This window comes from Schistocerca nitens, chromosome 9 (assembly GCF_023898315.1).
Source record: "Schistocerca nitens isolate TAMUIC-IGC-003100 chromosome 9, iqSchNite1.1, whole genome shotgun sequence".
Taxonomy (NCBI): Eukaryota; Metazoa; Arthropoda; class Insecta; order Orthoptera; family Acrididae; genus Schistocerca; species Schistocerca nitens.
The window spans coordinates 431923019-432410605 of NC_064622.1; the positions used below are offsets into that span (position 1 = coordinate 431923019).

At 41.8% G+C, this 487587-nt stretch overlaps 1 protein-coding gene across 1 annotated transcript; it reads right to left on the reverse strand.

Annotated features, from left to right (window-relative positions):
• Nucleotides 1-190080: 190080 nt before the first annotated feature.
• Nucleotides 190081-466191, reverse strand: LOC126203718 (uncharacterized). Its single transcript, XM_049938093.1, has 29 exons — nt 466100-466191; nt 371935-371981; nt 366170-366339; nt 365286-365446; nt 354364-354523; nt 348758-348977; nt 332232-332455; nt 331981-332083; nt 316591-316718; nt 297256-297384; nt 284182-284349; nt 281188-281353; nt 277626-277741; nt 276375-276470; nt 276058-276268; nt 264093-264279; nt 249007-249190; nt 243436-243631; nt 237847-238037; nt 219681-219839; nt 215697-215825; nt 215473-215606; nt 214870-214963; nt 209299-209460; nt 203257-203353; nt 203077-203187; nt 202745-202824; nt 202628-202653; nt 190081-202184 (listed from the first exon to the last, which is right to left on the reverse strand). The coding sequence occupies exons 1-27, from the start codon at nt 466120-466122 to the stop codon at nt 202757-202759; spliced, it is 3834 nt and encodes a 1277-aa protein (XP_049794050.1). The 5' UTR covers nt 466123-466191; the 3' UTR covers nt 190081-202184; nt 202628-202653; nt 202745-202756.
• Nucleotides 466192-487587: the final 21396 nt, after the last annotated feature.

Genomic DNA, 487587 nt, shown 5'->3' on the forward strand with positions numbered 1-487587 from the left:
GGTAGTAGCTGGCAGTGCAAAGAGACCATAGATTTATCATATTAATTTCTCTGATACTACACACAACAAAACAAGTTTAGTGTCACCTCGGTTCCGAGAGTTCCGGAACTTGTACAGAAAATTAAAATAGAGATCAACATAATTTCCGCCCTTTTTATTGCTCATGAAAACCACACGTTGCATGTTGTACCACCATACAGTGAGACCTTCAGAGGTGGTGGTCCATATTGCTGTACACACCGGTACCCTTAATACCCAGCAGAACGACTTCTTGCATTGATGCATGCCTGTATTCATCGTAGCACACTATCCACAAGTTCATCAAGGCAGGTGTTGGTGCAGATTACCCACTCCTCAACCGTGATTCGGCGTAGATCCATCAGTGGTGGGTCACGTCGAACAGCCCTTTTCAATCTATCCGCTGAGGTCGAGCGGTTCTAGGCGCTTCAGTCCGGAGCCACGCGGCTGCTACGGTCGCAGGTTCGAATCCTGCCTCGGGCATGGATGTGTGTGATGCCCTTAGGTTATTTAAGTTTAAGTAGTTCTAAGTCTAGGGGGCTGATGACCTCAGATTTTAAGTCCCATAGTGCTTAGAGCCACTTGAACCTTTTTCAATCTATACCAGGCGTGTTCGATAGGTTTCATGTCTGGAGAACTTGCTGGCCACTCTAGTCGAGCGATGTCGTTATCCTGCAGGAATTCATTCAAAACATGTGCACGATGGGGGCGCGACTTATCGTGCATGAAGACTAATGCCTCGCCAATATGCTGTCGATATGGTCGCACTATCGGTCGGAGGATGGCATTCACGTATCGTACAGCCGTTACGGCGCCTTCCATGACAACCAGCGGCGTACGTCGGCCCCACATAATGCCATTCCAAAACAGCACGGAACCTCCACCTTGCTGCACTCACTGGACTGTATGTCTAAGGCGATCAGCCTGACTGGGTTTCCTCCAAACACGTCTCCGACGTGGTATCAAAGATGGGCCGCGCCATGGACGTCGGGAGTGAAGTTGCGCATCAAGCAGCCTATTGAGCATAGCTTGAATCGTATCACGACGTCCTGTGGCTGCACGAAAAGCATTATTCAATATGGTGCCGTTGCTGTCAGGGTTCCTCTGAGCCACAATACGTAGGTAGCGGTCATCCACTGCAGCAATAGCCCTTGGGTGGCCTGAGCGAGGCATGTCATCGACAGTTCCTGTCTCTCTGTATCTCCTCCATGTCCGAACAACATCACTTTGATTCACTCCGATACGCCTGGACACTTCCATTGTTGAGAGCCCTTCCTCGCACAAAGTAACAATGCGGACGTGATGGAACCGCGGTATTGACCGTCTAGGCATGGTTGAACTATAGACAACACGAGCTGTGGACCTCCCTCCTGGCGGAATGAGTGGAACTGATCGGTTGTCGGACCCCCTCTGTCTAAAAGGCGCTGCTCATGCATGGTTGTTTACATCTTTAGGCGGGTTTAGTGACATCTCTGAACAGTCAGAGAGACTGCGTCTGTGATACGATATGCCAACTATGAAGTTGTGTGAGGATGACCCACAGACTTCGGTCGCCAGGGCGATTGCATCAGACGCCGATCGCCCTGATCGGAAGCCGAATTGCCTCTCATCCCACACAGCATTCAGTGAGGTGTCAGTCTGCCAGCTAGTAACCGCTCTAGCAATTTTACTTCCTTTGGGTCTTTGTTGTTGCCCTTCTTGACGACTACATTGGCGTGCTTCCAGATGGAGGAGGCCGGTCAAGGTGGCCGTGCGGTTCTAGGCGCTACAGTCTGGAACCGCACGACCGCTCCGGTCGCAGGTTCGAAACCTGCCTCGGGCATGGGTGTGTGTGATGTCCTTAGTTAGGTTTGAGTAGTTCTAAGTTCTAGGGGACTGATGACCTCAGAAGTTAAGTCCCATAGCGCTCAGATCCATTTGAAATAGATCGTAAGCATTCGTTATATATCCTTGTCAGAGGTGTTTCTAGTTGAGGAGCGAGACAATGCGCCACCTGTGCTACAATGCTGTCTGGTCCTGGGGCTTTGCCCCTCTTTAAAGATTTTATATGGGCAGCCACTTCTTCCTCTAAGAACGGGTACACCATGGTGTTGTTCCCATATTGACCTCGATCTTCCTGCCTAGTTAGGCATTGACACTCTGTGTCCTCTATCTCATTGTCGTCAGGCAGCAGGGACCAGAGGAGGACCTCAGCACTTTCCTGGCAGGATCCCATCATCCAGTTCCCGTCCCTGACAGTGGACAGCACCATGAGTGACCGTATTTTTTCCGTTACAACCTTGTAAGGGACGCCCAATTGGCTCAGCACATACTTCTCCCAACTTTGGAGCCTTACTGCCCTCAGCTCTTTTTGAAATTGCTCCTTAGCTTCCCGGTATATCTATAGCCATCACTATTTTTCTTCCCCGATGACAGTTTGCTGATAGAAGATCCTCGCCCTCCTGACAAACTGATGCATCTGAACTAGTTCAGCAGACCATGGCGATCGATAGGCCACAACGGCTCTCCTCCTTGGTACAGCTGCACTTACTGCCCCAGTAAGTACACTCACCAGTTTCTCGGCTTGTCTATCGACGTCATCATCACCTTCCGGCCATGCTGGGACGTCAAACTCTCCTGCCAGGCGTTCCCAATCGGCTCTGTTGTAGTTTAGCTGCACCTCCTACCCTATGTCCCGGCGGCACTCACTGTCACAAAGTCCAAAGTTGATTAGATGATGATCGCTTGTAGTGATCCTGTACCTTACAGTCCAATTTTTGACGATTCCCGCTATATTCGGTGACATCAGCGTGATGTCAATATTGGTACCTTCACCACCTCCGCCACTATGGGTGGGGAGGGGGGTTCCTCGCCATTGGGAATTAGGAACTGCAAGGCCATGATGCTTTCTTCCATCTTCCCACCTCTTTCATCCCCAGTGCTGCTGTGCCAGAGGGGTGATTTGGTGTTTATGTTCGGCATCTCTACAATCTTGCGCCCCCCCCCCCCCCCAAAGCCGTTATTACCTGCACAAGTTGGTCAACATAAACATTTATCTCTCTTCTATATTGGATGTACATGTTAATGAGATATGTTATCCCTACTGGCGATTGGAGGTCCACGACGTTGCAGTGGTCACCCGATAGGTGTGATAAAACTGTGACTCTCAGAGGCCTGTTTATTACCAGAATGGAGGCTTTTGGCTCACAATCAAAGCTTATTACTTGCAAATTGATGGCGGCAAATGCTATTTTTTCAGAAAGAGAGTATGGCTCCTGTAGACAGAGCAAATCAAGGCTCATCTCCTCCACCACCTTCTGAAGCTGCTGCATGACCAACCTGCTGTTGTGTGCATTCAGTTGTACCATCTGAATTTCTGTTGTAATGAAAGTACGTATGTACTTTTGAATCTGGGAAGTTTTTTCTCCAATCGAAAATAATTCAACCCATGGGACTGGACTGATTGACTGTATATTTCGTCAAGATCGAATGGCTCGTTTCGTCTTTCAAAAACCTTCTTCACCAAGTCACGCAGGACACCGAAGTCAGGCGGAAGATTCATTGTCTTCAACTGTATTCTACCTACCGCCTCCATGGCCTAAAAGGTGACATTACATCCATACTTATGTGTGACACGCACCACATGCCTCAGAGCCGTGGTCAGGACAGCCGGCTCTTCCAGGTGGGATAGCTGCATGGAGTATTCCAGATTATGGTAAACTCTACCAGGATCGATTTCTAATCTTCTGATAGCAGGTCGACCTGGTGTTGTCAGGTCAGCACTCGTACTACTCGCGTCGTTGACCTGTATCTGTTGTTCCGGTACAATTTTCCTGTGCTCAACCATCGGTCGGCCCACCACTACAGGACGCCCTTCTTGCCGTGCCCAATCTTCTGGCAACCTGTAACCCTGGCAATAAGATGAGGGAGCGGTCTCTCGTTCGTGAGGGTCAGTCTGGACGCAAGCATCCACTATTTGCACCCTCCGTGTTCGGCCATCTGCAACAACTCTCAGAAACTGCTTAAACCTTCAAGACTTTTCCGCATCCCTTCCCCTTTCGCTTGGGGACTTTCTCTTAGGCATCCTGTGCGCTGTTACGGCATCAGTCATGATCAATCCTAGATATTAGTCTCTGTTCTAGCATCCAGCACGTGGGACAGTTCCTACCGGTGGCGTTAAATGACTTCTTACCCCTCTTGGTGCAAGGAATGCAAATTCCAGTATTTTAACAATTTTTCTTGTGTCATCTTACGCTCCGCACCTGGAACAAGCCGGCTTCCGATCACAAATGGAGTATTGCTGTGCAGTGTGGGATCTGCATCATATACGATTGACGGAGGACACCGGAAACGTTTAAAGATGAGCAGCTCGTTTTTTACTGTCACGAAACAGGGGAGACTGCCACGGAATCTTACACAAATCGTGGTTGGGGGGGGGGGGGGATGGCAATCATTAAAACAAAGGCATTTTCCGCTGCGACAAAAGCGCCTCCTCGGCTGCTGTCCAGACCTGGGTTGCAAAAAAAATGTTCAGATGTGTGTGAAATTTTATGGGACTTAACTGCTAAGGTCATCAGTCCGTAAGCTTACACACTACTTAATCTAAATTATCCTAAGGACAAACACACACACCCATGACTGAGGGAGGACTCCAACCTCCGCCGGTACCAGCCGCACAGACCTGGGTGCCAACCTTCCTTTCCTGTGGACACACCAGCAACGATTGTCCATCTTACATAGAATCCCTTGAGAGCAAGATTGCAAGTTCATAGTATGACTCATTTGAAAGTGTTGTATTAAGAATTGTGACAGGAAAAAATATTACACTACTGGCCATTAAAATTGCTACACCAAGAAGAAATGCAGATGATAAACGGGTATTCATTGGACAAATATATTATACTAGAACTGACATGTGATTACATCTTCACGTAATTTGGGTGCATAGATCCTGAGAAATCAGTACCCAGAACAACCACCTCTGCCCGTGATAACGGCCTTGATACGCCTGGGCTCTGAATCAAACAGAGCTTGGATGGCGTGTACAGGTACAGCTGCCCATGCAGCTTCCACACGATACAACAGTTCATCAAGAGTAGTGACTGGCGTATTGTGACGAGCCAGTTGCTCGGCTACCATTCACCAGACGTTTTCAATTGGTGAGAGATCTGGAGAATGTGCTGGCCAGGGGAGCACTCGAACATTTTCTGTATCCAGAAAGACCCGTACAGGACCTGCAACATGCGGTCGTGCATTATCCTGCTGAAATGTAGGGTTTCGCAGGGATCGAATGAAGGATAGAGCCACGGATCGTAACACATCTGAAATGTAACGTCCACTGTTCAAAGTGCCGTTATTGCGAACAAGAGGTGACCGAGACGTGCAACCAATGGCACCCCGTACCATGACGCCAGTATGGCGATGACGAATACACGCTTCCAATGTGCGTCACCGCGATGTCGCCAAACACGGATGCGACCATCATGATGCTGTAAACAGAACCTGGATTCATTCGAAAAAATGACGTTTTGCCATTAGTGCACCCAGGTTCGTCGTTGAGTACACCATCGCAGGCGCTCCTGCCTGTGATGCAGCGTCAAGAGTAACCGTCGCCATGGTCTCCGAGCTGATAGTCCATGCTGCTGCAAACGTTGTCGAACTGTTCGTGCTGATGGTTGTTGTCTTGCAAACGTCCCCATCTGTTGACTCAGGGATCGAGACGTGGCTGCACGATCCGTTACAGCCATGCGGATAAGATGCCTGTCATCTCGACTGCTAGTGATACGAGGCCGTTGGGATCCAGGACGGCGTTCCGTATTTCCTTCCTGAACCCAACAATTTCATATTCTGCTAACAGTCATTGGATATCGACCAACGCGAGCAGCAATGTCGCGATACGATAAACCGCAATCGCGATAGGCTACAATCCGACCTTTATCAAAGTCGGAACGTGATAGTACACATTTCTCCTCCTTACACGAGGCATCACAACAACTTTTCACCAGGCAATGCCGGTCAACTGCTGGTTGTGTAAGAGAAATCGGTTGGAAACTTTCCTCATGTCAACACGTTGTAGGTGTCGCCACCGGCACCAACCTTGTGTGAATGCTCTGAGAAGCTAATCATTTGCATATCATTGCATCTTCTTCCTGTCGGTTAAATTTCGCGTCTATAGCACGTCATCTTCGTGGTGTAGCAATTTTAATGGCCAGTAGTGTAGCTGCTAATGAGGCACCATGTGTGCTTCAAGAGGGCGACAGAAAATGAGCGTCTGGCAGTTGCAGACATATTCCTTCTGAGAGATGTACGTATTACACTTCACAAAATGGACATTGTTGACATCCAAGAAATGTTCAAAGCAAACCATTAACTCGCACCACGAACACCGAATGAAAAACGGCGCGCCACAGAGTTCACGTAGGTTCGCGCTATCAAGATCGGAGGCGAACTCCTTGGGAGTTACAAACCGTACCTGACGTTCAGCCATATATCCACTCTTAAAAAGTTCATATAAATCATATTGATGTAACGAGGTGATGAGAGCTGATGGAACGTGACCGAATTCAAATAGTCTGCAGTGAAGCTTATCGTGAAACTGACTATTCTTTAAGGTGTAGCTGCAGACAGTGCGATAATACGGTTTATAGGCACGGAAAAAGCAAACGTCTAGAGGCTGAATTAGTCCAGTGGTTCCAGGTGGTATGAATTGCAATGTCGCAAGCTATTCAGGAGGCTTACAGTTTGCTCTAAAGCAGTATGATTTTTTGTAAGTTAAAGTCTTCCGGGTTATTAGGCTGCGTCATGTTTCTTCTAAAATGTTCGATGTTTCGACCCCTCTGCTGTGATCTTCCTCAGGATCTTTTGGTGTCCACTACTGCTAGAACACTGTCAGAGACGAGTGTCTCGTCCACTTTCAAAGGGGGAATTTTCTGGCGTTCGTGCTGGAGAAGTGATAGTATTGGTTAAAATACATGTGGCTACCATTGCTGGGCCATGGTCATAGGCTAATACAGAAGAAGGGGCGTTGGTAGCTCATCTCCTGTGGATACCATTGGCGGTCGTCGTCATTGGATAGAAAGGCACTGTTCCACACTTATGCTGGCGAAGGGTTATTGGTTGAAATGACTGCTATCGCTATTGGCTGGTCGTCATCAGTAGCTAGATTCGAAACGGACAGAGGAAGAGGGGGGTAATGTTTACCCAAAATATTATTGTCCGCCGAGGTGACCTGCAGCGCGTTGTTTATGCCGCCCACACACCGCGGCCGCGTATTTACTTCCTTGATGGCGGGGAGCCACGATGCCGGAAGCCTATAGCCGTCCTCTCTATTGAAAGTAGATGAATTCTTAGAAATTTCAACCGCTTCTCGGACCTTTCTTCTATAAATGTTTGTTTCCTTAGCCAGTGCACGCACGTTATTAAAATCGATGTCAGAGCCACAGTTCTCATGATTTTCCGCTACTGCCGATTTTGCACTTTGTTTTAGCCGCACGTGCCGTTCGTGTTCCTTAATGCGTTCTTTAACAGTTCTTCCCGTTTCGCCTATACACACTTTGCCGCAGCCACATGACACTTGATAGACGCCTGCATTGTGTAGGTAATCAGGTGCATCCGTTTTCCGTCGGAAAAAGTCTTTTATTTTGTTCTGACTAAAGAAAGATGTCTGAGTTCCATTTTTCTTTAAAATTCTACTTATGCGGTCAGTGACCCAAGAAACGAACGGGAACCTGACGGAGTGAGAAGGCGGTTCCTCGTCATTCTTATTAGCAGAATAAATATTCCGCCTAAAGGCCCTGTCGATTGAATAACTATCATACCCATTTGCCTTCAATGTCCTCATTAAAAAATTCAACTCTGATTCAAAGTTGTCGTCATCGCTGATGCGGAAGGCACGTGAAGACAGAGTGTTGAGTACTGCTTGCTTCTGGGCTGGGTGGTGGTGCGAAGTGACATCTAAATACCTGTTTGTGTTAGTTGGCTTTCTGTACACTCTCTGACCTAGAGTGTTATCAGATCTTCTGTATACCAACACATCTAGGAACGGGAGACCGAACTCACTCTCAACCTCCAAGGTGAAATTTATTTTGCGGTGAATTCCATTTGAACGCATGAAGTGCCTCTTCGCCGTGTGGCCATATAAAAAATTTATCGTCCACGTAACAAGAAGGCTTCAAAGGAGCACTACTTAACGCCTGTTGCTCAAAATGTTCCATAAAAACGTCAGCTGCAACTGGCGAAATGGGTGAGCCCATAGCAAGGCCGTCAGTGTTGTGACTTGGCAAGACAGCCAAGTCACTAGGAGAGGAAGCCGAAAGGCACGCGTTTAAGCTCACGCAGGCTGGCGTGAGGTCTGGAACAGGTAAGGGAATTTATAGTAGCAAAGAACGTAAGTAACTACTGGAATACTTAACTTTAATTCATAATTGGTGAACATCGGTCTGACGGTACATGTATCACAAGATAAATAGCAAATGATAATGGCGCCTTGCTAGGTCGTAGCAAATGACGTAGCTGAAGGCTATGCTAACTATCGTCTCGGCAAATGAGAGCGTAATTTGTCAGTGAACCCTCGCTAGCAAAGTCGGCTGTACAACTGGGCCGAGTGCTAGGAAGTCTCTCTAGACCTGCCGTGTGGCGGCGCTCGGTCTGCAAACACTGACAGTGGCGACACGCGGGTCCGACGTATACTAACGGACCGCGGCCGATTTAAAGGCTACCACCTAGCAAGTGTGGTGTCTGGCGGTGACACCACAGTCAGCCTGTTCATAGGATTCACCATTGTACTTAAAATAGCTCGAGCGAAGACATAATTCAGTTAAGTCACAAACATCTAGAGCAACATTCTCTCTTATGATCTCCATTGTATCTGACACTGGGACGTTAGTAAATAACGATGTCGCATCGAAGCTAACAAGAATGTCATCCGCAGATATCCTCAGTGTGCGTACAATTTCTAAAAAGTGTTTCGAATCTTTTATAAAAGTATTTGTTTTACCAACGAGATGTCTCAGTTTTCCAGATAAATGACGTGCTACAAAATAAGTCGGCGAGTTAATCCCACTGACTATAGGCCTCAAAGGCCTATGTATTTCCGGTAGTCCGTACATTCTGGGTGAGACAGGTATTCGAGGTGTTAGATTCTTTGTAATAGAGCTGTCCAGTCTGGAGTCTGATATCAGGTTTTTCCCTTTCCGAACGATTCTGTTCGTCGGATCGCTTTTTCACTTGCGATACACAGGATCAGCTAGTAGATGTTCCATCTTCCTGTGATAATCTACAGCGTCCAAAACAACAGTACCATGCCCCCTATCCGATTTTCTTACAACGATGCTTTCGTTTCTCATGAGTTCAATAAGAGATTTCCTTTCCTGCGCCGATATGTTGCTTTTCGGAGGTTTCGATTCCCGTAGAACTCTCGACACGTCTTACTTTTCGGCCTGCACCTTCGGAAGACGAAACAAGGATGCTTCGACAGCACTTACGATTTCTTCAACAGGTATTCTCTTCGGTGTAGTTGCGAAATTCAGACCTTTGCCCAGAACTGAAACAGCTGCTTCATCGAGTACTTCTGACGAGAGATTCACCACTACTCGCTTCGGATCCACAGTAGCGACTTCCTTCTTAATTCTAACCATTAGCTTCTCGAACTTTTCTTTTTGTTTCATAGCACTGAAAACCGAAAACCTTGTTGAATGATCAAACGTTATTCTGTCCACTTTATCCCAGTCCTGGGGTGAGAGAGTTGCCGCCAGTGAGAAATGCACATCAATTAAAACGGAGCTAACATAAATCAAGTCTCTGCGTATTTGCTGGATTCTTTCACGAAAAAGTGCTTCGCTGGCCCTATGATAGATTCTCCTGGTTTTCACTGTCTGCGCATGGTGGCTAATTCTGGCGAATGTGGGAATAACATTCTTATCACGGCACCGGGATAGAAAGGCAAAATCGCATAGTAATTTACCTCTTCTTCTGCGAAATTTCTCCAGTCTTCTGATGGTGGTATAAACCTCTTGCCCATACAAGTGTTTTATGTAAGTCTGCAGGCTTTCGTGGCCGTTGTCACTGAAAATCTTCTGGGTTATTAGGCCACGTCATGTTTCTTCTAAAATGTATGATTTTTATAAGCAGATCAGGAATCGAGGAAAAGCAAGTTATTTTGACCAGCTATTGGCCAAAAGCAGTTGCAGCTGTCTTACGCCCATTTTCCCTCTCTTGCTTGCTGTGACGTAAACATTCTGCCCATTCAAGATCATGCACGCGAGAAAGAATCGTAGGAGGTACAGCACCTCCAACTTCTCGCATCAAAATAAAAAAATTCCCAGCCCATTTACCATCCAGATTGACAGTCGGCGTAATTGTACACGAATGCATTAAGACACTGTTGTTCGCTGTTCTAGATACAACTCTTTTGGTACCTTTAATTTCCAGGGTTCCTGTCATACGCATTTCCTCTTGAAATCCAGATTGGTCGGAGATGAAAAAATTCCTTACAAAGCTATGGGATCAATTTGTTTATCTCATCTACAAAGTTTTGGACCAATTCCGCAGTTTGCTGTGCATCGTCAAACTGACGGTTTGTTTGAAGTTTGGTTGTCTTGCAACTCTGTAGCACTGCTCCAAATTATGCAACCGTCCACCGCTTCCCTTGAAATCACTGTAATCTATGTCGCACTCAATTTGATGTGCATAACATAGTAGGTCACTATCATGCACGTCCTATAAATTATATCGAGCATCCCTGAAACGCGCAAACACCAGTTTTTGTGACAAGTGCGCCTTGTCCTCCCTTGAGTTTTTCTCATTCACTGCACGGCTACATTACTGTGGACTTATTCGAAAGCTGTTCATAACTTTTTTTTACTGTGCTGTAGACGATCTTCCATGTACGTAATTATATTTATTATCTATTCCTTCGACAAAGATTATCCTTCACTAGGTTTCACTGGAGACGAAATTTGTTGCTCAATGTTCGAGAAGGATGGAGAACTGCATGGCTCGACACCTGTTACAAAATCTATTTCACGTGTTAAGCACGAACTGTCATTATTGTACTCGTCATGTACGTTGTCCGACATAGTCGAGCGTATACGGCACGAAAAATTCCACTGACTAATCTTGTAGAAACGCTAATGCTTCATCTCGCGCTTCTTTCGCACTCTGCGAAATCCCTTGGGTTCCTTTTTTATTAAATGTCAGCTGTGGCAGCTCTTGTTGTACTCTGCTTTGTATCAACACCACTAGCGCTGTAGCATAATTGTGAGGTATTCGTCGACCAAGCAGTTCAACTACGCTCCATACCTTCACGCTGCGCTCACCATTGGATACCTCCAGTCCCGTCCCGTATTGCCGTTAGCAGCCAATGGTTGCGTGGTAGACAATATGTGGGGCATCTAACACCGTAAACATCATTATTGGACTTCTGCGACACCGCACTAAAGGGGTTCCTTGTTAGAATAAACTGTTTGTCACAACTGGCTGCCTATAGCTTCTGTACCAACCCTCCGCCTCCACCAGAGAACCACTGACCCACGCCTAACCTACACAATTACAGCTGGATTTTAAGGGAGAGTAATCCACTACAATTCGCGCAATTCTTGCATCTGCAGTCACCTAACCAATGCAGCAAGAGTACACTAGGCTACTGTGTTAAACAAGATTTGGGCCGTCAGTGGAACAGAAGATACTCACTCTACAATGTGATAATGAGAGAGGTAGTGCAGTGATAAGACAACGGACTTGCTTTCTGGAGGATAGTGGTTCAAATCCCCTTCAGGACATCCAGATTTCGATTTTCAAGGTTTCTCTAAATCTTTATAGGCAGATGTCGGGAGAGCCCATCGAGGACACGATGTTCTTTCTCCGATCCGAGCTGATGCTCTGTCTCTAATGCCTTTGTAATCGACGAAACGCTAAAGCTCGATCTTCCTCCAAACTTTTAGAAAATTGACGCATGTATGTCCTACATTTAGACTGTCTTTTAGTACGTTTCTATTTAGTGAACCTATTCAGATCATCACCCGTCATGTGAAATATAATGCTTCAACCTGATTACAAGTTCATGTTGGTCTAGTGGGTAGAGTGCTAGACCGACGCCTCCGGAGTCTGTCATATCGATTAAGTACCTAGGGGTCACTTTAGGAAGAGGTATGGAATTGAGCTAATTATTGACACTAGTGGTCGGAAACACAAATGAAACATTGGATGGTATGAGGTGCTACACAGAGCTCCGAAAAGTTTTTATCTGAATGTGCTGAAGGAATTTTAAATTTATGCCTACCTGATAAAACCCCAGAAATCCTACTTAATGAGCAAAGTGATTCTATGGATATGTATTAATACGAAATTTTTAAAGAGTGGACTAGAACTCTGTTGCAAGCACCAGCTGCGTCCTTCAGCGTACTAGCGGCGGTGAAATGCACACGACGGCGGCGGTGGCCGTGCGGTTCTAGACGCTTCAGTCCGGAACCCCGCGACTGCTACGGTCGCAGGTTCGAATCCTGCCTCGGGCATGGATGCTGTGATGTCCTTAGTGAGGTTTAAGTAGTTCTAGGGGACTGATGACCTCAGATGTTAAGTCCCATAGTGCTCAGAGCCATTTGAACCATATTTGAAATGCACACGGCGTGGCGCAGGGAAACATCCCCCTGCGAGCATCAGATGGAAAAAAGAGGCGATACATTTGAAGAAAGTTTTAAAAGTGTTTCTTAAAATGTTGTTTTAAAGTTCTTTTAAAATAATATTAAAAAGGGAAACACTTTCTAATGTTTGTAAAATTGTACACTACTGGCCATTAAAATTGCTACACCACGAAGATTACGTGCTACAGACGCGAAATTTAACCGACAGGAAGAAGATGCTGTGACATGCAAATGAATAGCTTTTCAGAGCATTCACACAAGGTTGGTGCCGGTGGCGACACCTACAACGTGCTGACATGACGAAAGTTTCCAACCGATTTCTCATACACAGTTGACCGGCGTTGCCCGGTGAAACGTTGTTGTGATGCCACGTGTAAGGAGGAGAAATGCGTACCATCACGTTTCCGATTTTGATAAAGGTCGGATTGTAGCCTATCACGATTCCGGTTTATCGTATCGCGACATTGCTGCTCGCGTTGGTCGATATCCAATGACTGTTAGCAGAATATGGTATCGATGGGTTCAGGATGGTAATACGGAACGCCGTGCTGGATCCCAACGGCCTCGTATCACTAGCAGTCGAGATGACAGGCATCTTATCTGCATGGCTGTAACGGAAAGTGCAGCCACGTCTCGATCCCTGAGTCAACAGATGGGGACGTTTGCAAGACAACAACCATCTGCACGAACAGTTCGACAACGTTTGCAGCAGCACGGACTATCAGCTCGCAGGCCATGGCTTCAGTTACCCTTGACGCTCCATCACAGACAGGAGCGCCTGCGATGGTGTACTCAACGACGAACCTGGGTGCACGTCATTTTTTCTGATGAATCCAGGTTCTGTTTACAGCATCATGATGGTCGCATCCGTGTTTGGCGACATCGCGGTGAACGTACATTGGAAGCGTGTATTCGTCATCTCCATACTGGCGTATCACCCGTCGTGATGGTATGGGGTGCCATTGGTTACATGTCTCGGTCATCTCTTGTTCGCACTGACGGCACTCTGAACAGTGGACGTTACATTTCAAATGTGTTACTACCCGTCATCATACATTACTTCAATTTCAGTTACCGAACTATCAGTTTAATAAGTCACGGCTGCAAAATACTAACGCGAATTCTTTACAGACGAATGGAAAAACTAGTAGAAGCCGACCTCGGGGAAGATCAGTTTGGATTCCGTAGAAATATCGGAACACGTGAGGCAATACTGACCCTACGACTTACCTTAGAAGCTAGATTAAGGAAAGGTAAACCTACGTTTCTAGCATTTGTAGACTTAGTGGTTGGGAAACGAGTGAGACAGGATGGTAGCCTCTCCTCGATGTTATTCAATCTGTATATTGAACAAGCTTTTGACAATGTTGACTGAAATACTCTCTTTCAAATTCTGAAGGTGGCAGGGGTAAAATACAGGGAGCGAAAAGCTATTTACAATTTCTACAGAAACCAGACGCAGTTATAAGAGTCCAGGGACATCAAAGGGAAGCAGTGGTTGGGAAACGAGTGAGACAGGATGGTAGCCTCTCCTCGATGTTATTCAATCTGTATATTGAACAAGCAGTGAAGGAAGCAAAAGAAAATTTCGGAGTAGGTATTAAAATCCATGGAGAAGAAATAAAAACTTTGAGGTTAGCCGATGACATTGTAATTCTGTCAGAGACAGCAAAGGACTTGGAAGAGCAGTTGAACGGAATGGATAGTGTCTTGAAAGGAGGATATAAGATGAACACCAACAAAAGTAAAACGAGGATAATGGAATGTAGTCGAATTAAGTCGGGTGATGCTGAGGGAATTAGATTAGGAAATGAGACGCTTAAAGTAGTAAAGGAGTTCTGCTATTTGGGGAGCAAAATAACTGATGATTGTCGAAGTAGAGAGGATATAAAATATAGACTGGCAATGGTAAGGAAAGCGTTTCTGAAGAAGAGAAATTTGTTAACATCGAGTATAGATTAAGTGTCAGGAAGTCGTTTCTGAAAGTATTTGTATGGAGTGTAGCCATGTATGGAAGTGAAACATGGACGATAACTAGCTTGGACAAGAAGAGAATAGAAGCTTTCGAAATGTGGTGCTACAGAAGAATGTTGAAGATTAGGTGGGTAGATCATATAACTAATGACGAGGTATTGAATAGGATTGTGGAGAAGAGAAGTTTGTGGCACAACTTGACAAGAAGAAGGGATCGGCTGGTAGGACATGTTCTGAGGCATCAAGGGATCACCAATTTAGTATTGGAGGGCAGCGTGGATGGTAGAATTCGTAGAGGGAGACCAAGAGATGAACACACTAAGCAGATTCAGAAGGATGTAGGTTGCAGTAGGTACTGGGAGATGAAGAGGCTTGCACAGGATAGAGTAGCATGGAGAGCTGCATCAAACCAGTCTCAAGACTGAAGACCACAACAACAACAACACTACCCGTGGCTATACCCCTCATTCGATGCCTACGAAACTCTTCATTTCAGCAGGATAATGCACGACCGCGTGTTGCAGGTCCTGTACGGGCCTTTCTGGATACAGAAATTTTCGTGATCTCTCAGCAATTGAAAACGTCTGGTCAATGGTGGCCGAGCAACTGGCTCGTCACAATAGGCCAGTCACTACTCTTGATGAACTGTGGTATCGTGTTGAAGCTGCGTGGGCTGCTGTACCTGTACACGCCATCCAAGCTCTGTTCGACTCAATGCCCCGGCGTATCAAGGCCGTTATTACGGCCAGAGGTGGTTGTTCTGGGTACTGATTTCTCAGGATCTATGAACCCAAATTGCGTAAAAATGTAATCACATTTCAGTTCTAGTATAATGTATTTGTCCAATGAATACTCGTTTATCATCTGCATTTCTTCTTGGTGCAGCAATTTTAATGGCCAGTAGTGTGTTTATTTAGTCAACAATTGCCTTTCGGCTTCTTAGGCCTTCTACAGGTGACAACTTTACGTCGTAACCTGAGATAAAGTTAAGGTCTCGCAACTACGGACCTGCATTTTCTAACACCAATAGCACATTAAAATTTTTATTCAAGACTTAAGACAAAGTGGATCCCTGTGCACAGTGTGGTGTGTAAAACCTCATGTGACAAAGTATATATTGGTCATTTAGGCTGAGCTATGGCACTTACGACGCGTTCAGCCATTGCTGATCGGCTTTTAACAGAATACTATTCATATAATGTAGAATATGAAGTATATTATGTTAAGAAAAACAGGAAAATAACCCTACTGAAAATTTCCGGAAATCAACAAACACAGAATGCCAAATTAGTATTAAATTATGGCACTCAGTTTTCTTTTTCTTCTTCGTTGAACTAAGTTTTCGTTACAAATGCGTTTCACACTGTAAATTCATGTCATTTCCCATCAGTTGTTAAATGCATCTCCACATAGCAACTTTGTTTCCCTTCCCCCTTTTTTTTCTATCTGACAAAAAATGTGATATGTTTCTATGTAAACGCTGTATGTCATTTTTGTATCTTCCGTGCAAATAAATATCTCGAAGTCGAACGTCATGTTTATCTGTTTTTGAGACATTCAGCTGTCACCTGAAAATGGCTTAAGAAACCATGGGCAGGTTCGTGATGAAATAAATATTAGTTTGCAGAAAATTACTTTTATTTTCATGTTTTCCCAAGCACCGACGGAAAATTCAGTTAATATTCTTTTAAAGGTATTTGTAAATTAATTTAAAATACATTCGTCATTATATTTTAAATACTAGGAATATTTTTGTATCACAATCCATTTTCTTTAGCTAGTAGGGTCCTTTCAGCGCTACAAGGGTTGCACGAATAAAATTTCATAAATATCGCAATATAAGATCTTACCAGGCTAGTATAGGTTTAGTTCTGACAGTGAACTTGCAGGCCTGTATCGACATATTACTCTGTAACAGTAACAAATGGTGTTTTGTATTGTAACTAATATCGTAAAACCCTGAAAATTTGTAAACATAGTTTTTGATGATATGTCTAACATTTGATTTTTGTCTAACATGTCTGAAGAGGTGCAGCTTGCACGAAACCGGTTACACGAAAATAAAGAAAACCGATCGGCAGGCTGAAACTGGACATTGTTGCACAAATAGAGATCGCAGACACTCTCTAATGACGAACATGTCTAGCTTTTATAAAGGAATATTGCCCTCGCAAAACCATATTTATAGATCCCGTAAACAGGTATTCCAGGTAAACTACGCAACATTTCTACAGCCTCAGATAGATGATACAAGTTGACCGGATAAAAAATTAGCCACTCCAGTGCGCACGCACGGATGAATCTAAGGGGAGACGGAAGGCAAAGGGGCTAAAAAATCTACTTTTAGATTTTGGCTTGTTTGAATTTCCCACTATTTGCTGCGGAAAACAGTTTTTGTCTAATGTAAATATGACAATTTTTCGTGAGTGTTTATGGTTTTCTTGACGCTCTGTGTGATCTGGCATTTAAATGCCACGTCTTCTTATTTGCACCATGCAGAGATAATGCACAGATTTCTTTTATCCCTTGTATGTTATTTCCTACTTCTATTGTTTTATCGTATCTATTATTGATATTCATCGTTAAGATTGAGTTTCTTATTGTTTTCGAGTGCTATTAGTTGTAACTTTAAATGCGAACATTTTAGTTTAGGCTTTACCGTGACCATTATTGACATTAAATGAAACAACAAGTTTACTGTTACCTGTCATCGTTTTATTTATCTCCACGACGCGTTTCAAAGGTTTAAACCTCCATCATCAGATGGATTTACATTAGTTAGTATGACATTTGTGTGCGTATTGTTAAACGATTTTTTGAAGGAAACTGTGGCACTGTCTCCAGTGGTCACAGGAGTGATGTGTCAAGACAGCGAAATGAACCTCTGACCACTGGAGACAATGGCACAAGTTCCTCCAAAAAATCGTAACACAACACACACATAAATGTCATACTATCTAATGTAGATCCACCTGATGATAGAGGTTTAAACCTTTGAAACGCGTCGTGGAGATAAATAAAACGGTGAATGGTAACAGTAAACTTGTTGCTCTATTAGTTGTACTTAAGTGAAGTTTGAAATGTTGAAATGTTTGTGAATTCCTAAGGGACCAAACTACTGAGGACATCGGTCCCTAGACTTAGGACTACTTAAACCTAACTAACCGAAGGACATCACACACATCCATGCCCGAGGCACGATTCGAACCTGCGACCGTAGCGGTCGCGCGTTTCGAGACTGAAGCGCCTAGAACCGCTCGGCCACACCGGCCAGCAGTGAAGTTTGTAGCGAGTGAAATTACTCGTAGTTGGGGCACATACTGAAAAATCCAGAACCCAGGAATAAAACAACACAGATACCTATAGAAGACCAGATAGGTGTAAGAGAGGGGCGATGGTTAGAGCACACATTGAACAAGCCAAACGGGGTGGTCGAAAGAAAGGCGTTAGAGTGGAATCCCCGAAGAACAAAGACGAAAGGCAGGCGAGAGGTACAAGTAGGAGGTCTTTGGAAAGGGAAAAAGAGGAGTTATCAAGACTTGGTCGGACTAGAAGGAAATGGCCAGAGGCAGCAATGGATGGTGGGTTTAAGTGGCCAAAGAGATTAAGTCAAGTCAAGGAAGACGTACAACGATAAATTATGAACAAAGAAATCCTAGTAAAAATGACACGTGTTTTAATGACTTTCAGTGCACAGACTACGATAAGAACGTGCAGAATTCCGTTGAGCATGGGAGAATCAAAGGAACAGTTGCAGCAGGGCTTTGTTACGCACTGAGAATTTATTTGCGTACTTAAGCGCGGTTTTCTGTCGCGACGGAGACGTGAGTGGCACATTGGTCGTCGGAAGCAGAGGTCCATCCATCACTGAGGCGACCGCACGACACGTCTGCTTTGTTGCGCTGCACTGGCTCATCCCAGGTTTCCAACCCAACAGGTCTCGCAGACTGACTCCTTCCACAGGAACGGCAGAAGAGTTTTCTATGTTAAGTTTCATGGTAAGACCTGTGACTGACGTCACCCTTATCTTCTCCACCGAGTTTAGACCTTACGGTCCTTCCTGTGTCAAGCAGCCGTCATTGCGTAAACCTCCCAGACACAATTCAAACTATGTGTTTTATGCACAAGTCTACATTAACTAATATATGTCTTTATTTGTAACATCTTTGAGGTTAATGCCATCATCAGATTAAAACTTAGAACTTTTAAAACAAGGTTCAGAGTCAGTAACAGTAAAATCTATGCCTAATCGGGACTGGGACAGTTAACGCCCTCTTAGGCACTGAACCTTTTTTACAAGTTCTAAGTTTTGATCTGATGATGACTGAAGCCGAAACAACTGTATAGATGAAAACATATATTAAGCGATGTAAACGGTTTTATTCATAATGACGGCGGAAATTTATTTCCTTTATTAATGAGCAACGTATGGCACCAAGTAGTTCCTCTGTCATCTCCCATACTCACGTCATTTCCTCTTTTAAAAAAGCATACACACATATATAATGGATGTATGTATGTGTGTATGTATGTTCCACATCACCCTGTAAAGCACTGGACCGATTTCAACCAAACTTGTTATACTCGTACATACTACTTATTTCCTGGAAAGAAGTAACCAATCTCTAGTTGGGGTGGGAATGGAGTGAAAATGGGCTGCCTTAGGAGATGGACAGAGAGAGAGAGAGACAGGAGAGGATGGAGCAGATGATGAATAGAGAGAGGGGGCACAGAAAGGTAGATGGAGAATGGGGGACGTGATGTACAGAGGAGAAGGAAGTGATCAGAGAGAAGGGGAAGATGGACAGACGGAGGGAGGAGGAGGAGAGGGGCAGAGAGAGAGGGAAGAGGAGGTAGAAGGAGGGGAAGGTGTAGAGGGACACATTGTGAGGAGGCAGGTAGTAGAAGGAAACATTGTGAGGAGGCAGGTAGATGAGAGGCAGATTGTGTGGAGGTAGGTGGAAGAGGGACAGGTTGTGAGAACACAGCTGTAAGACAGGATAAACAAGGCAGGAGGGTGGAACATATTGTGAGGAGGCAAATGGACAGGTTGTGTGATGCAGGTGGAAGAGAGACAGGTTGAGAGAAGTAAGGTGGAAGAGATATAGGTTCTGGGGAGGTAGATGGGACAGAATGTGAGGTGACAGGTGGATGAAGAATAGGTTGAGAGGAGTAAGTTGAAAGAGGGACAGGGTTTGAGGACTCAGGTGGAAGAGGAACATGCTGAGAGGAGGCAGGTGCCAAAGGGAGAGACTGAGGTGTGGTAGGTGGAAGAGGGGCAAATTCTGAAGAGGCAAATGGAAAAGAGGCATGCTATTAGAAGGTAGGTGGAAGAGGGGCATGTTGTGAGAAGATAAATGTGTGTGGGGCAGTGTGTGAGGAGACAGGAGAAGAGGGACAGGTTGAAATGAGGCAAGGGGGCAAGTGGAAGACGAACAAGTTGAAAGGACGCAAACAGAAGGTCGACAAGTTGTTTCTTCGTGTTAAGAGAGGAGCCACAGCCTAGGTCATGTGACTCACATTGTATGGTACCAGCTTGTTGTAGACAATCACACCTCACCCTTTATATTCTTCAGATGTGCTGTCGAACTTCGTTTTGAATTCCTGCTGGGCCTCTGCTACTGATACTAGCTTTTATGTACTCAATGAAGTTCTTTTGCATCTCCTCAGCGACCTAACTGCAGGAACAGTGTTTTAAAAGTCACATGTTGATCTGTTCACCATTTCACCTTTCGAATGGAACAGAGAATAAAATCTGTGGACCATCATTGGCCTTCACCATCGGAAGAACTTACCACTGGGTTTTTTCCTCGTTGTCGTACAATGCGTACCTAGATATACAACCATACATTCAGGTCCTCCATGCCTGTTCAGTTTTTCTCAGTGTTACTTATACCTGTAGAGTGCAGAGAATGGTCCTGTCTGGGTTAAAATGTATTGAGATTTTAACGTTTTGTTCCTTTTTAATTCATAATACATTTGTTTTAAATTTACACAATGCTTCGGACATAAGCGATAATAAAAATGATAATATTATTATTTCGATTCTCATTTTTCCCTTCTCTACAATTGTCATCTCTTTGTTAGTTACTGAGTTATTAATTAATCCACAGTTCAATGATATTGTTCATCTCAGCTTGTACGCACAAAGGGGAACATAAACGACATGTGATAAATTTATGTATCCTTGCATATAATTACCCACTGATCTAGTATCAAAGGGGTTTATAAAATGTGCAAAATGCTGTTTTATTTACACATACTTGTCACAAGGCAGCCAATAATCCCAAAATGCTAGACATTATTAATTCGTCGAATGCACACACACACACACACACACACACACACACACACAAACTGACAGCCGTCATCACCATGAGATCGATACTGCTGCGTTAGCCCTCCACTCTTCACGGTTTCCCACCTTTCCCACATAGTTGTGTGAAAAATTGTCTGCATCCGTTCGTAACGAAGAAGACAGACTTTTGAAAGAAAGTCAGTATTATCCATCACAGATATTGGGAATAGTGTTTACCAGTAACATGCATTATAATATAGAAAGTATACTGTAGAATGACGGAGGCATTTTATTTTTAATTGCACTACCTTTACCAGCCCACGCTTTGTCTTACTACATAATACTTTACTATACAGTTCGTGTTATTTATGAACTATGCTTTAACTGCCTTTATGAATAAATTCGTTGTAGTTAACTTCAGGCAATTTATTGTGCAACATAACCAGTATCTACTGCTAGTGTTTCTTTTATTATTTATAACGTATTTCAGAGGATTTGCTCGATATCCAGGTGGAAGTTCCAGTATTTAATTCAGATTTATTGCACCTGGGAAACCAATTATGTCGAAGTATCTAGAATTCTTAAGTTTATGACTTCGACTGCAAAAAGATTTTGGTGACAAACCACATAAATATGTGAAATAAAAAAAATGAGAAAGAAAAGAAAATGCAAAAAACATCATAAGCAGGTAAAACATGTAGCATCTCTGTCAGCTAGGAGACGCTAAATACTTCCAACACCTTTGTTAAAGTTTGTAAACAGTGAATGTATGAAGTTCAATTGCAGAGCCCTCGACTAAAGCGCAAAACGTAGCTGCTCAAGACTGCAGATATGTCGAAATATATTTTCTTCTTACTGGTACATCAAAACCAAAAGTGAGAAACTCAAAACATTCTAAACATTTCTATCTACATCATATGTGTAGAAGAAAGTGAAGAATGATAGAAGAAAAAAAACATGAGTTATGATGATAAGTACTACTGTAAACGGTATGAAGTTAAAAAACTGATCATGATCCTCAAATCAAAACCATAAGAAAAAATTTAATGTTACAGTGACTACAGAAGATGTTTCAGAATAAAACGAAACACGTTTGATGTTAATTAGACTTTATTACAGTCGCAAAACACGGTATTAACCAACATGTATAACAGTGACTGTGGAAAAAAGAGGCCGTCGATCAGTTGTAGAATTTTGAAACGCTTATTATGTTCGAGTATAATGACTTTTCTGGAGACTAGAAATCTACTCTGTAGGAATCAGCATGGGTTTCAGTTCCCCAAAGTCGTTTAATGAACAAAGTAAGAGCATATGGACCAATTGTGTGATTGGATTGAAGAGTTCCTAGATAACAGAACGCAGCATGTCATTCTCAATGGAGAGAAGTCTTCCGAAGTAAGTGTGATTTCAAGTGTGCCGCAGGGGAGTGTCGTAGGACCGTTGCTATTCACAATATACATAAATGACCTTGTGGATAACATCGGAAGTTCACTGAGGCTTTTCGCGGATGATGCTGTAGTATATCGATAGGTTGTAACATTGGAAAATTGTACTGAAATGCAGGAGGATCTGCAAGGAATTGACGCATGGTGCTGGGAATGGCAATTGAATCTCAATGTAGACAAGTGTAATGTGCTGCGAATACATAGAAAGAAAGATCCTTTATCATTTAGGTACAATATAGCACGTCAGCAACTGGAAGCAGTTAATTCTATAAATTATCTGGGAGTGGGCATTAGGAGTGATTTAAAATGGAATGATCATATAAAGTTGATCGTCGGTAAAGCAGATGCCAGACTGAAATTCATTGGAAGAATCCTAAGGAAATGCAATCCGAAAACAAAGGAAGTAGGTTACCGTACACTTGTTCGCCCACTGCTTGAATATTGTTCACCAGTGTGGGATCCGTACCAGATAGGGTTGATAGAAGAGATAGAGAAGGGCCAACGGAGAGCAGCGCTCTTCGTTACAGGACCATTTAGTAATCGCGAAAGCGTTACGGAGATGATAAACTCCAGTGGAAGACTCTGCAGGAGAGACGCTCAGTAGCTCGGTACGGGCTTTTGTTGAAGTTTCGAGAACATACCTTCACCGAGGAAACAAGCAGTATACTGCTCCCTCCTACGTATATCTCGAGAAGAGACCATGAGGATAAAATCAGAGAGATTAGAGCCCACACAGAGGCATACCGACAATCTTTCTTTCCACCAACATTAAGAGACTGGAATAGAAGGGAGAACCGATTGAGGTGCTCAAGGTACCCTCCTCCACACACCGTCAGGTGGCTTGCGGAGTATGGATGTTGGTGTAGATGTAGAAACAAAGAAGACCACATGCAAACATTTCTGTATTTTTGTTTCCGAGGAGTAATCCACCTTAAGCTAAACATTAGAACTGCCATCACATGATGGAGCAGAGTCTGTGATAAAGGTAAAAAGAACTTTAAATATAGTGAATGATTATGTTCTGATTTTATTTATAGTTTAAATAGGCAGTTAAGTAAATAGCTATCTGTATACGTAAGGTCAAGGAAATACTGTTTTGATATTATTTTCTAACCCCGCATGTGAATTAGTTATTCTGGCTGTTGTACAATGACTAGAGGTGTAAGAGCAGTAACTACCAATATTTTCCTCCTTAAGCGTAATAGACTGGCAGATCTACTCAGATGTTGCAGTCGAAATCCCCAACTCGTAAGAGGAAGCGGTGCAGACGGGGCACAACAGCCAGACGCATGAAAGCAGAGGAGACGCGGCGCGGTGGGGGACAAGCGAGGTCACCAGAGACACTCTGAGATTGCATAACCGCCACAGCAGTGCGAGCTAAGTGAGCTGGAGCCAGCAAGTCACGGTGACGCCGCTATTGTGGTGATTCATATTCAGGCGCTGCCAGCCGCTGCCTTTATCTGCCGGCCCTCAGCCGCTCGGTCAACACCTCGCCGGCTTTCCGCAATCTGCTTGACTGCGTAATGCAAACACATCTTAACCTCTTCATGTGCGTCGCTGCCGTGGGGGTCTCGCCCATTGCTCTATTCCTGTTCGTTGAACTATTTATTTATTGGCTGAAAAGGACCAAGTTCGCTTGGTACTTTTTTCCAATTTATTTTGTGAATTTGAAAAAAAAAAAAGTGCAACTAATCACCTTGTAACTGGCCTAGGCGACTAGAAAACTTACAGCCTCACATGCGATTGCAGCACACAAAGCAATGTTACGCAATACAAGTTCGTGAACCGGAATATTTTATGAAGGTCTGCCTAGATAGCAAGCTGGACATCGGTTTTCCTTCAACCCTTATTTTTAAGTCGCTCTAACCGCCAACTGAAGTTTGCTCCTGGAATTGTTTATCAATTACCTGCAGGTGAGGGGGAGGGTGGTAGAGCGACCATAATTTCTTTGAAACCTGTACAGAAAATTGGAATATAGATCAACATAAACATCATTGTCTCCCTTTCTATTGCTCGTGAAAACCACACATTGCATGTTGTACTACCATACAGGAAGACATTCAGAGGTGGTGGTCCAGATTTCTGTACACGCCGGTATCTCTAATACCCAGTAGCACCTCTTCTTGCATTGATGCATGCCTGTATTCGTCGCGGTGTACTATCCACAAGTTCATCAAGGCACTGTTGGTCCAGATTGCCCCACTCCTCCAAGGCGATTCGGCGTAGATCCCTCAGAGTGGTTGGTGGGTCACGTCGTTCGTAAACAGCCCTTTTCAATCTGTTCCAGGTATGTCCGATAGCTTTCATGTTTGGAAAATATGCTGGCCACTCTAGTCGAGCGATGTCGTTATCTTGAAGGAAGTAATGCCTCGCCAATAGGCTGACGATATGGTTGCACTATTGGCCGGAGGATGGCATTCACGTATCGTACAGCCGTTACGTCGCCTTCCATGACCACCAGCGGCGTACGTCGGCCCCATATAATGCCACCCCAAAACAGCAGGGAACATCCACATTGCTGCAATCGCAGGTTGCCTCCAAACACTTCTCAGATGATTGTCTACTTGAAGGCGTATGCGACATTCATCGGTGAAGAGAATGTGACGCTAATCCTGAGCAGTCCATTCGGTACGTTGTTGAGCCCATCTGTTCCGCACTGGATGGTTTTGTGGTTGCAAGGATCGACCTTGCCATGGACGTTGGGAGTGAAGTTGCGCAATATGCAGCCTATTGTGCACAGTTTGAGTCGTAACAGGACGCCCTGTGGCTGCACGATGCCGTTGCTGTCAGGGTTCCTCTGAGCCATTATCCGTAGGTAGCGGTCATCCATTACAGTAGTAGCCCTTGGGCGACCTGAGCGAGGCACGTCATCGACAGTTCCTGTCTGTCTGTTGTGAGGTAACGGGCGAATTGCGGCGCCCTGAAAATATTCTAAGTTGGCGTGGCCGCACGGACCGCTCGGTCAGCCAGGACCCGGCAGCAAACACGTGGTTGCGAACGTTAGCCGGACAAGAGGGGTAGCCAGCCACGTAGCTGGGAATTCCAGGGTGACGCTGTGTCAATGAAATAGACTTGTATGCCGAGAGTGCCAAAGATGGCGGACTTTGTGATACCATCATAGCAGACATTTCACAGTTCGTATAGAAATTAATAGTAGCCAGATGAATCATGATACCTCAAAAAGAAACATGTACATTACTATTATTTGCACGACGATTCTGATGGTGTAAACAGATTTTCAATATCTTTATTAGTTTAAAGTTTATACAAGTAACACCCAGCAACGAATTTCCAAAATCAAAACGGTTCTTCCGATTTCGTCGAGCTACGTGTCTAGAAAGCTGGCGGTGTAAATGTGAATTGGTATAAATTACAGGAATGTAACTTGAATAGTACATGAGTTATTGGAGGTCAAAGTGGCCGATTACTATCGATGGCGTCAGGCCTTTAAGTACTCCACAGCTACACGAAAAAGCAGTAGCAGCATGCTTATAAATATATTTATTTATCTATGTCTTTGTTTATATCCGATGTATACTATTCATGAAGAAATTTGTTAAATATTTACTGTGTTATAGAAAGAAGAGACATTAGGCTACTGGCCTACCTTTTGTTCTATTCCTTTGATATATTTTCATTTAATTTGTTTATATATCTAATAATGCGTCTTAGAACGTGTTTATGGGCCAGCCGTAGGAATATTTATATAATTTCAAGTTATTTAAATGTACGAGGGCAGTTCAATAAGTAATGCAACACATTTTTTTCTGAAACAGGGGTTGTTTTATTCAGCACTGAAATACACCAGGTTATTCCCCAGTCTTTTAGCTACACAACACTATTTTTCAACGTAATCTCCATTCAATGCTACGGCCTTATGCCACCTTGAAATGAGGGCCTGTATGCCTGCACGGTACCATTCCACTGGTCGATGTCGGAGCCAACGTCGTACTGCATCAATAACTTCTTCATCATCCGCGTAGTGTGTCCCACGGATTGCGTCCTTCATTGGGCTAAACATATGGGAATCCGACGGTGCGAGATCGGGGCTGTAGGGTGCATGAGGAAGAACAGTCCACTGAAGTTTTGTGAGCTCCTCTCGGGTGCGAAGACTTGTGTGAGGTCTTGCGTTGTCATGAAGAAGGAGAAGTTCGTTCAGATTTTTGTGCCTACGAACACGCTGAAGTCGTTTCTTCAATTTCTGAAGAGTAGCACAATACACTTCAGAGTTGATCGTTTGACCATGGGGAAGGACATCGAACAGAATAACCCCTTCAGCGTCCCAGAAGACTGTAACCATGACTTTACTGGCTGAGGGTATGGCTTTAAACTTTTTCTTGGTAGGGGAGTGGGTGTGGCGCCACTCCATTGATTGCCGTTTTGTTTCAGGTTCGAAGTGATGAACCCATGTTTCATCGCCTGTAACAATCTTTGACAAGAAATTGTCACCCTCAGCCACATGACGAGCAAGCAATTCCGCACAGATGGTTCTCCTTTGCTCTTTATGGTGTTCAGTTAGACAACGAGGGACCCAGCGGGAACAAACCTTTGAATATCCCAACTGGTGAACAATTGTGACAGCACTACCAACAGAGATGTCAAGTTGAGCACTGAGTTGTTTGATGGTGATCCGTCGATCATCTCGAACGAGTGTGTTCGCACGCTCCGCCATTGCAGGAGTCACAGCTGTGCACGGCCGGCCCGCACGCAGGAGATCAGACAGTCTTGCTTGACCTTGCAGCGATGATGACACACGCTTTGCCCAACGACTCACCGTGCTTTTGTCCACTGCCAGATCACCGTAGACATTCTGCAAGCGCCTATGAATATCTGAGATGCCCTGGTTTTCCGCCAAAAGAAACTCGATCACTGCCCGTTGTTTGCAATGCACATCCATTACAGACGCCATTTTAACAGCTCCGTACAGGGCTGCCACCTGTCGGAAGTCAATGAAACTATACGAGACGAAGCGGGAATGTTTGAAAATATTCCACAAGAAATTTCCGGTTTTTTCAACCAAAATTGGCCGAGAAAAAAAATGTGTTGCATTACTTACTGAACTGCCCTCGTAAATTATGTATGTGTGGGTGAGTTGGCATGAAGACATGGCGCGAGCGCTCTAGCCAATCACAGCGCACGTGAATGTTGAGACTGGATGGAAGCGAGTGCGGGAGTGCTAGAGAGCACGGCACAGGACACGGGAGTGAGTGATGGACGTGGGCAGTACAGCGCGACAGACGCACAGTTGGCGGAGAGACTTGGAGAGTGGAGCACTTTGCGCGTGGTCGCGGCAGATAGAAATACTCGTACGTCGGAGTGCCGAGATTTCCGTGGCTTCTACAGTGAAGACGTAGTGTGCGTTTAGAAGTAAATATCTTGCGAGTTCTGTTGTTCTTCATAGCTAATTACGTGAAGTAGTAATCTATTGTTTCCTTGTTATTCAACTTATATTTTATTTAATTTCTCGACCATCGACACCAATAAGTGTTTTGAAGAAATATACCACATTCTCAAAAGCACTTCTACTGTCGTACTCATCATTTAAAGCCGTTAAGATAGTACCTGCAGATGTTATTTAATTGCAATCTTTCATTTATAAAATTCGCAATTGCTGACTATAGGAACCTTCGACCATTCGAATCATGTATCTATTCATATTGTATACTGTAGACTCAGCAGTATTTGGCTTGTAATTCGGCAACTACGTATCCCAGCCCCTAGATAACGAAACCAGCCAAAACTTTTAATATTGCAACGCAGAGTCGGAGGATGCTTAGATATTTGAAAGTCCGCGCTGTATCTCCTTCATGTCCGAACAACATCGCTTTGGTTCACTCCGAGACGCCTGGACACTTCCCTTGTTGAGAGCCCTTCCTGGCACAAGGTAACAATGCAGACGCGATCGAACCGCGTTACTTACCGTCTAGGCATGGCTGAACTACAAACGCCGGCCCTTGTGGCCGAGCAGTTCTAGGCGCTTCAGTCCGGAACCGCGCGACCGCTTCGGTCCCAGGTTCAAATCCTGCCCCGGGCATGGGTGTGTGTGATGTCCATAGGTTAGTTAGGTTTAAGTAGTTTTAAGTTCTAGGGGACTGATGACCTCAGATGTTAAGACCCATAGTGCTCAGAGCCATTTGAATCATGTGAACTACAAACAACAAGAATCTCCTTTCTGGTGGAATGACTGTAACGATCGGCTGTCGGAACTTCACGTTCTAATAGGCGCTTCTAATGCACGCTTGTTTACATCTTTGGGCGGGTTTAGTGACATCTGTCAACAGTCAAAGGGACTGTGTCTGTGATAAAATATCCACAGTCAACGTCTATTTTCAGGAGTTCTAGGAACCGGGGTGATGCAAAACTCTTCCGACAGACGTTGTCCTGCATGATATTTCAAGCGATTAGGATATTAAACAAAGTATGAAATGATAGACAAGTAATATAATAATTTCATTGTTCTTTATCTTGAAATAACGTAAATTTTTCTAAAAACAATTCGTTATAATCAATAATGTTTGTTTAATTTTATCTTAATGCGAGTTGATCAACAATATTTTTAGTCAATTCCTGAGGAGAATAAATGAATAAACTTGACGATTTTCCAACGCGGGAACACGCCACATATAATTGGCCACGTGAAAAGACCGAATTTTCTAGATCCAACCCACAAATCGGCATTATTTGACCTTGTAACTTATTAATAGTCATGGCAAATGCCAAGAAAATTGGAAATTGCAGACGTCTGAATAGGATGGCTGAATCTGAAGGGGTCATTGGGATTCGTGGCAGGAGAACTTCACCTTCAAATTTGCCGTTCAAAATTGTAGCTTCAAGAGCATTGCCCATGATTTTTTAGACTAATCTTGTACCGTTGCATAGCTTAGGTGCATTTAAATCCCGAAGCAAACTGATAGGTGAGCCAATTTTTAATTGTTATGTGGTGGCATCCCTGGTAAATCCAGCGAAGTCAAAAGTTCAACAGCATAGTTGACTGCTTCGTCAGGATCGGTTACAGTGTCGATCGATTTGAACAATATCTCATTGCCGGGCAATGGCTGTTGTATTTTGAAGTTAATAGTGTCAACATCGATATTTTTTTGTGGCTAAAATAGATCGTTCACGAAGCCAAGCATGATTGTATTTACCATGTTGTAGAAATTGTCTAGCAATTTGATGCATTGTTTGTCTCCATGCAATGATATTGTTCCATTTCCAATGTTAAGCAATTTCTCGGAGAATGATAGTGCCAATGGATCGTTTTGCAGTTGAACACGTATATTTGTGTTAAGACGTAAAGTACTGACATTTCGCCATAAATAAGGTTGTTTTATACGTGCGTTAATTTCATCCGTATTTGTAGCGCATGGAATGACAGGCAATGTCTGTCTAAACTCACCGGACAGCACCAGTAAGGCACCACCGAAAAGCCTGGTGTTATTATTTAGATCTTTCATCATTCTATCGAGAGCTTCAAGTGAATACTTGTGGGTCATAGTGCATTCCTCCCAGATAATAATTTTGCATTTTTGCAAAACTTTAGCCATACCGGAATGCTTTTTTATGTTGCACACTACATCTGGATTTGTGTGAATGTTCAACGGCAACTTGAGTGCTGAATGTGCAGTCCGTCTGCCATCAAGCAAAGTGGCTGCAATACCTGATGAAGCAATTGCTAACGCAATATGATTTTGTGATCGAATGCCCGCAAGTATTAGTGAGATGAGAAACGTTTTTCCAGTGCCACCTGGTGCGTCAAAAAAACATGAGTCCACCGTGTTCTGCTGCAATTGACAAATTAATTCGATCGTATACATTCTTTTGTTCATCAGTGAGTAGTTGCTCAATATTTTCAACGAAAGTAGTTAAAGAGACTGAACTGTTGTACGCGCTGAATCTCGCTGTAATGATGTCTGTTGCTGGGCGGTTAGGTGAGAGCATACCAAAATGAATGAGTGGCATATTGGAAAGCAGAATTCAAATAACTTCAATCTTTATTAGCGCCTCGTTATATATTTCCCGCGAAAAATCGATATTGGGATCTTGATCAGCGATCCGAATGCGATGCGGAATGTCGTCCCAGAAGACAGAAGCTTGAGCTGGAAAACATGTCGTCAATAATCTGGCGAATAATTGGCGAATTTGATGAGGAGAGGAAGTCAGTGCTGCATCTGCAAGTGTAAAATCCCAATGGTTGTCATCTTCCAGCAAATGTAATTCGCGACACGCATCATGATATGTGTCGTACAAAATGCCATTGACTGTTCGCAGGTATTGGAAGGACGTCTGTCCAGGAACATTAACCGACTATAAACGCAAGAAGAAACATTCGCGTTGCTTTGCTTTGGGTGGACTGTGTATAATCGGCCTAATGTATTTCCCATAAATATGCCGTTGTATCCTTCAACCGGAACACCTCGCTTTCGTGGTTCCCACTTTTTTGACTGTTTGTTCCATGTGAAAAAACGTGGCACATCAGTATACATTAATGTCTTTGCGAATTCACCGGGAATATCTGGTCGGTTGCACAGTTCGAAAAACTCAGTTAATGTGGTTTTTGTGGCAATTGATGCACGTTGTAGAGCAGTCTCTTCCGTGAAATAAAAAAACTGTCCATTTTCAAGGTGCACGGCCAAATGTATAACAGCAGGGTCTCTTTTGTGTATCGGAAAACCCAAAATACGCCATACTGCTTCATTGCTGCTGATGTATCGGCCCATTTGAAACCGTGTTATTTCATCGTTTTCGTTAACATAATGAACAGCAAATACAGCCATATCACTGCCCTATAGATTTCACCGAACTGCAGAGCTCAATGTTTCTGTGTGCTTTGTAGATTTTACACAGCAATGGTGATTGTCATTGTCAACTGTTGTACCGTTTGACATGCGCAATTGATCTGATTGACCACCGTGGTCAATGTCTCTGCGACGATACGATGGACAACCATCGATATTAGTGATTGCAGCATTTATACAATTTTTTGGAAAACGTTTCGTACATTTTCCATTGTCCATGTACGGCACCGTCATGTTTACAGTACCGCATGGACCATGGATCATGTTAGTGGTAACAATCTCATACAATTCTTGATCGATATTCCGATCCGGAATTTATGCTGAGATAATTTTATCAGTATCTTCAGACTGTATTTTGTCGACCAACCAAATCAAAATATGCGCATGTGGCAAACCTCGTTTTTGCCATTCAACAGAATACAGCCAGCAACGTGTTTTGCCAAATACAGAGGAATGTATAATCAAGTTCATCAACGATTTTAACTTTTGTTTGAAGAGTGCAGTGATATCGTGTCAATCTGTTGCAGTTTGACTTGGCAATAACGCAATTTTAATTTCATCCCATTTTGGATTACACGTAAATGTAATGAACAAATCTGGTCGTCCGTACGCGTGCACAAGCCATGGTGTCTTGAATATATTCTTGCATATGACGTGGGCTACCAATATATTGATGATGGAATAATATATGAAGTACCGATGTTGTTGGTATTAGTTATTCCATCTACGTTACCAACAATAGCATCAAGCAAATGAATGTATTCCTCAGCTCGAAGTTTCACTTGATTATACCTGATGTATCATAATCGCTCGCTTTCAATTTTCGCATACATATCAACGACATATTGATGAAACAGCTGGCGGCATCGGAGAATATTACTGTCTTTATTAGCACGAATCATCAACCGATATGCGTAGAAGTTCATCGCGCTCACTTTCTTGCTGGTTTCTGCACCTGCAAAGTAAAAATATAATTAAGACAAAAAGAAATTTATCGTGCATAAAAATAATATGTGTAGATTGTACCTGTTGCTGGATTTCTTTGTTTGATATTTAAATGATATCCATCTTCTCCTTCCCAAAATATCAATGGATATTGCAAAGCATCGTAAGAGCAATGACTGTTTTCAGTCGTATGCACTGTGTTATCTCTGCGTTGGATTCGTATATTTCGACGTTAAAATGCGTCGCCAACCATAACAGCTGCAACTTCATTAATGGTCGGTGCATTATATCGGCCCGCGTGCTGCCCAGATGGTACTTCGTCTGCTTTGATGACGATCGTATAGTTTTAGTTTTGCAGCCTGTTTGAAACGGTATTGAACTACTGGACCGACTGGTTTTGATTCTGTAAAAACGGTTCTAAAATACCCACAGTTTCTCGCTCCTCCATCTGCTCGATATGGTTGTACTGGAAGTGTGCGTTTATTTGCTGCACTTCATCACCCATGAAGTAGATTTGCAGAAATTTTGAAGCGGTATCAGGCATCGGCATTGAAGAACCAATTTGATGATACACTTGGCCCTGAATTTTAAACGTTGATTGAAAATTGCGATCATCCTCCTTATGAACGATTTTTGTTGCTCCACATGATGTCATTTGAAAGCACGAATGGGATTTGCAAATTTTACACAGAAACAATTTCGATCGAGATATAGCTCCACCCAATAGTGTTTTCAATGGTTCTGGCGGCGAATTCAATGGTGGTAATACAACTTTTTCAGCCGCGCAGCAGAAACCGGCCGATTCACCTTTGTATTTGAGTGCATGACAGTGTTGGCATTGTTTGTTCATAGCACAGATTACAATTTGTGAATGTGACGAATAGTCTACGTCCGACTCATATTCAAACGCAAGGCGAAGAAGTGATGCACGTGTCAATGCGCGATACACTTGCAAACGCTGTTGTTCACGTGTTCTGAATGTGTCGATGACTCGTTGACGGGCCAGTCTTTTGTCTCAATGCATTAGCTCGAAGGTGTTCGTTGCGTTGCTCCTGACTTCCATTAGCACGTCTGATTGCAGCCTGGTTTCTTACATTTTCATTGTTGATCAGTTGATCTTCTGCCGATCTATTTAACAGACTGTTCTGGACTAATTGTGAATTCCGAGTCCGTGGACCAATATCTCCTCCTCGTCCACGAAGACGTGACATTGTTTTATGTACGTAACTTATATGTGAATATAATACACTTAATATTCACTGAAATGCGACACCTGAAATATCAACAGACACCGTACAAAAAAATTAAAATGTCAAAATAACGAAACACACTTAATATAATACGCTCAAATTAAAACGTCGAAAAATAAACGAAATCCTATACACGTAACTTATATATGAATATAATACGCTCAATATTACACACAAAAAAGCAACGCCACCTACGGTGCTGATTTGAGAATGTAAATTTTCGAGAATACTAACACGAATTCTTTACAGACGAATGGAAAAACTAGTAGAAGCCGGCCTCGGGGAAGATCAGTTTGAATTCCGTAGAAATACTGGAACACGTGAGGCAATACTGACCTTACGACTTACCTTAGAAGAAAGATTAAGGAAAGGCAAACCTACGTTTCTAGCATTTGTAGACTTGGAGAAAGCTTTTGACAATGTTGACTGGAATACTCTCTTTCAAATTCTAAAGGTGGCAGGGGTAAAATACAGGGAGCGAAAGGCTATTTACAATTTGTACAGAAACCAGATGGCAGTTATAAGAGTCGAGGGACATGAAAGGGAAGCAGCGGTTGGGAAGGGAGTAAGACAGGGTTGTAGCCTCTCCCCGATGTTATTCAATCTGTATATTGAGCAAGCAGTATAGGAAACAAAAGAAAAATTCGGAGTAGGTATTAAAATCCATGGAGAAGAAATAAAAACTTTGAGGTTCGCCGATGACGTTGTAATTCTGTCAGAGACAGCAAAGGACTTGGAAGAGCAGTTGAACGGAATGGATGGTGTCTTGAAGGGAGGATATAAGATGAACATCAACAAAAGCAAAACGAGGATAATGGAATGTAGTCAAATTAAATCGGGTGATGCTGAGGGGATTAGATTAGGAAATGAGACACTTAAAGTAGTAAAGGAGTTTTGCTATTTGGGGAGCAAAATAAACGATGATGGTCGAAGTAGAGATGATATAAAATGTAGACTGGCAATGGCAAGGAAAGCGTTTCTGAAGAAGAGAAATTTGTTAACATCGAGTATAGATTTAAGTGTCAGGAAGTCATTTCTGAAAGTATTTGTATGGAGTGTAGCCATGTATGGAAGTGAAACATGGACGGTAAATAGTTTGGACAAGAAGAGAATAGAAGCTTTCGAAATGTGGTGCTACAGAAGAATGCTGAAGATTAGATGGGAAGATCACATAACTAATGAGGAGGTACTGAATAGGATTGGGGAGAAGAGGAGTTTGTGGCACAACTTGACCAGAAGAAGGGATCGGTTGGTAGGACATGTTCTGAGGCATCAAGGGATCACCAATTTAGTATTGGAGAGCATCGTGGAGGGTAAAAATCGTAGGGGGAGACCAAGAGATGAATACACTAAGCAGATTCAGAAGGATGTAGGTTGCAGTAGGTACTGGGAGATGAAGAAGCTTGCACAGGATAGAGTAGCATGGAGAGCTGCATCAAACCAGTCTCAGGACTGAAGACCACAACAACAACAACAAATTTTCCAGACCCCCACTTTGAATGCATACACAAAAATTCATTCAAGTCGATCCAGCCGCTTAGTTGCAGTATGGATAAATAACCTAGGTACCGACTGCAGCGCCTTCTGCCGGGCTGATTTGTGAATCTAAACCATCCAGAGCGCCACTCAAACACATACAAAAAAATTCATTCAAATCGGTCCAGCCGTTTAGGAGTTCAGTGACATACACATGTACAGTAGAATTATAGCTTACAGAACTGCACATGATATTGTAACAATGTTTACGAGCATATACAGAATACATACATACCATACCATACCATACAACTTTTTTGATTAGTGTTCGTGCCATTACGGCTTCAGACATTGCGAAAATCTTTCCTAAAATGACATCACAGTGTGTACTCCGTTCATCATAAGAATCAACCTGATATAAACAAACACAAACGCGATGATTCGTCAGAAGGCGTACACTGCTGTTGTTACGCTCTTGGAAGTAGGTCCTACTTATGTATTAGATATATTGTTACTAAGTTATTTAAATGTAACTTTAAGATATCCAGATGTATTAACGCCATCAACGTTATTCTTAATGACGCTTTAGCTATGTAGTTTTCATTTCAAAAATCGTGTACAGTTACAGCCTCTGCACTCTTGTGCTCTGATTGTCGCGCTGTTAATGCGCGGTATGAAAATGGCTTAGCCTGCTTCCTCTTCCGTAGTGAAACACGCACATGGAACACGGTTAAAATGCCGAGAAATAGGTTGTTCTTAATGTTTTTCATAAATTTACAGAGATAATCGGCTTTGAAGTATTCCGAGGAATTTTATTACCTATAGTTGAGACACAAACACGCACTGAACGTATAGAGGAATCGGTTGCGCAATAGATTGATAATTAACTACAATCCGCGATTCGCTGGTTGAAATTGGCGTTTGAAATGCCTACATCTCGTAATTGTAAAATTCGTCATATTTTTTATGAATAATGCACGTCTTCTTGTTTCTAATTGCATACTGCAAGCGAAATTCATGTTTAATTTCAAATATAGATTATTAATTATCGATATTTTATGAAAGACTGTTAATAAAAGTTCCTTAAATTAAGAAAAAATAATTCCATTTTTCAGCCAAAAATGAGAAACTAAATATTCTTTACATGGACTATGTCCATCGTTTTATATCACAGTTGTACGTAAGTGTCGTAAAAACGTTAAAAACAATCATTTTCACAGCATCGAGTACATCATACAAATGCTGCACTTTTACATTTGCTACTGTACCATTGCAATATGTACCCATCATAACTGATCTGGAGCCAAGTTGCGAGATTTGGCCCGAGAAGTAACAAGATTGTTAAGCTGCCAGACGTATTGCAACTAACGCACACAGCTTTTCCCGTTTCACTACCGAACGCTCGTCATAAAAGAAGAGAAGAAAATGCGGCGTCAGGTTGGCCTCATGGTTCTGTTTTTCATCGATTCGTTGTCAACGTAGCAGGTGACACTTTCGGAACTGAAATGTATTTCTCTGTTTCGGGTAAGGAAGGAGCTACGTGATTATCAGGCGACTGACTGTAATTAATGCCTTCAGTGGCTTCAGTATTCAACCGTACGGTGAAATCCATGCTTTTGCATCACACACAGCTCACTCAGAAAATAAATTTTCATCACTTTCGTTTGTAATCAGAATACTACGCCAGGTGAGAACGAGAGCATTTTATGCTTTCCGTCTGGTCACCTAAAAGAAGCGCGCGGTAGTGCTGGCGTTTCTCCGAATATTATTTCATTCACTTTAAAAATGAAATGACATTCGAAACTATATTGTTTCTTTGCTCGTCTCGTTTTACGTCTGATCTGCAACAGGTCACATCACTAGTTGGACCGCTGGTTGGCCAGTGCTGTCCAAGTTTAATGCGCGGGTGAAGCTGTTGTCCCGCATCATCGCTCAGTCTATGTGCGTGTAACACAGCATAAAACGTATCCTTATGATACGGCTTGGCTTCTGCTCCACGTGGAACGAAAGCCAATGAGAGTCAATCAAACGCGGAAGAATACATGGCGTAGTATTACATCAAGTTTATTCAAAAATGGCTCTGAGCACTATGGGACTTAACATCTGAGGTCATCAGTCCCCTAGAACTTAGAACCACTTAAACCTAACTAACCTACGGACATCACACACATCCATGCCCGAGGCAAGATTCGAACCTGCGACCGTAGCGGTCGCGCGGTTCCAGACTGAAGCGCCTAGAACCGCTCGGCCACACTGGCCGGCTCATCAAGTTTATTCTTAGGATGAACAGAGTATAGTAAGTGGCTGTCAAGCAACGGTACAATGAACATCTCGCTTTTGTTGTGGGCGGTGGTTCGAATCCCGGTGTAGCTAACGGTCTGTGTGCGTGGGTTTTCGATCTACAACCACAGTGGAAAAAAAGTTGTCTGTCATTACTGTCAGAAGCCAAATCACGTGATCAAGAAAAGCGGAAAGTGTACTGTGGATGGTCGACCAGAAAAGCCTCGGAAAAGCGATGTGTCGGAAGCTGCTGAAACTTCAAATATGAACATGGTTCTTTTCGCTGAAACGTCTGTTGTTATGTCATCTGATTGTGATAGTAGTAGCTGGTTTGTAGATAATGATGCAACAAGTCATATCACCGATACTGACAATTTTTTCAAGACATCTGAACCTTTTTCTACGCCGCATACAGTTACATCAGCAGATGGTGATGCTGTTAAGGTTGTTGGCAAGGACACAGTAGAACTGGAGGCAGCAGAGCAGCAGTGGACAGAAAGTGGCACAAAATCACTTTCAGTGATACATTGTACGAACGAAAAATTAAAAAGAATCTGTTTTCAGTCTTAGCAGCAAAGACAAAAACCCAAAAAATACATTTTTATCCACAACAGAAAGGCGTTACTTGAAAATTGGTGGTCCGCAGCTCGTGGTCGTGCGGTAGCGTTCTCGCTTCCCACTCCCGGGTTCCCGGGTTCGATTCCCGGCGGGGTCAGGGATTTTCTCTGCCTCGTGATGACTGGGTGTTGTGTGATGTCCTTAGGTTAGTTAGGTTTAGGTAGTTCTAAGTTCTAGGGGACTGATGACCATAGATGTTAAGTCCCATAGTGCTCAGAGCCATTTGAACCATTTTTTGAAAATTGGTAGATGGCTACCGTGATTGTTATGGAGAATTGTTTAAATTGAGAAGCATTCCTCCTGAAGCAAATGAAATAAGTCAAGAAAGTTTACTAGAATTGTACCATGAAAGATAAGGACATCAAATAAACAACGTCAAGATGTTAATCTCCAAGATCTTAGGCATAAGCGTTGGATTGGACTCTGAGCTCTGTGAAGGCTGTGTTTATGGTAAAGCACATCAGCTTCCATTTGACACCCGTGAGGCAGCTTCTGAAGCGGGAGAGCTGATGCACACGAATTTCAGTGGCGCTTTTGGAAAGTTCAATTCCGGGTATCTCTACTTTGTGTTGTTGAAAGATGATTACAGTAAATTACGAGCTGTTACCTTCGTCAAGGAAAAATCAGAAGTTCCTAATAAACTAAGATAGTTTGTAACAAAGAATACTGGAAATACAATTAAAAACCTCTTAAGCGATAGCCACGCGAGGTAGCCTCGCGGTCTTAGGCGCCTTGTCACGGTCCGCGCGGCTCCCCCCCCGTCGAAGGTTCGAGTCCTGTCTCGGGCATGGGTATGTGTGTTGTTCTTTGCGTAAGTTAAGATTAAGTAGTGTGTAAGGTTAAGGACCGATGACCTCAGCAGTTTGGTCCCATAGGTTCTTACCACAAATTTCCATTTTTCTTAAGTGATAATGGAGGACAGTTCAACAAGAAACAGACAAGGGAGATTTTTCAGAAGGAGGACATAATCCAACGTTTTATTATGCCATATACTCTTCAAAAAACGGATGCAATGAAAGAGAAGATCGTATTCTTGCTGAAACAGCCAGGGCTATGATGCATGCACATGGAAACATTTCTCAGTCTTGTTGGGCTGAAATGATAAACTCTGCAGCATACATCCTGAGTCGAACGGCACCTTCCAGTCATTTTAGGAACGTCTCCATATGGAATATAGTATCGAAAGAAGGTTCTAAATGTTATGTTCACGTTCCAAGACAATTAAGGGTGAAAATGAATCAAAAAGCAGTAAAAGGGACTCTGATTGGCTGTGACCATGACGATAGTTATGGGATCTGCTGTGAAGAAAATCCTCAGTTAATAAGATCACGGGATGTTATTTTTGAAATTACGCAAAAGGAAAGTCCAGAAGTTCCTGTGGATCTTGATGTCGGTCATCAGAAGTCTCAAGAGTCATCAGACGAAATTAAGAGCAAAGTGAAAATGAGTTCAACAATTACGATGATTTTCAGAATGAAATAGAAGTTGGAACAAAATGAGTTCGATAATTATGATGATTTGGAGGAAGAAACTGAAGAGAGATTATAACAATTTGAGGATGGAAGAATTAGGCAACAATTGCGGGAACGTTTAACGCTAAAACGTCCAAAAAGACTTCAATACTAAAGCAGTTAATGACCTTTGAGGAACCAGAATCTTATTGTGACGCCATAAATTTCAGTCAACGAGACGAGTGGAAAGCAGCAATGGATCAAAGAATGGCGGCACATCAAGAAAATGGAACTTGGACTTCGGAGTATTTACCTCCTGGAAGGAGGAAGAGGGCAAATGTTCATGTTTCCTTGAATTTAGACATTTCAGAACTTTACCTAAGACTGCTTCCATATGTAACTATGCTGTTTCTCAGGTTTCAGAAAGAAATATTGGAATATTGCCGTTTCTCAATGTACAACAGATAAATGACGCTCAATTATAGTATCACTGGAAAATCTCTTTAAGAGAGCAGGACACTTTGAGTTAGAGTGTGACAAAAAGTAAGACATTTCTACAAGAGCGCCCATACAATAGTTTGTTGGGTGGGCGGGGAGGTGGGGTGGAGCAATACCTTAGGTATGGCATACTTTTAATATTTTGGAAGACAAATGGTGATTTGTAAGTAGCCATAAAAAAGTTCCAATGCTGATCCTGTAAAAAAACCTGCGTAATATCCAGTTTTAAATCGTTTTATTGAAAGAAAAACACCCGAATACGCTATATTTTTCCTTTTTCTGAGAGCTGAGGAGAGGGGGGGGGGGGGGAGTTGGGCACACCCCCTTACCGCTGGGTATGGGCACCCTTGAATTTTTAAGATCCTTACTACAGCTGGCAAAAATACAAGCCAACTTGTTTTGGAAAGGAAAGGTAAATTTCTGTAACTGAGAGCAACATATTCACTGAATTCAATGAGCTCTACAACATGAATAGAAAGAAACATATGAAAATGGTTGAAAAACTTCGCAACAATGGAATCAACATCAACGGGTAACACATCATAAGCACTTTGAAGTGTGTTATATATAACATGTGCTGGGGAACCTGAGCCAACAATGTTACAGTTCTTTTATTATTCTTTCAGATGTGTGAAAACGTTACTATCTTCTTTTTTCATTAACCTGCCCCTCCAAACTATGATTAGTACTGTCTGCTTCAAGTGAAACATACTTTGGAGTTATGATCAATGACCTTATATCGTGAGAAAATTAACTGGAAATTGTTTCAGACTTTCGTTCTGCAACTCATCAAGATCAAGCAATTTAATCTGCAGCCCATCTCCACTTATAGAGAAATACTGAACTATCACAGAAAAAATTTCCTGACGCCCATGGTTGCTAGCATCAGTGGATATTGAAAAGTACCTTGCACTGTTTACATCTATTTCTGAGAATGTGGAGATATAACATTGTTGATAATTGTCTCACACTTGACTTTTTCACACGAAACATTTTCTACAATCTTCGAATCTTAATTATTTTTGTTTGTGTGCGTGAATACTGCAGTCATTAATATGGTACTTTCCGGTGGCGTTTAACAATGTGGAACGACATGGTTTCTTCTCCTGTAGCTATGTTTTTTTGTTCCTGTGTATTTGAAGTCATAAAATATCTAGCTATTTTCAGCGAGGAATCTGCCAGTAGTAGAATGTTCCTGTGTTTCTCATACGTTATGTGATGTTTGAAATCTGCAGGAACACCATGAGACATGAATATAGCACAGTTACATATCTTACATTTTAATGTAAATCATTGTCTGTGTCAGTGAAGCAAGGGCACTTGTTCTAAAGCTATTCTGAAAACTCTGATTTTCGTTTCTACATTATAATTATAACTTACCACCTCTACATGCTAGCACTTCATGAAGCTGATGCTGACGCCAGAGCCAAACAAAAGCAAAGACAGTCGAGTACATAACACATACAGAGCTGAATCTATACACATATCAAGGAGTAACAACATAAGGAATGTCAATTTCTATTGTTAGTTTATAAAATAGATTGTCAGAAAACATTTTAACCGGTTTAAATGTTCGAAAATAACCCTTTTCAAATCTTGAAAAATTACTGTTCTTTTTTTAAAAAAATTTGGGATGTTTTTTTTGCAGCTCAGAAACGGAATAATCTCGATTAATCGGGAGGTATGGTCACTCTAATTGGGAGATTATGCAGACAATCTTTTTCTTTTCCTTGTGCTTTTGTTCTGTACCGGAGGAGGTTTAACATGGTTGTTAACGAATTTGGCGTGGTTAATTTAAGGGGTGTACGGATTCCCTTTCTGTCGACACCCCATTACATCCCCGGATGGAATACGTGTACCTCAACCGTTTCCATGAAGTGTTACTCATGTGAAAGTGAACTAAATTTTACCAAGTGTTTGCGGATCGTGTAGTGGAGCCGAGACTTGGGTACCAGACCGGTATTCCATTAATGAGGTGTGGGAAGCCGTTTAAAAATCACATTCAGTCTGACTGGCACACCGACTCTCGTCGTTAATCCACTGGGCGGATTCGACCGGGACCGGTGTGCCGCCCCGTCCCCTAAGCGCCTCTTTAACACGCACGGCTCTGAGTGGGTGGTGAGTACTGGTACAATGATGACGACAAATATCACGTAAAGATTCAAATATATTCTACCCATAAAACATGATAATGTGGGATGCACTGTTTACAACAGAATTGGGCCATTATTCAAGTTTGGCAGACTTTAGGACTTATCGTCGCCGTTCAGTCATTCCGTTTGGTTACTGGCACCACAGTCACACAAAATCACTGCTCATATAGTTTTCATAATTGGCACTGTTCTCACAGTTAACGATACTACTAACGAGATTCAGGAGTAGCCATTTCGCAACATGGGTGGCTGTTGATCCGCTGATACAATATGTGAACGAAAGTGTCTCCACTCATCAAATTTAGTTACACAGATTATCTGTCACTTTCAGTTAGAAAGGTCAGTGAGCTATAATCCAGCCCAGGTTACTGGTTCTTTAACCATCGCAACAAGTCTCATCCTTATCTAGAAGACACGACACAAATACAGAATTTAACAACAGAAAATCCAGGACCGAATAGAACAATATTATGAGTAGGATAGTCACTCATCCCTATATAGCGGAAATGCTGAGTCGCAGATAGGCACAACAAAAAGACTTTCAGAAAATGAGCTTTAGGCCAACGAGGCCTTCATCAGAGATAGAGAGCGCAAGCACACACACACAAACACACACACACACACACACACACACACACACACACACATGACCACCGTCTATGACTACTGAGGCGGCGCTGTAAGCAGCTGCACTTGATGGGAGAGGCAACCCGGTAAGGAGGAGGCTAGGTCTGGGAGGAGGAGGGACGGCAGTTTAGGGGTGGGAGACGGTAAAGTGCTTATTGTGGGAAAACACAGAGGTGAGGTGGAGAGAGTGTAAGGTGGGTAGGTGCAGTTGGGAGTGTAGGCAGAGGGTCGAGGGGGGAGGGGGGGGGACCGGAAATGGAGTGAAGTAAAAAGATTGTGGGTGCGTTGGTGGAATAGAGGACTGTGCAGTTCTGGAATGGGAAAACGGGAAGGACTAGAGGGAAAGGACAAAGGCTAATGAATGTTGAGGCCAGGAGGGTTATGGGAATGTAAGTGTATTGCAGGGAGAGTTTCCACCTACACATTTAAGAAAAGCTAGTGTTCATGGGAAGGATGCAGACGGCATAGACTATGAACCAGTCATTGAAATGAAGAACGTTGTGTGGCATGCTCAGCAATGGGTGTGGTCCAGCTGTTTCTTGGTCACAGTTTGTCGGTGGCCATTCAAATGGACAGAAAGCTCGTTAGTTGTCATGCCCATGTGAAATGCAGCACATAGTTTCCGCTTACCTTGTTGATCACATGACTAGTTCTCTTCCTTAAATTTCCGTTGTTGAATTTTGCCTAACTGCTTTTCTCCCATCCTGTAACCTAGTGCTGTTTTCCTTTGTTACTATTTTCTAATGATTACTATACTTAATGTCCGCCCTTCTTTCTCTCATTTCCTGTGTTTCTCTTGTCGCCTTACAAACTGCACTACTCACTGTATCAACCATCTCGGCCGCGCACAAAGGACAGCTACAATACCGCACGTATGGTTGGTGCAGCATCTCATGTCCCATATTACTCTCGCCGATATAATTAATACAATATCTTCAAACTGGTTACTCGTCCTGCGTCACTCTTGCGTATTTTCGCTTGTTATTTGCTGTACCTTCCTGTGCCACACGAACATGTATGTCATCCTATCAAACCTTCCCCATCTCACACTCCTTCTCCTCTCTATTCCAATTCGCGCATACTAACTTCACCTAACTAGGCACGTCTGCCATCCCCTTTCTTCACATATATACACTAACAACCCTCATTAAAATCTTTTTATTTAATTTTTCTTTGATCTCGTTGTGTCTTCACGCCGATTTCAGCTGGTTTTCGCCTTTCACTATCGAGCTACACACTCAGATTCCATCTCGCTTCCCCGTACTCCATCTGTTTCATCCTTTTCGTGACTTTTTCCCACGTGTTTGGATGGAATTTTGAGATTTTTCGGATGTATTTCTACGTTATTTACGTATTTTTTACACGTTGTTATCCTCCGCCATGTATTCTTGCTGTTTCCATCTGCATCAATACAGAAAGGTTTCCTTATCATTAACCAGAACCCAATCGCACATACTATTTCTGCGTTGTTGCTTGGCTTATGGAATCCCCCCCCTTCCCCAAATGGCCTTACCATCAAATGACCCATCTCTAGCTGCCATCTTTCATCCCACAGTGACTTCCATCTTGATTCCGCCTGTAACCATCATAAACATAATCCTGCAAAACCATATTAATCAGGCCCAAATCTCCTTGCAATACCTCCTTTTCATCCGTAAAATTCTCCTGCTATGCAATCACAAATTTCTGGACGCCATATCACATACTGAAACTCTTGCTCCTCAGGAAATAAAGCAACATGCACAATACCACCTCAAGTAACTCCCCACCTTGTTCACTTTCTACTCCTGCCTTGGACTACCACTATCCACCACTTACAATATCCTCCGAACTTCCCCCACATCCTCCCATAGCTGACGATCCCTGACTGCAGACCTACCACATTTACTTCTTCCTCAAAAGCTCCCTCCCACCACCATACAGAATCCAGAACCTAAACAGACCCAAAACACCGTCGTGAACATTTCCTCTAAAAGCATTACCTCTACAGGTGTATCAGTCTTTTCCAAAGGCCTCACCTTTTTCCCCACTCCCAACTTCAATCGCACAGGACTTGTTAAAGACCTTCTCTCCTTGTCTTAGTTCCTAAAATGGGAACCCTGTTTCGCCACCAACCCTACGAATTATACTCAACCAAAGACCAATCAATGTTGAACTCTCCTAACTCAGTTCACTCCATGCAACTGTGATCCACCCACACTGCCCCCAGATTTTCTTAACCTTGAACCTTGTCTCACCATCATTCCCTAAATCCTTCAACATGCAAACTAACATACATTTGCGGAAAGAACCGCAATCCAGCACCTAGAAACTGATCCCAACCTTATAACCCTACCTGCTGACAACGGCTCCACCACTGTTGTTTCAAACTGCAAGGATTACCTAGTGGAAGGACTCCACCAGCTGTCAGATTCATCCACCTGCAAACCCTGCCACAGTAACCCCATTCCAGAAATCAAGCAGGAAGTCTCTTCTCAAACCTATAGGCCCATACCAGAACTTCTCCCAAGTGTGTCTCTCTCCTCACCCCTCCCATACCCTGATCTTCTGCCTTCTACATGCTTTCTAAAGTCCATAAACCCAAATGCTTAGTATGCCCCATTGTGGCCATTTACTGTGCCCCCACTGGGAGAATCTCTGATCTTTTAGCCCAACACCTTGAGCTTATTACTTGCAAACTACACTCTTATATAAAAGATGCCTACCATTTAATCCACTGAGTCTCCATAGTTCCTGTTCCTATACCACATAGTGCCCTGCTCATCACAATTGATGCTGCTTCCATTTACACCAGCATCCCTAATGCCAATGGTTTTACCAATGTTGAATACCACCTTTTCCAATGCCCAACGGATTCTAATCCTACAACCTCCTTCCTAATGTCCATGACCAACTATATCCCCACCTAATATTCCTTCTCCTTTGAAGGCATTACCTACAAACAAATCTGGGGTACAGCTGTGGGCACTTGCATGACACCATCCTATGCCAATGTATTCATGGGCCATCTGGAGGAACCTTCCTAAACGTCCTGAATCACAAACCCCTCACTTGGTTCAGATTCATTGATGACATCTTCATGATATGGATCCACATTGCTTCAGAATCTGAACACCTTCTCACCATTCACCTCACCTAGTCCTACTCAACCCAACAAGCTGCCTTCCTCAATGTTGACCTCCACCTCAAAAATTACTACTTCAGTACCTCCACCCTCATCAAACCTATGAACACCAACAATACGACCACTTCAACAGCAGCTACCCATTTCATATCCGTTCATACAGAGTAGCCTTTCATACAGTCTAGTCACCCATGGCTGTCACAAATTTTCATTGTTGTCATTCCATTCTGCAGCTGATGGTAGTAATCATTCGCAATTACGAATTCAATTGATGTGTTTAGTAACAGCTGTGGTCGCCGCTGTGCATTGTCTTCAGAATAACACCAGCACTGCAATATCGTATTTACCTGCCAGTACCAGGCATGCAGCTTTGAAGCAAAACATGTGATCTGTAGGGGAATACATACAGTGGTTGTGCGAGTACAGATCGTAGACGTATGGTTGACGACGTTTAGAAGTTTCGGCCTGGCCGTGAGCTGTGCACAGATAGCCAAATGGTAAGGTGACCGCTCGCAATCAGCGGAAAATCCGGGATCGTATCCCGTTCCGGCACAAATTTTCATTGTCGTCATGCCATTCTACAGCTGATTGTAGTCATCATTCGCAATTGCGAATTCATCAGATGTGTTTAGTAATGGCTGTGGTCGCTGCAGTGCATCGTCATCAGGATAACACCGGAACTGCAATGTTGCAATCCTACACAATATCCTCATTCATCCCTACACAACTCCTTCTCCCAACCTCCTGCCTCACAGGTCATATCCCTGTCACAGACCTAGATGCAAGACCTGTCCCATACTTCCTCTCACCACGACCTACTCCACTACTTCAGTCACAAGCATCACCTATCCCATGAAAGGCAGGGCTACCTGTGAAACCATTCACATCAACCACAAGCTAAGCTGCAACCACTGTGCCGCATTCTACATAGGCATGACAACTAACAAACTGTCTGTTTGCATGAATGTCCATCGTCAAACTGTGACCAAGAAACAGCTGCACCCCCCTCCCCCCCCCTTGTTGAGTACGCCACACAACACAACATTATTTTTCATTCCAATCACTGCTTCACACTATCTGCCAACTGGGTTCTTCCCAAAAACACCAGATTTTCTGAACTGCTGGGGTGGGAACACTTCCTGCAAAATTCCTATGTTCCTGTAACTCCCCTGACGTCAACCTTCGTTAGTCTTTGTCCTTAGCTTCTAGCCCCTCCCCTGTTCCCATTATAGCAATACACAGTCTTCTACTCCTCCAGCCAATGCACCCACGATCTTTTTACTGCTCTCCTTAACCGTTTGCGTATATATATATATATATATATATATATATATATATATATATATATATATATATATGTGTGTGTGTGTGTGTGTGTGTGTTCGCGCGCGCGCTCTCGCTTGTGTATGTCTATCTCTAAAGAAGGCCTTTTGGCTGAAAGCTCATTTTTATGACAGTCAGTTTGCTGTGCCTATCTGTGACTCAGCATCTCTACTGTATGGTGAGTGTCAATTATCCTTTTCTTAATGCTGTTATAAATACAGAATTTACACCTCTCATAGTAAATCATTGCTTCTGAAGCCGTTGTAGAACACAGAACGTTTTGACCGTTTTTCACCAAAATACAGCAATTTGCGTTATTGAAGACTACGACTCTTGGGGTTACATGTTGCGTCCACCTCCAAACCCTCTGTAACAAACACTCCTTGCTCAATTCTCACGAGCTCACGAGAGGTGGCTGATGATCCTGTGGTAGAGCGGGAAACAACGTTACAGTATGATTACAGACTCATTTGCATAGCATTTAATTTATTCACAGTATATTCGTATGAACAAAAATTGGTATTGTGCTTTCGATGCAGAGCCGAACATGTTTCGTAGTTTTTCAACATGCTATGTACGTTTGTCTGTGCGAGAAACACAGTCGTTTTAAATTCATTCCGTAACGTTGGATTATACAGTATGTCACACCGTAAATTGGAGTCCTTTAATGATAAATGATATCTTACTTTAATAAGTGGAATTCGTAGTGCGAATACCGACTCTCTTGTTGTTTAGATGCTTTGTTGTCAGAGTATAACCTAAAATTGTTCTCTCACACAACCATTCTTTATTTTTGTAGCTTCTCTCTATAAGCACATACAATTTTTGGACGAACTGTTCCTCTATCTTTATTAGGTATGCACTACTACTCGGTTAACACAGTTTTGCCAGAGTGCAGAATACTAGAATATTTGTAAACGCTCGAGAATATTATAGGACAAACTCGAATTTTTTCGAGGAAGTTAAATTGATTGACTTTTATTAACGTACTTTGTCATTTAATTATTGTGAAACATCACCAGTTCAATTTAATAAACGTTACCTGTATGAATATTAAAACCTCAGATGGAAAACCAGTCCTAAGCAAAGATGGGAAAGCAGAAATGTGGAAGGAGTATATTGAGGGTCTGTACAAGGAAGATATACTTCAGGGCAATATTATGGAAATGTAAGAGGACGTAGATGAGATGGAAGATATGATACTGCTTGAAGAATTCGACAAAGAACTGAAAGACCTAAGTCAAAACAAGGCCCTGGGAAAAAAAAAAACATTCCGTTTGAACTACTGATAGCCTTGGGTGAGCCAGCCGTGACAAGACTCTTCTATCTGGTGAGCAAGATGTATGACCAGTGAAATACCGTCAGACTTCAAGAAGAATATGATGATACCAAAGCAATCAGGTGCTGACACGTGAGAAAACTACCGAACTAACAGTTTAATAAGTCATCGTTGCAAAAAACTAACACGAATTCTTTACAGACGAATGGAAAAACTGATAGAAGGCCACCTCGGAAAAGATCAGTTTGGATTACGGAGAAATGTAGGAACATGCGTAGCAACACCAACCCTTGGACTCCTCATAGAAAATAGGTTAAGAAGAGCCAAACCAACGTTTATAACATTTGTAGATTTAGAGGAAGCTTTTGACAGTGTTGACTGGAATACTCTCAAATTTTAAAGGTGGAAGGGTTCATTACAGGGAGCGAAAGGCTATTCATGATTTGTACGGAAACCAGGTGGCAGTTATACGAGTCGAGGGACAGGAAAGGGAAGCAGTGGTTGAGAAGGGAGTGAGACAGGGTTGTAGCCTATACCTGATGTTACTCAATATGTATACTGAACAAGCACTAAAGGAAACAAAAGAAAAATTTGGAGTAGGAAATAAGGTCCAGGGAGAAGAAATAAAAACTTTGAGTCTTGTTGACGACATTGTGATTCTTTCAGACACATCAAAGGACTTAGAAGAGCAGTTGAACGGAATTGACAATGTCTTGAACGGAGGATATAAGATAAATATCAATAAAAGCAAAACGAGGATAATGGAATGTAGTCGATTTAAATCAGATGATGCTGAGGGAATTAGATTAGGAAATGAGACACTTAAAGTAGTAGAAGTTGTTGTTGTTATGGTCTTCAGTCCTGAGACTGATTTGATGCAGCTCTCCATGCCACCCTATCCTGTGCAAGCTCCTTCATCTCCCAGTACTTACTGCATCCTACATCCTTCTGAATCTGCTTAGTGTATTCATCTCTTGGTCTCCCTCTAAGATTTTTACCCTCCACGCTGCCCTCCAATGCTAAATTTGTGATCCCTTGATGCCTCAGAACATGTTCTACCAACCGGTCCCTTCTTCTTGTCAAGTTGTTCCACAAACTCCTCTTCTGCCCAATTCTATTCAATACCTCCTCATTAGTTACGTGATCTACCTATCTAATCTTCATCATTCTTTTGTAGCACCACATTTCGAAAGCTTCTATTCTCTTCTTGTCCAAACTATTTATCGTCCGCGTTTCACTTCCATACATGGCTACACTCCATACAAATACTTTCAGAAACGACTTCCTGACACTTAAATCTATACTCGATGTTAACAAATTTCCATTATCATCGTTTTGCTTTTGTTGATGTTCATCTTAAACCCTCCTTTCAAGACACTGCCCATTTCGTTCAACTGCTCTTCCAAGTCCTTTGCTGTCTCTGACAGAATTACAATGTCATCGGCGAACCTCAAAGGTTTTATTTCTTCTCCATGGATTTTAATACCTACTCCAAATTTTTCTTTCGTTTCCTTTACTGCTTGGTCAATATACAGATAGAATAACATCGGGGAGAGGCAACAACCCTGTCTCACTCCCTTCCCAACCACTGCTTCCCTTTCATGCCCCTCGACACTTATAACTGCCATCTGGTTTCTGTACAAATTGTAAATAGCCTTTCGCTCCCTGTATTTTACCCCTGCCACCTTCAGAATTTGAAAGAGAGTATTCCAGTCAACATTGTCAAAAGCATTTCTACGGAATCCAAACTGATCTTCCCCGAGGTCGGCTTCTACCAGTTTTTCCATTCGTCTGTAAAGAATTCCTGTTAGTATTTTGCAACTGTGACTTATTAAACTGATAGTTCGGTAATTTTCACATCTGTCAACACCTGCTTTCTTTGGGATTGGAATTATTATATTCTTCTTGAAGTCTGAGGTTATTTCACCTGTCTCATACATCTTGCTCACCAGATGGTAGGGTATTGTCAGGACTGCCTCTCCCAAGGCCGTCAGTAATTCTAATGGAATGTTGCCTACTCTCGGGGCCTTGTTTCGACTCAGGTCTTTCAGTGCTCTGTCAAACTCTTCACGCAGTATCGTATCTCCAATTTCATCGTCATCTACATCCTCTTCCATTCCCATGATATTGTCCTCAAGTACATCGCCCTTGTATAGACCTTCTATATACTGCTTCCACCTTTCTGCTTTCCCTTCTTTGCTTAGTACTGGGTTTCCATCTGAGCTCTTGATATTCATGCAAGTGGTTCTCGTCCCTCCAAAGGTCTCTTTAATTTTCCTGTAAGCAGTATCTATCTTACCCCTAGTGAGATAAGCCTCTACATCCTTACATTTGTCCTCTAGCCATCCCTGCTTAGCCATTTTGCACTTCCTGTCGATCTCATTTTTGAGACGTTTGTATTCCTTTTTGCCTGCTTCATTTTCTGCATTTTTATATTTTCTCCTTTCATCAATTAAATTCAATATATCTTCTGTTACCCAAGGATTTCTACTAGCTCTCGTCTTTTTACCTACTTGATCCTCTGCTGCCTTCACTACTTCATCCCTCAGAGCTACACATTCTTCTTCTACTGTACTTGTTTCCCCCATTCCTGTCAATTATTCCCTTATGCTCTCCCTGAAATTCTGTACAACCTCTGGTTTAGCCAGTTTATCCAGGCCCCATCTCCTTAAATTCCCACCTTTTTGCAGTTTCTTCAGTTTTAATCTACAGTTCATAACCAATAGATTGTGGTCAGAGTCCATATCTGCCCCTGGAAATGGCTTGCAATTTAAAACCTGGTTCCTAAATCTCTGTCCTACCATTATATAATCTATCTGAAACCTATCAGTATTTCCAGGATTCCTCCATGTATACAACCATCTTTCATGATTCTTGAACCAAGTGTTAGCTATGATTAAGATATGCTCTGTGCAAAATTCTACCAGACGGCTTTCTCTTTAAATTTCTTACCCCCAATCCATATTCAGCTACTATGTTTCCTTCTCTCCCTTTTCCTACTCTTGAATTCCAGTCACCCATGACTATTAAATTTTCGCCTCCCTTCACTACCTGAATAATTTCTTTCGTCTCATCATACATTTTATCAATTTCTTTATCGTCTGCAGAGCTAGTTGGCATATAAACTTGTACTACTGTAGTAGGCGTGGGCTTCGTGTCTAAAAGTAGTAGATGAGTTTTGCTAATTGGGCAGCATAGTAACTAATAATGGTCGAAGTAGGGAGGATATAAAATATAGACTGGCGATGGCTAAAAAAGCATCTTTAAAGAAGAGAAATTTGTTTACATCGAGTATAGATTTAAGGGTCTAGACGAATTTTCCGAAAGTATTTGCATGGAGTGTAGCCATGAATCAAAGTGAAACGTGGACGATAAATAGTTCAGGCAAGAAGAGAATAGATGCTTTCGAACTGTGGTGCTATGGAAGAATGCTGAAGATGAGATGGGTAGATCACGTAACTAAGGAGGTGGTCCTGAACAGAATTGGGGATAAGAGGAATTTGTGGCACAACTTGACTAGAAGATGTGAGCGGTTGGTAGGACACATTCTGAGACGTCAAGGGATCACCAATTTAGTACTGAAGGGAAGCGTGAAGGATAAAAAACGTAAAGGGGACCAAGAGATGAATACAGTAAGCAGATTCAGAAGGATGTAGATTACAGTAGTTACTCGGAGATGAAGAGGGCTACAATGGATAGAGTAGCATGAAGAGCTGATCGACGTGTATCGTGAAACAGCACGCTCAGCATGTGGTTATTTAGTTTTGAAAAAAAAAACAGTAGAAAATGGAATCAAATTCCCAAGACGCGATCTCTCGACACTTCATCATGAGCCGGTAACAATTTCTTACCAAACGACGTTGTAATTACATGGAACAAAAACAGAAGACCTAAAACTCCTGTTATCTATCAATAACTCAATAAACCAGATTGGCCTCTTCGGTTAACACGTATTCCATAAGGCAAGTTAATTACAGCCATGCACTTACGTTCGATCGTTCGATATACAATAGGACAGTAGGTAAACTCAGGTGCGTCTTTTAGCTTAATAAACAATGGTGGGAAATATATTATTCATTCATTCACAGCTTCTGTTACCTCAGGGTGTAAGCCACAACTGAATTTTTGAAGTTTTCTGATAAGCTATTAGCAGATTCGAACGTCATAGGACTCTGTGGCAACACTTTGACGTTCTTTGCCACGTGAGTTTAGCGCGATCGTATCGCTGACGTATCCGTATCAGAGCATAATCTTTGCCGCTGTTGGCATAGTGATCAAGAGTTGTTTTTTGTATCGTTGTGTTTTCGAGTGTGAAAGTAATAAAAGTTATTCTGAACAACTGCGTATTATTCTATGGTTCGGGCATACAAGAAAGTCGCCGAAACTCTATCTTGAGGGAAAGCACTTTCATCTGTCCTGGTAAATAATGTTAACCACAGTTTACACATGTTAAATTCACCGAAAATCGTCAATGGTAAAGCTTATCTCTGGAATGGACACCGTGTAAATAATCTCTGAAGGAAATGTAAATCATCAATCCCAAACAATTTTCTATTCTACGCAGTAATTTTCAGTCAGCACAGTTGGAATAACTTTCTGTTTAACGTTGTAAATAATCAGCCACTTTATGCTTCTTGAATAATGAGATGAACAATTAATTTTCACTTCTTGTGAAATTAACTTCACACAAATGCGTAACAGTTCTTGATATACATACAGTTCGTGATATACCATCTCGTTACATGTTAGTCAATTAACGCAACGGTGTTGATTTAGTTTTCAATTACATTTCTTTTCGTAGATATTGAGATCCATGTTGTTTATATCTTGCAGACAATATTGATAGTAATCTCAGGCTTTTCGTAGATTATGCAGTTCTCAATAATGCAGTACCGGTACTGTCTGAAAGAAGCTGCACAAATATTCAATCAGACCTCGATAAGAGTTAGAAGTGGTACAAAGATTGGTAACTTGCTTTAAATGTTCAAAAAATGTAAAATTTTGCACTTCACAAATAGAAAAAAAACGTAATATCCTATGATATAAGTCACTGTTGGAATCGGCCAACTCATACAAATTCTTGGGTGTAGCACTTTGTAGGGATTTGAAATGGAATGTCACATAGGCTGAGTCGTGGATAAAACAGGTAGTAGACTTTGGTTTGTTGGTATGATATTGGGAAAGTGCAGTAAGTCTACAAAAGAGATTGCTTACAATTCACTCGTGCGACCTGTTCTAGAATATTACTTAAATGTGTGGGACCCGTAACAAATAGGACTAACATGGGATATTGAGCGGATACAGAGAAGGGCAGCACGAATGGTCACAGGTTTGGTTGATGCGCGGTAAAGTGTTGCAGAGATACTGATGAAACTGAACAACAGACTCTTGAAGATAGGCGTAAGCTATACGTAAAAAGTCTACTAACGAAGTTTCAAGAACTGCCTTTAAATGATCACTCTAGGAGTACACTACAACCCCTACGCGTCACTCACACAGAAATTATGAGGATAAGATTAGAATAATTAAATCACAGAAGCATTCAGTCAATCATTCTTCCCGCGCTCCACACGTGAATGAAACGGGAAGAAACCTGAATCACTGGTAAAATGGGACGCACCCTCTGCCATGCACTTCACGGTGGTTTGCAGAGTATAGACGTAGATGTAAATCACAGACAGACGGTACTAGACTGGCAAAGACGCGTCTTTTGCTGAAGTCTGACGTTTGGCGAGGTAAGATGGTGGCCTCAGAAATTTTGTGAATGGTACTACAATGATTTTCTAAAACGAAATAACGTTGACAATTTTACGAGGTGGTCTAAACAGGTTCTGCAGTTGAGCAAATATTGGCGTACTAGTTGAGTATAACACATACTTTTTTACAATCGTGCTATGGCAAAATGGTTCAAATGGCTCTAAGCACTATAGGACTTAACATCTTAGGTCATCAATCCCCTAGACTTAGAACTACTTAAACCTAACGACATCACACACATCAATGCCCGAGGCAGGATTCGAACCTGCGACCGTAGCAGCAGTGCGGTTCCCGACTGTATTGCCTAGAACAGCTCGGCCACAGCGGCCGGCAGAATCGTGCTATAAGAGGAGCGTCAGGTTACATATGCACACGTGGACGAAGATACTTTTTGTCAACCATAAATAGCGCGTCTAGTTTTAGGAGCACTTTCATGACGAATATACTACTCGAAGTGAAGCCGAAGTTGATCAAACCTGGTTAAAAGCCCATTATTAACCTACGTCTGTCAACACTTTATTGATTAACCCCATTGAAATATACGTGAACTATTTAAACACTGCCGGTTTTTCAGGTAAGACGAACTGCAATGCTATTATTTAGTTTTTGATACAATACAAAAGCAAAAATAGGTAAAATGTTGCTAGCCATGCTTCCAATGAGACATTGCCCTTTCTTTGTATCTTCCATCTGTTTTTCGAAAAATTACAGCCAAACACGATGCGTGTATTTACCATTATGTCGAAACTGAAAAGATACCGTAGATATACCAGTTTATCCCAATTTATTATGAATGTTTTATCAGTAAACAAACAGGTGTGTACACGTCCTTTGCGCTCGCAGCTGCATAGTGATTCTAAAGCGCTGGCTTCAGTGACACCAGTGACACTGTATCAATAGTTTCCATCCTGGATTTTCCATTATTCAGTGATACTGTATCCTGTATTGCCAGTCTAGCAACATATGTCTGTGGTGTAAATGTAGAAGTAATTCAATTACGGGCAAAAAACGGCAACAGTTGCTGGCAAGATCTTCCTCTCCGCGCTGGCTGTCGATTATTGTGTGGCAGTGGCTGGCTTTTTATTACCTCTGGCGGCATCGACGAAGGTGTTTCCGTTAGGAAATTGCGGCACTCTTCCTCACTAAGTAAAACCAACATTTATGTACAAAAACAATCAAAACAAGATATTTAAATAAGACAAAATACTCTAAATTCAATAACTTAATGCCGGGGCAGCTATCGTAGCATTATCTTCTTACTTGCACACACTGGAGTGATAAAAAATGTACTACATTGGACATAATAAAAGACATTCCTGCTTACTTGTATTATTCATTTTTCCACTCTGCGTCGGTCATATTTCACAACATTTGCTTTTTAGAAACCAGTTACTCATCCTCAGAGGCAGAGAAGCGGTTAGCTGACATTTCTGGTGATTGTTTCTGTAACAACTCTGTTAAACATTGTCTGTTGTTGCCTGTGCGCGCGAAAAAAACAGTGCAGCTGTCGCGCCGGCCGGAGTGGCCGAGCGGTTCTAGGCGCTACAGTATGGAACCGCGCGACCGCTACGGTCGCAGGTTCGAATCCTGCCTCGGGCATGGACGTGTGTGATGACCTTAGGTTGTTGTTGTTGTGGTCTTCAGTCCTGAGACTGGTTTGATGCAGCTCTCCATGCTTCTGTATCCTGTGCAAGCTTCTTCATCTCCCAGTTCCTACTGCAACCTACATCCTTTTGAATCTGCTTAGTGTATTCATCTCTTGGTCTCCCTCTACGATTTTTACCCTCCACGCTGCTCTCCAATACTAAATTGGTGATTCCTTGATGCCTCAGAACATGTCCTACCAACCGATCCCTTTTTCTAGTCAAGTTGTGCCACAAACTTCTCTTCTCCCTAATCCTATTCAATACCTCCTCATTAGTTATGTGATCTACCCATCAAATCTTCAGGATTCTTTTGTAGCACCACGTTTCGAAAGCTTCTATTCTCTTCTTGTCCGAACTATTTATCGTCCATGTTTCACTTCCATACATGGCTACACTTCATACAAATACTTTCAGAAGCGACTTCCTGACACTTAAATCTATACTCGATGTTAACAAATTTCTCTTCTTCAGAAACGATTTCCTTGCCATTGCCAGTCTACATTTTATATCCTCTCTGCTTCGACCATCATCAGTTATTTGGCTCCCCAAATAGCAAAACTCCTTTACTACTTCAAGTGTCTCATTTCCTAATCTAATTCCCTGAGCATCACCCGACTTAATTCGACTACATTCCACTATCCTCGTTTTGCTTTTGTTGATGTTCATCTTATATCCTCCTTTCAAGACACTATCCATTCCGTTCAACTGCTCTTCCAAGTCCTTTGCTGTCTCTGACAGAATTACAATGTCATCGGCAAACCTCAAGGATTTTGTTTCTTCTCCATAGAGTTTAATACCTACTCCGAATTTTCCTTTTGTTTCCTTCACTGCTTGCTCAATATACAGATTGAATAACATCGGGGAAAGGCTACAAGCCTGTCTCACTCCCTTAGGTTAGCTAGGTTTGAATAGTTCTAAGTTCTCTGGGACTGTGGACCTCAGAAGTTAAGTCCCATAGTGCTCAGAGCCATTTGAACCATTTTATTTTGCAGTTGTCGTCTCGCTGCTGCCCACTTCGACTACCCCACTCATCTGGTCAAGTAAATCGCTCGACGTGCGGGACAGACTCCTCCCAAAGCAAGCAAGCGTTTCTCACAGGCGGAGCCCACTGCTGCACTGCATTGTCCGCACCCTAGGTAAACGGTCTCGTATGTCTGTATTGTGCGAGTGCACAGCGGGGTCTCGCACGCGTTTTACGCAGCGCGCGGCGGGAAATTCCCGCAGCTAGGAAAACGCTGCGTAACCCCCCAATTTCCGTTACAACACATTATCTAACTGCCACACGGAGGCCTAGGGTTCGGCCCCTTCTAAAATTAAGAATTTTCCCATGTGGGGAATGTTGAAGGGGGCTCATTCAACACAGTGAGGAGACCTGCAGGGCCGGCCGCGGTGGTCTTGTGGTTCTAGGCGCTGCTGTCCGGAACCGCGGGACTGCTACGGTCGCGGGTTCGAATCCTGCCTCGGGCATGGATGTGTGTGATGTCCTTAGGTTAGTTAGGTTTAAGTAGTTCTAAGTTCTAGGGGACTGATGACCACAGATGTTAAGTCCCATAGTGCTTAGAACCATTTTTAAGACTTACTGCCCACTATTCCCATTTTTTTCTTTAGTTGCTCAGCGAGTGTGTGTCGGACAACAAATCCAAAAGTGCGGGGTTCATTCCTAGGATTTTGTATTACTTACCGCTTGATTCCCCCATGGAAGATACTTGTACAGGAGAAAAATGACCCGTGATTCGGAGTCCTTATAAAACTTGTAAGTTCCCCTGTAATCTAAAAAAAAAATCAGAGGAAGGCAAAGGCATGCTATACTGGTACGACTATTTTTATTCGCCACCACGAGTCTCAACGTTTTTTTATGTCAATATCGTGAGCGAGGGAAATGACAGCGGAGGAAAATGGTACGCATCTGGCGACACGTGGCTATTGATGGAGTGTTACGCGGTTTAGCGCAGTTTACAGTGATGACTAATTGGGACACGGAGGTGAGACCGAGGCCGTTATGTTCACACTTGATGGAAAAGGCGAAGATAGTCTCTGTCTCGGGCCTCGCCCAAAATCCAGCTTCCCAGGAAACTTTCATGGTTAAAACTTATTTTGCATACATTTGAAAAATGAATTGAAAAATTCCCGGAATGAAATTTTCACTCTGCAGCGGAGTGTGTGCTGATATGAAACTTCCTGGTAGATTAAAATGTGGCAAAGATCCCGAGTTCGAATCTCGGTCTTGCGCACAGTTTTAATATGCCAGGAAGTTTCAAGTAAAAACTTGCTTTCTTTTGTGATAAATAATACACTTCCATAACAAAAAGTATTTTAAGCTGGCCGACTTTAAACTCGGTCAAGTGGGACGCATGTACCCCACGAACGTAACTAGATTCATGCTTTCAAGTGAATCTAGGATCTTCAGAGTTTTTAATTTTAAAATGATTTTATCAGAATGGCTGTTACGGAAGAAAGTGTAACAAATCAGTACCAAAACACATTTATTCTCCTGACGGTGAAAAATATGAAATATCGCGCACAAATTTTCAACATTACATTTAAAGATGGCTTTGATATATCATGTACCAGTTTTTTCGGCTTCTGTGTTTTCTGGCTCGCATACATCCCACTAAATATAAATTATATACAAAACAGCAGAATTACTGACATGTGTAGCAATGTTTCAAAACAATGTCTATGATGTATAAGAAAGTTAATAACTTCAGACATTCGTGGAATGGGGAAGCTGGTGATTGCATCCGATTTTCCTGAAACAAACGCACTGTGCCACCTACAAATACACGCGTCGCTCCCCAATTGATCGCTCACAGCCTTCTATATACCCACTCTATCGCTCGCAGTATTTGTCTCGAAGTTAAGAAGGCATCTCAGTACACGCTAGCACTAGACAGATAGTGACATAGACGTCCCAGTGCTCAGAAGTGCGTATTACTTTAGTGGGGTATATGTATTCCATCAACCACGGAAGGTATAACAGAGGCAGTTTCATATGCTGTTCCAGTGGGAAGATAGTGCCTATGACATAGTGCAACAGTTTCTCTAAAGTCAACCCCCATAATGGCCAAAGGTTTTCGGTGTTGCAGAAGGGCGCCTGTGTAGATTCTTTAAATGGCCTACACATATAAATAAATATTCTCTACAGCCCCGGCGGCAAAGATGTCGTTGGGAGGGATTATATCTTAGTAAGCTGACAGAAAATTGAAAGCTATACTATCAATTTTTTATGCACTTCAATTTTTTTTCCTCGCCGATCTCGGTAACTGTCGGTCTTTCGAGTTGGTGCGATAAAGACGTATGTATTTGCACTCTCCCCTAATCTCCACATCTCGATACGACGAGGATTTGCATTTTTAAATGGACCTCATCGTAGAAGAAGTCAATTTGAAGAATGAATAGCAGACGCAGCCACGGCGGCATTGTTGTACATCGTTGGGGAGACGAGGTAAATATCAAGCCGTACGCCAAAACTCAAAGGAATTAATCTTCAATCAACGTTCCACAACTGTCACAAAGCTTCTTAACCCACACGCACCCATACCTGTGTGTTTCTGGACTTAACAATTTCTGGTGCTGCTAAACGTGCGTTATCATAACTACATCAGCTTGGAACATTTCTCATTATCTCTCTCCTTATCGACTATAAGTCGGTTCGAACCTACTTGCAGGATTTGATAACAGTACTGATGTTGTGGACTGATTCTATCGATCAAAAGCGGGTGAGAGTAGCAACGCAGAATTTAATTCGAGCGGCAGGGTATACAAAAGAATTTAAAGACATAGGAATCGTGGTAAAAACTTCATGTATTATGAATGTATTCCGTTACACAAGTTACGAAGTGCGACAACAAAGTAATGAGACTGATTTTCTTTGCAAGATGGGGCAACCCTGCAGGCTTGTGTAGGCACAATATCTTTGGCCTTGGTCTATAAGCTGCTTCTAGTCCAAGCGGCACATCGATGCAACTGCTCAGTCGTGAGTTGTGCTGTAATAAGTTACACGTGTTTGCGTCTCTCGTCAAGGAAATGGAACCGCATAATATTGCGCAACGGTATGCCATTTTTTTTTGCATTAAATTGGGTGAAAACGCGACGACAACTTACGGTAAGCTGCAGAAGGCTTTTGGAGAGGAGGTTATGTCAAGAGGTCAAGTTTTTTGTTGGCATAAAATGTTTAGTGAAGGCAGAACGAATGTTGAAGACCGCAGTGGACGACCATCAACCTCACGGACGGATGTCAACTTGGCTAGGGTGCGTGAACTCGTACGATCTGATCGAAGATTATCTGTGAAAATGATTGCAGAAGAACTGAACACCAATCGAGAAACGGTTCGTCTTATAATAACTGAAGATCTGCATCACGTTAATGCGCCATCCCATACTGCTCTGTCAGTGCAGCAATTTTTTTAACGTCAAAACGAATTTCAGTACTACCACAGCCACCTTATTCACCAGATATCGCTCCGTGCGACTTTTTCTGTTTCCAAGAGTCAAAACGGCGGTCAAGGGACACCATTTTCAAATAACACAAGATGTCCAAAAAGCTGTGACGAGGGTCTTGGAGGACATTACCGAAGATGAGCTTCAGAAATGTTACCGCAAATGGCAGAAGCGCTGGAAAAAGTGTGTGCAATCAGAAGAGAACTACTTTGTAGGAGACAACACTAAACTTGACTAAAACTGAAAGCCACATTTTTTTTTCACATCAGTCTCATTACTTTATTGTCCCACCTCGTATAATGATACAAACGGACAAAAATCCGATGAACGTGATTGCGTCAGGATTTTGCTACGCAAGGAGCGTGTACCTTCATACTACAATAGGGGTTGCTCCACTAGCAATGATCTAGGTGCCGTACGGAACCGACGTCGGAAGCGGAGCCTCATCCATCACGGAGGCTGCCACACGAGACTGACAGTGTTAGAAGACCCGTCGTGGTAGCCGCCTCCATGATGGATGAGGCTCCGCTTCCGACGTCGGTTCCAAGCGAGGCGACACAGTGGTTAGCGCACTGGACTCGCATTCGGAAGCACTACGGTTGAAATCCCCGACCGACCATCCTGATTCAGATTTTTCGAGAGTTCCCGAATTTCTTGAGGCAAATGATATGGTGGTTCCGTCGACAGGCTACGGTCTATTTTCTTCACCATCCTTGTGACATTCCGAGTTTGTGTTTTGTTGCTAATGACTTCGATGTCGACGGGGCGTCAGACGCTAGTGTTCCTTCGCTCAGGCGCCGAGCCCACGCTGCATGTAGGTCAGTGTCTCCGCTGCAACCTGTAAGTACGTTGTAGTACGAAAGTAAACTCTCCGTGCGTAGATGAGCACTCACGCAGTTGTTCGTTTGTTTCTCTCCACTCCCACCAAATTCCTGTGCGTTTTTAGGATTCCGTACATTAATCGCTAAAAAATGAACACTTATAGAATACTTTGTTTTTCACCTGTCTGTCTGCCTGTCTGTCCGACTGTTAAAAACCCTTTTTCTGAGGATGGGTAGACATAATTTATCAAGTGGAAATTTACGTCAGATATTAAGGTTAGTGAACCATTGGCAGTGTAAACAAACGTAAACTTTTAAATCTATACAATCAAAAGATATGACCATTTATGTCACATATTTTGATACTCGCAAACTCATTAATCAAAACCTATTGGGTACTTCCCGTTGACCTTGAATAGTGAATTTTGGTAAGAAACAAGTTTAACATCACAAGTGAAGGAAGAAATCCATAATTATTAAATGATGACTAACTGACAACCTCAGCTGCCGACAAGTGTTGTTGATATATCTCGATGTGGACAGCTGAAAATCAGCGACGGGTAGGGCAGGGGTCGACACCCGAAGCCTGGCCACCCCGCCGACCCGCCCAAGCAACGTGTTCGAGTTCGAGGATCGAAGGATCAGGAAGAGGATGTAGTGAGTTTATCGATGTTGTTTTATTTATTTATTTCTTTAATTTTTATAACATTTTTTTGTAGTATAGTTTTATTTTTGTTTCATTACAAAGAAAGATCCTACAACTGCCGTAGCCGAGCGTCCGAGTCTTCTTCTCGTCTGTTGGGAGGGGTTCCCCCCTATTCCGTCCGTAGAGGATCAATATGCTCCAGGATTCTTCTTCATTTTCAGCGTCTCATACCAGGAACGCCCCAGTGAGCAGGAGAATCCGCAAATAATGAACCTAAATAATTTGCAAAACGAGTTCTGTACTTCGGGTGGCGGCTGAAAGCTGCATGTGTCGTCATCAATAGGGACCAAAAGTCGAGTGTGCCTTTGGGAGCATCGCAAAATATATAGTAAACGGCCATGCCTTTTAGCCAGTTAACGGCGTTCGTTCTGGTTGATGGAAAGTATACGCCGTCGGGGCGCAATACGTCATCAGGGGAGATAGACTCCGGCAATCGCCGCAAGAGTAATGCCAGCATGCGCTGCGTCAATAGCCAGCACTCGCTGGTCGTGGCACACGTCAGGCGGTGTGCATCCGAGTCAGCGACTGAGCATGTCGGACACAAGGGGTCGTCCGCCAGATGTATGGAATGTAACCTCTGACGAGTAGCGAACTTCCCATTGACAACCACGTACCACAATGAACGCACCGTCGTAGGTAGAAAAGGCGTGTGTACCGCTCGACACACCGCGTTCCAGGCAACTTCAGGATGTCTGTGGGTGACCGTATTTACAGGTTGCCGCTGTTGATAGAGGCGATAATAGTCTTTTGTGCTGGGCTTCCGTGTCGTCGGAAGTTCTGACCGTAAGTAGCTGAAGTCAATAAAGAACTCTCGGATGTGGGTGAGTGCCGGTGAAATGTGTCCTACAGAAACCGGGGGATGCAGAGAGTGTGGTGCCACTTCCGCTATCAGGGTGCCCGTCAGAGTGGCGTGGGCAGAGGTCCACGTGCGACGCATAGTGTTGAGATAAAGCGATCGCGCACGGTTATATACGTGAATTAAACCGATACCGCCCGCCCGCTGCGGCAGTGTCAGGGTGGCGTATCGGACTTTAAAAACCAGACCGGTGCTTACGAAATGTCCATATGCTGCTTGAAATCTGTCGGCCATCGTAGCTGTCAAGGGAAGGATATGCGCAAAATAGTTCAGTTTTGAGACAAGATAGGTGTTGACATAATGTGTTCTGAGGAGCATATCCAAGCGACGCAGTTTGTTGTCCTGCAGCAGAGCACGTGTCTGGTGTAGGAGCCGGCGGTACGTAGCCGCCGCCGTGCGGCGGACATTGCTATAGAATTGCACTCCTAAACACTTGAGTACGGGCACCTTGTCAAAGGGCACCGCCGTTGTGTGGGAAATCCCTCCTCCGACATCCATGTATTTTATCTTCGTCACGTTGATGACGCTCCCAGCGACCGCCCCGTACTGGCGTAGCCACTGTAGCGCCATATGCATTTCATCCTCTGATCTGGCCAGGAACACCACGTCATCGGCGAATGCACCACAACAAAAGGTCACGTCCCGCAAGGAGATACCAGTTAATCGCTGCCGTAGACCATGTAAAGCTGGTTCAAGCGCTGCAGCAAATAATATGCCCGACAGGGGGCACCCTTGTCGCACTGACCGTCCAACAACAATGTGACCAGACTGATAACCGTTGACCATCATGCGGGAGCGCGCTCCGTGGACCAGTCGAAGGATCACCTGTGCAGACTCCGGAGAGAGGCCCATGTGTTGCAAAACTGCGCGTAAGAAACCGTGGTCGATGCGGTCGAATGCGTGGTCAAAATCTACGGCGACAAGGGCGCCTCGTATTTTGCAGGCCGCCGTCAAAGCAATTACGTCGCGGTATGCTCCTAACGCCGTATGAATGTTGCTTACACCACCTAAACATGTCTGATCGGTGTGGATGGCTTTCCCGATAGCGGTGTGGAGACGCGCGCGGAGGATACGGGCGAAGATCTTGTAGTCGTTGTTGAGGAGTGTGAGTGGGCGAAAATCCTGCCACCTACAACCACCATTCGGTTTCGGAACTGGGATCAAGATGCCTTCTGTGAATTCTGTGGGGACAGTGAAATCAGAGCGGATCAGGTCTTGAAACATTTGGAGCCACTTGTCACCCATAAGGTGGTAAAAAGTACGGTAGAATTCCAGGGGTAAACCGTCCGGTCCAGGCGACTTGTTCGGTGCTCCACGTGCCAGGGCCGATGTCAGCTCATCGGGTGTAATGGGCAACAGCAGACTGTCATCGGTTGCCACGTCTCGAGGGGCGGGAAAATCGTGCAACAGCTCGTCATAATCACGTACATTTCGCGGATCTTCCATGTACAAGGTCCCATAGTGTTTGGCGAACGTGTGCGCGATGTCCGTTTGTGTCACTGCGCGCCCGCCGTCCTCCGTGTTTACCGCCGTAATGAGCTGACGTTTGCGGTGGCGCCTCTCGCGCACAATGTGATGCACTGACGCTGTTTCGTTGGGGATACAGTCTTGCACTCGCGCACGGATGCGTACACCGTCTAGCTGCTCTGTCCTGATGCGAAGTAGACGAGCTTTGATGCGTTGTACGGACATCTGACGTTCGGGAGACGGCGGTTGCGTCGCCAGCTCACGTAACGCTGTATAGTAAAATTCCGATGTTGCCCTTTGCCAGTTCGCTCTGTCACGCCCGTAGGCCATCAATGTCTTTCGGAGTGCAGGTTTGACACATCCCAGCCACCACAGCAACGTGGAAGCATACATAGGCAGGCGCCTGATACATCGACGCCACGTGTCAGTGACTGCTCGCCGACACGCTTCCTCGCTAAGGAGGGAGACGTTCAGCGTCCACGGGCCCCTGCTGCGTCTTGTCAGTTGTCGGGGCAAGGTGACAGTGCAGATGTACGCGAGATGGTCCGTGAAGGCCGTCGGCCAGAGTTCTGCATCACGGGTTGCTGTGCGAAGGGCACGCGAGACGTATATCCGGTCCAGACGACTGGCAGAATGGCTGGTAAAGTGCGTATAACCACTCTGGGTCCCATGATGTAAGAGCCATGTGTCGTGGAGCGCGAGGTCACGTATCAATGCTTGTAGAGCCGGGCATGGGACGTAATGCGGTATCTGGTCCTCGGGCCGCAGAACACTGTTAAAATCGCCGCCCACTATGTAATGGTCCATATTTCCTTGTAAAAGTGGGGCTACCTCCTCCGAATAGAAGACATGCCTGTCACCACGGTGCGAATTACCGGAGGGAGCGTAGACGTTAATGAGGCGGACTGCGCCAAGTGTGAGTGCGATGCCTCGCCCGTTCGGCAAGTACGTCGCGTCCGTCGCGTCTATGCCATCTCGGAGAAGGATGGCCGTTCCTCCTGCGCCATCACCTACGGGTAGGCTGTACGTGGTGTAGCCATATAGGTCTAAACACAGCTCGGGACGGACCTCCTGGAGAAGGGCAATGTCCAAGTCTGCCGCTCTGATCATGTCGTGTAACATGCGTTTCTTGACAGTGGAGTGGACACCATTTACATTGACTGTTCCCACACGGTATGACTGAGACATATCAAGTGGCGGAGGCAGTGTGCCGGTGCAATCCCACAGTGATCTCACACACCACACACCACACAGCCATCCATCTGCATGCTGTGCATCACTGTGCCGCAGGAGTCCCTGATTGGCAGAGCCCTCCGGGCTCAATGTCAGCCATGGGCTCTGGTGGAGATATCGATGTTTGCTGTGCATCATCTGCCTCCATATCGTCTGCCCAATCACCAAGAGACGATTGTGATGTCATTGGGGGCTGGTCGCTTTCACAGGAGCCCACATTTTGGGAGTCGACGCAGTGCGCCTCGTTTTCTGGGCCACCAGATGTAGAAGAGTGTTCCTTGTCTTCAGGCACCTTCTGGTGAATGATGCCACTGGAGTCCGTTGCAATTGTGGGCGAGTCAACGATGTCTTCCGCCGGCTTCACATCCCTGTCCTGCTCTTCAGCTGACAATCGCCTCTTCTTGTGGCGCTTGGGTGATTTTTGCTTTCGGGTCCGAGATTCAACATCCACTGGAGGGCGGGCCTCGACACAGTCTCGGTCGCTAGGAACGCCTGTGACTGATCCCGACAGTGACGGTGGCTGGGTGCCCACGACGCTGCGGTGGGCAGAGGCTGTAGGAACCTCTGCACCGTTGGGCTGCGGCGTCGTCGACGGTGCTGACTCTCCAACGGAGCTGGCAGCGGCTTGAGGAGGTAGCAGGCTTTGATCATCCATCACATCATGTCGTGCCGCCTCTACATATGTTAGCGGGAGAGAGGTCATAGTGGATCGTTGGGGAAGTTCATTGCGGGGCACCTGAACGAGGCGGCGCTGCAGACACTCAGTTCTAACATGGCCCTCCTGGCCGCAGCCCGAGCAGGTCCTCGGTTGTCCATCATAGATAACAATTGCGCGGCAGCCACCAACGAAAACATATGATGGAACGTGCTTCTTTTCTATGCGCACTTGTCGTACCCCGTTAAGAACAGGGTACGTTTCGAATGTGTTCCATTTCTCCTCTGTGTGGCTCAGAACTGTGCCGTATGGCCGCAGCGCATCAACGACTTGGTTGGCAGGAACTGCGAACGGTAGTTCAAAGATGCGCACGGTACGCACCCCCAGACCAGCATGGTCAACTCCTACCACGCTCACGTTACCGTCTGCGTGGCAGAAGCGAAAGCCGTTTGCAGATCGTTGGAGTAATCTGTCGCAGGCCGCTTCGTCAATCAGTTTGAGGTACACTGTGCTGGTTACAATAGACAGATGAATTCCTATCAGTTCTTGTGGTTCGATGTGCATGATGTCTCGTAGAAACCGTTCAATTTCATGGGCCTTCGGTCTCGTGTACGATGCGTTGAACGTTAGTTTGATTGTAGCTTTTCGATATGAGAACGCCATGTCGGGTCGGTACAGGTACTATACGGCAATACAACGACGCGACCGCGCGCTAGCGGGTAAACAACAACACCTGCGGAGCACTGCCCGGCGCGCCGAGCCCGTCCGCACGGTAACACGGCTGAAAGCCGACTTCCATCTGAGCCACCGAGGACACAATGAATAGCGCGACTGCAGGGACTTATCCCTTGCACGCCTCCCGTGAGACTCACACTCCCAACTTTCCACAATGCTACATATGTATTGTACCTTATAGACATTTGCCCACCCACTCATTACTCGCGCACGCTTTGGCGATTCTCGTAAGAGTTTGGGCAACCTGTGCGCATTCGCACAGACGAAGGTCAATGGCTGGTTAGCCTATAACTATATATACGAAGCTGCACGGTCATCAACAGTAACTGTTCTTTCGAGAACAAGTTACTGTCTTCGTCCATAATTATTAATTTGCAATAATATCGCCCGAAAACAATTGTTAAATTGATTCACGTAATGCGTATACATGTTTGGGTCGGCTACTTGTGGAAAATGAAAATTAATGCCGCACCAGGACCAGAATCCGGATTTCCCGCCTCGTCATGAGCATCATCTCCGAGCTCGCCCCCATCAACGCGATGGTTCAAACCTCCATCCGTCACGCAGCCGCAATACAAATGCTCGCACTTTTGTGTAACTATGCGTAGGGAGACTATTGTTATTATGTAAGTCTGCAGGATTTCATGCTCGTTGTCATTAAAGTTAAAATCTTCTGGGTTATTTGGCCGCGTCATATTTTCTCTAAAATAATCTTCGTTTCGACCTCTCTGCTGGGATATTATTCAGGATGATCCAGTGTCCACTATTGATAGAACACTGTCAAAAACCACTGACAATTTCTCTTATAAAGTGGAGTTTTCTCGCCTTTGCGCTGGAGAAGTGGGAGTATTGGTTAAAATTCTTGTGGCTACCATTGGTGGGCCATCGTCATAGGCTAATATTCCCGCGCTGATGCAGAAGAAGGGGCATTATTGGCTAAACTCTTGTGGATACTATTGGTGGACCATCATCATTGGGTAGACCGGAACATCTTGTAGAAGGTCCCAGCAGAGGGGTCGAAACGTCGTTTATATGAGAGGCAATATGACGCGGCCTAATAACCCACAATATTTCAACATTATTATTGTTATTATCGACACTTTACTCCCGCCAGGCGTGACTGTATCATGTCTGAACGACTTGGATTGTAATAAATGCAGTTACTGCATCAACACATACATTTTCGCCATTAACGATACTTTTTTTTTGTCTTTCATCTCTATGTCCGACCGTCTGATATGGCTCCATTTCTCAGGATCAAGTAAACGTATCAAGTCGAAAGTTATGTCTATGTCTATGTCTATGAAAGTTATGTCTATGGTTCAAATGGCTCTGAGCGCTGTGGGACTTAACTACTGAGGTCATCAGTCCCCTAGAACTTAGAACTACTTAAACCGAACTAACCTAAGGACCTCACACACATCCATGCTCGAGGCAGGATCCGAAGCTGCGACCGTAGCGGTCGTTCGGTTCCTGACTGAAGCGCATAGAACCGCTCGGCCACACCGGCCGGCACTGTGTTCTGAAATGTATTAAGAATTTATTCAGTTTTTACCAGGATTTCTATGATTATAAATTCGTCTGCATACCCAGTGATTGAAATAGATTGTGTATTGCCAGGCCCACGCATCTTGTTGTTGTTGTGGTCTTCAGTCCTGAGACTGGTTTGATGCAGCTCTCCATGCCACTCTCCCCTGTGCAAGCTCCTTCATCTCCCAGTACCTACTGCAACCTATATCCTTCTAAATCCGCTTAGTGTATTCATCTCTTGGTCTCCCTCTACGATTTTTACCCTCCACGCTGCCCTCCAATGCTAAATTAATGTTGGAACACGTGAGGCAGTACTAACCTTACGACTTATCTTAGAAGAAAGATTAAGAAAAGGCAAACCTACGTTTCTAGCATTTGTAGACTTAGAGAAAGCTTTTGACAATGTTAACTGGAATACTCTCTTTCACATTCTGAAGGTGGCAGGGGTAAAATACAGGGAGCGAAAGGCTATTTACAATTTGTACAGAAACCAGATGGCAGTTATAAGAGTCGAGGGGCATGAAAGGGAAGCAGTGGTTGGGAAGGGAGTGAGACAGGGTTGTTGCCTCTCCCCGATGTTATTCTATCTGTATATTGACCACGCAGTAAAGGAAACGAAAGCAAAATTTGGAGTAGGTATTAAAATCGATGGAGAAGAAATAAAACCTTTGAGGTTCGCCGATGACATTGTAATTCTGTCAGAGACAGCAAAGGACTTGGAAGAGCAGTTGAACGGAATGGATGGTGTCTTGAAGGGAGGATATAAGATGAACATCAACAAAAGCAAAACGAGGATAATGGAATGCAGTCGAATTAAGTCGGGTTATGTTGAGGGTATTGGATTAGGAAATGAGACACTTAAAGTAGTAAAGGAGTTTTGCTATTTGGGGAGCAAAATAACTGATGATGGTCGAAGTAGAGAGGATATAAAATGTAGACTGGCAATGGGAAGGAAATCGTTTCTGAAGAAGAGAAATTTGTTAACGTCGAGTATAGATTTAAGTGTCAGGAAGTCGTTTCTGAAAGTATTTGTATGGAGTGTAGCCATGTATGGAAGTGAAACATGGACGATAACTAGTTTGGACAAGAAGAGAATAGAAACTTTCGAAATGTGGTGCTACAGAAGAATGCTGAAGATAAGGTGGGTAGATCACGTAACTAATGAGGAGGTATTGAATAGGATTGGGGAGAAGAGTAATGCTTTGAGGCATCAAGGGATCACACTTTAAAAAAATTTAGCATTGGAGGGCACGCATCTTGTACATTTAGAATAGGTCCACAATCGCAGTATTGCTATCCAAAACTGCAAGTAGTATCGCACTTATGCCTTTTGATCCTGAGTACTTCTGTTTCCGGTTAATGTGAGCGAATAATCTTTCAGAGGAACTGTTGAATAACATTAATCTGGCGACCGTATTTTATTTGATTACTCAGGAAAATCACACAGGCAATGTGGGTGTCATGTGTAATAAATTGTTATAGGGCGGTGACAGGCTCACTAGGACTATGCATAACAAAGGACTGTGGTGCTCAAATTAGCTTTCGATTGAGTAGAGGATTTTTTTTTTTACCAAAATCGCTCTTTTCCTGTCATATTCTGTTTGTAGACCTGGGAAAATAAAAGGATGTGTCAGTTTTCTTCCGTTCAGCGTCAGTAAGAAACATAATTTTTTGCGGTTAACCGAGAAACTAAATGCTTACCGGTATCTCAGACATGGATTGTGTTTGATTGAGAGAGTATGAAATTGGGAATACACAACAAGAGGGAAAAGTGGGAACTATCTCAGACTGAGAAAAGATTGTTAAAAACAAAGTAATAGAAAGAATTATTGTTTCATGCATCTCTTGCTACATTACGCTACGTCAAATGGTTGTTCTAAGAGTGCAAAATTTGTGTAACTCATTCAAATAAAAAACTAATTCTATAATGTTATCGCTTTACCGGCAGCAGAATCCTGCCAGGATAATCAGCAGGAGAAAATGGTGTGAGTAGATTTCGTCATCATCAGGAAGATAATACAAGGGAGTGAATTACTGTGAACAGTTCAACGATAAGGTGTGTTACTCGCGGCAATTCGCCGATTCCTTTAAGAGTTCGAACCTGGTGTGCATCTGTACTGAAGAGCTCGTTGACCGTCTCGCCATAATTATTCCCCATTATTTTCAATCAATGCCGTCTCACCGCCAATGTCTGTACTTCTTTTGCGTCTTAATTCATGATGGCTGCTGAATCAAAATTGTGTTTATTCTTTCTCACATGTAGTCATGTATGAGAATAATGGAAAAGGGGCAGTACATTAGTAGTTGTGGAAAAGTCGAAAATTTGGGTCTGACGGGAGGAGTCCTATGGCAGTCGGTGCAGTTGCAATTCCCTCTGTGTACGGACGGCTTAGTGGTCGGAGCACCTGCCTAGTAAGCTGGAGACCCGGGTTCGAATTCCGATCCGGCACAAATTTTGAACAATCACCATTGATTTCAATCAATGACTGTTCGCAACCAATGTCTGTAATTTCTCTGTACCTCTGTTGTCATCAGAATAGACAACAACACAACAGCTGGTATACATACTGACGTCCGCAGCTCGTGGTCTTGCGAAAGCGTTCTCGCTTCCTGCGTACGGGGTCCCGGGTTCGATCCCCGGCGTGGTCAGGAATTTTCCCGGCCTCGAGATGACTGGGTGTTGTTGTGTCGTCTTCATCATCATTATTCATCCCCATTACGGTCGGAGGAAGGCAATGGCAAACCACCTTCGCTAAGACCTTACCAAGCCGGCTGAAGTGGCCGTTCAAAAATGGTTCAAATGGCTCTGAGCACTATGGGACTCAACTGCTGAGGTCATTAGTCCCCTAGAACTTAGAACTAGTTAAACCTAACTAACCTAAGGACATCACAAACATCCATGCCCGAGGCAGGATTCGAACCTGCGACCGTAGCGGTCTTGCGGTTCCAGACTGCAGCGCCTTTAACCGCACGGCCACTTCGGCCGGCGAAGTGGCCGTCCCGTGCTAGGCGCTGCAGTCTGGAACCGCGAGACCGCTACGGTCGCAGGTTCGAATCCTGCCTCGGGCATGGATGTGTGTGATGTCCTTAGGTTAGTTAAGTTTAACTAGTTCTAAGCTCTTAGGGGACTAATGACCTCAGAAGTTGAGTCCCATAGTGCTCAGAGCCATTTAAGACCTTACCTAGTAGGCGGTGCGGGTCTCCCGCATCGTCCCCTACGCTACTCTGAGTATGGGACTTCATCATCATCATACATACTGACGTCACAACCAAAGGATGAAGACATACGGACATCGAACTGGTAATTCTGTAGTCGAAGGTATCAGAAAAATAACTGGACAAAAAACATTACGTCACAAACACCGTGTAGGCCCTATCAAAAGTGAGAACGGGGCGTGAGTCGTGCTTGGGTAGCTCAGATGGCAGATCACTTGCACGCGAAAAGCAAAGGTCCAGAGTTCGAGTCTCGGCCCGGCACACAGTTTTAATCTGCCAGGAAGTTTCATTTCAGCGCACACCTCGCTGCAGAGTGAAAATCTCATTCTGGAAACATCCCCCAGGCTGTGGCTAAGCCATGTCTCCGCAATATCCTTTCTTCCAGGAGTGCTAGTTCTGCAAGGTTAGCAGGAGTGCTTCTGTGATGTTTGGAAAGTAGGAGACGAGGTACTGCCGGAAGTAAAGCTGTGAGCACGGGGCGTGAGTCGTGCTTCGGTTGCTCAGCTGGTAGAGCACTTGCCCGCGAAAGGCAAAGGTCCCGAGTTCGAGTCTCGGTCCGGTACACAGTTTTAATCTGCCAGGAAGTTTCAAATATTTCACTATCTTGCGTGATTGAACTTCTATGTTTCTTTAATTACGATGGTGTAAGTCACGGTTTTATATGCACACTGTAAAGTTGGCTCTTCACGCCATGTAATGTACACACTGGCATATTCTGCCCGCTTAAAAGATAATGTAACCAGCTTGTATAAAAAAAAAAAAAAAAGAGTTCCACTACCAGTTCCCATGACATATCACAAATCACATGGTGCAAACTGGGATGTCTTTATGATGCTCTTTGACGATCATTTCAGTTACGTTTATGTCAGTGGCTGTTTAGACACAGTGTAGCGAAGTTAAAACCTATGACTTTGTCATCTGTTACATTCCTCGGCCCTATCAAGGGAATAAGTCATAATCATTACCAGTAAATTGGCTTATTACACAAATGTTCTCGCATTTACTTTTCATAAAATTGGTTTATATAATTGAATATACATATTTTGATCATCCCCCAAATTCTATCAGTCCCTCCAGATCCTTGAGCGTCATGCACTCCGCCTCGCCTTCCGTATCCGCCTCCCGTCCCCCACGCGGATCCTCTATGATCTCATTCCTTTCCCCCATCTCCTCCTATTCCTCGAACATCTCCGCATCCTCTACACCTCCCGCCGTCTTGAACCCCCTCACCCCCTGGTTGCTCCTCTCCTCTCCCATCCCCGCCCCCTGCCACGTCTTCACCGTTGTGTCCCCCCTACCCTCCATCTCTACACCCTCCATCTCCTTTCCCAAGGTGGCTTCCGTCAACTCCCCCTCCCGGATGATGCCCTCTCTCCCTCCATTTATCCTTCCTATCAACTCTGATCCTCACTCCCCCTCCTTTCCTCCGTCCTTTCCCTGGGCTCCCTCTTCCTACCCCCCTTCCCTCCTGTGTTTTCTCCCCGCCCATCCTCCCCCTAGGTCCCTTCTCCCCCCCCCCCCCCGAGTCCTTTTGCATTCCCCTCCTCTGCCTTCCCCACTCCCTGGCCCGTCTGCTCAGCACCCCCCACCCCTCTTATGGGTCCTCATTCTCCACTGGCTTCTTTCCCCCCTCCCACCCTCCCCTTTTCCTCTCCTTCCCCCCCCCCTTTTTTATTTCTCCGTCATCTGTCCTGTTTCCCCCCCACCCGCTCTCGGCTGTGGTATGTCATGTATGTGCCCACTTTTTAGTGCCGTGTTTAAGTGAGTGTTCAGTGTTGTGCGTCTTTCCACAGTGATGCGAACAGAAATCATGCTGTCGCTGGGTGTGCATTTTATATTTTGCGAACAGAAACCAGACTGTCGCCGTGTTTTTTAACTGTCTGTCTGCTATTTTTCTGCTTCTTGTATCATCAACCCTGTGTTTTATGTTTTAAGCTCTAGAATTTTCTGCCATTTTACCTTTAAGTCACCGATTTTCTCGCCAACTGTTGTTTTTTCTTATCTTCCTCTTTTTAACACAAATTCTGTAGGCTGAAGAGCGGTGTAGTAAGCTGCTGCCAGCCCGCCCCCTTCGGGGGGAATTAAAATTCAATAAAGAAAAAAAAAAAAAAAAAAAAGAAAAATTTGATCATGTCCACACAAAACGCAACACCGCTCCTGGTCACGATCGTGTCACCTACCGTCACCTTCGTGAAGCTCCTGTCTCTTTCCTCTCCACCCTGGCCAGGCTCTACCACCGGTTACTACCCCGACCTGTGGAAAACCTCCCGTATCCTCATGTTCCTCAAACCTGGCAAACCGCCGTCCGCCGTCTCCTCCTACCGTCCCATCAGCCTTACCTCGGTCTTCAGCAAGGTCCTGGAATCTATCCCCACCCGACGCATCCACCAGCATCTCCGCCAGCACCGCCTCCTTCCCGTTACCCAGTGTGGCTTTCGGCCGTCCTTCTTTTCCGACGACCTTCTCCTTCACCTCACTCATCTCCTTTCCGAACAGCTTAATTCCCGTCGCTCCGCAATCTTCCTCTCCCTGGACCTCGAACGTGCCTATGACCGCGTATGGCATTCCAGCCTCCTCTTCAAGCTCCAAACCTTCGCCCTTCCCATTAACTACGTCCGTCTGATCGGCTCCTTTCTCTCCCGCCGTCATTCCTATGTCACCATCCATAACACTTCCTACACCTTTTTCCCCTCTGCCGGTGTGCCCCAAGGCTCCGTCCTCTCCCCCCTTCTGTACCTTTTGTACACGGTGGACATGCCGCCGCCGTCAGCCCCCGTACACCTTCTCCAGTTTGCCGATGACACCGCCTTCCTTGCCCTTGCCCCCACCCTACAGCGCTCCCAACACCTTCTCCAATCCCATCTTGACCGGTTCACCGCTTGGTGCAACCAGTGGTTGCTCAAGGTCAATCCCTCCAAAACCCAGGCGATCATTGTAGGCAAAAACACCCCTTCCTTTCGCCTCCTTGATTTCTATCTCTCCATCTATGGCCGTCCTATCACCCTCACTCCCACCCTTAAGTACCTTGGCGTCACCCTCGACCTTCGCCTCTCCTGGACTCCCCACCTCCGGACAATCCAAGCCAAGGCACGCTCCCGACTCAGTCTCGTCAAGCTCCTCTCCGGCCGTACGTGGGGTCTGGACCCCTCCACCATCCTCCACACCTATAAGTCCCTCATCCGCCCTATCCTTTGTTATGCCCATCCGGCTTGGATCTCCGCCCCCCCCCCCTACCTTTTATAAATCCCTCCAAATCCTTGAACATCATGCTCTCCGCCTCCCCTATCGCATCCGTCTCCCCTCCCCCACGCAGATCCTGTACGATCTCATCCCCTTCCCCCACCTCCTCCTTTTCCTTGAAAGGATACGGATCCTGTACACCTCCCGCAAACTTGATCCTCCTCACCCGCTCGTCTCCCCGCTCCTCTCCCACCCCCGCCCGCTGCCGCGCCTGTATTCCCACGTCCCACCCGGTCTCCATCTCTCCACCCTCCTTACCCTCTCCCAAGGTGGCTTCCGCCAGCTCCCCCTCCCTGATGATGTCCTCCTCCCCTCCATCTACCCCTCCTACCAACTTTGATCCTCCCTCCCTCTTCCTGTATCTGTTCCTTTGGGCACCCTCCATCCCTCCCCCCCTTCTCCCCACTTCTCCCCCGGGCCTCCCCTCCCCTGTCCTTCTCCTCCTCCTCCCCTCTCCTCAGCCATTGGCATCTCTGTTCTCCCCTCTCCACCCTCTCCACCCGCCCTCACCCTTCTTCCCCTCTTGGCAGGTCCCCGGACTCGCACACGCTACGTGGACTTTCGCGCGCCGGAGATCATCGTCATCTGTGTCTCGTGTGTGTGACGTCGTTTAGTGTTTTTAGTGTCCGCCGTCATGCTTCTCCGTTCACTTGTGCCATCGGATTCATCAGTGTTATGTGCGCCGTGTCAACGTGTTTTCAGTGTCTCTTCTCGTCGAGTGTGAACGGCTCCGTGTTTTTTGTGTGATTGTGACCACTATTTTTTGCCCGTCACTATGTTCATTTTCATTCTCCATTTTTTGTACTGTGATTGTCAACTCTCTGGCTGAAGAGCGGCGTAACATGCCGCTGCCAGCCTACCTGATTGTTCAGGTGTTAAAATAACAATATAGTAAAAAAAAAATTTTTTTGATCATGACTTGTGTTCTGTTCAAGTGAAATGATATACTCTTATTGTGCTTTAATCTGTTTCAGTTGTAACGTCCTGCCGTTTTTCTGATACTTGTGCTTTTATTGTGCTTTAATCTGTTTCAGTTGTAGCACTTGTAAGACCATGACGTGTGTTGTATTCAAGTCAAATGATCTAAGTAAGAGAACAAATCCTGCAACCCATACATTAATTGGACTGTTAGCCCTGCGATTTTTCTGATACTTGTACTTTTATTGTGCTTGAATCTGTTTCAGTTGTAACACTTGTAAATTGTCTAAGGCCGAGGTCTATATTGTAGAATAAAACCTGCTGTCCAGTCAAATGGGGGTATATCTTTTAAAAAGTTTTATGTGGTTGTGGCTCGACGCAAAAGTAAAATGATTAACTTATCATTCAGCCGTAAATGTCCTAAGCCTAGTCCGCTTGAAATTGGTAAGTTTGTCACTGAAACAGCAGGAATCTCTTCAGACCATACAGTGTGACACTTACTGAAATATGTGAAATAAAATCGTCATAACTTCAGAACGGTTTGCGTTAGGACGTTCAAACTGCACGGGAGGTCGCAGGGGATGATGGGAATTGGTATGCGCTGCATGGTTTAGTTTAGCGACGAAGCCCACTTTCATTTGGGCGGGTTCGTCGATTGCATCCTCAATGGAGTGCAGTGTACAGTCACGGATTAATCGGTGCGATATTCCTTGATGGCACGGTGACTACCGAACGGTACGTAAGTTTTTGGAAGATGATTTCACCCGTATTATCCAAAGTGACCATGGTTTCGACGAGATGTTGTTCATGCAAGACGGAGCTCGACTCCATCAAAGCACGAGAGTGTTTGATGTCCTGAGGAAGCACTTTAGGGATAGCATCCTGGCTCTGGGGTACCCAGAAGCCAGTGGCATGGGCCTCGATTGGCCGCCATATTCTCCGGATCTGAATACATGCGACACCTTTTTGTGGGGCTGCATTAAAGACAAGGTGTACAGCAATAATCCCTAAACGATTGCTAGCTGAAAACATCCATTCTGGAGGTCATCGACAGCATCGATGTTCTGACAGTTCGGCGGGTCATGCAGAATTTCGCTATTCGTCTGCGCCACATCATCACCAATGATAGCGTGTCATAACCTAAATCCGAATATCTGATATGAGGTAGTGTTGATAGATTTGAATAAAGTGTGTGCACGCAGTAGTTTGTAACTACACTACTGAGCATTAAAATTGCTACACCACGAAGATGACGTGCTACAGACGCGAAATTTAACCGACAGGAAGAAGGTGCTGTGATATGCAAATGATTAGCTTTTCAGAGTATTCACACAAGGTTGGCGCCGGTGGCGATATCTACAACGTGCTGACATGAGGCAAGTTTCCAACCGATTTGTCATACACAAAAAGCAGTTGACCGGCGTTGCCTGGTGAAACGTTGATTGTGATGCCTCGTGTAAAGAGGAGAAATGCGTACCATCACGTTTACGACTTTCATAAAGGTCGAATTGTAGCCTATCGCGATTGCGGTTTATCGTATCGCGACATTGCTGCTCGCGTTGGTCGAGATCCTATGACTGTTAGCAGAATATGGAATCGGTGGGTTCAGGAGGGTAATACGGAACGCCGTGCTGGATCGCAACGACCTCGTATTACTTGCAGTCCAGATGACAGGCACCTTATCCACATGGCTGTAACGGATCGTGCAGCCGCGTCTCGATCCCTGAGTCAACAGATGGGGACGTTTACAAGACAACAACCATCTACACGAACAGTTCGACGACTTTTACAGCAGCATGGACTATCAGCTCGGAGACCATGGCTGCGGTTACCCTTCATGCTGCATCACAGTCAGGAGCGCCTGCGATGGTGTACTCAACGACGAACCTGGGTGCACGAATTGCAAAACGTCATTTTTTCGGATGAATCCAGGTTCTGTTTACAGCATCATGATAGTCGCATCCGTGTTTGGCAACATCGCGGTGAACGCACACTGGGAGCATGTATTCGCCATCGCCATACTGGCCTATCACCCGGCGTGATGGAATGGGGTGCCATTGGTTACACGTCTCTGTCACCTCTTGTTCGCACTGACGGCACTTTGATGAGTGGAAGTTACATTTCAGATGTCTTACGACCCGTGGCTCTATGCTTCATTCAATCCCTGCGAAACCCTACATTTCAGCAGGATAATGCACGACCGCATGTTGAAGGTCCTGTACGGGCCTTTCTGAATACAGAAAATGTTCGACTGCTGCTGTGGCCAGCACATTTTGCAGATCTCTCACCAACTGAAAACGTCTGGTCAATGGTGGCCGAGCAACTGGCTCGTCACAATACGCCAGTCACTACTCTTGATGAACTGTGGTATCGTGTTGAAGCTGCATGGGCAGCTGTACCTGTACACGCCATCCAAGTTTCAGGCGTATCAAGGCCGTTATTACCGCCAGAAGTGGTTGTTCTGGGTACTAATATCTCAGGATGTATGCACCCAAATTGCGTGAAAATGTAATCACATGTCAGTTCTAGTATAATATGTTTGTCCAATGAATACCCATTTATCATCTACATTTCTTCTTGGTGTAGCAATTTTAATTGCCAGTAGTGTAATTTACGTTTTTTTTTTTTAATATAGTTACGTGATTCTCACCGTATATCATTGGGATTCTAGTATCGCAGGTAGCTGCTATCCTTTACGTGAAATGAAGGGCTAACGATTTGTGCAATGGAATTGCAGAAACCATTGGATGTGTCTTATGGTTCACGCACTTGGATGGGAACAGTAGCGAAGTGAAAAGTGTCGCTTGGAGGATTGGGCTTTCGTACTGTGGGAGTTTTCGAACTGCCTTTCGAGAGTCCTCCTGATCATATTAGCCGGGTGCCTATCAGTTCACACGGGCGTGTATTTTGAAATGGTTCAAAGGGCTCTGAGCACTATGGGACTTAACGTCTGAAGTCATCAGTCCCGTAGACTTAGAACTACTTAAACCTAACTAACCTAAGGACATTACACACATCCATGCCCGAGGCAGGATTCGAACCTGCGACCATAGCGGTCGCGCGGTTCGAGACTGAAGCGCTTAGAACCGCTTGGCCACACCGGGCGGCAGTGTATTTTCAGTTTTTGAGAATAAATGGGGTAGCTGGTTTCCACTGACGGTGTTTAATGGTGTTCGCCAGGTGAAAATTGACATTCCGTCGTTCATCACTGTATCAGGCTATAGAGCTCCTGGTCGTGTATGATGGACTGCCAAGAACGTGCGCTACTGGCTGCTGTGCAGAGCTCGTACGCGCCGTGGGGCCGCGCCGCAGCGATGACGTTGTACATCCAGCCGCTCCCGCCGTAAAACAGCTACTGATGTAATCAGCCGCGTCTTCGGCCGGCAGGAAATCCCTCCCGTGGAACAGCCACAACAAGTAGACCGGGGGGCGCCCGTCAACCCACAGCCGTTGACTGCGGGTCCATCTGTCTGCTCCACTCCCTGACCAGCCAATTCAAATAGAGAGTTCTGATACAGATCCCTCTTATGCTGGCGCAGGACGAAAAGTAACTCCTACTGCCGGAAGTCACTCAGGACTTTGTAGAGGCACGTAAACCGACGAGCTATGACGTTGCCTTTCGTGTAATAATTGTCAATCCCAGTGACCAAACATTACAAAAATCTCTGGGGGAGGGAAATACAAGTGTAGAAAATAAATCTGAGTTGTCTGAGGATACCGAACCGATGTTACAACGTAAGAAGAAACGACGTATACCATAGCCCATCCTGCGGCAGAGAAGTTCGCTTCTACAACAAGAGAGAAACTCTCACAGTTTCAAAGAAAAAACAGAGCAGTGTGTGAATAAAGAAGACAATGGCGAAATAAAAATTACAAAACAACCTTGGAGCACAATCAGTGACATTTGCTCCGGCGCTGCAACAGTAGCATTAGGGAGCAGTCTCAAAAACTGTGATCCCAGAAAAACTGGCGACGGGTCAAACTAAAAGTCAGAGGCGAACCATGTCATGGACTGGCAAGTGACATTGAAAGAGATGGGGATGCAATGCAGGCCGCGGAGAGGACAACAATGTCACTAAACATCTACATCTACGTCTACATCCATACTCCGCAAGCCACCTGGCGGTGTGTGGCGGAGGGTACCTCTATCGGTTCTCCCTTCTATTACAGTCTCGTAATGTTCGTGGAAAGAAAGATTGTAGGTATACCTCTGTGTGGGCTCTGATTTTATCCTCATGGTCTCTTCTCGAGATATACGTAGGAGAGAGCAATATACTGCTTAAAGGTATGTCCTCGAAACTTCAACAAAAGCCCGTACCGAGCTACTGAGCGTCTCTCTTGCAGACTCTTCCACTGGAGTTTATCCATCATCTCCGAAACGCTTTCGCGATTACTAAATGATCCTGCAACTAAGCGCGCTGCTCTCCGTTGGATCTTCCCTATCTCTTCTATCGACCCTATCTGGTACGGATCCCACACTGGTGAACAATATTCAAGCAGTGGGTGAACAAGCGTACTGTAACCTACTTCCTTTGTTTTCGGATCTCATTTTCTTAGGATTCTTCCAATGAATCTCAGTCTGGCATCCGCTTTACCGACGATCAACTATATATGATCATTCCATTTTAATTCACTCCTAATGCCTACTGCCAGATAATTTATGGAATTAACTGCGTCCAGTTGCTGATCTGCTATATTGTAGCTAAATGATAAAGGATCTTTCTTTCTATGTATTCGCAGCACATTACACTTGTCTACATTGAGATTCAATTGCCATTCCCTGCACCATGCGTCAATTCGTTCAGATACTCCTGCATTTCAGTACAATTTTCCATTGTTACAAGCTCTCGATATACTACAGCATCATCCGCTAAAAGCCCCAGTGAACTTTCGATGGTATCCACGAGGTCATTTATGTAAATTGTGAATAGCAACGGTTCTACGATACTCCCCTGTGGCACATCTGAAATTACTCTTACTTCAGAAGACTTCTCTCCACTGAGAATGACACGCTGCGTTCTGTTATCTAGGAACTCTTCATTCCAATCACACAATTTATCTGATGGTCTATATGCTCTTACTTTGTTCATTAAACGACTGTGGGGAACTGTAGCAAACGCCTTGCGGAAGTCAAGAAACACATTTACCTTGGAACCCATGTCTATGGCCCTCTGACTCTCGTGGACGAGTAGCGCGAGCTGGGTTTCACATGGTCGTCTTTTTCGAAACCCATGCTGATTCCTACAGAGTAGATTTCTAGTCTCCAGAAAGCGAAGGAGGAGATGTAGCCTTGGCAGTTAATTGAGATCAGTTTCGAGTTCTGTCTGACTCACTCCGATGTGCAAATGTCAACTCAGTGTCCACTCCACTCTCTGCTGATTACTGTAATATACCCCTGATAAATGGATATCAGCATGGTTACAGACGTCTGTTAAATCATTCACTGTCTTTAATACAGGAGTAGACGTATACTGTAATAACGTTAAACATCAATAGAACACAATCTTCAGCGAAAGCAGTGCTTTAAAGGGATTCCTATATGAATCAGTCACAGACATGTCGACGTTACAAGAAGTCAATCTTAAGGTTCTGCGCATTCCCAGGTATCCAGAGATGTTAAATGTGGCAACCGAAAGCTCATGTGGGACATCTTTTATAGTTAAAGAAGGCATACCTGTAGAAAGAGTAAAATATTTGCAGTGTGGGTGAGAGATTAGTTGTAAGATTTTTAAAGTGACTTTTATTAATATATACGCTCAATCAGGGAATACTTATAAACAGGAAAGGCCTACGATTTCAAACATGAGATTTAATACCTGCTGAAAGCTGAACCTGAACATCTGATAATCGGTGGTGATTGGAAATGTGTACTTAGTACTAAGGGCCAAGCACCCAATTTCAATCTTTCGCACGAACTCTCTGATCTACTTAAGAATCTACAATTGAAGAGTGATTGGCAAATATTTTATCCAATCACTGTCAAGTTTACCTTTCTTACAACAAGTCAGCCAGCCGTCAGGACAGAATATACGTATCATACAATTTAGAGAGGAGAGCAAGTTCTGCGAAAGGAATCCCGGTTATTTTTGCAGGTCACTGCCCAGTGAAATGTGTTAAACTGAGCAACCAGAAAACGTAACGGCGGTGTGGTCATTGAAAGTTGAATGTAAGCATCCTCCACGATAAGATGTTGTAAGAAACGATTCAGATTATTTGGAGAGCATGCCTTAGAGCTCGTCCAAAGTGTAAATCTAATATCGAGTAGTGGAAATTAAATAAAAATACGCTCTACAGCGGTGCAGTTCAGGAAAGAGAGGGCAAATTAGAAAAAAAATGCTATAGAAGTTTGTTAAACGTGTCTCAGCGAGTTCTACAATCAACATCAGGTGTCTAGTAAGCACTAGATGAAAATCAAAAAGATCAAAGCGAAGCTCACAGATTTAAAAAGAAAACAGCTCTAAGGTCTCAAAATATGGTCCAAAAAGAGCAATATTTTAAGAAGCGAAGGTGTTGTTATACTACTTGCTGCAGCTCGTTCGGAACTAGAGGAAAACCTTCATCAATAAAATAAGATTGGGAAACAATGTTCTATTAGAGAAGCAATAAGAACATAATCAATGGTCTGCACCACTTCTTTTCGAACTGTATAGGGAAAGTACTTCTGATAAAGACTCAGTTGACGAAATGCTTGATAGGATCAATACGAGCGTATCACCCAAAGAAAACACAGATCTCGTGACAGGCTTCAAAAGTGAATGTAAGCTCGAAACAATAGTTGACTCGTCATTGCAGAAAATACCTGGTCCAGATGGATTACCTGTTGAACTTTATGGAAAACTTTGACATGCTATCGATCAAAGATTAACAGCTATTGCTCATGAAATATTCAATACCGAGCTGATTCCCAAAGAATTCAAAGAAAGTCACACAATCCTCATTCAAAAGGGGAAGGGGACTAAAGATATCAACAGAATGCACCCAATCTGCCTGTTGAACACGGAGTACGGACTGGTAGCCAGTGCGATCAAATCGCGTGTCATGACGGTACTGAAGCGCATAATAAGTCGAGAGCAAACCCGCCTACCAGGTAACACTATCATCGCAACCGTTAGTAAGTACAGGGATATTATCGCCATTTTTTGTACGATCAATTTAAAAGGAGTTGATTTCGCTAAAGCATTTGACCGAGTTTGCCTGTTCAAAACAATGCATAAAATGGGCTTTTCGCATAGATTCTGGCAAGCAATGGAGAACGTGGTGAGAGAGATCGAAGCGAAAGTAGTTGTTAATGGTCAGCGTATACAACAAATCGATATTAAAAGAGGTGTTCCACAAGGCACCCCACTATCGATGTTGCTATTTGCGGTAACGTCATACTCTTTGGTAAGAAGATTAAAAATTATTTGGAAGGTACTACTGCAGTTGGTTCCAAAAAACATTTCAAACGCCTATGCTGACGACTTAGGTGTCAGAAGCCAAGAAGATTTGCGAGCATTACAAACTGCAATGGACCAATAGTTTAAGGCCTCGTGGGTAATGGTCAACGAGATCAAAAGTTGTTTGTTAAACTTAACAGGGTTCGTGAAAGGAAAAGCTCTTTATCTATCATGAACGGAGAATTCAATTATGCGTGACAAAGTCACATATTTCGACTCGGATCGAGTGTCTGGGGTTAAACAAAGGAGTCAGCGGCCTGGGTGTGATAGATATTCAGGAAAAACGACACCTGTGTACATAAGGCGACCCTCTGACGCACCGTCAAAACTGCGTTACTAAAACTAACAGAACCTAAGAGCCTCGGCCGTCTCACTACTGTTGCACCAACTAATACCAAATTGAAACATGTGAGGCAATTCTACATCGAACTTAGTTACGTCTGAATCACACGAAGAAACAAGTCACATACAAACAATCGTTCGATCGTGGACGGGATGCTGCGGAATAGGAAAGGATTCAGAATGGAACAGGAATACCCAAACAAAAACTGGAAGATTTTCTGAAAAATCTCGACACAAACATCTTGTCGAGCGATATGAAGGAATCCTGGTACAGAGTGGTAAACAACGTTATCAGCACCAATGACAAACTTCATTCTGTTGCATTATGCAACCAAACTTCTGTCAAAAATGCCTTCTCGTAGAAACACTGTGTCACAAGTTCATATGCTTAGGGTGCAGAAGCGCTCGCGTTCAAATGCCGGACGAGCCCACGCGTTTTCTGGAAACTACTAGCGCCTCGGCGGCTGCCTCTTGCATTTGCTGCTCTTCAGGTCAGCGTTAAAAATCTGGAAGGAGATACAAAGAAAAATAGCTTGCATTAGCACTGCTAGTAAATATACAGGCATTTCCGAATTGTTAATTCCCGATCAAGTAGCATACCCAGACATGAAAAACATCGGTATTGTGTTGCCTTCCGGAAATTAGGCCAACTACTAGGGTGAGTCAAATGAAAACCTTAAATAGTTTTTTAAATATTATTTATTATGCATAAGTGGTACAAAGCTGTATCACTTTTCAACATAATCTTCCCCACGCTCAATGCAAGTCCTCCAGTGCTTACAAAGTGCATAAATTCCTGTAGAAAAAAATTCTTTTGGTAGTCCGCGCTACCACTCATGCACCGCGTGGCGTACCTCTTCATCAGAACGGAACTTCTTTCCTCCCTTTGCGTATTTGAGTGGTCCAAACATATTGAAATCACTTGGGGCAAGGTCTGGTGAGTATGGTGGATGAGGAAGACACTCAAAATGCAGGTCTGTGATTGTTGCAACTGTTGTACGGACAGTGTGGGACCTTGCATTGTCATGTTGCAAAAGGACACCAGCTGACAGCAATCCACTTCGCTTTGATTTGATTGCAGGCCGCAGATGATTTTTTTAGGAGATCTGTGTACGATGAACTGCTGACAGTGGTTCCTCTAGGCATGTAATACTCCAAAACGACGCCTTTTTCGACCCAAAAGAGAGTCAGCATAACCTTCCCAGCTGATAGTTCTGTTCGAAACTTCTTTGGTTTTGGTGATGAGGAATGGAGCCATTCCTTGCTCGCTCTCTTCGTTTCCGGTTGGTGGAAGTGAACCCAGGTTTCGTCCCCAGTAACGATTCTTGCAAGGAAGCCATCACCTCCTCGTTCAAAGCGCCGAAGAAGTTCTTCACAAGCATCAACACGTCGTTCTCTCATTTTAGGAGTCAGCTGCTGTGGCAGCCATCTTGCATACACTTTGTGAAACTAGAGCACATCATGCACAATGTGGTGTGCTGACCCATGACTAATCTGTAAACATTCTGTAATGTCATTCAGTGTCACTCGGCGGTTTTCCTTCACTATGGCTTCAACTATGCAATGTTCTGTGGAGTCACAACTCGTTGTGCCTGACCTGGACGAGGAGCATCTTCCACTGAAGTCACACCATTTGCGAACTTCCTACTCCATTCGTAGACTTGCTGCTGTGACAAACATGCATCACCTTACTGAACCTTCATTCGTCGATGAATTTCAATAGGTTTCACATCTTCACTACGCAAAAACCGAATAACAGAACGCTGTTCTTCCCTGGTGGAAGCCGCAAGTGGGGCGGCCATCTTTATAATGATACTGCGACGGTATGTGTTCATCTGCGCTATGCTGCCACCTACATGTCATTCTGGACGCTGTTTGTAGCACGCTTACCAACTTACAGGATAACGGCGCGAAATTTCGATTTGTTATTACAAATTTGAGGTTTTCATTTGACTCACCCTCGTATATTACTAACAAGAAAGGAGATGACAGTTTGAAAGAATTCCAAAGTTATGTCGAAAAGGAATATTGTTGAGCCCATTCATTAAAAGAGCATAAAGCACATTTTGAGAATATGCTAAACATTCTTTTCCAAAAGACAGGTGCAGTATAAGGCATATGTGGCGCCACATTTTTTTGCGTAGAAACAGCATAGAGGTGATGGCAAATTGTAGGGGATTGCAGCTGAGGGTGAAGTGTGGTATGGACTTGTAGGCCCCGAGGCCGCCACGGTTGCTGTGAAGGTCTCAGCAGAACCTAGTATCTTGAAAGACATCACGTTTACGCCAAAACATCTGCACTTGATAATGGTCTAAGGCCGAAATTGCAATAGTAGAAATAAAATGTTTAACAGTCACTGGCGTAAACATGATGCTTTTCAAGAAATTTCACATGACTGTGAATCCCAGTTACGAAAAGTTAATTAAGAACCTTGTATGCCACCCCTCACACGAACTATCAATGGATACTGAAACTAAGATCGCTTAAAATGTAAGCGTGGAAATAGCACCCATAAATAAATCAAAACCCAACTTAACTCCTCAATAACTGATACATGTATAAATTAGGAAGAAGTAACTTTTAGTTTCTACTCTTGTGCTTTGATTTCATTCAGTTTACCATTTTTATATCAAGAGAAGAGTCAATTTTTTTCTATAAATTAAAGAAGTTAATTTGATTTACTTTTTTTATAATATTTATGCCACAAGAAGAGTAATTGTTTTTCGACTAATTGAAGAATGCAAGTTTGAAGCAAAAATGCCTTCTCAAGAATTTATTAAATTTCAACACACGAATCTTCGGAAAATGGCTAAAGAAGAAAAACAATTATATGTTTATAGAGAGGCAACGATTCTTATTCGTTCATCTGAAATTATATAGTAATAAAGGTGATGATGCCGGTCCGAGAAGGCACACACTGGTGACAGCAAACAGGGATATGACGGAGGGGGAGGGGGGAGGAGGTCATAAACTTTTTTTAAAGAAAGAGATATGGTTCATGATTAAGGTGCAGTAGTTCTCGCGTTCAAATCCCGGGGAACCTATGAGTTTTGTGGAAACTACTCGCACGTCGCTGGCTATCTCCTGCATTTGCTTCTCTCCAAGTCTGCGGAAAAATCTGCCTGTATATACAGGTCGTTAAGGCGATCGCTCGATACAGGTACGGGATTCGGGTTCGAGCCCCGGGTCTTGTGCGAATTTTCAGTTGTCACAAGTAGCTGACGCTAATATGTATTCGCAATACATGAATCAGTTTCACGACTGTCACAGCTGCAAATCGTGAATGGTAGTTCTGTTCCTTCGGATATGCACGCGTGTTATAAATTTATTTTTGTCATTTTTTTATCCATCGGTCTCTCTGTCCCTCCGTCCATTAAGACTCTTTTTCTGTCCGGAACGGGCAAACGGATCAAGTTTAAAGTTATGTCGGATACTAATGTCTACACTCTATGGACTCCTGGCGGTGCACAAAAATTAAGCTTCTCAGTCAATGCAGTCTTTAGATACGGCCATTTACGTCACATATTTTAATAGTAGCAAAGTCATTCATTGAAACCTGTAGGGTATTTCTTGTTGATCTAGAAACATGGAATTTGGAAGAGGCAAGATTTCACAGTACAAGTAAAGGAAAAAAATCAGAAAGTTGTAGCTTTGTAATTATATCACACGAAGAAGTTTTTCTTTTGCCGTTTGTTATTCGACTTGAAACTTAAAACATTCTCGAAAATCTTGCAATTCCCTCGAACGATGTGTTGCCAGTTTCAGTGTCGCAGCAGGGAAAAATTGTCGGAATTCTCGAGTCCCGTGACGGATGAACTGTCTATATGTGCGGAACCTTGCACGTACTAGCCCCTGGTCATTTATCACTATAACTTGTACTTTGAAATGTATTAAGAATATATTCGGTTTTTACTAGGATTCCTACGTTAAAATCTTCTGCATACCCATCCAATCGAAACAGGTCGTGAGTTGCCAGGACCTCCTATCCTTATTTTTGGAATAGGTCCACAGTCGCAATATTGCTGTCCAAAATTGCACGTATGATCGTACCTACCCCCTTTGATCGAGAGTGTTTCTGTTTCGGGTTAATGTGCACGAATACTCTTTTACAAGAACCGTTGAGTAACGTTAATCTGGCGACCGCATTTTATTTTTACTCAAGAAACCACACAGGCAGAGTGGGTGCCAGGCGTAAGTACTTGATACCAGATGGAGACAGGCAAAGGGGTGCGCTACCACGACACTACCTCTAACAGGACTACGCTTGGCAAAGGACTGTGGTGCTCAAACTTTCGGCTAAGAGGAGGAATTTTTTTATTAAAATTTCTCCCTTCCTGTCCTATTCTGTTTGCAGACCTGGGTAAAGAAAAGGAAGTGTTAGTTTACTTTTCTTCTGTGTCACTAAAGACACAAGAATGTTTGCAGTAAACCGAGTAACTATATGATTATCTCAAGCATGGTTGCTTAAGATAATAGCAAATGGGGTATTACAAGAAAAGAAGAAAGTACAAATTATCTCGAAGAAAGTAGTTAAAAATATGGCAGTAGAAAGTGGTAGCACCGGTTCCCGTCAGATCACCGTAGTTAAGCTCTGTCGGTATTTGGATGGGTGACCATCCGGTCTGCCGAGCGCTGTTGGCAAGCGGGGTGCACTCAGCCCTTGTGAGGCAAACTGAGGTGCTACTTGATTGAGAAGTAGCGGCTCCGGTCTCGGAAACTGACATACGGGCGGGAGAGCGGTGTACTGTCCACATGCCCCTCCATGTCAGCATCCAGTGACTCCTGTGGGCTGAGGATGACACGGCGGTCGGTCGATACCGTTGGGTCTTCATGGCCTGTTCAGGAGAAGTTTAGTTTTTTAGAAAGAATTATAGTTTCGTTTATCTGCTGTTTGATTACTTCCCTAAACAGAAGCAGAAAAAGGGATGAGTAGCTTAGGGACTCAGCACAGGTTAATTCTGTATTTGTAGATAGACGAAAATCTAATAATAAGCGGTGAATGTAAAGCTGCGAGGAAACCTTGGGTAATGCAGGAATTACTTCAGTGAATCGAAGAACTAAGTAAATGTAAAAATATTAAGGAAAAGAAAGGGAACCAAAAATATATGTCACTTAGGAAAGTGCAGGGAAGAGGAGACGAAATTTTTACAGGAAAAATGCGAAGAAATCGAAAAAGAAACGGTCGTCGGAAGGATTGATTCAGAATATAGAAAAGTAAAAAAACAGCTTCGGAGAAATTAAAGTCAAAGGCGACAACGTTAAAAGTGTAAGAGGAATTCCATTGTTAAACGCACAGAAGACTGCAAATCTGACTTAACGGAACATGTGAGAATCGATGTGGAAGACACAGACACCCAAGAGTTAAGAGCTTTGGAGCCGGCCGGTGTGGCCGAGTGGTTCTAGGCGCTTCAGTCAGGAACCGCGCGACCGCTACGGTTGCAGGTTAGAATCCTGCCTCGGACATGGATGTGTGTGATGTCCTTACGTTAGTTAGGTTTCAGTATTTCTAAGTTCTAGGTGACTGATGACCTCAGATGTTAAGTCTCATAGTGCTCAGAGCCATTTGAACCATTTTCAGAGCTTTGGAAGACTTGCGATCAAATAACATGTAAGGTATAGATAACACTTCTCCGGGATTTTTGAAATCACTGGAGAAAGTGGCAACCAAACGACTTTTCAGGTTGTTTTGTAGAACCTATGAGTCTGGAGGCTTACCATCATCTTCTTCGTCTTCAGTAGCTCTACAGCCCTTGGTGAGCCTTGGCTTCTTCAACAATCTCCCTCCACACTTCTCGGTTATTTGCTGCTCTTTTCCACCCCCGGGCTCCTATATTACCTCATCGATACATCTTCTTTTAGGTCTCCCTTTTCGCCTAACTGAATGGATCATACCTTTCATCATTTTCTTTGGAATTCTATCCTCTGCCATTCTCTCCCAGTGTCCTAGCCATCGTATTCGCTGTTATTTGACAAATTTTACTATGTTCCTACCTTGTATTAACTCTTGTAATTCGGCATTGTAGCGTAATCTCCAGCCTTCTTTCTCCCTTATTGGCCCATAGATTTTGCGTAGTATTTTCCGCTCAATGCTTCTTAGTGCATTTTTATCGTGTTCTGTCAACGTCCATACCTCTGAGCCGTATGTGATAACTGGGCGTACTAGGGAATTATATATTAGCAGTTTAGTTTTTCTTGTAACAAGGCTATTTTTGAAAAGCTGCATATTTGCAAAGTAAGCTCTGTTTCCTGTTTGTATTCTTTCCCTCATAGCCTTTCCAATACTGTTATCATTTGTTATTAGGTCTCCCAAGTAGTTAAAAGAGGACACTCCATTGAAGCATTTCCCATTGATGTTTAGATTTTTCGGGGTTCTTCTGGCCTCAGATTGTGACATTACGATATATTTTGTTTTGTTTTCATTTACTATGAGGCCAATTTTTAAGGCTTCTGTTTCCATTGCCCGGTATGTTTCAAGGAGTGTATTGGTATTTCTTCCTACTATAGCAATGTCATCAGCGTATGCACAAACCTGGCTAGTTTTCATAAATATGGTGCCTCTTTTGTTGATTTTATTTACTACTCTATGCAGGGCTATGTTGAGTAGCACAGTGGAGAGACGATCCCCTTGCTTCACACCTTTATTAAAGACAAAGCTTTCGCTTGTTCTGTTAAGGACCTTTACTTTTGCTCTTGTCTCTGTCATAGTCATTCTGATTAGTCTTATTAATTTAGCACGTATACCAACTTCTTTCAGTGCTCTGTATAGTTCTTGTCGATTTATGCTGTCAAAGGCTTGTTTGAAATCGATGAATAGGAAATGTAGATCTATATCATATTCATAGAACTTTTCCATTATTTGTCTTATCACAAATATTTGATCAGTTGTTCCTCTGCCTGGTCGAAAGCCACACTGACATTCCCCTGGTATGCCTTCTGCACACTTCCGTATCCTTTCGTTTAATATACTTGTGAAGATCTTATAAGCTGTACATAGGAGTGTTACACCTCTATACTTTTCACATGCTGTTCTGTCCCCTTTCTTATAAATGGGAACTATTATTCCAATTTTCCAATTATCTGGCATAGTTTCTGTTTCCCATATCTGATATTAATGTGTGCAGTTCCTTTATTACAGCCTCACCACCAGTTTTTATTAATTCAGCAATTATGCTGTCTTCCCCAGGGGCTTGGTTGTTTTTTGACTTGTGCACAGCCTGGGAGACCTCTTGTAGTGTTGGCTTTCTTGCCTCATTTGTTTCATTGTCTACTTCCAGCTCCACTCTTCCCTCCTGTGCAGCTGTCTCTTCATCTTCTAGGCTGGTGCTTAGTGTATCTTTGAAATACTCTGCCCATCTTCGCACTATCTGTTCTTCCTCCCTTATCATTTTCCCATCTTTACTGGAACAGGCCATTGTTTTTGGTTGGAATCTATTCTTCATTTTGCCTATGGCATGATAGAACTTTCTTATTTCACTCTGTTCCTTTAGTTCTTCTAGTTCTTGAAATTTCTTCTTATTCCACTCTCTTTTCTTTCTCTTGCACAGTCTGTTAGCTCTTCTCCTTAATTCTCTACATTGTTAAACATTATTTCTGGTTTCTCTCTGTAGCACTTTTGTTCTTGCCCTGTTCTTTTCCTCTATTGCTGACCTGCAATCTTCATAAAACCGTTCCTGGGTTCTTCTGTTCCTTCTTATGCCTATTATTTCCTCTGCAGCATCCTTAATGGCTTTTTCAAACCTGTTCCACCTTTCATCTACTCCTTACCATCTACTCCTTCCCATCAAACTTTTGGAAAAATATAATTTTCAAAGATAACAAGGGTGGATAAGTGTGGGAATTATCGCACAATCGGCTTAACGTCCCATGCATCCAAGTTGCTGACAATACTCATATACAGAGGAATGGAAAATAAAATTATGATGTGTTAGATGACGATCTGCTTGGCTTTATGGAAGGTAAAGGCACCAGAAGAGCATCCTGACACTGCGCTTTATGATGAGAACAACACTTCAGAAAAATCAGAATGCGGAAAAACCGGAAAGGAAGATAATTTTAGTATTTAGGACGTGGTGCTACAGAAAAAAGGAACTGGATACACTGATAAGGTCATATATAGGTCATATATGAGGAGGCTTTCTGCAGAGTCATCGAGGAGAGAAACACGTGGAAAATATTGGTAAGAAGGACAGGATGATGATACAGTTAAAATCAGCCCACTCCATGACTACAGGGCAGTTTCTTCTTGGGTAAGTTATCGTCGCTACAGTCGGGTTTCCGGTTTACTTCCCGCTTCGTTGCTGCAAATTTTTACTAAAATTTTTTAGCTCTTTCTTTATTCTTATTAGCGCCCAGTCATTTGCCAAAGGTGGATAAGCCTAGCCCTTACATGGGTGTATTTTGCACTCGTGAGTTTTTTCTACTCGCAGAATATGCCTATTTGCCTAAGTTAGGTACCCCTTGCATGCTTTAATAGCTTTCTTTTTCCCTACTGTCATTACCTTTCTTCGTGCTGCTTCTAGGCGATGTAATGAAGCATTGACAATGGCTATCTGGCTGTTTACTCCCAGTTCTTTGGGATTCTTAATCACTTTTGACGTGTCAGTTACCAGTAGGTAGAATTTTATTGGTGATGTAATGAAGCATTCAGAGTGGCGATCTGGCTGTTATCTCCCAGTTCCATGGGAATCTTAATTACGTTCGACGCCTCGGTTACGATTAGCAAGTTAAGTTATGGTACAATATTTTATGAGTTGAAATTTATACACCCCACAACCGCGTGAAACACAAATGTGGCCCTGTGCTCCATAGTCCAGTCGGTATATGTCTTCCTCCTGTCATTTTTAAATTACTCTTTTACTATTGCCCTTCATAGCAATTTGCACTTACACGAGTTTTTAATTTCGCCAGATGGTCTGATGATGCCTGGAACAGGCGAAACGAGTCACATGTGGAGAATAAATAAACCTATCTTGTGCAACCAAGAAGTTTCTTCCTAAAAATCTTTTACCTTTGCTGCACCAGTAGCACGCGGTAGTCAGAGAGTGGAGATCCTGGCACTTCTTACCAATATTTTCAATGTGTCTCTCACCTCGCCGATTCTGCGGAAAGTCTCCTCATTTATGATCTTAGCAGTGTATCCATTTTCTAACATCCGCCTATAGCACCACATCTCAAATGCTAAAGGATGATGGGACATGTGTAAATGGATGAAGGAATGACATTCATGGTACTTGAGGGAGATGTGGAGGGAAGAAACTGTAGAGGAACATGCGTGTTGGGAATACATCCAACAAATAATCGAAGACATCGGGTGCAAGAGCCACTATGAGTTGAAGAAGATAGTACGGGAGAGGAATTCGTCGCGGCGACGCCAAAACAGTGTGTGATAAAAAAAAAAAAAAAACGTGGCTGCCGCTGGCTCGTTTGCCGTCTCATTAGAATGTGCGTTTGAAATTCTACCAGCTGAGCTGAAACAATGGTGCCTCATCTGTTAATAATGACAAATTCCGACCGCAGCCTCCACTGCCATTAAACATTGCACAAGATTGCGCAATTTTGCGGGTATCTGTTGACGCGCAACTGCAGCTTTGTACGCGACCTTGGTGTAAATGCGGCATCGAAGGCTCCATGCGAGTTCCTGGAATACGAAAAGCGTCAGGCAAAGTGCTCTTTCACTCAGCCTGGAACACAATATCACGTAGAGAATTCCACTAAAGACAAAGCATTTAATGTCGTTAGCGTCTTTTAAGTTAGTGGCAATAAAATTCATAGTTAGCGCCACGCATGAAATAGCATATAAACCTGTATCCCATATTAACGACAGGCGTACGTTGTAATGAAACTTCCTAGTACATTAAACGTGCGCGCCAGAAAATGAACTCATCTAAAAGGCGGATCGCACCAACTCGTCATCACCGATTTCGTTCAAATTTATGGTACTTGGCCATAATTGAAAGTGACGGACGCGGGAGCTCCAGAGTAAATATCATTTTTTATGCGAGCAGGCATGAACCATTTAGGTCAGCGTAAAATCCAGGTAGCGTTTGGCGCATCGGGGAAAAGTCCAGAAAGGTAATTAGATGGTCATGGGGTCGAGTCACTATGCAGAGAGGTTTTTCTTTATTCTTTTTAATTTTTGCGTTTCTTACACTGCAGGTAACCGAAATAATGCTAAATATACTGTATTTATAAATATTTTTATAAAAGGCATAAAAAGGAAAGGCAAAGGAAAATTTGGCACTGCAAACAAATTGCCAAGAGAGGTTTGTACTCCGCAACGACTCTGAAATAACTTTCCGAGAAGAGATTGTAATTGAAGCGTCCAATCAAACAGGTAAGTCGAGTGTTCTCATTCGTCACCGCAAATTGAAATACCCTTTCTAATGCTGCCAGTACCATTCGACTTGTAACCGCACCATGGACCATCGAGTAGCAAAAGCAGTTCCCTTGAAGCGACAGGAAAAGAGCGAAGTAACCCACTCGTATGCTGCTCAGTAGGTGATAACCCTTTCTGGAAAATTATTGCCAATTGCCTACGTATGTATTCTCGCTCGACGTTTCAAAAAATGGAGGATGAGAAAGCCGTAAAATATAGTAATGACCTCATTACTCCATCAAAATCTGAGTGACTTACAACACCCTCATACAAACATTTTTGAGTGGTGCGATGAACCCCATTGTGCAGGAGAACAAATTTCTTCTATTTATTGACTCGTGGGGAGGTCAAACAAATCACAATTATACGACGAGCTTTTTTTAAGATGGAGCAGGATTGTCATCGTGCAGTTTTATAGTGATTCCTACAAAATTCATTCTGCTTGTGCAACCTGTTTTAATCGTCAGCTAATGAATTTGACCAAAAAGCACCAAAATTATCGAGAGAGATAAAGAAATCACATCCTGATAAGACAGTGCGAAATACATTCCACTGTACATCACCAGCTATCCTCCGCAGTAATCCGCAAAATGATACGTTATGTACGGTTTGCTGCCGAACTTGTCGATCAGAGTCAATCTTTTATAGATGTAAAACAAGTTTGTTTTTCTGTAGGAACTTTAAAACAATCATGCAATTGTAAAAATGCGACGTTTATAACTTGCGGAAGAGGCCGAGAAAATTACTGCTGCCTCTGTTTTTACGATATATCTCACCCAAGCACTTGTAAATCATCAACTGTGAAATAACAGAAGTATCTAATTTTACAAAAAATTGTTCAAATGGCTCTGAGCACTATGGGACTTAACATCTGAGGTCATCAGTCCCCTAGAACTTAGAACTACTTAAACCTTACTAACCTAAGGACATCACACACATCCATGCTCGAGGCAGGATTCGAACCTGCGACCGCATCGGTCGCGCGGTTCCAGACTGAAGCGCCTAGAACTGCTCGGCCATTTCGGCCGACCTAATTTTACACACGAAGTTCTCGTGTTCGTTTTATAATCGCTTCCTGGAAGCTGTTTGCTATCTCAAATTAACCTTCGCCTTTCCTTCTCATGTTGGTCGCAAGAGCTGTTACAAAAACTCTGCTAATTTAAAAGTGGGCAGTTGCATGTGTCAGCGGACACCACAATTGGGAAGAGAACCAAAAGACGCATCTGTTAAGAAGGAATAAATAACCGTTGAAATAATATTTAGCGGCAATCTGTAGTGATTTACTTTTGAAACTAGCGTAAGAATGCTGGGTTATTTATTTATGGGCAACCCTTAATTTATATATATTTAAATGTAATTGTAATATATTTAGTTCAGCCTGGGATGTGGCCAAGATGAGTCAAATTATGTCTGTAGCATGTAAGAACGATGTAATTTTGGTGAGGGTAGTATTCAGCCAATGGAAAAGCGGCCACTAGTGAACGCTATGGGAGTCAAATGGAGACTGGGACTTTAATAGTGAAGAGCTCAAGGGAGCAATTTGGGACACTTTTACGTTTGTTCTCGAAGAAGGCAGACCTGCCTGTGATGTACCGCTTTCTTTGGCCGTGTGGCTGATAGATTCTGGGTGATGAAGAGTCGCTACAATACGCTAACTTTTGTGCTCCAGAGTAGAACTGTAAGTTTTTCCACTTGTATTAAGGAACTGAGGATAGACGAAGTATGACTAACTATTCTTTGTATTGCATGTGATAATTTTTAACTCATCATTTGGAACTCTGAACCGTTCTGAGATGATATTTCGTTACTGTGATTACGAAATGGACTTAGTTTTCACGTATCTTTGATATGGTTGGTTACAGTTTATTTTGGGGATTTTTCTACTATTCTTGTAACACTGTCAACGCAACTTTATTGCATTTGGTAAGGGTATTTTCTGTCTGTATTTTAACTGAATATCGTAGGACCACTTTCAGTGTATTTGAGATGTCCTTTCTTGAGTAAACATTGTTCAATATACAGGCAATACTCTGTTGTCTGCATCAATTGCAAATGTTAGGAGAGATCCCATATCATTATTCATTCTACTTTTATTTTGTATTTTTGTGTATTTTATTAATGCGCAATTCTAGCCAATGCATAGAATATTTGACTTCGGGATCACAGCTACAGGTTATTATTTACAGCGAATTAGCTGCGGGACATGAAAGGAGACGTGCGCGGCTCGACCCCATGACTACATCAAGCTATTCTTTTTAAACAGAGTCAGAGCCATGCACAGCCCAAGTACGTAAAGTATGAGTAACCACAGGCAAAGTCGCTACTCGTTTGCTCGTATGGGATGCTGTCAGGAAGAAGAACTACACTCAGCAGTAACCGTTAGGTAAAGTCAATGAGTGGATCCAAATATATCACCGTTTCCTCTCCTGGAATCATTTTGGCTCTGAAACAGAAGAAAACAAACGCGAGAGAAATATTAAATTCAACATTTAAAAATGTATTCACACAGCAGATACAATCACCAATAATACCACCGATTTACCATGGCACATACTCTCAATTAGGTGATATTAAAATATTTTGTTTATTTTACTTTCCAAAGGGAACTATGAGCGGGGCGCCGAAATTCTTATTAGATTTTACACTCAAAAGTTGCGTAATTAACCTCTGTACTGACTCATGTTTATTGAGAATTTCTTGCGTCCACTAGAATGGGAACTCTTCCTTTTATAAGAAAGGAAAAAGAACACATAGCAGATTGGCAGGACTAATACACTACTGGCCACTAAAATTGCTACACCACCAAGATGACGTGCTACAAGCGCGAAATTTAACCGACAGGAAGAAGATGCTGTGATATGCAAATGATTAGCTTTTCAGAGCATTCACACAAGGTTGGCGCCGGTGGCGACACCTACAGAGTGCTGACATGAGGAAAGTTTCCAACCGATTTCTTATACACAAACAGCAGTTGACTGCCGGCCGTCGTCTGGTGAAACGTCCTTGTGATGCCTCGTGTAAGGAGGAAAAATGCGTACCTTCACGTTTCCGACTTTGATAAAGTTCGGACTGTAGCCTATCGCGATTGCGGTTTATCGTATTGCGACATTGTTGCTCTCGTTGGTCGAGATCTAATGACTGTTAGCAGAATATGGAGTCGGTGGGTTGAGGAGGACAATACGGAACGCCGTGCTGGATCCCACCGCCCTCGTACACTAGCAGTCAAGATGACACGCATCTTATTCGCATGGCTGTAACGGATCGTGCAGCCACGTCTCGATCCCTGAGTCAACAGATAGGGACGTTTGCAAGACAACTATCTGCACGAACAGTTCGGCGACGTTTGCAGCAGCATGGAGTATCAGCGCGGAGACCGTGGCTGCGGTTACCCTTGACGCTGCATCACAGACGGGAGCGCCTGCGATGGTGTACTCGACGACGAACCTGGGTGCACGAATGGCAAAACGTCATTTTTTCGGATGAATCCAGGTTCTGTTTACAGCATCATGATGGTCGCATCCGTGTTTGGTGACGTCGCGGTGAACGCACATTGGAAGCGCATATTCGTCATCGCCATACTGGCGTATCACCTGGCGTGATGGTATGGCGTGCCATTGGTTACACACCTTGGTCACCTCTTGTTCGAATCAACGGCACTTTGAACAGTGGACGTTACATTTCAGATGTATTACGACCCGTGGCTCTACCCTTCATTCGATCCCTGCGAAACCCTACATTTCAGCAGGATAATGCATGACCACATGTTTCAGGTCCTGTACGGGCCTTTCTGGATACATAAAATGTTCGACTGCTGCCCTGGTCAGCACATTCTCCAGATCTCTCACCAACTGAAAACGTCTGGTCGGTGGTGGCCGAGCAACTGGCTCATCGCAATACGCCGGTCACTACTCTTGATGAACAGTGGTATCGTGTTGAAGCTGCATGGGCAGCTGTACCTGTACACGCCATCCAAGCTCTGTTTGACTTAATGCCCAGGCGTATCAAGGCCGTTATTACGGGCAGAGGTGGTTGTTCTGGGTACTGATTTCTCGTTCTATGCACCCAAACTGCGTGAAACTGTAATCACATGTCAGTTCTAGAATAATATATTTGTCCAATGAATACCCGTTTATCATCTGCGTTTCTTCTTGGTGTAGCAATTTTAATGGCCAGTAGTGTATTTCTAACTTTTTCGTTTGTTCTAGACTGCGTTCGAATCTACAACATTAAGGCATTCCTGTTGTAGTTGTTGTGGTCTTCAGTCCTGAGACTGGTTTGATTCAGCTCTCCATGCTACTCTATGCTGTGCAAGCTTCTTCATCTCCCAGTACCTAGTGCAACCTACATCCTTCTGAATCTGCTTAGTGTATTCATCTCTTGGTCTCCCTCTACGATTTTTACCCTCCACGCTGCCCTCCAATGCTAAATTTGTGATCCCTTGATGCCTCAAAACATGTCCTACCAACCGATCCCTTCTTCTAGTCAAGTTGTGCCACAAACTTCTCCCCAATCCTATTCAACACCTCCTCATTAGTTATGTGATCTACCCATCTAATCTTCAGCATTCTTCTGTAGCACCACATTTCGAAAGCTTCTATTCTCTTCTTGTCCAATCTAGTTATCGTCCATGTTTCACTTCCATACATGGCTACACTCCATACAAATACTTTCAGAAACGACTTCCTGACACTTAAATCTATACTCGACGTTAACAAATTTCTGTTCTTCAGAAACGATTTCCTTGCCATTGCCAGTCTACATTTTATATCCTCTCTACTTCGACCATCATCAGTTATTTTACTCCCTAAATAGCAAAACTCCTTTACTACTTTAAGTGTCTCATTTCCTAATCTAATTCCCTCAGCATCACCCGATTTAATTTGACTACATTCCATTATCCTCGTTTTGCTTTTGTTGATGTTCATCTTATATCCTCCTTTCAAGACACTGTCCATTCCGCTCAACTGCTGTTGCAGGTCCTTTGCTGTCTCTGACAGAATTACAATGTCATCGGCGAACCTCAAAGTTTTTACTTCTTCTCCATGAATTTTAATACCTACTCCGAATTTTTCTTTTGCTTCCTTTACTGCTTGCTCAATATACAGATTGAATAACATCGGGGAGAGGCTACAACCCTGTCTCACTCCTTTCCCAACCACTGCTTCCCTTTCATGCCCCTCGACTCTTATAACTGCCATCTGGTTTCTGTACAAATTGTAAATAGCCTTTCGCTCCCTGTATTTTACCCCTACCACCTACAGAATTTGAAAGAGAGTATTCCAGTTAACAGTGTCAAAAGCTTTCTCTAAGTCTACAAATGCTAGAAACGTAGTTTAAGGCATTCCTAGAGCAAAATAAACTTACCTCAGACAATCTGTATGGGTTCAAGTAAAACTGCTAGCGTGAGAGACAGTTTCGTTTTAATCCTCGTGATATTTTATAATACTAGTCAGACGCCCTGCTAAACCAGCAGAACAGGACAGGCAGTTTAAATTGTAAAAAGGGTCCAAAATAAGGGGCTGTCAGTTACACTCGAACATACAACTTTATTGTTTGATCAAACATTACAAGAGCCCAAAAAAAATTTTTTTAAACACACAGCTTTAATTGCTGGGACTTAATTACCAGCTGAAAGCCACTTTAATTTAAAAACGGCTGCAGGCCAATAACTTAAAACGCAAGCATAATCAGAAATTTAAAAGGCAAGCCCTATCTTACAACAGTTATTTATTTAGGCTGAAGGCCCAAAGAATCTGAGATTTTCAGAGCAAACAATTTGAATTCAAAATCGGCTGAAAGCTCAACACTTGAGGCTAATCAACATTAAATTAAAAAAACGGCCTTACATAAAACAGTTCTTAATTGGGCAAAACTCAACCGAAACAGAAATTTAAAAGGCAAAGCCTTGTCTTAAAACAGTTCTTTAGTTAGGCTGAAGGCCCAAAGAATCAGACACCTTAAGAGCAAACAAGTTAAATTGAAATCGGCTGAAGGTCTAACACTTAAAACTCCACAACATTTTTTCTTTTAAATGCCAAAGGCCTTACGTGAACCAGCCTTTAATTTAGGCTCGTTGCCTTAAGAGCAAAACAACTAAACATCGGCTGAACATGAAAACCTTTAAAATGCCAAAGGTCTTACTTGAAACAGTTCTTTAAATTAGGCTGAAGGCATAAAGAATCTTACGCCTAAGGGCAAAACAAACTTAATAAAAAAAAATCAGCTAGAAGGCATACAAGTACAAACAACAAGAATAAAAAAAGGCAGTACACCCAAGGGCACTCAGATGTTCGAGGGTCGGCCTGGAATTCAAACACTAACGCTCGCTTAGCTGAGGCAGGCAGTTGGGCCAACCATTCACGATCCGACAACAACCGAACCGACAGACATACAACGGACCAAGCGACAGGATAACTACTTTCGTGTCCGGTATCGGTGAGCCACGGACCTCGTAGCAATGGGATCAGCCCCTCACACTCCGACCGCGCGTGGACGCCGGCATCGGCCCCGGACAAACCACGCGCTGTGGAGGCTTCCTCGCCGCTCCACGCCAACCGACAAACTGCCCAGGCCCGGAAACGGTGAAGGACCAAATACACGCCGGCTGATGACGATCAATCGAACGACCAACCAACGGTCGCCCCGCTCCAATCTCCCTCCGTCGGACAGTGCATGTGTGTCGCCAGCGGTCGGCGAGCACTGGCTGTCGGCGCCTCACCGGCGCTCCATCCCCGACTTCACTGCTGCTGCGCCCCGACTGCACTGCTGGTCCGTCCCGAACTGACTGTCAGACACACAACGACCCGCAAATACTATCGGTCGCTCCAGAGATGGTACGACAGTGCACTTATCGATACGCGCTGCTGCTGCCACTCACCGGCAAGTAAGGCTGGAAGTTAGTGACACCAGTAAATGGAACAAGAAAACGAGGCGGCGGTACCGTAATAGAAGATGACAAACAATAAATGGGATAAACGAGAGCCGTGCACGGCTCAAGTAGACGTAGCGAGTAATAGGACCGTTAATTCTCAACATAATTAAATATGTTATCATATGGGGTCACCATTACTGTCAGTTCACACACTGATGATGCCGTTGGCTGCAGGAAAATATTGTTACTGGTTGACTGTAAGAAACAGAAGGGTGAGATAACGTCTGCACTTGGTATGAGGAATGGAACCTTTTTTTAAAATTTGGATGCATGATACGTAATGCACATAAACAAGAGAGAGAACCAGATTGGAACCGATTACAAAATTTCAGTAGCATGAATCATCGTTCAAATGCGTAAGGGGAATAATTCGTATACGGAACGATGTGGAAATGGAGTGGACATATAAAAACAGTATTAGAGAAGACAGACTGAGATCCGAGTTCGATTCTCAGCCTTGGTACAAATTTTCACTCGCCGCATCAGTCTGTGTACATAAATCATATTGTTTCAATGTTCTCTCCCCTCTTCTTCTCTCGCCCACAGCGTGGAAATGCAAGTTGTTAGATATCGCAAGTAATTACGTGACGGAATCATTATAGTATAGCTGATATAACAAAAGTCTGTCTGTGAACTGATGAGCGAGCAGCGCTTATCGAAGGAAGTAGCGCTGGAAGAAGGCTAAGAATCTGTTTTCCATCTAGAAGTGCAATGCTGCTTGCGATGATTTGCGTCAGTTCTGTTCATGTGGACGTCTTCCATTTGTTACATTGCTTACTCAACCTGTATTACGTATTGTGTTGACGCATTTAATGAGAAACAAACACTGCCCGAGGTAGGTTTACGCGCTGCATCGGCACTGTTTCTAAAAGCGCGCTGCGGTACAGCCTGTACAGGTTTCAGAAAATAAACAGCCTATAGTTGCTCCTTCCGACGTAGGACAGACAGAGTGTGGGCTCGCCCGTCCGTCACACGTGAAGGTGACCAGGGACAGATCCCATCGGGATGGCGACGATGTTGCCGTTGAAATCTGGTTTCGCAGGGCACAGAGGATCAGGTTGTAGAAAGGGGCCAAGGTCCATTACTGTTAGTTATACAAGAACACACACACACAACTTTATTCCTCAGACCAATGCACCGTTTTCTCTTTAAAATACCTAAGACCAATTTACAGCTGAGGGCCCAAGTAACTTCTCCAGAATAAGTTTAAATGATTGCTTTTAAAATGCCGGGACTTGGAGTAACGGCTGAAGGCCTTACTTAAGTAAATTACAATATCTTCTCAGCTAAAGTCCGAAATAATATTTCAGATCAGCTAAGGAAATTCATTAAAAGCCAAGCATTTAAAAATTCTCGCTAAAGGCCATATTAAGGAAAATTCAAGTTAATTCTTCGGCTGAAAGCCCAACAAAAAATTTTCTTTACATAATAAAAGAGAGACTTTAAGCATAAGCCTTTACACAGTACAACAGAAAAACATCTTAAGAAAACTTGAAGTATCTAGTCGACTGAAGGGCCAAGCAATTGCCGGCCGGTGTGGCCGTGCGGTTCTAGGCGCTTGAGTCTGGAACCGCGTGACCACTACGGACGCCGGTACGAATCCTGTCTGGGGCATGGATGTGTGTGATGTCCTTAGGTTAGTTACGTTAAGTAGTTGTAAGTTCTAGGGGACTGATGACCACAGATGTTAAGTCCCATAGTGCTCAGAGCCATTTGAACCATTTGAACCAAGCAATTACTCAAGAAAAAGACAACCTTAACATTTACAGAACATGGCTGAAGGCCGTTTCTGGAATTCATAATAATTAAAAGGAGAAACCTCACAGACAAGGATGTACATATAAACGCAGTTGAAGGCCTAAATATAGAGCTACAAGAATTATAAAAGAAACGCGGCTGAAGGCCATATACTAAAGGTAAAACAGACAATACTAATACACACGTGAAGGCCTGGCGCAGTACCTGCGACCAAATAAAATGACAATCACAAACAGCAAACAGTGGTGCTCAGAAGTGTTCCAAGGGTCGGCCTGGGGAGGAAACTCTAACCACAGTTTAGGTGAGACAGGCAGCCAAGCGTAACACTAAACAATCGGGTTGCAACACGACCTACAGACGGCTGACGAACCAACCGACCACCTGATCAATTTCCTTCCACCCGACCAACAGCATGGCAACCAAAGGTACAAGCAAAGATGAGGATCGCAGCAGGATTATGTCTTAATAATTCGTGTATAAACACAGTCAAGGCAGAATAAACAAAGACTCAAGGAGAACAACACCAAGCTGTCTAACTACATGCCGTGCCAGACAGCATCAACACGGCGAGGAAAACACACTGCCGCAAAACTACGCTAACGACCAGGGCAGGTAACCGAAACGTTAACGGTCACAAGGCAGAAGATACCGCTGGTGCCCTTCACTAATAAATTATAATCATTTCAAAGGTTAAACACCATACAGGGAGACTGCTGAAAAATTTTGCCGACTCCAACACACCATCACGTTGCTGCTTGCTGGGACAGCACAGGATGCAACAACCAGCAATCAACGAAGAGATGCCACAACGGTTGAGCTTTCATGACAGGTTCACTGATAACTCCAGTATGAACTTAGCAGTTCTCGCAGCTAGTGCCACACAACTCTGACTGTGCGTGCACGCCGCCAGCGGTCCCGGCCTTATTACACGCCGCAGAGACTTCCTCGCTGCTCCGCCGCAACCGACCAACTGCCGCACACACCATGACACGGAAGTCAAACTGCCCCACCAAAGAAGTTACAGCGGTACTAGTATCGATAAACGGTGCTGCTGTCACTGACGGAGGCAAGTACGCAACTCGTTCAGAAAGTAACTGAGGGAGGATTAAGACGCCACTCGATGGTGACAAAATGCCCAAAGGTAAAAACGCCATTAGCGCAAGCCGACCATAGCTCAGCCCTAGCGTCGAGCAGACACCTGCTTCAAAAACAACAACCATGGATGCTCTGCGTCTTGGCGGGGTACTGCAGCCAGTGTAATGCGCCAATAATACGAATGTGAAGTTAGTGTCCAATAGAGATAAACAAGATTCTCGCATGTGTTGAGCACCAGTTTTTGAGTGGTAGTCTCGGTCTTATGAACTTGCAGCTTCTTTCTTAAAAAGAAAGTGTTCTACCCAGCAACATAGTCGGTTGTAATGTAACTTCATACATGTACACATCATTGGTATGTCTGTAAACGATTAGACAGAGTTTGAAAGCGGTCTGATTGTGGATCTTCATTTGAGCAGCTGGTTGAATCGTGAAGTATCCGGATTTCTGGGTCAATCAGATGTGACAGTGGCCCAATGAGGTTTCAAATTGGTCTGAGCACTATGGGACTTAACATCTGAGGTCATCAGTCCCCTAGAACTTAGAACTACTTAAACCTAACTAACCTAAGGACATCACACACATCCATGCCTGAGGCAGGATTCGAACCTGCAACCGTAGCGGTCGCGCGGTTCCACACTGAGGCGCCTAGAACCGCTCGGCCACAACGGCCGGCCAATGAGGTTTTGTTTCATTTGTGTTGCATTCAACTGCGCGGTCATCAGCGCCCATACAAAGGCCCAATTTTTACACAGTTCAGTTTTTCCACATTCCAATCTAGACACTGTCACGAATGATGATGATGATGAAATGATGACGACAAGACAAACACCTACTCCCTGGGCAGAGAAAATCCCCAACCCAGCCAGGGATCGAAACCGGGACTCCGTGATCCAGAGGAAGCAACGCTAGCCACTAGACCACAAGCTGGAGACCAGTGGCCTGATGTTGGACTGCGTTGAAAGCAGGCATAGTCGTCGCCAAGGTTTCGGTAGGCCATGTCTGCCACATCAAAGAGGTTTGCGATGTTGTAGAGCAAGCACATCGTGACGCCCTCACATCTGTGCCTGCCCTTCTAGAACGAGTAACAGACTCCCCGCAACAGTCTGTGTCATCTCACACCACTGGTCGGAGACTAGCAACCGCGTAACTAGGGAATTACCGTTCTGTGTGCAGGGTGCCGTAAACACCACAACAGACATAGCTGCGTTTCTAATATTACAATGACTAAGGATCATGGACTGATGATGAATGGCTTCGCATAGTATTCGGAAATGAACTGCAGTTCTGCACTACCCTGGAGGACCATCGTAGGCGAGCATGGCGGCGTTCTAGGGCGAAGTCCCATTCCTCCAGTGCTTTGGAGAGGCAATAGTTACTCCTAGCGTAGTGGTGTAGGCAGGTATCGAGTAGGACTTCAGGCACAATTGGTAGCGATTGAGAGAACTCTGACAGCGCAAAGGTACATCACAGACATCGTGTGTCTCCATTACCTCTCATGGGATGGCATTGTGGTGCCATTTTTCAACAGGATAATGTTCATCCTCGGTGGAACACGTCTCCGTGAACTGTTTCTGTGATGTTCACGCACTCCTAAGGCCATCATGGGATGGTGTTGCAGTGCCATTTTTCAACAGGATAATCTACATGTGGAAAACGTCACCATGGCGTGTTTGTGTTATGTTCACGTACTGATGAGGACAGCAAGAGCCACTGATCTGTCGCCGATAAAACATGTGTGAGTCCAAGTCAGATTCCATCTCCATCCCAGTTTCAGTGTCCAGGCTGTCAAGGACCAGTTGCAACAGATATAGGACAGCTTGCCTCAGAAGAGGATACGAGAGACTTATGACATCATTCCCAAACGATCTAGTGCACGCATCTAGGACAGATAGGGTGCAACGGCATAATGATGAGTAGGTTCTTACTTGCAGCATCACGTAAATTTGACTCGATTTTGTAATCACTGAAATAAGATCATGATATATTCACAACCCACGAAGTTTCGTTTCGTTTACTCCTCAGCCTCCATGTTTTTTTGTTTTTTTGTTTTTTGCCACTGAGTTTACTTAAGATAGAGAGACAGGTAGGGGAACAGCAACCGCTGATCGGCTATTTTGAAGCGCCTTTCTGCGGTCAAGAGAGAAAAACTTGTGTACTCGCTGCCTCTGATAGCCTAGCGCTCGAGCGTAAACATTTGTTCTCGATGGTGTTCACTTGATTGTACATTTCCTTTTTCAATTTGGTTATTTTTGTTTCATGAGTAATTGGTAGTCTTCATTGGCGTTAGAAACTGAGAAGGTTGCGTAGAATAATGCATGACTTAAGAAATGTTTTGTGAGGCTGTTAATATGTTGTGATATTCCAGAAGAACTGTAGTTCACATGCAGAAATAATAGCTTAAATGGTAAATAAATTTTAATATTGCTACAGCCCTAGTGACGACTTGATATTCTGAAATTTATTAACTTTACAGCATAACATTTCTGCTCTCCTGTGCGATAGCCGTTAACAGTGCTTGTGTGAAACCAACAACAAATTCTCCCTCGCAATGCCCATTATCATGTTTGATTTGCCTTGTACAACTGGGCGAGTAATTTTTTATTATTTTTTGCGTGAACCGCTATTATTAGTCTTACATTGTATTCTCAATCGATATTTGAAAATCTTATGAAACAAAGTACATGATAAACTCAGAGACGACGAAGGAGCAGGGTGTAAGCGGTGAAAAAAGTCGGCAACCTTCCAGTTTTTCTTTCCATTTATTTAAAGTGCGATTTGTGATTTGCGTTGAGAGTTGATATGATTCCTTGATCTAGTATATTCTTCAGGTGCTAATTATCTTGTCAACAGATTTAGGTCGTCTTGCATTTGTTTGAAAATGAATTCCAGGCTCTGGATGTATGTATCGGTCGCGGCATTAACGGTGCCTTGTTCATTTTCACTATTAAGGCATTTCCTTCACACCACATCCATTACGACTGTACCACCTTCGCAAAGGCTCGGTTCCAAATTTTAGCCATCTGCACAGTGAGTTTCATTTGCTATTATGATCCCAAAAACGTCTCTTTATAGCGGTATTTCAAAACCTGTGTATCTTTCAACAGAGGTCTTATTCAATATAGCTATTTATGTTCTAGGATGTGATTTGTTACATGTAGTTTTCGGGGTAGCGTGGAAGATAACAGCTCTGGATTTCCTCCCAGAATTACTTTACAGTACACAGCGTCTGCCTGTTACATATTAATACAGTACTTTAAATGCAGTGAATATTCTGAGACTGCTAGTCTGTCACTGAAATTAGGCGTTGCAGTATTTTCTATTGAGGTCTGAGGACTGATTTTCTCAGGAGGCGATTTATTTTTCTCGCATCTGAGGCAGAATGCAAGGTTTTTGCTGTGTTTCTACACGGTGTTCGTTTTGCGTATCCTTCGATAAATGGCATAACTGTGACACTGTCACATGTTGCTGCAGGCAAAAAAGCAACTCTGTCCCACTCTCAGTATCCTGCTGGTGATAAAACTGAGCGGCGGTTCACCACTAGTGACCTTGGCGCCGAGTTAACGCTGACATAAGGCATGTGATTAGTGACAGCGTTTCGTGCCGAGTTAACTCCCGGAACGTGAGGGTGGCGATGGGAAATGGGAGGAGCGGGAACTCACGCTAACCGTCGAGACGGAACAGTCGCACTGCTGCAGCAGTAGTACATTTTCTCAGACAGATAAACGCTACGTATCCTAAAAGGAATGCTAAGTAAACTTCTATTTGTAGTTGCTTGCACATAGAAATTCTTAACCTTATTCTGGGAAGGACGCAAAATGAAGAGAAAGAGGTAAAGAACGGAAGTCAACGGATTGGTAAGTTTTTAAAAACATTAGTAGATATATAATAGGTATTTATGTAGCAGCCTGGATTTCAAAAGTCTGTTCAAACATTTCCATTTTCGGACTACAACATTCCATCTTCAAATCTACCCTTGTTAAATGTCAAAGAAACGGACAGTTGAGCAGCAGCATTAGAACAGTTCCAGTTCAAATAGCTCTGAGCACTATGGGACTTAACATCTATGGTCATCAGTCCCCTAGAACTTAGAACTACTTAAACCTAACTAACCTAAGGACAGCACACAACACCCAGTCATCACGAGGCAGAGAATATCCCTGACCCCGCCGGGAATCGAACCCGGGAACCCGGACGTGGGAAGCGAGAACGCTACCACACGACCACGAGCTACGGACAACAGTTCCAGTGTAGAGGACGGCATGGATTCAGTCATTCTGTCCTATTATTCAATTTGTGCACGAGAGAGGCTTGCCAGACATCAAAGGAAGATCATATAAGAATCAGTTATAACAAATGTAAAAACAGCCCTTTCGTTTACAAAAATATCTAGTAAAAAGTTTTGTTTGTTGGAGGGTAGTCTACGAGAATGGATATGTACCATGGGAGTTAGAAAGAGTATCATTCAAACAATCCTGAATCTCGCATGAAACTCAGCTTTCCCTGTACTCCCACGATATCCTACAAACCATGGATGGAGGGCACAGGCAGATCGCTTATCCCTAGATTTCCAGAAACTATTTGATACAATGCCCTACTGCAGATCGTCGACGGAGGTCCAAGCTTACGGTTTAGATTCTCGTACATGTGAGTGGCTCGAAGACTTTTCAAGTAATAGGACCCAGTCCGTTGTCCTCGACGGCGAGCGTTCATCAGAGACAAGGATATCGTCAGGAGTGCCCCAAAGAAGCGTTAGAATGGCTTTCACTCTAGATACATAAATTACCTGGTGAACAGTATGGGCAGCAATCTGAGGCTGTTTGCTGCTGATGCTGTGGTATACAGGAAAGTGTCGAAGATGGGTGACTCTATTGGCCTCTGGGATACAGTTTCGGTCTCTATAAACTGTCACTTAATCTGAGAAACAACAGAACGACTCACATCAAGCCATCGGGCCACATGTCCTGCTTCCATATTTCCTATGGCCCTCCACAGCAGAGTATCTGGTAGGCCTCTCCTCTGTGCCATACACAGAGTACGCGAAAGAACTTGCCCCCCTTCTGACAGCCGTGTACCGCAAGTCTCTAGAGGAACGGAAGGTTCCAAATGATTGGAAAAGAGCACAGGTAGTCCCAGTCTTCAAGAAGGGTCGTCGAGCAGATGCGCAAAACTATAGACCTATAACTCTGACGTCGATCTGTTGTAGAATTTTAGAACATGTTTTTTGCTTGAATATCATGTCGTTTTTGGAAACCCAGAATCTACTCTGTAGGAATCAACATGGATTCCGGAAACAGCGATCGTGTGAGACCCAACTCGCTTTATTTGTTCATGAGACCCAGAAAATATTAGATACAGGCTCCCAGGTAGATGCTATTTTCCTTGACTTCCGGACGGCTTTCGATACAGTTCCGCACTGTCGCCTGATAAACAAAGTAAGAGCCTACGGAACATCAGACCAGCTGTGTGGCTGGATTGAAGAGTTTTTAACAAACGGAACACAACATGTTGTTATCAATGGAGAGACGCCTACAGACGTTAAAGTAACCTCTGGCGTGCCACAGGGGAGTGTTATGGGACCATTGCTTTTCACAATATATATAAATGACCTAGTAGATAGTGTCGGAAGCTCCATGCGGCTTTTCGCGGATGATGCTGTAGTATACAGAGAAGTTGCAGCATTAGAAAATTGTAGCGAAATGCAGGAAGATCTGCAGCGGATAGGCACTTGGTGCAGGGAGTGGCAACTGACCCTTAACATAGACAAATGTAATGTATTGCGAATACATAGAAAGAAGGATTCTTTATTGTATGATTATATGATAGCGGAACAAACACTGGTAGCAGTTACTTCTGTAAAATATCTGGGAGTATGCGTGCGGAACGATTTGAAGTGGAATGATCATATAAAATTAATTGTTGGTAAGGCGGGTGCCACGTTGAGATTCATTGGGAGAGTCCTTAGAAAATGTAGTCCATCAACAAAGGAGGTGGCTTACAAAACACTCGTTCGACCTATACTTGAGTATTGCTCATCAGAGTGGGATCCGTACCAGATCGGGTTGACGGAGGAGATAGAGAAGATCCAAAGAAGAGCGACGCATTTCGTCACAGGGCTATTTGGTAAGCGTCATAGCGTTACGGAGATGTTTAGCAAACTCAAGTGGCAGACTCTGCAAGAGAGGCGCTCTGCATCGAGGTGTAGCTTGCTCGCCAGGTTTCGAGAGGGTGCGTTTCTGGATGAGGTATCGAATATATTGCTTCCCCCTACTTATACCTCCCGAGGAGATCACGAATGTAAAATTAGAGAGATTCGAGCGCGCACGGAGGCTTTCAGACAGTCGTTCTTCCCGCGAACCATACGCGACTGGAACAGAAAAGGGAGGTAATGACAGTGGCACGTAAAGTGCCCTCCGCCACACACCGTTGGGTGGCTTGCGGAGTATAAATGTAGATGTAGATGTACTGCACCCGTCTGTGACTGTGCACGCAGTGATTGTGGATGTGGAACTACCCGGCGGACACTACGCTGTTTCATAGGTGCCCTGACGTCAACGTTGAAGTGATTGACCATTGACCGGGGTGCCATCTTCCGTGCAGAACACGATTGTACGGACATTTGTTGACATTTTGTATGAGTATACTGTGAATTTGACACAACACGGGAAAATAGTGGTTTGTTGCTTTAATTTTGGACAGTGGATTTACTTATTTATTCCTTCATTCAATCATGCATTCATTCGCTCATGCAGTTATTCACTCATGCACTCATTAATGCAGTGATTCACTCATGCTTCCACTTGTTGTGTTTTCTCTATCATGTCAGCCAGCTAGTCAGTCAGGGAGCAGCAGCAGGTCGAGACACACGCAGCAACAGGGAAGTAACAGAATCTGTGACTTTTAGGAGTTCCCAGCCAGGAGCGAATTTTATATCATATGTGTGCTTTAATAGTTTAGTTTCTTGAGTTTCTGCGTGTTAATTTAATATCTAATAACCACAATTCTCGCGTTTTCGTTTGCGTCGGAAAGTAAACCGATTTTGTGAAATATTAAAAGTTCCTAATCAGGGGACTAGTTATTTAGTATTCACCTCAGTGCTTCAGTAGTAAGGTTTCTGTATCTCTGCGTATTAATGTAATTTATTAGACACAGTTCCTGCGTTTTCATCACTGTTTACAGTTGAGTTGCGCAGCACGTGCAGATTGTTTATCTGCATAGTTTAGTTTTCCACGGTCTTTAGTATGGACAGGTGATGCGATTGTTGTGTGCGGATGCGAGCCGAGTTGGCGACACTTCGTTCTCAGCGTCAGGCTGTGATGGTCTCGGTTACACAGCATGAGGCTGCAGTGGATGGGCACTACTGTTGTGGACCAGCCGTGGTGATCCAACGGACGTCCAGCACGCCCTAGTCCTCCGATCGGTCCTCACCAGTGGTCAGCCCAGTTACTGCTCGCACTGAGGATGACCCCTCACCTGTGGTCGAGCGGGAGGTCGCCCCGAGGCGTAGCATGTGTCGAAAGACTTCCCAGGGGGCCACAGATGAGGCCTCCCCAGTTCGTCTGACAAACAGGTTCCAGGTGCTGTCGCTGAGCCAGATGCCGTCGCCTGTCCTGATTCAGAGGAAACCTCTCAGACTGCAAGATCTGGGCAGTCACAGAGGGTGGAATTATTCATAGTTGGGAGCTGCAACGTTAGGCTCGTTATGGGGCCTCTTAGGGACATGGCTGCCAAGAAGTAAAAGAAAACCAATGTGCACTCCATGTGCATACCGGGTGGAGTCATTCCAGGCGTGGAACAGATCCTCCCGATTGCCATGAAGAGCACAGGTTGCAGCCAACAGCAGGTGGTGGCTCACGTCGGTACCAATGATGTGTGTCACTTTGGATCAGAAGAGATTCTGTGTGAATTCGAGCGGCTAACAGAAGTGGTAAAGACTGCCAGTCTTGCTTGTAAGATGAAAACAGAGCTAACCATTTGCAGCATAGTCGACAGTACCAATTGCGGCCCTCTGGTACTGAGCCGAATGGAGGGTCTGAATCAGACGCTCAGACGGATTTGCGATCGTGTAGGCTGCAGATTTCTCGACTTGCGCCAAAGGGTGGCTGAGTAGGTCAGGTGTCCACTATACGCAGGAGGCGGCTACACGGGTAATAGGGGCTGTGTGGCATGGACTGGGCGGTTTTTTAGGTTAGAAGGTCTCAGGAAAACACAGGAAGGGCTTCAGCCACAAAGGGAGCAGGCTGAACACAGGAAGAACGTAGATAAAGGAACCACTGGTATAACGTAAATTGTCGTAGCTGTGTAGGGAAAGCACTAGAGCTCCAAGTGCTAATAGGAAGCACTGATACTCAAATCGTTATAGGCACTGAAAGCTGGCTAAAGCCGGACATAATCTCAGCCGAAATTTTTGCGAAGAACCTAACGGTGTTCGGAAAGGATAGGCTAAACATGGTTCGCGGTGACGTGTTTGTTGCTGTCAGAAGTAGTTTAACTTGTCGCGAAATTGAAGGAGATACTTCCTGTGAGTTAGTATCGGCAGAGGTCATTGTTTCCAACCGGAATAAAATAATAATTGGATACTTTTACCGACCTCCCAATTCAGATGATACAGTTGCTAAAAGGTTCAAAGAAAACTTGAATTTGATTTCAAACACGTACCCGACTCATACGATAATATTTGGTGGTGACTTTAATTTACCATCGATATGTTGGTGGAAATACAGGTACGCATAAAATATCATCCGAAATTGTGCTAAACGCATTCTTTGAAAGTTATTTCGAGCAGTTAGTTCATGAGCCCACGTGAATAGTAAACGGTTGTGAAAACACACTTGATCTCTTAGCAACAAGTAAACCTGAGTTAATAACGTGCATCAAAACTGATTCAGGGATTAGTGAACATAGGGTTGTCGTAGCGAGGATAAATATTGTAATCGCCAAATCCCCGAAAAACAAGCGAAAAATATACCTATTCAAAAAAGCAGATAAAAATTCACTCCACTCATTCCAAATTAATCATATAAGTGCAGACCAGATGTGGCTAAAATTCAACGAAATAGTATCGGCAGCAATTGAGAGATTTATACCGAATAAATTAACAAACGACGGAGCTGATCCTCCTTGGTACACAAAACGAGTTAGAACATTGTTGCAGAAACAACGAAACAAACATACCAAATTTAAACAGACGCAAAATCCCCAAGTTTGGCGATCTTTCACAGAAGCGGACTTCACTGCGAGATGCTTATAATACTTTCCACAACGAAAGTTTGTCTGGAAGCCTAGCAGAAAATACAAAGCCATTCGGGTCGTATGTGAAGTATGTTACCGGCAAGAAACAACCAATGCCTTCTCTGCGCGACAGCAATGGAGATACTATCGATGACAGTGCTGCCAAAGCAGATTTACTAAACACAGTCTTCCGAAATGCCTTCACAAAAGAAGACGAAGTAAATATTTCAGAATTCGAAACAAGAACAGCTGCCAACATGAACAACGTACAAGTAAATATCATCGGAGTAGTGAAGCAACTTAGCCGTGCGGGATTAGCCGAGCGGTCTTGGGCGCTGCAGTCATGGACTTTGCGGGTGGTCCTGGCGGAGGTTCGGATCCTCCCTCGGGCATGGGTGTGTGTGTTTGTCCTTAGGATAATTTAGGTTAAGTAGTGTGTAAGCTTAGGGACATGACCTTAGCAGTTAAGTCCCATAAGATTTCACACACATTTGAACATTTTGAACAAGCAACTCAAATCACTTAATAAAAGCAAGTAGTAGGGGTAATCCACTAAATTACAAGCCCATATCATTAACGTCGATATGCAGCAGGGTCTTGGAACATATATTGTGCTCGAACATTATGAATTACCTCGAAGAAAACGGTCTATTGACACACCGCCGACATGGGTTTAGAAAACATCGTTGTTGTGAAACACAACTAGCTTTTTATTCGCATGAAGTGCTGAGTGCTATTGACAAAGGATTTCAGGTCGATTCCGTATTTCTGGATTTCCGGATGGCTTTTGACACTGTAGCACACAAGCAGCTTGTAGTGAAATTGCGTGCTTATAGAGTATCATCTCAGTTATGTTACAGGATTTGTGATTTCCTGTCAGAGAGGTCACAGTTCGTAGTAACTGACGGAAAGTCATTGAGTAAAACAGAAGTGATTTCTGGCGTTCCCAAAGGTAGTGTCATAGGCCTTTTGCTGTTCCTTATTTATATAAACGATTTGGGAGACAATCTGAGCAGCCATGTTAGGTTGTTTGCAGATGACGCTGTCGTTTATCGACTAATAAAGCCATCAGAAGATCAAAACAAATCGCAGAACTTGAGTTCTAAAAGGAATTCGTTAAACTTCGATTACACGATAAATCAGTCAAATCTAAAGGGCGTAAATTCAAACAAATAGCTAGGAATTACAATTACGAACAACTTAAATTGGAAGGTAAAATATGGCGTTTCAGTCTTCGATCGCTATTCTTTATTCTCAATAACCGGTTTCGGGCTAGCTGCCCATCTTCAGATCATATGTTGTAGTTACAGAGTAACTTGTTCGTACAGAACACACAGTTCACTGTCACTTATGACAGTGAACTGTGTGTTCTGTACGAACAAGTTACTCTGTAACTACAACATATGATCTGAAGATGGGCAGCTAGCCCGAAACCGGTTATTGAGAATAAAGAATAGCGATCGAAGACTGAAACGCCATATTTTACTTAATGAACGATCGCGGACCTCCCAGTGAGACAACCATGTCTTGTTTTGATAAATTGGAAGGAACACATAGGAAATGTTGTGGGGATGGCTAACCAAAGACAGCGTTTTATTGGCAGGACACTTAGAAAATGTAACAGATCTACTAAGCAGACTGCCTACACTACGCTTGTCCATCCTCTTTTAGAATACTGCTGCGCGATGTGGGATCCTTACCAGATAAGACTGACGGAGTATATCGAAAAAGTTCAAAGAAGGGTAGCACGTTTTGTATTATCGCGAAATATGGGAGAGAGTGTCACTGAAAAGATACAGGATTTGGTCTAGACATCACTAAAAGAAAGTCGTTTTTCGTTGCGACAGAATCTTCTCACGAAATTCTTTCTCCTCCGAATGCGAAAACATTGTGTTGACACCGACCTACACAGGAAGAAACGATCACCACGATAAAATAAGGGAAATCAGAGCTCGTACGGAAAGATATAGATGTTCGTTCTTTCCGCGCACTATACGAGATTGGAATATTAGAGAATTGTGAAGGAGGTTCGATGAACCCTCTGCCAGGCACTTAAATGTGATTTGCAGAGTATCCATGTAGATGTAGATATGATTGTGCCCGCGATTCTTTACACTTACTTTCCGATACTTAATATTAGCTAATGATTAAGAATACTCACTCCACTTACTCCAGTCACAAGCTTGAGCCCCATGATGCTCTTCGCACTATGTTTTTCTTGAAAGGTGTCCTGCAAGCATGCTAGGGACCTCGCTAGAGCTGTCTGGAGATTAGTTCCCAAATTTCCCGTCGATAGCGCCACTTGTTTCGATATTAACTTATTTAATTTATCATTAGATTTTTATATTACTTATTACGCTGCTTATATTCATTTACATATTTGTTTATGACGTATGACAACTATAGTTGTTCTGTTTTATTGTTTTATCGTATTTTCACTCCCACCCCGAGACCAACTTCAAGATATGCATGTCATTAGCTGATTAGCTCCTGTTCTGACGTGATGTTTGCACTTGTGGTTTCGCTTCTTTATACTATTTTTTGTACAGACACTATGAACCGCACGAAAGTATATACGAGCTCATATTTTTTGTCTTAGAATTATTTATAATGTGGATAAAACCGTTGACAGTTCAGTCCAAGAAAGGCAACGTTTGCATTTAAAGGAATGTGCCAAGCTGATGATGTTACTTCGTCGAAAAAGATTTGCTGATCTACTTTCGAAGTATGTACACTGCAGAGCCAAAAAATAATGAGCACCTGCTTAACAAATATGTTCAAATGTGTGTGAAATCTTAAGGGACTTAACTGCTAAGGTCATCAGTCCCTAAGCTTACACACTACTTAACCTAAATTATCCTAATGACAAACACGCACACCCATGCCTGAGGGAGAACTCGAACCTCCGCCGGGACCAGCCTCACAGTCCATGACTGCAGCGCCTGAGACCGCTCGGCTAATCCCACGCGGCCCTGTTTAACAACTTGTTTTTCTGTCTCTGGAACGAAATACATCAGTGATTCTGCGTATCACGCATCCGATAGTTTGTTGGTAGGTTTGTGAAGGCATGAACATTAGACGTCTATGCACAGGTCGTGTAAATCGCGTAAATAATGGGCCGCTGTTTTGCGTACGCGGTGATGACACCCGATAGCGACCCACTTGAGTTCCTTAGGACTCTTACATCAGGCGAATTTGGTTGCTGAGACATCAACGTGAGTTAAGTATAACGCTCCTCAAACCACTTTAGCACGGTTCTGGCTCCCAGACACGGACAATTATACCGCTGAAGGATGACATCGCCATCGGGGAAGACATCAAGCATGAACGGGTGGAGGTGGTTTGCAGCTGTCAGCTTGTCTTCGATTATCGTCACAGGTCCCAAGGAACCGCAGGAGAAGGTCTACCGTATCATAATACTACTCCATCAGCCTGCGTCCGTAGCGAGCTGCTTCGAGCCGCCATTCACCTCTATGACGGCTTTTGTGGAGACAACCATCGACATCTTGTAACAAAAATGTGGTTCACCCGAAGAGTCGACATGTTTCTATTAATAGACAGTCGAGGATTCTGCAATCGTAATTGACGATGTCATTGGGTCAACATGTAACACGTAGGTGTGGTCTGCTGCGGAGCTCCATGTTCAACAACATACGATGAATGGTGTGTCCTTCTACGTCTTTCTGTAAGTGCTCAGGAAAGAAGCACGTGAACTTTCGAACAGCTTCGATGCACTCGTTCACACGCTTTGCGTAATAACAATCTGTTCTTCGACAATGTCACTTATTTCAGTGGATTTCTCCATTTGCAGCGCATATCTATCCGTCTCGCTGTGCTTACATAATTTCCAGCCTCCCGGTGGCCGGTGTTCATAATGTTTCCGCTTATCAGTGATGTCCGCACTGACCACTTTACCCCGTTACGGTGCCCTCCCGGCTAGCCGCACGGTCTAACGCGCTGCTTCCCGAGCGGGAAGGCGTGCCGGTCCCAGGCACGAATTCTCCCGGCGGATTACTGGCGAGGTCCGGTGTGCCGGCCAGCCTGTGGATGGTTTTTAAGGCGGTTTTCCACCTGCCTCGGCGAATGAGGGCTGGTTCCTCTTATTTCGCCTCAGTTACACTATGTCGGCGATTACTGTGCAAACACTGTCTCCACGTAAGTATGCACTATAACTGCTCTACCACGCAACCATTGGGGTTACACTCATCTAGTATGAGACGTTCCCTGGGGAGAGGGGGGTAGGCGGGAGGTCCACTGGGGGCCGAGCTGCACAATAATCCTGGGTACGGTGTGGGGCGGCGGTGAGGTGGGTGGACTGCTATGACCTGTTGTGGGGTTGTGAACCACTGAGGACTACAGTGGGATGAAGCCTCTCTGTCGTTTCCAGGTCCAATACACACACACCACAAACACACACCCAGTTAGGGTGGGAAAAGTGACCACTGTATAAGGCTTCGGAAAAATGGGTATAGATCTTATACATTGTTTATCTTATTACCTGCAAATATTCAGTGTGATACCTCATATTATGCAGAGACAGATTACGTAAGTTGCGAACTTTATCAATAGTCATGCTTTGATGAAATGTAATTTTCCCTTAGAATGACCACTTTCTCCCACCTTCCCCTACTGTCTCAGCAGATGGCCATCTTCACCAGGTACTCCGTTATCGGAATGTCTGCTTTCATCGACCGTTGTCCCTTTGAAATAATGTCGATTCGACTGTGCGATCCATTCCACGAACACAAAGAAATGTTTGCTGAGACGACTCGTGTCCGTCCACTTATATAGCAGAGGTTTTTGGCCCCCCGAAGAAGTGTTCAGGTCGTTCCTGACGTGAGGAACACACGCCCTTGGTATCCGCCCGAAACACGAAGTACAGACTCTACCCGATATGCATATGTTTATAGTTGGCTTTTCTCCTCTCTTTGTGTGTTAGTTCTGTTGGTCGATGTTGGAGTAACCGTGGTGGGACGCAGACCAACAGCTAAATTTACGCAATGAGAGATAATGACTACTTGCAGTACTGAAATTAAAACATTCATTCTTGTAGTAACTAAATTGGCCCCATGAACAGTATCCCTCGCAGCGTTAGAAAAATACATCGCAACGTACGAATACTGAAGTCACACAGACCGTACTTTGGAGCAAACTTGGTGCTACCAAAAAGTCAATTGTTCGACTGCTACACACACACACACACACACACACACACACACACACACACACACACACACACACACACACAATATATATATATAACAGAAGTCATTAAGTTACACATATATACAGGATGGTCCATTGATCGTGACCGGGCCAAATATCTCACGAAATAAGCGTCAAACGACGCTCTTGTGTCCAGTGGCAGAACTGTACACGACGTTCAAAGTTGTCGCCATGCAATTCCTGCTGCATAGAAATATGGTACTGGTGCAATCGATGTTGATGGAGCATTCTCAACACCGACGTTTTTGAGATTCCCGATTCTCGCGCAATTTGTCTGCTACTGATGTGCGGATTAGCCGCGACAGCAGCTAAAACACCTACTTGGACATCATCATTTGTTGCAGCTCGTGGTTGACATGTGAAACGTGGCTGAACACTTCCTGTTTCCCTAAATAACGTAACTATCCGGTGAACGGTCCGGACACTTGGATTATGTCGTCCAGGATACCGAGCAGCATACGTAGCACACGCCCGTTGGGCATTTTGATCACAATAGCCATACATCAACACCTTTCCAGCAATTGGTAAACGGCCCATTTTAACACGGGTAATGTATCACGAAGCAAATACCGTCCGCACTGGTGGTATGTTACGTGATACCACGTTTGTGACTATTACAGCGCCATCTATCACAAAGCGAAAAAAGTGGTCCAACTAAAACATTCATATTTCTTTACGTACTACACGAATATGTAATAAAAATGGAGGTTCCTATTTTTAAAAAAAACGCATTGATATCCGTTTGACCTATGGTAGCGCCATCTAGAGGACGAACCATAGCGCCATCTGGTTTCCCTCTTCAAGCTAGACGAGTTTCGTTCTTTGTAGTCCTTTGACGCTTATTTCGTGAGATATTTGGCCCGGTCACTATCAATATACCACCCTGTATATACAGGGTGAGTCACCTAACATTACCGCTGGATATATTTCGTAAACTACATCAAATACTGACGAATCGATTCCACAGGCCGAACGTGAGGAGAGGGGCTAGTGTAATTGGTTAATACAAACCATAAAAAAATGCACGGAAGTGTGTTTTTTAACACAAACCTACGTTTTTTTTTAAATAGAACCCCGTTAGTTTTGTTAGCACATCTGAACATATAAACAAATACGTAATCAGTGCCGTTTGTTGCATTGTAAAATGTTAACTACATCCGGAGATATTGTAACCTAAAGTTGACGCTTGAGTACCACTCCTCCGCTGTTCGATCGTGTGTATCGGAGAGCACCAAATTACGTAGGGATCCAAAGGGAACGGTGATGGACCTTAGGTACAGAAGAGACTGGAACAGCACATTACGTCCACATGCTAACACCTTTTTATTGGTCTTTTTCACTGACGCACATGTACATTACCATGAGGGGTGAGGTACACGTACACACGTGGTTTCCGTTTTCAATTACGGAGTGGAATAGAGTGTGTCCCGACATGTCAGGCCAATAGATGTTCAATGTGGTGGCCATCATTTGCTGCACACAATTACAATCTCTAGCGTAATGAATGTCGTACACGCCGCAGTATATCTGGTGTAATGTCGCCGCAGGCTGCCACAATACGTTGTTTCATATCCTCTGGGTTTATAGGCACATCACGTTGCACATTCTCCTTTAACGTACCCCACAGAAAGAAGTCCAGAGGTGTAAGACCAGGAGTACGGGCTGGCCAATTTATGCGTCCTCCACGTCCTATGAAACGCCCGTCGAACATCCTGTCAAGGGTCAGCCTAGTGTTAATTGCGGAATGTGCAGGTGCACCATAATGCCGATACCACATACGTCGACGCGTTTCCAGTGGGACATTTTCGAGCAACGTTGGCAGATCATTCTGTAGAAACGCGATGTATGTTTCAGCTGTTTGGTCCCCTGCAATGAAGTGAGGACCAATGAGGTGGTCGCCAACGATCCCGCACCATACATTTACAGTTCACGGTCGCTGTCGCTCTACCTGTCTGAGCCAGCGAGTATTATCCACGGACCAGTAATTCATGTTCCGTAGATTCACTGCCCCGTGGTTTGTGAAACCCGCTTCATCGGTAAACAGGTAGAACTGCAACGCATTCTCTGTTAATGCCCATTGACAGAATTGCACTCGATGATTAAAGTCATGCTGATGTAGCGACACATGAAACGGGTGAAAGCGGTGACGATGCAGTATGCGCATGACACTACTTTGACTCAGTCCACCGACTCTCGCAATGTCCCGTGTACTCATGTGTGGGTTCATGGCAACAGAAGCTAACACACCAACTGCACCCGCTTCTCCTGTGACGGACCTGTTACGGACCCGTTTGCGTGCTACGACCATACCTGTTGCATACAGTTGGCGGTAGATATTTTGCAATGTGCGGCACGTTGGATGCTCTCTGTCCGGGTACCGTTCTGCATACACCCTGCAGGCTTCAGCTGCATTTCGTCGACACTCGCCATGGATGAGTATCATCTCCGCCTTTTCAGAGTTCGAATACACCATGGTCACAGTTCCTACAACACTACACTATCACAGACGTCTGGTAACACGGTGTACTACAGTTGGTCTGCGTGCGGAGACGAATGCAGAATAACAATAGCAGCAAGCGCTACATGCGGACACTGCGACAGCTAGACCAAACCACAACAGTGCACTACAGCCACACTCGTAAACACGGTCGTCATCGTAAACATGTCCCTGCAGATGCTGCTCGCCGACCGTGGCCCGTGTTTGTTACAACACGCAACTGAACGTCAACTTCAGGTTACAATATCTCCGCATGTAATTAACATTTTACAATGCAACAAACGGCACTGATTACGTATTTGTTTATATGTTCACATGTACTAACAAAACTAACGTGGTTCCATTTAAAAAAACGTAGGTTTGTGTTTAAAAACATACTTCCGTGCATTTTTGTATGGTTTGTATTAAACAATTACACTAGCCCCTCTCCTCACGTTCGGTCTGTGGAATCGGTTCGTCAGTATTTGATGTGGTTTACGAAATATATCCAGCGGTAACGTTAGGTGACTCATCGTGTATATTTAACAGAAGTCATTAAGTTATGAAGACATCGTTAATTTACCTCTAATTTTCTGTGGTTGCCGATCATTCAGTCCATCCACTAAATCTCGATGATTAGCACATATATATTTTAAGATGTCTTGCAGGATTTAAGGAATAACTGTCTTTTCTTTGCAGGTAAAAGTCTTGTTTTTGAACGAATATCGGCTTAACAAATAAAAATATTCTTGCGTCAATGATTATTCTTAATACATATTTTTTCTTGCATTTTTATCACACATAGCTTTTACTACACAGATTGTTGATGCACGAGTAAAAATAACACGTCCTTTTTGTGTGAGATCTAAAACATAAGTACTCTCAAGCGAAATTGAAACATAAGTTGTTAAAAAAAGTGACTATTCCCCGGACGTTGCTCTTTTTTTACTGAGATAATTTTAAAAGCCTACCTTTTCCGTTTCCTGAGGCAATGTAAAAATTTCTTATTACTGATGAGGAACAGAAAACATTCATTTAAATTATTAACGAGAAAAAATAAAAGGTATGATATTGGGAGTTAGTTCCTTAGGTACTACACATCAGCCGTTGGAAAGCCAAATTCCTGTTCCGTCTTCCAGGCGGTTGGGCGGGATATAAAGTATAAAGCCTATAAAGGAAGTATATTTTTATCAACTTTCTTTTACATTCTCTGAAACTGTCATCGATATATCACTAAGCGTTACATTGATGCAGCTGTTTGCGATTGCTATTGTCCTATTAAATTGCCCTGTACAGTCCATACCTTTCAGTTAGAACTGAAAATCTCACAATCAGAGCTCGAAGTGAGTTATCGCAAATGCGAGTGGTCATTATAGAAGATTTTAAGCACCTCAAGGTCGGAAACTCATCGTAGCGGAGTAATCATGTGAAATCAACCTATAAACATTTGATAAGGGACGGGAATGAATGACCATGCGCGTGAAACATTTCTTATCGCTGAAAATAAGCATGCCGTAATACAGTTGTCAGACATGATAGTGCTGTGTGATATGAAGTTGATGTCAGACAAATCAGTACTCGAAGAGCGAAAACACTTCACTGAGATTAGCGTTGCATCAGTGAAGACAGATATATTATCATTCATCTGTGACTAGGTTATCAGTCTGTTCTGCTGAATGCAGGGAACACGTTTTGTAGATTTGTATTGCTCCCTAAGGCACTTTAAAATATTGCCTCTTCTCATCCAATTTCAGCTGTACTCCGCTAGATCAAATAACTTCCTTCTGCCAAGCACGAATGTAGTCATTCAATTATTCTAGACACATTCACACTGTCCAGTCAAACAGATATAACCACCTGTCAAAAGCCTGAATAACCACCTTCCGCAGCGTGGGCCGTTGCCAGAGGTGCAGGAAGAGAGCCAGTGAGTTTGTGGAAGGTATTGACAGGATGTGGAGGCATGTAGACTCCAGTGCCTAGCCAGCTGTGCTAGGTTTTTCTGCTGGCATCCGTGGCGTGAACAGCACGATCTACGCGGTACTACGGATTCTCGACTAGGTTTAACGTGGAAAGGGTGACCTGGAGAGCATGGTGAACTCTGTGGTGCTCTTAAGAACACGCATCTACCGGTAGATGCCATTGTTCCACGGAAAAACAAACTGCATGATGGGGTGGACATGATCTCCAAGGATAGATGAATACTTTTGTTGATCCGTAGTGTCTTCGAGGATGACGAAATCACACAGGGAAGGCCATGCAATCATTCCCCAGACCACAACGCTCTCTTCTCCGACCTGGACCCCTCCAATGATTGTTGCGGAGTGTTTTCTTTCAGTCCGATCAAAAATAAAACCTTATTAATTCGAAAATTCGACCTGTTAACACTCAGTGGACGTCTAGTTGCGGCACTGGTTTGCAAATTCCAGCCCAGGTCGCCGATACAGCAAGGGTACATAACCTAGGCGCCTGCTGCAGATCCCTGAGCGCAGCAACGTTCACAGCACTGTCGTTGAGAAGACACTGTTGGTAGCCCCCTGGGTTCGGCTGGGAAGTCAGTTGCTTAGTAGTTGCTCATCTGTATGCCCATACCCATCTTCACAGCTGTCGTACCCTCCTGTCATCTGTGTCCCGTGGGACACAACTGTTGCCTTGGCGCCACTTTTGGGTAGCGTCATTTTGCCACGCACAGTATGCTTTAACCCTGGTGGCAAGTGAACAGTTTACATAGTCATCTAGGGAATTCTCCCACTCTTGGCCTAAGAGTATGATGAAGCCCTTTTGTACATCACATAAATAGGTTCGTTTCCGCATTATGACAACAACTGCACTGAAACTTCCTGGCAGATTAAAACTGTGTGCCGGACCGAGACTCGAACTCGGGACCTTTGCCTTTCGCTCTACCAACTGAGCTACCCAAGCATGACTCACGCCCCGTCCTCTCAGCTTTACTTCTGCCAGTACCTCGCCTCCTACCTTCAAACGTTTCAGAAGCTCCTCTGCGAAACTTGCAGAACTAGCACTCCTGAAAGAAAGGATATTGCGGAGAAATGGCTTAGCCACAGCCTGGGGGATGTTTCCAGAAAGAGATTTTCACTCTGCAGCGAGTGTGAGCTGTAATGGAAGATTAAAACTGTGTGCCGGACCGAGACTTGGGTAGCTCAGTTGGTAGAGCACTTGCCCATGAAAGGCAAAGGTCCTGAGTTCGAATCTCGGTCCGGTACACAGTTTTAATCTGCTAGGAAGTTTCATATCAGCGCACACTCCGCTGCAGAGTGTAAATCTCGTTCTGGAAACATCCCCCAGGCTGTGGCTAAGCCATTTCTCCGCAATATCCTTTCTTTCAGGAGTGCTAGTTCTGCAAGTTTCGCAGAAGAGCTTCTGAAAAGTTTGGAAGGTAGGAGGCGAGGTACTGGCAGAAGTAAATCTGTGAGGACGGGGCGTGTCGTGCTTGGGTAGCTCAGTTGGTAGAGCACTTGCCCGCGAAAGACAAAGGTCCCGAGTTCGAGTCTCGGTCCGGCACACAGTTTTAATCTGCCAGAAAGTATCATATCAGCACACACTCCGCTGCATAGTGAAAATATCGTTTGCTAACAACTGCACTGTTTCCAAGTCCCTCCAGCACGCTTTATATACCATCCACTGCCAGTACAGCTACTTACCATCTGTAAGTTTTTATTTCATGTTGGCATCGAACGTGGGTGATGGTCTCATTAATTGAATCGACCGTATATAAGAAAGCATGACACAGATAACTTCAAGATGAGAGAGGATGAGTCTCACTGTTTTCCATATTCAGGGCTACTGTTTAATGATGATTTTGCACCTAAGACATCATTTTTGTGAGACAACTGGAAGATATCAGCATGAGCAGGCATTGATGGAAGCACATAGTTAATGCATGCGGGATCTTTACGGCGGCTCTCCTTCGAATAGTATTTTTCTGAAGATGAGAACAAGTAGGCAGTTTTGGTCATTTAACAGCGAATCTTGCAGTGGACGTTCGGGCCTTGGAAGCGACTTGCAGCTATTAGGGGGAGGAACATCTTGAAACACTTACCAGGGACACAATGGTGCTCCCAAGAATTTCTCGTACCGGTGTGCAAACAATGCTGTCTACTGAAGAGGCAGAAAAACTGTCTGCCTGGACCTACCTGTTAAGCGCCACGGCAGGCCAAAGGCGTGAGAGAAATCTAGGCTAACCGGTGAGAGCAGGTCGTGAATGCCCTTTGTCAACAGGGAAGGCGGCTATAAAAATTCGTGAGTTTCCATGTTCGCCATGGATTGGACGCTATCGAGGGAGTCAGGTGGTGTCGTCCCTCTGTCTCCAGAGCTTTTGGGAAGCTTCAGACCTTCGAACCAATTTTAGAATGAATGTAACATTTGTGGATGATCTAGGATGGTCGATGTTGGGACACAAAAGCACTTCTCTTAGTTTAACCGAGGCCCTGGTCAGACACAATATAGCGCTCAGACCGTCCAGATAATGATCTCCACGATAAATGTATTGTTCACTTAAGAGCTAAATGGAAACTCAAAACACACTGCCTAATGGGACGTGGGAAAAAACAAGTCAGGAGCACAACGTCTTCTCCTCTCTGTGCGGGAATCTGACAGTCAGAGGTTGGCTGCTTCTCCAGAAAAGAGAAGAATTTTGTTAACTTTGATGATTGACCGATGGGCAGAGCAGAGATGTGGAGCTCGTGAAGTCTTATGATTGGTAACTCTCGAGGGAGCAGTTGAGTCAGTGCTTTGGTGGAGTTTACCGATGTTTGATGGAAAGTGAGGGGTGGAGAACCTGGATTCAGTCTGGAGAGGATTCTGGTCTTGACTCTTGAGTGGGTTGCGCTTAGACGCTTGTCCTGAGCGCGACTTTGCGCCAGCATTGGTCTTGACTGGGGGGACTGTGGTTAGGACTTTAGCTGTACCGACAGTTTAGACCTCAGTCGTCTCAGACAACTCACAGTGCAAGAGCAGTTTTGTTCGTGACTGATCTGCTGCCTTGACATATGATCTTGTGTTCACTGCTGCATAAGTGAATCAAATTGGTCCATGGTACGACCACAAAATAGGAGTGTCACAGCTGGAACCTGCCGAGATTCCAGGACTCCATTAGATAGTAATTGTGATCTGCCTAACCTATCACCATCTACGACTTTGCATATTTAATGCCCACACATCGCTGCTCTGCAGTCGCTTGAACCGCAACCATCTTTTAAGACAGCACTGCATATCGAGAAAGGGGTACAGTATTACTGCTCCAGCTTGTCAGAGCAAGCAGAATCACAGTCTCGCGACAGCTGTACTAACGTAGTATAACTTCTCTGTAAAATAAACCCGTCAAAGTCTGTTCAGTGCTAGATAATTTCAGACTGGTTATCCATATTTTGAGCCACATTAAATACTTTTTTGCAGTGAACACATAGTGCATAGTGGGGCGATCACTCTGCTGTAGAAATAATTCAAACGTCAAGATCGCTTAAATACTGTTTACTGGATAACCGGTTTCAAAAAAATGGTTCAAATGGCTCTGAGCGCTATGCGACTTAACTTCTGAGGTCATCAGTCCCCTAGAACTTAGAACTAATTAAACCTAACTAACCTAAGGACATCACACACATCCATGCCCGAGGCAGGATTCGAACCTGCGACCGTAGCGGTCACGCGGTTCCAGACTGAAGCGCCTTTAACCGCACGGTCACACCGGCCGGCTAACCGGTTTCAACACACTAAAGGTGCCACCATTGTATTTGTGAAGATATAACATGACAGTTTTGAGGGAGGGCTTGCATGAGTTACAATATATACATTACTATTAGTACAGTACCACATACCTGAATGTAGATTAACATTTATAAACCATTTGGATATAAGGATACATGAGGCAGACCAGCTGATAAAAAATCATTGTCACAAAAAATAAAAAACAACTGCTCTCATCGTCATTCTTTTCCATAAGATATGTAAAACCGAAGTCAGAAGATAAAGCTGTTTGGTACACGACCGCTGTTCGACTAACAACGGTCGGCATCACACTGCCCTATTCCACACCGGTTTACCTGCTGCGATTCTAGTGGTTCACAACCGACCACTAGATTAGCGCTGTCCAAGCAGCGCACACACAGTCCCACGGTATGACCACTTATTACTACTACAACTTTACTATTGCTGCTAATCAAATACCCATGCAAAGACCAGTTTTGCATACACTTACTGTAAATACTATACATGTTATGCATAGTACACATACTAGTCATAGTATAAAGTATGTCAATTACAGAGTAAAAATATCTGAAGCAAAGGCATTATCCATATTAGCACCATACAAAACTACATATTATAATTTACCCTTGTTCATATATGGAAGTCAGGAATTTACACATAGTAAGCTGTTCATAACACGACTTAGATGCAGTGTGACGAGTGACTAAAACCCATATGCTGGGCTTTACCTGTCTGGGCACTACGGTCTTAGGTATTGTAAGTGATAAAAAAGTACTAACGTGCTATAAAAAGCTCTCACCATCTATACACTCATTATGAACGTAGTACGGACCGACAATGCAAATCTGCATAGTCCTCCCTCAAACCTGTCGTGTTATATCTTCACAGACCCGATGGGACCTTTAATGTGTTGAAATCGGTTATCCAGTAAACAGTATTCAAGCGATCTTGGCGTTTGAATTATTTCGGTATCAGATTAAATAGTTCAGCCGGACAAAGTTTAGTCTTTGCAAACCAGTCGACAGTGTTGGCTATATGTTGCGTCTATTTGTTTTGCCAACAGTCCACGTTTTATTTGTCATCACGTATAACATCTGTTGTTTGCCCTATTTTTTAATCAATTGAGCCATAACTTTTATAAAAGTTCAATCCCGTATTGATATATTAATCATCCATCAACAATTGACTACAATAATGACAGGGCCACTTTTATTTCAGCATTCAAGTTCATTCATATGTTCATAAATGTGATAACCTCTCAAGCAGGCTAACAACAACAAACACAGTCAAAGGGTAAAATCAGTTTAGCAGAGGCATGGGCCAGGTAGTCAAGTGGAAGGCTTACTAGTTAAAGTGATTGCTGCGAGGGTGTAAACTCACAGTCTGCTGCAGTCTTTCATATCGTAACGCAAGTCCGATGTAAAGACGCAAAAATGTTTGCACAAGTGAGTCCCAGTACTGTGGAGGCTGTCCCTGCATCAAGTTCGTATCTTCTTAGACGTACTTTATGAGCCATTGTCTATCATTGTAAATAAAGATAGTTACATCTCTGAGAAAATCGTGTACTCGGCAAGGAAACCGATCACAGCATTGTTTGAGAAACGATACTGGCATTCACCTCATGTGACCTGCGGCTACCATTGAAAACCTATGAGTGTGCGATTTGATCCTCGATGCTCCTGGATACGAGTCCAGTCTCTTGACATTTGTACAGTCTCACTGTAACACAGATCTGAAATGATCTCGAGACAGATATAACAGTGATGGAAGATCGTCTCGCGACAGATACCCTAACATCACTTTAAATATTCTCACTTCATTCAAAATTACAGCCATTCGTCACTCTGTCCCGAATCTTCAACGTAAAATGTCTGGTACATCGAATAGAATGCTTCTGGGTACTGCAGCCTGTTGCATTACCTATCAATAAAGCGTGTTACTCACAAGTCTTGAGGTGTACGTCATGCAGACCGTAATGATACTTTCACTTTTAAGGGCTTCCCCACTCTTCAACAGTTGCCCTAAATTACCATTCGCCAGCTTCCACGATCATGGCGTTCTTTCCCTTTCAGTTCCCTCTTCCTCATCATTGCAATTACTCTCCTTGTTATTCTCGGCCATCCACGCTTCCTCCTTCCTGGCGGCGACCATTCCAGGATTGCTTCTGGCCGTGCTCTGATGGCCATACATGGCCATACCATTGAAAAGCTTCAGTTCTTTGCACGACTGGTTATTCCACGTCTGTTATCTCCCTAATTTCCCCATTTTTTCTCCTCTCTGTTCTGTACATGCTGACTGCCCTCCTCATTCCATCTGCGCTTTACTTCTCTGCAGCTCCCCCAGAGTCCATCCTTCTGCGACATGGGTTAGTATACTTACTACTACCGTTCGCAGAATCCTCTTTTGATGTTGCCCTGCTCTATAGAACTCCATTTATCGTCTTAATTGCTCCTCTTGTCTGCTGGATCCCGCGTTCCAAATCTGTTTCACAGTTTCCTGAGGAATGAATAATCGATCCCAAGTATTTAAATTGCTTTACAGCTTTAATAGTTCCTTACGGCAGTACTATATCCCTTCCGTATCCTCACACTAGTAAATATTCTGTTCTGCCCAAATTTATTCTAAGTTCGCCTCGTTCAAATGTTTCCATTAAGTTCCTTGTCATAGAATTCCCTACTTCGTGCTCTCAATACCTGGTTATAGGCTAATAATAAAGAGTACATAGGACCAGGCAGTAAAGGAATTCCCACACCTGCACATGACAGATACCACCTTTAACGAAATCGTCGAAATATTTTGACATTGATTTTAAATTTCGTTAAAGAATGAATAATAAATTTTATCTTTTTGCTTTTAAGTTAATTTTCTTTCGTGCGAACTTTGTTGTAGAACCACTCTCTTAATTTCGTGTGGTAATAAGTAATTTTACTTTCTTAAGGATTACGTACATTTAAAGAAAAAATTATTTACGTGAACTCATATGAACTGGTTAAGAATATTAGATTGAGAATTGAGTCCTTTAAATCATTCGGCCTTGACATACACTTTCCAGATGCAGTGGGTTTTTTTTGTTAAATATTTTTACTGAATTTTATCCCGGCAATAGCCATAGAACACAAGATTATCTCTATCAGCAGAAAATGTTTTAATTATTGCCAAGCCGACATTTATCACTGATCAAACCTACTTCACTACGCATTTGAGTTATTTTAAAGAACCAAACTGTTTAAATTTCAATGTTGACTAACATTAACTATCCGCCTACGAATGCACAAACGTATAATTAATTCAAATTTTATCAGCCACAGGATCACTGAAAAGGAAGAACAATTTCTTAATTCACTAATGATTTTTATGCATCCGTTCCCGATTTACGGGTTTGATAATTTTTTAAATGTGCCGCCTCTTCAGATCTGCGATTGTTGGTCGCGGCACAGCCCAGCAACACCGCTAAAAAATGCTGAAAAATTCTTAAAGAAATTTTATAGATGACGTGGGCAAGCTAATTTACATAAATAATTCACACTTTTGATAAATACGGATATATTTAGCTCAAACAACAATTCAACTCACATTAATTCGTAACACATCGTCTAATGGCGGCTAAGTCCAGACGGAGACAAAAGACTTCTACACATTCGTTAAAAGCTTCTTCACAGCGACCTACCTCGATAACGTCTGATCAGAGACGACCAAAGAATACATAATGTTTAGTCCTTATATAGCATTTCCCGACTATTAACATTTCTTTGTAAATTATTCTTTTCTGGCACATTTTACATTCACATATTAAATACAGAAAAATTCCTATCCTAAATACAGAGAAATATTACAATAAAAATATAAGGAGAATAGCTAATGTATTTTATATCACATTCAGTAATATTTTTGTTCAATAATTACGATATATACAACTTGCCCAGAGCGGCGTATATGGTACAAATAAACTGTGAAAATGCCAGGGAACGTTACACACCGTTCCAGTATATGCAGCATTTTAAACAAGGTCGGGTACATACTGCAACCCTGTCTAAGTCCTTATTTTCTTTCCAATGGCTCCCTCAGATTTCTCCCTACCATGTGTATTGTGTATTAACCGGGGACCTAGAAATGACGGAGAGGCTTCGTCCCGCCGTAGCCCTCAGTGGTTCACAACCCCACAACAGGCCACAGCAGTCCACCTACCTCACCGTCGCCCCACACCGAACCCAGGCTTATTGTGCAGTTCGGCCCCCAGTGGACCTCCCCCCCTGGGAACGTCTCACACCAGACGAGTGTAGCCCCAATGTTTGTATGGTAGAGTAATTATGGTGTACATGTACGTGGAGACAGTGTTTGCGCAGCAATCGCCGACATAGTGTAACTGAGGCGAAATAAGGGGAAGCAGACCGCATTCGCCGAGGCAGATGGAAAACCGCCTTAAAAAGCACCCACAGGCACACCGGACCTCGCCACTAATCCGCCGGGCGTATTCGTGCCTGTGACCGCCACACCTTCCCGCTCGGGACGCAGTGCGTTAGAGTGCACGTCTAACCGAGCGGGCTCACCCCACTTTAATTGCTGCGTACAGTTGCTGGTATATTCTCCGACTCAGATATTTTTGCTGGGCTTCTATACCCGTATTCTCCATCGCCTCCCATAGCGCGTTGGTGGCAAAGGTGCCCATACGACATTTTGTGTTTGTATGTTTGGGGAGAGGGGGGGGGGGGGGGGTACAGAGTATTTCTAATATTTTGGAAGACGAATGGCGACTTGTAAATACCCATAAAATGTTCTAGTTCCGACACTGTTAAAAACATGCTTGCTATGACTTTTAAATCATTTACTTGAATGAAAAACACCTGCCTAAACACTATTTTTTTTTTTTGTCTGAGAGTTAAGAGGGCAGGCAGGGCAGGCAGCGCCCCCCCCCCCCCACCTCCCCCTCTGTACAGAAACACGCACTTTTTCTAAACTCACAAATATTAGGCATCCTTCTTGACCTTTGGGATATACTTTCTCACTTGTTTGTCTAAGGCCAAAATTATGACCCATACAAGATGGTCCAACGGTAAAACTTGCCTAGTCCTATTTCATCTTTCCCTCAATCCCATTTTCCAACATGATTTTCACCATAGCCGGCCGCGGTGGCCGAGCGGTTCTAGGTGTGGAGTCCGGATCCGCGCGACTGCTACGGTCGCAGGTTCGAATCCCGCCTCAGGCATGGATGTGTGTGCTGTCTTAGGTTAGTTAGGTTTACGTAGTTCTAAGTTCTAGGGAACTGATGACCTCAGCTGTTAAGTCCCATAGTGCTCAGAGCCATTTGAATCATTTTCAGCATAGCGCTAAAACGTCTTATGATAGATGCCGTAACACTAATTCCTCCATAATTATTTGAGCGCTTCTTGTTTCCTTTAAAGATGGCAGTTATGGATAATACACACCGTGTTTCCTCACCCTCGACAATCCAGTTGAACAATTTACTTATAAGACTCATTATTTGAGGATTCCCATGTTCCCACAATTCCATCACAACTCCTTCCAGTCCAACTAACCCTTTTCAGCATCTCTTTTATTTGTTTCTGTAATATGAGTTCTGCATTACCTCGTGTACTGCTTTTGTTGCTGACTTATACACTCCTGGAAATGGAAAAAAGAACACATTGACACCGGTGTGTCAGACCCACCATACTTGCTCCGGACACTGCGAGAGGGCTGTACAAGCAATGATCACACGCACGGCACAGCGGACACACCAGGAACCGCGGTGTTGGCCGTCGAATGGCGCTAGCTGCGCAGCATTTGTGCACCGCCGCCGTCAGTGTCAGCCAGTTTGCCGTGGCATACGGAGCTCCATCGCAGTCTTTAACACTGGTAGCATGCCGCGACAGCGTGGACGTGAACCGTATGTGCAGCTGACGGACTTTGAGCGAGGGCGTATAGTGGGCATGCGGGAGACCGGGTGGACGTACCGACGAATTGCTCAACACGTGGGGCGTGAGGTCTCCACAGTACATCGATGTTGTCGCCAGTGGTCGGCGGAAGGTGCACGTGCCGATCGACCTGGGACCGGACCGCAGCGACGCACGGATGCACGCCAAGACCGTAGGATCCTACGCAGTGCCGTAGGGGACCGCACCGCCACTTCCCAGCAAATTAGGGACACTGTTGCTCCTGGGGTATCGGCGAGGACCATTCGCAACCGTCTCCATGAAGCTGGGCTACGGTCCCGCACACCGTTAGGCCGTCTTCCGCTCACGCCCCAACATCGTGCAGCCCGCCTCCAGTGGTGTCGCGACAGGCGTGAATGGAGGGACGAATGGAGACGTGTCGTCTTCAGCGATGAGAGTCGCTTCTGCCTTGGTGCCAATGATGGTCGTATGCGTGTTTGGCGCCGTGCAGGTGAGCGCCACAATCAGGACTGCATACGACCGAGGCACACAGGGCCAACACCCGGCATCATGGTGTGGGGAGCGATCTCCTACACTGGCCGTACACCACTGGTGATCGTCGAGGGGACACTGAATAGTGCACGGTACATCCAAACCGTCATCGAACCCATCGTTCTACCATTCCTAGACCGGCAAGGTAACTTGCTGTTCCAACAGGACAATGCACGTCCGCATGTATCCCGTGCCACCCAACGTGCTCTAGAAGGTGTAAGTCAACTACCCTGGCCAGCAAGCTCTCCGGATCTGTCCCCCATTGAGCATGTTTGGGACTGGATGAAGCGTCGTCTCACGCGGTCTGCACGTCCAGCACGAACGCTGGTCCAACTGAGGCGCCAGGTGGAAATGGCATGGCAAGCCGTTCCACAGGACTACATCCAGCATCTCTACGATCGTCTCCATGGGAGAATAGCAGCCTGCATTGCTGCGAAAGGTGGATATACACTGTACTAGTGCCGACATTGTGCATGCTCTGTTGCCTGTGTCTATGTGCCTGTGGTTCTGTCAGTGTGATCATGTGATGTATCTGACCCCAGGAATGTGTCAATAAAGTTTCCCCTTCCTGGGACAATGAATTCACGGTGTTCTTATTTCAATTTCCAGGAGTGTATTATGTGGTCTCCTCTTTCTGCTAGCAGAAGTTCTTGAAAGTGTTTTCTCCACTGTGCAACACTAATACGTAGGTTGTATTGTGGATGCGTGATTGCTAGCCATTTTCATCTTCCTTATCATCCTCCATACGTCTGCTGATTTCTTACATCCAAGCGAATGGTCTATTTTCCGAGATAGTCTTTCCCATTCCTGTTACTTACCCTTAATTGCCTAGACCTCTTTTTATATACCATTTACCCATTCCAGTCCTCTTCACTCCCAGAGCTTAACTGTGATATTCTTCTTTTCCTCAATCACCTCCAACAACTCTGTGGCATCCATTCTGTTCTTACTCTTCTCTCCCTTTTCCTTCTCAAAGCCTCCTCCACTGCATTCTTAATCAACTGTTCCAGGAAACCATATAGTTCATTGGCGCACCGCATCCAGTTTTAGATTTAATCTTTGCTGACAGAAACTTTTCTTTCGGCTTGTACCAGACGTATCCTGTATTTTGCATCCTCTGCAGTTATACTTCCAGCATCCTGCTTATTCTCCTCCTGTTTTGTCTTGGCCTTAATTGGAAAAGTACTTTCTGAAGGAACTATAAAATGATCAGAGCTACACTCTGTTTCTCTTTATACCCTTACGTCTTGTACCTTAATTACCCGATGCCTACGAACTATTACGTAGTCTATAATTGATTTTAGGTTCCTTGACGGAGTTACGCAGATGTATTTATGTATTTCTTTGTGCTGCAATTGGCCATTCATTGCAGTACACCTCCGAACCTTACAGAATTTAATCAGCCTCCTTCCGTTAATGTTCTCTACATCCTCTCCCTATAGTCCTACAATATCATCATTTAATTTTTTCCCAGTCTGTACTTTTCATTCCCCATTATTAACTGCCCACGTCCGCATGGACATTCGTCAAAAATTTATTGTAGGTCATCGAAGAAGTATCTCTCCTTTTCCTCAAGGGCATCTTCATTAGTGTCGAACACCCCAATTAATTCCAGTTTTATTCCATGATATTTTATAGTTACACTGATTTTTCCATCATTCATGTTCCAGAATTTTCTCTTTCAGGTATCTTCACTTCACTCCAAAACGGAATACAGTCACTTGTTCTCCACGTCCTTTCTTTATAGTTTCTGTCGTTGCCTGAACATCAATTTTCAATACTTCTGTTTCTTTAATTATATTCTCAATTTTTCCTGCTAACCTCTGTACATTCTGTGTTCCATAGATCGGGGTCGTTATTCTTAACCAGAGTCTGTACCTTTTTACTTTACTGGGAAATGTAGCGAAACCTATTTTTACTGGAGTGGGGTGCCAACATTCCTATCGAAACCCCAACCTGGAGAACTGGAGTTTCTGTTTAGGATTCTTTCCTCTAGGAAGGCTGTCCTCACCATGGCTAGGAGTCACCCGTACCCTGTTGCCACGTCACGAAAGCACACGATCAGACAGAAGGAAATATAGGACTTTGTGAGACACACCTTGTCTGGTTCATCTGCAAGAAGCCTACCAGGTGTGGGAACCCGACCAGTAACTACGGTACCGCCAGCACAGCCCCCTGCTTCACTGAAACACTCAAACCCTCTCGCCCTCACGGACAGTGCTGCTTTAAGACGGTGTCTCCTCGAGAGGGTGACTGAAACGATAACTTTAGTACTTCGAAGTTCTTTGGTTTTGTTTATCCTTGAACTGATCAGGGCATTGGTAGACAACCTATGATTGTTTGTGTATTTTCTGCAACGTACTTCTAGCACTTGTGGAATTAATTCGAGGCAACACGCATTCAGATAGCTGTCTCAACCTAGGCCAAAGGACCTGATGTCGTGATATACCTTTCCAGTGTCATGTACGTCTTACTTTAGATCATCGCAGGGCAGCAGATTTATATCACACAAGTTTTGCCAGTCGGTGCAAACAGTCATAAAGTACTTTTCATTACGCTGTTTTGAAAGCCAAATACAGTTACGCTCTTGTTGCAGGCGAAGACGTGACACCCAAATTGATGATTCGGTCCTGTTCAAATGTATCATGGCAATGTTTCACTGCTGGTGATACAAGCAAGCGTACCATTAATTTGAATTGTTCAGAATAATTCGCGAGCAATTAACAAACGACTCATTCAGGTTTACATGGCTTATTTGCATCCTGAGAAATGTATCATTGATAGAGTACATAATGTCCATGAAGGGCTGAACGGGACCACCAAGCAGCTGAACATACATATTTGTACTCGGTGACAAATTTAGTTGCTCCATAGTCTCAAAGATGTCGGGGCAACGCCCTTCCCGTTATTACGAAACCAGCAATATGTTTCACAGTAGCTTGGTGACTATCGTAGGTCTCCGCTCCTTGTGGCCTTTTCTACATCTGAACACAACCATTTGGCCGTACCAACTCAGTCTTCGTCAGCTTGTGATCGGATGAATTCGCACACGCACAGACGTGACTTACTGATTCTGATGGCTTCTCCACTTCGTAGTCTCCTATTGCATTCTATCAGTGATAATTCACTGCTTTGATTTCGTCGACGCAGCTCTCACATTTGTCTTATTTCATGTTTATGTTACGTTCTACAGTATCGACGTCTGCAAGCACAAACAATTGTTCTAAAAGGTTGCTTGTGTAAGCAATTAGCAAAATATGGTCAGCCAATGTGCACTGTCAATGATGGAAGCTGATGGTTACAAAGAGATGCCCGCGGTACTTTCTTGACACCATGGACCGAAGCCGAAGTGACTTTAGAGTTTGGATGCTCCATTTACCTAACTTCAGATACTATTCAACGAACACACTTTGCTAATTTCTGTTGCACAGTCGTAGGCTCTTCAAGATACATATAACCGTCTTGTTGAAAACAGGAAGGGACTTACGATCAGAGGAAGGAAAGAAACTGGTACTGAAGTACACTGCGCAACATAATTAAACAATTAGCTTTTGGGAAACTCCTATTCGTCCCCCCTTGCGAGTATCAATTTTAAATTTGGCTCAAGGGTGCCTACAGCCTCACTGTGTAATGGTGCAAAGTCATGGCGGCCCGTGTGACGTTACCCTCGGGCTCAACGAAGCCTCAGACAGCAAAGTGTCGACACATGCGAAGAATCGCCGCAGCTCAAAAGCTCATGTTAGCTAGAGAGTGGGTTCATGACGCCACATTGCCACCAGATTTCACCACAATTCTGCCCAGCGCCAACGTGGAGGTGTCGCTCGATGGCTAGGTCGTCGCAGTCTCTTTTTCCCACATTTCACCCTTTCTTTTGACGCCCCTGCGATTTAAGTCAAAACCGTGAAGCCCAGCGTTGAATTCACGCGGTTTTTTGTGGGCGTCCGGAGAAAACATATCAGACACCTTGTAACACCTATATCGATTGTAAGTAGTTTATCAATGTAATTATGCGTATGTAACTATGAAGTTGTTGTTCTTTACTGATTAAGTTCTGTGCCGTGTGCGATTTGATTACTCCGGTGTGGTGTGTTCGATCTCTTTCGATTCGCTTTGCGGTGCGCGGGTTGGTGCGCCCTCAGGGATGCCGTGGGGGTAGCCGAAAGGGAGTCTCGGGCAGAGGGAGAGAGAGAGAAGAGCGGGCTTGGGCGGAGCGACGCCGGAAGTCCGCGGAAGTCGCGTCGGCAAGTGGTGTGAGTGTGGCAGTAGCATTGGGGCCGTCCGAGCAGCGGAACTGGTGCTGCAGTGACTCGCTGTCGTTCCTTCTGTTTACGAGTTCAACCTTACGCTGTGGCAAAGGGCTGCTGTTATTCTGGCCATTACCTTATTAGCGGTATTTGGATTAATATTGTTAAAGGTGAGCTGCTAGTTTGGGGCATCTTCATCTGGTGGAGTTACAGCGAGACTTCTTTCTGTCGTATTCTGGCTTGCGCTGCTGAGCAGTGAGTGTTCCCACGTCGCGTGTCGAAATACTGACTTGTGCCCTGGTTGATTTACGTATTAAATGGAGTGCCTATGTGGGCGAGTTTGCTTAAATTGTTGATGAAGTGTTTCACAATACCCTTACTTGAGTGTCTTTAAATTGGAGTTCAGTTTGTTACTGAACTTATGTGAGTTAAGGGACGCCCAAATTGTCCCGCTAGTCAAGTAAATTGTAAGTCTACTGTGACACCACTGTTTACCTGTTGGATTAAAATTAACTCAATCTTAACCACAGCTAGGAATAATTCAAGGCTAATTGTAGGTGCCGTGTGTGTGTGTGTGTGTTTTCTTTTTTTTTTTTTTTTGTCCTTTTCTCTTACTCACTATTGTTGAGTGTTAAACTGCTTTGGAAACCCCTTTGACGTCATTTCACGGTGCGGTTTTAGAAAGAGTTCTGTGGGTACCGTTGTTAACGGCTCCTGCTGCAACGGGGTTTCTGGCCCACACACCTCTCGCACGCCAGGGGTTTAGTGCCAACCCCCAACAGTGCGGTAACTTGTTATCAATCCTTTTCGAATCACCGTCTGGCCTACGACTATCGATGGATTTGTCTGGTAAAATTCAAATGGAGGCACTGTCTTGTTCACTTGTCTAAACTGAAAGTGCTTGCCTTGTAAAACAGTTAATTACTGATTCTGAGTAGTTTAATCAGTGGTAGGGCACTCGTTATTCTGGACCAGACTGTACTTGGCATTAATTGCATTGTCTTGGTAAATCGGTGTGCTACGTAAGATCATAACGCAAGCGCCATTGTGGGTAACATTTACCATTTAACTATATGAGTTCGTTTTGTGAATCATTGTGGCACACAAGGTCACGTAAGACAGTGCTGTAGTGGCAGATATTGCTATACGTCTGTGATATTATTTCCTGTAAACCATTGTGCCCATTAGGTTATGTAAGGGTAAGGCATAAATACGGTGACCATTTTGGTAATTTTCTGTGTTTCGTAATAACATTTTACTAGCATTAAAATTTTGGGAAAGGTTTAAATCTCATATTTGCAGATTGTTTGATGTTAGATAACTAGTTGATGATTCATGTTAAATCAGCTGATGTACATTTAAATTGAACAAGTTATATGTCAGTATGTTGTTACCAGTACCTAGCATGAATTTTCTTGCATAATAAATTAAATTTTATATTCTATCCTCAATTTGTTGCCCAGCCTTCCACTCCAGCAGCCCCTGTATCCTGCTCCCAATCATGTCAAGTTCGTTGAGTTGTGAAAGGAAAGTTGATGTGTGTAATATATGTAATATAAAAAGTTAAAAGATGTTTAAAAACAATGAAATTTGGTAAATTATGCCTGTTTATAAAAGAGAATTTGTAATTTGAATACTGGTCCATACTTAAGGAAACTGTATGATGTAACTTAAAAGACGTAGGGAACACCCTCCGCTACGGAAGAGGTTTGGCGCGTGGGAAAAGGTGGATCTGGCGGTCAATCTGGGCGGCAAGAGAGGCAGCACATTACGCAGTCAGTGGCGGGACGTTGTACTGTTAACCAGCGGGTGCCAAGTGAGGCATCTGGAAGCCAATTGATGTTGAAATTGCCTCGGATATGGTTTTGGCTGTCGTATGGTGCTCTTGTAATCATGGAATGGCTCGGAAATGAAGCAAATACGTCGCCAAGGAGAATTTATAAAGAGCATTCAACTTCAAGAGTATGGGACTACTTAGCCGCCACGTGCTTGCCACCACTACGGCGCCACTGCTCCACCAACTGCAGGAGTTCAGATATGTATCACAGTATGGACCAGTATATTGATGTGACTGTTTTTCAATAATAATTTCAATGACAAAAGTTCGTATTTGAAGTCTGAAACTGTCCTGTTCATAAAACCAAGCAGGGTCCTATCCTAAACGTGCTAAAGACCGAGTCCTGTTTATGAAGAACCACTAACTTGTTTTTATTTGAATGTGCTTAAGTTTTAGTGTTAAAACATATAAATGTTGCTAGTTAAATTACTTATTTCACAGGTAAAGAGAGAGTCACATAATTTGGAACTTATGAAAAACTTTATTTTGCTTTGAATTGTTTCTACTTTGAATGTGCCAAAGTTTTAGTGGTAAAGGGCATAAAGGTTTGTTAGTTAAAATCAATTGCTTCACAAGTAATGAAAGAGGCACACAATTGTTAACCTACTCGAAACTTTACCTTGAACTTATTTCTTAAGTTAATTAAGAATATTGTTAGTGTAAATTGCTATAAAGCATTGAAGGATAAATAATTTCAAGTGGGGTTGCAAATCACTATTAGTGTGATGCAAATTGTTTGTGAAATGTGCGCACAGATTGCTTATAAAGGAAGTGACTGTTTATGGGTCCCCACTAAATTCTTTTCTGTTATGAGAAAGTTAAAATTGTTTTGCTAAAGAAAGCTGAAGCATTTCCATAAATGAAAGAGGGTAAAAATGTGTTTGTACAATGTTATTTATCTGCATCTGAAGTGTGTCTGTTAGTTAAACCACGACTCTTGTCATACTTCATTTAGTCTCGTGAGGTCTTTGATAACTTTTGGTGCTGAATTGGTTAATGTTGAAGGTGGTGATTATTATCGATAGGAATAAAGTTCTAATTATCTTTCTGTGATTGCCCGTTTATGCAAATGATGACTACTGTCAGTTCGTCTGATATTTGCGTGTTCATTCCATTCTACCAAGAGAGCAAGAATGAAACCCCATTTTGCTAAATTATATATAAATTCTTTGAGATTAATGTTCCAAATTACTATGCCTAATTATCCTGGCGATCGTTTATTATTTCATTCACGAAAAACTTTTACTATTTTCATTATTACCTAAGGTAAAGTCTTTCAGCTTTCTATTAATTGTCATAGTCACGAAATTCATGTTCAGCGCCCTCTGTCCATTAGGTTAACTCTCGGTCAAACATTTCAAAATTCATTCCAGAGGATAACACTTATCGTACGTTACGGTCAGATTTGGCACAACGTACGTACATAGGTGTTATAACCTCCGCTCAGTACAGACACGGAAGACCCTCTGTAGATGGCATAAAGGGTGTCAATGAAACCACCCCTTCCTTTGGGGCCTTGATTCCCACACACTGCGCGGTCGAAAGTAACAGTCACAGTGGAATGCGCGACAGGACGACGTTCTTTACTACCTTTGTCACTGCTGACTCCTCCGGACGATTCAACTCTTCCCTAAGGACATCGTTTGCCCGTAACTCATGGAGAGTGATCGCACGACTTCTCAGTGTAGCGCGAATGTCATTTCCACTCTAGTGTACTGGGTGAAGCCACTAACGATCGTTCAGACCCATTCGACAACATCTGAGCATGATTCAAAGCAACAAACAGTGTTTATGCTTTTACAGTTCCAATGTTCAAATGTGTGTGAAATCTTATGGGACTTAACTGCTAAGGTCATCAGTCCCTAAGCTTACACACTACTTAACCTAAGTTATCCTAAGGACAAACACACACACCCATGCCCGAGGGAGGACTCGAACCTCCGCCGTTACCAGCCGCACAGTCCACGGCTGCAGCGCCCAAGACCGCTCGGCTAATCCCGCGCGGCTCAGTTCTCCTTTTTCGCACTGCCCCGCGTTTTGATCACGGGGAAGTACAACATTGATACTTGAGTGAATAAAACGGAAAACGGTCCGTCTACGACCACCCAGTTCGGCAACACACTGATGCAGGACAATGCTCAGCCCCACACAGTCCGATTCGTCAAAGATTGTCTGAATGCAACGGTCATCACAGCGATGGGTTGGGCTGCCAACAGCGCAGACTTAAATCCAAATGAATATGTGTGCGATTACACAGGCCAAAGGCTAAGGCGCATGAAATCCCAGTCAGAAACAGCAGAGGAATTGGCCAATGCTTTACAAAACTTCTGGACCAACATCCCTCCGGGACTACATCAATTCTGTGATCCGCCGCTGTCGTCACCGATGCCAGGCTGTTGTTATTGCTAGATGTGGTGTCATCTGTTACTGAATATTCATTGTAACCAACAAGAAAATCGTTGCATTCACACTTTCTTCGGCCTGAAAAAATCTTCTTTTGCATCGAAACAAAATAGCTGAGCTGCGCTACGCCTCTGCACTAGCGTTTGCTGACCACATGTCAGCTGTAGTGTGTGTCGAAAGAGTTGTCTGTACCACCGGCACTTACGTTTCACTGAATGGCCGGTCCCTGTACAGGTAAATTTTTCATGTCCTTAACAAAAGAGCATGGTTGGCACCGTGGGTGTTGCCTGGCTGGGGGGAGGGGGGGGGGGTTTAAACGGACTGTTTGCCGTTTTATGAAAGTATGTGAAATAATGTCGCACTTCTAGGAGGCTGTTAAACATGACGGCTTATAAAGCATAACTACACTTTGCAGCTTAAAATCACGTTCACATTAAGCCGGATGGATTTAAGCGCTCCCTAGTAGTTCCACCCTGTACACGAGAGCAAAAACTGCAGTCGCGTTATACTCCGAAGCCGTACGATCACGTCCAGTGGGGTTGCAGACGCACAAAAGGGTGGAATAGTCTTGGGAGTGTCAGCAGTGTCAGTTGTTGTCAACAAAGTCTTCCTCTTGCTCATCGCACTGCGAATTGTCCTTTCGACCGCGAAATATGTGGATTCAACGCCCCAAGAGAAGGGTGATTTCATTGAACCATTTTCGCCGTCTCCTGAGGCTATTTCGAGTCAGTTGAGAGTGGCACTGTCTCTAAAATGTTCTGCCCGTCCACCCACAAGAAAGCCGCTTGATTTAAACGCTGGGCGTTACGGATCTGACCTCCATTGCAGAGGCGTCAGAAGTAGGTGTGAAATGTGAGCGTGAGGGGTTGTGATAACCTTTCCATCGTGTAACACATCTGCGATGGCTTTTGGAAGATTTGCGGTGAAATTTGATGCCAATGTGACATCATTAAACCACCTTACGATTCACATGAACTTCTGATCTCTTGCTATTTTTCCGGATGTGTCGATACCTTGCTGTTTGTAGCATCGGCGAACCCGTGGGTGACGTCGCAGGGCGCCACAATTTCAGAGGAAAGTTGTTGGCACCTTTGAGCCAAATTTTAAATTTATGCGTCACAGTGGGAGGCAGTTACGGGGTTTCGGAGAAGTGATGCTTTAACTGTACTGCGCAGTGTGGTTGCAATCGGAGCACTAGTTCAGGCGACCAGTAGGCATAGAAGGGTACAGCTGAAGAAAAGGAGGGGGTTTAAGTTGTATGGAAGGAAGCTACACTGAAGGGCCAAAGAAACTGGTGAAGGCATGCGTATTCAAATACAGAGTTGTGTAAACAGACAGAATACGGTGCTGTGGTCGGCAACGCTTATAAAAGACAAAAAGTGTCTGCCGCAGTTGTTACATAAGTTACTGCTGCTGAAATGGTAGGTTACCAAGTTCAAGTGAGTTTGAACGTTATAGTCGGTGCACGAGCGATGGAACACAGAATTTCCGAGGTAGCGACGAAGTGGGGATTTTCCCGTGAATATCATGGGTCCGGTAAAACATCAAATCTCCGAAATCGCTGCGGCCGAAAAACAACCCTGCAAGAACGGGACCAACGACGACTGAAGAGAATCGTTCAATGTGACAGAAGTGCAAGCCTTCCGCAAATGGCTGCAGATTTCAATGTGGAGCCATCAACGAAGTGTGAGCGTGCGAACCATTCAACGAAATATCATCGATATGGGCTTTCGGAGCCGAAGGCCCACTCGTGTATCCTTGATGACTGCTCGACACAAAGCGTTACGCCTTGCCTGGGCCCGTCAACACTGACATTGGACTGTTGATGACGAAACATATTGCCTGATCGGCCGAGTCTCGTTTCAAATTGTATCGAGCGGATGGACGTTTACGGGTACGGAGACAACCTCATGAATCCATGGACCCTGCATGTCAGGAAGGGACTATTCTACATCTACATATATACACCGCTGGCCACCAAGCGGTGTGTAGCGGAGGGCACAATTCGCGCCAAAGTCATATTTCCCTCCCTGTGTTCCACTCGCGGATCGCGCGAGGGAAAAACGACTGTCTGAACGCCTCTGTACGAGCTCTTATTTCCCTTATCTTTGAATGATGATCATTACGCGATTTGAAAGTTGGTGGTAATAATATATACTCTACATCCTCGGTGAAGATTGGGTTTCGGAATTTAGTGAGCAGCCCCGTCTGTTTAACGCGTCGTCTATCTGCAAGTACGTCCCACTTCAAACTTTCTATGAGATTTGTAACGCTCTCGCGATGGCTAAATGTACCAGTCACGAATCTTGCCGCTCTTCTTTGGACCTTCTCAATCTCTTGAATCGGACCCAACTGGTAAGGGTCTCATACAGACGAACAATACTCTAAGACTGGACGAACAACGTATTGTAAGCTATTTCCTTTGTTGAAGGACTGCATCGCTTCTGGATTCTACCAATAAACCGCAATCTAGAGTTCGCCTTACTCGTTACTTGTGTAATCTGATCATTCCATTTGAGATCATTTCGAATAGTCACACCCAGATACTTGACTGATGTTACCACTTCCAAAGACTGATCATTTATTTTGTACTTATACACTAATGGGGGTTTTCGCCTTGTTATACGCAGTAGGTTACACTTCCTAATATTGAGAGATAACTGCCAATCATTACACCACGCATTTGTTTTCTGCAAATCCTCATTGATTTGTTCACAACTTTCGTGTGACACTACTTTCCTGTAGACTACAGGATCATCGGCAGTCTAAGGCCGCTGTCAATACCATCAACCAGATCGTTTATGTAAATCGTAAAAAGCAGAGGATCTATTACGCTGCCCTGGGGCACACCTGAAGTTACTCTTGTTTCTGTTGAAGTTACCCCGTTCAGGACGACATATTGCTCCCTGTCTGTTAGAAAACTTTCTGTCCAACCGCATATGTCATTGGATAGACCGTAAGTACGCACTTTTTGTAGCTTTTCAAGCTGGTGGACGCTCTGTAATGGTGTGGGGCGTGTACAGTTGGAGTGATATGGGACCTTTGATGCCTAGATACAACTCTCACTGGTGAAACTTACGTAAGCATCCTGTGTGATCAACTGCATCCATTCATGTCCATTGTGCATTCCGACGGACTTGGACAATTCCGTCAGTACAATGAGACGCCGCACACGTCCAGAATTGATACAGCAATACTCTTCTCAGTTTAAATACCTCCGCTGGCCACCATATTCCCCAGACATGAACATTATTGAGCATATCTGGGATGCCTTGCAATGTGCTGTTCAGAAGAGATCTCCAACCCCTGCTACTCTTACGGATCTATGGACAGCCCTGCAGAATTCATAATGTCAATTCCCTCCAGCACCTTCTTCAGACATCAGTCGAGTCTATGCCACGTCGTGTTGCGGCACTCCTGCGTGCTCGCTGGGACCCTACCGATATTAGGCAGGTTTACCAGTTTCTTTGGCTCTACGGTATAATATTGAGTATTAATACGTGTGTTTGCAGCCATGACTACGAATACTTCTCCTTAAAATAACTTAGCTCTTTACAAAGGACTAGTTCGAGATGTTGGGCATGACGTTGGTAAAGGGACCAATCCAGCATAATTTGATGTGATTAAGAGGAAATTACGGAATATTAAACCTATCTGGCCACACACTGATTCGAATCCCCGCTCCCCAATGGGATTCCAGTGACTGAAAGTAACGTCTACGTTGAGATTCTTAGAGACATGCCATTCACTAAGCTGACGATAAATCTGATGGGGGGGCGGGGGGGGGGGGGAAGGGGGGAGCGTAAATACTGCTGGTTGGTTGGAAGGGAATTTCATTTTCAGTCTTACCAAATGTGAGTGTTTTTACTGGTGCGTTATCTCGTTAGCTACGGTCCTGCCGGCAGTAGTAATGAGGCTACGACTATTTGTACATTATTCGCGCTGTGGTGGCTGCAATAGATTACGTGCGAACCGCTGTTTTGTCTCTATCGCTCTCGAGTGAGCTGGCACCTCAACGGATCGTTTTCTGGCTTTCAAGCTTCACTGGGCCATTACGCTGCGTACTAAACTGCAGGTTATAATAACATAGCTCGACTGTGTAGTAACTGTTCTGGAAATACGACAGTTCTGACCCACAGGAGTACGAAAACACATTCACAGAGTGGTTTCCATTCTTAACAATAAGCAGTGAAACTAGCAATAACAACAGCAAGTTGCTATGATAACGCTCCTTTATTCTTTGCACGTGTCTTGAATCGAAAATTTTTATAGCGGTCGTTACTAGCTTCCACGTATTGCATTGCTACCATTGGAGCTTACAGAAACAAACGCGGCATCAAGGCTGAAAATGGGAAGTAAAACACTGGGTTTTGTTTCTGCAGTGATCAATGTGCGGCGGTTTGTGAGCGATTGCTAGGGTATCTGCCTAAAAATGATTTGGAGACAGCTAACTTGTATTTTTGTATTTTCATAGTTGTGATGTTATTCATTTAATTTTACTTTGAACGCACCGTTCGCGCGTGAGTATTAATACGTGTGTTTGCAGCCATGTCTACGAATACTTCTCCTTAAGATAACTTAGCTCTTTACAAAGGACATTTTCGGGTGAAAATTTCGTATCTCTACAGATACTAAGGAACAGCATTCGAGCGTAGAACGCACAAAAGTATAGTGCAGCTGCCACTAAGTACAAAAATTCGCTTGGTAATGACGACGAATAAATCCTAAATTTCGAATGAAAGCGTGAGAAAGTCAGTGTATGACTCTCATACGTCAAAAGTGGAGAAATATTAAAGGTATTGAGAGGTAGCGTAACCAATCTAACAAAGCGACCAAGAGAGAAATCCAAATACAGTAGCAAAGGTGGCGCAGCACACAATAAACTCAGCTTAATATATTAGAAAAATGTGACATGGCCGTGGTTAGCGCAGTGCGTAAATAGATAGAAGTACCGACCGTCTCACACCACGTAGCTTTGGCCTACAGTGTCGTCGGCGGACACAGCTCGGCACAGGTCACCGTAGACGCAAGTACAGTCCGCTGTAATTACTCTCGCGTCTTCATTTCCTCGTTGCTGACTACGGGATGTACGAAATAAAACTGTCAGTTCTTATCGCGTTCCCTCGATTCCCTGGTCCCACACAGTGAAGGCGAATAAAAATTTATAAGTTCCATAATTCACATGAAATTTAGTCATTGTTCATTCCCTAGGTATCTTCACCTAATACACGGTCGAAAAAATCCTTTTTGTGAAGATGATGAAAAAACACTAGGTTCACATCAATCACAGTTTTTTTTTTAAATGCAAACTATTTGCAAGCCAGTAAGTCGATTCCATGAAGCAACTAATCCAATATCATCAACTATTATCACCTAGTGTACCAACTCTCACTCATCAAAATAACATAATAGTTTTAAAACTAATTATGAAATTGTTTGATAAATGCAACCTTATTCTGTAAAACTCCAAAACATTGATACATGGTAGCATGGCCTTCAGGCAGAAAGTCGCAATATGCACACATAAAAAAGAAGTTTTGCATCACCCCGGTTCCCAGAACTCCTGAAGACAGACGTTGACTGGGGAAGTTGTATCACAGACACAGTCCCTTTGACTGTTCAGAGATGTCACTTAAACCGCCCAAAGATGTAAATAACCATGGATGAGCAACGCCTATTAGACGGAGGGGGTCCGACAGCTTATCAGTTCCAGTCATTCCACCAGGAAGGAGGTACACGACTCGTGTTGTCTGTAGTTCAACCAAGCCTAGACGGTCAATATTGCGGTTCGAACGCTTTTGCATTGTTAGTTTGTGCCAGGCAGGGCTCTCAACAAGGGAAGTGTCCAGGCGTCTCGGAGTGAACCAAAGCGATGTTGAAACTTTCCTGGCTGATTAAAACTGTGTGCCAGACCGAGACTCGAACTCGGGACCTTTGGCTTTCGCGGGCAAGTGCTCTACCATCATTTTTTTAATAACATTTTTAATTTTTTATTTTTATTTTGTATTGTATTTTTGGATTTATTTTTGTTTCATTGCAGAAAAGATCCTACAACTGCCGTAGCCGAGCGTCCGAGTTGTCTTCACGTCTTTTTGGGAGGGGTTCCCCCCTATTCCGCCGGCCGCGGTGGTCTAGCGGTTCTGTCGCTGCAGTCCGGAACCGCGGGACTGCTACGGTCGCAGGTTCGAATCCTGCCTCGGGCATGGGTGTGTGTGATGTCCTTAGGTTAGTTAGGTTTAAGTAGCTCTTAGGGGACTTATGACCTAAGATGTTGAGTCCCATAGTGCTCAGAGCCATTTGAACCATTTGAACCCCCTATTTCGTCCGTAGAGGATCAATATGCTCCAGGATTCTTCTTCATTTTCAGCGTCTCATACCCGGAACGCCCCAGTGAGCAGGAGGAACCGCAAATAATGAACCTAAATAATTTGTGAAACGGGTTCTGTACTTCGGGTTTCGGCTGAGAGTTGCATGTGTCGTCATCAGTACGGACCAAAAGTCGAGTGTGCTTTTTTTAGCATCGCAAAATATGTAGTAAAGGGCCATGCCTTTTAGCCAGTTAACGGCGTTCGTCCTGGTTGATGGAAAGTATACGCCGTCGGGGCGCCATATATCATCATGGGAGACAGACTCCGGCAATCGCCGCAAGAGTAATGCCAGCATGCGCTGCGTCAGTAGCCAGCACTCGCTGGTCGCGGCACAAGTCAGGCGGTGTGCATCCGAGTCAACGACTGAGCATGTCGGATACAAGGGGGCCGGCCAGAGTGGCCGAGCGGGTCTAGGCGCTACGGTCGCAGGTTCGAATCCTGCCTCGGGCATGGTTGTGTGTGATGTCCTTACGTTAGTTAGGTTTAAGTAGTTCTAAGTTCTAGGGGACTGATGGCCACAGAAGTTGTCCCATAGTGCTCAGAGCCATTTGAACCATTTTTGATACAAGGGGTCGTCCGTCAGATGAATGGAATGTAGCCTCTGACGAGTAGCGAACTTCCCATTCACAACCACGTACCACAACTAACGCACTGTCGTAGGTAGAAAAGGCGTGTGTATTCCTCGCCACACCGTGTTCCAGGCAACTTCAGGATGTCTGTGTGTGACTGTATTGACAGGTTGCTGCTGTTGATAGAAGCGATAATAGTCTTTCGTACTGGGCATCCATGTCGTCGGAAGGTCTGACCATAAATCAATCAAGAACTCTCTGATGTGGGCGAGTGCCGGTGAAATGTGTCCTACAGAAACCGGGGGATGCAGAGTGTGTGGTGCCACTTCAGCTACCGGGCTACCCGTCAGAGTGGCGTGGGCAGAGTTCCACGTGCGACACATAGTGTTGAGATAAAGCGATCGTGCACGGTTATAGACATGAATTAATCCGATACCGCCCGCCCGGTGCGGAAGTGTCAAGAAGGCGATCGGACTTCAAAAACAAGGCCAGCGCTTACGAAATGTCCATATGCTACTTCAAATCTGTCGGCCATCGTAGCTGTCAAAGAAAGGACATGCGCAAAATAGTTTGGAGGCTAGATAGGTGTTGACATAACGTGTTCTGAGGAGCACTGAGCCGTAATAAAGTTAGCTTTGAAAAGCGCGCCGCAGCGCGTAGCGTGAAGCAGTCGCCCTCCGTTTTATGGCGGTGGCGCCGTTTTCGCAGTTGAAGGCTTCGGTGTCTCCCTCTAGCGGGAAAGTGGGCTGTTCGCGTGGGTTTAAGAAGTGGCTGTATGGGCTCTCGTGGAGAGTTGGCAGTGGGGCCATCAAGAAGCGACTTCTCTGCCAGTGCTAGAGAGACAGCACGCAGACCGCGTAAGCGACGCGAGCAGCGGCTCCGTGGTATGGGGCGTTAACAGCTCGTCCCGAAAGGAATCTTCCTGAGCGTGGGTCCGCAAGGGGCCTAATCTGCAGTTCGTCCGTATGCTGTCGAGCAGCGAGGAGGTTCTGAAAATCGGCGCGCCTTCCTGCGTCCGTTGAAACGGCTGGCAGCGGGCGGTTCTACAGAGCATGTGGAGGTGCTGCGTTGATTGTTCTGGGAGTCGTAACGCACCAGAAGTTGAGTATTGATTAACAGATTTTATGAAGTTTAATTGAATTAAATATACTTATACTTGTTAATTACACCAGCCATATATATATATATATATATATATATATATATATATATATATATATATATATATATTTGGGGGGGGGGGGTTCCCGCCATTCATTCTCGTCTGCCCACCCGCGGGAAGGTGGTAATATAAGAAAGGGTGGTCCGTTTGTCCCCTTTCGAGGACGAAAGGGGGGGGGGGGGAATCAGAGTAAATCTGTGGTTCGGATTGCTTCTTTCCCCTCCCAGCTTACCTACGGGTTTATTCGACTGTTAGCCTTTGCCATGTCTGTCTAATGCACCAATGACTGTACTGTTTAAAATGCAAGGCACTAACACGTGTCATAACTAGTATTACTAGACTCACGTGTAAAAGGTAGAAGAAAAATTACTTTTGCCTAGTGGTAGGAACTAGTCAATTGCATAACGAATTCCTGCTCATCTGGAAGCTGTAACTTACGTAAATTTGTGTTTATGAAGCAAGGTTAAATATTCATCTACATCTATACTCCGCAAGCCACCTGACGGTGTGTGGCGGAGGGTACCTTGAGTACCTCTATCGGTTATCCGTTCTATTCCAGTCTCGTATTGTTCGTGGAAAGAAGGATTGTCGGTATGCTTCTGTGTGGGCTTTAATCTCTCTGATTTTATCCTCACGGTCTCTTCGCGAGATATACGTAGGAGGGAGGAATATACTGTTTGACTCGGGTCGGTGAACGTATGTTCTCGAAACTTTAACAAAAGCCCGTACCGAGCTACTGAGCGTCTCTCCTGCAGAGTCTTCCACTGGAGTTTATCTATCATCTCCTTAACCCTCTCCCAACTACTAAATGATCCTGTAACGAAGCGCACTGCTCTCCGTTGGATCTTCTCTATCTCTTCTATCAACCCTACCTGGTACGGATCCCACACTGCTGAGCAGTATTCAAGCAGTGGGCGAACAAGCGAACCCTAACCTACTTCCTTTGTTTTCGGATTACATTTCCTTAGGCTTCTTCCAATGAATCTCAGTCTGGCATCTGCTTTACCAACGATCAACTGTATATGATCATTCCATTTTAAATCACTCCTAATGCGTACTCCCAGATTGTTTCTAGTCAGCAAAAAACTGTTGTCTCTTTTTCCAATTCAGTACCCTTTAAGGCTTTTACTCAACGTGCTTGTGTGTTTTATACAGGTAGTTGGTTATTAGTGTGTTTTTTTGCCATGCAAAAGTTTGCCATTTCATTACGGATAGAAACTGTTGCCTTGAAAGGAGAATGTTGTAAAAGTTCGCAAGTCTTACCTGGCGAGCGTGTGTGCTTGCCGTAAGTTAACTGGCAGAAATTTGTAAAATTTGTTTTTTTATATATTTTGGAAATGTTAATGTTATTAACTGTGAAAGTCCCTCTCCCCCCCCCCGCCCCCCCCCACCCCCACCACGACCCGTGTGCATGACTCATGCGTTTTGGTTTTTCTATTTCGAGAACGTTTGTTGCAGACAAGTTAGATTCTGCACCATTTGGTGAATGGAGTGAAATTCACCTGTAATTTAGCTGAGCTTGAAATATTATACAGCGTCGCGTTGTATACGTTAAATTGCTTGCCTGTACTTGCCTTTTACTGGCGTGAATTTTTTTGTAATTATTTAAAAGTCCTTTCCTATCGTAAGTTGTGACTTATTTGTTAAATGGTTGTAGTTTTTTTTTAAAAAAAAATATCGTAAGGTCTTGCACCAAATCTGAATAAAAATTGTTACTGAAAATTGAGTGTAATTTCACCAGTTATTCCTTGGCACCTACTTGCACATTACATTTTGTGTGTTGATTGAGATTAATAACCTTTGGTGAACCAGTAGTAATTTTACGGTTCAAGCATATCCATGCGACGCAATTTGTTGTCCTGCAACAGGGCACGTGTCTGGTGTAGGAGCCGGCGGTACGTAGCCGCCGCCGTGCGGCGAACATTGCTATAGAACTGCACTGCTAAACATTTGAGTACGGGCACCGCCGTTGCTTGGGAAAGTCCCTCTCCGACATCCATGTATTTTGTCTTCTTTACGCTGATGAGGCTCCCATCGACCGCCCCGTACTGGCGTAGTCACTGAATTGCCATATACAGTACATTTCATCCTCTGATCTGGCCAGGAACACAATGTCATCGGTAAATGCACCACAACGAAAGGTCACGTCCCGCATGGAAATGCCTGTCAATTGCTGCCGTATACCATGCAAAGCTGGTTCAAGCGCTGCCGCAAATAGTATACCCGACAAAGGGCACCCTTGTCGCACTGACCGTCCAACAACAATGTGAGCAGACTGGTAACTGTTGACCATCATGCGGGAGCGCACTCCGTAGATCAGTCGAAGGACCACCTGTGCAGACTCTTCAGAGAGGCCCATGTGTTCCAAAACTGCGCGTAGGAAGCCGTGGTTGACGCGGTCGAATGCGTCGTCAAAATCGACGGTGGCAAGAGCTCCACGTATTTTGCAGGCCGCCGTCAAAGCAATTACGTAGCGGTATGCTCCTAACGCTGTATGAACGACTCCACCTAACCAGGTCTGATCGGTGTGGATAGCTTCCCCGATAGCGATGTGAGGACGCGCGCGGAGGATGCGGGCGAAGATCTTGTAGTCGTTGTTGAGGAGTGTGAGTGGGCGAAAGTCCTGCCACCTACAACCACCATTCGGTTTCGGTACTGGGATCAAGATACAGTCTGTGAATTCTGTGGACACAGTGAAATCAGGGCTGATCAGTTCTTGAAACATTTGGAGCGACTTGTCACCCATAAGGTCATAAAATGTGAGGTAGAATTCCAGGGGTAAACCGTCCGGCCCAGGCGATTTGTTCGGTGCTCCACGTGCCAAGACCGATGTCAGCCCGTCGGATGTAATGGGCAACAACAGAGTATGATCGGGTGCCACGTCCCTAGGGGCGGGAAAATCGTGCAGCAGCTTGTCATAATCACGTACGTTTCGCGGATCTTCCATGTACAAGGTCCCATAGTGTCGGGCGAACGTGTGCGTTATGTCCGTTTGCGTCACTGCGCGGCCGCCCTCCTCCGTGTTTACCGCCGTAATGAGCTGACGTTTGTGGTGGCGCCTCTCGCGCACAATGTGACAGACTGATGCCGTTTCGTTGGGGATGCAGTCTTGCACTCACGCACGGATGCGGACACCTTCTAGCTCCTCTGCCTTCATGCGAAGCAGACGAGCTTTGATGCGTTGTTCGGGCATCTGACGTTCGGGAGATGGCGGTTGTGTCGCCAGCTCGCGTAACGCTGTATAGCAAAATTCCAATGTTGTCCTTTGCCAGTTCGATCTGCCACGCCCGTAGGCCATCAGGGTCTTTCGGAGTGCAGGTTTGACACAAACCAGCCACCACAGCAACGTGGAAGCATACATGGGCAGGCGCCTGAAACAACGACGCCACGTGTCAGTACCTGCTTGTCGACAGCGCTTCCTCGCGAAGGAGGAAGACGTTCAGCATCCACGGGCCTCTGCTGTCTCTTGTGAGTTGGCGGGGTAAGGTGATAGCGCAGATGTAGCGAGATGATCCGTGAAGGCCGTCGGCCAGAGTTCTGCATCACGGGTTGTTGTGCGGAGAACAAGTGAGACGTATATCCGGTCCAGACGACTGGCAGAGTGGCTGGTAAAGTGCGTATATCCACGCTGGTTCCCATGATGTAAGAGCCATGTGTTGTGGAGCGCGAGGTCACGTGTGAGTGCTTCTAGCGCCGGGCATGGGACGTAATGCGTTATCTGGTCTTCGGTCCGCAGAACACTGTTAAAATCGCCGCCTACTATGTAATGGTCCATATTTCCTTGCACATTTCCTTGCACGGCCAGAGGAGGAGGTAGCCCCACTTTGGGCTACCTCCTCCGAATAGAAGACAAGCCTGTCACCACGGTGCGAATTACCGGAGGGAGCGTAGACGTTAACGAGGCGGACTGCGCCAAGTGTGAGAGCGATGCCTCGCCCGTTCAGCAAATATGTCACGTCCGTCGCGTCTATGCCATCTCGGAGAAGGATGGCCGTTCCTTCTGCGCCATCATCAGAGGGTAGGCTGTATGTGGTGTAGCCATATAGGTCTAAATGCAGCTCGGGACGGACCTCCTGGAGAAGGGCAATGTCCAAGTCTGCCGCTCTGATCATGTCGTGTAACATGCGGGTCTTGACAGTGGAGTGGACACCATTTACATTGACTGTTCCCACACGGTATGACTGAGACATATCACGTGGTAGAGGCAGTGTGCTGATGCAAGCCCATGGTGATCTCGCACACCACACAGCCATCCAGCTGCATGCCGTGCATTACTGTGCCGTATGATCCCCTGACTGGCAGAGCCCTCCGGGCTCAAAGTCAGCCATGGCCTCTGGTGGAGGTATCGATGTGTGCTGTGCATCATCGGCCTCCATATCGTATGCTCAATAACCAAGAGAGGATTGGGAGATCAGTGGTGGCTGGTCGCTTTCATAGCCCACAGTTTGTGAGTCTGAAGGTCTCGCAATTTTGGTGGTACAACATGCAATTTGTGGTTTTCATGAGCAGTAAAAAGGGTGGAAATGATGTTTATATTGATCTCTATTGCAATTTTCTGTGCAGGTTCAGGAACTCTCGGAACCGAGGTGATACAGAAATTTTTTTGATGTGCATTACAAATACCTTCTTTAATCATCATCCAAGAAGAAGATATACTTGGAAAATGCCTGGTGACATTAAGAGATACCAAATTGACTTCATATTAGTGAAGCAAAGATTTAAAAACCAAGTTAAGGACAGCAGATCATATCCAGGCTGTGATGTGGAAAGTGACCACATACTCGTTATGATGACGACTGAACTAAAATTCAAGAACTTTAAAAGAAGAAGAACATGTAAATGGGATTTGACAAACCTGAAAAACGAAAATACACTGAAGCACTATCAACTAGAAACAGACAAGAAAACAAATACACAGGGCTGCAATGACATCCAAAGCAGCTGGGAAAAAATAAAAACTGGTATTTTAGAAGCAGCAGAAGAAGTAATAGGAAAAGAAAGGACAGAGAAAAGGAAGGAATGGATCACTAATGACCTACTAAATATGATGGAAGAAAGAAGGAAATTAAAAAATTCTGTGAAGAACGAAGACCAAGAGAAATACAAGAGTCTGAAAAACAGAATCAACAGAGAGGCAAAACAAGCAAGAGAAAAATACCTCGATGATCTCTGTATTTCAGTTGAGGACAACATGAGCAAGGGAAATATCGACAAGGCCTATAAATGTGTGAGACATTGCTTTGGAGACAGAAGAAACAAGTGTAGGGCTGTGATGGATGAAAATGGCAATATGCTGGATGACGATGATGAAGTTGCAAGAAGATGGAAACAATATATAGGAAAACTGTACAGCGGACCAGACCTGTCTGAAAACATCATGGAAGAAGAAACAGAAGTAGATGCACACAACATAGGTGAACCTATATTAAAGGTAGAGTTTGAACTAGCTCTGAAAAAATTGAAAAACAACAAATCGCCTGGTATAGACAATATCCCAGCCGAACTTCTGAAATCTGGAGGAGCAAAACTGAATCAGGAGTTGTATAATCTTGTTTTCAACATGTACGAGCAGGGTAAAATTCCTACAGACTTTGAGAAAAACATTATGATCCCCATTCCAAAGAAGGCAAATGCTACAAGATGTGAAAATTATAGGACACTCAGCCTAGTTACCCACGCCTCTAAAATATTAACCTCAATTATCCTAAAACGCATAGAACAAAAAGTCGAAGCTACACTCTCCGAAGACCAGTTTGGATTCCGGAAAGATAGAGGAACCAGAGAAGCAATATTTGCTCTAAAACTAATAATAGAGAAACGACTAGATAAGAACCTGAAAACATACATAGCTTTCGTAGATGTAGAGAAAGCCTTTGATAATGTTAAATGGGATAAGATGTTTGAGGTACTCAAAAAAGTAGGAATAGACCATAAAGATAGAAAAATGATATGGAACCTTTACAAAAACGAGACAGCAGTTATCCGTGGACGGACAAAACAAGAAGAGGTGCAGATACGGAAAGGTGTCCGACAAGGTTGCGCACTATCCTCTGTTATCTTTAACGTATACATTGAAGAGGCTCTGAAAAAAGTAAGGGAAAATTCACAGACAGGTGTAGTAATTCATGGCCAACGAATAGATATGATAAGATATGCTGATGATATAGCTGTCCTGGCTGAAAGTGAAGAAGATCTTGTAGTCCTACTGAATAGAATGGATAAAGTTATGGGTGAAGAATATAATATGAGAATTAATAAAGCAAAAACAAAAGTAATGGCATGCGACAAAGAAGATCAAGTGAAAGTCCAAGTTCATGTAGGCAATGAACTGCTTGAACAAGTTGATAAATTTACTTATCTGAGCAGTAATATTACCAGGGATGGAAGGAGCAAGGCAGAAGTGAGAAGTAGAATAGCTCAAGCAAAGGCTGCTTTTAACAAGAAGAAAAACATATTAACATCTAAGAGCATCAGCCTTGAAACCAGGAAAAGATTTTTGAAATCATATGTGTGGAGTGTGGCATGCTATGGGTGTGAAACATGGACTCTCAGGACAGAGGAACAGCAGAAGCTAAATTCTTTTGAAATGTGGTGCTATAGACGCATGCTCAAAATAAAATGGATCGACAAGGTCACAAACGAAGTGGTTCTGGAAAGAGCAGGTGAGAAGAGAAGCTTCTGGAGTTTCATTGTTAAAACAAGAGTGCAATTTACAGGCCATCTATTAAGACATAAAGGACTCCTGAACACAATCATAGAGGGATATGTCGAGGGAAAAAGACCAAGAGGAAGACCACGGCTGAGGTACATGGATCAAATCGTGAAAGATGTGGGATGTAACACCTATAAAGAAATGAAGAGAAAAGCTGAAAGACGCACAGAATGGAGACAAGCTGCCATTGTAGCTGTTGCAAACCAATCCTTGGATTGACCACTACAGAAGAAGAAAGATAAATAAATAACATTTTTACTATAGTCATTTGTTACCACCTTTGGGGAGTGTGCTCTGTGAGTGACTAAAATACACCTTTTGTCTGCTGTAAAAAAAAAATTACGTTCGAGGTATGCGAAATAAATTTTATCGTAATACGGTATTCTCTCTAGTATTTGTAGTGACATACAATCTATATACAGTTCTGAATCTTATGGCCTTAGTCAAATGCTAGTGGTTGTACAACACAGCGAAAAATTTGTACTGTTTTTCACTTTTTTGAAACTTACGAAATTATATAGTGCTGCTCTATGGGACACAGTGTAACAGTTTAATGTGGGACACATTGATGTAGACAGCGCACCCTTTTTCTAGATGCCAACAGCAATGATCAGGGCCAGTGAGCCACATGAAGACTCTTCCAACATACCAGGAGAGAAGGACGAACCATGACAGAATTTATTTAGTCCTAGTATTTTTCGAGGTTTCTGCAAAGCTGGTGAAAGGACGAGCAACTAGCAAATTGGAAAGAGGGAAAGGACAACAAATAAGCGAGTTAAAAAAGTGCCAAACATCATTCTTGACACTGGAAGATAAAGCAGGTAAAGAAAACCAAAACTAACAAAGAGACATCTGTCTTCAAAAGAATCAGATTTGCCTGGAACAGCACAAGACAAAACTATGATCTCTTAGATTACTTAGGCAATGAGGATAAAATGAGGGCAAAGAAGAAAACCTCAGGCCGCTGTGAAGACGACTGTGTTTTGGTTGAGTCCCTGACAAGAAATCATTTCATTTTATTTGTAAAATGGTCAGGAGTAAGGATAAACGTAGTGACGATGTAGTGATATTTCTCTGTGGGATGGCCAATAATCCAAATGCATTTGTATATCCTTTTATTGTAGACACAATGTCAGAAAAATGTATAGTAATGGTTTTACCAAACTCTATTTGCTTGGGAAAAACGAAAAAGTAGTAGGCATATATCAAGTTGAAGTTAAAAATATTTAACATTTGAAGAATATTGTAAAAAAATGTAAATTATTTTCAAAGACTGTAAAAATTAGTTCTTAGTAACATTTAAGTATAGCTTGTATTCTGAAGCAGCTGAATAACAGAAATTACGCCAACATGAATACAATTGCTCGCGCTTGTTACAGTGTACCTCGGTATATGTTACATTCCATCCCAGACTGGAGCACGCTTACTTAATACCAGTTTTAAAGTCATACTAAGTCTGTGGACTTTAAATGATTGCTAAGGGTCCTTAAAGAAAAATGCATAAAAAGAACAATGTCTTCAAAAATATATTTCTCAAAATTTAAGGAAACATCTTTTTTTACAGTGTGCCCAACCTTTCTAAGTAATTCACCTTAGAGCCAAATGATGTGCTACGGGCATCTCTTATCCATACTTTTATCCTAGCCTTTCTGTTTAGAAATCTGAATATTTAAAGATACACCCTATTATGTTCTGCATAACGTAGTGAAATGTCAGTCTCTTCTGGAACGCTGACAGATGACTTCTGTACTGTACATGCAAAGAGAGTGAACGCACCATAGCTATTTCAAATATATGTATGTACTAGTCACGACGGCAGTGCAGTTCAGAATCTTTTAGTAAGAAAATCTTTAATTGTATTTAAACATGAATAAAGTCACCACTGGGCACACAACGTAACTGCATGAAACACGTGGAACAAAGAATCAGAATAGGTACAGTACTTAAGAAGGAGTGGGGATGTGATGAGTTCAAATGCTCTAATACTCGGAGGGATAGATATAAACCCGATTCTGCGTCGTGCTTCGAAGGTTACATGTCTCACAAAGCTCCTAACGTATTGTCTTAACACAGAAAGGGCTCATTCAAGTCCTTTAAATGTTGGAAATAATGTCACAGAAAGCGATGCAATACGAATAAAAAAATAGGCACGCACTTATAGCGCGATGTCTATGAATGCACGACACCCGCTGACTTATGATCTACATACATTATGTTCAGGTACACTGAGGTGACAAACAGTCATAGGATAGCGATATACAGGGTGTTACAAAAAGGTACGGCCAAACTTTCAGGAAATATTCCTCACACACAAATAAAGAAAAGATGTTATGTGGACATGTGTCCAGAAACGTTTAATTTCTATGTTAGAGCTCATTTTAGTTTCGTCAGTATGTACTGTACTTCCTCGATTCACCGCCAGTTGGCCCAACTGAAGGAAGGTAATGTTGACTTCGGTGCTTGTGTTGACATGCGACTCATTGCTCTACAGTACTAGCATCAAGCACATCAGTACGTAGCATCAACAGGTTAGTGTTCATCACGAACGTGGTTTTGCAGTCAGTGCAATGTTTACAAATGCGGAGTTGGCAGATGCCCATTTGATATATGGATTAGCACGGGGCAATACCCGTGGCGCGGTACGTTTGTATCGAGACAGATTTCCAGAACGAAGGTGTCCCGACAGGAAGACGTTCGAAGCAATTGATGGGCGTCTAAGGGAGCACGGAACATTCCAGCCTATGATTCGCGACTGGGGAAGACCTAGAACGACGACACCTGCAATGGACGAGGCAATTCTTCGTGCAGTTGACGATAACCCTAATGTCAGCGTCAGAGAAGTTGCTGCTATACAAGGTAACGTTGACCACGTCACTGTATGGAGAGTGCTACGGGAGAACCAGTTGTTTCCGTACCATGTAGAGCGCGTGCAGGCACTATCAGCAGCTGATTGGCCTCCACCGGTACACTTCCGCGAATGGTTCATCCAACAATGTGTCAATCCTCATTTCAGTGCAAATGTTCTCTTTACGGATGAGGCTTCATTCCAACGCGATCAAATTGTAAATTTTCACAATCAACATGTGTGGGCTGACGAGAATCCGCAGCACGCAATTGTGCAATCACGTCATCAATACAGATTTTCTGTGAACGTTTGGGCTGGCATTGTTGGTGATGTCTTGATTGGGCCCCATGTTCTTCCACCTACGCTCAATGGAGCACGTTATCATGATTTCATACGGGGTACTCTACCTGTGCTGCTAGAACATGTGCCTTTACAAGTACGACACAACATATGCTCCTGCACATTTCAGTCGAAGTGTTCGTACGATTCTCAACAACAGATTCGGTGACCGATGGATTGGTAGAGGCGGACAAATTCCATGGCCTCCACGCTGTCCTGACGTCAACCCTCTTGACTTTCATTTATGGGGGCATTTGAAAGCTCTTGTCTACGCAACCCCTTCGTGCTCGTATTGTGGACGGCTGTGATACAATACGCCATTCTCCAGGGCTGCATCAGCGCATCAGGGATTCCATGCGACGGAGGGCGGATGCACGTATCATCGCTAACGGAGGACATTTTGAACATTTGCTGTAACAAAGTGTTTGAAGTCACGCTGGTACGTTCTGTTGCTGTGTGTTTCCATTCCATGATTAATGTGATTTGAAGAGAAGCAATAAAATGAGCTCTAACATGGAAAGTAAGCGTTTCCGGACACATGTCCACATAACATATTTTCTTTCTTTGTGTGTGAGGAATGTTTCCTGAAAGTTTGGCGGTACCTTTTTGTAACACCCTGAATAGATATATAGATGGCGGTACTATCACATACACAAGGCATAAAAGGACAGTCCATTGCCGTAGCTGTCATTTGTACTCAGATGATTCGTGAGAAAAGCTTTCCAACCTGATTATGGCCGCACGACAGGAATTAACAGACATTGAACGCGGAATGGTAGTTAAAGCTAGATGCAAGGGATATTCCATTCAAAATTTCGAGATCCACAATATCAGGAGTGTGCCGAGAATACGAAATTTCAGAGATTACCTCTCCCCACGGGCAACGCAGTGGCCGACGGCCTTCGCTTAACGACCGAGAGCAGCAGTGTTTGCGTAGAGTTGTCGGTGCTAAGAGACAAGCAACACTGCGTGAAATAACGGCAGAAATCAATGTGGGACGTAAGCTGAACGTATCCGTTAGGACAGTGTGGCGAAAGAAGGCGCTACTGGGCTGTGGCACCAGACGACCGACGCGAGTGTCTTTGCTGAAAGCACGACATCGCTTGCAGCGCCTCTCCTGGGATCGGGACCATGTGGTTGGACCCTAGACTACCGGAAAACCGTGGCCTGGTCAAATGAATCGCGATTTCAGTTGGTAAGAGCTGATGGTGCAGACCACAGAGTGTGGAGCAGACCGCACGAAGCCATGGACCCAGGTCGTCGACAACGCACTGTGCAAGCTGGTGGTGCCTCCATAATGGTGTGGGCTATGTTTACGTGGAATGGACTGGGTCCTCTGGACAAAGTGAACAGATCATCAACTGGAGATGGTTATGTTCGGCTACTTGGAGACCATTTGCCTCCATTCGTAGACTTCATGTTTCCAAACAACTACGTACGTCACCAGACCACAATTGTTTGCAACTGGGTTCTAGAACGGTCTGGACAATTGGAGCTAATGATTTGACACCCAGATCGCCCGACATGAATCCCATCTAACATTAATGGAACATAATCGAGAGGCCAATAGGTGCTCAACATCCTGCAACGTCAACACTTCTGCAATTATGGACGGCTCAATATTTCCATAGGGGACTTGAACGACTTTTTGAGTCGAGCTGCTACACTACGTGCGGCAAAAGGTGGTCCAACAAGATATTAGGAGGTATCATGCGACTTTGTCGTGTCAGTGTATAAAAGGGTGTTACCACATCTGCGTCTCTCGAGCATCAGCCTCCGAGTAGATACTCTCTACGAACCACATGCCTTGTTCACCACTCATTGGCTTGTGTGGCTGGGCTCTGCAAAGAGCATCTACAAGACAACCTACTAAGTGTAGCCAAACACAGGAATGCTTCCAGAGATCGGTAACTTGCTACAGAAAATGTCTCTACAAAGTATCTCTGACTTAACAAAACGCGAAAGAAGACCAATATTAAAAGTTGTCAGTTTAAGAGATAACTTTCAAATAGTATCATTTAAATGAATGAAAAGGATGTTTCATATCAGTGCTGATTATTTCATGATTCAAAAAATCACCATCGTGTATGTACCGATCTTAAGAATGTAATGGCTTGAGGAAATAAAATATTAAAGATAGGGATATAACCGACCTCGTCAGCTTCATCATAGTTGCCACCAATAAAAGAAGGAAAGATTAGAATATGTCTCATCGACAATGAAGACGTTAGAGTTGGAGTGTTACCTCAAAACTGTTGTACACAGTTCGCTTGCAGGCCTCTGGTCCTGCGTCATTACGTTTAAGTTTTGAGCGTGTAGTGCGGGAGGACTCACTGGCGTCTTTGCTCTCATATTAATTACACCGAAGACAAACCTGCTGATACATAAATACTTTCTTTGGTATATTAGAAACAAATTAGCCCTCGGTCACAAACATTAAGTCAAAATTGACCAGGTTTCGACGCTCATAGTAGCGTCGAAACCTGGTCAATTTTGACTTAATATTTGTGACCGAGGGTTTATTTGTTTCTAATATAATTCTGACACGGTCACTGAACCTAAGCAGCTATGTTCAAACTTTCTTTGGTACTACTTTACAGGTACTATTCAGCAATATCTAACACGAGCCTAAGGCGCCCGCGAGTTGCAGCCCTTGGCTACACGAGACACACGTCTGTTCGCTGCCGAGTACCTGGTCTACCTGCTGGGCTCTAACAATAGCCGACCAGCTTACCTGCGTGCACGGAGGACCTGAGAAGTCCACTTCTGCACACACAGTTACAATGTTCCCCGAAAGGGAGCAGATTGTAACGGACAGTCTGACCTGCCCGGTTTTCAAACTGCCGTTAGATGGCTCTTACAGAGACCAGTGAGTTATGGAACTCAACATACTCCCACTCTAAAACAAGTCACCTCGTTTTACAAATAGACATAAATTTAACAAACAATAATGTTCAACAACAAGGAAAACAGCAAAAATAATATTAGACACAAAATCAGGGCACATTGTATGCTTGCCGCAATCTATAGTTGTTGACAAACCTCAGTACGTAAGCCAACACCCTGTAGGTTTTCTTGAATGAGGAATATCTATCAAGAAATTCCCCATCAAGCTTAATAATATATATAGCTTGCTGGTAGGTCACTTGTGACATTTTCAACAATAGCAGAAGTGGTTCTGATATGAAAGTCGCTAAGGCTAGCCGACAGTTCAACGTTACAGGAACAAGACGCTGAGGCTGCAAAGGCATTGTTTATACCATTCACAGGAAACGACTGTTTACTTTTTTTCAATTTTAATTTATCTGCCATACCCTTAAATACACAGCACAGCTGGCTCGCACTATCTAGCATCACCCTACAAGACTGCAGCCTACCCTTGCTGTCTTTATTGTTGCTACAACAGTTGCCAACAAAGCATAACAATTTGTGTCACATCTCGCCTTCGTAGCCTGATGGGCCAAGGAGTTGCTTCCAGATTCACCATTCTGTCTATCCCTTGAATCAGCTGACTTGTGGAGCGGTATATTGTGTCTTTCCTTATATGTCTTACAAGGAGTAACCTTTCATTTACTCGGGAAATGACCAGGGCACATGCACAAAGAACAAAGGTTATTTCATGTTACAACTGTCCGTCGCTCTTCGATATTTAGTGCTTGAAACCCCTTGCATTTGCTGATAGCATGAGGTTCATTACAAAATTGACATGCCCCTTCAGCATCAGCATTAGCCAGATGAGCCTTTATCACATGCTTAGTTTGATTTGAGTTACTGGCATTTCCTTGCGGATCTCTTGAGGTAATGTCCCTGAATCAGATCAACCCAAGAGCCTGACATTTTGTTTCCAAAAAATCTATCAGTTGACTCAATGTGGTGATCGTGGGTCCAGACGTTTTTACCTCCCACTCATGCTGGCTTGTGGGGCGCAAAGCAGCCAAAATGGCTTAAGAAAGAATCAATCCACGAAGTGGAACGTCAGGTTTGAAAGCTTCTACGGCCTTCAAATAGCTACGTAGGTGATTAATTAATTGCCTGTAATCGATTGCCGTGCCATGCTCGACAGTAGGTAGAGCTACCAAAGCCTTTGCATATTTGGTTGCAATTGGGTTATCATACCTCTGCATGATATGTCCCCAAGCAATTGATAGATTTCCTGATGTTACAGGTATACGTTGCAAACAGTGCCTTGCTTCACCTGGCAAAGAAGAGTTTAGGTAATGAAATTCCTGTATGTCATCAACTGAATTATCGTTTATAAAGAGGCTTAGAAAGGCATCTCTTTGGGACGACCACTTAAGGTAGTCCTCTTCGAAATTTGGCAAATTAATGGCAGGTAGTTTTTAACTACTTGCACTGCTTGTCGGGCTCGATTCCATTGGCTGTAGCTTAGCGTGCCCCTTGATTAAACCCTTAATAGTCCATTCAATCAAGTCCCATGAATCCTCGAATTCTTCTCTATCCTTGCTGTGATTCGTGGATTCGTCTTCAGTTTACAGCCGACCTTGAGACTACTCAACATGTCTGAAACCGCGTCAGTTTGCTTAATTTTGCCTCTAGTATTTGAATGCTAGCACTATCTGCTTCTACAAAAAGGTCCCAATGCGTGCTAGAGCGGCCTTTGCAACCCCTCTCTGATTTTGTTCTCTCATAGGCATCCATTTCGGGAATTGGCAGTTGATAACAGGAAACCAACAGTTGCACTTACCAGGTTGCAGCGGCAGTACGGGATCTGATACTAACATTTCTTTCAATTTCTCAAATGCTTCCTGACATTCTTGCGACCAATGGAATTTCGTTCTCTTCTTCAGTAGCTTGTTCAAGGGTCCGGCGGTTTTCGCAGTCTTTCACGAACCGTCTATAATAATTACGTAGGCCAATGAACGACTGTACCTGCTTAATTGTTTGTGTTATCGGACACATTATGAACTGCGTCTGTAAGACAAGGCTCAGTCTGTACGCCACGCTCATTAATCAAGTGCCCCAGGTAGTTTACTTGAGTCTGCGCAGAATGGCAATTGTCCACCCTTAACGTTAAACGTGCCGATCGTCGCCTATCAACGACATTCTCCAAACGTCTCACATGCTCCGGTAAATCCTTTGAGTAGACAATTACGTCATCGAGATAGACTAGTGAAATTTTTGGCTTTAATCTTCTCGGTACCCCATCTTACAACCGCTGAAAAGCTGCCAGTGCTTTAGTCCAAATGGCATGCGTTTGTAACCAAAATATCCTGCTGTGACGGTAAGCTCTGTTTTTGCCTATCTTCAGGCGCCACCTCCAATTGATTGTATCCGCTCCTGAGATTCATAGTTGTAAAGAACCGACACTGACCCAGATTATCTAAAGTTTCCGTGATGTTTGGAATTGGATAAGCATCTGAAACGGTTCGCACGTTTAGATATCTGCAAACACAGCAAAATCTTTATTTCCGTGTCCGGTTCGCCGACTTTTTTGGCACGATGACAATATTGGTATTCAAGGGACTATCACTCGGTTCTGTGATTCCATCTTGTAATTGTTGTTCAATAAATTCCTCTGCCAATGGTGGCATCTGTTTTGCTATACGATACGGGTTCCTGTAAATTGGTGTACTATCCCTTGGTGCCGGCCGCGGTGGCCGTGCGGTTCTGGCGCTGCAGTCCGGAACCGCGCGACTGCTACGGTCGCAGGTTCGAATCCTGCCTTGGGCATGGGTGTGTGTGATGTCCTTAGGTTAGTTAGGTTTAAGTAGTTCTAAGTTCTAGGGGACTAATGACCTAAGATGTTGAGTCCCATAGTGCTCAGAGCCATTTGGACCATTTTTTATCCCTTGGCGGTGTGTGATATTGCATGACTGGGGTTGCTGGTAACCTTCTGTTCGCACGAAATAGATCACTAAAACCCAACTAGCTCTCCATAGCCATTCGATCATTGCTCTTCAAATGATCTACTTTCTCTGGTAACCCTTGTTGACGGTTTGCTTGTGGCTTTCTTCTAGGCTCGATCTATCGATATCCTCATCTTTCTACATTTCCAGACTGGCTATTATTGCACCCTTTGACAAAGTCGTCTCCCTTCCGCCTACGTTATCTACACTACTCGGAATCATCTGTTACCCATTAATTTCACTCAAATTCGCTAACTCCTGCGGATAAAACAATGCGAACTATCCAACTCTTCATTCCTTAAGAGCGGTGCAACCATATAGGCTATAATGTTTCTCTCGGCAAATCGGTATCCACTGAAATCCACACTAACTTTCCCCTACCTGCTGGTATTTTCTCCTGTTGATCGATCTTTAATGAAAATGTACGCAGTTAGTTGGTTTCACGTCCATGATAGGTGAAACTTGCGCCATTGTCTCAGTTTCAATTGTTGCCCCCAGTCGAAACAAAGTCCCCTGAGTTCCACTGTGCGTTGCAAAAGATTAATCTCAGCGCGATGTTTGTTGAGAAAGTCTAGCTCGAGACCACTGAATAACCTTCGCCTATACATGGCATCACCTCCATGCTACCGAGCGAGGTGGCGCAGTGGTTAGCACACTGGACTCGCATTCGGGAGGACGACGGTTCAATCCCGTCTCCGGCCATCCTGATTTAGGTTTTCCGTGATTTCCCTAAATCGCTTCAGGCAAATGCCGGGATGGTTCCTTTGAAAGGGCACGGCCGATTTCCTTCCCCATCCTTCCCTCACCCGAGCTTGCGCTCCGTCTCTAATGACCTCGTTGTCGACGGGACGTTAAACGCTAATTTCCTCCTCCTCACCATGCGTCGGCCGGAGTGGCCGTGCGGTTCTAGGCGCTACAGTCTGGAACCGAGCGACCGCTCCGGTCGCAGGTTCGAATCCTGCCTCGGGCATGGATGTGTGTGATGTACTTAGGTTAGTTAGGTATAATTAGTTCTAAGTTCTAGGCGACTGATGACCTCAGAAGTTAAGTCGCATAGTGCTCAGAGCCTTTTTTTTTTCACCTCCACGCATTCACTCAACTTAGTTTTCCCGACTGAAAATTCCAATACAGCCGTACCCAATGATTCTACCCTATTATCGCCAACGCCACGTAACCTATACTGTAGTGGTCCCAGTCTCCTCTTTCCTAAAGGTCCATACTGATAACGGACTCATTCGCACCTGTGTCCACCAAAAATCTCTGTTTCCTGCCAGCCAATAAGCCCACCAAGCTACATTCCGCCTGTGCACTAACTCGTGCCGTGTTACAGTCTATAGGGACTGCATTTCGACGGTTGAAGCAATCCCGTGTGTGTTTAATGGCTGCTTCTCTTTCCGGTGCTTTGCACTCTTCCTACGTCTATACTAAAATGCCCAGTAGCCCACATGCCACACGCACACCACTTTGGTTGCTTACAATGCTTCCTTAAATGCCCCTCCCGACCACATCCATGACACTTGACTTCAGAAGCGAACCCGCAGCGGTCACCTCTCTCCTTTGTGACCATGTCCGCGTCCTCTTTAAGTGTTGAGATCCTAAGAGCTGACTAAGTCCTCTGACTTCTCCGTGAGACTTCAGAGGGTATGCCACGCAAAAAAACATCCGCCGCTCTATTTTCTGCTTCCTGTAACAGAACCTATTAATTCTGCATTCTGAGTCTGTACATTACGTCTTTGCATTTAGCTTACAGATTCCATCCGAGAACGCTTCCGCAGACTCTTCGAGTTGCATCGACAAAGTATTTAATTTATCCTGAAAAAACTGTGCACTGTTTTGATTCTGGTACCGCTGGGCAGTGCCATGGCCCACTGCTGGAACAGATTAGCAACATACAGGGTTACTGTACCAGGAAGGGATTAATCAGTGCAGAAAAGAAGGCACTCTTAAGTGAAGACTTACTTTCCCGAGTCTCTGATTACGACTGATCGTGACTCTCCTTACGAGTCTCTAACTCGCGATTAAGCTCAAAATTTCTCTCCTTCACGCTCTCAAACTGCTCTGTTAACGCGAGTTAAAGCAGCAACAAAATCTGCGGTAGTAGCACGCGTTTCCACCATTTTGCGTACTCTACTTCCATCTTAAAGCAACATAAACTTCCATTCAACACTACAAAAAGAAATGTAAATACAAATTAATTCCTCCGGCGAATCATTGCCCGTCTACACTCAGTACAACTACTGAACAGACGACCAGCACGCCTACATAGAGAACGAACTGCTGCTACAGCTCTGGTACACAGCAACTCGAACACAGACAATCTGCAAAACACCCCACTACCACTAAATTATCACGTCCACCATTACCTCTAATCAAATATGAGTCCACGAGTTCCTGTGGCTTCACAAAAAGGTATCTCTAAACATCTTGTACCCTAGCTCACACAACTAACTCTGACAACGAGAACAAACATAAAAAATAATATCAATAAAATGTAGACTCATCGCACCGCATTGTGGTGAGCTTGTACCTACGTCAAGTGCCACAGCCTCACTCACCACTCACCAAAACCAACTCTCTCACTAAATTTGAAGATAGTAGCTGTTCTTGAAAGAACAGTTACCATTGATGACCGTGTAGCTTCTCTAGGATAAATGATAATTAATTGAAAGCAGAAGCTGCCGACAGGTGTTGTCGACATTCCTTGATGGGAACAGCTGAAAATGTATGCCCCGACCGGGACTCAAACCCGGGATCTCCTACTTACATGGTAGACGCTCTATCCATCTGAACCACCGAGGACACTGATGAATAGCGCGACTGCATGGACTTATCCCTTGCACGCTTCCCGTGAGAGCCACAGTCCCAACTGTCCACAATCTACATACGTAATGTTCCTAATAGATACTTTGCCCATCCACTCGTTACTCAAGGTATGACGCGTGCGATTAGCCGAGCGGTCTAGGACGCTGCAGTCATGGACTGTGCGGCTGGTCCCGGCGGAGGTTCGCGTCCTCCCTCGGCCATGGGTGTGTGTGTGTATGTGTTTGTCCTTAGGATAATTTAGGTTAAGTAGTGTGTAAGCTTAGGGACTGATGACCTTAGCAGTTAAGTCCCGTAAGATTTCACACACATTTGAACATTTTACTCAAGGTATTTCAACAACACCTGTCGGCAGCTGAGGGTTTCAATTAATTATCATTTATTCTAGAGAAGCTACACGGTCATCAGTGGTATCTGTTCTTTCGAGAACAGTTACTATCTTCACATATAGTTAAATGGCTACCCAGCTATTGACCTTCGTCTGTGCCAGTGCGCACAGGTTGCCCGAACTCTTAGGGAATCGTCAACTTAAGTGGGCTCGAGTAACGAGTGGATGGGCAAAGTAGCTATTAGGAACATTACGTGTGTAGGTTGTGGACAGTTGGGAATGTGGGTGTCACAGGAAGCGTGCAATGGATAAGTCACTGCAGTCGCGCTATTCAACTGTGTCCTCGATGGCTCAGATGGATAGTCTGCCATGTAAGCAGGAGATCCCGGGCTCGAGTCCCGTTCGGGGCACACATTTTCGGCTGTCCCCATCAAGGTATGTCAAAAACACCTGTCGACAGCGAGTTTCAATTAATTCTCATTTTCAGAATGAGATTTTCACTCTGCAGCGGAGTGTGCGCTGATATGAAACTTCCTGGCAGATTAAAACTGTGTGCCCGACCGAGACTCGAACTCGGGACCTTTGCCTTGCGCGGGCAAGTGCTCTACCATCTGAGATACCGAAGCACGACTCACGCCCGGTACTCACAGCTTTACTTCTGCCAGTGTCTCGCCTCCTACCTTCCAAACTTTACAGCAGTTCTCCTGCAGGAGCTGTCGTAGCTGTTTTCGTTGTTAGGATTTCGTCACCTAAACCGGTAAAAACGGAACCCTACTAGTCTCACTTTCTTGACCGCTATCGGTCTACCCAACCCTTAAAACCCGTTTACCTCCAGGACGGGTGGACATAATAAGCGGAAATGTATCGCATTTCTTGCGGTAACCGGTCCCTTGGTGGTGTAAAAAAGTGAGCTTCTATGTCAACGCAATCTAAAGATACGGCCGTTTATGTAAAGAAAATTTACGCGAAAGGTCAAAAAATGGCTTCAAGGACTATGCGACCAAACTGCTTAGGTCATCTGCCCCTAGACCTAGAACTACTTAAACCTAGCTCGCCTAAGGACATCACAGACATCTATGCCCGAGGTAGGATTCCAACCTGCGACTGAAGCAGCCGTGCGGTTCGTGACTGAAGCGCCTGGAACCGCTCGGCCACCGCACCCGGCGAAAACCTATTCGCCTCATCTATAATGATAATATATACTGTCTAGTGAGGATAAACTGTATTCGCCAGCAACTCAGATCGTTTGATCACGGAACTTTTACGAAGCTACATTCAAACTTTGTTCGAAGTCGTCTGCAATATCCATTTATAAACACCCTAGGAACGTCGTATGCGATATCCACTTCTGAAGACGCTGGCAGATACTGCAGTACCATAACTAGTAGGTAAGAATTTATTGTTATTGGTCCATGCATGACACTTTATTTCAATATCAATTTAACGCGCCTAGGTGTTCGTATATGGCTGAAACTAATGAACAAAAAGTAAATAAACAGCAAACAACTTCGATGTTCAAATCAAATGAAAGTCACATGTCGCAGTTACAACATAATTTCGTTGTTACATCTACATGACTACATCAACAGGATTTCTTTGCAATCCAGACTTGCGTGCCTGGCAGAAGCTTCGGACTATTTCTCTACCGTCCCACTCAACAGTGTGCGGGAAAAAGGACCACTTAAATTTCTTGCGAGCCTTGAATTACATTATTACTATGGTTTCTTCCTGTGTAAGTTCCCGAGGAAATAATGTTTTGGCATTCAGAACAGATGTTGGTGATCGAAATTTCGTGAAAAGATCTCGCGGCAACGAAAAACGCTTTTGTTTTCATGAATGTTACCCCAACTCGATTATCAAATCTGGGACACTCTCTCCCCTATTTCTTGACATTACAAATCGTGCTACCGTTCCTTGGACGTTTTTGCGTGCACAGTCAATCACGTCTGTCAAGGATATTATAGCAGTGGACGGACAAACGTAGTGTAGGCAGTGTTTTCAGTTGGCCTGTTGCGTATTCTTAGTGTGCGGCAAATAAAACGCAGTCATTCGTTTGCCTTCCCCACAAAAGTATATTTTCGATCGTTCCAGTTTAGTTTTACTGGGTACTAAGATGAACTGACAGTGCTTCGACTTGTGTTTTGTCATGTAACCGAAAGTTAATTATTGTTATTGGACGCAGCTTTCGTGTTTAATGTATTCCTCATTCAACAGAGTACACTCCTCGTACACCACACATAACTGTTTCAAAGTATTAAACTGTTACTGATATTACCAATTTGCAGTGGTCATCTTAACTTGCCGTTTTGAAACAAAGAAAAATATTATAGAGAAATGTAGCAACTAAGAAGCGGAGTATCCAAATAAACAAATATTTCCGGTTTAAGTAGTTGCAGTAGGTCTACTACACAGTAACATAAATTAGGAGCAAAGTCCATTAGTAGATCGTTATCAGGAAAACCAGCCTTCATAATGCAAAGTGCCACTACAAGAAAGAAAGTTTCCAAACATGTCAATGAGTATTCGAGGAAAGTGGACGCATTCTGTCTACTGAATCCCAACGCACGCCATTTACGAGGGGACACGCCAAGTGTCATACCCCGATCTTGCTGAAACTTCGCTCAGTGGAAGAGGGGACAAAATAAGCGAAGACGTGTCTCGGCTTATCTGTTTACACTCTACCGCTTCTGAGAAAACGACGGTCAAAGTTTTCAATGAGCTGTTGCTATAGTGTAGATACCTCTTAGCGGGTAAGGATTCAACTGAAGCGGTGGCTCTGCGGCTACCATAGCGACTTCGGAACTTTGCGCTGCGAGTTCGAAACCCGGGTTTTCCTTTTTCCCCCCTCACTCTCTGAATTATCTACGAATGTTTATTCCAATTTATGTTGAAACACTGTTGTCTTTATTCGTCAGTTAATTTACTGTGTAAAGAAATAAGTCAAAAAGGGAACACATAGTGCGTAATGGGGCGATCACTCTGTTGTAGGAATAATTCAGAAGGCAAGATCGCTTAAATACTGTTTACTGAATAACCGGTTTCAACACACTTAAAGGTGCCATTATCGGATCTGAATGTAGATTAACATTTATAAACCATTTGGATATAACGATACATGAGGCAGACCAGATAATTTTAGATCAGCTTGTCTCATTCGTTTGTTATTTTTTTAATTCATTAATTACACATAAAGTTAATTGACGAATATAGACAACATTATTTCAACATAAATTAGAAAAAAAACATTCGTAGATAATTCTGATAGAGAGGTAGGAAAAAATAATAATTAAAAAAAACCAATATGGTCTTGAACACGGGAATCAAAGTTAAGAAGGAACGACGGTAGCCACTGAGCCACCGCTTCAACTGCATTCTCGGCTGCAGAAGGTATCTACACTAGAGCAACAGCGCGTTGATAACTTTGACCGTCGTTTTCTCGGAAACGGTCGAGTGTCTGCAGATAAGTCGAAACACATGTTCGCTTATTTTGTCCTCTCCTTCACTGAGCAAAGTTTCCGGACAATCAGCCTATGACACCTGGCGAGTTCCTCTCGTTAGTCGAGTCGCTTCTTACGTCCGGCGAGAATTATGTATGCCTCAGAGTAAACTGCGCCACTTGGAAACACGGCGGGCGGGGATAAACACGTTTTCCTTCTTATAAGGCAACCTTCTACAGCTAAAATTCACGAAGCGTTCTTCAGGTTGCCTCAGATATTTCAGAAATGTTTCTTGCGTTAGGCCTGCCGCATATGCAAAACGTAAACATTGCATTTCATGTAATATTTATCAGGATAAGACATGACAAGAGTGGACCAGTCTCTTCTGAGAAAAATTACAGATTCTGAGTTGCTCCACTATGTAATGACACGGGTACGGGCTTGCGATCTCTCCTTTAAGCCATCGATTTCCGTGTTACACATACTTGGCCACTGCGTTGTGGCAGCCATCGTGGAGGAGGCAGTCTGTTTCCTGCTAGCGCTGTTTCCGCAGCAGATATTAACCGCGACGAGTCATTCAGTCAACGCTAAATGGCCCATCTGGCTGAGGCAGACAAGGGCGCCATAATAGCACTCCATGCAGAGGAATCTTCAAATGGCTATATAGCAAGAACTGTGGGTCTGCACAAGTCGACGGTAGCCAGGTGGATCAGACGAAAGGAAGAGGGTGGTAACCTGAATGGGCGGCCTCATGGCCGTCGCCGCAAAACAACAGCAGCTCAGGATCAGCAGATACGCCGTTTCATTGAGAACCACCCATTTCTCAACGCACGACAAATTAAGCAGACTTTGGGTCTCAATGTTAGCAGTAAGACCGTCACTCGTCGTCTAAGGGAAGGTGGACTGAGAGCAAGAAGCGCTGCTGTGAAAGAGACATTAACTGTTTACCACAGAAAAGCCCGCTTTGCTTTTGCTGCTGAAAATGTCGACAAACCTCTCCAGTTTTGGAGGCGAGTGATTTTCACTGACGAAAAAGTTTTCTCTACGGCATCAACCGGAAACGTACCTGTTTACCTGCCTAAAGGTGCTAGTTATAATCGAAAATATATTTACAGTTGCCGAAGGAGTGGCAGGGAGTCGGTAACGGTATGGGCATGGATATCGGCCGAAGGGTGTGGGCTCCTGTGGGAAGTCGAAGGAAGATTCGATGCGCGTAATTACGTGTCAATTCTGGAGAACGTGATGTTGCCTTCTGTGACAGCAAGATTTGGCGATGATCAGATCATGTTCCAACAAGATCGCTCGCCTATTCATATGGCACGTTTGGTTAAGAGGTGGTTCGACGACCATAGTAATATTACTGCAATGGAATGGCCACCTAAAGGATCTGACATGAATCCCATTGAGAAAATTTGGGCAGAAATCGTCAGAGTAATACGTGAAAAGGGGCAGTCACCGTCGACTCGCCGACAGCTTTCTGATGTGATTCATGACGCTTGGAATGAGTTACTTGAATCTCCTAGTTATGTGGCTCGAGTTGTGGGCTCAATGCCCAACAGACTTCGAGCTGTTGTGGAAGCCGAAGGAGGCTATACGCGATACTAAGCAGCATCAGCAGAGGTGTTTTTTTTTTTTTATCAGCCCTTCACCAATCAGCTGCAACAGCTTTCCAAGATTTTTTTTTTTTACAGACGTATGTTTTATATAATTTCAAGGAAACGCAGTAAGTGGGATGTGGACAAACAAATTAATTCACAGCAAGATATGTAATATTTAATTTGATAAGAGAGGAATACTCACCTTATATATTCATGCAGTCTCTAAAAAATACATGAAACACGTTTATATGCAAGAAGGGTACAAAACAATTCAGCACAAATGAAAAATATTGAGGAGAAGATCGCCGATGAAGGCGTAATTGGAGAACAAAGGCTGGGCTAGAAGGAGAGGTAAGGAGGCCCGAAAGCAGAGAAAAATCAAATACCCAATAGACTTTGAGTAGTTGTCGCAGCAGAGGGCGGTTGGTATATGCGATTCGGAGCAACGGTAGAAGAATAGTTTTATTTACTGATTTTTGAGGCTTTATTTTGTGACGGCTAAACAGTGTTGCATCATGAGACCCACTATTTGTCCACATCTGGCTAAACATCAGAGGTGTACAAAATTTTGAGAGGTGCCGAAGTTCTCTGGAAGAGTAACGTGTTTTAGACAAAAAGATGATTTTTAGTTCATTTCATTTTAACCATTCACACTATGCTTTGACATTCTAATCTTCGATTTCATTTTATTATTATGTATCTTTTCTTCAGTGAAAGTCAACGTTAGTAAGTTTCAAGATATGAAGAAAACTGGAAGTTTTTAATTTGTGGAATAGAGTATTTAACAGTTAATATTTTCAACAAATCTGTAGTTATAGCACATATTAAGAAGCAAGTCAAAAATGGCATTGTGGAAAGATCAGGTTTGTCTCTAAAGGATAACGACGGTAAAATAGCAAATACGAAACTATGGGTAACAACTATTGTTGATGGTGAGGAGCCAAAATCGATATGCCACTATTCTGTAATTGTATTTCTGAAGTTTATCGTCAATCTTAGGACTGAAACCGATACTCTGTTTTACGTAAAGAATATAACCTTCAAAATTTGTTCAGCAGCGCACAATATTAAATCATAGTTTATAGATCAGGAACTTAATCCAACTGCCTTTAGTTTTATTCTCACGGATGACATTTAGACAGTAAATAACAAGAGAAATAACAAAACTCTCAGAGTCAATATAGAGAATTCAAGTGTCCAGTGGATTCAAAAGTTTGCTATAACAGCGAATAATTGCTTTTACTGACTCCTTCATGCCTACGTTTTCTGTCAGACAATGTTTGAAACTGGGACTAGCAAGGTAAACAATTTTTCCACAAATTGTCAAATTGGAAGTCGGAGAGCCAGTTACATAAATTACGGTGACAACAAACGTTTTTCAAGTAAACTGATCACAGGACGCATCCAACGCATTTATTGTGTGTTACATGCACAATATGAAAACTGGCAACGCCACCAACACACAATACCACTAACAAGGGAATATCCCCATCGCACCGCCCTCAGATTTAGTTATAAGTTGGCACAGTGGATAGGCCTTGAAAAACTGAACACAGATCAATCGAGAAAACAGGAAGAAGTTGTGTGGAACTATGAAAAAAATAAGCAAAATATACAAACTGAGTAGTCCATGCGCAAGATAGGTAACATCAAGGATAGGGTGAGCTCAGGAGCGCCGTGATCCCGTGGTTAGCGTGAGCAGCTGTGGAATGAGAGGTCCTTCGTTCAAGTCTTCCCTCGAGTGAAAAGTTTAATTTTTTATTTTCAGACAATTATTATCTGTCCGTCCGATGCGAGGTAACTGCGCCGTAGTATGATGACGCTACACCTAAACAAACATCGAAACACGCGACGTCACTCGACTACAGCGCACGGAAGAGAGAGTATTCCTGCTAACGAGGCTCCCTGGCTGGCAGTTGACTGTTCGCTACTTTGGACGAGAGTGCATTAAATACGTGAGATGCATTCCGTGGGCAATATGAATCCAGCAAATATAGCTCGCGACTTCAATAACAATGTCATTGAATATTTTCCGAACTGTAAGGCATCGGAAAGTTCCTTAAGGGGTCGAACGTTTGTCGAACATTTGTATGATTATTTCCTACATTTGTTGATAAACAGTACGTGTGGGGATGATTGTCTGAAAATAAAAAATTAAACGACTCACTCGAGGGAAGAGTTAAATTAAGAACCTCTCGTTCCACAGCTACTCACGCTAACCGCGCGACCACGGCACTCCTGAGCTCACCCTATCCTTGATGTTACCTATCTTGCGCATGGACTACTCAGTTTGTATATTTTGCTTATTTTTTTCATAGTTCCACACAACTTCTTCCTGTTTTCTCGATTGATCTGTGTTCAGTTTTTCAATGCCTATCCACTGTGCCAACGTATAACTGAATCTGAGGGCGGTGCGATGGGGATGTTCCCTTGTTAGTGGTATTGTGTGTTGGTGGCGTTGCCAGTTTTCATACTGTGCATGTAACACACAATAAATGCGTTGGATGCCTCCTGTGATCAGTTTACTTGAAAAACGTTTGTTGTCACCGTAATTTATGTAACTGGCTCTCCGACTTCCAATTTGACAATTTGTGGAAAAATTGTTTACCTTGCTAATCCCAGTTTCAAACATTGTCTGACAGAAAACGTAGGCATGAAGGAGTCAGTAAAAGCAATTATTCGCTATTATAGCAAACTTTTGAATCCACTGGACACTTGAATTCTCTATATTGACTCTGAGAGTTTTGTTATTTCTCTTTCTAAATGCCATCCGTGAGAATAAAACTAAAGGCAGTTGGATTAAGTTCCTGATCTATAAACTATGATTTAATATTGTGCGCTGCTAAACAAATTCTGTGGCGGCCGGCCGGCGGTCAGTTTTCTTGTCTAAGAGTGTACACCAATGTGTTTCATTCACATATCTGTGTGGCGCTAAAATGTAGTTATGGATAATACGTATGCTCAGATTGCGAATCTAATATCATAAATAAAGAGAGGGAAATGAATTAGGCGTCCTTTGTCTTCCGTAACATCAAATATATTTTATTTATTCTATCTTAAATGAACTGTGCAGAAAATCATTCACCAGAAGTAAACAACTTGTTAGCAACATCAGATGATATTAACAGCTTGCCGGCGCGGGTTAGCCGTGCTTTCAACGGCGTCATATCGCGGATCGCACGGCTGCTTGCGCCGTCCGTTCGAATCCTTCCCCTGGCATGGATGTGTGTTAGGTTAGGTTGGTTTAAGTAGTACTTGGTCTAGGGGCTGATGACATAAGCAGTTTGGTCGCATAGTTCTTGGAGCGTTGACATAGAAGCTCACTTTTTTACACCACCAAGGGACTGGTTACCGCAAGAAATGCGATACATTTCCGCTCATTATGTCCACCCGTCCTGGAGGTAAACGGGTTTTAAGGGTTGGGTAGACCGATAGACGGTCAAGAAAGTGAGACTAGTAGGGTTCCGTTTTTACCGGTTTAGGTGACGAAATCCTAACAACGAAAACAGCTACGACAGCTACTGTAGATGAGGGCCGCATAAATAACATCCCCTACTCTTTATTCGAAATGTTCTAGTTGCAGTCGATACATTAGCATATTAAATGTAGCTACGCTTTCGATCCAAATCACGTTTACAGGAATGCAAATAGAGTCTATTTGCCTAAACACGTGGTAATTCACATCCCAGTATTAATGCCACCGCGTTTTAGAAGTGCGAACATTCCCATTACTAACTAGCTTAAGAAACACTTCGGCTAATGAACGTTTTCTGGCTGTGATGAGTCTAGTGGAGAATTCGAAACAGGGTAGAATACGTTTGGCAGCTATGTAGCCGTTTATTTCCTGGGCTGGTGCAGAATTATCCTACTAAATTTACTCTCTAATAACAGTATTTTGTTATTTCGATAAACATCCAGAATGATTGTCACATAAGCGGTGACATAAAGGTAGAAAATTCATGTTTTGAGTCCAGAAAGCTCTATGCAACAGAAACTGCAGATCATTTTGCCATTTTCATTGCGAAACTGCTGGCTTATTCATGTCTGGGGTAATAATAGACGGCTGTTTGCCTGGGTTGTCTGCTAGCGTAGTGAAAGGAAGGTCTGGTTTGTTTTCGGTTCTAATCTCGATGGAGGCAGGTAGAATATCAGTAAAGCAATTTTAAGAAATTCTCGCGCCCCCAATACGTTTTATCGCTACCTTTATTCTGTACTGGAGCCCTGTGGATGTCAATATGACACTCTTGTAGAATTTCATACATGTTACTGCCTACTTTTTCCGCTTCTGTCAATAATGGAATTGACTGAAGTGTGGCACTGAATGATTTTTAACTGAATTTCGTTATGAATCTTCACGCATTACTAAATTTGCATACGTTCATGGTAGGTCAGCAACGGTAATTCAGTATGACTGGTCTGAACGTTGACACAGTCCGTTTCGCGGCCGAATGCGGATAATATTTTGCTAATTCGTAACGATCTGGGGTTCTTTGTCTTACTAAAACAGTTATGTTATCTCCATAAGTTGAAATTCATTTTTTATTGGTACAGTTCATACCAATTAGCGTTTCTTCTTTCAGTTCTGTCTTATATTTACGTGTTGTATTTAACACAGTAATCAGCATTAATATAGTCTTACAAATTATTGAAAACAGTCTAAAAAAGTTCAGATAGTTTGTCAATTTCACGCCTGTGCATTGTTGGTAGCACTTCGTCGCCTTGCCTGTTATGCTGTGTAGCAGACGTTAAAGCCGTGCGGATCAGCATAACGAAAAGGCGAGGGGTCTCGCTCGTTTTGTCCACGACTGTACACTTTACACACTTCATTTTAGATTTATATTTAGTCACTGTATCACTTTGACTACTCACACTTCACTGTTTGTTTTCATTCTCTCACTGCACTTCCTTCTCGGTTCCTTCCTTCGTCACTAATAAGAAACTGAAGTTCTAACCCCCGACGGATCTTGCTTTATATACTCCTACCAATGGGAAGGCCCTCCACTGGCGAAATCCAGGATATACCAAAAAGGCTTTGAATTGTCCACAATGTTCCAGAACACTCCACAACATTCGAGAGCGTTCTGGAATGTTCCACAATGATCTGGGATGTTGCGGGATGTTTCCGAACATTCTGGGATCTTCCCGGATGTTCCAAACTGTCCCGGAACATTCTAGAACATCCGAGATCATTGTGGACCATTCAGGAACATTCTGGGATGTTGTGGAATGCTCTCGATCACTCTCGAATGTTCTGGAATGTTCTATGAATTTCTAGAGGGTGAAACTTCCCAGCCTTTATATCTTCAAAATAACGCCTTTCAGGTGAAAACTGGAAGCTTCTCCACTGATGCGGATAGAGGCTACCACCCTTTATAACTCCCTTGATCGTGCTGGGACTCGTTTCTGACTTTCAGTAGCATACACATTGCACACTTACTTTTATAATACATGTCTGCAAATCGAAAATAGTGACGTCATGGATCGAAGAAGATCATGTCGATTTATTGGATTGCCCTACCTGGAATCCTGAACTACATTGACGGAAGAAAATCGCAACATGAAGAAGGAGCCTCGCGACTTTAACGAAAGATGATATTTCGCCCCAGTCGCGTAAGAGTGGCGCTAGTATCACTACTATGAGAACGCAAATGAAGTTTGCTTTAAATACACGCTGTAATGGTCGTTAGTTTACCTTTGGAATTGGTCGTGGTGAGTTGATGTTGGTCAATAATGCCTTTGAGGAGACAAAGACGCCATTAGCAACATCTGACTGAGTTTGAACGAAGTCATGTAATGGGCCTACGAGAAGCTGGATGTTCTTTTTGCGATACTGCAGAAAGACTTGGCAGGAATGTAGCTACTGTACTTCACTGCTGGCAGCGGTGGTCACGACCATGTACGGTAGCAAGAATACAGGGATCTGGACGGCCACATGGCAGTACTGGGAGGGAAGACCATCATATTCGGCGTATGACTCAGGCGCATTGTACTGCATATGCAGTGGCAATCAGAGCAGCATTTGGCATCGCAGTGGCACAGCGAACTGTTAAAAATCGGTTACTTCGAGGACAGCTCCGAGCTACACTCCCTGTAGCGTACATTCCACTGACTCCAAACTGCCACCATTTGCGAGTTCAGTGGTATCAAGCGAAAGCTCATTGGAAGGCAGAGTGGAGGTCTGTTGTGCTCTCTGATGAAAACTGGTTCTGCCCCGGTGCCAGTGGTGCCTGTGTGCTGGTTACAGGGAGGCTAGTTGAGAACCTGCAACTAACCTGTCATTGTGCTAGACACACTGTACGTATACCTGCAGTTATGGTCTGGGGTGCGATTTCGTATGGCAGCAGAGCACACTCGCGGTTATCCCACGCACCCTGACTGCAAATTTGTACTTCAGTCTGGTGATTCGACCTGTCGTGCTGCTATTCAAAAACAGCAGTCCAGAGGGCGTTTTCCAACAGGATAACGCTCGCCCACATACTTCTGTGTTAACCCAACATGCTCTAAAAGGTGTCGGCAGGTTGCCTTAGCGAGCTTGATCACCAATTCTATATCCAATCCAGCAGATATGGGACTTCATCGGACGACAACTCCTGCATCATCCACAAATAATATTAGCTGTCCCTGTATTGACTGCCCAAGTGCAACAGGTATGGAACTCAATCCCGCAAACTGACATCCGTCTCCTGTGCAACACAATGCATGAGCGTTTGCATGATTGCATTCAACATTCTGGCGGCTACACCGGTTATTAATGTATCAGCATTTCCCATTTGCAATGGCTTATCTCGGTCTTACATTAACTTGCGACCTTGCAACATTGATTACTTAAATATGTTATTTAGGCAAATGTATTCTCGGAATTTCATAACTCGTATTTATTATATTTTGGTGTTGCGATTCTTTTCTCGTCAGTGTATATCCCATCAAACATCTTTCAGGTGATTTAGATGGCCGATACAGTTGCATGTCAGTTCGTTCAAAACCCACCACAAAATTATTCAGCCTGCTACAGGAAGAAAGGTAATAAAAGATACTGTGAGGACAACATTCCGAGAAGTTTAAGCAGAAAAAAGTGAGAATTGTTCTATTGGTAGGCATAACGTTTCCAGCCGCGCCCAAAACCAATATCGCTCGTCTTTCACAACTTCCGTAGTTGATTACGAGCCACGTGGCAGGCAGCCACAACTGCGAGTCTTACGCCATACAAAGCACCACAATCATAATGAGATTTTCACTCTGCAGCGGAGTGTGCGCTGATATGAAACTTCCTGGCAGATTAAAACTGTGTGCCCGACCGAGACTCGAACTCGGAACCTTTGCCTATCGCGGGCAACTGCTCTAACATCTGAGCTACTGAAGCACGACTCACGCTCGGTACTCACAGCTGTACATCTGCCAGTATCTCGTCTCCTACCTTCCAAACTTTACAGAAGCTCTCCTGCGAACCTTGCAGAACTAGCACTCCTGAAAGAAAGGATATAGCGGAGACATGGCTTAACCACAGCCTGGGGGATGTTTCCAGAATGAGATTTTCACTCTGCAGCGGAGTGTGCGCTGATATGAAACTTCCTGGCAGATTAAAACTGTGTGCCCGACCGAGACTCGAACTCGGGACCTTTGCCTTACGCGGGCAAGTGCTCTACCATCTGAGCTACCGAAGCACGACTCATGCCCGGTACTCACAGCTTTACATCTGCCAGTATCTCGTCTCCTACCTTCCAAACTTTACAGAAGCTCTCCTGCGAACCTTGCAGAACTAGCACTCCTGAAAGAAAGGATATAGCGGAGACATGGCTTAGCCACAGCCCGGGGGATGTTTCCAGAATGAGATTTTCACTCTGCAGCGGAGTGTGCGCTGATATGAAACTTCCTGGCAGATTAAAACTGTGTGCCCGACCGAGACTCGAACTCGGGACCTTTGCAAAGGTCCCGAGTTCGAGTCTCGGTCGGGCACACAGTCTTAATCTGCCAGGAAGTTTCACCACAATCATGCTCGCCAACATGTATCCAGTCGCTTGCAATTCGTCACCTCCGTCTATTTCGGGCTTTTTTTGCGCAATGTATAGCTGCAGTAGTGTTACCGCCAACATTGCTGCAATGAAGCTGCAACACATGATAATATTTCGCTAAGGCGAGGCAATATTGCTGAGGGAACAAACTTTAGCAGGTAATTGGTGACGTACTGCCAAGGCGCTGTCTGTGTTGTGCACCAAAGGTGGAGAATATTTCGTATGGATGGGCCATGTCTGCCTCTATCCTTGTCTGTATAAATGTATACGCTTCCCTCTCACTCTCAGCCTTGTGCCGTCTGTCTCACACCAACAGTGCTGCAGTGCCAAGACACACGAAACAAATTGTCTGTTCAAAAAAGCAAAATGTTATTCGCTTCAGTCCGAAAGTTGTCGTTCATACGTAGAGGTAAAATGTTAACAGCAAAACACTATTAAAGGATCACTTTTTCTGAAAGCTGTAACTGTCTTCCACTGCGAGGTAGAATTTTTAAATATGGCTCAAAGGTGCCACAAACTTCCTGGGTAATAGTACAATAGTGCAAAAGTCTCCAGGCTAGGCGACGCTTCAAGTAGCAAGGTGTCAACACATGCGAAAAAAAAGGCCAGAATTCAGGAGCTCATGTGAGGTGTTCATCACTAAACATCTCGGCACCAAATTTCACCGCAATATTACCCAACGCGACCGTGGACTTGTCACACGACGGGAAAGTCTTCACATCTCCCTTAGCCATATTTTACCCCATCTTTTGGCGACTTTGTGATTGACATCAGAATCGCAATGCCCAGGGCTGAAATCACGCGGTGTTCTTAGAGGTGGCCCAGGAAAACGTTTCAGAAATACCGCCGTTCAGAACCGACGAGAAAAGGCCTTATGGGATGGCATAGAGGGTGCCAATGAAACCACCCCTTCCCTTGAGACGCACACATTTCGCTGCCAATAACGCAATTCGCACTGTGGTAAACAGCTGGACGACGTTCTTGACAACCTTTGACAATGCTGACACCCCCAGGCAATTCAACCCTTCTCTAAGGAAACTGTGGGCCAGCAACCCTGTTGAATGTGATCGTACCCCTTGGAGTTTGCAGTACGACCGCAGTTTTTGCTCTGGTGTACATGGTAGAACCATACGAGACCGTTGAAAACCATTCGACGAAATTTGAACGTGATCAGAAACGAAGGATGTTTATGCTTTTTCAGCCCTCTTGCTTCACGCCCTCCTGAGGTGTAACCATGAAGGGTTGCGACGTTGGCACTTGCGTGAATAAAATGGCAAAGGGCCCCTCTGAGACCACCAGATTCGACAACACCCTCAGTGACATTCGGCAGCCTTTGTTGAGCACTTTGAAAATGTACCTGAACAGAGATAAACCAAGAAGAGAGTCCTAGGCAGGCAATCCCTTGACACTCCTCCGATTCTGCATGCCTACTACTAGGCAGAAGAGCAGCAGCATAGCTTAAAGCAGTGAAACCACCCTCTGAAATCTTCTGTATGTTTTATTAATCGTCTCGGAACTTTTTGGACAAACGGTGTATACTCTACGGGGACATTGTATGTCCTATGCTGCCAATGTTAAATTATCGAATTTTGTGACCCATTATCTTGGAAACTTTTTAAGGGAACCAAACCCTGCCTATCCAACCCATGTTAATTTAGGCAAGTATTTGAACAATTTCTGATAAAACTATTTGATGCAGGACCTTAATATTTTTACTGTATGTTACACGATGCTAATAGAGTCAATGGTACTAAAATCTACTTTATCCATTTTATAGTTTTTAAGAAATAATTTTTTACATTTATTAACAAAAAATATTAAGTTTTTTCTGTATAAAATATATTTTTGTGAACCTCCTAGTGGGGGAATATTAATGAATGTAGTACCAGAAGTGGCTTTTTATGTTATGCAGAGTCTCTGAAAATTTCATTCATTTATCTGTGATAGTTTCTGATATAATGGGGCATATGTAGTGAAAATTTTAGTTTGCAGGAAATTGACTTTAAAGAAAAATCTTTGGAAAATTGTTACTTACAATTAATTAAAACTGTCCTGCTGCATATGATGGCCTTTCTTTGGCCTCTAGCAGGCCTTCCAACTTCTTTTTCACCTTCCTGGATGCTTGCTTGCTTTCTTGGCCATATTAGACGCAGACCTGTCTGCATTGGCTATCCCCATTTTATCGCATTGTTGCAGCGCAGTGATCATATTTTCACGGGGATTAATTCCCAGCTTTTTCAGTACCCAACACTTTCCAATATGACCACAACTGAATGTAATAACTCCTAGTTTCATTGTATGCATGCCTACAAATATAGTTTTAGGAAGGCAGTTCCAAATTATGCTGTTGAAACATTGATTTGGGTTCTGTGTCTGCCCATGCAGACATTTCCTTAGAAGGTCAGGATGAGCCAAGTCTCTGAAAATAGGTTTAATTGCTGTAATAACACTGCAGGAAGAGAATGCTGGTAAGAATAAGATTCTCCAGTTGCCGGAGCCCTATTGTATTTGCACCACAAATTTGCTCCTGATGGACACAATCCAAGACATGGCTTATCATCAGTAGAGGACTTATGGAAGAATATGGCCCAAACATATCTCTTCATTGCCTCCAGATTTTCTTTATTTCTCCTAATTGCCTGCCTTTAGTATACCTGCAAGTTTTCTATTTCAGTTTTAGCTAACCAACCCTGTCCGGTCAACAATTTTCCATCTTCTAACATTTTTCCTCTCATGTCAACAGTTAGTTTTCTCAGCCTTGTTCCCAAATGTTTTTGAATATGGCCTACATATTCTATTTTGCTAATAATGGCATCTCTATATGGCTTAGAGTTGATAGTGAAGGGGCTGACAGTTGGTGACAGAAAAGTGGGTGTGGCACATAATCACACGTGGCAGGAAAATGCTCTTTAAATGCTCCAAAAAATTTTTTTCAGCTAAATCCTTTTCAGAGTACTTAAATAAAACCTTAATCTATCGAAATATGATGAAAACTGAAGATCGATTTTTTTCTACCTGAACCACGGTGTGCTCCCCTTACACCAACTTACAGTTTTCTGTAATTATTGAATTCACCTTTCTAGATACACTGAACTAGAATTATTACTAAAATTGTGTAGAGGGGCATTTGTCTTTTTTTCAAACTCTTAATTTTTTGACACAATTTTCTATATAAATGAACATCAAAACAACTCAGGATATTTTAATTATTCTAGTTCCATATGTTTTGAATCCCACATTTAGCATGCTGTGAAAATTTCATGTCTCTACTCTCATAACTTTCTTAGAAAATGGGTCATTTATTGCAAAAAATGTAGTTCAGGGATATTGAGGTTTAAAACTTTTTTTATTACAAATTCTTATACAGACTTACATTTCTGCATCTTTTATGCACTAGAATTGCCCTGGCCCATAGTCTGTGTCTTCTTCAGTGTCACAACAGCCCAGTGCTTGCCTCCTCCTTTTGTTTCTTGTCTTTTTTGTCATTTGCTGAGCACCTAACTCTACTTCATGTACACGAAGCTCATCCAGTTCCTGCAGTCCTTTAGCTGTGTTCTGTCCAAATCTTACCCCTAACTTCTCCATAACCTTAAGTCTTTCATAGTTCCCACCATTAAAAGTTATTACAGCATCAGACACTGCAAACTTTAGAGTCATAAGGCCAACAAATACATTTTTAGGCACATTGCACCACACAACATTATTGAAGGACTGATACACATTCTGGGTCTTCCCATGTAAACACTTCTTTACTAGTTCAGGATTTCCCAAATCTGTGTAAATAGGTTTAATTGCCTCAATTACTGCCAAAGGAAGAGAATGTTTATGTGTAAATTTATGCAGGGTGCCAGAAAATTCAGCTTGCCTATATTTACACCAAGTGTTTGGTGGAGGTGGACACAAAGCATGACATGGCTTTTCATGGGTGATGAAAGAAATTGCTCCACACAGCTCTTTTCATCTCGCGTTCCTTGAAGTTATTTTTGTGCTTAGTCATTTCATTTATGTGTAAAAAACAATAGAAGTTAGCTTACTACAAAAATAGCTGATAATCACACTACATTCAATGATAACTAGTATCAGAAACAAAGGACTGATTTGTTTATTCGTAATGCCAACTTCTGAGACATAGCAGTAGGCACAAAACAAAGCAATTCACAGCCTTCTAGAGTGCGTGGTTCCCAAGATATGAGTGCTCAACTGTGGCAATATAAGCGTAGCCGTGAAATTTGACAGTCACACATCAACATTAAAAATATTATTTGAAGGTTTCACAATTGTCTGATTTTAATGTATTATATAGCAAAATGTTCAGGAAAATCCAAAGTACATTATGGAATAGGAAACAGAAAATGTCAAATTTCAACAAATTTCATGTACCATGTCCCCTTAACATGTTTGTGTGGGCAATGAAGTAATATTTTGAAAGTGCTGCAGTACACCAACAGAAAATCTAAGATGGAATACATTTTTCACATTGTGACACACGCAAAACTTGCCACCCTGTACACTGGTTCCTATCGTCCCACGAGCAGAGCTGCCAGGCCCAGTTCCAGTACATTTTTCCACCCTAGTGGAACTGCATTTGCACCATCCACACCCCGCCCCAGCTCTTCCCTGTCCTCCCCTGCCCTTCCACTTCCTTCAGTCAATTAGTTGCCTTTCCTTGGACTCTTGCTAAGACTTTTTAAACTAAATCCAAAAGTAGTGGAAATTTTTTTTTTCTTTTAAAATAAGAACCACATAGACATTCCTTGTAATACCCCAGTTAACTGTGCTCGAATTTCAACTATGGTCTACCTTACCTTGCGCAATGTTTTGGAATGTGGTACAAGCATGATATGCCACATTTTACAGCTGATTGAAGACGATATCTAACACGTCAATATGGTCCAAAATGTATAGGCAGAGCACATTCTGTACTTTGGCCTCTAAGGTTATCTGACCTCAGCCCTCTGGATTATTCTGTGTGGCGCATCTCGAAAGTGAAGAGTAGATCACACCTCTCAATATGGTTGAAGAATTAGAGCAGCAAATTGTATAGTCTTGTTAAGATTCATAAGCTGTGATGGGAGTGTTTGAAAGAATTCGTACCTCACTGCAGAGTCGAGTGAACCATTGTCTCAAAATATGAGCATGGTGCATGCACCACCTGGTTTAACAGATATGAGTGTAAAGGAAATTGTAACATGTAGTGTGCTGAAATATTTACTGTTGAAGTAGGCTTGCAAGAAATTCGGACCCCATTAGATAGGAATTAATTGCAAAATTTACATTTGAAATGCGTATTTACTAACTGGGACAATATCTGATACTAAAGTCCATGGCCACACACATACTCAACCATCCCACAAATAGTTCATTTGTGGACCCTTGTTTACCGGGGCGTTTTTGCTTCTACTGCCATATAGTTTTGCCCACGTTACTTTTAACATTTATGAGACACCCTGAATACCAGCTTTGCAATTGGGCACTTCTGGTGTCCCTTTCCGTGAAGTGTCCTGAGGGCCCACTTTCGGCCATTGGACATTAAACTGGTCCTGGAACTGGCAGTGGTCTCTTCTGTAGGACAAACATTAATACCAGGTGGTTATAATTAAAGTGCAGCTACTCGCAAAGGTCCATTATGGCCTCTAAATATTGTATGACAGTGAAAGTTGGTAGATATGCTAATGTGTTAATGCAGAACCAGTTTACACTGAAAAAAAAATAGTTCCAATTTGGGCCACCAGGTTCAAATCTGGTGCTGTGCAGCATCTCGGCGATATCTTCAGTGCTCATACTGAACAAACTGTGTAAGCAGCAGTTAATAATAAAAACAACATTAGTCTTTTCTCACTGGTTTTACCTTTTCTGCCTACATCCCATCCCTAATCCACCACACATGGAACCATTTGCATGTGTCTTTCTTTCATTCATAGCACCTGGTTTGCATCTGGCGACGAAATTGGAACTATTTTTTTTTTCCAGTGTAAATTGGTTCTGCATTAAGGCACTATGTTATCTAAAAAGTTTTGCCTACGCTGGACCTCTCAGTGTAGCTGTACTTTAATTACAATGAGCTGCTACATGAACTTCATGCGTTGGATGCGGAGACGCTAACAGGCTTACAAATAATTTACTCTTTTCACTGGTCAATTACTAACGTGCATACAAAATATCCATATGGTTTGTTACATACATATTTTATTAAATAACTGTATGCAGGAGGTCCCAGGAAGAATGGTTAATATTCAGGGATATGATAGGAAGGATCATTCGAGGCAAAATATTCAAGTGAAAGTGGGTTCATGTACACCTTATGAGTGATGAACACTTGTTCAGTAGAAGAGAAGTATTTCACAGCAGCACAGATTAACAAGTGCTCATAGCTCTTAGAGTATGCACATTAGTTCACATATTTACTGGCTATTTTTTTCATTTCTTGATCCATGCTACTGTCTCCCAAAACATAGAAAGCAAAGTGTTTGTAGTATAAGAGACTAGCTTCACAGATCAAAGATGAAGTGCTCACAGCTCATAAGGTATGCAGGTTAGAGTCAATGTTTACTAGACTGTTTTGCTGAGAATATTGTTGCTGTCATGTTCCTGAATCTTGACCATTCCTCGGGGAACACCCTGTACAGTATTAGAAAGAAGACAGATGGTCAGCGGATTATGGTTACCTTCAAATAATACAATTATGAGATTTAACAATCAAAAACCCATCAATCTATAACTGCATCTACATCCATACTCCGCAAGCCACCTGACGGTGTGTGGTGGAGGGTACCTTGAGTACCTCTATCAGTTCTCCTTTCTATTCCAGTCTCATATTGTTCGTGGAAAGAAAGATTGTCAGTATGCCTCTGTGTGGACTCTAATCTCTGATTTTATCCTCATGGCCTCTTCACAAGATATACATAGGAGAAGCAATATACTGCTTGACTCCTCAGTGAAGGTATGTTCTCAAAACTTCAACAAAAGCCTGTACCGAGCTTCTGAGTGTCTCTCTTGCAGTGTCTTCCACTGGAGTTTATCTGTCATCTCAATAATGCTTTCATGATTACTAAATGATCCTGTAACAAAGTGCACTGCTCTCAGTTGGATCTTCTCTATCTCTTGTATCAACCCTATGTGGCACAGATCCCACACTGGTGAGCAGTATTCAAGCAGTGGGCGAACAAGTGTACTGTAAACTACTTCCTTTGTTTTCAGACTGCATTTCCTTAGGATTCTTCCTATGAATCTCAGTCTGGCATCTGCCTTACCGACGACTAATTTTATATGGTCATCCATTTTAAATCACTCCCAATGCCTACTCCCAGATAATTTATGGAATTAACTGCTTCCAGTTGCTGACCTGCTATATTGTAGCTAAATGATAAAGGATCTTTCTTTCTACGTATTTGCAGCACATTACACTTGTCAACACTGAGATTCAATTGCCATTCCCCACACCATGCATCAATTCATTGCAGATCCTCCTGAATTTCAGTACAATTTGCCATTTCCATCAATTATACAGTATTAGAAGGAAGTCATTTGGTCAGCAGATTATGGTTACCTTCAAATAATACATTTATGAGATTTAACAATCAAAAACCCATTGATTATCTTTGAATGTCCATTTTCATTAACACACAGTGTAGGCCTATTTCAGGTAGGAGACTGTTTTCAATTCTTTTTTGATATGACTCACTTTTCAAAAAGTCATTGTCAACCCAATTCAAAATTATTCTCCGTGTCTTTGGAGTAATTTTGAATCAATCTAAATGTACCACTCCCAATTTTGTTTGATGTAAGTGCTGGTAAATGTTGAAAAAAATCCTAATTCACCCTTTGAGTTTCATGTCTTCCTTCTAAAGTGACAGTCAAACTGTCAATAATTACAAGGCAAAATTCAGTTTTGAATTTTCAGTATGGCCCCAGCCTTTTTGCCATGTCATCATTTGAAGAAATATCTTGAGAACTGTCATGGTTTCTATTTCATTGTGTTTGCCATGAATTCTTCTCACTGTAAGGATGAATGTAAGTGATATCTGTCATTTGGTTGGCCGCATGGGTTAGCCGAATGGTCTGAGGTGCCTTGCCACAGTTCGCGTGGGTCCCCCCCCCCCCTCCCCGTCGGACATTTGAGTCCTCCTTCGGGCATGGGTGTGTGTGCTGTCCTTAGCATTAGTTAGTTTAAATTAGATTAATTAGGGTGTAAGCTGAGGGAACAATGACCTCAACAGTTTGGCCCATAGGGATTTACCACAAATTTCCAAATTTTTTTCGTTTGGTTTTCAAAATAAGCAAACGTTGGCCTGAGAACTTTGATGTATAAATGGCAACATTTAACTCCTTGAGCCCCAACGCTATGAAAAAAAATGTAATTTTAAAACTTTTCACATATTTAATCTTTATTATCAAGGTAAGAGTCCAACACAAGAAGAAATTGGCAAATACCAAACAGTCAATCGTTATAAGGCGGTGACTGCACAATTTCTGACAGCATCGTTTATTCCAATTTGTAACAAGTCTTTTGCACAAGAAGAAGAACAACAGTTTTTTATTTGATATGGAAGAATTGACTTCAGATTTAAATAAAAATTAAAAACAGTACTGAAAACTGAAAGGAAGTCATGGTTGCCAGAACATTATTTGAGAATTTACTTCCTCAAAAGCTAAAAATGAAAATAAAATGAAATGCTGTCAGAAGTCCTATTTTGTTGAGTCTCACAAACTTGCAAATGGAAAGGAGTGGGCTCTGCTGTTTACAAAGTAATGGTTGTCTTTTTTTGATTTCTCTGCAAAGTTATGGGTGTCGAACATCCATCTGTCTTTGTTGAAAAGGGGTTCGAAGATGCGTTTAGTGACTGGAAGAATGGTATTTTTCACTTTAACTTAACTCAACATGAAAAAATTGTACACAAGAAAACAAGATTGTTCTATTAGCTTTGAACAAGGAGGTTTTATCGTGCTCTTGTGATATAAGTAGAAAGAGAAGAACAATATTGCTGAAAAATACTTGTGTCTATCTCAATGTGACATTTACCTATGTATTGTTAATAATTTAGTTTGATTATTATTTTCAGTTTTAGACAGTACCCTTCCCACACAGTTTTTTGTGTTTTTCATTTATCAACATTTGGGTGGTATTTATTAAACAACTTGACATCAACAGCAACAACATTTTATTTATAAAAAGGAAATTATCTGGCAGAAAATTATGTACACCAGTTCCAAATTATTTCAAAAGTAAAGCTAATAAAGAAACATCCTGTATTGCTTGAGGGTGGTACCAACTATTTAAAAAAATGGCCTGCACAGACATACTTCCTCCACTAAATTTTACAGTCAATAAAATAAATCTCTTTTTTAGTTTCTGCACTTCATCAATTATTTCACTTTCCTCAAAACATCAGTGGTCTATGATTTTCTCACAAAGTGCTTAAGTGAGTAATGAGCATTTAAGTGAATCTTATCAATCTAATTCCCTTTGATAGGACAGCTAGTTTTAAAAACAGATTATGTACCTTTTGAATGGTGTTTCACTATTTCTATCTCCTTCGTTCACTATTTTCTATTTTGCAAAATTCCTTTTGCCTGTAATTTAATCATCCCAGAACCATTATGCTTTTTTATTACATTAAGGTGACAAAAGTCATGAGATAGAAATATGTGCATATACAGATGGTGGCAGTATCATGTACACAAAGCATAAATTTACAGCACCTTGACAGAGCTGTCATTTGTAGTCAGGTGATTCATGTGAAATGGTTTCTACTTTAATTATGGCCACACGACAGGAATTAACAGACACTGAAAGTGGAATGGTGGTTGGAGCTAGATGCATAGGACATTCCATTTCAGAAATCATTAGAGAATTCCATATTCCTAGATCCACACCGTGTCAAGAGTGTACCATGAATACAAAATTCCAGGTATTACCTCTGACCACAGACAATGCAGTGGCTGACAGCCTTCACTTGACAACCAAGAGCAGCGGAGATTATGTAGAGTTGTCAGTGCTAACAGACAAGCAACTTGGTGTGAAAAAATGACAGAAATTGATGTGGACTAATGTAACAACGAAAATAATCAATTATTGATCATATAATGTAAATAGACAGATATAAAGTTACTCACCAATTGGCGGCAGGAAACATACACACAAGAGGATTTAATGTTTACAAGCCTTGGGAGCCAGTGGCTCCTTCTTCTGGAAGAAGAGTTGAAGGGGAAGGAAGAGGGATGAAGGAAAAGGTCTGGAGAGGTTTATGGAAAAGGGGTACAGTTCAGAAAAGTCACCCAGAATCTGGATCAGTGGAGACTTACTGGATGAAATGAGAGGGAAAGACTTTCCTTCTCATCTCGTCTAATAAGTCTCCCTGATGCGGGCTTCTGGGTGACTTTTCTGAACTGTACTCCTATCCCTAAACCTCTCCAGTCCTTTTCCTTCACCCCTCTTCCTTCCTCTTCAACTCTTTTGCCAGAAGGAGGAGCCACTGGCTCCAAAAACTTGTAAATTTAAATCATTTTGTATGTGTATCCATTTTTAAGTCAGAATCTTGTGGTGAGCTCAACAACTTTCCCCCACGAACAGATCCACAAAGGCACCTGTATTGCCCCAGATGGTAGCACAATCAATCAGATAGATCATCTGCTGATAGATGAGAGGCACAAGAAGTGTGTGATGGATGTGAGATTGTACAGAGGAGCAGATGCAGACACAGACCACTTCCTAGTCATAGCCAAATTACGGTTACAGCTGTGCTATAAAATGAAAAAGAACAACATGGCCAAGAGATAGTTTGATATTGAGAAGCTTAAGGATCCAGAGATATGCCAGCAGTATAACATTAAAGTGCATAACAAGTCTGAAGAATTGGCATCAGACTACACTAATGAAATAAGTGTTAACACACAATGGGAAGGAATAAGGATTTCTGTAACTGAAGCAGCTGAAGAAATTCTAGGAGAGAGAAAGCTAACAACAAAGAAGAAATAGTTCAATGAGACATGTGAAAAAGCTGTGGAGGCCAGAAAGAGAACAAGGGTGGTGCACATGCTGGACAGACAATGTGCGGTCCAACACGAGCACTGAAGATCGTAAGAAGAGAAACAAATAGGATTCTGGGAACAGAAAAAAGAAAGTTCATGAACAATATGATTGATGAAATCGAAAAGAGAAATACAATACTAGACAGGAGGAAAATGTTTCAGATTTTGAAACATGTGAGGAACAGTCACAGAAATGAAGCTTTAATTACTAATAATAAGAATGGAAATATACTAACAGACAAGAAAAAAATTCTGAATACATGGAGAGGATATTTTGAAGAGCTATTAAATGCTGAAGATCCAGAGAGTGCCTTTCCACATGAGAATAATATAGAGGGTGAAGGAGAAGCCGCAAACATTCAAGTCACTCAACAAGATGTAGAAAGATCAATGAGGAAACTAAATAATAATAAAGCACCTGGAGATGATGGGATTATGGCAGAGATACTGAAGGAGAAACACTTCAGGAAGAGCTATACAATCTCATAAAAGAATAATTGGAAAAGAGGAAATCACAGAAGAGAGGAAATCAGCCGTCATTATCCCACTGCATAAAAAGAACAGTAATAGGAATTGTAACAACTACAGAGGAATTTCTCTCCTAAGTGTACCTTATAAATTTCTATCTTTAATAATACTTGAAAAACTTAAACCATTTGCAAAAGATGTTGTAGGGAGCACCAGGCAGGCTTCCAGGAAGGACAATCAACCATCAATCAAATTTTCACCATGAGGCAAATCTGGCAAAAGTGCTCGGAATTCAACCATCAGTTTCTGGTGATGTTTGTGGACTTCTTAAAGGCTTATGACAGTATCCACAGATTAAGTATGTACAACATCCTGAGAGAGCTTGGTATACCAATGAAGTTAATAAATATGGTCAAGATGTGCACAGTGGAGACAACAGCCAAAGTCAAACACCAAGGGGAGCTGTCCAAGGAATTCCACATCAGAACGAGTGTGAGACAAGGTGATGTTATTTCACCACTGTTATTTAATCTGGTCCTAGAGAAAGCAATCCGAGAAATGAAAAGAGAAAACAAAGGGGTGACACTAAATAGTAGGACAGATTTATTGGGTTATGCAGACGACATCGCAGTTCTTGTAGAATCAGAGGAAGAGATGGCGGAAACTGTAGAGGACCTAGCACAAAATGCATGTAAGATCGGGTTATGGACAAATGCGGAAAAGGCCGAGGTAATGGAGGTATCAATAATGACATCCCATTACAGGTCAGGATATGGAAATTTACTAAAGTGGAAAATTTTAAATATCTTGGTATGTGGTTCAACAGGCAAAATAATTTAAGGAAATAAACCAACGTATTGTGAATGGGTCTAAAACTTATTTCAGTCTAAAGCAGATAATGTCATCCAAGAATCTGTCAATCAAGACCAAACTTTAAGCATACAATGCCATGATAGTGCCAGTATTGTTGTATGGGACAGAAACCCTAAGCACAACAAAGAAGGATGAAGAAAACTTGTTGGTCTTCGAAAGAAATATTATGAGAAGGATCTTTGTACCCATCCATGGGTGGAGCTCGTGAAGATGTAGAAAAAAAACCAAGAATTATATGAGCTGGGGAACCGAACGTTGTTCAAAAACTGAAAGTGTGGAGAATAAGCTTGGCAGGCCACATTGCTAGGAGACCAGACACCTCTTGGGAAGACCTGATAGTACCCGTCCAATCGGAAGACTGAGGAAGTGATGGGAGGATGAACTACAGAAAGACCTTTGCCAGGTAGGAGTCCATGACAACTGGAAACAAAGTGCACAAGATCACCATCTATGGAGGAGCATTGTGAGATTGGTGCATGATCTACAGGGTCCTCAATCATCGGTTTGATGATGTTGATGAGAGCATTGTGAGATTGGTGCATGATCTACAGGGTCCTCAATAATCGATTTGATGTTGATGATGATGATGATGATAAATTATCGATTTACATTAGAAATCGATGTGGGATGTATGATGAACATATCCGTTAGGACAGTGTGGCAAAGTTTGGCATTAATGGTCTATAGCAGCAGATGACTTACATGAGTACCTTTGCTAACAGCAAGGCAGCACCTGTCCTGGGCTCATGGCCATATCGGTTGGACCCTAAATGACTGCTCAGATGAGTCTCAATTTCAGTTAGTAAGAGCTGATGGCAGCATTAAAATGTGGTGCAGGCTTCTTAAAGCCATGGACCCAAATTATCAGCAAGGCACTGTGCAAGCTGGTGGTGCCTCCATAATGATGTCAGCTGAGTTTACTTAGAATGGACTGGGTCCTCTGGTCCAACTGAAACAATAATTGGCTGGAAATAGTTGTATTTAGCTGCTTGGAGACCACTTGCAGCCATTCATGGACTTAATTTTCCCAAGCAATGATGGAATTGTCACCCAACATGAATCCCATTAATCATTTATGGGACATTTTGTGAGGTCAGTTCATTCACAAAATCCTGCACTGGCAACACTCACAATTATGGGTGGCTACAGAGGCAGCTTGGGTTTGTATTTCTGCGGTGGACTTCCACAGACATGTTGAGTCCATGCCACATCGAGTTGATGCACTACACTGGGCAAAAGGAGGTCTGACATGATGTTAGGAGGTATCATATTACTTTTGTCTCCTCAGTGTATTGTTATACATAGTTCATACTTTCTGTAAAGTACTGAGAACTGCATGCAGGATATCAGAAACAAAGAAGGCTATGATAAATAATACATATTGTCTACATTTAAAGTACATCTTCAGCCTTATATTTTTATATATTTCTTTTTATTTGCTAGGGGTAAGACTAATATTTTTGTTAATAATTTGCAGCTTTTATTTTTAGAATATAGTTTATTTTTTAACAGTAGTAAAAACATTAATTTTTCTTTACTTGTTCCCTTATGGGAATCCCTGAATTATTTACAGGAAATCATCACAGATGTCACTGTAGAATGTAAGAGACTATCAGAAAAATATTTTAGGAGAATAAGCTTATATACTTGAAATTTAATGAAAAAGGATATAGACCTACCCCAAATTAATCCATAAAAAACATTTTAAATTGAAATATATGTTGCAGTACATAACAACAATGAGCAGTTTGACATGAAACAATTAAAATTTAGCAACAATAAAATCAAAGTTTTGAATTATGAATAACATACACTGACTAGGTAACACTAAATGAGACAGCTAAATTTCCCGTATTTTATTTAGGATCAAATCTGGTTCTTAATATGAGGGTTCCAAAAAAACCCATCTGTAAATGTGAACATATACATTTTTGTGTAATGTTAAGAAATGATGATTTTGATAGGTTAAATAGCTCACCATTATGCTCAGTGTACATTACTTCCATTATACTAGACCTTTATAATATGAAGCATTTTCTAACATTAAGAACCATTTATTTGTATTTAACTGTTGGTATCTCAGAATAAAATTGCATGAATGGAGCACTATTTATTGATTATTTATAAAATCACAGAAGTCATGATTTTGGTTCAGTAATCATTCAACATGGAGAGAAAGTAAACAAAAATATACTTTCAGAAACATTTTGGGAAAACAGTGACCAATTTTCACAGTTGTATGTAGAAAAACAGTCTAGATCACACAAATCACTTTTATTGGTCAATAGTTGCAGTGCAAAGGCAGACCATCTTCAGACCATGCCCCAAAGCTGATGTGTGGAGGTGGATCCACAGACCAGCTACTCAATAGCTGACAGCTTCTGCAATTCCTGTTCTGTGAAGCTGTCTCCACACATTAACTTTTGAGTACAGTCTCAAGATGGTCCACCTTCAGATGGAGAGTAGTCACCAATAAATGTGATTTGTGCAATCTAGACTGTTTTTCTAAGGACAATCAACAAAAACAGCTTCAAAAATCACTGATCCTAGTAGTGGTGAAATTCATTCCATTACTATTTTTTGTGTTGACAAGGAACACTCAAATGCTTCAGGATTTGTGTTTGAGTGAAATAAAGAGAGATAGTGATAGTGGAAAAAAATTTAAGAAAGTATGAAAGAATGTCTATGACTGAAATAAATTCAAGAATAAAATTTTTCTCAGTAACAGAAGAGTGTATTCCTTCCCATGGAAAAGTGTGTACTGCAAAGAAACCATCTACTGAAAGTGATACATTTGATTCCTGAGGGGGCTAAAACAAAACTAAAATATTAGTCTGCAGTGATGTATGCATTGTCCAAAATAATAATTCCCAGTAAGCAGACTACAGTTGTACAGTACTACTTGCTGATGGCCTGAGGATATGAGAAATAAGTTTCTTGTGCCATCGCATATGTTCTTTCCATGTAACACAGATTTGGCTAGAAAAGAATAACAATATGTGGACAATGGACTGAATTCATGAAGTTGCACAGAGAAAAGTATGTTACAAAGTTTTTTAAATGAGGACAAAGAATTTTTAAGATTTTACTAGTTTTGGTTGGTTGGGTGGTTGATTTGGGGAGAAGGGGACCAAACAGCGAGGGCATCAGTCCCATCAGATTAGGGAAGGAAGTCAGCCTTGCCCTTTCAAAGGAACCATCTTGGCACTTGCCTGAAGCAGTTTTTTACTTGTTTTATTAAAATTTTGATAACGTTGAGGCCAGTAGAGCGTAAAATGACATAGTTATAGAAGAAAAATTAGTCTACGAAAAGGGGGAAAATACCCAGTACTGTTTCCAGCAAAATGCCCCTAGGCAGTCAACTCACTAGTCTAAATACAGAGACATTGAGTACCTAATGCAGTTGCCACCTCCCATGTATCATAATCTTCAGAAAAATCAAGATCCACTCTGACAAACACATTATTCGAAACAGTGGAAGCACCTTTATCAACTACTCAGAAACTACTGCAGCAGGAAATTTATTTTGAAACACCAATAATGCTTTGTGAATAAGCTCATAAATAAAATCTGCGACCTTAAAACAATATGCTACACCAGCCAATGTTCTGTCCACAAATAAACACTATCATTGATGAGGTATTTTCAACTCCTAGCAAGTTTCAGGATCTCATTTAAAAATCATTTCTGCTACCCTATTATGAGCAACAGCACAAAAGTATTAAGAAGATAATGGACTTAAGTATCAATACAGACTATTCTGATAAACCATAACAGTTCAGAAGGCTTTCGACATGACCATGTGTTGTGCTATGATGTGTGTGTGTGTGTGTGTGTGTGTGTGTGTGTGTGTGTGTGTGTGTGCGCGCATGTATCTACTATTGGGTCCAAATAAGTTGACCAAAAGAGGTGCCAGTTTACCTGGTAGAATTTTTAGCCATCGAAGCATATTAAGATACAGTATCATGATCCAAGAAGAACATATAATAATAATGGACTCCCTCTCTGCAGTGCAAACACAATCATCAATTGATAGAAACAAAGGAAGCTGCTAAGTGCCATACCAAAAAAGTTCCTACTATATCAGAACTCTGGTTAAATAGAGCAGTAGTCTCATTTCTATAGTCCAAAGCACATGCAAGAATTATGGGGAATGAGAAGGCTGACTGACTGGCAAGGAACTGTGGTGTAACACATTGTTACACCTCTTCCTCATGATTAGATGATAGGTGCTCATGAAAAACTTTGTGTAAGTAGTTGGCATACAGAGAACTTTCCACTGTGCATGTGCTGGTTTGAAGAATGTACAGAGTTGACATGAGATACATGAGTATGGAATGTTACCAAGGTGCAATGGCACTTGGCCATTTCCATCTGCTGTGAAGGTGTCGCTTATGCTTTGGCATCATGAAAGAAAGAAAAGAAGAGGCACTGTGTACAATAATAACACCCAGAAACAGTTGAAAGAAGCTGAAGACAAATGTCATTCTCTTTATTCTGTTCTGTGATTTTGTTTGGAGATGTTGTTCTGACTAATGAGAGATGTGCTCATCCAGTGTTGTAATTTTTGCATAAGAGCAGGAAAATACAGATTTCTTTAAAAAGCAGTTATTTCATTTCGTAGCTTGAATACTACATAGTTCTCATCCTGCCCCTGACCCTCTGCAGACACAGATGAAGTCATATGGCGAGAGTTGGCGGCATTGCATAGCAGGTCCACTGCAACAAGAGAATTATGAGTGACCATACAATAAAATAGTTGAGGTAAAACATCATTGATAGCATCAGGGTGACAGATTATTTGGAAGGTAAGACTTTCTCTGGGCTCAGTACAGCTATATAACAGCATCATTACAAGCCAGAACACAGCAACAAATGGAATACAGGAGAGATACATTCCAGTTGGGAAGCTAATTGCTGTAATCACAAACATGTCTGGAAGCAAATGGAACAAGTACTGGCAGAATGAAGATCTACACAAGGGCAAAGGGGTGCAGACAAACTCACCCACATATATTAAAGGTACTACGGTACACTAAAAAGGGGGATACAAAATGTAGAATCACTAGCAAAAAGAGACAAAAGGAGATTTGTAATGACCTTTCAATCACAACTCTACCAAAAAATATTCCATTGTGACTGTGCGGTGATGCAAAGCATCAATAACATAAACTTTGACTAGCCTTGTCACAGAAAGGTACGAAAGGAAGTAGTTAGAATCTAACTATAACTTCCCTCAACTATTTTGGTACCCCTGATGGGAATAAATATAAACAATTAAGTTATGTAATTGTGCACATATGTAAGTGTGTGTGTGTGTGTGTGTGTGATCCTAGAAACTTATAAAACTTCCTTGGCCATGAAAAGCAGAGGTCCCAAGTTTGAGTCTCAGTCTGGCACTCAGTTTTAATCTGCCAGGATGTGTCATATCAGCACATACTCTGCTGCAGAGTGAAAATTTCATTTTGGACCAAGGAACTTGTATTTGGGAGACACATGTTTTCTCATTTTCATTTTATTAGTTGGCTTTATTTCATGTGAGTTCATTGTGTAATGAAATAATAGTACTGGAGCCATGATACAGGGTTTTAAAACAATCGATCCTCATATTTCATGACATTTGTCCACTGGTACTGCTGAACTGCAAATGGGCCATGGGTGTCATGCCAGATGCATAACAGACCCAAAACACCATTGCATTAGATGCAGCAATACCACTAGTTGGTTTCTAGGTCACCGGACAGGGGACACCACTTGCAGTAACACGAAACATTGCAGGTGAGCCAACCAGATCAATGGCGGGTTAGTTGTCATGCCTACTGGCTGCCACCTTGTTTCAATCTACATAGACAGAAGCAGTATTGACAGAACAGATGGCTACCTAACCAGTATAAATACTCATAATTCCTAGCCAAAATATTCACAATTGGCAGTACATACTACAATGGGAAGTCTACACCAGGTGACAGAGTGACTTGATTTTGCAAGCTACCACCTCCACCACCGACAAGCTGACTGCCGTGGCTAAGTCTGTTCGTGAGGACTTGGTGCCTTCCAACTGGTGGGCCACCTTGAGCTTGCTTCAGCTGCAGCTGAATTCTTGCCCTAAATGGCAGCAGTTGGTGTCCAGATTGATGCAACTGATCAAAGGCCTGTACCTATGCAGAAGAGCTGTTGCTGCATGCAGCCACTCAAAGGGCTAGGCTTCACTGCAGCCACTCACAGAGCTAGGCTTCACTGCTAGATGCTGTCTTTGTTCCGAGTTGTAGAACCACACCAGACTTGTGTACATGCCACTGTGGGCATTCTGTGTCAGTGGTCCTACTTTGCACTGATACCAAGATGGCCATTAGCTGGTCACTGCCTCAGCAACTGTTGGCCTCAGTACCATCAATACATGCCCAGGATGCGTAACCACTTTGGGTCAATGCCAAGAGTGTTGTAACTTGAAACTACTTAATATGGTTGGCTATTGATGCTGTTTACATGTGATAATGGTGGCTATGTCCCGACAGTGGCCCACCACCTCCGTTTACTCCTGCCAAGGTGGTGGCTAACTATCCCAGCCCACCATAGTTGCAATCAGAACTTTGGAGCATCACCACTGCTGATGTTTGCATGATGACCTCACTGCTGCAGCTAGCAGTGTCCATGTGGTGAGTGAATTAACTGCATTGTTTCTCCTACTTTCATATACGGTGGAGATGGTTTCTAAGTTCAGGATTCAGAATATGAAGATTATGTTTGTGAACCATTACAACCAGCTGATGTATCACTATTTCATGGCAGCATCAGGGAGCACTATTTGCAGCCAGTGAGGTGTTCATGTTGCAACTTACTAGTGCATAGTGCCTCACATTGTGAGTCTGTACCAGTGGAGTGTTTTAAGTGCCACCATTATGGCCATAGTGTTAGCCAGTGTACGGAATCAGTGGTTAATGATTATGCTTAGGGTGTGAGTCAGTATGCTATGGTTATGAGTGAATAAATTATTGGTTTGTGTTGTTATTGGCTGTGTATTGTGAATAAAGGTTCTACACTGGCACGGTTCGGGACACAGGGTGTTTCCCATCTGGAAGTGATTGAGCTGCTGGCTAACTAGATTGCACAGTTGTCAGGAAATAATAAGAGTTGCATAGGTGACTATCAGTTAAGAAGGAAAGGGAGATATTGACCAAGCCGACTAGTCCCCTAACAGATTAGCTCCCACTAATTTAATTACTCCCTTTTCTGGCAAGCCAAAAAGGGTGTGGTGTATTTCTTGCACGACCTGGAAGCAGCAGCAAAGATTGTAGGTTGGGTGGATGGTTGGCTATTGCAAATGGCAACATTGAGGTTGACAGGTGAGAAAATGCCTTTTTTGAGATGTACAGAAGGTTTAAAAAAAGGCACAGATTTTTTAAGTTTTAAAACAGGACCTTCAGAATGCTACAAGAAACAAAATAGCAAAAGGTTTCCTGTTAGCAGTTAACTGGAAAACAAAGAAACACAGTGAAGTGATGGAAAGTTTTGCTGATAGAATATGGAGATTTGATGTATTGTGACTAAGTCCACTCCAGTGACTTGGTACCTTCCAACGGGTAGCCACCATATAAGGCTTGATTCATCCATAGCTGGTCTACTGCCTTGGAGGACCGCAGTTCATGTCCAGAGCAGAGTACCTGTCCAACTGCCTGTACTTGAGCAGGCACACTATCACAATGCCATTTCTTGCAGGCACAGATCCCATTGCTAGAGCCTGTTTTCTGCTGTGAGAATCATGACAGGCTTCATTGTATGCAGATACACCCTGCCTTCAATTGAAGTCAATATCTGGCCAGAATACACGCTACCATGGGCAATCCATTTCAGCAGTTCTACACTACACTGCCATCAGCACATGCCCAAGGGTATGTAACCACTACAGTTAACCACTAAGAGTGTCAGTTGGCTGTTGTAGTTCATATATGTTACTGATTGCCAACATCCTGACAATGAAACAGCGCCACAATCCAACACTGCCGAGGTAGTGGACAACCATCACAGCCCACTACACATTTATGCATGAGAGCTATGAAGGTAACAATAAAATATGAATAATTTCGAAAAGGCTCACACTACCTCCTGAACTTTTGCAGACAAGATGATTGTGGAGTCTTAAAATCATATTTTGTAAAACATTTTTGCCATTTCAGTTATGCATATAAAACCTCAAGCTTTCTATGATTACAAGCATCATTCTTCATCAGAAGCAACTGATTGCCCCTGATGAAGACTAAGGTGGTAACTATAGAAAGCTTGACATTTTACCAAGAACTTACATGACAAGAAATCTGAGAATGTTTTATACAAGAATGTCATCACAAGAAACTTTGTTCTCATATTTTATAAAGCTTACATCTCTGCTAAATACCAGCATTCAGTTAACACCAATTCCAGATGGGCTAGGACTTTATTGCACTAAACCACTCAGTTACAGTTAATGTTATTGCAAAAATTCTTATGTATCATCTAAAATCAATGGCTTAGGGAAGCTTTTCTATTAAGAACATTTCAATCACCCATCCTACAGTTCCAAGTTTTCTCTCAGAAACTGTCATATTTCTTGCACATGAAACAGTGATCTAAAGATGATGAGGAGCTCAATACCACCACTGTCAACTGGTTCAACTTCTAGGTGGAGATATTCTATGCAGTGGGGTTTAAGAGGCTAGTGCTATGTTATGAAAGTGTTTATAAGTGACTGGCCTTTAGAGTGGAAATGTGAAGTAGGTTTGTAGGGAACTCAAATCTCCAGTGAAAACTTTTTCTAATGAGCATATATAAATCAAGTAGCTCTTGCTTTTTCAGTGTGCCTCATATTATCATGAGGAGTGTTCTTACTGCAACCATTCAACTCCCTCTCCATTGACAAACTGCCTATTGGCTTCTGTCTCGGGTTCTTCGGCCGACGTTCATCTAATGATTTTTCTGACGTTTCGCCAGCACGAGTGGCTGGCATTGTCAAAGCTTCACCCTCCATTGCCGGTGGTGAACTGGAGCCGAGCTCGCGGGCGCAGACTATATGTACCTGGCGCGCCAACGTCCGAGGGCTTCTCCGCGGTCATTTCCGGTGCGGTTCTCCTCTTGGACGTTGGCGCGCCAGGTACATATAGTCTGCGCCCGCGAGCTCGGCTCCAGTTCACCACCGGCAATGGAGGGTGAAGCTTTGACAATGCCAGCCACTCGTGCTGGCGAAACGTCAGAAAAATCATTAGATGAACGTCGGCCGAAGAACCCGAGACAGAAGCCAATAGGCAGTTTGTCAACAAGTGGCCACGAAAGCCTCAACAATTTTGTGTCCCTCTCCATTGTTACTGCATGTTACTGAAACATAAGCTCACGTTTCAAAAGCATATTCATTTAATGACTATTGTTAAATAATTAGACTAAATAAGCAAATGGAAGCATCATTAACTTTTGTAAGTTTTTAAAGTTCAAACTGCTTGTAGCTTGTCAGGCTGGTAAGGAAAACTTTTTCTGGGGTAGCAGGAGGATCTGAAAAACAGAATGAATTATTTTTTTAATATTTAGTAGTAGCAGCTTTCCAAAGTATAGTCTAAGATTTAATTCCATGATAGTACAAAAATTTAATTGCACACATACTGTAGATTTGTGTTTCATTATGTTTCACGCAAAACAAAATAATTACCAATTTTTGTATGTAATTTCATGTTATTCTTGAGTATGACAAATCATTCCACCTCAATTGACTTATGAATATCACAAAGGATGATTTAAGTTACTTACTCATCTCAAACCACTTGCCAGAGTGACCTGAATCTTGTCTAGCTGCCAGTACCGCTTCACGTGTTGCAAATAAAGCACTAATGCTCATGCAGAGGGGTGGTTCACCAGTTGCTGTAAATTATAAGTAAGTCAGTAATATGTTGTTTTTCATTAACAGTAACATTTTAAACATGAACTAACCTTTTGAACGAAGAACTCCAACAGGATTAGGAGCATTTTTCCTCAGCTCTATTCTGAAGTCAATAGGGATATCTTTGGCTCCAGGAGGTTTGTAATTCTTAGAACAAAATTACACCATTATTAAAAACCAGAAAAAATGTCCTGATGAATGAAAAAAGTGCACTGTTTTACACTTTCAAAGAAAAACTGAGAATCATACAGAACTGTAAGCTGCAACATTCATTTTGCCTGCATTAAACACAAAAATAATTATTTGAGTATTTTAGGAAATATTGTTATGTTAATATAGCTATTATGTGTTATATATGCTGCTGTTATGTGGGCGAAGTGGAAAGAAAGAGACAGAAACTTGAGTGTTTGTATCTCTAAATAAGACGTTTAAAGATTTGTATGGCTTCTTCATTGTATGCATTAAACCAATCTAGAGACAAAATATAACCTGCCTTGCTCCTTCTTGTCTTTCATATCCTTCCCACTACTAGTTTTCACACTTTATATTTGTATAATTTATAAATATATTCTTCTGTCCTTGCAGTCTAATCCAATTTGCTATATAGTGACAAAACAAAGTTCCAAGTTTGCGTTAGCAAAAGTGCTCTCCAAATCTGTGAAACTAACATGTCATCTTCATTTGTAAACTTCATCACACCAACACAGGTAAGGTCATAATTTCTTTCCTTGTGTCTATATCTGCTCTAAACCCAAAGTGATATGTTCTTATACATTTGTGCTAACAACAATGTCACTGAATAGTGAGGGTGACTGGGTGGACTGTCTCTGACTGTTTGGTGTTTATTATTATTTTACTTATGGTTTATGTATCTGGTACTCTATGCCCATCCATATCTGAGTTTCTTTAGTTGTGACCCACAACATCCAAAGACACCATTCTTGATGCCAACAAAGCATATTTAAGCATCACTACATACTGATAATGTAGTACAGCTTCGGTGTTTTGCCCTACATCACTGACTGAGAAATGGCCCTTCTGGACATGGAATACCTACTCGACATATTCAGGGCTCTGCAGTAATGCACTTAGCGCTCTCTGCAGAACAAAAATAGAGAAATGGAGTGTCAGTGCAGTGATAGACATTTCCCTGCTACCCAAGTAGTTGGACAGTGCTCACAAAACAATGCCCATGCCACTACCACGCCATGCTTGTTCAATCAAATTCTCCAAACCATTCTTTTCTACCTGCTGAACAGCATTCAGACATTCTTTCCGACCCATTACTTTGTGCAGTTGATAATGTGTAACCGATGTCACAGCCTGTCATGGAGCACACACTCATTCTTTGTGTGCAGGTACATGTCTATGCTGGTTTCACCTGTGTTCGGACCCCTTTGCAATGAAATGCAATGAGAAAGGCTGTCTGCACTGATTGACAGATGCAACTCAAGATGTCCTCCTACTACATACACCAGCACAATTACCAACACACAGGCTGTAAACAACGACCACTGTGATGTCATACTGCAGTGATTATGTCACTTACAGAAGTGTCACACAATGATAGTTACATTACTTCCACTGCATGATGGTTGTACTGCCAGAATAAATGAGATGTTTAACCTACAAGATGAGAAACACAGCTATGGAAAACAGTCTAGCTATGCCTGGTTCCTAGCCCAGCCATGGTTCGTCAGGCGTATCTGCAGGAACATGAAATATCATCAGCACAGTCTCTCTATCATGCACACTCCCTCCACACTACTGGGGGGCGTTTGGGAGGGGGAGCAGGGAGCTCTATGGGAAAAACAACATCACTGACCTGTGAGAGAGACTGAGTGGACTGTCTCTGACTGTTTAGTGCATTCTGTGTCCTTGTCATGTCCAGACGTACTGTGTATAATTGTGACAGAAAAACCATTATTACTCTATATAGGGGTTGTGAATTGAGTATTCTATTCCCATCTATATCTGAGTTCCTTCACATTCATTAGTTTTTCCTCTTGGCCATATTTTAAAATTCCTTCATGAATATCTTGGAGGCATTAGATAAGATTGATGCCACCTGTAATTTGTGCATTCATATGCTTTTACTATTCTTATTATAGTTATTATCCTGAATTTAATGAAATAATCTTACAAATTTGTTAGCAGAAATTAAATTCATTACTAAAATCAAGCTTGCAGGTGATGTTGTTAAATGCTTCCACATTCAGTGAAAGAAAATAAACAACATGTTTCAGTGCTGTGTGATGAATTGATGAATAAAAAGAGAAAATCAAATGTAAATATCAAGAAACAAACACAATGGCAGCTAGGAAAAATGTGAAATGAGTCCAACTTGAAGATAAACATTGTTGGCACAAAAAGTAATTTAGTAACACAATTCAGCTAACTCAGCAGTGTAATTATGAAAGGCAATTAATGTGTAATAGAAGTAGGGAGAAGAAGATCATTGCCAAAATAAGAAAACATGGTTATGAAAAATATTCCTACAAATAAAAATATTTGTGTGAAAATCCAGAAGGCTTTCACAAAATTATTTGTGTGAAGTGCACGTCTTTATGGATATAAAAGCTGGACACTGGAGAAATAAGACATGCAAAAGCAACATTTATATGGCAGAAAATGAGCAGAATAAGTTGAGCGGAAAGAAAAACAAAGGAAAAAGTCCTGCAGGGATCACATGATGAAAGAAACCTAATAAAATAAACACATACCAGAAAAATGAAATTTATTGGATAGATCTTTACAGAGAACTCCTTTCACTGTTAACAGCCTTCTCTAAAATTCTAGAAAAATTAATGCACAATAAAACTACTGAACACCTCATAATGAACAGACTTACCAACAAGAGCCAGTTTGGCTTGCAAAGGGGCTGTTCACCTGATGATGCAGTGTATGCAGTTACAAATGAAGTACTTGAATGTCTAAATGAAAAAATGATAGGAATTGGTGTTTTCTGTGACTTATCAAAGGCATTTGATTGTGTAGATTACCACATTCTCATGCAGAAAGCCAAACTAATCGGAATAAGGGGTGTCGCAGGTAACTGGATGCAATCTTATCTTCAGGAAAGAAAACACAAAGTAATTTTAAACAGCTCAGATGAGTCAAGGGATACCTCCGCTCAGTCTGAATGGACTTCTATTAGTTGTGGTGTGCCTCAAGGCTCAATTCTGGGGCCACTGTTGTTTTTGAAGTTTATAAATGATTTACCATTGTGTGCAAGCCTGCCTTGCAATTTTACTCTTTTTGCTGATGATGCCACCATCTTCATGAGTGGAAAATCAGATGTTGATTTTGAGGAGTCAGTTAACAACATACTCTCTGAAGTGATTACCTGGTTCAGAGTTAATGGTCTCTCTCTAAACTCAAGTAAGACAAATTTTATCCAGTTCCATACAAAAAAAAAAAAAAAAAAAAAAAAAAAAAAAAAAAAGTGAGAGAAATAAATGTATCATGTGGAAATCAACCAGTAGAAAGAATGGATGTGTCTAAATTTCTTGGAGTACATATTGATAGCAAAATGAACTGGTCCTTCCATATACAGCAGACCCTAAAAAAATTGAGCTCGGCTATGTATGCTATCAGAATGATGTCTTCCATTGGAGATTTAACCACTATGAAGTCCACATACTATGGGTATTTTCATTCCATTATGTGTTACGGAATTATCTTCTGGGGAAATTTAGCTTTGGCAAAGAAAATTTTTGTAGCCCAGAAAAGGGCTATTAGAATTATGTGCAGAGTACCCCCTAGGACATCATGCCATAACCTTTTCAAAAAGCTGCAAATAATGACCAGTGTATCCCAGTACATATATTTGCTGATGTGTTTTGTAATTTTTTATATATTTAATGAAGACTGTTTTGTATCTTTTTGTATGTTTCTTGTTTTGTATGTTTGACTCGTTCCACATCTCATGTAACGTGCTCACAATACGAGATCTACGGAACATGAAATAAATAAATAAATACAAAGACAATGGATGAGGCAGAAAGAAAAGAGGCTGCCCAAGAAGTATTTATTTTGAAGATATGAAAAGCATAATAAGATCAAAACAGAAGCAAATGGCAGATCAAAACATTGCTTCAACAAGGTTTAGCCTTTATGAAATGAATGGGATGAATGAATGGATGCAAGATCTGTTCATGTTTTCAAATTTCCTCTACTGCAGAAGCTTTGTGTTTGACTCTGACAGCACCTATGAGTCAGTTTAATGAGGCATTCTTGAGTAGTCCAAATGTTAGCACATTGTCCTTCAGAGGCAAGAGTGTTGTTTCAAATTCTAGTACCAGATGTACAAGTATGAAATGTGAAATTTTTTGTCTTAAAACATGTTCCATTTGGAAGAATGATAAATAGCACTTTATTCAAAGTATGCTCTATCATCTGTTGTACATTTTTTCCACATTTTGGGTAATTTGTGAATACCACACCAGTAAAAATTTTCCCCTTTTGCTGTGAACCATTCATTGAATCATTTACCCACATCTTCAAACAAACCAAAGTGCTGTTCAGCAAGTGTGTAACCCATTGACACAAACAAATGGTAATAGGAAAGAGACAAGTCTAGTGAGCAAGTTGTGTGGGTTAGAACTTCCCAGCCAAGTGCTCCCAATGTGTCATGAATTGGTTTTGCAATATGTGAAAGAGCATGGTTGTGAAGAAAACTGAATTTTTGTTGCCTCTTTCAGTATTGTGGCCTTTTTGCAAGCAGCAAATGGTTGAAATTGCGCAATTGTTGTTGGTAATATTTAGTATTAACCATTTCCCCAGATTTTAACAGCTCATAATAGAACACGCCACTCTAGTCCTAGCAAACACAGAGCATTGTCTTTCTGCCAAAGCAATTCGGTCTCACCGTCAATGTGGATGGTGTGCCTTGTCCATACATGATTTTTTGTGCTTGGGATTCTCAAAATAAATACACATTTCATCCCTTGTAACTATATGATGCAAAAATGACTTCCTTTTGTACCGAGCAAGCAAAATCTCATACGCATTTTTGCACTTTTCGATTTACCCGTCATTCAACTCATCTATCAGTATTCTGAATCTTTCCCATCTCTCATAGCCAATTGGAAACAGCTTGTTGACTGATGTCCAATTGCTTGGTGACTTGTTTTTGTGTTTGTGTATCATCTTTATTCAACAATGCTTCCAATTCCACATCTTCATATTTTTTTGGTGGTTTTCCACATTTCGTGTCTGCAACATCAAAGTCAATATTTTGAAATGCTAAAACCATCATTCACATGTATCCCATGATGGAACATATTCACCATAAGCTTCTTGAAGTAGCTGGTATGTTTCAGCAGCGGTTTTCTTCGAATGAAAACAAAAAAATTAATGCTGCCACCAAATGCTCTTTGTTTGGTATAAATTTTAACATTTTGAACACAACACTATGCACACACTTTTCCAGTTTATCACTCATGCATGTCTGACATTTGTTGATGGTACAACAAGGTGTCACAGTGTCACATCTTTATAGCTGCATTGGTGTGACAACTATTGAGTCAAATGTAGATTTCTTACTTGTATACCTGGTAAAGCATCCAGATTTACTTCATACCACATTACATATTTCACAAAAGACTAGAACAGTTTCATATCAGTAGTTACATGGGGCTCTAATGAACCTAGAATTCTCACTATATTCATTCCACCAGCATGCTATTGTAGAGTTTTAGCAGAGTTTGTGAACAATGGTAAAAAGTGTTTACCAAGATACGGCTCTGAGTCACTTTGTAAGTAGGTTTAGTTAGTGTAAGTCACTACTGCAATCTATTTTTATATTTGAACCAAATATATGTTCCACATGCTTGTTGCAAATGTGGATGAGTTATAAAAGACAGTATTTCAAAGTATTTTCTGCAGATACAGAAAACAGTTGATACAATATGGACAATATTTGATAGCTATTGAATAGAGATTAATATTGTTTTTTGCATTATGATAGAAGGAAAGAAAGAAAAAGAAATTTAATTTCTCATTACAACACTGCTTTGCTTTCATAACAGTTCTGTAAATGTGTATCAGTTTTATGATAATAGCACTGTGCATTGTGAATTTAAACATACCCAGGTTCTGTTTGTCAATGCCTTTCCAGTTTCATCATCATAAACCATGAATTCCTTTAACCAATAGCCAAGACCCATCACAAAGGCTCCTTCTACTTGGCCTATATCAATCTCTGGGCTCATGCTTTCTCCAGCATCTTCCAGTATATCTACACGTAATATCTGAAACATTTATATCATAGGCTCATACCTTTCAAATTCAATACTATCTGAGAACATGTCTAATCTGATGGGCATCTATGGGAACTTATTTTGCTTTATGTATATGACAGCTGAAAAGTTATCATAGGATGCACCATCACAAAATCTTTATCAATTTTAAACAATGGGAGATGAGGATGGAACATAACAATATTACAAAAATGATAACTGCTACCCATGATATAGTGGAGATGCTGAGTCACAGATAGGTACAACAAAAAGACTGTCAGAAATTGAGCTTTAGGCCAACAAAGCCTTTGTCAAACGCACACACACACCGTTTGTCAAAACACACACACACACACACACACACACACACACACACACACATGCCTGCACGTGCAAATGCAACTCACACACTGGGTGGGGATAAGGAGGAGGATGGGGTAGGGCTCCTGACGTGACTGATATTTTATCAGGTGATGCTATTTTCTACCAGCAGCCTTCTATATGATAGACACAACTACAATGCCTCATTGTAGGCACCTGTAATGCTGTAAGTCCCTAGTTTGCTGTGAAGAAAAGAGCAATGCACTACATACAAGCCCTTTCTGAGATCAAAGTCCCCCTGAAATCAGTTAAGAGTATAGAGTTGTTTTTTTCTTCACTGAATGCATGTGTCATCTTCTTGCTGCTACTTAGAGATTCCCATAGGAGGTCAGATGTATTTGTGCATTTGTACTGAAGAAAATGGATCCATTGCCCAGCCAGGCTTATCAATTATTTGAATGTGCAGTGTCTGTTCCTTCAACAGAAGAGACACCACACAAATCCAGCAGCTGTGAAACACTATATGTAAATTGAAGGGGGTTCACTGCTATCAGCTGCTGTGGGACATTTTAGTGGTATCAGCGGCAATGAGTAAAAATGTGCACTGGACCTGTATTCAAACATGGGAACTCCTGCTTACTAGGAGGTGCAGTAACCACTGTGAACTGGAGTATAATGGACAGGGACTGCGGATAGGTGGTGCTCGATGGGAGTGCCGATCAGCCATGAGGTGCACTGAGATAGTCTGTGCAGTTGCGATAATGTTGTGTCCCAGATGGCACAGTGGTTATCACACCTGTCTAGTAAGCAGGAGATCCCAGGTTCGAATCCTGCTCCAGTTCACATTTTTGCTCATTGCCACTGATTCCATAAAAATATACTGCTGCAGCTTATATCAGTGATCCCCCTTCATTATGAATTGAGTTGCCAAACTCGTCAGTCTCAAGAAACAAATGCATTATTTTGCCTGACTAAAGCAATCCAGAAAGAGCTTGCATCAAAATTCACCAAAGTCACAGAATATCATGTTTGTATAAATGGTTTAATTCCACAAAAGAAAAAAATGGATGTCTTCTAAGAAAATGGTACCTTGAAGTTGATACAACTACCTAAAGATAAACTTGTTATCAGTAATCAAAGATTACTTCTTGTAAAATATAAACTTGATGGATTGATTGATACCATGCTTACACAACTGTTTGTGGTATGTTTCAATGTCCAGGACTTGAATATGATGAAACTTTTAGTCGGGTTCTTTGTTATGACACTATTCGTAATTTAATAACAATTGCATGTGAAGAAAACTTGAAACTTCATCAGTTCAACATTATAACTACATTTTAGTATTGGGACTTGGACACAGAAATATATACACTGAAATGCCAAAGAAACTGGTAAAGGCATGCATATTCAAATACAGAGATATGTAAACAGGCAGAATACAGTGCTGCAGTAGTCAATGCCTATATACGACTGCAAGTGTCTGGCCCAGTTGTCAGATCACTTCTTACTGCTGCTGCAATGCCAGGTTATCAAGATTTAAGTGAGATTGAACGTAGTGTTACACATGGTGCATGAGCGATGGGGCACAGCATCTCTTGTTTCAAATTGTATCGAGCAGATAGACTTGTATGGGTGTAGAGACAACCACATGAATCCATGGACCCTGCATGTCAGCAGGGGACTGTTAAAGCTGGTGGAGGCTCTGTAAAGGTGTGAGGTGTGTAAAGTTAGAGTGATACGGGACCTTTGATAGTCTACAGTCAATACAACTCTGACAGGTGATACATATGTAAGCATCCCGTCTGATCACCTGCGTCCATTCGTATCCATTATGTATTCCGATGGACTTTGGCAATTCCAGCAGGACAATGCGACACCCCACATGTCCAGAATTGCTACAGAGTGGCTCCAGGAACACTCTTCTAAGTTCAAACACTTCCAGTAGGCACGAATCTCCCCAGACATGAACATTATTGAGTATATCTGGGATGCCTCGCAACGTGTTGTTTGGAAGAGATCTCCATACCCATCCCCTTGTACTATTATGGATTTATAGACAGCCCTGCTGGATTCATGGTGTCAATTCCCTCCTGCACTGCTTCAGAGATTATTCGACTCCATGCCACATTGTGTTGCAGCACTTTTGCGAGCTTGCGGGGGCCCTGTATGACATTAGGCAGGTGTACCAGTTTCTTTGGCACTTCAGTGTATATGTCAGCCAGGTTTCAATGATGTGTCAGATCATGTTCATAAATTAAAGAAATAATTCTATGAACTTAAACCATCACCTCATTGCTGGAATAATGTTTGATCTACATTCATAAAAAAGTATTTATTTGTTCACGTTTCTTTCAACAGAACAGAACATAAAAATTACTGATTGCTATTTATACCGATATCGTCTCACTGCAGGATGAGCTCAGAATACAGTGAATTTGCTTCTACATTTCTTAAGCCAGAATTCAAAATCTGGGCTCTTTAGTCTCATTTTTAGGCATGAAAATAGAACAAAGAGTTTGGCTTGTGTATGAGTATTTCACAGCAAGTATACACAGAGAAGCTTCTACATCATGCTAACATGGCTGATTGAAAACCATTAAATTCTCCATGAGATAATGCACAATTTGACAATGAGTCCAGCAACACTCTCAATAGCAGCATTCCTTTCTGTTCATCCGTGGGATCATTAATGCATCTGTCACATTCTACCCATCCAGATCTTGCTTGTGCTGTTTCGAAAGATGCTTGATGGCTAAATCCACATCTTTTGTCTGGAATGCTGTAAAAACATTTTCAGATATCTTTATGGTACTCGATATTTTTGAAATCTGAGGGTATTTTGAGTGTCTCATATACCTTGCTTACAAGGTGGATTTGCATTGTCATAGGATATTGCAGTACCTATGTTGTTCAGAAGTACAGTGCAATGTTCATTTGGTCATGCACTGGCACAAGTATGTGGTTGATGACATATGGAAATTGGGATCTGGCCAAGTGTTGTGTTCAGACAGTTTAACCATAAGATGACCCCTTCTGATAAGCAGGAAATCCGGGTATGAGTCCCAGTCCTACACAAATTTTCATTGTCATCATTCCATCATACAGCTAATGGTTGTCCACATTCGCAGCTGCAAATACATTTCATGTACTGTCATCATGGCTGTCCATCCCTAGGATTTCAATAATTCTGAAGAAATTTTATCTACTCTAGGTACCTTGTTTTAAGTGAGGGCTTTTAGTGCTTTATCTGTTTCTTCTCACAGAACCAAATATCCCATCTAATGTACATCCACTTCTTGCTTCCATTCCATAATAGTATCCTCAACTTTATTTCCTTTGTGTAACACTTCTACATTTACCTTTCACTTTTCAGCCTTTTCCTCTTTGCTTATCTTATATCTATTCTTTGCTCATCTTCTATTGTATTCCTTGCCCTTTTTTCCATCAGTTGCTCCCTAATGCTTCCTTTGAAATTTTGACACACTCCAGTTGTTGTAACTTACCCAGGTTCATCACCTTAATTTCCTAAAATTCTGCAATGTCTTCAGTTTTAATCTCCAGTTCATAACTAATAAATTATGGTCAGAGTACAAATCTGCTGCTAGAAATATTTTATAGGTTAAAATCTCACTTCTGAATCTGAAATCTCCCAATATCTCCAGGTCTCTTTCACATACACAACCTTCAAGCATATCTCATTACACATTCTTTCAATCTTTTCATCTTCTGTGGATCCAGAAGGCATATAAACTGGTCTTATGTAGTGAGTGTTTACTTTATATTTATCTTGGCTGGAGTAACACATGCATTATGCTATTCACAGCATTAACTCACATTCCATTTTTTTAAATGCATTACTACTGTTGAGTTGGCATAAGTTGATTCCTGACAGCAGCAGTGGGCTGGGTGCAGCAGCTTCACGGGGCTATCTCAATGAATAACGAAGCATGATTTTGTAAACATCTCTGTGGCAATGCCTCACTATTGCCAAAGCTCTGTAGATGGCTAATGTTTTTGCCAATAGTCATTAGCAGTTTGCGTTTGAAAGCTGATAATAGCACTACGAAGTGTCAGGGATCTACTTATACCATTTCACATATAGACTCCACACTTGCTTACCTCCTATTTGATTTTTTGTTTATTACCCTGCACTCACCTGACGGAAGTAATTTTCTGTGTACCACTATATTTCACTAACAATCACTGTACCTAACTTCACATGCATATTTCCCTTTTTATATTTTCTAACTGACCTAAAGGCTCTAATATTCTGTTGCTCTGACCTTTAGAATGTCAGTTTTGTTTTTCTTGATGGCAACATCTTCTTGAGTAGTCATTGCTTGATCCAAATGAATGACATTTCTACCTCCAGAATACTTTACCCATGAGAATATCATCAACATTAAACCGTGCTGTAGAGCTACAGTAGAGACATTTCAGGAAGAAGAAGAACAACAACAACAAAAACAACAACAACATGTAGAACTACACATCCTCAAGAATTGTAACAGCTGTAGCTGTTCAAACTTTCAGCCATTCATAATACTGATATATGAATGCCATGTTGAGATAGGTTGCTAGGGAAGATCAGCCTGGCATCCCAATAGTTTTCCCTGCCACTACTGGAAAGGCAGTTCTCCCTTTTCAGGAACCATATGTTAGTTGGGCCTCTTCACAAATACCCTACTGAAGTGGTTGCACCTACAGTATGGCTGTCTGTATTGTTGAGACAAACAAGTCACCTCATCAAGGCAAGACCAACAGTCCACGAGAAAGAATATAGCTATGCTCTTGAAACTTGGAAAGTTCTAGAAAGTAAATTTTGCCAGATATTTATATCAAACTGGCTGTTTTTATGTTGATATGTCAAAAACTGATTTAATTTTTTTCTCTTAGACAAAAGTTTGAGCATTAAGTAGAAACAAATTATTGAAACATGGAGATTGCCTTATTCAAATAATATTTTTTATGATCATAAGCTTTATTTTGATTATGCTAAATTAAACAGAAACACTGTATCAGTTAACTTCATTAAATTTAGTAATTTTCTGATATTAAATTATAATATTTTATTTTGCTGCATATTGTTATACTGACCTGCTGTTGTCCTGTTAGTACATCAACTTCCACTTCAGCTACAGTTACTCCATAAATGTAGTACTGCTTTAGGGCATCTGTGATCCCAGCATACCTGACATACAGATTTCTTTAATATATTATCACAATTATGATACAAAAATGTCATGTCATGAAACAAATTTATCAATTTAGAATAAACAAAAGCAAACTTTTATAACAGCATGATTCTTTATATGACAAATGAAAGGGAAGATTTGAGTAATTGATAAAGTTTTTGGACTAAACAAAACACTGCACCCACAATTGGGAGTCAAAGAAACACATAAGTTCAGGAAGAGAGGGGGTAAATGGTTTTTTCCAGGTACTATCCTACTGTGACCTCCTCAAACCAGGATCTTGGTTGACTTTTCAACTTAATTCTTAATGTACCTGTTTCCAGAAAACCTTTCAATTGTACACTGAACTTTAATTTTAGTGTATTACTCTATCTGGTTCTGAGTTGCTTTCTGCAACACACTGTTCTCTGCAAGCCACATAATTTTTTTTTTTTCTACATCATTTCCGTAAAGTGCAAGAAAATTAGTAATGTACATGAATGATGTAGCCTTGACACATACATACATCATAAATGTTGAACAGAGATCAACATTTGCTGAATATGCTGCAGCAATAAGCTCCTGCCAAGAAGGGTCTTTTAGCTTTGCTTTGATAGGAGCCAAACGCTTTGAAAGTTCTTCACAAGCACGCAGTGTAGCCTGAAAATAAAGTTTTTACAATATTTTGATTTAGTAAATGAAAAAAAAAAGATCAGATTGCTCAAGCATTTCATAGCTGTGTTCACTTACAAATGCACATGCTTCACTTGCAATGCTTCCACCTGTGACTACATTGTTAGGGGCTGTCAGAACATTACTTGGCTTTACACTCACAAACTCTAGTGGCACTCCAAGTGCATAGGCACAAACCTGAGCAACCTAAAAAAAGAAATGTATTATGTATTAAAACATGGAAAGAGATGATCTGCTGCTACTTGAGGTTAATAGCAAATCTTCCAGAAAAGATAATGTTTCATTTATACTAATTCTCCACTGTGTCATCTATATCTACATTGTATGTTGTGTCGTAAAATAATCTGAGATCATTAGATAATGTATTCATTAATTGATCTTTCACACGTTGACTATTGTGTCATCTTCAGATTGGCTTTTCCAATTTTTAAGAGAAGCTATCAAAATTTTTTTGCCACCAGAGAGAGAATACTACAATGGAAAATCCAGAATGGAACCTAACATTATTGTGAAAAGAATAGTTGCCGGTCACCACATAGCAGAGATGCTGAGTTGCAGACAGGCGCAACAAAAAGACTGTCAGAAAGTGAGCTTTCGGCTAACTAGGCCTTCGTCAGAAATAGGCAACATACACACACATTCTCATGCAAATGCAACTCATAGACACATGACCACCGTCTCTGGCTCTTGAAGCTAGACACACAGTTGCTGGCTTCAGTAGCCAGAAACAGTGGTCATGTGTGTATGAGTTGCATTTGCATGAGTGTGTGTGTGTATGTTATCTATTTCCAATGAAGACCTAGTTGACCAAAATCTCACTTTCTTACAGTCTATTTGCTTTGCCTGTTTGCAACTCATCATCTCCGCTATATGGCGAGTAGAAACTTTAATTTTCATAATATTGTTACAATCCCATAGAAGCTGATATATTTAGTAAAGTGATATACTTATTTTTATTATTCATAAGTAATCGAAATCTACTGGACTTCTGTTCTATGAGGTGTGATCAAAAACTAATGGGAATTATTGTTTTTCTTAAAGAATCCTTATTTATTCATCAACATCAACTTTCTCCCTTTCAGAGTAACCCCCTTGATATAATACACTTGAGACAGGACTTTTTCCAATCTTGGAAGCACTTCTGGAACTCATTTTTCATTAAACTGTTTAGCTATTTCAGTGATGCTGTTTTTATCTCATCAATAGTGGCACAATTACATCCTTTCATAGTTCTCTTCTGTCTCAGGAATAGAAGGAAGTTGCAAGCGATCACGTTCAGCAAATATGTTGGCTGAAGCAACATAATAGTTTTGTTCCCTGCCAAAAAATCATGGACAGGCATTAAGGTATGATTGGGAGCATTATAATGACGCAGTTTCAATGAGTGATTTTGTTACAATTCGGGTAGTTTTTTTTTTTTTTTTTTTTTTTTTTTTTTTTTTTTTTTTTTTTTTTGATTGCTTCACACAGATCACACATTTCTTCCAGGTAGTATTCCTTTTTGACTGTGTGGCCATCAGGCAGGAACTTGTGATTCAATAACCTACTGTAATCGAAGAAAACAAAGAGCGCAACCTTCACATGTGATCAGAATTGCTGAATTCTTTTCAGTCTTTGTTCTCTTGGATCTTCAGGCAGTTTCCATTGGGACGACTGGACCTTGTTTGGACAACTGGACTTGGTTTTGCTATATATTCATGTACTCTTATTTTATCACCTGTTATAACATTCTTTAGAAGTTCTGGATCATTGTCGACGTAATTCATAAATTCCTGAGCAATGTCTATGCAATGTCATTTCTGATCGAAATTCAACAATTTCAGAACAAACTTTGCTGCTACACATTTCAAGCCCAAAACAACCAAACAAATTCCATGACATGAACCAAAGGATATGCCAATATCATCAGCAACTTCTCTTATGGTGATTCAGTGATTTTCCAGAACAATTTTCTTTACTTCTTCCACTTGTCACCTGCAAATGATGTGCTAGAGTGTCCAGGGGGGTTGACATCTTCAACATTTTCTTGACCTTCTCTGAAACGTTTATACCACTCATAAAGTCTTCTCGTACTCATAGTTGTAGATCTAACAAAAGCCAAAGTCAACATTTTGAATGAAGTGCTGCCATTTATTCCATTTTTCAAGCAAAATCTGATACAAATTCTTTCATCCATCTTTTATGAAAGTAAAAATTTGCGGAATACTCAGAAGCTCATATGACCTTTTTGACTGTCCACAACAAAATAAATATTCAAAACAGATAAAAAGGTTAACATACATCAGAAACATGTGTGCCAACAAGATAAAAAAAATTGAAAATTTAATTGTATAAAGCTTGATAGTTAAAAAAAAAACACTCTGGTTACTGTTTGATCACACCTCATATACTACTCAGTGTTCTACTCTGTACAGTACTGATCACAAACTAAAAGTAAGTTTGAGTAATAGCCATTTCCACTTTCATAAGACAGTATTTTCCTTGTGTCTCTAAAGTAAAGGAATCACAGAGCAGCTGTTCAATTTTTGGTTGCCTGCTGTCATTTTTGAAAGAGTATAACAAACAGTTCTTATACAAAACTATATTTTGTGAGAGTATAATATTTATTCACATTATATCAAGTTCGTTTTGTGAGAGAGTAATACTTATTCATACAGTATCTCATCAACACTTCTGCATGTGTGACAGTGTAGTTAGATTATTGATATGAGAGTAGGAATTACATACAGCGAAAGTCTGAAATTTGTGTGCTGTTCTGAACCCACCACATTGTGTTAATGTGCTGTCTCTGTGTGGCACATAGCACAACTAGGAGATCACTAACCATTACTAACATCAGTAAAACTTCTTTCTTTGTATAAAAAGTGGAGCTTCTATAGACATCATATAATATACTATAATGTCCCAGACAGCTTCTCCTGTACAACCAAATGTAAGACTATTTGTAAATGGATAACTATCAGCTATGTATCAAATACATCTGTTTCTCATCAAACACTTATTTTTAATATGTGGATTCTACAAAACAGAGATTAGTTAGTAACATATAATTCCTGGTCATGCACATGGGCTCATCCTCTTGGCTATTGAGTGCCACAACTGGTTCATGGTATTTGGTAGAAGTGGGCTTTGTCCAGCCTGAATACTAATTTGCTTAAGAAGTTTGAGGTCAAACTCTCTTATGCTGCCTACAGGATTAGGAACTTTTTGCCTGAAGGCAGATGTTTTCAAGCACTTGTAGAAAATAAACTTGTGAAGAACTAGTTTAACAAAGCTTCTACATCATGCTTTGCAGAGGGAATGCTATTAGGCAGAACAAGAAATGGTTAGTGAAAACACTTGGATTAAGTCCTTGGGACTGACTATCTGGAACATTAAACATTTTTGTGGAGCTGCCAGGGCACCGTGAAATGAAGAAGTCAGCTAGCAACATTCATATGTGTTTGAGGCAAAATGTTGCCCTCTGGGATGTAGGATTTATTTTAAAGTTTCTAGCATTTTGGAAATCAGGAGTTTGTAATCCTTCTTGATCAACAACCTTTTTAAATACAGAGAGCCTACAAGAATTTGAAAATGCATTCCTGTGTAGGGGTGTGGAATTCTGCTCAGGCAGTTTCCCAGTTTGTAGGAGAGTGTTACAGTCTGATGATGTTGCACATGCTTGGTAGAGCACTCCTACAGAGTGCCAAAGCCATTAGATGGCTGCAAGCTTGTGTTTAAAGAATGTAATGGACTTGGAGAGGTACCATTGAGGCCAATAAGTTTCATTTGTTTCTATGTAAATTTGAACTGTTTTGTTTTGGTGTGATTTTTAACCTGCTGACTTTGACTGGTATCCTGTTTTTCATTTTTTGGAGATTATCTGCAGAAGCTGAAAGGCTCCATAAGGATTCTATGTATGAACTGTTAATAGGGTACATTTTGCCACCAGTGATCAAATCTTAGAAGTAGTTATATAGCTACAGGTCTTCAATCATTGGCTTTGGTGTGGTGATAAGTTTAATTCTGTCTCACAGAACAGAAATAGTCTAGACTGATTACCTTAGTATTTATTCCCTGTCCACATTCAATTCCTCCATGTGAGACTGAGATTGTTCCATCGTGATGATAAACTGACACTATTGCATTAAAATTACCAAAATACTGAAATCCATATCTCATAGGGACAATTGAAATCCCTCTTTTTCTCCAGCGGTTATTCTGCAATTGAAACACAAATGCAGTACACGGTGCCATTAATTAAAGCATATGTTTCTCATTATAGTTGTAAACATGTACCAAATTTACATTTCATTAAAAATATATACTACTGGCTATTAAAATTGCTACACTAATAAGAAATGCAGATGATAAACAGGTATTCATTGGACAAATATATTATACTAGACCTGACATGTGATTACATTTTCACACAATTTGGGTGCATAGATCCTGAGAAATCAGTACCCAGAACAACCACCTCTGGCCGTAATAACGGCCTTGATACGCATGGGCATTGAGTCGAACAGAGCTTGGATGGTGTGTACAGGTACAGCTGCCCATGCAGCTTCCACACGATACCACAGTTCATCAAGAGTAGTGACTGGCGTATTGTGACAAGCCAGTTGCTCGGCCACCATTGACCAGACATTTTCAATTGGTCAGAGATCTGGAGAATATGCTGGCCAGGGTATGAGCCGAACATTTTCTGTATCCAGAAAGGCCTGTACAGGGCCTGCAACATGCGGTCGTGCATTATCCTGCTGAAATTTATGGTTTTGCAGGGAGCAAATGATGGGTAGAGTCATAACACATCTGAAATGTAACGTCCACTGTTCAAAGTGCTGTCAATGCAAACAAGAGGTGACTGAGATGTGTAACCAATGGCCCCCATACCATCACGCCGGGTGATACGCCAGTATGGCGATGACGAATACATGCTTCCAATGTGCCTTCACCATGATGTCACCAAACACAGATGTGACCATCATGATGTTGTAAACAGAACCTGGATTCATCCAAAAAAATGATGTTTTGCCATTCATGCACCCAGGTTCATTGTTGAGTACACCATCACAGGTGCTCCTGTCTGTGATGCAGCGCCAAGAGTAAACGCAGCCATGGTCTCTGAGCTGATAGTCCATGCTGCTGCAAATGTCATCGAACTGTTTGTGTATATGGTTGTTGTCTTGCAAACATCCCCATCTGTTGACTCAGGGATCAAGACATGGCTGTACGATCCGTTACAGCCATGTGGATAAGATGCCTGTCATCTCAACTGCTAGTGATACAAGGCCACTGGGATCCAGCACGGCGTTCCAATTCCATATTCTGCTTATAGTCATTGGATCTCGACCAATGCGAGCAGCAATGTCGCGATATGATAAACCGCAATCGCAATAGGCTACAATCTACCCTTTATCAAACTCGGAAATGTGATGGTACGCATTTCTCCTCCTTACACAAGGCATCACAACAATGTTTCACCAGGCAATGCCGGTCAACTGCTGTTTGTGTATGAGAAATCAGTTGGAAACTTTCCTCATGTGAGCACGTTGTAGGTGTTGCCACTGGTGCCAACCTTGAGTGAATGCTCTGAAAAGCTAATCATTTGCATATCACAGCATCTTCTTCCTGTCGGTTAAATTTCGCATCTGTAGCACATAATCTTCGTGGTGTGGCAATTTTAATGGCCAGTAGTGTAGATTAAATATCTAATTGGAAATATACTGTTAATAATACGTGATCACACAAACAAAATAGTAAAAAATCTTTATTTCTTCAACACAGTGCCTTTATTCTTATAATATCAAGAAGGAGGCTGAAACAAGATGCAACAAAAAGAAAGAACACAATAAACTTTTGCAAAAAATAAACAGGCAAAATACCATCAGTTAAGGTGGAAACAATGAGGAAGTGTTAAAAGCAGAGAAAAACAACATTCACACTTTGTGTCAGTTTTTTGTCATAGACATCAGTTGTATATGAAATCAATAGCAATATTTGTTAGATTTTTACAACAATACATTGTGTGCATGTGGGTGCTTATTGAAATATTACAGTGAATGTACACTGGAATCAGCATAGATTAGCATTGTATCATACCCAATTACAGAGTATACCCTGTGAAAAAGCAGCATGTGTCTTTGTGATTACTTAGCTTTTCAGGTGTTTTGGCAAAACGTTATATCTACAATTATTTCATAACTTTTCAGATGGAGGCACACCTTCCAGAATGCATTAATGTTTTACAATCCATATACCCTCACCATACAGTAAATTGTTTTTCTGCTTTTTACTTGCTACCCAACTTTTACCAGTTTGTATTCTGGACTTTTGCTTTTTGATCTCCTTCCACTTTATATTCACATATTGTTTAAGTACTGTTCTTCTTTCATTGTTTCCCACTTAACCTTTTAGAACTGTGATCCCTTCTTATAGTAAATCCTTTTATTAGTTCATTAAGCAGAGACAGAAAAGCCACAAAAATGGCCATTTAGTGTGACTAACTGAATACTGTACAGTCAGCTGAGACTGTTGTAAAATATTGTGATAGTGACCATGAGTATGTGATCCACATGACAAAGGATGGGAGAAATTCTAGCTTTTTTTGAGTCATCAGTCTTCTGCTGGTTTGATGTGACCTGCTACAAATTTCTCTCCTGTGCCAACCACTTCGTCTCAGAGTAGCACTTACAACTTAAATCCTCAATTATCTGCTGGATGTATTCCAATCTCTGTCTTTCTCTACAGTTTTTGCCCTTTATAGCTCCCTCTGGTACCATGGAAGTCAGTCCCTGATGTTTTAACAGATGTCCTATCATCCTATCAATTCTCCTTGACAGTGTTTTCCACATGTTCCTTTCCTCACCAATTCTGTGCAGACTCTCCTCTTTTGTTACCTTATCAGTACACCTAATTTTCTACATTCGTCTGTAGCACCACCTCTCATGTGCTTTGATTCTCTCCTGTTCCAGTTTTTCCACAGTCCATGTTTCCCTACCATATAACATATATTCTCAGAAATTTCTTCCTCAAATTAAGGCCTATGTTTGATACTAGTACACTTCTCTTGGTCATGAATGCCCTTTTTGTCCATGCTAGTCTACTTTTTATGCCCTCTGTACTCCATCTGTGATGGTTATTTTGTGCCTAGGCAGCAGGATTACTTAACTTCATCTACTTCATGACCCTCAATCCTGATGTTAAGTTTCTCACTGTTTTCATTTCTTCTACTTCTCATTACTTCCATCTTTCTTTGATTTACTCTCAAATCCATATCATGTACTCATTAGACTGTCCATTCCATTCAGCAGATCATGTATTTCTTCTTCACTTTCATTTAAGATAGCAATGTCATTAACAAACAATATCATTGATACCCTTTCACCTTGAATTTTAGTTCCCCTGCTGAGTCTTTCTTTTATTTCCCTCATTGCTTCTTTGATGTACAGACTGAGGAGTAGGTGACAAAGACTACATCCCTGTCTTACATCCTTTTTAATCCAAGCATTTCGTTCTTGGTCATCCAATCTTATTATTCCCTCTTGGTTATTGTGCATATTGTTCATTACCCATCTCTCCATATAGCTACCCCTATTTTTCTCAGTATTTTGAAAATCTTGCACCATTTTACATTGTAAAATGCTTTCTCTAGGTTGACAAATACTATGAGCATGTCTTAATTTTTCTTTAGTGTTGCTTCCATTATCAATCGCAACATCAGAATTTCCTCACTGGTGCCTTTACACTTCCTAAAGCCAGACTGATCGTCATCCAACACATCTTTAGTTTTACTTTCCATTCTTATTTATGTTAATCTTGTCAGCAACTTGGATACATGAGCTGTTAAGCTGATTGTGCAATAATTCTCACACTTCTCAGCTCTTGGCAACTTCAGAAATGTGTGGATGATATTTTTCATAAAGTCAGACAGTATATTGTCAGACTCATACCTTCTACACACCAACGTGAATAGTCATTTTGTTGCCACTTCCCCCAATGATCTTAGAAATTATGATGGAATGTTGTCGATCCCTTTTGCCTTATTTGATCTTAAGTCCTCCAAAGTTCTCTTAAATTCTGATTCTAATAGTGGATCCCCTATCTCTTCTAAATTGACACCTGTTTCTTCTTCTATCACATCAGACAAATCTTCTCCCTTGTAGAGTCCTTTAATCTACTCTTTTCACCTTTCTCCTCTGCATTTAACAAAGGAATGCCAGTTCACTCTTAATGCTACCACCCTGGCTTTCAGTTGGACAAAAGGTTAATTTGACTTTTGTATACGCTGAGTCAGCCTTTCCGACTGTCATTTCTTTTTCAATTTCTTCATATTTTTCATGCAGCCATTTCATCTTAGCTTTCTTGCGTTTCCTATTTATTTCATTCCTCAGCAACGTGTATTTCCGTATTTCTGAATTTCCCTGAACATCTTTGTATTTCCTTCTTTCAGTGATCAGCTGAAATATTTCTTCTGTTACCCATGGTTTGTTTGCAGTTACCTTCTTCATACCTATGTGTTTCTTTCCACCTTCTGTGAATGCCCTTTTTAGAGATGTCTATTCCTCTTCAACTGTACTTCGTACTGCGCTATTCTTTATTGCTGTATTTACAGCTTTAGAGAACTTCAAGTATATCTCATCATTCCTTAGTACTTCCATATCCCACTTCTTTGCATGTTGATTCTTCCTGACTAATTTCTTAAGCTTTAGCCCACTCTTCATCACTACTACATTGTGATCTGGGTATGCCTTACAATCCAGAAGCTGATTTTAGAATCTCTGTCTGACCATGATGTAATCTAACTGAAATCGTCCCATATCACCCGGCCTTTTCCAAACAGAACAGAGTATTTGCAACTACTAGCTGAAATTTATAATAGTACTCAATTAGGCTTTTTGCTCTCTGATTCCTTGTCCCAAGCCCATATTTCCCTGTAATCTTTTCTTCTACTCCTTCCTCTACAACTGCTTTCCAGGCCCCCAGCACTATTAGATTTTCATCTCCCTTTGTGTATTGTGTTACCCTTTCAATATCCTCATATACTTTCTCTCTCTCTTCATCTTCAGCTTGCAACATTGCCATGTTGCCGGTGTTCATTTGCTGTTGATTCCGATAAGAATAATTCTATCACTGAACTGCTCACAGTAACACACTCTCTGCCCTACCTTCCTATTCATAATGAATCCTACTTATGTTATACCATTTTCTGCTGCTGTTGATATTACCCTATACTCGTCCGACCAGAAATCCTTGTCTTCTTTCGATTTCACTTTACTGACCTCTACTAGGTCTAGATTGAGCCTATGCATTTCCCTTTTCAGATTTTCTATCTTTGCTACAACATTCAAGCTTCTGACGTTCTGCATCCCTACTCGTAGAACACTATCCTTAATTATTCAATCTTTTTCTCATGGTCACCTCTCCCTTTCTATTCTAGTGCCCATCCCAAAACTAGGAAAAGATAGTATGATCCCTAACTTATAGCTTTGCTGCCATTTCTATTGTATGAAAGACTCTTAAATGACACTTTGACTCTTGAATTGTATTTTGGAGGCCAGGTACCTACTCTCTCAGTGTGAGCCTAAGAGAGATCAATCAGTGTTTGATAATCTTACCTTGCTGAGAGATACGGTACATACAACCTACCTGCACCTTTCTGTAGTCTTCTTTGAGACATAGGAAGACTAAGACCAGAACAAATATGTCCAACAACTTCATGAATGTGAAGTGTGAAAAGACCTTCCCCCCTAAGTCACACTTCTTGATCAAAAGCTATTATTATTACAAGGTAACTACCAACTTGTCATGCTTCTTGTTACAAGGGTATGGTTATACCCAATGCAGTGCATTGAGTATCATTCTTTTTGCCATAATGATAAACTATAATAGATCTAAAATAAAAAGCCCAGTAAATACTCTTTGTTTATGGATGGTTTCTGACATTTCTGTCCTTTCTCCAGCCTTTGAACAAATATCATAATTTATCTGAGAATTAAAAAGTTGGAATAATGGGTTGAAGGAACACGTTTTAAAAATTTTCATCAGAGAAGACCATTTGCAAAGATTTTAGCCATCCTCAACTCTTATAACTTACCCAAACTCCATGTCAGTTGTACAATTTAAATTTTAATCATATAGGTTCCTTGGCTTATCTCATCATGACAGCTTGACTCTATTGCCATAACTGAAGGAACCCAGATGTCAGATAGTGCTTAAGATCTTGAAGGGTGCTTATGGAGCTGACAGGTTTGGCCTCTGGTAATTCTACATGGCATTTTTTCAGCATTATGATTTAAGACTCTTGACACTATTAACCATGAAGAGGGTATTAAGCTTGTGCACATTTAAAGGCCTGATATTTCATTTATGCTCTGAGGCCAGTGAGCCACAATTCTCAACGAGGCACTAACTCCTCAAGGTGGGTCATGCTCAGAGTGTCTACACCCTACTGCAACCATTCCCATACAATAATGCATTGTATTTTTACTAGCATTATGATTTTACTGCTTTGTGTATTAACAGATGCAAGTAGTTGGGTATTCTTGAATGTTCCATTATTTTTCCAGATATGGTTCAAAATTCTATATTGCTACCCTATCTAACAGGATAAGGAAAGGAAGTGTTTTTGTGGATTCGAACCAAAGCATGAGAACTGCAGCAGTCCTATCGTAAATTCAGCAGCAAAGATGTTTGTAGTGACAGTTTTTTTTGTGAATTGTGGTTCATTTGTATCATAATGTACATAATCTAAAGCATTTGATTCAGGTATAGGAGATATGTCAAACTGTGGTAAAAATTTCACCAAAGAACAGCTGATGTTAACAAACAGCATCTTATTAATAATACAATTCTGTTGTATATACTTACAATAATATATAACACTCAATTACCCCTTTCTCAAATTATAATTTTATGCTTTATGAATTCTTGAATTGAATAGTACCATTTCTCCCACAATATCTGCTGTAGCCTTGGTTTTCGTATTTCTGGCTTCATATACAATACGGAGTGTGGGTAGCATAAAATTATTTTTATTTCTCGTGTTACATGTATGGTTAAAATGATTCTCCTTAAATAATTTTTGTGTGCTGTGTAGGAAGATTATAATTTCATAAATCTTTGTGGAGAGAACACTTAGGATTTGTAGTTTCCGTTATAATGGGCAATGACATTGTACACACTTATCAGACAATTTTTGCTTTGCAGTTTCATTATTTGAGATACACTACTTAACCTTCCACTATGTGGAATGATTGCATTTTGCTTATTTATTTCTGTGCTAGCTTTTTACCCATGGCTTTATCCCCTAATACATATGACATAAGTATTACACACAACCACATTTCCAAAGTGCCTCTTTGCCCAACTCTGCCTCTTCCCTCTCTCTTTGTCCACCTCATTCTCCAACTCCCTCTTTCCATATCGCCTTCAGCCCTCTCTAAGTCTATCTCCTCCTACCCGATCTTATTATCTCCTTCTGCCCCCTCTACGTCCATCTCCTCTTCCCCTCCAGTATCTCTCCATCCCCTCCTTCCCCAATCTCTCTCATATCCTCTTCCTTCCTTCTACAGACCATTTCCTCATCCCCACCTTTATGTGTCCATTTCCTACTCCCCCTCTCTCTGTCCATATCCTCCTCCTCACTCTCTCTATCCATCATCTCCTCCCCCACTCTCTGTGAGTCTCATCCTTGCTAGGTTCACCTCCTCTTTTTCTTCTGTTTGTTCATCTCCTCTTCAACTTTACTCTATCCATATCCTCCCCTCTGCTTCTCTCTGTCCATTTTCTCCTCCATTATTTTTCTGTCCATCTTTTCCTCCTCCCTCCCTCTCTCTCTCTCTCTCTCTCTCTCTCTCTCTCTCTCTCTCTCTTCTCTCTCCTTCACACTCTCTCTCTGTCCAGCTCATCCTGCCCCCTCTTTGTGTCCATCTCTTCCTTCCCACTCTCTCTGCACATCTTACTACATCCCCAACATTTGCTTCCATGCCCCATCAAAATTGGAGGTGTTTCTTACCTTCACAGCACATCTTTCCAGACAATAAGTAGTAATTGTACTAAGTTTGATTGAAAATGATCCTTTTGTTTAGGAGAAAATGTGGAACATACATGCACACACATGCATACACTCATTTTTGTATTTGTATATTTGATATGATATGATGCAACTATATATATTTCAGATATAGATGTATGATGTCTCCACTAACCAATTTTTACCCTCCTATCAATCTCTCCCTGCTTCCACTGGTTTCAACACACACTGTCAAATATCCACCTGCCTCCTCACATCCTCTACCTTATCCATTTGCCTCACAACATACTTTCTCTCTTGCACCTCACACTGTCACCCTCTTCAAACTGCCTCCTCACACCCTCTTCCTTTTCCATCTCCTTAATAGTCATCAGCATCTTCCACCTGCCCCACACCTCACATCCTCCACCTTCCATCTTTTCTCTGTGCATCTCCTCCTCCTCCTCTACCTGTGTATCTCCTCACCCCCTCACTCTCCATCCTTACTGTCCTCCCCCTCTCTGCAACCATCTCCTCACCCTCCATTCTCTCCATCCTTATTGTCCTCCCCCTCTCTGCACCCATCTCCTCACCTTCCATTCTCTTTCCTTTTCTTCCTCCACTCCACTCTTCATTCATTATCTTGCCCCTCTCTCTCTGTCCATTTCCTCCATCCCTTCTTGTTGTTGATTACCTCCTCCTACCCACTCTCCATCAGCCTTCTCCTTCCCTCTATCTGACCATCTTCTCCTACCCACTCTCCATCTATCTTCTCCTCCCCTCTCTCTCACCATCTAATCCTCCCCTCTCTCTGTCCATCTCCTCGTGCTCCCTTGTCCTGTCCACCCCTTCTTCCCCCTCCACCTCTGTGTGTCTATATCTTCCTTCCTTCTCTCTCTGTCCATCTCCTCCTGCTCCCTTTTCCTGTCCACCTCTTCTCCCCCCCCCCCTCTCTGTGTGTTTCTTCCTTCCTTCTCTCTCTGTCCATCCCCTCTCTCTGTGTCCATCTCCTATGTCACCCCATTTTCCCTAACCCCCCCCCCCCCGCCCCTTGGAGGATGGTTCTTATTAAAACAGTTCTTCTTTACACACAATAAGGAGTAGATGTACAAAGTTTGGTTGAAATCAATCCAGTGGTTTAGGAAGAGATGTGGAACATACATACAGACACACATAGATGCATTTGTATTTATGTACTACCATTTTCCCCATGGCTTTGCCTACATATGTCTTCAGTATATGTGTTGAGCACTCCTCCTCCTCCTCCTCCCCCTCCTCCTCATCCTCTTATCTGTATCCACCACTTCATCCCTTGGTTGGTCTACCTCATCATCTCCTCTCTACCTGTCCGTCTTCTCCTCCCTTTCTGTCTCTCTTCATCTCCTCCTCACCCTCTCTTTGTCCATCTCCTCCTAACCCTGTCTCCAACTATATCTTCATCCCCTCAACCTGTCCATAATCTCCTCTACTCTCTCTGATCATCTCCTCCTCCCCCCCCTCTCTGATCATCTTCTCCTCTCCCTTCTCTCTGTACATCTCCTCCTACCCCCTCTCTATGTCTGGCTCCTCCCCTCCCCTCTACTGTCTACCTCCTTTGACCTTCTCTATGTCCACTTTCTCCTCCTCCTCATCACTGTTTATGTCCATCTCCTCCTCCCCTCTTCTTACCCATCTCCCCTTCCCCTCTCTGCAGGTCCTTACCCTTCTTATCCCCCTCTCAATCCCCTGCTGCCTCCTCTCTCTGTCCACTTGAAGCTGACCCTATCACATTGTGCATCCACTCTTGCACCTCTCCCTATCTAACCCCACCTGCCTCCCCCCCCCCCCTTTTTCAGTCCATACCTGCTCTATCCATCTCAACCTACAACCAGCTGCACCTATCCGCACTGTAGCCCTGCAAAACAAGTCAACAATGCAGGCCAATACCACTCCCACAACATGCCTGTTACACAGCACAGTATCCATGTATCCATGTAAACCATTTTTCGTCACAGTAGATTGACAACCAAACCAGGTCGATACAGTGGACCACTACTACTCCAACACTTCTGTCATTCAGGGTAGTGTAGTGTCGAGAGCTGCATAACTGCTTCTTGTCTCTGACATGGCTGCCGGTAAAGCAGGTTGATAAAGCATGCTGATATCATTCTCACACAACACTCCTGTCAAGCAGGGCAGCCTATATGACAAGGGCTGCAAAAACCTCTTTTTGGCTGTATCTCCACTTGTATTGAAGCTAGGAGGTTATAAGCAACACAGTGCTAATATTAGTGAAGTCTGCTATTCTTGAAACAAATTTTGCACCAATCAGCCCAGTGGTATGGGAGGAGATCTTGGTCACACATACACACATGATGCTTTATGTGATATTAGCATTTTCCCTATATATTTGCTTGCTTATGCGTTCAAAAATGGTACTGCACACATCTCCTACTCCCCTCTCTCTGTTTCAACCTCTTCCCACATCGGGCTGTCATCATCCCATCTCTATCTGTGCATTTCCTCCTCCTCTAACTTTTCAACTGTCTACTATCTGTCTACACTGTCTAGCTACCTCCTACATCTCCCACACCTCCCCTCTATAAGTCCATCCCCTCCTCCCTCTCTATCTGACCACCTTTCTCTCTGTCCATCTCCCCTGCTCCCCTCTCTCTGTCCATATCCTTATTTGCCTTTTCTATTTGTTAACATCCTCCTCCTTTCTTTCCATATCCAATATGTCCTCTTGCCCTCTTTCTCTATTCCATCTCCTTTCCTTCCCTCTCTGTCCATCTCCTCCTGACCTATCTCTCTGTTCACCTCCTACAGCTCTACCAACCTAACCATTTCCTCATCCCCCCTCTCTCTGTCTGTTTTCTCTTCTCTCCTTAGTCATCTTCTTCTGCACCTCTCTCCCTATAATACTCATTTTCCCCCTATCCCTGCCCACCACTTCTGCCCCCTTTCTCTGTCCCTCTTCCTCTTTGCACTCCCTCCTGGTTCCTTCTTTCTGTCCCTTACTGCCCCCTTCTTCTTATCCATCACCTCCTTCCCCATCTCTATTCATCCCCTCCTCTATCCATGCACATCTGTGCATGTAGACTCAGTGGAACAAATTGATAAATAAGTCCAATACTTCCCCAAAAAAAAACACTTGTCTTGCAGATGGGAACTGAAAAGAAAACACATTGTAGTCTGTATCTCTGATCATGCAGTTCAGCCTGTAAGACAGGGCCTGATAAAAAAAGGTGTTTACCTGTATCTCTGCTCCTCTTGGAGCCAGGTGGTTGTAAACACTGCAGTGCTGATACTCGCGAAGTTTGCAGTTTGTATGCCAGTAGATCTGATACTGGTGAAGTTTGCATTTTGTATGCCAAATTTATTGAAATCAATCAAGAGATCCTGGACATACATACAAACAATCATCCACATATTATGCCTTTTCTCCAAGGCTTTGCCTGTGTACATGAATGCCACATACAAAGTGCACATCTCTTGGTCCATCCCCTCCTCTCCTCTCTCTCCTCTCTCTCATCTCCCTATCTTAGTACCTCATCCCCAACTTCTCCCTGTCCATCTTGCCCTTGACCCTCTCCCTCTGTCCCTTACCTCCTCCCCCTCTATTTTTACATTTCCTCTGGTGCCCTCTTTTTTACCTGCCCCACTCTCTCCATATCAATCCCCTCCCACCTCCTCTCTCTTTCCATCTCCTCCTCTATACATCTCCTCCCACCCCCCTCCAGGCACACCCTTCTACATGTATAATCCCTGCAAAAGATGTCAATAAAGCATCCTGATACAACTCCCACAACACACTATATGCAAAGCCTAAGAAATCTGTTTTTCCCCATGAACTGTAGGCTTCTATGTGAAGCAGGTTGATAAAGCAGGCCAATTCTATTCCAACACAACATGTGTGTTGCACTGTGCAGCCAACATGCCAGGGGCCGGAAGACTGTTTCTTGTCCCTGATGTGAAGGCTGCCCTGCAGAGCAAGTAGACAAGGCAGGTTGACAATTCCCACACAACACACCTGTTGTGCAGGGCAGCCTGCATAGCAGGAGCTTAAAAAACATGCATGTCTGTATCTCAGTGAGTATTAGAACTAGAGCCCTATAAGCCCCCCTGTGTTAGCCATCTTGAGGCAAGGAGACTGTGTGTCAGATTTGGTCCACTTCAGTCCAGGGCCTGCAAGGAGTTCTTACACATAAATACATATGCTCAGCTTTAAAAATATATACTAGTCTTTTCCCTGCATGCTCACACACTTACATGTTTGACCCATATACTACACTTTTCTCCTCCCCCACTCTTGGTCCATCTCCACCTCCCTCACTCTGCCTATCTCCTCCTCCTCTCCTTGTCTATGTTCTCTCTACCCAGTTTCTCTGCCAATATCCTCATTGCCCTGTGTTTCGCTCCTCCTCAGTCCTCTCTCTGACCCATCTCCTCCTTTCCCCCCTGGCTGCAAATCTGCTCCTGCCCCATCTCTCTCCGTCAATCTCCACCTGCTCCTTCCCCCTCTCTGCATCTTGTCATTTCCCACTCCCTGTCCATCTACTCCTCTCACCTCTCACTTTCTGTCCAGCTCCTGCTTCCATGCCTCCCTCTTGTCCATCTCCATGTCTAACCTTCCTCTCCCTATCCTCCTTCTCCTGTTCCCATCTCCTCCCTACTCACCATATTAATCCCTTCTTTCATCTTTCTATCGATCTTTTCCTTCACCTCTACCTGCCAATCTTCCCCTTCTAATCGTCTCTGTGTCCCTCTCCTGTGTCCTTCTTAATGGTCTATCCCTCCTTCTACCCTCTCTTTCCCAGCCACTGCCCCCCCCCCCACCCATCACATCTATCCATTTCTATCCCCCCTCTCTGTCCATCCCCTCCTCTATCTATCTCAAGCTTCACACATATAGCCTCTGCAAAACTGGCCAATAAAGCAGGCCTATACTACAGTGACAACATGCCTGCTGTGCCAGGCAGCCAACACATCAGGGGCCCCTAATGTGTAGGCAGCTCTGCAAAGCAGGTCGATAAGAGCAGCCAATACTATGGCCACACACCAAGCCTTTCATGCAGAGCAGCCTAAATGGTAGGGGTTGAAAAAACATATCTCTGCTCTTTCACAACTTCAATTGAGGCTTATAAACCCTAAAGTGCTGATACTCGTGAGTTTGCTGTTTGTGTGTCATATTTGGCTGAAATTGATCCTTGATCCTAAGGTTTGGGAAGACATGACGTAGACACACACATATATATACCTTTTCTGCATGGATTTGCCCACCTACATATTGTCACACATATCGTATGCACATCTCTTGGTCCATCTCCTCATGCTGCCTTCTCTGCCTATCACTCTCCTCATCTCCCTATTTGACCTTCTCCTCTTACCACCTCTCAGACCAAACCCTCCTCGCTCTCCTCTCTCTGTCCACTTCCTCCACCACTTCTCTCCCTGTTCATAACCTCCTCCCCTTCTACTTCCCCTCTCTCAACCTGTCCGCCTGCTTAGCTCAGTGGTTATGTGCTTGCCTACCATTCAGCAGCCCTGAGTTCGATTCCTGGCTGTGTTAGAGATTTTCTCTGCTTATGGACTGGGTATTGTGTTGTCCTCATCATCATTCATCATCACTGACATGGAAGTCACCCAGTGTGGCATCACTTGAAATAAAACTTGGAGCCCAGCAGTCGAACTTCCCTGGATGGGACCTCCTGGTCAACAATGCCACATGATCATTCCACTTCATTTTTTTTTTCGCCCAACCAATCTACTCCTGGTCCTCTCTCTCCCTATCCAGCTCCTAACTCCAACCCTCCTCTCTTCATCTACTACTCTACCCATCTCAACCTTCCCCCAGGCTTGCTCATTCACATGTGAAATCGCTGCAAAAGAGGTCATTAAAGCAAGCCTCTCACGCAGCATGGCCTGTATCCCAAGGGTATGGAAGGCCTTTTTTCCATCATGTGTAGGTTGCCATGCAAAGCAGGTTGATAACTTTCCCACACAACACATCTGTTGTGCAGTGGAGCCTGTATGGCAGGGGCTTAGAAAAAAACAACTTGTTTGTCTTTAACTCCATAAATATTAGAGATAGAGCATTATAGCCCCCCCCCCCCCCCCGGTTGTCCCTCACCTTCATCAATGTGTTCCTTCATAATCATACTCACCAAGCTCAAACCATGCTTGATAGCCTCTACTCCTTTCACAGAATCCTCTTACTCTATGACCACAATTTCCTGAATTATATTACTTGTAGTGTTTCAGGATATTTGTAAACATCGCAACACACCATTGGAAAGCTGTTAACAAGACATGCTTGTGAATAAATTGAATAAGGATTAATGTAGTGGGAAAGGAAAGCTGTGTGTTTTCCTTTCTTGTATGCAGTGAATGTGGAGCACTGGTGGAGCCGGCAAGAAGAGGACCAGTAAAAATGGTATTACAACCACTGGTTGTCTGGAAGTCATTTGTGCCATGGTGTAGCAAGTGCCTAAATCTGAGAGCCATGGAGTAAATGACACACCAACAAAGGTGTAATGAACAATTGAAGAGTGGTAGTTGTTTTTCTGGTTTTTCTCTCAGGTCCTACAGTATGCATGTATGGATGTTTGTATGTACTCAGGAGAGTGGTGTTACTGTAGAAATTGTTAGTTGTGTTGTGGAAAGTAATAATAAAAATGTTGGGCAAAATATACCCCCATTTGAGAGAAGTGTGGTTATTTATTTAGTAACACAATAGAAAGAACTGCAGAAGAATTCCAGGGATCTTCACTGCAGCTGGATCGACAGGGGGGTGGCACGGAAGGACCCGGACCAAAAATAGGTGCATTGGGGTCGGCAAAATATTGCTGTGTTACAGTATATCAGCCATGGATGCAACTTCCCATTAGTGCTGGACTAAGACCCACCACAAATCTTACCAAATAAACAGCAGCAGGAAAGAAGGAAAGATACATGCCATACTGCAATAATGACTCTTGCCCTTCAACAGTTGAAATAACATTTCCCACATCTTCTGAAGAAGCTGTCCCAGCTGCTCATGTCCCATGCCCACATTGGATTACCTATAACCAGGGAAGGGCCTAACACTGTGATCCTAATTCCTGTCAACCCCTCGTATGTCCCTGACCATTACTTGCTGACTTACTGTGCCTTCTATACACCCAAAAATTTCCTCTATGCTCCATGAATCAGACTGCTCCTAAACACCCATCCCATAACTTTGTTGTAAACCTTTCTGCCAAAACTATGACTCCTGAAAAAGTGTCAGTACTTTCTAACCTTCATCCCAAAACCTAATTTCACAGGACCTTTTCCCTTCACATATTCTACACAGTCAAAAAGTTCTTTCACCAGACACCCCACTGACAACAGCCAACCTAAAAGCCATCAATAAACTTGCATAGAACAGTTGCAGCTTTCCTCCAATCCTGACCCTCCTTGCCTTCTACCCGTTCATCTCCCAATAATCTTTCAGGAATTCCTCACTTCTAACGTGACTTCATCTACTTTACCTAAATCCCTTCCTGGTGAATCCAGCAAAAGTTCTATGGAACATTCCACTATCTGTAACCTGAGGAACAATCTACACCTGATCACCCTTGCTGCAGACAAAGGCTCCACCACAGTGGTCATGAAAAGTAGTGAAGATGTGGCTGATATTCTGCGTCAAGTTTCTGACACCTCTGCATACAAACCTTATGACACCTAACACCTGAATCTATCTCCCTTCTCACACCAGCACCCCCACACTCCTCCTTTTACCTACTACCCATACTCCATAAATCCATTTCCACAGGTCTCCCTACTGGCTGTCCCATTGTGGCTGGATACAATACTCCCACTCTGCCTTTGTTGACTAACACCTTCAAACTTTTGTATGTAATTTCCTTTCTTACATTCAAGAAATTGCTCACTTCGCTCACTGCCTCTCCATAATTCCTGCCCCATGACCAGCGGACTCCTTGTTGGTCACTGTGGATGCAACATTCTTATACGCCAACATCACCCAAGCCCATGGTCCCACAGCCATGGAAAACTACTCTTCCCAACATCCTCTCTTTCGCAATCCACCTAGCCAATCATACCCTGACCCACCATTAGTTGACTTTCAAAGACCAACTTTAAAAACAAGTATGTGACACTGCCATGAGTACTCACATGGCACCATCCCACGGCAACTTATTTATGGGCCATCTGGGGAAATTCTTCCTATTGAGTCAATACCTAAAGCCTCTCGTCTAGTTCAGATTTACTGATGATATTTTCATGATCTGGACTCATGGCAAGGACAGATTTTGCTCTATCCTCTGTGGCCTCAACAACTATTCTCAAATCCACTTCACATGGCCTTCCCTGGCTCACTGGGCCACCTTCCTAGATTTCAATCACCACCTCGCACATAGCTCCACAAAGATGTCTGTACATATAAAGTGCTCCAACCACCACTTTGACAGCTGTCACTCATTCCATGTCCAGTACTCTCTTCCGTAAGCCTAGTCCTCCATGGATGTCACATCTATAATGGAAAGCAGGATTTGTAGAAATCTACCAATAACCTTACCAGAGCATTTACTGACAAACAATATCCTATCCAGCTCATCTGTAAACAGGTCTCCCATGCTATGTGCTCCTCCAACACCAGTAAACCTGTTAACCAGCCACTGAACAGCACTCCTCTGATAACCCAGTATCACCCTGGCTTTGCAAAACTCAACCCCATCCTCCACCAGGGCTTTGACTACCTCACATTGTGCCCTGATATGAGTGATGTCCTACCTAAAAACCTACCCACAGCCCCCAAAGTAATGTATTGCTGCCCACCCAACCTACAGAATATCTTTGTTCATCTCTATTCCAATCCTACTCCCATTCCAGCACCCAATAGACCATTCTCTTGTAGCTGGTCCAGGTGCAAGACCTCTGCAACCACCCAGGATCTACTACTGCAGTCCAGTTTCAGGAACTCCCTACAAAATAAAAGGCAGGGCACATGTGAAAGTAGCTATGTTATATTTTAGCTATTCTGCAATTACTGTATAACATTTTATCTGGGTATAACGAGTAATGAACTGCCTACTCACATGAATGGTGACTGCAAAACTGAACTTGCTGCACACCACAATGCAAATGACCTCAACATCTGTTTAACTATGAAGGCCATTTTGATACTCCATACCAGCTTAAGTTTCTCTGAACTACGCAGGTAGGAACTGTCTCTCCAACATATACTGCACTCTTGCAGTCCCCCTTGGTTAAACTTCCACTGATTTGTTCACACTGCCTCATCTTGTATTCTTCCTCTCTCCTCTGTCAATACCACTCTTTTTTGATCCAGATCATACACTACTTCATCCCATCACCCTCCCTCCCCTCGCTCTCCCTACCCCACCCTTCCCTCTCTCTCTGTCTCCCACCCCCCCCCTCGTCGCCCCCTCTCCTCTGCCCCCATTTCAATCCCTCTGTCTTCCCCCTCTTCTGCTTTTCCCATTTTCCCACTCAGTTCCTCTTCCCAATCCTCTTACACCAAATTTTGTTGTATCCTCTACACTTTTTTCATCTTGTTGTGTAGCTGCAAAGTCATTTGTCTAAATACCTGCCTCTTTCCTGCTACCTCCTCCTTGCAAACTTCCCTACCCCTCCCCATCTCCATCAGTGCACACAACTGCTTTTCAATAACTGTGTATCAAAAAGTAGTCTTGCCATGGCCATGAGAGTGTGTGTTTTTTGGGTGTCTGTGTAGTCGTGTGTGTGAATATGTGTACTATAGCTGGAAAAAGAGCTAGTGTTCAAAAACCAGTGTAATGCTGTTTCTGTTATGTGTTGCTGTGCTCCACACATCGATCCACAACAGGTGAGTGGTTGCCTTTCCCTTAGTTTACATACTGCTCCATACAGGAATTCCTTAAGTTCTCTTTTTTTAAAATTTCACTGCAATCTTTTTTTAGCCATTGTACCAAATGTTTTATGTTCTACATGCTTATTGCTGTTTATTGTGACTTTTCTTTAATTTGTAGAAGAAATGTAGCTAGTATAAGATACATTAATTTTATATAGTAGTTGCTCCTCTGTATAAATGTATTCCTTGACTGTTTCACACTATTAGAGGTACTTTTTTATGGTCAGATTTACAGAGAGCAATAAATAAACCATCAGATTAACCACTAACCAAATTTAATGATGAAACATTATTAATTTCTTATAAGATAGAACAATTAATAATTGTTGATGTACCTTGTTAAAGTCTTGAATAGCCAATACCCTACTAGAATAATCTGATTTAGTCTTCCAATATGGGACCATGTCAGCAATTTTTGTATCATCTTTGGGCAGGTTCTTCAACCTCACCTCAATAGCATCTTTTCCAAGTTCTTTTGCAATATGGTCCATAATGTTTTCAATGAATGCAGTACCTTCAGCAGAACCTACAAAATAGAAAATTCTAGAAATTTTCCTTTTTTACATTTAGGAATGCAATCATATTACAATGTTAACTGTTCATCTATAATTGAATAAGTAAATTACTTAAAAGCTCTTATGGAAAACTGGAAAAAATATAAAACTTCAATCACAAGTGGAGAAATGTTTTATAGTTTGCTCATAATCTATTCTGACCACCCCTTAAATCTTCAAGGTGTAAACTACATTATATATTTTGAACCTGAGTTTTTCGTGTTGATAGTTAACATATACAAATATAATGTTTTGGCCCTTAAATAGGATATTAGATGTCACAATCATTTAAAAGCTGATTACAGCTCAGATATCAACATGTAGCTTTTTTAAAGTAGGTACAAGGCTATTCAAAAAGAAAGAACAGATCTAAAACATTTGTGTTGTTGTGGTCTTCAGTCCTGAAACTGGTTTGATGCAGCTCTCCATGCTACTCTATCCTGTGCAAGCTTCTTCATCTCCCAGTACCTACTGCAACCTACATCCTTCTGAATCTACTTAGTGTATTCATCTCTTGGTCTCCCTCTACGATTTTTACCCTCCACACTGCCCTCCAATACTAAATTGGTGATCCCTCCATGCCTCAGAACATGTCCTACCAACCGATCCCTTCTTCTGGACAAGTTGTGCCACAAACTTCTCTTCTCCCCAATCCTATTCAATACTTCCTCATTAGTTATGTGATCTACCCATCTAATCTTCAGCATTCTTCTGTAGCACCACATTTCGAAAGCTTCTATTCTCTTCTCGTCCAAACTATTTATCGTCCCTGTTTCACTTCCATACGTGGCTACACTCCATACAAATACTTTCAGAAATGACTTCCTGACACTTAAATCTATACTGGATGTTAACAAATTTCTCTACTTAAGAAACGCTTCCCTTGCCATTGCCAGTATACATTTTATATCCTCTCTATTTCGACCATTATCAGTTATTTTGCTCCCCAAATAGCAAAACTCCTTTACTACTTTAAGTGTCTCATTTCCTAATCTAATTCCCTCAGCATCACCCGACTTAATTCGACTACATTCCATTATCCTCATTTTGCTTTTGTTGATGTTCATCTTATATCCTCCTTTCAAGACACTGTCCATTCCATTCAACTGCTCTTCCAAGTCCTTTGCTGTCTCTGACAGAATTACAATGTCATCGGTGAACCTCAAAGTTTTTATTTCTTCTCCATGGATTTTAATACCTACTCCGAATTTTTCTTTTGTTTCCTTTACTGCTTGCTCAATATACAGATTGAATAACATTGGGGAGAGGCTACAACCCTGTCTTACTCCCTTCCCAACCACTGCTTCCCTTTCATGTCCCTCGACTCTTTATAACTGCCATCTGGTTTCTGTACAAATTTTAAATAGCCTTTCGCTCCCTGTATTTTAGCCCTGCCACCTTTAGAATTTGAAAGAGAGTATTCCAGTCAACATTGTCAAAAGCTTTCTCTAAGTCTACAAATGCTAGAAACATAGGTTGCCTTTCCTTAATCTTTCTTCTAAGATAAGTCGTAAGGTCAGTATTGCCTCACGTGCTCCAGGGTTTCTACGGAATCCAAACTGATCTTCCCCGAGGTCGGCTTCTACTAGTTTTTCCATTCATCTGTAAGGAATTCATGTTAGTATTTTGCAGCTGTGGCTTATTAAACTGATTGTTCGGTAATTTTCACATCTGTCAACACCTGCTTTCTTTGGGATTGGAATTATTAAATTCTTCTTGAAGTCTGAGGGTATTTCGCCTGTTTCATACATCTTGCTCACCAGATGGTAGAGTTTATTTATTTATTTATTTACGTCCTGAATCTTTGTGGTACATATACCATACCTTAGATGTTGGACAAAATGATATTACATTAATATACTGTTACATTGGTGTATACATTACATTTATAAATCGTTACTTTTTTATATTGCTGTATTGTTACATTACATTTTTATATTGTTACAACCAACTTATTTTTCAAGATACTGTGTTACTGAGTAAAAAGAGTTTTCCAAGAGATATGATGTTACAGATTTTTTAAAGCTATGGATTTTGTTTATGGCCTTTAGGTTACTTGGCAGCTTATTAAACAAATGTGAACCTGAGTGATATACACCTTTCTTGCACAGTGTGGTATAACAATGATGTCTGTGTACGTCACTATTTGCCCTTGTATGGTGTTCATGTACAGATTTATTTTGAATAAATACATTTCCATTTTTTAGCATGCTTTTTTTTAGGAACATTACAACTTCTAGTATATAGATACATGGTAGGGGTAAAATCCCCAGTTCTTTAAAGAATGGTTTGCATGATTTTCAGCAGTTGGCATTTTTCATTACCCTCACAATCTTTTTTTGTTTCCGGAATGTGGTTATACAATGAGGAGAATTTCCCCAGAATATGATGCCATATCTTAATAGGGAGTGTATGCAAGCGTAATACACTGCTCTAACTGTTTCAGGACTTGTGTTGTTCCATATAATCCTCATCGCATAAGTCATTTTGGATAGTTTAGAATTTAATGAAGTGATGTGGGAATTCCATTTAAGATTGTCTTGTAAGTAGATGCCAAGAAATTTTGCTTCACTGACACTGTTAATTCTTTGGTTTTCCATTGACATGTTTGGTTTTAATGGGTTTTTATTTTGTTGTGTATGGAAGTGTAAGACGACTGTTTTTTGAGGGTTTATCAGTAATTTATTCCTCATAAACCACTCTGAGACATTTTTTTGACAGGACAGGCTCTCTCAGGGCTGTCAGTAGTTCCAATGGAATGTTGTCTACTCCAGGGGCCTTGTTCCGACTCAGGTCTTTCAGTGCTCTGTCAAACTCTTCACACAGTATCATACCTCCCATTTCATCTTCATCTACATCCTCTTCCATTTCCATAATATTGTCCTCAAGTACATCGCCCTTGTATAGACCCTCTGTATACTCCTTCCACCTTTCTGCTTTCCCTTCTTTGCTTAGAACTGGGTTTCCATCTGAGCTCTTGATGTTCATACAAGTGGTTCTCTTATCTCCAAAGGTCTCTTTAATTTTCCTGTAGGCAGTATCTATCTTACCCCTAGTGAGACAAGCCTCTACATCCTTAGATATGTCCTCTAGCCATCCCTGCTTAGCCATTTTGCACTTCCTGTCGATCTCATTTTTGAGACGTTTGTATTCCTTTTTGCCTGCTTCATTTACTGCATTTTTATATTTTCTCCTTTCATCAATTAAATTCAGTATTTCTTCTGTTACGCAAGGATTTCTACTAGCCCTCATCTTTTTACCTACTTGATCCTCTGCTGCCTTCACTACTTCATCCCTCAAAGCTACCCATTCTTCTTCTACTGTATTTCTTTCCCCCATTCCTGTCAATTGTTCCCTTATGCTCTCCCTGAAACTCTGTACAACCTCTGGTTCTTTCAGTTTATCCAGGTCCCATCTCCTTAAATTCCCACTTTTTTGCACTTTCTTCAGTTTTAATCTACAGTTCATAACCAATAGATTGTGGTCAGAGTCCACATCTGCCCCTGGAAATGTCTTACAATTTATAACCTGGTTCCTAAATCTCTGTCTTACCATTATATAATCTATCGGATACCTTTTAGTATCTCCAGGGTTCTTCCATGTATACAACCTTCTTTCATGATTCTTAAATCAAGTGTTAGCTGTGATTATGTTGTGCTCTGTGCAAAATTCTACCAGGCGGCTTCCTCTTTCATTTCTTAGCCCCAATCTATATTCACCTACTACGTTTCCTTCTCTCCCTTTTCCTACACTCGAATCCCAGTCACCCATGACATTTTCGTCTCCCTTCACTATCTGAATAATTTCTTTTATTTCATCATACATTTCTTCAATTTCTTCATCATCTGCAGAGCTAGTTGGCATATAAACTTGTACTACTGTAGTAGGTGTGGGCTTCGTATCTATCTTGGCCACAACAATGCGTTCGCTGTGCTGTTTGTAGTAGCTACCCGCATTCCTATTTTCCTATTCATTATTAAACCTACTCCTGCATTACCCCTATTTGATTTTGTGTTTATAACCTTGTAGTCCCTTGACCAGAAGTCTTGTTCCTCCCGTCAACGAACTTTCTCTAATTCCCACTATATCTAACTTTAACCTATCCATTCCCCTTTTTAAATTTTCTAACCTACCTGCCCGATTAAGGGATCTGACATTCCACGCTCCAATCCGTAGAATGCCAGTTTTCTTTCTCCTGATAACGACATCCTCTTGAGTAGTCCCCGCCTGGAGATCCGAATGGGGGACTATTTTACCTCTGGAATATTTTACCCAAGAGGACGCCATTATCATTTAATCATACAGTAAAGCTGCATGCCCCCAGGAAAAATTACGGCTGTAGTTTCCCCTTGCTTTCAGCCGTTCGCAGTACCAGCACAGCAAGGCCGTTTTGGTTACTGTTACAAGGCCAGATCAGTCAATCATCCAGACTGTTGCCCCTGCAGCTACTGAAAAGGCTGCTGCCCCTCTTCAGGAACCACATGTTTGTCTGGCCTCTCAACAGATACCCCTCCATTGTGGTTGTACCTACGGTACGGCTATCTGTATCGCTGAGGCACTCAAGCCTCCCCACCAATGGCAAGGTCCATGGTTCATGGGGGGGCTAAAACATTTATTGCTGCCAAACTACAAAAGATAGAAATGTAATTCCAACATTCCTGGAAAGAGAAAAGTTGAAATTTTTATGCAGTAAGTGGGAGCATCATGTGTTACCTGGCAAATATTAAAACTGTGACTCATTTCCTGCCACAAACAGAGCAGCTGGTCTCTTGTTATGAGATTCACAGCTTCAGCATCACAATGTTGCATCCTTTCAAGAGTGTCAGGCATGGGGGGATAAAAATGCGGTCCTTTACATAACCCCTCAGATAAAAGCTACAAGGAGAGAAGTCAGGGGACCTGGGAGGCCACCAGCAATGAAGTTCATCTTATGCTCTCACTCTTCCAATCCATAATCCAGGAATGGTGTCATTCAGGTAATGTCAGACATGCTTTAGGAAATTCTCTAAGCAGGTTCGACATTACCTGGGTGGTTTATAGTATTGTTGTAAGATGGCCTGCACCTACGAAAATTTCAGTTTCCACACTGTCTGTGTAGCTCAATGGCTCTCAAAATTCATAAACGTGATTTCATTCCTCATTTGCATCTCAATTATTTTCTTTTGCCACTCAACAGATTTGCTTTTTGTTTACAGTCATAAAAGTAAGAAATCCTTTATTTTAGTGTTTGTTTTTCTTTTGGTTTAACTATGTCTGCTTTATTTATGATGATTTATAAGCAAAAGAAAAGTATTTTTCTGTCTTATTTATCACTCAAGGAAATGAAATGAAGCCAGGTTAACTGATAACGAGGAAAATGTATTAACCAACCTGGAGCTCTACACCATGTGTTGTTTGGTAAATCTGTGAAGACAGCACTAGCTGTCACTTTCCATGTACTTTTGTCATAGCAGTTCTCTAGATGGCCAAGGGCAAAAAGAGCAGGAGCATCATTGGCTGAATTCCCACAGTTATGGTACATGTTTGCTTCCATGTATGTTATGGTTCCATCATCCTCCACTCCAACCTAAAAAGAAATGCAGATTTGAATTAATCAATTGCTGAAATTCAATTTTAACAAATATAAAACAAAACACAACCCTTGATCATCACCGGAAGTAATGTGTGTTCTATTAAAAATAATTATTTATGTAGCACCACACAAAGGAAAATACTGTTTATGCAAACGCGCGCGCGCGCGCGCGCACACACACACACACACACACACATATATATATATATATATATATATATATATATATATATATATATATATATATATATATATATATATATGGTTATAATAGAGGGAAACATTCCACGTAGGAAAAATATATCTAAAAACAAAGATGATGTGACTTACCAAATGAAAGTGCTGGCAGGTCGACAGACACACAAACGAACACAAACATACACACAAAATTCAAGCTTTCGCAACAAACTGTTGCCTCATCAGGAAAGAGGGAAGGAGAGGGAAAGACGAAAGGATGTGGGTTTTAAGGGAGAGGGTAAGGAGTCATTCCAATCCCGGGAGCGGAAAGACTTACCTTAGGGGGAAAAAGGACGGGTATACACTCGCACACACACACATATCCATCCACACATATACAGACACAAGCAGACATATTTACAGACCAAATATGTCTGCTTGTGTCTGTATATGTATTAGATTAACTCCTGGTATACAATACTTTTTTTACAAATAACTTATTAAATAATTTAATACCATATTGTTCACTCATTTCTCACTATCAGCCACTGCACACACTATACACACATTGTTTCATAATACTTCACTCACTACACACACACACACACACACACACACACACACACACACACACTGGTGACCTCTGGGCCATTTTCTGTACCGCAACTTCCCATTTGCTATCCTGAAAAGCTGAGTTAGTATCGCTCCATAATGAGTGAGATGTTGAGATCAGAAAGAGGAAGAGGTGTTAGTATTGTGCTATGCATAGCTTGGGGGTAAGTAATTCTAGAAAGGAAAAAAATAAGGAAAAAAACATAAAGTGAAGGTGTTATGTGGAATGTTGGATATTTTATAATAATTATCATTATTATTATTATTATTTATATAACATTTTTCACCAAACCCCTACTCTGGTTTAGCTAAGTAATCCTTCAATGTATAAAATGTATTGCATAACAGGTACTTATTACAGTCATTACATCTATGATATGTATCATGCATACTTCACCACATTTGTGACTTCAGTTTTCTAATTAGCACCTGTTCCTCAGAACTTCAGGAATGGGAACATCTTACACAGCTTTTCTGTTACCACTTGGCCCTGCTCAATTCATACTTAACTCATCTGTTGCTGCCTACATGCCCTTTGCCCACAATTCCACACATCCTTCCACCTATTCCCACCATTGTCCTCAGAGTCTTCTCATTCATCTTCTCCTTTTCTTCAACCTGCCACTGGCAATCACAGCAGAGAGCTCAGCTGTGGCATCGGCAGCATCATGGTAGTCAATGTGTTAAAAAGAAATTGAATATGTAACAGTAGGTCAACTTTTGAAGTAGTTTTCTCTTACCATTGTTTATATTCCAGCCAGGATTTTCCTATATAGCAAAATAATGTTGAAATGGATCTCAAAGTGTGAAGATTTGCTGTTACAGAATAGTTATCACATGTGACAAGAACTGCCTCAGAGGTTTTGCATTTCTCTCTCCCAAGAAAGGCAATGCAGTATTTTTGAATTAGTTGATTTCATAAGTAAATCACTGACGGTATGAACTCCAACCATTGTCTTCTCTCATCATCTAGAATTAAGGGCAACCTGTCACTAATTATCTTACTGATGCAGTAGACAGTATAGTCAGCTTCTGGGCCGTGGGTGATCCACTTTCTTTTTAGTTCAGGGAGCATTGTATGATCTCATGAAAATTATTTGAAGTTGGATAGTTACTGCAGAACTTATTATGATCTGAAACATTTCTAATATGTGTATACTTTAGATTGAAGATCCTAATGCAGATATCAGGGTGTCATCAAATTGATCATCTCTTTATATCATATCAACTACATTTCTTTTGAGCTTGTATTTAGTTGAGCTAATTGTTCACACTCTTGGCTCAGCTGCCTTTTGCTCAAGTCTGCGTAAGAAGAAGTGTGTGAGTCCTACACTGCAGGAAGCTCTCAAGAACGGCAACACATACTTAAGTTATTGTGCTCACAGTTGATGTACATGACAGTCAATGTTATAGTGTTTTGGTTAGCATGTTTTGATGATAGGCAGCCCTCATATGATGTGTTATTTTGTACTAATGAATGTCTTGTGGTACAAGTAGGGACTTATAAGCTCTTCACACCAACCTCAGGATGATCTTCTTCAGTTGGATGTCCTCATATTTCAACTATAAGTCAATACTGAATATTGAAGTGTCATTAAAATTAACTGTTTCTGTCAAGAATAACACAGGGTTTCATAATCAATCACAAGTGAATCAAGCTGATTGGCTATTCTGGGTTATTTAAATATTGGCATTTTAAGTATACAATTTTTTATCTTAAGACTCTAAACTAAATTAAACTCCTTCTGAACAGGCTATGAAGGCCCAATGGTACTGGCCGGCCACCATGTCATCCTCAGCCCATAGGAGTCACTGGATGCGGATATGGAGAGGCATGTGGTCAACACACTGCTCTCCCAGCTGTATGTCAGTTTCCAAGACTGGAGCCGCTACTTCTCAATCAAGTAGCTCCTTAGTTTGCCCTCACAAGGGCTGAGTGCACCCAGCTTGCCAACAGCACTTGGCAGTCTGGATGGTCACCCATTGAAGAGCTAGCCCAGCCCGCCAGCTCTTAACTTCAGTGATCTGACGAGAACCAATGTTACCACTGCGGCAAGGCCATTGACGATTTTTATATTGCATGATATTTATACCATTTTTTATTTTTGTTATTTTCTCCCAGTATATCGGTGTTACTGAAAGAGGTGGTATACTGATATTTTATTTGGTGTTTTAGGTACAAGAAATATATATTTTCTTCCTCCATATATTAAGCTACAAAAGCACCAACATAAGTAGATATCAGTTCTATCTACTTATACCACTTCTTCTTATTTGCTCCATTTCACTTTCTACCATAGCTTCCTTTCTTCCAGCTTTATTTTTTATTTGCAGCTCTGTCAGGTTTTTATCTGTTTCACCAAAATTGAAATAGTCACTGGTGACAGCTGATAGTTACAAGTTTGGAATTTGAATCTTGACTGTTAGCTTATTTTTACTTCCACTTCTAATTTATTTCTTCAGGCCTCTAACTTTCATTTTCTTCTGAATAAAACAATGTGATAAAGGTGCTGGCCCAAGGAATTAAGAGTTTGGTACCAGCCTAGTTAACTTCATGTTCCAGTAAAATCATCATCAAAAGCTGATAAAAACAGTGTAGGAATACTTTCTGCTTGTGGACTAAGTTATTAAGATTATGTGCTCTTGTATTACCCTCTCATTTCCCATTTAATTCAAGATTTTATTAGTTAGTTTGGCAAGATGTACAGCTTAAAATGAGTATGAAACAGAGATGTCTGACAATATTTGTATGGATGATTGTTGCTCCAAGGACATTTCAGAATTCTGACACTGAACAAATTCTCCATGAAGCTCCTCCCAGCTTCCAATAAGGTGCTTTGTTACACTGCTACCATATCCTGCAACAGCCCAATTGCTTGAATATTTCCCATTTGCTTCCTGTATTCACTCCATTTTATTTGCATTTGAACACTGTATTTATTTTCACTTTCTTAACTACATATTTTCACTCACACTAGCTCTTATCTTTGTTACTTCCTTTGTCCTTCCTGATTAAGTTTATGGATTCACTTTTCATTAACTTCAGCACCAATGCATGTACTTCTCCTTCTCCACATCTTCATTCAAATGAAATTCAAATTTCTTCTGTATTTCCAGATTTATGTAACTTTTCCTTTGATAAATGCTGTTACAGTTATTATTACTGGTTCCTTTCATTCAGGATACAGCATGGGATGTACCATAATTGGAGGATGCACAGCATGTCAAGTAAGAAACATGAGATCTACAAAGAAGTATTACTGGGTGTCTGGTCAAGCCAAAAGTTCAGTTTTTATGTGCAATATTTCGGCATCTATGCCAATACCATGCAAACTACTCTGAAATGCATACAACAGGGTACTGCCTCTTGTACCACATAATAGCATTTCTTCCTCTTCAGTCTGTGATGGAGTGCAAGAGGAAAGATTGCTTGGAAGCCTCTGTGCACATTGAAAGTCTAATACTGCCTTTGCAGCTCCTACAGTTGTGATACGTGGGGGCTGGAAAATATTCCTAGATTCCTCACTTAATACTTGTTCTTTAAACTTCATAAGAAACCTTTCATGGGACAGTTGGTGTCTATCTTCAAGAGTTTTCTTATTCAGGTTTCTCAGCATTTCTTTAATGCTTACCTGCGAGTCAAACAAACCAGTGACCACTTGTGCTGCTCTTTTTGTAGATCTTCAGTATGAACAGTTAGTCCTTTCTTACAGTTGGAATACATGTAAGCAATATTTTAGTATGCATCACAAAAGCGTTTCATGAATAATCTTCTTTGTAGACCATCTGTATTACACAGTATTCTGTCAATAATCTGAAGTCTGCTACCTGCCTTAATCAGGAATGACCTTATGTGATCATTACATTTCACATCTCTACACATTGCTACACTCAAGTATTTGTATGAATTGACTCATTCTAAGTGTAGCTAATTGGTAGTGTAATCATAGGATACTGCATTTTTGCATTTCATAAAGTGCACAATTATATGTTTCTGGTAGGATATTTGTGTGATAACTGCATCAACTGTAAGAAATCACATATTACTATTAATATTATCTACCACATCATTAAGATACAACATGAATGTTAAGGGCATAACACATTTTCCTGCAGTTTGTCTGTAATACATCTACATCCACTGATGACTCTCCATCCAAGATCGTATCCTACATCCTGCTTAGCAAGAAATCCACAATCCAATCATAAATACGATTATATATCCATAATAAGTGTTGGAATGGTGTGAGTCAAATTCTTTTTGGCAATCAAGAAATATAGCATCCCGATAATTGCCTTCATTTGTGACTTTCAGGATTTCACACAAATAGAGCACTAGTCGAATTTCCCATGACCAGCATTTTTTGAATGCATGCTGATTAGCACAGAAGAGATCATTCTGTGCAAGAAATCATATTGACTGACCTGACCCAAAAAATGGAATTTCGATCGGGCTGAAATCTGAAAAATATTTCTTCTCAATTACCTTGTGAAAAACTCAGAAACCACAATAAGACATTACATCTCAGGTAATATTTGTTAGTTTCTAAGCAATAAAACACAAAATCATATTTACTTACTTCATAATCTATAGCACAGTCATGTCTTTTTCCTATTGATTCCATGTTTGTTTCAAGTGGAAGAATGAAGCGAACTGGCCTGTTCTGAAGATGTGCTGCTAGAGCACAGGCTGTGCTAACCAACATGTTCCGTGAAATTTTAGCACCATAGGCTCCACCAAGTCTTCTCACCTGGACATTTATGCTGTTAACAAGAAAAACACATCATGAATTATGAAGTATTACAATATTTTTCAACAGTTCACCTCTCCTTTACCACATTACTCATATACACACATATTCAGCAAGAGAATATTTCAAATCCTAACATACAAATCACGAATTTGGTTCTTAAGTTTTTCAGGTGAATACCAGAATAGAATCTTATGTTCTGGAAGCAATGTTTCAAAGCACACAGAAAAACTGGATCATTCGAGCTCCTTACACAGAACAGTTCACACAGTAAAATATTGGGAGATAAAGCCAGATCATGTTGGAGAGGATTTGCCAATAAGCAACTATTAATTTGCTCATTAAATGCACACTTCAGGAACAAAGTGAAGCTGAACTTATGGTATGGTTCTAGCTACCTGCCTCATTTTACAACAGACAAATCTATATCTAGGTCTATCTGAGTGATATGTATGGGGTGTATAACCTTAAGTTATCATTTAATGTCACTTCTTGAAACTTTGTTAGCAGACTTCTTGGGACAGTTTATGTCTATCTTCAAGAGTCTTCCCATTCAGTTTCTTCAGTATCTCTGTGGCAATCTTCCATCCCCTTCTCTGTATACATTCAGAATCCACTGTTAGTGCTGTTTGGTATGGGCCCCACACATGTGAGCAATATTCTAGAACCAGTTGTACAAGTGATTAGTAAGCAATCCCTTTGGTATGGGCCCCACACATGTGAGCGATATTCTAGAACCAGTTGTACAAGTGATTAGTAAGCAATCCCTATATTGACTGATTGCACTTCCCCAGTATTCTACGAATAAACTGAAATCTACCACCTGCTTTACCCATGCCTGAGCCTAAGTGATCGTTCCATTTCATATCCCTTCAAAGTGTTACACCTGAGTATTTGTACTCGTATGAGTTGTCTGATTCGAACCATTATTCATCAATATTATATTCATAGGATGCTTTACTTTTTTCATTTTTTTAAGTGCACAATTTTACATTTTTGAGCAGTTAAAGCAAGTTACCAGTCTTTGCACATCTTTGGAAGTTTATCAGGTTCTGACTGAACACTTATGCAGCTTCTTTCAGGTAGTACTTCATTACTTTGCATCATCTGCAAATAGTCTGAAGTTACCATTAGTACTGTCTGCAAAGTCATTGATATACAACATGAACAGCTAGGGTCCCAACACGCTTCCCTGTGGCACACCCAAAGATACTTTTACATCTGACAATGACTCTCCAACTGAGATAAATGTTCTAAGATAACATTTGCGTCCTCCCTACCAAAAAATTGTCAAACCAGTAACACATTTTGCTTGATACCTCATATGAACATACCCTTGATGATAAGCATTGATGTGCTGCTGAGTCAAATGAATTTTGAAATCAAGAAATACTGTATCTACCTAACTACCTTGATCCAATCTTCATATTACTGATTAATATTATTTGTGGTTATGTAGACTAAATACACCTACAAGAAATACTGTATCTACCTAACTACCTTGATCCAATCTTCATATTACTGATTAATATTATTTGTGGTTATGTAGACTAAATACACCTACATCTACACAGATACTCCTCAAGCCACTGTAGGATACATGGCAGAGGGTACCCCATAACACTATTAGTCATTTTCTTCATTTCCTTTCCTGTTCCACTTGCAGACAGAGTTAGGGAAAAATGATCATGATGATCATCTATATGTCTCCATATGAGCCCTAATTTCTCATATCTCATCTTTGTGGTCCTTACGTACAATGTATGTTGGCAACAGTAGAATTGTTTGCCAGTCAGATACATATGCTGGTTCTCTTAATTCTCTCAGGTGTTTCTTGAAAAGAATGTTGCCTTTCCTCCAGGGATTCCCGTGAAGCATCTCCATAAGACTTACATGTTGTTCGAATCTACTGGTAATAAATCTAGCAGCCTGCCTCTGAAGTGTGTTGACGTTTTCATTCAGTCTGACCAGTTACAGATCCCAAACACTAAAGCAGTACTCAAGCATAGGTTGCACCAGCATTCTATATGTGGTTCTATTTACTGCTGAACCATTCTTTCCTCAAATTCCCCAATAAAATGAAGCCAACCATTTGCCTGCCCTACCACACTTCTCACATGCTTGTTCCATCACATATCACTTTACAATGTTATACCCAGATATTTAAACAACTTTACTGTGTTCAGCAGGACACTAGCAATACTGCATCTGAACATTACAGGTTTGATCTTCCTACTCATATGCATTAACGTACATTTTTCCACATGAATGACTAGGTGTCATTCATGACACCAACTGGAAATCTTGTCTAAGCTGACTTGTGTCTTCCTACAGTCACTCAACCTCAGTGCCTTACCATACACCATGGCATCATCACCACACAACTGCAGATCAGTGCCCACACTATCTGCCAAATCATACATGTTTATAGAGAACAACAGCCATCCTATCACGTTCCCTGGGACACTCCTGACGAAAACCTGGTCTCTGATGAACACTCACCATTGAGGACAACATATTGGGTTCTATTATTTAAGAATACTTTGTGAAAGTATTAATGTTTTAATGTTGTAATATATATGAATACATATGTGTGGTGTCACCGCCAGACACCACACTTGCTAGGTGGTAGCTTAAATCGGCCGCGGTCCATTAGTACATGTCGGACCCGCGTGTCGCCACTGTGTGATCGCAGACCGAGCGCCACCACACGGCAGGTATCGAGAGATGTACGAGACCTCGCCCCAGTTGTACGACGACGTTGCTAGTGACTATACTGACGAAGCCTTTGCTCTCATTTGCCGAGAGACAGTTAGAATAGCCTTCAGCTAAGTTAATGTCTACGACCTAGCAAGGCGCCATTAGCCTTATATAGCTTGTATTTAAAGAGTCTCACTTGTATCGCCACAATCTCCAGATGTCTCATCAAGAACGATGTATACAAAGGAAGGATTAAAAGTTAAGTAGTCCAGAAGCTACGTACTTTTCTTTATAGCATTCATTAAGTCTCCTGTTTCAGACCTCACTCCATCTTTCGTGAGTTAGCGCGTGCATCTTGGCCGCCTGATTCAATTAGTGTACGTAGTGTTGGCAAGTCTGCCGACACTACAATATGTATTGTTCATATTCTTTGAAGGTTGTCTGTCACATGTCTCTTAAATTCTTTGGTTCATTTTTGCTGTAGCTGTGATGATCTCTGGCTATATTTTGAAATGTGCAGTTGGTGTTTTGTATAATATTGTCATACTGTGTGATGCTTAATAAATGATTCATTTCTAAAATGGCATTTGATGATTTGTCAAAATGGTAGTAGATGTGCGTGGTTGATAATGTTTGTATGGAGTGTGACAGTTGCGCCGAATTCGGAAAAAAATTACTCGACGATACAGAAGTGCAAAGACAAGACAATAAGCTACACAAGATCTATAACATGCACTCAGCTGAAAACATTGATCTGCTTAGACATAAATTCCATAACATTGTGTGGGAAGCATCTGGAGGTATATAAGGTAATCTAGCCAAATTTGATGATGTACAAACTCAGCTTTCATTGTTGGACAAGCCGATTGATGACAGTGACCTTTGTGCACAAGTTTTGCAAACTTCGCCAAAAGAGTTCGATTACATTTATATTACGTGGCATGATCTACCTAATGTAGAGTAGACATGGAATAAATTACAAAAATGGTGTTTTAATTATGGACTAAGAATAACAGATCGTGATGACAAAAGTGTTGCTATAGCAATGATGTTGAAAATGGAGATTAACAAACTGCAACAGAAGCACAAACAAACCTCCTCTGAAGCACATTCGCTAAAAGTGCCTGATTATAAAAGGAATGAAGACAGAAAATGCTTTTCATGTGGTAAAGTAGGTCACTTATCAAAATAGTGTAAGACAGGGTTGGTTTGTTTTAAATGAAAGAAAAAGGACCATTGATCAAATGAATGTAGTAGCGTAGACAAAAGAGAAGATTCTGCTATGTTGTTAACTAATATAATATCAGTGGATAATTCAAGAAGCTGCAGCTACACAGACATTTCAAAATCTGTGGAAACAGTATCAATAGTGAGGCACAACAGTTTTTCACTAGATATGAATACACTGGAGTGTGATGAGTAGTACATTGACAGTGGTGCAACACATCACATAACAAATCAGTGTGATTGGTACACTACATATGAACAATTTGAAACTCCAAGGAAGATGGATAGTGCCAAGAATGGTGTACATATTGAAGCATTTGGTAGGCTGAATTGATGTACAGGTGTTCAATGGACAGACATGGACAGAATGATATTTTGAAGATGTTTGGTTTTGCCCTGATGGATCCTGTAACTTGTTTTCTGTTAAGAAAGCTGCACAGAAGGGAATAAAACAAATAATCCAAAATGATGGCAAATTATGGGTTTTTCTCAAAAACGATATTGCAATTGCTATGAAAATGAGCTTTTTCGTTTGGCTGTGAAGGTTGTTCATCAAGAAAAGTCTTGTGTTGTTACTGAAACTGTTGACACTTTACAGAGGTGGCATGAAAAAATGGGTCATCAAAATAAACACTATGTGCACCAATTTTTGAAGGATCATGGTGTAGAGACAACAATTGATAACAGTTTTTGTGCAGGGTGCATCTATGGTAAACATCACCAGATGCTGTCTCGTGAAAGAGTGCAGAAACCCACTAAACCTGCAGATGTTCATGGTCTGATGGAAGAAAATGATCTGCAGGGTCATCGATACTTTGCTGTTTTTAAGGATGATTTTTCCAGTTTTAGAGGAACATACCTTTTGTGACACAAAGATGAAATTAAAGAAAAGTTGCCACTGTTTGTTAAAATGATAAAGACTCAGGCTGATGTTACTGTGAAAGAATTACATACCGATGGTGGCAAGGAGTTCCATAGTAAAGATGTGCAAAAATTTGCCGGCTCAGTTGGACTGAAACATTCAATCACAGCACCATATATGCCTCAACAGAATGGAATTGCTGAAAGGGAAAATAGAATCCTGTGTGAGATGGCATGTTCTTGGCTTTAGTCTGCTGAACATCTGCCAATAGCATTGTGGGGTGAAGCTGTTCTGGCTGCAACATACATTTTGAATCAGGTGGGTCCCACAAAAATTAAAGGTAAAACTCCAATTGAAATATTTTTGAAGAAAGAAGGTCGTTTTGATAATTTGGTGATATTTGGAACTGAATGCTATGCTTAGGTTCCTACACAGAAACGGAAGAAGTTTGATGCTAAATCTTCAAAAGCTTCAAAAGGATATGTGGTTGGTTATGATGATTGTGGGAACCATGTTTATTTTCCTGAAAAAAAAAGGTGCGAGTGTGTTTGCAGAGATGTAAAGTTCAATTGCAAGCCATTACAGGAACCTCTTATTGGTACTCAAAAGTCTAAAAAGTTTGTTGAAATATCAGCTATAGATAAGAACACAGATTTTTGGAGACTGAGCATGAAGATGTTGATTTTGAAGAGGATTGAATGAACCAAGATGTAGCTACAAGTGATGAAAGTGTTAACAGCCAGTCATATGACACTGATGAAGAAGTTGGATGTAACTTGGAAGCAAGGAATGAGGAAAGAGGAAGCCACAATTTACATGAACAGCAAAATTTGAAGAATCCATCTTGTTACTGTGAAGATTCAGTTCATCAACCAAGAATGATGTTTCTTTGTGAGACACCAAGAAGCTACAAAGAGGCATTGCAGTCAGATAATTCTGAAGAATGGAAGAATGCAATGGAGGAAGACATGGATGCTCTAAAGAAAAATGGAACATGGGAATTAGTTTACAAAATTAAACCAAACAGCATGACCAGAAATCAATGCGTCTTTGCTACAAAATTAAATGCAAATAATGATGTTGTTCGATATAAGGCTCGACTGGTAGCAAGAGGATATACTCAATGGTTTTGAGTAGATTATGTTGACACGTTTATCCCTGTTGCAAGATTTGAGACAATGAGATGCCTTTTGAGTGTTGCAATTCAACATGATTGGTGTATAAGGCAATTTGATGTGAGGACAGCATTTCTCAATGGTATTTTGAAGGAAGAAATCTACAAGAGTGAACCAGAGGGATTTGATGATGGTACAGGACAGGTGTGTACGTTACTGAAGAGTCTATATGGTTTAAAGCAAGCTTCACAATGCTGGTATGAATGTCTTGTTGGGTTCCTTACTGAATGTAACTTATGGGAGAGCAGTTTGGATCCATGTATGTTTTATGGTGAAAACCTGGTATTATTGTTTTATGTTGATAATGGATTTACTATGGGCTCTACTGATGTCACAACTAAATTCATTGAACATTTGGGTAAACATTTTCAAATCAATGTAGAAAAAGTTGATTACTTCTTGGGTTTATAAATAAAGAGATTTGACAACTGTATTGAAATAAATCAGTCTGCATATGTGAAGGGGAGTTTGGAGAAATATGATATGATGGATGCAAAACCATTGTCTTTACCCATTTGAACCAGGATGGACACCAGGTGAGTCACCTCCTTTTAATCATATGCTGTTAATGTTGCCTCAAGAGTTCAAGACTCTCCAACTCAGGCACGCTTTGCATTACTCAAATGAATATTTAGATATCTTAAATCAACAATTACAGATAGCATTAAGTTTACGAAGGATAAAGACTGTAGTATGGAAACCTATAGTGATGCTAACCATGGTGGGGACAGAGGCACTAGACGATCAACAAGTGGCATCCTGCTCAAGTTCCATGGGGGTTCAGTTGTCTGGAAAAGTAAATTACAGCAGTGTGTTGCTCTTTCTTCAATGGAGGCAGAATATGTGGCTTCAAGTGAAGCTTGCAAATCACTTGTGTGGTTAGACTGACTTCTGAAAGAAATTGGAGCTGTTGATGAGTCATCAGTTCATGTTTTACAAATTTATAACCAAAGTGCTATCAAATTTATTAATGGATCAAAGTTTTATGAATGATCAAAACACATAGAGACAAGGTAGCATTACATTCATCAACTGGTTAGAGAGAGGAAGATTGAAGTGAATTACATACCAACTGGTGGACAGGCAGCAGACATTCTGACAAAAGGGGTACCATTCACAAAGTTACAAATCATGAAGGAACTTGTTCATGTGGTGTCTACTTCATCACATATATAAAACATTGCAGGAGATTGTGAAAGTATTAATGTTTCACTGTTGTTATATATGTATGTATACATATGTATTGTTCATATTCTTTGAAGGTTGTCTGTTACATGTCTCATAAATTCTTTGGTTCGTTTTTGCTGTAGTTGTGATGATGTCTGGCTATGTTTTGAAATGTGCAGTTGGTGTTTCATGTCATATTGTCTTACTGTGCGATGCTTACTAAATGATTCATTTCTAAAATGGCATTTGATGATTTACCAACAGACTTCAAGCCACTGAGATATCTGTGAACTTATTCCATATGCTCATACATTCATTGACAGCCTGCAATGGGGAACCATGTCAAATGCTTTCCAGAAATCTAGAAATATGCAATCTACCTGTTGTCCTTCATCCACAGTTCACAGTATATCAAGTGAGAAAAGGACAAGCTGAATTTCACATGAGTGAGGCTCTCTAAAACTATGGTGATCTGAGGACATAAGCTTCTCAGACTCAAGAAAGTTTATTATATTCAAAATGAGAATATGTTCAAGGATTCTGCAGCAAACAGAAGTTAGGGACATTGGTCTGTAATTTTGCAGGCCGATTCTTTTACCCTTCACCTGCACCTTTTTCCAGTTGTTTGGGACTTTGTGCTGGGTGAGAGATTTACAATAAATGTAAACTAGGTAAGGAGCCAATATCATAGAGTATTCTTTGTAAAATCAAACTGGGATTCTGTCCAGACCTGGTGACTTACTTTCAAATCTTTCAGCTGCTTCTCTGTTCCAGGGATGTTTATTACTATGCAATCCATACAGGAGTCGGTCTGATGGTATGTCTGTATGATTCTCCTATGTGAATGACTTCTTGAATGTGAAATTTAAAACTTTGACTTACGTTTTGATATCTTCAACTGCTGCACCAGACTGGTCAACAAGGGATTGAATAGTAGCCTTGATCCATTTAACAATTTTGCATATGACCAGAATTTCCTTGAATTCTCTGCAAGGTCTTTTGCTGAGGTGTGACAGTGGTAGTTGTATGCTTCATGCATAGATCTTTTCACAGATGCCTGAATCTCTACTAACCTTGGCTTGTCACCATCTGTGCTTTCCCTTTTGAACCACGAGTGCAACAGCCTCTGCTTCCTCAATATCCTCCTAATTCCATTATTAAATCATGGTGGCTCTTTTCCATCCATTATCGACTTACTGGGCACATAACTCTCTAGACCAAAATTTACAATCTGCTTAAACTTTGCCCATAATTGCTCTGCACCCATCTTACTGGAACTAAGTGATGCCAATTCACTGACTAAGGGAGATACTGAAAACTGCTTATCACTCTATCTAGCAGAAACACTCTCCTAGCCTTGTTGACTCATTTATAGTCATTTATAGTCATAGTAGCTGTAATGACATCATGATCGCTAATCCCTGTTTCTATACTGACATTGTCGATACGGTCCTGTCTATTTGTAATTACGAGGTTTAAGATATTTCTGTTGTATGTGAGTTGCTGAGCTAGCTGTTCAAGACAGTTTTCAGAAAATGTGTTGAAAAGTATTTCACATGACTATCTGTCTTTACTCACCCCCCCCCCCCTTTCCCCCGCAATGAATCCATAGACGTCCATGTCTGTATTTGGTAGGTTAAAATCGCCTCCAACTAGTATTGCATGATCTGCTTATTTACATGCTATTGATCATAGACTTTCTTTGAATGGCTTCAGAACCATCACAACAGAATTGGGTGGCTGGTAAAAACATACAACAATTAAATTGGTTTCACCTACACCTGTTATACATCACCAAATAACTTCACTGTCACACTCACTAGAGACAATACCTTTGCCAGCTGCAGTGAACACTCCTCCTCCTATAGCCTATTATCTGTCTTTCCCATAAGTGTTCTATGACATGCTAAATATCTCAGAGATTTACACTTTGGGTTTCAGCCAGTTCTCGGTCCTGAGAATAATTTGAGTGTGAGAGCTTCCCTGGCAGTCAGTAAATTCAGGAATTTTATTACAAACGCTTTGACAGTTTACTGATAAAATTATGTCAGTTGAAGTGTTGTTATTCTGAATGCTGTTTGACATTCCTTGCTGCATACTGACTGGGTGAGTGTTCATCAGAGCACCTCAAACTACTCCCTAGCCGAAAAAAACCCTCAGGTGCACTCCACAAGTACTCTCCTAACTGAGTAGCTGCTCTGTTTGTGTAGTTAACCCCTGACCTATCAAGGGGATGCCTATAAATCCCCACACCATAACACGTGTCTTTAAATCTGCAACCAAGATCATCACAGAGTCAAGGAAACCTTTGGTTGAGACTCTCCACTTGCCTCCAAACCAAAGAACCCCGATCAACTCTGGGACAAAGTTGCAAATTGTGAGCTCTGCTTGTACCTCATGTGAAAGGCCACCAGTCTTCAGCACATCCCACCAGTCACCTGTAAGAACTGAGGATTGCCTTAGAACTCATGCAGCAAGCATCATTGGTGATGACATGAGCCACAACATGCAGATGAATGCACCCTGCACACTCGATAGCTGCAGACAGGGTCACCTCCACATCTCGGATGGGGCCTCCCTGGCAGACATACTGAGCACACAATGGCTTCCTTTCCTGCCATGAACACTGTCTGCCTAAGGGACCCCATAATGTGCCTAGCATTGGAGCTCCCAATAACTAGTAAATCACTGCACCATGTACCTCATCAGACCCAGCTGACAGGGTGAATTTCCACGAACTGCTGCCAGCTTCTCCTGTGTCAACACACAGTATGCACACATCCTAGCAAGACTGACTGAAGAAGTAAGCTACAAAAGTGAACAGAATTCTGTATATGCAACTTGCTACCTGCTGATGTGTCATGAACAGATGCGGATACATTCTAGTAAATTAGCATGATAGCCACTACTTGGTGGTGGGGAGTACGCCTGCTGTTCCCTCAGTTATATTAAATAGCTGCTGCTTATCTCCTACTGTTGTCTTAATATTTAATTTCATATATAAATACTTTCAAAGAAAATAGTTACCTTCATCTGTATCATTTTTAGCAGTACTGTTAACCACCTGCAGCAGAAGACTTGCTTTATTAGTGATCCAAGATTTTTCCTATTTTGAGTAGTGCTATGCTTTGGCACACTAATTTAAGATGTCCCTATCTCAGCTACGTACAAAAACTGTGTATTTTGCACATGTATTTATGCATATAACACTACTTCGGTTTTTTCTTCTGTGTGACACTGCATGTATAAGACATGTCAATTTCCTTAAAATGAATCTTACTTGGCAGCCAGTGTCTACTACATACAATATTCTTACTGCTCCATTCTATTGAATAAATATTTTATACCTTAGATGCCTTTTCCCAAAAGATTATTCCCTTGGACAACAGAGGGTGAAAATATGAAACCTAACCAAGCACCCCTGTTGGATTTTGTTCAACACAATGGAGGGCTCTTCTGAGAGCAAAAAATGCTTAACTGAGCATCTGTCTATGTACTGCCCTTATTTCAACTTGTCGCACTGTTAGACACCAACAAATGTAGCCCATATTATTGCATGTAGTGTATGACTCAAATCCAAAAGCAAGGTTGTCAATGAGGGATAATGCTTAGCACTGAAAGAGTGTTTATTATGGATAGCAGTGTACAGAAAAATCAGATCTGCCTCCTGTATGCAGAGTGCTGATATTTATACAGACATCAAATAGTCCAGAATATAGAAAAATTACAACCATAAGAAATTTCTAGAAATTTTTAGAAATGCTAAATGGTAAACAACAAATATTTCCTGTTGACTGTATCTGAACTAGAGACCCACAGCCTGTTAGCCATTGACAATAACTCGAACTTCACACTGTGTGCAGCACAGCTTGTGGATAGACACCCACAGCATGTTAGCCACTGATGATAACTGCAACTCCACACTGCATGCACCACAGCTCATTGCAGTGCTCTTGCTGCTGGAGAAACAATGACCATCTGTTTCACAAGCTACAGCATCCCACGTCTAGGTCTTGTCCGTGGTACTCTGTATGGCAGTGTTGTGGAATCCTCATGTTGTAGTTGTGTTGTTATATCCACTTCATTTTGATGAGCATTGAAGATAGCCCCTACCATCAAAGGTTCAGGATTGTCAAGTGGGTCTTCAGTTTCCTTGAACATCCCATCATCAATTTGCACCTCAGGACTATAGCAGGGCTTCATATAGAGGATATGGATGATGTCTCTGTGTATCTGTCTTGTTAATGAAGGGTAATAATCCTCAATTTGGTATGCAATGTCATGACAAGTGACAAAGGACATTTTATGGGCCAATGTGGTGTTTTAGTAACTTTTACAATAGACTCACATTCCACACAGGTACAAAAATCCATATCAAGTCTCTCAGGTTGTATAACACTGGCCAGTACTTGATACCCATCATCATTTTGACCTCATGACTATTGAGGGGAAAGAATGGCGTGTAGCCTGTAATGTCTTGTTTTATTGTTAATATAGGCAGTATTGTACCCCCAACCTCTCTGTTTGACATGAACATGTGATACAATACGCCATTCTCCAGGGCTGCATCAGCGCATCAGGGATTCCATGCGACGGAGGGTGGATGCATGTATCCTCGCTAACGGAGGACATTTTGAACATTTCCTGTAAAAAAGTATTTGAAGTCACACTGGTATGTTCTGTTGCTGTGTGTTTCCATTCCATGATTAATGTGATTTGAAGAGAAGTAATAAAATGAGCTCTAACATGGAAATTAAGCGTTTCTGGACACATGTCCACATAACATCTTTTCTTTATTTGTGTGTGAGGAATGTTTCCTGAAAGTTTGGCCGTACCTTTTTGTAACACCCTGTTGATCTTATCTGCTAACATCTTATTAAAATGTTATGGCAGGCCATTCATCTCTGGGTGGTAGACAACTGTCATCCTACTGCTGACACTACAATATGAAATTACCTTTGACACTACTATCGACAGCAAAACTTTTATGCATTCAGAGACCATCACATGGTCGGCCACCATGCTTCAAAATATCTTGTACAAGAAATCTTGCAGTTTTTGGAGCTTCATCAGTCACAGCTTTGGTGACAGCATAACTGGTGAGGTAATCAGTGCAGGCTATTGTACATCGGAATCCATTTGTTGATTTCTGGACCCTCTCAAGAGGTCAATTCCAGTCCAGATGAATGACATTACTGCAGACAGAATAAGTATCAGTGCACCGTAGGTGACTGTGACATGTGCTCCCACTGCTGGCATTTCTTACAGTGGCTTAAATGGTATCTAATGGATGACAGAGATCTAGCTAATGATATGTGTATCTGATTCTGTCTACACAAACCCCTAGTGGTCAGATGATGGAGCATCATAACTGGCTCTAAATGAACTGGGATATCAGGCAACCTTTTCTGCCACATTGGCTAATAGTTCCTCTTTTATAGTGTTCTGTTTATTAACTGGAACTGTCCTTTGGCATTTTCCCCTCCTTCAAGTCTCCTAAGGTTTTTAGCAAAACTGGATCTTCTCTCTGTTAAGCAGCAACATCATTTAAAGCAGATAAGACTGACATTTCATCCTCAATGTTATGTTCTGCCAAAAGTATCCATGAAAGGCAGTCAACATCCTTGTTTTTGCATCCAATTTCATATACTGCTGTGTTGTCATCGCCAGTCAACCTGACGGATCCATCAGGCTAGTCCGCCAGCATAGAGAATGGTGGTCAATCACAACAGTGAATAGTTTACCATTAAATACACCCATAACTTGTTGATTGTCCAAACAACCACAAGGCACTCTTTCTTGCTTGTAGGGTGATTCATCTAGGATTTGCAGAGTACTCTGTAAGCATATGCATTTCGTTTTTAGCACTTACTCCAGTTTGTACTAGTACTGCCCCTATCCCATAAACACTTACATCAGTTTGAAGTGCTCTCTTGGCAGACTCATCATACAGTGCTGTAAGTGGAAAAGATGTTAGTACCTTCTTAGGAACAAGGAAACATCTTTCTTGCACCTCGTCCAGAAAATTTGGCATCTCTTTGCAAGAGAGGTACCTCATTACATATGTCCTCCATAATCACCAGTAGCATGAGAAAATTCTAAGAAAATTCCACACATCGTGATTGTGCCAAGGAGACAAAAAATCAGGAATTGTATTTATTTTCTCTGTATTAGGACAGCCTTCACTGCCATTAAATAGATACTGCAATATTTTTATTTTTTGTTGACAAACATGTTATTATTATTATTATTATTATTATTATTATTATTATTATTATTATTATTATTAAGAGGGCAGCATGTCTCCTGAACACACTTTACTACAATAGTCAGGTGGCTTAGATGTTCTTAAAATGTCCTAAAAATGTCAATGCAAGCCAGTGACACTAATGGCCATCCAACATTGTACACAGCTCAACTCACAGTAGTTTACTTGCATCATCAGCAAACACTAGTTTGCAACCTATTCTTTAAAATCAGAAGAAGACTATTTAAGTAGGCTAACAGCAAAAGTGGACCCAATACCAATACTTGTGGGATCCATTTTGAGGATAGTTCCATTAATGTGACAAAACCTGTCAATGTGCCTGTCTGCTTTCTGTTATGAAGCTAAGACACCATCCTTACAAGAGTGATTCAATGAATGCCACAACACTTTAATATTTTCCAAGCAGAATTTTGTGGGCACATAGTCAAAGACCTTGGCAATATCACATAATGTACGATAGGGTAATTTTTCTTGTTTATATCTGCATGGGTTTAATTTGTGAGATCTTGCATGGATTTCCTGCAGAGAGTACAATACAAAAACCAAAGTGAGAGGCAGTTAAAAATTTCTGCTCAGGAAATTGAGTTGATATTCTGTCATTGATGGCTTTCTAGAAAACGTTTGAAGAGACTGGAAAGAATGAAGTGGTTCTATAACTAAAAATGATTTCTCTGTCTCCATTTTTAGACATGGGTGTTACTATAGTGTTTTTAAGTCTGTCATATGCTCAAAGTAAGTGACTGATTACAAAGATAGCATAAGGGCAATCCTATTAAAGTGAAGAAAAGATTTTAACAACCTGCTAGAAACACCTTGATAGTCAACAAAATTACTACTTTTTAATGATCTGGGGAGTTCTATAACGTCTAAGGAGTTGAATATTTGAAACCAATGTGTGTTGATGGTGCATGCTGTGTCTGCCGAAGTACATGTAATACAATTGTATTTGGTTGTTCACTAGTGAGTACAAAAATTGCAGCTGTTGTGAGGAATTTATGACTGAATTCTATGATCAATGATTTCAATGCATCTTCATTTCTTACAGAGATGTTTTCTGGAGACTTATTAGTTTCTTTTCTAATATTGTTCAAAAGCATTTCTACTTTAGAGAAACTGGACAATTTTACAGTACAGGTGATTTTGGACTTCCAATTCCGAAATAGACTTCTTTGTGACTTTAACATTTGTTTATGGCCTTAAGGCTTCTTTGATAGTTTTGATCTAAGAGTTTGCCCAATACAAATACTCAGGAAGAGTAATTGCTAGTGAACTGCTAGCAAAGGGCAGGTACTGAGGTCTGAGAGTACATCTGCCACATCATTTCAATTTGTCACATATAATCACCACAGTATGTACTCTACATACAGTAAAAGAATAGCTTATGTGAAGTGTAGTTAACTACCACAGATAAAAATCAAAATTAAAAAAGAAAAATGTAGTGAAATGATATTATTTCTGTGGAAATTTCAATACTGTAAGAAGCAATATAAAACTTTAGCTGCATGCAAAATATTACCTGTTTTCTGGCATTTTAAGAACTTCTGATATTGCTATCTGAGTCTCATCCATCCACTGTGTAGCAGGATAAACATCCATACCATCTTCTATTGGAATGCACACAGCACATTGTGTTTCCATTGTGTAGTGATACTGAGTGCCAATGTCAAAGCTGCCTTTAATCACATGTTTTGTCTTTTTTCTTTCTGAAATAATAATTCTTTATTCAAATAAATACAAAATAAAATTATAGGAACCCACTTTAAAACCATTAAAGTATCTTTCCTCCCTCCCTCCTCCCCCCCTCTCTCTCTCATACAAAGACACACACACACACACACACACACACACACACACACACACACACACACACACATCAATCAAAATTCCTCTTGTGCAATGATTTATGATGGTTTCTCAGCATGATTGACTGATGGTAAGTTTTTGAATTTTCAGTGAAGAAGACTGTTTCATTTAGCAGCTAATATAACTGTCAAATTATTTAGAAACTCTCATGACACTGGAAATAATCAAGATACAACTTGCCATCACTACTTCAAATTTAAAAATTTTGACAGTTTTCATTTAATACACAACTTTCTTTTATATAAAAACATCATCAATAAATCCATGGTCCATTATTAGTAACTGGCATGGACGAGAATTTCTAGGGTTAAGACATAATACTGCCCCTGATCACTGTTAAATACGTCAGTCAAAAACTTCACAATCATTTCTTTACATCCATTTCTTTATTGACACAAACCATGATTAAAATTAAAATTATGATGAATACTACGTAAAATTCTGCTCACTGTTTTGGAGGCTTGTAATCTCTTCCTGTGTAGTTAATTCAGAAAAACCTTTGTGTTTGCTATGGATAGGATGTTCTTTGTACTCCCTGAGTTCCTTTCCTTCCCTAGGTCCAATCTTCAACTTCAGATTAATAAATGTTGCTTTACAACTAATGAAGTATGAAGCAATATTTTGCATGCTTATTTGGTCACATTACATTGCATTGATATTTATAATGATACAATCTTATATTAGAAACCATGCCATTATTATTTTCATGATGCATGTGCTGAGCAGCACCAAACATAATTAGTAAATACAGGAAACCTCTTCTAATTCATACAGTTACAAACTTTGAGTGGCAAGATACTTACAAAATGTGGTTTATCATGAGGAGAAAAGAAAATCAATTGTTCATAAGAACATGTAAAAGTATTGCAGCTTAACAGAAAGAAAACACTTCCTTTAAATAGAAAAAGAAAATTAATAAAAATGAGAATATGTTGTCAGCAATGAAGTTATAGTTTTACAAGTTCTTGGCAAAAGCAGAAAAATAATTACCAAAATAAAGTCACCTTATACTTGTTGTATTTGCAGATGAGAAAGAAAGTCTAATGCTTATGTGCCCTAGAAAGTGTGCAGAAACAACACTAAACAACTTGTACAACTTTTCATCCCTTCCCATGCCATAACTGTTGCTACTGAACATTTAGAGAAACTAATGATTTTCTCTTTTTATGGATGTATGTGGCTAAATGGATACATGTTGATCCCAATTTGGTCCTAGATTGTTTTGATTACTTATTCTTCCTTCTTTTGCCAAAGACAATAATTTTTGCATTTTGAAAAATTCTAAGTGGCATCATGGTTCAGAACCCACATTAAGATGTAAACCACTGCCACTTTCACTGTATTTGTCTTATGAGTCTATTAAGAGAATGAAGGTAGGAAATAATGACTATCCCCCAATAGGAAAATGCACAATAAAGCATTATCATGTTGAGATCAATCTAGGGGTTAAGGACAGCAGTACTTTCTGTAAGACTAAAGGTATTTTTTTCCTATTTGCACTTCTAAAATTTTAATGTTGTGATTTGGCAAAATTGTGGATAAATCAAACACACACAGACCTGGGTGCATACACAAACATAGACTTTCAAATGATGCTGAATGTCTCAAACTGAGACAGTACATACAACTTTGCAGTTTCTTTTACTATGGTATGCTAAAATAATTAGAAGCAGACATTTAAATACAGAATCAGCACATTACAGAATGTTGTTCTGTAAGTACCATTTCTATTTATTTTGATGGAAAATGTGACAGCTGCTATGAGCCAACTTATACATGCACACAGAGTGAGACTTTCACACATGCCATAATTTTCACAGCCATGACTGTTGGTTATGTACTACTTTCATCTATAATGAACAACAACTTGGAAATGAGAGAATGAGAGAGGGAGGAAGGGAGAAGGAAAGAGAGAGATGGGTCTGTCACAAGATAAATGCAACTTTTAACTCTTTCAGCTAAATCTTGTTATTTAAAAATGTTGTCTTTGCAGCCAGTTACATAGAAGTGCAGTGTGAAGAGACAATGACAAAACTATTTTTCAAGAGGAACCTACTTGTATAAAGAGAAATAACTAGGAGTTCAGCATAAATTTACACTCCAAAGATTTTAGTAGCTAATGGTGGTGGTAAGTTCCTATGGGACCAAACTGCTGAGGGTATTGGTCCCTAGGCTTACACACTACTTAATCTAACTCAAACTAATTTACACTAAGGACAACACACACACCTATGTCCGAGGGAGGACTTGAATCTCCGATGGGGGGAGCCACGTGAACCGTGACAAGATGTCTAAGGCTGCGTGGCTACCTCACGTGGCAGCAGCTAATGTAAACAGTTATAAATTGGACTATACAGATACTAGTGTAGGAATAGCAGTACGTTCCACCAATTGATCTGCTCCAAATATATGTTACAAAGAATGCACAGGCACAGAGCATATGTTACATGTAAAAACTTACTACATATCACTCAATTAATACTCTATTGGCCACACCTGTGTATAAAGTGCACTAGCCTCTAATAACATTGTCTTGAATTGCCCCATTGTTGTTTTTCAATTGCAAGTCCACACCTATTCCTTCATTATTGCTTCAGCTAATACTGTGATAAGGTTATTGTCATATGTACAAGAGAGCAGCAGCGATATGAAATGAGCTGCGACTAAGTGAGAAAGAAATCACGAATGGCTGCAAGAACATGACCAAGATTCTGAGCTTCAGCACAAACCAACAATGAAGCAGTTGTCTCTGAAATAATTAGGAAATCAGTTAGGCAGTTGGCTGGTATCTAAAACAACTGTGCTGTTTAATGGTGTGATTGGGTCATTACTGGACGGTAACACTTCTACATGACAATATACTGATATAATGTAAGTTTATATTATCATTTTTTAATTAAACTGAACTATACTAATAGTATAATAATGTCGTGTGACTAGGGCCTCCCATCGGGTAGACCGTTCGCCAGGGGCAAGTCTTTCGATTTGATGCCACTTTGGCGACCTGCGCGTTGATGGGGATGAAATGGCGATGATTAGGACGACACAACACCCAGTCCCTGAGTGGAGAAAATCTCTGATCCAGCCGGAAATTGAACCTGGCCCTTAGGATTGACAGTCTGTCGCGCTGACCACTCAGCTACCGTGGGCAGTCATTAAAATGAACTTAAATTATGGTATTGTTCAAACATGTTTACCTTGGTAAAATTAAGAAAGTAATTCTTGACATGTGTACAAAGTACACACTTGTGTTATAAAAGAATGGTGTTCCCACTTAAGGGTTAAAAAAAAAAAAGAAATTGACAATTTACAGTGGTGTTTTTGATGCTGACAATAATAACTTACATCTAATTTTGAATAAGCAAATATTTGGCACCATATAGGTAGCAAAACATAACTTAAAAATCCCAAGGCCAAAAATCAACACTGTAGTGGAACAGCTAAGTCTCATAATAAAATAAAAACTATTAATAATGCTGCAGACTACACAGATCAGAAAATAGTTTCTTGCAATGTCTACAGTGACTGATCTCTTTTTTTCAGGATCAATGTAGTTAATTCACCTTAACACACAAAATGCTAAAATTGTTTGCAGAATAGTATTGTTCAGTGGATCCTGTGCATCAAATTCCTAATCCATAAATTTCTGATTTTTTCATTGTCCACTGCATTCATAGAGGGCCTATTTAATGCAGTGGGTGCACAGGTTGTACCATGTCACTTCTTTGCCAACTGATACAAGGTTTAGAAAGCAATTTGTGCCAACAGTTCAGTTCTGCAGACTCTGATGATTGGAAGCTCCATGCACGTAATCCTTAGCCCTTGATGAACATTCTTTTTGCGCACATGAAACCATTTACAGCCCTTTGTTTATCTACTGCAGCTTTCCACATGCAAATGCTGTATGCTGCTACATTGCTATGCATTATTAAGCCAACTTACCCACTCATTGTCTTCTGGCTTGAATCTAAACTAATAACATGGAAAGCCATTAAAACGTGTCCAATCATGCATGTTACTAGTCATCCACACAGGAAATGCTGCAAAGTGAATTCCTGCTGCTGCATGACATTTGGGAAAAATGCCAAGCTTTTCAAAGAAATGACCATGAGATATACTACTACTTGATGCTAATCACTGTCACCCATTCTCTGTGTGCAGGTTGACATGTCATCTGCTTGATGCTAGCCTGTGTCACAGCTAAAACAGATTTGTGTGTCACTACAGAATTTGCACCTTGTGGGAGGTGAGTAGTTGGTTGATGGACATGGTGATCAAAGCCAGCATCATTCAGCACTCCGAGGTGAGCAATGATGGATGCAAGTGGTACTCTATGCCTCTGGATGATCACCTGGCAGTGTGCCTGGGGGTGGTCATGTGCTGCACCACCAGTCAGGAAGGGGGCTGTCGAGATGTCACAGCCAGCTGGTGGGACTGGACACAGGCTGCAGAGGGTGTGGCAGCCTGCTGGCACCCAGGCAAGTCATACCAGGTGGGTGACACAACGTGAGTCCCACACAGGTGGTATACTGCAGGCTGTCACCTGATGGTGCCACAGGTTGTTATGACCTGCTGGTGAAAGCACGAGTCACGTGCTGCCATGGGAGCATGGGCAAGTACTGCATGGTTGAGGCAGCAGCAGGTGTCATGAGCAACTCTGCCAGTGTAGGTGATGATAGGGATGGCAACATAGTCCCCTCTTGGAGTCTCTCATATTGGTTGCTGGGGTGGTGGTGGCAGCCAGGGTATTGCTTATAGCATCCAATGGCAGCTTGAACAGTGGATGGTGTGCACAGGCTGGGAAGGTCCTTCATATATGCCAGCTTTAGATGGTTATGGAGACTGTGGTGGGATTACCATGGAGGCAGGTGGAAAAATCTTGTTTCCTCTATTGAGCACCAGGTATAGACTGGAATACTGTGGGTGGAGGAGTGGATGATGGGCATCCACTCAGAGCATGCCATACAGTTGTGGAGCTGTTCAGTAAAGGCTGGAACTTGATTGGTGGTTGGCATTGGCTGGCACTTGATACCATCTCCTAAGATGATGAGCAGTTGTCCACACATGCTTTCAGTGTTAGATGCTGAGCCGTGGCAAATTTGCTGTTTTGAAGAGTGCACCGCAGCACCTAGTGTGAAGCAGTCACCCTCCATTTCTGGCGGTGGCGCCGCTGTGGCAATCACAGCTTTGGTGTCCCCCTCTGGCGGGAAAGGTAGCCTGCTCACGTGCATTTAAGGGGTGCTATGGGCTCGCTAGGCGGAGAGTCTGGTCAGTTGGTCAGCCGGGTCAGTGTGGGGCAGTCAGTGTCTATCTGTCATCTGGAGTGCTAGTATGTGTTAGCCCACCAGTATGCTCGAGTTTGTTGAGACAATGGTCATTGGCGGTTGGATCGATCGGTTGGTCGGTCACGCACTGGGACACAAGATGACTTGTCCATCTTGAGCATCGGCGCACGTGAGGTCGCCACGTCAGTACAGTGGGCCACGCTGTATAGCGAGGGGTAGTGGCTTTGCGGCTGACATGAGAGCAACAGGAGTCAACGCACGACATCAGTCTGGCCGGTGCGAGCTGCGACGCCGTAAGACGGGAGATCAGCATGCCTTCCTGTGTCCGTTGAAGCGGTTGGCAGCGGACGGTGTGGGAGAGCGTTTTGGGGGTGCTGTGCTAGGTCTTTGCCAGACATCGCAGTTTATTAGAAGTCAAGTGATTCGTGATATGTTGTTTCATTTACTTGTTAAATTCTACGTGTTTTCTTGGTCAGTCTCTCATCCCCAGCTTGCTCGTCTGTCTCTCGTCCGCATTTGTTAGGCAGTTAGTGTCTGTTTGTCTGTCTGTCAGTCTGCCATACATTAACAGCTGCCTCTGTCATGTTTGTCGGATTTGGTGTTAACGAATTTATTGCTTGAAGTGTAACAGCCGAATTCCTGAAATATGTATTTATCTTGCCTATCGCCTTGAAAGGCAGTATGTGTGTAATGTAGAGCATGTTTGGCCAACCTTGTATATTCTATGTAAGACTGCATTTCCTAGGTTTTTATTTAAATGGTCATTTTAGTATATAAAGTTGCCACCCTTCCACTGTAAGAGTTTTTTAAAATCAAATTGCACCTTTGGCGGCAAGTCAATCTCCTAATGTTAGTGTTTTGTACCATTTCCATCCCTCCTACGGGGCGCATAGTTTATGTGCTTGTGTGCATTGTTAAAATTTTTAGTTTAAAGTAATCTGGTGTGTTGCAGATTTCCACCAGTGTAGTCTTTCAGAGGTTGTTGTGAACCGTCGTGACTACGGCCGTGTCAAAAGGGAGTGGCAAGGTTCTCAGCCCAAAAGCTCATACTGTCAAAAATTTGTTCTTTCTGCCTCTGAATAAATTGTAATTGATATTTAGATGGTGCTTTCTGATTATAATTTTAAATCTATTTCTAAATAATAAGGGGCTTCTAGGAATAAAATTTCAATTTGTCGAAAGAAATTTAGTTTGTTTTCATCAGTTACCCACTGGCAACTACTTCCAACCTCACATAATGTGATCAAATGTGTTAATGAATCACTAGTAAATAAATTCTTAAGGAAAGGTTTTGAAAGTAAATTCACGGTTCAGATGCAACCAAGTTGGCTTTGTGGGCCACATGCAAACCTATGAGAACTAGCAGGTTGTATTATGGCATGTGAGGGCAACTTTCAATGTTCTGTGGAAACTCCACCATGCCATTTGCGGCAGGGTAGTAACTGGTGTGAAATGAATGAGTGTGCTGATAGTTGAGGCTAATCTTTTAAACAGGCATGATGTGAACTGTCAGTTGTGGTCTCCTGTTATGTGGCAGTGGTAGCCAAAATGTTATATACAATTGCTTGTGACAGTCATAGCCACCGTATCCGCCATGGTGTTGGGCAGTGGTGCAGCCTCCTCCAGTCACTGTGTGAACCTACTGGTGCCAGTGAGTATATACATGTGGCCATTTGATGATGGGATGGGTCTAAAAAGGTCAATATCAACATGGGAGAAACTATGGTCAACCAGATGGAAAGAGGTGACTGGAGTGTGGGTGTGGCAGCCTATTTTTGACATGCTGACAAGGGAGGCAAGAGCATGGCCAGACGGTACGATCTAATTGTATGCCAGGCCATACAAAGCATTCTTGCACAAGACTCATGGATTCCTGAGCACCAGGGTGAGACAAACTGTGGAGACAAAAGCCAGGCAGCATAAGTTGGGGGTAGGTAGGGGAATATTCATTCCTTAGGGCCATCATCTGGACAGTCAGAACTCATGCATAAATCACACCAAGTCTACACCATACCTGGGATAGTATATGGTTGAAGGCTGAGTCTGGCGTTGGGATCAGTCTGCAGTTTTTATAATTTGGGTCAGCTGCCTGGGTGCTCCCAGGGGAGTGTAATCAATGGGAGCTGTAATGGTGGAGGAGCGACTAAGATAGTCAGCAACAATATTGTCAATGTCTGCCATGGGTCATATGTTGGCCATGAATTGTGAAATGCATTCTTGTTATCAGAACTGCTGAGGAGAAATTTGGCTGCTTTCTTTTTGGCAGAAACCTGAGGTGGCTGGTTGGTGGTCAGTGAACACTGTAAAGGGGCATCCTCCAACGGAGAGGTAGAAATACTTTATTGCCTCGTATATGGCAAGAAGATTTTGGTTTTATGTGGCCCACCACTGTTTCAGTTCTGAAAGCTTCAAGGAGAAGCTACCAAGCACCTTTGACACATTACTGTAGGACAGTACCAATGATGGACTGGCTTGCATATGCTGTGCCCACCAGGGGAGCAGATGGGAGGCAGTGTGCTAACAGGGAGGCATCAGAAAAACATTTTTTTGTGAGCTCTGTCATTTGGGCTGTCCAGGGAACAGGCCTCTTGCCTTTGCTGTGGTTGGTCTGAAGGGTATTATTGAGCAGTGCCTGAACATTAGCCACATTCTTTAGTGGTGCCTGTAAAAATTCACTATTGAGAGGAATCTGCAGCATTCTTCAAAAGTTTTGCAGGAATTTAGTGATAGTGTGGGTCTTCTTGTGTGGTGGGTGGGAGCCAGTAGGAGATATCCTATGCCGCAAGAAGTCAGTCTCTGGGACATCAAAAATCACTTTTCCATTATGGTTATCACTCTGGAGGTGGGAGAAATCCTCTCAGAGGTAGCAAAGGTGCTCTGCTGGGTTGAACAAGTAACTGAGAACACCATCCAAGTATGTAAAGCAGCCCGAGGCACCTAGTAGGATGTCATTGAGGAAATGCTGCCAGGTATGGGTGGCACTGCAAAGCCTAAATGGCATAAAGACACTTTCGAATACATCGAAAGGCACGATTGTTGCCATCTTTTCCACATCTCCTAGGGCTACCATAATTTGCCTAAAATTAAATTAAATAAAAATCACATTACAGCCAACTACAGATCATGTTTACATTTATTAAACATCTGGAGGCTGTGGACACCCACAAATACAAAATTTTAGGGTTTTCACTGTAGGTGTGTAATAGTAGGACTGGATAACAGTCAAGAACTCTTCTAATGTTGAGCATGCAGAAGCCGCTGCATGGGTATGAAGTCTCGTTCTTCTGTGAATGAGGTGCAAGGTGGAAGTCCAGGGGCTTTTTGAGAGGTGTAACAACCCAGTAGCAATGGCTGCTTAGACTTCAGCCTATGACTCCAGCATTTGACAGGTGGGAGATGGGAGGGGTTGCAGAAAACTGGGGACTGGTGTCATTGCATGTGGTGAAGTACACTGTGTCATACCTCACGGCAGGCACTGTAAGGGTGGGTGAAGACTGGAAATTTCGAGAGGAGGCTGACAAAGGGACCAGAATAGAATAATTGCCTAATGGCAAAACTAGTGGTGGTGTGGGAGTCACAGGTATGGAGTGGAGAGAAGTGCTGTCAACGACACAGTGGTTCGCCACTTCAAGGAGACAACTGTAGTGGGTGAAGGGAGTCTGTAATGTTGGCCAAGGTCAATGGAACAGGTGTCAGTACAGTAAGCGGCAACTGGTGAACCATTTGCTGTTGTGAGAAATAGGGGAGAGGTGGAAAATGGCCAGCAGCAGGCAATAACCAGCAAGGGTAGATGGAGGGGTCTGATCCAGTGTCCAGGAGGTAAAGTGTTGAGGATTGTGTATAATGATTGCACATAAACAGGCACTATGACACTGTGGAACAGCCAGGCTGCTGTAGGAGTTTGGGTTGCATGGGCAGTGTGGGTGATACATGGCAGTGTTGATGCTGAAGAGCTAGTGATACCTGCAGATGTCACTTGCGTCTGGGTCGAACTTGTTTGCTACTAGTTGGAGGGTGGGGGGCATGTCTGGACAGATGAGCATGCTGGAGGCTACAGACAGGGTGAGGGGAGGATGCCACGTAATGCCAGGTGAGTACATGCCAGCCATGGACATCACCATGTGGTGTCAGGCACGGTGCGGATTTGAATTGGTGCATGCACACCAGAATGCTAGTGTGTTTGTTCATCTCCACAATCACGCAGTTCATGAGCTGTGCCATGTCTGGGGGGCATTAGAGGCAGTAAAGGGTGAGGAAACTGACACTGGATGCAGGTGGGAACAGCTTTGTGGAAGGGGAAGACGGCAGTGAGTTGTGGTGACACACAGCATGGGTGTCGAATGATTCAAACACCCTGCACCACAATGATGACTGCCACATTGACATTTATGTAGTTATGGGCGGCCAGTGCTGTATGGACAACAGCAGGCAGGCACCCAAGCCAATCTGCGAGTATCAGATTATCTGGTTTTGTTGTAGATTCAGTCAGATTGTGCATATGGTGTAGGATCACTCATGGTTGCATATTGGTGCATTCATCTGTTGGGAAATAATGACCATGTGCATTGGATCCCTCACAAGGTCAACCGGCCTACCAGTCAGTCTTTGAGTGCATTGAATTTTCTTGATTTGAGTAGGATGGTGATGATGTTGTACACTTCTGCAGTGATTGTAGGATCCAGCCGTGAGAGCATCACAGCAAACTGTGTTGAGTTGTTAGTTACCAAAGAGCCTGAAAAAATTGCTTCTGCAGAGGCAAACACAGCCGGGGTCCTAAGAATTGAAGGCATCACATGGAACACGGTGTGAACTGGCCAGATGGGGGAAGTAAATGTATGGGCAGTGACAATACTGTTTTGTGCAAAGCCCATACTGGCTGTGGAATGCAAAATTGCTGTTAGTCCTGTTATTTTGGAGTGCCATGGGAGGGGGAGTGTTCTGGCTGCAAGCCAGGCCCGAACACAAAGGAAGAGGTTGTCCAGCTTCAGACTCATTCTCAGTTTGGCCTACTAGGATGCTAAGCTCTTAAGGCATCTGTTGTGCAGTTCAAATGGGATCACCATTGTGGAAACAGAAATGCGTTCTAGCAACTAATCTGCCTGAAATAAATGTTGCAAGGGAATGGACAGGACAGAATGGCCTAGTGCATATATCACTTGCAACAAGTTACTACATATCACGGAAAAAGGTTATTCATTTAAAAGAAAGAATCTCACTGACAAAAAGTATAGTGATGTCTTTGATCCTGTCAATAATAATTCATGTCTAACTTTGAACAAGTAAATGTTTGTTGCCACAAAGGGAGTGAAACGTAAATTGAAAAACCCATCAGTTCTGAAATCAACAATGGCATGGAACAGCTAAGTCTCAATCTTTAATAATGCTCCTGACTACATGTGTCAGACAATGGCTTCTTGCAATGTCTATAGTAACTGATCTCTTTGCTTTCAGGATCAATGTAGTTAATTCACCTTAACACACAAAATACTAAAAATTGTTCACAGGAAAATATTGTCCAGTGGATCATGTGCATCAGATCACTCAGTTATTAATTATTGCTAGTCTGTAAACTTCTAATATCATCACGGTCCAGTTCATTCTTAGAGGGGTCTACTTAGTACGAGGATGCACATGTGACACCATGTCACCTCTTTGCCAGCTGATACAAGGTTTGGAATGCAATTTGCACCAATGGTTCAGGTCAGTGTACTCCAATAATTGGATATTCAGTACTTGTAATTCTCAGTCCCTGGTAAGCTGTCTCCCCCACTTTTTTTGTGGCAAATGCTGCAATTTCTATCACATGAACAAACTTCTTTTATAGTCACTAACAAAATTTGGGAGAGCATGTCCTAGTGTGCATATTGATAGACATGTCTACAGGATGTGCCACTGAGAAGAATGCCATGTGGCTTTTTGGGAAAAACACCACATGTTGCAAAGAGGCGAGTTTGAGAAATACTACTGCTCAATGTTACACAAGGTCTGTGATTTTCTGTGTGCTGGTTGTCATATTGTCTACTTGGTGCTAGCCTGACTGTCACAGCAGGCAGATGATATGTATGAAAATTGATTTACCTCATGCCATAATAGCAACAACTTCTGAATACAAACAAATGAAGCAAAGGAAGAAGTGTGTAAAGAGATGGGAGAGAAATGTTGCTAGATATTGTGATGTGTTACAGAAGGATGGCATGCAAATGTCATAGATTATTGCAAATCATATAAGGCAATTACTGACTTTGAGTGAAGTAATACTGCATGAAGTAGATGTATAATTCTAAAGGCTGTCACATTGTTATAAGAAAGATGCCCATTTAATTAAATACTTACTTTCAGGATCAGTTGGCTTAGTTTCACCAATCACCATAACCCTGCTCTTTTCTCCAGATTTAAGCGCATCTCTTAAGTGAACAATGGGTTTGTTAACAACATCATAATTTATTTTCACCAATTTGGCAGCTTCAACAGCAATATCATGTGACTCTGCCACAATCATTCCTACTGGTTGTCCATTGTACTTTACATTTCCAGAGCAAAATATCTATTAAGACAGAAAAAATATTTAATTAATATGTGACACAGAGAACTAATTGGTTTGTAACAGAAACTACTGCATGCTGTATTTTAATGATTTTTCTTTGCCTTACCTCCTCCTCAGTAAAACTGAAGAAAGATTTTGGGTAAAAGCTGTTCTTTCCTGGAATGTCTTTTGCATCATAATATGCCACCACCCCAGGAACAGCCTAGAGCGATTGCAGGAAAATCATATAAATGATATACGATGAAAGCTTCAATTTTTGCATTTATACCTTTTAAGGGTAAAATAAGAAAAAGGCTTAGCATTGTGTTGGCAATGAAGTCATTAGTGCTAAAGCACAAGTTCAGATATGGCTAGGATGAGGAAAGATACTGGCTATGGGGATCCTAATATTTCCTTAATAAATTTTGGGAAACAATAAAAAATCGAAATCTGCATGAATTAACAGGGATTTTGACCTTACAACAACCAAAAGCAAATTCAGTGTCTTTAGTGCTGTGTCACCATCTTATGTCCACAGCAGTTCTGTACAAATCACAATGCACAGACTTTAAAGTAATGTGGATGTCTATTTAAAATACATGTCACTATTGTACATGACAGATCTAAAGAATGATGTACTTTGTTAGTCTAAATGTGTATCCCGTTTAATGAAATAGTCCAACTTTGCCTTTTTTGCATCCATGAAGATAGAGGACCGGTACAAACCCATCATTACCAGCATTCATTTGTTAATTTTTAAACATTATGAGTACTTTGTGTGTGCTAGTCATCTTTATAACAATGTATCCACAAATTTCTGTAAGTCTTCAATTAATGCCAAGAGTCTAACTTTATTTGCCTGCAAAAAACATCTCAGGCTTGCCTACTGACTTAATTGTCACAGACTGTTGCATCCTAGACAGGAAGAAGGTCAAGGTACTAACTGCACTTAACATGACTCAACACCCACATACAGAAAATAATGACTATTACAAAATTGTTAGAAGGGTTTATTTGTAAATGCTTTTTACTTTTTGGAGCTCTTTAGTTATGATCTAGAAGTTGAAAACCAGTTCACAGCAAAATATAAAATAAATATTGTCATACTTTAATACTGTGTGCTCCAGTTTTTAATAGAAAACACTTATATTCTGTAGCATATGTTAACATAAGTAACTATGGTGAAAGAGATTGGGAGACTCCAGACACCAGCAAAACAGACACAGTTTTCGTTTATGAAAGCCATTGAAAAAGATTAATGAAAAGCTATAATCTTTTAGTGTTCTCTTGACTATAATCAGTCTGGATGTAAGCTGTTCTATCTTTTTAAATTAATTTTTCCTAAACTTTTTGTACAATTCAGAACAATATTGCTTACCAAGGCATCACTGGGATCTGTATCTTTTATGTGACCATTTGCAATAGATGTAACAGCAAATGCACAGTACAATTCATCTGGTATGGTGAGCACATCATTTACATATTTTGCTTCTCCTGTAATGATAAAAATATCTTTAAATGACATACATATTTTTGTTTATGTCTTTTTTAATCTTACAAAGAAGGGAGTGGCACCTGCCCTGCCCCCTCCCTTCCAACATGAAATACGTGTTGGGGATGTCTGCCTACAATTTAGTTCTCAGTGATAACATCAAATTTACATCTTATCGTGTTTTGCCCTGCTAGTTGTCTAGCTCTAATGGATCTCTTTCTTCAGTAGTCTGGAGGCATTGCACTACTGTCTGATGTATTACCAGAAATGGTACTGATATTCTCAATTATATAGTTTGGGTGAAACTGTTAAACATTACAGACACCCTCATCATTTATAACATATTCTTCATTAATATTATACCAAGGATATCACAAATCGCTGGTTAAACGTGACATAAAATACAGGTTACATGGTATTACATATTCCAAGTTGACTGTACCAGTTCTGACATTCGTGTGTCATTACTAACCTCTGTGACACCAATTTGTAATACATACTTGTACCAGTACTGTCAAAATGGAACTAGTCTTGTATGACTACCAATATGCTTTTGTCTATTAATTCCAAGATACTGGAGACATAAGAACTAGTACTATCATCCTTCAGCATGCCATAATTTTTCTGTTTTGTTTGACTGGTTGTCCTTAACCCCACTATGTCACTTCTACTGATGTTAACCCTGCAAAGTGTAACTCTCAATTGTCTGGACTCTTTATCTGTTACCTTGCAGTGGCTGCAGTTTTAGTCTTGTTCCATAAATATATAATGAAGTGCGTAGCTATCATATTGCCAGCAGCATGTCACAGTGATTCTGAAGTGGGCATGTCATCCATTCACTGTATTTTATGGAATCCATCATGGGTACTCTTGAGATTTTGTGCAAGAAGACAAGGTATTCATTAATTAAATGAATCAGCTGTTAAAAAGGGTATTAATAATTAATCAGAAGTAGACAGCTACAGAATATTTGTTTACATTTGGACTTAATTGGAATTAGTAAAGTAATACTTTCAGAATCAATTGATTAGCCACATCTTAGTGACAACTCTTTGTGTAATCTTTTTACAAAATGTAGCTCTGCAATTTATGTCTGCCATTGCTCTAAAGAGAATCTGCCAGAGTAAACCTAATACATCAGTATTTGGTTGTTTATTGGCATGTGTATGAAAAGAACAGTAAGGAAGAAGTCTAAAAATATAGACCAGTATCAATATACCCTCATGTAGAAACATATTTTAAAATTTGATCCCATATTAGCTTGATGCCTTCTTGATGAGATACATACTTCATGAGACACAATTACACCATAGCTCTACAAAAGAGCTAAACATTATGACCATAGCAGTTACACATTTCTTTCATGTTTCTGCTGGGCCAGAAGGTGCAGACCTCTGTTATATATTTTAGATCTGACAAAAGCTGTCAGATAGGTAAACCTTATAGCTTCCACAGTAAAGTGTGCAGATGAAACTTCAGCTTTATTCTGTGTCAGAAACTATAAGGAGTTGGAATCTTTTCTGACTAATAGGTCATGGAAATAACTAAATACTCCAGTGATAAGGACCAAAAATGAAAAGTTAAAAGACACAATAAACACCATGCATTTTCTTCTTCTTCTACCTATTCATTTGAGATATTGGTGACTATCATGACTATAACTTTCACCCATGTGTGACATGCATGTTCTTAAGTTTCCAACCCAAGATGTTTTTTTCATTCCTTGTCCTCTTACCAGAGTTTTTCCTTGAAGAGTTCTGTTTTCAAATAACTGAGATATTGCAGGTCCCTCCATTTCACTGTCTTTAGGACTTCTTTCTCTTTCTTCATTCTGAGGAGAATGCCATTAGTAAAACTTCACAGAAGCTCTCCTGCTTAGTCTAACTTAAACTAACTTACACTAAGGATAACACACACACCCGTGCCCGAGAGAGGACTCAAACCTCTGATGGGGGAAGCCGCACGGACCGTGACAAGGTGCCTCAGACAGCTTGGCTACCGCATGTGGCCCCTGCTATCAGATTATGAAGAATAAAGATCCCTCATGTTCTTAGGTGAGAAAGGAGCCTTCCACTACCAAGATTTTGAGAGAATGTCACAATACGCAATATGTGTAAAATTGAAAAGTAACCAGATCGACAATAAACAAAAATGAAATTAGTGTATGAACAAGTTGCTGAATAAGGTATTCCATTTTCTTACAGCTGGATATGCTTCTACCATTATGCGTATAGAAATTTTAATCCCTTTTACACATTCACTAATGTCATGTGTCACTTTTATGAAGTGAACCAGTTAAAGTAGTGATGTGCTCAACTTCCAAATATATGCTTTTTATATAAGTATCACTTTGGAAATTCATCTGTCACCAGATACAGGATCTGGTGATATCATAAGCACTAAGTGAAACATAATTTTGTTAAATTTCAATGCTAATGAACATAATTATAAAAAAGTGATTCCTAGTTTGATTCTGTTGCCTTTTTTAGAGTTCAAAACTAGTATTTTTAATATCACATTTTATGTCTCATTTCTGTAGCTACGTGGCTAATGTTTTCATATCCAACTCCCTCTTCCATTCATCATATTCTATAAGTCTTTTACATTCTACTTTATTTCATTGTCTATGTAAATGCTTCTGACTCCTTTCTCTAGATTTTATTATGTTTTATTTCCATTTTCTCCCTCCAGTGCTCTATTTGAACTCAAATCTTATCATATTCTACATTGTTTTTTGGTTTTCTCTATTTTCATGTAACATGCACACCATGAATTCCTTCCAGATTTAGCTACCATATTTTATTTATAAACTGCTGGCATCCAGTTATTAGTACTTAGATTTTGAATCTTAGTAGCTACATTTCACTCTTACATCTAACTCCTTTGTACATTTTACATCTCTCTTCATCCATTATTTATGGAAACATTTGCTTTCCATTAGCCGCACTATCCTATTTTACTTTTTTCTTTCTGTCTGCATCTTACAAACAAGAAACAGCTAGTAAATTAAAAAGTCCAGTGGTCCAGTGTCTATTATCTCATTATTATTTCATTTGTGTGTCTGCCAGTATTCTTCCACTAGGTGTGTTGTTGCCATATATCATCAATCACAATTAATGAGAACTTAGTGAGTGTTTTTAAAAAATATTTAGCATTGCAGTATTAGGACTTCAAAAATATCAACTGAATTTTTCACAAACATCAGTTATGTTATAATATTATTGTATAATATTACTATTGAATGTTCCCCTCTGGTCCACTGTGTGATCAGGAACAGTCTATTCTAATATCATATTATTTTATCTTGATGTTTCCTACGTTTAAATAAGTGATACAGCCCACTAAAGTTTCAATGTTCTTTCTTTTTTCCCTCAAAACAATCATCACATTGCTCTTGTTTATTTTGATACAGGCTGTGAAACATTTTCAAATACATCTGAGCACTTACCAGAACATTGAGACAGAGCTTCAAGTTTTGATACTGGTTTTCCTAATGGCCACAATTCCTTCTTTGTGTCATATTCCTGTTTTCCAGAAGAAAGTGGCCTCTTTAACATTTCACCCCCACTTCTCAGGTTTGGTTTCAAGCTCTCAGGGGACATGCTCAGCACAAACTGGATTGATTAAAATAGACTGTGGTTAGTGACTAAATGATTGCTCATGTCAATACATAAGAAATATAACCATATTCTACAAAAACTGCACCTGAAAGAGTACAACAGAGGTAGGAACAGATGCAACCCACGAACTTCAATTTATATTAAAAGAAATTAAGTGCCTGAAATTAAATTAATATTAAGAAATTCGAAGAAAGTACAAACTGATTAGAAGGGATGTGATAACCAGCTGGGAAATAACTTTTTCATTGAGTATATTAATCTAAAATAACTCTTTAATATTTCTTGGGATAATATAAATCTAAACTCATTAAAAAAACAAATAGCATAGAATACTTTTTATAGTAATGTCATATAAAGATAAGTTAATCACTTTTATCAAGCTGACTGCTGAGAGAAACATGGACAAAAAGCAATTAAACTCTAATTTTGACACAAGGAGGTCATCAGTAATAGAAAGTAAAGATATGGGAGAAAAGTAACTACTCAGCAGTTACATAAAATAAGCCATGGAGGACCTCCATTCACAGAAGACATCACATAACACAATAAAATGGAAAGTATCAATAAAATTAACAAAAGGTAAACATGAAAACCAGACACTAGAGAGAGAAGAGAAGGCAGCTGCCATGAGACAAAGACTGGAGCAGAAATACTGGATGTTGAATGCCACAGAGAGGCAAAGTGGGCAGCTATGGACAAAAATGAAAGAAGAATCAAGTAATGGAAAAGCAGCCAAATGAAAGAAATCATATTAGGGAAAGTCCTGGAGATCTAAAATCAAATGAACAAATGTGACAAAGTAGAAAGATAATTATATAAAAAAGAAGTAGCATCAAGTGTCATCATGGCACTAGTGATAGGGAGCCAGAGAAGATGCTGAAGAAGACTGGTGAGAACATAAGTGACAGAGTTGGATTAAAGCTAACAGAATCAAATATATGGTATTGAGCACATTCACAGTTGACAAATTCAAAAGTACTAACTGTGTCTGAAGATAGCATAGACACATTTTATATTTTTCAGATTGCCTGATAGTTTGTTGCATAACATGCACCCAGCTTTAGTGCAATTTTTATCATACACTTTTAGTCAGGTTCTGTTGATGTGATGATCATTTGTGACACTAGTGCTGTAATTGCGCAGTTCTCGTTGAGCATCAGTGTACAATTTATTTTGAGATACTGGTACATGATTGATTCATATTGTCAGAAAAATATAAAGTTGACTACCACAGTGTCATTTATAAGTGATATATTCACAGGATATGGCCCTATTCAGTAACAAAACAAATTACAATGGTTTTTTTTATAAAAATCAGGGGCTTTTCAAAATATCATGGCAATTACTGTGAACCCACAAATATTCTTCCTTTTGTTACAACATTTACTCCAAAAGGAAAAATCAAGAAAATTAAAAAAAAGTTACTGTTTGGACTTCCTGGAAGTAAATTTCTGCACGTAGTAAATTACAGTGGACTCATTTAAGTGGGTTCATAAGAAAAACAGGTTGTAAACTATTCAGTAACAGAACAAGTTACAAAAGGTTTTTATGAAAATCAAGGGTGTTTCAAAATATCATGGAATAGATGTTGTAGTCAACTCACAAACATTTTTCCTTTTATCATAATGCATTTGAGACAGACTTCAGATTTCTGAAAAATAACCTGAATACTCTGGTACAAAATTCATCAAGGATTTATACAAAACCTCAAAACTGAGATGTTCCCTGCATCCCTAAAAATGTTTTTAATAGAGGAAGAAGTTTACAGTGTGGCTGAGTACTTGAGCATACAGTGAGAAAAAGTACATACTATAATTAATAAATATTATGTATAATATTAAGGGAAACTATAATTACAGATCAATGTAGGGAACTAAACTAGAATTAAAACCACTCATGTACAGTAAAAGATACACAAAAATGTATTTTTATATCTTGTGTAAATCATTTAGCAATATGAATGTCCTGTGGAAGCTATTGTATGTTTATACTGTGGAACCTGTAATAAGTATATTGTCTAGATGTAAGAAAAATGATGTGACCTATAAGTACAAACCTATACAAAAGATAATCTACAGTGTCAATAAAAACCACAATCATAGTGTACATGCACTGAGGGGACTGTCAAAATTTTAAAATCTTTGAATTTACTACATCTTATTACAATTCTCACAAGCACTCTATCTTTCCTTCTTTTAACTCCAAATTGATTTCATAAATGATAGACATATACCTCATAACATTTTCATATCTTGTATACATTTTCAATCATAAAGTGATACAATATATCTCCTTTACCATTACTGTTCTTGTGTTTTTAGTGAACCATCTAGCTTCAATTATCTTATTCTACATTTGTGTACAATAATTTTTGTATAAATGCTCTCATTAGCAGAAAGGTGAAACTGCTCATAAAATACCTATGTTCTTTATTTGTTCAATTTGATAAATCAGTATTTCCTTTTGCAAATCAAATAAGTCAGTTACTCTGATTAGTATTTGAAATACTAGCTGATAATGTGAATATGTAAACAAAAATGAATAAAATAATTACAATATAAATGTTACCAAATAAAGATGTTTCGGTTGAATTTTGTATAATTTTAGATGAGTTCTTTTATCAAAAGTTACTTCCACGTATCATTTTGAGCTACTGTTTATACTATAAGAAAGTGATTAATTGATTCAAAAAATGAGAATGTACTATAAAAATACCATTTTACAAAATTTAATATAAAACAAATATAAAAAGTGTCAAGGAGACACTGAGTTACTGTCTCACATTGGCTACAGGTCAAGACAAAATTATTTATATGGCATACCTTGTAGAATAAAGCTAGTGCCAAACCTTTGCGGTATTCAGGAGAGGCTTCAGGTGGCATTTTTTTGGGCTGTATTTCAGAATCCAGAATTCTGAGAGCCTTTTGAAGTGTGTTCATTTCATATATATTTTTGTCTTCAAGATACTTTTCTAACTCTGTAGCATGTATCTGTGGATATAGAATTATGGGTTTTAATATCTATAAGTAAGAAAAATACTTTGCCAATATTAACAGTAGACTACCATTAATGTTGAAGCTCAAGTGCAGTATTCTCTGAATATACCATGAGCTGAAGAACACACAGTTATGAATTTCCTTGCTCATTCTTAAACAGTTTTCATGTTGATAGAGAAATGGAACATTTACTAACAAATCTGAGCTACTGCAGGTTTTATGATTATGTGAACTTTAACACTTTAACTAAATGTAACTATGTGATAAAGAACATACAGCCACTCAGGAATATATGTGTTTGGATTTATACCATGCACAATTTTTCCAATAAAATATTGCTGTGATGTTGGTAAAAGACTCGTGATTGAAGTTCATTTATATAAAACAAATGCAAACACTTCTGGGGATGGTGACAGCTGTAATAAAATCATTTTAGCTATTATACCACACATTACTGTAAAATGAACTAGATAAGCACCGATAATTTGACCAATGAAATTCTTATTATTTAGGCACATGGTGAGACACTCATAATGTGGTATAAAAACATAGAGTTTACACTAGAGACAGAAATGAATGGCCTAATTCCATTACCAAACATGTCTAAAAAATCATTAGGAAAGAAGATTTCTGGAAAACCTACGCATACCAACATGGGCCTACAAGGAGAACAACACAATCTTTCAACAGAAAACACACACACAGACACACACACACACACACACACACACACACACACACACACACACACACACACACACACTGGCCATCCAAACTCTCCAAATATGATGTGCTCAAATGTGAGCTAACTGAGCTAGTAACAAACTTCCAAGCTAACATATACAACAACAAAAATATGCCATCAATCATGAGGTACTACCAAAATAAAGTAAGTTCGAAGAGGAATATAAGAACAACTCTGTGTTTCTCACTTAAGCTTAAATATGATCAGTGATCATGTAGGCAATGAACTATAGATGGGCAAAGTCGTTCATCCTTGGGAATTAGTTCACTGGTGATTTCTCTTTTTTGGCAACAGTTCATTTTTACACATTCACTCTTCATAGTGCTTGGTACATAGTTCTTATGAAAAACTGAAAATTAGTGCCAAAGGTGACTGAAGATGGAAGGCGCCAAGAGGGGGCACTTGCCTCCCCCCTGGAGTACCGAGTTTTTATTCATAACAGAATTCTCACACATTTGTAATTTTCGTGATTCTGCAAAACATTTCATTCAGCCAACTGTAGCATTATGTGGCTGATTGCAGTGAAATAATATAAGGTGGCACACGAAAAACTGGTCCTGAGTACAGACTGCTCATCAATTACGCACAATTTGTTAACCGCTGCAAGCAGAATAGATAAACATGTAATAATTAGGCAGTGAAGAAATAACAAATAAGCTAATACAAACATCTTCAAAACAATAGATGATGATTGGTAAGTGACAATGAGAAGTCTATTAATAGGGGCCAATTTTTCGTGCGCCTCCCTGTACCACTGAAATAATATTGTAGGCGTTATCATATTCTCTTTACAAAATGTGACACCATACACTCAATTATGAAGTGCGGGCTTCATTCGGTTGTAAGTCAGTCCCTTGGATCAAAAAAATATAGAAAATGGCCACCACTCGTGTTCCGTGCCGATGTCCTCTGCATGTGTAATGACAAAAAATCTTGCCTTTTTACAAGTATTTCTTCTGCTGCTTATTGAAAGAGTGAAGTAAGTTGATACAACATTTTGTTACCTGAAAATATGTATTTATTACATACTACATAATTTTTATGCAATTTACATAATTATAAAGTACATTTTAATTACCGTTCATGGACACTGAAGAGAATACAAAAAGAACGAGAAGTTCTAAGTTCAAAAAAGGTTTGAAACAGATCTAGAATGGGCATGTGAAGCAAGCAAAATGAACAACAACTCGATACTGAACTATGAGCTGTCGGCAGTGGAACTGTGATGAGTTCCGCCACAAAAAAGGACAAGTCCGGCCGAGCAAGACCTAGACCGAGACTGGCAGGAACAGGACCAAGGCTGGAACAATACCGGCCGGTGTGCCATTTGGGAACATGACCAACCGTTTCCCATTCCTGGGAACTATAAGTAGAAAGCTGTGACTGACACTGAGACAGACGGGAATAGGTCTGAGGCTGGAATGAAACTGGCCAACGTGGCACTGTGGGAATGAGACCGACCGTTTCCCATTCCCGGGAACTATAAGTAGAAAGCTGCAACTGAAGTGAACTATGAAAGACCGTTCCTTAGAATTCGTTCCTAACTCATCCTGTTCATCTTGGTGAACCATTCCTTTGCACCCATTAGTTCTTGAATGACCCATCTCTACAAGGAACTTTACAATAGAGATATAAGGCTGCTTCTCACAGTGACTTGAAGGATCCATGATACACAGCTACTGTAATTGTTCTCCACAATACAGGAATTTAAGAGATTAAATATGAATATAAAACTTACTCTGTGCTGAAACTGGAAAGTACATAAGCACAAGTGTCTTAGAGCATGAACAAAATATGAGAGTGGACAGTCATGTTTAAATGGTATCAGAGGAACACCTCCTGGGCTGTGAGCAGCCCATAATGTTTCAGGAGATGCGCATTTGCTGTGCCACTACCAGACACAGTACCAGAGTGTATCATACAACAGGCTGTTTCAGTGTGGCACCGCAAACAGTAAAGTCGGTCCCTTCCTAGATGGTGCCAAGAACTACTTTATACAACTTATACATGAGATTCAAATAGTCCATTATTCTGCCAGTAGTTATTTTTTTGCATCACAAATAGTGCTGAAACCCAGCCCTATTTGATGCATCTGCCAAATAGATCACAGCTGCATTTTTATATGTTGATCACCAGATTTAACTGACCACATGGCAACACACAGCCCAGTTACTGTTCGAGATTCAGTTCCAGTTGGCTACAGTAACTGGATAGTTCTCATCTGCAATCATCAGTTGCCAACCAGTTCCAGTTACTAGACAGTTGATGTCAACTGTTGAAGATTAGGGAAGGTGGTAGTCCTAGAATTTATTTATTGAGAGGTTGAACTTTTGAACTGTTGGATATTGACTCCTTAGTAATTTGACAGATTCTAAAGTTGACTTTGATGAATGAAATTATGTACACTGTATTGTTAGGAACACAGATGATCAAACACTGTATATTCAACAATAAAGTTGCAAAACAGCAAAGACAAAAATCCAACAAACTACTGTACAAGGCTTCAGTAAAGGATAAGACAGTTTTGTTCCCAATATCCCCATGTTTTCCAGATGTAAATTTGTGAACTCTTAAAGTCCCAGAGCCTGGCAATACCAATTATGCTTAACCTTTGACAGTGCCTTCATCAAAAAATCGGCTTGCTTTTTGCTAGTACTGACTGTCTTGACACTGAACTTTCCCGCATTAATTAGGTCATGAATATTGTGGTGCCTCATGTCAATGTCTTAACGTTTGAGCACAATGCACACTGTTGTGATTCAGTGCAAAGGCATCTCTATTATCAAAGAACACAATTATTGATGTTTCACTATGTATAATACACAATTCATGGAGAATTTCTTGATAGGCATGTACTCAGCTTCAGAAGTCAATAGAACAACTATTTGGCGCCATCTAGAATTGCAGAAACTGCTGCCCCAATTAACTTGAACATGAAGCCAGTCATTGAATGCCATTGATTGAGATCTGATGCAGAATTGGCAACCCAGAGGCCTCCATTTTTGATTGTTCGACTTTTTCAGAATGTTAATTCTAAAAGGAATGTGCCTTTGGTGTATCTCATAATTCATTTGACTGCTTTTGCTTTGATTTTTTGACAACTGGAGTTATTTACTTACAACTCTGCAACACGTACAATGTGCCTTGAGCCAAATATAGGAATGACCCAATGGCTTTCTGATAAGGAATGCAATGCAATGCAAGTTCTCCTTCATATGTCAGTTTTTCTTCAGATACTTGCAGCTTCAAACCAGGTTCAAGTGGATGTGCAACTGGACTGATCTCTTGATTCCTGTTTCATTTTGTTGTCATGCCAAGACACCTATTGCATTCACCAAGATCTCCCATCTGAAATTGATTCATTAATTCTGTCTTCATTTCTTCCTTCCACTTATTATTTCTATTTAAGATGATGGTTAAGTCACCTACAGAAATTGCTGGAATGAGTATACTATGCTTCTCAGTTCTATAGTAAATTCAGGGACCATATTCTGATTTTCTCAGGTTCATTTTAAATAATGTTGCATCTGATTTCTGACACCAAATACATTACACTACTATGCTTCCCAGTTCTATAGTAAATTCAGGGACCATATTCTGATTTTCTCAGGTTCATTTTAAATAATGTTGCATCTGATTTCTGATACCAAATACATTACACCTGTTGTAGACCACATTGTCTTCTTCACCTTGCAAACCCTCGTCTCCTCCCTCTTCTTCATGTGCCCTTCAAGTTGATGGATGTAAACTGCTTCATCAGTATCACTATATAGGACTGCAGTTTGAACATCCATGTGTTTGAGGTGAATAGTAAACTCAGTTGTTCCAGCCAACATGGTATGAAGTGAACAATGACAAACAACCAGCAAGGATGTTCCACAAAGTCCACCCCTGGTATCTGGAAATAAACTTATGTGACAAAATGAGTTTTGTAACATTCAATTTGACCACCTGACATTTCTGATTTTGAATACCCATCTCAAATTGACTGTTTTCCTGTTTGGTAGTAAATCAGTCAAACTCCAAGTCTCGATTCCAAGCAATAACTTACATTCATCACATAAAACTTGCTTCCACTTTTTACAATCATCATGACTCATTGCTTCTATATATGGATTTGGCTCAGAAATATCAGCATTGCAACCAAAATTACCTATTTAGAATTCAGTTTTCTTTCATGTGATGATTTTTCACTTTCTGGCAGCACACATGATCAGTGTGCCTACCTGCTCAGTCACTTTGTGCCAGTTCAAGATAAATTGTATTTCTGACAACATAGCAGGTTATGATGGTTCTGCTTCTTCTTCAGTGAAGTTATGTGCTGTCATTGGTTGTACATTGTCCACGCCATTATCACCAGTCTGATTACTGTTCAATATAGTGTTTCCTCAGGTGCTCTTTGAACTTTCAATAAATTGTACATCAGGAGTCTTTGGTGAATTTGGTTCAGTCAGAAGGTATTACATTCAACAAAAGAAATTCCTTGGATTTGTGTTCTAACTTCATTTGTTTTTCTTTTGGTACATGTATAAATGCTCAACACCCAGGGCCATTAATGACAGAGATTTATCTGAAAACAGCTCCACAATTCTTCAGGAGTTACATTTCAACCAGCTATTATTGGAGACTAATTCTTCACATAAATTACTGTGTTAATGGCTTCAGTCCAAGGCTGTATCGTTAGTCCTGCATCTGCTAGCACTGATCTTTCTTTTTCAGTGATTACTCATTTCAAGCATTCCACAATTCTATTTTATTCTGGTGTGTAAGAAATTGTCCTTTCAAATCAGATTCCCTCCCCCTTTTAGAATGACTTCAAACACTGTTCAACAAGCTCTTTTCCATTATCTGTTCAAAGTACACTCCTGGAAATGGAAAAAAGAACACATTGACACCGGTGTGTCAGACCCACCATACTTGCTCCGGACACTGCGAGAGGGCTGTACAAGCAATGATCACACGCACGGCACAGCGGACACACCAGGAACTGCGGTGTTGGCCGTCGAATGGCGCTAGCTGCGCAGCATTTGTGCACCGCCGCCGTCAGTGTCAGCCAGTTTGCCGTGGCATACGGAGCTCCATCACAGTCTTTAACACTGGTAGCATGCCGCGACAGCGTGGACGTGAACCGTATGTGCAGTTGACGGACTTTGAGCGAGGGCGTATAGTGGGCATGCGGGAGGCCGTCTTCTGCTCACGCCCCAACATTGTGCAGCCCGCCTCCAGTGGTGTCGCGACAGGCGTGAATGGAGGGACGAATGGAGACGTGTCGTCTTCAGCGATGAGAGTCGCTTCTGCCTTGGTGCCAATGATGGTCGTATGCGTGTTTGGCGCCGTGCAGGTGAGCGCCACAATCAGGACTGCATACGACCGAGGCACACAGGGCCAACACCCGGCATCATGGTGTGGGGAGCGATCTCCTACACTGGCCGTACACCACTGGTGATCGTCGAGGGGACACTGAATAGTGCACGGTACATCCAAACCGTCAGCGAACCCATCGTTCTACCATTCCTAGACCGGCAAGGGAACTTGCTGTTCCAACAGGACAATGCACGTCCGCATGTATCCCGTGCCACCCAACGTGCTCTAGAAGGTGTAAATCAACTACCCTGGCCAGCAAGATCTCCGGATCTGTCCCCCATTGAGCATGTTTGGGACTGGATGAAGCGTCGTCTCACGCGGTCTGCACGTCCAGCACGAACGCTGGTCCAACTGAGGCGCCAGGTGGAAATGGCATGGCAAGCCGTTCCACAGGACTACATCCAGCATCTCTACGATCGTCTCCATGGGAGAATAGCAGCCTGCATTGCTGCGAAAGGTGGATATACACTGTACTAGTGCCGACATTGTGCATGCTCTGTTGCCTGTGTCTATGTGCCTGTGGTTCTGTCAGTGTGATCATGTGATGTATCTGACCCCAGGAATGTGTCAATAAAGTTTCCCCTTCCTGGGACAATGAATTCACGGTGTTCTTATTTCAATTTCCAGGAGTGTATTTTAATTTTTTGACTAGGTTCATTTTCTGCTCAACATTTGAACTCAATGAAAGTATCATAAACTTCTTTTGTTGATTGTAGCATGTAACCAAAAGACTCTCTTGACATACATTCTGTAAAAGTGAAAAGAACAAACTCCTCTCCACTGAGTCATGCTCATTCATCCAGAAACTTCAGAATCCACCTTGTCATGTAGATATTTTGCTCTTCTACTTGTTTCAGGGAAATGTTGTTGAGACTGTTTTCCTTTTATGTTAGAGATACACAGGCCTAAATTGATTTTTGTCCAGTTCAGTACATCAGAAAACTTTTTCTTAGGTAAGTCATGTTTGTATAGATCAAATATCCCAAGATTCAATGTCCCAATTTATAACTGTTGACTTCTACAGTATTTGCATAGTCACAAAGTTCAGCTAATCAATACATGCCACTTATTGATTGATTGATTTATTTATTTATTTATTAATCCATTTTCATCTACAGCTGAACAATGTGCAAGAGATATTTGGATTTTTATGTTAATATTAACAGTTTTACATGTAATATACCTTTGTACTTAACAACACACATTCATTTATCAGTTAACGATGAATACTTAAATAAATGTTGTTACGCTATATACAGAGAGATGAAATACAAATGTTCTTCTGAATGAGACTACATTAGGTTAACAAAGAAAAATTTAGTTTTGTAGGTATTCATTTACTGTGTAAAAGCAGTGATCAACCAAGTACGACTTCAATTTACATTTGAAGTGACCAATGTTTTGTATGTGTTTAATGGTATCTGGTAAGGCACTGTATAGTTTGATACTAGGATGGATAAGGCTGTTTTGAAATGACTTTGTGTTGGAACTTCAAACATGTACATCCAGTTTTTGTCTTGCATCTTAGCTGTGTATTGTGTGATTTTGAGTGATGAGTGGTCTTTTTGTATGTGTTTTGCTTTAAATACATTATATTTTCAAGTACATATATGCAATGAAGTGGCAGGAAAATCCTTTTTTGAAAAACATAATCCCATACCAGAGGTGAGACTGTACAACTGCATAATATACACACTGAAGGGTGTTGTAGCTGGTACAATTTTTGTTCATTTGCGCAATATCTGCTTTCCATTTGAAGTTGTCTTGTAGATGAAGTCCAAGAAATTTGGTACAGGCTGTTTCGGCAGTTGTCTGTCCATATAGCTCTAGATTGGGTTATATCAGATTTTCTGTTTGTGCTGTGTGTATATCCATAGCTACAGTTTTTTCAGTATTGTTAAGTCACTGTCATCAAAGTAACATGTTAGCCTGTCAGTGGCTTCTTTTATGTTTTTTACAAGAGTTTCTTCTGAGTTTCCTGTAATTTGAACACTCGTGTCATCAGCAAATTGAAATATTTTACTGCTGTCATTGCTTATGTTTACGTCATTGACACAGAGTAAGAACAGAACAGGGCCCATTACTGATCCTTGTGGCACACCATATTTAACAGTCAGTAGCTTGGAATTATATTTCCTAATGACATTGTCCCTTTCTTGATCTATTTCCACATTTTGTTCCCTGTTCTTAAGATAAGAGCTGAGCCAGTTGTTAGCTGTTACCCTAATGCCAAGATTTTCTAGCTTGTGTAGCAATTTGTCATGATTTATGGTGTCAAATGCCTTTGACAAATCTAAAAATATGCCCATGGTAAGTTTTTTGTTGTCTAATGCTATCAGTGCCTCTAATAGAAAGAAGTGAACTGCTGATTCGGTTGAACTGTTTGCTCTAAATCTGACAGAATGCCATTATCATCTAAGAAGTCTGTTAGCCTCTTATTGAAAAACCTTTCTAATAGTTTTGGGAAAACAGACAGCAGTGCCAGTGGTCTGTACTTAGAAATATCATCTTTGTTTCCTTTCTTGTATAATGGCTTTACTTTTGCTATTTTCAAACATGAAGGAAAAATTCCTTAGCAAAAGATAGGTTACATAGGTAGGTTAAGGGCTCAGTAATCAAGTCCCCACACTTCTTTATAATGAAATCAGGTATATCATCTACACCTGCAGAGTGTTGCATTTTGAGACTTTTTATTGTAACCTGTACTTCTTCTACATTTGTTGGGTACGGAAACACTAATCTGCTTGAGAGTTTTTTTCCCTGTTTCTGTATGCTGTTTTCTATTAGAAGTCTGTTTTAGTAGTTTCTCTGTTACATTTATAAAATAGTTATTAAACATATTAGCTACTTCCTGTGGGTTATTAATGTTTTCCAAGCCAGCCTTTAATACTATATTATTAACTCTGTTTTTGTAAGATTTGGTTTCTTTTTTTTTTTTTTTTTTTTTTACAACTTGCCAGGTTTCTTTGGTTCTGTTTGAAGCATCTTCTATGTATTTGTCATTGTCTCATTTCTTTGCCTCCTTTATTATTTTATTTCAGATAGATTTACATTTTTTTAAAGTAACTATCAAACTCTTGAGTTGTGTTGTAGCTTCTTGCAATATTGTGAAGGTACCGTTTTCTAGCACAAGATTTCCTTATACCACTGGTAATCCACTTGTTGCTTTTAGTGGTTTGGGTTGTTTTGACTTTCAATGGAAAAGCAAGATCAAAATAATATTTGAAAATATTTGTGAATGTCTGAAACTTATCAGAAACATTATCTGTATTATACACTAGCTCCCATGATTCTTGTTGGAGATAAATCTGGAATGTTTGTACTGCAGTATTACTGAAAGTTCTGGCAATGTGTGTAGCCTTCCTCATATAATTATAGGATGGATTAGTGTTTACACAAAAGCTTATAGCCTGTGCATGTTGGTCTGCCAGTCCAGCTTTAATTACAACTGATTTATATTTTGTTTTGGAGCTAATTATTATTTGGTCTATAGTAGTACTAAAATGATTCATTTCACATGTAGGTGAGTGGATTGTAATCTCCAAATTATTGGCTGTTAATATGTTCATCAGCTCAGATTTTGAATTGCTTCACTTATTAAAGTCTACATTTAGGTCTCCACATATAAGAACTGTTTTTCAATTTGTCACTACTTTATTTAGTATAGTATCAAGCTGAGTGTTGAATTTTTTTAGGTGGGTATATGGAGATCTATATAAACATATTACAATTAACTTGAATACTGGAATTTCTATGCCTGATATTTCCAAATCTTTCTTAGTGTTTAATGATTCAACATTGTCTAAATTGAATTTGATATCTTTCTTTATGTATATGCAGTTCCCTCCATGTTTTAACTGATTTGTACAAGTTTGTGCTGCCAATACATAATCCGTTATTTTCACTGTCTTTAATTCATTTTCTTTCAGCCAGTGTTCAGTTAAGCAAAGTATATTGACATATCTGAGTTCACTCGATAGCAAGATTTTGAGCTCTCTTACTTTATTTCTAAGTGACTGTATATTCTGATGAAGAAGAGTGACTTGGTGAGAATTTAGGTTCTGATTGTACTTGGTTGACCACTTACCTTTATTCCTGAATTTAAATTATGTGGGAAATCTTCATTCTCATCTTACTTGAGTTGCAGTTAGTACTGGTGTTCCAGAGATGGTTCCACCACTTTACAGTATATGCCACACTGTGCATTATAAAATACATCATCAAACTACATGCACAGTCCATATGTTATTGTTTGACTAAGTGACAGCAGGTTGTATCCAAGGCATGGAACATACATGACATCATTTATGGTTATCTACTTACTGTTGTCATCACTGAAAACTTCGAAATAAATGTGACCATCTGCAATTGCTCCAAGATTCCTGTTATCTGCTGCATAAACTTTTAGAGCTGTGATCAACTGGAGACTGTTGACTGAATCTGTTTTATTCATCATGTAGCATGTACATCTGGAATCTACATATCAGCCTTCACCGTGGTGCAAAGATGCAGTTAGAGTGACCAATGCATTTTTGCTTTCAATTTTCACATTATTCACAGCATTTGAAGATTTATTTGGTTTCTTCTTAGTTCTATACTTACTCATATTATGACCAAGTTTCTGACATTTATAACATTTCCATGAGTTGGAATTTCAAACATCACAATAGATGTTTGACTTCTGGCATTTATTGCTCTGCTTACTAGCTGCCAGCACCAAATCTGTAGTCTTATTTGTGAAACCAAATTCACAATTCATATGTTCTTGAATTAATCACAGACTCACTAGACTCACTAAATCATTTGTAATATTGATACCTGAATTATCAATTGCCATAATTAAGGGTTGGAAATATGCTGGAAGTTCACTTACCATACTTGCAGCTCCATTTTCCTACCAACACTTAGAATTTGTTGAGCAAGTGACAGTTTTTGACAAATACTTTTCCATATTTTTCTCAGAAGTCAATCATACATTCATCAAGCATTGCAGCAGCAAAGTATAACTAGGTAAACTGTTGCCTTTGAATGCAGGTAATAAATTTTGCCATGCATCTTTAGCAGTAGTGCTCCATGGGGTTTTCTATATACAGATGAATTTATAGTTAAACATATTTTGCATAGTGCTTTTTGAACATTCTTTGGATCTTTGTCAGTGTCAGAAACTGTTTCCCACAGACCCTCATGTTTTGGTTACATTTCCATTGCAAATTTCCTGTCACTTTAGTTAGCAATGCCAAGTAACTTTCCAGGATAAAACAGCAATTGCTCACCCAAAGGCATCTACAATACATTCAGCTAGTTCAACAAATAAATCTTGAAAACTTCTTAAGAAAAATATGACAGAACCACATTGAATATATGTGAAATATGGTAACTTCATGAGTAAAAATCATAACAACTGTCACAACAATTGATGCCATGCAGATATTTGTGATCTACTTTTATCAGTTTCTGAACAGATGATCCTTTTCCAACATGGAAGCTTCACTAATCTCTTCCTGTGTCCATAACCTATTGGATACTGACTCCAATTAGTCCTTCACAAGATTATAAAGCAGGTTATCAAGCACTATTTATTCAGCAGTATATTCACAAAACTGACAAAAAATGAAAAAAAGAACAGCAAACTACTACACAAGGCTTCAATAAAGGATAAAACATCTTTTTTACCAGTATAAACATTTTAATTGTGTTCCAAACTGAGCTGCAATTAGATTTGTTAGTCACATGTACTGTGTTAGGTTAGATTAGGTTCAGAACTTTACATCAGTGCCACACCTTCTCAAAAAGCAAAAGATGAGTATACATAAAATAAGAGAAAGGCACCCATACACCTCTAGCAGTTTGATGTACGGAGCACAGTAATATGGCAACACTCTTAGTTAAGGGAGTGTGCAGTTTGGTGTCTGTGTGTGTGAATATGCATGCTATTGCTGTAAAACGTGCTAGTGTTCAAAAGCTAGTGTGAATGCTGTTTTCTGCTCTGTGTTACTGTGCTCCAATCATCAATCCAATATAGACGAATGGTTGCATTTCCATTATGTTACATATTGTTCCATCCAGGAATTTCCATTATTGTTATTCAAAAACTGAGTGTATTTAGATGTACATTATTTTAGTAAATAAAGTTCACTGTTTATCATGTGCTGCCACAGTTATTCTGTTTTTGATATAATTCCCTGTGACTTGACCATGGTAAGTTGTAAGTACATCACTTTCCTATAATTACAGAATTCTGTAGCTTGGGGTTTGCTTCCTGCTACCATTATGTTGGGTGCCTAAATTATTGTTGAAAACAACATTACACCTGTCATGGAGCACCACATACAATAGTTAAAATTAAGTGAAGCTACAAAAACAAAGTGTCTGCATCCTGGATACCACTGATACCTGTTGAACTAAATTCTTGTGTGCCTTTGATAGCAAGTCCATGAGACAAGGGTGCAGCTACACAAATATACAATTTGAAGACAACTAGTTTATTTCACTGACAAATGCAGACAGGAAAACACTATCACTGTTAATAACACACTAATTGATGACTGACTGTCAGTCAAAGATATTAGTGTAGTTCAGGCTATAGTGTTCCATAGGACCTTTCCTCCCTCCACCTCTTGTGATTCTGATAATATCATGACATCTTGAACAATGATACTGGTTGTCATATGATACCATACATAAAGTACTAATCTATAATGTCATCACTTTCAAGATCTCACACATTAATCTATCAAAATATGGCCTCTGAAGTACATTAAGCATACTAATAATTTTCCATTATCACCTACCAGATCATGACTGATTCCACCAAACACAATTCTTGGTTTTGAAATTACTTTTCCCACATTCTTCATGTCCAATTTGAATAGAAACCCAGCATTTACATGGGCATGAGCATTTTGTGCTCTTGGCATGATCTGAAATAAACAATGTTGCTGCTAATAATATAGTAATTTTGAGGTTATTAATAATAAGCAAAAATGACATGCAAAAATTGTAATCAAAACAATAAATGTTTTGTAAGTAAAAACACAAAATTAGCTATGTATTGACCAAACTGTTTATGGCTTCCATAAGAAGATAACATTTTTAGCACCCAAATAGGAAACAGTTGTGCTTTGCACTTGTGATATAGTGGCCCATGAACTTGTACCTCATCCTACCAACCCCTCCCCACCTCCTAATCATTCTCCTCTCTTATTCCAGTTTGCACACACAAACCTCACCTAATCAATCTCATCTGCTATCCCCCATCTATATATACACCTGCCTACTGACCTGCAAGCCACCTTATACTCTTTTTATTTATTTTTGTCTTTGATCTCATTGTGTTTTCATGTCAATTTCCATTCATTTTCACCTTTCACTACCTGCAGCTTTTTGTGGTTTTTATGTTGTATTTTGGCATATTTTTGTGGACTTATTGCACGTATTTCTACGTTATTTAGGTATATTTTCCTGCTCCATGGATCCTTCCTTCTCTCATATGCGCCAAAGTTTCCTTATCCCTATCCAAAACTTAGTCACACATACTGTTCCTGCATTGTTGCTTGGCTCATGGAATTCCCCCAAATGGCCTTACCATCAAATTACCCAACTTTGGCTACAGTCATCCTTCCACAATGCCCTCCATCCTTTCATATCCTGCCAGTCCTTAACCCTCACCTACATAATCCTGGAAAAGCATGTAAATCAGGTGCTAATCTCCTTGCAATACTTCCTCTCTATCCATAAAATTCTCACACCCCAAATTCCTGGATCCCATCTCACACATTGAAATTGTTGCCTTCCAGGAAGTAGAGCAGTACGCACAATGCCACCTCAAAAACTCTCCAACCTGTTCACTTCCTACTCCTGCCTTGGACTACCAGTACCCACCACTTCTACAACAGCCTCATAGATAACAAATGCAGCCTCAAAAACCTACTACATTTATCCCATCCTTAAAAATTTCCCACTGCCATACACAATACAGAACCTAAACAGACTTGAAACAGAGTCACGAACCTTTCCTCTGAAAGCCTTTGCACCACAGAAGTTTCAGTCGTTTCCAAAGGCCTTACCTTTTGCCCCTCTCTCAAGTTCAATCATACTGGACTTGTTGTAGACCTTCTCTCCTTCTTCCAGTCCATACAGAGGGAAAACTTTTTGCCACCAACCATGCCACTCGGACTAAACCAAAGACCAATGCTGAACCCTGTCTGACTCAGATCTCTCCACCCCTGCTGCCTCCTAATCACTCCCTGTTACCTTTCCAGAATTTCTTAATCTCGAGCCCTGTCTCACCATCATTCCTTAATCCATCAACATCCAAGCTAACCTTATATCCACAGAAAGAACCACAATCCACCACCTAAAACTGGATCCTAACCTTATAATCATTACTCATGATAAAGGCTGCACCACTGTTGTTTTGAATCATAAAGATTACCTGGCGAAATAATTCTGTCAGGTATTAGATTCATCCAGCCATGAACCCTGCCACAGTGACTCCGTTCTAGAAATCCAGCAGGGTCTCTAGTCTCTCCTCAAATCCTTAGGCCTATCCCAGAACCTCTTCCCAGAGTCTATCTCTCTCCTCACCCCTACCACTCCTCACATTCCAACTTTCTAGACACTTCCTAAACTCCATAAACCCAACTACCCAGAATGTCCCATTGTGTCCGGTTGCTGTACTCCCAATGAAAGAATATCTGTTCTCATAGACCAGCATCTTCAGCCTATTACCTGCAACCAACCTTCCTATATAAAAGATACCAACCATTTGCTTCACAGTCTCTCCACAGTTCCTGTTCTTTTACCACATGATGATTGCTCGTCACTATTGATGTCACCTTCCTTTACACTAACATCCATAATGCTCATCATCTTGTTGCAATGGAACACTACCTTTCCCAATGCCTGAAGGATTTCATATCTACAACCTCCTTCCTGGTCACCATGACCAATTATACTCTCACTCACAATTACTTCTCACTTGAAGGCATTGCCTACAAACAAATCTGGGGTGTGGAAATGAGCACTTGCATGGCACCATACTATGCAATCCTATTCATGGGCCATCTAGAGGAATCCTTCCTAATCATCCAGAAATCCAAACCCCTCATCCGGTTCATATTCATTGCTGACATTTTTGTGATCTGGATCGAGGGTGAGGACATCCTATCCATCTTCCTCCAGAACCTCAATGGCTTCTCTCTTGTTCACTTCACTTGATCCTACTCAACCCAAAAAGCCACCTTCCTTGATTGTGACCTTTCTATACCAAGTAGTCCCTGCCAAACAACCTAGTCACTCATGGTCACTGCATCTGTAGTGGTGAGCAGTCCCTCTCACAATATACCAAGGATCTCACTGAGGCCTTCACAGACCATAATTACCCCCCCCCCCCCCATGGATACTGATCTCCTGTGCCTTATTGCTCTAGTCACCTGCCATCTCCCACAGTCTCACATCCAGCCACAGAGGAGCACTCCCCTTGTAACTCAGTACCACCCTGGGCTGGAACAACTGAATAACATTCTCAGCCAGGGTTTTGAGTACCTCTCACTGTGCTCTGAAATGAGGAATGTCCTTCACTATCCTTCCCACCCCTCCCATGGTGTTATTCTGCCATCCACCACAATATCCTCATCCATCCTTACACTAACCCTGCTCCCAATGCATTGACTCTTGGTTCATATCCTTGTAATAGATCTAGATGCAACACCTGTCCCATACATCCTCCTACCACCACCTACTCCAGTTTGGCCAGAAGCATTCCCTATCGCACCAGAGGCAGGACTACCTGTGAAACTAGTCATGTGATCTATGAGATAAGCTGCACCCACTGTGCTGCCTTCTACATGGGCATGAGATAAGCTGCACCCACTGTGATGCCTTCTACATGGGCATGACAACCCAAAGAAACAATTGGATCACCCAGTTACTGAATATGCTGCTTCACTTCATTGATTGCTTCACACCCTGTGACATCTGGATCCTTCTTACCATCACCAGCTTTTCCGATCTGTACAAGTGGGAACTCACCCTGCAATATATTTATATTCTATGTTCCCATAACCCTCCTGACTTTGAGCTTCATTAGTCACTGTCCTTCATCCACCTATCCTCTTCTTTGTTCCCACTCTAGCAGTACACAGCCTTCTATTCCACCAATTCACCCATTCATTTTATTTCTCTCCTTTTCTGTTCCCTCCCTCCCCCTCTACCCCCCCCCCCCCCCAGCCCCATCTAACTTCCTGACTACACCTAGCTGCCCTACTCACTCCCCACCTCATTCCTGTATGCTCCCACAAGCATCACTTTACCGGCCCCCACCCCTAACATGTTATCCATCCCTAACCCTGCCCCAGCCTCCTTCTTACCCCCACAATCCAGATCGCTTCTCCCATCATGCGATGTAGGTTGCAGTCTGGCTTTGCAGCCAGGGACAGTGGTCATATGTGTGCGAGTTGTGGTGCCTGAAAGTGTGTGTATGTTTTTCAAATGAGAAAAAGGCCTTTTGGCCAAAAGCAAACATCGATTAGAGGAAGATAAACTTCTTTGCCAAAGTCGCTAATCATAACTTTCATTCTCGATAACCAGTTTGAGTTATCAATGTTACCATCTTCAGATCTCAACTGACAGGTTATTGCATATTTCTTAAACTAACAGTAAGAGTACTTTAGATGACCAATGCATCAGCATGGTGAAACTAAAATAACTATATGCACAGTCATTCACCACATACATCTGCCTTATAACACTCACAATAGAGCGCATAATTGCAGCCTGGATAGCCTAGCACATTGAAGTGCCCGCTTCAAGGACATGGAAAGGAGCACTGGTCCTGGACTGAATCCACCTCATGGATTAACAATGGGAGCTAGTATACCAGCCAGCATGGACATGGTTTTTACGCAGTTTTCCACATTCTTCTTGGTGAACACTGATATAGTTATCATTTTTATGATGTGTAAAAATTTTGATAAAACTTTGTCACATTTGGCCATGCAGAGCATACTACATGCAGACACAAGGGTACATTGATTTCTCACCAGGGGTAGCAAACTGTAGCTTTAAATTGCATTTGCAAGGGATGACCCCATCATAGTAATAGCTTATATACAGATATGGTTGGTTCTCCTCAAAATTCCAGAAGCTACATACCACTGCATACCCCACACCGGCTGGACGAAGGGGACTGGAAAGGAAAGGAAGGAAGGAAGCAAGAATACTGAGCAGAACTGTATTGCTGGTGTGAATATATTGTAGAATTATGGAACAAGTTGTAAAAAATTGATGGACATGCTGTCTTTCATGTAACAAATATTATTTATTGTTTGGCTTTAAGCTCCAATTAATTTCAGTGTCCTTACATTCATCATGGGGTGAAATTCCTCCTTCCTAGCATCTGCATTTCCTACAATTTGACAATATGCTGATATCTCCCTTGCCTTCACGAAGGCATTCAGACATTTCTACACTATCACTTAATGAACAAGATATAAACTTACAGAATATTGGATAAGCTTTGTGACTGATTTGACAGTAACAGAAGCATGTGCGTAATTCTTAATGGGGCAAAATCAACATTAATAAAATGAACATTACTACCCTAAAGGACTATTGGTGGATCATTGGTGTGCTTCATTTAAGGATGATCTGGTGTAAGATGTTGGAAACGCCATGGGGCAGTTCATGAGTGACACTGCTCTATACAGGGAAGTTACATTACAAGAAAAACTGCACTAAATTGCAGGAAGGCTTATGCAGAATCTAAAATTTGGGCAGGGATTGACAGAAGACTATTAACAGAAATAAGCTTATAACATTTCTCACAATTAAGCAGACAGGTCAATTAGTTGCAAAGATCTGAAGTGTGGGGTGCTTCCAAGAACTTCGTGATCTTTGTAAGTGACAGTTCTTCTCACTATGAAACTAATAAAATATAACACCATCATAAACCTAGAAGGGAATATTACTTATACTGTGACATGAATCTCACTTCCAATTGATATTATGTCCCTATGAAGTAATAAATTATTCTAAAGTAAATTTAAACAATTTTTCAGCATGTAGCTGAGTTGCAGCCAGGCACAATGAAAAAGACTGCTAAAATGTAGGTTGGTTATTATTAAACTTTCACTACTTGAGCCAGTGTACACAGCAAACTACTTAGCATATGGGTACCTAACTTTGTAGGAATGACATCCACACTGTGTGCTGCAAGATTTTTATTGTTAGCAGCATTATAGTGATGACTTGCCATTTGGTGCCAATACTGGTGCAGTGACATAAGGTTGAAACACAAGCATCAATGTGCATTAAAGTTGCAAACAGTCGACATGGGTCTGGGAAATTTTAGCAAGGCTTTACTTGTAAAGCTGTTTTATCAAGACACTAGCAATAGTGCTGCTGGTCTTTGCAAATATCAACACATTAAAGGAATATGGAGAGGATGCTCAAATTAGCTGGCAATTTGGGAATTCCTCCTAGGAGAGGCTGACAACCAATTGCACCACAAATTGTTGATGAAGTTACTGTTGCCAGGGCTGACAATGCTGGATACAATGTGCAGTCCTGAAGCAGTGCATGAGCTGTTTCACAACAGCTAAACATTCCAAGGTCAAGATTTATCAAATGCTCTGATCAGTTGTGAAAATGATATCTGCGCAAACTTAATATTACCACCAACTTTTGTCATGTGATGCAGACATTTGAGTAGACTTTGCTATACATTCTTGCAAAGGCTGAAGTTGATGATGTGTGGCCATGGAAGATTTTGTAAAGCACACTTCACATTCACTGGAGCAGTGAACACTCATAACTGTCACATTTGGGGATCATCATCACCAATGACCTTCCATGGAGCTCCCCTGCATAGTGAATGCATCACTGTGAAGTATGTTTCCCAGCAAAGTTCATGATTGGTCCACTTTTCTTTGGGGAACTCACATCACAAAGACCAAGGATGTGCAGTGTGAGTGGCACATGTTACTGTGATCTGCTTCACCAATATGTGATCCTTGCTCTACAGGGCAGGGAAGCTTTGGACTCAATTGATTTGATACACAATGCAGCACCACTTCACATTGTTCATGAGGTCTATCAGTTACTCGGTAAAACATTTGGAAAAAACTGAATCATTGGCCAATTGTTCCAAACTGTATGGCCACCAACATCACCAGATTTGAATGTGTGTGATTTCTAGTTGTGGGATTACCTGAAGGACAGAGTTTATCAATGGTACACTAACAAACATTTTAGGTTGAAGATGAACATAGAGAATGGGGTAATCAACATCCCACCAGAGACATTTCAGGCAGCAGTATGACATTCTCTAGTGCACTTTCAGGCTGTTGTCGATTGAGAGGGTTGTCACACTGAGCAATGTTTGTAAACTGGAATGTAAACATGGTATACAATTAATAAATGTTACCCTCTCAAGTATAAATTAAAATGTGTTTCATTCAATGGTTTATTTATTATTCCTGTTCTGCACATCCTCACAAATGTTTCCACAAAGTTTGTCCCACAATCATTGATTTTTTATGAGAGCCCTCTCAAGAAATGAAAGTTTAATTACAACCACCATCTATTAAGCTTTCAGGCAAAGGAACTGAAACAGAAAACATGCACACAGTCACACAAGTACAACTCACACACAAGTTGTCACTGTCTCTGGGTCCTGGCAGCCAACTGCACCTACTTATGACATGAGCAGAAATATGTTGGGGTGGTTAGTGGGATTTATGGGGAAGCATGGAGCGGAGAGAGGGAGCGTGGTGTGCTGCCTGTAGGAACACACATGGATATGGTGTGGAAAGGATAGGGCTGCTAAGTGCAGTATGGAGGCTGTGCTGGAGGTAGCAGAGGAGAGTAGTATAAGGGAAGGGAGAGGGGAAGAAAGAGGGGAGAGGAGAGAAGCAGAAAAGGAGAAAAGACTGGTAAATGCATTGGTGGAGTAAAAGGTATGTGTAGTGCTGTAGTAGGATTAGAGAACGGGTAGATATGTGGAGGTCACAGATTAGCAAATGTTCAGCCCAGTGGGGTTATGGAAATGAAGGATATGTTGTAAGGTGTGTTCCTATCTGCACGATTCAGAAAAGCTGGTGTTAGGAGGAAGAATCAAGATGGCGCAGGCTGAGAAGCAGTCTTTAAAGTGAAACACATCATGTTGGGCAGCATGTTCAGCAACTGGATGGTTAAGTTGTTTTTGGCCACAGTTTGGTGGTGGCCATCCATGTGGACAGACATCTTGTTAGTTGTCATGCCCACATAGAAAGCAGGACAGTAGCTGCAGCTCAGTTTGTAGATCATATTGGTATTTACACAGTTGGTTCTGTCGTTGATGGAATAGGAGATGTCTCTGACAGAACTGGAGTAGGTGGTAGTGGGATTATGTCTGGGTCATGTCTTGCATGTAGGTTTATTGAAGGGATATGGGCCATGATGCCATACAGGCAGCCACCCTTTGGGGAATATCAGAAAAAAATTATTGCATATTTTTCCAGACAGTCTGAGTAGCCCCACCAAAATGTGGACATCAGCATTCAAATTTCTCTGGATGATTACAAAGAGGACACAAAAATACCAACAATGGAACTGAAACTTGATGTAACAATCTGCATAGCATTAGGGCACAGATCAACAGTAGGTACTGCTATGACAGAACTACTTCGCAATTAGGAATATGACAGAACTGAAAACCAGATGAGAATTACTGTTTATTATTGGCAGCAGATTGCTGGCAGTTGCTTCAATTCCCTCATTTGCAGGAGGACCTACTGATGATGTGGACTTGCTTTTGCAAAACATCCATGAGATGGCCTGATTTTGCATGTGGCCCTATGTTTTTCTGTTGTATGTGGCACATTTGAAGTTAATAGGGGGTATATGCACCTGTGCCAAGCCATTCCATATTTTGAAATGTGCTGAAACATTTGAATCATTGGCAAAAGGTCTGGTAGGGCAGTATTCTGACAAGCAGGGTGTTACTTATTACTGTGATGAGTTGTACACCCCCAGACAAAAGTCAAGAGAAGACATGGAATAATTTTCAGATTGCATAAGGAGTATTTTGTGTAAAAATCTTTGCTCAGTATACAACCTGCAATGCAGTCTTCCTAGAAAATTCCAAAGCATGAGCAAATGATGTTTTCATCCACAATATCAATCCACAAATTAGTAAAGAATCTAAAGTAGCTCCCCCACCTCATTCTATGAAGCAGTCCACCTGGCATCATTATGTGAAGAAGCTGAATGCTTCATTGCCATTATGATGCATGAAAGTGAGCTGTGACATGTGTTTGTTAATGAATTTTTTTGTGGCCCATGGAAGTGTACCATTTACATGGCTGAGAAATGCTTAGCATCTTATTGTCCTAATTGTCAAAAGTTCAGGCATTTATGAACGCACTGCCCACAGAGCAGTAATATGCTGATCTGTGGCCTAAAGAAGAGTGCTTTCCAATCAGAGAAATTGCAGAAAGACCAGCATAGCTACCCAGTACCAACATGGTCAAGTCAGTAAACCCCATAAATTACTGAGTTTTGAAGGATGTGGCAAATGTAATTGTTACAGGAGAAATGCAGGGAAGACCACCCAAATTTTGATGGATAAGGGCAGGCAGATACGTTTAGTGTTTCTTTCTCCTGATGACAGGCAGCCATGGGAACCTTGCTGATGTTGTATTACTGATTTAGTTGCTGAAGTTATAAATCCAGTGGGTGCATGTTCAATTAAAATGAAAATTAATCATACCACTTATGAATCTGAGATGGAAGTGAGAAGACAGAGAAGGCGTGATTTTGACATCATATTGGTAAATGATTTCTTACACCAATTTCAGGCTGTGATTGATTTCTGGTCACACACAGTCAAACTCAATGAAGCAGTTCATCATTTTGGCAGTGACAGCACCTCGAAGACACAAGGGAATCCTGAGAAGGGACCCATTCCACAAAATTCCAACACACCACATATCTTGGGCTCGAAAGTAGCCACCCCTGTACATATAAATGATGGTACTGGAAAAGTTCTCTGGTAGACAGCCAAAATTCAGGAACCTAGGGGGAATTACTTTTTGATTGATTCACTCACTCAAAATGATGTACTCAACAGAATGCAAGTTTAGGTGAAATGAAGCCTTTGTGAAACAGAAACTGAGGGAAAGAAAGTCTGAATTCCCGTGAGTTTATATAATTTTGGGGTCCAAGAGGTAATGATACTGAAGGGAACTATTCTGGCCAGTATGCAAGAAGTAACTGAGAAAGAAGAATCCATTCATAAAGGAAAAATTAAGAAAAGAGGAGCATCAATACCAATCTAAGAAGTGAACACATCCATGACACTCCTGAAGCTTCAGTTACAACTTAAATTGTCTTATTTAAATGACTCTGAGTGAAGCTTACTGTACTCACTTTTAAAGGAGTATTTGTGGTTATTCAAAGAGAGAAAATACTTGCCACCTACTAGTCTGGTATGCAATGAGAGTCCCACTGGAAATGCAAGGCCAGTTGCCCAGAAACTTACTGATATCCATTTCAATTACAGTCTGAAGTGAAAGAAACAGTCCAAAAACAATATAATGCTGGAATTATTCAACCATCAGTCAGTCTCTGGTTGAGTCTGATTGTTGTCCTGGAAAAATTTATTAACAGCGAGAAGATATACAACTTACCTGTGGACATGAGAGCTGTCAACAAGGTCACCACTCCTGATACCTATCCCTTGTCATGTATTAATGAAATGTTGGACAGGACAGGAAACTGTAAGTTTTCCACTGCCCTGGATTTATGCTGAGGCTGTAATCAGATCCTGATAGCCTCTCAGGACTGACCTAAAACAACTTTTGTCATACTTTCTCGCTTGTAGGAATTTTTGCAAATACCTTTTGACTTAAGAAATGCACCAGCCACATTTCAAATATTTGCTGATATGTTATTAAGATGTTTTAAAGCCACTACCTGTATTGTTTACCTGGATAATATTATAATTATCCCTCAAACTATTGAAGAACATGCAGAATGATTGAGAAATGTATTGGAAAGAGTACAGAATGCTCTTCTAAGTTTGATTTTGGAAATTTCTTCTTTCAGAGTCAAGTGTCCTGTACTTGTGACACTTTATCAGTTCTGATGGAATAAAACTGGACCTGCGATTGACAGAAGCCATGGATAACTTCCCTACTCCAACTAATATAAAGGAATTAAAAAGCTTTTAGGGATTAAGTAATTACTATTATCATTTCATAAAGGATTACATTACCATGACTAAGCCCTTAACCAAGTTATTAAAGAAAGGAGCAGCTTTCAAATGGATCATAGGCTGTGAAACTGGCATGAAAAAAGTTAAAGATGTTTTGATGAGTTCACCTCTGTTGACATTCAAAACCATTTATACTCTCATGTGATGCTTCAGACTCTTCAGTTGGTGCTGTTGTGAGACAAGAGCACAATGACAAAGAAAACCTATTGCTTTTGTTTCTTGCCAGCTCAACAAAGCTGGGGTCAAGTACAGTACCACAGAAAAAGAGTTGTTGGCCTTAATGTTTGCTGTTAACTAATTTAAATGTTACCCATGTACCATCCCATGGACTCTTCCTTCAAAATAGATAAGCTACCACTGGTTATAGTCTTAAAAGAAGTGAGGAGTTTAGAACACAGACTTAAAGAAATCGGGTGTCACATCCAACATAAGATTGTGAAAGCTATGTGTATATTAGTTCAATTCCGCTATTTGTCTTTACTGATAAGTTCTCTTTACCAAGTAAGAAAAACCCTATGCTTGCACAAATTTCAGTTTCTGAACAGTTACTTAGAGAATTACATGTCATCAGTGCCAGAATTACACAACTATCACTACTAAGACCTCAAGGTACATTAATAAATAAGAGTGATACACAGACACTTTGTGGTTAGATGAAGAAGATGATAAATGATTGTGCTTCTTCTACTGACTCCTTGCTTAACTGCATTCTTATCTATCACCAAATCAAGGACCCAGAGTACCCCATCCAGTTGTGCCTATTTGCTGACCAGAAGATTCAAAACAAAATTTGTACCATCACTTCCTCAAGAACACCACACATTGACAGCACAAAAGCAAGAGTAGGCCATGAGTTTGGATATTTGCAATAACTTAGGGAACAACCTCTCTTTCCATGGATAAAAATGTTCCATAGTTATTACAGTTCCTTTACCCCTTTTACATAATAGGTAAATTTTCACAATATCTGAAAATCACTGCTGAAAACACCAAGGTAAGCAATGGGAAATGGTGACACTAAAATGCAAACCAACATGTAACATCCAACATGCAACATGTAAGCCAATAGCTGAGTATCATCATTCTACATGCAGCAGTTCCTAACTTTGAGAACAACTACAATTGTCACATATTGCATCACTTGTACCTCCCGCACATGCCCTGATGTTTGAGAAAGGGATATAAATCCTAATACTTCGCACTTACACAGTTCATACTAGGCACACTATGTGGATTGGATTTGCTATTCAAACCACAACCACTGTATTAACAGACTGATCACACACATTAAGCTCCAAATCTACTTCATTTTTCTAATGGAAACCTCCTGATTTAATTTATTTCAGATTGAAAGGCCTGGTAGAGGTAGACAACTGCCAGCACAAATATAAAAAAAGTAATTCTAAAAATGCTTGTTGGTTGCTGAAGGAAATCTCGTAGCTGTTTCTGGAGATTTTTTTATTTCCATATGCACAATATGTTTCTGGACTAGCCTATCATCTGATGACCTGTCAGCAATTAAAATTTGATTTTGCAAAATCTTCCCATAATACGAGGGTAAATATAAACAATCACAAGGTTCAAAAACAGGCAAAATAATTAAAAATCAAAGATTTCAAAACACACAAAAAAATGTACAAATCCCATTCAATAACATAAGCTCAAGAGGCAGGTATAAATGTCATACATCAAGAAATGCATATGGTACAACAGGCTAAGCAGCCTTTCACTCGCACAAATGGAAAACAAATGTACCATCACCAGAGTGGTTGGCGACATGTGCTGTGGCTGACAGACGGCGGCATCTTGGGCTAGCACAATGCCATTTCCTGGAATCACCAGTATCATAAGGAAATTTAATAAAAGTTGTGTATCAAGATAACTAACAATGACAAAAGTAAAGCTCAAAGACATAAACTTGTACTAGATATGACAGAAACTATTACATGTGTGAAAATTACAGCATCCTGTTCAATATTCCACTCCAGTCTGTCCAGTGCAAAACTTGTCACAAGTTCCACACTTAATCCCCCCCCAACAACAACACCTAATTATAAAATTTATGAACAGGCTGCCCTATACTATGTTGGTGGAGCTTCCCCAATTTTTTAATAGCATTAAAACCTACCAGCATGTTATGTTTTTTAAACTCATTACTAATCTTCAGAGAGGATGGGCCAACATACATCATAGCAGAACATATAATTTCTTCATTTTCTACTCTGGTTCCTTCATGAGTACGTGACAGAGTTTTTTCACCCATATTCCTAATATCAGTTTCTCTAAATTAATATGCAGTCCCTGTGTCTACAGTGATGCCTATTTCTCTATCGTGGCCTCCTAATCCAGTGCAAATTTTTTTAACCTGTGGAACACTGAACGAAAAATTCTTTTTTCAGTGTTGGGGATGATTAGAATTCATAGCTTTAACAACATCTGCTGTTTTTGGCTTACAGAAAACCTCATATTCTAAACACTGGCAATTCCTACTTATCTGTAAATCCAAAAAGTAAAGATAACACTGAACCTCAAATTCCACAGTGAAATTGAAATTACAGTGTAAAGAGTTAAAAATTTCTTGTAGTGTGAGAGCCTCTCCGTAATCCCCTTAAAAGTGATGAATATCTCATCAAGCAATTTATACTGCCCATGCAAAATATCAATTGAAGGTTTTAATATAGGTTTACATTGTAATTTTATTAGGTAGTTGCAAACAAAATAAATGAGGTTATGATGAACCAAATAACCCCATACATTTCTCAATTAACTATTTAGTGTGGTCAGGCCCACTACCTAGTCATTGCCTGGAGTTGTATAATCTTTCACCAATCAATAGTAGAAGCCAAGCAATAACCCTATGTATTACTGACATTACTCCTTCTTTTTGAAGGTGTTACGCTTTCACTGATCTGAAGAAAACAGCCTAGCTTATTAATAAATAATATAGTAAGTAACATTGCAACCTCCCTCCAAATCATTTTTAAGAATCCATCTGGGCAAACTATTCTTCCAGGGAATGGGTGACACCATTTTGTAAACAATATGAGTCACTACTCCTGTGGAAGTGAGAAGAGTATACAGGCAGCCCCCTGCTCAAATAATATAAGAAAAATTTACTGCAAATTTTCTTTGAATGTAAGGCTGTCTCTGCAGTTCATATAGACTTGTAGCGTTGGTGATGCAAGTCGGCCAGCTCATGAGCATTAGCTGCCAATAAGAAGCACAGAACATCATGTGCACTGTGGAGTTTGCAGACAGACAGCAGAACTGAGAACAGCACTCTCTCTGCCTGCTGCCTCTGACCTGGTAACATGTTTCCTCTCCCACTCTGCTGTAATATATCATAATGGTTCCTCTGGGTCACCAGCTCAGAAGAGACTGATAGATGCATTGCTAGGATAGGGGGCATGTGTATGAGAGAAGGGAAGGGGATAGATAGCTAGAGGACAGGGACTATACAAGGATGAGTCCACGGGGTTATGGTAATGGAGTATATGTCATAGGAAGTGTCCCCAGCTGTATATGTCAGAAAAGCTGGTGTTGATAGGAAGAATCCAGGTGTTGCTGTCTGTGAAGCAGTGATTGAAGTGAAACACATCATCTTGGGCAGCATGTACAGCATCTGGCTCACACAGTTGTCTCTTGGCCACATGGCCACAGTTTGTGGTGTCCATCCACACAGACAGACAGCTTGTTAGTTGACATGACCACATAGAAAGTGGTACAGTGGTTGCAGCTCAATTTGTAGACCACATGGGAATTTTTGCAAACAGCCTTACCTTTGATGGGGTGGAAGATGCCTGTGACAGGACAGAATTTGGTGGTAGTGGGAGGATGTATGGGACAGTTATTCCATGTAGGTCTTTTGCAAGGATATGAACCAAGAGGAAGGAGCTGGGAGCAAGGGTAGAGTGAGGATGCAAGGATATTATGTAGGTTTGATGAGGAGCAAAATATTACTGTGGGAAGGGCAAGGCAGAAAGTTGGGAAGTTATTCCTCATTTCAGGGCATAATGAGAGGAGGCCAAAAGCTTCATGGAGAATGTAATTCAGTTGCTCTGGTCCAGAGTGGTACTGAGTCATGTGAGGAGTGCTTTGAGACTGGGCAGTGGGTAATTGGGGGGGGGGGGGGGGGAGGAGTGATAGGTGGCTAAAGGCATTGTATATTTGTTTCTGGACAAGTGTGGGAGGGTAATTTATGCTTGTGAAGGCCCTTGGAATATTTGGTGAGGGACTACTCATCACTACAGATGTGGTGACCTTGGGTGGCTATGCTGTATTGAAGGGACTTCTCGGTATGGAATGGGTGGCAGCTGTTGAAGTGAAAGGATTGTTGGTGGTTGGTAGGCTTGATGTGGATGGAGGTACTGATGTAACCAGCCATGAGGTGAAGGTGGTTTGTTGGGTCCAGAAGGACTAGGTGAAGCAAATGAGGGAGAAGTTGCTGAGGCTCTGGAGAAATGTTGATTAGGTATCTTCACCCTAAGTCCAGATCACAAAGGTGTTATCAGTGAATATGAACCAGATGAGTGGTTTTCAATTCTGGGTGGCTGGAAAGGATTCCTCTAGATGGCTAATGAATAGGTTGGTGCAATGCATGTGTCCACTGCTGTATAATGGATTTCTTTGCAGTTGATGCCTTCAAAGGAGAAGTAATTGCGAGTGAGGATATAACTGGTCATGATGACCAGGAAGGAGGTTGTAGGTTTGGAGTCAGCCAGTCACTGGGAAAGGCAGCGTTCAGTAGCAACAAGGGGATCTTAGTGCAGAGGAAGACAGCATTAGCAGTGATGACAAGAGTGCTATGTTGTAAAGGAACAGGAACTGTGGAGAGTCAGTGAAGGAAACAGTTACTGCCTTTTATATAGGAGGCTAAGTTATGGGTGACAGGCTGAAGGTGATCCATGAGAGCAGATTCCCAGTCTCCTTTCTGGTCACCAACACCAACTATATCCTAGCCCAAAATTACTTCTCCCTGCAACATAACTTTTGCTCCTGTAAGCACCCTGTCCTCATTACACAAACATTCTATCCCACCAATGCAGCTATCAATCTTTTCCCTTTTTTCTACTTCTCTTCTTTCCACTCTCCCTTCCTCCTCCACCTCCCTGCAACCCCACCCTGGCAAAACCTCCTGCCATTGCACTTTGCAGTCCCACCCTTTCTCCACCGCATCCCTGCATGCACCCACAGGCAGCACACTATCTTCCCCACACCTACTCTGCTACGTATCCCTCTTCCCACCCCATGCCTCCTCCTTACACCACTAACGACCCTGGAATACCCTTGCAAACACAGTCAGACCCCAGTGCACAGATAAGTAGCCACGAGATTGTGTGGATGTGTGTGATATGTTTTTTATTTCGAAAAAAGGACTTTGTTCTGAAAGCTTAATATTTTATCAGTGTTTTTTATTGTGGCTGTCTGCAACTCAGTGTCTCCTCTATGGGATGAGTAGCAATCTATCCATTTCATGGTGCTGATATTCCATTCTGGACTTTCCATTATTTATAACAATTTTTGCTTCAGAACTCTTCTTATTTTAACAGTCACAGATATTCATTTCCCACTTATTTCTTTGCTATGCTTGTGCTAATTGTATTTTTTTACTGTTCCTGTACTAACTGTATGTGTTTTATCAAACATTTTATATACTACAATACATAATACTGTTCTTTCCTATGAGAAAAATCAAGATTAATAAATATGTTATCCATTAATTGTATACTGTACCTCATAGTAATGTCTCTTTTCACCTATGTGCAAAATTGTAATTAACTTGTATGCAAATTAATGCAAATTATATGTTTATAAATTAATGACATATAATGACATGCAAGTAATAAAATAGTGTTTTGACTCATTCCAGATACTTGCATACATAAATGCACTTGTGGATCTACATAACATCCATTGAAAATAATAAATAAATAAAAAACTGAGGGTTTCAAAACTGCTTCTTTTATGTGTGGGCTACACTTCCTGAATATTCTTCCAATGAATCTTAGTGCCTCATTTGCCTTTCCTGCAAAGTGTTTTTGTGGTCATTTAAGTAGGTATGTATGCATTTTCCAATAAATCAGATGGCTGTGACTGCTTCTAGTGTTTGTTTGGTAATCATATAATAACACAATAATGGTTTCTTTCATCCGTTTATGTGGAATATGTTACATTTGTTTACAGATCAACTGCTAATCAGTGCACCAAGCTTAACACCTGCAGGTCTTTTTGCTACAATTCTCTAACATTGCAACTGCTGGATATATAACAGTGTCCTCCATGAACAGCCTCATGGAAATGGAGAAATGGCTCTGAGCACTATGGGACTCAACTGCTGAGGTCATTAGTCCCCTAGAACTTAGAACTAGTTAAACCTAACTAACCTAAGGACATCACAAACATCCATGCCCGAGGCAGGATTCGAACCTGCGACCGTAGCGGTCTTGCGGTTCCAGACTGCAGCGCCTTTAACCGCACGGCCACTTCGGCCGGCAGCCTCATGGAACTTATGATCTTAATCACATGGACATTTATACACAGGGAGTCCATAATTAAATTTCCAGTTTCAAAACACTGTAGAGAAAAAAAAAACACTGCTCAGAATGACATCAAATCTGAACAGAATATTATTGATGCACAGGGAAACATCATGGGGAAAAATTTGAGTAACAGGGGGTGCTGTAACCATCAGAATACACACTCCAACAGATGTGCAGTACATCGTTCCTCAGTTTTGGCCCACGATGCCCAACATAACTGTCTCTATGAAGGATCATGCACTGCTCACATAGCTCTTTTACAATGCCAGTAACTGTGCATCCACAGCACTGCAGAAGTTCTGGATGCCAAAGGGTATAAAAAGGCATTGATCTGATGTCTGATAAGGGTCTGGAGAAAATTATTACAAAATTAGAAAAGACAGGTTCTTTTGAAGTGCAGCATGCAGCAAGGCAGGGGGGGGGGGCAGTTTATTTGATGTCTGTTAAAGATGTGGCAACAGCATTGCAGGTAAGGTTGAACAGTGGTGGTCAAACATGCAGTGCTTGGGAAATTGCTTGAACACTGAACATACCTGTAAGCACAGTGCATAAAGTCCTACGAAACATCCTGCACTGCTATCCATGCATTCACTTTGGAATTTCTTGCTCATGTGAAACAGGCCAATGAATGGCCGCAGAACATTCTGAGAAATGACTAAGCCCATTTTCATTTCCCAAGGACATATCAATATGCAGAAAGGTAGTGTATGAGTAACAGAAAATCCACATGTATATCAATCAGTACCACTTAATTCTATGAAGGAGACTGTGTGGTGCAGGTTGATGGGATTGTTTATTTTGTTTATTGTAGGGCTGCATACCATCCATCATTGATAAGCACTATGAGAGTCTTTTGTGCACCAATGCCATTCCAATCCTTCAAGAGCATGGTTGTGTGGGTAGGAACATTTTTACATAAGACGGCACTCCTCCGCAGATTGCACAGCCCATGAAATGGCTGCTGCAGAGACATTTTGGAAATGCTAGAATATCAGCTATCATTTTCCTATAGTCTGGCCATCCACAACACCTTATGTCATCTGGGTGCCTTCTGGCTGTGGGTTTATCTGAAAGATGCTGTGTTCAGTGCTCAAATCACAAATGTAGCTGAACTGAAGGTAAGCACTGCCAAACACAATTTGAACGTGTCCCCTGAGGCACTCCAATCTGTTGTCAAACATGGTTTCTCATTTCAACTTGTGACAGAAAACAGCGCACAGCCTATTGTGAATGTTTTGTGACAGTCTCACAACAATTAGAAATTGATGTTATTTTACTTTTTTTGGCCCAGGAAACAACTAAAAGCTGATGTCATTTTGCTTTTTATGCAGTTTTGACCTCAGGACAATTAACAATTGATTTTTCCATGATAGCCTTTATGGATGGGCTTACCTAACTAACAGTGCCACAACTGTTAACTGCTGAGCTTGTGGAGTCCTACTCATTGAACACTATGGATAGTGTAATGTGCAAATCAAACAATAGCCATCATATTGCATTTCATCTCTCATTTATAGCTAACCTCTTTATTTTAAAACACTTACAGCACCATCCAGTGGTAAAATTTTCATTAATTTTTTTTATCCCATGATGTTTTCCCCTGCAACAATAATATGCTGTCCAATTTTGACATCGTTCTGAGCAGTGGTTTTTTTTTCTACATTTTGAAGTTGGAACTTTAATTACAGACACTCTTTATATAGTGAACAGTAAAGGTCCTAAAACACTCAGTTCAGATAGGCTTGAAGTTAATTTTACATCTGAAGACTGACGTGCTATGTTCTGTTTGCTAGGAATTTTTCAATCCAATCACAAATCTTCTGTCTGTTCTAGCTGTTTGTATTTCTACCAGTGAGTAACAATGTGAAGCTGTGTCAAAACTTTTGTTCAAGCGGAAAGCATAGGTGTCACATTTATTTTATGCTTCTAATTGTTTAAAGGTGATAAAATTCTTACTCAACACAATGAAAAAGAGAAGTACCACCAGAATAACATAGAAGACAGGCAAGTATTCATAAATGGGAATATGTAAAACCTCTACATGGAGAACAAAGGAAGGAGGGAAAAGGAAAACAATTGTGAAACCTACAAGAGCAATGTAAGTGGACTGTGAGGGAACACGCACACACACACACACACACACACATATACAAAAACCACAAAGTCTTTCATCATTCAGTGCTATAAAACAGGTGAGTATGTATGGTAATGGGAACATAATTTAAATACATACTTTAAAATGTTAGTTTACTATGCAAAATACAAAACTGCTATGGAAATTTGTAAACTTTTTTTTCTAGATTAATATTATTTAAAGCAGTGTCTCATACCTTATATGTCTTGAAATAGTAATTGTCATCATGGGATGGCAATGTTATACTTTTAATAATTTTGTGGTTCATGTCAGTTTTCAAATACTCTGCTGGACTGACAGAAATTTGACCTCCATTCTTGTCAGCTATAAAGCAATAACTAACATTAGATTATAACATAAATTACTCTCAGTTATAGCACACATTACGCACACACACACACACACACACACACACACACACACACACACACACACACACACACACATTTAACTTGTATGTCGTACATCAGTAATGGCTGATAGAACTTTTTCTGCAGCTGATTATTACTGGCCTAGAACATAACTTTTCATTATACCTTTGTGTGACTTATCTACATTTCATGTCAAGGTACATCCCTTTGTCTCTCTGGAGATGTAGTCCTATGTGGGAAGCACACAGAGACAATCTGTCTTCCAAGAAGATTACCATGTACTGCAAAATACAGCCACAACTCTAAATTTATCATTTTAAGTGACATTTGTAACACAAGATTGCCATGTTTCATTCCATATCAGTGTACAAGAAGTATAAACAACAATATCACTCATCTGTGAAGGGAAGGTGCAAAATAAAAATATCCAATGGCTATTTGTACAACCTATGGATGTATGAACTACTTTTCCAATAAGATAATAACTTTCACCATCAAATTAGTTTGTGTGTGTATAGTTTCTGGCTCCACTGCTCCGCCATTTTCATTTGCAGCATTCCTCTCCCACTTCTACATTCATGATCAACTGAATCAAAGATATCTACCTAGTGCATGTAGTACCATCCTTTCTCCAAATGAAAGGGGGCATCTCACATTACACTCCTATGGGAAACACACAGAAATGTGTATGTTAGTATATGTTTTGCCCAGCTGAATGAGGGATGGGCAGGCAGTACATGCAAGATCTGACAGGTGGATGCAGCTTGGAAGAGAACTGTGAAGGTGGCTGAAGTTTGTAAACTCACAGACAACAAGATCTTTCATGTGTTGTGTCCATTGTAATTAGCAGATGGATGTAATCACTACGGTAGAAGATGAAGATGTGGCCAGTTTTACTGGAAGTGACTGCTATGGCTTCATGTGGACTACATGCTCCCAGTAGTCAAGGTCCCACAAGCTATAAGAAAGACCAGTTACTAATGATAGCATGCTAACCCATAAAATCAAGAGAAGATGTAATAATCTTATGGAAAGATCGTGATGAAATAAAAAGATTGATACTATGTACAAGCAGTTATGACAATTTGTTTGGAAATGATAACATGTTAAAAATGGCAAAGAGCTGAAATCTTGAAGAAAATCTCTACTCTGCAAATACAGTATGGCTTTCATTGATGTGATATTTAAAAACCAATCAGATGTAGCTTTGCATAAAGGAACTGTTAGGAATTTCCCATATTTTTGTAAGATTTTTGGAAATAGTAAGTCATATAAAATTAATCTAGAAACTTCCAACACAACATCAAAAGTACTGGAAGAGACTAAGTGACTGAGGTGCCAAATCACATGGTGCACATCAATCTCACCTGGTAGATTGGCATTTGTCACAATGAAATGGTCAATCACAATAAAAAGCAGCACCCAAACCTAGAACCACATCTAATAATGAAGCACCGTATAAGAGAAGGTGATCTTTCTTTTGAAAAGATGTACTAACATCATAGTTGTATGTTAAAAATAAGTATGTTTTGGTTTTTTAAGATTTTAAAAAGGAAGAAACTGATTTCATTTATTTACTGTTCATTTCAAAACTACAGTATTTCATATAGAAAATTGCAGATGTTTCACCAGAGCAAATTTATTGAGCATGAATTACCACCCAGTGAGTACTTAATTGAAATAAGTGGTAGAAATATGTGTCTGATGACAAATCACAACATAATTTGTGACAAACCACAGCTATGTAAGGATTTTGCATCGTGTGAAACTGCCTGGCATTGAATCTTTCCTAATGAAACACCAACTGAGATGGAGTGGCCATAGCATACGCATGAGTGACAGTAGACTTTCCAAAGTGGCGTTCTGCTCAGAGCTCTCATGTGGAAAGCAGCGGCAAGGTGGCCAACACCTGCGATATAAAGACACCATCAAACACCACATCACAGCCTGTGGCATTCCAAGCAAACATTGGGAGGAGCTTGCATTGCACCGATCAGAGTGGCGCTCAACTGTATGCAAGAGTGTGGAACAATTTGAGCATATCCGCCTAAAGCACCTGGATGATAAACGCAAGCTCCACAAATCTAAGCCCAAGCCTAATTACATCTATACATATAACTCCAGTGGGCAACCGTATTACACTTCGTGTGAACGGATCTTCAAAGCAAAGCTCAGTTTTGAAAGCCACATCTGAGCCTGCCACAATACAGACTAAACATCTGTTACAAATGGAGCGAGGAAGACATGATGATGATGATGATGATGATGATGATGATGATGAAGTAACGATGACTTAAGTGATGCAATTAGTAGTCAGTTGTAAGAGTTCCTGGAGGTAGACTGTATGTATGTGGGCTTCACTCATATCTAGGCTGGGTCAAGTGATCATTTTCATGTTTTTTTGAGGACTGTCTGTTTTTCCAGTGAGCTTTGGAGTTTTGTTTCTTTGAGCATGTCCAGGACTTACACATTTGTAGAAAGTTTTGTACTTCATTTATTTTAGAGGCATTTGGAAATGTGCTTAGAGAGCCACTTCTGATTGCAAGGAAGATTAGGCGACTGTTTTCACTTAAACAAATTCCCAACTGTTTTCGCTTGGATAGATTCCCATTTGCTTATAATTAATGCTTCCCATCTGTTACAAATATTCACACTCAGTGGAATCTGAAGATATTTTGTACAGTTCACATTAGTAAATGGCAGCCTCTCCCCTATGGGCCCATCACACACATAGAAGCTGATATGACAATTTTTTGGAAATTATAACATGTCCAAGTACGAGGGTTGCCCAGTAAATAATGCCCCATATTTTTTTTCTCCAGAAGTATTTATTCCACAACAATCAAATTTACATATGTGAAAGACTGATGTTTTGTCTACTTATTTTTCCACATAATCTCCTTCAAGTTTGACGGCCTTTTTCCAGCGAGACACAAGAGCGTGTATTCCCTGCCGGTAAAAATCTTTACTCTGCCTACGGAGCCAGGTTGTCACTTCGTGAATCACTTCTTCGTCATCGGCAAAACGTCTTCCACGAATGAAATTCTTCATTGGCCCAAACAAGTGAAAGTCTGAAGGAGCCAAATCGGGGCTGTAGGGTGGATGGGGTAACACTATCCAACCCAGTTTCGCGATGTGTTCACAAGTCCTCAAACTTGTGTGAGGACGAGCGTTATCATGCTGAATCAAAACATCCTGTGGGTTAACATGACGCCCAAGGCGCCGGAAGCGCTGCTTAAGTTTGTCTAATGTTTTGACATAAGCCTCTGAATTAATGGTACTGCCTTTTGGCATCACATCAATGAGAATTACGCCCTCGCAATCCCAAAACACAGTCATCATGACTTTTCCGGCTGAAGGACCTGTTTTGAATTTTTTCTTCTGTGGAGAATAAGCATGACGCCATTCCATCGATTGTCTTTTTGTTTCGGGCTCAAAATGATGCACCCAAGTTTCATCACCTGTCACAATCCGTGACAAAAAGGCCTCCCCGTCAACGTGAAAGCGTCGCAACAAATCGAAAGAAATGTCTTTTCTTTGGGATTTGTGATCGACAGTAAGACACCGAGGAACCCATCTTGCACACACTTTTGAGTATCCAAGCTGATTGATAATCACATCCACACTTCCTTTGCTTACTGACAACTCCAGTGCCAATTGTCGAGTCGTAATGCGTCGATCCCGTCGAATGAGAACATCAGCCCACTGCAACATGTCAGGCGTGACAGCCGTGGGAGGCCTTCCCGACCGCGGCAAATCTCGGAGCTCCGCAGCACCGCCCTCTGATGCTTTCACCCTCTGTGCCCAGCGACCAACAGTACTCCTATCGACTGCAGATGTTCCGTAGACATTGCACAAGCGTTTATGGATATTGCCCACGGTTTCTTCCTCTGCTACGAGAAATTCAATCACTGCACGTTGTTTCTGACGGATGTCACTTGCAGACGCCATTTTAGAACATTCCTACACCACCGCTCTCTGTCGGAGGAAATTGAAACTTTGCGTACACACGCGGGAAACTTCAAATAACTCGCACCTAAAGTTTCACATTTCTAATATTTTTTATTTCGGAGAAAAAAAATATGGGGCATTATTTACTGGGCAACCCTCGTACAACTAAAAGCAAGTCCCAATTAGGAGGCAGAATGCTTGCACAGTGTATCATGACGTGGACCATGTAAGGAATTGAAAGCATTGGAGGGGCCAATGATCCATTTTCATTCAACCACCATCTATGATTCATTCAGCAGTCCTATGAGCCGAGCGCAAGCTGCAGACATTTTACTCAATGGTTCCGAAATGTGCTCTTAAGGCTTAAGTTCATTTGCTTGGAGTGTGCATGTAGAGGTAAGGATGGTGGAGCACACAAGCATCCTCATGTCCACAGAGTGATCTCCAAATTATTCTAATGTAATTTGGAAGCAAGGGGTCTTTAGAGCTGGTGCAGAGCTGCTGCTGTAGATAGGAAAGTGAATGCTTATGATGGGGCAGTAGTTTTCACAACTGCAAGACATTGTGAAATCTGTCAGGATCCCCATTTCATCCCATTTAAGCATTTTCCACAAGAAAATACCTCCACAAACTGTGTGAGTAATTCCCTGCTGAAGCTGGGATGCACCATCTCATGTGGTTTCTGATGTACACTACTCAGATCTTGTCATCAGCTTCGGAGAGCCAAAGGATATTTTTAAACTCCATTGCTAACCTCTGTCCAATGTGTCTGAACAGAGGTACACTTGTTGGGTGCTGGATTTTGTTCTGCTTACAAAGGAGGTGCTTTTGGACAATATGGTTGCTGATTGGCTATTTATGTGCTGTTACAAATCACAGTAGTTGTTGGCATCCTGTATCATTGACTTATTTTTGACTCTTTCTGTCACAGTATTCCTTGAATCAGCACAGTATTCTCTTGACATAGTGACATATTAAAGCCCAGATTTGGTCCATTCCAGAATTGTTATTTCTAGCCATGATCAAATACACTGGTTCTACATGACTTAACCGTCCTGGGCTTGACTTAGATGCTGAAGGCCAGTATAAGCTTTGCTGATATTCCATTAATGTGATACAATAAACTATTTCATTCACTGTGGCAATAGTAGCAATATCTCTTTAACACAATGGATGCCATTAATGTAAATGAACATAACCATAATTACATTTTATATTTGTTCTTTCTTTAACATCTACAAGTCCACGGTTTCTTCCACTTTGCATTCTTTATTTTTTATATTTTCATAAAGTCATCCCCTTTTTGCCACCATGTAGTCATGTCTCCATTACCGATATCCTTAGATGTCTCTCAACTACAGTTTTCATATGTGATATAGTGATTACTGGAATGTTATTGCTGGTGCTTTGCGGCTTAAATTTTAGCTGTTTGATGATAAGTCCCCAGCTGAACCTTGTGTCTTCCTTTGTCAAGATTTAGGATTAACTTTTCATTTCCTTCAGTGTCTTAACCTTTCTTTCCCCTACTTTCTATTTCCAGTCTTCCCATGTATCCTACTCAGCAAACTTTTTAAAGTTCTGAAATCTAGGGAGTTTGTCATGTTAATCACGTTCAGAAGTTCACGATTAGAACCTCATTTTATGTTTTCTATTAATTTTTAATACACTATTTTGAATTTATATGTCTTTTCAGCTTTGGCCAAAATTTTGTCCTCATTCTCCATCATTTGAAATATATTATTTTTCCTATGGACATCTCTGTTAAATGTCATAGTGGCTTCAGTTGCTACAGTGAACTTCTCTCATTGACCCTACACCAACTTGTATTTGCTACATTACAAAAGCCAGTTTTGTCTCCCACAAAGTAGTTTAACAGAAAAATGATTTTAGAAAATATCGAGATGGGTGACAAAATAGTTTTTCAAAAAGCATGTTGCTGAATCATGTAATTAATTTTAACTGACATGAAACAGATCACTCCTCACCGTGATACTTTATAGACTAAAGAAACTACTGATGACAGTGAACAGTTATTTTTTATGCCAAATTCTCAAATTCTTGTTCTGAATGAAAGAGGAGACTGAACTTTGAAACAATATTTGTGTGAATCTTGAGACATCCTCTGTTTTTGAAAAGGAAAAAACACTGAATTTCTAAATTTTATCTCATGGAACTGTGCTGTCTAACAAACTTATCTATAATTATATATAAATTGTTCTAAAGTATTTGTTGGTCATGCAATATGATATTTCTAAAACTGAAGACCTGTCTTTTTTTCAAAATTGATTTTATTCGCTGAGAAGGAGCTACAGCCTTTCGGGTCTATTATACTAGAAGCACTTCATCATATGACAAAGGTAAGTAGTTGTAACAAAGACCAAAACATGGTGTTTGTGTTAGATCTATGAGTTTCTTTCATTCAAAATGTGCTTGACAACTGGCAGTGAATTACATTAGACCAGTTTTAGGTGTGTACTTAATAGTTGCCATATTGTTGTTGTGTTGTGATGTGGACACATTTCTGCTATGGAAAAAGAAAAAAAGAAAAGGATGGTAGTAATATCTCAAAACATTGCTTACATGTGAAAGTTTGATGGCGTAATGCACAAATAAACGGGCAGAATGTACTAAAAGTCCTGTGACAACAATTCCAGCAAAATATGTAAAAAATAAATAAATAAAATTAAATAAATAAGACAGAGAACAGGTAGGTATTTGATTTATACACTGTATGGTTTCATTCTTGTCAGAACTAGGTTTGACTCTAATGTGACAGGGAAACAGCATACAATTTATGCATTTAAGTATTTAATTAAGTGAAATGTGAAATGGAAATGTACCTAGTGTAATAAGAACTGTTTTTAAATATATTGAAACTAAAGCAAGTAACCTTTCCCATGTTAGTTGAAATGCAAATGTAGCCTATCATGCAAGTTTTTATCAAATGAATTGAAAACAAATTTATTTAATGGCTTTTATAAGCAAAATGCAGCTATGCAAGGTACATTTCTAATGGGTTTAATCAAAATACTATCAGTCTCCAGGCAATGCACTGATAAATATATCAAACTTGTGAACAGTCATCATCAATACAGTGTGGTGTATATGGTTCCTTAAGGAAAAGGTGGTCATTCCAGAGTCTGCATAAAACATTCATGGACATATATTATGAATAAACTGAATATGGGTCAAGTGTCATACCATGATAAAAATGGTTGTGCATACAACTAAAAATATACTGAGGATGTTATTCTACTGATAAAGCAACATGTACTGGCAATTCCAAAAGAGGACTCATTATAGTAGAAGGAAATCTTATAAAGAATACTTCAACTGTTATCTTAATATTAGTCACTTATACAAAACATTTAAAGTCAAGTTTCCAGAGCCCAAAATTAATGAAATGTAGTATAAAAGGATATTTCTGAAATATTTCCAAAATCTATCATTTAAAAGACCAAGGTCAGATACTTGTAAGACATGTGACTCATTGCATCTTGAGGGGAAAGGACACTCACCAGAGGACAAAAAAGCTCAGAAAGCACTACGACTGCACCCTAGGAATGCAGAAAGTGAACTGACAAACATGAAGAGTGATGCAATTACACCAGCTTTTGTGTTACAACTTTTGTGTTCACTCTCATAACAACAGTGAGGCACTAACAAGTTTGTGGCATGAAGGTGAAGGGTCTTGTGAAGCTAACAACATAGCATAATATCTGTTCCATGTCCTGAATTGCACTAAAAATACAGTCAATCTAACTGGTAACAAATAGAAACTTGTGATTTTGAGTGACAACCGCTGTGGACAAAACAAAGACCATGTACTTATATACATTTACGTGTTCAAAGTGACTTGTGGCCTATTTGATTGTATAGTACATAAGTATATGGTTTCACGCCACAGTTTCCTACCTTCTGATAGAAACTTTGCCTTAATAGAAAAGTGCAAGAAGGTAGTTGAGTGTTATATAACTGATGATTTACAAAAAGTAATTACTTCACCACACCATTCAAGACACTCAGAATGTAAGAAAAGGACTTTATCAACCTCCAGGTGGCTTCTGATAAAGTCATCAACACAACAAAACTGCACATCAGTTCTGCTGCACAAATTAAAATCATACCCACCTGGAATAGTGTACATCAAAAAGACATTTGGTGGCACTAAACTGCAAGCTGAAGATGTTCATTGCATATTGTTTACATCTCTTATATTTAGGTACATTTTGTCAACCATTGCAGCTTGATACCTCTGTTGGTCTTAGTACATTTAGTCTGAATAAGGTAATGTGTAAGAAACCTTCAGCTCTCAAGTTTCTATTTTCTTTTTCTGGACAATTTAGTGCAGTTTTCACTGCACTTGCAGTATAGTTTATATTTCCTGGATTTTAATGCATGTGAGGGAATATGATATAGTTGTAGGTAAACAACTAGAATTCTCTCATATTCAGATTTATTCACACTTAGCGTTTACACAGATACAAGTCCGGAGGCTAACTGCCATTAGCGTCCAACATGCTCTCCAAAGCCCTCTCCTCAAAGATAGCACACTTATGCACAGAACAAATATCGATTTTTACGGTGCTCTACGCCACATAGCACCCCCCCCTCCCCCACGCAGTGTGGAGTACGTCCCTGTGGATGGGGGGGGGGGGGGGGGGTGAGAAGTTAGAAAGGTAACGCACAGTTCTTCTGCATCAGGCAGAAGCGGTCGACTGGTAGGAGACTGGGGGGGTGAAACCCGGTACGTCGACGGTGAAGTCAGCAAGCGACGCCGGCGGCTGAAGACGACGTCCCGTCCTGGAGTGGAGGTGTAGCACTTCGTCAGCTGGCTGACGGAGAATCACCTTGCCAGAAGGCCTAACAAAGGCACGCAAATTGCCACACACAGCACTTCTGCTCAATTTAAAGCGGCGCACCACACGAGATTCTGCACTTCCTCCCCCAGTATTGTCACACGCGAGTACCACACATACCGTATCACCATCTACGACAACAGATAATTTATGTATATCATAAGGGTGCACATGTGTTGTGAAATCTTGGATGGCACCTGTACGAGCAATGGTAGGGAGGCAGGGAGGTGTGGGAAAGCCATGGCAGGGGGAAGCATCTGCTAGGAGGGGGGTGGCAGGTGCACTGGACTGCGCAGGAGACAACCTCGGGCGATCAGCTGACAGACGAGGGAGCGTGACCGAAGGCAATGAGGAGCCAGCGTGGATTGAACGGCGTGACAGAGATCTGTCACACGAAGATGGTAACACAATGGTAGAATCCGAGTGGTTGGCAATTCGACTGCGAGGGCTGTGAGGAGTGAAGCCCCGAAAAGATTGGCTACTCGAATTAGATGAACGCGGAGAAGGAGCAGTGCTCGGCAGAGAAGCATGCTGTGGAGAATCAATACCCAAATGCATGGTGTGGGAAGATGGATGGCCGCTCGAAGCAGGAGTGGGAGAAATAGGGGCAGAATCAGGGAGGTTCACCTGAGGCTCAATGAAAGCTGGTTTCACTCGGTTGAGTGAGACCGTGGTTACAGAGTCTTTTATGAGGAGATCCATGTTATTCTCAGAGCGTTTGATGACCTTGTAAGGACCTGTGTAGGGCGACTGAAGCGGGGCTTTGACTGAGAACACGTACTCACAAGAGTCTAGCGTGCGCGGTACGTACGCGCGCGGAGGTGTATGAGCAGCCGGAGGTGGCGGCTGAATTTTGCTGCAGTGCAAGCGCACCCACTTGAGAAGTGAAGGGAGTTCAGAGGGCCGTGGAAGTGGGGTCGGAGTGACTAATTCTCCAGGCAAAACCAGAGGTTGGCCATAGACAAACTCGGCTACGGAAGGCCAAGAAGCATGAAGGGCAGTGCCTCTGTCCATAGTGAGTCATGGCAACGCAGGGCAGACTTTAAGGTGCGATGCCATCGCTCAACAAGCCCATTGCTTTGGGGGTGGTATGCAGAAGTATGAATTTTGACAATACCACACATTTTACATAAGTCAGAGAAAACTGAAGACTCGAATTGTCGCCCCTGGTCAGTGGTGAGGTAAACAGGTGAGCCAAATCTAGAGATCCACGAATCTAAGAATGCTCGACTTACTGTCTCGGAGGTAATGTTCGGAATAGGCACAGCCTCAGCCCACCGAGTCATCCTGTCAATAGCTGTAAACAAGCAACGGAAACCATTGGAGGGGGGCAAAGGGCCTACGAGGTCGACATGAACATGGTGAAACCGGCCTGGCGGTTGGGCAAAACAGCCAAGGGGTGGAGAAATGTGCCTGGAAACTTTGTTCTGTTGACCCACCATGCATGCCCTTGCCCAAGACTGACAATCACGGCGCATGTCCCTCCAGACAAACCGTTCAGTTACCAGCCGCGTGGAAGCTTTGACACCGGGGTGTGCTAATGAATGTAGTTTGTCAAAGACCTGGCGTTGAAGGGGCTTAGGAATGAATGGCCACAACGTACCAGTCGATTCATCACAGCACACTAAGTCAGATATGCCAGGGAAAGTAGAGCGTACCGGTTGGAGAGAGGAGCTGTGGTCTGAAATTAACTGCATGGTATCGGGGTCTGCCGATTGCAACCGAGGTAGGTCCGTTAAGTCAATTAGGGTTGTGACAGCACCAACACGCGAGAGAAAATCAGCGACCACATTGTCCGCTCCTCGGATGTAGCGAATGTCATTAGTAAATTGCAAGATGTAATCGATGTGACGAAAGCGTCGTGGGGGCGGATCAGCCGCAGGATTTTTTATGGCAGGAACCAACGGCTTGTGGTCAGTGAGCACATAGAAATCTCATCCCTCAACATCAGTTCTGAAGTGTCTTATGGCCTCGTAAACTGCAAGTAATTCTCTGTCGAATGCTGAGTATTTCTTCTGCGCATTGTTTAGCTTTTTTGAGAAAAACTGCAGAAGGGTCGTAACATCGTTGTATGTCTGACTCAGTACTGCGCCGATAGCATTGTCACTAGCGTCAGTAGTGATAAACATTGTGGCGTGAGCAATAGTGACAGCGGAGGCCAACAGCTGTTTGAGTTCATTAAATGCCTTGTCCATGTCTGGTGTCCATTGTACCTGGCGGGTGCCAGAAGTTTGTGGGCCAGCGAGAGCATCTGTGAGAGGAGCCTGCACCGCAGAAGCAGCTGGCAAATGTTTTCGGTAATAATTAACTGTTCCGATGAACCTGCGTAATTCCCTATAGGTCTGAGGGCGTAGCATCTCGAGAACAGGCTTGATCTTGTCCTGTGGTGGTGTCAGACCGTCCGATGACACAACATAACTTAGGAATGTGACGGATGACTGGTGCAATTGAGTCTTTTTATTGTTCAGTTCAATACCAGCGTCTGCTAAAATATCTGTCACAACTTGAACACGCTCCTCACTCTGTTCTAAAGTAGAAGCAAAAACCAATATGTCGTCCATGTATACGAAACAAAAGTCTAGATGGGATAAAGTTTGATTGATGAAACGCTGCCATGTTTTGGGGGCATTTTTCAACCCAAACGGCATAAATTTGTATTGGAACAGCCCGAAGGGAGTGGTTATGGCAGTCTTTTCAATGTCCTCCGGAGCCATAGGAATCTGATGAAATGCGTGCTTACAGTCCAAAATAGAGAAGTACTTTGCACCTGCGAGCGCATGATTGAAGTCTGCAATGTGTGGGACCGCATATTTATCAATGATGGTGCGGGCATTTAAACGCCTGCAGTCTCCGACCATACGCCAAGTACCGTCTTTCTTTTGGTCAAACAGGATAGGACTAGCCCAGCAACCGGAAGAAGGTTCAATTATTCCCTTTTGTAACAGATCGTCCAATAGTTCTTTTGCAATTTTCATAAATTCCGGTTTGAGGCGGCGTGGATGTTGCGATATGGGTGGCCCATCGGTTAGACGTAACCGATAAACTGTGCCAGTAGTGACTACTGCAATACGTGGCACGGCACGATAGTCAGATGTCCGTGAAGCAGAGCAGGCAGTGGCGGACGGGCCAAGCTGTGGCGCTGAGGGCACGGAAGTACAGGTGTGCCACCCGCTCGTAGGCTGCGTAAGGCCGCACACGTGTTAACATGGGCGAGGTTGGTACACTGGTTCTTGGTAGTGGGCCGTGCCGCTACGAGTGCTGTAGGCACGAGTGGGCGTGGCCGGACAGCAGATGGCCGTAGTTCATTGCTACGAGCTTGGCAAGTTAATTGTCCATTCGGAACGCAAGGAGCATGAGCACTCGGGCATACCCTATCATTACAAAAGCGGGTGCTGACACAGTTTACAGAGTTCACAACATTGCCGTTAACGTGCGCGGGCACGGGAACACCAGATTGGCACGGACTGACCTTGTCTGTAGCCGACAAGTCGTCTGCTTGTAGTGCCGCGAGGCGTTGTTGTGTGGAGGCCAACTCGTGGTGTATGTCGCGGAGATGCAGCAGCATTTCCATACGTTCCATCCGCAACTTAGAAGACTTGGTGCACTCCACTAGCCACTTGTTTGTCCAAGATTGCAGCTCCAAGGATAGGTTTACACACTTCTTAGCACAGCACACATATTTGGTGTTAGCCGAACTGTCACTCGGCGAAGCGAAAGGAATATGTTTGTTAAGGGAGGGGTAAAACACAGTATTTTGCACAAAATCTAGTGACAACTGATAGTGCTTGAGGAAATCAATTCCGAGAATAGGTTCTTCAATTGTTGAAACTAGAAACGTCCACTCCAGCTTGCACTCGGGCGAAAGTTTCACTGTATGCAAAGTGGAACCCGAACACTGTAGGGTAGACAAGTTCACTGCACGAAGTACTGTTTCGTGTGGTTGCACTTTATTGGTTGCTAGGCAAACCAGCAGCAAAGAGACGTCTGTGCCAGTGTCTACTAGAAAACATACACCTGATCGTAAATCGCGAACATAGACTCGACCACACTTACTATTATTGTCCGAAACGGAGTGCAACGTGGGATGGTGCCCGTTGTTTACATCGCAGGAGGTGGCACCGTAGCCTACCTGCGGTTGGAGTTTGGGTAGGAACACGGTGACTGGCATTTGCGAGCTTCCTCCCCGAATCTCGCGTGGAAGAAACAGTAAGGTTGGGCGGGCCTGTGCTCCTGTGGGTAGTTGCTAGGTGACGGAGTATGTGCCACTGAGGCCGATGCACTGGCGTTGCGAGGAGTTGAAGGTGCAGGTAGGGCGGCTAGTTTAAAAAACTTGTTATCAGCAGCACCAGACATGGGCGTGGCGTCAGAAAGTGTCTTAGTGCAGTCACGTCCAGAATGCAGTGCACGGAGCTCATGTTGCCTGGCGGAGTATGCTCTGTCGGCGGCGCATAAACGTTCATTTACTGGCCTATCTTCATACGCAGAGATTGCAGGCAAAGGCAGCTTTTCAGTCCAGATTTCTGCGAGCGTGTCATCAGGCATAACTTGCTCATCGACGAGAAGACAGATGCACCGCCACAGCTGGGACGGAGACCTGTCACCGAGGCACTTTTCGTAGATGAGCTGTCGTACATTTTCTCTCCTGGTTTTAGAGACGCGCTCCAGTATCGTTTGTTTCGCCACAGCATACTTCCCTGCTAGGGGGGGTGCTTTGACCAGATCATAAATTAAATCGACGCGGTCGTGAAGATGGTTCATGAGGCAGGCAAAGCGTGCGTCATCGTCCAAAGCACAGACATTGAATGTTTGCTCAACCAGGTTAAACCAGAACTCCGGGTGAGCAGGTTTGAAGTCTGGTAATTTCGGCAGATTCGGCACTGCAGTCACTGCGGAGGTGCGCCTACTACTTCGGACGGAAGTAGAGCATGCAGAAGATTGCGAGTCCGGATTATTGGCGTCCCGTAATGCGGGAATCGCGAAATTCACTTGACGCCGGGGGGGCGGCTGAGAAGCGACGGACGCTCGAACGGTGTGAGGATCATAGTCAAAATGTGCATTCTCGTTGACGTGGTAGCTCGGAGAGAAGCCACAAGTGCTTAAGTACGCCGGTGAATGTCCGTTATGCACACAGTATTCACTCGACTGTGAGTGGTGGGGCTGGTTGTAGATGTCGGAGTAATTACTGTCCAGCACAGAATTGTTTACCTGATTAGAAGCAACACAAGGATCCCACATACGTCCACTAGGATGCACACTCGGTGTGATATTTTCTGTTTGGCGAGCATTGAACACCTGTTGACTAGCCGGCGCGGAAGGATACACACGTGGCGGGAACTGATTCGAGTTTGAATTTACTACTGGGTTTTCCAAAGTAGCAAAACCTCGCTCGACGCCACGAACTGTATTGAATTGTGTGTTCGACACAGGAGTAGAAATGTTCCGACCAACACTCTGTGGAGAACACGTGGGAAGGTCCCGGCTAACAAAGCCAGAGTCCACGACCGTTGGCGGTTGGAAGAAACTGGCGGCACTCGATGAATTCCACTGCATGTTCTGGCTGAAGGATTCCGAAGATTCTTGCGGAATGTCCACTATGATGGCAGGAGTGCTGGAGAGATGTTGCTGGAATCAGGGCGGCAGTGAATGCTGAAAGGCCATTGTCTGGAGCTGAACAAAGGCCCTCGCGATCGCGGAGAAACCCGACGCGGTAGGCACGTAAATAACCTTCAGGCGGTAACTCGGACGCGTATTACACAAAAACGGGGTCACCAGTGAGGGAATATGATATAGTTGTCGGTAAACAACTAGAATTCTCTCATATTCAGATTTATTCACACTTAGCATCTACACAGATACAAGTCCGGAGGCTAACTGCCATTAGCGTCCAACATGCTCTCCAAAGCCCTCTCCTCAAAGATGGCACACTTACGCACAGAACAAATATCGATTTTTATGGCGCTCTACGCCACACGTGTATTAATATAATAAAATGTGTGCACTAGTTTCATATGTCATACAACAGTTTTTTGTTATATCTGAAAACATTACTATTGGTCCTTAGCATACTCAGAAGGCCAGGTCTTCAATTATATATGGCTGCATTGACAAAAACAATAAGCAAAGAAACACTGGAACTTTCTATGAAGTAAAGGGAATAAGGACTGTTCATAACACTGTAGAAGTATGTTAGTATTCTGGGAATAATTTTCTTTTTAAGATAACGTTGACATCAGTACATACAGTAAACATTTGCAAAACAACCAGAAAGAGTACTGTGCACAACAAATACAAATAAAATCATGAATCTAGAATAATAAAAGTATAACAACATTAACTACGTTACTTAGCTTTGCTTTCTGGTATGGTATAATTACACTAAATACAGAATTTTTCAGTTCTTCATACCTATATTGATCCTAGCATCTGCAGCTTCCAGAATGAGAAAAATATCAGATGGAAACTCTTGGTACATGTGTTTAATTGACAGATTTCCAGCAACTGTTCCTGCCTGTAATAAAAGAAAGATAAAAACACATTTTTCTGCTACCCACTAAAGTGCAATGTCATAGAGACATAAATCATGTTTCTAAAACTGTTTGAAAAACCCAAGTGTGATTTAAACTCAATATGAGTGATACTATGCAACATATTCTTACATTTCTAATTGGAACATTTGCCACGAGGTCTATGTGATCTGCAAGCATTTTGGTGTAGCTAAAATTTTTGTTTGATTTTGAAATATCATAAAATAGCTCCATAACTTCAGTGAGAGACATATTTCCACCAATTGTTATCTCTGAATCAATGGTGAATTTCTTGAGTTCCTCAACATCACTAATGTCGATGAATAGTTCAATGTCAGGTTTCCTTCGATATACACCTGGAATCAGCAATGAAGAACAAGATACAAACTAGTATTTTTTTTTAAGCTAGGTGTGAAAAGCAAAGTAAATACTAAAATGTGAATAGACTATTCTGAGTGAATGTGGGAATAAATGCATAACCACTTTATGGCACAACAGGAGCGGCTACTTACCAGCCACTGAAACAAATATACCTTCAATTTGTCTATCAGACTCACAAATTTAAAAACACAAGCTATGACAATCAAACCGTTTTCCTCTAAAATTACATTAACATTTCAATTAAAAACTTGCTTGTCATTTTCTCAACAGAAAAGCCTCTGTTGAGGGATATGTAGGGCCTCTATTGAGGGATATGTAGGGACACTTAACATGTGATTATCAGGAAAGTGCATAAACAGAACAAGACTGCAAGACTGTAAATCTCTCTCTCTCTCTCCCTGTGTGTGTGTGTGTGTGTGTGTGTGTGTGGGAGGGAGGGGGGAGGAGAGTAATACCAAATGTGTAAGTTGAGCTACAATGCTACAATGATGAAGTTCTTGTTAATGTGCCTAGCCATTGCTTAATGCTTCCTCTGTCCAGTGAGTGACTTTTTCACACATTTCATCATTTAATAATTGAATCTACTGAGAGGAGTAAATAGCAAAAATTGTATATTATAATCTTACACTGTTTGAAATGTATATAAACCTCATACCATTTTTATTTTCTTCCACTCTGTGTCACTGCAGGGTGTTTAATGCACATTGTTTCCAATTATGAATAATAATAGCTGAACCATTTGTTACACTAAGCCCCATCAATGTTTAATGCACATTGTTCACAGTTATGAGTAATAATAGATGAACCAAGTTGTTACACTAAATATCATCAACCAGAGATGATTCAGATTACATAAGCACAACGGAGGAAGTGGAAATGTCTTCACAAGACCACTAATTACCATGTCCAAATTTAACCATTCTTTAAACAACTTCAACAACAAGAAAGTGATCCTAACTGTGAATGCTGGATATAAGGCAAAATAACAACTACACAGATTTATGTTTTGAAGACAAAACACTACCAACCAAATTTAAAAAAACTAAAATAACTGCTATACCTAATAAAAGAAAAGGCAATGATTGTTCATATTTTACATGCTTCAAAAATTCTACTAAAAGCTAAAATTAACCAACATTTTTGAGAAGACCAATTTGGATTTAAGAAGGAAAAGAAACCAAGGAAGCTATAGCAATACTACAAATGGTCTTAGTCTTTAGAAAAGACTTAGATAAACAGGAAAATGTATCCCACAGTCATTTAACTAGAGAAGGCTTTTGAAATAATGGACTGAAGGATGCTGTATGGAGAACTGAATAAAATTGGAAGAAGCTGGTGAGATGAAAGCTTGATTCTCAGTCTATGGAAAAACCAGAATACATATATATGTACCAATGACCTAAGAAAGAGGCTAGAATAAGCAGAGGTGTCAAATGATGGTTTCCTCTCCATCCTTATTTATTTTATTTATGTAGATGAAGTGCAATATAAGCAATGAAAATCAACACCAACAGGATCTAAATTAATGGTAAACATATACAGTATTTGATTTGTTGATGATAAAGTAGTGTTAGTAGATTCTGAAAAGGTTATGAACTCCACATTAAAAAAGTGTCTGATGCCTTTGACAACCATGAAACAAAAATAAATACAAACAAGACTAAAATAATGATGACAGATTAATCAGACAGATTAGTAAGGACAAACATTAAGATAGGAAATCATATGCTAATGCAAGTAAATAATTTTTCTTCTTGGGTAGTATATTAGAAATAACAACAAAAGGACCATGCATATTAAAAAAAAAAAAAATAGAAACGAATGAATAAGTATCTGGAGATAACAGTATTTTATTTATAAAAAACCCTCACTATACAGACAAGAAAGTGAGTCATCAAGACATTTATATGGAGCTTTTGTTGCTAGAGTTGTGTAGGATGGACACTGGGGAAACCAGGAAAGAAAATATTAGAGGCAACAGAGATGTGCACATAGAGAAGAGCCACAAAACATCCTGGACTTAAAGAAAAACTAATGAACAGATACTAATAGGTATCAAAAATAAAAGTGCGTTGATTACCACAAAACAAAGAAAAAACTAAATTATGTGGAAAACGTATTTCACATAACAGCTTTACAAACACGTCTTGGGGGGAAAAAATCAAGAAATAGGTCCAGAACACCCATATTACAAGCTGTTATCTGTGGAACGAACTGCAGCAACAATAACCAAAAGGTATTGAATTGTTAAATTGTGTTCTATTCATCTCATGACATACGTTTACAATCCATTTGGTTTGTGTACATGAGACATGTCAAAAATTTATAAAACAATTACAATGATTTTTACATTAATAAATAATAGCACTATAATAAATAGCAACACTATAAGGATAACACATTGTACCCAGCTCAAATTTCCAGTTTGTCCTGCATGAATTCATCCACTGAGTAATAACACTTCAGTGTCAGTACCTCATATAGCTTTCCTTTAAGTGAATCTAAATTCATCTGCATGAACTTGTTGCCTTTTAATTTATTACAAATTTTCATTCCCATGTATTGAGGTCACTGGGCATACAGTCTGAGGTGGTGGGTGGGAAGCATAAAATTTTCTTTGTTTCTGGTATCATGTGAATGGACAAAATGGTTTCCCTCAAATAATTCATGTCTGGTGTACAAAAATATAATAATCTGATATGTATGTGTAAGGATGGAGAGTTAATATTTTAAGTTTTCTAAATAATGTTCGACATGGTTATCTGTGATATGCAGTGCACATATTTTGTATGATTTTTTCTGTATTTTTTAGTATCCGCACTATGTTTGTCAAGTTACCCCAAAAAACAATACCATACCTAATAATGGATTTGAAGTAGCTTGTATATGCTACTTTTTGTGTGTCCATGTCAATTGCAGTTGACAGTATTTGTATTGCAAATGCAAAGCTGCTCAGTTTGTGTGCCTGCCAGCTCAAATTTGTATCTACATTTAAACCTAAGAATTTGACTGAGTCAACTTCTTCTATACCTTGTTTGTTGTGTATAATCCTAATTTGCTCACATTTTTACTGTTTGGTTCTGAAATGTATCATGTGAGTCTTAGATATGTTTAGATTCAACCCCTTTAGCTGAAACCAAGTTTCTAAGATACTGACAGTACTGATCACAGATTTGGGAATTTTTTACAAGTCCTGATTTTCAACTAAGACAGAAGTGTCATCTGCAAACAGAACTGATGGGGAGCTGATATTTAATGGTAAGTCATTAACATAAAAGAGAAATAGGACTGGGCCTAATATGGAGCCTTGTGGAACACCCTGAGATATTTTTTTCCAGTCAGAAAAATAATACGAGGTGTGGCTAGAAAAAAACCGGACTAGTACTGGTGAAACAATAAAACGAATGCAATAAGGCTGAAAGTCGCGTGGCCTGTCACGTGACTCTCGCTCCGCCTACTGCTCGAGTTTCATCTGCCTCCTGCACTCAGTCTGCCCGTGGCGTATGTTTTAAGTAGTTGACGTTTTGTCTGTGCGTCGGAAAATGTTGAGTGTACAGAAAGAACAGCGTGTTAATATCAAATTTTGTTTCAAACTAGGAAAATCTGCAAGTGAAACGTTTGTAATGTTACAACAAGTGTACGGCGATGATTGTTTATCGCGAACACAAGTGTTTCAGTGGATTAAACGATTTAAAGATGGCCGCGAAGACACCAGTGATGACACTCGCACTGGCAGACCATTGTCAGCAAAAACTGATACAAACATTGAAAAAATCGGTAAACTTGTTCGACACTTTCCTTGTCAACTCCTGTTAACTCAGACACTGCTCTGATTGTTAAACGGCGATCTTGTCGAACAAGTTTACCGATTTTTTCAATGTTTGCATCAGTTTTTGCTGACAATGGTCTGCCAGTGCGAGTGTCATCACTGGTGTCTTCGCGGCCATCTTTAAATCGTTTAAACCACTCCAACACTTGTGTTCGCGATAAACAATCATCGCTGTACACTTGTTGTAACATTACAAACGTTTCACTTGCAGATTTTCCTAGTTTGAAACAAAATTTGATGTTAACACGCTGTTCTTTCTGTACACTCAACATTTTCCGACGCACAGACAAAACGTCAACTACTTAAAACAGACGCCACGGGCAGAGTGCAGGAGGCAGATGAAACTCGAGCAGTAGGCGGAGCGAGAGTCACGTGACAGGCCACGCGACTTTCAGCCTTATTGCATTCGTTTTATTGTTTCACCAGTACTAGTCCGGTTTTTTTCTAGCCACACCTCGTATGTGCCATTTGAATAAATGCTAACTCTTTGCTTTCTGTTGGAAAAGTAGGATCTAAGCCATTGAAGGGCACTGCCGCTAATGCCATACTGGTACATATGACAAGTGAAAGAGACGGTTGGCTACATCAACAAGGCATTGCCTTCAGCATTCAATGATGATATTAGATGTGATAGCAATAAATTTCACCACAGAGCAAGAAGATTAAAAACTGACAAAACCACATTCTGCACTATTAAAGTCCATTAAAATGTACAGAACATGTGGAAATGGGACTGGTTGCAGCTGTCAATTCTGAGAAAGCCTATACGTGCATATAAAATGTGGATGAATGAAAAGTCCAGTACTGTTATGCTACTTTTTAAATACCTTATACACAATATTTTTCAGAGCAGATATACATTGCAAAATATTGTATCCTCTATTTTTGTTGTGAAAATGTTTTCTGCCAAAATTTTAATATTTCTGACGTTTTTCTTCTGTTATAAATGCAAAATTTGTCTGATGGTATCATATTATTTGGAATATAATACAAAAAGCATTTGATTTAGAAAAAAAACTATAATTATTCCAAAAATTATGCCACAAATACAGTGAACAAAAGAAACATGGATTAAGAAATTAATGAATTTTAATGGTAAGACCAATTTGTACAAATGACAGTCGTAATTACATAACGAAATAAGTAAAAGTAACCAGATCCCTTAAAGCTGAGTCGTCAATAGGCACATAAACAAGGCTAACAATGTTGCTAATTTTCAGATAATGTCATTCTTTTGAGCTGTGGAATACATATACATCTGCATCTGTCTTGGCCATTTGTCACAAGGGACAATCTAATGTAACAACCTCAAATTTTGTATGGAAGTACGTGGCCTTTAGTGTATTAATTGATATGTTTTACTCTACTATTACACTACAGTTTATTTATGATTGTATTTATGATTGCGATTATTCTTTTCTCATTTATTATTATCTATTACGACTTTTGAAAAACTAAATTCTCTAAACAACAAAGTTTTTCTAAAAAACAAAGTTGGGTGCACTATTTCATTTGTAAGATTATAAAACTTGATAATTTGGACTTTTTGCAAAATTCTGTTTAAAAACAATAATTGAAAATAAAATAATAATTTATTGATTAATGCAGCTTTTGTATGAAACATGGAATATTATCTACAAGAACACTGCATAAAATTGAAACGAATTCTTAAAACCTTAAATAAATCAATAATTAGTCATCTTTAGCATGAATTAAAATGTAGTTGTTTCTGTTAATTGTGTCAAGAATTACAGTGTCTGTAAATATTAGTAATGAAAATAATTAAGCACTGTGGTAGTAATTTGCACATTTCAAAAGCAATTATTTAAATTTAATTCCTCATAAAATTTTCTACCAAAAAGGAACAGTGTAAGCAAACAAATAATGTCTGACATATACTTAGTTATTGTAAAACTTATTATTTTACTAAAGTTTTTGAAAATATGTACTTTTACATTATAGCTTTACAAAAACATTAATATTAATACTGGTTTGTTACATTTTTATATAAAGGCTGTTGCTAGGCCAAGTAAATTAATTGTTGTTGAGTTGTTAATCAGCTAGTAGTTATTGAAGTCTGAAACAAAGATGTGTTCTGAGATAAAAGTCAACATTTCATTCCACTGTTTAAAAATATTACCTGGCCTTTCTCTAAAAAACAGTCATTGGGCCAATTTCATCATATAAGTAGGCTATTATAAAAAATTCAGCATAGTCACTTGTCATAACAGAAGTTTATAATATGATTACTTTAATGAATCTGCAACATGGTTATAGTTACATGTATAACTGTAGACAAAAGGAGTTTATATTTGAATCTCGATAACAAGTTGTCTTCAGAAAGTATTTACTCTTCATCTTTCCCATGCAAACTAGTGAAGTGTTGGAGTTATTCTTCAGTGATGTGGGACATTCAAGTTCAATCGTGAATCTTTTTCTGCCAGCAGAAAGCATCAGTCAATGGCAGTCAACCTACAAGTGACTATGTGCATCCTGTCAATCCAAAAAATTTTGAGACTGTATTAACAGAAAGCAGAAAAAATTGAAGATTGTGGTATTAATGCTTCAGATATCCCACATAACCTCTCCCCTCTTGAGTACAATGCACAGAACACTTATGCAAAACTGACAGAGAAGTTCTTCATTGGGATATTGTTCAGCTCAAGTGTCACATTGGCTCAAATGTGAGATATATTAGCAAAGTATTAGCCCTTCTTGTGGATTTCTGCAGTTTGGCATTTTACAATAGGTTTGTATTGTTAGCACCAAGTCTTGTGACCTATGATGATTTTTTACAGAAAATAAGTGTCCATGATTAACGCTTCAATCAAATCGTGGCAAAAGTCCACACAACATGGTTTCATTTGGGAAGCAAGGTGTCCAAGAAAAACATTGCACACATTTTTTCCCTTCATTTAAACATTCTGGAAAATGTCTTGTGTACATGAGTCAGAGATGTTGCTTCATTGTCATTTCTGACACAACAACACTGACACACTGTGATTGCACATCCATTAACTAACACTGCCCACACATAACTGACTGGCCAAAAGAATTATTACAGCACAGAGTAAAATGGGTTCCAACTTATAAAATTTTTAACAGAGTTCAACCACTTTGGCACAAGATAAGCTGGTTATGCCAGGATTAGTGGCAGACCAGTAAGTATAAGGCAGACGGGCAGCACAGTCTGCAACTCTGCAGTAGCGGAGTGAGAGAGAGCACACACAGCAGGAAAACAGAAGAGGACAGTGACTAAGCAAAATAACATGTACACTTGTTTACGTGTTGGGATGCCACAAGAAGCAATAGACACAGCTAGGGAAAACACTCACAGACCAATTTCACTAGCTGCTAAGAGAGAATTAAAGCAAGAGTAGCAGAATAAAAAGGTCACATGCAGTCATCGCTAGTAAACTGCATGTCACAGAACTATGGAGAGCTCTTTAAAATCCAGTGCCCCAGCTTGAAGTAGGTGAGGATGGTTCAGGTCAATGGGAACAATGGAGTTCATGTCAATGACATTCCATTCCATGACCATTTTGTTTTAGTAAGTCTTGTCTCAGATCACCCGAACAGTACCATCCATCCTTAGAGTGGCTCAGAGCTGAACTCCACTGAGAAACTTTGTGCCATGTCACACCAACCACTACTGATGGGAGACCTGATGAACTACTAGCAGCAGTGCAGTAGCAAGTGCTGTACACTCTGAGTGTGGAACGGAAGGCAATGACCAGGGTTCCTGGTGGATCACCGGGATGGATAGTGTACATCCTGATTAAGATGACCTTATGATCAATGTATTGTAGTGGCAGGGGGAAATGTTGATGGTATGCATTCAGTCATGATAAACATGGCTCTGCATGCACCTACAAAAATGCACTTGAGAACTAACTATGCTTAGCTGTTGGCTGGGCCCCTACTGATCAAACAGAAACATCAGTCGTTAATTTAATGGGAGCATAGCAAGCACTTGTCAGATTCTAGTAAGTTATAAAATGATGGAACAAACTGAGCAGTGATACTGTATAAAATTTTCTCAAAAGCTTGGTGAACCCAGGTGGAAACTACTCACAAGATTCAATACGCTTTTGGGGAAAATGCCATAATCAATTCATGTATAAAGGTGTGATACAAAAGTTTCAAAGATAGCCACATATCAGTGGACAGCAAACTGCATTCAGGCAGCCTCTCTAAAATCCAAGTTGATAATGCCATTGACCAAGTGCTGACTTTGGTCATAGAATACAATCTTATCATAGTACAAGAACTGATGAATGAAATTGGGTTAAGCATTGCATCAGTATATTCAATTTCAACCAACAATTTGTGCATGAATAGACAGTCCATAAAATTTGTACTGAAACTGCTGACAATGGAGAAGAAGCAATGGTAGATGGAAGTTGCACTAGACATGCCTGACAATATAAAACAGTAGCCCCAACTTACTGAACATCATGATCACAGGTGATGGCTTATACATTTATTTATTTACTTATTCATGTTCCATAGATACATTATGCAAGAGAATTGTACAGACGTGGAACGAGTCATAATTATACAGGGGAACAGTAGCATACTTATAGATGCTAATAGATATAAACTGCAATATATGCAAAGGAACAAAATACGTTAAAATTTACAAGCTTAGGCACTTCCTAAAGTTAAACAGATGTATAAAACAGTACAATAATGGAAAATGAAGTCCCATGCTTCTTGACAGAGCATAGGAGAATGATGTGGGTGACCCACAGCACCGTACTAGGCAAGGTCTAATGGAGATGTTTTGCGTTGCCTTCCTCAGACTGTAATGGGGATGAATGATGATGAGGAAGATGACACAACAACACCCAGTTACCTCAGGGCAGGTGAAAATCCCTGATGCCTCCAGGAATCGAACATGGGACTCCATGCTCTGGAAGTGAAAACACTACGGGGAGACCATGAGCTGCAGGCAAAAATGAAGTCCCATGCTGATAGACAGAGCATAGGGGAACGATGTGGGAGATCCACACCACTCTACTAGGCAAAGTCCTAATGGAGGTGGTTGGCCGTTGCCTTCCTCCAACCTTCATGGGGATGAATGATGATGATGAAGATGACACAACAACACTCAGTAATCGACAGGCAGGTGAATATCCCTGACCCCACCAGGAATTGAGAACATGGGACCCTGTGCTCGGGAAGCAAGAACACTACCATAAGACCATGAGTGGCAGACAGTACATAGATACATAAATTACAATTATTCCATATTAAGTTATCACTTTTATAGAAGTCAAGTACATTGTTATTCTAACATAGGTTTATTTTTATTTATTTATTTACGTCCTGAATCTTTGTGGTACATATACCGTACCTTAGATGTTGGACAAAATGATATTACATTAATATACTGTTACATTGGTGTACACATTACATTTATAAATTGTTACATTTTTATATTGCTATATTGTTACATTACATTTGAATATTGTTACAACCAACTTATTTTTCAAGATACTGTGCTACTGAGTAAAAACAGTTTTCCAAGAGATATGATGTTACAGATTTTTTAAAGCTATGGATTTTGTTTATGGCCTTTAGGTTACTTGGCAGCTTATTAAACAAATGTGAACCTGAGTGATATACACCTTTCTTGCACAGTGTGGTATAACAATGATGTCTGTGTATGTCACTATTTGCCCTTGTATGGTGTTCATGTACAGATTTATTTTGAATAAATACATTTCCATTTTTTAGCATGCTTTTTTTTAGGAACATTACAACTTCTAGTATATAGATACATGGTAGGGGTAGAATCCCCAGTTCTTTAAAGAATGGTTTGCATGATTTTCGGCTGTTGGCATTTTTCATTACCCTCACAATCTTTTTTTGTTTCCGGAATGTGGTTATGCAATGAGGAGAATTTCCCCAGAATATGATGCCATATCTTAATAGGGAGTGTATGCAAGCGTAATACACTGCTCTAACTGTTTCAGGACTTGTGTTGTTCCATATAATCCTCATCGCATAAGTCATTTTGGATAGTTTAGAATTTAATGAAGTGATGTGGGAATTCCATTTAAGATTGTCTTGTAAGTAGATGCCAAGGAATTTTGCTTCAGTGACACTGTTAATTCTTTGGTTTTCAATTGACATGTTTGGTTTTAATGGGTTTTTATTTTGTTGTGTATGGAAGTGTAAGACGACTGTTTTTTGAGGGTTTATCAGTAATTTATTCCTCATAAACCACTCTGAGACATTTTCACTTGTGACTTTAGCATTTAAACTTAGAGCCATTTCATTTTCACCTTCAATTAATATGCTTGTGTCATCTGCAAATAGCACTGGTTCGGAGTGTTGAACGTGTAGGGGGAAGTCGTTTATGAAAATTAGGAAGAGAAAGGGACCTAAAATTGAGCCTTGTGGTACACCGTGGGTTAATGTGGAAGGTTTCGATTGATAAGCTTGGAGTTCGTGTTTTCCCCTGTGTTTTACCTCTGTTATCTGAGAGCGATTTTCTAGGTAAGATTTCAGCCACTCGTGTGGCAGGCCTCTTACACCATACCACTCTAACTTTCTTAGGAGAATTTCATGGTCTATTAGATCAAAAGCTTTTGTTAAATCCAGGAAAATCCCCGAAACATTTTTGTGATTATCCACTGAATTTAAAATACGATTTATGAGGCTAAAAGTGGCTGTTTCAGTACTGCACTGAGGCCTGAAGCCATGCTGACATCCTGAAATCATATTTTTTTTGTTAAAGAAATCAGTTAGTTGTAGCAGAACTAGTTTTTCAATGATTTTTGAAAAACCTGATAGGAGTGACACAGGCCTATAGTTGACCATCTGCTGCCGATCGCCCTTTTTGTAAAGGGGTACAACTTTTGCAGTTTTTAACTGTTGTGGGAAAATACCACTTGATAGTGAAGAATTGCATATATCTAGCAGTGGTGCGAGTATCTGTTCAGCTGATACTTTTATAATATAGTCTGGCACATCGTCGACTCCGGCTGAATATTTATTTTTTAATGACTTTATACTGTTTAACAGTTCTTCCCTACTTATTGGACGGAGGAACATGGATGTATTTGTTACACTATTTCCAGAAATTTCCTGTAATATTTTGTTTGATGTTTTTCCCATTTGTTCCTTCGCTAACTCACGAGCAATATTGGTGTAGTAAGAATTGAAGTGGTTAGCAATTAATTTTGGATCAGTAATCTTGCTGCCCGCCTGTGACAATACAATATTTTTGTGTGTTTCCACCTTTCCAGTAAGTCTCTGTACCGTATTCCACATTGTCTTAGCTTTGTTTGATGATTCCATGATAAGTTTGTCATTTTCCCTTAATTTTGCTTCCCTTATTACACGACTCAGAGTTAACTTGTATTTTTTGAAGTGGTGAGCAAATTCAGGGCTGCTGTCGTTCAGTTACACAGGGGTAACAGCAAATATTACAAGTCAATGTGTCATATCTGACTTATAGACTTGGATATGTCAAAGAACTCGTCAAGAGAGTAAAAAAGTGTTTCAGAAGATATTCTTTTAATTTACTTTTAATTTGTGGTATTACATTAGTAAGATTTTTTATGACCATAGGAAATACATTAAATATCTTTTTGCTTGACTAGTGTACACATTTTAGTACTAGATTTTTTTTAGTTTTTTAAGTTTTTTCTGTCCTCACGCAAGTCGTGTTTTGATCTTGTGCCATAGTCATGATAGTTACTGTTGGTTTTGTGCATGGGTAGGTTCTTAACTAAAAAGGACATAAGGGATATATTGTGATATCACTGTTAATATTTTGTGTGTTTTAAAAAGATTTCTGTGTGAATGATTTCTACTCACTCCACTTAAAATTCCAATTGCCCTTTTCTGAGCGACAAATACTTTAATTTCATTGGTTGATTTCCCCAAAACATTTTGCCTTATGACAACAAATGAAAATAGCCAAAATAAGCAGCCTTAACAGCATCAGTATTTGCAGTCACTGCTATAATACGTACAGCGTAAGTCTTTTTGTCAAGTCCCGAATATGGCACAACCAATTCAATTTATTGTCGATGTATAGGCCTAAAAATTTAGGAGAATATACTTGATGTGCATCTTGATCATTACAGCTTGGACTTATGTCCTCCTGCAATTTCTGAGACCCATGTAAATGAATGTACTTTTCTTTTTTTAAAAAAAAATTAAAGTCAGGCCTTTGCAGGCGAACCATTTATGGAGATTGTTGAGCAAAAAGTTGGCAGATGTTGCAATGTCACTGTCAGGCAGTTTTTCTTCTTTTTTTTTTTTTCAACTAAAAGTGATGTGTCATCTGCAGACAGTAAATTTGGTAGTAGCTTTTGTAGAGTGTGGAAGGTCATTAACAAAAATAAGAAAGAACAGGGGTTCAGCACAGAACCTTGCAGCATTCCTGTACTTACTATTCCCCAACCAGATGAGGTTATTGTGCCATCTCCATGACTAAGTGATCCTCTGTGCTTTGTATCAGTTAAGTATGATCGAAGCCACATTCCTCATAGTGTCATTTAAACCATAATAGCCAGCTTTTGAAAGAGGGATTTCATGGTTCACACACTTGAAGGCCTTGGTTAAATCACAAAATATACAAACTGAAGCTAATCTATTGTTCAGTGCTTCTAAAACATTATTGATAAATGCAAATATATCTTCATCAGTTGACAGGCCTGCTTGGAATCTGAACTGATAATGGGTAAGAGCCTTGTGGATTTTCCAGTGCTCCACAATTCTCTTATGTATAAGTTTCTTAAGGACTTTGGAGAAACTTCTTAAAAGGGAAATCGGGCAGTAGTTAGAAGTGTCAGATTTATCCCCTTTCTTGAATAGTGGTTTCACATCTGCATACTTTATTCTGTCTGGGGTGATACCTTGTTGAAGGTACTCATTAAATATATGACAAAGTATTACACAAATGCCATTATGAGAATGTTTAAGTACCTTAGAGGAAACATTATCAGATCCAGATGAATTTTTGGTTTGCATTTTAGTGAGGATCCTTTTACCTCACTGACAAAGACTAGGGCTATATGCACTAGATTTATTTTGCACAATCCAAGTTCTTTCAGGGGATCCATAGCCTCATTGACTGAGTCCTTACAACCAGTTTTCTGGGAAGCTGTTAGAAGGTGCTCATTAAGGACACTTTCAACTGCATCAGTATCTTTAATCAAACCACCACAATGTCTTATTTCTATGTTAGAAACACTGTCATATTTTTCCTCAGCTCCCTTTATATAGCACTCCAGTTGGTTTTAATTTTATTGTTTGAGTTGTCTATTTCAGATTTAATATGTAATGTTTTAGAGCACTTTATAACTCTTTTCAGTATTTTAAAATATGATCTGTAATGTTCTTTTCAGCCGGCTCATCAGAACCTCCTTGTGATGTATATAAATCTCTTGTTGTCATACATGAAATTTTTATCCCTTTTGTAATCCACAGTTTCATTTTGCAAGCCTGGGGATTCATTTTCACAATTATTTTGTGAAATACTGCTTCAAAAAGGAACATGAATTCATATGTGAATAGGTTGAATTTAACATTAACATTTCTTTCTTTATACATTGGGTTCCAGGCAATCTGCTGCAAGAGATTATTGAAATTTATTAATATTGTTCTGGATAACCTAATAACTGGTTTACATTTAATGCTGAAGCATATGCTATTAACAGTAAGCAACTGCCCATCATGGCCAGTCAGACCATTGAGAATTTCACTTACAGCACTGTGACTACTGCTAAACTTATCAATAAAGATGTTGTCAATAAGACTTACACTAGCATCTGTCATTTGGGTGGAAAATTCAACTACTAGAGTTAGATTAAAAGCTAGTAACAAATATTTTACTTCTCTTCTATTGGAGTGGCCTGTAAGTAAGTTTACATTTAAGTTACCCAGAATTACTAAATACTTCACCTTTGAATATATTTTAACGAAACTGATTCAAGCTGTTTTAAGAAGACACAAATTATCCCTGCAGGAACCCTGTATATTGTCACCACTATAACAGACATATTATCTGCAAAAATCTGAGATTCACAGGCTTCAAAATGAAAATCTTCACACTGCATATTTAAGTTAAGTGATTTATGAGCTATACCCACTTTGACATATACTGCAGCACCACCTTTCTCTCTATTTGCTTAACAGTAACTATCAGCTAGGACATAACCCTCTAACTGAGGCATCAGCATGGCAGACTTTACCTGCTGCTCCATGAAACACAATAAATGGATTTAGGCTAGGGAGTAATTTTCATTTATGTTAAGAGCCAAAACCTCCACTTTATCTCTTAGGCTTCTGATATTTTGGTTGAATATACATAATTTATCATTCATAATAGATTTTAAGCTATCATATTTGGGGGTTAAATTAATGTCTCTCAATACATAAGGATTGGTACTTGATTTACTGACAGGCTCCCTTTTATAGGCTTTGCTTGTGTGCTCATTACTTACAAATTGACCAAAGTCTTGCCATGTTTCTTGTTGCACTGATCCCATAAAAATTTGTCACTCTTCCACACCTGTCACTTTTCATTAGTGATGGGGTTTGACAGGTTGTTGGTGATGAGTTGGTTATTGCTTTTGACTGGCTGGTGTTGCTTAATTCCACACTGTCGTGTTGCTTCTTGCAAATAACTCCCTGGTTTTACGCTGTTTGCTACAAAGTTCCACTACCTGGTTCTCTATTTGTGCCTTACATTTCTGTTTAAATGGGGTCCATGTCTGGTATGTTCTTCATGCTTAATTCTGCTCATATCTAGTACATGCACATGATTTAATTTTTTAATTTAATTTTTTATACAGCTTCTGTAGTTCAGAGCTGTAGTGCTCAATTTCTCTGTTCACACACAACCACTAGGGGAGATCATGCCACACTAGTATGTTTATTAAGGTGAAATTTGTGTTGTACAGTTTAGGTAATAACTTCCTGTAAGTTCCGAGTGCTGTCATGCTCTCATTTTTGTAGATGTTATTTGTGCTGCCTATAATTACAATGTGATCATCTTTTTTCAAATTATTTTTTTCAATAACTAGGTTTTTGACTACAGCACTTAATGTTGCTCCAGAATTAACTTTTGCGAAAACAGAATACTCTCTATGTACAGCATCATGAAGGGGAGCTGAGAGGCTTTTCCCATGGTTGTCTGCATATAGTAAGAACTTTTTCCTGTGTCCATCCATTAGTGTCTTTTTGTATCAATCATTATCATTAGATTCATTGCATTTACTTTTGCCAACACAGTTTTTTTTTTCCCCTGACTGAATGAAGTGCTACAAACTTACTCGGTGGCTCTGGTGATCTGTTTGACACATCAAAAGTGAAATTTAGACTCACACTTCACACATACAATACGACTTTTAGCAGTTTTTCTGCAGTTTTTACACAGGCCATCACATTTGTTAACCCAAGACCTACTATCGGTAGTATTTGTCATATTTATATTTTAAAGCTTGAAACTCTTCTAACAGCATGTGACGCAGGAACCAAGAGACAGTCATCACAGTGGAAATAGCTGATGTCCTCAAAGCCAAAAAATGAATGGCAGATTTGCTGCAATGTCACCATCATATTGACCATCTTCTTTAACTTCAGGGACAGTACAATCACGAGGCCAAACAATCACATTCATGATGTTGTGTAATGCAAACGACCATATCTGTGGGTAGAAAAATTTGGTAGCTCCATCATCATAATGCACACACCCATTCTGGACATCTTATTTAGACTTTCCTCAACAAACACAATGTTCTTGCAGTTAGTCAGGCTCCCTAGTCCACTGAAATGCCTCTGGGTGACTTTTGGCTCTTTGCAAAGCTGAAAATTTCCCTGAGAGGAACACTGTTAGAGTCAAGAGAAGACATCATACAAAACATGACTACCTGGCCAATCAAACTCCAAAAAATAAGTTTCAGGAGTGTTTCCAGCAATGGCAGACATGCTGGGAGAAATTTGTGCATTACTACAGTGACCAGTTTCAAGAGGATTAGGGTTCTGTACCTCCAAATCAATAAATATAATTCTGCCAACCAACGGTTGATGCTTTTTGAACAGACATCATGATAGATGAGTTCTTACATTTACTCCTTCCATTACTTATATTCCACCATGGACTTTCCATTAGAATACTCATATTTGTATCAGGGAATCTGAAGACCTCTGAGCCATCTTGAAACTTTCAAGACAGTGTATTTATACTGTAATGATAATGGGGAAACCTTAATGATAAATTTTGGATATCATTTATCCTTCACTAAATGAGATACAAAACAAGTTTTGCAAATGTGCAAGATTATCCAATATAAAGAAATTTATTCATCCTCATATTAGAAAGACAAGTGGGCTTCAAACAGCTGAGTGCTGCAAGTAAAAACTTATGGATGAGATTGCAGACAAAAAATAAAAAGTATGGAAGGGTTTCTTCAATACTAACCGTGAGCTGTGTTGCCCGCTACAAGCATGTATTTTTTATCAGATTTTGTAGCTAGAATATTGAAAATATCATCAATTTTATCAACTCTAAACCATTCTGAAGACTGTGTTTCCAAATGTAGTGGCGAGAGCACATTCTGTTGACTGCATGTGTCACTGTCATTGGCACATTTTTCATTACATGGTTTCCCATTTTTTGCACAAATCTTTTGAGTTATATCCTGAAACAAATACAGTGTTTATCATGGAATATTTTAACTACTGCTGATTTAGTACTTAGCCTAATAATATTGCTATATTCTACAGTGTATTTTAAAACATTTGAAATAAAAATTACTAGTATAATTATATCAAAATTTCATTAGATAATAAAATATCATTTTCTCTGCAGGAGGGGCTTTACTAAAATGAATCTGACAGTAACTGATATGCTATCACTGGGGAAGTACTTTTCCTAACAAAAAAGTGAAGAACTGGAAGGGGGAGGATTGAGAGAGAATGTAACATTATTTAGGTGAGTATAAAAACAAATCAATTTCACAAAGAACTTTGCAGTATGAGACTTGTTGACATGATGTTGCATCACCTCTGGCCTGGACAAATGCACTGCTTCAGTTGGGATGGCTGTCATAAAGCTGTTGTATCCTCTCTTAAGCCAAGCTTAGCCACATCTGTTGTAATGGTCCTCAATATTCTTGATATAGGCACTGGGACAGAGCTGACATCCAGATTGTTTCCATACATGTTCCATTCGGGACAGCTCTGTGGATCTTGTTGGGCGTTGGAGTACCTCAATATACACACAGACAATTTTCAGAGACATGTGCCATGTGTGGATCAACAATGTCCTGTAAAGCATGGCACCACAATACTGTCACATGAAAGGTAACCATGAGGACACAGTATGTTTGTGACATACCGTTATGCCATGAGTTCCCTTATCACAGCCAGCCATGACAAGAACTCATACCTGATGATTCCCCACTCCATGATACTAGGAGTAACACCACTGTCTCCAGAACATTGGAAGATTGGGACCTCTCCCCATGTAACCACCACATCATTAACTATGGTCTTCTGTGGTAGTGCAGAACTGCAGTTTATTGTTAACCTCATACAATGTCATTCATTGGCAGAACATGATTCCTAGTTTCAGGAACATTCCAAATGCACCCATTTGTGTTGTGGCACTAATGGCAGCCTAGCATGGGACAGTAATTTCCTAGTCCACCTGCTGCTAGCCTCTGACCAATGATTGTGGATGACACAGAACACTGCAAGGAGTCCATTAATTGTTTTCAGATGGCAGACATTGATGTGAAAGGGTTATGATGTGCTTGGTAACAATACGGTGATCCTCCCTTGTGGTTAGAGAACATGGTCAACTGAAACCTTGATTAAGTGTAAGCTTAGTATGTTTCCATGCAGTCCAGCACTAGGCAACTGTCACGTCAAAAAGCCCCATACATTTGGATGTTGTGTGAGTGAAACACCTGGCAATATGGAGATACAAAATGTGCCCATTTTCAGACTCTGTCGGATGCTGATAATGCTGTCTCACAAAAGTTCATGGCATTTCGATGTCTTTCCCAGTGATCACACAGCATCTGATGTCATTCATTCCCCTTATGTACCCCACCAGGCCTTGTAACAACAGTAAATACAACCAGCACTAATGCACTTAAGTGGCTGTTCTACCTGTTGCCCTAATCTGCCAGTAACTCTAGTCAGTTGAATATCCACCGATGTTGTGTATGCGTATGAAGTTACATTCACATCCAGCTGTGGCTTCTGGGTATTTTGCCTGTTTTGTCAGGCACAGTATGTTTACCAAAATGCATGAGCAGAACAACTGAGTTGAAGAAATCTTACAAAGCACATTTTCTCATTAAAAAAATAAGTAGAATGATTTAAAGACCCTAGAAATACATTGCTGGATTTTAAAATTGCTGTGAAGAGGGCTTACAACACGCATCAGATATTAAGTATAAGTTGTCATTTGAAGGCAACTGCAGAAAGTAGGCAGAAGTAACAAAAGCTACATTCTGTGAATAACAAAAAATTACACAGTGATTTTCTTATCCAGAAATTAAATACAAGGGTCATTCAATAAGTAATGCCCCACATTTTTTTCTCTAAATATATTTTATTGTTAAGATGTTGTAAGAGTCAGAATCTGGTGACAATATAAATCACCATGTCTTGTCCAGGTACTATTTTTCAACATAGTCTCCATCATGTTCTATGGCTCTACACCAATGTTGTGGAAGAGCATGTATTCCATGCTGGTAAAAGCTCTTGTTCTGTAGGCGTAGCCATGTTTTCACTGAATGACTCACACTCTCATCATCTTCAAAGTGCGTTCCCCATAGAGAATCTTTAAGCGGACTAAAGAGATGGTTGGTACAAATAATTCAGCATGTCTGGAGCAGTGGCTGTGAGAGGATGTCCCAAGCATGGCTGATCGTGGAGCTCTGTTTCTGCATTTCCTGAGGCTATAACTTTCTTTACTTGTTGCCCAACTGTACTCCTATCAACTGAAAAATCACAATACATTGCACACAAATGTTTATGGATGTTCACCAGTGTTTCTTTTTCTGCACAAAAGAGTTCAATAACAGCACACTGCTTGTAATGTGAGTCACATGTAGACACCATTTTGTCACTGTACTATGGCTCTACCATCTGCTAGGATGGTTTGAAACTTTGCTGCCACACAGAAAAAACATCAAATGTGAAGCACCAACAAGGATGTTTATCTGTGTATATTAATGGCTTCTTAAAAGAATGTGGGCATTACTTATTGAATGACTCTCATATTAATACTGATTGCTTTTGAAGAAAATTATGTGATACCTTGTATAAGAAGGAGAAATGTGTCAAACTTCAACAATGCTTTAATTATGATCTATCAAGTCTTCAGTTTATCATTCCACAATATTGCTGATCATTCAGGTTGGCACCCCATGACTGTCATGTGAGCACGTACTCAATGGATTTGGAGTGGACATACTCAACATCATGTAGGACCTTAGAGATCTATGAGACCACATACACTATTCACTTGATCTTGCTCAATCATACAGTCATGCCAAACACCTTGAGCCAGGAAACAGGCTTTTTTACAGCAAGACTGACAGTTCAATGATTTCCAGAACATCTCAGACTGTAAGCACAGTGGCCACTATTGCGGCTTCCATCAACATGGCAGCAGAGAGAGACATGCTGACAGTGGTGCGACCAGTGACAATACTAGACACAGGAGTGGCAACATGCCATCTTTTCTGATGGGTTCTAGCTCTATATAGGTATGGAGACTCCAAAGGGACTGAACATTGCCCGATGGAATTCATTATCTCCTTCAAATGCAGCTTCTGGTGTGATGGTATTAGGTGATTTGGATACACAGCACAATCACCCTTGGGCCACATAGCTGGTAATTTCAACAGCAGCCATTACATTTCTGATGTTTCAAGGCTGGTGGCTGTGCCCTGTCTTCAAGGTTCCTGTTATATTATAATTCAATACGATAATGCAAGGCTGCATGTTGTCCATGGTGTTGTAACCTAACTCAATACAGAAGGTATTCAACTGTTGCTGTGGCCTGCACATCCTTCATTATCTCTCACACACTGAAAACATTTGGTCATGGTTTGTTGAGAGAATGGCACACCATCACTCAACAGCGACTACACTTGATTTATTTTGGCACACAGCAAAACAACATAGAACATTGAACTGGTATCTGTCATCCAAGTCCAGGTCAGCTCAGTTCCCAAGAAGGTTAGCACCATTGTTCCTGTTGGAGGTAACAGCTTTGTGTGGTATATTTTGCACCCTGCATATCATGTAAAAATGTAATCATATGTATATACTCTGCTGTAGTGTTTATGCACAATAAGTAACATTTCCTTATTTGCTATCCTTTCTGGTGTTGCAATATTAATGGCCTACAGTTTACATTTTGTTGCTCACACACTGGCTGAAATGACATTTGTAAAATCTGCTAGCATTCTGACATTCATATGGAATAAACAGATTTATAAGGTGGCCTATAATCTCTGTTCAGCCAACTTTCCACTTAAAAGCAGTTGTCATCATCTTTTGGTCAGATAAAAATGTTATTGTGTTTTACTTTATTTAATTCACTGATTATTTATAAATAGGTTTATATTTCTGGAAAACTTATCTATTATCATTCATGTATTTATTTAAGTTAGAAATCATATGCAAGAGAACTTACAGCAAGCTCTGTTGTTAATCTTCATTATGTCACTTATATCTCAAATGAGATTACAACTGAAATGTATGTAGACTGAATTTATAATCCTGAAATGAATTCATTATTAAAGGGTTGTTGCCAGAAAATTCCATTCCTTCAAAACTTTCTTCAAATTCTCTAAAGTTTTTGATACTTTTGAAGGCCATGGGAGATGCTGGAACAAAATCTGTGAAATGCTTGTATGATCTTTGCAGTCTCTGTTCACTTTTTGAAAACTACTTTTTTAACACATCTTATACTTTCCTTTTTTAATACCATTTTTTTATTTAATTTTATTTTTAAAGTTCAGGCTGACAATGAATTTTCATTAATGATCATTTAATTGTGTCTAATAATAATAGTATCTCATTCTTTAGCTCATGACCCTAGCTTCTAATTTTACTGTAACTTGTAGATATTTCATTCTGTTGGCTAAACTGTTAGCCCCAGCTAATTCCTGGTTGCTTTAATAGTTTCTCTGCATACATCTGAGTAACCTGTGCATAGTGAATATGCTACTGAAAATTTCATGACTGTTACATGTACAAGGGTTTTTTCCCAAGGTGAATTCCTAGAGAACATACATTGTACACCAAATGTTGAAAAATGAATTTAATCATTTTTACTGGATGTAACACATCACAAAATATATCATTAAATATTTAACAACAGGTTGGCTAAATTGTAATATATTTATGAAATACAGCTGAAGTACTGTGACTAAGGTACTATGAATGGTATAAAAACATTTCTAGTTTTAGTATGTTATTGCAGACCTTCTTAAATAATTTTTTAATGTGCCCCGTGTGGTTAGCCAACTTATTTCACAGAATTATCCAAATTTAATTCTTGTGGAATATGCTCCTTCACAGATTAATTAGTACATCCCCATTTCATCACGTAATGTAACTGCATGGACTTTTTCAGAGTAATAATAGTTCTTTCTCAGTATGAGATTTTATGATTTTTTATATTATATAAGTGTGAAGGACAATATGGTTTTCATAATTTTCTGCTGCTTGCATAATCATAACTCTAACAGATGTAATAGTGCAGCTTGGTAATGAATGTGCATCAGCAGAGTATACAGCATGAGAGTAAGAGAACTTACATTACTACATGGAATCCACCCATTTGAAAGGTGTCTTAAATTGACATTAAATCTTTCTAAAGAAATTTGTGTAATGTATTATAATGACACTTTTTAAAGCCTAAGAATATTTGCAAAAGATATGTTGATACCTGGAACCTGGAAATAATAATATTTTTGTTAAGGAAAGCACTAGGTATGACAAAGAACTTAAAATAACAGGTTAGCTATGAGCTAGAGAAATATGTTAATATACCTCAATATCTGGATATTTGCCTTTAAGTTCTGTTGAAGCATCAGAGGAAAGAGACTTAAATGCATCAAGTATTGGGCGATACCCAGTGCAGCGGCAAATATTTCCACCAAAAGAGTTTTCAACATCTGCCATTGAAATGTCTTTTCCCCTCTGCAACAGACTGTTCAGGTAATACTATGAAAATACATGAGGATAAATTTGTTAGTTCTCTGCATGTTCCATGGATCATAATCAAGGCATCTCCCTATGATATGGAACAAGACAGTTATACAATTATAGTAAGCCAACATCTTCTCAGAGGAAAATATGGCAACATTCTGACCATTTCTTTTTACAATACATGCTTGCAGACATGCATACAGCATTTTATATGTAGCTCTGTTATTAAATTCCATGTCTCTCATTCTCTTAAAAACAAAAAACACACACATACACAAACATCATACTACTACTACACATCCAGAAATCCTTTTATGGAGCAGACAGAGTTGTCAACCAGAGATGACTTCAGTTTGTGCTTAGGGTTAATTCTACTATTCATTAAAATCTCACATCACTCAGCAGGTGGTCAGAGTTTTGTTACAGCTGAATACCCACTTCCTTCTGTGTTACACACAGCTGAGTGTTGGATAGTGTAAATCATGTCTCCTTCTAGTATTATATTTATGAATATTACTGTTGTTTTGAAAGTGTGATTGAGTGTTGATAGCAAACTTCATAAGAGTATTGTACTGTAAAATAATGTGCATGTAATGGCTGAGGAAAATTAAGGCATTGCCCTCAGGTGCTGCACAAATCCAGACAAGCCAACTGAGCAAGTTACTCAGTAGGATGTGCTATTTGGCAGGAACTGTGACTCTGGCAATGTGGCAGTTACTTCCACTGTCACTAAGCTTAGTGGCCACAGTAAGGGAAGTACTGACTCAGCATAAGGACAGAGTTTCTGTGATGTGGATATTCTGTTTACCTCATGTTCAAGCTGAGATTCTATTATGACATGAGTGAAAGAAACCATTGCTGTAGCAAAACAAGCATGAGCCAGGATCTTATAAGTATTTTTCATTTTCAGGTGATTTCAGTCTTCTGGCATCTAACTACAATGTTGGATCTATGATGACCTGCAGTCTTTGTGTCTACTGCTTGATGAGTTCCTTGGATTTGCATCTCTTCTCCTGTGGATTTAGGCACTGCTAGTCATAGTCCTGTGGACATGCAGTTTCAAACACTGGGAACTTGGCACTCTGCAGCTGCTCATCCAGTCCCACTTGTGCAGTGCTGTCTGCACTGATTGTGTAGGCAGACTCCACCACTGGACACTGCTCCTTCTGCATGCAATCTTCATCATGTTCATAACCACCCTGTTCATCTATTCCCAAGAATGGTAGTGGCCACTGGGCCATGTGGGTGACACAGTGAATCGGCTCGAGGGGTCAGTGGCCTTGCAGCGTCATTGGTGCTGGTGCTGCTACTTCCTCCACTGCCACCAGCCTGCAGGTGCAAGCCATGTGATGAGCAGCACTTACCTCAGCAGCCATACATTAACAATGCCCTGAGAACTAGCTGTCTGGAGTGACGTCACACACACTGCTGTATCCTGAATAACGAATATATGGTTTGTCAACACTATTTCAGTTGTTCGTTGACATCCTGACCTTGATGAGCTCATCACTAACATAATGGCTGGTGAACCCATCCATTACAAGAAAGTAAGTGTAGTCTAATGCTGTTGTCAGTATGCTTAACTGTTTAAAGAGCTGTTTATAAGAGTTCTAAACTGTACATCAGTTATTGTCATTACTACATTCTTCTGTGCTACAAACACATTTTTCCTCTGAGACAAATTGCCTTAGAGTACAATGCCATTGCCGGCCGAAGTGGCCGTGCGGTTAAAGGCGCTGCAGTCTGGAACCGCAAGACCGCTACGGTCGCAGGTTCGAATCCTGCCTCGGGCATGGATGTTTGTGATGTCCTTAGGTTAGTTAGGTTTAACTAGTTCTAAGTTCTAGGGGACTAATGACCTCAGCAGTTGAGTCCCATAGTGCTCAGAGCCATTTGAACCATTTTTGAACAATGCCATTAGACACTAATGAATTAAAAGGGAGAAATCAATTTTTTGACATTTTTGTCATCAAAGACAGATATTATATATGAGGCAAAAGTTTCGGATCATAGGAAAGGTATATGATGACATACAAGATATCAGTGTCAAAGTCACAAACATGTTCTTATCAATATAAACACATAAGAATTTAGAGTGTGATTACTGATAAAAATCACACCACCAAGAAATAATTAATGTAGAGTAATGAAATTTCGGGAATACATTTGTCTAGATGACATACATAAGCTATTAACAGTGCAAGATAAGCCATTGCAAATATGAAATACTGGTACATTAACAACCAATGTAACCACCAGAATGTTGAATGCAAGCATGAAAATGTGCATGGATTGTGTTGTACAGGTACTGGATGTCAGTTTGTAAGATGGAGTTCCATGCCTGTTACACTTGGTCATTCAATACAAGGGGCAGTAAATGCTGTTTGTGGATGATACTGGAGTTGTCTTCCAATGATGTCACATATGTGCTTGACTGGTGACAGATGTGGTGATCAAGCACACCAAGGTAACATGTTGACACTCTTTAGATCATGTTGGGTTACAACAGCTGCACTTGGGTGAGTGTTTGTGTGTTTAAAACATTATCCTGTTTGAAAACACCTCCTGGAATGCTGCTCATGCATGGCAGCACAACTGGTCAAATCACCAGATTGCTGTACAAATTTTCCTTCAAGCTGCACGGGATAGCCTCAAGAGAACTAACTCCTGCTGTCATATGAAATCACACCCCAGGCCATAACTCCAGGTGTAGTTCAAGTGTGTCTAACATGCAGACAGATTAGTTGCACGCCCTCAACTGACCTCCTTCTAACCAACACATGGCAATAAGTGGCACTGAGGAGACCCAGCTTTCATCAGAAAACACAACAGACTTTCACCCTGCCCTCCAAATGAGCTCTTGTTTGACACCACTGATGTCACAAACGGTGGAGGTTTGGGGTCGGTAGAATGCATGTTACAGGGTAGGTAGCTTTGAGCTGTCCTTGAAGTAACCAACCTGTAACAATTTGTTGCATCACTGTGATGTCAACGGCTGCTCAAATTGCTGCTGCAGATGCGTTATGATGCACCAGAGTCATGATGGTCTTCCCTCTCAGCAGTGCCACATGGCCAGTCTCCTTATGACCATACATTCTTGTGACCACTGCTGCCAGCAATCATGTACAGTGGCTACATTCCTGTCAAGTCTTTCTGAAGTACCACAGAAGCAACATCCCCCTTCTCATAGCCCTGTTACATGAATTCATTAAAACTCACTCAGGTGTTAATGATGGTGTCTTTGTTGCCTTAAAGACATTCTTGACTAACATCAGCTCATTACTCCAGTGTCCGCCACAATAGCTGAGTGATCAGCATAATGTATTGCCATCCTACAGGCCCAGGTTCGATTCCCAGCTTGGTCGGGGATTTTCTCCACTCAGGGACTGGGTGCTGTGCTGTCTTCATCATCATTTCATGCCCATCTGGCATGCAGATAACTCAATGTGGCGTTGGATGTAATAAGACCTGCACCAAGGTGACCGACCTGCCCTGCAAGGGGCCTTCCAGCCAATGACACCAACCACTCATTTCCATTCTACCACCTCCAAAGGTAACTAACATGCACAACTGTTACAGCATGTATTTAATGCAAAGCATCCTTAGAGTGGCGTTACTTGTGCCGCTCTTTTGTGACTAGCACAAAATCATTGTGTCATTGTGGTGTCAAGTGGTACTCAATGACCACAATACACAAAAGGAGGTTGACCTCCACTGATTCTCAAAAACCTAACTCAGGTACAGGAAGTTGTACAGTATTCCAGTATTGCCAAATAACATCAAAGGCCCACATAGTAACAGTGCATTATTTAAAATTAAAATACAGATGTAATTACTCGATAGATCTTGATATTTATTGCATGGATTTTTTAACACAGACATATAAACTTTTTATGCATATATTTAAATGTGTTTTTGTCATGTACTTCACAGTATGTGCTAAACCCTGCAGTCTTGTTGTCTTCTTTTCACTTTTCTTCTGTTTTGTTCTGGTTTTATGTTTTCAATTCCCCTGCAACTGTTTTTGTAGATTAACTATACCATGTAATCTACATTTATATATTCCGTAAGTTGTTCTGCTCCTAGTGTCTCAATGCATAAAAATTTATGGAATGTGCATATAAATCAAAAAATAAAATACTGGACTAATTATGAATGACATATTTGAAAGCAGCAATTCACAAACAATGGGTTTCAGTTGTTGTTCTAAGGTGAAACTACTAGTATTAATACATTTGAACTGGATTTAATTTTTGCATGCATGACAACTCCTCCTTTCCTCTTATTTTCACTACTGAAATGGGTTGTCAATTTATAGTTCTCTATGTTTAACTCATGGAGTCCTGTATTTATATGGTAATCAGAAAGACATAATACACCAGCTTCGTTTTGACATTCGACATCAAGTAAACAAATAGGGAGTTAGCTAAATTTGTTATTTAGTCTTCTAAAATTATGATGCATAACAATAAGGCTTTCATAGTTACTTTTGTGAATTCTGTAGAGCACACTCAGAACCACTCCAAAGTTTACTAGGTTTTCTGCTGAAAAAATAGGTAGTGTCTGTGAAACATTAACATTCCTGAGACCTGTAATTTGTAGTTACAAGTGGACAAAACACTAATTCAGTCATTGGAATAATGGTTTTTACTGATCTTACTACAGGAGCAACAAGTTATTGATGGAAATCCGCAACAAAAATCACAAAATAAGTGTGCACAAGATGGTAGATATTACTAGTGACAAAATTCAACAACTGCACTAATCTCCTCACAAAAACTTCCAACATAAAAAATTCTGCATTTGCTGCATGCCACAGTTCTCAAGTTTTGACCAAAAAATGATGTAGCAGAGTATTTCAACTTCTTGTATTGATTTATATGATGAAAGAGATCTGAACTGTACAAGACAGTCTTGAGTCCATGTGAATATCAAAATCATGTATACATGCCTCTGAAATTTCAACAAGGAAGGTACAGACCCTTTCTCAGATGGATTTTCCATGAGCAAATAGTTGACACAGACATAATTCTGACTGTGCATCATTCAGGGAACATTTCAATATACAACTTAAAAAATAAATGAAAAGACTGACAAAGAAGAAGTTAGTGTTTCAGCGAGATGGTACACAAGTTAGAGAAAGAGCAATCAGAATAGCAAGAATACATCTGTTGTCATTGGAACTGTTTCCTTATTTACCTTACTTAGCAGTAACAATTTTCATTACCGGTATTTACCTTACTTAGCAGTAACAATTTGCATAAAATGAGGAAACACATACCCCCATATTGGAATGCTTACAGCATTTAACTCTCTTTTTTTCATGGGATGAAAAATTTGTATGTAGCTGAATCAAGATGATAGTCATTTAAGGAGATTTTTATCAGAAAGACTTTTTCCTTGATTTCTCATTGCTTTTTAGTTTGCCATATACTGTTTTCATACAAAATATTCCACTGAATGCAAGGTGACTGAAGATGGAGCACATTCGCAAACTGGTCAAAAAATTGGGAAAGGACATACACCACATGGCTTTCAAATGAGCCACCCAGGATTAGCCTTGTGTGATTTTGGAAACCATAGAAAAAAAGAGTATATCAGGATGGGTAGGTAAGAATGTCAACCCTGTTACTGTTGAATATGAGTCTATTCTTTTGTTTAATTCATTTCTGGAGTTACTACAGTGAGGAATATCTGCAGACTAACAGGTTTCATTATGTGGTGGCAATGAAGGGACAGTGATCATCTGAAATTAATTGGAAACACAATATCAGTGCCATCAGAGCCTACTAAGATTATGTAAAATTATGCTGATAAATATGTATTTCTTGGTGAAAATGCAATTTTAATATCTCTGTGGTTTTAACATTACAGTAAGCTGCTTCTGGGGAATCTCAGTGCCAAGAATTCATTATTGCAATAATTTTTACAGTGTTTCCATTTAGTTTGTCTTGGCAGTGACATAAACTGAGTAACTAGAGCCATCACTCATAGTGCTCCAGAAATATTCAGCAATGGGTGAGCAGGGCAATTGTATAATTCAGCACATGATAGCAGCTCATCTAAATACACACAGTTCATGTAGCCAGATTAGACATCCTTAAGATGACAAGTAGGAACTGTGGCTGCAGCAGCCAAAGAGTTAATAAAATTATCTCCAAATAAAAAAAATTTACCTTACCTCCCACACACTTTATCCTACCTCAACAACATCCATGGAAAAGTATGGTATCATCTGAAGATCATGATGCCATACCAAAGTTGGCAATGTGCATTGATACCACAGACATCAACAATGACTCACTGAAATCTGCAATGAAGGATGGGAGGTGTTCCTCTCAGCACCACACTGCTATCACATGGAGGTTCATATAGGGCCAGGAATGGACTCACGCTGTCCCAGTTTGTGACCTCTGAAGAAGCAGTCAAAGCCACCAAGTTACGCACCAGTGCTATTCAAGTCTCTATTAGAACTCTGCTTCTGCAAATGCTGAACTTTTACTTCAAGAGAAGAGTTTGTAATTGTGTGCATCAAGTGATGTGTTGCTCTTCAAAGACAGTTGTAAATGTTTGACTCAGTTCCTTGGCAATGGATAGTATACAGTTAAGTGAATCTTTTTTATCATTCTTGTAATGAAGTGAAGCAATGTTTCATATGTTGTAGTTCCAATCAGCCATCTCCCAGAGTGATCAAACAAACCACAGTTATTCCCAGACAACTGTAGTTTTGTCAGGTCATATCATAAAATATTTCATAATTTCTAGCTGGAAACTGTGTAGCTCATTTGTCAATGGTAAACTGCCAGACTGTGGTTTGAAAGGTCTCAGGATTGATCTCATTCTCGGACTTTTACCTGTCACTTTTCATTTCTTCATTCTATGCTATCGTTTCCTAAGGTGAAAATTCCAAGTTAAGCTGTGTTTTGGAAACTTCAGTAGGTCCCCAATAGCTGGCTGGGTAAGGCAGTTTAAGAGCAAAAGGAAGGAAATGCTATGCCACCTCCAATAAGACCACATTTAGTTTAGAGTAGATTAGATTAGATTCAGTTTTCGTTCCACAGATCCAAAAATGAGATCATTCTCATGGGTATGGAAGACATCAGAAAGAATAACACAAAAAAAAAAAAAAAAAAAACCAGAACATTTGAATGTAATACTCGCTTCCCAGATGATTTGTCAGGAGACTATCAAAATATGTGAATGCATTACAATAAAATGTAATTGCTAATATTCAAAGAATTAATGCACTGTCAGAATGAAACATAGTTATGCACTTTTAATAAATTTATCATACACAAGCTACCTAATCTTGACTTGTGACAAAGTGTTTTCGAAACTGAAATTTAACAAGACATTTTTATTTAAGGTGGTCTGTCAGTCTCTATGAATCTATTCATGTATAGAGTAGAAAGAGCTGTTTACCAAAAAATCTTTCAAACTCAGTTTAAACTTTGCTTTATCTGAAACCAAGTTTTTGGTGGATGCTGGAAAATTACTGAGAATGTGGGTTCGTGAATTCTGGACCCCTTTTCGACCAAGGTAAGTGATTTTATGTCTTTATGTTGATTGTTCTTATTCCTAGTACTGATAATATGTATTGAGCTATTGGTTGGAAACAGACATATTGTTTGCAATAAATTTCATTGAGGAATAAATGCACTGGGAAGCAGTGGTTAGAACACTAAGTTTTTTGAACAGGTTTCTACATGATGTTCTTGAATTTACACCACAAATGAGTCTTACTACATGTTTTTGCACTCTAAAAACTTTTGCTCAGTTTGATGAGTTAACCCAGAATATGGTCTCGGATGACATAACATAATGACAGTTAGCAAAGCATGTACTTTCTTTACATTTATATCTCCTACATCTGACAAGAGGTCCTAATGCCCAAAGATCAGTGTATTACAATCAAGACAACAGAGAATATGTGAAAATCAGTCATGGAATAGTTTCCATCCATCTTATATGGCATTTTCAACATGGCAATAATGTCACCACCATCTGGTTTCTGGGAATGCTCACACTCATTCAAAAAGTATGCTGAACCAAGGCAGTAGTAGAAATGAGGACAATGTCAGGCTCATTTGGATGACTCCTTTAATAGCCCAAAAAGGTGAATACCCTAGTATCATCTGACAGTATGATGCTCAGTCTTTTTTGGAACTGTCCTAGTGTGGGACTAACAGATTATCCTAAGGGCCAAACTGATAGAGTACCAAAATCTCATGATGATGTTATGGCAGGCTGTCAAGGCAAAGCAGTGTCAAAAACTGTCTAGAGGTGTGCTTCTTCTTTATCTCAATGCTCCCACTCATTACCACAAGACACACTCAGACAGGCTGTTTCTTTCAGAAATGAAATTCTGTCTTGTCATCTGTATTCTCCTGACATGACAGCAAGTGACATCTTCTTCTTTTCTCAGATTAGAAAAGCATTGGTTGGCTGACATTTCCATAATGACAACAAAGTAAGTGTTGAGGTGGAAAGTTTCCTGAACAGCAAACCAATATCTCCACATTATCAGTCACTGGTAAAGGCAGTCACAATGAAGGGTGAATATGTAGAGAAGTGCTAACACCAACATCAAGTTTCATGGTCGGGGCTTGTTTTTTTTTAAAGTCCATAATTACAACTTTATCGCTACTCCTCAGATTTGATTATAAAAGGAGTCCATGCATATTATTTGATTAGTTCAGTGGTTATAGAAAAGTTAAAATGGTCAGGGAGATTGAGGTCAGTATTAATGTCTCAGCAAGCATCATACTCCCCCCCCCCCCTCCATTGTCACAGTACAGGGCAATCAGACATTTCACATTTCACATGTAATGAATTTTAATCAGTTCGCCCATCCTTGCTCTTCTTTTCTTTTTACGAGAGCATTTGTGTGTACTGCAAGTGTAGCATGCAGGTTGGGCTATGGTCTACAAATCAGTTTTGCAAATGCATATTATCGTTACTCATTGGTGAAAACATGGGTGGAATGCAGCTTCGACATTAACAACTGCAACCATTTTATGTAATCAGTCTTGAGGGAAATGTTAGTAGAAATCTACCATGTTTCTCTTGTTACTGAATTTGTCATTATATTCCCTGTCAAACTACAGATCAGTTATTTCAAGCAGCAGATCAAAGTGAATGGCATCAAGGTAAATATGGAGAGGAAAACAAATGAAAATCACTCTGTAGTGCTGTCAAAACTGGAAATCTTCCTTAAGATTACACAAGAAAGGTGGATATAATTCAGAAACTGTTAATACCAGAGTCCTTCAATGAAGACAATTTGGAAAATTAACTGCATATTCTTTGTCAAACTGATTATTGACACAGAGGAAATTTCATTTTGAATACTTGTACAGGATTTATGAAATGTGCTTTCAACAAATCTTTACCCTGAAGTGAAATGTTAAGTCATTTGGATGGCTGGTTGAGTTGGTAGGGAATGCAACACTGCTTTTCCATGAGACCAATTAAGATCAAGTGCACAGGCATTACTAATTTCCACAATTATCTCATACAAATGACAAAAACAGGTCAATTTAACAATAAGTCCCTACTACCCTACTACACAATTGCATCTTACTGTAATAGGGCAGGGTCCAATCAATATCTTCAAGAAAAGTTTCTAATTATTGCTATTAAAGTCCATGATCTGGTATATTATTAACTGTATGCATTGCACTAGTTTTTTTTCAGAGTGTCATCATGTGCATATACTTTCTCCTGGTGACTCATGTACACAACACCTTTGATTTCACTGGGTGCTGGAAGGGTTTTCTTCTTCTGATTCAGTTTAACTACAAGTCCTGATTTATTTAAATCTCCAGCATCTTGAATGCTGCTAAGAATATTCTTCATTGCTATTGACAAGTCCAGTACCAGTAGCTTCTCCACCTCAAGTTCACTGTTTATGCATTTGATGAAAATGTCTAACTGTGTCATGACAAACTCTGTATAAAGTTTTACAAGCTGACTGTGAATGTGAAGACATTGCTGGTGTTACACAATGCTGCCTGGCCATTCCTAGTTAGGCAGCTCCACTGAACCTTTCCAATTTCACAGCTGTTGCATCTGCTGTGATTGCTTGACCACAGATTGTGTGCACAGTTCCCCTTACTCCCCACCATGCTGCAACTTCTCTGCTCACTAGCAGGAGGCTGAGCAGGCACAAGTGCCCACACTGTAAATCGGCAAGTTGTGAAGCACTGGTCTGATTTGAAATCAGAAAAGAGGTTTAAAATATTAAGTCATGGATTTCCTCCTGATGATTTTTTTGTATGTTACCCAAATATGACACTTCTAAGAATAACAGTAACAAGGTCACAAACGTTCTTAATAAAGAAAGGAAAGTATTCAACACCAAGAAGGAAATAAATGTCAAGAACATTAACTGCCAAACATCTTCATACAGAAGTTTAATGGTTGTAAAAAAGGAGCTACTGGGAATCTTACTTTCAGTTTCACAAGCAGTGATTTTCCATTAGTTGCATACTGATAAAACAATCTGTGTTTTACATCTCTGTTTATCTGTCTGTATTGGTTGTGACTTAGCTCTGAAATAATTTCTATGCTTCCCTTTTTGTAACTGTCCACTATGAATGGAGAGCAAGAATCAGTGAAATACTATACTCATAGTGAGTTTCCCTTACACCATTCTATGTGAACAAAGGGAAGAAGAAATATGCAAATAGAAAACCTCGTCTCTGATGTTGAAGTATATCAAAAATAGGGTTTTAGAAAACTTTGAAGAAAATTAAACATACCTGTACATGTTCATAACCATTCCAGGAGAACAGTACCCACACTGTGTACCATTGAAAGCAGCAAGTGTCTTTTGCACTGGATTATACCCCATTTTTTTATTGCCAATTCCTTCAACTGTTGTTATCCTACAGTTGTGGCATGAAAATACTGGCATCAAACACTGTAAGATAACCATAAAATCATGTATTTTGGTGATCCAAACGTAATAGTAAATTGTTCACCAGAACATTTTGGACAGATCTAAGAGGTTATGAAGGAGACCAAAACAAACAATTATTGCCATTAAAATATGTTCATGTACACATGCTAATGGGTATTGCCAATAATGAGAAAGCATTAGTCATTGCAACAAGCATCACCATCAAGAGCTTTTGGCTCAGTGAGGATATTACAGACATCGTTTTGAAGCAACAAATCAAAATGTATGAGCTGTTTGATATGTGGTGTGACTGCTCATTTTTCTGCACACATATACTGGACCATGACCATGACCATCCGATCTGTCAACTTTCCACACCAATCCTAATGACTTGAAATGTAACAAAATGTCAGTGACAGTGACATGTGGCTCAATAATGTGTGGTTTACATGTACATTGGTAATAAGTTGTTTGAACCAATACACCATATAAAATTGAAAATAACTAAATTTAATTGGATTTAACCTTTTTTTCCCTCTCTCTGTCAATTAAACATCACATCTGCTTTTACAGACGCACCTCCTGTGATAACAGTTGTTTATTTTGGTCCCCTCAATTACCTCTTTGAGTTTGGCTGTATACATTTGGAGTATCATATACAAACTATAAGACATTTTTCTGCACAACTAGTGTACGAACATAAGCATTCATTAATACTACAACTTTTTTATATAGCAAACTTACAGAATTGACTGCAAATGATTCCACTTTTTTGCTGACAGGATGTTTCTTCGTAACCATAACGATACATGTTCCACAGCCTCCTTCATGGCACATTGCTTTAGTTCCTTTGAGGTTGGCATAATTTCTTATGTAAGTGTTCAATGAAGTACCCACAGGAACTGTGTTGTCCACTGTAAAATTAAATTATGATTTCCATTTTCTAGTTTATTGCTCAGGGGTAGAGTATATAAAACCAGCCTTTCATAGTACAATCTATTCTAATAATAATAATAATATTTTCAAGTAAACTGCTCCATACAACAATGGAAGGAACTGGTTCAATTACTGATAGTGAGAGGGATAAAGATATCAGCATGCCAAATAGCTGAGAAATGGAGTGGTCATAAGAACATATACAAAACTGGAAATGGTGATATCACCAAGAGCAAAGTCAATCTCCTGTTGGTATAACATTCCACTAAGGATAATGTGCTCAGCTTCAGTAGATGTTTCACAACCTGTGCCCCATTACTCCCTCCTCCAATAATAGCCATTATGAAGAAAATAAGTGCAATGAATTTTAGTTTGAAGAGGAAATTGACGCTGTTGCATTAAATTTAGATGGTACCTCAGTAGACTACAGAGCAAACACAAAATTTCTAGCTCTGAATATTAATTTCCAGTTGAAGCTGTGTGGTCACACAATAATAATTGTAAATAGAATGTCATCAGCATGTTACAAACTACTTGTCATCAGTGTAGTAGCCACCAGAAAGATCGCGGGAGGCGCACATTGGCACGGCGCGTCACGGGCGGTAGTTGCCGCAAGTAGAGTCCCGTCCACCAGAGGGCACGCGAGAATTCGGACGCGACCTCTGCCGGCGTAACAACAAGAACAACAACAACAACAACTCCAGCAGCACGGGCCGTGCCCAGTCAGTCAACATCGGGCATGCCTAGGACACAGTCCCGGTCTACGCTAAGTGAAGTGCGACGTAAACGTGAACAGTGTTTCTACACAATTGGCGACGAGTAGGGTCGTTCTTTCGCGTGTTGCGTCGTTGTTCCGGTTTCGCAGTTTCCCCACGGCATGGAGGATTTGGTGCGAGTTTTGGTTGCGCAGCAGACGGAACTCATGGCCACCATGAAACAAGTGCTTCCGGCGTTGCTCTCCACGCCGTCTGCTCCGGCGCAGTTCCCTCCTCCCTTTCCCCCGTATGATGAGACGGCGGAGGATTGGGACGCATATGAACATCGCCTTCGGCAGCATTTCCAGGCGTTTCATGTTGCCGATGCGGAGGTATGTCGTGCTCTCTTCTTGTCTTGGATATCTCCCTCGCTGTATCAAGTTTTGCGGCAGCTAGCGCCGTTGCAGGAACCCTCGTCTTTTGACTCATTGTGTTCGTTGCTGTCTTCATATTATCGCCGCCGCACGCATGTTGTGGCGGCTAGGGTCGAGTTCTATCAATGCAAGAAACAGCCCCATCAGTCTTACCGGGCGTGGGCCGCTACCCTGCACGGTCTTAGTCGCAAGTGTCATTTTGTCACGGAGCAGTCGCGAGAGTCGTATGCCCACGTTATGGTACGCGACGTCATTGTTCGTTCGGCCCCTGATAGGGAGGTCCGGCAACGGGCCCTGCAGTTAGAAGACCCTTCCCTCGAGGAAGTTCTGTCCATTGCTCAATCGTATGAAGTCTCTCACGCTGCAGTTCAACAGCTGGAAGCGTGGTGCGACGTCGCGGAGGTTCAGGGTGGCGCGGCCGCGTCCACTGTGTCCGGGGTGGACGACGTGCGAGCGGTACAATCCGGCCGTTACGGCCGCTCCCGCACGGCGCGTAAACAGAATTCCGGCCGCCGGCCCCTGTTGCCGTCCTGTGCGTCGTGCTATACACATCACGATCGGTCGGAGTGCCCCCAGCGTTGGGCCTTTTGTCGCAAATGTAATAAAAAAGGTCACATTGCTAAAGTTTGCCGCTCAGCCTCAAAAGCATCGAAGGAAGCAAGTACAGAGGACATGGACGTTGACATTCAGGAAGTTTCATCGGGCCAGGCTCCCGACGCATCGGCCCACAAACTCTTTATCGAGGTGTCGGTTCGGTCGTGCAAGTAGATACGGGCGCGGCAGTTTCGTTGTCGAATGCACAAACTTATTCCGACCTTGGATCGCCCCCGTTGGCGCCAGTTTACCGGCGTCTACGCGGTTATGGTAAACAGTTAATTCCCCTACTGGGTCAATTCACTACCGACGTGACTTACAAATCAGTCACTCGGCCTATTACTTTTATTGTTGTCAGTGATGCGAGCTCCGCTAACCTTTTTGGCCTGGATACCTTTCAAGCTTTCGGTTTTTCTATTGCTGACACCATACAGTTGGTCTCCGAAGACGTTCCCTATCACTCCTTGGAATCTTTGATCTCAGACTTTCCAGATATTTTTGAGGAGGGTCTGGGGCGTGTTTCCGATTTTGAAGCTCACTTAACGTTGAAGGCGTCGGCTCGCCCGCGTTTTCTACGCGCGAGGCAGATCCCCTTGGCTCTCCGCCCTCAGGTAAAGGAAGAGCTAGACCGGCTGACAGCCCTAGGGGTCGTTCTTCCCGTTTCTTCCAGTGAGTGGGCTTCGCCCCTCGTTATTGTCAAGAAGCCCTCAGGAAACTTACGTCTTTGTGGCGATTTCAAGGCCACCATTAATTCCCAATTGGTGGTGGACACCTATCCTTTGCCTCGTGCGGATGAATTGTTCTCCGCCGTGGCGGGTGGCCATTATTTTTCGAAAATCGATCTGTCGGAGGCTTATCATCAGATACCTCTTGATGAGGACTCCAAACGGCTGGCGGTCATCAACACCCCGTTTGGCCTTTACCAATACCAGCGGTTGGCTTTTGGAATATCCAGTGCCCCGGCGATATTCCAGTGTTATCTTGAGCATGTCACGTCGACAATCCCTCATTGTATTAATTACCTGGATGACATAATTGTCACAGGCCGCAGCACGAAGGAACACTTGCACAACCTTCGCACCCTCTTTCTCAAATTCAGGTCTGTGGGCTTGCGTTGCAACCTGCATAAGTCAACCTTCTTCCAACCGTCCATTGAGTATGTGGGCTACACCATATCTCGGCAGGGCATACAGCCACTAGGAAGTTTGGTCCAAGGTATCGTCAACCTTCCTCGGCCCACTTCGCTGAAAGAGTTACAAGCTTTTTTAGGCAAGATAGCCTATTACCACCGGTTCATTCCCAGGGCTTCCACTATAGCCCACCCCCTGTACTGCCTTCTGCACAAGGGTGTTCCTTTTGATTGGTCGCCTGCATGCGAGTGAGCGTTCACCTTGTTGAAGGGCCTCCTCACTTCAGCCCCTTGTTTGGCTACTTTTGATCCCCGTAAGCCGTTGGTCCTGGCTACAGATGCTTCGCAGTATGGGGTGGGGGCGGTCCTCGCCCATCGCAATGCCGACGGTTCCGAGCAACCACTGGCGTTTGCGTCTAAAACGCTTAGTCCCGCGCAGGCCCATTACTCCCAGGTGGAAAAAGAGGCTTTGGCCATTGTCTACGCTGTTACCAAGTTTCACCCTTTCTTGTACGGCACGAAGTTTCAGTTAATCACTGACCATAAGCCGTTAATATCGTTATTTGGCCCCGCCTCTCAGATTCCGGATAGGGCGGCCCACAGACTACAGCGCTGGGCCTTGTTCCTCTCTAAGTACCATTATGACATTCATTTTCGCCCTACAGGACAGCATGCCAACGCCGACGCTCTTTCCCGTCTTCCGGTGGGCCCGGATCCTACGTTCGATCGAGAGGAGATTATGTGTTTTCATTTGGATGTGGCATCCCGCCAAGCAGTTGATGGCTTTCCGATCACTAGTTCTCGAATCGCCAGGGAAACGGCAGCTGACCCGGTTCTCCGGCAAGTAGTTCGCCTCATTCAGCAGGGGTGGTCCTCCCGGCCTCCGGGCCGGGCCTCGGACCCTCTTCGTAATTATTTTCTTCTACGAGACCGCCTCTCGGTCTTGGAAGGAGTTCTCCTTCTGGCTACCGATGATACAGCTCCTCGCGTGGTTGTTCCTGCAGGTTTACGAAGGGAGGTCCTCACGTTATTACATGCGGGGCACTGGGGTGTTTCATGTACTAAAACCTTGGCTCGCAGACATGTGTACTGGCCCGGTATTGACAGAGAAATTGAGCACTTGGTGGCCGCCTGTTCCCAGTGTGCGAGCCAACAAGCATCTCCCAGGGCAGCGTTCTCTTCATGGCCGCCGGCAACCCAAGCATGGGAACGTGTTCACATCGATTTTGCGGGCCCGTTTCTCAATGGCTTTTGGCTCATTGTCATTGATGCTTATTCTAGATTCCCATATGTGGTTCGCTGCTCCTCAACCACTTCAGAAGTTGCAATCCAGGCACTAGCAAAAATCTTTTCTGTGGAAGGTCTGCCAATCACCCTGGTCTCAGACAATGGACCGCAGTTTATTTCGCAGACCTTCCAGGATTTTTGTAGGCGTTTCGGTATTCGGCACGTTTGCTCTCCCCCCTTCCATCCACAATCGAATGGGGAAGCCGAGCGCATGGTGCGCACATTTAAGACGCAGATGAAAAAGTATGTGCATGAATTTCCTGCAGAGGAAGCCTTGACGTTTTTCTTGACGGCATACCGGACCACACCAATGGGCGACCGCAGCCCCGCAGAGCTCCTCCATGGGCGTCAACCTAGGACTCTGCTGCACCTCCTCCGTCCTGGTCCTCGCCAGTCTTCACAAAACGAAGTACCTGGCTTTCCACTGGGTATGTCGGTCTGGGCCCGTGGGTTTGGTCACAATCCACGTTGGATACCGGCGGTGGTCCTGCGCCGAAATGGCCGCCGGCTCTATACCTTGCAGGCGGGGGATCGGGTGGTACGTCGTCACCAAAATCAGCTACGTCCACGTTCGGGCACCCACCCTCCGACCTCTCGGACACCGGCTTCCCCATTGCCGGCACCTGTATTGGTTTCACAGGGGACGTTACCTCCTCTCCCCGCTGTGACTCTGCCGCACTGCGATGGTTCTTGGCCTTGGCAGCCTCCAGTAGCTCCAGCACCGGCATCGCCATCGTTCGAGATGCCCCAGCGAGAGCCGGCCCCCCTAGCAGGTTCGGTTTCTCAGGGGGCTAGTTCACCTGTGGTTGTCCCTTCCCCTTCGTCCCCACCACTGGGTCTTGCCCCTCCCGGGGTGGAACGGGATCCGGAGTTCGACAGCTTGTCACCCGTTCTGTCCCGAGCTCCGGTTGTGGGACGACGGGGGCCTCTTCGTGTGGGTCACTTCCAGCCGTATTCGAAGGTTCCAGCTCGAGGGTTGGCAGATCCCCTCGACTCCGGCCATCCAATGGATGTGGAGGTCATCGCTCCTGCCCGACGCTCCACCTTCCGACGCAGTGGATCACGGTGGCTTCACCCCCCGAAGGAGGAGGAGTGTAGTAGCCACCAGAAAGATCGCGGGAGGCGCACATTGGCACGGCGCATCACGGGCGGTAGTTGCCGCAAGTAGAGTCCCGTCCACCAGAGGGCACCCGAGAATTCGGACGCGACCTCTGCCGGCGTAACAACAAGAACAACAACAACAACAACTCCAGCAGCACGGGCCGTGCCCAGTCAGTCAACATCGGGCATGCCTAGGACACAGTCCCGGTCTACGCTAAGTGAAGTGCGACGTAAACATGAACAGTGAACAGTGTTTCTACAGTCAGTATGTATATTATTCATATGTACAATCACCTCTTCGCTACAAATTTTTTATGTCACTGATGCACCTACCTTGATACTTCTTTCCATTGATGTGAAACACTGCCTCCTTCTGAAACCTGAAATTATTGAAAGATATTATTAACAATGTTGGTAGTTTTTGGAGAGCTCTGAATTCTAAAATATTAAATACTAACAACATTTCTTTTCAACAAGAGTGTTCAGTTCAGTCGTCTATGTTCTGAATGACATTAGACCAACACACCATTGTGATGCGTTTTAAATGTACTATAAAAATGACAAGCAAATTAAAGTGGATAACTGCCAACGTAAAAATGTCAAGTGCTAAAAAAAGACAGTTACTCAATTAACTTCAAATGGTTCAAATGGCTCTGAGCACTGTGGGACTTAACTACTGAGTTCATCAGTCCCCTAGAACTTAGAACTACTTAAACCTAACTAACCTAAGGACGTCACACACATCCATGCCCGAGGCAGGATTTGAACCTGTGACCGTAGCGGTCGTGCGGTTCCAGACTGTAGCGCCTAGAACCGCTCGGCCACCCCGGCCGGCTACTCAGTTAACTGGGAAGTAATACAAACATATATTTTATGAACTATGTAAAATAGCATAAAACCTAATTTAGAATGGTGGTAAGGGCAGAAAAAGAAATTAACACAAAAAATTTATTCTGAACCAAACAAATTAATGAAAGGCAATGTGAACAGTCATAAGGTCTAAACTTGATGCCACAGCTGGCAGTCTACAAATCTCAAAAATTCAATTTAGGTGACAAATTCACAGTAAATCCTTCAGAAATATCATAATATTTCAACAATTTCTTATAAAAGTATTAAAATCAGATGTTGATGTAAGTGGTTACCAATGCAACGTCCATCTTTTCAGCTACAATCAGGATAACAGTGAAGTTGTAACTAGATTGAGAGGAATTTCAGCTATGAATATAGAAGAAGTAGTATAACATTACAAAAAATAAGTAAATAATTCAACTGGTGGAATGGAACACCCACTAGAGCAATTAAAACGGTTTCTAGTACACCGTAATATCCGGAACCCCTATAATAACTTACCCGTCTGTAGTGACTCAGCAGTGATTGTGTCAGCTAACATGGAGAAATCTGTTGGAATTATGTAATACATTTATATCGGATATGAGAAAGTTCCAGAACATCGTTCTAGAATAAGTTATATCGAGTATGTTCGAGAAGTATCGATTGTGGTGACAGCTATGTTTGTGTATATATGCGTGAGTGATGAGGTGCAATAGGTAGTCTTCGTGTGTCTTTTATGAAGTGAACCTATGTATATTTTAATAAAGTATTTTATAAGTAAAAGTGTGAACGTGATTCAAAACATGGTAGCAGAGCGTGGTTGTTGAAAAGAAAAGTAGAAGTTAAATATTATATTGTGGCCGTCGCGTGTTATTCAGAAAGTTCGACATGGCTGATATAACTATTCCTGTATTTGATGGCGAGGACTATGGGAACTGGAAGCAGCGGATAATCATGTACCTAAAAATGAAGAAATGTCATACAGTGATTACGAGGGCAAAAGTGAGCTCAGACAACGAAACGTGGGATGAAGAGGACTTGAAGGCTATCAACTATATTTATGGTGCAATCACAAATAAGCAACTAGAATTCGTGAGTGACAGAGAAAGTGCTTTCGAGATCATGAAGAAATTTGATGAATTATATTCGAAAGAGTCTACAGCCCTTCAAATATTATGCAGAAACAAGTTGGACAAATTGAGGTTAAGTGATTACAGTGATACGGGGACATTTTTCAGTGCATTTGAAAAAACTGTAAATGAGCTGAAATCTGCAGGCGCTAAAGTAACGGAAAAGGAGAAGTTAAATTATATGCTGCGAACGTTACCAGAGTCGATGAGCTATATTGGGGACTTAGTGGACGTCTTGAAGGAAGAGGACCAGACAGTTGAATACGTTAAAAGTAAGATTCAATTATTGAATGCAAAAACTGGAAATGAGGAGGTAAAATCAAATGCATTTCACACAGAAATAAAATTGAATTCAAGAAATCAGGAGCAAGTATGTTATCGATGCGGCAAAGCAGGTCACTTCAAACGTGATTGTAACCAGGGAAGAACAAGTAACAGAGGCACATGGCATCGTGGAGTACATTTTCAAAGTAGCGACAGAGGTAATGGAAATATGCAGCGTGGAGGCTATAGCAATGTACAGCGTGGAAATTACGGCAACATGCAGCGTGGAGGTTATGGCAGCAGGCAACGTGGTCGAGGAGAGCAGCATGGTTTTAGCAGCGGTCGGCATCACAGCAAGCAAGGTTACCATCAGAGTGATCATGGTATGAGTAGTTTTATAACAGAGGTTAATTCTATGATAGGTCAAAATAGAACAGTAGAGTCAAGTAACAACAATCAAATTCAAATCAATTGGTTATTAGACAGTGGCTGTACTGATCATGTTATTAATAATGAGGAATATTTTTCTAAGAGTATAACTTTAAAACAACCTATAAATGTAAAAATTGCTGATGGAAAAATTTTGCAAGCTACTAAAGTTGGTAATGTAATTAGTAATTTTCCTGTCTATGATCAAATGGTTCCAATTAATATGCGAGATGTTTTCTTTGTAAAAGACATAGACAAAAACTTGATCAGTTATGCCAAAATTACAGATAATCACAAAAATGTATCGGTAGGGAATAATGCTAAAATTTTTGATAAGGCTAATGGATTGATTGCGATTGCATGGAAAGAGAGTCGGTTGTATAAAATGAGTAGTACTATTAATAAAGGAGAAGTTAATGTTAATGTTATGAGTAAAGACAATAATATGACAACAAAGGAAAAATGGCATCGCATTTTGGGACATGTTAATTTCAATTATCTAAATACTTTATGTAAACATCAATTGTTAGATGGGGTTCCTTCAGAACTAGAATCAGAATTTATGAAATGTAAAATCTGTATCGAAAACAAAATGCATAATGTTCCTTTTAAAAATAATAGAACCAAAGCAAAAGAAATCTTAGAAATTGTTCACACAGATCTAAATGGGGCTCACTCAACTACTGGAATGCATGGGGAAAGATATTTTCTTTCTTTCATTGATGATTACAGTAAGGCAGCTCGTGTTTACACCATAAAATCTAAAGATCAAGTATACAATTGTTTTGTAGAGTATATTAATGAAGTTGAGAATCTCACTGGGAAAACTGTTAAAAAGATAAGATGTGACAATGGGAAGGAATATTTAAATGAAAATGTCTATGAATTTGTGAGACAAAAAGGAATTGTATTGAATGCTTGTCCACCTTATGTGCATGAGCTTAATGGTACTGCTGAAAGGTATAACAGATCCATCATGGACATGTCTCGGTGTCTGCTAGCCGAAGCGCGAGTAGACAAGAGATTTTGGCCTGAAGTGGTTTGTGCAGCAGCGTACCTCAAAAACAGGACTTTAGCTAACACCATTGAAAAGAAAACTCCTTATGAGATATTACTGGGGAAAAGACCTAATGTTAATCATTTGAAATTGTATGGGAGTAGAGTTTTTGTAAGAGTACCTGAGCAACTGAGGAAGTCAAAATGGGATAGGAAAGCCAATTTGGGGTTTTTAATGGGTTATTGTGAAGTAGGCTACAGAGTGCTAATAAATAATAAGATAGTTGTTGCTCGACATGTGGACATTGTTGAAAGTGGTGTTAAATGTATTGGGTTTAAAGATTATGATTCAGTAAGTGAATATTTTAGTGATTCTGAGCACGAAAGTATAGAAAATGAAACTGAACTAATAGAAAAACAGAAGGAAATTGAGAAAAATGAAAAGCTTTCTGATAATCATGAACCAGAGAAAGTACTTGGGTTGAGGAGATCAGCTAGAGAAAGAAAACCAAAAATAGTAAATGATTATGTTTACAGCAACTTTATTTATGTAAACTTTTGCAGTGCAAATAGTCCGGAAAGCTTTGAGGAGGCGATTAACAGCGCCGAATCAAATTATTGGGAAAAAGTGATGAATAAGGAAATTGATTGTTTGAACAAAAACAAAACATGGGAATTAGTAGATAAACCAGTTGATAAAGAAGCCATTGATGTAAAGTGGGTTTTCACAAAGAAATCAGAAAGTGTTTACAAAGCAAGATTAGTTGTCAGGGGGTTTCAACAAAAAGAAGTCGTTGAGGATATTTATTCTCCAGTAACCAATATGCAAACATTAAAGATTTTGCTGTCATACTGTTGTCAAGAAGGTTTGCTTATAGAACAAATGGACGTAGAGACTGCGTTTCTAAATTGTAAAGTTTTATCTGAAGTTTATGTAAAGCAGCCAAGAGGATATGATGATGGTACGGATAGAGTCTGTAAATTGTATAAAGCATTGTATGGTTTGCGAGAAAGCTCACGAGCTTGGTACAATTGTCTTGATGAGTTTTTAAGAAGTTTAGGTTTTAAAAGGAGTAAATATGATTATTGTCTTTATGTATTGTGAGATGGAGATGTCTTGATTTATTTGATTATTTTTGTCGACGATTTGCTCATCTGCTGTGTGAGAAAAGAAAAAATTGTTAAGATTAAGAACTTATTGTCAAAACGATTTAATATGAAAGATTTAGGTGAGGTAAAAAGATATCTTGGGATCGATATTAATTATGATTGTGAAACAAGAGTTATGAGTTTGAGTCAAGAAAAGTACATTGATTCGTTAGCTGTGAAATATAAAATTGAAGATTCGATCTTGTACAAAACTCCAATGGAAGTAAATTTAAAGTTAGAACCAGCGTATGAAGATTGTAATGACGTTAGATATAGAAACTTGATAGGTGCACTCTTGTACGTAAGTTCGGGTACTAGACCAGATATTAGCTATAGTGTGAATTACTTGAGCAGATTCCAAAGTTGTTACAGTAGTACTCATTTTAAATATGCTTTGAGAATTTTGAAATATTTATATTTAACTAAAGATTTGAAATTAAACTATTGTAGGAATGAAAGTGCTGAGATATTAGATTGTTTTGTGGATTCAGATTGGGCAGGTGATAGTGTGGATAGAAAGTCAACTTCTGGTTATGTAATTAGATTATTTGGTAATGTTGTATTTTGGAAGTCAAGAAAACAAGCGAGTGTTACAAAGGCTTCAACTTTCGCAGAATATGTAGCATTGTCTGAAGCTGTAAGCGAGGTGAAACTTATACATGATATTTTAGACATTTTTAATGTTAAATTTGAAAGACCTATTTTCATATATGAAGATAATTCAGGAGCATTAAATATAGCGAAGTTTGGTCATTTTACAAAGAATTCAAAATACATAGAAGTACATTACCATTTTGTGAATGAGTATTATTTACAGGGACTCATTGATATTGTTAAAGTAGATTCAAATGAAAATGTTGCAGCTATATTCACAAAGTCGTTATGTAAAGAAAAATTCATTAAAATCAGGAATATGTTAAACATCGCGATATAAATGTAAGGAGGTGTGTTGGAATTATGTAATACATTTATATCGGATATGAGAAAGTTCCAGAACATCGTTCTAGAATAAGTTATATCGAGTATGTTCGAGAAGTATCGATTGTGGTGACAGCTATGTTTGTGTATATATGCGTGAGTGATGAGGCGCAATAGGTAGTCTTCGTGTGTCTTTTATGAAGTGAACCTATGTATATTTTAATAAAGTATTTTATAAGTAAAAGTGTGAACGTGATTCAAATCAAAATCCTTCTGGTCAGTGGTGCTGTGGTACTGCAGTATTATCTTTGGTAGTTAGTTTGTTCTGAGCTTCTGTAGTATGTGTACATATTTTACTTATTTCTGCCAAGGAATAAAGCGTACTATTATGAGCTTGTAGTCTCAGCCATTTTACACTCCTGGAAATGGAAAAAAGAACACATTGACACCGGTGTGTCAGACCCACCATACTTGCTCCGGACACTGCGAGATGGCTGTACAAGCAATGATCACACGCACTGCACAGCGGACACACCAGGACCCGCGGTGTTGGCCGTCGAATGGCGCTAGCTGCGCAGCATTTGTGCACCGCCGCCGTCAGTGTCAGCCGGTTTGCCGTGGCATACGGAGCTCCATCGCAGTCTTTAACACTGGTAGCATGCCGCGACAGCGTGGACGTGAACCGTATGTGCAGTTGACGGACTTTGAGCGAGGGCGTATAGTGGGCATGCGGGAGGCCGGGTGGACGTACCGCCGAATTGCTCAACACGTGGGGCGTGAGGTCTCCACAGTACATCGATGTTGTCGCCAGTGGTCGGCGGAAGGTGCACGTGCCCGTCGACCTGGGACCGGACCGCAGCGACGCACGGATGCACGCCAAGACCGTAGGATCCTACGCAGTGCCGTAGGGGACCGCACCGCCACTTCCCAGCAAATTAGGGACACTGTTGCTCCTGGGGTATCGGCGAGGACCATTCGCAACCGTCTCCATGAAGCTGGGCTACGGTCCCGCACACCGTTAGGCCATCTTCCGCTCACGCCCCAACATCGTGCAGCCCGCCTCCAGTGGTGTCGCGACAGGCGTGAATGGAGGGACGAATGGAGACGTGTCGTCTTCAGCGATGAGAGTCGCTTCTGCCTTGGTGCCAATGATGGTCGTATGCGTGTTTGGCGCCGTGCAGGTGAGCGCCACAATCAGGACTGCATACGACCGAGGCACACAGGGCCAACACCCGGCATCATGGTGTGGGGAGCGATCTCCTACACTGGCCGTACACCACTGGTGATCGTCGAGGGGACACTGAATAGTGCACGGTACATCCAAACCGTCATTGAACCCATCGTTCTACCATTCCTAGACCAGCAAGGGAACTTGCTGTTCCAACAGGACAATGCACGTCCGCATGTATCCCGTGCCACCCAACGTGCTCTAGAAGGTGTAAGTCAACTACCCTGGCCAGCAAGATCTCCGGATCTGTCCCCCATTGAGCATGTTTGGGACTGGATGAAGCGTCGTCTCACGCGGTCTGCACGTCCAGCACGAACGCTGGTCCAACTGAGGCGCCAGGTGGAAATGGCATGGCAAGCCGTTCCACAGGACTACATCCAGCATCTCTACGATCGTCTCCAAGGGAGGATAGCAGCCTGCATTGCTGCGAAAGGTGGATATACACTGTACTAGTGCCGACATTGTGCATGCTCTGTTGCGTGTGTCTATGTGCCTGTGGTTCTGTCAGTGTGATCATGTGATGTATCTGACCCCAGGAATGTGTCAATAAAGTTTCCCCTTCCTGGGACAATGAATTCACGGTGTTCTTATTTCAATTTCCAGGAGTGTATCTGCAGCATTCTCACCCAGGGTCTCTCTACAACTAGACCTACCTGCATTTATTGTTTCATCTTACATGTCTCAACAATCAAATGATGTCAAAACTTTAGTGCCAGGGAAGTATTAACACAAGACAGTGACTTATATAGTGTTCAGTTTAGTACTTCATATCAAAAGCAACAACTTTTGTCTTTTGTGTAATGCAAAAATAATACTTTCTTGGGTGCAGTGCCAGCAGTGTTGACAGTACCAACCTGCATTCAAACAATGTGCACTGACTACTGATCTTTTGGTTGACTTTGGAAACAAATGCAACTCATTTGCTTACCAACACGCTGTTGCTCAACATGGACAACACAGTGTAATTTTGCTTGATTCTGTCACACCTACCACACTGTGTACAATTCTGTTGAAACAATTTGCATCACCATGTGGAGGCTATCCAGCTGGGACACAAACACTTCTGCAGGATTTCCTTCCAAGTCACGACAGCTCGGAAGAACTCATATATTGTTGCTCTCTGACAAGCTGTGATACTAAATGCACACCAACAGTACCATTCACCTCAACCCACAAACCAAAGCTCCACCCTTCTGCCCTGAGCAGCCAACTGTGTGGTTTGCCATTGCTGATTGCATTCTCTATTACCATTGCGTTTCTGATTATAGCTTCAAGTTCGTGACATTATCAAGCAATCAAGGCAAGCACACTGACATTATTGGTGACTGTTTGGTCAACCCTGGCTATCAGCAAATATGACATGGCAAAGACAATGCTTCTTCAATGTCTCAGCAGAATGCCAGAACAGCAGTTATGCCAAGTTATTTATGATAAACATTTACACACTGAAACACCCTCCCAACTCTGGTGATGCCTTTGAACATTAAACATCACACTCATGCCTGATCCTGTAGAAACTGTGGTGGTTAGATAAGTTACCTTCTCATTTACAACTAGTAATGCTCTTGCATAAGCAGGAGTTATTAGAAAGACTTCTAGCTGCATGACAACATTGACAGTTCATTAATTGAGTGGACAACAATGACTATCTTCATTTCAGTCAGGTAAAATGATGCAATGGGTGGTGCAGTCAAGCAGAACCAAGTATGCACAGGTTCTGAGGGTAATGTCACTCATACCACCAGGGCAGTTTACCTGTATTAACGTGCCACAGCAATGCCTCGGCAACGTGGTTACCATCGTCGCTGGCGGCGCAGCGTTCCTGTCTATCGTGCTTTGAAGGCGATAGATATTGATCTTTCTGGACAGTTCAATAAGCAACAATTAATTGGAGGTCCAAACGTATTTCGTGGACTCCGTTTGAACTTTACATGTGATGTACAAGCTGTGTTTGGAGGTAGTACATGGCTCAAACTTGCTGTAGTATGGGGCAATCATTGTGATTATGGTGGCCTTGAAGCTTTTCCAGATGCAAATATTCTTACATGGAAGACATGGAGTATAGTAGAGACAACAGGACTCTTAGCAAAAGTTCCATATGGTACACTTGTTCCCAGTGTGCCATTTGTGTTGAGTACTAGAAGGAAGAAGAAACTAAATTCCAATGAGTATCTTTTTATATGGGCTAAAGTTGGTAATGGAAATTGTAAAATAAAGATAAATGGTGACTGTATGTTATATTACAGACAGTAAAGTTTGTCCTACCCGAGAGTTGCCTACTTAATATAAAGCAGTACATGTGTGGATGGTTGACTCTATATCCTGGATCATACTCACAACCAATACTTTCTTATTGATACTGGGTCTGAAGTGAGTATCACATGGTGTGAGCCACCACTGCCAGAAAAAAAAAAAAAAATTATCTGCCTTCCAACTACATTTGGCAAACAGCTGAAATACTGCAACATATGGAAACACATTACAAACTTTGGGCTTGGGTTTAGAAGACATGCTTCCATGGCAATTTTTCATCACTGACTTCAAGGAACCCATACAGGTGACTAACTTCCTAAAACATTTTCACCTCTCCCTTGATTTGGCACATGGAACTCTTCTACATCTACACTTTCACACATAGTCCACACCACTCTATGGTGCAAGGCAGAGGGTACCTTATACCACTACTAATCAATTTCTTTCCTGTTCCACTCACAAACAGAGCAAGGAAAAAAATCTGTCTAAAAGCATTTGTGTTAGCCCTAATCTGTCGCATCTTATCTTCATGCAACATGTACTGTGGCAGCAGTAGAATAGTTCTGTAGTTGGCCTCAAATACCAGTTCCCTACTGCAATAGTGCCTTGCAAAAAGAGCATTGTCTTCCCTCCAGGGATTCCCATTTGAATTCATGTATCATCTCTGCAATACTTGTGTGCTGATTGAACTTGACAGCAAAATAAATAAATAAATTAATTAATTAAATAAAATTTAAAAAAAATTTAAAATTAAAAAAAAAAAGAATCTAGCGGCACATGTCTCAATTGCTTCGATGTCTCCAACACACACAAACAAGATCAACAAATGCTTCAATTGTGACTGATGACCATAGATGTTTAGTCCCATAGTACTCAGAGCCATTTCAAGACTTGTGGCGGGATCATCGATATTAGAACTCACTCAGTGCTACCTTGATATCGAACAAGAAATACTTCGCCCACATCTTCTATAGTAGATAACGGTGCTGGTACAGGATGGACAGTTTACCCCCTCTAGCAGGAGTTATTGCACATGTGGGTGCATCTGTAGATCTAGCCATTTTTTCACTACACTTAGCAGGTGTACCATCAATTCTTGGTGCAGTAAACTTTATTACAACAGCAATTAATATACAATCAGAAAGTATAACTTTGGACCAAACAGGAGCCCAATGATTAGGTCTGTTCGACCTTTAAATTCTTAGATGATTTTAGTTCAGAACAGCATGAGCCAAGTTGTTTCTATCCTAAGACTATTAACCCATATTAGTACGAAAGGATCATATGGTCAAAATATTTTTTATTATATTAATATTAATTTATTTATTATTTTGACGAAATAATGTGTTGAATTTAGAATTCATTTTTGTAGATTTTTTTCTACAAATAGTATAGATACTTTATGATTTATTTATGTTTATTTTAAATTTTATTTTGTTAGTTATTTGTGTTTTAATTAGTGTGCCTTTTTTTAACTTTGTTGGAGCAAAAGGTTTTAGGTTATATTCAGATTCATAAAGGTCCAAATAAAGTAGGATTTGTAGGGATTCCACAGCCTTTTAGTCCCTCTATATGTGATGAAATCGAAGCACCTATGAAGGAGCTCACAACTGCACATGCATACTTGGAGCATCTTACTAGAGAACAATCTTATCGTCACAATATTATCACCTTGAATGAGGCAGGAAGTGTGGGGCAGCTGTCAACAGTCAGACACACCCCATCAGAGCAGCCTGCATAGTATACACCAATACTGATTCAGGTCAATCCAGTGTATCCTTCTTCAGGCACCCATGAGCTTACTGTTTGTGTCCTTCCAACACCAACACATTCATGTGTGCATTACAGACTAAGTGCTATCCACAATGGAACAGTTCAAAAAATTAACACCATGTCAGACTCTCCAGTCTGGCATAAGGTGCATGGATTAGCTCTAGATAAATTTCATGTGGCCAAGTTGGCTGTAAAGTAATTATTACAAGGTGGTATGGCCAGGCAGTTAGATAGTCATTGGGGTCCAACCATTCATCTTGTACCTGAGAAGGATGGTATATACATACTGTGCAGTGACTATCTGGCTCTCAGCTCCTGCACTATCCTGAACAATTATACAGTTCCAAATATGCAGGACCTAACTCATAATTTAGCTTGTGTCTCTGTGTTCAGTGTGCAGCACTGTAGAAAGGCTTATTTGTAGATTCCCAAGAACCAAGAGGTCGTACTAAAGATGGTTATTATCACCCCTTTTGGACCTTTACATGTGATGTGGGCTCAAAAATACAGTATAGATTAATCAAGGTTCACAGATTATGTTCTTTTCATGTTTTCCTTTTGGTACACCTTCTTAGATGATATTTTAGTCTTCTCTACTTCCAACATGAACACAACAAGCACCTCGAACTAGTTTTGATGCCTTCTGTAAAGTTGATCTTTTAGTCAATGATGACAAATATCAACTGTGACATCAATAGTTACCTTCCTTTGTCAATCAGTTAGCCTGCAATACAATGGACTGAGATCAATAATCACCTAGCATGCCAATAGAAATTTCAAGAATTACACTGATTCTTCGAAATGGTAAATTTTTATCACAACCAGCAACATCATGTAGCTGCCATCCAAGCATCATGGATGAAAGCATTAGGAGGCAAACACATGTCAAGCAAATGAGACATTCAACAGACTCTGCAGATGCAATAGGCATTTGAGCAAATTAAAGACTGCTTTTGTCAGGCTACAATGTTGTTACATGCACTGCAAATCTGTTTGCTCAGATAGTATTTACTGATATCTACACTAAATTACTCCAAAATACTTTATATCAGAGGAAATGTTAAGATAGGAACAGCACTATTGTGTGAAAGACTAGTCTTTCTCTGAGATAACATGATGATTTATTTATTTTTGATCCAATATCAGCTGATTAAATTTTGTTTTTGTTCCAGTCTTCTGGATAATCAGAGCCTTGCTTACTAAGTTACATATTCTTGCCTGGTATTATTATCTATACAAATTTTTCTGAATTTATTTGAGAGAACAATGTTAGATATATGGACATACATACAAACAATTTGCTCTTTGCAAAACATAGATTAAGAAATTTACAGTTTGTGACACAGTCTTCAGGTCTGAGATTCACATATTTACAGTTTGTGACACAGTCTAAGATCTGACATTCATATATTTTTAGACAGAAGGTCTTCTATCATACATGTGTACCAAATCTAGAAACTCATCTATTGAATACCAGGATTGTTTGGTAGCCATAATTTTATATTCTTTTTTAGTTCTGTAAAGGGCAATTTGGAGATATTAGGATGGTAACAATTCAGTAGTTTTCTGCCATTCTTTCCCATTATTCTAAGTGTCTTCTTCTGTACGACAAGTACACTTATATTACCTTTACTGCTGGACCCCCATACCTCTATCCCATAGCTTAGATGGGATTCAAATAGTGCAAAATATATTTGCCTCAGAGTGATAATCTTATAAAAAGGTGTCACTTTTCTTAGGGCATTATAGTAGCAGACTGCTTTTTACAAATATCATTTACATGATCAGATCAATTTAACTTTGCATCAAGTTAAGGAAATTCCGTTTAGAAGATAGTTAACACCCTGTGATTACTCATATTCTCAAAAACAAATTTTAAAATTCCCATAAAGTTAACCAATTTTCTTAGTTTATTTCTTAAAAATAAACAAATAAAAAAAAAAAAAACAGAAGCGTGTATGTATTAATCATGCGACATAGTATTAGGAACAAAGTATTTTTTGAACAAAAATTCAGATCTTTTGGTGTCTTTATTACAATTTTTCAATTTTCTCTTTCATCACAGTTTCACAAATACTCTCATTTACAAAGGTTTGCAAAGTTTTAACAAATCATAAAAAAATCATAATTTTTTAGTTTTGGAGAGGTATCGTGGAACTTTAACACATAGTTTTTCAGCAAACTTTGAAATAATGATGTGACACATTAACTCTTGACCTGTATAATTTTATATGAAATGGTCCAGTACATAAAAAAATTGAACCAAGAAAATAAACTTTGGCAGTTACTGGAGCCCTGCACTGGCTTTATTATGACATACAATAAATAACAAATTTTTAACTCTACATTTCCTTGCTTTAATCAGGGCAAACTCATTCATTGTGTCACTGAGGTCACATTTAGGGCATGTGTCATAGTCTATCAACGAGATAGTTGACAACATTTGACACTCTGCAAAAACCTATTCGAACTTCAGTAGTATTTTATTATCTGTAATTTGCTGCGACTGCTTTCACAAGATGTTGCAGTCTCTGGCATATTTGAGTACCGTAAGCGTATAGGCCCATTAATCCATATTTAAAATAAAAAACTTTAAAATATGCAGTTGGGAAGCCATGTCAGTGCACCTCCTTACCTCTTTCACCTGGAAACCGAAATGTTCCACTTATTTAACTGTACAAGTATCTCTAATAGAATTTGATAAACTATGTATCAGATAAACTTTCTTGCCTGTTTCCTCCTCTACCGCATTTCGCCCCAGTGGGGAGTCGGTAGAAATTACCGAAAATCAGAAGTAAAGAAACACATTGTTTCAGCATCATTGACATTCTACAACAAAGCAGCGAAGTTGTAACAAGAATTCCATTGCAAAAAACGAGGGACCTTTTTAAATGGCAGCTCTGCTCACACGTAGACCTATAAACCATGTTACTATAGATGTCTATTCAGTAGCAGTCGTTTCTTTGTTACGCTACTTGGACTAAATTACACTACAGAAATAACACTGCGATAACAATGTGTATTTACAGATGTGGGGCGAGTGAAAGGCTACTTCTCGAAGGCAGAACTTACGTCCCATAAAACAGGATCACGAGTCGTAAAGGAGAACTCGCGTACATACCTCTCCTGGTTAATTATTAACGTGGCTTCCTTTCTTGTTTCTTTTTCTGGTCAGAGTTTGCATCTTCTCTCGCCTCTCCTGCGGTACGGCACTGATCTGTCAAGGGCTCGGTAGAGGCTCAAATTTGCTTATCAAAGACACTGAAACACTGTTTCCTACCTACAGTATTGTCAAACAAGCGCGCTAATGTACCCAGCAGGTTTTTTTAAATTTAACCTCACTATCGATATAGCTGTCTCTCTGTTCATATTGTACCGTGAAGTATTTTGACACTTGTGCGAATGTCACCAATACATACAAAGCGTTTCTTGAATTAACTTTAGCACTGTGTATACGGAAAGAAGTAAAAGAAAAGAAGATACTGGTCCAGGGTTGGAGCTGGTACACCCATGAAAAACTGTTCTTTCACGATGTCTAATGACTACTGACGTCGCTGACATGGAAAACCTAGCAGTAGGTGGCAGCACAATGCACCTAATATGAGAAATATATGTTTTTGGGGGTGTCCGGATACTTTTGATCACATAATTTAGTTGTGCAGTAGTCTCATGTGCCATGTTGGGATTCTGTGTGTTAGCAACCTATATAGTAGAATCTCATGCTACACAGAGACAAAAACAATGGTGACATTGGATATCAGGGCTCCAGAAAACTCATCATGGTCTGCAGTGGTTTGTAGAAGCCCCTTCCAGAACCCAAACTGGACATTCGGTAAAAGATTTTTGGTTTCCACATGATAAAGGAGGTGTCACACCTTGGCTGCTTCACTGGTAGATGCTTATATTGGGGAGAGGATGTCTTTCCCAGGCTTTGGGATGGCTGTGAACTCTGCGTGGTTCCACGAAGCAGGGAAGTTAACAATCCTCATTACTGTGATGAAGAGGGCTACCAAATGGTCAACAGCCAGTGGTGACAGGTGGGGAGCATGTTGTTGGAGTGAGATTTGTCTCCCCAGCCTTCCTTGATGCTGGGCAGTGAAGCTGAGAGCAGATCTCATCAGCAGTAACTGCTTCTATGTCTTCTTTGTGTACGTATGGTTCTAGGAATTTTGGCAGCCATTTGTGACCCAAACTGACATCTGCTTGGCCCATCGGTTCGTCGATTGGCCGGAAATTTTTCACGAAGACATCAGCCAAGGTGTTGGCTTTTGCACTGGGCTCACTGACTATCAATATTTCCCACTTGAAGTGGGGGAATCTGTGTTCTTTTGTGGAGGAAGCATTGTGTCTCCATGGAGGCAGAGTCATTTCTGAGTTTCAGGGTGGAAACACAGTTGGCTCACATTTGGTGCCTGTGGTCATTGATCTCCTTGTATATTAGTTGAGCAAGTGTGTTTGAGCAGACATTTCATTGAACGATTTTTAATGAGCTTTCGTTCCTTACAAAGCCTACTGTTTTTGGTAACTGTGGCATGCAGCTGGAGCAGTAGTCAGTGTGGATGTAGCTACTGTTGTGCTTCTTCTGGTGGTGGTGTCTCCCTGACTGTGTCCAAGATGCTGCTTGAAAAACACTGCAGTGCTGTATAAATTTCATCCGCTGTTGGGTCATAAAAATTTGCAAGATGTTCCTGAAATAGCTCACAGTTGGGGTGATCTGTGCCAAAGCCTGTCCTTGGAATGAAAGTGGCTTTAGTGTCGAGACGAAAGTTTACAGGTAAATGGTCTGATGCGATGATGAGTGGCACTGGTAGCGACTTTCACATTGCCAATTGACTTAAAATGTGTTTCACCCACGAGGCACACATTGATGTCTTATTCATGGGGAAATTGTCTGTGTGGATGCCGTTTGTGTTCCAGAAATATAGCAACAGCTCTCGCGCTTCAGTGTCCATAATGTAGTTAACTGGGTTGTTGGTTTAATGTTTGGAGTCCTTTCAGCACTGCAGCTGTGATGAGCTGTGGCAGATCCTTTTCAGTGCTGAGCATCATGACCGTGGTCTGGTGCATCACGCTCAGAATTTTAGCCCGGTCTTGAAATCCAAAAGAGATAGTTCCATTGCATGTAGGATGGACGTCGCTAACGGTTTCGCAATTTTTTTCATAATGAGCTGCTGCATTCCTGGGCTGTTGAGAGCCACTAGCGGTTCTGCATTGAATGAGTACTTTCGTGATTAGTAGAGGCGGGATTGTGGAACTAGTGGTGCAGTCAAGGGCAGTGCTGTGGGTTGAGGCGACTAATTCAAGAACATGGCTTGAATGAACACTATTCTATGTCTTCTTATAGCTGTGAGGGATAACGAGTTCTTTAGGCTAGCGATGAGTCGTTTGAATGAGTCATATCCTCTCTAAGTGGCGACATGTTTAGGTTTTTTGCAGTTATGCAGAAAGGGTTGTCATCCTTCTTGCATACAGTGCAGTCCTTGCTGTGGTGTTCTTGGCCATATTTTACACAGCACACTCACATAGTACAGTGGCGCGCAATGTGGTTATCTCCTCGCATTACATGCTGTGACTGAGGTTTACTAAAGTCCTCAGTTGTGTTCTTTATTGGTGGGAATAACAAGAACAATTGGCACTGAAGTGTGTGTGCAAAGTGATTTCATGCTGGTGAACGAGTGCACTTTGTAACCTTGTTGTAGTTGATCTTTTATGACATCCAAGAACATGTTCAGAGAGGAATACCTCTGCGGAAGATCTTAAGTGGTTTTCCTGGCATCGAGGTATAAGTGTGGAAGCCAATTCCACGTTCCAGTAATGTAGTGGTACTCCTCCACTGAGTGTAAGAATATTTTATAGATGTATTTTCCACCTGCTTTGACAGAAAACTGGAGCCCCTGCACTGCTTGCTTCACAACGTGGTAGAGACATCTGCGCGGCAACCTATGGTCGTGCCATGCCTTGGCCCGTTGTCAGCAATGTCTCTCAGTGGTGCAAACGTATTATTGGTTGTCGCAGGGTCTTCTGGTACGAGCTTGACAGCAAGTGCTATCCTCTGTCACGTGACTTAAAACATGGTTTATCCTCAATTTGGGGCAAGAGCAGACTTGGTGTCTTTCTTGGAGGCATTCTTGAATGTGATAAGAGTAACACCCTTGCTGCAAGAGGCCTCGGATGACTTGCTGATGTTCCTCTGGTCCATTTCTTCTGCTTCCATGTGAGAGCTAAAGGAGTTAGACAGTCCCATTAACATAGAAAGTCCGCCATCAATACTGCAATATGCCCAATCGGCAGTGATGTGCATGTCATCGTCCTTATTCGTCGCAAGGACCATCATAGGAGGACGACTGGCTACGACTTCCGAGCGGCTGATAAACGTGTGTCGGTAGCTGCCGCCTTCGTTTTTTTCATTTATACTTTAGGGCTGAGCCTCATAGTCTAGTAGTGAAGTGTGTGGCTGGAAACTTTAAGGTTTTTTATGACATTACGATGTAATATATTCGAGAAATCACAGTCAAAAACTAAGATTAACTTGGGAATTGGGAAATTTGTGGTAAGGGCCTATGGGACCAAACTGCTGAGGTCATCGGTCCCTAAGCCTACACACTACTTAATCTAACTTAAACTAACTTACGCTATGGACAACACACACATTCATGCCCGAGGGAGGACTCGAACCTTCGACGGGGGGAGCCGCACGGTTCGTGACAAGGCCCCCTACACCGCTCGGCTACCCCGCGCGGCTAAGATTAACTTTTCGTACCTGGGGTTCAGTCATGAAAAATTTTGTAAATGACATAATGGTAGTATTTTGACTGTAAAATTATTTGTTTGTAAAACATAGTTATTGTATAGTTATTACGGCCGTGTGAGCATTATAAAGTGGGAATAATTGCGCCATAGCACATGTCAAAATCTAAAAATTATCTGACATGGTATGACAAAGAATATTATTTCATTGCAATTTGTTCTTGATTACTATTTCTTGTGTGCTTTGCACGCTTCGAAATGCATTGTGAATAAATTGCTTTGTTCTGCGTTATTCTTGCATGCATCCATAATATTATGTGGAATAAATGATTCCATATTTGTTTTTGTTCCAAATGAAATAGAAACTGGTTTCGTTGCATAGAGTTTGTGGGCTCCTGTGCATTTGCTCATGCTGCGCACTTCAAAGGCATTGTAAATATATTGTTTATATTCTACTTTATTTTAGTTCGCTTGCATTTTTTCCCTTTCTCACATTAAATGGAGAACTTCATGTTAGATACATTTGGCAAAATTGTTATTCGGCTTCTTATCCCAAAATAAATCTGTATTTCTCCTTTGTATGGTGTTGCTTCTCACCACTGAGTATGCTTTGTAGTCTTAGTGACTAAGGCACCGCCGGCCGCTGTTGCCGAGCGGTTCTAGGTGCTTCAGTCCGGACCTGCGCTGCTGCTACGGTCGCAGGTTCGAATCCTGCCTCGGGTATGGATGTGTGTGATGTCCTTAGGTTAGTTAGGTTCAAGTAGTTCTAAGTCTAGGGAACTGATGACCTCAGCTGTTAAGTTCCATAGTGCTTAGAGCCATTTGAACCACTTTTTGAACTAAGGCACTCTTCCTTGCAAAGGTTTGAAATCCAGAGTGACTTTAAGTGGAATGACCCCATAAAAGAAACAGTAGGAAAAGCAGATACCAGACTGAGATTCATAGGAAGAATCTTAAGTAAATGTAACTCTTTCACAAAGGAAGTGGCTTATAAGGCGCTTCTTTGACCGATTCTTGAGATTTGTTCACCAGTATGGGATCCTTACCAGGTAGGACTGACAGAAGAGACATAGAAGCTCCAACGATGAGTGGCACGTTTCGTCGTGGGATCGTTTAATCGGCGCGGGAGTGTTACCTATATCCTCAACAAACTCCATTGGCAAACGTTACAAGAGGGGCGCTGTGCATCACGGTAAGGCTTAACATTGAAATTTCGTGAGAACACTTTCCGGAAAGAATCGGACAACATATTACTTCCTACGACGCATACATCGCATTATGGCCTCGACGACAAATTACGAGAAATTGGAGCCAATACAGACACTTATCGCCAATCATTCTTCCCACACGTCATTCGTGAGTGGAAGAAGGTAGCTCAGATCAGTCAGTTGTACCCTCCACCATACACCTTTACGTGGCTTGCGTACAGATGTAGATGTAGAAGTTCCACAGTAGTTACACAAATGTGTTCACTCGGTAGTAACAGGTACTACAAACATACATTTTACCAGAAGTCAATGTACTACAATCGTTTTCCCATCTCCTATGAAAAGTTGAAAATAATACACAGTCTCGTGCTTTCATCATTGGATCTACTAGTGAACACTGTATAACTGAGAGTTTACCAAATGCAATAGCATTCAATATAGTGGAAAAACGTTTATCATACACCATACATTCAACATGTATAAGTATGCACTTCGCTGTAGAATGCTTTTGCTGCATAATAGTACCTGGCACAATAACTATGTACACAGTCACTAAAAAGCATACTCAGCAGCGAGACGCCACACTATTCAAAGCAGAAATACATACTCATTCCGTGACAAGATGTGACATCATTCAAAGTAAAAAAAAAAAGAATGTAATAAAGCTATCAGTTCTGTCAAAAACTGCTATCACAGAGTTCTCCACTAACCGAGAGAAAATAAATGAAACGGATGTGAACAGAAATATATTGACCTCAAATTTTAAGTCCCATAGTGCTCAGAGCATTTGAAACCAGCTTCCATTTTATACGATACCATAACAAATATGAATCCTTTATTCCATCCAATACAACGGATGCGAGCAAAAATCAAGCAGAATACGGTCAACATATTCACATTGCAATTATAAGAAAGTATAGCGGCAAGTGATACCCCTCAGTGGACATAGACGACAGTGATATGTTTCAGTGTGTTTCGTCTTTATGTATGTAGTTCTTTCTTCTATTTTTCTGGTGCTCGCTCTCGATATGTTTCGGCGCTAACTCTCAGTGTTTGTAACTTGTGTTTTATTGCAAACGTATTAAGTTAGCTTGCAAATGTGAAGCTTATTCTATCTTTCCATCAGTCCTATTCACTTAAGGTAGATAGCTAAAATGGTGACGCCAATGAAGAACTATAATCACGATTAACAATACCGACGGCGCTACAGTCAAGTCTGAGCCACAGCAGCAACCTCAAAATGCAGCTACACAGGACACCACAACAGAGGCGAGCTCTTCAAAAGACAATTCAAGGTAGGAACTACAGAAATACTGAACTTCCCGCCTTCTGGACGAAACGACGGCGCCTATAGCTCAGACAGGCAGAGAGCATGTTTTTGTGACATGGTGTCCCACCTTCACTCGACATGCTTCATTGTATGGTGGCACATTTCGACGAGGCACAGATTATGTAAGCAGGGGTCTTGTTAAGTTCATGGAGTAATGAGATTTTAAAAGCGGATTTAATCAAAGAGTATTTTGAACCTCAGAGAGCAGATTGCATAAAGTGTTGCAATAGATGCCAACTGGTGACACGTTGCCAAAACAACTGTTGACACAACTAAAATCGCTACATGGCAATGTTTTGTTGCCTGAGGCTTCCCTTCGGTTATTATGACCACCAACAACCAGCACTGTCTTTGCTGCATGAACCAAATTACCCTTGGCAGTCTTGGCCAACAAGACAAGACAATGGCTGAACATTCAGAGCGTAACTGTCAAACAGTTATATGACTATGTGTTCTTTCGGACATGTTCGAAAGACACCAACATGCGGAATCTGCAGCTGTTATACATTATATGTAAATTGAAATGGAGATCCTGAGCTCAAATTCTGGTCTGATACACATTTTCACTCATCGCCGCCGATTCCACACAATATCCCAATGCAGCTGACAACAGTGATCCTTCCCCTATCTTTTCCTTTCTTCCCCTCTCCACCTTCAATTTACAAATACTGTCAAACAGACCAGTACAGCTGAAGGCCCCAAACCGAGCACTGCCATTACAAACAGAAAGGCGGCCCTGATTCAGGTACAGTGCTAGCCACATCCCTAAGAAAAGCAGAACAAGTGGTGGATTGTGTGAGGGCGTTACAAGCCACAATGTTGGCTCTGAAATACGAGTCTATAGCCACTGTGGGAACAAAAGTAAATGCAATTAAACAAAAACCATCAGTTCAAACGTTGTAGTGTTGGTTCTATCGGCGTTTCAGCAGAAATGCACATCAGCACATCAGTCCGTACAACTTCCCGAACTAGTTCGATGACCCCAGAAGGACGTAGGTGGTCATCATCAAAAAACCACCCTACTACTTATTTTTCTCCCACTTCTAACCAGCTGGATTACAGGGCTCGACCGCTGCCATACGAAGGCAATGTGGAACATTTCTTGGTATGTCACGTGAGTAGATTTCTGCGGGCTCACCGTTCAACAAGCGCCAGTCAACATGTCACGTACCTTTGATAAGTAACAGGATGAATAGGACTGTTTTTATGCTGATGCAAGGCATTGACCACTGTGCAACTCAAAGCCCTAAGAGAAGACAGTACATCTATGGACGGAGCTCCAGCTTTGGTCTTAAAACGCCTCACAATCATAAGTTTATTAACCACAATCTTAGAGGGCTTCCTTTCCTGTTTTATTACATGGACGAAATTCTCGTCTTCTCTGACAATAGAGAACAACACAAGGAACACCTATGAACCCTTTTCAGAGACTTAAGGGCTTCAGGGTGGTAATCAACAAAGACAAGTGCATTTTTGGGAGAGAGAGCATGCAGTTTCCCGGGTTCATCATTTCTGCAAAAGGTCTATATCCAAATCCCAAGAGAACGCAACTCATCTGTGACTTCCCAGTTCTGAGGACTTTCCAGGAATTATGAAGATCCTTGGGAACGATTAATTTATACCGACGCTATCTTCCACAGGCCGCTACAAAACAGGCTCCTCTGATTGCTCTTCTGAAGCGAAAGTTCACCTAATGAACAAGAAGGTACCACAGAATGAGTACCTACTGGAGGTCTTTAAGGATGCCTTGGCAGAGGCTGTGCTATTACACCATCCTATTCATGATGCCGAACTCGTAATCATGTTCGAAGCCAGCCAGGAGGCAACCGGCGCAACATTACAATAGAGGATCAATGGTGATTGGCAACCCTTGTCATTTTTTTCCCGCCTCTTGACAGAAGCAAATGAAGATGTCTTTATAGAGTTGGCGATATTTCTATGACCAACGTTAAATTGTATAACTATGTAACGACAAAAAAATATGTTTTCAGCTTAAGCTTCTAAAGGCATTAAACCATAAGTCCACTTGTGTCCTTCCTGGTGAGCAATAACAGTTAAAAACATTTGTGTTTAGGGGTGGCTGGTCGAACCAATTTAAGATTGAAAGACCGTTTAAATTCAGCTGTGGGGAAGCGCCAATCCAAGACCGAAATACGGCGCAAATATTATAAGGAAGCGTAATTTAGTCATAAAGGGCATATTTTACAACACTGACGACCACTCAACTGTTGGATTTCGTTCGTCTGTCTGCGACCATGCCAAATTCTGTTACCAGGGAAGATAGAAAATAGTCAACAAGAGCTGTGCGATTCATTTCGGCTTTAGGCATTCAGAGAGCATCGCAGAAATGCTCAACAAACTCCAGAGTGAGACGTAAAATGTAAATATCGTGTGACTATGGCCTCCCGTCGGGTAGACCGGTCGCCGGGTGCAAGTCTTTCGATTTGACGCCACTTCGGCGACTTGCGCGTCGATAGGGATGAGATTATGATGATTAGGACAAAACAACACCCAGTCCCTGATCGGAGAAAATCTCCGACCCAGCCGGGAATCGAACCCGGGCCCGTACGATTGACATTCTGTCGAGAGAGAGATGTTACGAGACTGACTGATAAAAAAAAGGGAAGCATCCAGAAGGGGAGGACAAAACGACATGAAACTTCGGAGATTCAAAGGGTAGGTGATATTATTCCAGTGATTACAAAACCGAGTCCAGTTTACAAAGAACTTGGTAGTATGAGCCCAGTTATCAGTATGACCTTGCGCCCCATCTGGCCAGGGAACATCAACAGATTCAGTTGGGAAGGGTGTCATAGAGCTCACAATTAATAAAATATCCCGGGCTATTATGTGAATGGATTTCACTTCAAAAACCGACGTTTCGTCTCCATCTGAGAACGACATTTTCAAGGAGGATCGTAGCTTTATGCAATTTTGTCATATGAAGACATGGTTGGAGAGCGTGGCTGTTTTTTGAAAACAAATGTTGATGGTGTTGAGACAGCAACCAGCCACAAATTTAAGTTCCTTTGTTCAAAAGGTACCATTACCGGTTTCAAATCCTTTCATCGTCAGACGGCTTTCATGCTTTTATTAGAACATGTGGTGCGTTTTTTTATTGATTATTTGTCGTGAAATGTCGGTCTTGAGTATTTGTTTTCATAGTTTTCGTCCAACAATTGATGTTCGTAGTTTTCACCACATTCTTATAGTTGCACACAAAATTTGTACCATTGAGCACTTTAGCCTCCTGCCGGAGGTTCGAGTCCTCCCTCGGGCATGGGTGTGTGTGTTGTTCTTAGCATAGGTTAGTTTAAGTTAGTTTAAGTAGTGTGTAAGTCTAGTTACCGATGACCTAAGCAGTTTGGTCCCTCAGGAATTCACACACATTTGAACATTTTGAGCACTTTAAGTAGAAATTTGTGAGTGCAACGATTAGAATGTGGTGAAAACTACGAACATCATTTGTTGTACGAAAACTATGAAAACAAATACTCAAGACCGACATTTCACGACAACTAATCAATAAAAAAATGCATCACATGTTCTAATGAAAGCATGAAATCCGTCTGATAATGATTTGTAATGATTCGAAACCGGTAATGGCACCTTTTGAATAAAGCAACTTAAAATAAATTTGTGGCTGGTTGCTGTCTCATCACCATCAACGATCGTAGTTTTGTTGAACGTCCGATTCACACCCAGGCTCGCTACTGATTACAGCAATATTCCGCTTCCGCGAACTTCCGCGCAGTGGCGTGACGTCACATGTTTTGAATACGCGAGCGCAACAGGCCGTTGCCGACTGTCATCGTCTGCTGTTGCTATCATCCCATAGTGGAAGACTAATGGCTCTGAGCACTATGGGACTTAACATCTATGGTCAGCAGTCCCCTAGAACTTAGAACTACTTAAACCTAACTAACCTAAGGACATCACACACATCCATGCCCGAAGCAGGATTCGAACCTGCGACCGTAGCAGTAGCAGTCGCTCGGTTCCGGACTGAGTGCCTTGAACCGCGAGACCACCGCGGCCGGCGGTGGAAGACTGGTACATATCTTTGTCAGCACCAGAATCTATATTTCATTCAATTTCACACCCTCCTCCTTTCTTTTAAAATTCCTGGTGTGTTTCATTCTTTCTATGGCCTCTCTGTATAACCTTTCATTGTATCCGTTTGTGGCTGCCAGTGCTTGAGTCCTTTGAAAATGAATGTGATGGTCTCCTGGCAGAAAAGGATGTTCCGCAAAAGCTGATCTATTTCTGCTCTTCTGCAATTGCCCTTGGGCTCTTCGAGTCGTTTTTTGACAGTTCTTTTTGTAGTGCCCACGTACACCTCCCCACTACACGGAATTTTATAAATTCCAGCGTTTTTCAGCGGTTGGCGAGCATCCTTGGCCGATTTTAGATCGTCTTGTATCTTCCGTTTGCATGTGTAAATTACCGCGATGTCCCGATTTCTCAAGATTTTTACTATGAGGTCAGTCACAGCTTAAGAATGGTAGGAAAACTTTCGATTTCACCGGCGCTTGAGCATCACTATGATTTAAGCTCTTTTTACCTCAGCGAACAAATAACCATTCGATGTTTTAATTCTGCGTCAAGCAGTTCTGGTTCACAGATTTTCCTTGCTCTATCCGCCAACGTTTTTATGTCACCCCGCTTTTATTGTGGGTGGTGGTTCGAATCCCGATGTAGGTAACGGTCTGTGTGCGTGGTTTTCGGTAAACTGGGGCCCAAGCTATTATCTTCTTTCTTGAAAATTAGTGCATCAAGCAAATTTAATCTTCCGCCTGCCTCTTCCTCCTTTGGCAACTGAATCTTCGGATTGATCCCGTTCAGATGTTTGTGAAAACGATCCAGTTCCTCCCTGCCATGCCGCCACAAAACATATGTACCATCCACGTAACAGAAGCAAATTCTGTTTCTTGTTCGCAGTTTCCAATGCCGGCTCCTCGAATTTTTCCATAAAGAAGTTCGCTACAACCGGGCTTAAGGAGCTCCCCATAGCGACACCATTCGTCTGTTCATAGAACCCTTCGTTTCACTTGAAATACGTGGTTGTGAGGCAATATTTAAACAGTTCCGCAACATCAGGACGAAAAATCCGATTCAGCTCTTGCAAACTTCATTGAGTGGAACCATAGTGAATAGCGACACCACGTCAAAACTAACTTATATGTCCTCCGGCTGTACCACTATGCCACTTAATTTACTGATAAATTGTGTCGAGTTCTTGATATACGAATCCGATCGGCCCATATACCGTCGAAATAATGTTATCAATAACTAGGCAATCGAATAGGTTTGCGAACGAATAGCACTCTCTAGCCTTAGAGGAACATGTTCTTTGTGTACCTTCAGTAATATATAAAGTCTTGGTGATGTACACCAACCGCGTAACGTTTCTAAGAACTTTGTCAGTGAGGTCTTTGCTTAGTTTCCTATATGTTTGCGGATCTAAGAAGTCGTTAATTTTACAATGATAGTCGATCACCTTCAAAACAACCGTTGCGTTTCCCTTGTCAGTGGGGAGAATGATAACACTATCGTCTCATTCAGGTGTTTTAAAGCATCCCCCTTACCCACAGTTAAATTGCTTTTTGGAGACTACGTGCAAGACAATAATCTTACAGTTTCTATACGGATTTTTCAGCCGTAAGATTGTCCACGCTACGAATGCCTGCTTCTATACTGGCTATTATTTCTTCCGTGTCCGCCTGCTTAGCTGGGTGGTAACATACTTGCCTCCCATGAACTGGGACCAAATTCGATTCCCGGCCGGGTTGGACATTTTCTCCGCTCGTGGAATGGCTGTTGCGTTGTCACCACCACCTCATCCTCATCGTCGGCCGCAAGTCTCCCAATGTGGTGCCGACTGAAATAAGACTTGCACTTGGCGGTCGAACCCAACTGGGACCTCCCGGCCAACAATGCCTTACGATCATTTAATTTATATTTCTTCCGTGGGCACAACTCACGGGATAATGCCCAAATGTCATGCAACTGTTGTATCCCTTCCTGAGGCAAGCTAGCATACAAATGCTGTAACTGGTCTTCAGTATCCTGGGTACGTGCGCTGTGACAGAGTTGACGTCCGAGTTGATCGCACAGATGTTCTACAGGGACAGATCTGGGGATCTTGCCGGGCATGAGAGTACCTCCATGCAGAAAGTTCGTAAGCACACGTGCTAAGTTCATCCCACGCATATTCTATCGAGGACAGACATGGCGATCTTCCTGGCCACGGGATTACCTCAACATCACGCAGACAGTACACATGTGGTCGAGTAATGACCTCTTGAAAAATGGCACCATGACACTGTCATATGTGAGTTAACAGATGCCTGTAATGTACTGTTGTGCTGTTAGATTTCTTCCAGTCACTACCAACCGTGACATGAAGTCATATCCGATGGTCCTCACACCATGACGCCAAGAGAAACACTATTGTGCCTTTCTGGAATATTGGAACACTGGGATCTCTCTCGAGGTCGCTGCCACAGTTGCCGACGATGGTCATCCAGGGTAGTGCAGAATCACAATTCGTCGCTGAACAGAGTGCGATGCCATTCATCAGCAGTCCGTGCTCCCTGCTCTGTGACCACTCCATAAGCTGCCATATGAGCCGTGTTGTTAATGGTAGCATTCGAATAGGACCATAATTCCCTAGTCTATCTGCTGCTTGCCGCCGATCACTTGTGTGGGATGTACAGAATGTTGCTCTTGGATGGCAGGAGCAAATGTGAAGGTGTTACAATGTGCTTGGTGCAGAATGTGGCACTCCTTTGTGGTGTTGAGACATTGTCAACTGGAAACTTGATGACGAGTATGCCAGCCTTCACAGTCCCTTGCAATCCAACATCGGGTCCCTGTCAAATACGAATGACACATAAAGCTGGATATTGCCTGGTTCAGCCAGCTGACAAAATGGAGACCCACAATTAGGCTCTTTCCGATTCTTTCACGTGCTGTTAACGCTGTCTCACACGAGTACGAGGAAGCTCCGTGTCTTTCACAGTGGTCAGTCAACATCTGACACTGTTCACACCACTCACATACCTTACCAGGCCTGGTAACAAAACTAAACATGAATAACACAAACGTACTCCGGTGGCCGTTCTGCCTGTCCCAGAGAAATGGAACCCTAATCATTTACATACCTGCTCATGGTGTATGAGTGTGTGTGTGTGTGTGTTCGTGTGCCTGTGTGTGAATCGTTATCCGACCAAGTCTCAGGGTGTTTCACTTTTTCGACAGTCAGGGTAGTTGTGCATCGACCTACACAGATAGCCGTGCGTGCTAAAGCGCCGCTTAGGGATCGAATCCACCCGCCTGATTAACGACAATGGTCCACAAGCTGGCCAGCCTGGATGTCGTTTTCTGGCGGTTTCCCACACACCACTAGGCGATTACTAGCCTGATACCAAAATCTCGCCTCATTTACACGATTCGAAAACATTTAGAAAACTTACACTCACTATCACTTAGGACAACACTAGACGCAAACATCTGGGGCACATGCTCCGTGCCCGGAGGAAATGGGGTGGCATCCAGCCACCTCTTAAACGAAACATGCCAAATCCGTAACTAACTCTGCAGACCCTGCGCCGATGCAGGACAGAGGCACAAGGAAGAGAAGTGGAAGTGTAGCCGTGCATAATAAGTCTAATAACATACTTCCTCTCCAAGCAAATATTCCCCTTTATTGACCACGTGAGTAAAACAAAAGAAATACGGACTTGTACGAAACGTTACCGATAATGTTTATCCAGGCGTGCGATCCACCAGTGAAAAAAGGTGAAAATGATTCTGGTAAACAGTATAACCTCCGCCGGTGGTTTACGGGGCTTTATGTAGATGTGAATTCGTCATGATTTTCGACGAACAGTTAAGCTCGAGAAAGCTTATACGGGCGCCGGTCTAGAGGCAGGTCGCCTTCTTTCCAGTTCACTCCTGCCGCCAACGACCTTCACCTTCGTAGTACCGCCAGATCGGCGATCACTGACCCGAACGAAGTTACTTCACCTCCAGGAGCCTTGCCACGCGCGGGAAGAGTTCGCTGAGTTCCAGGAGTATCAACAGCAGGACCGCGATATGCTTAACTGGTTTGTTATGGTACTGGTCTATTTATTTATCCTAAACAAGTCAACTAAAAAGATATCTGATGCATAAATACGAGGTGCGGCTAGAAAAAAACCGGACTGATGCTGGAAAAAACATTTATTTACAATTATTTACAATTTCATGTTATCTCTTTCAATGTACTCTCCTCCTCGGTCTCTACACTGCTCCATACGAATTTTCCACTGTTCATAGCAATGCTGCAGATCATTTTCGGTAAGTCCATACATTACTTCCGTCGCTTTTTCTTTTACTGCTTCAACAGTCTCAAATCTAGTTCCTTTCAAAGCTGACTTGACTTTAGGGAAAAGAAAAAAGTCACAGGCGGCCAAATCAGGTGAGTAGGGTGGATGATCTAAGATGGGAATGTTGCGTTTTGCCAAAAACGTCTTCACTGACAACGCACTGTGAGCTGGGGCATTGTCTTGGTGAAGGATCCATAACTTTTTTCTCCACAAATCGTTCCGTTTTCTCCGTACTCGCTTTCCTTGTCAACTCCTGTTAACTCAGACACTGCTCTGATTGTTAAACGGCGATCTTGTCGAACAAGTTTACCGATTTTTTCAATGTTTGCATCAGTTTTTGCTGACAATGGTCTGCCAGTGCGAGTGTCATCACTGGTGTCTTCGCGGCCATCTTTAAATCGTTTAAACCACTCAAACACTTGTGTTCGCGATAAACAATCATCGCCGTACGCTTGTTGTAACATTACAAACGTTTCACTTGCAGATTTTCCTAGTTTGAAACAAAATTTGATGTTAACACGCTGTTCTTTCTGTACACTCAACATTTTCCGACGCACAGACAAAACGTCAACTACTTAAAACAGACGCCACGGGCAGACTGAGTGCAGGAGGCAGATGAAACTCGAGCAGTAGGCGGAGCGAGAGTCACGTGACAGGCCACGCGACTTTCAGCCTTATTGCATTCGTTTTATTGTTTCACCAGTACTAGTCCGGTTTTTTTCTAGCCACACCTCGTATGTAGTACTAAACTACTTAAAACAGACGCCACGGGCAGACTGAGTGCAGGAGGCAGATGAAACTCGAGCAGTAGGCGGAGCGAGAGTCACGTGACAGGCCACGCGACTTTCAGCCTAATTGCATTCGTTTTATTGTTTCACCAGTACTAGTCCGGTTTTTTTCTAGCCACACCTCGTATGTAGTACTAAACTGAATACTTCCCAGAAAAACATCACAAATCATTCAGAAGACTGTCTATAAAAAATTTCGACCTAAAAGAATAAGTTTTGGTGACGTTGGCATCAAAATTTCATGCCGGGACCGCTAACTACTAGCACTGTTGCCTATGTGCGTTGCATTCGGACTGTGACATGACTGCAGGCAACCGTAAGCTTTTTTGGGGTTGGAGCACTTGTGCAGGGTGACACTTCTACGGAGCCTGGGGCTGGGATAAGCGACTTTTTGCTGGCAGCATACAGGCAGAGAAGGAATTTGTTTCCTGTCTAGCAATTAAGCGCAACGTTCTGCAGTCTACGACACATAACTGGTAGCGGTTTCTTCACTGTTTTATTATATCAACCGTCACAGTGTTCTAACATCCATAGCGGATAAATAATGTTTAAGAAATGTGTTTTATTTGTTAAAACAAGATGTATTTAAGAAAGAGAGAGAATGAGAGGATGTAGTTGAATGTCATTTGCCTGCGTTTCCGTTGCAACGATTTTATATTCGGTGTGCATTCATGCATAAAATCTCAGAATCTCTGAAGCGGAATGCCACGATGATTCCTTAGAAAAGGCATGATCTTTGAGACTGGCTTGTTGATCTTCATCAGCGGATATTTTACAAACTGCAAGAGACATTTAGCCGACTTTGTGTCCTTTCTAGGAAACACTACGAAGTGGTAATCTCTTTCCGACTCCATTAAACTTATTTATAATATTTGCAAGATTGCCAATTGGTATGACGTGCATTAATCTTCCTTTAATATTTACATAATTTAGAGTGGTTGTGATGCTTCCTTATTCATTGTAATTCTGTGTGTAGGTCACAAAAATTAGAGATGATTTTAAGTTGCCAATTTGGAGTCTTGTTAAAGTCTTCGCAATAAGCTCTGTAATCTTAACCGCTCATTAATTTCTTCTTTTACCATCGAAATGTAAGCTCAGACTGGTGGCCGTGATACTCTGCGTCGTCTCGAATACTTTTACCAATTAGTAAACTTTTGGATGAACGTTTCATATTGAAGTATTTATCCTTTGGAGCTATCTTTCAGAGACGTGTCTACTGCGATGGCGCCTTCCACTGCACTTCCATATATGTCTTGGCATATGCTCGTTATCGACCCACTGGTCCACAAAAAGGTCTTAGAAGTGCTGAGGGTTAGGGTTTTCAGCCGCGCTCTCCCCGATACACAGGCAACTATCATTCAACGTTTCCAAGGGAAAGTATGCTAGATAGGGATTTCTCACAAGGGAACCTCCCCATCGCACCCCCCTCAGATTTAGTTATAAGTTGGCACAGTGGATAGGCCTTGAAAAACTGAACACAGATCAATCGAGAAAACAGGAAGAAGTTGTGTGGAACTATGAAAAAACAAGCAAAATATACAAACCGAGTAGTCCATGGGCAACATAGGCAATATCAAGGATGATGTGCGCAGAGGAACGCCGTGGTCGCATGGTCAGCGTGAGCAGCTGCGAAGCGAGAGGTCCTTGGTTCAAGTCTTCACACTAGTGAAGAGTTTAAATTTTTATTTTCAGACAATTATCAGAGTTCAGGCACTCACACATAATCAACTTCGCTCTCCAAAATTCCAGGACATGTTCAGATTCGCTTGGACATATGCAGGATTTGACGGTCTACACACGGAAAAATTTGAAAACGTTAAAAACATGTTTTGACAGAGCACAGAGAAAACTGTGCGACTGTGAAATTGTTGCATTCATTTGTTGCAGTTTATGTGACACACTCTTATGTTTTCATCACTTTTTTGGGAGTGATTATCACATCCACAAGAAAACCTAAATCGGGCAAGGTAGAAGAATCTTTTTACCCATTTGCCAAGTGTGCAAGTTACGCGGGTCGACAACATATTCCCGTCATGTGACGCACATGCCGTCACCAGTGTCGTATAGAATATATCAGACGTGTTCTCCTAGATCAAATGTTTTCGGTTCCCATTGGAGAGGCACGTCCTTTCGTCTACTAATCGCACGGTTTTGCGATGCGGTCGCAAAACGCAGACACTAAACTTATTACAGTGAACAGAGACGTCAGTGAACGAACGGACAGATCATAACTTTGCGAAAATATAAAAGTTAAGATTTTCACTCGAGGGAAGATTTGAACCAAGGACCCTTCGCTCCGCAGCTGCTCACACTAACCACGGGACCACGTCGCTCCTATACTCAAATTATCCTTGTTGTTACCTATGTTGCCCATGGACTACTCAGTTTGTATATTTTGCTTATTTTTTCATAGTTCCACACAACTTCTTCCTGTTTTCTCGATTGATCTGTGTTCAATTTTTCAAGACCTATCTACAGTGCCAAATTATAACTAAATCTGAGGGGGGTGCGATGGGGAGGTTCCCTTCAGTAGTACGGTACGTCACAGGTAGTGGCGGACAGGCCAGTGTATCCTGCTTATGGAACAGACTGTTACGAGGTGCACTAGCTAAAGTGTCTTGTGCTCCGCAGAAACGTCAACCCATTCCAGCTCCGCACAAATGTCACTCCGCGCAACCGTCTCTAACTCCTTGTTGTGTTTTAAAGTAGGGGTTCCCTGCATCGCCAGATTTTGCTACAACTGCACGAGCGCGCTTTTATTCACACATATCACATATTATAAAACTGTTTGTGTGTGTGTGTGTGTGTGTGTGTGTGTGAACCACCTACCTATCATCGTTCATGAGATATGTCATAAATCCTAAGATGCATGAAAAACTGTTGCATTGTGCACGACGTTCAAATTTATTACTTCTTTGCTACTACCTCTATTCGCAAGACATTTTTCAGACGGTATCCACCTATGCTGCTGAATGTGCTTCCAAGATTATGTTATTCTATGACTCAAAACGTCAGGAGAAAGGACGTCATAAACACCGAGATGTGAGAAAAAAATGCCGCGTCATGCGTTAAGTTTTAATACGTTTATTCTTAACTATGACGTCATAAACACCGAAATGCGAGGAAAAATGCCGCGTCATGGGTTAAGTTTTGATACGCTTATTCTTTACTATTACGATATTCCTACACCCGAGTCAGCTGAAGGAAATCCGTGACACCTGGCAGCGCTATTGACAGCTTTCAGCTGCGAAGCGCAAACGCCTATAGGCGAAAATAATAGCCGTCTATTAAGCTACGAAGAGGCGTTACCATAGAGACGTTTGCAAAATCCGGAATAAGCTCACCCCGCGCCTGCGACAGAGTATATATAAGGTTTCGCTTCTAACAGAAAATTGACAAAATGAATACCCGGTGGTGGTGCTTAGTGTTTAACGTCCCGTCGACAACGAGGTCATTAGAGACGGAGCTCATGCTCGGGTTAGGGAAGGATTGGGAAGGAAATCGGCCGTGCCCTTTCAAAGGAACCATCCCGGTATTTGCCTGAAGCGTTTTAGGGAAATCACGGAAAACCTAAATCAGGATGGCTGGAGACGGGATTGAACCGTCGTCCTCCCGAATGCGAGTCCAGTGTGCTTGAATACCCGGAAATTGCCGTGTTTGTCAGCTAGTTGTCTATATTCCTGCTTGGATTGCACATCGGCTTATGTACGCCACACGCTAGTGATCCAGCACTTGTTCTCCTGTCTTTTTGTGTCTGACGACACGTTCACTGGAAATTCTTCATTTCGCCAAAGACAATGATGTCACCCTTGAAAATTTCCGGACTGAAAAAATTCAATAATTTTTTATTGATTTATTAATACCAAAGTTTTAAATGTTACAAAATCTTAAACATGACCGCGATTCAGCAGCTGTATAAATTTGAAAATGTTGAAAAAATCAACCAGCCAGTTGCAAACCAAAGGTTTATTTAGTCCTTCACCTAGTTCTTGGCCTTTGCCTCTGTCATAATGAATACTTAAGCAAATATTTTATTCTTTCGACTCCTGCTATAATTTTATGTAGACAAGAGCCTTTACCAGTGGGCGAATACATTAGTGCATATATTCTGACGTACGCTGAATGTAATCTGGCTGCTGTCTTAAGGGGAGTTGGAATGCCGGAAAATGGAAAAAATTCACATTTTCAGTTTTTAACCTTATAACTTAATTTGAAATTTTCTGCTTAAAATGGTGCAAAATTTGTTAAGAAATTCCAATTGGAAGTATTTTTATTTAATTTTTCAAAATTACATGTGCGCCCAGCAAAGTTACCCATCTTGTGATTTGTACACATTTAAATCTTCGCATTTCCGAAAACATTACATATAGAAGGCTGTGGATTTCACTCTTCAGTTGTAGAATCTTTGATCCTTCCATAGGTACCATTGTTTTTACGACTAGCTGTGTTTATTGTTCAGTTTTTGATCTGTGAGTGTTTGTTTTGAGCCTCGAGTTTAGTTTGTCGCTCATTTGGAGTTTGTTATCTGTCTTGTTTTGACTTTCAGTGGTGAGTGCGTAGTTTCTACGATGCCTAGGAGTGCATCATTATTTAAAAAGCGAAAGTTTCGCGGTAATAGATTTACAAATAACGTTTGTTCAAGTGATTCTGCTTCAGCACCTGTTGATGCTGGTGAAAGTTCTGACGTTTGTACAGCTGAGATGTGTGAAGGAGACACGCCCACCAGTGCATCAAAAAAGAAGTTATCAAACTGTGCAAGTGAAATTACAGATGAAGCTTCTAATGAACAATATGTTTTAGTCGACTTTCCTGTTTTTACTGAGTTTATGAAGAAATGTTTGTGTTGTAATCTTTGTGGAGGTTCTTTTGATATGAACATAACAAACTCTATAGGACTTTCCTGCAAAATTGCTATAGTTTGTGCCAGTTGTGAAAATGAGACCTGTTTTTGGAGCTCTAAAACATGCAGTAGCAATTTGTTTGAGAGTAATATCAGGCTAATGTATGCAATGAGAGCAATTGGTAAAGGACATACTGCTGCTCAAACATTTTGTGCCATAATGAATCTTCCACCTCCACCTGCTAAAATTGACAATTACACTGAAGTGATAGGAGATGCTGTTCAGTCTGTAGCAGATTTATCAATGAAAGCTGCTGCCAGTGAAGCAAAATATATAAATGAAGGAAACCCAGATATCCCTGTTGCTTTTGATGGAACCTGGCAGAAAAGGGGTCACACATCCAAAAATGCTGTTGCTACTGTTACTAGTGTGGACAGCGGTAAAGTTTTGGACTATGAAGTGCTCACTAAACATTGTTACCATTGTGCATCTGGTAAGAAAGAAGCAGCTCACATATGTAGCAAGAATTATGAAGGTACGAGTGGAGGCATGGAGGCTGCCGCTGCTGTGAAAATGTTTAGCAGATCAGAAAAAGAACGGGGAGTATTTTACACAAAATTCCTTGGAGATGGGGACTCCAAGGCATACAAAAGTGTTACAGAATCCATGCCATATGTCAATAAGACAATAACTAAACTAGAATGTGTCGGTCATGTTCAGAAACGAATGGGCACTCGTCTAAGGAAACTGAAACAGAATCTGAAGGACAAAATTTTGTCAGATGGTAAAACCATTAGAGGTCGCCTGTCAGATAAAATTATAAATGAATTACAACAATACTATGGTATGGCAATAAGAAATAATGCAAATAATTTGCAGGAAATGAGACAAGCTGTATGGGCCACATATTTACATCGATCATCAACTGATGATAATCCTCAACATTTTGCTTGTCCAGATGGTCCTCAGTCATGGTGCAATTATAGAAAATCTCAAGCTACTGGGGATCCTTATCACCATAAAAATTATATTCCATTGGCTGTTATGGAAGTAATTAAACCAATATATAGAGACTTGGGGCATCCTGATCTTCTGCGAAAATGTCTTCATGGTTGTACCCAGAATCAAAACGAGTCGTTCAACAACCTCATTTGGACTCGTGTACCTAAGAATGTATTTGTTGGGATAAAAACATTGAAATGGGGAGTCAGTGATGCTGTTATTTCATTCAATGATGGTCATATGGGTAGGCTAAAGGTCATGGCAAGGCTCGGCATTGCTCCTGGTATCAACACCATCAGAGGTCTTCAGCTTCTGGACAGCGTGCGAGTAAGGAAGGCTCAGTATGCAGCTGAATTTAATACAAAAAAAGCAAGGGCAGCAAGGAGAAGAAAGCTTCTAGGTGAAGAAGAAGAACTAGAAGATGACCCTGATTACTCTGCTGGACACTTTTGATAATAGAATAAAAGGTATTTGTGAATTTTCATAATAAATTACTTTAATCGCATTTTCTGGCATTTGACATTTTTAGTGTTACATGTACCTTTATCTCATAAACCACTCAACCAACAACATTCAAATTTTCAGAAATGCTGCAAAACAGTTCAAAGAGGCCACTGAACTAGAATCATGACAAGAACTGGCTTATTCTCTGAACTAGGGAAGTTTATGTTATACTTTTTCCAATAAAAAATGGCTTAATGGTAAAAAATTCATAAATACTATACCAACAAAAAGAAAACATTGGTTCTAGTTCAGTGGGCTCACAATATATGCTGAAAACCTCTGCCAGAATTTCAAAGTTCTGAAGATAATAGTTCCAAAGAAAAAGGTACACAAAGTTAGCAAATTTAACATTGGCGAGATAGGGCATTCCAACTCCCCTTAAGCCATGGTATGTGATGTTTCTGGTTTTTATATCAATTTTATATATGAGAAGAGCCGTTCGGCTTCAGCTAATGTAATATACCACCTTGTGATGTAACAAGGCCCACTCTTCTGAAGAAGATATTTTTATAAATATTAAAACCCAGGGCAAAGGCTAAACAAACCTTTGGTTTGCAACTGCTTGGCTGTTTTTTTTTTTCAACGTCTTCCATTAAAAGTTTATTTACTATCGGCGCTAACAACTTTCTTTGACGGTTTCTTGATATCGTTTAAGCACTTTAGCACATGGGTAATTTATAACTGCAATTGTTAGTTTTGTAACTGTAATTGCACCTCCGTAGCTGAGTGATCAGCGCATTTGACTGCCATGTAGTGGACCAGAGTTCGATACTGCCGGGCTTCTTCCCTTGTAGGGAGGACTGGGAAGGACTGGTACGGGATGCACTCAGCCTCTTGAGGCCAATTGAGGAGCTACTCGACCGAATAGTAGAGGCTCCGATCACAGAAAACCGTCGTAACGACCGGGAGCCGGGAGAGCGGTGTGCTGACCACACGCTCCTGCTATCTGCATCCTTATCTGAGGATGACACGGCGGTCGGATGGTCCCGATGGGCCACTTGTGGTCTGAAGACGGAAAGCTATATTAAAACTGGTAAAATACATACAACAAAAAAATCCCTTTCATGGGGGTCCAAAATTACACATTACAAGACAGTTATTAAGCCAGAAGCACTGTATGCAGCAGAAACACTTAACATAAATTTCAAAGGCCAAATGGAGAAACTTGAGCTAAAGGAAAGAAAAATTTTAAGAAAAACCATAGAACCAAAATTTCAACACAATAAGATTATATACATCAAAAATGAAACTCTCAACAAGAAAACTGAAAAACTTTCAGATACTATACGATAAAGGAGGATAAATTTTTATGGTCATCTTCTCACAATGAATTCCAATAGATTAACCAAACAAATCTTTGACTTTTTCCGTAGCCGCAAAACGAAACTCAACTGGTTTAAAGAAACTGAGAAAGACCGAGTAGAATTAAAGATTTCAGAAAATTCATTTATCGATCGAACAGCTAAATTAATTACTAAATATCACTGTGTAACGTACACTGGTAGGCCTACACAGGCAGATCAGCAGACGATATGTTTTTATATGTAAGTATTCTAGTATATAACATACTGTTTCGACGTAGGGGTGTAGATTCTCTAAGCAGCTCTCTTCAGCTGATTACTTGTACAATTATTAGCCTAGATCCCTCCCGATGATTTGTTCACGCTGATATAATTATTTTCGCTCGTCGCTGCAGGTTAGATTTAACGATGCTATCGCGCGCCTTTGTTGGAAGCAGCTGATCTGTAGGTTGTAGAAACCATTGCGCGAACGTAGACGTCGAAATCATTCAAGAAGGAGCAAAGTATTAAAGTGTGGGGGAAGGAAAAAAATAATCGCCTTGTTTAATGGTCTATCCCTGCACTCGATTCAGGTCAAAAGACAAACAACGGAAAATCTAACTTTGGATGGTCGAACGAAAAATTTAACTCGACTCCTCCATAATAAGAGACCACTGTCGTAACTAAAGAAATGTGATAAAAGCCAAGAACTTAGCCATTCTTAAAAAGTTTAAGAACCTCTCAAGCTCTGTGGCTCTCCTTGCAATACTCCAGCTTTCTCCTCGGCTTGTTCCCACCGCACGAGATCTTTGCTCCCAGCTGTGTTTCTGTAACAACCCATTGGTCCCTGACTACCCAGATACAGTCGGTTCATACTTACAGGTCTGCTTTTCCAAAATATGGTGAATAATTTAAAACACAATAAACATTCGAGACAATTTTAATCAGTACGCTACTTGATTAACCGACATTTTGTTAAGAAAGTATAGTTCTCATATTCTGGAAATTGGCTTGTTGATCAGGAAAAATTTGATGTTCTATTCCAACTCTGTATCAAAAATGACTGCGAATAGAGGTTGTATTATGTGTCACATATGCACCCACATTTGCTGGAACAGCTTACAATAGTACATATCATATGCAAGGACGTCCATACGACAGTTTGTAGGGGTCCCAGACGTGGGGGTATGGAGTATTTTTCATATTTTGGAAGACGAATGGTGACTTGTAAGTATCCATAAAAGTTCTTTCACTATTTTTTTCCTTTCGTTGTGAGCCTGCGTGTGAGGGGGAGGGTAGTGTGTGGAACAGGGGGGGGGGGGGGGGACTTGCCCGCGGGTATGGGCCCCCTTGATCGCATGTGTACTTCGTAAATATTTTAGTAAGTTGCAATAGATGGTAGTACATTTGATCTGGAAATACACAATAATACGGGTGGATACTGAATATTTTTTTTTTTTTTTGTGATCGCTTTATCCACAAACGAAAATTTATTCCACACACGCAGATCGTTGCTGAAAGCCTATTCAAAGGGATTCGATCTTCGTCACGAGTAGGAGGACTTAGGGCTTCGGAAGTCGAAATAGTCTCTAGGAATGACAAAGTAAAAGTTTGATAAACTTGTTTGAGTCAAAAAACTGTCGATGAAAGTACCAATACGACGAACAGCTTGACGTCGAAACCGCAGTCAAGTCCAGATTCGAAAGCAGCAGAACCGAACTCCTAGATGGAGAGTGCATCTATTTACACAAACATCGCATATTTCATAAAGCTAATATTTGCACGAGTATCGAATCTTCCAGAATATACGAACAGAGAACATTCCAGAAACGGCAAATCCTAAGTAAAAAGTAATTTATGGTGGTCAGGTTTGCACTGGCGAGCCGCAAAACACACCAGGCAGCGACACGAACCTCTACACTATGCTGCATGCGCCACAGCTCCCGGTATCGTCTCTCTTCTGGAGAAACAGCAGTCCTCTGTTTCAGAAATTCTCATTGGAGCGTATTACAAGACGTTGAATCTAGATCTTGTCAATGGACCTCTGTACGGCGGCGCTGGCGATCCTCGCGATGTGGCTGTGTTGTTACACCCTTTTCGCTATGATGAGCATCGTCGGTAGCCCCTCACATCAAACCTTCGCGATCGTCGAGTGGGTCTTCAGTTTTCTTGAACCTCACTTCGTCGATCTGAGCTTTCTGGACTGCAGTAGGGCTTCATAGGAGGACGTGGATGACGTCTCTGCCCATTTGTCTGGTCGATGAAAGGTTAATATTGTAGTGTTAATATTGTAGTGTTCAGCTTCCCCAGCTGTCTACAGACGTAACGGCGCGCCCTGTTACTTCCTAAACTTTCTGTTCAACAAAATCGCACACTGAGAGGATACCTCCCAGCGCTTTAGTGTTACCAAAATATTATTCCGTATGACATCAGAGAGCGAAAATGTGCAAAGTATGTCAGTTTGCTAATTTATATATCCTCAAAATTAAATAGCAATTATTCTGATTGCAAAAGTTACTAAATATAGTCAAAACATGGATTTTCCAATTCTCATCTATATGTACAACCAAAAACTTAGTATGCTCCTTAGTGTGCTCCTTGTAGTAGAAAATTGGATGTAGTGTGTTTTTTCAAAGTTCAGAGCAAGCCCATTCGCAGAAAACCAGTCAATTACTTTTCCAATTTTGTATAATTTTCTATTGGAGTTCCTTTTACTGGATTAGAAATAATGCTTATGTCATCAGCAAACATTGTGTTTAGTTTCTTGTTTCAGATAAGAAGGGAGATCATTCACATATTCCAAGTACAGAAGGGACCATGATCGAACCCTGTGGAACACGTAATGTAATTTTACCCCAGTTAGATTCAAATGGCTCTGAGCACTATGGGACTTAACATCTATGGTCTTCAGTCCCCTAGAACTTAGAACCACTTAAACCTAACTAACCCAAGGACAGCACACAACACCCAGGCATCACGAGGCAGAGAAAATCCCTGACCCCGCCGGGAATCGAACCCGGGAACCCGGGCGTGGGAAGCGAGAACGCTACTGCACGACCACGAGCTGCGGACCCCAGTTAGATGAAATGGGAAACTTCTTTAAAACACTTAAATCATATAAAGAAACTTTTTGCTTGCTGTTCTGTATATATGACTTAAACCACTCATATGCTGTTCCATTTATACAGTGGAATTTAATTTCTGTGACATAACGTCATGGTTCACACAATCAAATGCTTTGGATAAGTTATAGAAAACTCCTATTGGTGACGTCTTACTATTTAAAGACTCTATTATGTGGACAGTGAAACTGTATATTGCTGTTTCAGTAGAACATCATTTTGACTTACTACTGTCTCTCGAATATACGCATATAAAGAACGATATACGAGGTGCATTCAAGTTCTGAGGCCTCCGATTTTTTTTATCCGGACTGGAAAGAGATAGAAACATGCGCATTGTTTTAAAATGAGGCCGTGTTCATCGTCAATACGTCCCAGAGATGGCAGCACCGTACGGCAGATGTAATTTTAACGCCAGCGGCGAGAATGAGAACTGTTTTAAATACTTAAAATGGCGACGTTTTCCTTACTTGAACAGCGTGCAATCATTCGTTTTCTGAATTTGCGTGGTGTGAAACCAATTGAAATTCATCGACAGTTGAAGGAGACATGTGGTGATGGAGTTATGGATGTGTCGAAAGTGCGTTCGTGGGTGCGACAGTTTAATGAAGGCAGAACATCGTGTGACAACAAACCGAAACAACCTTGGGCTCACACAAGCTGGTCTGATGAAATGATCGAGAAAGTGAAGAGAATTGTTTTGGGGGATCGCCGAATGACTGTTGAACAGATCACCTCCAGAGTTGGCATTTCTGTGGGTTCTGTGCACACAATCTTACATGACGACCTGAAAATGCGAAAAGTGTCATCCAGGTGGGTGCCACGAATGCTGACGGACGACCACATGGCTGCCCATGTGGCATGTCGCCAAGCAATGTTGACGTGCAACGACGGCATGAATGTGACTTTCTTTTCGTCGGTTGTGACAATGGATGAGACGTGGATGCCATTTTTCAATCCAGAAACAAAGCACCAGTCAGCTCAATGGAAGCACACAGATTCACCGCCACCAAAAAAATTTGGGGTAACCGCCAGTGCTGAAAAAATCGGGTGTCCATGTTCTGGGACAGCGAGGGCGTAATCCTTACCCATTGCGTTCCAAAGGGCACTACGGTAACAGGTGCATCCTACGAAAATGTTTTGAAGAACAAATTCCTTCCTGCACTGCAACAAAAACGTCCGGGAAGGGCTGCGCGTGTGCTGTTTCACCAAGACAACGCACCCGCACATCGAGCTAACGCTACGCTAAAGTTTCTTCGTGATAACAACTTTGAAGTGATTCCTCATGCTCCCTACTCACCTGACCTGGCTCCTAGTGACTTTTGGCTTTTTCCAACAATGAAAGACACTCTCCGTGGCCGCACATTCACCAGCCGTGCTGCTATTGCCTCAGCGATTTTCCAGTGGTCAAAACAGACTCCTAAAGAAGCCTTCGCCGCTGCCATGGAATCATGGCGTCAGCGTTGTGAAAAATGAGTACGTCTGCAGGGCGATTAAGTCGAGAAGTAACGCCAGTTTCATCGATTTCGGGTGAGTAGTTAATAAGAAAAAAAATTGGAGGCCTTAGAACTTGAATGCACCTCGTAATGTTTGCATTCCGGTTCCTGATCGTGTAGGCGATGGCTTTTACGTAACCTAATGGGAGCTACGGCGGTGTACATGTTTTCGTGCATACCGAGGCTCCACGAAACAATGTGACCTCGAAACAACAATTAAGTGCAGATTCGAAGGCAGAGTTGTCAACGTAGTACAACAGTTAGAACAGGTAGCACATTTGTTATTGATACCAATAAACAAGCAGCACGGAACTGAGTTCATGAACAGAGAGTACAGCTGTTTATACAAACATCGAATATTCCAGAATACACAAACATTATAAATAAATGATATTTCAAAAACCTCCCAGCAATTGTAAACACTAAATAACGAATAACTGCTGGTTTACGGATCTAAACTGCCGAGAAGCAGCACATCTACCAGGGACGCTAACCACTACGCCACATTGCGTGCGCCAGAGCTAGCAGTGCTATCTTTCTGCCGAGAATGAAGTAAAATTAGGTGGAAGGCGAAAAATAGGATAGGGGTTATTGTGTTTTAGCAGCCAAAGAATGGATGATAGCAAGAAACCACCAGTTCTACTGATACTCATTTATTATGTTACGACCGGTTTCGTCGAAAGAGCATCTTCAGGTTACACTGCCAACAGTCTTCATAAGAAACCCCCCAGAGCTGTGCCAATATGGTAACCTAAGAAATGTAGTTATCTTACGTAACGTTGAAGGCAAATACTGGAACATGACGATCATACAAGCAGTAGTCTAGTGTACACAGCATGCCAAGTAGCGTGCAGTCATTACTTCTGAAGGGCGCTCCCGGAGTATTTATGTGGTCGTCATGTTCCAGAATTTCACTTTAATGTTACGTAAGATGATTAGACTTCTTAGGTCAGGATACTGACTCAACTCAGTGGGAACACTTATGCAGACTGTTGGTAGTGTGGACTGATGGTGCTCTTTCGAACGAAACCAGTTGTGACATGGTAAATGTGTACAGATACAGCCGTGGAAGTTAATTACGAATATTAACAAGTATTAGCTGAGGAGCTTAAAATGATCAAGATTACTCCATGGAATGACAAAAGATCTACCGTCTGTGCGAGAAGACCATCTTCATGTGCTGAACACTACTTATCAACCTAAGTACACCAGTAGCGTTCCTGAAACGGAAAGGTTAGCTGGATCATACAGCTTGCACCCCGTGTGGAGTTCTGCCGGATTAGACAGTCACTGCGCAGTGAAGAATAACTATAAGTATTTCCGGTCGAATTCTAAGGATGGGATGCTGTACATCCACTATATTTTGAGCTATGTGTCGCCCTGGTGACGCCTTGGAGATTGTCTCGGATTTGCTTGGTCAGTTTATGTTTATACTCTTTAAACGATCTAACTTCCTGAACTCTTTCACCTTGCTGGCCAGAATATAAATTTAGTGTGTATCCGTTGGTTGCCTAAAAAATTAGTAACAATATCCTTCAATTATACTCAAGCCTCTCTGTCACTCATACTCATTTTTTATACAAAGTTGGAAGAGAACATTAATTTTTTCATTATCACTAATCTTATTTTCATACTATGAGGCCCATTCTTTCTTTGCGAAATCTGTGATGCTTCTCTGATATTTATTAATCACAAATTCATCACCCATGTGAGAAGAACAAAAATAATTACAACCGTTAATTTTATAAAATGGTTGGTGGTATGGCTGTTTTGTTATGATATTAGGAATCAATACGCTAAAATAAGCCGCTTATATAAAAAAAGCTTTTTAACATCGGTCTGAGTACTGAGATGAAATTCACAACACGACAAAAAAAGTGAAGCACACAAAGATGTGGTTGGATGTCAAGGTATCTTCATACACATACACACCATCCGCGGGTTCGTAAATGATCTCTGTGACAGGTAAACGGCCATCAGCGCGCCTTGGTGTTGTTTGTTTTTAGTGCTGATACCAGGTCTACTAGGGTCTATAAGGGGCGGGAACAGGATAACCTGATGAGTGATGGACACAGATATGCTGCGTACTAGATTGAGACAGCGTTATCAGCACTTGACACAGTTTGAAAGTGGCTTCAGTGTGGCTCTCCATTTGGTGGCCTGGTCGAGTGTGCAATATCAAGATTTCTGGGGTATTTGGATGCGTCAGTGGTCCGATGTTGCACTGCCTGGGAACATGATGGCAGGCACACTCGTCGTTAAGGTTCTGGTCAACGGTATGTGACCACCACAAGGGAGTATCTCCGTGTTGTGTTTCAGGGACACCATCATATCTGCTCCTGCCATCCTAGAACAAGTAATGGGGTCTGTGCAATATTCTGTGTCCTCGGACACCATTTGTCTGTAGCTGCTGCTGGACTAGGGAATTACCAAACAGTGCGTGGGCTGCCATCAAAACCACAACATATATGGCTGCGTGTGCTGTTGCCGCCTGACCAGGAATTGCTGATGAAAGGCGTCGAACTGTCTTCGGCGATGAATCGCTGTTCTGCACTACCATAGATGGCTGTTGTCGGCGAGAATGGCGGCAATCTTGGGAGAGGCCTCCAATGTTTTGGAGGCGCAGAACAGTGATACTCGTGGCGTCATTATGTGGGGAGCCACCGGATATGACTTCATGTCACGGTTGGTAGTTATTGAGGGAAATCTGACGGCACAACAGTACATTACGGATATCCTGCTTCCTAATGTGTTACCACTCATTCGCCAGTACCGTCGTGCCATTTGTCAACAGGACTATGCTTGTCCATACATGGCACTTTTTTTTACGCTTTAGTGAACTGTACAATGTAATGAACATTTGTGACAAGTTGAAATTGCGAACCAGGCCGTGTTGGAAACCAGAAACCAACTTTTGGCAAGTAGTGTGTTATCTCTTGCACTATCCGACTACTACCAGAATGACACTTTCAGAATTTGATTTGCGAGGATAAGTAATATAAAAATAAACCTTAACGAGACAAAACAGTGCTGAATACGTGGCATGAAGTCAGTTACATTGTTCAGTGCAACGTGACGCGCACAAACAGGCGGCCAATCACTGGAAACAGTAACATCCGGCAGTGTGTGTACGGAGCTATTTAACGTGGGGCGGTAAAATGCAGAAATTGTAGAGTGGTCTGGCGCCAGACTGTCAATTGTTAGAATGGTCTTGTGGAAGTGTAGTCTATCGACGATGAAGGAGGTAGCTTAAAAAATTCTCATTTGTCCCATACTCGAGTATCGCTCATTAGTCTGAGATCAGGTACATCTACATCTACATCTACACGATTGCTCCGCAATTCACATTTAAGTGCCTGGCAGAGGGTTCATCGAACCATTTTCATTCTACATCTCTACTATTCCACTCTCGAATGGCGCTGGGGAAAAGGAACATGTAAATCTTTCCTTTCGAGCTCTGCTTTCTCGTATTTTATTATGATGATCATTTCTCCCTACGTAGGTGGGTGTCAACAAAATATTTTCGCATTCGTAAGAGAAAGCTGGTGTTTGATATTTCGTAAATAGATCTCGCCGCAAAGAAAACCGCCTTTGTTTCAGTGACTGCCACCCCAACTCGCGTATCATATCAGTGACACTCTCACCCCTATTGCGCGATAACAAGAAACGAGCTGCCCTTCTTTGCACTTTTCCGATGTCCTCCATCAGTCCTACCTGGTAAGGATCCCGCACCGCGCAGCAGTATTCCAGCAGAGGACGGACAAGTGTAATGTAGGCTGTCTCTTTAGTGCGTTTGTCGCATCTTCTAAGTGTTCTGCCAACAAAGGGCAGTCTTTGTTTCACCCTCCCCACAATATTATCTATGTGGTCTTTCCAATTTAAGTTTCTCGTAATTGTAATTCCTAGGTATTTAGTCGAATTGACAGCCCTTTGATTTGTGCGATTTATCGTATACCCAGAATTTATCGGATTTCTTTCAGTACCTACGTTGATGACCTCACACTTTTATTTGCTTAGTGCCAATTGCCACTTTTCGCACCACACAGAAATTCTCTCTAGATCATTCTGTAATTGGAATTGATCGTCAGTTTACTAGACGGTAAATTACAGCGTCCTCTGCTCAGATTCTCACCTAGATCATTTATGTAAATCAGAAACAGCAGAGTGCCTATGACACTACCTTGCGGAACGCCAGATATCACTTCTGTTCTACTAGATAATTTACCGTGTATCACTACGAACTGTGACCTCTCTGAGAGGAAACCACGAATCCCAGTAACACAACTGAGACGATACTTCATATGCACGCAATCTGATTAATAGTCGCTTGTGAGGGACGGTGCCAAAAGCCTTCTGGAAATCTAGGAATATGAAATCGATCTGTGATCCCTTGTCGACAGCGCTCATTACTTCATGGGAATAAAGAGATAGCTGCGTTCACAAGAACGATATTTTCTGAATCCGTGTTGGTTATGTATGAATAAGTCATTTTCTTCAAGGTGGTTCATAATGTTCGAGTACAGTATATGCTCCAAAATCCTACTACAAATTGAGATCAGTGATATGGGTCTGTAATTCAATGGGTTACTCCTATTTCCTTTCTTGAATATTGGTGTGACCTGTGCTACTTTCCAGTCTTTAGGAACAGACCTTTCGTCGAGTGAGCGGTTGTATATGATTGCTAAGAAAGGCGCTATTGTGTCTGCATACTCTGAATGGAACCTGATTGGAGTACCATCTGGACCGGAAGACTTGCCTTTCTTAAGCGATTGGAGCTGTTTCGCAACACCTAAGATATCTATTTTTATGCCACTCTCGCTAACAGCTGTTCTGGTTTCGAATTCTGGAATATTTACTTCGTCTTCTTTCGTGAAGGAATTACGGAAAACTGTATTTAGTAACTCCGTTTTAGTGGCACCATCATCAGTAACATTTCCATCGTTATCGCGCAGTGACGATACTGACTGTTTCTTGCCACTGATGTACTTAACATACGACTAGAATCTCTTTGGGTTTTCTGCCATATTTTGAGACGATGTTTCATTGTGGAAACTATTAAAAGCATCTCGCATTGACGTCCGCATTAAATTTCGAGCTTCCATGCAGCTTAGCCAGTCTTGGGGATTTTGCGTTCTTCTGAATTTGCATGCTTTTTTTTGTTGCTTCTGCAACAGTTTTCTGACGTGTTTTGTGTACCATGGTGGACCAGCTGATAGTTAATATCCAAAGACTAGTAGCACATTTTGTCTTGTGTGCAAAAGCGTTTCGAAGATACCCACGCACTCCGGTGTCGGGCGCAACAATGCGTTATGCATTACTGTGTGGCTTACTGCAATAATTCCGAGAACATACTTTCCTATAACAATGAGAAGAATATCGCTTCCCCCTACATATATCTCGCGAAAAGACCATGAAAGTACAGAGTTTCGAGCGCATGTGGTGGGGTCCCAACACTTGTTCATCCAGCGCACCATTCGCAACTGGGACATGGATGGGAGGAAATGACAACGGCACACGAAGTATCCTATGCCACACACCGTAGGCGGTCCGCGGAGTGTAGCTGAAGGTATTAATGGTTTATGAGAGACCTAGGACAGGCGAACATTTTTAGGCGCTTCAGAAACTGAACCACAATTTCAACGTCTCGCAGTATGGTGCCGCATGTCTGCAGACAGCAACCGATGGTGACCAAACGTTATAGGAGATGGATTATAGCGTTGTATCTATTCATTCAGCCAAAAAAGACCTGACTGTCATAGAGTTCTACATCAGTCGCACAATGAGTATGCCTTTTTGTTGGAAGAGCCGGCCAAATTACAATGTGATTCTTTTGTTATTTTACACTGTCCAGTCACATTAACGTGACCACATGTCAAAAGCATGAATAACCAACTTTTGCGTCGCGGGCTGCTGCGAGACATGCAGGATGAGAGTCAATGGAAGGTATCGACAGGGATGTGGAGACATGCCGAGACCAGCAGCGCTTTTCTCGGTTGAGAATCGATGAAACAGTGACCCGATCGAGGGGGTCCCACACTTTCTTCATTAGGTTTAAATCCGGGTAGTTTGGTGACCAGGGGAGTACGGTTAACATATCGTGGTGCTATTCCACCCACGTACGTACCCTGCGAGCTGTGTAACACGTTGCATTGTTCTGCTGGTAGATGCTACTGTGCCGAGGAAAAACCAAAATCCATCTAGGGCTGGACGTGGTCCCTAAAGATAGTTGCATATTCATGTTGATCCACTGTGCATTCCAGAATGACCAGATCATCCAGTGAATTCCACGAAAACATTCCCAGACTATGGCCATAACGTGTCCTCCTCTGGCCCAGTCGCTTCTGACGGTTATTGCAGGGTATTTCTTTTCAGACGTTTCATGCCGTTTACGCCAACGACCATCCGTCCGATGGGGCTTAAAACGTGATTCATCTGAAAAGGAGACCTGTCACCACTCAATGGATGTCCAGCTGCAGTAATGGCGTGCAGATTCTAGCCTTCGTCGCTGATGAACAGCAGTTACCATGGGCGCATGAACCAGGCACCTGCTACAGAGGCAGCAACGTTCGTTGAACTCTCGTTGAGAAGACATTTTTAGTAGCCGCCTTGTTTCACCTGGACAGTGAGTTGCTCAACAATTGCACGTCTATTCTCCTGTACACATCTCCGCACCTATCGTTCACCCCTTTTACATACTGCCCGTGGTACATAACATTTCCTCTCTGCGCCGATTTTGGATAGCCTCATTTTGCCATGTACGGTATTCTTTAACCACGGCGCCACGAGAAAAGGTTACAAACTTAATCGTTTCAGAATTGCTTCCACCATTAGCCTGAAAGTCAATGATCACATCCTTTTGGACATCACATATATCGCTCCGTTTCCGCATTACGACAACGACTGCACTGTTGTCCACATCATCCCCCCCCCCCCCCGACATGCTTTATATACCCTCCTCCGCCGGTGCTGCCACCTGCCGTCTTGGACTGTGGACATTGCACATTAGCGTCGAACATTAACGGTGTTCACATAAATGCGACTGGACGGTATATGTTGATGATGATGTACAATGAACTAAATCCAATGTGTATATTGCTCTTCATTGTGTTAAACTTTACACGTAGCAGTCCTACTGAGATGCCAAAAAAAAAAAAAAACTTCTCTCAGCTCAGTTATTCTAGTTTAGAATCGGGATTTAAGAAGAGCGTTGTCATTTCTATAAAGATACCCTTCAACGGTCTCAACGTACCCTCCAAACCCACCTTAACTAGTTCACCACTTGGTGTAACCAGTGGTTCCTCCATCTCAACCCCTCCAAAACCCAGGCAATCATCATAGGCCGCACCACTCGCTCCTTTCGCCTCCATGATTTCTACCTCACCCTTTATGGTCGTCCTATCCAACTCACCCCCACTCTGAAATACCTTGGCCTCACCCTTGACCGACACCTCACCTGGACCCCTCATCTCCTGACCATCCAGCAGAAAGCCCATTCCCGCCTCCGCCTTCTGAAACTCCTGTCTGGCCGGACATGGGGATTGCATCCTTCTACCATCCTTCACACCTACAAATCCCTCCTCCGTCCTATCCTCTGTTATGCCAGCGTTGCCTGGATCTCCGCCCCCACCCGCTTTTACAAGGCCCTCCAAATCCTTGAACGCCATGCGCTCCGCCTTGCCTTCCATATCCGCCTTCCTTCCCCCACACGGCTCCTGTATGAACTGATCCCTTTCCCCCACCTCCTCCTGTTCCTCCAACATCTCCGCATCCTTTACATTGTTCGCAGGCTTGATCCCCCCCACCCTCTGGTTTCCTCCTTCCTCTCCACCCCCTGCCCGTTGCCGCGCCTCTATCGCTGTATCCCTCCCTCTCTCCACCTCCACACCCTCCATCTCCTTCATCAGGGCAATTTCCAACGCCTCCCCCTCCCGGATGACGAACTTCGCCGTGACATCTACCCTTCCTTCCAACTATAACCTGGCCTTGTTCCCCCCCCCCTCTCCCCAGGGCCCCCTTTTCCTCTTTCCTCCTTCTCCCAGAGCGGATTTTCCTCCGCCCCCCCTCCCCTGAGACCCTGCACCCCATACTTGCCTCTGTCCTTCCCACATCCCTCCCTACCTGGCCCTCTTCCGCGCGCCCCCTGCTCACCTCCCCCATCTCTTCCCCTCCCTCCCTTCTTCAGGTCTCCCTCATCTCCTAGCGCCTGGCAGATCCTCTGTATTGCTCTTCATCAGTGTGCCACAGCAGTGTTGTTTAGTGCTGTTTCTCGTGTGTGTCAAGAGGTGTGCTTTTAATTGTGTCCTGCCTTGAGGTTCGCTGTCAGTGTTACGTTATGTGCTATGCCATCCGTCGCTACCTTTATGCTCCAGTCATACTGTGCCTTGTGTTCTTTTAACCGTCGCAGTGTGTGGCTTTTTGTGTGTGCTACTTTTAAACAGTTTTTTTTTATCTCCATTTTACAGTCACCCCGTTTTTTGTCTAATGTCTTCCATGATGTTCCCCTTTTTTATATCTATGTTCACCTTATTCCCTCCTTTGCTGTTTTTAAATGTCTTCTATTGTTTTGTTCTATGTCTTTCGGCTGAAGAGCAGCGCCTATGCTGCTGCCAGCCCGCCCCGATGGGGAATTGAAATACATTAAAGGAAAAAAAAAAAATTCTATCAAGAACGGTTTTTGCTAAGGCGTTTTGGTTTTTCCTGGCCTCAGCTTGGTATATTGCTGGTGACGTACATGTTGGAGAGTGAGGCAGAATTTTGAGCGTTTTTTGCACAAACTTGTACACTTTTTTGAAGTAAATGACAGCGCCCGTTGCACTTTTACTTTTAGTTTTTATTACCACGATCGGTTTCGGCCGTTAAAGCCATTTTCCAATGGTTACCTGAGCAAAATTGAAAAAAAAAAAAACAAAGTACAGTAGAAAGTAACAATAAACATCATCAAAACAAGCATGTTAAAAGAAATAATTTTGTGTAGCTACAAGTTCAAAATCATCATCAAAACAGCATAGTGAAATAAGTAAGGTTGTATAGCAAATCATCTACAATTTAAGAAAGTAATATGCATGAAACAAATAAGAGTACACCGACAGAATGGCGAGACATGTGAAAAGGCAATGTTTAAATAGGGGAGGTGCGGATTACAGAGATGGCCTGTAGAAGGAAGTGAAGCTGTACAGGAGAAAGAGAAGAATAATAAGGACATAATTACAACGCTTTAAAGGTAAAATACAGTACAGAAATACATAGCACTTAAAAATTTACGTAAGAGAAAGCATCACAAAAAGAAGTAATACGAAAAAGTAAGGACAATGAGTGGCGCTCAGAGAACGTAAGACGAAAGAAGAGTCGTGCCTGAAAAGCCAGCGATGGAAGCAATTGGATTCTGCAAATGTATCTCCTCACGCAAAGAGAACGTTTATAGAACACGAAATCGCCTTTACTGAGCGTGGACTGTTGTTTAAAACAATTGAGGGACACCTAATGTGCAGCGATAAGTAACGGCGATCGATTCATTTGGATTGCAACACACAGAAAAAAAATGTTCAAATGTGTGTGGAATCTTATGGGACTTAACTGCTAAGGTCATCAGTCCCTAAGCTTACACACTACTTAACCGAAATTATCCTAAGGACAAACACACACCCATGCCCGAGGGAGGACTCGAACCTCCGCCGGGACCAGCCGCACAACACACAGAACCCATTCTGAAAAGCATAAGGAAAATCTATATTTTTTATAATTTTTTTTCATCTTTAAGAACGTCGTCCCCACTGTGGTGCACATCTATATAAATTCTTGTCTCTTCCAGGATGTTCATTTTGTGCAAAACCGTAAGATTATTGTAAACATTTCTTCTTGCATATGGTTTTGAAGTTTCTGCCTATTTGGCCGATACACTTTTCTCTCCGCCGCTGTAGACTAGAAAGGACATTGCTGTCATTTGCATACAGCTGCTTCCTGGAAACAACTTCTAGATGCATATATAGGACAGAGCGCAAGAGATGAACAAACCTACGGTCACCTTCTTGAATGCTACGTCATCCTTAATGGTCTGCATTGTCATGCAGTACGTAGTCATGTATTTCCTCACGCGATATTCTCACATGTCAGAGTTACGAGGCAAAATGCCTGCTGTATCCCAGCCTTGGGCCCATCCTATTAAGGGGAGAATGAGTCGGCACGCGGCTGACCTCGATGCTATCTGAGCGGCGCGCACGCCGATTGCAAAGCGAAGTGTGATGCGGCGTGGCGCCAGTGTGGAGCGTCGTGTTGCAGCTAAGCTAGTGCGGCAACACATGTTGAGCCAAGCGAGAGAGGACACATTCACATCTCGGCCTCGTCACTCTGATTAAAGTCTTACGTGATTTCCTACTTTAACAGCTCCGATGCTGGAGCTGCGTATTCTGTACGAATTTGGCTGTCATTTGCCACAACAGTTTGAGCAACATTACAGGAAGTGTAACGTTTTACATGCTGAAGATTTTGCCCTCGGTTGCATTATTACTAGGGTCATTCTGAAAATAGAGAACCTTTCTTTCTTCAGACTTTTTTATTCGAGATAACGAAAGGAAACTTACTTTACACTATTTTTGATTTCTTAGCTTTTTTATCCAAAGCCATCGTTCAAATTTGAGCATTTGTCTTAGTAATTCATAAGTTTTCCCATGCTTTCTGTATATTCAGTTGCTGCCAAGTTTTTGAACCAGTCACCAACGTCGTCTCTCAGTTCATTGTCATTTCTGGGGTAAAGCGCGGGTTGTAAGGCGGATGTTCAGAAACTTCCAACCTAAGCTCCCGAAGAAAATCCTTCATCCCCGCAGTAGAATGTCTGCAAGCGTTATCGCGAATAAGCACAGTGCTGCTGGACAACAATCCACTCCTTTTGTTTTGAACCGCGCGGCGCAGTCGGTAAAGGGTCTGGTAGTAGGCCGCGGCATCTGCTGCCTCTCCTCTAGGCATAAAGTCTATGAGTAGTCTAACAACCCTACCACAACAAAGGTCAAAATTTAATAATGATTGTGGTGTTGCTCACGCTGCTAAATACTGTATTTTCGAGCAACAACAAACTTATTATGTGGCAGGTGTCATTAGAGCACAGTTAATAAAGACATTTCATGTAATAATGAATAAACTAGGCACTCACCTTTTCGTGTTTCCAACGCTGATCTCGTTGTAAAATCATGGCTCAATCGTCGAAAATCTAGGTGGTGATGTTTCCAAGCTCGGATGCAAAGAGGTCTAGGTTTTATTCTGCTATATTCAAAAGTTTTGTAGATGCGCTTCACACACCATTCTTGAAGATTAAACCTTTCAAAGTTAGCTCAATAGTGATGTAAAAAAAAAAAAACACAGCATCCCGAATTTAAGTTACATTTCCTTTTAATTGCTTTTATTGCAATATCACGTAACACACAAAACATCACTTCACAATACAAAACATACTTGAAAACATCTTCCTCATTGTTAAAGTTCACATTTTATAAGCTAACCACAATTTACGTCTTTTCAGCATGACGTCCAAGACTTGACCTTCTCACCGTCCGACACTCTAACAACTAATAAATAATCGCTTACGCGCCCAAAAATCAGAGTTACAAGTACGTCAAAGATCATAGTGACAAAAGAAAGAATACACATAAGAATAATGTCATTGCAATACAAATATATCGATGTATCAAAGTACCTCTAAATTAATGAAATCAAATCTGAATGTTGTCTCAGAAATATGGTAACTACTTTACAGAAACACAGTAGAATATTGCTGGTATCGAGAGGATAAGTTGAGGTGCCGTGACGGTTACGTAATTCAAGTACCATTACAGCAGGACGCCCTTTCGGAATTTGTTTGACTCTTTTGGTTTTGTTGAAGACACCATTGACTTGTTTGCTTTGTTCCTGGGCTTTTTTGCAAAACCCAGCCCTCGTCGCCAGTAACAATGTGGTTCAAAAGCTCCTCGCCACCCTTCTACATCTACATCTACATGGATACTCTGCAAATCACATTCCAGTGCGTGGTAGAGGGTTCATCGAACCACCTTCACAATTCTCTATTATTCCAATCTCGTATAGCGCGCGGAAAGAATGAACACCTATATCTTTCCGTACGAGCTCTGATTTCCCTTATTTCCTCCATATGTAGGTCGTTGTCAACAAAATATTTTCGCATTCGGAGGAGAAAGTTGGTGACTGGAATTTCGTGAGAAATTCCGTCGCAACGAAAAGCGCCTTTCTTTTAATGATTTCCAGCTCAAATTCTGTATCATTTCTGTGACAGTCTCTCCCATATTTCGCGATAATACAAAACGTGCTGCCTTTCTTTGAACTTTATCGATGTACTCCGTCAGTCCTATCTGGTAAGGATCCCACACCGCGCAGCAGTATTCTAAAAGAGGACGGACAAGCGTAGTGTAGGCAGTCTCCTTATTAGGTCTGTTACATTTTTAAGTGTCCTGTCAATAAAACGCAGTCTTTTGTTAGCCTTCCCCACAACATTTTCTATGGTTCAAATGGCTCTGAGCACTATGGGACTTAACATCTATGGTCATCAGTCCCCTAGAACATTTTCTATGAGTTCCTTCAAATTTAAGTTGTTCGTAATTGTAATACCTAGGTTGTTGTTGTTGTTGTTGTAGTCTTCAGTCCTGAGACTGGTTTGATGCAGCTCTCCATGCTACTCTATCCTGTGCAAGCTTCTTCATCTCCCAGTACCTACTGCAACCTACATCCTTCTGAATCTGCTTAGTGTATTGATCTCTTGGTCTCCCTCTACGATTTTTACCCTCCACGCTGCCCTCCAATGCTAAATTTGTGATCCCTTGATGCCTCAAAACATGTCCTACCAACCGATCCCTTCTTCTAGTCAAGTTATGCCACAAACTTCTCTTCTCCCCAATCCTATTCAATACCTCCTCATTAGTTACGTGATCTACCCACCTTATCTTCAGCATTCTTCTGTAACACCACATTTTGAAAGCTTCTATTCTCTTCTTGTCCAAACTAGTTATCGTCCATGTTTCACTTCCATACATGGCTACACTCCATACAAATACTTTCAGAAACGACTTCCTGACACTTAAATCTATACTCGATGTTAACAAATTTCTCTTCTTCAGAAACGATTTCCTTGCCATTGCCAGTCTACATTTTATATCCTCTCTACTTCGACCATCATCAGTTATTTTACTCCCTAAATAGCAAAACTCCTTTACTACTTTAAGTGTCTCCTTTCCTAATCTAATCCCCTCAGCATCACCCGATTTAATTTGACTACATTCCATTATCCTCGTTTTGCTTTTGTTGATGTTCATCTTATATCCTCCTTTCAAGACACTGTCCATTCCGTTCAACTGCTCTTCCAAGTCCTCTGCTGTCTCTGACAGAATCACAATGTCATCGGCGAACCTCAAAGTTTTTACTTCTTCTCCATGAATTTTAATACCTACTCCGAATTTTTCTTTTGTTTCCTTTACTGCTTGCTCAATATACAGATTGAATAACATCGGGGAGAGGCTACAACCCTGTCTCACTCCTTTCCCAACCACTGCTTCCCTTTCATGCCCCTCGACTCTTATAACTGCCATCTGGTTTCTGTACAAATTGTAAATAGCCTTTCGCTCCCTGTATTTTACCCCTGCTACCTTCAGAATTTGAAAGAGAGTATTCCAGTTAACGTTGTCAAAAGCTTTCTCTAAGTCTACAAATGCTAGAAACGTAGGTTTGCCTTTTCTTAATCTTTCTTCTAAGATAAGTCGTAAGGTTAGTATTGCCTCACGTGTTCCAACATTTCTACGGAATCCAAACTGATCTTCCCCGAGGTCCGCTTCTACCAGTTTTTCCATTCGTCTGTAAAGAATTCGCGTTAGTATTTTGCAGCTGTGACTTATTAAACTGATAGTTCGGTAATTTTCACATCTGTCAACACCTGCTTTCTTTGGGATTTGAATTATTATATTCTTCTTGAAGTCTGTGGGTATTTCGCCTGTCTCATACATCTTGCTCACCAGATGGTAGAGTTTTGTCATGACTGTCTCTCCCAAGACCATCTGTAGTTCTAATGGAATGTTGTCTACTCCCGGGGCCTTGTTTCGACTCAGGTCTTTCAGTGCTCTGTCAAACTCTTCACGCAGTATCTTATCTCCCATTTCATCTTCATCTACATCCTCAAGTACATCGCCCTTGTATAAACCCTCTATATACTCCTTCCACCTTTCTGCCTTCCCTTCTTTGCTTAGAACTGGGTTGCCATCTGAGCTCTTGATATTCATACAAGTGGTTCTCTTCTCTCCAAAGGTCTCTTTAATTTTCCTGTAGGCAGTATCTATCTTACCCCTAGTGAGACAAGCCTCTACATCCTTACATTTGTCCTCTAGCCATCCCTGCTTAGCCATTTTGCACTTTCTGTCGATCTCATTTTTGAGACGTTTGTATTCCCTTTGGCCTGCTTCATTTACTGCATTTTTATATTTTCTCCTTTCATCAATTAAATTCAATATTTCTTCTGTTACCCAAGGATTTCTATTAGCCCTCGTCTTTTTACCTACTTGATCGTCTGCTGCCTTCACTACTTCATCCCTCAGAGCTACCCATTCTTCTTCTACTGTATTTCTTTCCCCCATTCCTGCCATTTGTTCCCTTACACTCTCCCTGAAACTCTGTACAACCTCTGGTTTAGTCAGTTTATCCAGAACCCATCTCCTTAAATTCCCACCTTTTTGCAGTTTCTTCAGTTTTAATCTACAGTTCATAACCAATAGATTGTGGTCAGAGTCCACATCTGCCCCTGGAAATGTCTTACAATTTAAAACCTGGTTCCTAAATCTCTGTCTTACCATTATATAATCTATCTGATACCTATTAGTATCTCCAGGATTCTTCCAGGTATACAACCTTCTTTTATGATTCTTGAACCAAGTGTTAGCTATGATTAAGTTATGCTCTGTGCAAAATTCTACAAGGCGGCTTCCTCTTTCATTTCTTCCCCCCAATCCATATTCACCTACTATGTTTCCTTCTCTCCCTTTTCTTTTATCTCGTCATACATTTCATCAATTTCTTCATCATCTGCAGAGCTAGTTGGCATTTAAACTTGTACTACTGTAGTAGGCATGGGCTTTGTGTCTATCTTGGCCACAATAATGCGTTCACTATGCTGTTTGTAGTAGCTAACCCGCACTCCTATTTTTTTATTAATTATTAAACCTACTCCTGCATTACCCCTATTTGATTTTGTATTTATAACCCTGTAATCACCTGACCAAAAGTCTTGTTCCTCCTGCCACCGAACTTCACTAATTCCCACTATATCTAACTTTAACCTCTCCATTTCCCTTTTTAAATTTTCTAACCTGCCTGCCCGATTAAGGGATCTGACATTCCACGCTCCGATCCGTAGAATGCCAGTTTTCTTTCTCCTGATAACGACGTCCTCTTGAGTAGTCCCCGCCCGGAGATCCGAATGGGGGACTATTTTACCTCCGGAATATTTTACCCAAGAGGACGCCATCATCATTTAATCATACAGTAAAGCTGCATGTCCTCGGGAAAAATTACGGCTGTAGTTTCCCCTTGCTTTCAGCCGTTCGCAGTACCAGCACAGCAAGGCCGTTTTGGTTAATGTTACAAGGCCAGATCAGTCAATCATCCAGACTGTTGATCGTATTTAGTTGAATTTACGGCTTTTAGATTAGACTGATTTATCGTGTAACCGAAGTTTAACGAGTTCCTTTTAGCACTCGCGTGGAAGACCTCACACTTTTCGTTACTTAGGGTCTACTGCCACTTTTCGCACCATTCAGATATCTTTTCTAAATCGTTTTGCAGTTTGTTTTGATCTTCTGATGACTTTATTAGTCGATAAACGACAGCGTAATCTGCAAACAACCGAAGACGGCTGCTCAGATTGTCTCCCAAATCGTTTATACATATAAGGAACAGAAAAGGGCCTATAACACTACCTTGGGGAACGCCAGGAATCACTTCTGTTTTACTTGTCGTACCGAGTAAGAAAACTCAGTGCAGCTCGGATTCATTGTTTTTTTTTTTTTTTTTTTTTTGTGTTCATCTGCCAAAAGTCGAGGAACTCACCTGTCACACAGTTTTCTGTAGCCCAAATGACGTATAATATTATGACCAGAAACTGATAGTAAGAAAGCGGACGTTTAGTCTATCAGTAGTGGTATATCCTGTTGCCTGTTGATTTTTTTTTTCCTGAGTCTTTCATTTGAGTCCGTCAGTCGCGACTGAAGGTCGGCCTGATCGTTCTTCATCATGAGTATCCGTGCGTCCGCCATGACGCACCATTTTCCACATGGCCATGGTTCGCGTGAAAGCAGGCTTCAGTAGATTTCTTCATTGATACCCTTACACGTTCAAAAATCGCACGCATCTTCCAAATGCTTTAACAACCGAAGTTCATTAACACTATCAACAGGGCTGGAATTCACCAAAGCTTTTGAATATACCCACGCAAAAGAATCCAACGGGTGCAAGTCACGGGAGACTAGACAGCCGAACGTACTGGCAAGCTACGACCCACACACACGTGTAAAAGCACTGTTTACCAGTAATTATGTATCCAAAATAATTATAAAGTCAGACGACGACAGTTTACCACTTCGTAATTTACACCTCACTTGTGGCGATTCGTAATAAACGGAGTCTTAGTGATTAACAGTTTTGTAACATTGGCATGACTCCACATGTGCATACGTCGTATAGTGGAAACTATTTATTTCCAGACCTATGTTTACCAGGCTTGTTTGCTTTCTTTCATCGCTCCATTAGTTTGAACCTACAACAGTCACATACCTTGTAGATACTTGCCAGGGTGAAGGATTAATTTACGCATATCATCTTATAAATTAACTGCTGAAACCATTGACTTGTTAATGTAGAGATAAACAGAAACAAGTTAGGTATTATTTGCTTTATTACTAAGAGGGCCTTTTGAAAGGTAAACCTTCGAATTGTTCTACATCTTTATCCTTCATGTCTACACATTTGCGCCCTTTATCCCTAGAGGGTTCCAAACCGTAGTGTGTAACATGGCTGTGTATAACTTAACTGTGATGATGCGTGAGGAACAGTATGCTGCAATCGCGTTTCGAATTCGGAGAGTTCATCCACATACGGAGCACCCTCTCCCTGAGCATGACAGTGCCATCTCGCCCAGGAGCGCTGCTACTTTGCCACAATCCCACGCCTTCGGTTCACTGCCATCGATCATCCTCCATGCAGTCCCGATTTGGCCAATTTTCTTCTGCTTCCTAAGCGTACAGAACACCTTCGATGGTGACGAAGGTGTGCAGGCAGAGATGACGTCCTGGCTCCGTCAACATTCTGCATTGGCAGTATCGAACTGGTCTCTCATTGGGAGAAATGTGTTCGTCGCCAGTTCAGAAATAAATATGTAGATAAGAAGAATAAAGATGTAGAACGTTAAAAACGTTTGTTTTATTTAAAAACCTTTAATCGTTTTCACACATAAGGTTCGAAGGCCTTACGTTTTCATCAGGTCCTCGAAGTTTCACTCTACAGACGATAGTATTTTAAGATATTCATTGCCCTGAGGGCAACACTTTAAATGTTGAAAGCTCCGCTCAACGCTATTGTCAACACAAAGTAGTGTAACTTGGATGCGCAATGGGTATCTGAAGATGGATACGCCTCTAGAGTGAAGCTGGTAATAAAGCAAATGGTATCGATCAGTGGAAGATTATCTGTACAGTAATTTCTAATAGTCACTTTGTCGTCTTCGGGCGGTACCTACGTTTGTGCATGACACTTTTTTTTTTTTTGCTTCATCTTCACTTAAGCAATTTAAGGAAATCCATATATTCTCTGATCAAAAGTATCCGAACACCCCTATGTATTGCGGGACTGAACATTAGATATCACGAGAGGTGGAGCTGCCAATATAAAAGTAGTCAGGGAGTATTGTGTTGTCAGTAAAAAAAAATACAACAAAGATTTGTCAACCCTTTTAAAGTTGTCCAAGTTGGCTGCTGGTGATACGACTGTGAAACGGAAACGCTGAAGAACAACCGCAGCTGAACCAAAGACAGGAAGATCTCACTTGTCGGCGGCACGGACCGCCCAACATTGCCGGTTGGTGTCTCTAACAAATCCGCATGAAATCAGTGGAAGGAATGACTCGTGAGACCCAAAAGTACCACCAGCAGTCCAATGACTGTGCATATAGGATTACATCGAATGGCATAGAATGGTCGAATAGCTCATAAGCCACACTTTCTGTGGTCAGTATCAAGCGACGTTTGATGTAGTGTAAACAGCAACGCTACTGGTCAATATGTGATCGGAAACGAGTGATTTGGAGCGACGAATCACGCTATAGTCTGTGGCTACCCGATGGAATGGTTTTTGGAAAACGTTATCTGCCATCATGTGCAGTGCCAACATTAAAGTACATAGGAAGTGGTGTTACGGTATGGGGTGTTTTTCGTGGTTAGGGCGTGATCCTCTTATTGCGCTTAGGAAAACACTAAATGCGTAAGGATGAACACATTTTGCAACATCGTGTACTGCGTTCGGTGAAGGAACAGTTGGGAGACGGTGATGTTTGTATCAGCGTGACAATCGACGCTGTCATGAAGCAGCATATGTGAGGCAATGGTTTGTGAAGAGTATCGTTCTTGAAATGGACTAGCCTACTCAGGGTTTCGTCCTGAACCCAATGGAATACCTTTGGGATGAGTTAGAACTTCGACTTTACTCCAGACTACTGCGTCCAACGTCACTACCTTCTCGGTTTCGGCCCTTGAGGAAGAATTGGGTGCCATTTATCCACACCTTATTGAAAGTGTCTCCAGCATAGTTCAACTCGTCATAACGGAGGAGAGTTGACACAACTCACATTAATGTCCACTAATAGGTGTGTGGATGATTTTGATCTGTCAGTGTATTTGATACATGATGCACTCTTTGTTTTAAGTCAGCTTTTTCCGCAGTTGCAGTTATACAAGTCATATAGGTTAATACAAAAGTACACGAAATGGCGAGTTGTCAGTGCTTCTACAAAACATACAAATGGAAATTATTTTGCACAGGGAATGTATCCACAGTCGGCTGTGTACTGTAATGACGACAATGAAAATTTGTGCCAGACTCGAATCCGGATTTCCCACGTTATGCTACGAATCACCTTAACCACTTCGGCTATCCGTGCACGAATCACAGGCCGAAACTTCCATGTGTCGTCGTTCCATTGTCACAACGTTGTTACGTATATTCCCGTCCAGCGAGGACATATTTATTGAGGATCGAGAGCCTGGTATTGGCGAATAAATACGACATAGCGGTGCCTGTGTTATTAAGAAGTACGATGGGAAGTTCCTTCGGACATGCTAGCATGGAATATTGCGTTGAACTTCTGAAACGTACAGGCACTACTATTTCGAGTGCACTTTGTGTCAGCGAAACTGCTGTGTGCAAAAGTCTAACATATATGTGAAGAAGAACGTTAAGAATGACGTAGGAAACAAATACAAAACTAAACCTGACTACTGCAGATATTCTAAAGTAAAACATAACGCATTTGGTCTTTATTAGACTTTTATTCTCGTCGCAAAAGAAGATATTAATCTATATAACTTGTTAAGAATTTCTGAATATAAAGCGGGTATTTGTCAATATGGACGGGAAAACTACGTTCGGATTAGTGCGGAAATGGGGTCTACTGTCCTCCACTACAGCTCGCTGGGCACGCCCTTGTCTGCACGGTGACACGTGACAAAAATAGGCTTATTTTTATGACTGTCGATCGCTGATTATTTCAAAATGGCAGGTTTCGGGCAATGTCACCCGTCTTCAGATCATACGTCGTAGTTACAGAGCCAAGTGCAGCTATCAGTTCACTGTCATACACTAAATTGTATTATATTACAGTGAATTGTTAGAGCCATTAGGTCGGGTTACTCAGACTAGCTTGTAGTATATGATAGTAAACCGATAGCTCGGTTAGGACAAGTTACTCTGTAACTACGATGAGGAGGAGGAGATTTGTGTTTAATGTCCCGTTGAAAACGAGGCCATTTCCCAGGACATACACTCTCTCTGACGCACAACGCCTATCTGGTAGCCACTGGAGTTTGTTGGACATCTTGTAACGCTGTCGTACTCTCATCCCGTGATGAACTGCGCCACTCTCTGTTGTATTTTCTCAGCCTCTTCTATTAATGCAACCTGGTAATGGTATCACACTCATGCGCATTCTCAAGAATCGGTGGAACAACTGTTTTCTTAAATCAGTCTTTTCGTGTATAAATTCTGATTTCTTATGGTTTTTTCTAACGAGTCTTGACCTGCCATCTGTTTTTCCAACGGTTTAATCTATGTGACTGTTCAAATTTAAGCTGCTCCGAATGGTTATTCCTATGTATTTTCCGACTGTTACTACCCAATCTTTTGACACCAAAACTATAATCGAGCAGTAGTGAATTTCTTCGCCTATGTCTCTACAATGCGTAATATTCATTTAGGGTCAACTACTAGTCCGTGCACCTATCGTCCTGCCTTTGCAATTCGGTACAGACTTCTGGTATCGCTATCTTCTTATATAAATAGTGTCGTCTACGAACAGGCTCATGGAGCCTCCGACGTTACCCATTAGATCATTCGTACTGAGCCAAAGCATTATGACCACGTGATTAATAGCTTCTTTGTCCGTCTTTGGAACAAAATACATCACTGATTCTGCGTATCACGGTTCCGACAGCTTGTTGGACCATCCACGACTGGTCCTTATGCAAGCAGTTATTGGGGTTGGCTTTGATTGATAGAATTGTTAGACGTTCTCCTGCGGGTTATCATGCCAAATTCTGTCCAACTGGTGCGTTAGATCGTCAGAATCCCGAGACGGTTGCTGAGGCTTGCCCATAACGCCCCAAACGTTCTCAGTTGCAGAAAGATCCGGTGACTTTGCCGGTAAAGGTAGGCTAAGCACGATCAGTAGAAACTCGAGCCGTGTACGGACGGGCATTATCTTGCTGAAGCCCAGGATGGCTTGCTATGAAGGGCAACAAAATAGGGAGTAGGATATCGTCGACGTACCGTTGTTCTGTAAGGGAGCCGCCGATGACAACAAAGGCGGTGATGCTATGAAATGAAATGGTATCCCAGACAATCATTCCTGTTTGTCAGACGGTATGGCGAGTGACCGACGAGTTGGTGTACCACCGCTGTCTGGGCTGTCTCCAGACACATTTTAGCTGGTCACTGGGGCTCGGTTCAGAGCAGAACTCATCACTGAACAGTCCTGCTTAGCCGGCCAGTGTGGCCGTGCTGTTCTAAGCGCTTCAGTTTGGAACCGCGTGACCGCTACGGTCGCAGGTTCGAATCGTGCCTCGGGCATGGATGTGTGTGATGTCCTTAGGTTAGTTAGGTTTAAGTAGTTCTAAGTTCTAGGGGACTGATGACCTCAGAAGTAAAGTCCCATAGTGCTTATAGCCATTTGAACCATTTTAACCAGTCTTGCTTCAGACTGAGCGCCCATGACCAGTGAAGACATATCTGGGGATGCCCCGGACAGCGGTGGGATACTTACATGACTGTCATCCGCAATACTGCTCCACAAGCAGCTATTCATTTCGTAGCCGGCTGCCATCCGAGGCATCCTTGCAGCACAGCGTTACGTCGACGGTATTCTACGACCCGTTTGGCATCCTTCACGGCAAGCCACCATGGGCTTACATTTCAGCAAGATAATGCCCGCCCACACACGGCGAGAGTTTCTACTGCTTGCTTGTCTTCGTGCTCGCCAATACTTGCCTTGGCCAACAAGGTCGCCAGAGCATTATGGCAGGCCAGGATTTTGACGATCTAATGGGCCAATTGGACAGAATTCGGCATGATACACTCAGGAGAACATCCAACAACTCTATCGACCATTGACAAGTCGAACAATTGCTTGCATAAAAGCCAGAGATGGAACAACGCTTTGTTGATTTGCTCAATTAGTTAAGCTCTATCTCTTGACTAAATCGTCCAGTTTTCTGAAATTGTAATCATTTGTTTGTCAGTACACGTACGTTACATCTACCGATTTCAATCCCATTCAGATAATTCCTTCATGGTGTACCTATTTGGTCTTAGCATGTATTTGTGTGTCGGTTCCCATTGAGACTTTCTCTACTGTAGTACGGACCATCCGTCAGTAGATAAGGCCACATACTCGTATATGTGTTGTTTAATCTTTACGCTCTGGAAACCACTGTATGATCAGACGAAAACGTCACAATATCATTTTAGACTAACTTAGTGTATATTTGCTGTTCTATTCCTTTTTCTCTCGATAACCGAAAGCAAACACATCTGTTGCCAGTTAGTATGATCTGTTGTTGTTATCTGTTACAGTGTGTTGTAGGTGTGCTTACATAAATTTATGTTCACCAGCCAACTGCAAGTAAAGCTGTTGGGAAAACAGTCAATAAAGACGACAGAATGCAGTTGAAAAGTGCGTGAGAGGCGACTGATGTAAATTTAAAGCAATCATTGTAACTGAAATCGAAAGAATGAATTTTTCGGGATAAGTGGCCACATCATAGCCAACAGTTCAGGTATGTAGTAACCGTCTGAAGTAAGCTCACTGGAAGAAAACGTAGGTCACGCCGTTACAAGAGGACGCTGGTCATTTTGCAGCGCTGTAGTTAGTGTATAACTGATACCAGGCGTCAAGTAACCATCCAAGTAGACTGATATCATGGAAGCGAAATAATGTCTGCGTTGGACGTATACAACAGAGCAGTAATAAGATGAATCGACTGGGGACGTGGTAGAATGGCAGAAACGAGCTACCGTGTTGAATGTGCCCATGGCCACACAGTGAACGAAATTGCCCAATTTTTTGGGTTATTAACTCGGACTGTCCAACACGTCTGCAAGGAATGGTGTACCACTCGCACCCATGCAACACGGTGTAACAACAGTGGTTGTAAGAAGCTAACCGATGGGGACGGTAGACGAGGGTGAAGCCTTGTTAGTGATAATCAGTTTAACTCAGTTATGTATTGGTGCCGTCTGTGAACGTAGTTTCATCCCAGCCAGTCTGGTAGCAAACGTTAAGAAAGATATTGCACTCAGACATTTGGAGTCGGGTATCCCGCAAAACGCCATTGCTTACAACAGCCCGTTAAACTGCACGTCTTCGACGACTCAGAAAACGCAGAAACTGGTCAATAGCTCACTGGAGACGTGTACTGCCATCCGATGAGTCACGATTTTGCCACTTTTCAAACGATGCAATGCGCTGAGTCCATAGAGGCCCCAATGATGCATTTAAACCACCGTGTGTAGAGGGTGTAGTTTTGGACGGAGGTGGTTCCGTGATGCTTTGATGGTGTTATCGTACTACGACTTAGGTCCACCCTTCAGGCTACCATAACCAAAAACAAAGGATGTTTATTTCAACATTCTCGGTGACCAAAATTTATCCTTTTCCTGCATTCCCGTGACGAGACTGCTGTCGCCGCTCTGAGAATGTCAATAGCTGTTTTCACAAGGCTGCACGAATACAAGGTGTAACGAACACTGTTGCACTCTAACGCACTGCGACTAGTCCATTAAATCACCTATTTTAATCCTATATAAGCCAGCCAGAGTGGCCGAGCGGTTCTAGGCGCTTCAGTCTGGAACCGCTCGTCCGCTACGGTCGCAGGTTCGAATCAATACCTCGGGTATGGATGTGTGTGATGTCCTTAGGTTAGTTAGATTTAAGTAGTTCTAAGTTCTAGGGGACTGATGACCTCAGATGTTAGGTCCCATAGTGCTCAGAGCCATTTGAACTATTTGAATTCTGTAGAAAATGGAACTTCCTGGAACAGCAGATGAAACGCAATTTTCAACATTCCTTCAATTTGGTAACTTTATGGGAGGTATTCATCAATCAGGAGGGCTTTAGGTGAAAGGTACATACCTGAAGTACTGTGGAACTCTCTTCCTCGTTAAAATGAGATCATTATCATGGCACGAGGCGATGTTACACGGTATTAGCGCGATATCTTCTGGAGATTAGTAATTCTTGGTCGGTGTGCTTTTTAAGTGGCGGAAAATGCTGGATGTATCTGTGTGAGATGTCAAGGCCTAGGGAATGAGTGAAAGTTGCAGTTTGTATCTCAGCTGCACAGCTGTTGTTCGCTTGCAGTGAAGAACATCTACTGTATTTATTCGCAAAGTGAGTACATTGCCCAACAAACTTAAATTGTCATCATAATAATTGTCCCCCATTCCGACGCATAAGTTTGAAATATGGATCAAGGGTGCCTACTACCTTCGTCTGTAATATGCGAAAGGGTGGCGCTCTGCGACGTCAGTCATGGACCCGGCGACGGTTCAAACAACAAGGTGTTGGCAAAAAAAAAAAAAAAAAAAAAAAAAGAAAAAGAAAAAAAGAAAAAAAAGAAAAGGGCCACAGCCTTGAAGTACATGTGTGCTGTAAGGTGGGTTAATGACGTCACATTGGCATTAAATGTCACCACAATTCTGCCCAACGCCACCGCCGAGGTGTCACACGATGGGAAGGTCGTAGCTCTCACTCTCATCCACAGTTCGCCCCTTCTCTTGACGCCTCAGCGATGAAGGTCAGAACCCGGCGTTAAAATCACGCGGTTTTCGTGTGGGCAGCCGAGGTAAGCATTTCAGACTCATCGCAACTCAGACATGAAAAAGACTCAGTCTGCAGCATAAAGTGCGTCACTGAAGCTGCTACTTCCCTTGGGACGTTGATTCCCACACATTTCGTGACCGTAATTCTGGCTCTGGTATGCAGGGTGGAACCATTAAGGGCTATTCAAAACCATACGACGAAATTCGAAGGTTATCAGAACAGAAAAGTGTTTTTATGCTTTTTTCATCTTTCCTTTCTCATGCCCTCATGCAGTGTAATCACAGAGAGGTGCCTTCTAAGACCACCCAATTCGGCAACACCCTGGTGCTAACCGCGCAACGTTCTTGAACATGTTACGAATGTTCACTGAAGCTCCAAAGAAACTGGTATAGGCATGAGTATTCAAATACAGAGGTATGCAAACAGGCGCTGCGGTCGGCAACGCTTATATAAGACAACAAGTGTCTGGTGCACTTGTTAGATCGTTTACTGCTACTATAATGGCATGTTACCAAGATTCAAGCGAGTTTGAACGTGCTATTATAGTGGGCGCACGGACGATATGGCACAACACCTCCGAGGTAGTGATGAAGTGGGAATCTTCCCGTATGACTATTTGACGAGTGTACCGTGAATAGCCGGCCGCGGTGGTTTAGCGGTTCTAGGCGCTCAGTCCGGAACCGCGCGACTGCTACGGTCGCAGGTTCGAATCCTGCCTCGGGCATGGATGTGTGTGATGTCCTTAGGTCAGTTAGGTTTAAGTAGTTCTAAGTTCTAGGGGACTGGTGACCACAGATATTAAGTCCCATAGTGCTCAGAGCCATTTTTTTTTTTTTTTTTTTTTTTTTGTGTACCGTGAGTATCAGGAATCCGGTAAAACATCAAGTCTCCGACATCGCTCCAGCTGGAAGAGGATCTTGCAAGAACACGACCAACGACGATTGAAGAGAATCGCTCAACGTGACAGAAGTGCTACTCTTAGGCAAATTGTTGCAGATTTCAATGCTGGGCCATCAACAAGTGTCAGCGTGCGAACCATTCAACATCATCGATACAGGCTTTCGGAGACGATGACCCTCACGTGTAACCTTGGTGGCTGTACGACACAAAGCTTCCCGCTCCACCTGGACCGGTCAACACCGACATTGGACTGTTGATGACTGGAAACGTGTTGTGTGGTCGGACGAATCTCGTTTGAAATTGAATCGAGCGGATGGACATGTACGGGTATGGAAATAACCTCATGGATCCATGGACTTTGCATGTCATCAGGGGACTGTTCAAGCTGCAGGGCGTGTCCAGTTGGAAATGGGACTCCTGAGACGTCTAGATACTAGTCTGACAGGTGACACCTACGTAAGAATTCTGTCTGATCACATGCTTCCATTCATGTCCATTGTGCGTTCCGATAGACGTGGGCAATTCCAGCGGGACAATGCGACACCCCACACTTCCAGAATTGCTACAGAGTGTTTCCAGGAACACCCCTATGGGTTTAAACACTTCCGGTGGACACCAAATTCCCCAGACATGCCTGGGATGCCTTGCAACATGCTCTTCAGAAGATCAATTAATCTAAATGACAGTAACAACCGCATTATTTATTTTGTTGCCAACCGATTTCAACCCGCGATGGGGTCATCTTCAGGGCAATTTACATCATTTGGTCGCTCGCTGGAGTCGTAACCCTGCCTGTGCACGGTTGGTAACCAATCGCGGTTTGAAACCGATTGGCAACAAAATAAATAATGTGATTGTGACTGTCATTTTGATTAATTGATCATAAGTAAACCAATCACTGCTATATCCGCGCAACTATGTTGTCTAAAAATTCTCTTCAGAAGAGATCTCCACCCTCTCGTACTCGTACGCATTTATGGACAACCGTGCAGGATTCATGGTGTCATTTACCTCCAGCAATACTTCAGACATTAGTAGAGTCCATGCCACGTCGTGTTGCAGCACTTCTGCGTGGCCTCCGGGGCCTTACACGATATTAGGCGTGTGTACCAGTTTCTTTGGCTCTTCAGTGTAGCTGTCAGAAACATCGACAGCAATTCAGTCTTACGGATTCTCTAGCGCCTGAAGGCAGGGAAACCTCACTTAATGGGTGTCGAAAGGGTTGCCTAACACTCAGTCACTACAACAACCGCTACGCTGAATGTGTGTTTACATTTGTAAAGTTCTCAACAACGTTGCGTGGGTGGCACTGAGGGTGTTGTCGAGCTGTGACGTCTTAGAGGGACACTTTGCCGTTTTAGTCACAAACATGTTTCGCAAGAAATCTGTTTGCGGAATTCATGTTGATTTTTATAGAGGAGAGTTTCGTTCTCCATAAAACGTAATTATTCTTGAGCATAGAACATGTTCCATAATTCTACAAGAGACTAAAGTCAAGGACGCAGACCTATAATTATGTGCCATCTGTCCCACGACCCTTCATCAAAAGTCAATACACAAGTAACGTGTGTCCAGGAAGTAAGGACGAATTTGAATTTTGCAACATTTTGTCACATGACAACTGAATAATGTACCCAAATGACAAAAAGTTAATACAAGAACATCGAAAGTCCCACTGCAACCGTTCGTGAATTGCGTGTGACACACGGACGTAATGCTGCTCCAACCGAATCAGTTCGGAAGTTGATCCGGAAGTTTGAGACCACGGGTTCTGTTTCAAACGTTAAGAAAACAGGACGACACCGTTCTGTTCTAACATAAGAAAACATAGCTGTCGTGCGTGACAATGTAACCATAAGCCCCAGAAAATCGGTTCGCCGACGAGCTCAACACTTGAATTTATCTTCCAGTTCAGTGCATGAAATCCTTTCAAAATATCTGAAAATGCATGCGTACTAGATGCAACTCACACAAAGTTGAAGCCTGTAGATCATGCAAAGATACATCGATTTGCTCACTGGGTCTTGGCTCGACAAGCGAAGAACTAGAACTTCACAAAAAGATGAGGCGCAGTTCCACCATCGAGCGAGGTGGCGCACTGGCCCCGCATTCGAGAGGACGACGGTTCAATCCCGCGTCTGGCCATTCTGGTTTAGATTTTCCGTGATTTCCCTAAATCACTCCAGGAAAATGCCGGGGTGGTTCCTTTGAAAGGGCACGGCCGACTTCCTTCCCCATCCCATGAGACTGAGGACCTCGCAATTTGGTCTCTTCCCCCAAACAGCCCAACCCAGCAGTTCCACCTCAGTGTATACGTCAATAAGCAGAACTGGAGAATTGGAGATAACGTAAATCCGCGAGTGATTGTGGAAGATGAGAGGCATCCACAACGCACAACTGTGTGCTGTGGATTCTGGGCAGGAGGAGTGATCGCCCTGTACTTTTTTTTTTTTTTTTTTTTTTTTTTTTTTAATGAGGGAGCTGCCGGCCTTGTGAACAACCACCGTTACCCAAACATGCTTTCTTATTAATTTTTCCCTCTTACTGATGAAAGTGACGATTTTTAGTTTCAGCAAGGTAGTACGATATGTCACACATCCCATGAAACGATTGCTCTGCCGGATGAAAAGTTTACTCAGAAAATTATCTTTGTGTGGCAACCAGGAATGGTCTCCCAGATCATGAGATCTTACACCTTGTGGTCTTTTTTTTGTAGGTATTTGCAAAATAAAAAATGTACGTGAGCCAACCATAAACTAAAAAATGAAATTAAAAGGTATATTAACGGAATCCCGCCATATGTCTGTGAACGCGTCATCGTGAACTTCACTGAACGCATTGCTCGTTGCCGCGTGGCATTGGGTTGCCATATGGAGGATATAATTTTTCATACACAAATGGGAGATGTTACTTAATATGTGTGTACAAAAAATTACATTTTCAATAAATTTTGTATGTTCTATAGCACTTTAATATTGGTCCCTACTTCCCAGACACCCTCTACAAGTCACTTTTTGCACAGTCGCCTTGATTGCATACACGGCTCTTCGAGCATCTGCGCCTCCACCTCCCTTGTGATTTCCTGCTCTTTAAAGAGAGATGGATTACGACTTCATTCTTCGCTATCCAGAGTTTGACCTCACTGGAAGCGCCTGCGCCACCTAATTAATGCGTCGTATGATGGTGCTTTGTTTCTGTACTCTTTCACCACCACAGCATGTATCGTTGCAGCATTTTTCACTTTCAGATGCAAAAATGAATTATTACTCTATACTCTACTTTATAAATGGGCTGTAGCAGCACCAGCTTGCTACGATGCTGTGGTGAGGGGATTTCAGCGTGTAAAAGGACAGCAAAAACATACTAGCCATCAAATCAAAAAATTAATTGCATTACTTTGATTTTACGAAGTGATAATAAAACTATGTTACTAACTTTCGTGTTTAAGTATTACGAATCACACTGAAAAGACATAAACGTATAGCAACCATTCATCAACCCGATTATTTTTCTAGGCGTCATCTTTTTGAAAGTGGTACGTGACTATCGTCCTCTGACCTGAGAAGTGGCAAATTCGACCAGTTATAAGCAGACACACAGCTTTGATACTCAAAATTTTCACTCTGCAGCGTAGTGTACGCTGATATGGAACTTTCTGCAGATAAAAACTGTGTGCCGGACCGAGACTCGAACTCAGGACCTTTACCTTTCGCGGCCAACTGATCTACCGACTGAGCTACCCAAACACGACTCGCGACCTGTTCTCACAGCTTCAGTTCTGTCAGTACCTCGTGTTCTACTTTCCAAACTTCACAGCAGCTCTTCTGCGATCCTTGCAGAATTAGCACTCCTGGATGAAAGGATACTGCGAGACGTGGCTTAGGTATAGCCTGGGGGATATTTCCAGAATGAAAGGCACTCATTCTGGAAACATCCTCAAGGCTGTGGCTAAGCCATGTCTCCACAATAGCCTTTCTTCCAGGAGTGCTAATTCTGCAAGGTTCGCAGAAAAGCTGCTGCGAAGTTTGGAAGGTAAGAGACGAGGTACTGACAGAATTGAATCTGTGAGAACAGGTCGCGAGTCGTGCCTGGGTAGCTTAGTCAGTGCCGGCACGCTAGATCAGCGTGTTCGGTCAGAGAGCTGGTTGGCCTCTGTAATAAAATACTGGGTGGAAGGATCAACAAACAAACTTTAACGGATGTCATGTGACGTTCGCAACGTCCAAACCCAACAATCAACAACGAACAAAAATCAAGAAAAAAGTCGGTAGAGCAGTTGCCCGCGAAAGGCAAACGTCCTGAGTTCGAGTCTCGGTCCAGCACACAGTTTTTATCTGCGAGAAAGTTTTACAGTTTTTATCTCTGTGCAGTTCACATTTAAAAAACATTGTCAGAAATGAACTCCCAAAAACTCTACCAGATAGACCGGTGGCCTGACAAACGTTTGGGTCTTGTAGAGCGATGTTTGCTCTTGGGGCCACCAGCACACTCTCTAAGTTACAACTGCAGCATGCAATATACCTGTGTTTGCAGAACGTTTAATCAATGCAAAAAATAGCAGTGCAATATATAATACGAAGAAGGAAGCCTACAGCTGCTAGGTAACCGCGACGTCGCATTCAGTTAATGCTAATACGACCTGTTATTGGTTTAAGCGCGTTTAATCTAGGGAAACAGAGATAAGCGAATGGCTTGCAGTGATAATGATACGAAATATAGCAGGTACAATAAACCTGCTGGCCACTGATTTGGAAGTGTCTATCGATTAAGCGCTATCGTTCCGATTACGTCGAAGCACTGTTCTGGAGAGATACAACATCGCAAACAGATAGCGAAATCATACAGTCTGAACTAAATCACTCACCAGTCCTGTGGTAATACGGTGTCCTCTGGAGCAGAACTGGTTTAAATACGTTGGCTGCTGTCGGGTTGCAATTACTGTTTTTATGTGGCCCGAGCCGGAAGTACGTCAGCTGTCATTAGTGTCCTCCAGTTCAGTCGAACTCGTTATTAGTGAGAACTAGTTTCTTATGGACGCTACAAAATTTCCAAGTGTAGAACGTCTATCTCATATCAGTTTCTGATAATGCTATTCCTCGGCGTGAAGCTCTGTAGTTTCTGAGACGGACTGGTGAACGAAGAAACGTTTGTGATTAACGACTCTACGGTGCAGAAGCTGAGGATCATGGGAGCAGAATTCGGTCGTCGGCTTATCAAAGGAATCAGCCTGGCACTTGTCTGAACTGACTTCACCGAAAATCTATCTCTACGTGACTGGATAGCAATTTGAAACCCGCTCCTCCAGATTGTGAGTCCAGTTCCTTAATAACTGCTGTACCCGTGCTTTCGGTACGTAGGTTGACATATTCGAGACTGTATTCAGCAGTTATCAGCTTAGAGCGTAAAATTTGGAAATTTGTGGTGGTTCCTATGGGACCATCGGTCCATAGGCTTACATACTACTTAATCTAACTTAAACTAACTTAAGCTAACGACAACACACACTTCCATGCTAGAGGGAGGACTCGAACCTCCGACGGGGGAAGCCACGCGAATAGAGCGTAACCTGTTGTTTACAACACCGAATTCAGTCTAAAATAAAATTTGGGAAAACAACTTCTATGTTATTTAACGGCTAACCTGGTGCACGTTGCTAGTTACAGGTTGCTTATCCAACGGTTTAAAGGCGCAACAAAACACGATTTTGAGGCGGCGTATCTCATTGCAGTCAAATTACCCAGGCTATATTCATCCAGTATTTGAGAATGACAGCACTTCGTGAATTTCAACGAACTTTGAAAATAGTTTCAAACTTGTTCCAAGCTTTTTGTCGCTTACATGCTTAACTTCAATATTTAACACAGTAACTCATTTGTAAAGTAATTGGACGTTTGAATATGTTTTAACATAGAATCTTTAAAGGACGTAAGAACGCATATTAAAGTGCTACAGAACATAAAAAATTTATTGAAAATGTAATTTTTTTACAAAAACATTAAGTAGCTTCTCCCACTTATGAGACAGAAATTATATCCTTCATGACCACGCAAGGGGGCGCAGCAACGAGCAATGCGTTAGTTGAAGTTCTGTATGATTCGTTCACGAACATCTATTGGGATTCAGTTAATAATCCTTTCAATATCATCCTTCAGTTGGTGTGTTGTTTGTGGTTTATTCACGTACACTTTTGATTTCACAACACCCCCCCTCCCCCCCCCCCCCCCAAAAAAAACGCAATGCGTAAGATCGCATGATCTGGCAGGTCATTCCTGGTTGCCACGCAAAGAGATAATTGTTTGAGTAAAATTTTCATTAGGCGGAGCAATCGTTTCACGGGATGTGTGACTAGTCGTACCATCTTGTTGAAACCAAAAATCGTCACTTTCATCAGTAAGAGGGAAAAACAATCACAAAGCATATTTTGGTAGCGGTCGCCGTTCAGAGTGACAGCAGCTCCCTCATCATTCTCAAAAAAGTACGAGCCGATCACACCTCCTGCCCAGAATCCACAGCACACAGTAGTGCGTTGTCAACGCTTGCCATCTTCCACAGTGACTCGCATATTTTTGCTACCGCAAATTCTACAGTTCTGCTTATTGACGTACCCACTGAGAAAATTATTATTTTTGCGAAGTTCTCCTTCTCCGCTTGTCGAGCCAAGACCCAGTGAGCAAATCGATGTCACTTTGCATGATCTACAGCTTTCAACTCTTGTGTAAGTTGAATCTTGTACGCATGCATTCTGATGTGTTTGAAAAGATTTCATGCAATAAACTTAGTGATAAATTCGATTGTTGAGCTCGTCGGCGAACCGATTTTCTGGGGTTTACGGTCACATTGTCACACACGACAGCTACGTTTTCTTGTTTTGGAACAGAACGCAGTTGCCCTGTTTTCTTAACGCTTGAAGCAGAACCCGTGGTCTCACAATTCTGGATCAACTTCCGCGCTGATGATTCGGTTGGCGCAGCATTACGTCCGAGTGTCATACGCAATTCACGAAAGATTGCCGTGGGACTTCCACTGTTTTTGTAATAACTTTTTATCACTTGAATACGTTTCTCAGTTTCGTTTGCTTCATGACGAAAATAAACATCAAACAACTTAACTCACCGCACAATAGCTATCAGGCTACTAATGGGAAGGAGCGCAGATAACATGAAAAAACCACGGCTGCCAACGGTCATATGACAAGATGGCGCAAAATTCGAATTCGTCCTTAAGTTCCGGACACCTTTACATCACTAACAGGCGAAAATATGTGTCCACCTTAATTTTTTCGAAAACAAAGAAATGTACATCGCATTTAACTTTTTCTAATGACAGAAATGATGTTCCATCTGAAGTCACACTCTAAACTATCATTTAATTTTCAACAAAATAATTTATAAACAAGTATCGTAAGTGATTCCTTGCCCCGATAATAATACGCCAACGGTTTAAAACAGCACTCGCCATAACACAAGCTTTATGCAGCCAGGGTAAAGGATCTCTAATGACACTCGGGTCTGATGGGCGACACTAGTAATACATCAAATTATACGCAATGTGCTGAGCTTTACCCATACATTAATTCCTAATAGTCGCCCTAGGCCTGTGGTTTCTAGAATAGAATTTAAGGTGACACAATGGTGGCTCAACAAGGCACATAAACATCCGAAAGAGCAATAGTCTACTAATGTTCAAGTCGCATACAGCAGAAATAAGGGTAAAGCGTTAAGTTGGATGAAGATAGTCTGAGATTGTGCTGATTCATACTACAAATTTACGCACATCAAAAAAAGTTTTGCATCATCCTGATTACCAGAACTCCTGAAGATAGACGTTGACTGTGGATATTGAATTACACACACAGTCTGTTCGACTGTTCCCAGATGTCACTAAACCCGCCCAAAGATGTAAACAATCATGCATGAGCAGCGCCTATTAGACAGAGGGGGTCCGACAGCCGATCATTTCCAGTCATTCCACCAGAAAGCAGATACACGGCTCGTGTTGTCTGTAGTTCAACCATGCCTAGACGGTCAATACCGCGGTTAGATTGCTTCCGCATTGTTACTTTGTGCCAGGAGGGGCTCTCGACAAGGGAGGTGTCCAGCAGTCTCGGAGTGAACCAAAGCGATGTTCTTCGGACTTGGAGGAGATACAGAGAGACAGGAACAGTCGATGATATACCTCGTTCAGGCCGCCCAAAGACTACTATTGCAGTGGATGACCGCTACCCACCGATTATGGCTCGGAGGAACCCTGACAGTAACGCCACCATGTTCAATAATGCATCTCGTGCAGCCACAGGACGTCGTGTTACGACTAAAACTGTGCGCAATAGGCTGCATGATGCGCAGCCTCATTCCCGACGTCCATGGCGAGGTCCTTCTTTGCAACCACGACACCATGCAGCGTGGTACAAATGGCTAAAATGGCTCTGAGCACTATGGGACTTAACTTCTGAGGTCATCAGTCCTCTAGATCTTAGAACTACTTAAACCTAACTAACCTAAGGACATCACATACATCCATGCCCGAGGCAGGATTCGAATTATGCGACCGTAGCGGTCGCGCGGTTTCAGACTGTAGCGCCTAGAATCGCTCGGCCACCCTGGCCGGCCAGCGTGGTACAGATGGACCCAACAAGATGCCGAATGGACCGCTCAGGATCGGCATCATGTTCTCTTCACCGATGAGTGTCGCATATGGCTTCAACCAGACAATCGTCGGAGACGTGTTTGGAGGCAACCCGGTCAGGCTGAACGACTTAGACACCAGCGAATGCAGCAAGGTCGGGGTTCCCTGCTGTTTTGGAGTGGCGTGGGTTGTCATGAAAGGCACCTTAACTGCTGCACGATAAATGAATGCCATCCTCCGACCGATAGTGCAACCATATCGGCAGCATATTGGCTAGGTATTCGTCTTCATGGAGGACAATTCGCGCCACCATCGCGCAAATCTTGTGAATGACTTCGTTCAGGGTAACGACATCGCTCGACTAGAGTGGCCAGCGTGTTTTCCAGACATGAGCTCTATTGAACATGCCTGGGATAGATTGAAAAGGGCTGTTTATGGACGACGTGACCCACCAACCACTCTGAGGGATCTACGCCGAATCGCCGTCGAGGAATGGGACAATCTGGACCAACAGTGCCTTGATGAACTTGCGTATAGTATGCCCTGACGAATACAGGTATGCATCAATGCAAGAGTACGTGCTACTGGTTATCAGAGGTACCGGTGTGTACAGCAGTCTGGACCACCACCTCTGAAGGTCTCGCTGTGTGATGGTACAACATGTAATGTGTGGTTTTCATGAGCAATAAAAAGGGCGGAAACGATGTTTACGTTGATCTCTGTTCCAATTTTCTCTACAGGTTCCGGAACTCTCGGAACAGAGTTGATGCAAAAGTTTTTTTGATATGTGTATAAAGAGAAATCTATTGAAATCGAATCTAAATTTAAGTATTATGAAGCCTTTTCTGAATGTACAGGATGAAAACGTGCGCCGCAAATATTGCGGAGATGGAGTGTCCTACTGATGTGCGGTTTTCAAGGAATAGATTGGTAGTCAGGGGTTCATATTTTTAACCAATCAACCGATTGTAATTGTACTTAGAAAGTGTTTTTTTGTGCACACACACACATGTTTTTTTAAAATGGAACAATAATTACTGACACTAAAAACTTAAAAGTAGTGTAAATTAGAGTGTCAGTGGTGTTTGCTACAGGATACAAGTGCGAGTAGTTTACGAGGTATCGCGTTTTGAAAAGTTCTCACACCGACACTTGTACCATACCTGTGGCAGCACACACCGAAGAAAAATACAAGTGCGTACACTATATATGTGGATTTCGACCAGTAACGAAACAATTAACATCACAGGCTATGTTCAAAACGACCACCGTCAGGGGCAATATACAATCATATTTGGGTATGAAACGACTGCTGCACACGTGCTAGCATTTCAGCGGACAAGTCCGAGCAAGCTGCAGTAAAATATCGTTGTATATCATCGGGTGTTGTTGTTATGTCCTTGTAGACAGCGTCTTTTAGTTTTCCCCACAGAAAAAAAGCCTGCAGGTATCAAATCTGGAGGACGCGTCAACCAAGGTACAGGTCCTCTGCGTACAATGCAACGATACGGAAACTATTGTTGAAGACATGTTGTAGTACTTCGTGCACTACGGGCTGCACAGCCATCATGTTGGTACCACAGGTTCGTGCTAGTCTGCAGAGGAACACCTTCTAGCATCCGTGGAAGATGGTGTGTTCGGAGGCTGTGCTACATGTGCGCGTTCAGAGTTCTGTCTACGAACAACGAGCCTATGAGCTGATGGTTCATCATCGCACACCACACGCTTACACTGCATGGACGCTGACGTTCCACCTCACGAAGCCGACGGGGACTGTCAACAGACCAACAAGGAATGTTCGGCCGTGGTTAGTAAATGTGGGTTCATCTTAAACATTTTGGGTCTCTTAAATGGTTTGTTCTTTCGGACATGTCAATGGGGACAGTTGAAAATATGTGTCCCTACCGGGCCTCGAGCCCGCGATCTCCTGCTTACATGGCAGACGCTCTATCCATCTGCGCCACCGAGGACACAGTGCTACTGCAGGGACTTATCTCTGGCACGCCTCCCGTGATACATGATGTAGACTATCTGGAGTATCCTGTCTTAATGCCCATGCACAGAAGTTAACACGATTCTCATAATGGTTTCCATCCAGCTCTTGATGGAGAGAGATGTGATAGGGATGGAAGTTACGTCGATGGAGAATGCATGGGACACTTGCTGGCTGATGCCACTTTTTGGTGCGATTGCGCGAGACCGAACATGCGGCCGGCTGGAGTGGCCGTGCGGTTCTAGGCGCTACAGTCTGGAACCGCGAGACCGCTACGGTCGCAGGTTCGAATCCTGCCTCGGGCATGGATGTGTGTGATGTCCTTAGGTTAGTTAGGTTTAAGTAGTTCTAAGTTCTAGGGGACTGATGACCTCAGTAGTTAAGTCCCATAGCGCTCAGAGCCATTTGAACCATTTTGAACCGAACATGCGGATCAACGGCAACAGCAGCAAGAACATTAATTTCCCCCTTTTCGGTCATCACTCGTTTCCTTCTGTTACGTTGTCTAGGTGTTGCGCTATCCCTTTCACGTAACTATTTGAAGAGGCTGATAACTAATTGTCGAGGTGATTGACGTCTATTGGGATATCTTGCACCATACATCATACAAGAACAAACTGCATTGTTCCTACACTCTCCATATACCACGAGCATGTCAGATTTTTCAACAATGGTAAATCCCATCGTCCACTCACGACCTACTGCTTGGACTGTCACACACTAAATGACAGGCAATCACAGAGCACTCAGGGGACAAACAAACACACTGTATACAAACATAACAACGTCGTACCTACGTAGCAACTACACAGGTGGAATGGCACAAACAAGTGTGAGTGTGAAAACTTTCCAGAATACGATATCTCATAATGGACTTGCACTAGAATCCTGCAACAAACACCACTGATATTCTAAAGTTTGTTAATGTCAATAGACATTTTTCCATTTCAAAAAGTTGACAGAAATACACTTTGTAAGTATTATTACAGTTGTTTATTGGATAAAAATACGACCTCCTGAGTACCAGTCCATTCTGTGAAAACCGCACATCAATAGCACTTTCCGTCGCAGTGCAAGTTTTAGGTGGTTCACGGTAGCCAAGTACGGAAATAAAACGTGGACGATGCAGATCAGACAAGAAGAGAAGCTTGTGCTACAGAAGTGTGCTGAATATTAGATGGGTAGATCGAGAAGGTACTGAATATACACTCCTGGAAATTGAAATAAGAACACCGTGAATTCATTGTCCCAGGAAGGGGAAACTTTATTGACACATTCCTGGGGTCAGATACATCACATGATCACACTGACAGAACCACAGGCACATAGACACAGGCAACAGAGCATGCACAATGTCGGCACTAGTACAGTGTATATCCACCTTTCGCAGCAATGCAGGCTGCTGTTCTCCCATGGAGACGATCGTAGAGATGCTGGATGTAGTCCTGTGGAACGGTTTGCCATGCCATTTCCACCTGGCGCCTCAGTTGGACCAGCGTCCGTGCTGGACGTGCAGACCGCGTGAGACGACGCTTCATCCAGTCCCAAACATGCTCAATGGGGGACAGATCCGGAGATCTTGCTGGCCAGGGTAGTTGACTTACACCTTCTAGAGCACGTTGGGTGGCACGGGATACATGCGGACGTGCATTGTCCTGTTGGAACAGCAAGTTCCCTTGCCGGTCTAGGAACGGTAGAACGATGGGTTCGATGACGGTTTGGATGTACCGTGCACTATTCAGTGTCCCCTCGACGATCACCAGTGGTGTACGGCCAGTGTAGGAGATCGCTCCCCACACCATGATGCCGGGTGTTGGCCCTGTGTGCCTCGGTCGTATGCAGTCCTGATTGTGGCGCTCACCTGCACGGCGCCAAACACGCATACGACCATCATTGGCACCAAGGCAGAAGCGACTCTCATCGCTGAAGACGACACGTCTCCATTCGTCCCTCCATTCACGCCTGTCGCGACACCACTGGAGGCGGGCTGCACGATGTTGGGGCGTGAGCGGAAGACGGCCTAACGGTGTGCGGGACCGTAGCCCAGCTTCATGGAGACGGTTGCGAATGGCTCTCGCCGATACCCCAGGAGCAACAGTGTCCCTAATTTGCTGGGAAGTGGCGGTGCGGTCCCCTACGGCACTGCGTAGGATCCTACGGTCTTGGCGTGCATCCGTGCGTCGCTGCGGTCCGGTCCCAGGTCGACGGGCACGTGCACCTTCCGCCGACCACTGGCGACAACATCGATGTACTGTGGAGACCTCACGCCCCACGTGTTGAGCAATTCGGCGGTACGTCCACCCGGCCTCCCGTATGCCCACTATACGCCCTCGCTCAAAGTCCGTCAACTGCACATACGGTTCACGTCCACGCTGTCGCGGCATGCTACCAGTGTTAAAGACTGCGATGGGGCTCCGTATGCCACGGCAAACTGGCTGACACTGACGGTCGCGATGCACAAATGCTGCGCAGCTAGCGCCATTCGACGGCCAACACCGCGGTTCCTGGTGTGTCCGCTGTGCCGTGCGTGTGATCATTGCTTGTACAGCCCTCTCGCAGTGTCCGGAGCAAGTATGGTGGGTCTGACACACCGGTGTCAATGTGTTCTTTTTTCCATTTCCAGGAGTGTAATTGGGGAAAAAGGAAATTTCTGAAACAACTTGATTAACAGAAGGGATCGGTTGACAGGCGTCGAGGAATCGTTACTTTGGTAATGGAGGGAACTGATGGGAGTTAAAAATTGTAGAGGGCGGACAAGGGTTGTGTTCAGTAAGCAGGATGAAGTAGCTGTAGGTTGTTGTAGTTATCCAGAGATGAAGAGGCAAGACAGGATAGACTAGCGTGGAGAGCTCTATCGAGCCGGTCTGCGGACTGCAGACAAGAACAACAACCAGGAATCTTGTTGGAGTCCAATCATACAGTGTTATCACAGAAATGTCCATCTCGACGGCTGAGTGCTCAGCGCTGCAGAATGCCATGAAAGGGGCCCGGGCTAGACTCCCGGCTGGGTTGGAGATTTTCTCCGCTCGGAGACTGGTTGTTGTGTTGTCTTCATTATCATACCATTCTCATCGCCAAGCAAGTCGTTGAAGTTGCGTCAACTAAAGAGACTGGCACCAGGCGACCGTTCTACTAGACGGGAGGCCCTAGCCACACATTTCATTTATCACAGAAATAGGAACGAAGCCGTGCTGCTAGTCTTGACTTGTCAAAGAAACACCCGACGAACTAGGAGGGTATTGCTCCAGTACTTGAACTACAGGAACTATCGCAATAGGTCTCTTCTTTCTGGGTCAGTTTTCAATGAGTGAACGTGGTTCCTCACCTTAGCAATGTGATTTATCGGGATCTGTGTGGCTGTGACCATTGATAGGGCGACAGCTGTTCAGGGCAAATGCAGTATACCTAATGCAAAAAGAGTGGGTGACAGTGCAATTTTCCCAATGTGGAGGTCTTTCCATGTAATGAGCAGTAAAAAAAGAAAGAAAAAGGCAGGGCAAGGTCGTCCGCGAGCAATATTACTTTCTCTGAGGTCTCCGAATAGATGGCAGAATGAAACTTGTGATGACCATTTTCAGGGGCACGAGAAATCGTTTTGTAGGTGCTGGTCTCTTCACTAGTTGCCCCGACATGGTATCGATAAATTTCATTCTACAGTTTTGGCGACGTGCAGTTTATTTTTATTATGGCAGGTTCCTTTAAAAGTAAGAGTTGTATAAGTAACCCAAGTGCGTGTTTCTGTCACATCGAAACCAATGGCATAGTAAAGTTTTAATATTTCATTTTTTGTACAATTCTTTTACCTGCGTGTTTCTGTCACTTCGAAACTAATGCATAATAAAGTTTTAATATTTCATTTTTTGTGTACTCCGATTGTTCTAAAAATTATTTCATTTTGTAAAATTCATTTCTGTTAATTCAATTATTGCAAAAAGTATAAGAACACTTAAAACGCAGATCAAAGTTTAATGACAGTTTCTCCCCGTTTTTATTACCCTTGCATTGAGTATAAATCTATTCGAGCGTCGCATGCATAGTGTGTCAGTAAAAGTTCGATCACAGGCTTTAACACATAGAGTTGTGACACACGTGGTCGTTTGTGTCAAACGCTGCGACAGAAGCGCACCAAGCGAACAGCATTCCACACTGTTGAATACGCTAACTGATGAACGCGAATAGTATCGTCTACGGCCGGCCTGTGTGTCCGAGCGGTTCTAGGCGCCTCAGTCTGGAGCCGCGCGACCACTACGGTCTTAGGTTCGAATCCTGTCTCGGGCATTGTGATGTCCTTAGGTTAGTTAGGTCTAAGTAGTTCTAAGCTCTAGGGGGCTGATGACCTCAGAGCCACACAAGAAGACACAAAATCAGTTTTCTTGCATTTGTATAAGATGCTTGTTGTGGTTGCTGATTCTCATTATTTTCATTTCTTGTTCCATATTTGTAGGATGGTGGTTATGCTGTTTTAAATGATCTGCAAATGTGGAATAGTTTGTTTCGTACTTCTAACACCTTATATGTTCTTTTATCGGGTTTTTAAATTCCTACATGTGGTTACGCTATTTTAAATGTTCTGCAAATGTGGAATAGTTTGTTTCGTACTTCTAACTCCTTATATGTTCTTTGTATCGTGTTTTAAAATTCCTACATGTCATGCCTATGACAACTTTGACATTCAAGTCTATATATTGCTGATTGTTGGAATTTGTCCCTCTTGGTAGCTGGTTGGCTTAGGTGTGATTGGAGGCTTTGCCCAGTCTTGTATGCTATTTGGAAGCCCTGTCTTTTTAGGATGTTTGCAACTCTGAGTGTTAATTTACGTGTGTAAGTCGTGGTGTGCCATCTGGTTCTTTTCTGTGTGGTGTTGTCATGATGTGTGTTTGTTGAGTGCGTTTTTAAGTATGCAGCTTGTGAGTTCTCTTGTATTCTGGAAATGTTGTGTTTGTTTTGTATTTGTGTTCTTATTTTTTTATGTGTGTTATACCCATTGTTCCTATCTATTTGTATGACTGTACTCATTTCTTTTTCATAGTTTCTCTTGTTGAGTGGGATTCTGTTTAATATATGTAATGTATGTCTTAGTGCTGCAAGTTTCTGGTTGTGGGGATGGTTAGACGTGGAATGTATTATTATGTCTGTAGCTGTTGGTTTTCTGAAGATATTAAATGTATGTTTGCCGTTTTCTTTTTTTACTGTAATGTCAAGAAAATTTAATTTGATTTTCTTTTTCAAGTGTGAATTTTATGTTCTGATGAGCTTTGTTGATTTCCGAGTGGAGTTTGACTATTTTTTCACTTGGCTCATCTACCAGACAAATAATGTCATCTACATATCTGTACCAGTACATGATTTTGAAACTTTCATTAATGGTTATGTTTTCAAATATCTGATTCTCTAGATGACTGATGAAAATGTTTGCTAATGTTCCTGATATTGGGGATCCCATGGGTAGTCCAACACTTTCTAGATAACATTCATTCTCGAACTGAAAGTGGTTTTGTTCAGTTGTCAGTCTGTTTAACTGTCCCCCGTGTTTCCATACTGTGTTTTAGCTGCCTCATCTCCTCATTATTCAGACCGTTTACATAAGTTCACTGGTTATAAGCGATAAGGAACATAACAGAATCCTATGAAAAATTACAAAGTTACGCATTTATTGCCAATAGTCTTCTCCGCGTACACTCTTGCGAAAAATGAATTGCAGTTATGCATCTACTAGTATTTATCGGCTGTCGTCTCATTGAATACTGCGTATTAGAATTCAGTAGCCTAATTGCGGAACACGTCTCTCAGTTTATGGTTTTCTGAGTAGGGCTCTGAAAGTTTAGGACTTTCCTGTGTCATTCACCGCCAGACAATCTGATTTCACTTCTGCTACGCCTGGGGCATGCGTTAGAACTATCCGGAAGTTCGAACTTATAGTTATTAATTTCATCCGCACTTTATTTTCCGCTGTAAACCGTATGGGAGAGAATAAAGCGGCCATTATGATAAGATTTTCGCCACATGTTCCTTTCTTCCTAAAGTCTGCAAGGAACATGAAGAAAGGCTACATTTATGCTGGGGTTTCTCTCCATGAACTTAAAATTTCACGAATCTGCATGAGCAGTATGCCAGCGTAATCGACTGTAGGGCATCATATTTCATCCTCTCACTGTTCTTATCAACAACACAGACACTGTGCAAGCAGCCGTCATTCACTTACGCAACGCTGGGGCATATTTGACAGGTTGGCATACAAGCCGTCGGAGCGGCTTCCAGCCGAAAGGCTTGATCAAGCTGTGAGCCAGGAATGTATGAATTCTCCGCCCTGCGAACTTTCAGCCCCACTAGAAATCTGCGAACTCTCCACCTCGTACCTGCGTCCATTGTGTCCCGTCCTACCTGCAGCCGGACCGTGCTAATCATCTTGCTCTACCTGTTCCCTGGACTCGGTCGAACTCCGCCCGCACAGTCCCGTCTGCTCTAGTTTTCGTAGACTTCATGTCGTGCCACTTGGATATTACCATCTCAGTAGCTGTGATATGGAAGTTTCAACGACATTTCGTGGTAAGCCTAGTTGCCACTATGAAGGATATTCTTACACAGTGAAGAAAACGAAGGAAGATGGGACTGTGATTTGCGCTGTCCAAAACAGAAAGAGAAGCATTACCGAGGAAAGCTTAAAACCAAGCATTCTACAGTGTTCTTTCCGCACGAGCATCAATGTGGTGTTCCGGATGACGCAAGGTTGGAAGTACAGAGGGCTCTGAACCAGGCAAAGAAGAGGGCACGAGAGGAAAATACGTCTATTTCCAAAATCTATTCAGAGGAGCTAGGTAGCTTGCATAATCGAGGTTACGACACTGTGACAAAAATGCCAGAGCAGCGAACAACGAAGAGGACGTTATACAAGCAAAGGGCAACGTCGCAGGGAAGTGAGAGCGATCCAGAGATAAGAGAAGAGATTGAACTTAAAGCAGAGCTATTAACTATGAATGAGGGCAACAGTTTCCTGTAAAGTGACGATAAATCAGGAGACAGGATATTAGTTTTTTGTGGAAGAGCAGGGAGAGAGGCTCTAAGAAGTAAACGAGACTTTTTTATGGATAGTACGTTCACGTGCTGTAGCAAACAGTTTTCACAGATATATACAATTCATCCAGATTTTGGAAGTAATAAAAATGAGACTAATATCTACCCAGTTGCATTTGCATTATTACCAAATAAAAGGAAAGAGACATACATCCGATTTTTCAGGAATGTGCTGGAAAATATTCCAGAATGGAACCCGGCAAGTGTGACTGTAGAATTTGAGTCAGCAGCGATTTCTGCAATTATACATATGTTAGGCCTACCAACTTCCTCAGTGGATGGATGCTATTTCCGCATGAGAAAGTCACTCTGAAGGAAAGTACAGCATCTTGGACTCAATCGCGAATATAAAGAAAATGAAGAAGTGAGACAACAAATTCGCATGTGTGCTGCGCTGGCGCTTCCACGGCCTGAAGATGTATGTGATGAGTGGCTGGAGATACATTCACAGGCACTGGATGTTCCTAGGCTTTCTGACTTTTTCGACTATTTTGCAGAGAGATGGTTGGAAAATGATAAAATCCTATCAGCCTTTGGAGCTGCTACAAACGGCTCCATCGAACAACTAACTCCGTAGAGGGCTGGCATAACAAAATTAGTAATATGCTTTCCAAACCAAACCCTAAAATTTAGTGATGTAATTACTTGCATGAAAACAGAAGCAGAAAATTCAGCGTGCGCGTTAATGAGAACATGTTGAGTATGGAAGGTAAAAGAAAGAAAACAGTGTACATGAAACGAGATGAAAGGCTGGAGAAAATATTGAAAGAGTACAAGTAGGATGGTGAGGCTATCTCCCACCTTCAAAAACTAGACTGAATAATGTATCAGAATATCAATATAAATAAAAAAAATATTAAATGTAAATAGAAATCTCATATAGCAAAAAAATACAAAAAAAGAAGAAACAAAAACAAAACAGATAAAAAAATTGACGAACCCTATAAGCTGATTTTAAACACGCCTAAATGACAATAAAATTACTTTTGCCATTTAGCCAGTCCAAAGCCTGGATAAAGTGCGATGGGAATCAGATTATTTTTAAAAGTGTAGGTATGTGATTTCTAATGCATCTAATCCCAAAGCGCCACTAATCCCATGCCTCAGTAATGTTTACAAATTAACAGTTAAAATTAAGATACACTATACATGTGTGAACATAATGCCAGTTAATATTTCCGTTTACTTAATAAGTGAACTTTTTTTGAAAATATATCTATTGACAATGACTGCTGTCTGGTTCTGTATGAGGACCGAATCTTCTTTATGTATTGAAATATTCTAAAGTCTCTGTGAAGTCTTATTTTGTTCTATCTACTGTCTACTTTTTGTTTATCGTGCCAAGCGAGGTTAGCGCAGTGGCAAACCAGGGCTCCATCATCTGGCCGTCCATAGTCTACTGGATTTGGTTTTCCTTGTTTTAGCAAATGCTATGAAGGTTCCTTAAAGTATAAATATCTATCCTCAAATGTAGCATTTGCGTGTCAGCATTATGTATGGGTCATATTGTCCATTTCAGTCTCGTTTCACGCCATAAGCCTTCCAACCAAGAACCTATGAAAGCTAAATTTTTACCTATCGATGAGGGGTGTACGAGTAATAACATCAGGGAAAGCTACCCAGCTATACTTCTAAAAATAAAATACCGTCCTATCTCTTGAAATGATAGTATCTCACCATCTAGGAAATAGTTTGCAACTGCGTACTACCGACGGCCATTTCATATGCTTACTTTCTTTATCTCAGACCCTTTTCTTCTCATTTATTCTTTTTACAATTTTTTTTGAATTTGATAGAATTTGTTACGTCTACGTGTCTGTTGTTCTATGGAAAAAAAACTACGTAAGGTTTCTGACTTAACTCCTTTACTTGAAATAGTTATTTATTTTATCCGTGACCCATAGATCATTTACGTAATTCCTTTGGAAATGTGGTGTCGAAACAATCAGTAAACAGGCTACATACACGCCACTTGTTTTTATGCTGGCCATTTACTGATTACGAAACAGGATAATGACCCCCATTTAACTTGAAGTAGTTGATACCATATATACAGAAAACTGTTAAATTTAACAAGAAAGTGAATATGTTTATTTTCTTACCATGCATGCCACAATTAAATAATCATAAAAATTACACAGAAAATGCGTTTACATTTGCATTTTTCTTGTAGGTTTGGCGGCTTCAGCTGTACAATATTCCAAGTTTATGCCACTGTCAATGGAAACAAGAGTTGCCGAGACGAAATACGTGATCAGTGCTTCAGAGGAATTGAATTAAGAGCAGCGGAACGACTGCCTTTGTTGGTGAAGTTCGTTATAAGTTACGCTGGATTTGGTATACACTACCTACATTTTTTTTCTACACAAATTTACATCGTGGAATCACTGTTCGTTAGGAGTACACTGACTTTTATAAATTAAGTTCTGGCTGCCATTGTACTACTTTATGGAACGTATCACCAAAATGTGTGAAGAGCAAACAATCTGCATGCAGATTTGTTCCGAATATGCCCCTTTTGATAACTACCAACAACATCGAAAGGCTTCGCATACTGATTAAATGAATTAAAAGAATGAAAAATAAAGAAAGGATGATGCCAACTCAGCATTAGAAGTAGCAGGTCTTGCATAGAGAGAATGATATCTACCTAGTAAGTTATCTGCATATTCTTTGTAGAACAGAGGAAGAACATTATTTTAAGTATCGTCGACGACAAGATCATTAGAGACAGAACACAAACTAATAGGACGAGGCAGTAAACGGCCATGACCTTTGTAAAGGTACTGTCTCGGTATTTACCTTGAAAGATTTAGGGAAACCATGGGAAACCGTATTCTGGATGGTCGGACGAGGACTATACCAACTACAGCGCATCCACGCTCAGCAGCCATTTACATCATGCTGTTCGCTTCTCACCACATCAAGGGTTAGACGACAACGACTTTCGCATGATTTGGAGTTTGTTAGTAAGTCCTCCAGCAAAGCTTCAAAATGGCTCTGAGTACTATGGAACTTAACTTCTGATGTCATCAGTCCCCTAGAACTTAGAACTACTTAAACCTAACTAACCTAAGGACATCATACACATCCATGTCCGAGGCAGGACTCGAACCTGCGACCGTAGCGGTCTCGCGGTTCCAGACTGTAGCGCCTAGAACCGCTTGGCCACCCCGGCCGGCTCCCGCAAAGGCAAAGATTTTGTCGAGAAGACACTGGTAGCTTAACAACACATCTTTGAGTTGAGAATGGCTGCCTCCTAGGCAGTTCAATCCGTTGCAACAACTAAAGAACACCCACTGTATTCCAGTTTCACCATTTCTTATCTTTCCTCCGAAATAGTTGCAGCATTGTAATGTTTTCCCAAAGAACTGTTATCCCATTCGACGTAACGAAGTTGATGTCTTCATTTTGATGATTAATGGTATAAGTTACTATTTAATGAACATCTACTCCAGTAGACGAGGTCGCTAATGGGCACATGTGCTCGACTCGGAGAAAAGCTCGTTCAGATGCTGGTGGTGGAAGAATTTTTCGACTTGAATATTTGGCCAGCAAGGGGAGGAAAAGTGGTACCGTAAAACTCGTGGTCACCAAAATTTACCCCAATGTCGTGGATTATACAGGGTGATTCAAAAAGAATACCACAACTTTAGGAATTTAAAACTCTGCAACGACAAAAGGCAGAGCTAAGCACTATCTGTCAGCGAATTAAGGGAGCTATAAAGTTTCATTTAGTTGTACATTTATTCGCTTGAGGCGCTGTTGACTAGGCGTCAGCGTCAGTTGATGCTAAGATGGCGACCGCTCAACAGAAAGCTTTTTGTGTTATTGAGTACGACAGAAGTGAATCGTCGACAGTTGTTCAGCGTGCATTTCGAACGAAGTATGGTGTTAAACCTCCTGATAGTTGGTGTATTAAACATTGGTATAAACAGTTTACAGAGAATGGGTGTTTGTGCAAAGGGAAAAGTTCTGGACGGCCGAGAACGAGTGATGAAAATGTAGCACGCATCCAGCAAGCATTTGTTCGCAGCCCAGGAAAATCGACTCGCAAAGATAGCAGAGAGCTGCAAATTCCACAATCAACTGTATGGAGAGTCCTACGAAAAAGGTTAGTTATGAAACCTGAACGTCAACTACCCGAGGCGATGGATCGGCCGCCAGGCAGCCCGTGACAGAGCACTTCATCACTGGCCTCCAAGAAGCCCTGATCTTACCCCCTGCGATTTTTTCTTATGGGGGTATGTTAAGGATATGGTGTTTCGGCCACCTCTCCCAGCCACCATTGATGATTTGAAACGAGAAATAACAGCAGCTATCCAAACTGTTACGCCTGATATGCTACAGAGAGTGTGGAACGAGTTGGACTATTGGGTTGATATTGCTCGTGTGTCTGGAGGGGGCCATATTGAACATCTCTGAACTTGTTTTTGAGTGAAAAAAAAAACCTTTTTAAATACTCTTTGTAATGATGTATAACAGAAGGTTATATTATGTTTCTTTCATTAAATACACATTTTTAAAGTTGTGGTATTCTTTTTGAATCACCCTGTATTTCAAATTTCTCCACTGTACCTCACAGACTGCGTAAAAGTGACGCTGTTTATGGTGATCCATTCGGCGAATGGAGTCGTTAACAAAGTTGATATTCGAGAGGATTATAGCAAAAATATGACGCAACACAATACACATTCATTAGTCACTTACACTCAACACACCTACACTTAACACACAACTCGCACACTTCGTGAGGGAAAGATATCATTGTCCGCGAAGAAAAGAAAAACGTCTGTAATTACACGTCTGAACCTACCCTTTGTGGTCCTACAGTGAATCAAGAGATACTATTTTACTTTATTTTATTAGTCTTTGATGACTATTCGTATAGGACAAAGCAAAATGGTTCAAATGGCTCTGAGCACTATAGGACTTAACTTCTGAGGTCACCAGTCTCCTAGAACTTAGAACAACTTAAATCTACCTAACCTAAGGACTTCACACACATCCATGCCCGAGGCAGGATTCGAACCTGTGACCGTAGCGGTTGCGCGGTTCCAGACTGTAGCGCCTAGAACCGCTCGCCCACCCTGGCTGGCAGGACAAAGCAGATCACCGACACCTTCAACGTGAAATATGAGGTACAGAAACTTAGCAGGCACTATACTCTTGTGTATCCCTTAGTTATTTAATAAATATGTTTATTAAATAAAATGCAAGGTACGGTATCTCAAATGAATTAATTTCACTGACATGAAATGTGTGGAGTAATTCCAGACCAGTGAAATGAAATGTCGTGTGCCGGCTGGAGTGGCCGTGCGGTTCTAGGCGCTACAGTCTGGAACAGAGCGACCGCTACGGCCGCAGGTTCGAATCCTGCCTCAGGCATGGATGTGTGTGATGTCCTTAGGTTAGTTAGGTTTAATTAGTTCTAAGTTCTAGGCGACTGATGACCTCAGAAATTAAGTCGCATAGTGCTCAGAGCCATGTTTTTGAAATGTCGTGTGACTAGGGCCTCCCGTCGGGTGGACTGGTCGCCTGGTGCAAATTTTCCCACTTGACGCCACTTCGGCGACTTGCGTGTCCATGAATATAATATGATGGTGACAAGCGCAATATGTGTTTATCTCTTTTATAGGGTGTTCAGTAATAAACAACTGAAATCTGTTATTCACTTTTTAACTCAGTTCCAGAGTAATAGGAGGAACACCAGCAACAATTAATTTTCAGTCAGGCCTGGAAACGAGTTCGTGGATAAGACGATTGCTTGCTTAAACCAGGGGATTCAGGTTCTAAGCCCGGTATGGCACGGATTTTGTTTAGTGATGTTCTATTCGGTATATTATCTGCTGTGGTGTAGGAGGCTAACGTAAATAAGTGTGGAAACAAGTAAATAATTAATATTAAACTGAAACTCCGTGACAGGTCAAAACTCTGTGCTGTACCGCGATGCGAACCCGGAACCTTGCCATTTGCGGGCTCTTACTGACTGAGCTATCCACAGATCACCCACCGGGATCATTGCTAGTAAAATGTTTAAGTTCTGGTTTCGAGTCCCGGTTCATTACACAGTTCTAATTTAGAAGAAAGTTTCAAAGCAGTGCTGTAACCTCCGTCCCACTATACTTTTCTGGTTCTTAAATGAAATATTTTTCTTTGCGGCGGTCGGCATGGGTAAGGTGCAATTAACAGAGAAGATGCACACCGTACTAAACCTCATTATGTTGACTAAGAAGAAAGCGTTTCTCTTTTCATTACATATACAGGGTGATTCAAAAAGAATACAACAACTTTAGGAATTTAAAACTCTGCAACGACAAAAGGCAGAGCTAAGCACTATCTGTCGGCGAATTAAGGGAGCTATAAAGTTTCATTTAGTTGTACATTTGTTCGCTTGATGCGCTGTTGACTAGGCGTCAGCGTCAGTTGATGCTAAGATGGCGACCGCTCAACAGAAAGCTTTTTGTGTTATTGAGTACGGCAGAAGTGAATCGACGACAGTTGTTCAGCGTGCATTTCGAACGAAGTATGGTGTTAAACCTCCTGATATGTGGTGTATTAAACGTTGGTATAAACAGTTTACAGACAATGGGTGTTTGTGCAAAGGGAAAAGTTCTGGACGGCCGAGAACGAGTGATGAAAATGTAGCACGCATCCAGCAAGCATTTGTTCGCAGCCCAGGAAAATCGACTCGCAGAGCTAGCAGAGAGCTGCAAATTCCGCAATCAACTGTATGGAGAGTCCTACGAAAAAGGTTAGTTATGAAACCTTATCGTCTGAAATTGGTTCAAGCACTGTCTGCAGCTGATAAGATTAAAAGAATCGATTTCTGTGATTTTATCCTTGCTCAAATGGAAACAGATGAATCTGTCGTTTCAAAATTGTGTTTAGTGATGAAGCAACTTTCCACACTAATGGGAAAGTCAACCGTCACAATGTCTGTATATGGGGCACTGAGAATCAGCGGGAAACAACTCAGTATGAACGTCACTCGCCTAAGGTGAACGTTTTCTGTGCCATTTCAGCCAATAAAGTTTTTGGTCCCTTTTTCTTCGAAGGTGCTACTGTAACTGGACTACAGTATCTGGAGATGTTAGAGAATTGGCTGTTCACTCAGCTCGAACAAGAAGCACAACAATTCATATTTCAGCAGGATGGAGCGCCACCACATTGGCACTTATCTGTCCGTAACTACCTGAACGTCAACTACCTGAGGCGATGGATCGGCCGCCAGGCAGCCCGTGACAGAGCACTTCATCACTGGCCTCCAAGAAGCCCTGATCTTACCCCCGGCGATTTTTTCTTATGGGGGTATGTTAAGGATATGGTGTTTCGGCCACCTCTCCCAGCCACCATTGATGATTTGAAACGAGAAATAACAGCAGCTATCCAAACTGTTACGCCTGATATGCTACAGAGAGTGTGGAACGAGTTGGAGTATCGGGTTGATATTGCTCGAGTGTCTGGAGGGGGGCATATTGAACATCTCTGAACTTGTTTTTGAGTGAAAAAAACCTTTTTAAATACTCTTTGAAATGATGTATAACAGAAGGTTATGTTATGTTTCTTTCATTAAATACACATTTTTAAAGTTGTGGTATTCTTTTTGAATCACCCTGTATTTAAGTCACCATTCTTCAGTTTAACTGAAAATGTTGAATGACACGGAGAAACTTGAAAGTTATTCGAATCCAAAGACTTTATTTGCTGTTTACTTGGATGAAAATGCAATTCAGTTCATACCTTATACGTCGTTAAGTGAGTTCATAATAAAGATTGGACTTAAATACGTTTATATGAGTAGCTAAATTTAGTTCTACTTTCACAGTGAAGTTTGCCATCCCTGTGTCACGCTGTAAAAAGTAGATGGTAGAGTTAATACATCAGCCAACAGATGCTAGTGACTGATAATGGCAAAACTGATTTGTGCAGTGAGTTCATGTCTAATTACGCGCAACCCCCAGTGAATAAAACGATTAACCACTCATTGTCGCCCTACCACGCGACGAAAAACTTACAAACTGATATTTCACCTACATCTGCAAACTGTTCATATTTTTTGATGCGACTCTCCCGCATACGTCCTTTCCATGTGTAGTATGTGAACAACTGTCCTCTCCTCGCAATTAAAGGCACTTGAACAGTAGCGCAAGGGAACTGTTGAATGAAAACGCTCGCGCAGCTCAGAATGTTAACCCTAGTAGTGTACACCTTGTACGCCTTTGAAACTGTCGCACGAAGTGTACGACAGGGTCCCATCGAGCCTCAATTATTTAAAATACGATATTTGCTAGTTAAATTGGACGCTAATGTAATAACCTCATTTTATTTCTCCTCTCTCATGTACTTCTTCAATCTATAGTAAAATTAATGCATCCAAATCTAGACTAAGTAAACAATGTGATAGAAACTTTTCAATGGAGAAACTTGAAAGTTATTCGAATCCAAAGACTTTATTTGCAGTTTACTTGGATGAAAATGCAATTCAGTTAATTAAATGCACTTCCTACACATATATCTTGAGATGTTCTCAGTTTTCATAAATCCATTCACTCATTACTTCCTCACTCTTCGAATATAGCACTCCGTCTTCAGGCCACAAGTGGCCCATCTGGACCATCCGACCGCCGTGTCATCCTCAGTTGAGGATGCTGATAGGAGTGGCATGTGGTCAGCACACCGCTCTCCCGGTCGTTATGATGGTTTTCTTTGACCGGAGCCGCTACTGTTCAGTCGAGTAGCTGCTCATTTGGCGTCACGAGGCTGAGTGCACCCCGAAAAATGGCAACAGCGCATGGCAGCTGGATGGTCACCCATCCAAGTGCCGGCCACGCCCGACAGCGCTTAACTTCGGTGATCTCACGGGAACCAGCGTATCCCCTGCGGCAAGGCCGTTGCCCTCTTCGAATATAGACTACAATGTTATCGGTAACTGACACGCCTCTTCTATTAGGAGCAGTTAACGTGGACGACTGTATTTTATTTATCGCTGTTGAATATTTGGCAGACCGATCCGTTTCGTCATTTTCCGTAACTGCCGGAGGACTGTCAGCTTCAGAATGATATTCATCACTTCACGTCTGAATTCTTCTGACAGTGCTTCCTTTATAGCATCTTCCGTTAGTAAAATGTCATTCCTACGTATCATTTTGACGTAGGAGAACTTCAGACTCAGCGAAAGAACTGTGACGCAATGTGTACTCCATGGTCACAGTGACCCTTCGAAATATATTTGTGTCAAATTGATTAAACAACAACGTCTCGCAACTGCGATCGTCCGTCCTCTACTAGGTCTCACTCAATGCTGAATGTACATTGGTGGCAGCGAGCTGTCTATGTGCAATGGCGCGTGCACAGTGACAAACAAAAAACTTCAGGATCAGAGCGATCCTGGTGTACACTTGTAGCGGTAAAAGAACCTGCGGTGCGGAATGATTACGCACTACAACACACCACTATCGACACTATCGGTTGTGGTAACCCTTACAATCCACACGGAAGATTTGTTCTGGAAATAGTGAGCTGTTTCATAGTTTGTGGAACAGCACAGAAGTAGTTGCGGAGAATCGGAAGCAGCAATCGCATCGGCGATTGACGGAATGAAGCAGAGTTCCAGATGAGGTACTCACTCAGTAGAAGCGGAGGCGCCCATTGTGCGGCCGGTGTGCTGTCGGTATCTGCAGGCCTGCAACTCCAGCCGCTGTGCTGGCAGCAGCGGCGCGCCGCTCGCAGAGGTGTCTGGGCCCACCCCCACTCCAGTAGGGTCCCCCTCTCCAGGACGCGGCTGCTGGAACGAGTTTCGCCTAGATGTCCGGAGAAAGCGCATCTTTTCCACGCAGGTAATAACTACGCGTTAGATACTGTGTGGGAACAAATTGCTGCGCTAAAACACTTGCAAGAGATTTTCAAACAATCCACGCATTTTATTAAGCCTTTTCGTTCATGGTTCTCTACAAAAAAAAGTGTGTATCTGATATCAGGGACTAGGGAACGGAGAAATTCAAACTAAACAGGCTGACACGACCAAGGCCGAATCCAAGTAATCAGCTCAAATCGCTTGCATAGAACACCACTGTACAAGGAGTAGGCGTATAGTTTTTCTAATCATTTCGAAAATATAACATTACGTAGTTAATATTTAAGAACCTTCAACATCGCAGCGCGTCAGCAATCGTTGGTTAATGTATGAAAAAACTATAAACCCGCCTCGATTGCGAAAAAATCTCCTAGTGTTAACCTAGGTTTCGGCCTAGATGACTACACCTTCTTCAGAACAATAAAACCCACAAGTTTATGGCGGGTCATGGCCCATCGTACACAGGCCGGTGTGAGGTGTACACCATTAAGTTAAGTAGTGGTTTAGACTTTGTACATATGTACTGTTTGTGTTCCCCTTTTTTCGTTTATAAATGTATAGCTATGGTGTTCTTTTAATCATTGACAAAGGTCTTCTTAGGCACTGGTGGGTTTTATTGTTCTGAAGAAGGTGTAGTTATCTATGCCGAAACCTAGGTTAACACTAGGTGCTTTTTTTCGTAATCGAGGCGGGTTTCTAGTTTTTTAATATAGCTAATATTTGTTTGTTAACACATATGTATCTACAGTCCTGGTGCATGTTGAGCTCCCCGCGCCACAGTACCGTATCACGCCGCTAGTGTAGCCAAAACAGAGGCCCACGAGAAAGAGGCCATGGTGCGTATATCACAGCATGTGACACTGCAGGTCTTACGAGTGCCAACAGAATTTTCGGAGTGGAGCGAATATGGTAATTCTCGACTGGGCGTTTAAATACATACAATCTGTCTATGGGACACAACGAAGTTAAGACCAGTATTGGACGCCTTCTCAATTACATACTTTCCGGAAGCCTTTTGACACGGTACCACACATGCGGCTCGTAGTGAAATTGCGTGCTTATGAAATATCGTCTCAGTTTAGATGTGTGATTTCCTGACAGAGAGGTCACAGTTCATAGTAATTGACGGAAAGTCATCGAGTAAAACAGAAGTGAATTCTGGCGTTTCCCAAGGTAGTGCTTCGGCCCTTTGCTTTCCTTATCTATATAAACGATTTGGGAGACAATCTGAGCAGCTGTATGCGGTTGTTCGCAGATGACGCTGTCGTTTATCGACTAATGAAGTCATCAGAAGCTCAAAACAAACTGCAAAACGACTAAGAAAATATATCTGAATTGTGCGAAAAGTGGCAATTAACCCTAAATATCGAAAAGTGTGAGGTCATTCACATGAGTGCTAAAAGGAACTCGTTAAACTTCTGTTACACAGTAAATCAGTCTAATCTAAAAGCAGTAAATTCAACTAAATAGCTAGGTATTACAATTATGAACAACTTGGAAGGAACACACAGAAAATGTTGTGGGGAAGGCTAACGAAAGACTGCGTTTTATTGGCAGGACACTTAGAAAATGTAACAGACATATTAAGGAGACTGCCTGCACTAAGCTTGTCCGTCCTCTTTTAGAATACTGCTGCGCGGTGTGGGATCCTTACCAGAAAACGCTCAAAGAAAATCAGCACGTTTTCTACTATCGCGAAATATGAGAGAGATTGTCACAGAAATGATACAGGATTTGAGCTGTACGTCATTAAAAAAGAAAGGCGTTTTTCGTTGCGACGGAATCTTCTCACGAAATTCCAATCACCAACTTTCTCCTCCGAATGCGAAATATTTTGGTGACACCGACCTACATAGGGAGGAACGATCACCACGATAAAATAAGGGAAGTCAGAGCTCGAACGGAAAGACATATGTGTTCACTCTTTCCACGCGCTATACGAGATTGGAATAATAGAGAATTGTGAAGGTGGTTCGATGAACCCTCTGCCAGGCACTTAAATATGATTTGCAGAGTATCCATGTAGATGTAGATGTAGATTTCTTGCGGACCCTGTCGGAGCCGAGAGTTGCCGAAGTGTGACGGACATGCTGGCTGGTGTGACGTCACAAGTTCGTGGTCGGGCCCGTGTTTCTCGTGGGCCAAAACAATACGACGCAGCCCCCTGCTAAAGATATACATAGAATATAAATCCACTTCATTTACTTGTAATTTTCTTAATTTGTTCCACGAAGCTTAAAGCTTCATCTTCAGGTGCCACCAAATAATTACGAGAACATGAATGTGTGGCGATCGGGTCAGTCATTAGGGATCACAACCATGTCAAACTAACGCATGGGAGCGTAGGCCCAGCAATCATAGCTCCCACCTGGACAGCACATAAATATCCTCCCTCTATTATTCTGGATACAGTAGACTTTATAAATGGACACTAACGCAACAATCGTCGTTAGTTTCTGCGAAACTGTCTGAAGAGGAGTTTAACTCCCAGCTTCTTTGCGGTCCACATGCCGGTCACGTGACCGACTTGCATCGCGTCCTTTACCTGTGCGAGCACCTAGGTACTCAGCAGCCAGCCAGCCAGCCAACAGATCGTATCATACAAATGAAATCTGGAACATGTAAGAACGGTGGACAAAATAATTGCCACTCCTTTTAAAAGACCACACTAGTCACATTTGGGGCACTGTGCATGATGTACAGGGTGGTTACAACTGAACTTTCGCTACTTGAGCTATTGTGGACGGCTACGCAACTTTTCAGGCAGTGTGCTTCAGAATTTGCGTTGTTAATTTTGTGTCATGACTTGACGTTAGGAGCCAGTAATGGTATGGCGACGTAGGGTTGAAATACAAGCAACAGTCTGCACTACACTCGTGGACAGTCTGAATGGGTCCGGACAAGGTGAGAAGGGCTTTCATCGAAACAAGACCAGAAGTGCTGCTCCCCTTCGCGAATGTCGAGGCTTTAAAGGAATATGGAGAGGTTCTATTACCGCACGGCGATTGGAGAATTTGATTTGGAATTTCGGATTAACTGGTGATTAGGGAATAGATCGTAGGAAATTGCGCCACAAATTACTGAAAAGTTACTGTGGGTATGGCTGAGAATGCTCGACGCAACGTGAGATTTTCAAGCAGCTCATGAGCTGCTGTGTCACGACAGCTGAACATTCCACGGTCCATCGTTGTTTCGGGCAGCAGTAGAGCGTTGCAGTGCTGCTCCAGACTGTCGTCGATCCAGATGGTCGTCACAGGGACCAACGTTTGTAATCTAGAACGTGCACAAGGCACGCAATTAACAGATGTTACCCTCCCTCACGTGGAATTTAAAATGTGTTTCTTTCAATGTCTTTTTTGCTATTTCTCTTCCGCATGTCGTTACAAATGTTTCCACAAAGTTACGTCTATGATCACTCATTGTCATATGGGCCCTCCTCAGCACCGAAAGTTCAACTGTAACCACCCAATATGATAGGTACCGGGCGGCCGTAAGACATAAGTCATGGCAATGGAGTCAGCTGTATGGAATCAGCGCAGCAAGATCTATGGACTTGAAAACATGACTGTATGTCACAAAGCAACCTTCGTGTTTGGGAGTGGCCACGACCACTACGTCAATTAAGTTATCAACAGGAACAGCCCGAAGTGATCTAATCTGACGGAAATTTTTGCTATCCGTAAATTCAGGCCTATTTCGAGTTTCCGATCGCTCATTGTGGAGGGAACTGCTTGCAATGGGCATTTGCACTCGGGTGCCTCGCGAAAGGTCATTACCAACAGCGACAAATAAAGCTGTACGTTTTCAACGGGGGACCAAATATACACAAAGTTGGCACTAACTGACAGGAGGTGTATAGTGTAGTTCTACGAAATTAAATTTTGTGTCCTTAAAATAACGCAAGGCGCCGAGTGCACCGACGGCCCAATGACGTTTCTAACGCATAATGTGTGTAGCTGAGGTGGTTTGTGATGTTTTGTGCGTGAACTGTGCTTATTTATTCAGGTTATAGCCTAGATATTTATTCCAACATTCTTGGTATCCAAATGTTGTCCTTTCCTCTACATCTTCATGATGGATATGCCGTGGAGACACTCGTCTCCCCAGCCACGTGTTCACAGGAATGCACACGTACGTTTCTTGTTTTGACAAACGCTCAGGCACAGTACCACCACTCGACTAACCCACTAAAACACCCGATCTCCATCACGTAGAAAATGTTTGGGGCTATAGGGACATCGCCGGCCGTAGTGGCGGTTCTAGGCGCTACGGTCGCAGGTTTGAATCCTGCCTCAAGCATGGATGTGTGTGATGTCCTTAGGTTAGTTAGGTTTAAGTAGTTCTAAATTCTAGGGGACTGATGACCTTAGAAGATAAGTCCCATAGTGCTCAGAGCCATTTGAACCATTTGTAGGGACATCACCTGAAACGTAAAAGTCAACATTATCGCTGCTTGGTAACTGGGCATTCAACTGGATATAACATACCTGAATAAAGTTGTGGATTCTCTCCTTCGCCAAACTGAGGCCATTATCAAGGCTAAAGGCGGTGTTACACGATATTAGCGTGATGTCTCCTGGCGCGATTAATTTCTTCCTTTAGTGTGCTTACTGAAATTTGTTGACATTTTCGTGAGCAATTGGGCAATTGCGGCTCCCGCGTAGCAGGGCGTTGCTCATTCCTTTAAAGAAGGCAGTGACACTTTGTGACAAGAACTCCACAAGACACTTAACAGTTTGGGGACCGTTTTCTTCCATTGGACAATAGCCCCTATGCCTCAGCCACAACTATTATTTGTCGGAGCGGGTCCAACAAGGAGAGCAGATCTTGTCCGATGGCGTCTCAGCTACGACTGACAGGATTCACATCGGAAGCCCTGGAGACTGAACTACCCTTCAGGTGGAATGAGCCACATAGGCACCCTTATAGCGATGGACTGTTGCTCCATTTTGATGCATGTGTATTTGGAGTCTTTTGTGGTGTCCTGCCTGAATAGGTTTACAAGCTGTATCACTTCGAATGAAACATTTGTGTTTTAGAAAGTTGCCTTTGTCATCGTCATCAGGTGTAAAAAGGTGCTGGTGTTGTCATGGTGTTCCGCTTATACAGATGAGATAGTACCGTTTGCAATCTACCAGTGGCACGGGGCTCATGAGAAATACGGGCCCCACAACAAACTGGTGACGTCACAATAGTCGCTTTGTCCTCCATCCTTCGCCAACGCTTGACTCTGCGCTGGGCTCACGGGAAATCAATATGTCAAGGAAAATGTATCCACCAAAGGTCGTAACTCCATTGTGTTCTGTCGAGAGCTTGTATGCATTTAAACATGCACTTAAGAATTATTAAACACGTCGGGAGTAGTTACTCGCACCCCACAGGGACTGCTCCTGGCACTTGTAAGACCTTCAGTGTCATATGCTGGGCCTCGCTGCTTTACCAGAGACGTCAGGTGGCGCAAGGGGCTGCCACCGCCTTTGAAAGTGTGAGTCGCAGCTCTCTAAAAACGTCAAGCATCCGTCTTCATTTTCGTTCGGTATGCAAAGCCCTGATCTCCTAATGACAATGGTGAAGCAAACTATTGAAAACTCGAGTATTTTATTCGAAGTAATGAGGGTTGTAAACTGAGAAGATTTTGTTCACATCTTGACGCAATTAGAAAGAGTTGTGATTGTACATTGTCTTATTAAAAGTATAGGTCGTTTGGAGGATGCTGTAGGCGAACAACCGGATACACATCAGCGGTCATTAGGTTACTGTAGCGTTCATCGTGAGATATGTTGAAGGCTGTATCGAGGACCCTGCTCTGTACCATGAAAATATCTCCAGCTGCCAGAACGGTACTCTGTTGGCAACCAGTATAGTCGTACATCGCTTCACGTGGTTTTCGACGTATTGTCATCGTCGTGTGCTATCAGATATTGCATAAGTATAGCTACACTATTAATTACGAGTATTAAGTTACAACATTTAACTGTTCTTATACCTTAAGACACAAAGAAAAAGAATCGCGGCAGATTAACGATGGTCAGCTGGTACAACGACCTGCAAGAGTGTGATTTTTAGGCAGTTTTCTAATCTCATTTAGGCAGTTGCCAGTTCTCGTCCCCTTATTCCGCCTCAGAGTATACGGTATACAAGCAATTATAATACGAAGTTTACAAGATTCACAGACAGATAGCGCACACGATTTCCCACGGACCGTCGACTCAGGAAGGGCATTCAGCCACATTGTAAAGTAATAAAAATTCGAAAGTTGCCAAATCCTGTAAGAAGCGGACCCTGAACTAGACAGGACAACTTTAGGGAATCTAAAGAAAAAGTTACAACGTTCCATCCCCAACCAGATAATAACTGCCAGAAACACATTAATTATTTAACATGTTCCACGTGGACCATGAAATACACTGAAATCAACAAACTATTTCGCATAACTGCATTTTATGTCGTTAAGGTAACTATCTCGAATTTGGATTTTTTTATGATTTAAGATTGTAAACAATGTATTCCTCTCAACAAATAGCAAATCACAGTTCAAAAGCAATTCATCTTCCTGTGTGCGTTGTTTTTGTTTTGAAATAACGATTTTAATTTATCATTCGTCTATTAGCTAATTTCGCCCCTTGGGCATTTTCAAACTTACACCACAGACAAATTGTAATTACAAAGCATCTCATATGTCACACAATGGTTCCCTCAAAATCTTCTTCTTACAACCATGGCAATTTCAGGCACACATTTTTCAGGCATGAAGTGCGTAGGAAGAAGAGAAAAATGAAATCCTTGTGTGGGGTTTGGCACTGCGCCAGCGTACAACACATTAAAATACGCTAGAGTAACATTCAACATCAAACTATACCCAGCACGGTCAACGCCCTAAGCTCGAAGAGGCGCAGCGTTTGCCAAGGTGAGCAGCTCTGGTGTGGCTGGTACTGTTGTGCCAACTATTGCACCGCTGTGTTTCAGTTTCGTCATGGGGTCTGATGAGGACGACGTCTCTCTTACTGAATAAGGAAACCAAAAAGAGGAAAATTAAAAGGAAATTTTGTGTGCATACGTTTCTAGATGGAAGAATCTAAGGGTTTGTTTCATACATTGTATGACGACCTTCAACAGGGTGACAATTTTTCTGTATTTTTATGTCAGTCCTTCAGATTGAAGGTTTGTGGGACTTTGGGCACTCACTTACGTAATGAAATGAAGCACCTGCAGCAGTCCTTCCGATGTTATTTATTATATAGCGACCAGGTTCACTGACTCGGTACACCTTCTCCAGGCCTTAACCTACACTGAGGGAGTGAATTCCAATCGTATACACGATTCTATCGTTGATCAACTTCTATGAACTGGCTTCCGTAGACTACTCTGTAAGCGATGTTGTGTCTGCAACCATCAACTACGAGGCACAACATCACTTTTAGACTAGTCTATGGAAGCCAGTTCATAGATGTTGGCCACTGATGGGATTGGGGTTCACCTCCTCAGAGTCAGTTAAGACCAGAATATGGTTTATTGTCACCGAAACTGGTTCCCACATCATTAATAACATCGAAAGAACGGTTACAGGTGTCTCATTCGATTTCATTTTTTTCTGTATCTTTGAATGTTACGGGGATCTTTCGACGAACTTTTTTTTCTGTGGGTCAGCCTGCTGTGCAGGGAACAAATGACACTATGCGACCTTGCAGTCCAGCAAATGAGAAGCTTGCTCTCACATTAATGTAAGAACTAACGTACACTCACATCCATCGTAACATTGACTGATATTGTTATAAAGTACAGTTAGACTTTTTTCAACAGGGCCGTCAGAGCTGTTAAGTACGTATTTTGATTATTCTTAGGTATGTTTTAGAGAGGCCTGTCCTGATCATATGGCTAGCGGCTTTTCATGCGAAGGCTCTTGGTTTCCACGAAAATCGATGCTGAAGTTTTGTGCGATTCTCCTATACCTGTAACGTCCAGTATTTTTGTGTAATTATAGGCTTGGAAAAGCACAGGAAATGCTTCTTGTCGTTTTAAGATGTGTTGGATAAACACGACGACAGATCTTAACCTACAATATGGAGCTGGTCTATGAGTTATACCTAATAGCGATAAGTCTTTCAAGCTACATAGTAGTGCTTGATACCTGTCTGCTTCTCTCTTCTGGTTGTAGGACAACATCTGGAATCTGGTTCAAAATGGTTCAAATGCCTCTGAACACTATGGGACTTACTTCTGAGGTCATCAATCCCCCTAGAACTTAGAACAACTTAAACCTAACTAACCTAAGGACATCACACACGTCCATGCCCGAGACAGGATTAGAACCTGCGACCGTAGCGGTCGCGCGGCTCCAGACTGTAGCGCCTAGAACCGCTCGGCCACTCCGGCCGGCCCTGGAATCTGGCACAGCCTTTGGAAGGACAAGCAATTTCCCTAGCTGTATGGCAACCACTAAGTGTAATTAAGCCAGCTAACAGTGAGTCGCTTTATTACAATTATAAAAATTGTTCTCCATATCGTTGCAAGCCATATATGATTCCCAGTACAGATCCACGTTCATTGATAATGGTGCATGTGGAAGATACTCAGACTGAACAGTGTTCAACATTTCATTGCTTTGTAAGAATTAATTGAAGATGGAGCCAAACTATTATCGGTTAGAGCTGGAAGTTATGTGTAATGTACTTTCAGCATTCTTGCTAAGAAATCGAGAGTTTTTCACAGACCTTTGTTCTCCACTACTTGATGAGGACATAAAAATAAGCTGTGTATAACACAGTTTTGTCGTGTTTGATATGAATGGAGATTTGAAGGAACTTCGATTACTTTGATTGACATGTTGTGTCAACAGAACCAACACAAGCGGAAAGAAAAGTGGAAATGTATCCCAGTACAAAACTAAACTGCATTCAATTTCCTACAAAAATATCGTCTTCAGTTTTTTCTGTAGGACTAATATCTTCCACGTAGCCCGCAAGAAAATATGAAAATCTCGCGCATGAGTTTTGAAGGATAAATGTAACATTGCTGGCTGCATGAAACGACATAGGTAGGGGCCCCTGAATCACCTCGTATAATGCTGATCGGGCAGACACTTTTATGAGGAACACTCGATCTTTATTATCAATATCGTCGATTTTTTCTTCTCCTTATCTAATTTAAACACTTCACAAAAGTATAACAGAATAACTACTTTTTTGTTGCTTGCAGGCCTTAACCGCTTTGAATTTTCTGACTGGCAACATGTTTTCACAACGGGCAGAATTTTTAACATTTTTTTATGATACCGCAGGTTCGGCTGTTAGCCATTTTGAAATACTTGAAATGAAGTCGGTTCTGTCAGCACGTAGCTTTGTGCAAATTACATGATGTAAAAAAATAAATAATCATTTTGAAAACCATGATTGCTCAGAGGAATAATCAAGAACCAGAGAGGTTTTCCAAAAGACTGTCATAGTAACGGCGAAACACAAAGTTTTTACGTTGACGAATACTAACAGAAAGATGAAATTCTGTAGTAACTCAAATAAACGTCACAAAATCAACCAGTTTTGGAGGCATTTTGTTCAAAAATGGCTCCGAGCACTGTGGGACTTAACTTCTGAGGTCATCAGTCCCCTAGAACTTAGAACTACTTAAACCTAACTAACCCAAGGACATCACACACACCCATTCCCGAGGCAGGATTCGAACCTGCGACCGTAGCGGTCGCGCGGTTCCAGACTGTAGCGCCTAGAACCTCTCGGCCACTCCGGCCGGCGGCATTTTGTCATTTGAAGATAGTTAATTACGTGAAGTAGTGATAAGTTCGTATGTCTTCTCGCTAGTAGTGCGTAAATACCAACTTGGCGGGTAGCCTTGACTTCGTCACGTTCTCTCCAGTTGCTGGCTAACTCACAGTCGGTGTCCACACAGCTTTGTCGATATCGGGTACTACTTCAGATGGTGAAGTATGTACGAAAGGATTCGAACTTTTGCCTGCTGAAGGACGCATCCAGCCATTTGAATTCGTAAGTTAGGGAAAGCATCGGTTTCCCTGCGTGGGAGCTAACCTCATGAAAGCACATGCGAGACGTACTTGCGTATGAAAGTTAAACGATGGTCCTTTGAAGTCTGCATATTCTTGGGGTGGCGGCTTGCTGCTGTTGTTTTTCAGCGTGCACACTGACCCAAGGTTGATAGCTGGCCGATGTTACATCCCGACAGCCTCCACTGTAATTCGGTGGTGCATTCTGCAGTAATTCGTACCTCTGCTTTAGATCACGGAGTAGTGAACGCTGATTTTGTTTTGGGGCTCCGAACAACCCTATATTTAGCACAGAGATCTGCGATACTATCTATACCTCATCGGACGAACATATACTGTTAGGCACGCAGACTGCAATATTCGCGACTGACTGCAGAAGGAATCTATCACGGCTAAATAGAGAGAGAGAGTGACAGAGAAGGGGGGGAGGAGGGGGGAGGGGGAGAGGGGGGGAGGGGGGGAGGGGGGGAACAATTTACGCTATTGTAATTTCATGAATTCCTGTACTAGCATGAGATCACATGTTTATGTAACCTTCCTCAAAATGTCAGTTTACTCGTTGTAGACTAGAAAATCGAGTAAAGAATTTATCTATCTATCGGTCAACATATTTCTGAAATCTTTTAAACATGATTTCAAGGAAACACAGCTCACATTTTCACAGCAAATCAACAACTTCGTTCCTTGGCAGCGTAAATAGCATGCCATGTAATAACACGCTGCAGGTTTTGCGCAACAGTCCGTGCTGTCACAGGACTTTTTTTTTTCCAGAGAATATAATTTTCAGCCTTGAATAGCTCCAGCTTGTATGTCGGTTGCCAATGTCTGGCGTCGCACGAAGTGATTGTTTGTACACATATACAGGAATATGACACTGTGTCGAACGAGATAACAGTGACCTTGTATCATAATTCTAAGGAAAAAACAGCCTAAATCATGTTTTTTATTGTAATTGCCCGTTTCACCGCAATTAGGCCATCTAAAACTTCGGAGAGCATGCTGAGTACGATCAGGGTCGGGGGGGGGGGGGGGGGGGCTCGTTGCAACTGAAAGTAAATATGATTTACACACTTCAGAGCCACATCTTATGTAACGCGGTGGGATGCTGCTAAGGCAGAGAGCGGGGATGTGTAGTGACAGCTGAAGCGCAAGCACAATGTCGCGGCTGCGTTTTCATTGAAAAACAACGGAGGAGGATAATTAATTTTCAAGGCAGAAAACCTGTTTTGCAACGGAAAGTTACTGCAACCTCCTTCCGCGCCTTAAGCATATATTAAATTGTTACGTAAGCTCACAGCAAAATAAACTCCTTTTTCTGTCAACAGTAACACATTTCCCATGTAACCATTAGTGTTGACCACGAGGTAACCGGTAACTGACAAGTGAATGCTCTTCCTCTAAGCGCGTGCGACGTTACCTGAATGACACCATTCCAGGACGTAGGATTGGAAGAGTGGGGTAGAAGATGAACTTCATCGCCGGTGACCTATCAGGTCTCCAGACCTCACACCTAGTGACTTAACCTAGGTGGGGTTACCAAAAAGATCGCGTTTTTATCCCCCCTGTATCTGACACCCTTGAAAGTCTGCGACATCGTATTGTCGAAGCTGTGAATTCGATAACGAACAGGAAATGAGCCACCGTTTGGACACTTGGATGCATAAAAATTTGAACTTTTCTCTTTTCAGGAACGATGGAAATAGTGTTTCTATCTTTTGAATTTTGCAGCAGTAAATGTCTGAAATCTGTTCCTTCTTTTTGAAGAGCCCTGTATTACAGGATTCTGTAGACACCAGCTGTATAAAACCAATGTAAGTGAAACTTAACACCCCGTATGATGTGCGTACATCCGCTTATTACTAACGGGCCTGTGTGATGAGGAGACAGATGGTGTAGCAACGTGATCCCTCCTTTCACCATTAGCAGCAGACCTCGTCGTGGAAGCGTATGAATAACCGGCAATTGATTTTGCAGTGCTGCAGTCATTAAGCTGATTTCGCCATGTTGACGATAACATTCGTCCTTTGACCGTAGCTGGGAAACAGAACTCCGCCAAGTCCGCCAATATTTCAACGCACTGCACCTAAGCGTACAAACACAGAGCGATGTGGCAACGGCAGTAGTCAGACGCTGGATTCGTATTCGGGAGTGCAGTGGTTCAAATTCCTGTTCAGACATGCAGGTTTAGGTTTTCCGTGATTTCCTTAAATCGCTTGAGACAAATGCCCAGCCAGTTCCTGTGAAAAGGGTACGGCTAGTTTTTCTTCCCACTCCAACCCGAAGTTGGGTTTCGTCTCTAACGACCTAGCTATCTATGGAATCTTAAACTAAAGATGCAATTAAAAAGGAACCGTATGCTTGCCTTTCTCGACGTAGACGTGTAGCCTACAGATTGCCAGTTGTTAACTTTGGGAAAACCAAGAAGTCAATCAGCACGTTAGATTTTTACACACTATGTGCCACTACCTCCCTGACACAAAAATCAGTTTTACATTGCATGCTCTGTCCAAGAGGACACACCAAACCTATGATCGTGAAGTTGGGACCCCAAACCTTCAGAGGTAATGGACCTGGACACAACGAAGAAGCCATCAATAAAACATGTCCACTAAGAACAAGAGTGGCAGAGATGAAGAGGTGGAACAACGATGTACTGATCTTTTATCACACGCGCAGGGAAGCACTACCCACCGGAAATTTTTTCACTGGGTGGGCATTCAGTCGATACATTGGAGCAACACTAAATTAGAGACCTGCTGGGGACCATCAATGATTCGTAGATACGCTGCAAGCGACGGGAGTTTTCGGGATCAGCAGCGTTTATGGAGCGATTTGCAATGGACATACAAGGGACGACGTACAAGTACACGGCTAAGAAAGCACAAGCGTCACGTACGACACGGACATGATAAACCCGGAACGGCAGAACGTCTCTTGCGGGAAACATACGAGGGTTGGTCATAAGATATTAACTATCACCGGGAAAATGCAATGTTACGTAATTGCAGATTCGTGCCTGAAGTCCTGGCAGATTTCAAATTCTCTGCGCCACAGTAAGGTTGCACGTCGCCAGAGGAGTCAAAAATAAACTGGCGCAGCCCATCTCCCACTTTATCAACGGGCTGCGCCGCTAGGTTAACCTGTCTTGGTCCCTCTAGGGGCGTGCTGCAGTACTGTGGGGCTGGCATTTTAATATGTGCCAGTACTGCAGGCATAAATCTGCAAATACAGAACTTTATTTTCTCCAGGTGATTGTTTAACCTTATTACTAGCTCTCGTGTACACATTGCCTGACAAAAGAATTGAAGCACGTAGAAGACATTGTAATGCGAAATGTTCAGTTTTTCTTATTCTATGACTGAGGACAACTGTGTCAGTACAAATGACATGTTTAATTTCTCAGTATTAGCATAGAAATACACGCTTTTACACAGTTTACAATGTGACAGCGTTAAAACAGTTGTCAGGATAACGCATCTAAATATTAACTCACAGAAAGTTAAATTATCCTAAACACGACGATATTAAAGTTTAACTAGATGTTCCTTTACAAAATTATTCTTACGATTTCGTTATGATGTTGGTCAGTATTGCGATAAATCATCCGATTCCGGTTCAAAGTTCGGTACTATTTTTAGGATGACAATCAAGTCTACGGCGGATGGTTAGTTATGTGACAAATTGAGCAAAAGATTATCCAAGGTCGCTCGAGTTTACAGTGGCCACAAGCTGGTGAACCAACAAGTTTACGCCTCTGAACGCGATATTTACCTTAAATTGTGATGAGCTGACGTCTGGTAGGCCGCTCTCCCCTCTGAAATTCCTATAAAACTAATCAAAGCTTTTGCTGACTTTTTTCAGCATAAACTCTCCCTATGTTTCTCGTTATGTGAGAAAAGCTGTACTCATCCCTAGTCTTAGAATATGGCTATATACACATGCATGGCTGGAGCAGCGTGCATATTATAATGCCCTCTCAGTTCTTGCAAGAACAATTAACTAATTGGCTGGTTCGTTTCTCCACAGTTGGAGCTAAACGATGCTACAACTAGATGTCAGCCGCTCTGAACGCGGTGTTCACCCAAATTTCTTCTCTGCGTCGTACAGAGCGTTGTGCGCTACATTCTGCACTAGACGCCAGTTCAGAGAAGAGTCCCCCACAAAATTTACGTCCTGTCTTTCTCATAGATGACCTGTCTCCCCACCTGGGTTCTTTAGTTCTTCACATCACAGCTTTTTTCGACCAATAGGAGCGCTCCTCTTATTTTGTGTAAACTTTCTCTACCAATCGCAAGGGCCCTACCATTAAACTGCGTCGAAACTTAGGCTCTTTACTCCTTCCTAGTGCTTTTCCGCCAATCGGACGTTTTGTGTCCGCACCAGACGCCAAAATGCGTACATTGTCTCTCACATGTGTACTACTCGCTGGACACGTGATCCAAAATGTGTCACTGGTCTTGTTAGTATACATTTGGAATTCTGAAACGCAGTTTCTTAAAAGCTTTCCTTTCCTGTCCTCCCTCAGATGGCCTGTTAACTCGCTTTGCCCTGCTGAGTCACGTGGTCGGTCATTGACCTGGCTTGGGACACCCCTTTAAGTGATTTCTGTTGTATCTCCCATGGTGCGGCCTTGTCTCCGCTCTCGACCCTCTGAATTCCAAACTAAAACGCCTCTCGCTGCTTGTTGCACCTTTGTTGCACCTTCTGCTTATAGACATGCATTATATAGGAACAGTGTGTTAATTATCGTTGATTGAGTGTCATCCCTTTATGCATTACTTACTGATAGGCAAATTTGATCATAACCGCAGAATTAAGTTGGTGTCATATTCACCTTCTTGTTGTGATGTATAAAGCTATTATGTAAGGTGCGAATCTGACCTTCATTTATTCTGCCACCTTACAACATGGTCGGATGTCAGTGTAAATTAGTTCACGTACACATCATTGACTGGCATGTAAATGATTATAGAGCTGCAAGTTTCTATGAAAGAACGACTACCAGAGTGAATAAGGGGGGCCAAAAGCGTCAGATATTGAGCGGTTACAGTGAAGGACACGGAAATGCTGTGTCCTTGTGTGAGACAGCATTATCAACCCATCAACAAGTTTGAAAGAGACCTCATTAAGGTTTCCATTTCAGCAGCTGGGCAAATCATGCAGAATCCAGATTTGTGGGGCATTCTGGTGTGACAGTGGCCCGATGTTGGACTGCATGGGAACGTGAGGGCAGGCAAGGTTCCGGTTGACAATGTCTGACCACCACAAGGGCGGGTTGTTGTGCACCAGACACATCGAACCCTTTCACATCTGCACCTACCATATGAGAACAAGTAATGAACTCACTGTAATGTTCTGTCTCATCTTGCACCATTGGTTGGAGACTATCAGCAGCCGGCCAAGGGAACTATGGTCCCGTGCATAGGATGCCGTTAAAAGCGATTGGGGTGGTGCAGTGACTGGGAAGCTTGGACTACCGACGAATGGCATCGCACTGTGTTTAGCTATCAGTCGCGGTTATGTACTAACCCGAGTGACCATTTGGCGATTATGACGGTGACCTGGGTTGAGATCCCATTCTGACAATGTTTTGAAGAGGTGTGACTCCGGGTGTCGTGGTGGTGCAAGACACCGGGTACGACTTTAGGTCATGGCTGGTAGTGACTGAGAGAACTCTGACGGTACAATGGCACATCACGGGCATCCTGCATCTCTCATGAGTCAATATCATGTACCATTTTCCAGCAGAGCAATGCTCTTCCGCATATGATACGTGTTTCTATGAGATGGGTGCGTCATGTTGAGGTACTCCTGTGACCAGCAAGGTCCCCAGACATGTCCCCGACAGAAAACGTGTGGGACCAACTCGGAAGTTAATCCCATCCCAGTTCCAAATACCGGATTGTCAGCGTCTAGTTACAACAGGAGAGGATACAACGCTTTTAAGACATGATTCTCAAACGAATCAGTGCGTGCATCCAGAGTAGAGTTGCTGCAACGTCACACTGATCAGTGAACTCATACTGTCAAGCTCTCTGTAAATTTTACTCGCTTCCATAATCACTGAAATAACGTCACATGATCTCTCAATCCGTTTCTTCCTCCCCTTTCGGATACGCCACTTTTTTTTGTTAAGCTCACGAAGAAGCTCACGTGCTGCTATGCTGACACTTCCCCTGAAAACGAAGATAACGAAGGCGATCGACGTAGGCAAGCTGCCCACCAGCATAAAGCGATTTGGTGGATGCAGATTTGCATCGCCTCGGCTGCCCTCAGTGGTTTCAGTGTTAAGGACGGTTAGAGTTCGCGAGGTTGCCCAGCCGTAAACATTTTCGCGGAAGGGAAGGCACGCGGCGAGCTTGCCCACACACTCTGCACCAGCACCCCGTCACAAAGAAGGGATTTGTTGTATCTTCTAAGTGTCTGTCAATAAAACAGAGTCATTGGTTTGCTTTACCTTCAATATTATCTCTGTGATCGTTCCAGTTCAAATTATTCGTAACTGTAAACCTTATTTTTTAGCTGAATTTACAACCTTTAGATTTGTGGAATTTATCGTGTAATCGAAATTTAGCGGATTCCTTTTATTACTAGTGTGGATGACTTCACACTGTTCATTATTTAGAGTCAATTGCCACTTTTCACACCGTACAGATATCTTACCTAATTCATTTTGCAATTGGGTATCATAATTTGATGACTTGTAGTGTAAATGAAAGCACCATCTGCAAATAGTCTAAGAGAGCTGCTCAGACTGTCACTTAAATAGTTTATGTACAGCAGAGGGTCTGTAGCACATCCTTGGGGAGCACCGGATATTACTTCCGTTTTACTCGATGACATCTCGTCAATTACACTACTGGCTATTGAAACTGCTACACCAAGAAGAAATGCAGATGATAAACGGGTATTCATTGGACAAATATATTACACAAGAACTGATATGTGATTACATTTTCACGCAATTTGGGTGCATAGATCATCAGAAATCAGTACCCAGAACAACCACCTCTGGCCGTAATAACGGCCATGATACGCATGGGCATTGAGTCAAACAGAGCTTGGATGGCGTGTACAGGTACAGCTGCCCATGCAGCTTCAACACGATACCACAGTTCATCAAGAGTAGTGACTAGTGTATTGTGACGAGCCAGTTGCTCGGCCACCATTGACCAGACGTTTTCAGTTGGCTAGAGATCTGGAGAATGTGCTGGCCAGGGCAGCAGTCGAACATTGTCTGTATCCAGAAAGGCCCGTACAGGACCTGCAACTTGCGGTCGTGCGTTATCCTGCTGAAATGTAGGGTTTCACAGGGATCGAATGAAGGGTAGAGCCACGGGTCGTAACACATCTGAAATGTAACGTCCACTGTTCAAAGTGCCGTCAATGCGAACAAGAGGTGACCGAGACGTGTAACCATGGCACCCTATACCATCACGCCAGGTGATACGCCAGTATGGCGATGACGAATACACGCTTCCAATGTGCGCTCCCCGCGATGTCGCCAAACACGGATGCGACCATCATGATGCTGTAAACAGAACCTGGATTCACCCGAAAAAGTGACATTTTGCCATTCGTGCACCTAGGTTCGTCGTTGAGTACATCATCGCAGGCGCTCCTGTCTGTGATGCAGCGTTAAGGGTAACCGCAGCCGTGGTCTCAGAGCTGATAGTCCATGCTGCTGCAATCGTCGTCGAACTGTTCGTGCAGATGGTTGTTGCCTTGCCAAGGGATCGAGACGTGGCTGCACGATCCGTTACAGCCATGTGGATAAGATGCCTGTCATCTCGACTGCTAGTGATACGAGGCCGTTGGGATCCAGCACGGCGTTCCGTATTACCCTCGTGAACCCACCGATTCCATATTCTGCTAACAGTCATTGGTTCTCGACCAACGCGAGCAGCAATGTCGCGAAACGATAAACTGCAATCGCGATAGGCTACAATCCGACCTTTATCAAAGTCGGAAACGTGATGGTACGCACTTCTCCTGCTTACACGAGGCATCGCACAACGTTTCACCAGGCAACGCTGGTCAACTGCTGTTTGTGTATGAGAAATCGGTTGGGAACTTTCCTCATGTCAGCACGTTGTAGGTGTCGCCACTGGCGCCAACCTTATGTGAGTGCTCTGAAAAGCTAATCATTTGCATATCACAGAATCTTCTTCCTGTCAGTTAAATTTCGCGTCCCTAGCACGTCATCTTCGTGGTGTAGCAATTTTAATGGCCAGTGGTGTACTACAAGCCGCCATCTTCCTTATAGGAATTCACGAATCCATTCACACAACTGATGCGATACTCCATAGGCACACAATCCGATTAAAGTCGCTTGTGAGGAACGGTATCAAAAGCCTTCTAAAAATTTGGAATAAGTTTGGCATCCCCTGTCTATAGCACTCTACTTAGTGAGAATAAAGAGCTAGTTGTGTTTTACAAGAGTGATATTTTCTGAATTCGTGGTGGCTGTTTTCCAATAAATCGTTTCCTTCGAGTTAATTCTTAATGTTCGAACACGGTATGTGCAATAAAAATCTACTGCAAATCGACGTTAATGACATGGGTCTGTAATGCAACGGATTACTCTTATTTCCTTTCTTGGGTATATGCAAACAGACCTTTTATATGAAGCCTCCGTATAGACCTATTCCCTTGAGGGGAATGTGCTGGCTACCATAACTTAAAATATGACAGTGGGATGTTTGAAGCACAGATGAATATATTCGAAAAGCCAATGCCCATTTCATAAGACGTTATCCAACAGTGGAGCCGATCACATGCTAAAATGGTAGCGTACCTAGCGGCGACATGCACACTCTACAGCTATATCTACATCTACATGGATACTCTGCAAATCACATTTAAGTGCCTGGCAGAGGGTTCATCGAACCACCTTCACAATTCTCTATTATTCCAATCTCGTATAGCGCGCGAAAGAATGAACACCTATATCTTTCTGTTCGAGCTCTGATTTCCCTTATTTTATCGTGGTGATCGTTCCTCCCTATGTAGGTCGGTGTCAAAAAAATATTTTCGCATTCGGAGGAGAAAGTTGGTGATTGGAATTTCGTGAGAAGATTCCGTCGCAATGAAAAACGCCTTTCTTTTAATGATGTCCAGCCCAAATCCTGTATCATTTGTGCGACACTCTCTCCCATATTTCGCGGTAATACAAAATGTGCTGCCTTTCTTTGATCTTTTTCCGCAGTATTCTACAAGAGGACGGACAAGCGTAGTGTAGGCAGTTTCCTTAGTAGGTCTGTTACTAAGTGTCCTGCCAATAAAACGCAGTCTTTGGTTAGCCTTCCCCACAACATTTTCTATGTGTTCCTTCCAATTTAAGTTGTTCGTAATTGTAATACCTAGGTATTTAGTTGAAATTACGGCTTTTAGATTAGACACATTTATGGTGTAACCGAAGTTTAACGAGTTCCTTTTAGCACTCAAGGGGATAACCTCACACTTTTCGTTATTTAGGGTTAACTGCCACTTTTCACACCATTCAGATATCTTTTCTAAATCGTTTTGCAGTTTGTTTTGATTTTCTGATGACTTTATTAGTCGATAAACAACAGCGTCATCTGCAAACAACCTAAGACGGCTGCTCAGCTTGTCTTCCAAATTGCTTATAAACAAAAGGAATAGCAAAGGGCCTATAACACTACCTTGTGGAACGCCAGAATTCACTTCTGTTTTGCTCGACGACCTTCCGTCAATTACTATGAACCGTGACCTCTATGACAGGAAATCACAAATCCAGTCACATAACTGATATTCCATAAGCATGCAATTTCACTACGAGCCGCTTGTGTGGTACAGTGTCAAAAGCCTTCCGGAAATCCAGAAATACGTAATCGATCTGAAATCCCTTGTCAGTAGCACTCAACACTTCATGTGAATAAAGAGCTAGCTGTGTTTCACAAGAACGATGTTTTCTAAACCCATGTTGACTGTGTGTCAATAGACCGTTTTCTTCGAGGTAATTCATAATGTTCGAACACAATATATGTTCCAAAATCCTGCTGCATATCGACGTAAAAGATATGGGTCTGTAATTAAGTGGATTACTCCTACTAACTTTCTTGAATATTGGTGTGACCTATACAACTTTCCAGTCTTTTGGTTCGGATCTTTCGTCGAGCAAACGGTTGTATATGATTGTTAAGTATGGGGCTAATGCATCAGCATACTCCGAAAGGAACATAACTGGTGTACAGTCTGGACCAGAAGACTTGCTTTTATTAAGTGATTTAAGTTGCTTCACTACCCGGTGGATATTTACTTCTACATTACTCATGTTGGCAGTTGTTCTCGATTCGAATTCTGGAATATTTACTTCGTCTTCTTTTGTGAAGGCATTTCGGAAGGCTGTGTTTAGTAACTCTGCTTTGGCAGCTTGTCTTCGATAGCATCTCCATTGCTGTCGCGCAGAGAAGGCATTGATTGTTTCTTGCCACTAGCATACTTCACATACGACCAGAATCGCTACGCCTTTGAGGATTGTCGTGTTGTTTATATGTTGACGAATGAGACAATAGGTTCAGCTACGCCAAAAGCCCCTTCGCTCTTCTAGAGATAGTAAACAATGTGGAAGACGCACTACAACGATGGCGTGATGAAACGACCTTGACTCGAACTGAAGCGTTGGATGCTCGATGCTTACTGGCGAGAGTCAAGGTAGATCCTACTGATTTAAGTGGGACTGTGCGGCTGATACATACAGAAAGTTGTCACACCTGCACTGTAGTGTAGATACCGTTCTGTAACTTGTTGTGATCTTCAGACTGAAAACTGGTTCGATGCAGCTTTCAACGTTAGAATGTTCTCTCCAAACCTATAATGTCTGCATATCTATTCCTTACTGTAGTCAGTTCTTTGTCTCCCACTAAAACTTTTACCCCCTACCTTCTCCAGTCATTACCAAATTGACGATCCTTTCTGTTAGTCAATTAATGCCATAAATTACTTTCCACCGCAGTTACACTGATTAACTACTCATTCATTATTTGATCTACCCATCCAATCTTCAGCCGTTTTGTACATCACATTTCAAAAGTTGCTATTCCCTTCTTGTCTGAACTATTTATCGTCTACGTTTCATTTCCGTTCGTTATTGTTCATATTATCAGTCTGCATTACATACATTCTGCTTCGGACAGCGTCAGTTATTTTGCCGCCCAAATACTGAAACCCATCGACTACTTTTAGTGTCTCATTTCGTAATATAATTCCTTCAGCATCACTTGATT

Bases quoted from the DNA above. Each gene is read 5' to 3' on its own strand.
- LOC126203718 (XM_049938093.1), bottom strand. From the start codon at position 466,122: ATGGGCGCCTCCGCTTCTACTGA. The intron at 348,978-354,363 runs GTATATTAACAT...TATTTGTTTCAG, and splicing joins GCAAATATCCAGATATTGAG to GATATAACTCAAAAGATTTG. The intron at 281,354-284,181 runs GTATGCCATATA...TAATCAATCCAG, and splicing joins CACTAGCTTTATTCTACAAG to TTTGTGCTGAGCATGTCCCC.